Source organism: Rhinolophus ferrumequinum, chromosome 10 (assembly GCF_004115265.2).
Source record: "Rhinolophus ferrumequinum isolate MPI-CBG mRhiFer1 chromosome 10, mRhiFer1_v1.p, whole genome shotgun sequence".
Classification (NCBI taxonomy): Eukaryota; Metazoa; Chordata; class Mammalia; order Chiroptera; family Rhinolophidae; genus Rhinolophus; species Rhinolophus ferrumequinum.
Genome location: NC_046293.1, coordinates 13,620,808 through 14,197,523, shown reverse-complemented (window position 1 = coordinate 14,197,523; position 576,716 = coordinate 13,620,808). Strand labels below are relative to the sequence as shown.

The window sequence follows — 576,716 nt, the reverse complement described above, 5'->3', positions numbered from 1 at the left end:
TGGGATATACCCAGTTTTTTGGTGTGTTTTTTTTTTCTTTTCTCTGAGCACTAGACAAAATTGCTTTGCATGTGGGGAGAGATAAAAGGAAACAGTAGGCTCGTAATCTGTGTGATGAGATCAGGACCAGCTACATAATTTGTGAAATCCGGTGCAAATTCTTAAAAAATGATTGAGAATTTCAAAGTGGCAGCAGCCGAGCATTCAACCAAGTGTGGGGCTCTTCTAAGTATATGGTTTTGTGCAACTGCACAGGTCGTGGGTCCATGAAGCCAGTCCTGGGTAAGAAGCTTGGAACATGATGAGAAGCTTGGACACTTAGATCAACTTAAAAAGAGAAGCCTCACAACTGTCATAGAGAGAATAGGGGACAAAATCACTGCCAATGTTTAAATTATTCTCTTTGCTCCCCGCACCCTGTCCCATCGGAGTAGTATAGTTGAATCTCCATCATGCTAGGTCAGCATAAGATACTACTCCACTATACCAGATTAATGGTTGAGGAGTTGCAAATCCATATTAAAATCACAGTTTGGGATTTTCTGGTTTTTTTCAAAGATTCATTATAATTTAAAACTCAGATGTGTAAAAAGAAGGTTTGTATTTATAGTTCTCTACTGAGCAAAATTTTTTATCTGCCTTTAGTTATTTGCCATAAGCAATAGATCAAAATTCGCTATTGTGTAAATTTATAAGGGCAAAACAAACTGCATTACCTTGAGTTCTTTAAGTGGTTCAATAAAAAAAAAGTTAGGAAAATTAGGTGTGATGATATGTTTTCTTCAAATAAAAAGCTAATTATTTTACTTACTGAAGAGGTTGCCGTTGCAGACATTTTTTCCCAGAAGGTCATGAACATAATCTGAGCAAGGAGGATTATATTCTATGACTGCCTGGGCTCTGTGAGCAAGAATGTGATACAAGGCTCATTTTTTAATGGAACTGCCTAATATTTTACGGCACTATATTTTTTCAAAGTGCTTTTATATCCAAGCCAGGCTGAGGGCAGTTGGTCAGGTAATTGATCAAAAGGTTTCCAGATAGCGAGTTATTTAATGTCTAAGTAACAGAAGATTGTGTTTCCAGGATATTTTCTCTCCCTGGCTTGGGTCTCTGATATTACCCCACTTCTTTCACCTCAAGGTTCTCAACCCAGCCCATGTTGAAACTTGATTCACCTGCTTTGACAAAAATTGCTTCCTTGTGGCTTTGAGGGTTACATATTTGAGCTTTAAAATAAATGCCATACTTGGGGTTAAGCGGTTGGTCACCCAGGTAGACTCGACAATTCCCTTGCATGTCCCTTGACTCATGCTCGCCTGCTCCAAGTTATGTAATAGAGCAAAACAATACTTAATAAGTGCCTACAAAGCTCACAATGGACGCAAAGCTGCAATGTGTCACTGTCACAGTGTCCAGAAGCCCAAGGGATATTTTTGGTTAATCTTTCTATTGTGGAGATTTTAGGGTGTTCACAGCAGTTTTTGTGTGGTGGTTGTTAATAGGCAAGAATTGAAATTGGAGGCATCTGTCATGTCACTGCTGATTCCAACAAACTGCATAAACAAGAGCATGAAAACACCTGGGTGGCAACAGCATTTTTTCTTTAATCTCTTGACTTCTATCGAGTTGTATATTTTTGGAGAAGGGAGGAGAGAGTGGCATAAGGAGACACAAATACAAATTTATACAGACCACCAGCTAAGTTTGTTCAGAGTGGTTTGCCAAATAGTTTCCATGGCTAACACTAATTGAGTGCTTACTGTGTACAGCTCTAAGCATTTCACGTGTTTTATTCCATTAAAGATAATTGGCTTTCTACCTTCCTTTAAAATGTTGCCTGTCTAGAACCAATTCTGCCTCCACAATCCAGACATGATTTCAGCACTAAATAGAAATACTTCAGTCTATACAAAATTCATTTACATTACTGCATGAAACTATCTCCGAAATACCAATTTACACCTGGCAGAAGATAGAGTCTTTCATGTGTGAGGTCGGGGTAGGGGTGTCTCGGTAGACCCTGCAGCATGCACAGAACAAGAGCGGAGCAGTAGGGCTGACCGCACAGAGCCCATCCTGGCACTGCTTATTTACATTAACCAATGTCGAAACTTCTCCCGGACACAGTTAGGTGCAGCCAAGAACCCTGGAGGAAGTAAGACGCTTTATCTTTTGCATGCACACATAGTTGACGTGTTCAGAGAGCCTGGGTGGGTGTGACTCCGAGGAGTTAATCGTCTGGTTCAGCCATATGCAAATCTGGACCGGTGTTTATGTGGAGGTGCCGACACAAACGTCGGTGACACTGTTGGTTGCCGAGGTGCGGGGAACGCAGTTGTCAAGTAGTCGGTTGGTTTGTCTGTGTGTGTGTGTGTGTGGACGGTGTGATGGTGAGCACCCAATTTGGATCTCCCCGTCTAGATGAGAGGTGTCAGGTAGTAAAAGCCCCACCCGCGCCGCGGCCGGGGAGCTGGCAGCGGTGCCTAGGCCTGGTCTGTCTAGGGCTTCAAGAGCGGTTCCACGGGCGGCTTCGCCCCGCCCCCGCGCCCCCCCCCCGCTCCGCCCCGCCCCCAGTCCCCTACAGGCCCCGCCTCCAACGCCAGGGCTCCGGGCGGCACGGATGCCCCAGTTCCGTAAACACTTCTCTCCCCGCCCCTAGCAGTCCCAGGACCGCACCACTCCCAGCCTGAGGGGGGGCCCTTTCCCTCTCTTATCCCAAACCTCTTCAATCCAAGCTCTCCTCGGCCTTTTTCATCGGCCCATGAGGAGACGTATTCTGTCACAGGTCAAATCTGTCATAGCTCTGCTAGCGGAGCCTGCAGTGCCGTGGATTCCTCTCTCCCCGTGCTGTCTTCCCCCCACTCGCCAGTTCTGTGATGATCACGCCGTGGCTGCCTCCTTAGAGTCCCTCCCGGCCCTTTAAATACCGCGTGGGGTTACGGGGAAGCTGGGGGTGGTTGGACTGGTGAGTTGTGGAGGTCCTAGTGCCGCGCTGGGTGAGGGGACACCCAGAGACCCCTGACCTGGGCTCACTCAGTCGCCGTTCTCCTCCGCTTGTCTCCGCGCCGGGCCCGGTGCGTATCCATCCCGCGGGAGGGGGTCGCTGGCTGAGGTGATGGGCCCGGGTCGGCTGACGGGGCCACGTCGCCTCCTGGCAGCCGGAGGGCTTCCCCCGCCTCACCTCGGGACTCCTCCTGGGACGCCGGGGCCAGGGGCGATAAAGCTCTGTTTGGCTCCCCTAACCCCCTGGTTTGACCTCGAACTGCCGTCATGCGTGGGAGCAGGGCGCGGGCGCCGAGTAGCCACGGTGGGTGTCGGGGTGGCCGCGGGCTTCGGGCCCCGGAGGCGGCGGGGTCGCGGCCGCTGGGCCGCTGTTTACATCCCGCTGGGCCTGTGCCAGCGACCGCTTTGCTAGCGGCTTCCCATCCTCCGGGCTCCGGGAGGGGGCACCCGCTCGCCTGCGACCCCCGGCCCGACTGGGGTGGGCGACCCCAGCTGCGGTGAGTGCCGGGCAGGGCCCGAAGCGTGTGTTTGGCGTTTGTTGCCGGGGTTTCCCTGGCACTCGGCTCGACCTCCGCCGTCCCCTCCCCCAAGGGTTTGTTTTGACAGGAAACGTGCTGCTGGAGGGGGAGAGGCTGCGGGAGGACGTGGGCCGGGGGGTGGGGAGGTGGAGTGGCCGGTGCCAACTCCGTCAGTGCGAGTAAAGGGGCGGGAAGTGCCAGTCAGGCCCCGGGTCCCACCCCTGGCCTCGCAGGGATGGCGGGCGCTTCCCAAAGCTGCTCCTTTGGGTGGCACCACGGGTTTACAGCGGTGATTTGAGGTGGCACGTGGACGAACGTGGTTCTGTGTTTTCGTTTGTATGAGGGGAACCTGTTCCATGAAACGAGCGATTTCACGATGATGCAAAGTTTCCTTTCAAAGTAAATGTACTTGGATGCAAGGACCTGGTGAAGATAAAGAGACCAGCAGATGGGCGGGGATGGCAATATGGAAACAGGCGTGAAGAGTGGTACTCAAATGACTGACGTGTGGGACCTACGGGCTTAGATGGTTGTCCCGTTACTTTAACCTTGAAGAAATTAGACAAATTGTCCTTTTCCCTAGTGGGCCCATCAGTCCCCAAGATCCCCGTGGTCTCGTGATCTCCAGCCCAGTCAGAGACCTTGCTCTTTGCTACCTGCCAACCCGTGGTTCCCACTTTAGGAAGCTCCCTGCCTCCCTTTTCCTCTTGCCTCCAGGGATTTCGTACATCACCTGGCAACCCAGGGAGGTGGCCTGTTTTGAAGGCCCCCCCCCACCCCCCCGCGCTGAAGAGGTCTAGTCCTGCGTGGAAGCAGCTCCTATGCCATTTTGCGAGGGGCTGAGCCCTCCAGAGGGGAAAGCATAGGTACTAAAATAGACCAGCCAGGGGTGGGAGGAGAAGTGTTTTCAAGTGTGAAAAGTGCCTAGAAATCCTTCTCCCTGATGTTGTCAGGTTACGTGTAGTGTGCACATCTGCTTTTTTAGACAATGACGGGCTTGTTGGCTTTCATTTAGCTCTTTGTTGGCTCTCGTTGGATGAAGACCAGTATCCTCTAACGGAATGGATCAGGCACCCATCTCTCTGCTCTGCGGTGTTTGCTTCGCTGCAGATAAATAACTTTTTTAGTGCTGCTGTTTGGAACTGGTTCCGAAGCAGCATTTCGCAGAAGATGTAGGTTTTCCACACCACCTGCGATTTTCCTGCAGAGTCCAGTCTCACTCTGACTCCTTGCCCTTGACTACACCTCTGTGACTGCTGTCCTGGCACCTGACCTTAATCGGGTCTTCAAAGAGGGTACCCACGAGATGTTTTTTAGAAATTTCTTTTTTCTGTGATGTAACCTTAACTGGATGGGTTCCATTCCTCAAGGCACTGCTGGATAATCGGAACAATTTACCCCAAAATCGATTTGACTTACACTAATTGTACACGGTTAACCCTTTTGATATTTGGGTTTTAACTGGGGATTTTGCGGTGCTTAAAGAATGGCTCCCTGAGAGGGTATTTTCAGGCACGCTAGTGGGGTGGTTGAGCGTTATGTTGGACAATAGAGTCTTTCAATGACGCCCTTCACAGTATGGCACTTGAGCAGCCCCCGGGGGCCAGGTCAGCTTGCTACCACGTGTGCAGATGTTCACATGCTGATGGGTAGGTCAGTTTGTCAGAGTGGGTGTGGAAAGAATGAGCAGCACACCAAATACTCTCCAGCCATGTTAGAGTTGTCGAAAGCATGGGCTTGAGGGAGCCACTACTTGGCTTTTGAGTTGTGCCTCTGCTGCTGCTGGGAATCCTTGGGCAAGTAATTAACTTCTCTGTAAAATGGAGATGATAATGATTCCTTAGCCAGCAAAGTTATAATGAAGATTCAAAGAGATAAAACACTTCAAGCACTTATCGTGGTGGCTCTAATTGTTATTATTTGCTGTCAGTGGGCATTGAGTGGGTGGAAAGACCCATGTAAAGGTTTCTTTAAGCTCTGGAACTGTGAGTCTTTGCTAGTTTGAATTATTGGTGCCTTAGAAATGTGTTGAGGTAGGCACTGGGGATTAGTGGAGACAGGGCTCCTTCCTGCAAGCAGCTTAAAATTTAGAGGGGAGACAAGTATGCAGAAACAACTGCATTGCTGCAAACGACTGCATAATGAGAGTATGAGTAATGTGAGTGGGGCAGAAGAGAAGGACATCCCAAGTTGTCTTATGAATAGGAGTGTGGCTTAATTTGTTCATCAGTGATACTCCCTGAGCTCTGTCCCAAGGAAGCGTTCTGAGCTCTCGATGGCTGATTTAGGTGGTGTGAGGAGGGATTTCATGTCAGCTGACTTTGAAGTTGCAACGTTTAATTTCCAATCTGAATGGCAAGAAGGAGCCAATCATGTGATCATGGAGAAGAACATTCCAGGAGGAGAGAATAACAGGTACAAGTGCTCCCAAGTAGGAAGTTAGACATGTCTGAGAAACCCAAAGAGACCATTGTGTCTGGAGCAGGAAGGGTTTTGGGGGAGAGAGGTACAGGATGAGGTGGGCAGAGGCCAGACGCAGAGGGACTATAAACCGCCCCTGGGAGACTTCTGAAGGAAAGGGCAACCACCTGGAGAAGAACTCTTAAAAGGGATGATTTCTTTTTCCTTTTCAGAAGGACTCTGGTCTATTTCCTGTTTTATTCTCTAGGCATTGTTCAAGAAGGACATTGGGACAAGTCTGACTGTCTAGAAGAACATTTGTAATGGAGTGGTGTCTGAGCTGTCAGAGTGGTGGGAACAATCGAAATCTAAACACTGCAGACTGGACTGTGCTGAATTGGACTTGAAGTTTTAGTTCCGTGCTTCTTTTCTTCTCTTTTAACCTTTTGCTCAGAAATAATTTCAAACTTACAGAACAGGTTGCAAGAACAGTACAAAGAAGCCCCTGTTGTCTGCCTTTTACTCATATTCACCTGTTAACATTTTGTTCCACATGCTTTCTTGTTTTCTTTCTCTCTTATATAAATCATTTGAGAGAAAGTTGCCATATATGATGACCGTTTATTCCTACATGCATACTCATAGTCCATGTATCAATTTCAGTACATTTAATACTGTAATGCAGACGTAGGTTTCCAGTATTGTAATATTGTTCTCAATTGACCTAATAATGTCTGTTAGAGCATTTTTCCCCCCTCCAGTACAGGACTCAGTCTAGTATCATCTATTGCACTCAGTTGTCAAGTCTCACTTCATCTGGAACATATCCTCCCTAGCCTCTCTTTGTTTTTATGACATTGACATTTTTGGAGTTCCTAACTTCTTTCAGTAAGACTAAAACAATAGTTGACAGTCTGTCAAGCACTTACGAGGCGTTTAAGTGCTTGACATAGACTGTTTCAGTTAATCTTCGCAACAGTTCAATAAGGTAGATGCTATTATTATCTCCATTTTAAAATGGTAAGTGCCCTGTCTCCAGTCAGTAAATATCAAAAATCAGGATCAAGAACCCAGTCTCCCTGGTTCCAGAGCTAGTGTTCTTACTGCTTCAGTGACATGTGCATTGTCACGGGTGGATCTTTGCAATCCTGAACCAGCGCAGGACCATTTGCAGAGAAGAGTTTGCTGTAAAAAGGAAGTGGAGTCAGTAGTCTTGACACACACTGAGGAATCAACTAGCAAATTAAAAACCTATCTCCCCTCGATCTGTGGTGGGATACAGGATTAGCCCCTTACACTGCCATTCATTCATCCATGTATTTATTCGATAATAAATATTTAAGTGTCTGCTGTATCGTAGTCATGGCCTTTGGAAGTAACAATATAATATTGCATTTATTATTATTACATATGGAACACTGCAATGAAACATGTGATTATTCTCTTAGAATAGTGACCCACGGTGGTGTTGGAGGCTTTGTTTGGTGTTATCTTCTGTCTTCACCTTTGACTGTTCCTTTGGCCAGTGAGTAAATCCTCCAGGTAGGATGAGATGTGATGTTCCTAAAAAGTTGTGTGGTTTGCTTGTGAATTGCAGTGGTGAAGGTTAAGTGGATCTAAGTCTGTCGGTATGAGAAGCATTATCGTTCATAAAGAATCAGCCTGGTTTCATTATCACTGTTCTAAAAGAGAATCCAAAATAGTTTTAAAAGCAATCTAATTATTCTCATTGTCTTTTGAGTCAAGTAGCTATGTCCCCAGATGACTTACATGGAAACCCGAGACCAACAAAAGTAAGAACAGATGTGAAGGAACTTGCAGAAGACCATTTACACCAAGATGGGCCATTTGTTTTTGGCTTTTGTATTTCAAACAAGTGCAAGAGTTCTGTCTTAGGTTAACTCCCAGCCTTGTTTATCTGTAGGCAAATATGTTTTTATCATCACGGGATAAAACTATTCTTCCCTTTAGAGTTTTTAATGCCTGAAATGATGATAATAACAACAAAAGCAAATAATACTAATTATAGCAAACATCTGTATCCTGTTTACTCTGTGTCAGACACTGTTCCAAGTACTGTACATACATTGAGTAAATGAAATCTCACACCAACCCTCCAAGTTAGGTATTATTGGTATGCCTATATGAGGAAATAGGCGATTTCCTAATAAAGCAATAATGGGCATTTTGGCTTCAAAGAAAATTTTCTGCGTGGATGCACTAAAGCCCAGTGTGCTGTGAGGCTTCTGCCAACTAAACAAGAGTTTCTAAACATTTTGAAGCTTTTAGATTTTCTAGTGTAGCCCCTGGGCCAGAAACTCTACCTTCAGTGAACTGTTGGAAGAAAGTAGAGTTGCATGTTATTAACCACGTCTGCCATGAGCACAGGTAATTTCTCAGAACTTCCAGTGATGCCTCATGGAACTCTGGGTTTATAGCATTTTAGCAATTCCTAGCCGAAAGGGACCTTATAACTGGCCCAACTCGCTCAGAAAAATGGGGTGAAGAGAGCAGATGTGATGAATACAAAGTCACACAGCAAATTTAATGACTGACCTTATTAAACAATTTAAAAACCTATAAAGTGTGCTGTTCAGCAGTAGAAGAATAATGAAATGGACAGTTCATAAGTTCTAATGGATGAATTTATGGTGAAATAAATCCAATGGATTCACGTATGAATTAACCTAGTTCATAAATTCCAATGGATGAAAGCTTTTACTCACCTTTACTTGGAAAAACAGCCAGAGTGAAGAGGGATTAAGAGCATACATAGCACAGTCGTTAAAATGGAATGACTGAAAAAGATAATGGAGTGGAAACAAAGTTTAAGATATTCAAATACAAGTGTGATAAGGAGCAGGGGCTATTGAGTCCTAAACCTGGTAAGGGAGGTTTAAGGGGTAGGTTTCTCTGCTCCGCGTGACCTTTGGAAGTACCAGGCCTGTAAGTGTGTAGTGATATCAGTTTGCAAATGTTCTGGTTGAAGCTCTACCAAGTGGGATTCAATGATTCCAATTCAGCTGACAGAGAATGAATACTTGTTACAAACTTGATACTGGCAGTAGACGAGACACAGTCCCTGCCTTATTAAGGAGAGTTGGAAGTAGCCACGGGAGGAAAATCACTGTACAAGGGACTAAGCACAGGAAATGTGCTGCAGATGGACAAAGAAGAGTGCCCTTAGCTTTGGCCAGAGGGTAGAGGGAAGGCTTCCTGGAGAAGGTGGCATTTTCACGAAGTGCCATCAGTAAGAAGTAAAATGTTGACAAAGAGAAAGCTAGAGGGAAGGGCAAGCATTCTATTTAGGAGCTGGGGTTTGGTGGAAGTGAAAGGATTAGAGCAGCCCTTTTCCTTTAGTTCTCTAACCCCCACCTCTCACCCCCTCCCCAGCAGATGGGAGTTAAAGCTCAAGTGGAATCTAGTTTGCTTGGAGTAAAGGAGGTTATTTCACCACTGAGGAGGCAAGAGTTCAGGGGCTTATTTTATAGTGTTCGGGGTGGTTGGCCCTGGAACTCTAGGAGAAGGTGAATATCTCTACCTGGTCGCTTCCTGACAGCTACACCCAACTCCTTGCCCTTCAGTCTGCAGAGGCAGCCTCCAAGTTTGTGGTTTTCTGTTTGCAAAAGTGGTGGGCCAGGCAAGGGTACATTTCTATGAGTGGCAGGACTGAAGAAGGTTGTTTAGGTGAGGCCAGGTGCAAATACCCTTGGGCTTTATAAGTCTCTTTAATAAGTCCCTTTGAGGCCCATCCTTGTCTCTACCACCCAAGGGATAAAAATTTTCACTCTTTCTCTCAACAAAGGCTGGATTTACCCCTTAGTCGCAATCGTGCCTGCCTCTCCTTTCTCATGCTTTCTTGGCAATGCCTTGTTTTCCCTTTTCTTGTCTTCTAGCATCTGGCAAACACAGTTTTATGTACTGAGATTGAGAGGCATGGGGGTCAGGCCCTGCCTGTTTTGTTCACTGTTCTCCCAGTTCTTGGTACACAGTAGGCACTCAATGAATGTGAAAGGAATCATGGAAGAAACTGCAGGTATTTTCCAGCATACTATGCATAGTTGTGGTTTCACATTCTGGCAACGTTAAACGCTCTGTGTACCTCATTGCATGGGCTGGTTCAGGTTTAAAGAGACTCAGTGAACCCTTACTATCGTCACTGTTCATTCAGGATTTGAGATGCCTTTTCTCCTCATGCCCAGGTTTCCCCTCAGTGTCAGCTAACACCACACTCATATCAAGGCCAGCTTTCTCACGGGCCTGGCTGCGGCTCCTGAGCTTGGGCCTGGGCATCTCGTGTCCACAGGATTTCCTTTCTATTGGGTGGTGGGGCCCAATGGCCCTGACCTGGGAGGCAATCTGAGGTCCCGGAGACGACAGTGAGTGTCAAGTCCAGGGACTCGTTTTATGGAGTACTAAATCCCCTCCTCTCTCGGAGTCTGTCTCCCCACCCACAACCTGTGAATCAGGATCTTTTGTGTCTGTTTGTTCATTGGGTGGTAGTGGGTACTTTGTAAATTGTCCAATACAAACCAAAGATCAGGCCTTACTCTTCATGTCATGGCAGCTTACGGGAAAATGGAGGAGAAGAACCTACAGACTTGGCAGCCAGCGATTTTTATTAGCTTTCTCCTTTCCCCAAGAGGCTCTCAGACAACTAACGAGGCTGATTTCAAAAATATTTTCATTAAAACAAAGACGGAGGAACAATAGTAATGGCTAACATTTGAGTGCTGTGCTAAGCACTTGCATAAGATTAATCCTGTTTCATCTTCAAGCAACCCTATGAGATGATAGTCTTTCAGTCCAGTTTTACTTGTGAGGTAGGTAGTTCAGTGACTTCCTCAAGGTCACAAGACAAAAGGCTGAATGAGTTCCTAATCTAGGTAGTCTGACCACAGAGCCCCACACTCTTCCTCTTACCTTCCCGTGTTTTAGCAGCCCAGGAGGACGAGCGTGTGTTCTGCACATTGTGTGTTTTTAGGATCCGTTCATTATTGCTGAGAGTCTATATTCTCCCTGAGTATGTCCTGAGTAAGCTCAGACCTACGGCTGTGGACTCCCTCTTTTGGAAGGCAGTCTTAGCGGTAGCCTGCCTGGCCAGGGTGTTGTGGGAAGTACGAGGTAACCTGGGAGCCTTTCCAGTGCTGTGATACGTGCAGCGCGGCTGTCCACGCTGGAAGAAGGATCGGCACCACGGCTGGAAGTACCACAGAATGTTGACACAGGGTCTGTTTGTCTGTGCAGGTGCTATCTCTTTACCCACACTCAAGGGACACAAGATGCCCTTCCATGGCGAGAAGCAGTATGTGGGCGAGGACCAGCCAAGCGATTCAGACTCCTCCAGGTTCTCCGAAAGCATGGCTTCATTCAGTGACTATGAGTGCTCCAGGCAGAGTTTTACAAGTGACTCCTCCAGCAAATCCAGCTCTCCTGCTTGTAAGCTAACAGGGGAGCAGAGGCTGGGGACAGTGGGGATGGTGCTAGACATGGGTTTTGGATTTTAAAACTCAGACATGACTGAGATCAGAGTACAGAGTTCCTCTCCTTTCTAGATGGACCGGAATAGCACTGCAGCTATCTTGTACATGCTCTCAGGAATACATAGCCACCAAAGTTTACATCCTGTTCGTTTTCATTTTCATCACTGCATCTGAACTGCTTTGGTTTGACTGTCAACTCCACCTGAACTCTCTCCCTAGTAGTGGAAAGCCAGTCTTCTTGAGAACACTTCTTGTGCCACATAAATTCAGTTGGTCTTTTCTGATCATTTCTGATGTACACAAAAGGAAACTTGCCCCAGTTCAAGGGTCAGGCAGGAAGTGAAATAAACTAAAAGGTTTCCTGCCAATTTCAAGAAATGTTGTGCAAATCACCCCAGAAAAGTGCCCATAAGGGGAATTACAACACTAGGGTCATGAGAAAGAGTTAAGAGTGGCCCCAGTGAAGGAAGACCATCTTTTCTTCCTTCTTTTTGGGTGTGGAAGCTAGAGATGGGTAAAGCAATTGTTTCTCTCTCTTTTTTTTTATGCTTTTAATTGGCATTTTGTATGGAAACTATAACAAACTGACAAAGCAAATGCAGAAAAAAGCAACTACTGTTTAATGTGATCCGATGCTCACTTCAGAAGTTTGTTCATTTGTATTTATGTTAAATTTTTAAAACTTGGACAGTTGATATAGAGAAAATATTGCCTATAACATCACCCAAAGATGACAGATGGCGGCACTTTGTCATCTCTTCATTCTTCACATAGACATATGTGTGTATATGTGGACTCTTTTCACTTAGTTTTATAACTAAAACATTTACTCATGATAATGTAGTTTTAAAACATTGTTTTTATGACTGCTTACTACTTCATCAAGTGAATACGCCATACATTTTTGTAACCACTGATTTATCATTGCACTTTCAGTTTGTTTCCATTTTTCGCTGTTACAAATAGAGCTTTATGAACATCTTAGCACACAAAGCCTTTGCAGGGCTTCTTTAGATATAATTTGATTCTTGGACCAAAGGTACAGACATTTTTAAGGAGATTCTTAATGGGACAGAGAATGGGCAAAAGAATTTACTAGCAGCCTCCCAGCTTTCTGTTGCTTTTTCTTACTCTTTATGCTGTATATGGGGTTGATGCCTCTAAAAGCGTACCTAGGAACCTGAAGAAGGGTTTTACTAATTCTGTGTATTCCCGTTTCCACTGCCTCCTCTTCCTCTTCCTCCTTTTCTTTCTTTTTAAAATTATTTTAGGTAGCAAAGAATTACTAGGCAGTACTGTTGTCTGAGGAATGATTTTTAATTAAGCTAAGAGTTCCAACAGTGAATTCAAAAGGACATGACTTATTAGAATACTTTTTTAGAATAAGCTTTAGAAAAAATTAGAATAATTTTTTATTTACTACTTCCCACTGAAAAGTAGATTATGCCACTGATTTTATTTTAGTTACCCATATTTATTGAGTTCTTACTATGTTCTTCTTTACCTAAATTACCTTATTTAATCACCTCAGGACAGCCCTACGTGAAGGTCAGTGATGCCTCAGTTAAGTTAAATGATAAGTAGCAAACTTGGAACCAAACCTAAGCATTATGCTATAGTGCCTACACCTTTAGAAATCATGGTTTTAAAAGGTTAGTTATTTCATAGTCTGCTTAAATAAATGAGAGTTATGAATTGCAGAATAAAAAGTCTTATCAATTTCCTGTATATGACATGTTAATAAATGCAAATGTAATAGGCACTAAAAAATTGAGGTGATTTACCGTATTTTGCCGTGTATAATGTGCACTTTTTTGGCCTAAGTTTGTGAGGGAAAAATAAGGAAGCGTATTATACATGGGTGATATTAATTCCGTGTCTATATAAATGTTTTTAATTCTTTTATTTATGATTATAAGTTAGAAGTGTAACTCTAAAAATCGATAATGATATCCGTATGCAAAATAATACCCTGGAATACAATAATCAGTTTTGTTGAACTTACGACGAACTTGGCCTCCTATGATATGTAAATATCACAAATTTGTTATCGGTTCATAAAACTTCTTGTACTTTGTACCTGTTCTTATGTTTTATAATTATTTGTTACATAAAATTTCATATACCATAATATGCTAAAAAATAAATGCTAAAATTCCTTTATAATACAAAAACAAGATGTAAACAAATAAAAATTTGAATTAAAAAATTAAAACGAAAGATCTTTTTTCCCCTGAAAGTTTGGGCCAAAAACCTGGGTGTGCATTATACATGGGGGCGCATTATACACAGCAAAATATGGTAATTAAAAAATTATAGCCTATATTACTAAGATTATCTCAAAAACATTTGAAAATTTATTATCAATACAGTAACTGACGTCATCAAAGGAGTTCTTAAGTGTTTGAAGTCTTCATTATTAAGCGGGGAATCTACCTATTTTAGAATATAGTCTTTTTATTTGTAAAACCCTGAAAATAAATATTGGAATAACTTACACTCTTTCTGCATGAGGAAGCTTCATTGGATGACAGCTTCTCTTCCACATTAACGGGTTTTTGTTTTTCTTTCAGCAACAAGCCCTCCCAGGGTTGTATCATTTGATGAAGTGATGGCTGCAGCAAGGAACTTTGCAGACATGACTCTTGCTCATGAAATTGCTATAAATGAGAACTTTATATTGAAACAAGATGCCCTCCCTGAGAACAGGTAACCTAGAAGTGTTTGTGGTGCATAAACTATGCTGCAGATTTTGTGTGTGTGTGTGTGTGTGCGTGTGTACATGTGTGTACACACGCACATATTCACACTGATTCCTGGAAGTTCTCCTATAATAGCCACTGGGAGTAAACATGATTTGATTCTCTAACAAGGTCTTATACATGTTTTTAAAACCATTCCTCTAGGGTACACATTACCTATAGTCTTTAGAACTCAGCTTATATGCCATGTCCTGAGGGAAGCTTTTCCTGACATGTCTCAGCCTGCTAGACTACATTGCATCTTGCTAAAGACTCCCGTAGCCCCCTCTGCCTCCCTTTTGTTAAGATGTCTTATAAATTTATGTTCAATGTTTGTCTTTCCCACTTGACCAAAAGCACCATTAATGGAGGAACTACGACTATATCGTTTGCTCTTGCTGCCTAGTAGAGTAGCTGACATAATACATGCTCAAGAAATAGTTGCAGATTGACTTACTAAAAACTGATATTATTCAGATTGTGAAAGATAAACAAATGCAGCTGAGTTGCCAAAGTGCTAAGAATAGATGATCCAGAAGCCTCTGGAAGGAGGAATCACAGCTGCATCGGCAGCCCTGATTAACCTCGGGGTGCCGAGCGACCTCTGGTTATAGCCCCACTCTTAGATCCTACCTCACTCTCTCTGGCTTCAGTGGCTGCGACAAAGAGGGGAAAGGCTTGTGGCCATTGTTCCAGATAAGTCATCTTTAGAGGCAAAGTTGGCTCCTGGCAGATGGCACTGACTCTTCAACCTCACAGTGCCGTTTACAAATCCGGAAGCATTCTCTCTGTCAGTTAAGATAACACGTACTATTTGATTCCATCAGAATCTTTGCATTTGTTTTAAAGCAGGAAAATAGTAGAAAATAGTAAACATCAAAAACTTTTTACATTTAAATGTGGATCATAGTCCTTCTGCTCCTGGGAAGATTGTTCATAATAATCCTTAATATTTTCTGAGATTACTGGCCAAAGTCGGCATATCCGGTGGGTTGTCTCTGATGACTGCACTTCACCATGGTCCTTTATACCAGCTCTGCTGCGAGTCCAGGCCCTAGTCCAGGCCGCCATCCCCTCTGACCTGGAGTCTTTCGGTCCTCATGCGTTGCTCCCTCTCCATTCTTAGTTCTTCCACAGTCACACGGTTGCCATAGAGATCTTTCTAAAGGGTAAATCAGATTAGATCATTTCTTTACTTAAAACCCTTCCGTGGTTTTCTAGTGCATTTAGAATAAAAATATAAGCTCTCTAGTGTGGCCTGCGAGGCCCTTCTTCCCCAGCCTGTCTCTTACTCCTTTCCTTCCTGCTTGTTCTACTTCAGCCACACTGGTTTCCTTGCTCGTCTCGGGGGACATCAGCTTGATCCTGTCCCAGGGACATGTCCCTTCTTTCGTCGTCTTCTACGTCTTTTCCCCCTAGATTTTCACTGGCTGCTTTCTTCTCCCCATTCAAGTATCAGTTCCAAGGTCACTAGCTTAGAGAAGCTTTCTTCAGCCATTCAGCAAAATTGTCACCCTCTCCATCACTATCTACTACGTTGTCTGACTGTCTTCCTCGTAGCTCTGAAATTGTCTTATTCATTTTTAATATGATAATTTTTGTCTTTCTGTCCCTGCTAATATATAAGCTTTCTGAGAGCAGAGACTTTCTTTTCACTATAATATCCCCAGTGCCTAAGACAGTGTCTTCCACATATTGCATATTGAATAAACATTTATTGACTAAGAAAAATGGCTGTTTGAAGTTAAAATTAGAGTGTTTTATGAAGCACGGCGAAAGATAATTGGGGGGTATTTGTACTTGAAATTCAAAAGTTGCAAATATAGGCCGTGGTGAAGGTACTTTAGAATCAGACAGACCCTGGGGTTTGAATCCTGATTCTGCTGAGGCCGTATCTGAGCCTCACGTTCCCCAAGGATGGGATGGGGACTACAATACTCACTACAAATGCGTGCACGTGGCGTGCAAGTGCCTTGCACGGAAGTACTTTGATTTAGGTTCGTGCAAAAGTAATTACAGTTTAAAAGGTTAAAATAATTGCAAAAACCACAATTACTTTTGCACCAACCTAATACTATGGAAAATAGGAGTCTTCTTCCCTTCATTTTTTAAAAACATTACCTTTGTTTAAAATGAAACGAGCTGTTGATTTTTCAGCTGACTCTCCACAGTGGCCAAGTTGTTATGTTTCAAAATATGGATGATTCATATTTTACCAAATATTTTCTGTGGGGAAAAAAACTTGGTGAATTAAGTCTGATTTCTGATAGGAATGCTTATAAGTGATTTAATTGATCTCATCCCCTACCCCATCCCCAGAAAAAGACCTAAAAAGTATCTTTCAGCCTTTAGGAAAACTTAAATGTAAACTCAGGTGTCCCAAGGGAGCTATAAAGTTGTTTTAGCTCATTGCTGGTGGGTCCATTTAAGCCAAGTACGTGAGGCTTGTAAAGTCAAGACCGAAAGTCATCCCAGCAGTGTTGGCCTTTGTAATTTAATTGTTCTGTAGTTCAAGAGAGTCTCAAACATTGGAAATGGCATTTATGTTGCATAAGTTTTAACATTTAGAGTTACTGAGTACAATATAGTATTTGCATTTACAGAAACAATGTTAACATGCTCTGCAGAAAGCTAATTTTCATTTCTCATAGCATTATTGTATATTTAGCTATTTGTACTTTAAAAAGAAAAATTAGGAAATATGCCTGACTATCAAATTATTCACTCACTCACTGTGCATTTATTGAACACGTAGCATGTACCAGGTGCTGTGCTAAGTACAATGGCAGGGACATAGTAGAAGTTGTGGCCTCTACCTGGGAAAGGTATAGCCTTGTGGGGGATAGAGACTGATAAGTAATTCTGGTGCAGGGAAGTATGTGCTTTTCTCAAAGCTGTTGCAAAGTGGCATCTGAGTTCCGTAGGGATGTGTGTTTTAGTGTGTACCTATTTTAGGGTGTTGACATAAGGGGTGAAGCAAGGTGGCCACCTATTCTATTGTCAGCTCTTCCTAGGAAGGCTCTTATTTCAGCAGTTTGGTCTGGCTAACTTTAAATGGGACATCTAAGCTGAAGTTGGCAGGTTTTCAAATACATGTCTCCTTGGAGCCAATGTGTACTGTTCTGTACCACAAAATTTCAGCTGTTGAGGAAAGAGCAATTTTGCCTTCTCATCCCCAAAATCTAGAACAAGTCTAAAAATCTGTATAGAAGTGCAGCTGGGTAAATTATGGTATCTCCTGAGACAAAATTTTATGAATTTAATGAAAGCTATAGGGAGGAAACATTTTAAAAGTCTAGGGGAAATACTTAGGACAGAATATTAAATAAAACAAGTATATAGTATTGTACATGCTGGGTACTCTGTGTTAAGACAGTACATTAAATGAGAAATAATGGGATTATGGGCAATTTTTAGTCTCTGTTTTTCTGCATTTTCTAAGGTTTCTACCATGAACGTATTTGTTTTATAAAACAATGCTTTTTTTTTTTTTTTTTTTTTTAAATCCATTTCATTCCGATAGCTTGGCCAGCCAAGTGAAGCATATTGTCCACCAGGCTTTCTGGGATGTCTTGGAATCAGAATTGAATGCTGAGCCTCCAGAGTATGAACACGCAATCAAACTGTTTGAAGAAATCAGAGAGGCGAGTTGACATTGTCTGTATTAATCAGCGAATATTTCCCCCCAAAGTCTGCTTTCATGTCCTCCAAAGAGTATTAGAGATGCTTTTTGAAAAACTGAGCAAGTTCAGTTACTGGGAGGGGATTTCTCTGCATCTCCTGGAGGAGGGTGGGGGCTGGGAAATCGGGCTGTGGAGGGAACGAGGGAGACATTGAGCCCACAGAGTGGTGCTTGTAATCAAGAGCACAGCCTCTGGAGTCAGAGAGACCTGTTTTGGTGATGGCCTCTCCCTCTGTAAGTGTCATTTTTCCTGAGTGCTTACAGGATACTTGTAAGAATTAAATGAGATGACAGTTATAGTTTTAGCTAACATTTATAAGACACTTGCTCCATGCCAAGCGTTGGAGTATTCATTTATCCTCACCATAACGCTGGGAGGTAGTTACGCCTGTTATTTTATATAAAGAAACCACGTTCCCTGACTCACCCAGGGTCACACAGCTTTGAGGGGTGCAGAGGGGTTTGAACTGAGGCCCCTGGCTCAGAGCCTGTGGTCCTGACCACATGCTATGTGTATAAGTACAGTGTCTGCTATGTATTGATACTCAATATAGATTGCTTAGGTAATAACATATCATAAATATTTTCTATCTAAAATATACTAATGGAGCTCATGGGGTGATTCCGTTTGCTCTTCTTTCAAGGGTTCTTTTGGATCCATGATCTGAAACTTGTTCTGTCTTTGCACAGTTTATCTGTAAACTTTTTGAAGTTCTTTCAGTAATATTGCTTCCCTGCCAGTTGCTTTCATTCTGACTTTATCAGTAATTTCCCATGAAGTGTGTGTGTGAGTTGGGGGGGGGGGACTTTAATTCAGAAGACAGGTCTTTCCTTTTAGGGTTGAGACATTAGAGTGCTCTCGCTGTAAACTTTTGTGGCATCCAGGGTATTAAAATTTGAACAGGGAGCTTGGTCATCTAGATATTGAAATAAAAAACGACACCCTTCATTCAGGTAATGATGCTGGTAATTGTTCTTTCCCTTCCCTGTGTAGATTCTTCTCTCTTTTCTGACTCCTGGTGGCAACCGGCTTCGCAACCAGATCTGCGAAGTTCTGGACACAGAGCTCATTAGGCAGCAGGCCGAGCACAGTGCTGTGGACATTCAGGGCTTGGCCAGCTACGTCATCAGCACAATGGGAAAGCTGTGTGCGCCCGTGAGAGATGACGACATCCGAGAATTAAAGGCCACTGGCAACATCGTGGAGGTGCTGAGGTTAGCACTTTGGCTGCTTCCATTTTCTTAGAGTACCTTTGAGTTCACTCAGAAGGGAAGTGTGGAGACCAAGGAACACAACATATAACAGTCTCTCAAAGGAATCCTTGGCCCTAGAAGAAAACCAAATAAGCAGGGATAAGTCAGTCACGTACTGTGTACGTCGAGGTTTCAGGTAGCCTGATATAACTGGGTTGTTTAGCTGGCATGTGCTGGGCACTGGGGATGCAGTGGTGAAAACGACAGAGACAGTTCCTGACCTCAGGGAGTTTACAGTCTAATGGGGAGACAGACCCTGAACAAGGAATTAGAATTGTGATAAGTGCTATGGAAGGGGAAGTAGAAGGGATAAGTAGAGCCTCCAACAAAGGGACCTAGTCAGGGATCTAGAAAGGTTTCTTTATTAGGGGAATGCTAGCTGCTATAACACATAGCCCAGAATTCTCAGTGATTTAAGAGTGTGTTTCTCATTGATGTCTCAGTCCACAGGGGTTCTTGGTCAGGCAGCTTTCCACATGTCATTCAGCGACTCGGGCCCCTTCTCTCCTCGGCTCCACCCTTGCCCAGGTCCTCAGGGTCCTTTAAATTCAGCTGGTGAATGGGAAGGAGATCACGGGGAAGGCACACCGAGTGTTTAACCACTTTGGCCCAGACACATTCCCCTGACTATGGCTCGCTACTTCCATGGTCCCACCTAGATTGAAGGGGGCCTAGGAAATGTGGTTCCTGTGGGGAAATGCATTTCCCAGCCACAGATATGCACTGTGGAAGGGAGCCGGGACCTTTGGTGGTCAGCTAGCCATCTCTGCCATAGCCTCTGTGAGGAAACAAAGTGTACATTAATATCATGAGACTCTAATCTGGCTGTGCAGACAATAACGTCTTTGTGATCCCACAGGAAAGAGGAGTCTGCAATGCTTTCTGCCATTGAGGGGAACTTTTCTTCTTTCTGTGTGTCAATACGGCCACATTGAGAATTAAGTTTTATGAAATAGTATTGGAAAGGTGGGGAAGGAAACTGCCTATAGTAGGTGACTTTATGACCTTGGGCACACTGATAACCTCTCTAAGTCACATTTTTCCCCATCTGTAAAATGGGCCTCATGTGTCCTTAGAGTGCTCACCTCTGGCAGATTGCAATTCTTCAGTTGCAGAATCCTTGCTTCTAGTTGTCTTATTACCTGTTTGTGATGCCAATTTCTATGGTGTTCATCTTGGTCATTTATTGAGCACCTACTGGGTGCCACTGTCCCCTACATTTTATATTCATTATCTCATTGACTCTTCACAACATCCCTCCAAGGTTTATCATGTCCTCTCCTTTCACAGGAGAGGGAATTGAGGTTCAGCAAGATTGGTAACTCGAGCTTGGCCACCGAGCTGGTCAGGTGCAAAGCTGCATTTGAGCACAGGGCTGCCCAACCCTAAAAGGAAGTGCTTTCCCCGGTGCCTCATTACCCCATCCTTTCTTTCCTTTTTTCTTATTCCATTTAGGAATAGAAACCATATACACTATGTTCAGACTCCTTAAAGTTTTAGGGGCATTCAAATAAGAATTCCTTGTTGAATCTTTTTTGTTAAGAATCCTCGCTTATACTTCTCCGTGTCTTTCTGTCAGTCCCTGACTGGATGTAATAGCTCAGCTGGAGGTGCTGTATTTGCTAAGGCAAATACTCTTGAGATTGTAGAAGAATACATTTGGAAAGCATGGGTGATGCCCTCTGTGAAAAGTTTCCTTGCCAAATGGCAATTGGAATGTAAAAGCATTTTGGGGGTGTTTTTTTCCAGCCTAGAACATAGGTACAATTTAATGAATTTCGGCTTAATTTCTTAATCACCTCTTTATTTTAACTCTGAAATTTTTAGACAAATATTTCATGTCCTGGACCTCATGAAAATGGACATGGTCAATTTTACAATTAAGAGTCTTAGACCACATCTTCAACGCCAGTTGGTGGATTATGAGAGAACCAAGTTCCAGGAAATTTTAGAAGAAACTCCAAGTAAGTATAATATATTGTATATTTATATTGAAATCAGGTGAAAATACGATAATTTTGTTTTTGACATCTTTAGTGTCACTAAAGAATTTTCGCCTTTCTGTTAAACATTTTTTAGCTTCTAAAATTGATATCACAAACTGACAGCTATTTATAAACAGCTATTTATAAACTGACTCTGCCCCAGGAACTGTGCTAAGCATTATTCATGTCTTCATGCATTAAAAACAATATTTATTGAGCACCTGCTGTGTCCCAGACACTGCTTACGTGCTGCGTGCTGTGGATACTGCAGTCAGTGAACAAAACAGAATGAAGCTGTGACCCGCAAGGAGCTGACATTCTAGTAGACAAACCAACAAATCAACATATATAGTCAGTGGTGTTAAGTGCTATGAAGAAAAATAGGATAAAGGGACAGACAGCAATGGGCAGGAGTGAGCGTGGGGAGTGTTTTTTAGATGAGGTGGACCGGGAAGTCCTCTCCAAGAAGTGACATTCGAGCAGAGTTTGCAAAGGACTGAGGAAGGGGCATGTGAAGGTGTGAGAGAAGAACATTCCAGCCGGAATTAGCTGCACATACAAAGACCCTGAAGCAGAAATGTGTTTGTGAAGTTGGGGAAACACAAGGCAGACAGTGTGGCTGGAGTGGAGAGGGCAGGGAGAGAGCGGTTGGAGACGAGAGGTAGACGGCGGATACGGTACAGGCCTTGTTAGGAAAGGGGAGGAATTCAGATTTCATTCCAAGTGTGATGGAAAGTTATTGGAGAGTTTTGAGCAGGGGAGCAACATCTGATGCTCAGTTTTAAAGAATACTCTGGCTCTTGGGTAGAGAATAGAGTGTCCGGAGCAAAGAGGGAAGTAGGGGTACCAGGGAGGTAGTACTGCAGTTGCTCAGGCAAGAACTGATGGTGGCTTGGTCAGGTGGTAGTGGTGGACATAGTAAGAAGGGGTCACGTTCTGGGTGTGTCTTGAAAGTAGAGTAACGAGATTTTCTGAGAGTTGGTTGAGGGGAAATAGAGAGGAGGTGAGAATGACTCTAAGAGTTTTGCCTGAGCAACTGAGTGAATAGTGATGCCTGTTAGTGAGATGGGGGAGACGAGAGGAAGGAAGGGTGGGAGACGGTATGGAGTCAAGTTCAGTCTTAGATGTATGAACCCTGAGATCTTGTTTGACATCAACATGGAAGTGTCGGGTAGGCATTTAAATATAAGAGACTAGAGTAGTGGACAAGGGGATACACATTTGGGAACCATCAGTCTCTTTATGGTAGATAAAGCCGCAGAAGTGGATAGTAGCTAACATGCAGAAAATGCGTATAAGACTGTAAGTGCTTTACCCTTATAACAACTTTAGAAGATTACTCCCCATTTTACAGATAAGGAAACTGAGGCATAGAAAGGTTAAATCATTTGCCTCCATAATACAACTTGTAAGTTATAGAGCTGGGACTCACCAACGCAGTCTGGCTCCGTGGCCCATGCTCTTATCCACAGTGTTGCACTGGCTGAGATTCCCCAGGCAGTGAATATAGACACTAAAGGGGCCGGACCTGGGACTCCAGAGCATCTGGAGCTTGAGAAGAGGAGAAGGATCCAGCAATGGAGTATCCAGAGAGGTAAAGAAAGCCAAGAGAGAGCAGTGTCCTGTAAGACATGTGAAGGAGGTGTTCGGAAGAGGAGGACATTATCAGCTGTGACAAGTGCTGTTAAGTGGTCAAGAAAGATGAAGGCCATGGCTGGATCCTGGGATATGACGGCGTGAGGATCCTCAGTAACCTTGATGGGCATGTTAAAGCCGCCTGGGTGGGCGTCACGACAGAGGGGGAGTGGAGGAAGTACTGCCTCATTGCATTACTCAGTGTGGTGTTTTAACGTTGGAAAGGGCTTCTGTTTTATAATAGTCATCACTGCTAGCTACATTTTATTTAAGCACTTATTAAGTGCCAAGTTCTTCCTACGTGCCAAACATTAAATTTATTAGCCCATTCAAGCGTCACAGTAGCCCTGTGAGGCTGGTCCTGTTATCATCCTCTGTTTACAGATGAAGAAATTGAGGTTAAGGTGCTTTCCCTAGGTGACTGCTAGTGAGTGGTAAAGCCTGGATGACCCAGCTGTGTCTCTGCCCCCAAAGCATGTGTATTCAACCGCTGTGCTACACTGCCTCTCTTCTAACAAGATATTGACTGTCTTTGGGGGATTGGCAGCGGGAGCCCTGGCATCGGGTGGCATGTGAGACTAGATGACTTCTCAGGATCCTTCTACAACAAAAAGCCTATGATTTCAGGGCTATATTGTTTTAGTTCCAAAGGGAGGGAGGCATTAAGAGGAATAGAACCTGAATAGAACTTGAATCTGGACTTTGTTCGTAGCATTTTCCTGAGACTTAGTGGTTGGTTTCATTTGTGTGCCTGTATATGTGTGTATGTACATACATGTACAAATGTCTCCATGTTTTGAATCAAGACAGCTTGGAATCTTGAGCAAATTCCTTACTACACGGTTGAATTACAGTTTTATTTATCTTGAATGATCTGTTTCTTTCCTTAAAACCCAGGCTTGGTGGCATGTAATTCATTTACACCTTTCACATTGACTTGGATATTTCCAGAGATTTAAGAATAGAATAAATCCAGCTGTTATATAGAGGTCATTACTGCCCAGCTCTAAATATGTTCCCAGAGAAATCAAGAAAGCAGAGTGTATGTCAGTTGTTAATTATATCCTAAGTCACTTTGCCACAAGTCGGCCACTGTGTCCTACTATCAAAATAAGAGCCTCACGGCATTGCACAGAAAGACAAAACTGTTGGAGTTCTGTGTGTACATGAGTTTTATGAAATAATTTTTGGAAAATTAATACAGAGAAGTACTCTGGATTTCTGAATTGACTCCAAAAAATATTTTACTTTGCTGACAGAGATTTTATATACACAGTTGCCTATTTAAAATATACCCAAGAAAGCCTTAGGCAATGATTGGGTGTATGTACTAAACATCAAAAAGGTAACCACATTAGATCCAACAACTAAATTACTTGTGGAAAGAGACAGAGTACCCCTGGGAGGTCATACCACAAGTAATTTTTAAGATACTCAGAAAGAAAAAGGTTTTATTTATTTAAATATCTTACAGCTGATAAAATGTTCTCATGAACTTCATTTCATGTGATTCTTTCAAAAATCTCACGGGACATACACATGTTTCAGAAATACATCACATGGCCTTATGATTGTCTTTGCTTGGCCTATAAGGCATTCAGGATGTATTTACAGAACATTTTAAAGATGAGCAAACATACTCAGCCGTGACCCACCCAAGGACAGTGTCACACAGCGAATAATAAGTAGTGGAGCTCGGACTAGAAGCCAGGCCTTCCACAGCTGAGCCAAGATGAAACCAAGCTGCTGCTTTGGTGACTTTCTTTGGATTTTTCAGTTTTGTGTTATATCAGCTGGGTTATATTGCAATCAACAGAAACCAACTCTGGCCAATTTAGCAAAAAGGAAGTGAATGGAAGGATAAGGCAATTCACAGTAAAGCTAAAATACCTACCCCAAGCAAGGCCAGAAACCAGGAGAATGTCAGGATTCTAGGTAGGAAGAACCGAGGGAAAGCTCCTGGGTTCCATAGTCAGGATGGTGTATGTATACTTCAAAACGGGCCATCCAGAGATGGTGAATTAAATTGGAAACCTACCAGGTCTTTCCTGCCACATATAGAGAACAGAGGCTTTTTGAGCACCTACTATGTGACAAATAGCACCGGAGAAATATCTGATTAGTTTCCAAAGCAAATGGGTCGAAGCCAAGACGAAGCCAGACAGTTCACACACCTATCAAGTTGTGCTATGAGCTAAGTCAAAGGAAAGAGAAATTAAAAATCAAAGGCATAGATTAGGCGCACAGTGATCTTTCTAGTGAGATGAAAATGAAACGAAGGTACATGAAACGTTGAATGATAATTTTTAAAAAATGGAGAAGTGGGGTCATTTCCAGCGGCACGGAACAGAGTGGCCAACGGCCTGCACAGCAACATACCCAGGTTTTATTGCTCAGACCTGCCATACATACCTCACCATGACTCTCCATCTGTGAGAAAGACACACTGCAGTGGTAGGAAACCCAAAGAGAATGTGAAAGACTACGATCAGAAATGGATGGAAGGACAGGCTCAGAGCCTGACTGACAAAACCACCACAGCATTTCAACAAGGAAAGACCTCCTACTCCATCCTCTGCTCCTCCTCCTGCAGGGGCAGGGATCCCACCTCCCCCCAGTCTCCCAGGTCCTCCTGGCCCTGGTCAGATGCCAGCATCCCTTATGGGGGGCTGTCTCATCATGCTAATGACGGGCCCTCTCTTCCTGGGGGACCTGCTCCTGGAACGAGGCTGCCTGTGGGAGGCCACATGCCAATGATGCTGGGGCCACCATTGATGAGACCGCCTGCCTTCCCATGATGGTACCCACTCAGCCAGGAGTGACTCGACAGACAGATGAGGAAAGAGGGGAGCCTCTGTCTGTCAGTTTTATGTAACTTGTTCCATTTCACCAGGAGATCGTGGTGCTGGGACTCGATGTTTTCTAACAGCATGACACGGAAGACTCGCCCCCGCCCCTTCCTATCAAAGAGAGTAGTTTTGGGAGGGAGTCATGGGATAAAATAAAGCAATTTTCATTTGTATTGTGAGCTGTGAAAATAAAATTGTCAATTCTTTTAGTTAAAAAAAAAAGAGAGAGAGAAGCTGTTTTTCAGCTCCGCTGTTTAAGAGAAATGATAGCCAGATCAAAAATTCAAAGGTGGGTGCTCTAAGAAGGGAGAGTTACGGATAGATCCATACAATGAAGAAAAGCTTCCCACAGGAAGGGGGATTTGGGCTGGGTCACTAACAGCTGGCAGGATTTGGATTTAGAGAACCAGAGATAATTTCAGAGGGGTCAGCTAGCCCTCCTTGGCAGGAACTCAGGGGCATGTATTTATTGGTGGGGAGTAAAGTCTGGTGCAGCGCTCATGGGCCCTCCCCTGCTCGGGGAAATTCTTAGGTGAACCCACCTATAAAGCCATTGCCTCTTCTTGTGTTTCTTTCCTGGTTGACTAGGAGCTCCCTGAGTGCAGGGACTGTATTGACTCATCTGTGATTCCCCAGCATTTGGTGCAGTGCCTGGTATACAGTAGGTACTCAGTTACTGCTGAATAAATGAGGGAATAGAAAGGCTCTTCTTACTGTCCACGGGAAGAACTGAGGGTACAAGTGCCTCGTGGGCTTGACCTTGCTTTTGGAGTCATACAGAACAGTTAATTACTAGCTTGTGGAAATGAAGTCAGCAGATCCATTAGAGAAAACGATGTTTCACTCTAAACTCGTGCTCATTCTGCTTTACCAGTCGTACTCAATCCTGGTGACATACTAGGATCACCTGGGGTGTTTGAACACAGATGTCTGAGCCCTGTCCCAGACTGATTAAATCAGAAACTCCAGGAGCTGTGCCCAAGATCGTTTTTTTCTTTTTAAAGCTCCCCAGGTGATTCTAAAATCAGCCAGGATTGAGAACCACTATGCTACACTGTCGCTTTTGTTTGAGATAACTAAATGGGCTTTTAAATGTGTCAGCTGTAAATGATTAAGCTTGCAGTATAAATGCTTATTACTGCCACATTATAATTATATCCATGGTGATTTCCACTCTCTCCCTCTCTGTTGGATATCTTTCAAATAAAAGACTGCAAGTCTTTTACATCTTTAGAAACAGAACTAGAAAAACCAAGAACAACAGTTGCCAACTGAGGAGAAACAAAATTGTGAAATTCTGGGGGTTGGTGTTGCTTTAGTGTGGCAAACAGAGCTGCTTATAAATTACCACTGTTGAAGTGCTGGATACCAGGAAGAATTTCAGGGTGACTGTTCTTTATTTCGTCATCTGGCTCTTTTTTAAAAGTCTGCACCTGTGTTCAGTGTGTTTTTTTTTTTTTTAGCAATTGCCACCTTATAAATTCTACCAAATAATAATTTTATAGGAAATGTGGTATAAAAAGCAATTTGTTTCTAATGGGAAACCTTAGTACTAGGTCTAAAGTAAAGTGTGCACACCAGCCTGCCCGTGCATTTTGGGAAAGGCATAGCTTTAATCAACACTCTAAGGGGACCAGGACCCAAAATGTCTAATAATCAATGCCTTTATTCTAAATACCTTCTCGGCACAAAACTCAAGGTCGTGTGTGAGCTGGCCTGTCTACCATTCAGTGCCATCTGCTACCATTTTCTCCCTGCTGGTGTTTATGAACCAGCAATACAGATTTGATTGTAGCATCCAGAATGTGCCATATTCTCTTATTTTTGCTGGTCTTTGCGTGGGCTATTTTCCTGGCCTGGGGCATCAGCCCTTTCTTCCGTTTCCCTTGTATCTTCAAGTGTCACTTATGGAGCTCTTCCTGTCACACTATGCCCTGGACAACCTCTGCTCTCTCCATTCCCAACTGTGCCTTCTGGTATGCATTGTATTCTGCTGTAACTGTTAGTTTATAGATCTGTCTCCCCGTCTCGATGAGGGGTATGGCTGTCTTTTCATTCACGCCCAGCTCCTAATATAGTATCTGTCATGTAGAATGCACAAGTGAAAGGATCCGTCAGTTGTAGGAAAAATGTGTGGCCTTCTCACTTATAGGTGCTCTTGACCAAACTACGGAATGGATAAAAGAATCTGTAAATGAAGAATTACTTTCCCTTTCTGAGACTGCTTCAACTCCTGGGGCGGAACACAGCTCCAAGCCAAGCCTGAGGCCTACACTGGTGCTAAATAACAGTTATTTGAAACTGTTGCAGTGGGATTATCAGAAAAAAGAATTACCAGAGGTAAGTGATTTTTTTTTTCTTCTCTGAAGTTTACCAATATTTTAATTCTTAAGTTTCAACTGTGAGTCAGCTGGTCTGTGTTGCATGTGGTTTAATGACTTTCCTGAAATCAGATAAAAATGGGAGTTTGGATTATTTGCTTATTTTACATTTTTCATGGTATTAAGTTTCCCTTTCTATTTTTCCACTTCAAATAAATATGCTAGACCCTGATGACAGATGGAGCGCGTCTTCAAGAACTGACAGAAAAGCTGAATCAATTGAAAGTCATTGCCTGCCTGTCCGTAATTACCAATAGCATCGTGGGTTCTGTCATAGAAGGCCTACCTGAGTTTGCAAGCAGGTTAAAAAGGATTTCAGCTGTTCTACTTGAAGGCATGAACAAAGAGTAAGTTCCAAGTGTTGTCACCTGTTCCCCCTTCTATTAAGGCCTGTATGCATCTCCGAGCACGAGAATAACCTCGGACATCTGGACGTGATATTCAGGACTGTGCTTTAGAGAAGCTTATCTTACACCTTCTTTTCTAGAATTTCTTTTAATATCTTTGAGGGCTGAGATGTCCTTTCATGGGAAGGGAGAGGTCTTTTCCATGACAGGTGCCAAGGTGAGTGTAGGATTTCCACTGAGGATGGTTATATGCAAAAGCTCTTCTTGGACAGCGCTGTGGAAAAAAACAATCAAAACCCAGAAATCCACCAAGCTCGGTGATTAGAATGCCCTATCAAAGAGGCTTTCCACATTAAGTTGTTCCGACACCATCGTTTTTGTGTAATGAGGTGTGTACCAGCTTCACTGATCCAGCCTGCTTTCAAGTCTTTAGAAGTGGTGGCCTCTCTGTCCTTTAAGGATGTTACGTACACAAGGCCGGTGAAGGTGTTGGTTTTGTAAAATTCACCTCCCAGGATCATATCTTCGTTATGTATTAGAATCCCATTGAGATTTTGCATTCCCATCATCTTGTTGGGAATCCTGTCCAAGTCAGATCCTAATCCTAATCAGTGACCAGGTGTCCATGGGTCTCAAACGGCCAGCGCCTCCTGCTGGTCGCCCTTTCAGGTGTTTGCAGGGACTTGCACTCTTTCCTCTCACTGAGGACATGCGCCTGTTCTCCCATGTTCCCGCCCAGTACTCAGGGAGCACGTAAATTATCTGATGAAACCCTAGAATATTAAGAGCCAAAAGGAGCCCGAGCAGTTACAGAATCCAAAGTTCTCATTTGGAGCTGAAGCTCAGAGAGAGAATAAGATTTACCTTGGGCTGCACAGCAAGAAAAGGGCAAACCAAGGCATGAGCCCTGGTCTGACTGTCTCAAGGCCCTGCCCTTTCTACTGATTCTGGTTCTAACCTGCCAGGCTCATTTCTTTCACGCTTGGGACCCGAGACCTGTAATGAAAAGAAATCTCTGGTTTTGTAATTGGTCTCACCTTAGTGTTTCCCCACACTGGGTAACCATTCGTTTCCAGAAACTTTTTAAGCCTTTAGTGAGCCCCCAGTGCTGCTTTAGTATTAATATAAAGCATACAGCAGTGTGGTTACTAAGAGCACAGGCTTTGGGGTCTAAATCCAGGTTCTAAATCCCAGCTGTGCTATTGACTTCTCATGTACGTACCCTCGAACAAGTTCCTGAATCACCCTGGGTCTCACTTCCTCACTTGCAAAAAGGGAATAATATTTATGCTTACCTTGGAGTTATAAGAACTCAAAGTGATTCACGTGAAACACTTTGTGTGGCGTACAGATGTGTGGCACATAGTAAGTGCTCAATACATGCTGCTTTTAATAACTATTTAGTTGCTGAATCGTCCTCTTTATAGTTGTTCTGCCTATCCGGTTGTTTCATTGTTTTGTTTAATCCGCTGTCCGCCCCCCCCCCCCCACCACCAGTCTGTGTTCAGAAATGATTATAATCAGTTCTCAATTATCCTCATTATGGATGGGGTAATAACATTGATAATAAAGAAAAGCAGATGATTCCAAATAGTCAGTAGACCCAGATGTCATTTATATTGGGCTTGATGATGCATTTTGAAAACTAGCAAGAATTTTGCCTTCTTATGAATAGCAAGTCATAGTTTATGCTGAAATTAATTTTTCCTTTAGCCTAAGAGCTCACTGATTAAAAGCAGGTGGAAGCTAGGAGGAAGTTGGGTCAAAGTTAGGAGGTAAAAGTTTTGCCATAAAGAATGTAACTTTGGGTTGTAGAACCCCAAAGGCAGGTCCAGTGTGGATTTATAACAAATTCCAGTGAAGGCAGAATACCAAGGACTTATTTCTTATTGTTGTTAATGATGATAATGATAAACAGGTTTTTTTTCTTTTTCTTCTCATTGAGCGTTTACTGTGTGCCTGACAATCTGCCAAGAGCTAATCTAATCACATAGCAAGTTCACTGGTAGAGTCGGGATTTGAACTCAGGTCTGTGTGACACTACAGCTTATGCTGTAACCACTACTTTATACTGCCGCCACTCATTGGGCCTTTAATTCCCATTTTGAACAGAGTTATCTTAAAGACCCTTTCCGGATAGTGAGATGCAATTTTCAGTCTTTATTCCCCAGTAGTGTGGACTCAACAAATATGTTTTCTAATTACTTCTTTTTCCTTACCCATTAATAACCCACTGCTAATTACCTTTCATAATTTTTCTGTGCTCTATATATTTGCGCTATTGATCAGTCACTTGAAAGGAGCAATGAGAAGGAGTTTATCTTTGGTTATGATAAATCAAGAGTTTTAGATAATTTACCTTTATGGTATTGAACTCTGGATATCTTCATTTCTTGTTTTTGATTGGTGTTACAGATTTACTGCTCAGGCATAAATAAAGGAATTGATGCTACCTCATTTTCAAAGCTAAAAAAAAAATTCTATTAATAAATCCACTCAGGCCAAAGGGTTTATTTTAAGAAATAGGTCTTTCTTTTCTGATAGTCCTACATGAAAATGGGATTGCAGACTTATTTTCAGGGACCACGTTTTTCTATCTCTGCTTTCCTGTATAAACACTACATACAGATTAGTGGTTTTAAGCGTGTAAAAATATGCTACAAATAAGGGTTAGTGGTTGGGAGGAGTTACTGTTTTCTAAGTTCATCCTAATAAGGGTAATTGTTGTCTGTATAAACAAAAAATGGTAGATATTTAAAACAAGTTGATATTAAACAACAGCAACAAAACTGAGTAAGAAAAACTTTCCCTGATCAGATTTTGTTTTGTGTTTTGTAGGACCTTTAACTTGAAGGAAGTCCTGAATTCTATTGGTGTTCAGACTTGTGCTGAGGTTAACAAGTCCCTGCTGGAGAGAGGCTTCCCCACTTTAAATGCTGACGTTCAAGCTAATCTCATAGGTCAATTTTCAAGCATCGAAGAAAAGGACAATCCTATCCGGTCTTTGATTGGTGGGTCCTCATGTTTTTATGGGTCTCTGCTTCAAATCCAATTTGCTTTCACTTGCTGGTTATGACTAATGTTAAGTGTTAATCAAAATTTAGTCTTAAACAGGTTACCTGCTTCTTTTGGAGAATAAATGTTGAAAATATGAAGGAAGTATTAATATTTTTAAAGGTTTGGGACTCAACTACTTCTGTGTGTATATACATAGTGGAGTGGGGGGATATTTCAGGGTCTTCTATCTTTCTATCCCGCCAATACATTTTTATGGAGAAAATAAAATGCTGCCAGTAATGTTAAAATCCTAGTAAATAAATACAACAGTCCAAACCAGCCGGCCGTATGTTCACAGAAAGCAGATATTGGTCCTGCCGTGAGCTAGCCTAAGCCAGCTGAGGACCCGTTCTTACTCAGGCTTAAAGAGACAGCGTGAAAAGGCTGTGGAATTGGGAAGCATAACGGGTGGGCTTTTTTTGGTACTTGCTGTTAAAAAGTGAATATCTGGGCATCAAATTGTGTTGGTGAATGGGGAAAATGAACAATGTATCCTTTAGGACTTTTTCTGTTTCCTGTGCCAGAGAACCTAGACTTCTACACTAGCTTAAGCAGAAGGGGAATGTATTTTCTCATATAACTGAAAGGGCTGGCTGCAGCTACTGTTTCCTATGAGCTCAGACTGTGTCCCTGGTCCTAGTTCCTCCACCGCCAGCCCTCAGCACTGCCTTCCTTGGGACTGTCTGTCTCCTACGTAGTCTCTGCCTATCCTAGGAAGACAGCTTCAGCTGAAAAGACGTTAAGTCAAGCTAGAAACAAGGAGTCGGCTTCCCTCTTAGCTCCAGTAATGATGCCAGAATTGAGTCTCATTGGCTCCAGTTGGCCTGATCGTTGGTCATGTCCCGTTCTCGAATCAGTCTTGGTGGCCAGAGGAGAAGGAACTTAGGCTCGAGACATGTGTTCAGTTCCTGCTTTACTGTGAAACCTGGTCTGAGTGTAGGGGACAGATGGTTCCCCCCAGACAAGATCTGGGGCTATGGCCAGAAGAAGGGGGAGAGGGCACAAAGCAGGAGTCTACTACAGAGGGTGAGGGATAAAGACGAAGAAGGAAATGGCTGTCAAATTAGAACTTAAGTGCTAACATTCTAGGACTAGTCTGCAAGGTTTTGAAGTACAACATTGACTTCCCTGAGAATACAAACACTTGGTATTTATTTGAGGCTCTCAAATAGTTTCTCTCATCCTTATCCCTGGGATACAGAATGCTGGAGATCTAGGTCACACAGGCCCCTTAAGAGCTCAAGGCGTCACCCTTCCCAAGAAAAGAGCAGTCTGGTGTGCAGTGCTGCAGGCTGCTGAGGTGACAGGTGATAACACAGCCTAACCACGGCCGCCTGTGGCTGAACGCTTTCCTGCCTAACTTTCATTGCTGACATACACCTGTCCTCAGCCCGTCGTCTCCAGCTGATCAGCTAATGTCTGGAAGATGGAATTCTCAGAGGAAGAGGGGCAGACTATCTGCAGCCTCTGCCACGTACCGCCAGCCACCCACTAGTGTGCAGGCCTCATGAGAACGGGGTGCATGATTGTTCACTGCTGTGTCCTTATATTACGCTGGGCCAGTTGACATTGAATAAATGTTTGTGCAAGGGGCGAACACCGTGGAGACTTACAGTGATTAAGTGACTCTCCCCTGAGGTCACGTAACTAGCCGGTTGCAGAGCAGGGATTCTTACTGAGCCTGTCTGACTCTGGAGCTCAGATTCTTAACTGCTCTGGTGGGCACTGCTGGAGCCCTGCTGCTTGGGCAGGGTGGCCAGGGCACCCAGGTGTCCTCCGTGCCCTTGCTTTGGATAAGGGAAGTACTTGCAAAGTCAGAGGAGAGAGGGAGGCTGGGGGCCAGCGGATGCCCCACCCCAAGGTGGCCGCCTACAATCCAGTAAAGCAACTTTTTTCGACCCCACTCTCCCCAGTCCAACTTTCCTGTTCTTTTACAAATTGAAAGCATTTTTTAACCTCAAAGTATTGTTGCTTAGCAACTTGAATGACTCACTTGAGCAGCTCTCCTTGGACTCTGGAAGCCAAGGACACGCCTTTGGCAGCGACTCAGTTTTGGCTGCTCCTAATTGGACAAATGCTTCTGTCATTTTAGTCTTGGCCTAAAAACTGACTCGTCCACAGAGGAGACAGAACGTCAGCATAATAACAGTTTTAAAAGACTTTTATTCTCTAAACAATCTTGCGGGCAAGTGTTTGGACCATATTTGTGATGAAAATAGACCTGGGCTCTGGAGAGTCAGGCAACCAGTCTCACAGGAAATTTAGTACACAATTGATTCTTAATTTTTTGCCCATAAGAGAGTTAGAATAAATTAAGTGCTTAGAGGACATAAAAAGGACTTGACCATCGTTAGCCATGGTTTTCCTCCCTGTTCACTGTCTCCATGGTCTGCCTTCTTTTGTGTTTAGTTGATGTACTATTTATTTACCGTGCAATTACGACTCCTGCTGTGGCTCTTAGCCTTTTAAGAAGATAATCAGAAAAGTTTCCTTCAAACCAATTTATGTTTTCAAATGCGTATTAAAGCCAGGTAAAAATTATTTGTAGACTACCAACTGTGTAGATTTGCATGCTTATTGCCGTCTGTTTTTAAACAGTAATTTTCAGTTGTACAGGTGATGCATACATGAATCATTTCTTCTTGCTGGCAAATTTACGGATCAGGCATACATTAAAACCTCTGACTGCCTTCTCCAGCACCCATTCCTCCCTGACTCCCATTGCTTTCAGTTTGACTGATCTTTACAGACCTTTTCCATTCCATTCTCACTTTAATTCAGCCAGCATTTGTGACGGGCCTGCCCCATGCCAGACCAGGGCTATAAGGACAAAAAGGACACAGCCCCCACGCTCAGAGAGCTCACTGTCTAAGCGAGAGGCACAGTCTCCACTTAACAATAATCCGATGTGATAGTGTAACAGAGGTGAGGGAGAGCCACAGCAGGAGGCCACGTTAGCCTTGGCATTGAAGGCTGCTTCTGACTTGGGGCAGATAATGAGGTGAGATGGAAGAGAATTCTAGTAAGAGGAAACAATTCCAGCTAAGACGTGGACACGGGATATTGGGAAATGGAGTTCTATGCCAGATCTGGCTGGAACATGTGACTTGTGGGAGAAGTGTTTCATTAATGTCATAGTTGTCTGTATTTGATGGAGTTTGTTCTCCTTAGTAAACTTATTTGTGAGATTTGTGTTTCCAAGGCCAAAGAAGTTCCTTGGAACAGCATGGGCTGTAGCAAGTCTGGTTTGTCGGGTCCTATGTGCCCAGTACTTCTGCAGCCTCCTTCAGTCGTGCATTTGCATGCTTCTGTGAAGTACTCTCCAACGCAGATACACTGAAGCAGAAAGGGTAAAGCTGGCAAGCGGGAGTGCCAGTGGGGGTGGCCTTTCCTTGGTGCCTCCAGATGGTTGGCCGTGTGTGGGGTGAATGTATCATGTATTGTCCAAACCAGGACATTTTTGACAGTGCTCTTTTTACTTATGCCAAGACCACAGGCATAAAGTTCAACTGTCCTTGGAAAACCTGGATGTGTGGTCACCCTTGCCATGTGGTAACTGGGCCCCTCAAGTTTGCCAGCTCTCTAGATTTTAAGAGGAACCAGAAATTCGGATTTCTCTGTGAAATCCTCTAATTTTAAATGGTTTAAAAACAAAACAGTGTGAGGGCCAAACTGGCAGTGCCAGTTTATAAACTCAGCTTTAGTGTACATAACTAAAATTACCGTTATTAAGTATTGAAGTTTTGTAAAAGATTCCCTGCCTTACCCCCAAAGTATTCTACATTTTTTATCAGTTAGCTGTAACTGCAAAATAAGTCACCCTCAAACTCCATAGCTTAAAAAAAACCCAACATTTAGTATTGCTCAGAAGTCTGTGGAGGCACCCGGTAATTCTTTTGGTCTTGCCGGCCTTACGCATGCCTGTGTGGTCATCTGTGGCAGGTAGCCCTGCTGATCTTGCTGGGTTCTCTCAAGGGTTTGGGAGTTGATTGGCTACAGGTTGATCTCGAATGGCCTCAGAAGAGCAGGGCTTTCCTCGAGGTGGGCTTTCATCAAGCCCACATTGTTCACATAGTAGGTAGAGAGGGCAGATGTGAACCATGCCTCGCAAGGCCTTGGCGTGGAACTACAGACCGTCATTTGTGCGGCATTGTGTATTGGCCAAAGCAAGTCATAAGGCCAGCCCCAATTCAAGACCTGGGGAAACAGACTCCAGCCTTTGATGGGAAGAGCTGCAAAGCTACCTTATAAAGGGCATGGATATAGGGAGGGTAAAGAATTGGGAGTATTATTGCAATCCACCTATTCTCATTTTTTTTAATTATATGCTTTAATAATGGGACAGATAAAGATATTTTCCTTTTCCCCAGATAAACGAATCCAGCTATACTTGAAGAGCCTCCTTTGTCTTCCAAGCCCTCAAAAATGCATGCCTCCTGTACCTGGAGGCCTTGCTGTCATTCAGCAGGAGCTGGAAGTGCTAGGCTGTCAATACGCAAACATTGTGAATTTCAACAAACAAGTGTATGGACCATTTTATGCAAATATACTTCGAAAGCTGCTCTTCGGTGAGGAAGGGCTGGGGAAGGCGGATGCCTCATCTCCTGCTAACTAAAGAGGAACTAAGAGGAACTGACTGACATTGGACGAGAGATTGGAAATCCAGCCCTTCGGTACCCAGTCTGTTTCCATCGATGGCATTACAGATGTGACACATTCTCAGTCCCATCCGTGGTGCAGTGTTAGCCCGCGTCTGTGTAACCCAGTAATGGTAGCATTGCAGAAGACACGCTCATCACCTAGTCCCATTCATGCATCATTTTCAAGTTCAGAAGAGATGTTTTTCATGAACAGAAAGCAATTTGTAATCAATTATATTACCTATATACTACTTGTAAATGTTTTCTTAAAAGCATTTATATCTGGCTTATTCATTCAACCCTTAAGGAGTTGTAGCTCCTCACTTGTCACTATCAAATCGAATGGTTTTTAACTTTGGTACAACTTAAAAGGGTTGAAAGTTGTGAGAATAACGAAGGGGATTGGTATTCTGAATATATGATGTGAAGGAAGCATAATTGTATTTGAAATGTACAATGAAATTTTATTAATGTGTAACAAAAACTTACATAGTAAGTCCTAAAATTCCACAGATGTAGCTATTCACATTTTATAATACCAATTGTCAGTATTTGTGTAGAGTTTAAATTTATTACATCTTTTAAAGCTATATGCAAATTTTAGATAAAACCTCCCTTGTTCATTTAGTGAAAATAGAAACAAATGCCTTCTAAAATTTTATTCTGGAGGTTGATTTATTCTTGCAATCCTGCTCTCTGAGAGAAATAATTTTTGCACAAATCTCTTAGTGAATGTCTTTGCATTTCTCAGGCCATTGGTAAGGATTATATAAGATTTTAATATTTTTACACAAGGCAGATGGTTTGAATTAGTTTACTTGTAAGAAGGGAAGTTAACAAAACAAGATGCCCAGGAGATCCCCATTCTCAGTGACGTTCACAAAAAAAGGAATAAACTTTGGATTTTTTAACCATATAAATTGCAACAAATGCCTGCTGCGCTGATTAAATTGTGTAACCCTGCTGTGACCAAGATGCTCTTCTAAGTAGCATTACCATTTGACATTTGTGAGCATTAAATCAAACCTTGCCAAGCGGGCACTGCTTGTCATTGGATATTAGAAAATTCTGCCTGTCCTGGAATTACATGCTTCATTTGAAGTGTTAAGGGGAAGCACTACAGTTTGGGTGGACTCAGTCCAGAAAGTGCTTTATTTACATAAAACACATTTTTGATTGTTTCGTTTAATAAGGACTCATTGAACCTTACTAGGATGGTGGGGAAGAGTGGTAAGAGGTCAAAAGAAGTTCTCGCCTCTCTTCCTCGCCCCCTTTTCCTCCCCACCACCTCCACCATTATGGTGCTACTCCTTTATTTGACAAAGTTCTAGGAAAGGAGTATGTGAATAGATTATCTCCAATCTTCACATTTTGGAGGGATCTGCCAAAATTTGAGGAAATTTTGAAAGTCAATTTTTTTTCTCACAATGACCAATACATATAAATCAGCCATTCTGTCCATTTAAGCAGCTGTACATAAGTTGAAATTTACTGAAGAGCACGTTATTAGCCTTACCCATTTCTTCCCTCTTTCTGTTTGCACGCTGCCCATGCTTAGAAACCATAAGGTGCTGAAGATTTGTTTTCATTTTCTCTTGAAGTAGTTTTCAACTTTGGGGCATGGGTGGCAGGGAGGGTCTGACATAGAAAAGTAGTGTGATTTTTTTTTTTTTTTTTTTTTTTGTCGCTTTCTGGGGTGAACTGTATACTGAACAGGAAGACCAGGTGCGTTTTTCAATTATCAGATTGGAATCCAGCTGGTATTCTTATATACTTGATTATACTGCAGTTGCCAGCAGGAAAACAATGTACAAACTTTTTTTTTAATGCATTTAAAATGAAGGGCATTCTGCTTTTTTTCTTTTTCTAAGTGGCAAAATAAATCTCAGTGTCTCAAGTCTGGATTTAGGCAACTGCATTTATTAGGATTTTTAAATCATATCCCTTAGCATGTTATTTGGTTTTTATCTAAATGTTTACTTCTACTTTTAGGGTTTTCTTAACATGGTCTTGTTTTGTAATGTCAGTTTTATTAAACACCATACACACCTTTTCATTCATCTACCGCTAAAACATGTATTGTGTGCACTGTTTAATTTTAAACATTAAACATTGTTTCAACACAGCGAGTGTCTGTCTTCTAAACCACTTTTGGGTGGCTCAGGGCTGGAATATAGCAGTCTTTGTTGTGGTTGTTCTAGAATGATTCAATGCTGATCGTCAGAGTCTTACAGACATGGGGTCATGTTTATTCATTCAGTCAGTCAGCAAACACCTATTGACCATCTATTATGTGCCAAGAAGTATCTTAGGTGTTTTGATAGATAACTAGACAGACACTGCCCCCAAGAAGTTTATTACCTAGTAAGAAGAACAAACTTGTGAACAATTACAGTCAAGTGTAGTAAGGGCTGTAAAACATAGTGCTAGAGGAAAAATCATCACTCTATTTCGTGGGCATCCTTCTTGAGCTAGAACTTGAGGACAGGCAGGAACTTGCCAAGACGCCAGGAAAGGGAAAGGCACGACAGGCCAAGTGCCCGGTGAACACAATTGTGTAGAGAAACGGTGAGCCCAGGGACCAGCATATGGTAGAAGAGTAAAAGTGATGAGAGGAGAAACAAATGTAAAAAGGTTCTGGGGTGTCATGCGGAAATGTATGGTTTCTGTCCTGAAAGATAAAAAAAATCATTGAATCTTTTGAAAGAAAAAAGTTATGAACAAATTTTTGTCTTGGAAAGACTGCCCTGGCAAAAAACACGTGCTGTTGGTGCTGGAATATGCCTGTGTTGTGTGCATATATGCACTTACATACGCACACACGGTAGAAGCAGTAGAAACAGACTCTGGCTAACTGAAGCAGGAAGAGAGTTTACTGGATAGGTATTAAGTCCCTCACAGAATCTATTTAATCTGGGGAATCAGGCTGGAAAAGTGGGTAGGAACCAAGGCAATGCCACACTGCAGGACTCCAGCCAAGGTGGATTCAGTGTGTGGCTGCAGAGATTGATTTCTCAACTGTCCTTGCTTCTTTGCCTCATTTGCTCAAGACTCAGTCCCGGATATCAACATTCAGTTGGAAAAATCTAGGTCAAGTGCCCAGGCTCTAACTTGCAAGGGATGGGATGAGGGAGTAGCTGACCCTTGGGACTCCTGTGGTCCCGCCAAATGTCACCCAACTAAGGCTTTCTCCCAAATGGGACGGCAATGCTGAGGAGCAGAAAGAGAAAAACAAGTCCACATTCATGAGGTCTTTACATTTTGATTGTAGGAAATGTATGAGGAGACCACCCGCTGCAATCACCGAGAGATGATTCAAGGAAGGGCAGAGTCACATGAAGTCACCTTTACTAGTGGGTGTAGATGAACTGCTGACCGTATAACTCCCAAGTCACGGTGGCCTCAGTAGAGCCTTATTTCTCAAATTATCGTTCAAAGCAGGGGGTAGGGGGGTAGGTTAGTATGGTGGGGGCAGGGTGGCTACTCCATTCAGCCATTCAGGGACCCAACTTCTGTCCATTTTGTCACTCAGCTGTCCCCTACATCTTCAGAGTCTTCTCCATTCCCTCAGTAGAAAGGGAAAGAAAAGGACTGCCCACGTCCATCCATGGTCTGTTCTAGAACCTAATCCTGTGGCCTCATGTAACTGCAAGGAAGGCAGGAAAATGTGCCCAGGAGAAAGGCTGACATGAATATTGGGAAGCATTCAGCTTCCTTGAACACAAAACCTTCTTTTCATAAAAATTAGTTTAAAATCATGTGTCTACTCTTTTTAGTAGTATCTCCCCAGAACACTGTGTTCAGAGGATTTTGAAGCTAGATCCAAGATAAGCAGCAGAGAATTCTGTGTCTGACTGGCAAAGTATGCCATGGGCCTGGGGAATGAAGTGGCACCTTTTGTGCCACATATTTTTACTTCTGACTAGACCCCCTTCTTGAAAATAAAGTCCAGCCTGTGCTCCCTCTGATAGTAAGTTGCAAAATTTTCCATTCCTTTGGTAAAAGGACCAGACTGAGAGTCACAAGACTTGAGTTGGAATTCACTTCTACTACTTAATAGCTATATAAACTCAAGCCAGTATTTTAATCTCCCTGAACCCTCTAAATGGAGGTTTCCTACCCTACCTGCCTATTCTATTCCCTGCTTACCTGGCAGATACAGTGAGAATCAAACGAGATAATGTACTTGAAATTGCAAATTCTAAAGCATAGTGTAGCCAGAACACATGATAATAACTGTTAATTTATTAGTTCTAAATCTCTTTCAAGCTTCAAGGGTTTTAGTATTGTGAGACGTGATGATTAAGACTTAAGTGCAAAAGAACAAAAACTGTCGTATCTCATCAGAAGCATGGTCCATTAAGCCCAATATTGTCACTGACAGAGACACTCAAGGGTGTGTGGAAAGCTGCATCCAGAGGACAGCCACCTGGATGTCATCTTCAAAGGACAGTGACAAAACCAACAGGTTCTGATTTCCTTTAGTAATCCATTGTGACTTTATTCTCCATGATTTAACCTGATCTTTTAGAGACTATGTTTGTATAATCAACTTGTGTCCTCTTGTTCTCTATTTTTGCAGTGAAGTATTATCTTTTCATTTCTAAGCTTACTACTACGTTAGCCTCTTTCAGGTTTCAGAGAAAAGGGACCTCGGGGTTTAGTATAAGGCTTTATGGGGGGGGGGGGGGAAGGAAACCCAGGAATGTATCCCAGCAGCTGCACTTAGACTTGGTCAAGAATTTGAATGTAATTTTTTTTTCCAGAATAGAATCATAATAGCCACCAAGCACTTACCACATGGCAAGCACTACCGTTAAGCATCTAATATATATGATCTCACATAACTGCGAGATATGCTGTGAGGAAGGCTCTATCTTTTTTCCCACATGTGCAAAATGAGACCCAGAGAGGCTAAGGAAGTCATCCAAGGTCACAGAGCTGGTCAATGTACTTGAACCCAAGGAGTCAAACCCTGAAATGTGTGCCCTTAACCACTTGCTACATTGGTTCCTTAGGTCACCCAATGAAAAGTATTTCTCACGGTCGTGTTGCTACCGAATGCTGACTTGGTGTTTACTTGTCTGCTTCTGCTTCCTGCTGCTGCCCTCCCTTTTGGTTCATCTTAATTAAAAACGTCGCAGGAGAGAGAATACAATTGGGTTATTTGCCCCTGCTTGGTATGCATTCCTCCTCTCCCACTGTCCCTCCTTGGGTAGGGGTCTCATGACAAGCCACCTTGGCTTCCTTATATGGCTGTCTTTGGCCGATTCCTAGCCCTATGGCTTTTGGCAGGATGGTGATGTCACATGACACAAAGTAAGGCTTTCAGGGAAAAGCCTGTGGGCACGGCAGCTGCTAGAGGTTTTTGGACCACCCAGTCTTACTCAAAATGCAGAATGTTCTCTGACTACAGTGGAGACTTTTGTTTATGTTCCTCCTCACCTTCCTCTCTGTGAAATAACAGACTTCAAGGATTCCCTCTCTGCCCTTGCCTCGTCAGACTGAAGAGCCCTTATTCTTTCTCCAACATTGTTCTGGTCTTCTCTAGTTCTATTATCAATGGATTCAGGTATAGAAATCAGGACCGTACATATTTTTTCCCAGCCTGAATGCATGAAGGTTTTGAAGAGAGGATGATCTTTTTCTTTTGTTCCTAGTATCTTCGTGTTGAGCCTCTCATAATAAGGTGTAACTGTAACATGGCATAAAGGTCAATGATCAGCCCCAGTGGATTTTTATAGTGTCATCTACAGACACTTCCCTTGATAGCCCGACTGAAGCCCCACACTCAATTGCCAGAATGTGGGATTGTGTTATCTACAACCTTCATGCCATTGCTCAGGCATTTTTCTCTGCTTGAAATGCCTTCCACCACTTTTCTTTCAGTGTGGTATAATAATAGAGTGGGTAAAAGCATGGGCTCTGGCATCAGATAATTACGAATTTAAATTCCAACTCTGCTTGGCAAATTTCTTAACTCCTACTATGAGCCTTAGTCTCCTCATCTGTCAAGTGGGGATAATCATAGTTATCCATCATACTTATCCCCCTGGGGTTCATTATTAAACCAGAGAATACACATAAAGTATGATTCTAATGTCTGGCAAAGAGTACACTCAAGAAACTGACATTCTAATGTTTCAGGGCCCAGCTTGGACACCTCTGCTTTTTCTTGCCCTTTATACTCCTTTAACCATTGCTCCCTGTTCTCCTCTCCAACCCCAGTGGCATTGATCACTTTCTCATCTGGCTACCAAAACATTTTATACGTAAGTGATGGGATAGTAGTCCAAGATATCAATCATTTTTCCCTCTGCAATTTCCTTTCCCTATTCAAACCATCAGTCTCTTTGCACCCATAGCTCTGGAAAAAGATGTGACAGCAGAAGACAGAGAAATCAAGAGACTGTTCCTGGCTTTTTGGTTTTAAAAATCTAGCCCCTAAGGAGATCAGAAAGAATTCACTGATTTGACTTGGGGTTGCCAATGCCGTACCTCGGGGGCCAGGCAGGTGTAAGGAAGGTAGGATGGTGGCAGCTGCGATCTCAGCCACCACCACTCAGCATCAGCCAACCATTGATCGCCATGCAGGAACCTGGGACCACGGCTACCAACGTCCTCCTCTTTCCGAGAGAAACTAAAACAAAATTTAAAAATTAGGATTAAAACTGAAAGATAATACTGAGTTTGGTATCACTCATTGTATGCTTTTCTTTCAAATTATTTTTTCAACATGTTTATTCAATGGGTTAGGAGCTAGGACTACGAAGACAGACAAAACAGTCCCTGTTCCAGAAGCTCCCAGAAGCCAACCTTGAGATGTCTCCTATCAAAAAACTACGTCATGGCTCCTTTCAGGCTAGATTCTGAATAGGTTGCTCTCTGGTAATTCAGAAGGGTGATACAAAAGTGTACCTGTCTCTTTAAGTAAACTGTAAGATCTTAAAGAGCAGGAGTTGATTCTTCTCATTTCTCTTTCCTTTCTCCTCCTACTTTCAGACATCAGCACAACAGTGCAATATTTAGAAGATACAGGCAACTGAAGTTTACTTGCAGCAGCTAATTCAGAAATTAGACTAACCTGGTGCAAGGCCTATACATTCATGAGAAAATGACAAATGTGTATTTAACAAATTCCCATAATTTATTGCAGTAAAATATACCTAAGATTTACCATATTAACTATTTTTAAGTGTACCATTCAGTGGCCTTAAGTACATTCACACTGTTGTGTTATCATCACCACCATCCACCTCCAGAACTTTCGTATAGACCCAAACTGAAGCTCGTACCCATTAAACAACTGTTGGTATCTTTGGCCTTGTTTTTCCCAAAGGGATTTTCCGATTGATTTGTTTGAGTTCATTTTAAATTAGGGATACCAAGCTTTCGTCTTTTGCAACCTGTGTTTTTAAACAACTCTCTTCACGGTGATTAAAAAAAAAAAGTAATTTTCATGGAATCAAAGTACAGTGAGAATTGTATTATGAAATCTATGAATGCTTTACAATGTTGGTGTTGCCATCCTTGAAAGCCGTCATCTCCACAATGTTATGAATTGTTATGAATTCACTTACATTTTCTTCTCAAATTTTGTTAACATTTAAGTATATCATCCATACAGGATTCATTTAGATGTATTTTTTCTAAATGGCTAATCAGCTGTTCCAACATCATTTATTGGATAATTCATTTTTCTTCTACTGATTTAAAATGTCACCTTTTCATACTAAACTTCTCCACGTGCTGATATTTATTCCTGGATCTTACCTCTACTCCTTTTAGAATATAACACTGTCTTAATTATTGTCCTGTTATGCTCTACTCTCTAGTGAGTGAGTACCCCCTCACTTTATGGTTATTTTAATCTTTGAATAATGCAGGCACCATAATTTTTCAATATCACATGCAGGCACCATCATTTTTTTTACCCAAATCCCCTACTACTGGACATTTGGTAAGTTTCCTATTTTTCCATACTACACAACATGTAGTTTTGGACTGAATTACACGAATTCTCTGCCTCAGTGGCTCAAGTTGCGCAAGTCATCCGTTTACTCTTTTTTCTTAGATTTATTTTAAAAATTATAACCAATATGGTCTATTGGTCTCAATTACCGGATAATTGGAAATAAACCTGTCGGCTGGGGTTTAGGATTACCTGCGCGAGACCTCCGTGCGACACCAGGGGGCGCAATGTCCCAGTTTCGCCTCAGCTACATCCGGGTTCCACCGCAGGTTCGGGTCGGAAGCAGGCGGAACCTTTCTGTCGCGTGTTCAATTAACCTGCGCGGCGGGGACCACTTAGGCCTCCGCGCACCGCTCTCCTGGAGAGCTGCATTTCGCTTGAGGCAGCGAAGGCGGGCGTGGGGGTTTGGTTTGCTTCTTCCTTCTTCGTGAGCAGCATGGACATGCTTGCGGAGGAGTTTGGGAACTTGACCCCGGAGCATTTGGCTGCGCCGATCCCGACCGTAGAGGTGAGGGCCGGGTACGCGGGGAGCGGAAGGGGCCGGGATGCGTACCCTGGAGGCGGTGCCGCGAGAGCGTTCGCCCAGGAGCGGGGCGGGCCGCGGCTTCTGCGCATGCTCAGGCCCCCGCCACGCAGCTCCTTGCTCTCGCCGCCGCGTGCACGTGAAAGGCCGGATCTTTAACGATCTGTCAGCTGCCATGCGGGCCGAGCAGCCCCGCGGACGGCTCTCGGGTTGGACCCTTTCCAGTGTTCATGTTTGTCAGGGGAGAATTGGTCCTCACTTCCACCTTGGGGGACATATTGCATCTTCGCGGGCCCATAGAGGGCACTGAGGCTGGAGTTTAAGCCACTTTCATGAGATCCCACAGCTGGCTGTAGTGGTAAAACCAAATCGTCTCAATCCCAGGCTAGTCGTCCTTCCTTGTAACCTGGGATTCAAGTTTGGACTGCATGAGTATTTTAAACGTCCTGAATATTTACTCAACATCTTCCCTACGTGTTTTCCGGGACCTCGCTCCATAGCTTTCAACAGATTATCAGAAGTCAAGGTTAACTGCCCTACAGTGAGCTGCCTGAGGAAGTCCAGCGATTGATATAATTTTATTTTCTAGAAAGGCACATATTATAACCTCTCTGGGCCTCAGAATCTTCATCGGCATGGAAAGGGGGAACAAGAAATGAGGCTTGGAAAGAGCCAGGGGAGAGATTTCGGGTAGAGGGAACAGGGCGCTTGAAACCCGCTGGGCAAGACCATCTGATGTTTTTGAGGAAGTAAAATTAGGTAGTACTAGAGTGAAGAAGAGAGTGAAAGCAGAAGGATAGGTAAGGGTCCTGATTATGAAAGGTTTTGTTAGGCAATACTGGATTTTAACTCTGGAAGAGTTAAAAGCCAGCATTTACTGAGCACCTATTATGTGCCAGGCTCTGTGTCAGCCTGACATGCATTGCATTATTTAATTCTCTGAAATAAATACTATTTTCTCCACATTTTACCCATGAAAATTTTTGAGGCCCAGAGAGGTTAAGTAACCCAGTGTCAGAACGCAGGTAAGTGGCTGACTCCAGAGTTTTCATCCTTAACTGCTGACTGGACCGCTTCTCCAGCGCTGAAGGAAGAAGCCTAAAGGATTTCTGTTTCTTGCTTGAATTCGCACAGCTGTGAAGGGACTAAAACCACATTTCCGGCCTTCTGATTCAGGAATGACAGTTCGTCTTCCTGGCCCTCTGTACACCATCCACCATCCCATCTTAAGGGTCCTGCCTACTAACTGCACTCAAATCTGAAACTTCATTCCCCCTGTTCTTCAAGTCTGCATCACTGTCGTCTCTTACTTCCTAGGCTCCTAACCTGTCTCATTCTAATCTGTGCTCTGTGGCCAGAGCCATCAGTTTAAACACACACATCGGACCATGTTACTCCCTTGGTTAAACTTCTTCAAACTGCCCATTGCTCTTGGGGCAAAATCTAAAGTGTTTACTGTGTGTATAAGGCTTTCCTCAGTCTGGCCACTAATAACTTGTCCAGCTTCTCCCCCTCCCCTCCATCTGCCTCCCCCCAGATATTTCTATTCCTTTTGATCTTTTTTTCATTCCTCTTTGTAGATTTACATGCATTAAAATGCAGGAGTACTAAGTGGTCCGTTCCATCAATGTTGACAGTTACGTATTTCAAATCACCACCACCCAATACAAGATAATAGAACTTTTCCATCACCCCACAAAGTTCCCTTTTCTTCCATCCTCACCCCCCCCTTTTGATTTCTATCATCATAGATTAGTTTTGCCGGACTCCTTCCTTTTTTAATTAAGACTTAATTTTTTTTAGAGCTTTTTAGGTTCCCAGCAAAATTGAGAGGAAATTACAGAGATTTCCCACATGCTCCCTGCCTTCCACCTCCATTGTTTCTTGAAAAATGTTTTTACCTTTTGTAGGTTGTCTGCCTCCTTCCCTGGCCATTCCTTCCTAGTCTCCTTGGCTAGATCTGCCTTCTGCTCCTCACCTCTAAATGTGGGAGAGCTTTTGATCTCCCTTCATGGAACTCTTCTCCATCTGTACTCATAAAGTGGTCTTATTCATTACTTGGCTATAATTACCATCCATTTGCTGACTTCTCCCGAGTTTATATCTCCAAGCTACTCTCTTCACAAATTCAAGACTCATACTTGTTGTCTATTTGACATCCCCACCTGAATGTCGAATGGATATCTCAAACTTAGCATGCCCCCAGCCAAACTCCTGGTAGCCCCTCACACCTAAACCTGCTGGTCTGACAGCACCCCGCTTTCTCATATTTATAAATGGTATCTCTAACGTGTCGATCTTGACTCCGCTTTCTCTCAGAGTCTCTATCTAATCTATTATCAAGTCCTGTTGGCTTGAACTTCACATTGTGTCTCCTAGTTAACAATTTCTCACTACCTGTACTGTTACCAGCCTGGAGTATTGCAATAAGCTCCTAAGTGATCTCTCTGCTTCTAACCTTGTCTATTCTCAACGCAGTAGCTCAACCTTAAAATTTAAACTCAATTTTAAATCATCATGTCACTCTTTCACTCAGAACCTTCCAACGCTACTCAAGTCAGTCTAGTAAAAGTCAAAAATTTTATAGTTGCTGCACAGTCTTATGTGATTCTTAAGCTGTTATTCAGACACTGTGTATTCTTACTTTAGACTCAGCTCTACTCATTTGTCAGATTTCCCATTAGCAGATTAGATGCCATTCATTAAAAGAGTCTTATTATGGTAGGCTACTTAAAACCTCAGGAAAGTGTAAATAGCAGTCCTAAGAACACAAGCAGTGTGGCAGTTTGCACCTGTCTAGTGTGGGCGTAAACACCATGTTTGCCATCCTTCTGCTGCCCTGACGTGAGCTCTCACCGTGCACTAGAGAGACCAGACTCTCTAAAAATTACTTTCCTTTTCTCAAACTGACAAACCCACTTACTCAGGAAGGGTCATGAGAATAAAATAAAGATGAAAAGTGCTTGGAATCTTGAGTCATCACGAGGAGATGAAAGGGTATCCCATTTAAGAAATCTGTGGTCTATGTAGAGGGGGGTGCCAAAAAATGTATACACATTTTAAGAAAGGAAAAAACTATTCAAATTGTAATACTCAGTGCTTGCTTCGGCAGCACATGTACTGAAGTTGGAACGATGCAGAGAGGATTGGCATGGCCCCATACAAGGATGACGTGCAAATTCGTGAAACGTTCCATTAAAAATAATTGTAATACTCAATATATACCGATAACAAAAGATGAATACAACTCATGTGTATACATGTTTTTGACACCCCCCGTGTGTGTGTGTGTGTGTGTGTATACATATATCTGTATGCATGTACGCATGTACACAACTCATCTATATGATTTCCATAAAAGTGGTTACCAGGTAGAAATTGTTTTAGTTTTATTTAGTTTCTTTTGCTTACTGTGATAAAGTGAGTAATTTTTGGCACATTAAAATAACATAAAAATACTGTGGTTGGTAGCCGAATTCTGACACTGCTTGTTTTGATTCACAGGAAAAATGGAGGCTGCTTCCAGCATTTTTAAAGGTAATGAACATTTAACAATAATTAGTTATTTTTCCAATGAAAAGTCAAGAAATAAGCCTTTTTTCAAAAAGATTGTATTTTTATCACCAACACTGTTTGACTATGTACAACTGTGTATTTTGTTAGGTTTTGGAAATACAAGAAATCATAAGGCGTATCCCTGCCTATAAGGTGCTAGTGGGGGGAGTGGTCGTCTAATTTTAGAGATAGAAAGTAGTATACATAGTATACAAAGTGCTGTTGGCAAAAGAGTGGTGCCATAGGTGGTCAGAGAGGGCCTCCCAAGTGAGGTGAGACATAAACTGCATCTTAAGAGGCAAGGATTTAACTCAGCTGAAAGGTAGGATGCAGAGAGCATCCATGGCTTGATAACGCTGCCCAAAGGGGCAGAGGCATCTTCACGGGATCTGTAGGAAACAGTGGCCTGTTTGGCTGGAACGGATGAGTGGAGACAGTCAGAGGAACTGCTGAATACAAGGTTGGTATAGGGCTTCAATTCAGTTTTAAAAAGCTTATGCAAAGAAGCAGGGGTAACACAGTGAGACACAGCTTGGCACCCACTAGGATGCTATAGTCAAGAAAAAAGACAACAGGTATTGATAAGGTAGAGAAATTGGAACCCTCATGCTATACTGGTGGGAATATAAGATGTTGCAGCTGCTTTGGAAACAGCCTGGCAGTTCCTCAAATGGATAAACATAGAGTTACCATATGACCCAGCAATTCTACTCGTAGGTATTTACTCAAGAGAAATGAAAATATATGTCCACGTAAAAACTTGTACACAAATGTTCATAGTAGCATTATTTATAATAGCCCCAAAGTGGAAACAACCCAAATGAACATTAACTGATGGATGGATAAATAAAATGTGGTATATCCATACCATGGAATACTATTTGGCAATAAAAATAATCAAGTGCTGGTACATACTACAACATGGATAAATCCTGAAAGCATTATGCTAAGTGAAGGAATGGAGACTTGAAAAGGGAGTAGAGTTTTGTCTGACTTAGAGTTTTGTCTGCATTGTAGGCAGAGGGCTGGGTACTGGGAGATGACCCTGGGGACGCTGGCAGGGCCAGATTTCTGACCAGATTTGAAAGCCATTTTAAAAATGTTGGGGTTTTTTCCTAACAGCAATAGGAAGCTATTGAAGAATTTTTAACTAGAGGAGTGACCAAGAATGAAATAAAATGGTACGAAAGTCAAGGAAAGTCTTTTTTTTTATTATAAAAATTTTAAAGGAACTATACGTATGCAGAAGAGAAGGGGTGGTATTTATGATTCAAAAAAGATCAGACAGTTGAGGGTACACAGTACAAAAAGAGATTGAGAACTCAATAGAGGCAGAAGACTGTGGCGATTTCATTCGTTCATTTAAAGTTGGGATTCTCCTTTACTCAGACCACCTTGAAATATATTTGTCTAAGAACAAAAGTTAAAGATTTTAATGCGTAACCAAAGACAGGAACACAAAGCTCGTGAGGCTGCCCAGGCTGTTGACCGACAGAATCCAGACTCAGAATGTGAGTTTGGGGAAAGAACAATGATAAAGAACAAATGTAAACCCTTGTACTGAGTTTTGCACAAGGACCAAATGGGCTGTGCTGGACTCAGCAGCATTTTTGGGTGAAGATGCAAATTACCTTTGGAGTTTTAGTTGATGAGCCTGTAATGTGGCCTTGTTTCTTTAATAGAAGTGGTGTAAAATCTGGAATGAGGGCAGTAGTAGCCCTCTGTGCACTGGCTGGGCTGTCAGTGAGTTTAGGGTGCCCTTGTTAAGGGGGAACATGGACAAACTGGAGCATGTCCAGGGGCAGGCCATCGGCTGCTGGGGGGTCTGGAAGGCATGCCTGTGAGATCAAGTCGAAGGGCCTGTTCAGCCTGAAAGTGAGGACGTGAAGGAGAGATGTGTAACTCAGTGGACTGTCCTGGAACAGGCATTTTTCTCCAGAAGAGACCGTTAAGTCCAAGGGTGGAAACTGGATGAAGGCAGACCTCAGATCATTTTAAGGTTTTTTACCCCCGACAACCAGGACTGCTTCAAAATGGGATGGTTGCTGTGTAAGCCAGGGAGATCCCCAACAAGGAAGCAGAAGTAGAGCAAAGGTTCTGTGATTATCCATCTGTTAGGAAGGTTCTTAAGAAGCATTGGACTGTGTTTGAAAATTAATGTAAAGAAAATGAACACGTACAGTCCTTTTAAATCTTACGATTTTGGAGTCTCTGTGTTTATTATTTCACTGTTTTCCGTAGCAGCACACAGCATTGTCTATTCTCATTACTGACTTTTGAGATGAAAAGGAAGTCACTGCTAGCTGGTATCTGATCTTAGGTTCTCCGAGTGTCAACCTGCTTTCAATTTCAAATGGAATTATTTTCTTAATAGAGATCCTTATTTTTCCCCCTCATTCTTCTATAAGTGACACAAAAGAACAGAGATTGGATATGTGAAAATCATAAAACTGCTCAGATAAGAGGAAGACAAAAAAGAAAATCGGCATTGTTTGAGGGTTGAAGAGATGATGCTCCATTGCTGGATTTTTAAAAAAATTCAAAGTATGCAGAGAAAATCCTGCCTTATTCATTAGCTTATGGGAAGTCATTCGGTATATTCAAATACTCATATCTTACATTCCAAAAGTCAGGTTGCTTCTCAAGGAGTAAAATGTGACGGTGTTCTAATAAGATGGAGAAGTGTAATGAGGACACATCGATATAAAGTTTTACTACACAAAATTCGTGGATTTTTTTTTCTCACTTCGGTTCTGAGAAAAATTTGATGACCACCTATGATTAATGTCTGCTATGTAATCTGCTATTTTGTTGGTGACTTACTGTTTTGCTTTTTCTGTTTAGGTGAAAGGCCTTGTGAAACAGCACATAGATTCATTTAACTATTTCATTAATGTAGAGGTAAGCATCAAAACTTAGAAATAGACATAGCTAAGAGTTAACTGGAGTCTTTCCTAATTAGCTAGAGTCTTTCCTAATGTTGCTCTTTCCACTGCAGATAAAGAAGATCATGAAAGCCAATGAAAAAGTTACAAGTGATGCTGACCCCATGTGGTACTTAAAGTAAGGAATCAGCTACTCTTAATTTGCTCTTTTGATTATGTCTAACATTTTTTAAAGTGAATGTAGTTGTAGAACTCTTTTAAATGTAGAACTCTTTTAAAAATAATTCTTTTTATCTGTTTAATAAGTTAATTATCATGTGCTCAATTTTTCATTGGTAAACTAATTATAACAAGTAGAGTTATCATTGAGATGGTACTGAAACTATTAGGGGCTTACATTTTTAAAAACAATTTTAGACTTAGCAAAACAATTACAAAAGTAGTACAAAGAGTGCCCATATCATCCTTCAACAACGTCTCTAATATTAACATCTCACATAACCATAGCACAGTTAGCAACACCAGGAAATTCACATTGATACAATATTATCCACAGGTCTTATTCCAAGCTTTCCCACCGATGTCCTTTTTCTGGTCCAGGATTCAATTCAGGACCCCACAGTGTGTTTATCATGTCTCCCCAGTATGCTCCAGTCGGTGACAGTTCTCAAGCTTTCTTGGTCTTTCATGACCTTGACACCTTTGACGGTTTCTCTGGTCAGTTGTTTTGTAGAAGGTACTTCGATCTGTGTTTGTGTGATGTTTATTCATGATTAGATTGAGTTATGCATTTTGGCAAGAATACCACAGAAGTGGTATTTTGTGCCATTCTCACTGCATCACATCAGGATACAGATATTGATATGTTTTATTATTAGTGATTTTAACTTTGTTACTTGATTAAGATGGTATGTCCAGATTTCTCCACTGTGAAGTTATTATTTTTCCTTTTGTAATTAGTAAGTATCTAATGGGGAGATCTTTGAGGCTATGTAAATATCTTTGCTTTCTCATCATATCTTAGCCACTAATTTTAGCATACATGGGTGGGTGGTTCTTACCTATAACAACTAATGCTGTGGTATTCCCTAAAGGTCTCTATTTCCATCATCCCTCCTACATTAATACTGGAATTTACTGTAGGGAAGAGCTTTCTCCTCCCCTTATTTATTTATCTATAATTTTAGATGTTTATTCTATGGATAATAATCCAGTACTATCATTTATTGCTCAAATTGTCTCAGCTTTGGCTGCGGGGAGATTCTTCAGGTTGATTGCTGTGTCCTTTCAACATGACCGTGTTAATTTCCGAGAACGATGAGACGTTCATCTACAGTTTTCCCTGTCCCAGCCTGGGATCAGCCATTTCTCCAAGGAGCCCTAGTCCCTTTTAGTGGAGGATAGTATTTAGAAACCAAGATATGGATACTAAAGCCTCAGTAGACAGAGCTAAGAAACATATGGATGTATAGTAACGCATGCACACACACACACATCTGTGTTGCTGTATCCTATCCATTTTTATATATATTAAAAACCATGGGTACTGATACTTGCAATTCTCATCCAACTCTATAGGACACATTCTAACCTCTCTTTTCTTATAACTTCTATGCCAGACAGTGAGAAATCCGGCTCTCATTATTCACTCTATATTTACTTATTTTTTTCAATTCTGGGGTATATATATAAAATAGATTCAGAATTGTTAACTCATACTCCTTTGAGAATAAAATTTACTAATTGGAGTATAATATTTGTATACTACTTTTTTGTCTTTATCTTTACAGTCAAAATAACTGTTTTCCAAAGTTATTTAGATTAGTTTTCTTCCCACCTTTCAAAAGTGCAGTTATGTTATTCATTTGTAATGCAGGAAGGTTTGAATTCCGTTTTCGATCCTTCCCCCCAGCTCCTACTTCTGGGTGATTTTAATTATGCTATTTTTGGGGTATGTGAAACATTTTTATGGTGTAAGAGTTAGACCTGTAGAAAAAAGTATATTCAGGAAATTATCACTCCCCACCCAATTCTTTCCACCCTCTCCCAGGCACTCCCTGGAGGTAACCAATTTTATTCATTTCTGCTTTCTTCTTCCTATGCTTCTTTTGCACAAATGAGCATATGTATTTTTTCCCCTCATATCCTTTTCTTTCTTACATGAATAATAGCATACTATAGATACTCTTTTGCATTTTACTTTTTTCATTAAGTATCGTTTTTAGGGAACTATGTTTCCAATATTTTTGTAAAGAGATTTCTACTGTTTTTAAAAAGCTCCTCTGACAGTATTTTCCCTCCTTTGTAAAGCTACATCTATTATCACTTCAAGAAGATCTCCAATTATAATTTCATATTTGTTTGTCATTCTGAGCAAGATAAACGTCTGTCAAAGAATAATCCTTGTATTTGGGAGGAAGATGTCATTTGTTTATATGTACTTTGAAGAAGTATAATTGGTAATGAAACAATTTGCTTTTCAGATATCTTAATATCTATGTTGGGCTTCCTGATGTTGAAGAAAGCTTCAATGTAACTAGACCAGTGTCCCCTCATGAGGTAATTTTCAACCTTACTTTAATTGGGTTTGTTTTTCTTTCACTCAAAGACTCTGTGCCCTTAATATATACTCTTTAAAAGATGATTTCAAAACAGGGGAAAAAAATGTCTTATGAGACAGACAACCAAATAAACAAGCATTTAAATAATACTATACTATATTAGGGAACAGTTCTGTGCTATTTAGTTTGTCATTTAATCCTAATTAACTTGCACTGATTTACATAACTGTGCCCTGTTTATGTTCTGTTTCTGAGCATTTTAGTGGTCTCCCCCTATCCCCTCGCTGGCCACTTGTGCCTAGCATGGTGCTGTTTATTGCAGTGGTTACTTGCTTAGCACATTTTTTGAGGTTTAGCAGGCATTGTGTTAGGCCGAGGAGACCGAGGACTAGGGGCTCACAGTCTAATAGAAGAGATCAATGAAATGTAAATTCCAGGCTTTTAACGGAAATGCAGACAGAGGGTTATAGAATAGGCCTGTTTATTGGCTTTTAACAGATTCTAGATTTCTCTTCACATTCTTCCTCTTAGTGTCCATAATTGGGATTTGATCAGGAAATAAAATGATTTTTGTACATTTATTGGGTTTATTAATGTAAAGCTAAAATAGCAATTAGGGAACATAGCATAGGAATCTTTAACAAACAAGTAAGGTGTTAGAGTGTGTTTGTTGCCTAAGTAAGGTTAAATAGGAAGTATGATCAAGTAACCAGACTTTTTATAGAGGTCAATTTTGATATTACTTAATCACCAAGTATGGATTGAACATTTATTGTGTGCTTCGACATTGTGAGTTACAAAAGAAATGAGACCCATAGCCTTTCTCAAGGAGTTCATACTCTTGTGGAGAGATTAAAATAACAAAACAGATGAAACAGACACCAGGGGTTGCACACTTTGCATGGCTGGAAGGATCAGCTAGGCAAAGTAAATATGCAAAATTGTACTGAGCAGGAAGTGGCAAGGACTGTGGATATTGGAAGGTGTGTGCCTCAACTTGGCTTTCTTCACCCCCACTCTCCCCATTCCCTTTTGCTAGAACTTGACAGTTTTCTGAGAACTAGGCAGCCAATTAGGAATTTCCGAGTCATCTTCTAAACTATACCACTGAGTTCAGAGAAAGGAGCAAAGTAGTTTGAAGTAGTTCAAGAAGCCTGATGCTACAGTTGTCACAATTAGTCTTTCTGATGTTGAAGAAAGCGTATAGGTATTATTGTGATTAGAGAGAGGGGAGCGGGAAGATTTCTTGGAGAGATGTTGATTCAAAAATCAAAGAGCTATGGGGATCCAAAGATCCAAAGAGCTATGGGGAGAGTGGGAGAGCAGGTGGGTGGGCAGGCCTGAGCCCCACAGCAGGACATGCCGGGAGCAGGTACTGCACACTCCACCCGCACAGTTCTACTCCTGTGAAAAGAGAGGCCGAGGGGGACAAAAGGGGCCCACGGAGGTAGTTTGGGGCCTATGCAGTGGATCCCAATTTTCACCACATCTGTCAAATTTCGTTTCCATTTGAAGGGATGAGTTTGTTAAAAACTCATGAATGCTTGCCTATCATGGGCTCACCTTAGTTTTATTAATATAAATGAGATAATATTTATGTAATGCTCTGTACCAGGCATCATTCTTAAAAATGTATATTTATACTCTTAGGAGTTAAAATTAATCTTATCCCATTTTACGTGGGAGAAGATTGAGATGAAGAAAGATGATATAAAACTTAAGTGGTAGAGCTGGTATTTGAAAGCAGGCAGTAGACCAACCTTACTCTGAACCACCATGCCTTACTGCCTTTGGTCTGGCCCAAAGGAGGAGACTTGATCTAGTTAAATATAAGATAAACAATGTGTATTGGTCAAGCATAGGAATATTGAATATTTTTAAATCCCAAGCACTTATGAAGGCAAGAAAAAGTTTAACTCTGTCTTTGGTTCAGTAGAAGCCAGAGAGAGGATTCAGCACCATGAATTATATGGTTGGTTTTCTGAGAAATTCTCTTTTTGAGACTACACGCCACCTGATGACCGTCAGTATAACTGGGAGGTCATAGGAAGATTCTGATGGGCTTTCCTGTGTCTTATCATGGCTCAGGCAAGGGCATCATTTTGTGAGTCCCTGTCATGTAAAACTAAAGCACATACCAACAATTTCTGAAGTTCCTCAGATGATTCAGAAATTGGTAGGATGATGTGATGAACGAGTTGTGCTATAACATACCACTTAGCAAGAAACTTTGTGATACAGTTTTGTTTATTTGGAGAATAAAAGAAAGTAGTTTAAATTTTTTAGTGTCTGTGTGTGTGTACTTTGTTAACTGTTTCAAATAAGCCAGCCTCATTGGTTGCCTTCCATGGACCCAGTTTGCAAGAAATAATCTAATTGCTTCAAAGATGTGGGAGCAGACGGGTGATAGCATCAGATCAGTGAGAAGAAAATCAGTACCAGATTTCTCGTTCCCTTTCTTGGCTGGCAGAGGCAGGGGTGCTGTGGCGATGTCTAGACCAGTAGCTGGCATCATTCCCTTCCAGAGGAAGGTGGGCTCCTAACTCCCGGTGTCCTAAGGCAGCACGTGGAACAGCTAGCGGAGTGTTCCATAGACAGATCAAGTTCATCGTGGGCCTTACTTCTACTGGAGAAGCAGCTCTCTGAGGCTGTCGGGACCGCTGCTTCTCCAGAGCGGAGGTGCAGTGACTGTCTGATTCTATTCCAGTGCCGCTTGCGGGACATGACGTACTCTGCCCCCATTACAGTGGACATCGAATATACCCGAGGCAGCCAGAGGATCATCCGCAATGCTTTACCCATTGGCAGGTGAGAAATGACTTCGATAGGGGAGCCACACTGCCCGCATTCCAGCCCGTGAGGCGACCTGGAGCAACTGAAGTTCTCTTTGCTCCATTTCCTCATCTGAAAACTGGGGGAAGTAGTACCTAGTTCATGGGCTTATTTTCTGGATCCGGGGAGGCAGCACATGGAAAGCACTTAGGTGGTGTCTGGCGCACAGTTGTGGTTATTATTTTTTAATTGTGAAATATTTTCTATAAAGTTAAGGAAAATGCTTCCATTCCCTCCTGTAACTCCAGGCTGTTAGGGAAACATTAGGTAAGATAGCATTTCAGTGGACTCTCCTAGGCTGGAGAGTCCTTGGTGGATCCATGCATATTTTAAGTTTAGGTTTCCGGGCAGTGTAACTGTTTCCCATAGAGCAGTATTTAAGGGAGAAGTTACTTTCTTACCCAGAACAAGTTTGGAAGTGATAGCTAGCATTAGCTAGCATTTTTGCAGTCTCCTTTTCCTAATTTGGGAAATATATTGACTCCTGTAAAAATGGACAAAACTCACATTAATAATAATAGTAATAATGATGGTTATTAATGATGTTGGACTTTAAACTTACTCCAGATAATTCCCTTTCAAGTGTTTTTCCTCCTTCAAAAGTGGTAAGAACTTAATAAACAATCCATTCGTGCGCACCGACTTCCCATCCTTTGTCATGCCCTATGCTGGTTGCCCGGGTAAATAGAATATATTTATGATACAGCTGCTGTCAGCTACATTTATTCCCAGGTGCCAGGGAAGGCAGGCTACATAGTAAACTAGGGCACCATTTGATAAGTACTGTGATGGAGAAGGCCAAATACTGTGGGAACAAATCCTTCCCCTATGTTCCTGAAGGAAGGGGCTATTTGTATTGTTCTCTCCTTATTCTTCAGTAAGGAAAATAAGTAGGGATATTAAAATATTAATCTTTGTTTTAGCAAAACTTTTTATCCGTGTTAAGAGCTTCTCTCTTTCTTATATAAGGCACAATTGTGTCCAATTAAGACTTGGACCACTGCGAAATTATTACCCGTACCGAACATTGTAAAGGAAAGATAAGAGAAATAGGAGCAAAATACAAAATTTGGGTTTGGGTGCTGTTTAAAGAGGAGGCAGCAAAGGGTGTGCATGTAACTAGTTTTTGTTGAATACCTAGTATGTGTCAGCTACTGTGATAGGTGATTGCATTAGTTAGTCCGGAATTCATGACACTACATACATTATCTCATTTAATTGTTTTTTGAGCTGGAAAGATTTTAGTTTAACCCAAATAAATAGTACATAAGAGCATTAGATACAAAGCAATAGCCTTCTTCCCTCTCCTTCCTCACCCATAGTGCCAACCTTGTAACCATTTTTGCTGTTTTTCTGGTGGTTTTATATCTATAACTAAATGCTATGTTTATACCTTTATATCTTGGTACCTCAACTTTAGATACTATTTATTGACTCCTAATGTAGAAGATGTGGATTAGTTTACCTATATCACCCACTTTCCTTCTCTCTTCTTCCTCCAAATTTGCTTCTTATTTTTAATCCTTCTTTTGGTTACTGTGGTCTTTTTAATACTTTTGTATCTTAGTGTTTCAATCATCTTTTATGTAAAATGAGAATACTTCTATCCCTATCTTCCTATTATGGTTTCTTTTTTAACCTATGAGTTGCTTAGAAGACTATTTTAAAATTTCCAGATTTGTGCTTTACGTCAATTTTTGGGACTTTGTGGAGACCTATTTATTTTCATATAGGTTTCGTATATTTGTTTGGAAGCAAAGAGTATTTTCCAGTTCTTTTGTGTCATAATCTCTGTTTTCCTTTATATCAAGCTGGTTAATGTGTTGTTTAGATGTCACGTTTCTTCACAGAGTTTTGATTTCTTTTTTCTCAATTACTAGGAGAGAAGTGTTAAAATCTTCCACTACGATGGTGGATTTATCCATTTCTCCTTGTGTTTTTGTATTTTTGGTTTTTGAAGTTACGATAGTAGGTGCATAAAAGTTTAGAATTTTAGGTCTTTCTGGTGAATTGAAACTTTTATTATGATGCATTTATCTTCATCTTTTGTGATATTTTTTGCCTTAAAATTTTACCTGCTCTTATTATAGCCACATCTGCTTTCTTTTGGTTATTTTTCTGGCATATTATTTTTTAAATCTTTTTCTTTTTAATCTTTCTATGTCCTTATGTTTTAGGTGTATTTAAAGTAAACTGCATATGGCTAGATGTTTTAAAAATGTACCTGAGAACTAGTTCATTTACATATATTATTTTACTAATGTATTTGGATATTGATATATATTCCTGTCAGCTTATTTTGTACTTTTAATCTGTCCAACTTTTCAGATGTTTCAGTTTTTTCTCCTTTTGCCTTTTGGATTAATGGAAGTTTTTTTCCCCTTACTCTCCTCAGCTGACTGAAAGTCAAGTACAGTATTTCCGATTGTTTATGTTTACTTCAGAAATTTTTAAATGCATATTTAACGAAGTTTGAAAATAATATCTTTATTCTCCTCCTGGAAAGACAAGGACCTTAGAATGCTTTAAGTTGGATCAAGTCAACCTCCCTGACGTAGTGCTTTTATTGTGCCAAATTTTAATTCTATCTTGTTTTCTTTTTTAACCTATAAATCAGAAATAATTATTGTCGTATAGTTAATATTTGTTTATACTTACTCACTTTATTTACCATTTTCTTTGCTCACCATACACTTTTGCATGTCGAGTTTCATTCTACATTTATTTTTCATCATCCTGACATATTATCTTTTAGAAATTCTTTTGGTGGGGAGGATCTATTACTAGTAACTTCTCTCAGTTTTTGTTGGAAAATATCCTTATATTGACCTTCTTCTGAATGATGACTTAACAGGATACACAAATCTAGCTGACAGTTGTTTTCTCTCAGAACTTTGAGCATACCACACCATTGTCATCTGTCACTTGTAGGTCTGAAGTTACCTGTCTGTCCAATCATCCTTCCCTTTTTGGTAACTTGCTTTTTTTCCTGGCTGTGTTTTCAATCTTCTCTTTCTCTTTGGTATTTCGTATCTAAACTGTGTTTAGATGGGGCTTTCTTTTTATTCATCCTGCGCAGGTATCATTGTGAGGATTATGACTTTCATGCATTTCTCAGCTATTATCTCTGAACAGGACTTCTCACCCATTCTGTGTATTCTCTCCAACTACAAGTCTGATTAGACATATATGAGACCCTCTCACTCTATTCCTCCATGACTCTTAAACTCTTTCATATTTTCCATCTCATTTTCTTTCTGAAATACGTTTTCAATAATTTTGTCAGCTCTCTTGTCCAGTTCAGTAATTCTGACTGTGGCACTATTATTCAGCCTGTTCATAGATTTTTAAAGTATTGCTTACATTTTTCATTTGTAGAAGTTTTGCTCAGTTCTTTTTTAGAACTTTCTAGTTAGTTTTGATAATCTCTTAATCTGTACACTTTAATTCCTTTCCCTATTTCTACGCAACTAATGAGAGTCACTTTTTTTTTTTTTTACCATAAATGAAGAGTTGCTGCCATTTCTGTCACTAAAGTCTGTCTGCAAAGTTTAAAGAAGCAGACATTGAGTTTTTGTTATGTGTAGTGGAACAGTGTGCCTGAGGAAATAATTCCTTTCACCTGGCTCTTCATGTAACTCCCAGTGTGTTCTGCCTTTTCTGATGTGTGGAAGAGGAATCCAGACCCCTTAGTGATGTGTACAGTGCACAGTTTGTATTCTTTTCACCTTTTTTGCCAGGGATAAGCTTTATGTGATATTTTCTTTTGTTCTATTTTAAACAGAATGCCCATAATGCTACGTAGTTCAAACTGTGTTCTCACAGGGAAAACACCAGCAGAATTTGCCAAACTGAATGAATGTCCTTTAGATCCAGGTATGTGTGATTTCTTGGATTTGCCCCCTCTTCCTTTGTTTCTGTTTTGTTTCGTTTATAACTTTTTTCCTTAAAACAATACCAGCCTTTCTGCTTTATAGTGAACTTTGATAGAACTTTGTTTGCAAAATGTCCAGAAATTTGGCTCCAACTTCATTCTATTAGTCTATATTTTTAAAAGATAAACTGTTTCCTCTTTTATTTCAGGTTTAAACTTTAATACCCCAAGTTCTTATTTATTGCTGTGATTTGTCAGTCTTTTCTCTGTTTCTTTGCTCAATGGTAATGCTCTTTTGTTGTACTTAAAAATTCAGTATAATCACACAGTTACTTGACCAGCAGGTCTGAAAAGATTGAATCATCTAATTTCAGGCAGTTTTAAATGCAGTAAAGAGGCAAAAAACGAAACTTGTTAAATTTTTAAAAATTATGTTTTTGTACCTAGTTTGAGGCCGATTCTTTTATAAAATCTCAAGTTTATCACTTAACAAAGTTTCTTTTAATTCCTTAACTCATATTTCACTTTGATTTAATTTATAGTTGCTTTTATCTGATTCTTTTAAAGTTGTATTGATGTAGAAGTGCAAAATGTTTTGGAAAAAGATTAACAAAGAACATGACTTTTAGATTGTAACAAAATGTTGCATAAGTCAAATATATTGCCCTATTTTTGCTTATATAAATGAAGTCTCACTTTGTTCTGTTCTGAATTGTGTGCAAAAATATATATGATAATTCTTGATGAGATTTATTAAGTATGGAATGTTATGGACACCTAGTCTTAGTCTATCATTATCACTGATTTGTTAGAAAAACTTAGAGCAAATTTCAGTTTATATTGAAGATTGTCAGTTATTTTTCTGCTTAAGAGATCTGAAGACTAATTTATTTAACATTATTTTCATTCATCTCTTATATATGTCAGGTGCTTGCATAGACCAATAAGATACATTTCCTGTCCTAGGAAGTTTATTATCTTGTGCCTCACTTGTATAAAATCATGTGCTGATACTGTTATCGATTCATAAAACAACATCAGCTGTCCTCTTTGATGGCCAGTGCCATGAAATAATGAAAGAGTGATCTCTAATTCAGGAGATTACTAAAACACACTGTTTGAAGAATAGGGGGTAAAACTTTTTTTGTTTCTTTTGGGCAGGTGGTTACTTCATCGTCAAAGGAGTAGAAAAAGTTATTCTTATCCAAGAGCAGCTGTCTAAGAACAGGATCATTGTGGAGGCTGACAGAAAAGGGGCAGTTGGGGCTTCAGTTACCAGGTATGGAAGGAAAGCAGAGGTGGTGCTCTTAAGAAATATTGACAATTCAATTCAATTAATATCAGATGGCTGTCTTTTGATATGGAGGCACCCAGTTATTTCCCTCTATAACAGACAGTGAACTATTTAAAGTATCTGTATTCAATTTATTGTGTAAGACTGTCAGCACAGTGTATTGATTTCAAATTTTCTGTGAAAGTGTGAGACATTGTTCGAAAGGCCACTAGGTATTTTATTGATGCTGAATTTTATGTTAATTTGTAGTATTAAAGGAACTTTTACAAAAGAAAAACTATTCAATTTTTCATGTTCCTTTTCAGTCTTTGACCATTTTACATATGTATTCCTAATTGTTATTAGGAATTAGTATTTTTATTACTGATTATCCTATTGATATAATCAGAGACTACACTTAATATTTAACGAATTACTTACGGAATTAACATCTTATTGTTAGTTTTTTTGATCAGGCTCTCTAATAGTATATTCATTTTTTTACAACAGCATCCCTTATATTACTCTTGTAACTTCTTTTCTCTGGTTTATTATCATATATAATTTGAAATTGGAGGTTAATGAGTTTGGGGAATAAAAAAATTTGTCACATTGTTAAGATGTCAGTATATAATAGAGTTTTTCTTCTGACAACGTGTATGAGCTGCTTTAATTCAGAGTTTCTGCGTTTTTCCTTCTGATGGAGGAGAGGCAGCTGACAATAATGGCTATTTATTGAGCAGTTACGAAGAGCCGGCAGTGTATTAAGTGCTTCACATACATTAGTTGTCAGCTCAGTCCTCCAAGATAAGTGGTGGTAGCTCCACTTTGCAGCAGATTCACAGGCCTTGAGTGCAGGGTCACATCGATCATCAGAAGTAGCCAGCATTTGAACCCAGATCTAACAATTCTACAACCCATGTCTTCCCACTGTATGCAGCTCTTGGAGCCAGGTCGATCAGGATTTGAATCCCAAGTTTTGTTTAGTAGCTATGAGAGTGTTGGGTGAGCAGTTACTTAGCTTCTCTAAGCCTTGGTTTCCTCGTATGTAATTTGGAGACAATGCTTCAAAGTAAGTGTTAGTGTATAGGAGATTAGAGCTAATATAAGTAGATTGGGTAACTGTGCGTAGTATGTAGCAGGTGGTCAGTATGTGTTACTATTATGGTTGATTAAAGTTTTGAAATCCATTAGGAATTTTATAGCTAATAGAGATTTCAGTAGAAGGAGATTGCCTTTGACATCACCGTATATCAAGACTGTAGGTATGTTTTACTGCATTATTAGTACAAATTCATTTCTTCATAGTTTTCTCCTGGTGTAGGCTCATTTGGAGGGTTTTGTCTTCAAATGTATAAAACTGATCATGAGTATATACCCGACACTGGATCCAGGCAGTTCAGGTGAAATCAAAGTAGGTCAGAATGAATTGGTGATTGTCCCTGATTCACTCACAAAACTTCCACCATAATCGCAAAGCTAGAGAAACATTTAGAGTGTCTTAAAATGTTCATGGAAGTGGCAGGGTCAGGAGAAGCGCTGTGCATCTTTCAAAAGCACCTATTAGGAAGGACCTTAGTGATCATTATTGATCAGTTCAACCTTATTGATAGATGAACATTGCTATTGCAGGTTACTAGCCTGAAACTAAGTGGGGATGCAGTTTAACCAACTTGTGTTTCCTCGTAGCTCTACCCATGAGAAGAAAAGCAGAACCAATATGGCTGTGAAACAAGGACGATTTTATTTGAGGCATAATACTTTGTCAGAAGATATACCCATTGTAATTATATTTAAGGTAAGGCTGCAGGTATCTTCTGGAAATAATAAAGAATTCTTCCTGTGATTTATTTTCATACGTAATTAGAAATTTGAAGGGTAAGAAGTTCTAAAATTAAAAAGGTTTATGGCATAGATAAGTTGTCAGTCATGTAATGTATTTTAAATTGAAAGCTAATAAGACCAGGGTTCAGATATTTTTAAAAGTAGTAATCTATTTTTTGGTAGATACATTATAAAAAATTCCAAAGGTGCACAAGAGTATATAGTGATTAGTAAGCCTCCCACCCACCTACCTGTACCTGACCACATAGTTCTCCTATCCAGAGACATCACTCCTGTTAGTTTATTGTGTGTTTTTTCCAGTGATAGTCTGTGCGTATACAAGCACAGGAATATATAGTAGGTTTTTGTTGTTTTGTTTTTTATTTACATGCATTGCACATCTTTTTGCACTTAGCTTTTTTTCCTTTTTGTAACTTACATCTTGGAGATCATGTCATATTAGTTCATACAGAGCTACTGCATTCTTTTTGATGAACTGTTCCACTTATAGGTGTACTATTTTTTAACCATTCCTCCATCAGTGGAATTACATCTCTCTTACTATTACAAAAGTGCTATAATATCATGTTACACATGACAAGGATATCTATAGGCTAAATTGCTAGTAGTGGAATTTTCTAGGTCAAAGTATGGCCTTGTTCATTATTCTTTTTTATGGACACCTGGATTCTGGTGAGTTTCTACATAAACACGAATCTTCAATCTACAACTGATTTTTTTTTTTCCCCCAGCCTGTTTGTAAATTGTTGGCTTGGAACCCAAAAGACATTTTCCCAAAGAAACAATGTTAAATGGTATCATCTTCTCAGATAATTGTATATTGGTCCATTGAACCTGCTCTGTGACTTACATATGATACCCATTCTATGAACAATTAAATTACAGTAGTATTAGTCATGAAACCAAACAGAAAACTAGGTGACAATATATCATACAGTTGATCCTCAGTATTTACGGATTCTGTATTTGCCAGTTCTCCTACTTGCTAAAATTTATTGGTAACCTCAAATCAGTATTTGTGGTGCTTTTACAATTGTTCATGGACATGCATGTGCTTGCACAGAGCAGTGAAAAATTTGAGACACCAAACAGGCACATTGTCAGCTGATGTCAAACAAGGCAACACTCTTCCTTCTCATTTCAGCTCTCACACTAAACAAGTGCGCTTTCTGCGGTCTATCTAGTGCCTTGTTTTTCACATTTTTGTGTCTTTTGTTCGTGATTTTGCTGTTTAAAATGACCCCAAGCATAGTGCTGAAGTGTTAGCTAGTGTTCCTAAGTGCAAGAAGACTGTGACGTGCTTTCTGAGAAAATAGGTGTGTTAGATAAGCTTTGTTCAGGCACGAGTTACGGTGTTGTTGGCTCTGACTTCAGTGTAAATGAATCAAATATATATAATATATATGTGATAAGCTATCTTAAAAATAGAAATATACATAAAACAAGGTTCTGTATTAATCAGTTGAAGAAATTGTAAGCAGAGGTTTACAAGAACCTGACTGTATTTCTCCTGGGAGCAGTGCTTCAATATTCATGAATTCAGTGTTTTCAGCAACTTTGTAGAATGTAGATATGCTAATCAACTATATATGGGTATTAAATGAGTCATGATGACTAGGTTGATTGAAATAAAGAACTCAGATTATCTAAAGAAATACTGAAGAGATACTGAGTACTTCAGATTATTTTAGAGGTTGATAAAACTCATTATTAGTTTCATTTCAGAGTTAAATATATTTCTGTTCAACAGTTGTTTTGATGATGGAAATATTTGGGCGGGTCGCAGTGAGAGAAAACAGGAAGAGATCCTCTGAGGTGGAATTAACTTATGTTGGTTGAAAAGGAAAAACATTTGGATATAAGCCTCAGAGGAGTAAGAAAGAAGGATCTGAACTTTGCCATTAAAGTTGTAACCAGGTGACAGAGCGTAGGAATCTGGGAGGAAGGCGGACCTCTGTATGTGAGGGTGGTGTTGGGGGTGAGGAAGAGTGCCCCTTGTTCATAGGTATTGAATGGATGTTGACAAGTCAGGTTTCTTTAACTCAGGAAATAGCCAGATTCTAAACAATGTGCAATTACGTGAACGAGGTTGTAGGATTCTTTTTCTTTTCTTTTTTTTTTTTTTAATGTTTGGTGTAGCTTAATGTGCTTTGAGTTCTTTAAATGAGATGGTGCCATTTATTTTCTTTTTAAGATGATGATGGTGATCCGTAGTATATCGGGGGGCCAGGGAGAACTCTTAAATATACGTTTTATTACCTTTCTTCAGGTTTATATTTTTTAAGCACAGAAGTAATTTTGGCTTTTCTTGTAGGGATCCCACAGTACCCAATGCGGTGTCTTGTGTACCTACACAGTGGTGTTTAGTAAAGAAAATTTTACCTATGTAAAATTACATCTCCAGCAGAGGGCAGTATGCTCCCATGCATCAAAAGGTCTTTTCTGAAGGATTTTGATGATTGAAGATGGACGGGACTGCGTTCCTTACTCCAGAAATTATAAATTAGTTATAATGCATATAATCTTATCTCACTCCCATGAAAATGCATCACTAGACACATGCGTTAAAATCAGAAAACCTTTATTAACTTTTTTTTTGGCTAGGTGACAAAAGTTTGATAGGACAGTTTCTTCTGTCAAATTTGTTTAATATTTATGTTATAAATGTATACATCTATAGCTGACATAGATCCTTTTTATAATGTGCTGTTAATTCACAATGTGCATTTTTTTATGTAACCAGTAGTTGAGATTTCAAGCTTCTCCCTTTCTGATTATAAAAACATTCCTTGCATTATAAAAATTTAGAAAGCCACTGAAAAGTAAAACCTCATTTTCGGATATATTTTTCCAGATCTTTTGTTTCCTTTGCTTTTGTGATATACACATCAAATTTTTTTTCACTTGACAGTGAATTATGACATGAGTGAATTATGAAATTAGTTTTCCATGTCAGTAAATATGAATCTGCATTACTTATAATAATTATATAGAAATTGCATATGTTTGATACGGTCGGTTTAACCAGTTCTCTGGAGTGGGACATTTAGGTGTCATTTTTTCCCCCCAAGGTTTCACTCTTACACACAAACCAGGGTGTCCTTAGACATCATGTTTGTGTATGTTGCTGATAATTTTGTGAGAATTCCTGGGAGTAGAATTACATCTCTTAAAAATTTGGTACATGTTGCCACATTTTCCTCCTGAAATGTATCCATTACATTCTAGGGAGCAGTGTATCAGAATTAAAATAATTATTTTTAAATTTTCAGTTTAAATATTCAGTTCAAATTTCAGTCACTTTTCTGGGTCTTCCTCTATAGGGATGTTTTAATAACCTGATGGAAACTTGTTTGATAACCATTATTTAGGCTTTCCATCTGGGAGGTGGCATAGTCTATTAGATAGCTAAGAATCAGACAGATTCTAGATTGAATTCCAGCTTTTCTACTAGCTCTTGACCTTGGGCACATTTCCCAATCTCTCTTTGGGTCTTGGGTAATTCACTTAAAAGTGAGAATTTCCCCTAAGAGGGTAGTTGTGAAGAGCAAATGAGATCATGTATGTTTTGAAAACTAAGATGGCCTTGGAAAGAGGATGTTCTTTCCCTTTTCTAGTTCTCTTTACATATTTAGTGTCAGAAGCCCAGGAAAATAAACTGGTATACCAGAAAAGTCGTATCATTTCTCTTTTTGTATTGTGTGGCCTTAACACAGACCTGGACAGCCATTACGACTTGATGGTTGTTGATTGTACCAACAATTGGCTAAAAGTGACAGAAACAGCAGGGTTTCCAGAGTCCACGCTGAGTCTGAATATGATGGATAAAGCTTTTAAGACCTAGATCAGCCTTATTTATGGACTTGAATCACTACAAAGGTTCTCCTGCCCATGAATCTCCCCCACTTTACATTTTGTATTCCCAAGTATTCAGCAGTTGTGCTATGATGGCATCTGCAGTCTGAAAGTTTTTGCGGTCTGAAAATTTCAAGGGTGCTGGGCATTGTTTCTTGGAATACATCTTATATTGAAATTTTCGATCTTTAAAGAAAATAAAATTACAAAGTTAAAGGGGCTATCACAGTTCTTGTATTATCTGCTAGGACTGCTTTTGATAATAATAAGTTGACTTCTGTCTACTTTAGAGAAAAATTAGAAATTTCCAAATATTAGATGTTTTAAGAAGTTACCTCTTTTGCCTCCTTCACATAATATATTTCAGGATATCACCATTTTCCTGCATGTCATTCTCTTCTGCTCATTAGTATTCTTCTTCCTGTCTTTAAAAGTCACACTTTTAGTCACACTTAGTAGATATCCAAGAAGACTTCATGCCACTTTTTAAAGAACACAGTCCCTGATTTTTATTCATATTGCTGATTGCTAGACTGGCGACCTTCTGCTGCAATGTATTGTCTCTGCTATTTTTTCATAAGGTTATTATATGGCATTCATTTTTTACTTAAATTAGGTGAAATGACTGCAGATATCTAGAGTACAAAGAGCTCCATGTAAAGCTCGTTTTCAGATGTCTAAATTATGTCTGTAAAGCAAAATGGTTGGGCATTTTGCTGTCGTTTCCATAGCAATATGTCATTTATTTGTAGCTGTGACTTCTGAAGGCTAAATAGTCATAAAGTCAGTTCAGTCTTTGGCGCTTGAGCGCTTTTGAGGATAACCTGAGTTGTCACCCTGTATGTCAGTGTATTTCAGATGTAGGAAGAGGAGTTCTTTTAGAGGAAAGCTTTGCCACTGATCATTCTTTCTGCACATACAGTGTCATTTACCATGTTCTTGGCATATCTTTGCTTCGTGGTTGAGAAATATTTGGAAGGCCTGAGCAGTCTACTTAGATCCATGTTATGCCACTCGAGAGTTTTATTCAATTACAAAATTACTGCTTAGATTCAGCATCAGGCCAACTTTAAGGGGGCAATCCATGTGTTAAATGAGGATGGACTTACTATCAAGCACCAAAATAGACAATCAAGTATATAGTTTGTTTTCACTTGGAGATTACTGAACTAAAAACTAATTATTAAAATAATAACTGTCCTTTAGTTCAGATGATTTAGATGTTAACGTGCCTAAAGAAAGGGGGCTGATCCCAGAAAGCTACTGCCATTTTGGCTCTTGGATTCTATTTCTGTCTTGGTGAGACCGTGTTCTCTTCCTTCGTTTTGCATGTTTTGTTTGGTATCTGTCCCACGTAAATCTCTTTTAGTGTTTGGGCTTTCCTCTGAGAAGTGAAGTGCATTGGTCACAAAGTTTTGTCAGAGATATTAGAGACAGGTGCTTAGATCCCACTGCAAACTAGTTGCCTTAGTATTGTATTGTTTCTCTTATATTTTGATTCCATTGAAAACCACATAACATTATTTTGAGACATTGACAGGTAAAAGTTAACTTACATTCTAATTAGCTTTTCACAGAGAAATACCATTTTCTGATAATTGTGACTGGCTACTTACAGATCAAGGAGAAAGTGTAGACAGTTCTACATATATGCCATTACCATCAAAGTAGATGCAACTCAGTGTGCTTGATCGAAGAATAGTCTAGTTTTCTTTCATTCGTTTCAAAATTTGGACTGATAATTTTTTAGGATTGTTCTCCTTTAATCCATGAAAGGCTAAGTGTTCTAATGAATGTATGTAATTTTTAACATAATGTCAGCAACAGACCTTATAACCACTACTATCATGTCACCTCTTCCACCTCAGTTTTTTCATTTCTCTAACAAGAGGGCACAACCAGGTCCCTTCCAGTTCAAAATTCTACAATGCTACCTTTGAATTTTAGTCTGCATCTGTAAATTTGACTTGGCTACTTTAGGATCGGACATAAACTTGAAATGTACGCTATGCCCCTTTTAGGCCAACGGTGGTGGTTTAAAAAATGTTCACCAATTCTTTGACACTCCTTGTGTCCTCAGGATACTGTTCTTGAAGATCTGCTTTGGAATTGGGGATTTTGTGTAACCTTTCTCTCTCGCGTGTGTGCAGAGGAGAACTGAGAATCAGAGCATCAAAGCCTAACAAGACAGCTAGCCCTGGTTCTGTTTTCTCTGCATGGCTAAAGGAGGAATTTTAATGCAAACATAACTTTTCCCCTAACTTCTAAGAAGCAGATTATTTCTCTGCCAAATAGAGCGATTATGCTCTATTTCTTGATATGGCAGAATTCCAGGCAAATGTGTGAAGGAGTGAGCCTTCTCACCATATGGAATCTACAAAGACCTGCGTTGCCTGCTAGCACCTTGAAACACTTAAGATAAGTAGGTTTCTCAAACCTGTTAAGTGTGTTCTTAGTTTTTAAGAGCTCTCTTTTAAAACCTGCATAAAGTATAGCTTGAGATCTCTAGAACAGTGAAGTAAAACTTCCTTTAGGAAAAATTCTTTTAGCCTGAATGTGAAGAATTTGACAAGTCTCAGAAAAATTAGTCTTTTGACAGAATTAATTGGGTTTCTGTTTATTGTCAGCAATGCACGTTTTCTGATTTACTGCTCTTTGGCTGTTGGTTTCTTTTTCTTTTTCAGTTTGTAATTGTGACCAGGGTCCACTATGCCTCCCTGCCTCTTTGTTTCATGATGAAACTCATAGGCGATATATACATTTTAGAAGATAGTACCCGTTGCAAAAAGTGCTTGAGAATGTTTGTTTTCCTCTTCCTAATGAAAATTTCTGTTTCAGGTTCTTCTGCAGCCTGGGCCATGGCTGCCAATGCCAGATGGCACCATTTCTGAGAAAAGAGCTTTTGCTTAGAAGTAATGCCCACAAACAATGCCGAATTAGCATAAGCAAATGTCAGTGAGTTCACACAAAGCCAACACTCTGTCTATCTTTTCTTTCCTTCCTAGGCCATGGGTGTTGAGAGTGACCAGGAAATTGTGCAGATGATTGGAACAGAGGAGCACGTGATGGCTGCATTTGGGCCTAGTTTGGAAGAGTGCCAGAAAGCTCAGATTTTCACACAGATGCAGGTGTGTCTTTTCATGTTGTCCTTTGCTATGAAAGGGAATTGGGGATTTAGTGCCGTTCATTGATTAAGCATCGGGTGTAATGACTTTTTGGGATATAGGTTTGGGAGGAGTGTTAGGGTGATGGGAGGAGTGGTAGAGAAGCTTCTCTGACTCATTGTGGTGGCGATTGGAGGAAGGAATGAGTCTAGACAAATCGTCACCTTATGGTGTCTAACTTAGAAGGGGGATATGTGGCCACGAGGCTTTTGTTCTGATATGACAGCAAGTACTCTCTTTTTCCTTATTTGTCTGAGTGATACATATTTTTTAAAACTACAAGAACTCTAGTGTACAAGGGTTTGTTTGTGTGTGTGTGTGTCATGCATGTCTCTCTAATACTGCTTTTTACTCCCTGGTTCCAGTTGCTTTCGGCATCCAGTTGCATGTGGTCTCCATCCCTTTTCCTGAATTCCCAGTGTTACCAGCAGGAGAACCACTGCAGAGCCTTCACTGGCCTGCTGAGGCAGTCCCAGTCGGAACCTGGGGATGTTAGGGCAAGACTCGAAGATGAAAATAGGGAGCTATACATGCTTATGATAAATAACAGCCATACTTAGGACTTTTAGTCCCACATCTGTAGAGGGCTTTGCTGAGTGGACATCAGTGGTGACATTTCCTTAGAGCCATCTTGGGAGGAGGTGGGAACTCCCTACTATAGAGGCACAATAGAGCTCTTATTTATCCATATGTGCATTAGGCAATGCTGTGGGTTACGGACAACAAGTATAAATTCCAGGCTGCTTTTTTCTTGTCACCTAGGAGGCTTGAAAAGATAACATTTTCCCACCCATATCTGCTAGTGTGTGTTCTGAAAAATCAAACCTGCCGTGATATTGTCATAGACTAAGCTGAACATTTAGGAAGGTTATTGTCCTATGTATGCATACATAATGCCAAAGCACAAATCAATAGGGGTTATTTTCATCACTGCCTTCCTCCTTTTCTGCACTTAATTAATAGTCGGCTCTAGTTATTGGGCAGGCAGCATCAGGAAAAGTTGTGTGGATTTACGAGGTTCTATTTTTGGTCTTTATTGAAAGTGAACTATTTAGTGAGCATGAATCTTTGTTACAACTGAAATTATGTTATCCAAGGGTTCCGAGAAGATGAAAAGTGTTAAGAAATACCCAGGAACTGGCTCAATTTTGGGAAGCACAGTCTATCCTTTAGAGCTGTATAATGCCTTGGAAGTTCACCTTAAAGGATTCAATGAGATCCTTTATTCATTTCATTGTAAGCATCATCGTTGGTCAGATAAAGCTCTTTGAGCAGGGGCTAATCATACGTTTGTTTCTCTTACATACGTACTGACAAAATTTTAGCTGACTGAATTAGAGTTCATTTAAAAGATGAGGGGAATATACAGTTAGTTAACTAACGGAAGAAAGGCAAATGTTCTGAATATGAGGAAAACCAATAGGAAGTTTGAAATGGCTTGTACTCTATATGCTGGATGAAAGCCTGGATTCATTATTTGCAACAATAAAAGGTTGCAGAGGCCGACCTAATCCAAAATGGTTGATAAATTGAACATATATTATGAATTAGGGCAACATGAATATATTTTCTTATTCTAAATAAAAATGTAGCAAGTATACTGTATCTTATGTAATAGAAGTTTTGATGACATGGCATTTTAGTGGATTGCCTAAAACCAGTCTTTTGTTTTTAATGCCTGCCTTTTTAGTCTCTCCCAGTTCTTCGGCTTACAAGCCTTTTGCTGTATATTGGTCATGTACCTTTTACATCATCGTTGCCAAGGGCTCTGGTATATAGAGAAGAAATTATTGCTTACCATTTTGGGAGGGTAGGATGTACTAGGGCTGTCATCTTGGCCCAGCATGAACAGACTGGGCTCTTATCTCAGCCCTCACACTATGAACGCCTGACATTATTAGGTATTTTAATGTTACATCAGAAGGGATACCAGGCTCCCGTGTTCCTCTGCTTCTTCCTCAAAGAAGTGAAGAATCCTTAGCCTCATTCCTAGGGGAATTAGAAGACCAAAATTCAGTGAAAACAGTTCAGTGTAGAAAAAACCGAACCGCCTATCCATTCATGGTTTCCCCCAATTTCTGAGTTGCTTTAATCAGTTCCTTAGTTACTACTTACTGCTAGGGAACTGCAGCATGTGTTTTCAGGATCTGAGTTTATCTTGTGCTCTAATGGCCTTTTCATAGGGAAGATCCTAGTTTTCACGTCTGAGTCTTATCACAGAGGATTCCATTCATTTCCAGGCATTATATTTAGTCATTAGGAATCAAAGAAAATGATGACAGCGTTTGGGAGGAGAGACAACATGTAAATAGACAGTGAAAACAGTGTGATCTGAGTACTAATGAAAGTATTCGTTCATTATATACAAGGAATTAAAATAGCAGAGAACAAGGAGTGGCGTTAGGAAAGGCTTCAAAGAGGAAGTGATACCTAGGTTTTGAAGCTTGGAAAATAAATATCCTAGGCTTGTAATTGGGGACAGGAATTTTAGGAGATAGAATCAGGGATCACAGCCTTTTCTTCTGACTAACTGAAAGCTAGTAAAAAAAAAAAAAAAGCATTCATTGCTGTTACAAGTAGTAAGAACCACATGATTCTCTTCTTCAAAAACTTTATTATGGAAAAATTTTAACATATACAAAGTATACAGAATAGTATTATGAACCCTCAGGTACTGTCACCCAGCTTCAACTTTATGAACACTTTGCCATTCTTGTTTCATCTAAATCTCTAACTTACACTGCTCACTTATTACTTGATTAGTTTTAGTTCTTCATTTTTTTAGGTAAAATTTATATACAGTGGAATGTACAAATCCTATTTATATAATTTTTGTAGAAGATAAATTATTTCCATTATCCCAGAAAATTCCGCATGCTCCGTCCTAGTCAGTTTTCACCTACATCCTCTGATTTTTTTTTTTCCTCCACTGTTTTGATTTTTTCACCGTAGGTTAGTTTTGCCTGTTCTAGTACTTTATACCGTGTTTCCCCGAAAATAAGACCTAACCAGACCATCAGCTCGAACGCGTCTTTTGGAGCAAAAATTAATATAAGACTAGGTCTTATTTTAATATAAGACCGGATCTTATATAAGACTGGGTCTAATGTAATATAATATAAGACCTGGTCTAATGTAATATAATGTAAGACCCGGTCTTACATAATATAAGACCGGGTCTTACATAATATAATACAGGACTGGGTCTTATATTAATTTTTGCTGCAAAAGACACATTAGAGCTGATGGTCTGGCTAGGTCTTATTTTCGGGGAAACACGGTTATATATGAAATTATGCAGAATATACTTTTTTGTGTCTTTTTATACTTTTATGCAGAATATACTTCTTTTGGCTGATCATACTGTCTGAGATTCATCCAAGTTGTTCCTTTTTATGTCTTTTATCCATATAGTTTGTTTTCTTTTTATTGCTGAGTAGTATTCCATTGTATGAATATACCAATTTATCTTTTCCTGTTGATGGACATTTGTTGTGTTTCACTCTTTGGCTGTTATGAACAATGCTGTTATAAGCATTCGTGTATAAGTCTTTGTCTGGACAGGTTAGTATTTCTCTTGGATAAATACCTAGGAATAGAATTGTTGGATCAAAGAGCAGTTGTGTGTATAACTTCTATGAAGTTGGAACTGCCAAACCTTTTTCCAAAATGATTATACCATTTTGCAGTCCTACCAGCAGTGTATGGGAGTTCTGATTGCTTCACATCCTCACCAACATTTGGTGTTTCCGTGTTTTTTATTTCAGCCATTTTTGTGAGTGTTTGGTGGTATCTCATTGTGGTTTTATTAGGTTGGTGCAAAAGTAATTGCGGTTTTTGCAATTTTTAACCTTTTAAACTGCAATTACTTTTGCACCAACCTAATTTCCCAGATGACTACTGATGTTGATTGAACACTTTTTCATGCGCTTATTTACTTATTTTGTGAAGTGTCTGTCCAAATCTTTTGCTCATTTTCCTTATTGAGTTGTCCTTTTATTATTGAATTTGAGTCCTTTAAAAAAATATTCTGGATATAAATCCCTTGTCAGATTTATGTATTGCATGTATTTTCTCCCAGTCCACTGCTTCTCTATTCATTATCTTAACTGTCTTTTGATGAGCAGTCTTTAATTTTCATAAAATCTAATTATCAAGAGGTTTTTTTTGTCTGTCTTTTATGGTTATTGATTTCTGTGCCCTGTTTAAAGAAATCTTTGCCTACCCCAAGGGCAGGAACAGATTCTCCTATGCTTTTTTTCTAGAACCTTTATAGTTTTAGTTTTTATGTTTAAGTCTAAAATCCATCTTAAACTAATTTTTCTACTTGGTGTGAGGTAAGGGTCAGCTTAATTTTTTGCTTTAGGGATATTTAGTTGTTTCAACACTGTTGAAAAGACTTTCCCTTACCCATTGAATTGCTTTGGCACTTTTATCAAATGTAAATTGACCATAAAAGTGTGCATTTATTTCTGGACTTGTTATTCTCCTCCAATGATCTATTTGTCTATCCTTATCGGAGTATCACACTTTTACTGTAGCTTTATAGGAGAAATCAAGTAGTGTAAATCCTCCTGCTTTTCCTTTTCAGGATCATTTCAGCTATTCCAGGCCTTCTGCATTTCCATGTAAATTTTAGAATCAATTTTTGTTGTTGTTGTTGTTGTTTTTAAAGCCTGCGAGAAGTATAATTAGCAATTATGATACATCGCTTGGTCAATTTGGAGAGAATTTTAACAGTAAGCCATCTTAACACTATTAAATGTTCCAGTGTACAAAAATGGCATAACCATCAGTTTATTTAGGTTTTGTTTTCTCTCAGCAATGTTTCGTAGCTTTCAGGATAGAGGTCTTACATGCTGTGTTTCCCTTTTGAGGGGACAAATTTGGTGCCCCAAAATATTAACTGTAGACTGTGGTCCTCTCTGGGAAGAAGATTGATGGCTGCTTTCTATATTTTTTATATTTATTTTCTAATTTTCCTACAATGATCATGTGTCAATTTTATAGTAGGAACACAAAGTATTAAATAAAAAGGGAATAGTGTATAATTAGATAGTGTATACTACTAGTTTGTCGTTGATTCGTGACAAGTGTTGATTTTTGACAAGGCCCAGTGCAGCTTTCTCTATAACCAGGGTCCTTGTCTTTTTTGCTTATAGTGTTATGTATGGGTAGGTGCTTAATAAATTCTCTTCGATGATGCCATTAAACATTACTGTAATATGTTCTGTCTTTTATAGGCATTAAAGTACATAGGGAACAAAGTAAGAAGGCAAAGGATGTGGGGAGGTGGACCAAAGAAAACCAAAATAGAAGAAGCAAGAGAGCTCCTGGCTTCTACTATTCTGACCCATGTACCGGTGAGTAATACCTTTGCAACTGTGAGTAATGAAGATTGTGGGGTCGGTGCATTTCTGGTAAAAATTTTTGAATACCAGTTTACGTTATTTAAAGTCTAGTTCCTTAAGAAAAGAGAGAATCCTAAAGAGGACTAGACTGCCCCACTGGAAATAATCTTCCATTGTCAACAGTTTATTTGTACTCGGAGAATAATATTATGTTGGTGCAAAATTCATTGTGGTTTAAAAGGTTAAAAATAATTGCAAAAACTGCAGTTACTTTTACATCAACCTCATAGCTGCATTTGGATCATCATCGTCATGTTTATTCTTTTGTGGTTCTTCTTTCGATCTAAAATTACAGTTTTTTTATATTCATACATATATTAATGCTGCTACTAGATTTCATGGTTTCAAAGGACAGAGATGGTGTCTTAGATTTTTTTTTATTGAAGTATAATTGAAATGCGGAATTGTATTAGTTTCAGGTGTACAACATAATGATTCTATATTTGCATATATTGCAAAATGATAATCACCCACAGTAAGTCAGGTTAACATCCATCACCATACATAGTTGCAGATTTTTTTTTCTTGTAATGAGAAATTTTAAGATCTGCTTTCAACAACTTTCAAATATGTAATATAATGTTATTTACGATAATTGCCATGCTGTACATTACATCGTGGTGGCGTTTATTTTATAATTGGAAGTTTGTACCTTTTGACTTCCTTGCCTTAGATTTTTTTAAATAATTTAAAACAAGTTTACAGTGCCTTGCCCATATGGACATTTTTTTTAAATTGTGATAAAATATACATAACAGAAAATTTGCCATTTTTAAGTGTATAGTTGTGTGGCATTAAGTACATCTCTCTGTTGTGTTACTACGATACTTTTTAATGTATTGGATGAGTTCATGTCCTAGAATTTTAGAGTTAACATCATCGAGTCTCCTTCAGTTACAGTGAAGATGCTCAGGTCCAGACAAGCTAGATGATTTGCCTTGTCACCCGGCTGGTTAGTGGTCAGAAAGAGAGCTAAAACCCACCTTCTGACCCTTGAACTAGTGCTTAATATTTATTTTTTATTAACTTATCATTAAAGAGTGATTGACCATGTTGGCACGTTGGCAAGAATCATCCTTCCCCGCTCCCATTTAATATGCCTGTTATGCTTTCAAAGTGAGCTACCATGTGTACTCTTCATGAATGATCTAATTCAGGGGTTGCACACTCTCCCTTCAGGGAGATTATAAATAATGGGAATTCGAGTGATCTGTGGAAGTGGATGGTGACCACCTAAAAGCGTTCAGATTCGATTTTTTTATTTTGAAGCACCTTGTTAGTCAGATAATGCAGGGCTCTGATCTGCCTTTTGGCCGCCATTTTGTTGTGTGTGTCCTTGATATAATTCAAAGAATTAGAGAAGTCTTAATACTAAAGCTGGGTCTGAACTGAATTTTAAACTTGGATGATTGGAACAACAAAACTCAAAGTGCAAAATTGAGGAATGGAAACAACAAGGGCTTTGGAGCCAGAGATGCTGGGGTTCACGTCCTGGTTTCCTACTCCCTGGCTGATTTACTTTGGGCAAATGTTAAGTTTGGTAAGCTCCAGTTTTCCCATCTGCACAATGAAAATAATACCGCTTCCTCACAGGGTCATTGTAATGATACGGGGATAGGATAAAGGTAAGCTCCATGGTTTCCCAGCTCTCTGGCACAGTTGTAGAGTTTCTGTCAGGGGCCTCACTTATCTTGCTGTGGTAACTGAAGAGAACTTTTGGTCAACTAAAGAGCCTTAGCTCTTAGAATGCTGGCTATACTGACATTTATTTATTTAAATTGATACAGCTAAACATTGGCACTGTAACATGATTGCTGTGGGCCTAAACTACCATTTTTAAAGTTTTGTTATATAAATCCAGTGAGGTGTAAAATCAGAATAGATAAACCAGAAAAAGACCTTCATTTTCCAAAATGGTTTAGGACAATTTTTACCTAAGTGTGATGTTAGAGATGATTTTAGGTGATACAGGGACATTTTTATTTAAATAATTATGCATTTTTTAGAAGAAATACAACTAGCATACCAAATCCATTTTTGTAATATTTGGGATTTTATGGTATTGTATAGAATAAAACTTGCTTAAAAATGAGTTTAAAAGTCGAATGAAAATATTAAGTAACTAATTTAAGTGTTAAGATATGACAGTAATCGTGACTGTGGAACTTGAATGACTTAGATTTGGAGAGCAGAGGTTGGGATGTGTGCGTAGAGGGAGAAAGGTGAGCAGGTACTCAGTATTCCCCGGGGGACCTCCAAGGGCTTTGGCTTGGAGCCCTGTCCTAGCCTTTCAGTTCCTCAGAGGCACTGGGTCTTCAGGTGCATTTTTCAGACTAGTACTTTCAGCACCACCTGGGAACTTGTGAGAAATTCTTGAACTCTGTCAGACCTACTGAATCAGACACTCTAGGAGTGGGACCTCGCAATCTGTTCTAACAAGTCCTCCAGGGATTTGGAGCCTCACTAACGTTTGGAAACCACTGCTCTCAGGGTCTCCCCAAGATGCCTAAGACCTCTCTTTTCTCCAAGGTAATAGTAAAAGGACTCCAGAGTTTTGGTGACAGCAATTCTGTTTCAGTGTACCAAACTCATTTGGTAGGTCTTCTTTCCCTCTTCCAGATAATTCATGGTTAACATCCCACAAAGGGATATCTGAACTATTGGCCTTGTACCAAAAAGTGGTGTCAGCCACTAGATTAGAGGGTTCCTATTCCATATCAGTAGGAAAACGAGCTAAGTATTAACTCATTTTTTTTATTAAAGTTTATTGGGGTGACAATTGTTAGTCAAGTTACATAGATTTCAGGTGTACAATTCTGTAATGCATCATCTATATATCACATTGTGTGTTTACCACCTAGAGTCAGTTCTCTTTCCATTACCATACATTTGATCCCAATTACCCTCATCTCCCACCCCCACCCCCCCTTACCCTCTGGTAACCACTAAACTATTGTTTGTGTCAATGAGGTTTTAGTTCTTCAGTTGTTTGTCTTGTTCTTTTGTTGTTTTCAGTTTCATATACCCACATATCAGTGAAATCATATGGTCTTGACTTTTTAAACCTAGGGTTTTCTTTTCGGAATCTAATAGTTAAAAGGGAGGGGGGCTGGTGAAATGAGTTAGGGTTCAAGTGCCTTATAAAGTGCAGTAGGCATCTGCTATAAATACCTGTATTTACTTATAAATGTTTTGGGTGAATCTGCCAGTATTTATGCAAAATGAAAATATGGAATGGAATTTGTTAAAAGTTGAAAATTTTGTTAATGAAAATTTACTTCATTTTTTTCATTAACAGGGAAGGTAAATACAACTAGAAGAGTTGTGTTTTAGATGTAACTTCCCACATTAAGATCAGGGAAAAAAGCAAATTAGATGGATCTAAATGGAGAGCCATACACCTTTGTAACTATTAATATCAGTTGAGAATGTGAATTACTTATAGCTGCCCAGACACTGGGTTTTTGTAGAGTTTTTTGTTTGTTTGTTTGTTTGTCTAAGGATAGACAAGAGACTTTTCTTTTTAAAGAACTAGATTTATTCCAGCCTTACTTATTGATGTGATTGTTTTGTGAGTACAAGATTACAAAATAGCTGTTAGGGCTACTTTTTTTTTTTTTAACCACATTCCTAGTTAACACATTTCTTTTGAGGCATTCCATAGTTCTCAGTAATAGGAAGAGAATAAATTGACCTAGAAAAGAAATGAAACTTTCTTTGAAGGAGAATGAAGTTTTTGAGATACATACAGAATTTCTAAGATCTATATTATTTAGTGTAATTCTTTAACAGCAACAACAAAATATATGAAGGAGAATAGTTGCTGATGTTTTTTTTTAAATCAAGATCCCCTGAATTAATTTGTCATAATGATAAACTCAGTGGGTTCTCAATGAGATCTTACTCAATAATTAAAGAAAGTAAAACAAATTTTATAATATAAATCTTCTACAGAAAAAAACTATAAAATATTCCTTAGAATTGGCAGAAGCTTAGCCCATACTCTCAGAACTCATTTGCAGTGGGTTCATTCATCAATCCATTCATCCAGTAGATAGTTGAGTGCCAGACAGTGTTCTAGTACTAGTCATGTTACCTTTTTCTGTATACCACACATTTCCAAAAGTAAATGGCTTAAGATACTGTTCATTGCTATCTCATGATTCTGTGGTTTGACTGAGCTCAACAGTGAGAGATGGGGTTTCTTACCTTGGGTCTCATGAAGTCGCAGACAGACAGCAGAGGAGGCTGGAGTCATTCGAAAGCTTGACTGGGCTGGACATCCGAAATGGCTTCCTCAGACATATCTCTGGCTCCTCAGTGCTTTTCCCAGTAGGCCCTCCAGCCCCAGCAGTGTCCTGGACTTCTCACATGGTACTTCAGGACTAAGAGAGAAAAGTGGAAACTGCTAATTTACAGGCCAACACAAAGCAGGTGATGGATTCTTAAGAAAGCAGTGACGTGAAACATAGGGAGGGAAGGAGTTGATGGTAGTCATCTTTGAAGAAAAGCTACCACAGGTAATGTACAAAGTTGAAAACTCATCATCTTACCTCAGGAAAGTTTATAGACTAGTTGAATTTCTTTGACTAGAGAGAATCACAACATTTCGTTATCTTTTTATTTAAATATTGTAACAGTGGTTCTTTTCTTGAGGCACCTTAAATTTTAATGTGCGTTGTCTCAGAAATGTTCTCTGATTTCTAAATTACAGGTTAAAGAATTCAATTTCCGAGCCAAATGTATCTACACTGCAGTGATGGTGCGAAGAGTAATTCTGGCCCAAGGAGATAATAAAGTTGATGACAGAGACTATTATGGTAACAAGCGATTGGAGTTGGCAGGACAGGTGATTTAATTATTTTATGTGTGAAGTCTTATTTTCTTTAATACGGATTATTTTGGTATTAATTTTAGATGGGGAAGAGACAGTTGAATGGAATATAGTTTGCATACATTTGAAGTACCGTATTTTGCTGTGTGTAATGTGCAATTTTTTTTGCCCAAATTTGTGAGGGAAAAATAAGGATATGCATTATACATGGGTAGTACTAATTCCATATCTCTATAAATGTTTTTAATTCTGTTATTTGTGCTTCTGAGTTAAAAGTGTAACTCTAGAAATCAATAATGATATCCATATGCAAAATAATGCCCTGGAATATGATAATCGGTTTTTTTGAAATTTTGACGAACTTGCAATGACGAAGATTTCTTGGCCTTCTATCATGGGTAAATATCATAAATTTGTTACTGGTACATAAAATTTCTTGTACCTTGTATCTGTTCTTGTGTTTTATAATTTGTTACATAAAATTTCTTGTACCATAATGTTAAAAATTAAATGCTAAAATTCCTTTATAATACAAAAAACAAGTACCTAGATGTAAACAAATAAAAATTTGAATTAAAAAATTAAAAGGAAAAATTTTTCTCCCTGAAACTTTGGGCCAAAAACATGGGAGTGCATTATACACAGCAAAATATGGTATAAACATTTCATACGTGACCTACTATTTCTTAAGAATTTCTTTAACTATGAAAACTCTTATTTTAATTTTTTTAATATGTTACTAATATGTTACCTGTATTATATCTTTTGTTGAGATGTTTACCCTCATTTTATGTAATGTAAAAAATGAAATAATGACTTTCAATAATATCATTTACTCAGTTAACAAATATTAAACTCCTGTCATATGGCAGGCACAGTTCTAGGAAGTGGAGATGCAAGGGGAATAAGACATAGAAAGATCCCTTTTCTCTTAGTTCTAATAGTCTAGTGAGAGAAAGAGAGACAGTAAACAATGTCCTAACTTTTTTGATACTATAGTGGAAGTGAGTTAGTGAAGACGTCTCTGATCTCATTTTAAGTCTAACTGATAAATTATATCTTATTTTGAGACTGTGTACCCCTTTTAACTGGGTAGCAAGCATCTAAAAGTCTTCAAAACTTCATGTTTCAGCATTTAAATCAGAAATTGCCTTTAAATCAAAGCGCTAGAATATAGACCTAGCTGCTGTTGATATTTTCTCTTTATCTTTGGTTTTAAAGAAGTGCCTTGGTGTGGTGGTCTCTGTTGCTGTCCTGCTTAGGGTTCACTAAGTTCTTAATCTGTAAATTTATGTCTTTCACCAAATTTGAGAAATTTTCAGGCTTTAATTCTTCAACTGTCTTTTTTATACTATTTTCTATTCTCCTTTGGACTCCAATTATACTGTTAGGCCCATTGATATTGAGGCTCTGTTAATTTTCTTTTCAATTTTATTCTGTTCTTCAGATTGGCTAATTCGATTGATCTACTTTCAGGTTTACTTATTTATGTCATCTTTCATATGCTGTGACAGTCATCCAATTAATTTTTTAGTTTTGATATTGTATTTTCAGTTCTAGAAATTTCATTTGGGTTTTTTTTTTTTTAAGATTTTTATTGGGGAAGGGGAACAGGACTTTATTGGGGAACAGTGAGTAGTACTTCCAGGACTCTTTTCCAAGTCAAGTTGTTGTCCTTTCAGTCTTAGTTGTGGAGGGCGTAGCTCAGCTCCCGGTCCAGTTGCCATTGCTAGTTGCAGGGGGCGCAGCCCACCATCCCTTGCGGGAGTCGAACTGGCAACCTTGTGGTTGAGAGGACGCGCTCCAACCAACTGAGCCATCCGGGAGGCAGCTCAGCTCAAGGTGCCGTGTTCAATCTTAGTTGCAGGGGGTGGAGCCCACCATCCCTTGTGGGAGTCGAACTGGCAACCTAACTGGCAACCTTGTGGTTGAGAGGACGTGCTCCAACCAACTGAGCCATCCGGGAGCTCAGCGGCAGCTCAGCTCAAGGTGCTGTGCTCAGTCTTAGTTGCAGGGGGCGCTGCCCACCATCCTTTGCAGGACTCGAGGAGTTGAACCGGCAACCTTGTAGTTGAGAGCCCACTGGCCCATGTGGGAATCCAACCGGCAGCCTTCGGAGTTAGGAGCTCGGAGCTCCAACCGCCTAAGCCACTGGGCCGGCCCTCATTTGGGTATTTTTACATCTCTGTTTTTCTACTGAGACATCACAATAATATTTTCATCAAAATTCTTGAATTTTAATAGCTACTTTAGAATCTTGATCTGCTAATTTTTACATCTCCATCATTTTAGGATCAGTCTCTTCATTTTCTCTTGTGTATGGATCATGTTTTCCTGTTACTTCATGTGTCTAATATCTTGGGTTGTATCCTAATGGACATTGTGTATGATGAGTTGTAGAGACTCTAGATTCTGTTTTATTCCTCTGAAGAGTGTCCTGGTTTTTGTTTTAAGGTTATGCTTGACTGTAAACCTCTGAATCCTATTTCCTTGCAGCAAACAGCTGAACTATTCTTTTTAGTTGTTTCCATCATGGCTGGGCTGTAAGATGCTCCATTTCCATTCTCTTGGTTATTTGTCTTACCAATTGAAACAAGCATTTTTAGTTTTTACAAAAACTGTTACGATTTTTTAATAAGTAATGTAAAAGTAAATAAAGCATTATAAAATAGCAGATATTCAAACACAAATCATAATACACAGCAAAAATACTTTTCAAAAATGACATATTAACATAGTAAAAAGAATTTCAAACAATTACAAGAAATTTGACAATGAAACTGAGTCTTTCTCCCACTTCTGACCTCTCTTCCCATCTTACCCAGTTCCCTAGTTCCCCTCCCCAGTAACAGATACTTTTTCCTTCCTGTCCTCTATCCTTCCAGAGACCTTTATGTGTGTACGAGTATCTTTATTAACTGGCATTTTAAACTTGTACTATTGGAAACTCTTGGCTTGCAGACATTGAGGCCTATGTGTGAATTTATGCTAAGTTTTGTGGGCCTTCTTTGTCAGGGGCAAGTTTGGAGTCAGGCTTTGCAATTTTAGAAGAAATCATATAAAGGAACAATTTGTCTTCATTAGTATGAAAGAGATATTCAAAGCAGTATGTCTGTGAATGTTGCATGGCCATTACTGCCAAGTCCTCTTACTTAAGGAGGGATTTAATCAGTTAAATGTGTAGTGTTGCTACAGAAATTGACGTATGCCTGCTTTTGTGCTGTGCTTTTTAGTTATGAAAAACTTCATGCATATAAGACTACATATAATGTATATGTGTGTTTGTGTATTTAAGACTCATAAAACAAACATTCACATGGCCCAACACAAGAGTGAACACAGCACTAGTATGTTTGAGTCCATGTGCCTTCTCTGATTCTTAGCTGCCACTCCCATCTGTCCGTTCTGGAAGCTCTGGCCGGGTGCCGGCCTGTTCACTTAGTGGAAAGCCATCCCAGCAGATTTCTGAGCATTTGCTGGGAAATTAGATAAAATACGGTCCACGTGCCAGGAGCATTCCTCAGCAGACCTGAGCTTCAGATACGGGTTTCGAGGTTCTGGAAGCATGAACTCTTACTCAAATCCCAGTATTAAAACGGATAAAAGTTGAGCCTCTCTGGTCGAGGTAGGGTATAAGGGCTTGTTGCTCTGCCTATTTGCCCTTCCCCCAAACCCCTCCGTGGAATTCATAAACACAGTTGACTGTTCTATAGAACGATGTGTAAACTCCAGCAGGGCTCCTGGGGTGGGGTCCCTGATGATCTGGCCCCTGTGCACCTTTTTACCCTGATCTCACACCAGGGCGAGCCACTTACATCTTCCCCAATCCCCCACGGTGCTCCTTCATCCTGCCATGCCTTTGGGTTGTGTCGCTTGCCAAAGTCTCCATTCCCTCATCTCCCCTCACCCTCTCCTTAGTGAGGAGCTCATGCCCATTCATTCTTTGAGACTCCCTCTCTGAAGCCGTCTGTGAACCTCAGGAGTAGGTAGTTGTTCTGTCTTCCAAATGCCAATAGCACTTTGTTCAGGGTTTTATTTATATGCTGAATTACTGCATAAGTTTTATTTATATGCTGAATTACTGCATAAGTAAAGGGGGAAAGAACCTGCATGCTTCTTTCCCCCTTTAGACTGTAAGCACATTGAGGGAAGGGACCACTTACACTCATCTCTCCATCCCGGGATAAAGTACCCTGCACCCCGGATACAATAGTAACAGAGGCTTTATGAGGCACCTGTTCTCAAGAGTGTGCGTTTAGTAGGGGAGACAGACAACGAACAAGTAAACTAAATAAATATGATATTGTTAGATAGTCATAGTGTTTCCACTATGGAAAACCAAAGACAGACTAATATTAGAGAGAGAGTTGCGGTGTTTGTGGGGGAAAGGGTATTAGGATGGTCAGGAAAGATCTCTTTGAAAGTGATATATTTTAAGCTGAGCCTTCACACATTCCAGCTAAGTCTTGAATGAGGAGAAGCCAGTCTCATGCCACCTTGGGAAGTGCATTCCAGCAAGAGCCCCGAGCAAGGGCATACACCCCAGGCAGTTCTGGTGTTGGGGGAACTGGAAGAGGATCAGTGTGGCTGGCACGCATGGTGTGTGGGGTGGTGAGAGGTGGCATTGGGGAACTCGTGTGTAGGCCATGGAAGGGGTTCGGATTTAGTTTTACATGCAGTGGAAAACCATTGGAGAGCTTTAATCAGAGAAGTGACACAACCTGATTTTCAGTTTAGAAAGCTCTGATTCGGAGATAAACAGGCCAGGAATGGACCAATTAGGAGGCCATGGCAGTATTTCAGGTGACAGATATGATGGTAATTGGGATGATAACAGTAGATATTACCACAACTAAAATTTTAAAAACTGGAATTTAAAAATTATAGCAATTTTAGGTTTGAGGAAAAAAATTAATGTCTGCATACTTGGGAAGTTCTGCTTGGTTAATGGCTGATGCTAGCAGGTGGGTTTTTGGCCACCTTCATAATGACTACTGTTCAGGGGATTATGAGTATCCCTACCACCATCAAGCCCAATGTTTACAGTTTTCTAATTGGAAAAAATCATGCTGTTGAATGAGTCCATTAAAAAAAGAAGTTGGTTGTTTAGACTAATGATTTCAGGAGACGGGAGAGGAGAAACTATCCTGTTGCTTAAAAAGTTAAAATTAAAAAGAGAGTTCCCATGTGCAAGAAAACATCGCTTTATAAACAATGTAAAGACATAAAAGGCATTGTGTTTGCAAAATCATGTAAAAACAATAGCTGCTAATTTCACACCCCAAGGGATGAGGGAGCACAAATGTGCTTCAGCTTCAGATAACAGAGCTGTATCCACGGGCCAAGTGGGTCCACAGAGCTTTCCCTCAGTCTTTCTGCCACCTGAGGTCTGGCCAACCAGCCGCCAGTAGAGGTGTTAGTAAAACCTACCGATTTCAGGCTTAATCTTTTCACCTACCTTTTCTTTTTCGGTAATGTGTTCATTATTTGCTGAGCATTACTCTATTCTTTGTCTGCAAATTTTTTGTTTCTAATGCAGCTTGCTTTGAATGGGTGAGATATGGAACGGCACCAAAATCCGGCACCCTGGAAAGCCAGGGATTTCCACCCTGTGACAAAAGAATGCCGTCTTGACTTCAGAGATTGCCTAATCCCAGCTGTTCTGATAATGTAATTAAGGCTGCCTAATGTCTTTAATTTTGCAACCAGTTTGTGTGAAAAGGAGAATTTGGCACTCGGAAGGCTTAAACACTAAATAGCAATCTCAAGACGCCTAATTAGAATTCTCTGACATTAAGCTAATTGGTGAAACTGTATTTCAGCAGCTTAACTTCTTTATTAATTTTTTTAGCATTTTCATTGAAAATCAATTGATGAGCTGTCAGCATTTTTTCCGCACATGTAATGTGCTCTTTCGTGCTCCTGTCTTAAGAAGGCTGCTAGGCCTCATACTAGCAATGAAAGGTATTGAATATTATCACCAGCATTCCATCCTTTCTAACCGCTTCACTCTTGACCTAAATAATGTGTCTTGTTGTGTGACTTGGCCTTGTAGCGTCTCACTGCACTGTGAACTGGAGAACATGATTTCTCTTAAATTGAAAATTTCGGGGTGGAGAAATTTATTAACGAGGCAGTTGTTCTGTTGAGTTTGCTCTTTTTACTTGTTTAGTACCAGGGGCATTTCCTTGTGTTTGAATCAGGGGGCTACAACAAATTCAGCTGGGATTCAAAAACACTTTGTCATAATTTGAGACACAAAAAGTCTAATAAAAGTGTAAGGGACTAATTAAAATAGAGCTGAGCTTTTGTGGTTTAAGTTAAGGGCATTTGCTTCTGTTCAGGATGCTTATTCAAGTTCCTTTTGCCAGTTTCCACAGGAAGTTGCTGAAATGGACTGCATCCTTCTCACCCCTCTGCACCTGCTTCCATTCCCATAGTCTTTCTTTCCTTGAGTGAAACTGCTGGGTCTGAGTGGAAGAAAGGATTAAGCTCTCAGAGGAGGAAGTTTTCTTTTTAGAACACTTCTGACATGGTAAATTCAAGTTCAGGATCCTGGCTTTCCTGGCTGCAAAGTTGATTTTATATAGTAGAAAAGTGGAAGGACGTGTCTAACTTAGCATATTCCACTTAGGAAAGTCTTTCTTCAGTAGCAGCTAGAAGAGAAGGCTCATTTGCTTTGAATATACTCGTATCTTCCTTATGAGTCAAAAAACCTACCCGTGGGTAATAAACATTCAAGAAGATAGTCAGTGTGGAATTGGGAAAATCTTTAGCTTATAAGATTACACTGAATTTCAGAATTCCTCTGTAAGTAGATAAAGTAGTGTATATATAATACCTCCCCCCAATATTACTTTATTGTTTTGTTAGTTTACTTAGATTACAAATATATTGAGCTTTTTCCTTTTTCTTTAAAGGAAATAAAATGCTTACAAAGGGGAAAAAACTAACAGTTTTGCGGGGGAATTTAAGTATTTATAATATTATATTTGATCATTGAAGAAGTATGCCTGCTGTTTACTTGGAATAACCCACCTATTCAGTTTTGCAAGCTTTATATAAATGGTGTTCTGGTTATCTACTGCTGCTTTGCAAGCTATCCCAAAACAGTGGCTTAAAGCGACAAGCATTTCGTTATATCTCACAATTTAGTGGGTCAGGAATCAAGCAGGACTCGGCGGTTTGATTCTTCTGTTTCGCGTGGTGTGTTGATGGAGGTCCGTTGGTGGTGGTCTGCTGGAGCCGAGTGGGGAGGGCTGGAAGGCTGGGCTCAGCAAGGACCCGGCCCTTCCAGGGTTGTGGCATCAGAAGGACCAGGACGCCGTGTGAGTGTTTCCCATGAGCAAGACAGAACCTGCATGGCCTTAATGGCCTTGTCTTAAAAGTCACAGCTGCACTTTCCGTATTGGACCAAGCAGGCAGAACCTTTGCCCCGATTTGGAACAGTGGGGGGACATGAGCCACATGTCTCAATGTGCAGTGCAAGGAGTCAGCCAGAGATTTGGGCAAAGTTTATCTACATAATTGGGGGGTATTCTTCTGTGGTTCTCTCCTTTTTGTGAATTCCCCTCTCTTTCCAGCTACTGTAGTGGCTCAGATCTTTCTCGTCTAGTTCTTCAGTCCAGTAAAACTCTCCGAGTTTTCGCTTCTCAATGCAGTTTGAACCCTTCTTGACAATGTATCCTGCCCTTAATTGAAAAGCCTTAAAAACAGGAAATGCATTCAGTGCCACTCACTTTTGATAAGTGTCAGCTTTCCTCCTGTTTCTGCCTGCTTTTGGACATTCTCCAGTACCTTCAAATAGTTTTAATATTTGTCCAGAGTTTATCATTATTATCCGCAGGCAAGTCCATCTGATAGGAGCTATTCCACCAATTCTGGAAGCAACCATTCTAGTCTGTTTTTATTATTCCAGCCCATTGATTTGTTTTTCATGGTTACACTGTTTTAGATGTCACTATGGTAAAGTATTTAATTTTTATTACATAATTTTTAACTTTAAAAATAAAAATCTTGGGGGCTGTCCCGGTGGCTAAGGCGGCTAGAGCTCCATGCTCCTAACTCCAAAGGCTGCCGGTTCGATTCCCACATGGAACAGTGAGCTCTCAACCACAAGGTTGCCAGTTCACTCCCTCGCGTCCCGCAAGGGATGGTAGGCAGTGCCCCCAGCAACTAAGATTGAACATGGCACCTTGAGCTGAACTGCCTCCCGGATGGCTCAGTTGGTTGGAGCACGTCCTCTCAACCATAAGGTTGCCAGTTTTGACTCCCGCAAGGGATGGTAGGCTGTGCCCCCTGTAACTGGCAACGGTAACTGGACATGGAGCTGAGCTGCGCCCTCCACAACTAAGACTGAAAGGACAACAACTTGAAGCTGAACGGCACCCTCCGCAACTAAGACTGAAAGGACAACAACTTGACTTGGAAAAAAGTCCTGAAAGTACACACTGTTCCCCAATAAAGTCCTGTTCCCCTTAAAAAATAAATAAGTAAATAAAAATAAATTAAAAAATAAAAAATAAAAATCTTACAAAATATGTAAGTTATGAAGGATACAACTAAACCCTCAAATCCACTACCCAGCTTATGTAATTCTTAACAATTGACCATTATTAATAACATTTCATTAACTTACATACTTTTTCCTTACTCTATTCTTCCTTTCCCCACTATCTTGAATTTGTGCACTTATTTTTTATTACATCATTTAATTTTAAAATGTTTTATTACAATGTAAGTTTTGCTTGTTTTTGAGTTTTATAAAAATAGATTCATACTGTACACCTTTTTCTGCAGCTATTTTATTCACTCAACATTGTTTTTAAGATTCATCTGTATTGCATGTCATTGTAGTTCACTTTCATTTTTGTATTATATTCCATTGTGTAAAGATATGATACATATATGATAAATACCACTTTATCCATTCTACTAATCAAGGCCTTTGTATGATTTCCTTTTTTAAAAAAATATTAACATTCTTACATCTTCTGGTGCCCAATTCAAGAGTTTCTACAAATAGGATTGCCTCGTCATGGAGTCAAGTTAAATCTTCAGTTGGACTAGAGAATGTTAAACTAGTTTCCCTAGTATTTGTACATTGCATTGTATGTGAGTTGCTGATGATCTCCATTCTGTGATTTAGTATCAGACTTTTAAATTTTTGTCTACTAGTGGATGTAAAGTGGCATCTCTTTGTGGTCTTAATTTGCATTTTCTTTGTTACTAATGAGGTTCAACCTCTTTTTCATATGCTTATTGACCATTTCTGTTTTTCCTTCTTTGAAATGACATTTGGGTTGTTGCCTTTTCCTTATTGGTTTCAAGATTTTTTGTATATTTTGGATCCTAATTTTTTGTCAGTTATGCGTTTATTTCTTTTTTGTGTGATAAATTTTTTGTGATAAAAATATCACACAATTTTCACATCTAAAATTTTTAAAGGATAATTGCTTAATATCAAGGATCCATTATTTATTCAAATTTCCCTGATTTCCTTGTGAATATTGTTGTTTACAATATGATTGTTCAAGTAGGATTCAAACATGTCTCTCATGTTGCATTCAGTTGATATGTCTCTTAAATGCCTTTTGAACTGCAGGTTGTGTGTGTGTGTGTGTGTGTGTGTGTGTGTGTGTGTGAAGAAAATGGGAGGTTTTATCCTAAAGAATTTTCTATATTATGGATTCCCACATGATGATATCCCGATGGTATCTTAACATGTATATTCCTCTGTCCTCTAAATTACTTGTAAACCAGTAGTTAAATTCAGAGGCTAGATCTTATTCAAGGCATTTTTTTTTTTAATGAGGAATATTTTGGTTATATCTACTTTTTGTGCCATTGGAATTCATCCCTGGGTTTAGGTGTTTGGGGCCCTGATTCATCCATTTTTAAGTTCCCCTTCAACTTTTTTCCTAGTGGTTTTATTTAGCTGTTCCTGCTGATCATTCCTTTATCCATTATTTAATTAGGGTATGCAAAATAGTGATATTCTAATAGTTTAATTCTTTCTACATTTTTTAGCTGGAGTCTTTCAATAAAAAAATATTTTCATTAGCATCTCCTTGATTGACCTGAGACATAATAGGTCTTGCCTGACCTATACGGAAAAAGCAGTATAAATACTTGCTAGATTTTTTTTTTAACTAATTTGTAGAATATTGTGTTAGCTCTCTAGTTTCCTCCAGAGGTGAGTAGTGAAGGTTTATTTCCCCTATCATTATAAACTTAGGAGTTTTAACAATCTTACTAAAATTTCAGAATTCCTATCTCCATTTTTTAAAAAGCCTGATAGTTTTTTGTTGAGAGTGTACTTGAATGTTTGGATCAATTTAGGGAGAATTGATATCTAATTACACTGAGTCTTATCCACGAACATAGTATATCTCTCCTATTGAGATTCTCTTCAGTTTCTCTCATGTTTTAGATACTGTTGCTTTTTGTGTATTGGCCTTGTATCTTGCCAAGCTTGCTAACTCACTTATTGATTTCTAGTAGGGATTTTCTTTAAGATTCTTTGGGATTTTCTATATGGATAAACATGTTATCTGCAAGTAATGACACATTTATTTCTTTTTTTCCCAATATCTATTTATTATATTTATTTTTCCTCCCATATTGCACTGAATGAAACCCGCAATACAATGTTGAATAGGAGTGATGACAATGGGCATTCTTTCCTTTTCCCCAATTTTATAAAGGAAAACTTTCAGTTTTCTGCCCTTCCCTGTGGTATCTGGCCCTTGCTTTCTATCAGTGCAGGATCATTGGCCCAAGCAGCTTTCCTGCTTCTGCCCCAGGGAAAGATGGTTTTGGCTTCTCCTCACTGTATCTGGCCTTGTACCTTTTCCTGGAATTAGTGGCCAGAATATTTGCTGGCCTTCCTCCAGCAGCAGACTGCTGTTGCTTTTTACCAGGTGCAGGGCCTATGGTGGGTGCAAGGAAAGTGCCTCTTCTACCCTCAGGGACAGACAGTTTTGCTTCTACTCCTCTCTCAGTGCAGGTTACCTGGTTACCTTTGCCTGGGACCATCGGCTGAGGGGTTTCCTGACCCTTCTTCAACAACTTAATGGTTTTGCTTCACATGAGAGAAAGTCCGGGGAAGTGCATAGGGTTTTGTTGCTTGTTCCAACAAAGGGGTCCTTCTCTGGTCTTACTTTCTAAGGCTTTACTCCAGTCTTTCATGAGCACTCATGGGGAAAAACTTATGAGTGAGTGTGGATCCTCTTGTGTCTGGGGCTCTGAAGGATTCTAAGCTTTCATGGTAGCCCATATTTGGCATTTAAGAAGTTCTTACAATTTTAGCGGATTTTTTCTTTTATGGCAGACATCTGCTTTGTGATGTGTGCCATCTCCCCTTGGAGAGGCTCATCACTATTTGCAGTGCAGTTCACTTGCAACCTTACCTCTCTGTAAGAGTCAAGAAAGTTATGATTTTGTAGATGATTCATCTCTTTTTTTTTTAATTATGAGCGTGGGGGGTGGGTGTTGTCTTGTGGCTTTATACATCCTAAGTGGAAGTGGGACTTACAAATCTTTCTTAAGCTTGCCATTCTCTTTCCAGATCTTGGCCTTCCTTCTGTTATTCATCTGTTATTCATCTATTCATGATCTAATCCTGTTTCCCAGTAATCTTGGTGGAGGGGCTTTGACTGTTGTTGTTGTTGTATCTAGCATAGGCTGAATGATCTTGTTTCACACTGCATTTTGGCCTGTATTGCATTTACATCATTCTCTGCTTATTTAGGCTTGTTGCACCCAGGCACTATTCTGAGGCGTGGTCTGAGTCTGTGGTCCAGTTTTCACTAGTCTGAGAGTAACAAGTAAGGATGAAGGGTGTGCGTTTCAGCAAGCAAATTGTATTTAGTGTTTGGTTTTTCTTTTGAGATTATTTGCTTTGCCATTGTTTGATGTTAAATGTCCTTTTAAAACTAAGATCATGTCAGGGTAATTCGTAGGTATTATTTTATAACCTTTTTATGGAGAAATATTGCAGGTAGGAAAGTGCATAAAATATACATTTCAGCTTAACAAATGGTTGTAGAATAAATGCCTTCGTAAATAACACTCAGGTCAAAAAATAAATATTGCAGGTAGGAAAGTGCATAAAACATACATTTCAGCTTAATAAATGGTTGTGGAATAAACCTGCAATCATTTCAATACTCTAAAAGTCACCCACCTCCAACATGCCCCTACCTTATCGTAATTCTTTCCCTCCAAGGTGAAATCACTAGCTGATTTTTGTGGTATGTACTCGAGGAACTGTTAGGGCATGGGGATGGGTAGATAATGGGAAACTGTTTTGTTAGTGTTTGTACCAATTTACATTTTTACCGGTGATATAAGAAGGCCCAAATGGCATGCACCCTTGGTGGTGTCAGACTTTTTAATGATACTACTTCCCTCCCCCACCCTTTTTGGGATTTTAATAATATTTATTTGTAAAATTAAAAGTTAGATCACTTGTCAGTGAAATCTCAGGTCTGAGAGTGACTCATCTAAATTAAATAATTTTGAATGCAGAGATTATGTCATTATCTTTGCTCTTATTCTCCATACTTGGCTTAGTGGTAAGCACATAGAAAAGTACATATTTACCAAAGTAAATTAAAATTTTTTTTCATTTTTAAGCAGTTTCTCCATTTTTTTTTTTGCAAAGTTTAATAAAGACTTAAAATGTATTAAATAAGCTGGTAATGCATTTTGAAAGTTTTCCATATACTTTTCTTTCTCTAGCTTTTATCTCTTCTTTTTGAAGATTTGTTCAAAAAATTTAATTCTGAAATGAAGAAGATTGCAGATCAGGTGATTCCTAAGCAAAGAGCAGCCCAGTTTGATGTTGTGAAACACATGCGTCAAGATCAGATTACCAACGGCATGGTGAACGCCATTTCTACCGTGAGTCTTCAGTCAGGTGTTTAGTTTTGTAACTTATTTGTAGATCTGTTCAGTAAAATGGAAATTTAAAGTACTTTGAAAATTTAGGTAAAATATAGAGAGAGAGGGTGCCAAAAAAATGTATACACATTTTAAGACAGGGAAAAAACTATTAAAATTTAATACTTAATATATACCGATAACAAAAAATGAATATAAGTCATGTGTATACATTTTTTTGGCACTCTTGGTGTGTGTGTGTGTGTGTGTGTGTGTGTGTGTGTGATTTTTATTTTTTCCTTTAAAGGATACTTACACAGATTTTTCACTTTGAAAGATGGTCTACAATTTAAATGCTGTCAGTAGGAATTTTGTCACTATATGACTTTATTGCCAAATTATAACTCCTGTTATACGAGGCAATAAGGAAATAGATATACTCTTACCTAAAGGAAAAATCTTTTCGTTTCACCGTTAATAGCCATTCTTTTCATGGATATTTTCCCTCATTTTTTTTCTGTAATAAAACGGGCATATTACAGGTAGGTTTATTAATGACAACTTTTGTCCAACACAATGCAAAATGTTTCATTTCATTGTAGGCTTCGGTTCCCCAAAGGGCTGTCAGCTGTTCTTCACAGAGATAAATTCAGGCCTCGGCAGCTGCTGTGTATTCAGGGCCTCTGGCTGCTCATAAAGGGTTATCAGAGAGGTGTTTGCTCCCTTTCTTAAAGTATAACAACAGTAGGTCTATCTGATAAAGTGTGGTTCACGTGTTGTATGTATGCCAGACATAAAATTAGTTTTATGGATGGGATTTTATTCCAACAAAAGAATAGTATAGTGTAACACGTTGATTGCCTTAACAATGACAGAATGAGCGGCCGACTTGCTGCAAGTCGGCCTTGACTTTATAAATGTGCAGCGAGTCTGTGTAAGCAGCCCGTGCAGTGACAGCTACACATAAACCTGTGGGGAATCAGGGCTTTGTGCCTGTTTAGGCGCATTAAACTTCTGTGGCCCAAACTTGTCTGAAAGCAGATCCCTGGATATTTGAAGAGAAGCTTTTGGAGAGCACTTGAACACACTTCTATTAGAATTACTTTTCCTTGCTTTCTGACCCATGATTTTCAGGTCATGATAGCTGTTTAGAGGAATTCTTTTGCCCCTAAGTGATAGCGCTTTACCTCCCAGAGAAGACTGCTTATTAGAAAAATCAGTAGTACGCCTGTTGCAGATGTACCCCAATCTGTAGGCAATCAGAAAAAGATTGGCCTCTGAAATCTGTGAGTGTTGCCATTAGTAGAATATTTTCAACAAATAAATGTTCTCAGAGGAGCAGTTTTAGATCCCTTGTCTGTTCCTTTTCTCTCCCTCTTGTAATACTCCTACAGAATTCTAGAATAAATTCTCTTGCTGAACATGTTGGCTTCACTCCCCATCTACTTCCTGTTTGCCAGCAGCAGCTACCTCATTTTAGTTCTGTGCCGAATACTTATTTACCTGTTACTCTCTGGGCTTAAGTCAGTCTACAGGGTTCATTCCTACTCAGAGTATAAAAGGAGTTAATGGAAAAAGCAGTATAAGAAGTTAACTTGTGTGAAAAATGGGTTTGCTGTATTTCATTGCTTTGTCATGGATAGAGTTTCTTCCTAGAATTTAGCTCTTTTCCACGTTATCAAAAACTCAGATCTCTGAAGTGATATACCTTTACTGTAATAATGATTAAACTTTACTTTGATGGAGCACCCCCAAAGTCATATATTTTAATTTAAACAGATCATCTTGTCTGCTTCTGAAACCCTAGCAATTTCTTCACTATACAGGTTTTAAACTGGGGATCCATAAGTCCGCCCCTGAAATTGAATGTGAAATTTTGTGTTCATGGTCCTACGGGCATTTTTCTCAAGACAACAGTCATAGCTTTCATCAGAGTCTCAAAAGCAAAATGAAGGACCATTGCTTAGCAGATGTAAATTTTTCACTTTGTTTTCAAGCATTTAATTTTTATTCATTTTCATCTATTTTTAAAGTTTTGAAGGTCACTTATGAAAAGTTACAAAAAGCATTTTAAAAATTTTTAAATAGGATTTTATATTCCTTCTACTGTGAAGTGAAGATAGCGTACCCATTTTTCTTTTTTTTTTTCTCCAGCCATGGCCTTATTAAACACGATTTAGCAATAATGTGAGTTACATCTCAGGAAGTCAGATTTGCTCCATTAACTCCAATATTTATAGCCACTCTTACACATATTGATGGTTGTTAAAAGGGAGAGTCCAGGATAGGTCAATCCCTAAACCAAGTGAAGTCCTCAGGGATCTGTTTTCTCTTCATCTTTTCGCCCTAGCATTCTCAGCATTTTTTCAATTTCGTTCATGGTCAATTTATAGAGGCTGGGAAGTCCATCATCAAAGTGCCAGCAGATTCAATGTCTGGTGATAGCTGCTTCTTCGTTCATAGATGGCCATCTTTTCTCTGTGTCCTCACTGGCAAAGGGGGCAAGGAAACTCTTGGGATCTAACTTTTTCACTTTTAAATTAGAAAGATCATATCATTTTTTTGACATTTTCTATTTTGCTTTTCTATGTGTACTGTTTTATACTGTTAATTCATATTACAATTCCTAACCTTAATCTTTAAGTTATCCTTGAGTATATTTAATGTGTGCAATGAATACAACTATACAATAATACAGTTAATATAATACAGTATATTTAATGCATAGGAGATGAAGTAAATTTAATGTTCAAGATTTATTTTATATGAATATTTTAAGATTGACATGAGGATATATAATATTTCTTAATATGAATATATATGCAGTCTTTAGCCTTGATTAAGAAGCCTGCAGTTTATTTGTTATCCCTGATAACTGCTATTAGTCATTTTTCTGTTGCTGTATTTTCCTCTAATTAAGACTAACTTCGGAAGATATTCAAACAATAGCACATTCCAACATGAAATTATATCTTTGTGTTTCAAGTTGATTTTACCTTAAATGTGTGTAGATATCGCTAATGCTCTCTTAGCTTACTGCTCCAATGGAAGTCTCTAGTTGAACTGGCTTGTTTGGGATGTGATTAGTTCTTCAGAAAATAACTGCTTTGATGTGATAAGGTTGATAAGCAAAGCATTCTGAGATAATTGCTAGATGTAGGTAATAGTCATTAAATTCCTAGAAAGCCCCAGCGAGGGACCTAGCTAAATTTTCATTTTAATTGTGACATTTTGATTTCTGAATATACCTCATGGCTCTAATTTCATAAACATGCAGTTCCTAGGATGAACTTCTCAAGAGTAACTGCAAAGCGTCAGGCACTATATGAATGACCAGGGGTAGCATATGTCTTTCCTCTCTCTGTAGGGAAATTGGTCTCTAAAGAGATTTAAAATGGACCGCCAAGGTGTGACTCAAGTGCTGTCTCGCTTGTCATACATATCTGCACTGGGCATGATGACAAGAATCTCTTCCCAGTTTGAAAAAACAAGAAAAGTGAGTGGTCCTCGCTCCCTCCAGCCATCTCAGTGGGGAATGCTCTGTCCTTCGGACACTCCTGAAGGAGAGGTAAGGTTCTCGAGGAGTCTGCTATGTCAGAGGTAATACCTGTTGATGGTGTTCTGCTTCCGCTCCTGTGCCCCCAGGCCGTATCGGTTTTGGGTCAGCCACTTCACCTGGCAGACAAATATTAATGCTGCTTGTTAGGCCGACATCATTCCAGAATCAGTACCTGCAGAAGCATTTGATTTAGTCTCTCACCTAAGTAGAAATAGGGTCCAAATTTCTGGCTCTTTTTCGTTAACCCCAGAATCAAACCATACAATGGAGAGGGGATAAGAATGTGAAAGAAAACTGAGAGCTGCCTCACCTTTGCTTACAAGGAACTCTTTTTAAGCAATTCCTTATTTTCTGTAGGTGTCCTTAGAGGAGATCATAGTCACACTTGCAGCCAACGAGGAGCAGATAGGCCAAGACCTAAAATGGATTCTGACTCACTTATATAGCAAATACCAGCAATTATCTACATACTAAACCAAGGATTCTAAATAGGTTTACGTCCATAGCACCCAGTACTTCCTGTGTCATGGCCCTTTCTCCGTGTTTACCATTGATGGTTTCACTTGATTTTATTCATTCTAAATTGTAAACTTCCAGAGGAAGGAAGTTTGTTGGGTTCACCATTGTACCCCAAGCTCCTAGCACAGAGCCTTGTTCAGAACAGAGGCCCCATAAATATATGCTGAATGAATAAATAAGTTAATTATGACAAGTAAAAGATGTAAGTTCTAAAGTGTAGGAATTTATGACTCAGGAGAGGGGAAAAATAGAAGTTCATGCAGTTACGATTTTTAGAAATCATCATTCCTCTCCTAATTTATCTTAAACCATGTGGAAATTCACACTAAAATTATGCAGCTTGTCAGATTTACATAATTGTATATCTTGCGCTTTGAAACACTAAATTTCCCAGAGACTACTTCAGCTGACCTCGCTAAAGTACCTATTTTGTGCATCACTACAGCAGATGGTTCTTAAGAATTGAGGGCATAATATTTACGTGTCACGTGTCTCAGTGTTTTTCTCTGTTTGCTGTATTACATGCTTGTTTATTTTTTTTTGACTTTTTTGGTTGTATAGAAGTTTAAATTTTTTTAATTTCCTTTTCATTTTGTAATTTTAGACGCACAAAGGAGTTACAAGAATAGTACAAAGAATTTCCATAATCTTCCACCTAGATTCCCCAAATGTGAACATGTTTCATAACCATAGCAGTTACCAACCTCATGAAGTAATTCTGATAACAGTACTGTAACCTATAAACGATTCAGATTTTGTCAGTTGTCCCACTGCTGTCGTTTTTCTGATCCAGGATTACACATGGCTCTCAGATGTTAAGTCTTCCTTAGTGTCTTAATCTAGAGCAGTTCTTCAGTCTTTCTTTGCCTTTTATGACCAGGAAGCTTTATAGAGCACTGGCCAGTGATTTCATAGACTGTTTCATTTCAGGCCAGAAGTTTTCTATTTTTACGAGTTCACATTTATCAGTGTTTTCCTTTACTGTTTTTATACAATGTCATCTTCATGACCATGAGTCCTGTAGTCTGGGAATAACAATTTACACAATCATTTTCTTTTTGGGGATGGCGTTTATGATGCCACCATTGTTGGCCATTTCATATAGTACTGTGCTAAGCATTTCTGTGGCTAAATCTACATTTCTCTTTGCTTTTTATTGGAGGATAAATTCCGCCGTGTTAAAGGGTCTGTCTGTACATTTTTGTACGGAATCGCCAAATTTTGTATGAATCGCCGAAGTGTTCCGCGCAAGGTTATACTGCTTTACATTGCCATCAGCAAAGTGGGAACTATTTTGAGACACAAACTGTACTTTGTATTACCAGTGTTCATTCTTACAAATGACTGTCTTTTATTTTCTAGGCATGTGGTTTGGTTAAAAACTTGGCCCTTATGACACATATCACGACTGACATGGAAGATGGACCCATTGTTAAATTAGCCTGTAACCTGGGAGTAGAAGATGTGAATTTATTGTGTGGGGAGGAGCTCTCTTACCCAAATGTGTTTCTCGTCTTCCTCAATGGTGAGTGTATTATGGAGACATGTTGATCCTAAGTAGGCTGTGGGGTGGGGGGGTGGAATCCATTATTACTCACGTATTTGAAGGACACATACACTTAATTCTGGGCCCAGGTTGCCTTAATTTAAAAGTAGAAAAATGGTAAGAGAAACAGTTATTCCATTGGCTGGGTCATCCAGGTTCTGAGACGATGTAGCTATCAGCTGAAGGTGAACATTGCAGAGACTGGTTGCTTTCTGCTCTTTTGTAGCTGCCAGCATATGCACAGTGAAATAAGGGCTCAACACGGTGTCTTTAGGTTCAAGTTAAATAGGTGATGCATTCTGCACAAGTAATCAGATCAGCCCTGACAGTGAGCTGGCTTGTATTCAGTCACTTGATAATTGATTGTCAACAGCCTGTGGCAAGAGGGTCCCTTTCCTTTCACTCATGGTCCAGTCTCTTCTTTCATCCCCTTCAAAGTCCTCCAGAGACCCATTAGCAAGTGTGCTGTGTTCCTTCTGCTTGAGATTTGCTGGTCTGGGTGCCTGTCCCCTCACCAGGGTACTGCATGTGCTCGTCCTGACCACTGAGCTCCTGTGCTCTTCTCCTCCTTCCTCCTGCTCTGGGAGGCACTAATCCTTTACTGCATGGGTTGGTGAGCAGGAAGCCAGGGCTGTTAACTGCCCCGTTCCGTGTGCCCCAGCTGCTAACACCGAGTGAGCTCTTACTTTGCACTTTCACCCAGTACCTCTCTGAGTCCTCCTACTAACCCTGGGAGGCAAAGTTCACTGTCCTCATTTTACAGACGACGATGCCAACAAGAGCAGTTTAATAGCACCAGTTCCTAGGTGCGAGGCAGAGTTCAAGTGCTTTACATAAGACCAGCTCATTTAACCCTCACATCAGCCCTTTGGGAAATGATGGAGCCCAGTGTTCAAACCCAGGGGGTCTGGACTCCGAGATTATGCCCCAAGCATGGTGCTGACAGATGAGGAAAATGAGACTAACTTTTTCAGGGTTCCACAACTAGCGTGTGGTAGGGCTGGCGCTAGACTCAGGGTGCTCAGACTACCCTTCACCGCTCCACTGTGTTGCTTCCCTTGTAGCCTGGCTACAGGCATTAAAGACAGTATTTCCAGATGGCTACTCAGAGCTCCTTATTATTTTTATTGGGTGGGTATTTTAAATCCTGTTAGATTAGTTTTTTTATTCCTGTTTAAAATATTCTTCTTTCTTTTTAGGTAACATCCTGGGTGTCATTCGAGACCATAAGAAGTTAGTGAATACATTTCGACTGATGCGAAGAGCAGGATATATCAATGAATTTGTTTCCATCTCAACAAACCGTACAGATCGATGTGTCTATATTTCCTCTGATGGAGGAAGGCTGTGCAGGTATAACTCCCTAAAACGAGTTTTTAAGACTCTCTTTATGTTTACTTTTGAAAGAAATCAACTTTTTTATTTTTGAATCTACTTTAACCTCGTTCATTGTTAAGACTAATTTAATTCAGTTAGCAAACGCCTTATGAATGTGCATGATGAGTACCGAGGGTTCAGAGATTAATGAGTATTTCTGTCCTAATAACAGCCAACTGTGCTAGTAGTAAATGTTAGCCATTATTTATTATTCTAACAGATGTATAGTATGTAAGGCTTTCACTACATTCAACCCTACTAGGTTCGATTATTATTTTCATTTAACAAATGAGGAGCTGGGGTTTGGTGAAACTAAGTACTTTACTCAAAGCTACATCGTGATGGAGTCCGCTTTTCACTCGTGATGGAGTCCGCTTTTTACTCGTGATGGAGTCCGCTTTTTACTCCGAAGTCCTTTGAATTCATTTGACTCCAACAATCCTGATTTTACCCACTACATTCCGTTGCTGTGCACTGAGTTTTGAAGGATGAGTAGGATTGTGTTACTTGGATGAAGGAGGAAAGGAGAAAGGCTAAAGAATGGCAACAATAAAAAACATGGAGGCATGAAGAAATAAAATAACATTAGTCCCAGCAGAAAAGTAGGTGCGTTTTATTCATTCAGCAAATATTAAGGGCTTATAAAAATACTCTCTAGGAGGTAGTGATACAAAGAGGAATATGGCATGGTATCTGGTCCTTTGGGAATATACAGAGACATCAGCCGAGGGCATTACTTTGTTTCGTGAGCCTTCACTTATTTTACTGTAGTCATTCTTTGTAGACCTCAGGCAGTGTTAGGGTACAAGTAGTAGAGTTAGAGTAGTGGAAAGAGCTTGGGCTTGGAAGGCTGTCAGAGCTTAGAGAGTGGACTGCTATTGTTTGTGTCTGTCCAGCAGCCATTTCTCCTTCCAGTTACCCTCCTTGTTTTCCTTTGGGGACTCCCTCACCCCGGACTGGCAGTCTTGGGACAGTCAGTCAGGTGCTTTCTCCTGCTCAGCCAAGGATCAGGCATATGACCCAAGCTAGGCCAGTCAGACTTTCTCCTCAGGGAACCTGAATCCCAAGTAGAATAAACTCAAGGGAAGACGTGGTTGGAACTGATTGGTCCTGACACTGATGCATGCGAGAGACGGCCTGCTACTCCTCCCTTTCTGGATCCTTGGGGCTCTTCTAGCTCCTTTTCTTTCTGAGGCTGAACATTTCACCTTTTTCTTTGATTATCATTCTTCTAGTAAATTTCTGTTTTTCAGTAAATTCCTTTTTTTTAGTTATTTAATTACTTTTTTAGTAAATTCCATTTTTTGCTTACATTCTCTGGAATTACTTTCTCTTCTTTGCAACCAGAACTCCAACTGCTGATATACCTGTGTGTGAATCCTCACTTTGCACTTACTGACTTGTGTGACTCTGAGTTTGCTACTTAAGTCTCTGAGCCTTGGTTTCCTTGGCTATAAAAGTGTGAATAATACTAATACCTCCCTAGGACTGGCCTGAGAACTAATTGATATAGGATGTGGTAAATGCCTTACAGGGTTCCTGGCACACATTAGGTGCTTAGTTATGGCTATCTTGGTCCATTTAGGGATGGGAAAACTGACATTTTCTAGGTTACTCTTTTGTTAGGATTTTTCTCTTTCCTTACATCCAACATAACATGGTATAATCTAAAAGAAAACGAATTCTTTTTTAGAAGTAATTTCACAATGGCATAGCATAGACCAGGCAGGAAGAATTAGTAGAACTTACTGAATACAAGTAAAAGGTAACTGAGGTAGTTAACTGTGATCCCTCCCCACTCCACTCCTGCTTCTGTCTTCACTTCGGGGTCTCTTAACCTGAACTAAACCGCAGCCCTTGAAGGAGGCAGCCATGTTGCTCTACTTCCCTACCAAGAGCCAGGATTTCGAGGTAATGGTGATTGCCACAAAAAGTTCACCCAGTTCACTTTTCAGCAACTAGTGTTTCCCTTTTGTCATTGTGTAGCTCCTCTTCTTAACTGTTTAAAAGTACTCATTAGTCCTCAAATAGTTATGTGGACCTTAGGGTGGGGCGCACAAGTGTCTGGTGGTTACTTGCTGCTCTCTGTGAGAGCTGCTTATCCAAATAGCAACAGCCCTTGACGTTTCGGTGCCGCATGCCATCCTTTGTGTTGGTGTTTCCTTGTGGTGGCGAAGCCCTCAGAGGCAAATCGCCACTGACAGTTACAGGTTAATCTACCAGAATGTGTAGAGCAAAAGCGCTCCACCTTACACCCATTACGTCACTAAACATCACCAAGTAAAAAAGCTTTATTCTCTGCAAACTTACTGCCACTCTTTTTGGTCACATGTACCTTTAGGGAATCGGCTAGTATAGCCCAGAGATGTTTATCCTAAATCAAACCACTCCAAACAGCTGATGTTCGTCAGAACCTCCTACAAAATGCCATTGTTATCCTCCGTGAAAGTTCTTCTCTGCCTGCTGACCTCACGGGTAGTAGATCACATATTCCCAGGATGAAATGAGGAAATGCTTTTGGTATGATGCATTACATAGTTATTTAAGATATGACACTAAAGCGTTGTTTCCTTTTTAGATTTTATTGAGTATCATTTTTATGTTGTCTTTTCAGTCAAAACCAAATATTTCCTAAAATACTTGCACGAAGTACTAGTTGTGTATACATGTGCGTGTGCACACATACAGATATGGGCTGGTGTATATGTCTGTGTATGTACATGTGAGAGAGAAAAGTAGGCCTCTGTGCACTCAACACATTCAGAAAATACTGGTGTCCTCAAGCAACTCAGAAATAAGTTTGATTATATTTACAGCTTCCCTTATTTCATATAGTAAACTTTCTCGCTGACTTAATTTTTCTGTTGAACTGTGAATTTATTTTCTTTTCCTTTCCAGACCCTACATAATTGTTAAGAAACAGAAGCCTGCAGTCACGAATAAGCATATGGAAGAGCTGGCTCAGGGGTACAGGTAAGTGGCCAAAAGCAAAACTCCTCAGCCTCCTTAGTACCCATTTACATGACATAATCAGCAGTAACATTATTTGCTCGGAGCTTTCAAGAATAGTATATTTTCATTGTTAGTCTTTTATTTCCTCCCTACCAAATACATCAGCCTGTTAAAAACCTATATTTCTCTATGTGAACTTGCTTGGATATTGTAAAATATTTATCAACTTAGATCACAAGGACTACAGAGTCTGGTGTCTGTGAGTGTGTTACTAAGTATTTCTAGTAAGAGAAGGACTTTCAGCAGTATGCTGACACAGACGTTGTGGGTTTCTCATCACATGGAGCTTCTAAAGAAACAGAAGAGATTTTTAGAAGTGGAGACCAGATTGACAGGAATCACAGATGTTTTACTGTTTTTGTTTCAGTGATGTGTGATCACTGTATGATCTAAGAGTGACAGTTTCAAGTATCCCAATGTACTGATACTCTCTGGGAGAGAAAGGTGCTTTGGACCTCGCAGAAAGCCAGTAACTTCCATTATTGCATATAAAACACTGCAGTAAAATGCTTTTTGATAATGTATGTTTCACCAACATTTTCCCAGGAATTTTGAAGATTTCTTACATGAGAGTCTGGTTGAATATTTAGATGTGAATGAAGAAAATGATTGTAACATCGCACTCTATGAGCATACAATTAATAAGTAAGTGGGATCCTTAACAACAATAATTAAAATCTGTTCTGATTATAGAAACTACCTTCTCTTTTCATTTCGTCTTCAATTCTTCTGGGTACTCTCTTAGTAGTTGCTATTAGAAGTATACTGTTTTATAATAAAGCATAACCCATCATTTATCCCAATGTAAGAGTATCCCCAAACTGCTAACAAGTCATTGTTAGACTTAATTTTTCTTCCTATTCATTTTCTACTTCGTGTATATTTTTTAAAAGGGCTTGCTGCTATGATTTTAATATTTAACTACTGCCAAACTTGAACTAATGAATCACGATATGTAAAAGATGTATTTCTCTCTTCTAGAGAAGATTTTATCAGTGGACATCTGACTTCTTAGTGTCAGTGCAGGAATTCCCTACATATTACAGTACTCTAAATTTATGTGCAATATAAACATGAAATGATAATATACTTACAATGTTTCTTCTAGAATACCGATATTTTTCAAAGCATGTGTGTTCCATTTGGAATAGTTAGAGGAAAGTTATACTATGTTACATTATGTCTGATGCCATGTGACTGATGTATGGTTTCCCTGACCTTGAAATGTTTGCAGTTATATTGTTAGTTAGAGAGTTTAATATTGCTACCTGATAACTATGCCTTCAATCTAGAAAGTACTTTTCTGTTTTCTGCTACCAGATGAAATATACCACTTTATTTTTGTCTTATTATAAGTTAATAAATAATGCTTTCAGTCAGAATTTTAATTCCTTAAAGGTATGAATCTCTCAAAATACTATTTTTATACACTTCAAGACTGAATGAGAATGAAGGAGAACTATTACATATAACCCTCCATTAATGAGTAACCATCCTTGTTATTCAAGCCAAAAACTTCAGCTTCAGCCTTGATTCCTTCCATCCTCTATACCCACATCTAATCCCTTAGCATGTCACATGGTACTTCACAATGTATGTGGAACCTGAGCTCTTTTCACCACCTCCACCTGTCATCCTAGTCCCATCTACCACCATTGCTTGCCTGGATTCTTACAAAAGTTGTGTGATTATTTTTGCACTTGTCCTCATACAGTCTATTCTTATAGATCAGAGTGGTCTTGTAATTTCTCTTCTCAACTTCCTCCATGCCCTCCTTCCCCACTTCACTGGCTTTCCATCTCTTGCTGAAGTCCTTACAGAGGCCTTCAGGTTCTTACACGATCTGCCCACCCTGCCTTATGCCTGCAACATCGTCTCCTCCCTCCCCGCCCTCCCCGTTTTAACCTTTTTGCCTCAGCACCTTTGCACTGGCTGTTCCCTCTGCCTGGAACACTCCCACATACCTGCATGGCTCACTCCTTTACCTCCTCCAGGTCTTCACTCAGGTTTCACCCTCTCATTGAATGTTCCTGACCACCCTCTTTAAAATCAAAACCCCTCCTCTGTCCATCCCGCTTCACTGCTTTATTTTTCTAGTACCTTACAATAAAATCTATAAAATGTATATTTTATTGATTTCTCTATCATTTGTCTCCCTCCACTAGAAGCTTCATAAAGGCAGGGATTTTTCTCTGTTTTGTGCACTGCTATGAATGACTATAACTATCAGTAGTATTACCAAATCACTAAGTTGTCCCATATATCACATTCATTTTATTTTAAAAATAGAAACATTTTATATTATTTGATTCATATGTATGACATTTTTTAAAATGTAGTTATGGATATAAATATATCATTTCAATTGCTTTTTATTATGTTGTCTGACTACATAGAAGTAGTTTATTTAACTTTTTCCCCATTGATGAATATTTAGGTTGTTTCTGATTTTTACACTATTACAAGGTACAGGTTTCTTAGTCCTAATTTGAACTAAATTTGAGGCCCTTATACTTGGTGAATAAAAAGTCTCCTAATTCTTGTTCAGGATATAAACTTACAGTGGTTATAATTTTGAATAATCATACTCCTTGCTTAATTATGAGATAGTATAAGTTGTTGTCATGAAAAAAGAAGAACCTTAGATGTTTACCTTCTTCATTTTCAGCATATCCCAATCTTTACATACACAAAAGTAGGTTTTATTTACATGAAGAATGTCAATTTAGCCAATATTTAAACAAAACAGTGCATTTAAAACAAACTCTTTTATTCTAGGCTATAAAGAGTCACTATAAGCTGTTTCTCTTAAAAAGAAACAAAGAAAAAAACCCAGAGTCCTTTTCCTCTCTCTTGACAAAGGCCTCAAGCATCTGAGAGAATTGGGATCCTGCTAGGTCATGAGGTCAAAACTGTATTCTTCAAACCATGAGCTACATGGAAAGCGTCCTCCGTAACTGAATTAGAGACATAATTCAGTACATGTGTATTTTAAAAAAATGGGTGGATAACTGTACATTGCAACTAATTTTCCATGATGGGTTGGGTTATCTTGGAAATCAGTTCTCTTCACAGGTACTGTAAACCATTGAAGTTATTGAAGTTGTGCTTCAGAAACACCTAAGGAAAGAACAAAAGGTCAACAGAGACCATAGTTCCTAGATGTGATATCTGTTACTTTCAGCTAAGACCTGAAAACAATCTGGCTGTTCTTTCTCATTAAAATATCCAAGTTGCTTTATCTATCATGTAGCCAAAACTGAGTTTTCTGCAAAAATATATTATGAAAATAACCAAGATTCTGAACCTAGTAGGTGAAGTCTTACTTTGTGTTCAGTATCCATAGCCGAGCTGTCCAATAAAAATATAATGCAAGCTACCTATATAACTTTAAATTTTCTAGTAACCACATTAACAAAGTAAAAGGAAATAGATGAAATTAATTTTAATAATTTTATTTAACCTAGTATATCTAAAATATTATCATGTCAACATGTAATCAATATAAAAATATTAAGATGTTTTACATTTTCTTCCTACTAAGTCTTCCAAATGTAGTGTGCACTTACAGCACATCTCAGTATGGATGCTAAATTTTCATCGGAAATACTTGATCTGATTTCATAACATTTACAGTTGAAAAAGTCAAGTTGTTACAACCATAACTAAGGTTTAAAATGAACTGAGTTGTTTAAATTTAAATTTGAGTTTTAAAATATAATGTAATTAAAATTAAGTGAAATAAAAATTCAGTTTCTCAGTCATACTAGTCTACCTTTTCAAGTGCTCAATAGCTACATCTAGCTGGTGGTTTCGATGTTGGTCCCCAGAGGTATATAATAACTATTCTTAAAGGGGATATATTCCTCTCTTTAAAATGGTGATACCACTGTCTCATTGATATAAGTTGGAAAAGTAAGAAAAAGATTACTCATCCATGTGGATGCTTTTGATACTGCATTTCTGTATGCTCAATGTAGTAACTTCTTTATAAGTGTTAGTTATTGTTATTATTAGTTAGTATACAATAACGCTTTATTTTTCATTTAGGAATTCCACACAGCCTTGCTTCTCTTGTAGTTCCACAAATAATAGAAGTTTCTATCACTGAAAAAAGTAATTCATGTTTTATTATATTTTATTAGTTTTGCTAACATCAAATTTTATTGTTATTGAGGTTTTGTTATAAACTTATATATGGATGTATATTTATATAAACTTACATGAATTCGAATATCTAGGTCCCCTGGGATATCCCCTGGGACCTTGATAGTATTTTTATATATACTCTTTAAGAATATTTATTTTAGTACGTGGTACCTGAACGCCTAATTCTTAATTAACTTGATAGAGATACCACCCACCTGGAGATTGAACCCTTCACTCTTCTTGGCGTTTGTGCTGGCCTGATCCCATACCCGCATCATAACCAGTCCCCAAGAAACACGTATCAGTGTGCCATGGGAAAACAAGCCATGGGTAAGATTTCCTTCTTGAACTTGGTTCTACATACTTGGATAAGAGATTTATACGTATCTTTATTCTTACTTCGTTAGTATTACATGTTTGGCCAAGGCAGGTGCTGCTAACACCCGAGTGTTACCAAACTCTGAGGGTTACCTGTAGGATGCAGCAATGCCTGCAGGTGCCCCTGTCACATCTAAAGGTTAAACAAAAATGGAGAAAACCTCTCCGAACTTGTTTCCTTGACCAGAGTTATGAAGGGGTAAACACAAAAAGAAAAGCGCTATAAAATATAAATTGTTAATCTAGAAAGATGGAAGAAACAGCAGAAAAGCTCAAGGTTAAGGGAGGAGAGGGAAAGGAAATAGAGAAAAAGATGCAAAGTGTGTATTGGAATGGATGACAATCATTGAACCATTATATCCTTGCAATTGCTCCTATAGTTTCTGAAATATCCAATTCGTGTCACAAATCTGAAAATATAGAGATGAGGAGAGAGCCCTGTTCTCAAGGAGTTCACAGTCTAGTAGGAGAGACCAACAAATAAAATGGTAGTTCAGTGTAGTATGATAAATGCCGTAATAGACTGACAGCCAGAAGCCAGGGCAATGAGAGCAGAGAGGTCACTTAAGGCTAGAGAACAGGTTGTTAATGAAGACTAGAACTGAACTGACTCTTGGAAAACACTAATATTTCTCACAAGTGTGGAAATACAAGCCAGCATTGCATGGGGAAGTCTCCATGCTGTGGAATGGCTGTTTAGTACAGTATGGGTCGGAGAGGCACCATATATTAAGGAGTTTGGGTTTTATTTTGAAGGTGATACAGAGAGAATACCGGGCAAAAAAAGTTTTGCTTATAAACTTTTTAAAAAATGTTTTTAAAAATAATTTAAATCCTAATAAGTTGTATAAATTTTATTTTCATATATGTCTATGACATCAATATAACTTATCGTTCTCTGATTTAAATTATGATACAAGGAACTTCATAAGAAAACTGTAAAAGGTTTTTGCATTGCCTTTGGGTAACAACCAGCATGCAGTTAGCTGTTCAGTTGCCAAAAATCAGCTACAACTGACCACAGCTGGGCAATTAAGGAATTCTATTTCTCATTGCAGATAAAGTGCATTTATTTCTTTTTTGAGTTTTTATATTGCCCTTTGGTTGGCCATGAAGAAATAAGAAGCTTGTTGTCCTGCTACCATTTACCTGAATGATGTAATGCCTGGACAGTTCAGAATAATTCCCAGTGGGAAAATCTAAACAGCGGCTCATCAATTTAGCCTTTCCCATTCATCTTCAGCGGCAGTGTAGGCTGATTTCCCGCTTGTGCTTCTGACTTGCTAACAAGTTGAAATATACAGTACTGAACCCTGTGTGTCATGAAAGGGCTATCACTTCTATTGGGTTTACCAAACCATTTTGTTTCATGATGTGAATCCTGGCTGAAACAATACACCTTTTGTGTAGAACCTTCAGCAGAATTAACGGAAGACTAATCACTTCATCGCTAATGCCACTCTTTAGTGTGTTTGTTTGAAAATTGAAATAGAAAGAAAGGGCTGCATCTATCTTCACTTAGCAAATCTTTTCTTTTTTTTTAATAAAGAGACCTGAAGGAAATAAATAATATTTTCATTTCAGTAACTCTCCTCCCTACCCCCCAAAAAAGCTTTTATTTTGTGGCCGTCAGTATCTGAAACGTTCAGTTAGTTGCCACACACAGTTAAGCAGGATCAGTGTGTACAGAAAGCCAATTCAGTGTCTGTAGAGTTCTTTTGTAGTTTTCTATGTGAAGGTTTTTTTTCTTGTTTTGTTTTGAGTGTCATTTGCAATTCATTGTCTGTGTTTTCTGAGGTTGGTGTATTCAGCTGCTCTGACCCTGGGTCCTGCACATTTAGCTCCTGGGATACAATCCTCTGACGTTACTGCTGACGCTAGGAAGACAAAAGCCACTGAATATCTTAAGTAATAAAAAAAAAGCCTTTGTTACTGTTTGTTATTATAAAACACCTGACTAAAAGAAAAGCAGGGAGATAAAAGCACATTTAAAGTTGTCACATAACATGGGCACATTTCTCTTTGGACACTGAAATAGCTGCAGAAGTCTTGAGCGAGGTCTGTGTGAAAAAAAATCACAAAAGGAAAAAGGCCAGCAGAGGGAGAAAAACCCACAGCGGAGACCCAGGTCTGTAAAGCAGATCTAGCAGCACTTTGAGTTGGACTTCTCTGAGTCATTTTTATTCCATGCAGTCTTGACAGCTGATAACTCAAAGTCACACTATTCCATTTTAAATGTGAGCTGAAGACTGTATGCTGTTCATCCATTTGTCCATGTGGCAAGTGGAAGACAGTAGCCCAGAATTAATTCACTGAACATTCTAGCCCACGTGGAAAATTTGCTGTCTACCTTTCACTACCAACTCCTCCCATTCTACAGAGTAAAGAAATGAGTAAAAGTCATTTTATGTCACTACGAAGAGACCAAGACTAGCACAAACCACAGAGACTGAAAGCCTTACCTCATACATGAGAGAGCTGACTTTAATCCAACATGAAACACCAGTGGTGGGTGTCTCTTAAATCTTAGGCTCTTTAAGTTATTAATAAAATTCAAGTTTCCACACAGTATCTTACTATGCTACTCAGCAACACTTCCCTCCTGTGGATATGGCTCTGTTTGTTGTGACATGGTTCGGAGCAAGAAGTCAGGTAGACGTGTGTGGAAAGGGCGAGGTCTCCGGGTCACTCAGTGCTACAAGCAGAGGCTGTGTGTTGGAGCCGCTTTTACATACTCCCCCTGGCACCAGACGCTGGGTTCACATGAGTCACGCTTTCATATCCTGCCCATTTTATTAGTTGGCAATCCTCTAGTGGAGCACTTTCTCCTGGTTAAAAGGATCTTTCAGTCACTATCAGCTCAGTTAATGAATATGCATCACATACCTCCTCTAGCGCTGGCTTCTGCTCACCACCCCTTCCCGCTTCAACTCCAAATTGCTGGGACTTTTCTTTTTTTAAACTCAGGAGCAAATGCAGCTTCTGTTTTTGTTTTTGTTTTCAATAGACTCCATTCCTAAGCAGATAGTTCCTTTTCCTGTATGTCGCACTTTATAGTAGGACGGGATGTACTAGAAATTAGGCTGGAGAATTTTGAGATACTAAAACACATACAAAGATCCTCATAAAATCTTGTTTTATTCTATATCTCCTCCCCCTCTTTCTGTTTGAATTTTTTAAAAAAGAATATTTATTCTTTATGCGTTTGTGGGTACAAAATGAAAAGATGTCTTGGCCAAATTATGCCCTGCAATTTTCTTTTTAGAATTATGCTGTTGATTCCAAAAAAAAAGAAAATCGTTGTAAATATTTTAGACGTAAACTTATGTGATATTTCATGTGACCTAGCATGTTAATAATGAATATTTACGGAGGTTAAATTAAACTAAAAGTTCAGTATATAGGTTAGAGTTGGAGGTAGAATGGGTGATACTGCAGGGTGATGGAGTGTGTATTTTTATTACTAATATTGTTAATAGTAGTCATAATGAATATTGCCACTTACTGAATACCCAGATGATTTACATATGTTTCTTTTAATCATAATAATAATGTTGTCAGATACAATACATAAACCATTTTTGTTTCAGACAAGGAAACTGAATCCCAGTTTGGTTGAGTAACTTATAAAAGGTTATGTTTTCTCTGCAGTGCTGTCTTTAAAACTTACTAAAATTCTTCTCAACTGAAACTTCTTTCCTCACTTTTTCCTATGCACTGTGGATCATGATCAAGGTGCCATCCTGCTAGATTGTAGATTATAAGCTCTTTGAGGACAGGAACTATGTTATTTATTACTACATCCCTTAGACCTAGCATAGTGCCAGCTTAATGGGTAAACTACAGCAAGTACTTAATAAATGCTTCAACAACAAATGAATGACTCTGTGAGCACATTAAAATTGTTAAGAAATCAGGTGTAGATCTTTAAAAAGAATCTGTGAAACAGAAAATTAAGGTGGGAGGCTTACAAAACGTGATTTTAAAACTTACTATAAAACCACAGTAATAAAGATAGTGTGACATTGACATAATAAGGGTAGACATATAGATCAATGGAACAGAATCAAGAATCCAAATATAGACCCACACATTTATGGGCAATTGATTTTTTTTTTTTAGTATGTTTTTCCAGGGCCCATCAGCTCCAAGTCAAGTAGTTGTTTCAATCTAGTTGTGGAGGGCGCAGCTCACAGTGACCCATGTGGGGATTGAACCGGCAATCTTGTTGTTAAGAGCACCGCGCTCCAACGGCAATTGATTTCTGATTAATGTGTCAGGGCAATTCAGGAGAAAGGAAAACCTTCAACAAAATAAAATGTCTCTCCGTATATCTATATAGAAAAAATGAACATCATCTTCTACCTTATGCCATACAAAAAATTAACACAAAATGGATCCTAGCCCTAAAGTAAGAGCAAAGACCATAAAACTTATAGAAGGAAACAGGCGAAAGTCTGCATGACCTTGAGTGACCTAAAATCTGTTAGAACACAAAAAGCACAAACTACAAAAAAGAAATAATTGGACTGTCTCAAAATTAAACTTTTGCTCTTTGAAAGACACTGGTAAAGAATATGAGAGGCCATTAAGCCACATAATGGGGGGAAAATGTATTTGCAATACGTATAGCTGATAAAGGATTTGTATCCAACATATAGAAAGAACTCTTTAATAATAAGACAACTGAGTTAGAAGATGGGAAAAACAAAAGCAAAAACCAGATACTTCACAAGGAGTGACCAATAAGCTCATGAACATATGTTCAACATTATTAGTCGTCAGGTAAATGTAAATTAAAACTGAGACACTAGTATACACTCAACAGAATGATGAAAGTGAAAAAGACCGGCATACTAAGTGTTGGTGAGGATGTGGAACAGCGAAAATGCTCATACACTGTTGGTGAGTGTAAAATTGTGTAATCAGTTTGGAAAATTCTTAAGCAGTTTCTTAAAGTTAACCGTACCCTTACCAAACCACTCAGAAATTCCACTCCTGTGTATTTACTCAACAGAAATGAGCACACAGATGTGTGTGCACAAATGTTCATTTCAGCTTTATTCACAGTAGCCCCAAACTGGAAGCACCACAAACCCATCAGTACGAATGGATAAACAAAACATATGTTCATACATTGGAGTCTACTCAACAATAAAAAGGAATGGACTGTGATACATGCAACCGCAGGGAGGAATCTCGAAATCATTATGCTAAGTGAGAGAAGCAGCACATGAGTGTACTTACTGTGTGATTTCACTTGTATAAAATTCTAGAAACTGCAAATTAATCCATAATGATAAAAACCAGATCATTAAAACCCTAGAGGTTGCCTAGGGCCAGGGACAGAGGGACATCTCTTTTGGGGGTGTTGGAAATATTCTGAATTGTGAGTGTGATGGTGGTTTCACAGATGGACAGCATTTTGAAGTCTTATAATGTAGAAGTTGTAGTTTATAAATCATGTTTTAACCTACATTCCCATCCTCAGTGCTGCTAAAAAGGTTATACATGTTTACTCCTTCAAGTTCTCTCAGAAGTCTTTAAAGAAAATTTTCTGGTGAGATTACAAGCACCAAACATTTGCTAACCCACTTTGCTGTTTATCCATTCAGTGCTCAGTTGTAATGTCCGAGAATTATGTCCGGGGCCGGGTAGCACAATTTACAGCAGGATCCAATCTCTTTCACCATTGTTTAGAGGTGCAGCCATTTATGCTCCCCCGCTGCATAATAATGCTTGTCTCAGGTTTCAGAAGACATGTTTGGCAGCCTGGTGGGACATTGCCTGAATCCTTGTCTCAAGCTGGGTAAAGTATACAATTGGAGCTGAAATCTCAACATAAATTTTAAATGATTTCATGTGAAAAGACAAACTTATTGTCAGTGAACTTGACCATGATCCGAGCAGCAGTGATTTTACTTATAAAACAGTAAGTGATCTATTACCAGGTGTCGTACCCAGTTTATTAGTTGGCAGAAAAATAACATAAATTAAGTTGCAATTTATAGTGTAAAGTCGACAAAAACTTTATGAGGTTCAGTTTAGCTATTGTTTTTCAGCTGAATCTAGATAAATTTTCTGGAGATTTAAGCACAAATATATACTATCATAAAGGGTATAATATTATTCTTCAATTTCATTTACCTGACGTTTATTGAGCCTAGTACTGTACTAAACACTCATTTCTTTAAAATCCTTCAGATTTAAGTATTTCTTTCAATAGTAATTGTCAAGGAATACCGTATCATTTTTGCTGCCTGAATCAGTTATTTTCATCCCTGAATTAAAATTACCATTGATTTAATGACATGTTGAGAAAAAAGTAAAGGAAATAAATACTGAGTTTTGGTGTCTGCTCACTTTAGAGCTTAACTCCCTTAAATAGCACATAGGCATTTTGGGGTACGTGGGTGTTGTGCGTGTATCACTCTGGAAGTGTGAGAGACAGAGACTGACTTAAAGCTACCTTGTTAACCACTCGGGGAAAGAAGAGATACCTGGGAGAAGTTAAAGAGTCCCAGTAGCCCACACTCAAGCTCAGCAGTAGGGCAAATGTGAGTTTCCCAGTTTTAAGGTCTTTGAGTAGGACCGAGACCAGTAGAATGAAAGCCTCTTTTTTTAGGCAGGTCCATGAACCCTGATGAACCCCTACGGGGAAAAGGGAGAAGGGGGTAACATTCTGATGTCATTTCCAGTTAAAAGCAACATCCTTTCAAGGTCCAATCAGGTGGGAAGGCTGATTGCTAAGGAAGGAAGAGCTCATCCCTGATTGGACAGGGCCTTGGATTCCTTCAAGGAAAGGATCATGCCTTTCCCCATTTTATGTCCACTATTGGACACAGAGTAGGTGCTTATTAACTGCTTAATAAGTGAATAAATCCACTCTTCTCTGCTCTCACTTTCCTCTTCATTCTGTTCTCTCCCTTTTCTCTTGCTTTTTCATTTAGAATTTTTAGATTGTTTCCTTTTTATGAAATGTATCTGTTTCTTCCACTGTATAAGCTCCTTACCTGTCAGCACTGGGGCTGTTCTCCATACCTCCCCCCAGCAACTGGAAATGTGCCTGGAACATAGTACAATCAAATACAGAATTATTGCCTTACTTAGGAAATTAACCAGTAGAGACTAAAATTCCTCAAATGGGATCAATCGTGTAAATGCAATAATTTGAAATTATTTAGATTATTATACCTTGAGTGTGATTTTTCTTCTTTGTAGGATTTTTAATATTACTGAGAAAAAATGCTTTTAAAAGTTGTTAGCCATCACAAGGGTATTGCGTTTGAAATGTTTGACCTGAAGATTTTCTTCATTTTAACTCGTAAAATTAATGTGCTTATCACTGTATTCATTGCTACCTAATTATTTGACATAATGATAGAATGTCACATTTTTGTTTTCTCCAATATCAATGAAGGTACCATTGGATACAACCAGCGGAACAGAATTGACACTCTCATGTATCTACTAGCATACCCGCAAAAGCCCATGGTTAAAACAAAGACCATTGAGTTGATAGACTTTGAGAAACTGCCAGCTGGACAGAATGCAACAGTTGCTGTGATGAGTTACAGTGGCTATGATATTGAAGATGCTCTTGTTTTAAACAAGGCCTCCTTGGACAGAGGTCAGTGAATTTTTAAAACTCTAACACCAGACGTTCTTGGTGCAGAATTAGAAATAGGGACGATCAGCGTAAAAGTCACTTGGTGTCAAAATGTTAATGTCAGTTTCGAGTGATTTGAATTTTATAATATACAAACAGGAGGCACTTATGTTTTGGTGTTGACTTTTTAAAAAATGAATATTATGTAGAGTTAATTTGTTAAATGTGTTATTAAGGAATCTTCTTTTTCTTTGTTATTTTGCTGTATTGGTGACTTCATACAATTCCTCAACAGAAAACATGTAATAATTTATTTTCCAGAAGGAATTACAATAAATGAAATGTGTTTTTTGAATATATATAGTTATATATTCCACAACAAACCTGTAAGAGAGGGCAGTAGCAACATTTGTATGTAAAAGGCTATTCTTTTAACTGTATTTCTCAACGCCATAATGTTAACACATTTTTGTTAGCAAAATGATAAAAATTAAAAATGCACATACATGAACACTGGCTTATAGTTTTCACTTTATTTTTTTATTTATTTGACAGTTGCCTTTGGCAAGTCACCACTTCATGGTTTGTTAGCCATCACCTGATCTGAAGTCTGACTTCTCTCTTCATAATCTCTTTTTCTTTTCCCTGTCTGGCATTACCCACTCTGCCTTCCCCTTCGCTCTTCGTAGTTGCTAGGCAGCCATAACAGTGCTCCTAGACATGTGTCTTTGGCATTAATGTTGGCTGCACTTAATTTATGCCTCTTTTTTTCCTCCAAATGACAACAGCCATGCTTTAAAACTAGATGTTTTCTTTTCTGATTAACTGGTAACGTTTATGTGGAAACCTGAAGACTTTGTGATATCTGTCAGAAACTCCGCAACACAATTTAATGATCTGAGTTTACTGTCCACTAGCTTTTAAGCTACCACCTGTAAATAAAATGTCCATTTACACTTAGAAGAAAACACTTCTTGATTTCATGCAGTTCAGAATCACACTGCACTCTAGCACGTTGCAGTTAACGGCCATTGTACGAAATTTGAAGATCATGTAACGTTCCCAAGGCAGCTGTCTCTTGGAGCCGAGTTTATTACGGCCATGCACAGTTTACCAGGAGCTGTAATGACTAAGACCGTTCTCAGAGACCCACAGACGTCTTCATCTGTTGTCCAATTGTAGAAACGTGTTGTTTCATCATACAGTCACCTTCATACGTAAGAAATTACATTAGAGCACTGAGATTTTATTTAGAAATACACTTTTCCCTGACTGATTTTCTAAATTCACATTCTGAGATTTCTTGAAAGTGTTTTGCTTTTTGCTGGAGCATCTAAGTGAAGGATTTTATAGCCATGCATTTATTTCATCAGTAATAGCTAGAATTTAATCCTGAGACATTTTCCTATTTAAGTGAACTCTTGACATGGCTCAGTATATCCTGGGGAGATTAGAGAGAGAAGCTAGTTTAAAATAATTGCTTGGCCAAAGGGGGAAGTGCAGGGGTTGGGGTGGGGGAAATGTAGGCACAGAATCTTGGGAAATAATATTTAGTATTGAAGAGCGACAGCTCTTTTGGGCAACTGTACACTGATGAATCTTTTTGTGGGATTCAGTGATTGAGTTTTTTGTTCCATCTGAATATTTTCTGTTAATTTTGCTTATTTGTTTAAATATTTAAGTTGTAGTTGCTCTCAGGCCTTTTCCTTCATCCACTAGATAAATGTGATCTAAAAAGGATTTGATTACAAAGTAAACTCTAATCTTCAGGGCAGAGGCAAACACTCTCTCCCATTAAAACCGTTTGACTGCTTCTTATCATTTTCTCTCCTCTCTGGAGAAAACTGAATTTTGTGTGTGTGCTTGTTCGGGACTTCCTCTGAATGCCACAATTTCCAGAGAAGGTTAGCAGAAGTTATGCACCGAGACGATGTGTAGGAGAAATCCTGGCCCATCAGTGGGCGTGGTCTGTTTCAGCTCCGCCACCAACTTGCTGGGTGTCCTTGGCCACTGAACTTCTCTGGACCTCGCTTCTAGCGCCTGTCAGACAGAGGGGCTAAGCCAGGTGATCTCTGAGGCGCTTTCCATTCTCACATTGTGTGGCTCTGGGCTCTAAAAGACCCACAATGACACGTAGGTTTCTCTCACTTTCCTCCAACCTGATAAAATACGTATATTCCACGCTGAAAATGGTCGTAGAGATTCCAGTGTTTACGGACAGTAGGTGGGGAGCAATCCTGAGCCAGTTCTTCAGATTAGCAGGTGGTTATTTGGTTTGGCCAGTTCCAGGTTATCCACATAAAGAGCAGTATTTTTGGAAGGGCGGTAGAGTAGGGTGGGTTATTGAATAACACAAATCCGTGTTTTCTCACTGTTGTGTATTACTCGTGATTCTGATACCCATTTTGGTTTCATTTTAGGTTTTGGGCGTTGCCTTGTATATAAAAATGCTAAATGTACATTGAAACGATATACCAATCAGACTTTTGATAAAGTGATGGGGCCGATGTTGGATGCTGCCACGAGGAAACCCATCTGGCGCCATGAAATTTTAGATGCAGATGGTATTTGTTCTCCAGGTAAAAGCCTTAAAGAAATCTAATGTATGTTTTTTGAAATTATAAAAGTTATTCAATAATATATCTGAATATTTGGTAAACAATGCAGAAAAAGATAGCAACCTACAAAACTACTACTCTCACTCAACCAGTATGGTTATTTTTGGTGAATTTCATTCCAGTCTTTTTATACATATGTTTTTATATAGCAATAATCTATTCTGGTTAGACTTTTCTAGTTATAATTTTGATTCATAGAAAAGCCACTTTAGAATAAGGTCATGTCCCTGCTACCTCCCATGTCCCTGGTCTGTCGTCAGTTGTGGACTTAGCTTACAGAGCAACCTTAAACTCCTCTTCCCCTAAAAAGTGTGACTCCATTGTAATTATACACTTGTAATGAATTTTTTTGATGCAACCCACAACTCCTGCCCATGTGAGTCTTTTGGGTTCATGTGGGAGACACATTGATCAAAGGAGCGCACACAAACATATGTCAAGTTACAACCAGGTTGAGGAATCATATAAGGAGCTATGAGGCCATTTTACAGCAGGAGGATTTGACCTAGTCAGGAGGATCGGGATAGCCCCAGAAGGGAGCTGAAATCTAAAGGATAAATGGAGTCAACTGATGAAGGGAGGAGAGGAGTGTGTTCTAAGCAGTAGAAAACGCTTGTGCAAGTGTCCTGCAGCTTGATAGTTAAAGGATCAGAAAGAAGGTCAGTATGGCTACAACAAAGAGAGTACAGGGGTGTGTGGTGATCATGAATCTAGCAACAGAGAGAGGGAAGGAAGGAGAGAGAGAGGAAGAAGAAGTGGGACGAAGGGAGGGTGAAGGAGGGAGGGGCCGGATGCTGGGCCTTGTTGCCGTGTTACTGTTTTCATTATGATCCTAAAAGCCAGGATAGAATCAGATACGGGTTTTGAAATGATCATTCTGAGTACAGTATGGAGAAAAGAGTAGAAAGAGAGTCAAAATGGAGGGAGACCAGCGGAGAGCTCTCGCAGCAGACCAGGTGACAGGAGCTGTGGTGAGGTGGAGAGAAGGGTTGGGCTGGGGAGATTCTTCGGAGGGGAAATGAGCTTGACGTTGTCACAGATGGTGCATGATGGTAAGTACCGCACCCTCTGTGGGGCCCGAGCCACGGCTTACTCTCCTTCTTGCTGCCTTTGTTTCTTGGAGAATTTCTTTCACGCTTAACCCAGGTCATGTGGCTGGGAAATCAGTGCTGTGACAGTACTGTAGTCATTGCTCTTTGAGCTTACCATGAAGAGACGCAAAGTAAAGATGAGAACAGCAGGAAGAATCAAAGAAATCTGTTGGCTTCCTCACTGCCCAAGTTAAGCTGGCAGTGACTTGTTGAAATAACTATTAATAAAAATAAGTGATCCAAATCTGTTCTAACACCCTAAGAGATCTGTAAAATTGCTACCCAATGACATGACATTTCTCTTGTTAATGTGGTTCCCTAAATCACTTTCTTAATTGAATACATACTGTCATCTGAATCTATGATTTTTTTTCAAAAGGGCTTACAAAATTACAAACGAGCCCTGCTAAACTCTAGTTCCCACTATACAGACTCCTTTTTTTTCCTTCCATGTCTAGACTTCATGCACATAGTTTTATGCCCCAATAATCTTCACATCCCACACAGATGATAACGATTTGTCTAACACCCTTCTCTCTGTCTTAGGTGAGAAAGTAGAAAACAAACAAGTGCTTGTGAATAAATCCATGCCCACAGTAACTCAGATTCCTTTGGAAGGAAGTAACGTACCACAGCAGCCACAGTACAAAGATGTGCCCATCACGTATGTATTAGTGATTGTGCTTTGGAAATGCATAGAAAGATTTAAACAAACAGAAGAAGAGGGAACAGGAGACATTAGAAGCTGGCTCTTGGAGGGTTGGAGAACTTAGAAATCGCAATTTTGGGTACCATAGTTGTCATGAAGACAGCATGGCATGGAAGATAAAACCGGGCTCTGGAATCATATAGACCTTCTAACTGTGTTTGAGTTTTGGGCAAATAGTCAGGGTTTCCAGGGAGAGGAAACAGTGAGATGAAGGACATGGGCATAAAAACATTCCACAGGGGAAGGGCTCAGGACCCTTCACTGAGTCCTACAAAATGAAAAGCTATTTTTGAATTACAATCGTGGTTATGCTAGTTGGTTTTCTTCCTGTCCTCAAGGAAGATATCTTTTTCCTATTCAAAGGTGGGCCCTCCTTCTCCTGGGTTTCATTTCATCCATTCTTTTAGGGACCTTCCTCTGTCATTTTCTCTTCTGTCCTCCCATATGTTCAACCTGTTTTCTGTTGATTCCTTCCTCACAGCCTAGAAAATGTGCACAAATATTTATCTTTAAAAAACAATAAACCCTTTTTCTGGACCTGGAGTTCTTTTCTAGCTACCACTCTCCTCTTCCTTTCACCACGAAGCTTCTCAGAAGAGTGGACTGTAATCTCTGCTTCTGCTTCTTACCTTCTGTGTGCTCCCTAAGCCCTCTGAACCTCCTCAGCCTCCTGCCTCTTCATCCCATTGAAAAGGCGCTGGAAGAGGTCACCAGAGACAGCCTAATCATTCATTTCACTCAAGAAATATTTCTGGGGGGAAAACAAGAAAGATTTCACTTACTCTGCCAGAAACTGTTCTAGGTGCATGGGCTAACACAGTGAACAAAGCAGGCAGAAATCCCTGCCCTCATGGAGCTCATACCCCTGTGAGGAAAGAGATTGTAAACAATAGCAGAACTCACAGGTGGTCAGATTGGTCAAATTCAGTGGGCTCTTCCGTCCTAACCTTCTTGCAAGCTGAGACTGTGTCTCCTTTGTTTGCTGTATATTCCCTGTACCTGGCACAGTCCTTCACACATTATAGGTAATAAGTAAATAGTTGTCAAATCGGTGGATGACTTTCATACAACCTTTCTAGAACATTTGACACCACTGACATCCCCCTTCCCTTGATTTTGCGATACTGCTCTCACCTGGCCCTCCCACCAGTCTAATTACTCCTTCTCAGCCTCCCTGCCTGCCTCGCTGTGGTGGCCTTACCGTGGCTGGTGTCTCTTTGCACTTGTCTGGATGAGCTCACCCGCTCCCAGTGCTCCAGTCGCTCTCCTTTTGCTAATGACTTCCAGATAGACATCTGCCCAGTTCTAGCCCCATACCAGCTCTTGGACAGCTTTACAGAGGCCCCAGAGCCAGACCAAAACCATCTTCCTCCCCACCCTAAACAGGCTTCTCCTGGATCCCTCTCTTGGTGAGTGGCAGCACCATCCAGCCAGTCACCTGTAACGCAGACCTGTTTGCCTTTACCTGCTACGTACACCAAAGCCCAAAGCCTGTAGGTTCCGCCAAACCTATAGGTTCTCTCTCCTTAGCTATTCTCTTACCCTCTCAGTGACAGCTGTTGCTGTGTGAGTTCTGGCCCTCTTTTCCTACTGGACTCTTATTAATCTGTAACTACACATCTGTCTCCAGTCTTGCCTCTCTTGGGCGCTCTGTATGTTACTGCCAGACTGATTTTTACTAAGTTACTCATCTGGTCATGTGACTCTCTCGAGAGAGTAAATAGAGTAAAACTTGAGTAGATGGAGTAAAACTCTCAGTGACAATGTTAACTGCTGGATAAAGGCCGAACAAAATAGTAATTCTACAGGACTGCCCACGACCTTCGGCGTACCTCTGTAGCCTTCCCCCTTTGCACACTGGGCTTCATATTTCTAGTAAATTGTCTCTCGCTCTCCAAATATCCCATCCATTTCAGGCTTCCGGCATTCGTTCCTGCTGCTCCCTCTGCCCTTCCACTGGTCAGGTCTCAGCTCCAGGGTCACCTCCTCTGTGAAGCCGTCCTTCATGGCACACCCCTCCCCGCCACCACTCTCCTCCCCAGCCGCTAACAGGATTGACCATTCTCTCCCTGGGGTCTGTCCTGTTCTCTGTAGTACTGACATCTTCACTACACTTCCCTTTCTCTCTACCTTTATAGCATTGTGAGTTCCTCGGGGCAGGAGCCATGTCTACCTAATCTTTGTATGTCCAGCCTACAAGGACCTGACACAGAGAAGACATAATAAATGTTTGTTGTATGAAAAACAGATAAGAGGCAAAGTGTGTGAAAAAAAATTAACAGGGAAGCTCGATAGATAATAGTAATACTTAAAAATGTGGTTAAGAACTTGGAGTCAAGTTCAGACCTCAGCTCAAATCCCAGGGCCACGTCGTATGAGTTGTGTGTCCTGGGCAAGTTTTTACTCTCTATGAGCATCAGTTTTCCTTGTCTGTAATAAAGGAATAACGATATGTGAATAATATATGCACTGAAGATGAAATTGCATCATGTCTGCCTCATAAGTGCTCAGTAAATGTTAGCTGTTTTAAACGAGGACTATAAAAGGGAAATTGTAACATTTGAATTTAATGTGTTGAAAAGGAAAGTCCTTTTTTTAGAGCCCCAAATGGGAATGTCAACATATTCTGTGGTAAATATTCAATAAGATATGACCAAGCGTGTTAGGTTCACAAAGGGCAGTTTGAACACTCTGTTTCAGTGACTTCCTTTTAACATTAGCTACAAAGGGGCAACGGATTCATATATTGAAAAGGTGATGATATCTTCAAATGCCGAAGATGCTTTTCTGATCAAAATGCTGCTGAGACAGACAAGGCGTCCGGAGATTGGGGACAAATTCAGCAGTCGTCATGGGCAAAAAGGTAAATTGTTTCAGTTCTCAACTTGTTTATGAAACTGAATGTACTAAAGTATTTATTAATCATAGATGTAAGAAATGTTTTATAACTTTTCCCTATTAAAAATTTGACTGTGTTTGAAGTATTATGACATTATCAGAATTATTCTTGTCATGTTTCTTAGATTAACCTATTTATATTTTAATGGCATTTAAAAATATACTGTAGAATGGCTCCTCTCTGCTACTTATTTCATCCTCCTGCAACTGCTCATCCAAAACTATAAATACATTCCAGATGACGTTCCTGCTGAAGTACAGGTAGTTGTTCAAAAACACAAATAGTAATACCTCTTTTTATGGGAGGTACATATTTAAACTACTATATGTTCTCAGTACCCTAGGATGTCAGCACTAAAAGATACCTCAGAATTATCTGCCCCTTTGTTTAACCGATGAGGAAGTTGAGACCCTGCGAGTTAAGCAGCCAGTCAGGGTACTCAGCTAGTTGGTATTGAACCCAGGTCTCCAACTCCAGTACAACGTTTTGTCCACTGCACAGCGATCCCTCTCCTGGATGGAATCTCCATCTGATCCCATTGGAAAGCCTCGCTCTTTTCGCTCAGGGCTACTGCTGGGCTATCATCCATTTGTGGTTTTGATTTGTTTTGTTTTATCTTCAAAAAACATAGCACTATATCACTAGTATTGATTAACTTATTATCAGTAAGGTTTCTTTTAATCAATATACATATTGTTTAAAAGTGGAGAGGTAGTCCTGGAATTTGAATTGTGGCTCTGTCTGCCACGTGCTACTTTTAATAGCAACAGCAGCAGCTGACACTTTTGTACCACTAACTGTGCACCTGGGAATGTGCTCAGGACGTCACATATTCTGACTCATTTACTTCTCGTACCATCCTGGAAGGCAGGTGCTATCATTATCCGCATTTTACAGCAGAGGAAACAGAGGCACAGAATGGTTAGTAGCTTGCCCCAGGTCTCCCCAGTTGGTGAGAACTGGTTTTTGAACCTGGCAGCCTGGCTCCGGAGTCCATGCTCTTCACCTGCTACTAGGCTGTCCTGACTGTTAGGCAGTTAGCATCGTGCTCGGCACATAGTATGTGCTGAAGAAAGGATGGCAAGGATTGTTTTAACCGTGGCTGTTACTCATTCTACTCTTCAACCTTGAATCTCACCTTTGCTCATAAACTACTAGTGTGACATTTTCTTGTTTTTAATTGATTGGTTTGAAGATAACTACACCTTATATTCTTGTGATGTTAGCTGTTATTTGCTAAGCAAGTATATCAAATATTACAATTTTTTTGGTCACATCAATCCATCCTAGTCATTATTCCATCAATGAAAGTTTTTCTGACTAAGATACTATTTCATCAAAAGCATTTTTAGTTCAGTTGACAGATGCAAGATTATTTTAGCCTGTCAATACTTTATGAGAAAGAATTGGTTCCATCTATAAATATGAATTTGACTTCATACAGTTTTCTAAGATGTTCTTTTTTCTTTTTTCACTGCCTAAGAATTGGATTTATTTTAGCTTCTGGTATACCAAAAAAAAAAAAAAAAATCTCAGAAAGAATTCTGATTGGCACAGTCATGTCCTCTTCCCACAGTGGACCAACCAGCTGTGGTCAGGAGACAATGATACTGTCAGCCCCTTTGGAACCTCATTTGTTTATTCAATTTTTCAAACCTAGTTTTACTGAGTATTTATTATGTGTCAGTCATTATTTTAGGTTCACCCACCTTAGAATAAAGACGATCCGGGGTATGGAGAGGACAGGTTGTCATATTAAAAATGGTGGTCTTAATAAAACTCATTGAGAAAGTTACATTTGTGAAGATGGTGAGTGACTTAGGTGAGTGCATATCTGAGGAAAGAGTGCCCCAGACAGAGGGTAAGGGTAATACAAAGACCCTGACGTGGGAGGTTGCTGAGGGCAATGTGGCTGGAACAGAGTGAATGAGGGAGTGGGAAGCACAGCAGGAGAGCAGGACAGGGGTGATGGGGGTGATCATAATCCCTGCCACCAAAGGGCTTCCGCTTTCTTTACTCTCAGTGTTTGGGGAGTCATTGCAGGTTTTTCAGCAGACACATGACATGATCTGACTTAGAATTTTAAAAGATCATTCTGGCTGATGCTACCTTTTAATACCTTTTGAGTGTTTTTAAACATCTTTAGGTTCTAGTGTTTTCTGCTGCTTACCAGTGACAATCGAATTCTCTATATTGAAACCATTTCTCTTTCTCTCTTGGTCTTGACAACTTCTGAGATGCACTCCTAAGTCATTCTGGGGTAACCATAACCTTGTTTACCACCTCTGTTCTATTTGACCTATTACCAAGACAAGAGCAAAGCTGGATTCTCTTCTTACAAAATGTTGGCACTGGAAGCTTTGCAAGAATGCACACCATAAGAGAACATCTCCATTCTGAATCACTTTACAAACTTCAGATATCCTGAATCCTTGTGCTTTATTCCGTGAGAGTATTATGTGAAGACTTGAAGGCTGGGATCTATTTCAGCAATTATCCACCGTGTTCTAACTCCACTAAACTTTCTGAAGGCAGGGACCATGTCCTCATATTTTCATAAAGTCTGATAGAGCCTTTCTCATCGTTGATATGTGATAGTTTATAATGGTTGAATACATGAATGAGTTGAAGGTAGGGGAAATGGAAATGGACAGATTCTTTTCTCTTAATGGATTGATTTTGCACAGGTTTTAATCTATACATTGTATGTGAGTGTGTGTATGTATAGTATAGACAAAGCAGTACTTTTGAAAATGAAAAACATAACTTGATCAGTAAGTTCTTATAAATATAGACCTCTAAGTAAAATGTCAGTAAGCCTTTGTGCTGTTGCGTTTTTCAAACTATTCATATGCTAGAGATAATGTTCATTGACAGAAGTGGTTTCCAACTTGCAATGACTTGAAACAGCAGATTTTAGAGAGCTGTTCAACCTTCGAGGAGCTTTGACTTGCGCATGTCTACACAAAACCGAAAGAAGCCCTCCTGGGTTTAGATGACCTTTCACTTGTAGTGAGGACTTTATCTTGCTAGTTTTCCTTTTCCAGATGGCCTAATCCAAGGGTAAAAACCTTCTGATTAGCCTGGATTCCCTTGATGGTTCCTTCTTTCACAGCTTCATCAGATTTATTGAAAAGGTGGGGGGAAACAAGCAAACAAACAAAAAAAGTAGGTAGTGTAAGCTTTTAACAGAGTAATGGAAGGAATGACATAGAACCCCCTTAATGGAACATAATTTTTATTTTTTTAGGTATAATTTTTTATCAAATAATAAGTGCATATGGTTTTAAAATGTCAAATAGTACAGAAAAGGAGGTTTTTGTACTGATAAACATCAGTCTCTGCCTTCTCATTTTGCTTCCCAGAAGCAATTTCTTCTCATTTTTACCTTCATATTTCTAAATAATATTCTTAAACAGCTATATATTCATTAACCATTTTAGATAGTGATTTCCTATTATATGATAGATATATGTTACCTCTGTTCCCTACTCTCCACCTCCACCCCCTGCGTAGATTTATCATAATTTGGGGTTACTTAATTATTTAGATTGTGTTATTATGACTACATAAATGTGTTCACTTGTAAACCAAGCAGTTGTTGAGTGCATTTCCTTTGTCGTATAACTTAATTTTCTTCTGAATTTAATCTTATTTTTTAAATTTTCCTTATTCTTACTACCATTCTTCTACACCGTCAACAGCCTCTCGATACAGTTGTCCATATGATCAGTAGTCTGTCGGGACCATATTTTTCCCAGAGGATCTCCTTTATAATGACCCCCAGTCTTCCTGCTCCAAACTGTGGTGGTGGTTCTGTGAACCAAAGCTTCCCAGTGTTAAGAATTGGTAATAAATAGATGAGCTGAGACATCGATGCCTCAGGAGTGCTGGGCAGAGCCTGAGGCGGCCAAGGCCATGAGCAACCTCATATTGTGTGCCCTAGGAATGTATTCCAAAAAGGTTGTAAAGCACTCTGTTAGTTTGCTATGACTGCTGTAACAAAATACCATAGACTGGGTGGTTTAAACAACAGAAATTTATTTTCTCACAGTTCTGAGGCTGGAAGTCCGAGGTCAGGTGTTGGCAGGTGTGGTTTCTCCTGAGGCTTCTCTCCTTGACTTGCAGGTGGCAGCTTCTCCTTGTGTCCTCACGTGGTCTTTTCTCTGTGCAGGAGTGCATCTTGCTATCTCTCCCTCTTCTTATAAGGACACCAATCATAAGATTGGGGCCCACCCCAATGACCGCATTTAACCTTAATTACCTCTTCAAAGGCCCTATCTCCAAATACAGGCACATTCTAAGATGTCCAGAGGGTTAGGTTTTCAACGTATAAATTTTGGAAGGACACAGTCCGTAAGACATTCTAAGTCTGCTGAATGTTAATCATTTATGAAATTCCCACTTGAGCCCCTGTTTCTTGGCTCTTCCCATGACACATTTTCTCCCCTCCCCCCCGTAGTGGAATACTCCATTCATTAAGTCACGTATGTTTGAACATGTTCTGTCTTCATACTTGACTTATACTTTGGTTGGATATAGAATTCTAGGTTGAAACATTCTTTTCTCTAAGGATTTTGACAGCACTGCTACATTATCATCTAGATTCCACATTACTTACACGAGTGAATTGTAACATCATTCTTCCTGATCTTTTTGCGTGTGACCTGTTTTTGTCTCTCCTTCCCTTCTTCCTGCTCTCCCTCTTTCTCCTTCCCCACTGCACCCCAAATCCCCACTCAGAAGCTTTTACTATCTTCTATTGGAATTCTGACATTTTATAGACCTGTTTTTCATTCCTTATGCTAGGAAATAGTTCTGAATCCTTGGAAGTTCAAGTTCTTTTAATTCTTGGACATTTTCTAATATTGTTTTGTTGATAATTTCCTCTTCATCATTTTCCTTGTACCCTTTCTGGTTTTCTTATCAGATGTTAGATCTTCCAGATTGATGCTCCAGTTTTCTCATTATTTTCCCCATTGCCCATTTCTTTATTTTCTTATTTTTCTTTCTAGGAGATTTGATGACTTTAATTTCCAAATTTGTTTTCTTTAACCTTTATTTTTAATTTCTAATTAAGTTTTAAAATTTAATTTATTCTCTTCCTTTTTATAGTAACATATATATTTTTAGTTTTCTTTTTGTTTTTAGCTTTAGCGTTTTGGGGTTTTATTTTTTCTTTGTGTTTTTCTTTTGTTCTTAATTTTGTCTATTTCTTGAGATGTTTCTTTCCCTCCTGTGTGTTTTAGGGTCTGATTTTTTGTTTTTGTCGGAAGCTTTCCTCTAATGCCTGGTACCTCCTTGAACAATAAAAAGAGATTGGAAGCTCTATGTCCCAGGTAGAGAGCTGCTTAACTGGTGGAAGTCGTTGTCGGGTGATCGGGCATTGAACCATTCTTACTGCTGGTGCCATTCAGTTTCTACCTAGGATCTGTGTAACTGCTGCCTGCAGGTTAGAGTTGGGAGTGAAGGCAGAGGTAGTGTTTAAAGCTACCGCGGACCTAAGAGCCAGATAGAGACAGGGGGCTGCAGCCCACACAGTGCACAGACTTCCATTTAATTCCTCTTTATCAGGCCAGTACCTCACCCCACCCTCTGCTGTGCTTGCTACCCTTGGATCTCGGTTCATTGTCATTCAGTTTCTCAAGTAAGGATGGGGAAGAAGGGTAATTTCCTCGCTGTATGGGGTGGGGAATAGAAACTTAGGATCTGGTGATTTCTTATACAGACATTTATTTCTACAAGTATTTATTAAGTATCTTCTAAGTGTCTGATTGTCTTCTAGGCCCTGGTGATAAGCAGTCATCAAAACAGACAAAATTCCATCCTTTTGGGGCTTACCTTGTCGTGTGAAAGAGAGAAAATGAATGAATGAGAAGCGTTGAGATGAAAACAGTAAGATGGAGAGGTGACTAGGAAGCATGTTGTAGGGGAGGAGTGTGGTTACTGGGTGAGATTTTAGGTGAAGTGGTTGAGGAACACCACCTCACTGAAAAGATGACATTTGGGTAAAGACCTGAGAGAAGTATGGGTGCAGACCAAACTCCCTCTGGCTGAAGAGCATTGGAAGTAAAGGAAGGCCTGAGGCTGGAGCTAGCCTGGTGTGCTGGCGGCCCGGTCAGAAGGCCACTGTGGCCAGAGCAGAGCCAGTGAGCGGTGACTAGTCAGATAGAGAACCTGTTTGAGTGAGAGGGCCAGCCGCTGGAGGAGCCGGAGCAGATGAGACCTGGTTTGTTCTGGCTACTGTGGGGCACAAGGGACAGAGCAGCTAAAATGCTAGTACAGTGACTTGGGTGAGAGTTGGTGGAGAGTGGGGAAAGCATGATAATAGGGAAATGGTGAGAAGGGAGCAGTCTAGACACAGTTTAAACGTAGAGCGCACTGGAGTTGTTGATGGATGGGGTGACTTTGAGTCAGTCTTCCTGTTTTCAGCCCCACACTTCATCCCGCTTTTATCAGTACTGTGTCTTCGTTTTCTGAGTCTTCCCAGCAACGGGGTAGAGGCTGAATCAGCTCGCTTCTTCATACGTCCTCTGCAGGTACTTAAGTTTACCGTGCTCCTTCTGCTAAGCCACTTATTGTTCTTTCCTATATTCGTGAGTTTTCAAATTTGTGTGATTATCTCTTGCCCAGTCTTTTTTTCCTTACAGGTTTATACCTTAATATTTTTCGACTTATGTTAGTGAGTTGTGGAGAATAAGTGGAGATGAACGCGTTTCATCTGCCATGTTTACTGGAAATCCATATGTCTACGAGTATTCGAGAATGTTCAACACAAGAATGCTAAGTGTGCTCAGTTTTTTTCACTATAATTTATAGAACTGAAATTAAAATTATTTTAGTAAAAGGTGAGAAGGATTTTTGGAGCACCAGCCTTTTGTCTACTAACCAGAGCCTTGTCTCTAGGCCTCTTATTTTTATTGATTATTTTAATCATTTCTAAAATTGAAAGCTAACTTAAAAATGTTTAAAGCTCACATACTCAGAATTAAGAAGTGCTAACAGTGGACAAAAGGGTGTAATCACATTGTCAGTATTTAATTATCTGCGAGTTGCTTATGTGTTTTCTGGATTGTTATTGTAGCTAGGTGTACGGTTTTGATCCTTTCCTTGAATGTTACTCATCTGAAGCCAGGGACCTGACAGTGGCGGAGCCTATTTTTTTAAGTCCTTTTCATTGATAAATAAAATTGTAGAGATTCAAAAGTAGCAGTAGTTTTTCTAAAATACCGTGTATATATTGTTGTTAAATATGCAGAATACTTTGTTGGCTGACTTCAGTATGTTGTAGGGTCATCGAGGATAGGAAACAGGCCCTCCTAATTTATTTAACCCCCCAAACACAGCACGTCGCATGTAATATGATATCTGCTGAGTATGTTCGTGGAATAATTTATTCAATAAAATATCTTAAACACACAGATACAACAAACCAAAAATCAACCCTCCCCAAATTAGTGTAATTTATTCTTCCTAGTACATATCAGAAATAGGCTGTCTCATCTTTATCCAGATGGTACTAGGAGTTTCATCACCCAAGACTCACAGCTCCCCAATCCTAACTTGAGTAAAGACCTGAGAAAAGTAAGGGAGCAGACCACACAAGCCCACTGAAGCTTTTGCAACCACAATAACTAAATACACATGCCCGCCCATATGCGTCCGTGGGCACCAATGAGAATCTGCCTCGACAGCCCTAGAGCAATCTATTTGGTCGAATTAAATCACTAGTGTGGGTTCGATAATGTGTTGGGCTCTCTGGGAGGTAGAAAGGAAACTCAACGCTTGGCTAATGCCCATGAGGAGCTGGCTGCATACCTGAAGCAAAAACATGAAAGAAAGGATTACATCAAGTTCAGTGATAAATTATATGGTAAAGACCATTCATGAGAAGTTGAGAGTTTATTGTGGACAGGAGTAAAACCTTAGAGTTTGAAGAGACCTTATAGAAGTCTAGTCTAAATCCGTCTTCCCAGTATAAGAACGCCTTTTGGATGACCTTTGGCAGATGGTTTTCCACTTTGCATGTGGCGTGTGAAGGGAGGCCCTCTCTGCTTTCTGAGGCAGTCTGTGCTGTAGTGGCACCGTCCCAATGGTCGTATTGAGCTGAGTGCACTTTTCTGTAATGGACATCCATCAGTCCAGCCCTGTCCTGTAGGGGACTGACTGGGCACATTCCCCCTTTCTTCATGGCACCCCTGTGTTCAGCATTTAAAGAAAGTCTCAGGTTGAGAAAGAGTATAGCAGAGAAGTTACAGGTCATGAGCGCTAAATGAGCTATTTTATCCCTTTATGCCATGGCCTCCTCCTCTTTGCAATGGAGTTTCCTAGGAGTTGTTGCGGAGATTAAACAAAATGATGTACAGTGAACACAGTGCCTGGTGCACAGCCAGCAGTTAGTCAAGGTGAGTTGCTTCCCTCAGGTCTGCCCTGTGTCTTCTGCTGCAGCTGGCCAGGGAGCGAATGCTTCTGAGACTGAGTGGGAGGGGGACTTGGAGGGCTGTGGTGAAGGTGGGTCTCGTGGAAAAAATGGTGGACAACAGAGAGGAGCGAATCCAAGGGCCCTGCTGACTGGGAGGGATAGAGGGGAAAGGGGCCACGGTGACTGTGGTTGTAAGCCTGGTAAGTGAGGGCACCGACCACAAAGCAACTTGGTACCTCATGTGTACCAGGCTCTGTTCTAGATCCTGGAAATACAATGGCAAACAAGACGGACAGGGCCTCACTCTCCTGGAGTGGATGTTCTCTCGGGGAAAGAAGCAGACGAAAAGAAGTAAACAAACATACAAACACGGTAATTTAAGGTAGTGGTTAGTGCTGTACGTGAGAATGATGTGAAAGAGTGACTAGTTTGGGGGTGAGGGGCGGGGTACTTTCGATTAATGATCAGGAACAGCCTCTTGGAAAAAGTGACGTTTGAGCTGAGACCTGAAGGATGAGAAGGAGCCAGCCCTGAGGCATGAACGAGCTTGGCGTAAAGGAACAGAAAAAGTCCAGTCATATGCTGGAGGAGGAGCATGGTATGAAATAGGGTGAGAAAAACAGAGTAGGAGCACGTTCTACAGGGCCTTGTAGCCAAGAAAAGAGTTTGGACTTTATTCTTAATATGCTGGGAACCAGTAGGCCTGCTGGATGGTGACTGTAAGCAAAGGAGTGACAAGATCTAAGCTACCAATTTAAGAGATCACCCTGGGTTCTATATGGAGGACAGATTGGAGGGGCCACCAGTGAGGGAAGCAGGGAGACTAATGCAGAGTTTCAGGCAAGAGAGGCCAGTGGCTTGGACCAGGGTACTAGTGGGAAAAACGGAGAGAAGTTTCGCATTCTGGATGTACTCTGGAGATAGAGCCAACAGGACTTGCCGATAGCTGAGATGTTGCAGGGGAAAAAGACAGGAACTGAGGATGAGGTTTGTGGCCTGGGCAGCTGGTGATGCTGTTTCCAAGAAGGGGAGGACTGGGGAGGGATCGTGTTCTGCAGTCAGGCAGGGGCGGGGGCTGAGAGTTTGGGCCTCGGGTTGGAGATGCCCACTAGACTCCAGGTAAAGGTGGTGAGTACACAGCTGGGTATAGAGTCCGGCGCTGTAACGCGAGGTTAGGGCTAGAGGTAAAATTTGGGGGTCATCTGCATATACATTTATACCGTGTTTCCCCGAAAATAAGACCTGGCCGGACCATCAGCTCTAATGCGTCTTTTGGAGCAAAAATTAATATAAGACCCGGTCTTATTTATAAGACCGGGTATAATATTATATTATATTATGATATAATATAATATAATAAAATAAATATAATATAAAATATATAATATAATATAATAATATAATACCGGGTCTTATATTAATTTTTGCTCCAAAAGATGCATTAGAGCTGATTGTCTGGCTAGGTCTTATTTTCAGGGAAACAGGGTAGTATTTTACCTTTTGTGTACTAATAATTTACAGGCATTTTCATCTATCTCCCTTCCTTTAACCTTTACAGTTCTAGTTGGTATTATTATTCCTACTATATAGAAACAAACTGAAGCCCAGAGAGGTGAGTATCTTGCCTACCATGGCTGAATTCTGGCAGAGTCTGGATTTGAATCCAGGTTTTTGATTCTTGGTGCATTGCCTGTTGAATCCGGTTCAGGTGGCTTTCTCTTCTGATATCCCATTACTACTCTGCCCCCAGGATTACCAGAGTTCCTGAGATTCGCCTTGGATGGGACATTGCCTTTTCCTGAGACTGAATGCTAATATTTCTTACATCTTTTTTGTGTCTCTTCCTTAAGGTGGTCATCTTTTTAAAATTCCCAGTCTTCCTGGATAAACAGCTTTACACAGCACTTGTCGGCCACCAATCCACAGTAAATAAATACTATTCCCCCCAGACCTTATTCTAGAAATGCCTGCGAAACCCTCGTATTAAGACGTACTCCTCACATAGAAGCCTGTTTTCAGGTATCCCTTTCCTTCTATAATCAACTCACTGTAAAACACTATCCCCACTCCCTTCTTTAATTGGTCCTCTCTGTCAGGTTTTAGCAGTCGTAGTTAAAATTCAAAATCTATCAAGCGTGTGAGCAGGTGTAAAAGATGTAAAAGCCCTCAAGTTTGACCATTCTCGTGATTCAGCTGGCTAGCTGTCACAGTTAGGCCCAGAAAAGGAGCGATGACACTGAGCTGATGTGGAACATTCATGTGCAGCAGGCACAGCTGGCAGCGTCTCTAAGGAGCCACGCAATAACCTAGCCCTTCGTGTGAGGCCCAAAGATGAACTGGATCAGACCAAAAGTTGGATGTTGGCAAGTAAAATATGAATGAAATGGAGAAAATAGTCCGTAACATCAGTTTTGCTATTTGTGCTTGATATGAGTTGATAAAAATTTCATAGTGTTGTGAATTTTCAGGGCATGTGTGTCACACACAGCATGATTCCTGAAGTGATTTGTTTCTGTTTTGGTCTAGATACGCACCAGAGTAAGACCAGTGGTTAGCTGAACCTAGTTTCACTCTTGACATGTAGAGTTGTTTGGAAATAGTTTTTTGGCTTGTTTTTCTTTGTAGCATCACCTGCAAGCTGACACGTGTGTTCTCTATGAGAAAACGTAAAGATTATTTTGACGTACTGTATCTTTATGCCCACCTCTTTCCCCTCCGTTTAGAGCGTTGTTATTGGTGTTCAGAAAGCACGTTGCCTGATTTTTGTCTTTCCTTAAACGTAGACTTTGACGGAACTGTTGTTAGAGGTTCTGTTTGTACACCCATAGTGTGTAGATTGAATTTCTGCACCTGATGCCTCTGAAAATATCTTCTCTGACAATCAGAGGAGACTTGAAACTTGTTTCATTTCATAGAACATGAGTGTGTATCCTGCGAGAGCCTGAACATTTCAAAGGTGGTAGGATAACGATAGCTAAATGAAACAAATGTGAGGCAGAAACGAAAGAGCAATCGTTTATGTAAGGAGAGAGCTCAGGAAGGAGACGGAAGGAGGAGTGAGTGGGTGACCTGGAGCAGGAAAATCAGTACTGAGTGGTTGGGGACCAGTATCAGTGCTGTTTGATGAGCCAAGATTGAACGTAACTGATCAGAGGAGGCCCACGGAACAAAAAGTGTTTGATCAGTGGCTGTGAAAAATGTGACAGACCCAGTAAGCAGCATTGCCTTCTGTGACCTCCAGAATGGAGATGACTTAAGCAGAGAGAGTCAAGGATGCAGGAAGGAGAAAGTATTTCATAAAGAAGAGGCTGTCCCAATTAGCATACAGACTACTCCAGCTTGAGAAGCAGGCAGGATTCATTCACAGCACACTTTTTAGATAAGGGAGTTAAATGCTGTCTTCTAATGAGAAATTCAAAGACGTTAATAAAGCACAGTCCTCCTTTGGGCCTTTGTGAGGTCCATTCTCTACCTTATCAGTAAATGTGCAGTGAACCGGCTCCCCATCAAAGAGTTGGGCCTTTGATCAAGAATCTCTAGAATAGTCCATCCTTTAGTAGAACGCAAAATACTGGAACAGGTGAGATGATTTAGTAACAACCTTCAATGCACCAAAGTTCTCAATTTGTTGTGTGTTTGTTTACAAAGAAGATTTTTTAGTTTTGCTTTAATTTCAGCTTGGGAGAAGTATTAAAACCCTGGTCTTGACCTCCTTTCCGAGTGTTCTAGACTTCTAGGCACCTGAATGAAGCCATGACTTACATGATAGATGCATAATGATGCTCCATGGAGGAAAATAGAGCAGAACATGGGTCTGGGATGTTCTCCATGTCTTAGCTTCATATTCTGTCTTGATCAGTTTATAGACAGAGTTAAAGATAGGAAGAGACATCCACATATAATGCTGATTGGAGTCAAGTTTGCAACTAGACTATTTATTAAAGTCAAAATAACTTATGTAAGCCTCTAACTTTGGTATAAGTTCTGTATAAAGGTAACTCATCAAAGGCAAACATCTTTATCTTGAACCTTGCTTTTTCTGATGGTTAGTGTATTTATTAGAAGGTGAACAAAGGTCCTGTTTTGTTTTGTTTTTTAATTCTTTAACAGAAAATATGTCGGCCTAAGGAATTCCCAAGTCTCATTTCAGTGTTCAGACAAACCAAATTATTATATTTCCAGATTTCCTCTTACTTTTGCTGCGGTTCACAACGAGGGAGGAAAAAGTGGACTCCTTTGATGTGGGGAGGGGGAAAGGCAATATATCACTTCCCTGAAAGAACGTTTCTCAGTCTCTCATGTGAAAAAGGATTAGCACCTCCAACAAAGGTCTTGTAGATCACAGAATCAGGCACTAATGCCAACCAGTATTCCTAAGGAGAGGAAGAACTCTATTTGAGCAAGAGTGTTTGTCCTGGCAAACAGAAGCTTTTTAATAACTGCAAATCTGAGATAATGGCATACTCTCCTTGGTATCTTCCCCTAAATCCTCAGGCAGCTAGTTTAAATAGAGTGAAGTCAACCTTTGTTTTAAAATAGAAGCATAGTCTTATCAAAACGCAGGTTTTTCACGGAGTGGTTCAGTGTATCTTTGGTTCATGAGGATTATGCATTTATGGATAAAATTGTTTGGAAGATTCATCTTTGACCCTCTCTTGTTCAACAAAACTTCCATTATAAGGTCACTTGCTTCCACTTTGCATTAATCAAAGTTATTCAACAACCTACTGAATTAATTTATTAAGATTTTGATTGAATGTTTATTAAATGAAAAGAAAACCTACTCTGACTTTCCAACACATTAAAAAGTCCTTGTACAGTAGGTATAGATAAAGAGGCTGTGTGGGAAGTAAGAAAGTGTTAATTCGTGTGTGGCAAAAAGCCGAGAGGAAAGTTTGTTCATTAAACAAGGTTGGGGTAAAAATTTTGCTTGTTCTCGACCTTTATCTCTTTTTTCTAGGTTATGTTTTCTAACATTGAGAGAATGAAAAGACTCTGATTGAAAGTAATAATAATAACACCTTGTACTCATGTAGCACTTGAGACCATCTAAAATCCTCTCTGCAAGACTGAAGCTTCAAAGTCAGGAAGTCTTTGGCTCCCTCCTTTGCTTGATCCTACTTGAATGAAAGATTCTAAGTGGGAGGGGAGAAGGGCAGGGGCCGCGGGAGCAAACAGTGTGAGCCCCAGATAAGGTGTATGATGCCACACGACTCTTCGGAGTTTCGATCCAGAAAGAAATTCTGGCAGCTGTTACTTTCATGTTAGAAACCAAGATTATTTTGTCTACAGAGACACCTTTACTGTAAGGAGACTTTATGTAATTTACTATTTTAAGAACAAATTTTGGTCTTCGGAAGCTAGCCCATAACCCTCTGACCTTTCAGTAAATACCCAACTAAAGCTTTGAAATTAGAGTGTTTAGTGTTTTATGGCCCAGAATAAAAATCTCCAATTCTGTTTCCAAATAGTGTAGCCTCAACACATTTTATTAAGCTCTTGACACATTCAGCCGTGTGTATTTTGCAAAGTTCCTATGGTTATTGTTTTACAATAGCTGCTTCCAGAACCATTGTAAGGGTTTCAATTAATCAGCCCTTTGTGTGCTTCAGACTATGCAAATTTATCACATCAAACCATTCAACTGCTCATGGGAAAGCCGTGTAAAAACTGTATTGTCTTCTAGCGCCTCCTCTCATTTAGAGTGATGTTTTAATAAGAAAGCTAATCAAGTTTTCTTATGCATTATTTATCTGTTAACATGTAAGGAAGAGCCGAATTAAAATTATGTCAACCGGGATATGGCAAATGATGTGATAGATCTGGAAGTGATTCAACAACAGAACAAAGCTAATATGATTCAACAGTTTTTGTCGCCTCCCCTCCCCCTTGGGATTATTTAAGGTGGTGGTGAGAAAAATAAAAGGGAGGTTAATTCAATCACTGGAAAGGCGGAAAGGAAGAAAGGAGTAACCACCTGTGCTAGCCTTCAAGTTTTGATTTAGAGATTTACATTTCTGAATATAGAAAGGCTTATGGAGATGAGTTTATTCAAAGCAAAAACTTTCTTACTTAATTCGAACGGGTCGAACTTGAAAGCATTCCTGCTGCTTCTTTGGCCCCATTTACCACCATATTCATCAGCAGTAAACTATTCCACGCTAGAAATCCGAAGCCTAAGTCCTGTGAACTTCGAAAGTTATTAGGAACACTGTCCTGATAATGGGAAATGATCTGCCCAGCGCAGCCGGAGGGAGCTTCTTTTCAGCTTCTCCAGCCGAAGTTAGTGCAACTGCACTTGCTTCTTCCATTCATTAAGTTGGTCTCCTTTGCTTTGCTTGTTTGCTTCCTGCTGAGAATAATTAGGTTTGTTATGTAATAATAATTCCTTGTATTTAGACGCTGCCTTTCTCTGAGGACCTTAAAGTGCCTCTCAGACATTAGTACCTCTCATCTGTTCTTCTAGCACAATTGCCTCATGAGATATGTGCTAATTATTCCCATTACAAAGACCAAACAACTAAGGCTCACCAGAAAGTGGTGCTTACCACCTCCCCCCCGCTCAAGCCCCAGTTGAACAGCATAGAGTCCAATTAAGGTTACCCAATTCCTTGATTTCCAGCCCTACCTAGGTCTGAGAGTCCAAGAGGTGATGAGCCCTTTACAGATGACGTTCCCCCCCCCCAAATTACAACCCTCATTAGACCAGACACTGGCGAGCGATCGCTCTTTTACTAAACACCAACCCTCTTCTTGCACTAATAGAGAAAAATCACAGCATCATTTCACCCTTCTTTTAGTGCAGAATATTAAACTGTGCAGAATAAATGACTTTGGCTAACAGTTAGGTACCTGCGTTTATACAGTAGAGCATTAGATGGTGGCTGAATTGAATAAATGCTGTCGTTTTCCATACTCAGTCAGATTACTGTGGAGGACTCCTCTCAAGTGGAACTGAGTCCTGAACCTCTTACTATTTCCCCACCTCCATCACAGCACTTGTCACACAGCATATGCTTGGGGTAATTGAGGGAAATGATTCTCTCTTTCCTCATTCAGAAAAGGAAGAGTAAGAATATGTATCTACCTCAGTGGTACATTGAATCCCAAAGTGGTTATACATGGAAGGTAGACTTGCTAAGTAAAAATTTTTTTAAAGTTAAAAAGTGAAGCAGAGTATGATATTAAAATGAAACCTGGCTGTTAACAAAATAGAAAGCCATTTGCTAGTCAGTTCTCAGCACACTGAAGTCACACCAAAAACAGCTTTTAAGTGCAAAAATGTTACAATTCCTTCTGCAGTTGCTACTTGCTTTCCTGTCTAGATATGGTATTAGAATACTTTAGTTTTTCCTTACCTTTATTCTTATGTTCTTACCTTCGATTTTCTTTTCTGTTTAAATTGAGATAGGACCATTACTCTAAAACTAATTTTTTAAAAAAAGCCAAAACTGACTTTTGAACAAGTTGGTTGCTGTTTATAATTAGAAATACTCTCTAAGAATGATTCATCAGATTAACTGGACATTTGCTGGGTAAAACCATTCTTAAGATGATTTATATGTTGTTCTGCTAGGCTATGGAAATAGAAATAACAAATTGGTGTAAGAGCCTCCAGTGTCACAGAGGGCATGACACAGAGGAAACTGTGACAGTGAGTATCCAGATTTGCCTTCTTGAGTGGCTTGGCGGTCAGACTTGTGGTTTCTGGAGACTCCCTAAATTCTTGCCTTTACAACTTGAAATTATGATTGATGGTGATGGAATAATATTTTACTGACTGGGTATCTTTCTGCTCTAACTTTCTGTGTTCCAGTTTTTCCTTGTTAACCTATTTTCATTTGTTAAAAGTCCTGTAGTGTGTAGTCTGTGGTCTAATTCCCAGTGGCCCCTATACGTGCATTAAATGTTGCTGGTTCTGTTAAAGCGGTGTATTTGCATTTCACTGCCAGGAGGTTGTGCTGTATACAATGGGGTTGAGACATCAGCGTGAGCCAGGGGATTAAATTTTATTTTAAAATTTGAAATGCTGTGTAAGCATTTAAGGTATGAATCGGTAATTGTTTCGCAACAGCTTCCATTAGATATGGTTTATTTGTAGTCCATCCTCTTTTCAAGGATCCACGGGAGTGTTAACACACAGAAGCGTACTGCATATCATTTCCATTTTTAAACCAGCATTCAAGGAAAGTGACTGTAACTTTTAGGAGTTCTAAATCTAGAAAGAGATTTTATGCTTCTGTCCCTGGAGAAAACAAGTTACAATTTTTTCATTTGAAAATAAGAAAAGAAACCTTCCTGCTTTGATGAAGGATTTGAATAATTCTCAAACAGAGAAATACCTTTTTCAAAAAAAAGAAAAGTCTGTTCTGAGATTGAGAATTCTCTTCTTCCCTTCATGAATTCAGTGAAACACAAACTTTTAAAAATCATCTGTCTAATTTGAGATTCGAGATCATCAAATTCTGTCTAAATATTGTGTTTTAACTTCTAAGCTCATTATGGTGTCTTTGTGTTAACTTGTATTAAAATCTGTCAGCTATGACTGGTCTCATAAGCACAGTCAGCGGACCAGAATAAGTTAATTATTTACTTGTGTCACTAGTGCTCTTCATCTAATGAAATGCACAGCTGTGTTAGATCTGCAGTTGGATGTGTAGCTTCCATTGTTGTACAAGTCAGCAGAGGGTAGGAGCCGCAGTGATGGAGAGCCCTCAGTTCTTTCTGCTGTTCTGGCTTTCTGTGTCGATTTCATGGATCTTTTATCATTCACTTTCACACAAAACAAACAACACAGGGCTGTCTGCTATGGGAACCATCTTGGCACATAAAAGGGTTTTCAGAGCCTAAAGTAATTTTAAGTTAGCGAAGATTTAATTTTTGGCTTACAGGTGCCCTTGATTCAAACGCAGCCAGATCAGTTCCTATAATGGAATGGAAAAACCCGCAAGTTACTTACATGTATTTTTTTACTGCAATGTCAGAAAAGGGCTGATAAGAAAATAACTTCCGAAAAAGGAAGCTTGCTACTAAATATTAATCAGATTTCCAGCAGAGTTATTTGAGATTCAGATTTCAGGGGAAGGAGCATTGCTTTCATTTTAGTAACAAGTTAAAGTTACATTTGCTTGATTAAACGTGGGGACTAAAACTGAAAATGCAAAGTGCAAATCATCTCTCCTTACCTTCCCCCGGTGTGAGTAGGCCGTGCTTCCTCGTGGGTTTCTGTTCCTCCTGCCCCTCTCTCCCACCTTCTCTCCTTGGAGGTGATCAGGCGGCTCCCTCCTGAGCAGACGCGCCAGCATCTCCCAGTGCTCTGCTGCTGAAGGGATGCCAAGGCTTTGCTTTGGTTCTGTTTTTAAGGGATGTAGCTGAACCCTGCATCTCCTCACCAACCAAAATGACATTCTCCCCCAGGACCGGCCCCTTTAGGAATTGCAGGTTTTAACATTTGGCTCACTACTAAACAATGTTGTTGTCGGTGCACCTAGATTTACAATTTCATCTCTTTCAGAGTAGATTTCCCAGTAGCCCTAGTGTTTTGTCAGATAATTTCAGTGTGGACAAGATGGATTTTTGGAGGGAAGAAAGAAGGGTCACATTCTCTGCTTGATTTAAATTCTGACACATTGTAGCTGAATTTAAAATGAAGTGAACTGAATTTTTCTTCTCTTGGTGTAGGAAAGCATACTTTACAAGAAACAGTGCGATTTCAACCAAAAAGCCAGTTAAAGTTACCGACATGCGCCAGAATTCCACTTCACAAACCTAATTACCATGTTGTTGGCAGGCACTAGAAATCAGAGTATTAATAACCAATGTTAAATAGGCAGATGACGTTCTTTTTCTTTAGACTTTAGATCTTGGTGATTATAGTACCTCCCCCAATTTTTATTTTAAAGATACTTTGAGTAATTATGTAGAAATCAAACTGAGAAATGAAGTTTCTTGGAGAGCAGTTTCTTTTCAAAACAAGTATATTGTTGATAACTTTACAAGGGAAAAGGAATTTTTTTACTAAATATAAAAGCATTTTTTTCCTTAATCCATTGCCATTGTGCACTAGTCTTCCAATTCTAAATTATATAGATTGTGGTTAACATTCTAAATTATACCCCTGTTCCTCCTACAAAGAAAAAGAAATCAGAGGAATTACGAACTATTTAAGCAACAAAATCCCCAAAGGTTAGAATACTGTTAAGGGAGTTAAAAAGTACAGTTAATGTAAGAGACGACCAGTAGTGTGCATCGAGTTGGTAGGTTTTTGTTTTGTTCTGTTTTTATTCTTAGAATCCCATTTATAATTCTAGTCTTTTCTTCCCAGAATAATTTGGCATTTAATTTTCTTACTCAACTTTACAACTTCAGTCAAAGATCACTTTCTAATGTGTTGTAAGCTATAGGAATTAAAGTTCCTTGGGGCAGTTTGGGCTCCGCCTGGGAAGCCGTGGCAAAACTCGGCCAACCAGCCAGCACTCTGCAGCCAGTAGGCAGACCCATTAGCATGTCAGCCACACACGGGTACTGCTTGTCAGGTTTTTAAAACCACAGGTTAAACACACCCCTCATTTGATCTGTGTTTGATGATCAGAGAACTTGGATTCCTGAGATTTGGGTACAGTATGGAGCAGATCACTGACTAGCTGACACGGAGTGAAATTGCTGCTGACTTGGAGTTTCAGGAACGTTGACATGCCAGGGCCCAGTGAAGCCGCTGCTTTTCCATCTCGGTGGCACAAGAGGTTGGGCAGGCAGCATGACGGCACCACTGGGTGTCATGCGAGCAGGCCAGGCCACAGGCTGCCGTGCCTTTCTGCAAGGACAGCCATTTTGAACTGTTTGTCTGGCAAGATTGTTGGAAATTGCTGTTGTTACTGTTCATAGAGACCATGGGGAAGGTTTGAGAACAGTGGAAATAGAGATAGCAGCAGGGAGATCCCAATTAAGCACTGTATTCTTCCTTTCTGCCAATCTGCTTCACGTGGTATGAAATCTTCTCTCCCCCAGGTGTTTGTGGCCTGATTGTCCCTCAGGAAGACATGCCATTTTGTGATTCTGGCATCTGTCCGGACATCATAATGAACCCACATGGCTTCCCATCGCGAATGACGGTCAGTGCATTTTTCCGAGGCGCTGCTCTTAAGGAAGAAAAAAGCAGGCAGTTGGTTTGTAGTTAGTGTAGGTGATGGGAACCTGAAACTGATATGATTTTTAGCAAGGGCCTTTTGACCCCTAGCCAAATAAATAGGATCCTAGCCCCTGAGAATGCTGGGCTACTCTACTCTACAGAGGGAGTGTGGAGCAGGTCTGCCCTTTCTTTCCAGAGCATTCTTTTGAGTGATAAACTTACACCTCAGCAAAAAGAACCCCTAGAGTTAAACCTAATGCATTTCCCTTTCTGTGGTTATTTTTTGTAATCCTGGCTCTACCACTTACCGGCTGTATGACTTAGAGAGTTACTTACCCTCTGTGTACTTCGGATTCCCCGTATTAAAGTCAGGGAAATAGTAATACCTATCTCATAGCAGTTTAGGGAGACATAAACTTACATCACACATGTCGCGATTTTCCATAGTCCATCACACAGTAAGAGAGCGATAAATATTTGCTGCTGTTAATTTATCACTGTTGTTAATAGCAGTACTCTCGTAATCTTTTGGGGAAATAGGCCAGAGCTAAATAAACAAACAGGATTCTTATAGCACAGGAAGGAACTCACATCACTATTCACGTCCCACAGGTGGGAAAGTTAATTGAGCTGTTGGCCGGCAAAGCAGGTGTGTTGGACGGCAGATTCCACTATGGCACTGCATTTGGAGGCAGTAAAGTGAAGGACGTGTGTGAAGACCTTGTCCGCCATGGTTACAACTACTTGGGGAAAGACTATGTTACATCTGGCATCACTGGGTAAGGAAGCATTTGGTATTTGGACATTTTAAAGAAAAAGTATGATTTTATCAAGATAAGTGGGAAGGGCCCTTACAATGTACAGCTTTACTCCTTTAAGAAATCTGATACAAGAAAATCCAGACTTATGATGGAAGTGTTAGCTAATGCTATGGTGCCAATCATTTTGCAGTATAGGAGTATAAGTGTATCAAATGAATATGCTGTATACCTTAAACTTCCATAATGTCGTATATCATTTATATCTCAGTAAAACCAGGGGAGGGAAGAAAATCCAAATTCAGAAAACTGACAAGTTAAGGAGTGCTATTTTACTGGTGAGGCTATCATTTAAAAAGTAGAAAAGAGTCAATTTACCAAAATAGGATTTCTACACATCTTTTAAGGAACACATCACAATTGTATATAATGCAAAATCCCTTAACTGTTGAACTTTCTCTGCATTGGTATGATGAATATCAGGGAATTGGTGCTCTGACAAAAGACAGGAGGCGTATAACATTTGACTGTTGATATTTGTAACAAGACATTAAAAAACCAAAGTTAACTTCTCAGCAGGGCCTACCCTGACTACTTAATTTAAAACTACAATCCAATATTGCCTAGTTGCTGCTTTATTTTTCTCTGTAGCATTCATCATTATCAAATATATTATATAGTAATACTGTATACTGTTCTCGTCTGTCTCCCAACTAGAATGTAATCTCCATGAGAGTAGGGCTTGTCTTGTTTTGTTTACTGTTTTATTTCCAGTGTCTGGCACAGGGCCTGACACCCAGCAGGTGCTCCATAAATATCTGTTGAATAAGGAATCAAAACAAATAATACAAGTACAAATAGTCTCACCAAAATGAAGACAAAGAGTAGATTAGAGGACCCCTGTGAGGAGGTGTGAAGGACAAGAAGAAGACCGAGCATTTGAAGAGTGTTTCGTGCAGAGGAAAAGCATACAAGGGCTGGAGCTTGGGATGTTCAGGGACCTGAAAGAGGCCAGACTGGCTGCAGTGCAGGGAGGAGGCGGTGGGTGCAGCTGGAAGTGAGGCTGGGGAAGGAAAGAGCAGGTCACCCAGGCAGAGCGCTGGGTCTTCCCTTTAGTGTGGGAGAAACACATATCCCTGAAATTATCCCAGACAGCGTTTTGAAACTTGACATACCCATGATTTAAAGGATCAAGTCAGTTGTTAAAATTAAGACACATGTATATATTTCATGCCAGAAAAAACTCTGGGACATAGTGTTTGTACGTACTTCTGAGGTTTTTAACCTCCTAGAACTCACAAGTGAAACTCAGTGTGCAAGCATGAGTGAGAACACACAGCCTGACTTCAGGGCTGCAAATAGACTATCCACATGTAATTAATATGGTCCAAATCTGTACTGTTAAAAATATTGAGTGCTTTCTAAAATGATTTATCCAGACTGTGATAATATGGATTTCTTTCAGTGTCGATCGTACTTGAGATGTTATAGAAAATCACATTACAGTAAAAGAGTAATGGGTCTGATTCAAAAATGATTCAGTAAAATAGCCAAGGTCCATTTTTTAAAAACCAGTTGTCATTGCTAAACTGATATCTTAGTCTTTGTTTCTCGTCCAGAAATAATGCAGAAGTTGACCAGAAAGTGCAACACCAATGAATCAGTTTGGTGGACCTTCTGAACATAATTTCACTGAAAGATTTGAATGGATTATGCTCTGCTTCCTGTAGACAGCGGTGGGCCATGTCTACATCACTGCCCCCTGCGCCTCCAGCCCGTGTTTTCATTTATTTCCCATTTAGCTTGGCGACAAAGTTTGAGAAACAGTAGTTTAGCTTATTAGTTGAAAGTTGTACAAAGGCTTGCAAACATATTCAGCCACCAGCTTTCATCCCTTGTCACATTCTTGATCATAGATAGCTATGAGGAAAAATTGATAAAGCTCTATTCAGGTGATGGTGGAATGGTGACAGTTCCATAAATTCTACCATGAGCAACCATACTGGGGAGGAGTAGACTCATTCATTATCAGAGCTGGAAAGAACCTTAGTCTGACCACCATGTACAACTAAGAAAACTGAGATAAGGAGGTCACGTGATTACTATGTCACAGAGCTGGGACAGGAAGAGGGCCTTCTGACACCCTATTCGTTGTGCCTTTCACTCCACTCTGTGTCTTCCAAGAATCTGGTCGTGCTTAAGCTAGCGAGATGTCTGATCGCTTCAAATGATGCTAGAAGCATTACAAGGTATATCATGCAAGCAGGGGCAGATGCTTTTGTGTACCTCTCTGTCATGTCGCTTCCCTTGCTCTTTCTACTCTTACATCATGGCCCAAACTTACGTGGTTGCAGACTGGCCTGCGTGGCAGGGAGAGCACTGGATTTGGATCCTGCTGTATCACTCACCAGCTCTTATTTAACCTCTTGGACCCTCTGTGCCTATGTCTTCATCATAAAAATAGAGATAACAATATCTCCCTCCCTAGATTGTTGTATGAATTAAGTCATGGAGTAAATGCACATGGGTAAATGTTTCCTTTCGTTTTTGGAAGGAAGTTCTGGGACAGTTAAAAAAAAGTTTTTTTTTTTTTTAAAGATTTTTGTTGTTGTTGTTGAGGAAGGGGTACAGGACTTTATTGGGGAACAGCGTGTACTCCCAGGACTTTTTTCCAAGTCAAGTTGTCCTTTCAGTCTTAGTTATGGAGGGCGCGGCTCAGCTCCAGGTCCAGTTGCCCGTTGCTAATTGCAGGGGGCGCAGCCCACCATCCCTTGTGGGAGTCGAACCGGCAACCTTGTGGTTGAGAGGATGTGCTCCAACCAACTGAGCCATTCGGGAGCTCAGCGGCAGCTCAGCTCAAGGTGCCGTGTTCAATCTTAGTTGCAAGGGGCGCAGCCCACCATCCCTTGTGGGACTCGAGGAGTTGAACCGGCAACCTTGTGGTTGAGAGCCCACTGGCCCATGTGGGAATCAAACCGGCAGCCCTCGGAATTAGGATCATGGAGCTCTAACCGCCTGAGCCACGGGGCCGGCCCCTAAAAAAATTTGTAAAGGCATCAAATGCCTGGCTAGTGTTGCTCCAGATTAAGAAAAAACGTTTCTTCTGTCAAAGCACTGAAATAATCACTTAGTTTTTAAACTCTTACTACAGTTTTTCTTAAGATTCATTTCGTCAGCTATAACAGACATTTAGTGAGCACTTATGTACCAGGCCGCGTCATTAGTGCTGGAGCCACAGTGACAAAGGAGACAAAGTGCTTATTTTTCAGAGTTTGCTTCTTGTGGGGAAGACAGGCAATAATCAGAGAAATAATAAATGTATACTATAATACCAAGCGGTGATAAGTGCTCTGAAGAAAATAAAACCAAAGTAAGACTTGAGCTGGTGCATGGGCATGGCAGTGCTGGGCTGGGAGGAGGGCTCCTTTAGATAAGGTGATCAGGGAAAGTTTCTCTGAGGAGGTGACATGTTTGCCAGAGCCATGTGAATACCTGCTGGAAGAATGTTGAGGCAGAGGCAACGGTGAGTGCTAAGGCCCTGAGGCAAGCTTGCTAACATTTGAGAAACAATGAAGAGGCTGATGTTACTGGAGTAGAAAGAGCGATGGGGAATGGGGAACGGGAATAGGAAATGAGTCAGGTGGGCAGGAAACCAAATTGTGGGAGAAAATACGGCTGTGATGCAAATACGCGTGATACAGGTTCTGGTAACGGGAAACCATTGGGGATTTAGAGCAGAAGAACGACCTGCTATGATTTACATTTTAGAAGGACTTGCTCTGACTTATTAGAAGAACAGATAGTGAGGGATAAGAGTGGAAGCAGGGAGACCAACTAGATTATCTTTGGTAGTCCAGGCGAGAAAGGATGCTGGCCTGACGAGGGTGGTAGCCCTGAAGAAGGGGCCGTCCTGGATACACTGTTTCACAACCTGTTGAAAATTTTATTTCTTAATTAAACAATGTATCTTTTAATGTATCCATGGTACTTTTATATTTCCAGGCGTAGCCTTTTCATTCACTGCGGGCTGAAAAATCATTCCCTCCCATTCAGTCAGAGAAACCTGCTCATAAAGAAATGAGGACCTGCCAGTGATGAGTCCTAGAAAAGGCCCAAACTTAGTTTCTTAACCCAAAACTCTGACCTTTTTTTCAGTGAGCCCTTGGAAGCTTACATCTATTTTGGCCCGGTGTACTATCAGAAGCTGAAACACATGGTGCTAGATAAGATGCATGCCCGGGCCCGGGGACCACGAGCTGTCCTGACCAGGTAAGAGAGAAGCATTTACAGAAAGAATTTATAATGCAGTCAAATCTACCTTGCATTTCCCGCATATAGGAAAAAGCAGACTCGACAAAGTTTCTGTTTCCCTGAGATGTCAAACGTGGGGTGTTGAGCATCCACAAAAATCCTACGTCTGATTAACACAAAAAAATAGCAGCCAATTAAAAAGCACTTCAGAGGCACAAGAGCAGACCTACCGTAGGTCCTGACAGTAGTCTCCTAACAGAATCATTTACTGGGTACATTTCCTGGGGGCAAACATGGTACCTGTTCTAAACAGCTCTTATGTGAGAAGGTAGGTACACATACATACCTACACACATACCAATATGCAGAACACAGCCGTACATTATTTGGTAGCCTGAGCCACACGGTCATTTTTCAAACTTCTGTGGTTGGAACATAAGATTCCTGTACTTGCGTGCTTCCTTGCATAAGCCCCAGGACACGTGCGTAAGCCCCTTCACAGTTCCCAGCCCAGTGTCTGCTGATGAATGGGGGTAGTGGCTGGGGAAGGGAATTACAAAGACTAAGTTTCACATGTTCTTCGTACTATATTTTCCAGTTGCAGAAGCATAGTCTAGGGCAGTGGTTCTCCGCCAGGGGCAAGTTTTGCCTCCCAGGGGACATTTGACAATGTCTGAAAACATTTTGGGATGTCATAACTGGAGAGGAGGGAGGGAGCTACTGGCATCTAGTGGGTCGAGGCTCTGGATGCTGCTAAACATCCTGCAGTGAGCAGGAGAGCCCCACCTCAAAGAATTACCCAGCTCACTATGGCACTGTTGCCAAGGTTGAGGAAGCCTGGGCCGGGGTCGGGGGGTTACACAGGCCTGGGAGTCAGATAGACATGGATGTGAACTCGTCCCCACCTTGTAGCACTACCCTGAGCCTTGGACAGATCACTTAGTTCTCACCTTCAGTTCTTCTCAAGTGTGAAGTGGAGACGACAATACCCCACTTGACAGCAGACTGGCGAATGTCAGATGTTTGAATAATAGACTGTGTACTGCACCGATCCATAGGACACGCTCAATAAGTATCCAGTTCCCTGCCCAGTTTCACTGAGCACTGCATAGATGTTACAGGACGAGGCAGGAGCAGAGCACGAAGCAGCTAGTGTTTGGGTGTTTTTTGTTTTTTGTTTCCAAACCAAAGGAGAGGTGTAGATGACTCAATCCCTTCACCATGTAAAACTGAGCAAATGCACATGCCTGCTGAAATGATAGACATATGTGTGCGTAAACTGCAGAAGACGGAAGAGAAGTTGAGATTCTCAAGACAGTAATTGATTCAGCAATGAGACCCTACTTGGGTTAGCTTTTTGTCTCCCCAAATGCTGTCCCCTCCGGAACAGCTTACAACATCCAAAAACTATTTCAGAGTCATATAAATGTCAAAGCAGTTACTTCCTATTTTTTGCTTTGTTGTATAAAAAAAGTTATTACTTTAGTATTACTTTTGTGTATTCCATATGAAGACTGCCTGGAGTGCATTTGTCTGTAGTCAGTTATCTCAGTTGGTTAAAATCCAAGTGTGGGGTTCTGCCCACATGTGATCCGACCACCTTCGCTTTCCAGGGACCACAGGTGGACGGATCCTTCCCCTCCCCCTGCGTGGTTCTACCAGCAGATAAATGCATATACATGTTGTGCTCAGCTATGAAGTTTCCACTACAGTGTGTTCATTTAGACACACTTCTGAGGTTTTCATATGTTGATTTTCTTTCAATAAATACTCTACAACTTCAGTGGATTTCCCATTGTAACTATCTACAATAACCAGTGAAATTGCAGCAGGTGCTGGCATACATGTTTACCTTCTTACCTCTTTGGGAAACTGGCAGCAACAACAAGGATTGAAAGATGCAATGGGATACAGCAAACAAGAGCTTTGTACCCGCCGCAGCCTCCCGGCTCCAAGGAGTGTCACCGCACCATCAGCCGGCCGGGGAGCTCGTGCTCGCGCGCTCTCTCACGCTCGCTCACGCTCTCTCTCAATAATAGGTGTCACCAGTACCTGGGGGGGGTTGCCTAAGTTATTTCAGAATTCCCTAATTTTACCTGTCTCTCTGGGTCCTGGATTCTGGACCTTTTAAAGTATTTTCAAGCCCAGCAGATACGAAAGCCACAAGGAGACCATTCAGGGGGCCAGTAGCTTCCTGGTTCAAGTGCCCCCTCAGGGAGGAGTGAGGCATTTTCATACATGAAGGAAAGACCTGAGTGGGGGACACAGAACTTTCCCAGTCTCTGGGGAACCTCTTCCCATCGGATTCAGGCACTCTGTCTTTCTAGACGATTCTTGATCTATTCCGAATTTTGTAAAAATCCATTTGCTTCTTTTCACGATTAACTTATTTAATAGTAAACTCTTCCATCAAGTCCTGGCAATACTACTAAAGGACCTGGGTTTCTTCCACGGTCTGTTCTGCTTAGTTTTTCTGCTTTTAAATAACACAACTGAGACATCTCTGAAAACACTGAAAAGACATTCTTCTCTGACTTGAGAACTATGCTATCCTAATAATAATGACAGAGATAGTAATAACAGTAATGCTAGCGCGGGCATTTTATATGCTTATATATTAACTTATTATATCATAATGTTACATAATTCTTGATTATTTCTATTTAATAAAAATAGCAGCCAACCACTAGTATTACATCGCTTCTCATTTAAGACTCTTTGGGCTAGATATCCTTATGTATGTTTTACAAGTGAGGCCGAGAGGCTGAGCAACACGTTCAAGGTCACTGTCTGACAAGTATTGGAATCCAAGTGAGCTGTGCTCCGGAGCTTTGTGCTCTTCGCCAGTCTGTAATGGCACCCTTTGTGTAATGTAACAACACATTTGTCTAACTTGTCTCAAAGGCAACCCACTGAAGGTCGGTCTCGTGATGGTGGTTTGCGTCTTGGAGAAATGGAACGGGACTGTTTAATTGGTTACGGAGCCAGTATGCTTTTACTGGAGCGACTGATGATTTCCAGTGACGCCTTTGAGGTGGATGTCTGCGGGCAGTGCGGACTTCTGGGGTATTCCGGCTGGTAAGTGGGCACCGTATGTCACTCGTACCTCAGCCCTGGCCTCTTAAATCACAGCTCCTGAATTGACCCTGGGGCACACCCACTTATTCTCCACCCTTTCCTGTCCGTGCCTTCCTAGAATTGGGGATTCTGTATGTACGTGGTACTCTGTCTAACTAATGTTCTGCTTTCTGTGCTGCTGGAGTTTAAACTCCCAAGGAGTAAGGACTTGAAACTCTTTTTAATATTATCTCGAGTATCTTTTATAACACTATTCACCTTTAAAAATCCTAGCTAAGTCGTTGTTAAATGTCAAAATGACAGCATATTTTAACTAGAAATATTTTAGAGAAGATTGTGTGAAATGCCGTCGTTTTACCTCACACCCATAGAGCCACTTATGTTGCCCAGGTCTCAAAGCAAATTGGTGACTGAGCCAGGAACAGCACCTGTGTCCTGACCCCTCGTCTGTGCTCTCTGCGTCCAAGCTGCTTTCCCCTGGGACTGTGAATTCCGTGGCTGCAGAGATGGTGTCTGTCTCTGTCATTCCCTCAAGAAACATTTAGTGCAAACACTGTACCAGGCCCCAGAAATACAGTGGTAGATGGCTGCTCAGAGGGAGCTTGTCTTCTAGTTCATTCTAACTGCATTCTACCTTGTTAACCTCCTGGTTGTCCAGCCTGGGATCTGGTAGATGCATAGGAAAAAATAATTGCACGGTGATACTAACCCTGTATATGGAAGATTGCCAGTAGGTCAATGATGTAATTCATAAAGTTTGCAATTTCTGTGTAGAGTTCAGGACAGAGTGCAATTTCTGTGTAAAGTCCAGCTTAAAAGATAATGCTACATATGTTTTGTTTGTGTAGTTAGAGCACCTTTCCACCTTGCAAAATGGTTCCACTCTACCACAGAAGAACTGCTCTGCCTAGGGCTGGTCTTGAGCCAGAGCCCTGAGGTACCTGTCGGCAGGAGGGTCTGTAGTTGCCCTGTCTCTCCTCACGTTCCTGTCAGAGACCAGGCCTCACAAGATCTAAGGTGGATGCTGAGGGAGGGAAACACTGCGGCTCCCTCGTCACCCCTCACCTGCCCTCCCAGAGCCCTTTCCCTAGGAAGGAGGGTTAGGCCCACATGGGCATTCACTGCTGGAGTTTGAGGGATACGTGGGCCTCCTTTTCCCCACTGAGATCCCCCCCACACACAGACAAAGCCTCCTTCCAGAAACAGTCCTGACTTCTTGTTTCTTAATCTGCCAGCTTCTTGGTTGAATAAAGCAATTCTAGAGTCAGAGTGAGTGGGCTTAGAACACAAGTGTGTACCTTGCTAGTTAAATGTCAAAACCTTTTAGCCAATTATTTTTTGAAGGTGTAATAGGAAGGTGCCTGGAACCTAGTTCTACTATACTTAAATCTTCAAATTTGGCACAAGGGTTTTGAAGTAATTTACTTTGAAAAGATGGTGCAGAAGACTCATTTTATTAACAACAGGGATCATGAAACTTCAAAAAGAGTTTCCTTTTCTTCTCCATCCTCTCTACATTCCCTCCTGTGCCACCTCCCCCAAGGTGCAGGAGGCGGGTGATGAGAGAAAGAGGAAGAAGTAGACCATATTCACTCTTGCGCTTTGAAAACCTTCCCTTCTCTTCTGCTGAATACTCAGGGAAACTAACGTAAGCAGTAATTGATGTCAGCGTTATTCTGTTAAATTCTCTTCTTTCCTGCTTCGTTTCTGTCCCATTTAGAGACCATCTGACGGCAGTGCCTGATTTTTGATGTTCATATGTTCACTGTATATTGTATTTGAGATCCTTTGGAAGAGGACGACATCAGGTTACTCGGTTTAAGGGTCTTGACTGTAATTAAACAGACCCGGGTATACCATAGGTCTGGTTTTGAGTGGCCTCCTTATACCCTTGTTGCCAACAGAAAAAAATCCTCCTCCAGCCCTGTAGTCTGGCAGCCTCCATGTGCTGCTTTCAGGCAGAGGACCTTAATGATGCTGTCGTTTTCCCGTGTTACCTGATGTGTGTGCTGGGTGGAGTGGGAGGGAGCACAGGCGTTCGTTGGAGGAAGTCGCCCTTTAATGAACAGCACAATGGAGACCGAGTAATTAGAGCAGTTCGGAATCTTGAAACTGGCCTTTTGTCACTGATTTGCACATTCGTAAGGCATTGCTATGGGGATGTTTACAGCAAGACTGTTCTGCGGAAGACACCAAGGGCATAAGTCACAAAAGAGAGGGCCAGCAGGAAAACTGCTGAGAAGAGAAAAGCCTTATTAAGATAATTAGCTCATAGATGCTATTTTACTGGACAGTCATTTCTCATGTGAAGCCACAGCCTCTTTCTTTTGCTGGCTTTGCCCTGAAAAATCCATTTACTTTATTGTTGTTTGGTTAAGTTTCTTCCTTTGGAAATTGTTCAGATACAGAGTAAGGTAATTTATAGATTTTTATTTATATAGGTATATATATTCATATACATGCATGGATGTACATATATGCCTTGAAACATTTTAAATGATGGAGAAATATTTAATAATAGAGAGGATTAGTGGGCCTTCTGGATTATGTATCAGCACACATGGAAATTTTAGATAGATGAGGCTGGATTGAAGTCACAGGGTAAAGTACTAGACAGAAGAAGCAGCAAGAAGCTGTTTCAGTGAAACCCGTTCATCAATTTAATTAAGGCATGAACACGATTCCTGAATAAATTAGATCAACCCAGGCACACTAAAAGTATAATTCCTAAAGTATCATGCATGAAAGATCGTGAGTCATCTTTTAGGAAAAAGCCATTTGTCGTGTTTATACTGGTGACATCCTCAGATGCCCCCCAGTGTTTAAGGCCCCTGCAGTCCCCTGGGAGGAACCCAAGCAGGGGTCCTCGGTGGCTCGTCCGTTTCCCATTCCCTTCTCCTCAAGAACTTGGATCTACACACTCACCACCACGTTCACATTCTCAGCCTTAATTAGCGCTTTTCTAAAATAATAAAAGTTCTATTTTGCTGATTGCAAAAACAATCCTTGCTCTTTATAAAATACTCAATGTTACAAAAAGTGTAAAGAAAAAATATAAACCATTAATTCCCACCCCCCAAAGATGACCACTATTAACATTTTAGTGACTTTTTTCGGACAGTTCTGTTTGCCACTAGTTCTGTATGCTTTTTTTTTTTCTTTTTCTTACATCATGAACCCTGTTGGGACTCTGCTAATAGAAGACAAATAGATACAAGAAAATCATGTTACATACGAGTTTGGGGGGTTCCTACATTTACTGAAACCCATTTGAGGACCCGTTGGGACCATTCTGTTTAGCAGACTGCTTTTTCACCTCACAGTGTGTTCTGGATGCCTGTACATTTCAATAAATGTGGGTCTCCATCGTCGCATTTAATGGCTGCACAGCATTCTTCCGTGCAAATGCTCTGTAATCACAGAACTGATTGCCTGTTGGACATGAGATCAGTCTCCTGCTTTGTGCTGTTATAAACAGTGTGACCATGAACATCTTGTGCACGTATCTTTGCCACTTTTGTGATTACTTAACTAATATGTGCGTTTACATTGTTCACACATACTGCCTTACCACCCTCCAGAATGACCTTTGTTGTTCACTAAGGAATCTCTGTCCACTTCCCGGTCAGCACTGAATCTTTGAAGCCTCAGTTGCTCTTCTTCTTGCACCCACTTTTCTCCCTGTTAACTGGGAAGACCTAGTTTTCTACCTGTTAAATGTCAGGATTTGTACTGGGTACCTCTTGTCCCAGCTGCCCCGGACCCTTGAGGTGTAGGATGAGATCCTATTTTGGTCTGAAACCTGAGAGACTAGTTCCCTTCCCTGAGACCCTTCTTCATTTGTAGCAATTAAGATCTAGGTTCAGTTCACTGGCTCTTCCTGCAGGAAGAGGAAAGAAAATTCTCATTGGGGTAGCGGGTGTATTAGTTAGGGACGTGGGCTGTGGAAGGATTAGATGGGAGTGCATGCACGTGCGCAGGCTCCTTAGTTCTGCACAGGGGCCAGAACATTGCACATACACTAGCAGGAATGACCAGCCTTGGAGAGGCCTGGGAAACTACATAGCATTTGATTGGACACCACGTTTCTGTGTGAAAGAAACTCACACTTCAAGTGTCTCAGTGACAGAGGTCACCTGGTGGTTGTGGAGCACCTTGCCTAGAAGGTGCAGTGTAGCAGGTGCTTGTCAAACACACGGAGACCGAATCTACTTCAAATGCTTTCAACAATGAAAAAGTCTAACTCTCAGTAACTTGCAGGGGCTTCAGATTTCTGGGGCTTATTCAAAACAAGTCTATAAGCAGATGTTTTGTGTTTTAAGAAGAGAGGTCTAGAAGTGTGGTAGTAACTGATTAAAATTGCTTGCTTTTAAAACCGGGAGAGTGATACTTGTTTTATTTTGTTTTGTTTTGTCTTGCTGTTTTTGGATGCTTCTTTTTACTTTGGAGTCACGTGTGTATGGAGTCACATGTATACATGTTTGAAAATGTGACTGAACACTGAGGGATAGAAAACCAAGTTGATAGAATGATAATAGAATTTTGTAGCGAATGCTCACTTCCACGTGTAGGCCTTCACTTCTGAGCTGCTGTCCCTCTAACACATGCTGACTTGGGTTTCAGGTGCCATTACTGCAAGTCGTCCTGTCAGGTGTCTTCCCTCCGCATCCCGTACGCCTGCAAGCTGCTCTTCCAGGAACTGCAGTCTATGAACATTATCCCGAGGTTAAAACTCTCCAAGTACAATGAGTAAGGACGGAAAGGTGATTATTTAAAGAGAACAATCGATACATCGATGGAGTGGAAAACAGGAGGGATCGAGGACCACTTCTGCTCTTGTGAATAATTCCTTTGAATGTTCTCTCAGGGAAATGAAAAATGATAGAGAGGCTTTTTATACACTACAAGACTGACTAAACAACAGTGATCAGTGAGCCTCGGGCCTTGGGGGAGATGCCAGCCATATGGGCTGTCATGCAGCGCCTCGTTCTTTTCCTGCATGTGATTCACCAATGGACGTGACCTAAAAAATAAAGAAACTTATGTTCTGGTATTTTGAAATTTACTCATTGGAAAAACCTTCCTCCTTAAAAAGAGTGTTTGGGATTAAATAAAACTCAAGAGTCTTATGAAAGTTAAAGGATACGAAGAATCTGACTGAGTTGGTTGACTCGGCCCTTTGTCAGGGGGGTCATCTGAGCAGCGTGTGAGGCCAAGTGCGTGGCTGATAAAAGGGGGTCGTGAGGGGGTAAGTTTTCTCAACAACGGAATCTTGCCTGGTATAAAGGCAAACTTCTTCATTTTAAGCTTGGTGAAATATAATAAACATAGTCCTACCATCTTAAGCAAGTTTGCCAAGGACCTCACCTTATCTTATGGACGTAACTGCTCCTGTTCTGAACGTCATGATCGTGCTGTGCCGTAATATTGGTTGACTATCTGAAAATAATTCCATGGATGCTTTGTAATTTTTCTGTCCCTTCCCTTCCTGCCAGGATGTTAGCTGTTCATTTTCTTTTAGTCCGACAGCCTTCTTCACCCATTTCTTCTAACTTGTTCTTATTTGCCTTGCCCTGAAGCCAGATAAAGACTTGTGCTAAGGATTGTTTATAAAATAAGAAAAGCCTTGAATAAACGGTCTAATGTTGCCTTCCTAGCTTGTCTGTCACATTGAACATGTTTCACAGAATATTAATAATTATGCACAAACAAGTATCAAATTCCAGTGTCAAATAAGGTTGAGAAACTGGGTGTAACCACGTTAAACATAGCAGGGACTTTTGCAAAGCCTTGAGCAAGCTGCCCTGTGCCAGAACGCTCCAGAAGAGGGATGTCCCACGAAACAGGCTAATCATTGATTTGTGACCCAACGTTGACATCAGTTGGTTTTCTTCATGTAAAAGCAGAATGACAGGGACACTGCAGTTGAGCAGGCTGCCCTCAGCCATCACCGTGGGTCTCGTCATCTCAGGAACTCGAGAGGCATTACACAGGCAGAGAGGTTTGAAAGCCCAGATCTTCAGTTATGCCTGTTGTTCCTTTCATCTGGCTCCATAGTTCTCTAAATCGAGGGTGCCTAAAGATTACTGTACTTGATTGAATTTACAAAACATGTACTGTACTCTGTGGGCCATTTAAGAAGTGTCCTAGGGAGATTTTGACTGTTTATGTGACAACTCCACGTATCACCTCCATCAAAGGTAATTGCCCTGCAACGTGTGACATGCCATTTCAATGACACCCGGAGAGTCAGCTTGGGAAGAGCTACCAGTGTGCTGGGTACCCGAGGATGGCGCGTCTTTGATCATTCGGTACTTGCCATGTGTGAGGCTCTATACTAACGACAAAAAGAGAGCAGGACATGGCTTGTGCCTGAAGGAGCTCAGAACCCAGCAGGGGAGGCTGAGACATCAGCTGGCCACAGACCATTGTCCTGCAATCAACGCTAAGGATCAACCTCAGCTGTGCTGAGGGAGCTCCCACGTCAAAGGATAAACTCTGCAGATTTGGAAACACTTCACAAGTGTGATTATTCCCTTTATGCAGCTGAAGAAACTGAGATGCAGAGTGGCTAAGTGACTCCCCCAGCACCACACCACTGACCGGGGAATAGCGTGGGCTTTGACACCAGGCTTTCTGACTCTGAGAGCTTTGTTTGGGTTTCATCCACAATTCTTTTTTTCAGTTACCAAATGTGACAGTTTTTTTTATTCACCTGCCACTGATCATTTGAAGGGGAGTTGCCTTTCTAGCCTTCTGGAAAATTCTCAGTTCTCTAAGTTAAAGATTTAAGAAAGTCTGGGTTCTGAATTGAGACATCCTGAGAGGAAAAAATTGTGTCAGGTTTGTATTTCAAAGACTAGCAGATACTACATTTGAATAGCATTTGACTCTGAGAAATATTGTAATAAAAAGAGGCCAGAATTGGTAAGTTAGCCCTACTAGCTATAGTTTTATTTTTTTTAAGTTATTTGTAAATTCCTTGTTTTAAAAACTACCAATTAGATTTCCATTTCCCGTAATGGTAGCGTAAACTTTTACAGACCACCCCTGAAGCACTTTTTTCCTAAAGGCTTTGCCAGGTCAGAAGTGGCACAGGAATGAGAGGCTACAAAGGCACGAAGAGGCCGCATCCCTGACCTGAGCTTCGGCAGAGTCAGCGAGCTGGGGGGTCAGAACTGGGGGCTCGGAGTTGCCAAGACCCCAAACAGAAAGGAAGCTCATTGAGGGGAGCCCGACTTCTCCAGCACTTTGCCCCTCGTCTTAGTCTGTTCTCGCTGCCATCACAGAATACCACAGACTGGGGGGCTTACACAACAGAAATTTATTTTACCACAGTTCTGGAGATTCGAAGTCCAAGATCAAGGTGCTGACAGGTTTGGTTTCTGGTGACGATTCTTTTCCTTCCTGGCTCTGAATGAACATCTCACTGACCTCACATGGCCTTTCCACGGTGTATGCTGCGAGAGCGAGCTCTGGTGTCTCATTGAACACCAGTCCTGTCAGATTAGGACCTTGTCATCTCATTTAACAGGAATTACCTCCTTAAAGGCCCTATCTCCAAATAGAATCACATTGGGAGTTGGGGCTTCAACGTATGAATTTCAGAGGGACCCAATGCAGTCCACAATACCCCTCAAGGCATTTGCTAATTCCTAACGGCACAAGCTGAACTCCTGGCAGTGTCTATTAAAGCTGCACGTGTCCAGCAATTCCCTTCTTAGGTGTATGTATGCCCAGCAGAAATGTGTATGTATATGTTATCAGTAGGCCTGTGCAAAAAGTGTTTTTAATAGTATTATTTGTAAAAGCCCCAAAGTATAAATAACCCTTGTATACATTAACAGTAGACTAGATAAAGTGTGATACGTTCACACAGTGGAATACTAGACAGCAATGAAAAAACTGCAACATACACTGTGAGATAATCTCACAACTATAATAATTGAATTAAATAAAAGTCAGACACAAGAAAACAGACAGTATTGGCCCCATTTAAGTTCTCAGAGAGGCATGATGTAAGAAGTTAGGGTCCTAGTTCCCTGTGCAGAGTGGGTGGCTAGTGGCAGTGTGGTACAGGAAGGGGGCTTCTAAGGTGTGGCTAATATTTTTCTGACCTGAGTGCTGGTTACGTGCGTGTGTTTAAGAAAATTCATCAAGCTGGGTACACAGGATTTTTCACTTTTCTGAATGTGTGTTATACTTAGTAAGGTTTTAAAAAAGAACACATGTTCTAAACCTGTGTTGCAGTCTCTAAATAGCTTTGTCACCCCAAATATATTGTCTTTGTTCTCTTAGTTTTCCCATCTTGAAAATGAGAATTATAGCAGTACTGACACCTCGGGCCATTTTAAGATTAAAGGAGATAATACATCTGAAGGGCTCAGCACAGTGCCTGGCACAGAGCAGGCGTTCACAGACGTTTGTTACTGTTTTCACTGAGAATACCACGCTCCTTACTGGCCTCCTCAATAGCTTCATCAGGAAAGGGTTAGGAAAGGCAACCCCGAGTTTCCTTGAGAAGAGGGAGTTTGGAAACCGGGCCCAAGTGCAGAGACTCTGGGCTTCTGCCAGAGCTCTCTGTGAAAGCCGCCCCGTGAACAGTGATAGGGAGGGTGGGAGGTGTTTGGACCCTAGAACACTTCCGCGGAGCATCTACGGACCCGACATCAGAGTGGGGCCTGTTGTCGGCACCGGAGTTTCCTGAAGCCCCCAGAACCAGGTCGCAAAGCACTTCCATGTGCTGGAAGCAAGGTAAAGGAGTGAAAGGAAAGACAGAAAAGGGCCTTGATTGGGTGCTACGTAATGGGATAGTTTTCAGCTGCTTTAGAGCATTTGGGGCCAACACCTTTCTTTGCAGTAATGAGCCACATGAGAAGGAGCACATTAGGGCTGGTGGCTGGCCCCGTCCACGTCACGGCCGGCTGAGTAATAGAGAAGCCAGTTTCTGTAACGAATTCCTTTGCGAAACGGATGGTCAGAAAAGTGACTGTAAAAGTAGCACCTCTTTACCATCCACATTTACTCCATATGTGTCTTGAAAACAGTTTATTTCATTTGCTGACCAAAAGTTGGGTTTTGACTACATCGGCCCCACAGGGTCAAGGTTGTGAGAAATTGAAGTCAAGCTTTAAAGAGGCATTTTTAAGGCGGGGGAAACGAGTGGTGGCAATCCAGAAGTACATACCGTTTGTTACTGAAGCCAAGCTGCCCGTTTGGGTTTCAGACACAGGCTCCGGAAGCAATTAAGAGATTTGCTTCAGCAAATCAAATTTATTGTGATCAGGATGTCATGGCAGAAAATTTCAGAATGGCCTGAAACGCACATTTTCACTCACAATTCTGAAACCTCAGACTGTGGACGAAGGAGTTAAAAGTAGTTTTCAAGTCCAGGTAATAGCTCTCCTTTTATGCATAATAAATTTTAGGTCTGGTTAACTCCCAATCATCCACGTTAGTGGAGGCAAGGAGCGGTGTGAATAAATTAAAACACGGTGGAAAACCAATGCAAAATATTGAGTGTCGACTGTAACTAGAGGGGGAAAAAAGCACAGATGACAGATCCAAACCTTTTGTACTGGATGCTGGGGTGAAGTTGTCATTCACGTTTTTAATATAAGTTGAGTGGAGGTTTGGTAAATTTGCTTTAGTTTAAATAGTGACTCCTGTGAGCAGTGTATTTGAAGAAACTGGAATAATGTGCCTTTTATGGTTACGTAATGATGACAGACCTTGGGAGGGAGGAGGGCAGCCTGACAAGTAGGTGCTTCTAGGCCAGTGGCTCAAACGGTGCTCCCTGGACCAGCAGGATCAGCATCACCAGGGAGCTTGTTACCAATTTGGGTGGAACCCAGCAGTCTGTTTTAACAAGCCTTCCAGGTGGTTCCAACGCAACTAAAAGGTGAGATCCACCGTTTCAGCCACATGAAGAGTTCTGGATCCCATCCTCGCTTAGAGCTAGCCTTTGGATTTTCAGGGGTGCCAAAGGAGCCACCCTTTGGAAACTAGCTCCCTACTTTTTCTTGACGGCTTCCCCTTAAGGAGCAGACTGCATTGGACTGTTACTCCCACTGAGCTCTGGCCCCACTTTCCCAGCCTCCCCCACCTCCACCCCTGCCGGTGGAGGGCCTGAGCAGAGGAAACGGGCAGGAAAGGCCAGGTTTATACAGGAATCAAGAATGTGTCCAGACATTGCCACATGTGCCCTGCAGGGCAAAATAGGCCCCACTGGAGAATCACTGAACCAGACAATGCACATGAAGGTGGTTTTATTACAGATTTCAAATTGTAGGTATATGGACTTGTTCTCAATAAAAAGCCGATGTGCTTCTGGATAATTGAGTGATTATCCTGAATTATCAAATATAATTGTAGTGCAGGGGATCCTGCTGACTTCGCCAAGTGTCGTGCGGGGCGTCAGGCGGGGACTGTGGGGTCTCTGCTCCTGCTCCCCACACAAGAACGCAGGACATGGTGAGGCCAAAAAGGAACACCCACGGAGCCATAGGTAGGGGAGTCACACCACTATACTCTCACTGGCGGCTGGGTTGGAGACACAGGAACCAGGAGCAACACAATTCTCAACCCTCACTGTGCCGCTTGCAGACTCAGCCACCATCTTCTTGCTAGCTCCCCCTTTCTCCTTTTTCTTCTCTGCTAGCCTCTTCCCCTAGCCTAGCCACGGCAGTTATATTAGTGGCTAATGGCTCACTGGTTACAGCTGACGGCCAACTAGCCACAGCTGCTGGCCATTTGATCGCAGTCGATGGCCATTTACTACCTGAGCCAGCACCTTTCTATGTGAGGCCGAGAGCCTGGAAACTGCTTTTTGGGGCTCTGTCCCCACACTCCACCCCTACAGGCTCTCGCCTCACAATCTACGCGACAAGCGTCTTCCGCGAGGGGCCCTGTGCGAGGAACCTGGAGGTGAATGCTATTTCCTGGACACAGCCAAGCTCTCTGGTCACAGTCAGGGTTTCTCAGGGCACCACCAGTACTCCTGGGCACAGCCAGACTTCCTGGACTTCTTAGGGTACCACTAGTCTCCCCGGGCACAGCCAGGGTTTCTCAGGGCACCACCAGTACTCCTGGGCACAGCCAGACTTCCTGGACTTCTTAGGGTACCACTAGTCTCCCCGGGCACAGCCAGGGTTTCTCAGGGCACCACCAGTACTCCTGGGCACAGCCAGACTTCCTGGACTTCTTAGGGTACCACTAGTCTACCCGGGCACACGAGGGCCTCTCAGGGCACCGCCACTCTCTCTCTCGGCACAGCCCGGCTTCCTGGACACAGCCAGGGCCTCTCAGGGCACCGCCACTCTCTCTCTGGGCACAGCCCGGCTTCCTGGACACAGCCAGGGCCTCTCAGGGCACCGCCACTCTCTCTGGGCACAGCCCGGCTTCCTGGACACAGCCAGGGCCTCTCAGGGCACCGCCACTCTCTCTGGGCACAGCCCGGCTTCCTGGACACAGCCAGGGCCTCTCAGGGCACCGCCACTCTCTCTGGGCACAGCCCGGCTTCCTGGACACAGCCAGGGCCTCTCAGGGCACCGCCACTCTCTCTGGCCACTCTCTCTGGGCACAGCCCGGCTTCCTGGACACAGCCAGAGCCTCTCAGGGCACCGCCACTCTCTCTGGGCACAGCCCGGCTTCCTGGACACAGCCAGGGCCTCTCAGGGCACTGCCACTCTCTCTGGGCCTCTCAGGGCACCGTGCTGGAACAATAGCCACTCACAGTCAAGGTGCTTACATATTCTCGATGGTGGCCGGTCAAGACACAATAGCAAACATCCGCCAGTTCCACTACATGGTGGTATGTTCCCAAACAGTCAAGCTGTCCATTAAATTAGGGATGGAAGGCAATTCCCCATAGTCCATAGTCATTCGCCAGGGCTGTCCTGGGGGTGAGGGATGACCTTGACCTCACCCTCAGCTCCCACGGAGGACTCAGCAAGCGTTTCCTCCTGGGACTACAAGTCCTGCATCCAGGCTGCCTCAGCAAGCACTTCCCAGCTCACAGGGCCGCAAGGACCTTCGCTTTCTCCGGCCTCTGCTGGTTGGGGAATCGTCCACGTCTTCCCACCCCTCCACAGGGCTCCAGCTCTCCGGCAGCTGCTCCTCCTAGTCTTCCTGCAACTGAGTGTTCATAGGCACAAACTGCTCCACTGCCCTTCGGAGAGCTTTGGCCAGCACCATACCCTGCTCGCTGCGCCATGTGTCGTGCAGGGGATCCTGCTGACTTCGCCAAGTGTCGTGCGGGGCGTCAGGCGGGGACTGTGGGGTCTCTGCTCCTGCTCCCCACACAAGAACGCAGGACATGGTGAGGCCAAAAAGGAACACCCACGGAGCCATAGGTAGGGGAGTCACACCACTATACTCTCACTGGCGGCTGGGTTGGAGACACAGGAACCAGGAGCAACACAATTCTCAACCCTCACTGTGCCGCTTGCAGACTCAGCCACCATCTTCTTGCTAGCTCCCCCTTTCTCCTTTTTCTTCTCTGCTAGCCTCTTCCCCTAGCCTAGCCACGGCAGTTATATTAGTGGCTAATGGCTCACTGGTTACAGCTGACGGCCAACTAGCCACAGCTGCTGGCCATTTGATCGCAGTCGATGGCCATTTACTACCTGAGCCAGCACCTTTCTATGTGAGGCCGAGAGCCTGGAAACTGCTTTTTGGGGCTCTGTCCCCACAATAATCATCATACAAACGTTAACATGCGTCACAAAGCCCTTATTTTTTGTTCAATGCACCATTCGTAAATGGCATCAGATAAAACTGATGTCAGTCATGTTGATCGTTAAATAAGTTTCGTTCCTATTGTAAATGTGCTTTTATATATCTGGTGATAATGTTGTAGATATCAAAAAGTAAGGTTAGTTGGAATCTCCATTCTTATTCACGTTTGCCCACAGCCTGAGTTGTTTTAGATCTAGCCAATTTTTGGTTTTTGTCAAAGACACATGCTGATTTTCACCGTTTCCCCAATAATCCCTCAGCTTTGCCTGCCTGCCTGCCACACGGCAGGGACTGTGCCGCTCCCAGTCTACCCCAACGCCAAAACCTGTGTGTTCCCTTTGAATGGTCCTGTGCAGGTAAATGGGGTCAGAGTCCTCAGGCGAGTCCTTTCCTAACAGCCTCAGGTATTGCCTGCACTTCAAGATGACAGCAACAGGGCTGGGTCCCCAGAGCAGAAATCTCAGCAGCTGCAACTGCCTTTCTAAGTTAGTAGGAAATTTCCTTCATTGTTACTCTGGGTCTTGCATGTCCCAAATAGGTCTACAGTCTGTCAGGACCCAAAATTATAAACCTTGGTCCAGAAACGAAAACAGGAAGGTGTTAGTGATTCGTTACCTGCTCTGCCCGCAGGGAGAGTTATTTTAATTACCTTACTCAGTGTCACATGCTACAAAAATCTCAGAGTAAATATTTGTAGAGATTGAGACAGGCACATTTCTGCTAGCACAGATGTTGTAAGGACCTTTTCTTCTAAGACAAGTCAGGGATGCAAACACACATGCATGTGCTTTCATTCTGTGCTGGATCCCCTGGGCAGCTCCCCAGTCCGTCATAGCAGTCCACCTGCCAAACCTGACTTCGGCCTCAGACCCTTGAACATCAAGCTCAGAAGCCATAACCCGTGAGCTGGGAGGCAGGAGCGTGCTATGGTTGAGAGCAAGAACTCTGCAGTCAGACCGCCTGCCTTCAAATACGAGCTCCACCGCCAACTAGCTGGGTGATCTTGGGCCAATTATTTTGCCTCAGTTTCCTCGTCTGTAAAAGTGAAGTAATCATAGTACCTACGCATAGGGCTAGTGAATCACTTCACCATTTAAGTGCTCGATAAGTATCAGCTATCCTTATTAGTTAGAGGCGGCTTCGATACGGAATTCTTTGCAGTCCCTGCCTACTAGCAGTCGCTGCCTTTCTTCTCTTTCTTAAGTCCATTTCACTGTGTGACTTGTTACATGTGTGAGGCAGCCTATCGTGCTGATAAAGCAAGGCTTCGATCCTTGTTGGAGTAGTAGTTTAAATGTGCCCCTCACTTTTCTTCCACCAAATGCATGCCTTTGGTTGCAGGAGACTGGGTCAGAGGGTGCGGTTGACTCAAAGTGAAGCCACTTGTACTCTTAGAAAACAAACAGCTTAAAGTATTTACCTAATATTAGGTTAGGAGTGCCGTCTTCGTGTGGGAAAGAAATTCAAGACGTGCATATGGCGTTATCGGCCTTCCCACCCAGGATCCCCACTCCAAGAACTTACCAGATTTTATATATATATTTATATTCAGCTGTGTGCATTGAACTCAGCGTTAATGTCCCCCACATAAGAATCTGATGACCTGCATAAGAAAGAATTTGTGTATGAAGGAATCTTTGGCTTATGTGCAAAGGAAAAAGTCTCCCCTGGAAAAATGCAGGCCTTACACATTTCGCAGACCCTTGTGTCCACAGAAACAGTCATTGGCAATTAGGCAACTGCCAAAAGATCAGAGGCAGGAGCCCGCACATGAAACAGAGGCGGCACATGAAGATCACCGCCTTCTATCTCTGAGTTATGGGCGGCCGAGGCTGCCTCCCCCTGGGCCCAATCTGCTCTGAGCTTTTCCTGCTGTGGACGGACGCCCCCGAGACTTTTACGCACCCCAGTTTTCATGCAGCTTACTGATCCCTTTTTCACATGAATGAAAAACGCCTTTGATTTTGAATTCGCACGTCTGTTTTGTGTAACACTTAACTGATGTGCCAGAATCATTCTGTACCTTAAAGGGGGTCTCTCGCCCTGGGTTATTAAAATCAGTCCTTATGGGAAGAGTCACTTTGCTCACTTAAAGGGTAACCGCCCTGCCTTTCTTAATGATGCTCACCTCGTTAAACCTGGATTAGGGAAAAGAGGGGCAAGCAGACCAGCAGTTGGAACCTGGCCAGAGCCTGTTGATGAATTGGTCCAGCCACACGAGCGGCTTCAAAGAAATATTATCTGCTGGTCAGCTGAGCTGAAGCCTCCGAGGCTTTCCGCCCTGCTATTCTTTGGGGACCCTGCTTCAGAGCATTCATTCTAGTTAGAATCGTGATAGAGACCTTGAACCCTTGGGTCCACTTCATTTAGCCAGATGACAGAATGGGTTGTTTCATTATCTGCGGAACTCCCCATCTCTGGAGAAGTCCAAGCCATGAATCCAATCACCCAGCATTCTCCGTTTCTTCTAGATGGAGGGCATTCTACCGAGTCCTGGCAATGCAGTCATGAGGTAGATGCTCAGAAATGGGAGGGAAGACAGAGGAGCTACAACATGAGGGGAGAGCTGCCCTTCACGTATATAACTTTGGCCAATTCAACTACCCACTCAGAATGGAAAAGAAGGAAGGGGGCACTATTTAAACAACTCTGCTCTCGGGTCCCCCTGGCAAGTCTAGCATAAGTGGAAGGTAATCTGCTGTCTCCTCATGCCTCTCCCAGTGCAAGGATCTGCTCTAGCGTGTCTCTAGAATTAAAGAGATGGTGGCTGGGTTTTGTTTTTTGTCCATGATGGACCCTAAGCGTAAGGCACAGGCCCACTAGGGGACCAACCAAAGAAGTAGCCAGCTGTTCCGATGCAGGGCGGTTTCAGTTGTCTTCAAGGGTGATTCTGACTTTATGGGGTTCTCCCTTTAAATGCTGACTGTAGAAGCTAATGCCCCAATGAGAGTAGGTTTCTCTGTCGTACAGCAGAAGGGGAAGCCAGGCGGTGACATCGCAGAGTAGGTGCTCCTGAGCAGTCGGGGCAAGTTTCCCAGAGGAGGGGACTGCCAGGGCTGACCTGAAGAGGGAATGGGCATTGACCAGTGGAAGGATAGAGTGGGCTGGCATTGGAGGAGAGAAGGACGAGGAGGAGGAGGACGATGATGATGGTGACAACGGGCGGAGAGAGTAAAGAAGTGGAATTGACAGGATTTTGTAGGAGGTAAAAGAGAAAGGAATCACAAGGAAGTAATGACTTGCACCGTCAAGTGGGTAACGAACCCCCAGGATAATGAGTGACTGGCAGAAAGCCAGTGGTGTGGGAGTGGGGGAGGGTGATACGTTCCATCTGGAACGTTCTGAGCTGGGTGCCTACAGGATACCTGAGTCAGCAGCGCATCTGGAGATAAGAGGCAGGGCTGCCAGAGCGGATTTGGAAGTCACTGGTGACAGTAGCCTGGGACTGAGTGTGACCTCCTCCCCAGAGAAGTGCGCCGAGGGCAGAGGGCCAGAGAAAACTGGCCAGAGACACCGACACGCAGGCCATCAAAAGAGTCCAAGTAGGAGCAGCACAAGCACGTCAGGAAATAGCAGTGCAGGGGGAGGAGGGAGGATGGAGAGATGCCATGGGGAAGACCAGAAAGAGGAGTTCTGAAAGGCAATGGTTCTCTAAGCTGTGAGAGCAGATTCAAGGGCGTGAGGGGCTTGGGGGCCACAGGGGCGTGAGTGGAAGCGGGCTGTTTCCATAGAACATATGGCGGGTGCCATAGAACGCCTAGTCTCCCTCCTCCTCTTTGATTCATAGGGGCAAACAAGCCAAGGGAACGCCACTGGCCTCCGGATAGCCTCTGTGGGATAGCTTCAGCACCCTTCCCAGAATCCTCTCCCCGTCAGTCTAGCAGAAATACCCACCGTTAGAATCCCTGCAGGCAGGTCTCCTGGGAGAACACGTTAACTAATTAACTAATGAATGCTGATTAGGATCACGATTGCTAAGATTAGTGAACCCGTCTTCTCAGGCTCCTCAGGAGATTCCTAAGGACCAGGAGGAAGGAGTGAAGGCAGGAAGAGAGGAGCAAAGTGAGCAGACTCAGCTAGGGGTCTCCTTGATTCTATTCCTTTACTTACCAGTTTTCAAAATTACGAGTTAGTTCCTGAGAATCCTTCAGGGGGGACCAATGAGCTTTTGGGGGGTGTCATTATGAATTCCTGGATTAAATATATTTGATGTGTCCCAATCCATTGCACTTGCTTTCATTCTGACGCTCAAACTATCCCATGTTTGGCCAGGAGATGCTATTCAGGTTTGCCCTGAGCCCTTTTAATGCAAACCCATGAAAACTTCCTTGCTTTCATGCCTGTCATGATGTTTCAGTCTCCTATTGTACATTTGCTCATTTGCTGTTCCAGGACCGGACTAAACCATTTCTCCCAGGAGCCCAGTGACCTTTTGGTGAGAAATGGGATTTCAAGAGCACAATCCAGGTATTAGGAATGCCCCTGTCTACTGAGTGAGTAGTTGTGTCTGGGCCTTTTTGATGGTTAAAGCTAAGATAGAAGATGGATGGGATGGGATGAGGAGGAAGGAAAGAAGCGAGGGAGGGAAGGAGGAATCACAAATTCATACAAAAACGTCCAATTTCAATTCAGGGCTACAAGGTTTTCTTAATGGCGTTGCTCGTACATCCATCTCCACACCAACACTCCCACTTCCCAGCAACACCGACATAATTACTGTCCCGAAATACCGCGTTTCCCCGAAAATAAGACCTAACCGGACAATCGGCTCTAATGCATCTTTTGGAGCAAAAATTAATATAAGACCTGGTCTTATTTTACTGTAAGACCCGGTATATAACATAACACAACATCACAACACAACACAACATAACACAACATAACATAACAATACCCGGTCTCATATTAATTTTTGCTCCAAAAGACGCAGTAGAGCTGATGGTCTGCCTAGGTCTTAGTTTCGGGCAAACGCGGTAGAAGCACAACCGCCCCAGAAAAGCAGTCGCAGCGTTACCACCACCACCATGATCACTGAAGAGACTTGTGGCTGGCGTTAGGGCTCTGTCTGTTCAGTATAGACCACCAGAGATACACAGTCAGATTACTGGTTGTGCGGTAATTTAGGATTGTTCTCGGGGAGGTTTCCACTGACAGCATACAAAGTTAGGTTCATTTGTTTAATTTGATTTTGGGTTTTAGGAATGTGTTTTGTATTTAATTTTGTTTTATATTAAGTCAGCTTCTAATCCCTGTCTTTTCCACCCCAGCTTCTCCTCCAGCTTCCTTCCATAGGTAACCATTTACATTATTTATGTTTATATTTTGTTGTTTTTTTAAATATATCCTCTCTTCGAGAAGCAGAAGCATCTACCTATACTCCTGCACCTTGATATTCTCACCCAACATTACATTCAGGAGACCCCGGCACAGTAGTGTAAGGAGTAAATGGGATCAGATAATATATACTACTTTGTAGCCTGTCTGTTGTCATTTAATACTTCCCCTCTTTCCGCTAATGCTTGGAAAACACAGTCCAAAGCAACCAGCTTTGTGGGAGGGTCCCCATGACAATATTGCTGAGGCTTTTGGTTTCATCCATCAGTTAAAGATTACACATACGTACTCCACCAATTTTAGGTCAAATAATACGTAGTTTCAGCACATTTTCTAAACAATAAAAGCAATATTTTAAATTATTTCCACTTGTTTAAACATGTGAAAGGAATAATATTTGCCATATTTTACCCAGGATTTCTATGCCGCTGGATGATGAATGACTAGAGAACCCTAGGTGAGGGTTCCCATCTTTTCTTGTTTTGTCTCAGTTATTAATCCTTACTCAATTAACTAGAAAATCCTAACTCAGGAGTATTTGGTGGTTCTAAGCAATAGTTCTGAATGTTCATTGTGGAAAGTGTTTCTGTTACTGCATCACATCACCTCAGAACTTAGCAGCAGAAAACAGTGGCTTACTTCTTGTGATTCTGAGGGTCAGGAAGATGCACAGGGCTTAACTGGGCAGCTCTTCAGCTCCATGCCCTGTCAGCAGGGGTGTCTCAGCTGCATTCAGCTGGTGGCTGGTCTGGGCAGGAAGACCTCACTCACATGTCTGGCGCCTCCATTGGAGTGTCTGCAATGACTGATGGCCTCCCTCACTCCCTCTTCCTGTGGCTCCCCAGCAGGGTTCCAGATGGTTTACAAAGGCAGCTCTGCTCCAAGGGTGAGTGTTTCAAAAGGACCAGCCCTAGTACTTATTAAAGGACAACCTTATCATTTGCTGATGTCTCAATGGTCAAAAGAAGTCACAGAACCAAGTCCAGAGTCAACGAGGGAGGGGACCACACAGGTGTGTAAACACCAGGGGGCATGATTGGGAGCCACCAATGTAAGTCTACACAGGAGACTTTCTTGTTGCGTCAGGACTCCTTTCAACTCTGTATTAGACTCTAGTCTTACAAATATGTCCAGCTCGACAGCCAGAAGAATAAATGTTTCAATTTGGGACGCAATGGTAAATGCACCCCTTGGTGCAGGCTTAGGATTTCATCGTGGAAAATATTTCCTCGTTTCAATTGCAGCATTTGGATGTCACTTTTTAAAGGTGCCCTGATCACTGATTTATTCTGACAAGGAAGGAAAATAAAGGATTGGGGAAGACTTGAATTTAGCATTTAAGTCATCTCACCAGTTTGTCCTTCTTAAGAAGTCTTGATACCTCCTCTTGCCAGGAGTAATCATGGCATATTGGCCCTGAAGTGATAGCTTTTGACTACACGAAATACTTGCTCTTTCACTGAGTTGCTTCCCTTGAGCAAGACTCTTGAAATAAATCATTGAAATGGTCCTAATTGATAGCCTCAGCACCCTGACAAATGTTTAATCTCACCACTCATTTTAACAATTCATAATAATGGTTACCTCCAGGCGGGAAGGCGGATCAGGAATGGTGGGTCAGGGCCCTTTAGCTTGATCTGTTATGTTTGCTTTTCTTTTTTATCATCAGAGTACTCTCGTGCACTATTTGTATAATTAAAGATCAAATTAACAGAGAAGAGACAACTTGCATGCACTTTCACCTCCACAACAAGCATCCTTTCGGGTGGAAAACCCAGTCTTATGCTTGCTTATACTTCACAGGGGTGTCTGAGATTGGGTCCTAGTCAGCTTTCACTCTTTCCATCAATGCTGAGTCCAGCTTTCACGTGCTGATTATTGCCACTGTCCTCTGATTCCAAGTCTGTGCGTGTTGACCTTTAGGAGCGACTCCGCGTTAGAGGATATTTTTCTTGCGTTTTTGTCACTACTGGTCCCAACACACCTTGTCCTGTCCAAATCATCTCAAGTAAGAACTAACCATTCATCAAGTAGGAAAAAATCTTGTTTCCTGTGTCAGGTTTTCACTAATAAACCCGATTTCAATACGCTTTTGCCTCACGTGTGGACTGCAACACACCATGAGAAGAACCATGGTAGAGGTTTTGTCCAACTGAGCAGGGACAAATCTTCAAGCCATGGCTGATCCATATCGTGCACCATTGATAATATGCACCATCCAACACGTCATTTGAAAAAGGAAAGCTGCCACATGCTCACTGCACTGTTTTTTTAGAGAATAACCTTAACAGTGTGGTTGGTTTCAGAAGCTTTTCCTCAGCTAGTGTGACTCATACACTGAGGGCAGCTGTAAGGGAAGTTAGGAGTGAAACTTTGGGAGACAGAAATTCAAAACCCAGCTCTGCCACGTACGAGTATTAGCTACCCCATGGACCATTGGATAGGTGACAAGGGTCAACCAGTCAGTGGACCACATTTTGAGAACTGCCCCCAGCATGACTTGATGTAAGCGTTCTTGGAATCGCTTGTGGTGGTACTGGGGAGTGAGGGTGAGTCCCAATTTTCATTGGCTTCTCAAAGATGTTTGTGACCGTACAAATTTTCAACTACTAATGTACAGAAGGCATGCCTTCTTTTAATCATTCTGACTTGGCTGCCAGGTAGGGAGACCCTCAGGGAGAAGACACTAGAAATTATGATTTTGTGTGTAAATAGAAGTTAAAATTAGATATTTTTGGCCCCAAAGGCTGCAAACAATAGAGTGTCCCTGTTTCCTAAGTCAAGGAGCTAGGCCCCCTATGCAGGGCATACTGAACCAGTTCTGTCAGCATCAGGAATCGTCCACCTCTAGCCTACAAAAGGAAGGAGGTAGGAGAGGCCGGAGGGAGAGGATTTCTTTGGAGGGAGGCATTGGATTGTTGTGGCATTTTCTTTTCCCCTCACCTATGCAGGATAGTGGGGTAAGGGGATTCTTCTCTCAACCCAAAAGAGAGGGACTTCAGGTGTGGTTGGGCTCTGGTGTGAGCCTTCCTCCGGGGTTAGTTCTTGTGTCTTCACGTGGTAAAAGGGGGTGAGTGAGGGAGCTCTATGGGCCCCCTTCTGTAAGGGCACTCATCCCAATCATGAGGGCCCCACCCTCATGACCTAATCATCTCACAAAGGCCCCACCTCTTAATACCATCATATTGGGGATTGAAATTTCAACATACAATTTTTGGGGGGACACAAACATTCAGTCTATAACAGTAGAGCAGACTCCCACCCTGAAATCTGAAGAGACAGGCAAATCCAGAGACACATCTGAGATCTGCTTACCTGGAGCAAAAGCTGCTGGAGCCATAAACTAATAGGAAATTTTAAATGGTAATTTTTATGAATTTCTGGAGGGTGAGCATGGACTATCCTGAGAATGAGAAACTTACGGAGCCTTCAGTTTTATGAGGGTGGGGGCTTCACATTTTTGTGGGCTTCACCTCCAGTAACCCTATCAGTTTATCATGGTGAAGGTGCCAGAAAAACCCCCTCATGGCTGTGTCAGGGGCAGGGGAAGAGTAACCATTATGAAATATGGCCAGAGTGTTCTCCCTAACAAAGACCTAGTCTTCAGGGAAAAATATTATACCAGAGCCTTATCTCACCTGGAGGAAAGGCATATCAACCATCCCCCTCTAACCTCCTGTCTTGTGGGGTGGTGGGGGATCGTTGCCAACAGAGAATCGTTTGTGAAGGTCACAGGACAGAGATACAGCTCACTAGAACACGAGGATTTAATCATAAGTTATAGAATACTCCCTCCCCATGCTTTACCACCACTCCAACAGGGCTCCAGTACAATAACAGTGGAATATAGCTGAAAAAGCTGTAAGACTCAGACCTTCATCTCAGAAGAGGAGTACATAGGAAAGCCCAAAGTCAAGACAGTGGACAAAAATAAGAACACTAGGGTGGCCGGTTAGCTCAGGTGATTAGAGCGCAGTGCTCTTAACAACAAGGTTGCCAATTCAATCCCTGCTGTGAGCCTCTGTGAGCCACTGTGAGCTGTGCCCTCCACAACTGGATTGAAACAACTACTTGACTTGGAGCTGATGGGTCCTGGAAAAACACACTTAAAATTAAAAATTCAAAAAAAAAATAACACTAGAGGAATTTCAGTTCTCTGACACCTGTATGCAAACATTAAACACAGCCCAACTTCTAGCCAGATTATCATAATCCTCATACTAAAGGTTCAGTTCCTATTACTCCATACATGTCTGGCATTCAACAAAAAATTACAAGGCATTCCAAAGGCAATTAAAAAAAACAGAGTCTGAAGAGATCAAGCATCTGGACCAAATTCAGATATGACACAGATGTTGCAATTATCACACAGGAAATTTAAAATAACTATGATTCATGTGTTAAGAGCTCTAACGGGAAAAGTAACAACATGCAAGAAGAGATGGGAAATGTAGTAAGAAGAGAGATGGAAATTCTAAGAAAGAATCAAGAGGAAATGCTAAAGATAAAAAACACCCTAACTTAAATGAAGAATTCCTTTGATGGACTTATAAGTAGATTCATCAAGGCCAAGGAAAGAATCAGTGAGCTTGAAGATATGTCAGTAGAAACTTCCCAGATGGAAATGCAAATGCAAACACAAAGCAAATAAACAGAATCCAGAACAGAACATCAAGAACTGTGGAACATTCTCACAATTTCAAAATATGTAACATAGATGTAGTTGCAATATCAGAAGGAAAAAAATAGAGAACAGGGCAAAAGAAATATTTGAAGTGATAATGGCCAAGCACTTTCCAAAATTAATGACAGACACCAAACCACAGAAACTTGGAGAATACCAAGCATAATAAATACCAAAATCTACACGTAGGCATATCATACTCAGATTGTAGAAAATTGAAGACAAGGAGAGAATCTTGAAAGAATTCAGAGGGGGAAAAGGGATCTTACCTATAGAGGATAAGAATTACAATGGACTTCTCATCAGAAAGCAAGCAAGCAAGCAAGAAGGTAGAATGAAATATTTAAGATGTTGAAAGAAAAAAGCCACCAACCTAGAATTCTACATCCAGCAAAATTATCTTTCAATAGTGAAGAAGAAATAAAGACTTGCTCAGACAAATAAAAACTGAGGGAATTTATTGCTGGCAGACCTACCGCACATGAAATGTTAAAAGATTTTCTTCCAGTATAAAGAAAATATGGGATACAAGCTTGCATTTCCGTGAAGAAAGGAAGAACATGAGAGAGGAATAAATGAAGGTAAAATAAAATATTTTGTTTTTATTTTTCATAATCTAAAAAATAACTGTTTAGAGTACTAATAATAATGACTTATTGGGTGATAATAGCATATAGATAAGTGAAATAAATGACAGCAATGTCATAAGGGGATGAGGGAGAGGAATTGGAAATACTCAGTTATAATGCACCACACATGAAATGATACAGTGTGATTTGAAAGTAGACGTAGTTAAAAATGTATTTTGGAAACTCCAAGTCAACCAGTAAAAAAAGTTTAAAAGTAAGTATAATTGATATCCTAAAAGAGGAAATAAAATGGAACCATATAAAATACTCAATTAAAACCAGAGAAGGCAGAAGAAAAAGAGAGAAAAAGAAACACAAAATAAGTTCAAGAATCAGAACACAGTTACAAACATGGTAGATATTAATCCAATTACACCAACAATCAATTTTAATGTGAATTGTCTAAATATGTGAATTAAAAGACAAATTGTCAGAGAAATGCTACAACTAACAAAAATCATAATATAATTAACTAAAATTATATATTTTATAATATATTTATATATAAATATATATATTTATTTGAAAGTTTGGTAATAATTGGGAGGAACTGACGGGAGTTGGGAGGGGGTGGAAGCATACTAATGTTTTTATTGCACGTAATCAAGAGTCAGTAATTGCTATTTGAAGAAAAAGAGGATTAATTACATAAAATTAAACCACTAAAATAACTTTAAAAACACAAGCCATTAAAATAACTATAAACAAACTAAAAACCTTCCAAATTATCAGGAAATGCAAGCACAGAATGAAATACAGAAAACACAAATCACATAAAAAGATTTTTTTAAAGGAATAAAAAGTACATGTTGTAACATAAGAGACTTAGAAGCATCAAATCTTTATGTTGCTTTGGATAAAGTCTAATGGATCAGCTAAATTATTTAAAGGAGAATACTCACGCTGGATCATAGTGCAAAGCTCAGCTATTTGCAGTAATGAGCAGAACAAAACATAATAACCAATAAAGTTTAAAATAGATATATGGGGCAGATATTCTGGTCTATATTTAAAAAAGCAAAAAGTATCACTTAATAAAATTGAGGCCAAAAAACATTAAATGGGGGTAAGAAAAAGGCAATTTATTATAAGGGGCAAACTGTGCAATGAAGACCTTACTTACATTTATATTTATTTATACACCACTTACAATACCATACAAATTCATAAAGTAAAAAGATAAGGAAATAAAAGAAGAGGTAGACACAGAAGTAGGAAAATTCACCTCTCTTTGCCTATGACAGAGAAAGTTCACAAAATAATAAATAAGCTGAGAGAAGACCTACATAAAGTACTAAGACAAATTTAATGCATTGAACTCCACGTAATCAAAGCAGATAGTATCTTCTCAAGAATCATACAATACATAACTTTCTCCAATCGCAATGCAATAAAACTAAACCTCAATGACAAAACTTGAAAACAAAAACAAAAACCATCACAACTGTTAAAGACAAACTCAAATAAAAATCACCTCAGTGTGATGCTTTGTGTCAGTGGAAATCAGACATTATCAGAGCCAAAAAGTAGTAAATAATGTTATGGTTAAAGCTAATAAATAAGCAAAATGTACTAGATCCATAAAAAAAAAAATTATAGAATATTTTAAAAATAGTGAAAACTTCATATTCAAACTTATGAGATATGACTAAAATAGTGTAGAGAGAAAAATTCAAAGACATTAATATTTTAAAATAAAATGAAAATTAACCATCTAACTCAAAAAATTAGAAAAAGAATAAAAGAATAAACATAAGGAGAGCAAAACAAAAACTAATATAAACATAGAATTTAATATATAGAAAGTAGAAAAGGTATAACTAAGTAAAAGGGATAGTTTTAGAATAAAAACAAGAACCTAATCAAGAAAAAGGGAGAAAGCACAAATAACACAAAATACTAAATAATTATAAGAATAACCTCAGATTTAAAAACTAAAATAATTGTTTTATTTGTTCAGTTTTAACATGAAATAAGATGATTTTCCAGAAAAATATGAATGTCTAATATTAACCTTACAAAAGAGAGAAAAAATGTAAACAAACGATTATATAGAAAAAACAAAGTGTTTTTTTATTTTAATTTTAATTTTTTTAAATTAAAGTTTATTGGGGTGACAATTGTTAGTAAAGTTACATAGATTTCAGGTGTACAGTTCTGTATCACATCATCTATATCACATTGTGTGTGCACCACCTAGAGTCAGTTCTCTTTCCACCACCATATATTGAATCACCTTTACCCTCATCTACCACCCCCTCCCCCCTTACCCTTTGGTAACCACTAAACTATTATCTGTATCCGTGAGTTTTTGTTTCTTCATTTGTTTGTCTTATTCTTTTGTTATTTTCTGTTTTATATACCACATATCAGTGAAATCTATGGTTCTCGACTTTTTCTGTCTGACGTATTTTGCTTAGCATTATAATGTCAAGATCCATCCATGTTGTCACAAATGGTACTGTTTCATCTTTTCTTATGGCCAAATAGTATTCCATTGTGTATATATACCACTACTTCTTTATCCATTCATCTATCAAAGGACACTTTGGTTGTTTCCATGTCTTGGCCACTGTAAATAAAGCTGCAATGAACATTGGAGCACACATGTCTTTATGGATAAATGTTTTCAGATTTTTTGAGTAGATACCCAGGAGAGGGATTGCTGGGTCATATGGTAATTTTATTCTTAATTTTTTGAGGAACCTCAGCACCGCCTTCCGTAGCAGCTGCACCAGTCTGCATTCCCACCAACAGTGTGTGAGGGTTTCTTTTTCTCCACAGCCTCTCCAACACTTGTTACTATTTGACTTGTTGATGATAGCCATTCTAAGTGGTGTGAGGTGATATCTCATTGTGGTTTTTATTTGCATTTCTCTGATGATTAGTGATGCTGAGCATTTTTTTCATATGTCTGGTGTCCATCTGTACGTCCTCTTTGGAGAAATGTCTCTTCAGGTCCTCTACCCATTTCTTAATTGGATTGTTTGTTTTTGTTGTTGTTGAGTGGTATGAGTTCCTTTGCAAAAAAATCTTCTCCCATTTGGTTGGTTGCCTCTTTATTTTTTCAATGGTTTCTTTTGTTGTGCAGAAGCTTTTTAGTTTGATATAGTCCCATTCGTTCCCTTGCCTTTGGAGTCAAATTCATAAAATGCTCTTTGAACCCAAGGTCGATAAGTTTAGTACCTATGTTTTCTTCTAAGCAGTTTATTGTTTCAGGTCTTATGTTTAGGTCTTTGATCCATTTTGAATTAATATTTTGGTACATGGAGACAGATAGCAGTCTAGTTTCATTCTTTTGCACGTGGCTTTCCAATTCTCCCAGCACCATTTATTGAAGAGCCTGTCTTTTCTCCATTGTATGTTTTTGGCTTCTTTGTCAAAAATTATCTGTTTTTAAAGATTTAGTCAACTGTTAGCTTTAGTTAGCTTCTACCTAAAATGTCACATATGGTTTCCCAGGGAGGATTGAGCCAAAATGTTAAGGAATTCTAATGCTTTAAAAATATTTTCTGGAAAATTAAAGAATATAATTCTATAAGTTCATACATTGAGGTATACCCTTTTCCCCCAAATAGATAGCAATCATGGATAAAAAACACAAACAAAATTAAACAAACATTGCAAGGTTTAAAAACAAATTATCTCCATGCACTAGGAAAGAGGACAGTAACAAAAAGTGAGGCCCTCAGCTAAAGAAACTGGCCAACTGAGCGTAGAACCTGCCATGGCAGCTGGGCGTTTATCTTTTGCAGGGTTAACTGGATCTAAACTTGTTTATATACAGCCAGGGTCATCACCTGAAACCAGAGGCTGCACCAGAGCTCCTACTTCTGTAAGAGGGGGATGTAAAATCATTGCCAACTGCTGCCTAGTGCAAGGCGTGCATGGAGCTGTGGTCCTAGGGAGGCAAAGAACACAGCTCAGTTTATGCCCAGGAATTAAATCAAGCTGTCCACTGACAGGTTGGCAGCACGTTTACCATTGCTTCAATGTCACCATGGGGCAGACATCCTATGTGGCCAAGGAAGACCTGGTTCAGGACTGAGAGAACTGGGTGGAACCACTAGGATGGCTGTTAGGAGAGTGAAGAAAGTGGGGGAGTCGGTGGGGAGTGATGATAAAATAGGCATTTTCCAACATACAAAGACTAAAAGAGTTTATTATCCATTAAATGTGTTCTTTAGTAAGGAGGAAAAAGGGAAAGCTGTGGGATTCAGGACACAATGGTGAACTCAGAAATTAATAAATGTGTGGATAAATTTAATTAACTGTAGACTATAAAAACCATTAACTTTTTGTGTATAGAAAAGTAAATTATAGGAATCAATATTAGGTGGGGGTTATGCTCAATGGGCACTTAAAGCATGTTAAGATTCTTGTTTTATTTGTGACTTTAGGCTTTTTATAAGATTAATTAAGTATACATGCTAAAACTTCAAGGGCAACCATCAGAACAAATACAGTCTGCACAGAGGAAGGTGAATGAATATAGAAAGACTTATCCATCCAACAGAAATCAGGAAAGAAAATAAGGCAGGAAAAAAATGTTTAAAAAAATACAAAAATAGATAATTAAAAATAATTCCAAATGTGCTATTTATCAGAACAAAGGTAAATAGGTTGTATTAGTTTTCTAGGGCTGCCATAACAAATTACCACAAACTTGGTAGCTTAAAACAACTGAAATTTATTCTCTCAGTGTTCTGGAGTCCAGAAGTCCAAAATCAAAGTGTCACCAGAGCCGTGCTCCCTTTGGAGAGTCTAGAGAGAATCCTTCCTTGCATCTTCTAGCTTCTGGTGGCTTCAGGCCTTCCTTTGGCTTGTGGATACATAACTTCCATCTCTGCCTCCTTCACGTGGCCTTCTCTTCTCTGTGTGTCTCTCCCTGTGTGTCTCTGATAAGGATGCTTGTCATTGGGTTTAGGGCCCATCTGGATAATCCAGGATGATCGCATCTCAAGATCCTTACCTTATTTACATCTGCAAAGACGCTTTGTCCGAATGAGGCCACATTCACAGACTCTGAGCGTAAAGAACTGGACATGTCTTTTTAGGGGTCACCATTCAACCCACTAAACAGGTTAACTTACCTATTATAACCAAAAAAGAGACTATCAAATTGGATTTTTAAAATCCAGCTATACACCTATTTCAAATAGTATACCTAAAGGTAAATCACATATAATGATTGAAAAGCAAGGGGAATAAAAACATATGCCAAGGAAATGCTAAAAAAAAAAAGTTGATATAGCAAGATTAAAGTAGACAGTTTATAACTTGCCTTTCACATTATTTTTAGTGTCTTTTGATGAACAGTTTTTAATTTTATGGAGGCACGTTTATCAGGATTTTCTTTCAGAGTTAACATTTTTGTATCTTGTTTAAGATATCTACCCTCAAATCAGAATAATATTCACCTGGTTTTTTTTAAAATCTAAATTTGTAAAGTTTTGCTTTTGGCATGTAAGTTTGTGATCCAAGTCAGTTATTTGTATGGTGTGAGGTAGGGATCAATTCCATTTTTTCAATATGAACAATTTTTTTTTCAGATCCATTTATAGAATAGTACCTCTTTCACCACTGATCTGCCATGACAGATAAGTGAGTCTGTTTCTGATATCTCTATTCAATGCTCAAATTGTTTATCCCTGCTCCTATATCATGATACCTTGAATGACGTAGCTTCATAATAAGTTTGAATAGCTGATAGGTCTAGTCTCTCCTCCTTACTTTTTTTCCCTAGAAGGTATTGACTTCTTTGGGCCTTTCATTCTTCTATATCAATTAAGAGACAATAAAGATCTAAATAAAGAAATCTATTATATTATTAAATAGGAAAATAATAACGTAAAGATGCCAGTTCTTCCCAAAATGATCTATAGATTTAATGAAATTCCAATCACAATTCCAACAGGATGTTCATGGAACTTGATAAGCTGATTTTAAAATGCATGTTCTCTTTGATCCAGCAATTCTATTTCTGGTAATATATCCTACATATACTCGCACATGTAGGCAAAGTGAATGTACAAAGAAATTCACTGCAGCATTGTTTATACTAGGAAAAAAAGATTAGAAACAATCTAATATCAACAAAGATGGAACTGATTAAATAAACTATGGAACATCCATATGAAGAAATACCGTAAAGACCAAGGGAGCTCCATATACATATAATATGTCATGAGCTCCAACATACATTATTAAGCAGGAAAAAAAGGAGCAGAATAACAATTTAAATTATACTTTTACATTATTAATTTTGTCATTCACGTCACTAATATTTATTGGAGATGTATTATAAGACAGACACTTTTCCAAGTGACAGAGCAAGGCTGAGGTGCTTTTACCCTGATGGAGCATTGAGAGGAGGCATTACCAGTCATCTCCCATTGCCAGAGAGAAGAGCAGTGCAGCGGAGGCAGCACACACTTATATTTGGAGAATGCAGCTCTGTGTTCAAGAAGACGGAGGCAAGCAGGAAGGCACCATGTAAATCGTGGGGCATTCCTAGTCACCATTCCTCTCAATGAGCACATGGTCGTGAGAGAGGGAACCACGAGGGAGATCAACATTGAAATAGTATGGGTTGGTGCAAAAGTAATCGCAGTTTAAAAGGTTAAAGATAATTGCAAAAGCCGCGATTACTTTTGCACCAACCTAATCACTAAAAAACATCAACCACGTGTCCCAAAAGAGAAGAAGAAGATATGATGAAAGTCGATGACATACGAAATTATTTATTTGGAGCCTTTTGGTTGCGAGTACCAGAAACCAAACTCAAACTGCCTTAAGCAAAAAGATGAATTTATTGCTCCCATATCTGAAAAGTTCAAGAGAGGACTGAACTTCAGACAAGGCTGGATACACTCAAAAGGCATCACTGGGACAGTCTCCCTTCATTTCTTGGCTCTGCTTCCATCCAGGCAGGGCTCAGTCTAAGGCAGGCTCTCTTCGTAGGTGGCCTTCACAGATCCAGCCTTTCACCCTTCCAGTTTAAGCTCTCATTTGCAAGACTTCTAACAAAAGCCCAGGCTATGTTTGGGCTGCATGCCCCCCCTCACCCCAAAGAGAATGGGATCGATTCCATAAAGTTCAACCACATACACTGAAGTCGATGGTAGCAAAGAAAAAATGGCACCGTTGTTAATAGAATGAGTGTGACTAGATAGAAGCCGCGCAGGCAAACCCACACACGTCTACAGTTGGGGCTTAACTTAGTTTAAAAACCCAGGAAGGGCTATTTTTAGAATGTGAAATTTAAGATAAGGATTTAGAAAACTCTACCAAATATGAAATATTTACCACTCTTCTGAATAAAGGTTCTTGGAGCTAGTGCAGTTAAGCTGCTTTTTATTGCTTCTACCCTATGTGACAGTAGGGAAGTGTCCCCTAAATTGGAAGGTGGTAGAGGAAGAAGCATGATAGCCTTGTCTTTTCTTTTTGCCTTTACCTTACATCTATCCCTGAGGATACGAACAATGTCTCATTATATTCCTAGCACTTAGTCCAGTGCCTGGTTTATAGTGAGGAATAGATAAGTATCTGACAATCAATGGATAAACTGATGCATAAAATATAATTTCTAAGAGCATCTTTGTCACCAGATCTGCTAAACTCTGTTCTTGCAATGGTCTGTTTTGTCATCCCACTCTACTTACTATCCTTTTCTCTGGTCTCCCTGCCTCTGCTGCCTCTTGATTTTGTGTCCTGGTTCCTGATAACCACTTCAGGCCATTCGTGTTCTGATGACTCATTTCAGCTCTGCGTTAGAGATTCCTCATTCTTCCATAGAGGCTGAACCCTCAGTTTTTATTCAGGTACATGGATGCTCAGTTTAGAAACTTTATTTCCCACCCTCCCTTGCAGCTAAGTATGATCATCTGATTTAGTTTGGGATGACAGGAAATACACAGAGGTAGCCTATGACAACTTCCAGAAAGTTTCTGTGGTTGCTAGCCCCCAAAGATGGCGCCCAACAAGTCCGCCCCTCCTAGATGTGCACGCCATTCTTCATGTCAAGAGGTGGAGCGTGTCCGCCGTCACTAGGCCTGTGACTGCTTTGACCAATACAGTGCAGTAAGAGGGACATTCAGGGACTTCCAAGCTCAGGCCTTAAGAGGATCGGAGCTTTTATTTCCTTCCTCTTGGGGCACTCGTGTTTGGAATAGGCCTTTTTGAACACAGCTTCCATGCTCTGAGGGAGCCCAAGCAGCTGTGGAGAGAAAGCCTCAGAAGGGGAACTGAGGCTTCAGGCAGTGACCCCTGCTGAGCTAGCTAACAGCCAGTGCCAGCCTGCCAGCCCTGTGGTTGAGGTCATTTTGGACCTATCAGCTGTCGCGAATGCTGGCCAATACCGTGTAAAGCAGAAGGACTGTGCAGTCTACTCACAGAATCATGATACACAATACATTGTTCTGTGACACCACTAAGTTTTAGGGTGGTTTATTACGCTACAGTAGGAAAGAAACACCTTTAAAATACAGCTATCATGTATGCTCTTTGTCTCTTCTTTCCCCCTTTCTCCTGCCCGTTAGCTGGAATATATACATGGTAAATAGAGCTGAAACAACCATCTCAGACTATCAGGTAATCTTAGGAACGTAGGTCATGCAAGAGAGAATTATTTGAAGTAATATCTTTACTTCAAATATCTTTGAAGTAATATCTTTACTTCGTGTGTGTACTCACATACAAGAAAGAAACTTCTAGCTTGAATAAGCCACTGTTATTTTGGGTCATTTGTTCAAGTTGAACCTAATTCTAACTTTACTAACTCGTTCTCAGGCACCACTCAAAGGTAACTTTTGCACATCCCCTCAGTTTCTTCGGTTTGCTTGTTCTTCTATTTATTTTTAAATTAACTTTGTTTTATCGAAAAAGCATGTATATACAGTTTTAAAATCCAAATAATTTGGGAGTTCCAGTTTCTGACAAGGTGAAGAATCAGCGTAGCCTCGCTAATTCCTTGCTCCAAATCCCACCTCATAAAACCAGAAGGAAGTTGTGTGAAATTAACATAAACTCTTGAAAACTCTCTGGTGCAACAGGAGTTTAGGTCCTGGTGTAAGGGAGAAAAGCGGAAGCCCAGAGCTGAACGTGGCTGAGCCCCATAGATGGAGAAAGGGGCATTGGGTTGCAGAGACTTTGAGATATGCCTTTTGTTCTTTAACATTGTTCTGGGTGGACTTTGTCCATCGCAGTATTACAGTGAAGCAAAAGAAACAAAACCCAGCAGCCAGCCCTGTACTGTCAGGACTGCCAACATAACATCAGAGTGGACATCCTAGCCAAGCCGGGTGCTTCAGAACCAGTTAACAATGGGTGCCAGCTGACAGCCAGCCCCCTGGCATTCCTCACTTGCCCAGTCTGCTCTGTGGTGATTCCTGCTTTGCAGACAACTTGCAAAAGAGCGGATCCAGGATAGACGTCTAAACCATAACGTCCTGAGGTGTGTTCTCTCTCTCTCTGCAACCACCATGTCAAACTTTTCTGGCAAGACAGAAGCAGGGCTTATGCTTTGGGCCTTTTCACCAGCTCAGGCATCTAGTACTTCTTGGGTAGGTTTTCTCAACCTTGTCTCTATGGACATTTTGGGCAGATAAATTATTGTTGTGAAAGGGTGTCCTGTCCATTATAGAGTTTTATAGGAGCCTCTACCCATTAGAAGCCAGTGGCAACATTCTAATACTGCTACACCGCTCCGCCCCCGCCCAGAGTGTGACAACCCAAAATGTCTCCTGAAATTCTGTGTCCTGTTGGTGCAAAATCACCCCTGGTTGAGAACCTCTGTTCTAGGAGAATAGGGACAGGGCCCCTTGCATTGTAGTGTGATAGCCCTCAATAGAAACTCGTAGGAAAAAATAATTAGACTTATTGGGAGGGTCACCAGTATAAGAGAAAAACAACAAATGGAAAAATCCAAGCCAGATGAAGCAAATTTTGCAGACCAAACAGAAAGAGAAAGAAAAGTAACTATATTTAAGAGATTTAAAAAAAAAAAAAAAGATACTATAAAGCCAAAGGCATAAAGCCTAAGAGGAATTTCTAAATATGAAAAAAATTGAAACAAAAAACTTAATAGAAATAAATATAGAAGAAATCAAAGAAGTAGTTCAGTTCCAAAAAGCACCAGGATGGACAATACAGTTGAAATTTAAAAAAAAAAAAAAAGCTTGAGACATGAAAAATGGAAGTAGAAACATCAACATTCAAATAATTGAAGTCACAGAAGACGAGGAAAAATACAGAGAATGGAATATTTAAAGAAATAATAGCGGATTAGAGAAGGTTGCAAAACCTCAAAGTATAAATACATCTACTTAAAGAAATAAGATAGATGAGGGAAAACCATACCTTAGATACATTCTTGTGTTATTTAAGTGCATCAAAGATAAAGAGAAAAGTATAAACACTTCTAGATACAAAGCAAATTGCCTACAAAGAAGCAAAACTCAGACCATCGTCATATTTCTCAGCAGCAACATCTGCAAAATCATAAAGCCATATTTTCAGTATTGAAGTAAAAGAAGTTGGGACCTAAAATTCCAAGTCCAGCTAAACTAGCATTTAAATATGATGTCAAAATAATTAGTTTACCATACAAAAGCCCTCTTTGAAAACCTTTGGAGAAGTGCTCCAACAAGAAGAAAAAAACATCGGGGGAATGCGAACAGAAATGGACGGATAAATAAATAACTTGGTAAATTTCACTGTTGTAAAACTCAGCAACCATGAAAATAAAATAAGCAAACGAAACTTTCCATTGTATGGCGATCAGTAACTAAAGTTGATCAGATAGATTGAAATTTATTTTGCTTGAAATGGTACATTCAATTTTAGTGTCATGGTTACTCATAACTTATTAACACAAAAACTTGGTTTAATTTTACCCTTTAATAGCAAGTAGCAAGAAAGAATGAAAAGAAAGTGTGATGAATAGAATACATTAAATGAAGACTAACATGATTTTTAAGAATTTAAATAGAAGAGTAATTACAATAAGTAGAAATAGATAAAACTCAGTATAAAACTATAAAGACTCAGAGAGGATTAATGTGTAATAATATCTACAAGAGAAACACTAAAGCAAAAGGATACAAAAATATTTTTAAAATACAGGGATGAAGACTAACCCGAAGAATATGAATTTTTTGAATGTAGCAATTTTATTATCAAAACAAATAGATACATGAAAAAGAAGGATGGTATATATTGCTAAAATGTGTTTCAATAGATACACTGATCATACCCAAATATTCACCTAAGAATTCTCTGAAATACGTGTATTTTCAGATGATCATTGAAGGAAACAACTGAGGCAGCAAGAATGGTTGGTAGTATGAGAGGCACAGGTGTACGCATTTGTTATCCTTATGGAACAGTAAACTGAATAAGACCTGTGCATTTTACTGTATGTAAATTATTCCTTATCTCAGTTAAGATCCTCCCAGAAGCAGGGGCAAAAACAAGATAACTCATGCAAGAGATTTACTGGGGAGAAATGCCCATAAAGAAGCAGTTAAGGGAATAGAACACACAAAGATTGGGAGACTCTTCACGGCCGTGCATGTGTGATAACTGTGAAAGGACAGGGGGAAGGCAGGTTGGCTGGGAAGACTCTCCGATTTCAACAAGGTTCTAAGACTATTTCAGTTAAGCGAAGAGGGAGCCTTCAAGCCACAGTCTGCCTCCTGCAAGAGCGAACCAGCCCCATTACCCTGCTGTGCCCAGTCATTGAAGTGTGGCTTCAGCAGGCAAGAAGGCAGCGGTGGCAGCAGCAAGGACTGTCCGCCAGCCACGCTCCCTGCAGTGGGTTCTCTTGAAGGAAATCTAAGCAGTGCATCTCCAAGATTGCCACATGCCTACATAAAGTTATAAAACAATCCAACAGTGTTCCTCTATACCAGCAGTATCCCATGTAAAATAGAACAAATAAGATATCGTGTCCAATAGGAACCCAACCATAGAGTCTCCTGGAATAAATCAAACCAAGGCAAAGACTTTTACCAAGAAACTCCATTAAAGGGCACACAATTCTTTGAATAAATGGAGAGATTATACTGCTTATATACGGAATGACTACCATGTAACCATGCTGTTTCATCTCGATAATTTTAATTTTCATTCAGGTCCAGTTAAAATTCCTCAAGGATTTTTAATCTGACAAATTTATTTAAAAATATATATATGAAAAAATTAGTTCCTTGAGTAGCTAATTCTGAAAAAGAAAAGAAGGGAGAACTTGTCTATGTTAGATATAAGGCAATGTTACAAAGCCATAGTCATAAAAATTTTCTCAACTAAGACCCACCAATTTAATGCTTCCAGATAAACTAAAATCACATTGAAAATTCTCTTGGAATTGTAGTAAGTGTGTAAATTATTTTCTGCCCGTCATGTGTGCATGTTAAGAGCAGACATTCATTCATTCAGTGCACAGTTCCCGAGTATATGCACGAGCGCTGGCGACCAAGAGTGAAGCATTTCACTCTGGCAAATCAGTTCTTCTCATGAATAGGAAGGGGGAGAGAGATTTTTGCAGGACTGGAGACATGGGTCTTTGTACCTTCAAACCAAACCAAGGAACTAAGTTCTGAAGATTCCATCTTGAGAAATAGGTGGAGCGCAAAGTTTTGTGCCATCCTTGGTGAATAGTATTTCTCACAAGTGAACTGTTGACGGGAATCAAACAGGAGAGTGTTGGAGGTCATGTGCTCTGGAAAGGCAAGGGTCTCAAGTGAAAGTGTTGGTTTACAAAATGCATGTTTTTCAGTTGAGCGTAAGGGTCCTTCCCACTACACAGCATGAAGTTATGCAAGACTGATTGTATATTAAATGGTATGGTAGACACTACTGGCTGCCTACCCATACCTCCCCTACTTCCTTGGTAACTGAACACAGATTTGGTTGATGTACCTGATGTCTGTGTGTTTTAAAGGAAGATGGACCCCTCTGCAGCCCCAGGGAAGAATTTTGGTTCATCTTGGCCTACCATGGCTATTTATTTGCCCTTTTCTGTTAGTGGTTTACAAATGGACAGGCAAATCAATTGTCCAGTGGGACAGGAGGAAAAATCTTCCAAGAGGCTTTTGAGAAAGTTTTCCTACTCTTAAGAAAGGACACAGGAAGGGACATATTCTCTTTTCTTCTTCCAGTCTTTGGGAAGTAGGTAAGGGATGCTATGACACTTTGGTAACTATAGCCATCTTGTGATCATAAAGAATAAATAACCTGAGATCGTGTCCTAATAGCAGAAGACAAGAGCACGCAGAAAGCAGAGCACGCAGAAAACAGAGCACAAGTGTGGAAGGAACCTGGGGCCTGGTAACACCTGACTCCATCAGTCTTTCTAACAACCCAGAGAGATAGTATATGAATCCTGGTGCGATACAATAGGAAGTACAGAAACCACCTATGTGCTCTTCTAGCCAAAAACTGGAATCCGCATCTGATCAAGTCTCGAGACCCATCTAACAATTTCCAGGAACCACAGGGGACATGCTAAATGAGAGCAGGGATGCAGTCAGCCTGTTGCAGAATGCTGGGCACGCAGCAGGACAGACAACCTGGTTTTGGCAACAAATACATGCGAAGGAATAAAATGAGGGGAAGTCTCCAGATTTAAAGAGACTTAAGAGAAACAGCAATCAAATGCATGCATCGTGTGGGTCTGGTTTGGATCTTGATTCAAACAGACCAACTTTTAACAAATGATCAGACAATTAGGCAAAAATGAACAGTAAAATTTTGATGGTTATGGAATTATTGTTGATGTTTTAGGTGTGATAGAGGTAATATGGTGGTAATTTTTTTTTAATCTTTCATTTTAGAGATATATACTAAGAGTGTTTATGGATGAAAGTATATGTTGTCTGGAATTTGCACTGAAATTAACCTGTACATGTGGAGAGGTGGGGTGATAGAGTGGGATTACAGATGGAACAACTTAGCGATACATTGATAATAATTGAAGCTACTTTCTGGTTACATGGAGGTTCATTGTACCTATTCTTTTAGGTACATTATTCCCTCTTCTTTTACATTTATTTGAACTTTTTTAATAAAACTTTTATAAAGTACATGTTCCTGGGCCCACTGCAGACCTTCTGACTGAGAATCCCTGAGGTTGGGACTCACCAGTGTGTTGTGGACAAGTTCTCAGCTGATTCTGCAGTACACCAACACGTAAGAAACAGTGTTCTATGAGTTAGAAGGCGAGAAGCCATACTGCTACCCTTTTAAAATCGCTGCATATGTCTTTTTGCATTTTCTGACTATAAGTGACAGTTGTGGGCAGAAATCAAGAAAGTTCTCAGGTATTTCCAGAGTGAGCTGGGGATCCCTTCCTCCACTGGCAGCTCCAGTCACCCCTTGTAGAATACTCACCCAGCTGTTGGCTAGTTCGTCTTGACTCTCCCTCACTAAACCAAGACAACTTAAGGTAAACAGAGCCTTATGGGACTATGTATCCCCACACCTCACAGAGGTAGGTAGAAGATGCTCAGGCAATGTTTGGTGAAGTAATTAACTAATTAGCAAATGAATCAATAACAAACACAGGGTTGGGGTTCATGTCTTTACTAAGATCCATGAATGCAGGAATATTGTTTATCGTTTGTTTCTTTGTTTATTGTTAGTCTTCCCAAAAGAATGTAAACTCCAGGAGGTGGAGGGGACAGGGGGATGCTTGTCTATGCTGTTCACCTCTGAACCTCTGCCGAGAGCAGAGCCTGGCACATGACCAGTTGTTCACGTATTGGCTGAATGAATGAATGAATGAACAGAAATCTTACTCAGCAGAGGCTTCTCTACCATGGCTCTCCAGAGGCTCTCCCTGGTCCCGAGGGAGGCTCTCCCGGTCCCTGGTCCCAGGCTTAGACCCACACATATTGCAACTCTAAAATATAAATGTGCACGTTTTGGAAATTTTTAAAGAGGAGATATTGTCCTTTCAATTTTTGTTTTTAGAATCAGTTGAACAGAGCTATCTGATTTTCACTTAGAATAACTCAGAACCTTTCAGTGCCATGCAAAGTGTAGAACTCAGGTCCAGTGACTTCGCTGCACAAGGAAATCCATCATTCTGTGCTCTTGTGGGGCTGTGTCACCCTGCTACCAGTCAGGCCAGGGGCTGGGCCATTCATAGTGGTCAGTAAATGCTGTCCCAAGACAGAAGTGACAGCAGTGAGCAAGGACCAGGAGGTCTCAGGAGGTCCAGTCCTCCTGAGGCTTGCGTCCTGGTGTGGAGAGGCATAGAGTGAACGAGGAAACAAATAATTTTATATGGTGGTAAGTTCCATAAAGAAAAGAAAACATCAGACAAGTAAATAATCGCAATGAAGTGAGTGTTAGGATTGGGAAGGACAGGGCAGAACACGGCAGTGGAGGCAGTTCTGTCGGCTGATCTGCGAGGGACCCATCCTGCAGCTAGCTGCCCCTTCTGTGCTGTTCATTCATCCATGCCAAGGGCTTCAGCAGCAGTCTCCACAGCAGTGCCTCCTGCACGCTTTTGCGGGCCTACCTGCCTGTTGTTGCTACTGGACTACTGGGAGGTTGTATGAGCACTTCATGTCACCTTTCCTTGGCTGCTAAACCTTCCCTCCTCCTACCACTCCCCTCCCCCGCATTGGACCATCTGTGTGAGTGGTATCAATAGCCCAAGTCAGAAAATGGACATCACCCCTCCTTGCCCCTCACTGGCCACGTCCAGTCAACACCAAGGCTGGTGGGTACGGCTGCCTCAGTTTCTCGACCTCAGTCATGGCTGCCTGCCCCCACTGCCATGTCTCTATTTCAAGCCATCAAGATCTCTCTTTCTCCCAATGACCTCCACCGCTCCTGCGATCACACCATGACCACTGGTATCTCCATAACACAAGCCTAGCCCTATATGCTCAAAACCCTTCCAGGATAAAGTTCTTAGCCTGACGCTCCTGATCTGATCCCTGCCTACTTCCCAAAGAAATCACCTATTCCTCTTTCTTCCCCTTTCATGTGCAGCCCCCTCAGGGTCCAACCCCCAAACATACCACACATGCTCTCCTCTTTGCCCTGGCCTGTCTGGGACACCCTCTACCCCCTTGCCTGGCTTAGTCATCCTGGAGGATGCCTGCCTTGACACCAGCCACCTGGGCTCAGTTTCATGTCCCTCATGTTGGTTCCCAGAGCACAAACACTTTCCCCACCACAGACCTGTGCTGTATTTGTTTTAGATTTCGAGCTCCTGGAAGATAAGAACTGGATGGTTCATCATTTTGTCCAAGGGCAGGAGAGCCACTCTGAACGCCAGTTGTCCTCTCTCAGGGGACAGCAATAATAGTTATGTTAGTTGTATTATGTGAATTAAATGAGAATGCGGGAAAACATCTGTCACAGTGAAGCAGTTAAAATCAATACACAAAGGGTAAATGGTAGCTGTTACTATTATAACCACTATTAGCATTAAATCTAAACAAGCATTTTATGGAAGTTTGAAATAGTGAGAAAATTGCATAAAATCATAGTGGACACAACTCAATGAATTTTCACAAGTGAACACACCCTTGTCACCAGCCCCTAGATAGCACTATTTTAAAGCTCAAATGGTACCTTTTCAGAGAGGCTCTCCCTGGTCCCACCCCTTACATAGCACTCATCACCGGACAGCGTATATAATCCAGTTGTACATTTTGTATATTATCTACCTCCCCTCACTCCAGTGTAAGCTCCAGGAAGGCAGAAAAAGGTTTTCAGTCTATTTTGTCTACTGCCCTATCCTCCGCTCCTAGAATAGTGCTGGGCATATAGTAGATGCGCAATAAAAATTTGCTAAGGAATGAATGAATAAGTGCTTGTTTTTCACTTCTTTAAGCTCCAGGGTGCTGAGGCTTAAACTGAGAGCACGTGGCTGAGAACTGCTGCCCTCCCAGATTAACTAATGCAGTGCAGGGACCCGCTGCACCCCACCTAGTCTGCGTCCTGAGCTGCGCAGGGCATGCACCCCACCCTGCGTGGCCCACTTTCTCCTCACGTCTCCCCCGCGAGCCAGGCCCACCCCATCTCCATTTCGCGTGTATAATAATGAAAATCAGAGGAATAGTAACAGCCATAATAATAGTCCCTTCGGCCCTCTGGAGACCCCCCGGGTCCCCAGCACCCCTGAAGGATTCTTCCAGGGAACCAACGCACTCAGGTTGGAGGCAGCTCTCCAGAGTCTGAGGACCATCTCCCTGCATCTGGTCAAGCTCCGGGGCGGTCTTCTACCTTGGGATAGGCCTCTGCTGCCGGCAAAGGAGACTCATCATTCGCCCCATTTCGCCTAAGGAGAAATTGAGGCTGCAAGCGGTGGACTTAGCCGCTCAGCTCTTCTGACTCCAAAGCCCCACGGTCTTTGCCGCCACACACATCACGACAAGCAGTGACTGCCACCGTCGCCTTCGATCGCCAAAGGTTTTCATCGACCCCTTTCCGTTCAGCAACCATCGCAGCCGGAAAGAAGGTGCCTGGCTCTAAGCATACAGCTGCGAACAAAGTTTCTGCCGAAACAAACGAATAATGAGCCAGGCAGCGGCCAAAATAAGAGAGGACCTCACAGAATGGTCAGGCGCAGCCACTCCGAGGAGTGGACACTTAGGTGAGACCAGCGTGGTGGGAAGGAGCCAGCCACGCGGGGACATGTTGGGAGGGGCAGATGGTAAAGAGAGTTGCAAGTAGAGGAAACAGCAAATGCTCAGCTCCTTTTACATCCACGGCCTCGTTTAATCTTCCCCCAAACTTTGTGTCTTTGCCCCATTTCACAGACAAGGAAGCCGAGGCCAGGCAGATTAAGGAATTTACGGAGTGGGGATTCGAACCCAGTGCTCTGAAACAGGCCAAGCCTGGGCTCTGTCCAGCCCTCATTCCGTGCCGCCGCCTTCCTCCCGCACCGTGACCTTAACTCGACACGTGCTGGCCCCTCGTCCCCCCACACACATTGTCACACTTAGCCCCGCTTCAGGAGGTCGACGGGGTGTGGCTTTCCGAGGGACTGCGGGAAACCGCGCCCAGCGTGGGGTCCGGGGTAGAGTCCCCCCTCGCCCGGCGTTCGGGACCCCGCCGCCCGGCCCGCCCCTTCCGCGGCCCGGCCGGCGCTGCCTCTGTCCATGGTCAAAGCACCCGGGGTAATCCGCCTTTCTCTTCCGCCCGCCGAGCCCCATTCATATTCTAATCACAGCGCGGCCGGCCCGCGAACGGCCACTTTATCGGGGCCCTCAGAGACGCAGTCTGCCCCCACCCCCGACACTTCCACTTCCAGCCCCCCAGCTCCTCGCCCCCCTCTTTCTGTACTTTAAACTCAGCTGAGGAGGGGGACCCTGGGAAAAGCGCGTCCCCACTTGGACGCCGGGGCTTCTCACAAACTTGGAGGCTGGCGGGGGCGGGCGGGCGGGGGGCGAGGGGGGTGAGAGCGGGAGGACGGAGGGAGGGACTGAGACACAGACAGACTGACAGACAGAGTTACGGGAAGAGGCGGGGAGGGGGGTGTCAGAGTGACCAAGGGGGATAGAGACAGAGAGGGGCCGAGTCCTGGGGAGAGACAAAGAGACGTGGGGGCAGGGGCTGGACAGAAAGACAGGCAGCCAAAACCGGAGAAAGAGAGAGACACAGAGGACGAGAGAAGGACAGTTGAGAGACAGAGACAGGGAGACAAGCAGAGAGAAAGAGAGAGAGAGGGAGACAGGGAAAGGAGAGAGACACGGTGAAGAAGGCAGATCCAGGGGAAGACAAAGTTCTGGAGGAGAACTCACACCCTCCTTGCCAAGCAGCCTTCTCACCGCCCAGGTTGGGGGTGAGGTTTTAGGGCTGCAGTTCCCCTTCCCCTGTGCCCTCCTCAGCGGTCGCCTCCACGCGTGTCCGCGGATCCGCGTGGAAGGGATCAAGGCATACCTCCTCCCGCATTCCCAGGGCCCCCACTCAAAATTCAGCCCGGGACCCAACGGGGGTGGGCACAAGAAGAGAGGCAAAGGAGTGGGGCCCACTCGTGGTCGCGTAGGCGACGCCCCAGGCTCCCCGGAGTCCCCTGTCGCCCCCCACTCACCCCGCCTGCGCCTCGCCTGGCCGGGTCCAGGGAGGGGTGGGGAGGAGAGAGGGGGCCGCATCTAAGCCAATTTTGATTCCGCCTATAATGAGTGCCGGGCGAAGGCTGGAGAAGGCCTCTGGAACTTTAAATAAGAAAAACGTTGCTATAATAGAAGGGGGAAGTCGGAGGGCTGGGATTGCGTCGCTCTGAGCCCCCCTTTTCGGAGGCGGCTTTTCTTATTCAAAACAGGCCCACAATGGGCTTCACAGTGCGCCTCGCCACGGCCCCATCTGACGAGCGGCCATTCATCAGGCCGGCTGGCCTATCAATGACATTGCTCCCATCGGGGCTCCTATAAAATGATGCTTTTTCCCATGAAACATCCGCAAACATTTTGACGGGTTTGGCTTTGCCCGGCTGGATTACTGAGTGTCCCCTCGCTCGCTCGCTCGCTCGCTCTTTCTCTCTCCCCCTTCTCCGCGCTCTCTCCCTTCTCTTCCTCTTTCCTCTTTCTCTTTTCTTTCTTCTTTCTCTCTCTTTTCCTTTCCTCTTTCATCCTTTTGCCCTTGCACTCTCTGCGTCTCTCCTTCTCCTCTCCTCACTCCCTTCCTCCCTGGGCGTCTCTAGCACAGGGGACCCCCAAACATCAGGACTTTTGGGGAGCGCCTGTGCTGTCCATGGGAAGAGCATGCATTGTGGGTTACTGGAGGAACCCGACATGGATTCCACAGGTTAGTCCTACTGGCTGGGGTTGGGGAAGACATGGGGAGGGAAAGAAAAGGGAGAAGGGGAACTTCAGAAACAGTTGCAAAAAGTTCAAAAGGGTCAACTTGACAGTGGAACCCCAGGAAATAACGGAGACTGTGCAGAAGTTTTCAGTCCCGTGCGATGTGTATAAGTGGATGCGTGGAAGTGTGTGTGTGTGTGTGTGTGTGTGTGTAAGCGTGTGTGTAAATGTGTGTGTGTGTGTGCGCGCGCGCGCGCGCCGAGGAGCGCGCTTTCGCTTGTCCTGGACACAAAGTTACGTAAAGATTCGCTGGCTCGCGGCGAGCTCGAGATGCCACTTACAGAAACTTTGCGAGCCGACTGGCCCTCCCGGGCACGGCTCCTCCCCCAGCTTTGGAGGCCCCGGAATAGCGGTGCGCTCTAGGGCTGGTAGCGAAGGCCGGGAAACCCAGCGGAACTCCCCAGAGACGAGGGAGGGCGAAGACTTCGCACAGTTCCTAGGAGGTGGGGACCGCGGCTCAGGATGGTGGAGATGGAGACGCGCAGCTAGAGGGAGTGGCGGCGGCGAACCCGGTGGTCCTAGGAAATCCACGCCCCATCGGGTGGTGGGAGCCCCAGGCTGTCCGAGGCCGGGTGTAGCCTCCCTGCCGGGAAGGGGCACCCAACGAGGCTCTCCGCTCCGGGCTGTAATTCTGTTGGAGGGAAGGCGGGACGCAGTGCGGCCGGCGAGGCCTGGCGGTGGGGTCTGCAAACTGCTCGGCACTTTGGGGCTGTTGGCTGTGGTCGTCGAGTTTTGGGGTCTCTGAGATCCGTGAAAACGGAGGAAGGACGCCAAGGAATCTCTTACAACGAAAAAGGACGGCGTCTCGGTTCTTTCTCCTATAGAGCCTTCGCTACCTCCCACTTCTAGCACCTTTGAAGAACCGCTAAACTTCTAGATCTCAGTTATGCTTCCTCTGTCCCTTCAAGGTAGAAGTTCTTTGGAAGTTCTCCTCCTCTCCCGGCCGTAGTCTCCCAACCAGTTCACTCCTGTCCGGGCTCGGCTGCAGCTTCGGGGTTTCTTGGGGAGATGAGGTTGGGGAGAGACAGAAACAGGGCGATGAGCGCAGCCTGGGCCGAGGCGGCAGCTTGACTCCAGGCTTGGGAGGGTGCCTAGGAGCATCCGCTTCTGGGCTTTGAAGCGCGAAGCAACAAGTGCCTTCCAGCCTCTGCCATCCCTCCACACATGCACGACCCTGCCCTGAGCAAATAAACACCACACGGTTTCCCCACCTCCACCCCAAAGCAGGCTGAAAATGGATGTGGGGAGGTGGTAGAGGTCATCCGGGCATCGCCCCAGATAGTCTTTCTTCTGTCCCTGTAGACAGATTTCCAGCCCCTCCAGGCTTCTGACGATGCCCTGGTGCCCGAAACACCCACCGGCTTTGGCCAGGGGGATCTTCGGTTTTCCAGGATTGTTGTCTATCTCTGATTCCAAGAACCAAGTCCCTCTTCCATTGCGCTCCCCCGAGTGTGTGTGAACCCCCTGATATTGGGGATAAGCTGAGCTCCAAAGTCCTTCTTACTACTTGCAATGACAAACGAAGGCAAGAAGAGGCGTCTCCTGCGGCGGGTACGAGGCAGGCACCCAGAAAGGGAAAGAGCCCCTCCCAACATATTTTTATGTCAAGTGTTTGCGCCACTGCACACCAGCTGTGCACCCCAACTATAGAGGCTAAGATCTTTGAACAAAATTAACCCCATATATGAATTGTTTGCAGCCAAGTACTGGCAAAGGGCCCACGCAGGGACTTGGGGTCTCTCTGCACCCCACAGCCGCCATGGCCCAGCTAGGGGGTTTAGCCTCCCCTTCCACACGACTGGGGCGTTTCCGCGCGCTCTTGGGGCTGTGAAACGTTCTTTTTCTGTCCTCCACGCAGGTCGTGGTGGTGGGAGCACCTGGTCCTTTTACCTCAACTGCAGACGCCCCAAATAGGTTCTGAAACCGAAGTCTTTTCCCCATCCACTCTCCTTCTCCTTTCGAGAATCTGAGACATCCCTAGATAGCCATCCTAAACTCAAAACCAAAAGTTTTGGGAAATAGTAGTGAGAAGAAATGACATGAGGCGCACCAGGTGACCCCACTCGGGCCTGCAAAACCGACGACTAGGAAGAGAGGCTTGGCGCGGTCCGGTCCGGGAGCCTTCCCTCACCTCCCTTCCAGAGCTTAATCCAATTAGCTTTTCTTGTGAGTTTCCCTTGTTATGTAAAGGTCCTTACTCCCCGGCTTGCGGAGATTGGCGCTCCATAGAGCAGTTCGATTCTGCTCCTTTTACAACATATCGCGCGCGACCCGAACCACGAATATCATTATTATTGTTTCATTTCGAAAGGGCTCGAACAACCGATTCGCAGCAAGTGCTGGGCGAACTCGGGAGCGTCCAGGATCAGAGAGGCTGGCGAGCCGGGCCTCCGTCCCCTACTCTTAAAAGGAAAATCCCCGCAAAGTGCCTCGGCCCGAGAGACCAGTTTTGCAGGGGCCGGGGCTCTAGTGGTCTGCCTTGGGGCCACTTCAGCGTGACCTGCGGAAACGCGCCCCTTTGTTCCGCGTACGGAGCCGGTAATATATTCCTAGAGTTTTCCCCAAATACTCAACAAGTGTGGGGCCAAGACAATAGCCCCGTCGGGGGAGGCCCTGGAGCCGGCGCGCGCCTCCTGGGTCTTCAGCTCGCTCTCGGCAGAGCGTGACAAAGCAGAGCCCCTCTCCGGGGAGACTGGCCGCACCGCCGAGCTCGGGCAGGCAGCGCAGGCCGCAGACGCTCGCGTGGGGCCTTCGATTCCGCGTCCGGCCGTGCACCCTTTGCAGGTGGGAGGCGGGCGCAAATCCCACCCGGCCCGCGCCGCAGCCCCACGCCGCGTAAACGCGAGCACACAGTCCCGTTTGGCCCACCCTACCCACGCAGGCCGCCGGCGTCGCCTACGTGTTTCTGGCGTGTGGGTGCAATCGGGGTTACGCTACCCACGCGAGCGTTGCTCAGTTACTGAAGGTAACGGAAAATTCGAGAACGAGAGGGAAAAGTAGATAGAATTTTAGGCCACCGAGAACTTCTGCAGAGTGGGCGGGGGCCAGGTGGGTCGCCTACGCAACAGAAGGGTTGTTTCTCGTTAAACGGGATGGCGCTTTAGAGAGTGGCACTGCTGAGCCCGAACTGGAAACTTCTGCCTCTAATTACTGCCCCCATCTTCAGAATACAGAGCTGGGACGGCTCAAGTACCCCTGGAGCCGGATTTGAGCCCCTCGGGCCGCAGCGGCGGGAAGGCACGCTGGTTCACAGGTGCGGGCTCAGGCCCGACCTGGTTCCGTGGGCCCCCAGGTGAGGACATTCAGTGGCCTAGGCTCGGGCCCCACGGGGCAGAGAACACCCGGGTGGGAACGGAGCCCGGGCCTCCTGCACCCTCTCCTAGGCGCGGCCCTAGTCGAGGAGCCGCCTTCTGCGGCCCCGGGACCGGGTCTGCGGGCTCGGGAGAGCAAGGGGCCAGGGGTCTGAGCTTTGCCCCCCGCGTTCAAATCAGACTGTCTCTCACTCCAAGTGTGTGTGTGTGTGTGTGTGTGTGTGTGTGTGTGTGGCCAGCGAGAGAGGCTTGCGCGCCCCTACCCTCGCCACCTGCCAAGCGCCGGCGTCTGGGTTTGGTAGCAGGTCAAGCGAGAGCCTCGTGGTCCCGGGGTCCCCAGGCCCGGGGATTCCAGCCTTTGTCAGCGCGGTACACGGGTGTGGTGACCCGGTCCGGGGAGCCCCGCACCCGACTCCGTGCGGAGGCCCAGGACCGTGCGCTTTCCCACCCTGCCTGAAGGACCTGGAGACCCGGAAAAGTTTGCAGGGGCCGCCTGCGGGGTAGGCCCTGGGATTTCCATAGCCGCGCCTGCCCCCTCCCCAGCGCGTCACCATGGAGACTGTTGGAAGTTGGTGGCGGAAAACAGACCCCGCGCAAAAGCAAAATATTATGAGTGCAGTTGGGGTGACTTCTGGGGGGCGGGGGACCGGAGGGCATGAGCAGGAGCCAGAGGCAGAGGCCGACAACAAAGGGCCCAATGCGAGTTGGAGAGAGGAGTTTGCACAGGGCCTCCCCGCCGCTCAGTGAGAGCTGGACCGTCCTGCTTCCCAGGGGCTCCGTGGTCTCTAATTTCTCTCCAGCAGCTACACCTTTTCTCAAGCCCCTGCGCATCCTCCCTCCCACCCCTCCTCTCCGGGTTCTCTTGCAGCCTCTCTCACCATCTTGCGGTTAGGCGCCAGCTGGGCAGTGCGCCCACCTGCCCCAGCGTCACAGGCTCACCAACGTGAAAGGTTCTGGCTTTTCTTCCCCACGACCCGTAGGTCGCCCAGGATAAATTCTCACCCCCCCTCCCTTCTCCAACCAGATCTGAAAGGGTGAGGAGACTGGATAAGGCGGGAAAGAGAAGAGAAGGAGGGCCTGTTCAGAAATCTTGGATGGGGGCTGGTGGAAAGGAGATCTTGTCTGACTTTTTTTCTCTGTGCAGTGGGAAAAACTGAGTTATAATTCCGACTCAGCCACTTGTAATGTTACTTCAGGCAAATCTAGCCTTTCCAAGGTTAATTTTCATTGCCTGTAAAATGAAGGATGAAGACAGCTCACAGTCTGGGATTCTCTGACAAGTTAGACGTATCCCTCTCTACTCTAGAATCCAAGAAGCATCTTTTGAGTTTCCTGGAACTACGAACTATGATCCCCTGCACAATTAGTGAATCTCTCCCCAAACTAATAATAGACTAAAATATTTTAAGAAAAGTCACTTAGGATGTTAAGATTCAAGAACCTTGGATAACCATTTTGAAAGGCCTATTATTTACTTTCTCAAGGACACCTGAGGGTGCATTCCTTAAGTCTTTGGCCAATTCTTTGCATCCCAGAAGGATTTACTAAAAGACACTAGCTATTATGGGGCGGTACCCAATGTTAGTTTAGGAAATACTGAAATGCCTGGAGATGAGGAAGCCAGCATCCCAGACTGGCACATAAATAATGGTCAGTGTGGTGAAATGTTTGTTGCCAGCAAAGGAAAACCAGACTGTCTGTCCCCTTTGCTCAAGCTTTCAGAAAGAGGTGAGGCTATTATCACACTTAGCCATTTCTCCAGGCAAAAATTTTAGCAGAGGAGCCCTTCCCTTCTCCCAGAAACTGTTGCCTTGTCTGCAGATGAATGGATTGGATGTAATGATCACTATGGTCTGTCTAAACTTCTACCACTCAATTCCATGCCTGTGTTCGGATATGTCTTCTGGCCTATATGTGACATCTGCCTGGTACTTTGTTTATAAAGTCATTTTATGGTCATTGATCTTCACAGGTGCTTCACGAGAGAGGCATTATTGTGACCTGCATCAAGCACAGGGTGTCTCTTCCATTTCCGAAAGTGTAAGACTGTGATTCTAAATCTAATTGGTGTGTTTGTTTGCCTTAAAGGCTGAGAAGGTGTGAAATGGTGACATCAAAAGCTGGGACACTGGATGGCAGGTCTCCACGTGTGTAGGCAGCTGAGAGCCCCCCCCCACACACACACAGGTCACTGGGGACACTCGTTTGTGCCTCAGGGTTCTAAGGCTCTGTGGGATGTTGTTCTTACCCCTTCCACTCTATATGTCTTTGCAATTTTATTAAGGTTTATGGGAGAGAGAATGAACTCAAAGACAGATTATTTGGAAGTGTCAGATAAAAGTTAAAAAACGGCTTTGGGACTCGTGCTCTATTGTGTTATGCCATTATAGCACCCTGAGCCTTCCACCAGTAATTTATGGGGACAGCTGGCTTCTCCTCCTGTCTTTGTTCAATTGAGGAGCATCCTGAGATTGCAAGGTGAGCTGTTAAAAACCGTTTCTTATCCCAACTACTTATGTGTGCTTATCAGGATTTTAAAATACTCTGCTACTAAAACAATACGCAGAAATTAATTTGGTACTGAACTAAGACAATTCCTGTCTTCCCTTACCCCTGAGTTTGAATGCTTGAGTTCATAATCCTATTATCCCTCTTGTTCTTATTGATTAGGTTTTTAAAATAATTTTACATATTTGACCATATAAATTCGATTTAAAGCAACAAGTTACAAATTTGACCTATTTTATACATTGGAGATGGTTTGTAAGACATCTTTTGAAAAGAAGGTTCCACTTCTAGAAAAAAAAAATAACACTGATTTGAAATATATGGTAGTAGAGTAAACTTCTTCCTTCCTCCAAAATTGATGTACCTAAAACCCAAGCTTCTTTCTCCCCTTGCCCTTCCCCCCAACTCCCAGCTATTATCACCAATGAAAGCATGGTACTTACTTTCCACCCATTTCTCACCCCCATGGCTTTATCAGTGCTTCTGGCCCACTTGAGCACAAGAGAACATCTTTTAGGCCCTGTGTACTATTTACTTTTGCTGCTTAACAGATCACTTCAAAACTTAATGACTTAAAACAAGAACCATTTACTTAGCTCACGATTCTGTCGGTGAGCAACTTGGGCTGGGCTCAGCTGAGTGGTTCTTCTGGTCTCTGCTGGGCTCCTTCCGGCATTTGTGGTCAGCTACTGCATGAACTCTGCTGATCTGGGATGTGCTCCCTCCCATGGGATCCCCTGTCTAGGACCTTGGTTGAGATGAGCTCTGCTCCACATGGCCCCTCACTGCCCGACAGACTGATTGGTTGGCTAATCAGTCTTGTTCCCATGGTGGCAGCATGTTACCGAGAGAGTGAAGTGTGTAAAGCCCCTTGAGTTCCTAGCCAGAACCTGCTAAATATTGCTCCTGCCACATTATTGGACGAAATAGATCAAAGGCCATCTGGGGAGATTCAGATATCCTGGCCATTGGAGAAAAAAATACTTCGGGTGAATTTATCAGAGGTTCTATTTGGTCTCATTCACTGAGCACTTACAGGTGGCAGACCCTGGGAATGAACAAAGCCAAAGTCCCTGCTGTCAAGGACTTTAGAATGTATTTGATGAGAGAAGATGTGGACATACTGAGAATGATGAACACTCCAAGGGACATAAAAATAGTCCGCTTGAAGCTTGGAAGGAAGGATGCTGTATTTTGTTGAGTACCTACCATGTGTCAACCCAAAACAGGCCCTGTGTCACACCTTCGCCATTTAAGTCTTACCACGGTTCTGCATTGTCCATTTTTTGGATGAAAGAGAGTCTGGACCTTGCCTGGGGTCACAGCTTGTACGTGGCAGAACTAGATTGGAGACCAGACTGGGGAAGCCCGTTCCCTTGCCTCACCCAGCCCACTGCATCTGGGCACTGCTGGAGTGCCAGCCTGGCAGGGGTTGGGCATGGCTCTGGCCTTGAGGTGGAAGGGAAACATATAGATGAGAGTGGAGATTCATAGAATGTTGTCTTTGGGCTGCAGAGAAAACCTCTTCGAAGGCATTGTGTGATTCCGCATTTGAAGAGGATCTTAAATGATGGCAGTTATGGGAAGCAGTGCAACCTAGTGGTTAAGTATAGATTTTGGACAAATTTTAGCTTGCTTCATTCATTTATTCATTCATTCATTCAGGGAAACTGTGTGTCTCCTCTGTGCTGGATGCTGGGCTTGACAAAAATGCCATCTCTACTTCTCTGGAGCATAAATTCTAGACAGACAAACAAGTAAATACAAAAAAAAACCAGATAGTTTCACCGAGTGCTGAGCACGGGGAAGAAAATGACCGCTACCTGGAGTAATGAAGATAGGAAGGTTGCTGTCTCTCCTGGGATGTCTTTCTGCCACATAAAACTGTGTACCTTTGGAGTGGAAGCTTAATATTGCTGAGCCTCACTTTTCTTACGGAACTGATACAACCATCTAATACGGCTGTTGAGTATGAAATGTGAAAGTGGTAACAGATACTGGCTATTCAGTACTTACTATATGCCTTCACTTTGCTTGTAAGCATTTTTTATTTAAATGTATTATCTATGTAATGCGCACCTCGACCCTATAAAGAAGGAACTGTTATTATTCACAGTTCAAATGGGCTAAAAACTGAAATGAAAGCTAGAGGCTGAAGTGTTCAGTGAGTTTCTGGGCTCTAGCAGTTGGGCTGCTAAAGACACCCCTTGATTGCACGGGAAGTCAGATCAGTCTTAATTGAGAGTGCAGAATGCAGGTGATAAATCTCGCCTTTTATTTGTATTTTAAAAGTTAATGTTCATTAAATGCCTTTTATGTACCAGGCATGGACTCAGTGCTTTAAATGCTTTATTAATTATGTTTTAAAATACATGTTGTGGGTACTATTATTATCTACTCCATGGTATGCAGTGAGAAACTGAGGCAGATAAAGGATATCCATGAAAGTGGCCTAACCTACGAGTGATCTATACTCTTAGTCACAAGGCCATACTGACTTTCTGTTCTTTTCTGTTTTAAGTGAGGGAGAAGGTGGTGGAAGGCATAGCCAATAAAGCATATGTCATTTTAGCAAAAGCAAAGGACTCGCTCTTTTCTCCCTATATGAAAGTGTCAGGGTAGTCCTTTAAACTGCAAAGACAACATTTTAAATTATTCTTGACAAAGACAGGGACGTAAAGCATTCGTATCTTTACTACAGATGTGACGTGTACTGTAGTCTTCTTTGGGAGTCAGTGGAAGTTTAGTTAACATTTGCTTTGTCTCTGAGGATGTCAAGGCTTCATTCATGCTCACATACAGACTCCTCAGTAAGAATAAACTTAGGAGGCAAAAACCATTAAGTAATGGGATAACGTATGTAGCCTTTAGGCCATTTAGCAATCAATGTATTGCAGCTAGAAGTCATTCAGAGGGTGTTACATGACTTCAGGTGAATATGATACGGCTTAATGAGAAGAACGTGTGCCTTACCATCAACCAGACCAAGGTTTAAATCCCAGCTCAGTCACTTTCTCGCTGTGTGACCCAGGACAAATGACCTAACTTCTTTAAGTCTCCTTCTTTGTGAAAACTACTCCTTATCTTCTTAGGGTTGTTAAGAAATTATGATGAGACTGTGCGCAGTAAGCTAAGCCTGGCTCCTAGAAACTGCTCAGTAAATAGCAGATCTTATTATTACTGATAACGATTATCTGGTCTTCCTATGCCAATCCTAGGTGTCTAGCGGGACAAACATCCTGAAAAAAACAACAACATAGTTTTTTGTGCTATGCAGACACAGCCCCAGGTCTAAGGTGAAGAGAAAGCATTCTTTGCTAAAGGCTTTAGACTGAGGGATTAATTTCATTTTCATTTCTCTACCTTTCCCACGATGGAGGCATTTTATGTGCTCCTGTTGGCCATGATTTCATCCTTGTGTTTTCCAGTGTGTTAAAGGAAGTGGAAAAATGTGTCTTTGTGGAGGCAACACCTGTTGACTGGCACTTGAATCCTGGGAGAGAGTTGCGTAGATCACCCAGAGAAAGCATCTGTTGCACACCTCTGGTGGGGTGGGGGGCCTGCACAGCTCCTGATGCTTCTCCAGTTCCGGAATGTGATGGCCCACATTCTCCCCCCACCCCCACCCCGACACTTGTGGGCATCACTGTTGAAGACAACCATTTTACACTTGATTTTCAGGAAGTGGAAAACTCAGTTTCAAAGGAACTATTCTCTGAAACTCACTTTAGCAGGATGCAGAGAAAGTGTTTAGGTCTTTTGTATTTCTTCAGTATTTTTTTAATGTGAGGAGACAATGTCCATTTGTTCTGTATTTGTCTTTATAATTACATTTCTTACCTTCGTGTGGTTTCTGAGTTTTCAAAATATTAACAGCTTTCTTAGAGAGAGAAGAGAGAATGGGGAGAGAGGAGAGGTCATAAAAAAGCAGAAAAGAATTCAATTCAGTCCTTATGTTTGCTATTGAATATAGTCAAAATTTAGGCAACTAGGGCTGGATTGACTTGTGCCAGTAGATTTTGTGGTTTCTGTGTGTCAGATCTGATCCTTCGAGCAGAATTGCTTTAAAATATGTATATAGTTTCTTATTTTTTTTTTTTGTGGTTGGTTAATCCGCAGTAAAACTTAAAAGCATATAATCTGCCCCTGAGCAATCAATAATTATTAGCACAGGTGAACCTGAACATGTTGCGTTTATATTGTTGTGGCTGTTTTGTTTGAATTTAAAGGGATAATAAGAAAGCCCTTGAAAAGGCTGCAACCCAGTGAAGGTTTGTTAGCGTTTTGTGTCCTGAGTGTTTTCTGACTACCCAATTGTGCTGAAGATCGGCGTTATTTAGACACAGCCTAAGTGAGATTGCTAAATTCAGCAGGTTTTTATTAATCGGAATGGAGAATTAGCACTTCATAAGCACTGACCCCCTGAATCCATCATGTTGGAGGGAATGCACTATCAGTCAGCACAAGTGAACTGCTCTAGAACGAGACTTTGAACTGTCATTTGAATAATCTATACAGTGATTAGTGATTGTAAATTACACTGCCAGCATCTAATTTTTGAGACGTAAATGCATTTTGTGAAGAAAGTGATGTCAGCATGTTTGTTTTGATGTTTTGTGAGTGCCATGAAACCATTTCAAGTTGATATTAGACTTCTGAAGAAGGAAATATTTCTTTGAATGTTGCCATTGTAGAATTTGTAATTTTAAAAAATGAGTATGAGTGATTTTGTTTTGAGTTCCACATCATCTTTTTCTGAATGATGAGTCTAAATTTGGGCTATTCATGCATGTGACATATTTATAATGTGTGTACTGAGTCTAAATACTCATGGGTAGGTCAAGTTCCTCTTGAAATTATTAGGATTTTATAAAGTTCCAGAATTGAGCCCATGACACAAACTCAAATCTATTTACGATGGAACTGATTAATTACTTTAAACATTTTGCCATGTTTTCTTTGTGGTGTCAGTTCTGATAATAAATCTTGAGTGTGGGAAGGCTTAGAGGACCTCTATAAATTCTTTGCTCCACCAAAAAGAAAATCTACTAACTTTGTATCAGACCTATATGACTCCTAAAAAGGCTAAAAGTTCTGTTTCTAGGAGTTCTCTTTCTTTTCTTTGATGACTCCTTTTTCAAAAGCAAACCAGTTTCTCCATAAAGCATTATTTGACGTCATAGAAAATAAATAACATTGGCTGTGGAAGCTCTGCGAGTTTACAAGGAAGGAAGATCCCAGAGGGCTTGAGGCCCTCAGTTAAAACATTACAACCTTTAAACACTGGAGAGAAGATTTCTAAAGCGTTGAGCAGCTGTTGTGAGAGGGCTTTGGCCTCCACGAACTTTTATTTTCAATTCAGTGGGCAGAGTTTTGGAGGTTGCTGTGGTTTGCGTAGGGGACCTTTTCAGAAATGCCAGGCTTGTAGGAAAAAAAAAACAACACAGCTTTTCTTCTAATCAAGGCTCCGTGTTAAAGTTTGAAAACTTTGCTGTGATTAGAAGAATGAGTGATTTCTCTGCTTCACTGGGGTTTCCTCTGGGTGCCCAGGCTGCAGGGCATTCTCTGTCGGCCACCTCTCAGGGCATAACAGAGGGGACGGCAGGAAGCGGGAGAGCTGCCCGCCCAGGGCTGGTCCTGCAGGCACCCAGCATGGGCCCGGCATAGAGGTTGGAGGGGCCCAGAGCACAGCCGGGAAAGCATGCCTGGCAAGGGGTCCAGATGGATCCAAGAGACGAGGAACCCACAAAAAGGATCCCCTGTGGATCCTGTGTTTTGTTCAGAGTTTGTCTTGGCATTGAGAGACATTTTAAAAAAAGAAAAAGAAATGAAAATACCAAATCTGTATGATTATAGCTACTACCTGGAGACTATCTAGTGATACATAGGTCATTTTGGGGAAGGAAAGAAAGAAGGAAAAAATGGGAGGGAGGATGGGATGGAAGGAGGAAACATTGAAATCATTTTGGTCGTTGATGGCAGGCTGACTTAATGAATGCTTTTCAAAATTACGGTTACTTTTTAAAAAAATTTTAAATGACTCCCATTTAACATTGGGTAGCAGATTAATACAATTTATAATCTTTTCTACGCGTTATACTAAATGCTAATGCATGTTTTGCCTCATTTAATTCTCATGCCAAACCTGTGGTGCTATTATCCCCATTTTACAGATGACGAAACAGATTCAGAGAGCCGATTAACATGTCCAGGCCAAACAGCTAGTGTCAAATCAGGATTTTAACACATATTATTTTGATTTCGAAGCCAGGCTGCCTCCTTACCTCCTAAAACCTGGACCTGGAAGGAACACCTTAGAGATGTCCATTCTAGCTCATATCCTGGTGAGAGATGGCAGCTCACGGTGCAGTTCTTTGAAGCACATTGTCATGGGTGTCAGTGGGTGCCTGGCTGCCACGGGCACCCCGATTTGGCAGCAGTCAGCTGAATGAGGACACCCACGGGTGCTCCTTCCTGCGGGGACACCATCGTGCAACGTGTGCCTTTCATCTCAGATCATTGTCAGAGCTTCCGAGTTCACCCTGGCTCCACCGCTGGGTAGCTGTTCCCTGCCTACCAGTGACTTGGGCAAATTTGACATCTTACACACATCATCAAGGGCTTTGTATCTATTTACTTACAGATGTGATTCTCCTTTTGATAGGTTCAACATAAGCCTTGGAGTTAAAATAACAGCACCTTCCATTTGCATAACATGTTGCGGTTTGCAATCACTGATACAATCATTAATAGCAGGGAGTGTGCAATCATCGGTACAGCCGTTCACATCTCTGGCTGTGGCATCCCATAGGCTGGGTGAGAATTAGCTTTGCCACGGGCTAGATGTATGAACTCAGCAACTTATGTAACCTCTCTGAGCCTACGTTTGCTTGTCAGTCAAGTAGGGCCATGCACAATACCCACCTTACAGGGTATTGTGAGGATTAAATGAAGTAACGCATATAAAGGGGCCAGCACGGGGCCTGGGCATGTTGTAAAAGCTCAGTGAACAGAAGGTGCTTTGAGTGTCACTTGCTTCTAACACCCGCTTTCTCCCCATCACCACCCCTCCCCCACGCACCCTTCACCAAGACTGCATAGAAGACAGGAACAAAATGTTATACAACACTTCTGTCAGGCTCAGTCTTTTCAGTACACGACCTCATAAACCTGTCTCTGCTCAGAGAGATCATTCCCACTTTATGCTATAGTGAAACTGCTGCTCAGTGGGGTTGAGTCACGTACATTAGTTCGTATAGCGAGTGAGTACCTACCCAGGTTATGGCGCCAACGCTGATCCTGCTTTCTTTCAACCAGGCGGTCTCCAAGCCAACTGAAAACACAGTCGTAAGGAAGAGGCTGGTGGTTTCTCTTCCACACGGAGTTCTGACTGTCCTAACTCTGCCTGTCAGTGCCCTCGCCCACACGGACCCAAAGGGCCCATACTTTCCATCCTCATTCTACGTGTTTACTTGACGCTTCTCCCTTGGCTTCTCCAGATTTCCACCTGTGTCCTTACTATTTGTGCACAGTGCAAAGCATTCTATTTGAGTGTCGTGCACGAGTCAGTGCTCCATAAATTTTGACTTCACATATAAATCATTCCCTCCTTCATATTATGAAGGATGCTACATCTCTTTGTTTGCTTTCTAGGAAGCCTGGCTCAAGTCTCCAAGTAAAAAAGTACTTGATAAATTAACCGCAGATGAACTGACACTATTTTGTGCCCCTACTAGGTGCCAGGCATGCTTTTGGTGCTTCATTCATTCATTTCTTTCCCTCCATTTTTTCTGTCCTTCTCCTCTCCTCATTGATCTGCTCTGCTGTGCCAGGCACCATCTAGGTGCAAGGAATCATGGGTGAATAGGATACAGTCAACTCTTAAGGAGTTTATGGTGTTTGTCCTAACCCTCATAATGACCCATGGGGTGGAATTTTTAAGTACTGTGTAGGAAGGACATTGAGGACCATAAGGTTCAGGAATTTGTCAAGGTTGCAGAGCTGACTTAGTCACTGGTAAAGAGAAGATTAAAATTAGTGTCCTCCTGGCTTCCGGGACCATGTTGTTCTCATTGTACCAAGAGATCCAAGAACCAAACAGAAGAGTGATGACAGGAAGGGACTACAGTGGGATGCCGTGGGGGTGGGCGTGATATGAAACTTCTAATAGCTAAGAATATAGTGCTTATCATGTAAGCACTCTGTGTCTTCCTTAGTCACTTAATTCTCATAAAACTCCATGAGGAGCTGTTATTACTATCCCCATTTTGTTGATGAACATAATTGAGGCTCAAGGAAGTTGTCACTTGCCCAAGGTCATACAGTGAGGAAGTCAGACTTGAACCTGGCTCCACAGACCATGTTCTTTAATGCTGCCCTGTCATTGGGGGGAAAAACAAAAGGGCCTCTGTCATAAATAGGTACCTGGGAACCACAGGGGTTCCATGTATCTAGAAATTGCTCTGTGCCAGGCACTATGCTAAGTGCTTTCCATGCATCCTTCCCTGGAATCTCACACCACTAAGATGAGGCGGGCAGATTATTCATGAGGGGACACTGAGGTTTAGAGAATTGCCCTGAAGTCAAGCAACTAGTAAGTCCTAAGGCTGGAATTCAGACCGTTCACGTGTAACTAGTTACTAGGCCCCCATGCTTTTCTTTCTGGATATTCTCAAGCAATGGTTCAAAAGAGAAAAAATGATGTGCACCAACTTGTTCATTATAAAGTTATAAAAAATAGGAACATTGGCTCAATGGCACACTGAGCATGTATTAAACATTATAAAGATGAAGACTAGCGATACAGAAAAAAATCTGCATGATAGAATGAAGAGGAAAAGGAATACAAATCGTGTGTTCACTGGGGTTTCAGTTCACATATGTGCACATATGGACACGAGGCAGGGAAGCAACACAGAAACATGACAAATCATTCACATGTTAGCGGGGTGGGATTGTGGGTGAACATGTTTCTCTTTTTAACGTTTTAAAATAGAATTCCCTTGATGGATTCACATAGGAAAGAAAAGGATGTTTTGGTGATTTATCTCAAAAGTTCAGGCTAGATTGAAGTCTGGGAAAGAGGTTAAAAAAACGACCACCTAGTTAAGACATGATGTCAAAAGTCAGTGTCGGACGCTATGCATGATGGGTAGCCTCGGCTCCAGTAACCGCGTTCAGAGTTTTAATGTGTTTTAATAATATTGTAGTAATAGAAAGAGAAACAAAGAAAAAGTCACTATTTCTCCTATTACCAAAGTTAGGAGGTAATAGGTGTGCTCCCCGCAGAAGTCGAGGGAAATGACATTTATGCAACCTAGTTATGGAATGATGTACAGTAATCTGGTGTTCGCAGGGATGTTTTCAGAGCAGAGATCTGCGTTTACATTGCATTTATCTCCAACAGGAGATGGCACCGAATACCTTAGCTTTCATCTTTTCTGGTCTCTAGGGACTGTTGGGGAGCTCATGATCTGTGAACTAAAGGCGTCACGTACCCCCGGGGTTGCCTCACCGATTCTTGTATATTTCACATAATGAGGCCTCAGTTCGTCTCTTTGCCCACTTTAGAGTCTTACATATTGAGTTTTCCTAAAGTGAGGAAGAGCAGTGACGTTACTGAGCACCTGTTGTGTTTGGTATTATGTCAGACCCAGCTGAGGACTCACAGTGAGACCTTAAGGCATATATAATTATGGATATTATAGTGTAAGTTAGCGGTTAGGTTAGAGCCGGATTCAAATCCTGTCTCAGCTGCTGACCAGCTGTGTGGTCTTGGCGAAGTTACTGCTGTGACGATGCTGTTGATGAAGATGATGGTGCTTGCATTGGGAGGCTGCATTCTTGGAGATGTCATTAATATCACCTTGGACTCACCTGCATCATGCAGAGACTGAGATGTCAGCTCATGAAGAGGAGACATGGGGACACTGGCCACATGGATTGGCTAGGGAAACGAATCCAGGTAGCCAAAAAGAGAGCAAAGTTCTTGTCTTTTCTCCTCCAGGACTTTCTGCCTGGGCCTTGCTTTCCCCATCTATAAGATGGGATAATAATACCTACATATGATGTAATTCTAAAACGAGGCATGAAAACAGTTTAGCACAGTGTTTGGTACAAAATGGGGGCTCAGGAAATGGTAGTTAATGTAGCTATAACAGACAGGGAAACGGAGGCTCAGTAAGGTTAAAATACTTGGTCAAGTTCACAGAACTAGTGAGACAGCGAGGCTTAGAAGTTAGGTCTTCTCTTTCTTTATTCTGTATTGGACTCCCCCTAACTGTTGGGAGGGACTTCCTCCCTGTGGTGAACAGTTAGGTTGGTTCAGGCACCAACACTTGCTAGTTTCTGGAGCTGTGGGAAAGATTTCCCAGGATACAGATGGAGAGCCAAGACAGCCAGCAGGAACACTTTAGGTGTCTAGAGAGGCAACTGGAAATAAAAGGAGTGAGTGGTTTGGGCAGATCAGAAAACACTGAGGCTGCAGGGGTGTTTCACGAAGGTGAACAGTAATAGAAATAATATCGGCTTTGTGTTTAGTTAGCACACTAGCCTTTATCAGCAACCTTTTCCTACATCATCGTCATCTGAGTCTCGCCATAGCCTTATGAAGCAAATATTCTTATTGGACTGATGTGGAAACTGAGGCATAAAATGGGAGTTTGGGGAGGGTTATTTTTGTAAGGAATATATTAGAATTGGGAAAGAGATGAAAACACTGCTCAGATTTTTAAGAAAAAATAAGTAAAAGGAGTCAAATGATGAGGGTGCTTTTTGGAAAGTACTGAAAGGAGGACGAGTGGACTATAGTCTGGGAATTTGTCACTGAGGGTCAATTGATAAGTTGAAAGAGGAAGCAAATCCTTGTGCTGATCTTTGCAGAGGGGAGGTCCAGGCCATCAGGTTTGAAGTGGATAAAAAATAAGCTAATGTTTCAGCGCAGGTGGTAAGAGTTAAGCATCCTGGTGCCTCTGTGACATGAGTGTCAATCAGTTACAGGGACAAAGAAGTCATGTCCCGAGGCCCTGAGTGTGGGATAACTGCACCAAGCCATCCACACTCCTCTATGTCCCGGCCACACAGCTGTGTGAATGGGATAATGATGTTACCCGCTCCGACACTGCTGTGATTAAGTGAGATAACCCACGTCAATACCTGTCATCGGAGCACAAAGCTGGTGCTCAAGAAATGAGCTCTGATGATGCTGTTGATGAAGATGATGGTGATGGCCTTGGGAGGCCACCTTCTGGGAGATGTCGTTAGTCTCCTCTCGGACTCAACTGCATCATTCTGTGATTGAGATGCCAGTAGATGAGGAAGAGACACGGGGACATGGGGTCACTAGTCCCATGGATTAGCTGGAGGAGTGATTACAGTTAGCTAGAGACAGGGCAGAGTTCTTACCAAGGGGGCCCATGATGTCCCTGTTTGCCTGGGACAGTCCTGGTTGATGCATGTGGTCCTGGAAAAAGGATTAAAAATAGTGCCAATTTCCAATCTCAAAAGTGTCCAGTTTTAGATGATAAGGGATACGGTTTCCTGCTTCCTCTTCTCTCCCTTTTAAGGCTGTTTGGCAGCTCCCGGTGGAGCCGCCCACAGAACTGTGTTGCTGGTGTTGCCCTCTACTCAAAAACTTGCAGAGGTTCCCAACCACCTAGTGCGTAAAGTCCAAGCTCCTTAACCCAGTCCTGAGAACAGAGGCGGGGCTGGGATGTGTGCATGCCCCATGGCCTCCGACAGAGCGCGAGGCAAACAGCAACGTCTCAGGAAACACATGGTAAATTAATACTCGAATGAAGGAGTACATTCGCACTCAGGATGCTTGTCAGTTTCTTGAATGCCTCATCCTCCTGCCAGCTTCAGGGCTGCTGACATGCTGTTTCTTCTGCCAGAACCGCTCCTCCCTCCCTCTTACCCTGGGTTAGTAACGTGCCTTCCCGTTCTCAGTGTAATGCACTTCCTCTCAGAAGCGTCCCTGACTCTCTCGGGTTAGGTCTCTTGGAAATTACATCTCTTTTTGTGTGATTATGTCATAGCTGACTCCTGCACTCACCTCGAACCTTCCACGAAGACAGAAACGGTGTCTGTCTCGTTCACTGCTGTCTCCCCGCTGTGTAGCCCAGTGCCTGGCACATGGTACTCCATAAATAGTGGGTAAACAAATAGTGGGGTGAATGAATGTAGAGCCCCTCGAAGGCTACCCTTTTCTGAGCTAGTGGCGTTCATATCACCCGTGTAAAGTCCTCCAGTAGTTCCTTAACACACGTGGAGTGAATGAGGTTCTTGCTATGGCCAGGACATCCCTACAAACTTGGGGCCCTTCCTAACTTCCTGCCATCATTTCCTACTGCTCTCCCCCTTCCTCCCTCTCCTCCACCACCTGGTTCCTGGCTCTTTCTCCCACCCTCCAAGCCCTCTCCCACCTCAGGTCGTCTTTGTCCTTGTTCTAAGATGCCTCCTCCAAGAGGCCTTCAGGGCCCCATTTCTTTCTACCCCATTCCATGGCTTTGTTCTCTTCATAACACTCTTTGTTTGCTGCAGTCGTCTTGCTTCCTTGTTTTTGTCTGTCTCTCCACACAGAACATACCCATAAGCTCCCTGGAGCATGGACCTAGCCTGCCATGCTCATCACTAGATCCTCAGAGCCTGGCAAACAGTTGGTGCTTAATATTTGGTGGGCCAGGGATGAAATAAAAGCAGGGGCAGGGTGGGGCTGCCCCTGGGGCAGGGCCTGTGGTGTCACCATGGCAACGCACTGACCTGCATTCTCCCCTGGAGAGGCCACAGCTGTGTGCTTTCTGGGGCCCAGACTTTCCACAAGATCCTGTGTGTCACCGCCGCGGGGAGTCCAGGGGAGAGAGAAAAAGGGGCTGAGAGAGAATGACCAAGAGGAAAGCATATCCTGGTGCCATGGGAGACAGAAGCAGGCCACATTAGCATGAATCCACTGGTAATGAGCAGAGCCCGGGGGAGGGGAGATTGGGGTACGCTCTGGCACCCCCAGAGGAACCGGGGGTCTGGTCCTCCCTTGGTGGCTGTGAGGGTTGCATGTCAACTCTTTTATGTAGCATTTCTAAAGCTGTGAGTTCCTAAAATAGGCTCCAGCACACTGCCCTGAAAGGCTGTTGATAGAATGAGTATGAATAACGCCTTCTATTAAAACCCGGTGACACGTTACAAGTCAGGCGGCGTTTTCTTCAGGTATTGCATAAGTCAAGAACTCCCTGTTCTCACCCAGTTCCTCAGAAACAAAGCTCTTTGGTTACTCCCCCACTGCTTAAAAATCACGGCTAGTTCCTAGCTGCCTGCAGGCTTTGGCCTGGTGTGCAAGGCGTTTGCAGACTGCTCCCAGGGGGCTCTCCCACCTGTCTTCCACCAATCCTTGGGTCACGGGCCCGTGAACTCGTCACCTTTCCCAGAACCCCCTTTTTGCCTTTGTCCATGATAGTGATCCCCTTCCCCACAATGCCCTTCTTTCCTCCTAGGTCTGGCAGAGGCCGCATCTTTTAAGGATGAGCTAAAATGCCACCTCCTGTGTGAAACACCTCGGCCAAGCTGGAAGCTCTCTTCTCTGTGTCCCTACAGACCTTATTATAATAACGCATGTACCCTGGCTACCTGCTGGCTTCTTGAGGCAGTGTGCCACAGTGAGTGCAAACCGGCTTTGGAGGCAGGCAGACCTGACCCAGCTCGGTGACCAGCTAGCGGGGCGACGTTACCTAACTTCTCGGGCGTTTCCGTTTCCTCCTCACAAATCAGAGTTGTTAAAGTCTGTTACTGGGAGGATGCGGCATGTGAAGCAAGCGGGGTGACTGGGGGGATGCTCAGTTAATGCCAGACGTCACCACTGCTGGCTGTTCCTGTCCCTCGGCTGTGAGCTCCTGGTGGCTAGACACCACGCTTTCCTTACCTTTCCATGGTCCACAAAGCCCGGCATTTGAAGCGCTTCACCTGTATCATTTCAGTTCATCTTTGGAGGACCTGGGAGGTAGGGTTTTAGGAGGGTTCAGGAACCATCCCAGCTAGTAAGTGGCAGAGCTTGGATTTGAAACCTAGTTGTTCTCACTGCAAAGCCCACATTCGTCCTGGCCCGCCTCTGTCTTCTCTTTCATCTTGTCCTGTCTCCCTCTTGGTCACTCCACACCAGGCCTTCAACAGGTCACGCAGGATCCCTGCTCAGCGCCTTTGTGGTCCCTACTCTGAACCTTTGGGGGCATCGCTCCCTCAGTGCACTCAGCCTCTGCTCCAATGCTCTTTCTCCTCAGAGGCCTCCCTGGGGGAGGATCCCGTCCACCATTCTCTGTTCCTTCACTTTACTTCATCACCACCATCACCACCAGCTCTGTGCCTGACACCGTTCCCAGCTCTTGGGGACTAAGCATTGAACAAGATAGATGAGGTGGTTAGAACTTACATTTTTATGAAATAATGCAAATAATACATAAACAAGCAAGGTATTTTCAGGTCCTGAGACCCTGACCCACCAGGGAGAACATTGCCTTCCTGTTAAAGAATATTTGTCCATCTCTTCTGTTGGAACCTGACGTTGCAGGCACTTGATAATTATTCGGAAAAGGAATGAATGGATGGATGGGGCGGGGAGGGAGGTAATCTAAGGGAGAACCGCTGGTCTGTGCCCGATATGGGGCAGCAAGAAGAAGCAAAGGCTTTGCAGACTGGAGATTTGGGTTCACATTCAGACTTTAATCCTTCTAACTATACGACCTTACCCAAGCCACTGCCATGTTCTAAACCCCGGTTTCCTAATCTGTAAAGTGGGGTGAATTTCAGTGTCGGGAGGTGAACTGTAAAGCTCAGATCAGCTTCTCCATGTCATGCGCTCTGTAAACTTCAAGGATTACATGACTTTGGATAATCATCTTAGTCGGCTCCTCCTGTCGGACCAACACGTGTTCGTGAAGAACTTCTCTGAGGCCTGGACCGCCTTGGACATGCCATGTCCCTGATACAGCGACTTCCTGGTGGTTCTCTGCTGCTGCAAAGGGAACCAAGCCTCCTAGAAAACCCGGTAACCATTTATGGCTCTACCTAACCTCACTGGAGATAGTCACTTCAGATTGGGGGGCTGTAAATCTCCAATCCAAAGTGGGGAGACATGAAGACCTGCGTCTAAGGAGCGTGGGTGAAACCCTTCATAAAATGAATGGACCCACAGGCATTATCCTGCTGACTGTCCTTGATCCCAGAGGAGTCAGGTGAAGGGATGCTTTGTGGCCCAGGAACCTACACTCACAACTGTCGGTAAATCCTTTCGGGCACTTAGCGTAAGCTCACTCCTTACCAAAAGGTCAGGTGATTTTTATGTTGGGAGCCGGTCGTTATCCAGCTGTGACCTGAGCTGTCCTCCTGTGTCTCAGAAGTGCCGAGGTTACAGCCTTCATCAGTCTGCCTTGTGTTAGAACTGGTGCTTCAAGCCTTAGTTTTCGTCTCTATAAATATTTTAAAACATACCACATAATACTGTTCTGAGGTTTCACTTAAACCACATATGTGAAAATACCTTGTGCAGTACCTGGCACACAGCAGGAACTTAATGTGGTTTTTTGGAAAAAAGTAATCTATTCGACATCACCTGTTTATTCTGTGACATCTCTGGGGCCAGGCGTAGTGCCAGCCACTGGGTACGAGGTGGTGAACAAACACAACAGGTCCTTGCACTCATGAGCTCAGGGAGTAGCACCTGCCTCGTTTTCTGTCCGGCAGTGAAAGGGTATAAGCCCATCTCATTCGTGGCTATATCACAGCTTCTCTTCCCCACAGCTTCTTGTATCTGGAAGGCACAAAATACATGTTGAATTTTGCTTTCTTTATTTAGAAAATAGCCTTTGATGTGTTGTACTTTTTCGTGCCTATGTGGTAAGAAAGAAAATGATTAGGAAATCCTACAGATGTGTAGACGTATCTATCTATAGGCTGTGCTTCTTTGATGTCACAGGTGTCAATACTGTAACATTTATTGAGACCAGACTATAGGAGAAGCTTTATACCAGGCACTAGTGGAGCGTCAAGAGAAATAGAACAAAATGGACTCCATTCTTAATATGTTTAAGTTCTAAACTGAAGAGCCGGTTGTGTATCACAAAGGATGGCAGAGAAACATGTAAATGAATTTAACAAAACTTGTAATACGTAAGGAGAGTTTTAGCAAAAGTTCTAATGCCGGGCAGACGTCAGTGTTGTAAGAGTGCCACCGTGTTCTGCAGACTGTGTGGGACAGGAGAGCTCAGTTCACACTTGGGGACTGACCGGTGGTTATGACCTGGGTTTGAACGCTGCCCCTGCCTCTTACTATTCCGGTGACTGTGAACAGGTCACGTCATCTTTCTGAGCCTTGGTTCTGTCATCGCTAAAGAGTATATGTTAATAGCACCTACGTCATAGGGTGGTTATGAGGATTAAGTATGATGGTGTATAGAATGCATTTACATAATGCCTGGTCCGTTCTGGCTCAATATATGGTGGCCTTTGTTATTAAATCAGATAATCTACAACTAAATAAGATAGATGAGCACCGTGTGTTATTAAAACTTCAGTATACATGTCGTTCTGGTTGAGTAATTCTTGATCTTTGCAAGACCAAAATCCGTTGTTCATAGTTTTGCAGTGTATAAATTTACTTCAGGTGACCTCAACAGGGGACTTCCAATCATGTGGAGCAACCTGAGTGATGGGACACATATTGCAGATGCCACGGTTGAGGGTTGTGCTAGGGAAGAAGACACGGGTCAAAGAGTATCTGTGGGTCCAACGCCATGGCCTGTTTGGATATTTAAGAGCACCCCATCCATGCGCGCTGGAATGCAAAGCCTTTGAACACTCTGAGAACTCTAAGGGTCCAGAACAATAGAGGTCATGGTTCTGCCATTCTTAGCACTGCTCAGACCACCGTCTGGACCCTCTGAGAGTCCATCCTGGGTGCCACATGTTCAACTAGACATTGATTAACTAGAAGATAGCCAGAAGCAGGTGAATTGGATGGCAAAGAAGGGGGAACAATTTCTTCCAAGACAGAACTGAAACAAAGTAGGGTACTTTGACCAGAAAAATGGAGGCATGATGGCTGTATTCCTATATCTGTCATGTGCAAGAGAAATCAGACTTATTCTCTGTTGCCCTAGAGAGCAGAGCTGGGTAGCAGAGTGGCTACAGGCATAGATCATGGGATCAGAGAGACCTGAGTGGGTGCAGTGGGAGGGGGGAAAGGTCCCTTGGTGAGATTTCTTCTCTCTTTTTCTAATGGCACTTCAGCCCTCTCCCTCTTCTTGTAACTTTGCTTTCATCTCTCTATAGTGTTGGGCAGTATGGAGGAGAGGCACAGCCATGAAACTTACTTGACTTGAACTCTTGTGAGTAGGTGTTGCCCTGTCTCGATGTTTAGACCAGCTCCTCTCCAGGATATTGCCACAAGTCCTTCATAGGGTGCCCTACCAATCACTGGGGCTTCTCACTTTTAAGAATAGGACGTTTTAAGGACTCCAGTTTTAACACTGACACAGGCAGATAGGTGAGAGAGTGTTTCTCTTAGTTTCCCTGTTTCTGCTGAAGGGGCTGGGGGTGGAAAGTGTGTGGTTGTGTGTGCCCACATACATGTGGAGTAAGGAGGTGTGAATGCCTAGCTCAGAAGACCAGGAGCTGTCCCAGAACAGTAGAAGTTGCTTTGGGTGGTATGGTTGGCAGAAGAAGAGGCTGCAAATTTCAGTAGATGCCATCCAAAATCAGCCATGACTATTGCCAGGGAAGGCATGCCAGGATCGAAGGGATTAGAAGATCTGAGTGGAGACATTCTGGAGAGTCCTGCAAAGAATTCTGGAGATTTGTATTCACATGTGCTTGGGGATATGATGTGATGACAAACACCCACCATGTGCCATCACAGCTCTGAAAACATTACAAGCCATTTGTTTCTAGAGTGTGCATTCGATATCTGGAAAGGGTAGTAGCATTTCAATGTTTTGAATTTCTCTGCTGTTCAATGTTTCCTCAAATACCAGATTTTCATATTCTCTTAAAAAGCTGGCTCCTGTTCCTCCCCTTGGATATTTCCCCCCCAACACACACTGCTTATTTACGATTTTAGAAGCAGCTTTTCTAAGAGCAGTTGGTTGGAACATAAGATACAAAACAAATCCCAACATTTCTCCCTTCTGTCTGAGTTTGCTCTCCCTGCTCTCCACTTAGCTTACTTTTTACAATATATTAGTAAAGTGTTAACTAACGACCTTGTCCTTGGCTCTTTGAATTACAAAGGGTCACATTACTTAATCTCTCTAAGCTTCAGTTGCTTTCTAGGAAAAATGGAGATTAAAATCTTCACCTCCGAGAATCGTCAGAATTCAATGAGGTAACATATGTAAAGGGCTTGGCAGGTTAAAATAGGTGTCCAGTAAATGCCAGTTGCCATATTATACAGACGGTAACAGGAGACTGTACCATGCAAAAGCACATAGCCATTGCGATAGACAGTTCTACTATAACTCCCCCGGGGCATTCCTAAAAATCATGACCCTTCTGCAACATTGCACAGTAAAAACTACAGAGTTTACTGGAAAAATAAGCTAGGGGCACAACAGTCAAAAACTTTCTCAGTGACACATTAAAAAAAAAAAGTAAGAATGATAGCCCAGTTTTGCACATGTTCAATGTCTCAGAGATACACAAATAGGATAAATATGACACTTCATGTTGGAAAACACCTGACGTTTGCTTTTGGAAATGGACGTCGGAAGGGCTGCAACTCAAGAGTTATTGTGAAGTGGTAGAGCACGGGTTATTTGGGCAGGTGTGGCTTGTAACACATGGTGAACGGAAGTAGCTGGTAGACGTTTGAGGTGTGAGCATGTGTAAATTTTGCATGTTGCTATGGGGCTTAGTTCAGCTACATGCAGTTTTCTGCATTCACCTCATACTTCTTACAGATTCTTCAAGCATAAGCAAACACAAAGTTTGTGCTCACATCGTTCCCTGTCATTTTACTTGCATTGGGACATACTCTTATTTTCAAAACAAGCATTGTAGCAAAATGGGCTGTACCTAACTGATGATGAATGAATCAATGAATGAATGAACAAACGAACGAACAAACGAACGAATAGCAGATGGTCTAGGGGATGGAATGAACATTATTCTGCTTCATGGAATGTAAATTTGTAGCCTTCGGAAGTGGATTTTCAAAACCATAGTCTTTTGGATTTTAAAAGTACTGCATAGCTGTTGTAGAGTTTTTGCTATCTCCTGCGCGGCATTTGGTCCATGCTTGGAAGAGCCCCTTAACGGGTCAGTGGGCAGAGAGCGGTGAGCTGCAAGGTTCCCTGCCCTCCTTCCCGTCAGCCAGAGACCACTGGGTTTTATCTGCTGTTCTTTTAGGTTTTGTTTGAAGGGAGGGTCCTGCTGCTAATTTACAAGTCTGCAAACCGCCACCAGTGATTCAGCTGATCAAATTATGTTTTCCAGACTATTTCTCAGGACCATTATCTTCCTTTTGAAGAAAGGTAATCCTCAGTTTGGACTATTGGGCAATGACTACTCCAGAATTAGTAGAATTTGACTAAGAAATACTCAAGGGGGCTTCAAATTACCATTTTGCCTCCAAACTACTCAGCAAATGGTTCACGTGGACCTTCTTGTAACTGTTTCCAGTCAGGGCAGATCGTAGATGAAAGCTGACGGGCACTTAAATCTAATGTGTTTATAGTGTTCTTGTCTCTTTACAAATACCAACAGCGATTCTGCAATTTTGTGATTTTCTTTCTTTTTTTTTCAGAGAGCTGGATTGAAAGATGTCTCAACGAAAGTGAAAACAAACGTTATTCCAGCCACACATCTCTGGGGAATGTTTCTAATGATGAAAGTAAGTGCTTGAAACTCCTTCTTCCACGACATGCTAAACATGGCCAGGTTCCCGATGGAGGACTAGTGCATTTAGAGTGCTAGGCGGGGGCAAGTCACCTGGAACCAGAGACTCCGGAGGCATTTCCGAAATACCTACCTTAGGCCCTCCCTGTAATATTCTGCAATAGGGAGTCCAACACAGTCAGGTGGACATGGAAACTGAGGCCACTGCAAAAACTTGCTGTGTACACATTCATATTGTCTGACTCCCCAAAGAACCTGTTACAGTGATGCTTCCGTTGAGGGGGAAACGTGGACCCCGAGTGCAAAAGGCCATTCTCTCTGTCACTGTAGATATGGCTTCAAAGTAGTGTGTCATGGATGGTGGTTTTAAAATCACAGAGGTCCTTGCTTTTGGAAGGCAAAAATTTCTCATGGATCTTGGACTAGAGATTTGGAGTTAATGGAAGGCTATAAACTGCTGTGTTCACACCCTCCCCTGGGTTGTGTCAGACGGGGGCTCCTGGGCGCCTGGTATTAAGAGCAGAGGACTACTTGGGACTCTTATCTGCCTCTTAGGAACTACAAATCGGGGGCAGCTTATTATAAGTGTCATTTCCAGCAGGGACAGAAGTGTCTTTCTCCCTTGCTTGGTAAAGTGCATCTTAGTTCGATTTTCTCAAAGCACGGGCTTGGGACACCTGCACCATCATTCCCAAGGCTGTTTGACATGCTGAACAGTTTCCTTCTGGCTTCCCTTCATCTCTTCCTGTCATAGTTGTCCTATCATCACTATTTTGCTTTTTTTAATAAAATTTGTATAAACTGAACATAAAGTACATAAAACCTCATGTGAGTGGTTTGATGATTTTTTTTTTTTTTTTTTACATTTTGTATCCACCTGGGTAACCACCACCCAGAAACATGGCTAGCACCCCAGGAGGCTCCCTCCTGCCTCATTCCCGTCAGTAACTACTGTCCCGATTTTAACACTGTAGTTTCTTTTGCTTGTTCCTGAAACCTATAAATGGACTCATAGACTCTATATTCTTCTGTAGGTAGCTTTTTTCACTCAACACGATGCATGTGAGATTTATCCATGCTGTGTATGGTAGCAGTAGTTCTCTCTTTTTCATTGATGTATATACAGTATTCCATTGTATGCATATACCACAGTTTACATATCCATTTAAATGTTGATAGATTTTTAAATTGTTTCAAATTTTTTACTATTTCTCAAGCATCTCTGAGCATTTTTTCAGTTTTAACGTAGTAAAATATACATAGCCTAAAATTGATACTATTTTAACCATTTTAAGTATAGAGTTCAATAGCATTAAAGACATTCACTGGTTGTGCAACCATCGTCACCATCCGTCTACAGAACTTTTTTCATCTTCCCAAACTGAAACTCTGTACCTACTGAACAATAACTCCCCACTCCCGTTCCTGGCAACTACTATTAGGAACTGACTACTCTGAGTAGCTCATATAATTGGAATCACACAGTTTTTTCCCTGTGTGACTGGCTTATTTCACTGATAATATCTTCAAGGCTCGTCTATGTTGTAGCATCAGTCAGAATGTCCTTCCTCTTTAAACCTGAATGAATAAACCTAAATGTGCATGTATATACCACATTTTGTTTATCCATTCCTCCATTTATAGACATTTGGGTTGTTTTCACCTTTTGGTTATTGAGAATAATGTTGCTGTGAGCAAAGGTGTACAAATACCTGTTCAAGTTCCTGCTTTGGATTATTTTGAATATATACCCAGAGAAAGAATTGCTGGATCATATGGTAATTCTGTGTTTAATATTTTGAAGGATTGCCATACTGTTTTGTGTAACAGCTGCACCATTTTACATTTCTACCAGAAGTGCACAAGAATTCCAATTTCTCCACATTTTTGCCAATGCTAATCTTTTGTTTCATTGATAACAGCCATCCTGACGGGTATAAAGTGATATCTCATGGTTTTGATTTATATTTCCCTAATGATCTGTGATGTTGAGCATCTTTCCATGTTCTTATTGATCATTTGTATATCTTCTTGGGAGAAATACCTGTTCAGGTTTTTGCCCATTTTTTAACCAAATTGTTTATTTTTTGTTGTTTAATTGTAGGAGTTCTTTGTATATTCTGCATATTAACCCATTATCAGATATATGACTTGCAATTATTTTCTTCCATTCCATTGGTTGCCTTTTAGTTTGTTATTGTGCCTTTGATGCACAGGAGTTTTTAATTTTGATGGAGTTCAGTTTATCTATAGTTCTTTTGTTACCTATGCTTTTGGTGTCACATCCAAGAAATCATTGCCAAATCCAATATCATGCAGCTTGTTCTCTGTTTTATTCCAAGAGTTTTATAGTTTTGTCTCTTATATTTAAGTCTTTATCTATTTTGAGTTAATTTCTGTATATGGTATAAAGTAAGGGTCCAAATTCATTCTTTTGGATGTGGATATTCAATTTTCCCAACATCGTTTGTTGAAAAGACTGTCCTTTCCCTATTGAATGGTTTTGACACCCTTGTCAAAAATCATTTAACCATGTAAGCAAGGGTTTATTTCTGGTCTCTCTGTTCTGTTCTATTGGTCTATATATCTGTTTATGCCAGTACCAAACTATTTTGATTACTGTCGCTTTGTATTAAGTTTTGAAATCAGGAAATATGAAACCTCCAACTTTGTTCTTCTTTTTCAAGATTGTTTTGGCCATTCAGAGTCCCATGAAATTCCATACGAATTTTAGGATAGATTTTTCTATTTCTGCAAAAAAAAAAAATGGTATTGGGATTTTGATAGGGATTGCATTGAATATGGAGATCACTTTGGGTAGTATCAACATTTTAAAAATGTTAAGTTTTGCAATCCATGAACATAGGATGTCTTTCCATTTATCAGTGTCTTCTTTAATTTCTTACAGCAACATTTTGTAGTTTTCACTGAACAAGTCTTTTGCTTCCTTGGTTATTCCTAAGTATTTTATTCTTTTAGATGCTATTGTAAATAGAATTGTTTTATTTCCTTTTTGGATTATTCATTGTTAGTGTAGAGAAATACAGCTAATTTTCGTGTGTTGAGTTGTATCCTGCAACTTTGCTGAATGTGTTTCTTAGTTCCAACAGGTATTTTTTGTGTGGGTAATCTTCTTGTCTAATTGCTCTGACTAGGCCTCTCGGTACTATGTTGAATAGAAGTGGTAAAAGTGAGCATTCTTGTCTTGTTCCTGATCTTAGAGAAAAAGCTTTCAGTCCTTCACCATTGAGTATGGCATTTGCTGTGGATTATTCATAAAGACTTTTGTTATGTTAACCTTTTCTTCTTTTCCTGTTTTGTTGAATGTTTTTATCATGAAACAGTGTTGAATTTTGTCAAATGCTTTATCTCCATCAGTTGAGATGATCGTGTGGATATTCTGTTAATATGGTGTATTACATCAGTTGATCTTTATATGTAGAACCATCCTTTCTTTCAGGGAATAAAAAAATCCCTTCTGGTCATGGTGTATAATCCTTTTATCACACTGTTGAATTTCATTTGCTAGTATTTTGTTGAGGTTTTTTGTACCGACATTCATAAGGGGTATTGATCTATAGTTTTCTTTTCTTGTACTGTCATTGTCTGGCTTTGGCATCAGGGTAGTGCTGGCCTCGTAGCTTAAGTTTGGAAGTGTTCCCTCCTCTTCCATTTTTTGGATGAGTTTGAGAAGGATTGGTGCTCTGAATGTTCTTATGGATATCCTCTTTTGTGAACAACCTGTTCAGGTCTTTTGCCTGTCAGATTTTTTTTGTTTTTTTTTTTTGTAATTTATTAAGTTTATTGGTTAATAACATTATATAGGATTCAAGTGTACAATTCTATAATGCATCATCTGTATATTGTATGGTGGGTTCACCACGCAAAGTCTAGTCTCCCTAGTCTGTGCTGATTGTCTTTTCCTTAATGATCTGTAAGAGTTGTTTTTATATTCTGAATAGGCGATATTTGCCAGATGAAAGTATTGCAAGCATCTTCTCTCAGTTTGTGGTCTACCTTTACGTCTTGTCAGTGGTATCTTTTGACAAACAGTTCTTAATTCTAATAAAGTCCACTTTATCAATGTTTTTCTTTTATAGTTAGTGCTTTTTGTGTCCTATTAAGAAATCTTTACCTGCCTCCAGGTCATAAAGATATTTTTCATGTTATTATGTAGAAGTTTTATTATTTTACTCTTTACTTTTATATCATCAGTCCATCTGGAATTTTTGTATATGGTATAAAGGAGGAGTCATTGTTCTGTTTTCATTTTTAATTTTTGACTGATAGAACACCTTTTGTTGAAAAGAATATTTTTCACCCACTGGTCATAAATCAGAAGATAATATACATGTGGACCTATATATTGACCTTTATTCTGAACCACTTGTCTGTTTTTGGGTCAATACCACAGTCTTTATTACTTCACTTTTATAGTAAGTTGAGATATCTGGTGGCATAAAACCTCTTCTTCTTCAAGATTGTTTCAGTTAATTTAAGTTCTTAACATTTCCATACAGATTTCAGAGTCAGCTTGTCAATTTTCACATGCACACTAAACCTGCTAGGATTTTGATTGGGATTATATTGACTGTACAATAAATCTGGGAAGAATTGACATCTTACCAACATCCAATTTCCAATCTATGTGTGTGACATTAGACCTCCATGTTAAATGGCCTTTAATTTCTCTCAGCAATGTTTGTAGGTTTCAGTGTAGAGGTTTTATTAGATTTATTTTCATTAGCGTTATTCCTAGGTAATTGATATTTTTCAGTGCTATTGCAAGTAGTTTTATTTTAACATTTTTTCCTAATGGTTAGTGACTAGCATGCAAAATGCAACTGATTCTTTAGATAATGATTTTGTGTCCAGTCACTTTGCTAAATTTACTTATTATGAGTTTGCTTTTTAAAAATTTTTCTATGAATATAGTCATGTCACCTGAGAATAATGCTAGTTTTCCATCTTCTTTCATAGTCTTTATATTTTTTTTCTTTTCTGTGCTTTAGTACACTGGCTGGGACCTCTAGTGCAATATTGAGTTGAAGTGGTGATATAGACGTCTTTGTCCTGTTCCCTTCCTAAGGGTAAAATGTGTTTAATGTTTCACCACTGAGTATGTATGTATGTAGATACTCATGATCAAATCCCTGGTTTGCTGAGAGATTTTTTCTTGAATGGGTATTGAACTTTATCTGATGATTTTTCGTCATCTATTGAGACGGTCATGTTTTTCTCTTTTATTCTGTTAATGTTGTACATTATATTTATTTAACTTTGAATGTTAAACCAATCTTTCTGGAATAAACTGAGCTTGGTGAGAAGTATAATCTTTTTTAAAAACATCTATTTCTTTAGTAGGTTAGGTTGACTAGTATTTTGCCAAGAATTTTGATATCTATGTTCATGAGACTTTATTAGCTTATGATTTTCCTTTCTTACAACGTCCTTGTCACAATTATACAGGCCTTATAAAAAAGAGGTGGGAAGTTTCTTCTTTTTAATTTCTTCTGAAGAGTTTGTGTAAGATTGGCATTATTTACTTCTCAATTATTGGGAAGAATTCAGCACTGAAGTCCTCTGGGTTTGTATTTTTCTTTGAGAAAAAGTTTTTAATAATGGATTCAATTTTTAAAATAGCAATAGGATTATTCATTTTTTTATATTTCTTGTGTTATACTTTTAGCACGTTGTTATTTTTAAGGAATTGATTTCATCTAAATTTTCAAATTTATTTACATGACATTGTTTAAATTTTCCTTTTATTATTTTTTGTCATGTTTTTAGCATCTGTAGTGATGTTCTCCTTTCATTTCTGATATTGGCAATTTATGTTTTCTCTGTTTTTCTTAATCAGTCTTGCCAGAATTTGTCAATTCTGTTAGTCTTTTCATAGGTCCAAGTTTTGTCTTTGTTGTTTTTCTCAATTTATATCTTTTTTCTATTTCATTTATTTTCACTGTTATCTATATTGTTGTCCCCTTCCTTCTTCTTTCTTTGAGTTTAGTTGTCTTTTTCCAGCTTTTGAGTTATAATAACACCTAGTTCACAGATTTCCAACCTTTTCTAAGATAAGCATTTAAAGTTACAAATTTTCCTCTAAGCACTGCTTAACTATCCCATGATTTTTCTGATGTCGTACTTTCATTATCATTCCGTTAAACTTATTTTCCAATTTCTATTGTGATGTCTTATTTTACCTCTGGTTTATTTAGAAATCTATTGCTTAATTTCCAAACCTTTTGTTATTTCTCAGTTATCTTCCTGTTATTGTTTTCTATTGTAATTCCACTGTGGTCAGAGAACATATTCTGTATGATGTCAGTATTTGGCATTGCTGAGACTTGCCAAGCAGGTAAAAATGCCTTCCCAGGGTGATTCGAGAGAGATCAAAGTTCCACCTGCTGAAAAAGACTTTTTCTACTGGCCTGAGTGAGAGATGGACATTAGTATCAGGGGTCTTGGTTAAAATGAATGGCATGAGAGAATAATCAGTTTGTTAGCCTGGTATCAAAGACTATGAGATTTTTTTATAGATCATCATGACCCACTCTCCTATTTTACAGATGAGGAAACTGAGGCTCAGAGAAGGGAAGTTATTTCTTCAAAGTCACATTCTTAGGTCGTGCTAGAATCGGAACTGCTACCCAGGTCTTCTGATTTCTGTCTAGTGCTCTTCCTGTTACATCCCTTTTAGCAGCCTGGAAGAGTGATTTAATTGGTTAACTAGGGCTTCAGTGAGCATGAGGAAATGGGGCATGGGACATTCTGATGGAATGCAGATCAGGAGAAAACCCTGGACCAGCGAGATCAAACTCTAAATGCCTGATGAGTGGAGGGGTTATTTACGTCAGTTGTGTCTCATCAGTTCTCATGTGCAACCTGAACAAACTGCATTTTCTCCCTGGCAGATGTCAGTAGGTTTTTATGTTTCTGCTGGCATACTCACCAACAAAGAGGACGGCTGTGGCTGTAAACCACTATCAGATCCATGACTGATCCGAGCATCATATCCAGAAAGGAAAGCTCAGAACAGAATTGTACAGATAGAACAGAAGTTCCTGCTGGCATTGGGCTCACAAGTTTCCCTGAGCACTTACTACATACAAGACTCTGGGGAAAGCCCAAAGTTACACAAGGAAAGAAAGAGCAGGGAGCCAAAATTAAAATATATTCAGCATCAGGCAGTATGCTAGGCATAATTATAGCCACTGTTTCCTTTAATCCTCCGAAGGGAGATATTTTGTACCCCCATTTACAAATGAGGAAATTGAGATTCAGAGGTTCTGGGACTTACTCAGTGTCATAGCAATAAGTGATAGAGTTAAGACCCAAGCTTAGAGCTGTTTGATTTTTACAGCTGGCTCTATTCCCAGTCCATAGTCTCCTCTGTGAGCCCCTGCTCTCCAGGAATTTTCAGTCTAGAAGAGAAGCTGAGGCCCATGCTTGAATGTTAACGATACACGGCCATATGTGATCAATTCCATGTGAATGAGGTAAGCTGTTCCACCTTGCCACACCAAGTGTGGTCCTGGCCTCCAGCACGATCTCACTGGAAGCTTGTTAGAAATGCGGAATCTCGGGCCCACTCCAGACCCACTGAAACATGCTCTGCATTGTAACAAGACCCCTACGTGCTTAGAACGCATGCTGAAGTTTGGGAGAGGTCGCAGGGTTGGGTGTTGACTGGGGAATGCATCTTGGAGGAGGTGGCATTTGCGTTGGGCCTCAAAGGATCCTTGTGGTTCCTTTAAGTGGTGATGGTAAAGGGCTGAGAGGCAGAAAGCCACCAGGCAGGTTTTGAGCTTGGAGAGTTTTCCAGATTGGCTTGAGCAGAGAGAGGTTGAAGAATCATGGGAAACAGCTGGGAAGGGAAGTTTGGGCTAGCTTGTTGAGGGACTTAAATTACAAACAAGGGGTTTAGAATTTCATAGCCAAAGGGTCACTGAAGGAGCTGGCTAGAGGAGTGACAAATCTGAGTGGCGTTTTCAGAAAGGTGATGTGCAGGTTCTCTGCAAGTGGATACAAGCCAGGAGGACACTTTGGGGGCTTCCAGCTGGTCCAGGTGAGGTGATGAGGCTATAAGCCAGGGCGGTGTTAGCCAGGGTGGGATATAGAGCATTGGAGAGACTGGGGTGATAGGTTGGGTCCAAAGAGCAGGACCCCAGTGCGGTTCCTTGGGATTCCTCTTGTCCTCCTGGGGAAACAGAGCAAGTTAGAGGTAACCCTGATGTTCCCAAGTCCTCTAGCCTTCAGGTCACTGTTTCTTTAATAGATAAATCAAACGACGCCAGCCTCTATCCTCTACCCAAGGCGGGAGTCCAGAGTCTTCTTTTTATCTCCAACAGTTCCTAGACTGTGTGTGTGTGTGTGTGTGTGTGTGTGTGTGTGTGTGTGTGTGTGTGTTTCTCCCATGACAGTCCATGCTGTGTCCTGTTCCCCCCACTCTCTGACGCTTCTAACAGCTGCCACTCTCCTCCTGTCCTGCCTGCCTCGCTCACAATGGCGCCTTCTTCCTTTCCCTTCACCTTTACCTAACTCATCATGGCTGTCCCTGTCTATTGGTGACGGAGGCTGCTTATAGCACAGGGAAGGGAAAAGTTGGAATTCAGTGGCATGAGGACATAGAGGTGGGGTCACTGTGGGTCACAAGTTAATGTGACTCATCATTGTCATATTAAAATCTTATTGCATTTCAGGGCTATATATGTGGAAGTTCCATATTTCTGTTAATCCACTCAGTTCACCCAGCATGTCCGTTTATTGCCAATTTGGAGTCTTATAACTTCATAAGAATGGCTTCCAGAGAAGAGGAAGTACAGTTAAACTGTTTCATATTCCCATCACACTGTGACCTTAAGCCCCCCACCAGCAGCAGAAAGGGGTGCAGAGGGCTCCTAGAGCAAGGACAGTGCCTTAGAGTGGGAATTCCGGGGGGAGTGCCACAGAGCCTCCCATGATGCCTTTAAACACTGGATTGTCCTCGTGGGGTGTGTGCTGCAGTTTCAGTCCCTCCTGGGAACCGAGGGGCAAGACTGCTGGCTGGCTGATGAGGCCCAGTGCTTAGTTCTGATTTAAGACGACCCCCCCAGACTCCTCTGCCATCACAGCTGCCCTTCCCGCCCTGAGTGTCTACGTCCTCTCCTTTAGTGGAGCACATTGCCAGGCCCCTCTGCACCTCCACTCAGCCCCTCCACGGGCCATAACTTCCCGAGGGAAAGGGAGCATGTCAGTTGTGTCTCACTAGCACTTAGCATGGCAGGGCCTGGTACATAGTAGGTGCTCAGCGTTTATTAGGTAAATGGATATTAGGGAAGCAAAATACTGTAAAGCCATGCCAGATTATGAGCATTTGTATTTGGCTTTTGGTTTTTGGCACTCCAGGACCACTTACCCATTTGAATAGATTCTTCCTTCAGATGCTCCCTCTCCAATCAAGTCTTTAAAATCAATTAGAGTATTTTTGAGTAGATGATACATTCATAGGTTCAAAAATCAAAATGCTTTAAGGTACTCATTGAGAAGTCTTGGTCCCATCTCAGCCTCCCTAGTGGTAAGCACTTTTATTCATTTATTGCGTTTTCTTCCAGTATGTCCAGTATTCGTTATATATCCTTCCAGTATTTTCTTTCTTTATGCAAATTAAAAACTCAAATATATGATTTTTTTACACACAAAAAGTATATGCATTGGGCTGTGACTTGTTTTTTTTCACTTAATGACAAGCCCTGGATGCTCCATATCCGGAAGAACATAGAAGAGAGCCTCTTCATTCTTTTCTTGGTTTTGATCCTTTTTCACAGCTGTGTAGTATTCCATTGTGAGCATGTATCATCATTTAGTGAACCAGGGGAACGCTGGGCTGTCTCTAAATCTTTGCTGTTACAGACAAGTTGTAATGAATAACTTGTGTATGGTCCTTTCCTATGTGTCCAGGTGTAGCTGTAGGACGTGGGATTGCTGGATAAAGGACGTGTGGGATTTCAGTAGATTCTACCAGACGACTTTCCATGTGGGGAGGCACCATCTCACACTCCTCCTGCAAGATATGAGGGCACCTGTTTTCCACAACTTCACAGCAAAGCTGTGTGGTCGTGGTTTAGATTTTTGCCTATCTGATATGTGAGAAATGGTATTTTAGTGTTTTCCACCCTCACTGATTGAGATTCATCATCTTTTCACATTTCAGGAACATTTGTGTTTTTTCCATCAACTGTGTGTCATGCGCTTTGCGTATTGTTTCTCTTGGTCCTTGGTCTTTTTTCCTCCTGGGTTTAGTGGAGCTCTTTCTGTGGTGGGGAGATGAGGTGACTCTCTGGGCTATGATTGCAATTTTCCCCAGTGGGTCATTATTTTTATACTTATGGCATGTTTTTCTCCCGCATAGAAGCTTTGAGGTTTTTAGGTAGTAAAATTTATCAATATTTTCTTTTATGGCTTTGGGTTTCATATCAAAGTTAGAAAGGCCCTTTCCTTCTCCAAGGCTATGCAGGAATTCACCCAGAAGAGGTAGAAGGACGCAGGTGTGGGACCGCCTCAGGGCAAAGCTGCTGACATTGTAGTTTTGTTTGGGACGTAGCCCTGTTCCCACGGGGAGAAGGGTTTGCTGCCAGGGGCTGATGCCCACTGCCAAAGGCCTGGGTCCAGGCACCCTGATCATTGGCTGGTGCCCTTTGCAGAGGCTGGGAAGGAGGTAGATAAGGGGAAATGAAATGTTTGGCAGTCCCGTGTTCCCAACAGGTGAGGTCTGTCCAGGTGCAGCCAGGACAGTATAATGAAAGGAAATAGAATTAAAACTTTAAAGTGAAACTCAAGACTTGAATGAACTTGAACCTTTTCTGGGATTTGAAAAGAAGTAATTAATTTAGAAACTTTCTCCCTCAATATTAAACTCTGCCACACTGGCTGCAGGCAGGAAGTATTTTAGGAGAGGATCCCAAATATTGTGAATCCAGTCAGCATAGAGGCAGAAAAGAAATGATTAGGCAGATACTATGTTCCCTAAAATCTCCAGTCCAGTGCTCCAGGTTTGAAGAGAGAGTGAGGCTTATACATGGTTGGGGTCTGGGAGGTTTGAATGTCAACTAGCTTGGGTCCCTCCCCTAATGCCACCACTGACTGTGTGACCGCAAACAAATCGTTTCCCTTCTCTGAGCCTCAGTTTCTTCCTCTGTAAAAGAGAATAATACTAATACTTACGACTAACATTGATTAAGCACTAAGTATACCTCACGCACCGTATTCGATGTTTCATATGGATTTGATCATTCACTGTCTCGGGCAACTGTGAAAATTAAATGCAATAACGTAAAGAGCTTTGCACAGCACCAAGCCTTCAATAAACGTTCCTGGCAGTATTGTTCTTTTCTATGCTTACTGAAATCAGATGCGTAGTCTCAGCATGTAATTGTGGTGCTGTCTTAGCCATTCATTCATTCTACCAATACTTCATGAGCCCCTACTATGTGTGTGGACGCTGGAGACGAAATGAGGAGCGTGGTCTGTGCCCTACAGAGCTTACAAAAAAGCAAGGCAAATGCACTGGTCAGTGAGCAGAGCCCACCCCCCACGATAAGGACTTTGTTAGGAATCAGCCAGGATGCTGTGGGAGCACAGGGGAGGAGCCAGTAACCCGGCCCCAGAAACTGGGCTTGCCAAACGCAGCCCCGTGGGTAGGACAGGGATCCAGCCACACCGTCTCTCCAGAGTGAGAACTATTATAGTTATAGAGAGCACTTAGTAGGTATCTTGTGCGCCAGGAGGGGTTCAGTGCCAGTGCCAGGCACTGTTATTACCCCCAGTTTACAGATAAGGTAACTAAGACACTGGAAGGTCATTCAAGGTCACACGGTGAGCAAGTAGTAGAGCCAGGATTCAAGCCTGGAAATTTGGCCCCAGAGTTTATATGGGGAGATGGATCCAGAGCCGTGAGCAGAGTCGCTCACCACTGGGAATTGGACTGAGATTCCCTGAGGTGTGTTGGGAGCCATCACTGCAACATGGGAGCAGAGCAGAGTGGCACAGAGAAGACCAGGCACCGGGCAGTGTCTTGGCTGGAGGTTTCGCAGCAGACCACTTCTCTCTGGCTTTGGTAGGACCAGCAGGCTGGGTACTGAGGGTAGACGGCCCAGCGTGCCCTGTGAATGGCTGCAGGAATCTTGCTGGCCTGAAATTCTGCCTTAGGGATGAATCTGATTTGCATTGAGGCCTTTCTGGTTGTTAAAATGAAAAGGCATTGGCAGGACCAATTCCTAACGTCTCTATCGACTGTGGCTATTGCCATCCACCTGTACGGTGTTCTGTCCTCATTGCCTCAGTGGTTCCTGCTCTTCCGTCAGATCCCAAGGCTGGGCTCGCATCTCATACGGGTGCTGCGATAGCACCGTGAACTCGCCATTCACAGCTCTAGCCCAGAACCTATATTTTATTTGCTGATAATTTGAGCTCAAGAGAGCAGAGACCATGTCTGGTTTGTTTTTTCCACCCTTAAGCCCCTGGCATAGGGCTGGAACATAGTGGACAATAAATATTTGATGAATGAGTAACCAGCATTTCAGGTGGATTAGGATTGAGCTATCAGATATGAAGGTCAGGCCTGAGTGTGATACACACACCCTTCGGGGGGAAAGTCACCAGGCATTCAGATCCTGGGCACGGCGTCACTAGTGGTGGAAGGCACCGGTTTGATGACGAGCTGGAGGGTCCGTATTGGCACTGAGGTTCTTATCTAAATACTGGCAATAGCCACCGTGTGTCAAGTGCCGAGGGAGCCCCAGTCTCCACTCACTGGCTACATGGCCTCGTGCAAGTTATTCAGACTTGCCCAACCTCTGTTTCTTTATTTATCAAGTAGGGATAGAAAATGTCTTCAGAGCACTATTGGGAGGAATAAAGTGAGATACCATATGGAAAGTGACCCCCAGGGCCTGGCATAAGTACCTGGTCCATCAACGCTCTAGTTCTTGTTATGGTATTCTTTTAAAACTGCTTCTAGTTTTAACATGTATTTGTATATTTAATCCTCAAACCACCTTTGTGATATAAGTTATGTTTCTTTGAGATAAGGATCCTCAGGCTTGGGTAGGTCAAGTGACTGCTCAGGCTCCCTCACAGAGTTAGGGGCTAAGCTGGGATTCAAACCCACGTCTTCCTACCCTCACAGCCAGGCCTCTCTCCATTTACTGGTATCAGAAATGAGCCACAACAAAGTTCAGTTGGGAAAAACAATCTGACACCTAGAGACAGGTATCACCTGAGTGGAGACACTGTGCTGGAATCCCAGAACGAGAAACTTTTCTGGCTTCAGCCAAGTGGACCACTTGCGTTGTTCCCGGGGCCCCAGGTTCCCTCCATCATGAGTTTCCTCATGCTGCTTCCTCCCTTGGAGCCCCCTCTCCCTCAGTGTCTTCCTCTCAAAGTCTGATCTGTCCTTGTAAAGGGGAAGGAGACAGGTTGCCAGCCAGGATGTGCTGTGTGGCCCTCACTTGTTTTAAGCTAGGGGTCTGTGTGTGTGCTCGGGTGTGAAAGAGGACACTGAACAAAGATGAGGTAAGTAGGATAAAACAACAATCGTTCTCTCTGTTGAAAGGGGCTTGGATTTTCAGAGATTTCTATTTTCTCTATATTTTCCAACTCAAAAAAATGGACATGTATTACTTTTGTATAAACAAATAATAAAAATAAAAATAAGTTATTTTCAAAACACTGACCATCTCTTCAGGATCAGCTCAAGTGCCTCCTCCTATCTGGAGCTGTGTTGTCCCCTGGCGTGTGCTTTGTAGGATCCCAGTGATGCAGTTGTCTTTGCTCTGACACATCTTCCAAGCAGAGGGGGCCTCCTTGCCTGCTTCCCGCAGCACAGCCCTGGGGAACAGAATCGCCCCAGGCCTCCCCACCTGCCCGCCTGCCACCAGCCCGCCCTTCTGAGCAGCCCAGGGCAGCCTTTGCGGTGAGGCTCCTGCAGCTGTGTTTTCTGAGCTCTTAGCCTCTGTCGCGTTCCTTTCGTGTAATCCCCCAACCGCTTTTCAAGGTAGAACTGTTATTACCCTCCGTTTAAAGACTGTCTTGAAGCTTAAACAGGACGACTGGGTTGTCAAACAGCATCTTGGCTCCACTCACCACACCCAACAAGGACCCGTGTGGCAGCCACCTTGCCCCTACCTTCACCATCCTGTCCCCTACCTTCTCCATCCTGTCCCCCTACCTTCTCCATCCTATCCCCTGAATTCATCCCACCTTCCCTGCCGTCTGGTTCCCCTCTCAGGTCAGCTCACTTACTGCTTCTTCCAGAAGGCTTCCCTGACCAGCCCTGCTTTTTCATGCCGCTTGGCTGGGCAGGCTACTCTCTGCCCATCCGTATCTCTGCATTTTTCTTTTCTTTTTGAACTTGGCCTCTCTGTTTGTTTTTCTCTTCACCCAGACTCACAGACAAGAGTTTAATTTTTCTATCCTCAGTGTCTAGCTAGCACAAATTAGGTATTCAGTGAATATTTGTTGAATTAATTAATATGATCATTGCAATAGCCCTATAAAATGACCATTTTACAAACGAAGAAAAATGAATCCAAGAGTTGAGTGGTTTGCTCAGTCATAGCCAGTAAGTTTTTGAGTTGATTTTGGAACATAGGTCTTTGACATCTAGTCTAGGTTGGCTGAAACGCTGAAATTTAAAGAAGCAGGAAAGAAAAAAATTAAACACAATGCAGCCAGTTCTAGGGGGAACAGAAATGTTCATCATGTTCCAGCCTAAGCTAGGTAAAGGTGTATTTTAGGTTATTTATGTATTTTTGCTTGGTTTTTTTAAAAAATTGATCATGCTTTTTAATGTAGACTTTTTTGTCTTTTTGACTATTTGCTTAGTATAATTTCTAGGAATTGGCTTCTGTGGCCAAGTGACTGGACGTTTTAGATGGCTCTCAATATTGTTGCCAAATTGCTTACCAAAAACGTTGTACCAGTTAACATTAACATCAGAGAAGTATGAGACTGTCAAGTTTACCATTTACATACCAACATTGGAGATTATCATTATTTAAAATTTTTGATACTTTCAAAGATGTGCCTCATTATTTTCTTTTTATTTCTTTGTGAACAACTCAGGTTGAGTATTGTTCTTTATGCCTGTTTACCTACGCTCTTGTGAGACTCGTGTGTTCATGCTCCCTATTATGCTATTTATTTTTTTCAGTATCTGCCACAGGGTTTTAAGAGCAGACATTTTCATCTGAATTATACTGAGATTGATAAATTTTCATCAAGAAAATATTTTCTGAGCTCAACTTTATTAAGCTAATTTATTATAAATGATTTTTTCAATACTGTAGATTTCATTTTCTTCCATTTTCATGTTTATTTTACTGAAATTATTTTCATGGGTACAAATTCTTTTCATATAAATTTTACACAACAGATTTATTTCATTGATTGTTTTACGTTATTAAATTTAGTGATTATGTTTGTAGGTTTTGACATTAGTAATTTTCTTTTGAGGCTGTTATGTGTGCCAGTCTTCTTGGATCAAATTTTGTGGATCAAGAAATGTTATTTATATTGACTATTTTTATCAATAATCCTCATTTGGAATTGGATGAGACTAATTATATGTATTTCTCAGTTAATCCATGATAAAATTGTGAGCAATTCTTCTTAGGAATGCAAGGATTGATCTGTTGTTCAGATTGCTATATTGCAGAGGGCGACAAACTAGAACCCCGCAGATAAACCTGGCCTGGTGCCTGTTTTCATAGGCTATAGGCAAAAAACGGTTTTAACAGATATAATCATATTATGTTATATTATATTATATTATGTTATATTATATTATATTATATCAATATCTATTTCATGATAGGGAATGTAAACTATGAACCCCAATTAAGAAAATGTTGCCTTCTACCCCAAAATAATTTAATTTTCATTAATAGATCTGTATTACAAAAATTATTCTCAGTTGCTGTTATTATATTTTGAATTTTGCCAATAAGAATTTGTGGAATTTTGTTGTTGTTGTTAAATAAATAATACATAATATTCTGGATTTTGCCTCTTGGCCCCCAAACCCTAAAATATTTTACTGTCTGGCCCTTTACAGAAAGTGTTTGCCAACCCCTGCTCTATTGTATTGCTACTCTGATTCTTCTGAACTCTTAAACTCTCCCTACCCCACACTGTCTGTCCCATTGGAGTTACAAGGAGTAAATGGGTCCATTTGCTTTGTAAGGTCCATTGTCACATCAAGTGTCTAGCTTCAGTTGGGAAAATAGAAAGTTGGATGAGTCCAGTCATATTGTTCAGTGAAGAGAGATAGCTCTTCAAACTGGAATGTATTGTCAAATAAAAATACAAATTGATGTGCTTTCTGTAAAAGTCCATTTCCCTTTTTTTCTTATTAAAGTATGAGTCTAACATGTTGGAAAAGCCAAAATATCATTGCTTTCAAAGCATCAACATTTGAGGGATATATAGTGTTTTGAAACTTGGGAGAGCCGAAAGGCCTTTTCCTTTTTCCTACTGAAGTTAGCTCCCTTTTCTTTCCTTTAACAGATGAGGAAAAAGAAAATAATAGAGCATCCAAGCCCCACTCCACTCCTGCTACTCTGCAATGGTAAGTTCCATTTTTAGCAAGTTCTCTCTTGATAGGATGCTCATATGACATCTTTGTGCTGATAGGATAGCATGTCACTTAGCTATTTTGACATTGTCATGATAACTTGACACCCAATAGCCCACCTGCAATCTATTTAATTTGCAGGTATGTGTAAAATACTCAACTTGGATCTACCTTGGAGATTTGAATTTTCATATTTATTTTATTTTGGGGTAGATTTTTCCCCATCATCAGAACACCGGCAAGGACTAGATCCCACATGGATGCCATTAATTGATGTTAATGGAATCCATTACTTTAGTTAATAATGTTGCAGCAAATTATAGAGAAACATAGATCTGTTCACCCCAAACAGGAGTCCTTAATGAATTAACAATTACATGCAACTGTACTACAATTATTTTAACATTAATAACATTAATAAGAATTATCTATTAGAGTGGCTTTCTCGTTACTATTTGGAATTCCTGGACTTGATGTAGTATTTGATGATGTTGTTTAAGTGGTTACACGCACGTTTGGTATTTACAGGTAAATTCTCCCCTAAGAGCTTTACATGGAAATTATGTTGTAGCTGTAAACACCACAGCTGTCAATGCCAGTGATTCACCCCTCAGAGGATCTTGTCAATTAAGGGCTCTTATTCCCCTCGCACTGCAGCCCAGCAAATCTGAAGGAATTAAGGAACGAAGGAGAGGGAAAGAGAAGTGGGGAGGGGAAAGAAACTAAAATCTATTTGGTGCCAGCCTCCGTGCTGGGCATTTGGTACACGTGCCTCATTTGATTCTCACCATTCTATGAAGGTGGTATTGGTTTGCCCATTTTACAGATAAGGAAAATAAAGCTTAGTTAAATCATTTGCCTGAATATAAACATAGCCACGAAGTGGCAGAGGCAGGAACCTGGCTGGATACCTTTAATTGCAAAGCCCATACTTTGGAAGAAAGGAAGAGAACAAATCAGGAAGGGTGGAGGAAAGAGAACAAATCAGAAAAGGAAGCAGATGGGCTTTAATGAGCAAATCATATTAGATTCTTTAGTCTAATCCAGCCACAGGTGAGAGGAAAATAGCACTGGGAGAAAGCATTCAGGAATGTAACTCAATCTTGTCGACTTATTTTGCTACAAGCATAGCAAAGGTTGCTTTCAAGAGCTCCATTTCCAGTGCTTTGGCTTGTTTCCATCTATTTGTCCCTGTATTCTTTTTCTCATTGCATTTGCTGTTTTTTGCTTTGTTTAAAATTTTACTATACTTCCCTGGTCAAATCTCCTCCTTCACCCTTCCCTCCAAACTCAAGGTGCACAAGTTTGCATAATGCCAGGACATCAAATGAGGAAGGCATTAATGTAAAGGAGTTTGGGAGTGGGAGTTTCTAGAAATGCAAGGAATCAACAGACACTCTTGCTTTAATAACCTGAACATGTTGCCCATTTCAGAATAAAAAGTTTGAAAGGGACTAGAAAAAAATCACCTTGTTCATGTCCTGTTTTTCTGTGATTCTCTGACATTTGCCTGGCAACAGTGAGGCTGTAGACAGTGTAGTCTCTTCAGTCAGACTGCCAGGAATTAACTCCCAGCTCTGCTACTTTCCAGCGGTGTAACCTTGGTCAAGGTCCTTAACCTTCTTGTGCCTCACTTGACTCACCTGTAAAATGGGGGTAGCAGTAGTATCTACCTCATCGGGGGGTCATGAAGAGGAAATGAGTTAAAGTGTATAAAGTGCTTGAACAATGTGTGGTGTAGAGCGGTGCTGGGTGAATCTTAACAGCCGACGATCTCTCCGCATACCCCTTCCTTTGGAGTCCCACAAGGTTATCTGGAGTAGAGCTTCTCTCCTTCCTGCCACGTGCACATTTAGTTCTCCTCCTACTGTACCTGATTCTATACAAAATACCTGTTTTTCTAAATAAAGGGTCACATAGATCATTCCACAAGAAATTTCGTCCTACAATTCACACAGTTAGGCAGTGGATTCTTTTTTTATGACATATTGGCCTTCAAGGCCAAATCAGATTTGAAAATATGTAAATATTAGTCTTATTATTATTCGAAGTTGTTGTTCAAACATCAAATTGTCCTTCAGTTCTGTGCACATTATATTTTTAAGATAGAATTTCAGTCACTGACTCACTCAAAAAATGTTTACTGAGCACCTACTATTTACTAGGCCTATTCTAGGCTCTGAGAATGCAGTGGTGGGTAAGATAGATCAAGAACAGGTGCTGATGAGGCTTCAGCAATCATGCTGGGAGTTCTGAAGTGCTGGCCCTTCAGAGATGACCAGAAATAAGGCAATGGCGGCCTTTATTCCCTTGCCTTGCCCAATCACTGGATGTAGGCTGTCCACAGAGAGGGCATGTTCCGCTGAGGGCAACTCCCCAGAAGGACGCAGCCTCGGGAGCCAACCTCCCAGCAGAGGGGAAGGATACCCCAGTCTTGAAGGATAACCTAGGCACACACTACAGCATCTGCAACTCTCCAGGATGGGAGCAGGCAGAGCTTGTTCAAGGAACCACAGAAGGCCTGAATGGCCAGAGCATAGGCGCAAGGAGGAGAGCAATACGTGAGGTGGGGGAGGGTTGAGTGGGAGAGGGTCTTTAAGCAGCAGGGAAAACAAGTAGGATGTTTCTCTAAACTTAAATAGGAGCAGAGTCATGCTTAAAACCGTGGTGGAGGACATGTGACCTCCTATGTAAAGTTCCACATGAGTAAGTTTTTTTAGGATACAGTTTCAGTAAAAAAAAAAAAAAAAGAACTCTCTCAAAAGGGGCTGGATGCAACCTCCATTTTATAAGGGAAAGTGACGTAATTTATACTATGTCCCTTTTTTGCTCTGGCCACCAAGCAGTTCAGAGCTAAATCTGACATGTACTTTTCAGTCTCTTTCCTTTGTCTAATTTTCTTTTCCTTCTCCTTTTCCTCCTCCTCGTTCTCCTTCTTTTGTTAGCTTTTTAGAAAAAGGCAAGGTACAAATAATTGAATGATTACACATTTTTATTTTTTTATTTACACAAGTAATACATTTCCTTATTAAAACACAAAAACTTTACAGATAAGGCTAACTCTTTTCTTCATGTAATTCCTTGCCTCCCCATCCATAGCAACCCTATTACCAGAGAGAAACATCATGTGTGCATACATACATGTGTGTGGTCACGTGTGTACATGTGTGTACAGTTATATGTGTGTACAGTCACGTGTGTACATACATGTGTACAGCCGTATGTGTTGTATATACATGTGTGTACAGTTCATTTGAGTGCATATGTATGTGTGTGTGCAGTTGTATGTGTGTACAGTCGTGTGTATAGTCGTATGTATGTGTACAGATGTATGTGTGTGCAGTCATCTCTGTGTACATAGGTATGTATGTGTACATATATGTATATGTGCTATTCCTTCCCTGTGAATTTACATGCATACAGTATATGCTGATAGAAGTTTCTGAACTATGATTTTTTTTTATTTAGTATCTCTCCTTTTTAAAAAGAATGCAGATATCTGACACTAAAAGTATTGTTATACAACCTGGCACACTATATTGATTCACAACTTGCTTTCCTCCTCGGTAAGATGTCCTGAAGCTATACCCACATTCGTCTATAAAGCACAACCTCACTTTAACTGCTACACAGTGTTCCACATAAGACAGCTGCGGAATTTATTTCGCCGTTTCTCTCATGTCCAAATCTCATCTTCGCCATTACAAATAGGGCCCCAAAGAACATCTTGATGTGTCCCCCTTGCGTGCCTGTGCAGTGTTTCCCCTGTGTGGGTTTCAAGAAGTGAAGTGCTGGCTCTGGGTGGTGAGTACACACCGCGTGATGTATTATAGAATCGTACACTGAGATATAATTTGATTAACCAATGTCTCCCCAATAAATTTAATAAAGATTAAAAAAAGAAGTGGAAGTGCTGGGTGCACAGAAAAATGTTTATGGGATTGCAAACTTACCCACTCCGATGGCTTTACAACTTTATATTTTCCCCGGCAGCATAAAGTGCTTTTTTAAAAGGAATAGGAAGCTGGCTCCACAACGTGGCTTCTCATTCTCGGAGGCATTTACATCCTTCGTGTTGTCCCCTCACTCCAGTGGCCATGTGCAGCCCCTCAGGATGTGGAGGAAAGGACCTTGGCCTCACCCAGTAGGGCAGAGCTCTCCTGGGACGTTTGGCTTGTTTTGGGAATTGGGTTGGGAGCTATTTGCCTCCCCACCTTCCCCTCACCTTGCCACGAGCCTCTTCCCACTGCCCTACAGACCATCCCGGCTCTAAGAACAAATAACACAGCAGCCAAGCCTAAAATAATCGAGGCCACAGGATCTGCAGGCAGCCCCCAGCAGCAAACAGGCAAATATTGTCCAATGCCTCCTGCCAAACACTTTCCAGCATCCTCAGTCACGAGGGTTAGTAAAGCCCAACCCTCTGGGGATGGCGAGCGCGGCTGGAATCCTGGCCGCACAATAACCTCTATTCACGCAGAGGATTTCGGAATGGAAAGCAGCCTGTTCCACCATCCTGGCCTGCTTGCTGCCAGCACATGTCCCCCGCCCGGCCCCGCCCTCTCACACACCTCCCTTGTGGCCTGTGTCACTCCCAGCTCCTTGTGCGCTGACAGAGTGGACCCACTTTTCCTTCCAGCAATGTAGAGAGGAAGTGAGGCCCTTCCCCTAAGGAAGAAGACCAGATCATCACTTTCTTGGGGGGCATTTCTCTTTCTTTTAAAAAAGGAAAACTGAGGCCTTGGGTGGTTGACGGGCTTCCAATCTTTCAAATTAATAACGTTTCTCTTTAAAATATTCTTAGAGGCCAGAGGTAGAGGTACCATGTGCCAGGCTGTATAACAATATTTTTAGTGTTGTATGTCTGCATTCTTATTGGTACTTTTCCAAAAAAGTAGGGTGAAGTGTTAGACCAGGTAACACAGCTCCTGGACCAGACGCATTGGCTATAACCAATGCCTGATGTTTTGCATCCATTTCTGACTTGAGTCTTTACTCAGTGGTGACATGACATTATTTACTTTCATCGTTCAAGTTCCAGAAAGGGAGGTTGAACATTTTTAGCTCTGAAAGCAACCAGAGGTGCTAAATAATGTCAAAGTGTGACCGTGTCCTGCCAGAAGCCGCAGCTACAGATGGAGAAAGGATCATTAAGCAGAACACCACGAAGGGTATAAACGTCTCAGAGAATGAGATGCCATGTTGTGGAGCTAGGGTCCTGTTTGAAAAAAAGAAAAGGATGTTGTGCTGTGGTGAAGGTGCCAAATGGTAAAGCTATTTGACTGGGTAATTTTGCAATCCCTCTAACATTTTAATATGTGCCTCCAGCAATTCTACTTCTTGATACTGACCAGCATGGAGGAATACTCCCACAGGTGTGTGAGGGGGCACAGCTGAAGATGTCCTGTGTGTCCCTATCTGTAGTGTAGACCCAGGAGATAGATGGAAAGGTTGGAGGGGACGGCTTGTGGTAGCAAATGGTGCCTCTGCAGCCTCAGTAATAAGTTACTACGTTCAGCAAAGTTGTTTTTTTTTTTAAATCCTGTTGTCTTTTCTTTGGTAAAATAGAAGGAAAATTCTCTTTTAGACACGTGTGCCAGGACTCGAGAAGTGGAGACTTTGAATGGCAAGCCCACGTGTACCTATAAGAAAACATAGGTTTAAGATGAGAACGGGGAGTAATGATGCTAGCTAGGTGCTGAGACATTTGCTCTCGGTTGTAAAGTGCTAACACAAAGCTTCCTCCCTGTGTCCTAGGATGGCACATGCCGAAACCTTGTGCAGAGGGCTTTTAAAAAGGGGCGCTGCAGATAACAACTCATGTTGGCTAGTCGACTGAGTTCATTATCTGTCCGTAATAGGATAGGCTCAATTCAAATATGATCAAATTGTTGAATAGAAGATCAGGAAATGGAAGAAGTGGGGAATTCCTTTGTGATCATTAAAAATATCCAGGTATAATGGAGTATTGTTCACCATGCCAGACTAATGATGTCCTCTAAAAGTGAGGAAGAAAAGGGAAATTTCATCAGATATGAAATCATTAACTGCCTTCCGTTCTGGGTCACAGGAGTGGACATTCCAATTAACTTCAGCGCACCCACGGACCCTCTGGATTTTGTGAGGAGGTTTGGAGAAAGGTGTCACGATGCTATTCCTGTAGAAACTTATCAAAAGCATCAGAGTTGCCCTTAATGCCAATTACATCTGTTCGTTCATGAAACTTATTAAAATGCTTCATAGTCATAAGCCACCGAGATGCCTTGGGACGAAGAAGCTCTGGTAGGAGGAACAAAACATGGGTAGAAATGGAGTTATTTAGAAGGCTCTGGCCGGTAGCCGCTTAATTAGCTCAGCTGGGTGATCTGTGCTTTGCACGGGTCTGACTCAAATAGTTTGTTGCTGCTGTGGGTTCAGTTAATGAGATGAATTTTAACCTTGACCTTGTATTGTAACCCTGACCTCTTGGCCAGATGTAATGAGCAAATAAGCCATGGGTACAACAAATAGAAACTGAGGCACAGGGAGCTTCAGTAAACTAATGAGTGGGTGGGGAGATCAGGAATTTACCTGGGAGACTGCTCTTTTAACACCACATTTGGAAGCATCATTTCCCCCCCCATAACTTGCTTCTCCTGTGTTTTTAAGTCTTGGGGGATGGAGCCCCCATTCATCCATTCAGCCCAGTTAGCAACCTGACAACTTGCCCTGGTTGCTCCGACCCTTCTCGCATCCAGAGACATGGGACCCACACCCAGCAGTTATTGTCTCTGCCCCCACGGCCAGTCCTTCAATTCATGCTCCATCACTTCTTGCCTGGACTATTGTAATAGCTCCTGATCGGTCTCATTTGTTCTTTCATTCATTCAACAAACGCTAATTATTCAGCCTCTGTGTGCCAGGCCTCACCACTCCACCTTCTCCTCCCACCGTGCCAGAGGGACCTTTCCAAAGAGAGAATTTGATCGTGCCACTCCCGTGAACTTCACTGGCCCACCTAGCATTTGAAAGGATCACATGCCTTTTATAAGATGAATTCTGAATGGTTTGAAACGCACGTTTTTGGATGTGCCCCTGGATTTTTCTGGCCAAACTTAATTTTAGGAACTCATTAGCAAAGATTAGCAGTAGGAGATACTTTCCCCCTTCCCACAGCTTGACATGCACAGAGTTCCAGCTGCCCAGATGGGTCACGTGTACGCCTTACACCGGGAGATGTTGCGTAATAGTCTTGTGGAGAGTTGAAGGCAACGCTTGTTAAGGAAATTCCTTACTGGAACTCTCAGTAGTCTAAGATGAAACCTATAAAACTTGGATTTCTTATTTTACATTCTTTTATACTCAACCCATTGCTGGCAAACAGAACATATCAAGCTTTAAGTTAATGTTAGTTGCTGTTGTTATTGATGACCTCATTAGGATTCCTACAGCATCCCAGAAACACGCGGGTCTTCCTGCCTCTGAGTCTTTCTTTTTTCAATTCTCTGAGTACCACTCCACTGCCTTCTGAAAAGAACACTTTCATGGTAGTTCTTCAATTCCAGGGGTTGCTAAACTCTTATGCCAGGCTGTGTTCTTTTGTGAGCATTTCAGATTCTCCATACCCCACCCCCATGGTTCTTTCCTTCGAGAGACTCCTTTACAAGCCTCCTTCTCCACTCACACCAGTGTCTCCATCCTCTAAAGCACATGCCACATTTGTCTCTCATCCTTGCCCGTCCTCTTACCTGGGCTTCCCTCTGCCGTGGAGAACGCCACAGTGGTATAGCGTGAAGCAGACTCCCCTTCACTAGCTAGCTGCATGGCCATGGGCACATGAGTTCCACCCGGAGCCACAGTTTCCTCCTCTAAAACATGGGTCTAATACCTTTTCTTCTAGGGTTATTGTGAGGATGGAATGAGAGCATGGATACCCAGTACCTGGCACCCAGTAAGAGCTCAACAGATGCTAGCTGCTGTTGTTATTACGAAGCTGCAATCCCAATTCACCCATGAAACCTTTATTATCTGCTCTCGTAACACTAATCTCTGTATTTCCACCTTCGATGGCACCTATGGCCAGCAGTTTGCAGTACTTAAATATTCTTCTTTCTGTGCGTTACTCTCCCCAGTTAGGCTGCCGAGTGAACTAGGGCATAGACCGTGTCTTATGTCAACACAAGAGCCTACAGGAGCCAGGCAAGGAACAGAAAGTAGATTGGTTTTAAGAAAAATAGGGAGGACTGAGGACTCTGGCCAATTTGAGGGCACACGTAACTCTGGCCAATTGTTGTCATACGGGAATATGGGCCCAGTGTTGCCAGATCTCAGCCTTTTCAAATGAAGCCAGAAATCCAGATTCTAATGTGAAATGTCCTGAATTCTAAAAGTTGGGCCAACACTGTTCAGGCCAAACAAAGCACGTCTGTGAGACCCCAGTTTGTGAAAGCTGTCTTATTCAGATGGCCCCCACAAGACTGTGCGTTCGCTGGTTATTTAGACCTCTGAACTCACTTGTATAGAGAAACAATACTGTGAGTGGCATTTCGGGGTCCAGGCTAAGCTAGCAAGCTGCTTCCCGTACATACCAGACCTGAAGTTGAGGACAGTCCAGTGAAACCTAATCTCTATGTGAAACCAGTTTCCCACCAGGAAACACAGTTAGAGCTCCGAGGTTTGATGCTGGGGACACATGTCCTAGGATGTGAGCCCTTTTAGGACAGGGCTTTTGTTTTATTCACTGCCATTTCTTGATTGTTTAGAATGCTGCCAGCACTCAGTAAATATGTGTGAAAGATTACTCATGTCTTTACCTGTCTGTCTACCATTACTCTGTTCTCTGTATGCCAGTAAGGACCATCTTGTTCACGATGGTATCCCCAGCACCTGGCAAGTGGGAAGAGATCAATAAACACTTGTGAGTGAATGTCTGACCGAAACAATGTATTCATCGCACACTTCCTGAGCATCTGCTGTGTGCCAAGGAATATGCTGGATTTAAGGGTGCAGAAGTGACTCAGACACCACCCCAGCTTCAAGGAATTCGGTTGCTAGAAAAGATTGCATAAAGTACTTCCTGAATCACTGCTGAAAATTGTCAAGAGTTACTCAATGCTCCCCTTCCCAGAAGAGGGGGGTGGGTGCTGGGTGACCTGAGACCATTCAGCCCCAGGCTTTTTCATTTATCTGAGCATATCTAGGGTTGTAGCCATCCATTGCGGTTTGAGTATGAAAGATTGAACTGATTTTCTTTCATCCACATGGTGGAATGAGCCAAACGAGTGCTACCCTTTCAAGTGGGCACCTCAGGAGGCCGTGTCCTCATTCTACTTCAGTTACGACAGCGCTGGACCACTTCTTTGGCAAGTGTCCTCACAGAAAGTTAGAAGCCACTCGAGGACATTTATTTCATTGCTTTAGAATCATGCCTTATTTTCAACTATCAAAAAAAAAAAAAAGTTTGGGAGAAAAGGGTTATTCCAGTTACAATCCCTCAAGCTTGGTTCCAAATGACTTTGGGTTGTTTCCTAAAATCCAATTCATGGTCAAAGGAGAAATATTTTCTGTTGGTGAGTTTATTTTAACAGTGTGTGCCCCAGGCTCTGAAGGCCTAAGTGCCCAAAGAGAATCTCCAAATTGTGACGTGCCCCAGCAGTTCTGTTGGAAGAAGTGTTTAACCTGTATGTGTGTCTGTGACAAAGGAGGCAGGATTCCTTGGGATGCCTACATTCTGGTGTTTGGGCTAAAGAGGAAAAAACGAGATAAACTGTGTCTCGTTCACTTTTATAGACCCACTACCTAGCACAGATTCTGTACATTATAGGAGTCCAGAAATGTTTTATGGAGAAGAAAAATGGACGTTGATGAGGTCCCACATCTACTGAGTACCCACCATGTGCCAAGCACCATGCTGACACGTGTCACACGTTCTATCTGATCGTCACAGCAACCACGTGGCAGTTGTTGTGATGTGCTTACAATAATCACCTCCAAAAGGAAACTGAGGCCCGAGTTTAAGGAACTTGCCCGAGGTCTCCAAGCCAACATATGAGAAGGCTGGGATTCACACCCCGCTGGGAAGTTCCTACCCTGAACCCCTAACCTGTCCTCATTTAGAAGGTAATAGGTATGGAGTCCTATAGTGCTAGTACAGCAGAGGAGGCAATCCTAAAGACACCAAGAGAGTCAGCTCCCTGCCGTGGGGAGGAAAACCTCCCTTCAATCAGCAGGTTCGAGACCGTCCCGCTGGCAGCCTCTACTGAGGCATTTGCTTTGCAGGCCGTCCCCATCCACTGCTGTTGTTAGCCAAGAAGCAATCTAAGTTGTTGACATCTCTTCGAAATGGTTATGCAAGTGAGTGTGTAGTTCGAAGCTTGGCTCAGTAGAGCACCTGCAAGACCCTGTATCATTTTTGGAGTTTTGGGGGAACTTGATCCACCCAAAATATAGCCAGGCCAATGACACCACAGAGGAGAAGGTTTGGGAATTTGGGCTGAACAAGCGACCCAAGGTCATACCCACAGGGGCCAGGAGTCTGACCCTGCTAACATACTAACTCTGTCAGGACCTTGGGCATGTGGCTTTCTCCTCCTGGGCCTCGCTTTCCGCATCTGTAGGAAGAGTTATTTCCAAGGTCCTCCCAGCTCTGCAGGAGGACTAGAAAGAACATACCCTTCTTGCTTGGGGTTTGCTCACTGGACATTTATTCCCGCAGGCTGGAGGAGAACTATGAGATCGCAGAAGGGGTTTGCATTCCTCGCAGCGCGCTCTACATGCATTACCTGGATTTCTGCGAGAAGAATGACACTCAACCTGTCAATGCTGCCAGCTTTGGAAAGGTGAGTCCGCCTAACCAGGCTTATTCCGTTTCTTCCCCCTTTTAAGTAATTTGTGCCCAATTCTTAACCATGTCACCTGGTTAGTTTGTTTGTTTTTTTAAGTTACCAAAGTACATACTTTCGTAACTTTAACTTTGCTGTGACACTTTGCTATTATCAAGTTCAAACACTTGTTAACAAAGGGACACCAGACCAAATACCAAAACAAAATAATAGCCAAGTATTAAAATCGTCGAACAATTCAGACAGGGTATAAAGGAAAAAGTGAACGTCTAACTTGAATTTCCTCAGTACTTAATTTGCAGCTAGTAACTTCTTTCCTCTGAGAGGCAAATGTTGAACTCACAAGTGTGTTATATGTATGTCAGTGAGCCTGGGACAGGCAAACTCCTTGGCCTTATAATGTGAAAGCCTTGAAGAAACTAGGAAATGGTCTTGTGTTATTAGGGAGTCAGGCGCTAGGAACGGTGCTGTTTGTATTGTCACTGCAGGCCTGACTGTCCTCTTATGATAAAAATATATTCCGCGCTTAGGGCTGTGTCTACAAAAAATCGTTATCCCTGATCATTTATACTTCACAGGGCGAGGAAAGCTGCTGGAGCATTCTTTAAAACTGATCATTTGTTTATATGATACATAAAAAAAATCTAGATTTTTACACTTCCAAAATACCCAACTTAATTTGAGTCAATGCACCTAAATTCTTTCTCCTTTTATTAGCTTCTTTTTTCTTTGTATAATTTTTGTTGCATCTGAAAACAAAAAATTAGGTACGCTTGTCCTGTAATCACTCTCCTGAGTGGTACAGTTTTCTGAGTGCAGGCATAGCAAGGAGTGAAATGGCAGAAAGAGGTCAGGGTAAAAATTTCAAGTATTCCCTTTTCAGATCCCCAACAGATAAATCATCTTCAGGGGGAAAAAAAAGTGGTGTCAGGCCGGAGCCAACGCCTCTGGAAAGTCTAAAACTGAGTGGCCGACAATTGGCTCCACTTAACAGATGGGAAGCTGCTTTGTGGCGACTTGGAGGGGCGGGGAGACATGTTTTTGTGATGCATTAACACTTTTTCTCCAAAGTGGAAAGAAATTTTTTTAAAGTCAGTGGAGAAACCACCTTTGCCATTTCATTCATTCATTTCTTCAGCGTTGGTGTTAGCGGGGCTGAACTGAGTGGCAGAGGAGACCCAGAGGGAACCGAGCTTGGGTCCTGCTGTGTTAGGGGCTCCCAGTCCAGGGAGGGAGACTGTGAGCCTCTCACCTGGTGAGAGAAGGAAAAGCACAGCAGGAGTGCGTGGGACCCTGGAGCTTTGTCATGTCTCCATGGTCCTGGAGCTTTGTGCCATGTCTGTCGTCCTGGAGCATTCACTTGCGTCTACACACTCTCACAGCAGCTGCGATGAAAAGCCCAGATAAGGCTTCTTAAGATGAAGGGGCAGGTGGGGTGAACCAAAAGACCAAGAATCCTGACTGTCCTGGACTCACCATTTAACCTCTTTGAGCCTCAGCCCTCTCAGCTGTGAAGTGGGAATTAACCCCTACCTTCTTCAGGAGAAAAGGTCAGATTCCGTGGGTGATGCCGGTGCGTGACGTAAGCTTTGTTCACTCAGTCACCCAATAGCTCGGATATTGAGTAACACCTACCATGTACCATTATAGCCGCTGTTGTAGATTCTCCATGAGATGTTTGTGCGCAGATACAAATCCCTTACTATTTCTAGAAACTCCCAGTTTGCCTGTCTAAGGACCGTCTGTTCCCTTTTGCACAAATACATTTATAACCCTGTTGCCAGCTGAGGGTTTCTTTGACCTCATGCTCTAGGTAAAATTTATAGAACTCAGCCCCTCCTCCTGGCAGCCCAGCTCTGTTCCTGCTTTAAGTGTCAACCTGCCACCAAGATTTCAGCAAATCCCAAGGCATTCTCAGGGCCACCCTGACTTGGGACTCATCCTTCTGCATGTACCTCCTCTCTCTACACCTGTGCTGGTTAGTACGGTAGCCACTCACCACGTAAGGTTGTTTAAGTTAAAAGTTAAGCAACATTAAAAATTTCAGTTCTTTAGTCACACTAGCCATATATCAAATGCTCAGTGGGCACATGCGACCAGAGGCTACCATATTGCACGTGCAATCATCACAGAAAGTTCTACTGGACAGCCCTGTTCTGAGCCAGAGAGGAAACTCAGGGGTCTCTTTGCTTTGCACAAGACAGCCCACCGAAAGCATTCATGATCCTGGTAGACTGAAGTTTGTCGGAGGGGTTTACATCCCAAACAGTGTCCTGTAGAACAGACATCTCCATCTCAAGGCACTCTCCCACCTCCCCATCACTCGGAAGGCTCATTGGTCCTCCCCCTGCCCGTTCCCCACAGCTAGTCCCAGCCCTCCCTGCTCTGCTGCTTCCTCTTTCCTCCTCTCCCACCTCCCTCTGTTCCCCCCATGCCTCTCCCCCCCTTCTTGGGACCACCTCTACCAAATTTCCTCTGTTCCCCGATCCTAGGTTTCTGCTGCCATCTATGCCCCACATGGCTATTCACAAAATGTTCCCAAATAAGTTTTCTCTATAAGAAGAATTACAGTGCCAGCTGCTTCCAAAATAATCATTAAACCAAGCCTTTAAACTTCATCTGATCTTCAGTCCGAAAGCAAGGAAATACTCAAGTGGTATTAAAAGCACAAATGCAAAAGCTGTGCAACTGTCTTGCCAGGGATTTCAAAAGCACGAGGAGTTGCAGCTGTGCTTGTGGGTGTAGGACAGGAGGTGCCTGCTGAGGGCAAGCTACACACCGAGTGTGTTGAGTTGAAATCCCAGACACAGTTGCCCTTCCCGAGGGCTCCCCGCATGCTGCAGCTGCCATCTTCTTGAGACCTTGGGGTGTAATTGTAGACAGTCTTCCTTTGAGCAAATCTGTCCAGACTTAACAATTTATCTATGAACTTTGAACTCAGAGCAGGCAAGCTTTTCTGTATTGTGACTTAGTTTTTAGAGAACAGTTAGATTGGTGGGAGTCTCCCCACCCAGCTTGCAGATGAGCTGAGATGAAACAACCATCAGCACTGAAGCTCTCCCCGCAAATTGGCATTGTACCATTTCCCATTCTCCTGGCTGGGATACTGGTCTTGATAAAGTGGATGACAGCAATTGCTTTGCTGCAAGTAAGATCTGAAATCGAGATTCTCTTTCCAACACTGTGGCCAAGCTCTGTAAGCCTTGGTTCCCGTAATGTTGTGCTGACTTCAGGTCCCGGAATTAATTTAGGATTTGCAGAGAATGCTGAGGCTTCTGGATGAACTGGCCTTTCCCTGCTGTTAATGTTGTTTTGGGCAATGAAAGGCCACCGAACTTGGAGTCACTTAACTTTTCTGAGCTTCTGTTTCCTTATCTTTAGACAGGAATAACCCCTCACCAAATTACTTTAGGGATAAAATGGGACAGAGCTTATGTATGAGAGCATTTTTTAAGCCTGTAAAGAGCTCTACCAATAGCAGAAATTGTCTAAAATTGGCCCCACTTCACCCTATCTCCTCTCTTTTCTCACCACACTTTATTTTTCTTTATCGCACTTACCACTGTCTGAAGTACCATATACAGAGGGTGCCAAAAAAATATGTACACATTTTAAGAAAGGAAAACTGTATTAAAATTGTAATACTCAATGTATGCTGATAACAAAAGAAGAATACAAGTTATGTTTGACTTCTGCAGTTACGAGAGGTGCTCAAAGTGGTGGCCATCAGCGTCCAGACACTTCTGGTTACAGTGAACTACGGCTTGAGCAACGTTGACCAAAGTGTCCACTTCTATGCCTTTTTTTGGCACCCTGTATATATATGATACTACTCTGTATATTATATATAATTATGTATATTATATGTAGTATATTATATATTATTATAGTATATAGTATATATAATTATATATTTTATAGAATATAATAATATATAATTGTATATATTATAAAGTATATAATTATATCCCCATATATTATATATAACTATCATATATAACTATATTACTTGCTTGTGTTTTATCTACCTCCTTCTCTAGAATGGAAGCTCCATGAGGACTTTTTTTATTCACTGTGAATCCCTCGCTCCCAGAATACTTCCTGGCACATAATAGACCCTCAGATATTTGCTAAAGGTTGAATGAATTGTATTTATAGTATTTGCTAGGGGATGGTATGACTCATTTGACATGTATGAATTTGTTTAACCCGTATGATAACCATATGAAATTGGCATTGTACCCATTTTCCATCAGCCCATTTGCTGCGTAGGGGTGGACCTGTTAATGTACCAATGGAAACGGGTTGTGTTTCTACTCACTCTGAGGAGCCCACCTTCAAAGTGCTCTGTCCAACCGTCCTGCTCTGTCCTCCGATGACATCGTAGGGACATCGCACAGCATCTGACTGTGCTCAGCCATCACGTCAGTGTTGGTTAGATAATTAACACAGCTGCAAAAACATCTAGTTTGGTCCAATTTAAAACTGCACACATCAAAGTCAGAGCCTCTCTTCCCCGTGGCTCAGAATTTGCTCTGTGAAAGAGGGGTGGTGCCAGCTGTCTCTCTCTGCTCTTCTGGCACGTCCAGGGTCAAGGGAGGAGGGTGGTTAAAGGAAAGACATCAAGAGTCGTTTTGACCAGCTGGTGCCCTTTGAGGCTTCCTGCCAGCTTTTGGTGCCCTCTGCTGTCATCATCACCCCTGTGCTGGGGGAAGGGGTCCAGTCGTGGGTTTGGGGGAGCCCCTGTGGATCTCTGTCCACACTGGTTGAAGGAGCAAGCTAACCTCCTACCACCCACCCACACGCTGCTCTTACACCCCCCCCCCCCACTGAAGAATCCCCCTGTGACTCTGTTCTTGTGTTGGGTGACTTTGACCAGCACATCTAATGTTATACCTTGATTTTTGGAGATGCCCACACAAGCCCGCACAAGTGTAATTGGTGAAGGAATAGGCTGAACTTGGTAGCGTGCAAACAGAAAATGGCTTGGTTTTGTTCTAGTCACTACTTCAACCTTATGATGGCCAAACTCCCTTCCTTTACCCCTGATGGTTTCATGGCAGATTTAAGAGCTCTTGGGTTATTGATATTAAGAACAGGCCTCTTCTCAATAAGTGAGACTCTCTTTTAGACATTAGAAGTCCAGCCCAGGGCTCCTGCAGTCTCACATCCGTGGGAGACTCCGCCCTTTCCCCAGCTCTGGTCTGCCCACATGTGGCCTGGCAACCTGCAGTGGGGAAAGGGCGAGTGTGGTCTGCCTTCTGCCCTTCCCCAACCTTTCCTTCATGCTGCTGATTCCTCGGGGCTTGTCACGTTGAGCAAAAACACTTCTAAAGTGATAACTCTAGTTCTCCAGCAAAAGCAGTAAAATTAATTTTTTAAGGAACAACAGAACTGTAAATTGAAACAAATGCAAGGCAATAGGGATCAGAATTGACCTACATATGACATCATACCCAGCTAAATTGCCCAAGCTCATTACAGGCAATTCTCTTTAACAGAAGATAGAAATGTCTCGCTACGTCTAATTATGAGTGCCGTATTCCCAGCTTTCTCATAAAACTAATAAAAGCAGCAACAATTTACGTAGGGCTTTCTGCGTACCTGGCACTGTTCTAAGCACTTTACACAAAAGCCACCTTGTCTAATCCTCTACACAGCTCTTTGAGGTAGGAACTATTATTATCCCCATTTCATAAACTGAGTCCCAAAGAAGTTAGCTAAGTCGCTCACATAGGCAGGAAGCAGTGGATTCAGGAAGAGAACTTGGGAAGTCTGGCTTCGAGTCCATGCATGTAACCATCTCATTTACATAGAGCAAGTTATTTCAGGGGTGGGATGGGTGTGTGTGGAGGCAGGTTTTGTGTAAAAAGTTGTGCTTTTGACTTTGGTGTGGTCATGGCAGACACCCAGCCACCTCCTAGATGGTGGAATTTGGGAGTGACTTCTTAGACTCTCTGTTTCTCAGGGGTCATTTGTAGTGGTCATTGCAGTTGAGAAATGCACCCTCAAATCTTCTCCCCGGATGTTCCAGGCACTGTGAAGCCCCCTCCCAGTATTTCTCATGCTACTTTCCTCCCTCAGCATTTGGGTTCACTCATTTATTTGATACCCATTTGTTGTGTTCCGTTGTAGACCTGGCCATGTGCCAGGAGACAGGATACAGATGGAAGAAGATAGTACCCTCGAGGGGAGGGGGCTGCAGAAGGGACATCCTTGAAACTGCAAAACAAGACAACAGATATGCCTCCTGAGCAGTGAACACCCAGGATTTCGGGGGGCGCAGAGGAGGAAACTGCAGCCTCCTTAGGGGTGGGGGATAAGGGGCAGCCTGAGAACCAGGTCAGGCCTGGAAAACTCCCAAGAACCAGTATTGTCCTCTGCCAACCTGCAGCCTTGTGAGACCCATGGAAGCTGAAGTGGGTGTTTTAATTTTACCAAATCCTCCTTTCTCCTGCTTTCCCACTGGTTTTTTCAAAACTCTAAAACAAAAACGCTACCTGCACAAAGGTAGGGCATTATGTGCTTACTAGCAACAAGCTAAATCTTTTTAGAAAGAAAAACCCGGCCTCAGGTTTCTGAGCAAAGAGAACATCTCTGACCTACAAAGGGATTTCTTTCCAAGCATGTGTAGTAACATGCATGCCAGTGGAGGTTTAAAGGTGAAAGGATGTTTTCTTCAAAAACTTTTATTGAGGGTCCACCATGCGCGGTAGGCCAGGAGTTGCCAAGAATGCTTAGTTTGGGGTCCTGAATGTGAGGATCTGTTGGTGCCTTTCCCTCTCTGAACCTCAGTTCCTCCGTGTATTAAATGGAAAAGTTAGTCTACAAACATATGAGGATCTGTACCATATTAGCCAGAAATGCTTTTCAAGTAGAAATCCCGGTGATAGTAACGCAGACCCTGTGCCGGGCACTGGGCCAAGCCCTCCACACACATTATCTCATTTAATCCTCACTCAGCCCTGTGAACTCTATGAAGTTTTTATTCCCATTGACAGATGACATAGCTGACTCCAGGGCGACCGGAACCTTCTCTATGAAATAACTCCTGCGTGGAAATCAGCAGGTGTATCAGTCAGGAATTGTGTTGGGCTGTGGGTGACAGACGCCCCTCCCCACCCCCAAAAAAAGCGGCTTCAGTCAATTAGTGGTGTTCCTTTTTATCATATTAAATAGTCTAGAACGAGATAACCCAGTGCTGGTACGACAGTTCTATAAGAGCATGAGGGACCCGGGCTCCTTTTCTCTCTGCCATCCCTAACAGACGGCTTCTAATTTCTAGGTCCCCTCATGGTCCAAAGTGGCTGCTGGACAGCAAAGGATATATTCCAGGCAAGAAATGGAAAAAGGGGTGTTTGGAGAGAAAGGTCAAAACTGCAGCTGAGTCAGCCCTTGTTCGGAGTTTTCCCCAGAGCGCTACCCAGCGATTCCTTCTCCATCTCATTGGCTACCCTTGGCTGTCAGGAAAACGTAGTCCATTACCTCTTGGAATATAAAATTAGAGTTTAGTTAGAAAGGGAAGGAGGTAGGCAAGTAGGTATTTTATTCACACTAGAGCATTTCAGACGTTCATGTATTTTTATTGAGATATAATTGACATATAACACTGTATTGGTTTTAGGTGTATGATACAATGATTTGATATATGTACATACCGCAAAATGCTCACCACAATAAGATTGGTTAACATCCATCACCACACATACTTATGAGAACTTTTAAGTATCTCATAAGTATTCTGCTTGTGATGAGAACTTTTAAGATCTATTCTCTCAACAACTTTCCAATATACAGTATGAACTATAGTCACGTGCTGTACATTCCATCCCCACGACTTATTTGTCCTGTAACTGGGAGTTTGTACCTTTCGAACACCTTCGCCCGTTTTGCCCCCAAAAGGATATCCAGAAGGATCCTTTTGGGGGTTACAACTATGAAATGGAACCCAGGATCCTGACAGTGCTGGGTGTACTGTCCAGTGAGGAGCCCATGGCAAGCGACACAAGGGTCACAGTGTGATCACTTAAGACGGTGTGAGGGTAACGTGGTTTATGGTCAGCCATTGGTTGAACTTGTCAGGAAGAGGCAGATTCATGGGGAGGCTCGAGATGGCTGTGACACAGTGGAATTTGAGTATGTGGAGTGGCCTTTTAGCCTCACAGATGTACCTCCCCTGAAGGCTTGCTGATGTCCGCCATTCCTCGGTTCCTTTAAGTCAGTAAAAATGCAACTAGAACAGGACAGGATAATTCATTCATACTCATCAGTTACTAACACCTCAGTATAAATAAGTTTATCCTGTTAAGGGGATTTAGAGATCTGTTGGTGAAACCCTCTCATTTTCCAGGTGAGGAAATTGTCAGAGGGATTGAGTGGTTTTCCCAAGGTCATATGTGTACGTTTAGTGGCAGGGCTGGTTCTGAAGGTGGTGTGGGGAGAGCACTGGGTGCCTTCTGCGAGGCAGGGACACCAGTAAGAGGTAGGAAGTTTGGAGAAAAGGAAGCTGGGGCGACAGATGTACTTGTATAAATTGAATTTATTTATATCCTGCCTTTTTCCCATGAGGACTTGAGGTAATTGGCAGTTTGGGCTGTGGGTGGCTCTTCCTTGAATATTTGGCTCCTTCCTCCCTGCCAGTCATCTTGAGCAATGCAAAAAAAAAAAAAAAAGAAAAGAAAAAGAAAAAGCGCTAATTGTGTTTTGAGGATCTGTGCCTCCATCAGCTGCATGTACCTGGAACGGCGATGAGGCTAAAGACTCCTCTCATTTTACATGATTGTCCTTTTCCTCAAGAGTCCTTATAATCTGCCCACCCACGCCTCCCACCCAGACTCACTTGCAAACCCATGGAAGGGCAGAGCAGAGGATACAAGTATGTATCCTTAAGATCCTTCAGAGATGTTTTTTTCCAGTTTTCAAAGGAAAAAATTAAGTATGTGGATTGGATAGAGTTTACTTCTACTTTCAATTCTTGCCTACATTATTCTTAACCTTTAGTATCTGCTATGGAGGGTTCATGTCAGAATGTCTGATTTCACACTAGAATTCCATATTTTGTAATTTCAAGTGTCTTTAGTGTCATGCAGTGTAAAAACTCGGAAATCAAATTGTTTGGATTTGAATCCTGTTGCCACTACTTACCAGCTGTGTGAGCTTGGGTGATTTCTAAACAGCTCTGAGCCTCAGTTTCCTCATCTGTAAAATGAGAAAGTGATAGCAACCACCTGGAGAATTATTGATATAATGACTGTTAAAAGGGCTTCCTTAGCACAGGGCCTGGTCATTATAAACATTCAATGCATGTTAGCTATAATTACAATTTCAGTTTACCATAGTCATATTTCATGACTTTAGTACACCATGTTTTTAGTATATCATCACTAACGTATTGATGTTTCAACCTGTCTAGCTGCTCTTCCTTCTGAACAGTTTTGAGAGGAGTTGTTCTAAAAATTTCCTACATCGCACACACGCTGCCCTCACCACTCTCACCCTCTCTAATTACCGTCTTCAGAATTATTCCATTTTTTATTTAACCTGTATCTTATTTAATTCACCTCATTCTAGCTAAATTGGTGTGTAATGGCTGTCCTTTTTCATACTCACACATGACACATCATCCAATCAGCCTAAGGACAATCCTGGGCTCACAAACGGATTTTTGGATTTCTTGGAACCCCCTCATCCATGGTACCCCTCAAGGGACAACAGGTTAACTGTTACCTTCCTAGCCTAGGGTGTTTCCACAGACTCCTTCATCAACTCAGCCCCATGATTTGAAATTCCATTTCTGTCTTCATTGCACTAAATATGAATTTCTTGTAAAATTTTGAAATTTCTCTTGGGGAGTTTCCTGCGGAACCTGCAGCATTTTACCCCTCGACCACCAGTGCCTGGCACCCAGTAGGTGCCTACAAAAAAAATATCGAACGGATAGTGTTCCATCAGCATAATAAGATTATTTTGGCAAATACCCATTTCAAGACGGCAGCACTGAGGTAGGGTGTTTAAAAATCCTTATTCATACCACCAGCTTAATTATTTTTCATCTCTGTTAAAGGGGCTAGGTCTGTTGTCAACAAAGAAAGCAAGTACCCCTCTCTCAGGCTTAGAGTTGTGACAATCGGAGTCCCTTTTACCAACTACTTTGCCTAATCTTTTCTCTCTGTTGTTCAGCAAATTACGCTGCTTTTTTAAGAGGAGAAGGCAGAAGACTTCCACAATCCGTGGTTAAAAAAGAACAACTTCTGATTATGGTGAACGTCTCATTTCTTGCTATCTGAAAAGCCCATCTTCTCTCCCCACACCCAAATGCCCTCTGTGAAATAAGACCCACAGTTCTTATGTTTGAACTGTTTTAAGCATACTTGACTCTTTATGTACATGTGGGTTTGTCTCCTTCAAAGTGTGGGAGGATCTGCACTTATTCCATTACTTTGGAAGTTTTTTTTGGATCAGTTCTTATTGGTGGCAAATTTTGCCTATTGAAGATGGATTGAATTTTTGGAAACAACCAAAAGCTTTTTTTTCAGAGCTATTCTGATGACTAAGTTGGATCAAGGTCATACGATTTGGGGTCAAAATAAAGCCTGTCTGTAATGAGACTGAGTGGCTTTCCTGTGTGGCTCTGAAGGTGACACTGAGAGAGGACATCAGGGGTTTCATGTACAGTTAGTGGACACATTGCGGGCTGCCATGGGTGTCGGCCAAAGTAAAGAACAGGAGAGACAGTGAAATAACACTCCTGCTGCTTCCACTGGCCAGTCTGTGAGTCCGAGCAGCCTGGAATCGCCTTGGATCCCAGTTTCTCATCAGTGAAATGGGGATCATCATACTCTCTCCTAGTGTTGTTTTTAGGATAAGATTTCATACCAAGTGTAAAACACCTGGTTAGTACATGGTGCCCTGGGATGCCCAGTGGTTGTCAGTTCCTCTCCTCACTCTTTCCCTTCCTTAAAAGAGGGCAGTGATTTGAATGTGACATTTCAGGAATGTTTGCCTAAAACTCACTCATGTTTCTTAAAAGACTGGCACCCACAAAATGATGTCAGAATAACTCACATGCTGGGGAGAAGAATGGACTGGAGAGATGAATAACCACCACCTAAAAAAACAATCCCAACAGCTCCAGAGAGGGTAGATCTCCTGAGCTTCCCCACTTCCCACCCCCATCCCCATGGAGCCCCCAGCCCTGTCTGCCAGGCTGAAAGAGAGAAGGGTGGGATTCTGGAGTAATTAAAGGGAATTTGGAAGGCTGGATGTAGCGGAATGTTAGATCACTAGCTAGAACAGCATGTGGCGTTCTTTAGGCAGGCTTCATTGAACCCATACAAAAAAAAGAAAGAGGGGCTGCCTGCCGTCTGCTCATTTATCAAACAGCGAAGCTCAACTCTCACAGCTCCACAAAAGTGTTGGACTGTTTGCTGAGTCTTGCTCCAGAAATTAAAAGCTGAACAGCCTTAGCGGGTCTGAACCGACCCTGCATTTTGAGACGCAGACTAAATTGTGCTGGGCTTTCAGATTCTGGGACCAGTTGATTATTTGGTGAAAGGAGAGGAGAATAATTTGTAACGTGCAGCCTATAAGAAAGTTTTTAAAAAAAAAAAAGGCATACCCCCTTCCCTTCCCACAGGTTTTTGTTGCAGCTAGAAGGAGGAGGCGCTATCTGCAGTGGCCCTTTCTTTGCTCAGAGTGGGAAAAGTCTTGACCTCCATTTGGACAGAATGTGATTTGGCTCAGCAGTGCTCCGACCCATCCCCCATCCCAACTCTTAACAAAATTCCTTTCCTCTTAGTTCTTTATGTGAAATTACCTTTCTCTCTTTTGAAGGGGAGGAGGAGAGGATTTAACCATCAACTATGTTCAGATAAAAAGTATTTTTACAAACAGAGCCAAATATTCTAACCTCACAAATATATCGCTTGGGAGACCATAATATACCACAAAAGACTGAAAACTGGTTGGAATGAAGATCCTCTGAAAATCCATCGAAGGACTGAAGTATAGAGTGCTAACTCCATCAATGAAGAGAATGGGCTAGAAAAGGATGATGACCATCATAACTGAGGCAGAGAGAGGTGTGAACAGGTGTGAACCCTCTTGCTCCAGCTCCTCCCTGGCAGCTGGTCGTTCTCCCCGCTCCATCCCCTCCAGCCAATGAAAGCCCGTTGAGGTGGAGCTCCGCCCCTCCACCCTTCTACTTCCGGCTAATAAAGCCCAGGAGACAAGCCTGGGCGTGCACTCCCTCGCTAACTCCTTTGACCCTGCTACAAGCCTGTAAGCTGAGCAAGTGGTATCATCCCCATTTTATAGATGAAGAAACCTCACGCTCAGATAGAAGGCAGAGAAAAAGTCTTCATTTTTTTTTTTTTTTTTTTGCTCTTCAATTTAGCACAATTTTAAAAAGAGATAATATCTTTCTACATTTCATGGAAAGCAATTTGACAGTATGTTTTAGAAACCTTGAAATGTTTCTCCCCTTTCATCAGGCAGCTCCACACTCGAAATTATTATGAGGGGAAAAACCCCAAGCAAAATAGCAACAATAAAAATGAAAATCATGATGCAAATGGCATTGCCTATAGCATTATTTATATTAGTGCAACATTGGAAACCACTTCAATGGCCAACAAAAGAGGAACGAATTCCACCTGAAATCTATGTAATTTTACTAACAATTGTCACCCCAATAAATTAAAAAAAAAAAGAGGAACGAATTCATTTGTTCTTTCTCTCGTTTGTTGAACCAATGAATCAATGTACTGAGCCATAATGTATCCTGCCTGGACTACTGCAGTGGCCGCTGACTGGTCTCCCTGCTTCCACCCTTACCCCCTACAGTCAATTTACACAGCAGCCAGAGCGATCCTTTGAAAGGTAAGTGGGATCTCGTTCCCCACTTCCCTGCTCAAAGCCCTCTAAGTCTCCCTATCTCATTCAGAGTAAAAGTGGAAGTGCTTACTAGGACCAGCAAGGATCTCCATGAGCTGTGCTCATCAACCCCTCCCAGCCTTCGCCCTCATCTTCTACCACTGTCCTGAGCACTTGCTCTGCTCCAGCCACATTGGGCTCCTTGCTCTTCCTGAAACATGTCAAAAAGCTCCCACCCCAGGCCCTTTGCACTGGCTATTCCCTCTGCTTGCAACTTTCTTCTTCCAGATATCCACAGGTTTTGTTCCCTCGTTTCCTTTAGGTCACTTAAATGCCACATTTGATCACTGAGTCCTAAATAAAATCACACCACCCCCACCTCCATATTTTCTATTCCCCTCACCCTGCCTTTTTTTGTTGTTCCTCTCTGTAGCACTTATTTGATATAAGATGCATTGACTTTTTTACTTGTTTATTTTTGGTCTTCTCCCACTAGAATGTAAGTTTCCTAAACAAAGGCTATTTCTGTTTAGCTCGGTGCCTGGCAAAATGTCTGCCCTATAATAGAGCTCAAAAAATACTTGTTGTTGAATGAATCTAAGCTGTGTACCATTAGGCAACCAATCGTCGTTACTGAGGCTGCAGCTTGTCAAACATGGGGAAGAGGAGTAGAAGACGAGGCTGGAGATTCAGCTCGTATAGTCTCATAGGCCTAGGCAAAGGGTTGTAGAGCTGATAAGACCGTTGACTAGATATGAAGAGCAGATTACTATAACTATAGTCACTTAAACCAAACAAGTGGCCCAGGAAAGATTTCTGGGAGGAAATAAGGTACAGCTAAGATTTGAAGTATGAGTCGACATAAGGCAGATAAAGGACATGGGGAGAGGGTTCCAGAAAATGAGAACAGCCTGTGGGAAAGGCCAGGGTAGGAGAGAACACAGTGTTCATGCAACTTGAAAGAAGGTCCATATGGGAGCACAGAGATGGGCAGAGGAGGAGGGGGAGAGGTGAGCTGGAAGGAAGGCAGGACGGATCCAGCAGGACCTGGTGGGTTTGGACTTTGTCTAGAGGCTTCATGGGGAAGTGGTTGTGGTGAGGCATGGCTGGATGCAGGGGCAACAAGGAGACCATTGTAGCAATCCAGGCACAAGTTCATGGCCCTGGCAGTGGTGGAGATGGGAAGATGTGGCAGAATCAGGATACATTCAAAAGCGAGGGAGGATGGAATTTGGTCACCGACTGGCAGGAGCCAGTGCCATCATGGTTTGGAGAAGGAAGAGCTCTTACCTTGTCAGAGAATCAGGAAGGCTGTTCATGGAGGGGTGGTGCATGCCGGGAGGTGCATGCCGGGTAGAAGGCACAAGGGCTGAGGAGGCAGAGAGAGTGGCAGGTAGAAGGTGCACAGACATGGAGCCCGGAAGCTGGGAATCATTCAGAGAATTGATCAACACCAAGTAGTCTGATTTGGATAGAGCTTGGGGCTCATGTAAGGAAAACTTGAGAGAAAAGGTCGAAGCAAAAAGTAGAGTTGCACAGTGATATTTGAGCTCCAGGTGAAGGAGACTGAGCTGAGTCAGCTGGCTGTGGAGAATTGTCAGAGGCCTCTGAGTAGACAGGTAAGGATCTGGATTATTCCCTCAGTAAGTCCACTTGGGGACTTCAGTTATCCAGACAGAATGACTTTTATTTAGTTAATATTTTTATTAAGTAGAAGAAGTGTTTCCACTTTCCTGGATGGGGGTAGATTTGACCTAAGAGGAGACACCAGGCTGCCTGCTGATGTGACAGTCCTCTCTGCTGTTTCCGTCTTTCCCTCCGAGCATTAGCATATCTGGGGACAGGGCTCTCAGATCCTGTTCCTAGCAGAAGCCACCAGAACATTTCCAAGAATGTCAAAGTTAGGAGAATTGAAGAGAAATCTTCATTGAAGAATAGATGGGATCAAGAAAGTATTTCAATCGTCAAACACACCTAACATGTAAATACAGGAATATGACATAAAAGAAAAAAAGGCTGCTGTTAAAAGAAGGAGTGAGAGGCTTCTGGGTACTTTCATTCCTCCAGAGGCAATAACATTGTGGTAGAGAGTTGAGTCAGACCGGGTACATTCAAATCCTAGGACTGCATGTTGGCAGCTGTGTGGCTTTATGCGGGTTACTTAGCCTCTCCAGGTTTACTGTACAGAGGAAGCTGGCTTGTTGTAATGATTAACTGAGATGATACGTGTAAAGTGGTAGACACAGTACCTGAGCCAGGACTTGACCCCGAAGTGTGTGTGCTTAACCGCTGTATACCACGGCTTCCCAAATTACTAGGAAAACACAGGGGGCATGTAAGGCTTCGTAGGAAGGCTCACGGCCTAGTGGGAGAGGCTCAGAGGAAGAGAAGAGAAGGTGCTGTGCTCGGGTGAGGGAGGGCAGTGTCGGTTTGGCATTCCAGGGGCAGGGAAGGGAACAGCTTGTGCAGTGGTGGGGCCAGCAGGCGCCTGGAGCTCAGGGAGCACATGGGGGAGTGGCAGGATTTGAGGCTGGGGAATTGGGCTGGGGTGGGTCACAGAGGGTGTCGTGGACCAGCCTTAGGAGGCTGGATTTTTATCCAGTTTATCCAGCAAGAAGGCATCTACTGTTCTCAACAGGAAATGAAATAATCATATTTGGATTTCAGCAAGACTGGAAGCAGGGCAGCCAGTTAGGAGTATGTATCTGTTGTGTAGGTAAGAGATCACGGTGGGGCTGGGGCAGGGGCAGGGGCAGGGGAGAGAGAGAGAGAAGTGGCTGGGCTCAGGGGACGTCTTGGGCAGAACCAACAGGGCATGGGTTGTGCAGCATCAGAGAGTGGAGTCCCCCCTGTGTCTGCCTTGGGTGACTCAGTACAGGCCGATGCTATCGCAAAGATGGGAAAACTGTCTGTATCGATCTAGACACTATTCAGAAGGGATAAGTAAAAACCATCAGCTATGGAGGGAGTCATAAATTAAATTGATCGACGAATTCACAGGCCCCATTTTCTAATTTGTTAACTCAAGATCATAGTGCAAAGAAATACAAACACACCGATGGTACGTTTTATTGCCTCATAGAGGTGGAACAGACAGCTCCAGAAGGCCTGTCCTCATGTCCCAGTGGCTCTCTGGTGCGTCTCTAGACCAGGGTTTGTGGCCCCTGGTACCTTAGCCACGGGCCAGACAGTGCTGTTTGCTTTGTGGACATTATGTGAGACACCATTTGGATAAACACTTAGAAAGATTTCAGAACTTTGCCCATTCTCTTCAATCAAGTAATAATAAAGCTGAGCAGCCAAAAACATAAAAGTGAAAATGAAATGCAGCTTTTAAAAATTATCTAGATATTTTTTGCAGGGACTAGGGGATGATTTATTTTTTAAAAAGAAAAAGAACCATTGTAATATTCTGGTATGTTTTTGGTGCTTGTTTCAAAATTAGCTTCAACTTCCTTTGTCAATGAGGAATATTTCTCATAAGAAAATCCTTTTCTGTTTGCAGAAAAAAGTTGATTTCTTACACAAATGTTATACAAAAACCTTTGGTTCTACCCACAGTTCCACTACCCTAACAAACATCCGTTTTTTTCCCCATACTCTCTTTCCGTTCCTATAGTTGTACAAACATAAATTATAATCGTAGCATAAGGGTAGTTTGAGATCTGCTGTTTCATTTAACATTATGTCACAAGCATTTTCCGGGTTGTGACATAGCTTTCATTACCATCATTTTAAATGCCTCCATAATATTTTATTGAGTGTGTATGTGTGTGTGTGTGTGTGTGTGTGTGTGTGTGTATAAAATCATTTATTTAGCTAGTTTCCTATCATTGGACATTTATTTTGTTTTCAATTTTTCACTCTCACTAGTAGCCCTCTGCATAGCTTTTTCTTATTTTAGATTATTTCCTTGGAATTAATAGATCAAAAAGTATGAATATTTTTGTTGTAAAAATATTGGGAAAAAGCTTTTGGGGAAGGGCTGTACTAATAAACGATGTTCTCAGCAATGTATGAGTATTTCAGTTTTTCCACACCCTTAATAGCGTTCAATACTGTCATTTTCAAACTGTCTGCTAATATCGGAGCATTAAACATGGTACCTTACTGTTTGTCCATTTGCATAGCAGAAATTTCCCAGACTGAAACACAGGAAAATCTCTGCTCTTCCTCAGAAACGAGTATATATTTATCTTATGGATACTGGGACTCTTGTAACTTTATTGTATGATCGTCTTTGCTTGGGTAGGTACGAAACTCAGAACCCAAATTATAACCCACTTCTAACCAAGGTGAAGAATCTACTAGCCCCATCTTTGTGCTTCCAGTATTTTCCCTCGGTCTCTATTGGCATATTGATATCTGCTCATTATTGTACGTTGGTGAACAGCTGCTTCTAATCTTGGCTCTGAAACCAGTCACGTGATTAAGGTCTGGAGGCCCTACTTGGCCAGGGGTTAGTATTAGTGGCCCAGAGTGATGAAGCCACTCAACCCTGTTGTGCTCTTAGGCTGCATGACAGGATGGAGTGCCTAGAGAGCCCTGTCACTGACCCCCGGGTCAGACCCCTTTCTGAATAGATTGCGTTTTCTTCGGGTCACAACAATTTGAGAGAAACATAGACAAAGTGAGAAACCCATGTGCTTAGCTTCCAGGAGTTACGGTTAAAGAAACTAGGGATATTTGCCTACAAAAGTGACACCATTAAATAATTCACAGACACTTGAAGCTAATAATTTTTAAAAAGACCAAAAAGAAAAATCACAGAATTATCGCGTCATTTTGTTCCGTATCATCACTATGCAATTAACATTTTAAAGCCCATTTACTTCCAAAGGTGGTATCGTGATGTTATTTCATTAGAAGCTCTAGCCATTCTTGTGAGGAATGCAGCCTTTTCCATCCATTTTCAGATGAGGAAACCCTGCCCATTCTTCACTAGGTGGCTTTCTAACACACAGACGTGGTCAGGCTTCATGCTACTCATTCTGGATTCTCAGTTCCTCTCTAATTTGTCTGCTTCTTTCCATCCCACCGACGCCACTTTAGTTGAGGCCACCGTCATCCATCCCTCTGATTAGGAGAGGATTCCATAAACCCCTGAGTCCCTGGATATCAGAGGAGGAATCTTAGGCACACAGAGAGAGGTTAAAGAGTATGTCCAAGTTCACACACCTAGCAGGGTCACAGTAAATGTCGAATGAATGAGCAAATCAGTCAGTGAGAGTATCATTGTGGATGCAAGACGGTGTGACTAGATCAACGGATTCATCCCCACCTCTGAGAAAGTGCTCGGTGTTCACGCCCCACCAGTGGGACGTCAGCACCAACATGTTGTCTCATGAAGGACACATGTAGGCTCCCTCTCTCACTCTGACCACGCGTGCCTGATCGGTGCTGTACTAGAAGGGAAGGGAGTCTAGAAGAATTTGGTTCAACTTCAGAGAAGAGTCCCTGGAAGTAAAAGGAAATGAGTTATCAGGACAATCAGTGGTAATAACGGGTAACGTTTATTGAGCCCTTACTAAATACCAGGCACTGTTGCAAATTATTTACATATGTTTACTTTTTAGATTTTCACAAAAATTCTGGAACAGGGACTATTATCACTCCCATTTTATTGATGAGGAAACTGAGTCATTTGAATGTTAAATAACTTACCCGGGGGCCCTCCAGCTAACAAAAGGCTGAGCTTGGATCTAGTGCAGCTAGTCTAGCTCTACAGCCTCTCATAGGACTGCACTGTCCTGCCTCTCCACAAACATCAGCGCTGAAAACACCAGGGATGAGGCCCTTTGGTTGTGTTTTCACTTGGGCAGATGGTCCCTCCTCCCAAGTTTCTGGCAAATCGATGTGGTTATCCTGGGCAACAGCACTTAGCATCCTCCATCGCACCTGAGTAAAGGATCCCCTCAAGGGCAGGGGGCAGGCTCCCTTGCTTCATTCAGTAAGTGAGAGTGGAGCTCTTCGTATGTGCCAAGTCTTGTGCCAGGTCCCTGTTTTCATGGAGCTTTCATTCTAATGGGGGTGAGGTGGTTGGAGAGGTGGTTGGAGAAACGACAAAAACTAAGCACTCAGGGTAAGGGAACAAGATCCCTTCAGAGAGTGCTAAGTGAGAAGACATAAAGTGGGGCCACCTGATGGTGAGTGACTGCTATGCGACTCCGTCATCAGAGAAGCCCAGTGGGCATAGGGACCTCCTCCCAGAAATCCCTCATGTTGTAAGGGGAGCCAGTCTTGTGACGATCTGATCTGGGGGGGAAATTGCATTCTAGGAAGAGGGAATTGCAATACAAAGGTCCCCAGTGGGGAGCAAGCCTGGTTGCGTTTTGGAAATAGGAAAAAAAGAAAAAGCCAGTGTGGCTGGGAGCTGGTGAGCAAGGGTGAGAATGGGAGGAGATGAAGTCCAGGAGGTAAGCAGGGACCCGGTCCCAGAGGCTGGGGGTGGGTTTTAGTTCCAGGTGTGATGGAAGCCATCGGAGGACTTTAAGCAGGGGAGTGACAGGTTCTGGATCAACCGGTCTCTGCCTACATGGTGAGTAGGAGGGGTGAAGCCCGGAGCCATCATTGAGACCCTCAGCATCCAGAGCCCCACAATCACTCAGATGCTCCCCTCCCACCTCCCTGACGCCAGCTGTCTTCTCGGGGTCCCGATGGACTCCTAGTAAGTCATTGCAACCAAGGATGTATTGTTTCCTCCCTTCTTTAGATTGCTGTTTGTGAAACTCAGTCCCTGTGCTCCCAACTTTTCCCAACAAGTAACCAATTTCTTCTGTTGACTTCCAGATCATAAGACAGCAGTTTCCTCAGTTAACCACCAGAAGACTCGGGACCCGAGGACAGTCCAAGTAAGCACCGAAGCCCTTCCACCCGCAGAGGCTTGGACCCCAGGCCTTCCATCCTGAGCTCTGTCCACAGGCCTGGCAGGAAATCTGTGCCTGGCCAGAGCGTGAAGGAGCTTTACACAGGTCCTGGAGACCTGTGAAAAAGGTCTCCAGGACCCGGAGAGAGAGGCCGTCTAAAAAGCCCAAGGCCACCTGGCCCAGCTGCTTTAAGGAATCCGACTTTGTGCCACCCTGCCTTTGAGTGTTTTTGTAAAATTGTCTTGAGCATCATTTAAAGGAGCACCTTGTAGCTCCTTGGACAATCTCCAGGTGACTTGGATCATTTCACTGAGCAAACTCGCTGTTTTCATAGTTTCTAGCCGGCAAAGGAGCAACCTGTACTAAACCCTGAGAGGGAGATGGGGCGGGAAGGGCCAGCCATACCGTGGTGCATGGGGCATACTGCTTCTCTTTCATCACTTCTGTCAACCAGCCAAACAATAGGTGCCTCACACTTTCTATGTGTCAGGTATATGGTGCTAAGTGCTGGGAACATAGGAGCAAACACGTCACCACCTTCAGGGAGCATATGTTCTGGTGGGGAAGACAGAGAAAAGACAGACTGTGGCAAAGAAGTTTGTCATGGAGAATAACAGAAGGGGAGTGGCCTCGTTTAGAAAGGATAGTCCTGGAAGGCCTTTCTGAGGAGTGAGAAGGATGTATGGACACCTGTCTCCTAGTGAGTCAATGGGAGGGGAATTTCTGCCTTTCCTGTTCCGGCTGCACTAATATCTGGGTTTATAAGACTTGCCTTGACGGGTGTTTCAGAAATTGTTGGACGTTAGTTAATAGGTTCTGTGAAAAAGGTCCGGTGGCCATGTAAGTTTGGTGAGCCCTGAGTTAAACAGGTTCCTTGATGCAGGACTTCTTAGAACCTTTATTATGCTAATGTACACAGTGACTCCACTAGAGGGTGCCTTATTATGCAGCATTTCTAATCATGTTGCCTATGTGGAGTAGCAGGTCAGCACTTACTGACTTAGACAATACTGAAACTTTAAAAAAAAAACACAAAAAACCCACTACATAAGACTTGTTAGACTTGTCACTAAGAGTGATTCAAAAGAAGCATGTCCAATACTGCTCCCTCACTCCTACCCTTCCTGGGCAGTGCATTCCCTCCTCCAACGGTGGGTTTAGCTGTGGGACCGAGGTAGGTAAAGGACGTGGATGATCAAACTGGGAAAAACCCTTTCGGGTCAAGTTCTGAAAAGACCGAGACGCATTTTTGTGTGTGGCTGAGAAGCTCTGGGGGTGATTTCCAAAGAGACTTAACAGAACATTTTTGAACGAGGGACATTTGGAATAAATTTCTCGTAATCTTCCAAAGTGACTACACTGAAGATCCAATCTTCTTTCTTCTGAGAAATTCCAGTCTCTGTTTTAAAATGAGGTTTCAGCTTTGGTAAGAGTGTGAACACAAAAGCCCGACTCGTCCTTCCTTGTTTGACGGTAGCACAGTGGTTGGCACCCAATGGGCGATTCACAGTGTTGGCTGAACAGATAAGTGGATGGATGGAAGAATGCTGAATGCATGGAAATGAATTATTCCCACCCCACCCCCCCTGCCCACCCTCCACCCCCGCTTACGGTCTCTGGAGAATCACTGGCTCCAATACACTGAGGCCCATTTCTGAGAGTAGAAATAGTAAATATAGTATAGAAAGCTTTCCCATCCTACATAAACATCCGTCTCCATGTGAGAGCCCCCTTTGGTTTTTGTTTTTTCTTTAGCCTAGAGGTTGGCAAATTGGGCAACACTTCTTTAGAAACACCATGTAATCAATTTCATTGTTCCCTGTCCATAAGAATCCTCCAGGGTTGGACACATCTCCAAGCAGTCGAAAGGTAATAAGAAGCTCTAGTCTCCAGCCTGCCCCTGGGCCTTCTAGAAACAATTTCTCAGCAAATTTCCCTGGACCGAATACACTGGGGGTGTGGGGTGACTAGTGGAAAGTGTGTTGATGTGCCCTGCACAGCCAAAACAGAAAAATTAACAAGTGATCAGGGCAGTAGCTTCCTGTAGCTGTGGATTATAGCAACATACACCTGAAACATCAAGAAATGGTCTGGTCTGACTTGTTATTACTATCTTGCTCTTAAGAAATTATAAAGGAGAACTTCATGAAGTTAGGGAGACGTGTCATAACTGCCTTCCCACCTGAAGGGCACTTCTCGAGCAAACGGAACCATCCCCACCCTCCCCCCACAGGACTGGCTTTGAGTTGGAAAGGCAGTTATGACAGTTGGGAAGTAGAAGGTACAGAAGACAGAGATCAGCTCAACACACAGAGAACTTTCTGATAACTATACCGACCTAAAATGAACTGGACTGCCTTCGGAGAGTCTGAGTTCTTCATCCCAGGATGTATTCAGATAGAGGAGAGATGCCCACTAAGTAGAAATATCACAGAATGGTACCGGGAGGAAAAGGGGGCGGGAGAGGGAAGGTTATGCGTGCTTGTCTCTCCCCTCCCTGTGAAGCCTCTCCCACAACTCAAAATGCGTTCTTATTTGCATTGTGTTGTAATGATCACCAACCATATCTCCATGAGCAGAAAAGAATAGTTAATATGTTATACAGCATTTCTGAAAGCGAGGTCCATGAATTATTTATATATTAGTATTGCTGTGTGATTGTAAAAATCTACTTTAGACCTACTAAATCAGAATCTTTGCGGGTGGAGCCCAGGAGTCTCTATTTTAATATGTTCTGTATGTGATTCTTACTATTAGTAAAGTTTGAGGGTCGCTGGCTTAGTGGTTAAAAAAAAGCACTTTCTTTGGAGGTTCAAATCCTGCCTCTACTTCTTACTCACTAGGTGATCTTGGGAATGTTACTTAAATTATCTGGGCCTTAGTTCCCTAGTCTGTAAAATGGGGATAAGAATTAGCTCCAGCCTCACAGGGGCTTTGTAAGATTAAATAAGTTAATGTGTGTAAAGCACTTAGCACCTTGTGAGCTGCTGTGATGGGCACCCCATTTTTCAGCCGTGGATAATGACAGGCCCTCCAACAACTGGGCATCAGAATTGCCTGGGGTGCTTGCTTCAATGCTGATTCTTGGGCCCCATTCCCATGTTCGGAATCAGTAGGTCTGGGGCCTAGGAATCTGCCTTTTTATTGGCCTGCACCGATGACGCTGACAAAGTCAAAGTTTATAACCTTACCGTGCAGTGTTTGCTCTTAGTGTAGCTTGGTGGCTTTGTAGTTAAACAGACCTGTGTTCAAGAACCTGTTCTTCCCCTAAACAGCTCTATAAATGTGAGCAAATTAAGCTTTCTTGCCTCCATGTTCTCATGTATAAAAAGACTGCAATAACCACCATTTCATAGTGTTATTTTACAAATTAGTGTACATGAATACTTTGCAAAGTGCCTAGCACATAGCAGGTGTTCAGTAGAGTGTAGCTAAAATCCAAACAAAATGCAGCCTCCATCCCTCATTAGTCTGAATTGAAAATATTGCTATTATTAAGCCCAATTTGAGTTAATAAAGCTTCTGGTCTTTGAAACCCTGAATTTATCTTTTTTAAGGTACAGTTCTTTAAGACTACTTTTTACTGCTTGAGAAAAACAGTCCAACTGAATTTATGTTGGTGGTAAAGTTTGCAGTGATAAACACACCTTTCTTCTTAGGTCCCCACAGAAGGGGAAAGATGCTGTACCCCTGGGATCATATTTAGCTAGATATAAGAGATTAAGTACAAATGGAAAATTTTTCATTCCCCTTTCTGCTTTGTAAAGTATTTGACTTAACATTTTCTGTAGGAGGCAATTTTGGTTATTTTTACCTGCTTGATTGATGGCTGGCAGCATGGAACTTGGGTTTAATTCTAGATTTCCGAGATTTCGAGCCTTACAGGAGCGTTAACTCTTGTAGCCCAGGGAGGATGGGCCCAGTCATCCTTGGCCTTGGGAACCCCCTGGCTCAGGGACCCCCACCTAATAATGATGCCTGCGGGTCTCTCTCTCTCTGTCTGTGGCCCAGGTACCATTACTACGGCATTGCGGTGAAGGAAAACTCCCAATATTATGATGTGATGTATTCCAAGAAAGGAGCCGCCTGGGTGAGCGAGACGGGCAAGAAAGAAGTGAGCAAACAGACAGTGGCATATTCACCCCGGTCCAAACTTGGAACGCTGCTGCCGGAGTTTCCAAATGTTAAAGAGCTGAATCTGCCAGCCAGTCTGCCCGAGGAGAAGGTGACCGCATCTGAAGGGAGTGGGCGATTTCTCTCTTTCTTTTTCACACAACACACACACACACACACACACACACACACACACACACACACACGTACACTTTAATTGCAAAATGGTGAGTTTGAAAACATAAAGCTAGAAATCTGAATGAAGTATGGACTTTAGTTGATAATGTATAATATCAATATTAGTTCATTAGTCATGACAACTGTGCCATCCTAACATAAGGTGTTAACAGTAGAGGTAAATGGGTGCGAGGTATATGCGAAGTCCCTGTACTGCCTTCAAAACTTGGCTACAAACCTAATACTGCTCTAAAATAAAAAAAGTTTATCTACCTATCTACCTGCTTACCCACCGACGTACCACGCTTCTTACCCTTCTATGATGTCATACTTTCTCATTTCACAAAGGAAGGACCCCTCTCCTCTAGGTTGCTTTTTTTATAGGATAAAGTTTATTTTCCCAGGTGCCGCAGAGGATATGGTGAAATTATAGTCCCTCAGACAAAGAAGATTTTATAGGTATAGTGACCCAGATAATTTGGGTCATAGGATGTTGGGAGGAAGTTACTGGAAACACAAATTTGGGGACTTGCCCCTGGCGATCACATCTCTCACACACCTCTTTTGCTGCAACCCAGGCCTAGTAGGAGCTGAGCTTCTGTCCACAGATGGTGCTGGGAGCTGGGATGCAGCAGTGAATGAGACCTGAGTCCGGCTCTCAGGAAGTTCAGTCAAGCGGGCTGGCTGCTTGTATAAGCAAACTAAGTGTATGTTGGATACACACGTCTGTGTTCTGAAACAAAAAGAATATCTGTAAAGAATGCTTTTTAAATCTAAGAACCAGATAACCCTTTATTTTATCACTCAAAAAAATTTTTTTTCTCAACAGACTTCCTGTAGCATAGCTTTAAAATTCTTGGATAAAGGGAGCTGGAGTTAAAATTCTTTTGCGAAGTCAATTCTAGAGAATTTCCAAATGTCTTTTTGTGATTTGGGCAAAAACACCTCTTCTTTTTTTTTTTTTTTTTATTTATTTTTAATTTATTGGGGTGACAATTGTTAGTAGAATTACATAGATTTCAGGTGTGCAATTCTGTATCACATCATCCATAAGTCACACTGTGTGTTCACCACCCAGAGTCAGCTCCCCTTCCATCACCATACATTTGATCCCCCTCACCCTCATCCCCCACCCCCCAACCCCCTTACGCTCTGGTAACCACCAAATTACGTTCCCCAGATTAATTTTCAAACCCCGTGGCCATCCTGTGGTCACCGACTGCCCTCCAATCCCCTCACCCTCCCCCCTACCCCCCACCCCTCCCGCCCATCTAGCAACCCTCAGTTTTTCCTCATTGTCTCCCAAACTGTTTCTGATTAGTTCATTCACTTATTCTTTTCTTTAGAATCCGCAAATAAGTGAGATCATATGGTACTTATCTTTCTCTGTCTGACTTATTTCACTTAACATAATGTTCTCTAGATCCATCCATGTTGTTGCAAATGGTAAGATTTCTTTCTTCTTTATGGCTGCATAATACTCCATTGTATAAATGTACCACAGTTTCTTAATCCAGTCGTCTACCGATGGGCATTTCGGTTGTTTCCATGTCTTAGCTATTGAAAAACACCTCTTCTTATAAATACACACTGTGTCTTAACTTTCCAGTATCTCAGCTGATGAGGAGAATTTAACTCAGTAAGCCCTACTGAACGCGACTGTGTGCCAGGCACCCAGTGCTAAATGCTGGATGCACAAGCATGAATAATGCGCCATTTTATTTTCCTAGAGCTCACAGTTTCAGGGGGTGGAGAATGGGGCAGAGGCAGAAACCTGTGTGTTCCATGCCGAGGGTGAGTGAGTGCTCTGATGGAGAAACACACCCAGGTACCCTGAGAGCCCAGAGGAGGGAGCTGAGGGTCAGAGAGTGTCACCCAATGACAGTGAGTGTCGCAGAGGTCCTTGCAGGATGGGTACGTGTTAGGAGAACTTCGTCCCCTCAACCGGGAATAAATGACTTGAAAATTGAAATTCCAAGGGCAGTGGTAACGTGTATTAATGTGCCTTTATTGTTGATCCTTCCCCACCCCCCACAGGTTTCTACCTTTATTATGATGTACAGAACACACTGTCAGAGAATACTGGACACTGTGATAAGAGCCAACTTTGATGAGGTAGGTCAACAAGTGAGCTGTGAATACTCTGAATTAAAATATCGTGATAACACTGGCCCCTATTTCACGCACTCCTACTAGGTGCCAGATCCGCACAGTGGTTCTAAGAACTGGCACCATTATCCCCATTTTACAGCTCTCCTGCGTGATCAGCGGTCGGCATGGCCTTTTCCTTGATCCAACTAAGTGAGCCACATCCTGCCCGATTGGCTTACTAGGGAGACAGTGTTGCCAGGGTATCATTATACCCAGAATTATAGATTAAGGAAAACTTTCCTATACTTTGGATTTCATCTTTCCCCGAAGCTCATCCGCTTTGGTGCATTTGGACCTGGTTACCCTCCATTCTCAAGGTCTGGTCTACATGTCCATCGAATCCCGCCAGTAGAGGACTGAAATAGATAATCCAGTAGACTTACTTTAAATAATCATTTTCAACCATTTGCCTCTGCTTATTTTACCACTCATGCTTGCAAAGATTAAGAACTTCTTCCTTCTGTCTAATAATAAGTTTCCATTTGTTAAATGCCTCACATTGTTATGTAAGTAATCTGATTTCATCCGAACAATAGGAAGACATCTCTATCTCCACTGTACGAAAGCTGATAACTCTCATATGTTTAGTCCTGAGCTCCAGATTCAATTGACTTGACATCTAATTTAACACGAGCAAATCAGAGCGCTCACTTTCTGCCCCAGATCTGTTTTCCAAGTCTTACATTACCACCACCATCCACCCAATTGCTCAAGCCATAAATCTTGATTCTTCTCTTTCTGTCCCCCTTCATGTCAGTTTGTCGGGAGGTCCTGTCGGCTCTACCTCCTGACATAAACACTGTCTGTCCATTTCACATCTAACTCCCAAGTATCAGCTTTCGAGCTTTACACTCTTCTCCCTCCGTCCTTTTTCTTCTCACTCCGAGGAGCCAGGATCACAGGACATTAAGTGATCTAAGATGCCAGAGGAGGAAGGGAGCTCCAAACTGAACAGTACACCCTCTACAAAGGGTCCTCCCGAGTCTGAGGACTGATCGGGGCTCCCTGTGCTTCTTGAACAGGCTTGAAACAGACAGATGCCTGCGAAAGACACTGATTTTCCACAGATTTATTTTAACATACACAGCCGCTGATCTTTTCCAGAATTTCTGCTAGAAATTGCTCATCAAAAAAAAAAAAAAAAGAGTAGGGCTTCATGCAACGAAAGCTTAGAAAGGCAAATGAATTCAGAATCTAAGAAATCTTAGAAATCATCTAGGCAGATCTTCTTACCCTGAGTTGGAAGGGCAGGGAGGGGGTCTAGGACCCAGCCTGAGGCCAATGCCCAGGGACAAGCTGGGAGCAGGGGACAGTGGAAGGTCCGCTGGAAGGCAAGTACCTCGTCCAAGAAATGTGGCCATCTCCAGGCCTAGCCAGCCCAACCGTTAGCCACCAGGTGTCCCTTGACAAGTGAGCAGAGCCAGAATGGGGAGATCCTGGCTGGGTGACACTCAGAAACTCAGGCCAGGGTGCCTCAGATGCTTAAGACACTACAGTGATTTCTTGGGCCTTGTAGTGGTCGTGCCTCCATGATATAATATAGTGACAGTTAGCCGTTAGTAAGCATCTGCTGGGTGCTAAGTACTATATATAATAAGTACTTTTTTAGGACTCTTTACCAAAACCTATGCGGGAAATACTACTTGTATTCCCATTTCACACATAAGGAAACTGAGGTGTAGAGATATCACACCCCTAGTTGGTAGTGGGGCCAGGATTGGAACCCTGAAGGGCAATCTTCACTCATCTGGATTTTCTTTGTTTTAGTTTTCAACCTGGAGGGAAACTGCAGTATTTTCACTGTCATGGAATTAACAGAACTGTGACTTGAGTTTCCCAATTTACAAACTTGACTTTATTCACCACTTTGATCATGTTTTTGGCGATTACCAGTTTCCCCATAGGAAATCGGGCGGGGGGGAGCATGCTTTTTTCCCCATTCTTAATACCCCAGGCTTCCCATCCAGTGCGTATACTGGGAAGTCCAGGAAGGCTTTGGACGTCCGAGAAGTCTTCACCGAGGCTGAGCTCAGGCCACCAGGCTGGGGTCAGAGGAAAGCAAGACCTTGCCCCTCAGAGGGGCCTGAAGGACGCCGCAGGCCACCAGGGAGGGACGGAAAGCTGGACAACGGGCAGCAGTTCTAGGAGAAACATGGGTCTCAGGAATGGGGTAGAAGCCTGGTTACCATGTGAAGAACAAACCAGCCACGGGAGTGACTGGTGGAAAGACAGGCAAACACGGGCTGGTGTCACCCATTCCCTGACTTGCTGTCTGGCTTTGGACAAATGTCTCTGCGACGTGGGAGTAATAATTCTCAGCTGTCGTAGTAGTAGGAGGAGCAATAAGTGAGAGAACCTATGCAAACTTCCTGGCATATACTAGACACTCAATAAATAAAGCTAATGCCAGTAATAGTACCACCTCCAAAGTGTGAGACTGGGGCGCTAAATTATCTCCTGCATTGGATCAGGATGAATGTGGGGACACGGACGTGGATGACGCTGTAGGTGGGGGTTCAAGAGTGCCCATCTGAGGGAGAAAAAGGGAGACAGTCCAAGAACCAAGTAGAACCCATGAGAATTCACAAAAATTCAGTTATTCCCAAACTTCAAGATGAGCCACTCAGTTTTGGCTGAGGTCTAGATAGTTTAAAGTCTAGATGTTTTGAAGTCTAGATATTAGTATATATACCGGGTACCCACCTTCCTTTTCCCTTCATGTCCCTTATCTCCCCTCTGCTCCCTACCCTCCTCTCTCCTGACCTCCAGCTCACACACTGAAAGACACAGGTGTAGGGGGGCCATCAGTGGGTCCTCTGCCTTGGACAGTCACTCCACCATTCCTTCATCAACAACACAGCTTGAGTTCCTGCCATCATCACATTGGTAATAATAACTCCATGTGTGAGAGCCTACTGTATTTCTGCTCTGTGCTAGTGGTTGGGGTGGCAGTGCCCACATAGCTACTGCCTAGACATCAACATCTAGCGTCCCATAATGGCACCAACCGGCCGGGTCTCTTTGGGAAAACGGAGGAATTTGGATATCACGAGGCCCTTGCACTTTATCTAGTTTTCAGCGCACAAGTTTGACTCAGGAGACATTTGTTTGTGGCACCTATTCTCCTCCCTTTCCAGACGCATTCGCCTTACCAGCAACTCACACGCCACCGTTCCCTTCCTTTCCAAAGCACCCAGGGCCCCCGGCGCACCCAGCAAGCCCAAAGAGTAGTGAGTTCTAATGCTCTGAGCTTTCAAAAAGCAATAGCCTACCTTCCCTGCCTGACACTTCTCCCAGACCACAATAAGCACGAAGAGCACAGTCGAGCCCAGGCTACCAGGCCAAGTGGTTGTCCGGCAGTGGGCATGCCACACTGTGGGCACGCGGAAGACGTGGGACAGGAGGACCTCCCAGGGCCGCCTAAGCCACGCCCGGCTGGGGTGGCCTCTGCCGTGGCAGGGCAAGTAGATCCCAGTGTGGCAGACTGGGTGGGCCCTGGCCGAGTCCCACGGCTCGGTTGCCGGGACTCTGTGGAAACTCACGGCCCCTCTCCTCTCTGTGGGTCGACACAGGTTCAAAGTTTCCTTCTGCACTTTTGGCAAGGAATGCCACCCCACATGCTGCCTGTGCTGGGCTCCTCCACGGTGGTGAACATCGTCGGCGTCTGTGACTCCATCCTCTACAAAGCTATCTCCGGGGTGCTGATGCCCACCGTGCTGCAGGCGTTACCTGACAGGTGGGTGCGCTGCTCCCCCCGCCTCCCCTCACGGCGGGTCCCCAGCATGTACTGCTGCTGCTTCTCTCGTATTGAGTATAATCCTGCACTGTGTGGGGGCTTCCCTCATCAAGACCATGACTATTGGACTTCTAAAACTAAGATTTCATATTCTTGACTATAAATCACACTGTTGACATTTTGAACCACTTATAGGGTTCAAAATGCAAAAGGTCTAATATGGTGCAGACTGAAAAGTACCCCCACGTTTGTTCCCCAGGCACCCCGGTCTCCTCCCCCGAGCATCAGATATAACCATTTTCTTGGGGGTCTGTCCAAATCTGCTAGGCACGTGTAACCAATGCACATGCGTGTTATGCCCTTTTTCTCTTTCCTACTGAAATAGCGACACACTATATATTGTCCTTTGCTTAGAAAACAATCTTGGAGACGATGCCCCTCTAGGTGCACTCCCCACTGGGCTCTATGCTGCCCTCTGGACCACCTGGACCACCTCACAGGGTGCCCTTCCCACCCACACCCCTTCAACCTGGGACCAGCCAGTGGGGGTGAGGTGGGGACCAGAGTAAAGCCGGGACATTAACTGTCTGCCTCGCTCCCTGTGAGGTCACCTCAGGCTGGCCATGTCCCTCCACAGGCCGTGTCCCTGCTGCCTTCCGGGTGGTCCTTTGGACACAGAGGTAGAGGAGAGCCCGCTGCCCCTGATCCCAGGTTGAAGCAATCTCCCGATGGGTTCCTCTAGGCCTGTCTTCACCTTTCTGATGTGTCCCTTGTCAAAAAACTCTCCTTTCTAGTGGCATCTGTTTGCTGTTGAAACTGTTACACAGAGTATTACACATCAGTCTATAAAGAAATTTTTTTTCTTGTTTTACACCTGCATACTGTTCCACTGTATTGAATTTAATCAGTTGTCTGGACGTTTTAGTCTTGTCCCACTACAAACCATGCTGTCACGAATGATGCGTTACGTACATGCTTTTACCTGGTGGAGTGCATTAGTTTCTTAGGACGATACTAACAAAATGGCACAAACTGGGTGGCTTAAAACAACAGAAATGTGTTCCCTGACAGTTCCCAAGGCCAGGAGTCTGAAATCCAGGTGTTGGCAGGTTTGGTTCCTTCCAGAGACTTTGAGGGAGGATTTGTTCCAGGCCTCTCTCCCAGCTCCTGGTGGTTGCTGCCAACGCTTGGGGTTCCTCCGCTGGTCGCTGCCTCCCTCTGGTCTCTGCCTCCATCTTCACACTGACTCCCACTCTGTGTCCCACTGTCTCTTACGAGGACACTTATCATCGAGTGTAAGGCCCACCCAGTTAATCCAAGCTCTCATCCCAAGACCCTTAATTTAATCACACCTAACAAAGCCCTCTTACCAAATAAGTTTACCTTCACTGGTTCTAGGTGGACATATTTGGGGGGGTGGGGATGGGTGGGGAACCACCTTTCATCCTATTATTTGGAATGTATGTGAAAGATAAATTCCTAGAAGGCCGACTTCCTAGTTCACAGGATGTGTGACTCAAACTTTTCTCAGTAAACTTTTAATTTGCATTTCTCTTATTATGGATGGAATTGAATATCTCTTCACATCTTTCAGAGTGATTTCTATTTTCTTTCCCGTGAACTCTCTGTTCTTAGCCTTTGACTGTCTTTCTATCTGGTGGTTGATATTTATCTCATTGATTTTTTTAGGAGCTCATTATTTATTAGGGATAGTAATCATTTGTCTGTAATAAGAGTTACAAATAGTGTTTTCTTGTTCTTTTGTCTTTGCCATACAGAAAATATATTTGTGTAGTTGAATTTATCCTTGTTTTCATGGCTTCTGGGTTTTTGTATCAGAGTTTTAAAAGTCTTTCCTCCTCTACCGTAATTATCCCATGGTTTTTGTTTGGGGTTTTGTTTTTTGTTTGTTTGTTTGTTTGTTTCATAAAAGGAATCTGGAAGCTTCCCATCCCTTTTTCCCTAAGGTCTAAAATCATTTAAATAGCATTGAAATTATTTGCTCTTGAAGGTGACATACACTTAATTCCTCTTTGAAGGCGTCTGGGCCTGGTGTTTTGTGGGGGTAAATTTTTGAAATTTTTCTTCTTTTTTTCCTATAGTAATTGGTCAATTTAGATTTTCTGTCTTCTCTGCAGTAACTTTTGGTAAATTATATTTTCCTATAAATTATCCTTTTCTTCCAGATCTTTAAATGTATGTGCTTAGGGTGGAGCAAAGTGGGTGTGGGTTTGTAGACTCACTGAACTTCTTGTGTCTGTGATTATTTCTGCTTTCCTACATTTCAGTTTGTGTAGTTGTGTTTTCTGACATTTCTTTGTAATTAGGTTACCTAATTTTATTTTTTCAAGGAACCAGTTCTTGGATATACTTATTGGTGCTATTATTATTTCTTTTTTCTAGTATATTAATATCTGCTTTTATTTGATTAACTCGTTCCTTTACCTTTCTTAAGTTGCCTCTGTTATTCATTTCCTGAACACATATTTATTGAGTGCCTCCTATGTGTCTGGTCCAGTTCTAGGAGCTTGAGTTACATAAGTGACTCCCCCACCAAAAAAAGAATTAACTAAAAAAATAGATGCTTGATTTATTTGCTTTTTTTAACTTTCTTATTATTTTTTTCACTTCTCAATTATAGTTGACATTCAGTATTATATTAGTTTCAGGTATACAGTGTAGTGATTAGGCATTTTTATAATTTATGAAGTGATCCCCCGATGCCAAGTGACCCACCTGGCACCGTACATACTTATTACCCTATTATTGACTATATTCCCTATGCTCTACTTTGCAACCCCATGCTTATTTGGTAACTACCAATTTGCACTTCTTTATCCCTTCACCTCTTTCACCCAACTCTCCAATCCCCATCCCATCTGGTAAGCACCAGTTTGTTCTCTGTATCTATGAGTCTGTTCCTGTTTTGTTTTTGTTTGTTTTGTTCTTTAGATTCCACATATAAGTGAGATAATATGGTATTTGTCTCTCTCCATCTGACTTATTTCACTTAGCTTGACACCCTCTAGGTCCATTCATGTTGTCGCAAATAGTAAGATTTCATTCTTTTTTATGGCCGAGTAATATTCCATTGTATAAATGTACCACATCTTCTTTATCCAGTCATCTATTGATGGGCACTTAGGTTGCTTCCATATCTTGACTATTGTAAATAATGCTGCAGTGAACGTAGGGGTGCATCTATCTTTTCAAATTAGTGTTTTGGATTTCTTCAGATAAATACCCAAAAGTAGAATTGCTGGATCAGAAGGTAGTTGTGTAGTTGAATTTATCCTTGTTTTTATGGCTTCCTTCTGGGTTTTGTATTATAGTGTTTGTTTTGTTTTGTTTTGTTTTTAAGATTTTTATTGGGGAAGAGGAACAGAACTTTATTGTGGAACAGTGTGTACTTCCAGGACTTTTTCCAAGTCAAGTTGTTGTCCTTTCAATCTTAGTTGTGGAGGGTGCCGTTCAGCTTCAAGTTGTTGTCCTTTCAGTCTTAGTTGTGGAGGGCGCAGCTCAGCTGCAGGTCCAGTTGCCGTTGCTAGTTGCAGGGGGCGCAGCCCACCATCCCTTGCGGGAGTCGAACCGGCAACCTTGTGGTTGAGAGGACGCACTCCAACCAACAACTGAGCCATCCAGGAGGCAGCTCAGCTCAAGGTGCTGTGTTCAAGCTTAGTTGCAGGGGGCGGAGCCCACCATCCCTTGTGGGACTCAAGGAGTTGAACTGGCAACCTTGTGGTTGAGAGCCCACTGGCCCATGTGGGAATCGAACCGGCAGCCTTCGGACTTAGGAGCACGGAGCTCTAACCGCCTGAGCCACCGGGCCGGCCCCTGTATTGTAGTTTTAAACATCTTCCCCCCTCTAATTATAAAGTAATTTTCCCAATGGGTTTTTTTTTTTTCCTTCATAAAAGGAAATTTGGCCTTTAGCAATTTGTTAAAATTTGAGCTGACTTCTTTTTACCTAGTTGTGGGGATGGATGTGCCTCCTTTCCTCCCTCTGGCACAGATGAGTCAGTTCTCAAGTCCTTATCTCTTTGAAGACACCTGTCTTTTCATGAATTCCAGGCTAGGTGGTGTGACCTCAGCTCCCTGATGGGTTAAAGAAAAGTTTTAATTTTGTAGATTATCTGGCTTTTTGTTGCGATAGTGGGAGTGATGCTCTTTCCAATTTTCCACATCTAGGTAGAACAAAAACTCACCTTAATGGGCTAACAAAGGTTACCTCTAGGTGGAATTATGGTCAAATTTTAGTCTCAGGCTTTTCTGCATTTTTCAAGTGTTCTACATTAAGAGTGAATTTTTTGTAATCATATGTATATGCAAAATTATATATATATGTAATATAGGTATATGTATACACAATATATGTATGCGTGTGTGTGTGTGTGTGTATATATATTCCTTTAAGCTTTGTGTTATTAAATTCTTTCTTGTGCATTGATCACGTGAGCTAAATAATGGCTAAATCACTACCTTCATTTTACTAAGATGGTACCTCACGAGGGATCAGTAAAATTGTACACACCTTTATAAGAGAGCTTCACATACTTCTAATACTGCTTAATAGGTGTTACACACACAAGGCATTTACAGTTTATTATAAAGCCGTTTGTGGGGTGAAATGCGAACCCCTGTCTTTCTTCTCTCTAATTGCCTTGTGTTTTATAGATGTGAAAGTTAAAGCTTAACAGCGGAAATAACTTATCCATCTTCATCTGCAAATAAATGAAACACCCAGGAGTCAAAGATTCATTCATTCATTAAACAAATGTTTATTGATTATCTCACCGTGCTAGGTCCTAGAATATATCATTAAAGAAGATAAACATGCTCCCTGCCCTCATTGAGCTTATGTTCTGCCAAAGGAGACAATTGTTTAAAATTACATAGTTAATTAATTACCAGAGTGATCTTTGGCTTGTAAACCCAGTGCCTTTTCCATTAACTCAGGAAGACAAAGTTATTTAAAAGAGCAACTATCATTGGACAGTTGACTTTCAGTGTTATACATTCATTCGTCCTAAAACTTGTTTGAGTGCCTTGTGCCAGAGGTGGAAATGAGAATCAGCTCTAGAGGTTCTCACAACCCAAGCAGGCCCAGGCCAGGGCACAGCTCCCAGCTCACCAGCTCAGAGCCACACACCCCTTCCTTTCCAATTCTGCAAAGCATATTGAAATAGGCTTTCTGGTGAATATGTGACAATATGATAGAGATAACCATGAATCACACACTGTTATTTATAAGAAAGATAGATCATTCTCAAACTTGGGCTTTTTACCTCTTGTGACTCCCCAAGAGATCTTTGCACCGTGGTTATTTTGACGATTGGTGGAGTAGAAGAAAACACGTTGGGGGAGGGAGGTGGAAGGGCTGGGCAAGGAGGATAAGATATGGACAAAGCAAAGACTGAGGTACTAAAGCAATAGCAATGCCCCTGGCGCAAACGCAGCGGAAGGCCCTGGTCTGGAGACAGGAGTCACAAGGCATCTAAGGTGCATGCGCGGTGGGCGTGGGTATATTCATTATCTGCGGCTGCTGTAAAATAACAGTGGTGAGCCCAGGCTTTGCAGCCGGCCAGATCTGGGCTTGAATCTTGGCTCTTCCACTTACTTGCTGCATCTCCTTGGGCAAATAAAATAATTTCTCTGAGCCTTGATTTCTCACCTCTCTGCGGGGACTAGCAATAGTACCTACTTGCTAGTGACGATTAAGTAAGAAAATACTCGTATGTGTGAAGTGGTTAGTGCTTGTCACCTTGCCGTCATTAAAAGGTAGCTGCTATTCTCGCAGCTGTTGCTGTTGTACCAGCATCACTGTTGGAGGCCATTCAGGGAGTCACAAGTGAGAACTGGAGATGCAGGAGGAGGACTGAAGCTGGACCCACAAATGTGGGAGCCAGCTGCACAAAAGGGAGGAGAAGGCGTGTCCACAGAAGTACAGGGCAGACCCTGGGAGTGCCAGCCTGGGGCGTGAGATGGAGGAGGGAGAGTTGAGGATGGAGATGAGGATAAGTCAGCAGAGCAAAACGTCCAGCTGCAGGGTGGTCACCATCAAGGGAAAGTAGCTCAAGAAGCGGGGTGATGGTCAGTATCATCTGATGATGCAAGGAGGAGGAGCGGGCTGGAGGCAGCTCGAAGACCAGGTGACCGGGAGGCCAGCTCCTCACCTGCTCGTTCGACACTGAGCAGAACAGCCTGAATGTCCTATACGCAGCTGGTCTGGAGTTCCGAAGACCTCTGCTCCAGAAATGTAAAAGTGAGTGTAGGTGGTGACTGAAGTTGTGGGCATGGAGAAGCTATCCCGGGAAGGAAGGAAGAGCAATAAGAGAGGGCCCAGGACTGGAAGACATAATGGCTAGATAGAAGGGGCTGAGCTTTGTGACTGAGGTGGAGCAGCCAGAAGACGGAGGGGTCACAAATACCAAGGGAAACAAATGTTTCCAAGAGGAGGAAGGGCTAGCAAAGCCAAATGCTTCCAAGATGTCAGGCGAGATGAGAACTGAAATGAGTCCATGGGGTTTGTGTCATGGATGGAGGTTACTGCCCGGGTGACAGCTGTTCAGATTGGAAAACAGGAACGAGGTCAGGAGTGAATGGGAGGTGAAGAAAAGGAGATGGAGAGATTAGACAACTCTTTGAAGAAGAATGTGAAGTGGAAGAAAGAGGGTGGTTGCTTGAGGAGTGAGGAAATAACAGAGTGTTGGTGTTTAAGGTGAGCCATTCTTGAAGGCATTTAAATGATGAGAGGAATGGTCCAGGAGAGAGAGAGAGGTGGAATCTGCGGGAGAAGGGTCATGGAAGGTTCCTGAGAAGGAAGGAGCGGATGAGACAAGGGATTGGCTCCTTGATTCTATCCAGGAAGCGGGGGTGGGGGGAGATGAGCGACGGGCGTAGCAGAATGCGGATGAAGCTCTTCCTTTGCAGTTGTTTGCCCTGAGAAGGAGGAGGTGATGCCACCTGCTTGCTGGTGGAGAAGGGGGAGCTGGGGAATTGGAGGTGTGAGGATCATGGAGAGGGACGGTCATGGAAAAGGGAAGAATGTGTGAGCAGAGGAACATGGTAGGGTTGCCCAGCAAGGTAGGAGTTGGCAATCATGGTCTGACAGGAGAGTCAGTGGGAGATGGAGCCGGGGCTGGGTCGGCAGTGTTGGTGGCAGGCCAGGATGGTGTGGTGTCAGCATGGGGAGAGGTCCCTGTGGCTGGCACGATGGAGGAGAACTTCGTGGAGGACACTGGCCCTAGGGCTATGAGCTGATGGTTCTGATGGTGACACCCTGAAAATGGCTCAATATCTTATCAGCTCCAAATTCCCATCTCGTGTTATAACTTATTGCCCGCCTCAACCTTGCACTCCTCTAACCCCCTCCCACCTGCTGCCCCCAAACAGTCCTTGACTCTCCAATCTGATATGGTTTCAAGGTCCGGGTCAGGGTTGTTTGCCTGACAGTTTAAAAATACACTGTTGCTTTCCAGTTCGTGGCAAGCAGGAGGCAGTTTGGTAAGCCTGGGCCCAGGCTGGCGGGCAGGGGGGGTGGTATGTTGTCAGGGTTCCTGTCCAACCAGGGGGCTCGGACAAGACTGGACAGCATGAGGGGAAGAGCGCTGAAGTACAAATCAGCGCGCTCAGGCCCACTGCCACCTCTTCACCCCTCACCAAGGCTCTTCAAAAACCATGAAGGATGGTGCTTTGCTCACAGACAGTGTTCTGGATGCCGCCAAGCCTTTCAGTGGGTTTTGCCCACACTGGTGCATGCCGTGTCTTCCTGTTGACTGGTGCTGGCACCAGAGTACGTTCTATTGGTGCCCTTCTCAGACCCACCAGCACTCCGCAGGGCTCAGGCTGCCAGCCCTGTCTCTGAAGTTGCTGCTACGAGTGGCATCTATTGGTTATAGCCAAAACATGATTAGGGGAAATAAGACCCTGCAGGGCCTATTGGAAGGACCAGGTAGCACACGAGGCGCTGAAATGTGGCATTTCTCTTTCTAGCTTAACTCAGGTGATCCGGAAGTTTGCCAAGCAGCTGGATGAGTGGCTAAAAGTGGCTCTCCATGACCTCCCAGAAAATTTGCGAAACATCAAGTTTGAACGTGAGTACTGAGTCTGAGAGCAGAGGGAAAAGGAGAACAACATTTTAGTGCCAAACATCTTACATGGGTTGTTAATAAAATAATAACAATAGCTACCATTTACTGTTTGTTACTGTAAAGCACCAAGTATTATGCCGAGTGCTTTTCCGTACATTAACTTATGTAATCCTCACAAAATGTTCACTACAGGTGGCACACCTCTTTTTATAGGAAAGGAAACAGGCTTAGAGAGGTAGTAAGTGGCAGAGGCAGGTCATGTGCTCCCAGGTCTGTCTGTCGACCCCAAAGTTTCTGCTCATCACTGCCATACTCTTTGTCTCATTTAATCCTCATGTCACCTCGATTATGTAGGAAACAGTATCCCTGTTCTACAGATGAGGCTCCGAGAGGCAAAGAAATTTCCCCAAAGACACACAGCTGGTAATTAAGGACCAGTAGTCAAACTCCAGTCTGTCTGAGCCCCAAACTCAGATTTCCCCAAAGCTCCTGCCACAAAATGGTGGTAGCAGGAGACAGAAAACAGCTTTGGGGCTTCCCTATTTAATTCCCTGTCTAATAAGAAAGCCAAATTAATATTTCCCATACAGGGATTGGGACTGTGACTCTTTTCTCCACTAAGCATCACCATTCATTCCTCAGCATTAGTGTTGAGTGAGAAAACTGGTCCTCTTTCTGTCTCCATGTGTCTGTACTTGTGGGAAGACTCGCGTGCTATTAAACAAAGATGAAATGATTTTTAAGCAAAACAAAGTTGTGAGATATATGTCTCTTAAAGCCCCATTTGAATACAGCTTGCCATTCTTGCCCGAAATCGTGCCCGCGAGGAAAATGAAGGAGATCAAATTACCCTCTCTCCACAGGCGAAGGGAACCCTTTCAGCAGCTCTGAGGCCGCCTGCGGCGCCCATCACCTATTGATAAAGCCCGCTTTATTTCACGGCTCTCAGTTCTTTTCTTTTCACGAGCACTAAATTCCACATCACAAAGTTAAAGAAAAAGTAATTAAGGAGACGGATTAACGATTGATCGGCCTGGAAAATTAGAAGTTCATCTGTCCCCTCCACCCCCCTTTCCTCCACCCCACGCCCTGTTTTTCAAACCAAGCTGGCTCGGAGTACAAATTACAATAATCCCAGGGACGTTTCTGACTGTTTCTTGACCAGTTCAGAAATTAATGAGAAGGATGCCCGCACCCGTTTTAATTCTGCTGGCAAAACAAACCTGTTGAAAGTTGGCAGAGAGGAGATTTCCTGGACTTTCGACCTGTGGGTACCTGGGGACATCTGCTCTTCCCAGGGAGCCTGGGGCGCACCTCAAGAACGTGCAAGGAGTGGAAACACACGCCACTCCGAACGACTCTGTGAAAATGAAGACCTTGGGCAGGCATGTGGCAGGTCTGCTTCGAAATCCACTTCACATCATCAGCCAATCTGTCCGCGCAGGAAACAGGATCGATCACCAAAACATGCAAATAGGTCATGGAGCTCATTTGATGAAACTGACAGATTATGAACGCAGAGCCACGTTCAAGGTGCAGCCCAGGGCTCTCTTTTCCGAGCTACCCCGAGCACCACACACCACTGCGGCTGGATGAGGTCTTCTCTTAGCTAGACTACTTTGTAAAGGGCCTTCTTCAAAGCTTCCACTTGATTCCTGCAGTCATTTGTGGGGAGAAGTGATTGAGCTTGCAATGAGCGAAATGAAAGACAAGTAAATAATTGCTTTTACTCACGGTTGATTGACACCACAGTTTCTCACATCTGCCCAGGGTGGCATATGACAGACTTTGAAATATGTAACCCAAATATCGCCATTTTAGGAAATAGTTGTCTGAATGGGAGACCAGAGACTCAAATGCAGGGTTTTGCCAGTGGGCGCCTAAAATGGGGTAGAACATTAAGATGAATTTAGGCAAATAAAAAAGCTACTTTTTGAAATCTGCCCGTGGAAAATCCAAAGAAGGACCAGAAAGCCTGCAAATATTTCACACTAACTCTTTTCTTCTTGCAGTGTCCAGAAGGTTTTCCCAAATTCTGAGACGGCAAACATCACTAAATCATCTTTGCCAGGTATGTGTCCTGTGTTACATGTTCTACTAACTACTGCTAAGTCCTTGCAAATGAGGGCAAATCCACAAAACGACCCCCTGGAGGTAGGGGGTGGCTGTGTAACAGTACACTCTCACTATTATGTTTAATGTCTACAAATAAGGAATAAAAACATTAGCCAATCACTAAGTAATTTCAAGTAGCATGCAACATAACTGCTGATATCACTTGCCCCTTAACCTTTCAGATATGGTCGAGGTCTACAAGCGTGTGTTTCCCTTAAATAAATCGGGATTTCTCAGCCACATTTTGGGCTGGATAATTCTTTGTTGTGGCGAGTTGTTCTGTGCATTGTAGGTGTTTAGTAGCATCCTGGGCCTCTACCCACTAGATGCCAGGACTACCCCCATCCCCCAAGTACCACCTGAATTGTGACAGTCTGGAATGTCTAGACACTGCCAAATGTAGCCTGGGGACACAATATCGCCCACCCCCACCGCTGTGAACACCGAGATCAGTGATTCAAACAGATAAAGGGGATGAGTTGTTGGTGTCAGCCAAAAGAGTTCAAAGCCACAAAGTATATTAAATATTTACCCAATTTTGTTTTTCCAGATTTCTGGTCTATTTAACACAAAAATGACATATCCTTAATATACAAAAGCAAAAATAGCAAAAGTATATCCAGTAAAAAGTAGAAGATCCCCCTATAACTCCTGAGTTATCACTTGATAGCATAAAGCTTGGCATTTTAAAGTTTGCACCTTAAGGAAGGGACTCTAAGTCTGCCCGTTAGCATTCATTAAAATATCAGTGATCCTAAAATAGAAGGGCAAACCAGTAGCCACAGGTCAAATCTGGCCCTCCGATGTGTGGGCTTATTTTTGTTTGATTTGCATATGTTCAATTTTTTTTAATTTTTTAATTTTTATTTTTTTTTTACTTACTAACAACTGAATCTGGTAGAGGACAGTTAAACACCCACATTTTCTAATGAGAAAAAATGTGAAGAGCTGGCAGCCCAGAGCTACTTTTTTTCCCCAGGGCGGTAATGACCTGGATGGACCGAGCGTCTCTCCATCAGGCACGGTCCTCATCACCCACACTTTTCTTACGCCTGGCCCACCTCACTCGTGTGTCCCAGCTTGAAGAGCCGGTCTTGGGTCGTATCAGGAACTAGAAATGGTTTTGATGCCTCGCTCTGGGGCTCTAGACAGTTTAGAAAGGCCTTGGACCCTGTAATGCAGGTAAAAGCACCCACACCCATGCCTACAAAGCACCTGCTTACATGTTCGCTCTCTCTCTCAGACACACACACACAATCCACTTCCCACACACACAATATGTAATTTAATCAGCAAATGCTACCTTTCCATCTTCACTAGGCAGCTATCAGACACGTTCCTGGATCAGCCAAGGAACTGAGATTAGTGCTGGAATGAAACACCATGGAATGTCTTAGTATCCCAGCGAGCTTTCCTAAACACACACAAGGCAACTCAGACTACACAGCCCCCAGCCAAAATCTCACCCCTAAACACTTAAACCCAAGATCTAAATGTCCAGTCCCTTCCAGGAACACTAAGCAAGCAACTTGGCACTCACATCTCAGCCGCTCATTCCACAAAATGTTTTGAGTGCCTACTGTGTGCCAGACACTAGGCGTGCTTAGTGGTATTTGCCCTCAGCAGAAAAAAAAAAGGTAAACCAAAAAATAATTAAATGTGATATATGTTATGAAGGAAACAGAATGGAAATAGAGAATAATGGGGCATTTAAGTCCTCTTTAGATAACGTGGTTAGAGAATGTCTCTCCGTGGGAGTGACATGTAAGTTGGAGCATACCTGATGGAAAGGTTGCCGGGGCAGGGGCAGGGCGAGAGAAGAATGTTCTAGCCAGCGGGGACACCACGTGCAAAGGTCCTGAGGTGTCAGTGCAGTCACTGCAAAGAGAACAACCCGAGTAACAGTAGCCTCCTTTATGGAGCTCTTACTCCCTGAACTATGCACTTTTCCAACAATTTCTCAAGAAATCCTCAGCAGCACCCCTCCGGAAGAGATAGAAGGTACTGCGACAGCTGCATTTTATAGCACAGGAAACTGAGGGTAATCTACTGGCTGCCCCACTTCAATCAGCTGATTAGCAGCAAGGCCAGGATTTGAACTAGGTACATGTGAATCCAGAATCCCAGACCTTTACATTCCGTTGTTTTCATTCTCATTAGCGACGGACCCAACTCACATGTTCAGATATCCTAGGCCTCTGACCTTCAAAGAATTCTAACAATGATTTAAGTAAGGTTTTACTTGTGCCGAGATAGTGTGGGTGTAAAAGGCACTGTCAGTATTTACCTTTGCCTGGAAATTCACAAGCATTAGGAGACACATAATGTCCATGTGCATGTGAGATCTTTTTTCTTTTTCTTTTTTTTTTTCATTTTACTAAAGACTTTTTTGAAAATATGTAAGTAAAGGAAATAATTCTGGAAATGTTTTTCTTTGCTTTTATCAGTATTGTTTCAGCTTGGTGGTTCCAAGTATTTTTGTTCCAAGTGTTGTTCCACCTTGCAAATTTAAGTTCTACTAATGAGGGTTTGCTGAGGAAACCACAGCTTAAGTACACACACACACACACACACGCACACACGCACACACGCACACACACGCACATACACACCCGTAAACTACCAAGTTGTCAGGTATGGTTTCCCTTTTCCTCCATCTCAATTATTTATATTTGTTTTAACCATTATAGTTCTATAAAAAGCAAAAACAGAAAGCTAGACTGTGAACTGCTTCAGAATGCATTTAAAGGAAAATATACACTGTAAACCGCTGAGGTGAAAGCTCTCATAGGCCCAGGGGCTGCAGGACCATCCCTAGATCTGGGCGTGTCGCTTCTCTGGCACTAGAGACACACAGGTTATAAAGCGCAGAGAAGGCTGACAGATCTCTGGGCCGCATCCCATTGATCCACGGGGTCAAGGCCAAAGGGGCCGAGGACAGCAGGGCTTGGTGTGGCCCGGCCACCTCGAGGTAGTTTTGCATAGAGAAGGGAGATAGATGTGAGAGAGCTGCAGGAGAAAACAGTGCACAGATCTAGTGAGTTGTGGACTCACCTCCTCATTTCCTGAAACTGAGTTTCCCTGAATTTCAAAGTACTTTGCAAAATACCGTTGGCAGATTCATTGAAAAGGCTTAAAAGAAGTGAAGGGTTTGAACCTAACAACCCATGAGCTAATGAGTTGATTGGACTGGATTCCAGGCATCGCGAACAGTGATCCACAGTGCAGACATCACCTTCCAGATGCTGGAAGACTGGAGGAACGTGGACCTCAACAGCATCACCAAGCAAACCCTTTACACCATGGAGGACTCTCGCGATGAGCACCGGAAACTCATCATCCAGTGTAAGATGTCCCACCAGGGCTTGTTGTCTTTTCGACTTGTTGAAAAAAGAAGGGAAGAAAAAGTATCTTGGGAAATATTTAAGTGGCATCCCCACCCTGGGCTTCCCCATAGGATCCTCTCCCTTTTGTTGTTCCTGTTTAATGGGTCAGCCCAGATGGGTTCACTAATTGATTTAAGAGGACATGTGTCAAGATTTGGGGGGGAAATGGTTCCTGGTGCCACTGGGCAGCACAGAGCCATGCAGAAAGCCCCACAGGTGACCCTTGATGCCACACACAGTTCCATAGGTGGCATGAAAAAAGAGAGAATAAAAGCCTGTCACCTCTCTGTGTATGTCAGCCTGGAGTCAGCTGGAGAAGCTGCCGGTTTTTCAGTGAGGGTCACATGAGTCAACCCACCTATTGGCAGGGGAACCTTAGGATCACATTAAATGTTTGAGAAGGGGCTGGATAGTGATTTACTTCTGTGAACATATCTTCATGTCTCTGTGCTCAAAGACTGTGGGAATACTCCTCCAAATATGGTCCCGATGCAGTCGGCTTATTCTGGCAGCAGAGGACATGAGCGGGCCAGACAGCATCGTTAGCACATCTATGCTGTTTCCCAAAGGCCTGGCACAGCCTACTACCCAGGGTCCTCAGCCCGGGGACGCTGGACCGGGGTCCTTGGCGTCTTCCTTACTTTGCTCAGCCTTCCTTTCTCATGCCTCTGGGGAAAAGGAGCAGGAGCGGGGGAAGGATGTCAGCTCTCCTTCCATCAGCTCTCCTTCCATCAGCTCTCTGCAAGGCTGGTGCTGAGAGAATCTGGAGGTGGGAGGATATGGCAGCTGCCACACGCTCACCTTCTGAATGGGGTGAGGCCAAGACCCTAATAGTGACATTGTTCCGGAAGCTGCAGAGTGGCTGTCCCCCCGAGAAGAGGGGCCTTTTCTTCTGCGAGCCTCCGGCCCCTCTGATTTCCAATATATGCCTTCTACACTGTTGTCTTGAGGGAAAGCTGTCTCTCCAGCCTGTCTAAGCGTGTGGTGGTTATAAACAATGTTCCCTAAGGTGTTCCTATTAGAGACTTCTTTCCCATTTCAAAACCCTTTTCAAAAGTAAGTGGAGCGGCTGAAACATTGCACCACGTGGACCTTCCATGGAGCTTCTGTTCTCATCCACCCCAGAGCTCCTGTCAGGAACTTATTTCTTCCTCCGTGCAGCCCCCAACCTGCTTTCCCCTGTTAAGAATTTTGGAGATCGTCGCTAAAATAATGTTTCAGCATATAGACTGCTTAGTTAGTCTGTGCCAGGTCCCCTGTCAAACCCACCGCATGCAGGATCTCATTTAATCTCCACATCGACGGCATGAGAAAGAATCTTTACAGATGAGAAAACTCGGCCTCAGAGTCGGTGAACCTCCCCCCAAGTCTGGTCTCAGCTTTACCACCCTGCTCTAGTGTTGTCACTTTGCACAGGAGCAGAGGAGACAACGTTAACAAGATGTGGGCACACTTCAGAGGTTCCGGGATCTTCCCAAGTTCTTGCGGTCATGCTTCCTGTTCTGTTTGTCCCTGCTCCTTGCCAGCAGGCCAATGAAAAGCATGGCTGCTGAGCACTAACAGCACGAGCTGTACTGGGATGGCTGGGTCCCCAGGGCCTCATACCAGCCAGGCGTGGAGGAGGGGCCTGTAATGTCTGTGCAGGACCAATTAGATGAGTGGAAACCGAGAACATCTGACTTCCTGGTTCTGCTAACCATTCCAGCAGCATTAGCTCAGCTCTCTTCTTCCCTCAGCATCTTTCGTGGGGGAGGAAAAGGTGACCGTGACTCATAGGGTAAAATACAATTACCATCACTTGCTTTAGGGACCAGGCTCGGAGCCTTTGCTCAAACACCATGAAGGTCACAGCTACCTCTCAACGAAAACCTTTTGGGGCTTTCCGTTCAAGCATCTGAGGGCAGAATGGTGCCCTTTCAGGCTGTGATTGTATCTTTCTTCTAGACATTCTGAGTCTCCTTCCCCTGATTCAGCCAGGTCACCATCTCTTTCATCTGTGCTTCAGTTCAGCCCAGCTGGTGCCTGTCCTGGATCAGGCACTATGTTAGATGCCAGGCAGAAAGCCGGGAATAAGATAGACACTGCCCTTCCCATATGGAACTCAAAGCTAATGGCTAATTGGAAGGTGACCAACTCATTTACACATGTGTTGCATCTTACCAAAGAGGACCCGCTATGTGAGGCAGTGCCAGGAAGAAGGGGATGGAGGAAGGGTGCCAAGCCTGAACGCAGATGGCCTGGCACACGGATGTCATCCCTGCACTTCCCGGACACCTGGGAAGTGAGTCCCTGCACACAGTGAGCAGGACCAGAGGTCAGTTTGAGCAGGATCAGGGTCAGCTGTGTGCTGCACTCTCCTTTCATTACAACCAGCTGCTCAGTCGGCAGGTTCTTGCTTTAGGGGGTCGCCGTCACATCTGTGCTGTAGATCCTGGCTGGGAACGTTCTGCTCACCTTAAACGAAAAAGTGCAGTTGGGCCTCAAGCATGCTGATTAGAATGAGTCGGTGGTCCTGTGGTAAGAACATGGGGCTGGGGTGCCCAGCAGACCTTGATTCAAACCCTGGCCCTCGTGCATGGTGACTTGGCTTCCAAATCTGTCAAGTGGGAGTAATGCGAAGGGATTCAAGGGGGCCGTGTGTGCCACGTGCCTGGTACACAGTGTGGTGCTGACGCAGTGAAGCGGTTAGGAGGCCAGCACTCGGGTCAGGCTGGGTTTCAAAGTTGCCTCTGCCATTCACTAGCTGTGAAACCTTTGGAAAGTTGCTCCGTTCTTAGTGCCTCCGTTTCCTCATTTGTAAAATAGGGGTAATAATAGTACCTAGCTCCTTGGGTTGTTCATGGATTCATTCAACTTCAACAAACACTTGAGCAACTCCTGTATATCCAGCACTGGTCTAGATGCCGGCCTCATGACATTCACATTCTAGAGGTGGTCAAAGGTCAAACGAGTGTGTCTATGTGACGTCTTTAGAAGAGTGTCTGGCACGTGGCAAGCACTGGGTAACTGTTAGCAGTCGGCGCTTTCATTGCCACCACCGTCGTCATTGTCATCGATTGACCCACAATAGCTCAGATACACAGACAGTGTTATGAAGAGTAAACGAGCACCAACAAGAAATTCAGAGACCAGGGTTCCAGGCCCTGTTCTGTCACTAACTCACCCTCTGACTTTGAGTAGGCCGCTGAATCTCTTTAAGACAGAACTTCCTCACCTGTAAAATGAGGCAGATTAACTAAATGGACTTTTAAAGCCCCTTGTCATTCTAAAGTGTCATGACCTTCTGGTCCTGGAAGCTGACCTCTGGTAGCCGTTATCAACTGAGTATAAAATAGGGCCAATTGGCTGGTCCAGTGAAATGGGAGAAAAAAACTGCTCAAATGAAAACTACATTGAAATGTATGGATCTTGAGTTGTGACTTGATTTATTGATCTCCACATACAAAAACACAAAAACATGTAATGAAAAGAGATGTTTCAAATTGGAGGTCACCACAGCAATGTTTGTTTCCCATCGTGCTTCACTAGTTAGGAAGTACTTCCCGATTCAGTTACACGACTTGCAAGTGAAGACAGGTTGTAAAGTGGTATGATTTATCCGCCTTTTACTAATGTGGAAACTGAGGGCACAGAGACCGTTTCTTTTATTCCACAAATATCTATTAAGCATCTACTACTTAAGTAGTACCCAGTGCTACTTAAGCTGCGCACTGAGAGGCTGCTAAGGCAGCTTGCCCAATGTAGTTGTGGTTCAGAAACATTTGAATTATCAAAGGTGCCCATGCACGTGGCACAGAGCGACAGTGCCTCTGTCTGTTCACACGAGCCTGCACGCACTGAGTGACTGCTGCATCACAGGTAATGCACCAGCTAATAAAGATTATCAGGCAGAGAACCGGTGGGGACACACACACACACACACACACACATACACCCCTATCTATAACAGTGTCACGAGTGATATAATGAAGGCAGAATACGGAAAATAAAGTGCTATGAACGTATAGAGAAGTGATCGGTTTGCTGGCAAGAGGACTGGGGAGGGTAGGAAAGATTTCACGGAAGGGTCATTTAAACTGGGCCACGAAGAACCAAACAGTCCAAGCAGAGGGAACTGCCTGAGAAAATAGGACTTGGGGGAACGGCACGTAATATTGGGGACCAGGGTTTAAAGTCCTCACAAGCATGAAGATGAACTGGGAAAAGTAATGTGGGGCATAGTTTCGAAACTCTTAAATTTTCTGAAGTCTTAAATGCCCTGCTCATACTATGGAGTTTTGTTTATTCAGTTGTATTCCTTTGTTCCTTTAAGATGCATCCCTGTTTAAACCCCAGTGCAGTGACGTGTGGGGTTCCCTTTGTTTGACAGTGTATCAGGAGTTTGACCACCTCCTGGAAGAGCAGTCGCCCATCGAGTCGTACGTCGAGTGGCTAGACGCCATGGTGGACCGATGTGTTGTGAAGGTTGGTGAGCTCAGTGGGAGGCACAGCCCTGGTACTGCAGCCCGTCGCTGGCCTTCGTGACACTTAGTGGTACAGGGCCCGCAGTGAGCTGCCTGAATATTCCTGAGCAGCCAGCCACGGAGCCCTAGGGTTCTGAAGACAGGCCTGGGTGCCCCTGGAGTTGGAGGTGGGGGCGTGTTGCAGGAGGCAGCGCTCTGAGTCTCCCTGCCCTGGTCCAGCCAGGTCAGCATCTCTTTTATCTGTTATGCATATAAGGGCCTTGACAAGAGATTTCATTTTTTTTTAAATGTATTTTTGCTGCTAAAAAACAAGAAATTGAAAACCGTTGCTCCATGCTTTGAACTTGGAGACCTTACATAAGCCTTGCTGTCATTTTTCAAAGACAGAAATAACTGGAAAGGTCAAGTCCTAACCGTTGGTAAAGCTGTTCATTTGTTGCAGGTGGCTGCCAAGAGACAAGGGTCCCTGAAGAAAGTGGCCCAGCAGTTCCTCTTGATGTGGTCCTGTTTCGGCACGCGGGTGATCCGGGACATGACTCTGCACAGTGCCCCCAGCTTTGGTAAGGCCACCCCAAGCCCTCCCACATACAAACACTGGTTCTCTGACAGTCTGTACCGGGTCACCTCTCGGAGTCAGCCACGGTCTTACTTGCTATCTTTGAGGCCACAAGGATATCACCCTGAAATGTGTCTGTTCTCGGGAGACACAGTAGTGTTAGAAATTTAAGGGAGAAAGATGACACTGCCTGCTACAAGTGAGGTATACAAATCTGAAAATGCAAAGTTAGCACACCGATAGTATTTAAGTTCAGACAGGAGTACATATCAGTGGCGGTACTCCCTTTTTGCCTGCCAGATGTCCCCAGAAATTGTTGCTTCCAACAGACTATTTTACAGAATTTCATAGCATACACTTCCCCAGACAGGGCTCGTGAAGGAGCTTCTGAGTTTGACCATTAGCAAATGGCTTGATTGGCATTCCAGCGATGGGTAGACTGTCACGTTTTCTTTCAAAGTGTGCCCCAGTCTGATCCCTAGAAAAGGACCTTTGCATTTATTTTCCTTTCGTCTTACTGACCCTTTGGGTTTTCCTCACTTCCTACCCCAAGTCCGCACCTACTGTTTTCCAGGGTCCTGGGACTTGAAATCTCTGCCCAGAGGTGCTTCTAACAGTCTCCGCGGGCAGGAACCTAATCACCCACAGGGCGGGTAGGCTGTGCTACACTGTAGGACACCGTTTTCTGTTTTCCGTCGGAAAAAGTGGAGCATGCATCGGGCCCAGGTCATCATTAGCAAAGTGAGGTGGTACTTTCAGGCCTTTGACGTTTGAAATCTCAAAACACTTTGGCCTCGATTTTCTAGGCATTTCGGCAAAGGGCTGTCGGTAAATTTTCTGGGTAATTGCTTCAGTTCTCTATTTTACTTTGCAAGTAGAGATGTGGTTTCGTTTCTCATTATCACCAATTAAGCCAATCAGCTCTGGGTTTTGCTCTGGGTTTAATTTGACACTTTTCCATGTAGCTTTTTATGGTCTTGTCACCATTTTCCAGTTGTGCTATACAACCAAGTGATTATGTGGTGAAACAAAGAAGGCACTATTTTTTCTAAACAACTCTGTCCATGAAAGACTGTGTTTACCCAATTGGAGAAGCGTTTTGTGGTGGATTTCTTTAACCTCAGCATTGGGAAGTTCTCTGAACCTGCCTGCGCCGTGGCTACAGATGGAAATTCTCTTTGAGCTGCCTGTGGAAATGCTCTGGTGACGGCTACCTGGGCAGTGCCATCAGGCATGGCATTTTGATGACTTCCAGTTCAGCATACTTAGTGTTAGCATGTGTTACCTCTGGCTCTGGGAAAATCATCCGTGCATAACTGCTTTCAGTTAAGCGGATGGTTGAAACATGTTTGAGATTTTTTTTCATTGTTTCCAAATCAAAGAATCAACAATATCACACACATATATACACATCCACAAAGCAAACGTTTTTTTTCCTTGCTTTATCCTTGATTCTTCAGTTGGCTGATTCTTAAACTGACTAGGTATTTTATTAAGAACCTCTTAGGCAGGGAAAGGAATTCACTTTACAATATTCTTTGAAATTCATTTGTTTTTACTAAGTTAACAGTCAATGTGATGAAGGCAGTTTCGACAGAACACTTGGGGTCTGAGAATGGGTTGAATTTATTCCTAAGAGATATTGTTCCTTAAAGTGTGTCTGTTTCTGTTTGAGCTACGTACGGTTTTAGGATACACTGGAAACTCCAGCAAATGGTAAAAGTGGTCAAAAATCTTTTAGAAAAGGCAAGAAAGAGCTACTAACCCAATTTCCCTTTCACAGTATTTTTTGACCCTAAATGGGTTGAAATAATACCTGTTTCCAAGTCCAGCCAGCAAACTAGATGAAATGGTCTTGCTCATCTGACTCATTGCTGAGTTTTGTGGCTTGGGGAGACAGGCAAGTTGAAAGAATTTGCGGCGGACAAAAGCCCAGCTCCCCCTTTCTGCCTGTATGTGTCAAAGACGCAGTTGGTGGTTGTGTTTGGGTCATGTGTTCCCTGCACAAAAACAGCTAATTAGGAAAAAGCCCTCTGTTCGCTGGTCCCCTCCCCCATCGGTAGGGGCCAGCTCTATGTATCTCATAAGTCCCACGCGATCCTGCTCGCTGTGAATGGTGTGGGGTTTGTGTGTCGGCGTAGCAGGCTGACCAGCAAATGATCGTGTGGGACGCCAGTGATCCCGTGGGGCACTCGATCACCTCCTCCCAGAACAACCTCTTTCAAAGGTAGTTGACTCTTTTCTTCTCCTTAATTCCTTTGCCCTCTTCTCTCCCTAATTCCTTTTCACCGAAAGAGCCTGTGCTGTGAACTAACATAGCCAGACTTTCTTTCTTTGCTGCAGGCAGCGGTTTCTAGCAAAATTAAGTCAGCAAAGGTAGGCTAGCGGGCAACGAACTTTTAGTCCTAGGAGAGCGGAGGAAATTGGAGTTTTTATTTAAGAAAGGAAACTTATGTTCAGTTGACTGCCCTGATTTCAATTCACAGGGTCTCTGGATCCCAAGTCAGCGCAGGTGCCATTGCCGGTTCACTCTGGGTTTTCACCAGTCGCCCCTTATTACACTATAAGGACATCTGCAAGGCAGCACTAGTTCCCAGAAATACTTTGGCAGCCCTGGGTTTGACAGCTAATGGGACAGGATTGTATATCATTCCCCAAGTTTTCACTTCGTTACGCACTTGTTTTCTGGCCTATCATCCAAGTTCACTCGGGCAGGGCCACAGAGGCCACATGGGAATGGTTCTGTCAGGGAGCGGCTGCCAGACCAAGTGGCCATGACCGAGCCGTCCAGACTGCTTCTCTGTGCTTCGTTCTCCGGGCCTGGCTCTCATACCGAGACCTTGCAAATTGCGGGATCTTGACGTTAGAAGTGTCACTCAGGACCCCACCAAGCACGAGGAGGCAGGAATTGCTTTCCCTGGGGCAGGAGAGGAAGCAGAGACCCCGAGAGGAGAGGAGACTTGCCCAAGCGCACACAGTAAACTGAGCCGAGCTCCTCCTGGAATCTTTCCCATGCTACAGCTCGTGCTCTGCCACACTGTCACCTCCTCTTCTTTCTCCAGTTGGATGCTAATAATAAAAACAAAGCGACATCTATTGAGGGCGTAGCATACACTAGACATAATAGTAGGCACTTTCTGATTTAATTCTCACAACCACCTGCAAGGTCCCTTTTACTGCTCTCAACAGATGAGGAAGCTGAAGTAGAATGTGAAGCAAAGGCAAGATAATCATCATTATAACATATTTAGGAAGCACATACTACCATTTAATTCTCACATTCACTCTGCAAGGCAGATACTAATAGGTACCTTTTTACAGAGGTGGAAAGGGAGCGTGGAGCATTTTCTTGCCCAAGATTAATATGGCAAGTGGTGGAGCTCTTTTCAAAATCAAATTGACCTGACCACAAAACCCATGCTTTCTCAGTAATCACAATTAAGACAAATACCCTGGGCTCAGATGCATGGCACAGAAAGGCGAGACAAACTTGTTTAATCCTCGGTGATGTTTTTTTTTTTTTTTAAATCCATATTGATGGATTTAAAAAAATGTAAAGCTGTGAGACAAAAGAACAATAATTAGGCTATCATGAGTAATAAGAGATGGCAGAAGACAATGGAACAATATCTTTTAAGTGTTGAGAACAAAGAACTGTTAACTATTAATCAAGAGTGAGGGCAAAGTAAAGACATTCAGTTATACAAAGACTAAGAGAATTTGCCACCCATAAAACTTAACTTAAAAAAAAAACTGTTAAAGAATGCATTTCAGCAAGAAGAAAAATAAAGCCACAGCTAAAGTCAAGAATAGAAGAAACAACAATGTTCTAGTTAGTTTTTGTCTAACAAATTACCCCAAACCTTAGTGGCTTAAAATAATCGTTTTCTTATGCTTATGGGTTCTGGGGTCAAGAATTTGGACAGGGCACAGCAGGGATGGCTGGTCTCTGCTCTATGATGTCTGGGACCTCGGATGGGAAGACTCAAAGGCTGGTCGTGAATCGACAGCTGGAGGCTGGAATCATCTGGAGGCTTCTTCACTCACATGTCTGGTGCCTTGATAACTAGGACTGTAGAGCAAGGTGCCTTCAAGTGGCCCTTCCCTGGAGCTTAGTTTGCTCACAGTTTGGTGGCCTCTGAACAGTTAAACTTCTCACATGGTGAGTTCAGGGCTCCACATGTGAGCGTTCTAAGGGGGAAGCCACAGTGCCTTTTATGACCCAATCTCAGAAGTTAAACAATATGACTTCCTCCATACTTTATTGGCCAAAGCACTCACAAGTCTACCAAGATTGAAGGGGTGTGTAGATCCCCAGTGCTCCAGGGAAGGAATGTCAAAGAATTTGAGGGCCCTGTTTTAAGAAAAGAGAAAATTTTAAACATTTAAATAAATTCAATTAACTGTTGATTCTGATTTAAAAACTAATTTTTGTGTGTTTAAGAAAGGTAAAACCAAATTGTAGGAAACAATACAAGTTGAGGTGGTGGGAAGAGAATCTTCCAGGAATTGTTAAAATATGCTAAGTTCTTGGAATACTAAATAATTTTAGACTGTTGAAAAATTTATAGTTTGGACTTAATAAACATGTAGATAAGATATTAATAAATGAAGGGATCATCACTAAAAGAATAGAATCATAATTTACTGAGAAAAAATGGAAAAATATGAAAAGTTAAGATATGGCAAGAATTGAAAGATAAAAGAAGCATAGAAAAAGGATAGTAAACTAAAAATACAAACTAGGATACTAGTAAAAAGATCAAATAATAATTAAAGTAAATGAGAAAGTCTCTTTCCTCAGAAAACATCAGTCATAAATATTTTTCAGGCAACTTTCACTAAACTTTTAAGAAACAAAATCTTTAGTTTATGAAAATGAGCATGAAAACCGATGCTGCAGAGAATAAAAACAAAAGAAGGAAAGTTACATTTTTTGAAGGTAATATAATCCCAAATTCAAAATATTTGAAGAATAATAGAGGAAAAGAAAACTATGATATGACTCAACTACACATAACGATACGTGAAAATATTCTAAATGAAATACTAGTGATCAAATCCAGTGACAAGTTTTTAAAAATCAAGAATTCAAGTATGATTCAAATCAGAAAAATTACTCTTTAGCATACTGTCTCAACAAATAAGAGAAAAATCATATGATCATCTCTCTTTGATACAATTCAGTTTCCAAGTGTGATTTTTAAGACTCCTAGCAAAGTAGGAATAGAAGGGAATTATTTACTATGTTAAAGGATATCCAAAAATCTGCAGAAAACATCATACTATATGGTGAAACTTGAGTTTTCCCATTCAAGTCATGAATAAGAATGCCTTCTAACACTATTTCTAATATTAACTAGAGATACTAGCCAATGCAATAAGAAAAGGAAATGAAACTAAGAATTAGAAAGGAAAATGCAAAATTCTCTTTCCCTATTGATGTTATGATGACAAAGAAAAGAGAATCTACAAACTATACAACAAATAAAGATTTAGCCACCTCGGCCTGCACCTGAATCTTGGCCTCTTGCCTTCCTCCCCAAACAACATGAGCTTCACCACCTGCTCCAGCTTCTCAACCAACTACCAGGGCTCCATGCAGTTGCCCAGCCACTGGGACCGGCCGGCCAGCAGCGCAGCCAGCACATATGCAGGCACAGGGGGCTCGGGCTCCCGGGTTTCCATGTCACGCTCCATCAGTGTCTGTGGCGGCTGAGGGTGTCTGGCCATGGGGATGGCCAGGAGTTTGGGGGTGTAGGGGCTATCTAGACTGAGAAGGAGACTATGCAATGTCTGAATCACCAGCTGACCTCCTACCTGGAGAGAATGAGGAGCCTGGAGGCTGATAATCAGAGACTGGAGAGCAAAACCTGGGAACACCTGGAGAAGAAGGGACCCCAGGTCAGAGACTAGGGGCATTACTTCAAGACCATCAAGGACTTGAGGGCTCAGGTCTTTCCAAGTTCTGTGGACAGTGCCCACATTGTTCTGCAGATTGACAGTGCCCATTTTGCTGCTGATGACGTCAGAGTCAGGTAGTCAATGGAGCTGGCCATGAACCAGCCTGTGGAGAGTAACATCAGGGGTCTCCAAAAGGTCACTGATGACACCAGTAACTTGACTGCAGCTGGTGATGGAGATTGAGGCTTTCAAGGAGGAGCTGCTCTTCATGAAGAAGAACCATGAGAAGGATATAAATGGTTTACAAAACCAGATTGCCAATGCTGGATTGACCGTGGAGTTGGACACCCCCAGCAAGATCATGGTGGACCTCCGGGCCCAGTATGATGAGCTGGCTCAGAAGATCCTAGAGGAGCTAGACATGCCCAGCAGATTGAGGAGACCATTGAGATAGGACCTGCTGAGAAGATACTCACAGCCTGAGACATACAGTCCTGTCCTTGGAGATCGACCTGGACTCTATGAGAAATCTGAAGGCCAGCTTGGAGAAGAGCTTGAGGGAGGTGGAGGCATGCTATGCCATGCAGATGGAACAGCTCAATGGGATCCCGCTGCACCTGGAGTCAGAGCTGGCCCAGACCTGGGCAGAGGGGTAGCACCAGACCCAGGAGTATGAGGCCCTGCTGAGCATCGTCGAGCTGGAGGCTGAGATCACCACTTACCGCCAACTGCTGGAAAAAGAGCAGGACTTCGATTTTGGTGACGCTCTCGCCAGCAACTTGACACGATCCATCCACAGACCACCACCTGTAGGAGTGTGGATGGCAAAGTAGTGTCTGAGGTCAATGACACCAAAGTTCCAAGGCGTTAAGGCAGCAGAAGTGGAGCAGCCCTTGTGAGGACAGGAGGCCGATAAAATGTTCAGAGATCACTGAAGGGAGGAAAAAAAGATTCAGCCAGGTTACTGAACTCGGTTTTTTAAAAGTCATTGATGTCCTTAACACTAACTGGACACTAACTAGAATATATACGTATATGTATATATCCCTTTCGTAATGTAACAGAAACTAAAAGTTACCTACGTGATAATTCTAACAAAAATGGTGTGAAGACCTTCAAGGAAAAAATTTTAAATATCATTGAAATATAGCCTATTCATATTTGGAAAGACTAAACATCAATAGATGTTCTCTTCTAATTAAAACATAAATTCAATGGAATCCCAATCTAATTCTTAACTTTTTTTTTCCTTTGATTTTGACAACCTGATGTTAAAATTCATTGTGGAAAAGCAAAAGACCAAGATAGTACAGCCATTTTGAAGGTAAAGAAGAGCACGGTTTAGGCGTTGCTTCCTTGATATACAGGTTTATTCTGGAATAAGACAGTGTGGTGTGGAGAGTGATGGATAGAACAGAGATGCTCAGGACAGTGACACAAAACTTGCCTTCACCTCGTCAGATTCTGTTCCCTTGTCTATAAAACAAGAAGATTGTATGGATGATTTATGTGACAGAGATGGCGTTAAAAATCAGTGGACAAAGGTTCTGGGACAAGCATTTTAGAGTAAGTAAAATAAAATTAGACCCCTTCCCTACAACTTCTGAACAGAAACATCTAAATAAAAGAAAAAAAAAACCTAAACCTTTGGGGAGAAAATACAGAATGATATCATTATGATTTAGGAATAGGAAATTATGTCTTTAAAAAGGCACAAAGTATTTCTGTAAAAAGGCATAAAGAAAATATTGCCAAATTGACTATACTTGGATTTTAATTATTGTTTAATAAGCATACCATAAACAAAGTTAAAAGGTAAAAGCCAGAGAAAAGGGGAAGATAGTTTGCAACTCATATAAGTAACAAAGGATTAATCTCTAGAATGTATAATAAATCCCTCTAAATAACTTTTTAAGACAAACCCCAATGGAAAAATGGGCGAAGATGGAAGAGGAAATTAAAATGGACTATAAGATGAAAAGATGTGCACTTTTCTAGTAATCAGGGTAATGCAAATTATACAAATAATATGATAACATTTCACATTCTGCAGACTGGCAAATCTGTTTCATCCACTACCAGTAGGAATGGAAAAAATTTTGGTGAGCAATTTGGCTTTATCTCGTAAGAATGAAGGCGCAGGTGCTCTTGGACCTTCCACTTCCGGCACAAAATATGTTCATTAGAGCCCATTTCCAATAGTAAAGAATTGTAAACAAATTCTATCAACAGGAGAATACATTATGGTGTATTCAAACAATGAGCATTAAACTAGAGCTGTGTGTGTCAATGGGGTAGGTTGTCAAAAGTAAGTTCTGGAATGCTCTGCAAAGTATGATACCATGTATATCAAGTTTGAAAACAGAAAACAATAATACGTTATTTATGGGTAATAAATATATGCAGTGAGAGTATAAAAATGCATGTGAACAACAAATACCAAATTCAAGATAGTGATTACCATAGGGAATGAACACGGAAGCAGAGAAATGAGATTAAGGAAAGGAACATGGCGGCTTCATCTGTCTCTTCAAGCAAACAAGAAAACAACTGATTCAGATACAGTAAAATATTAAGATAATATAAAGCAGGGTGGTGATTACACTGGTGTTCATTCTTAAATTCTCTCTGCTTTTCTGTGTGTTTGAAATTTTTCACATGAAAAAAAGAAATGTTTTGAATCTATAACATGCAATTAATTATGTTACTATATAACAACAGAAATCTCCTTTTGTCTCTATCCTAATACCTTTTGGTATGACAGGTTCTGATGCTCACTAGCTCTGTGACTTTAGGCAGTGATTTTAACCCCGTGAGCCTTCATTCCCCCATGTATTAATTGGACATAATAATAATAATCCTTTTCATAGTATTGTTGGAAAATTAAAAGAGCTTTATTTAGCACAGTGCGTGTGGTAGTTGGTTGGTGTTGGCTCATTTGACTCATACGAGTACACTGAGCCTCTACTGTGTGCCTGGCACTATCCTAGATATTGGGGGTGGGGGGTGGGGTAGAGCAGTGAGAAAAGAATGGATAAAAACCGCTGCATTTATGGAGCATACAGTGTAGTGGAAGGAGGCATCGGATAAAGATCAATACATTCAATATATAATACAAGTATTTAGTACAAATGGTGATAGTTGCTCAGGAGAGAAATAAGGCAGGAGGTATTAGCTATAGTTGTCTTTTTCCAGTCTGGCTCCATCTTTGATGTTTTTCTCTTCCTTTCCCTGGGAAGGGGTTCCCCCTTCCCCCCAGCCTTCCATGTCTTTCTCTCTCTACCCCTCCCCCACCCTCCTCCTCCCCCTCTTTCTCCCCTCCCCCTCCTGATTGCCCTGCTCCCAGAGCCTTGACACCCTGGCACTGAATTGTTTGTTGCTCAGTAATCTTAATGACTGGTTTCTGCTTACTGAAGACGCTATAGCTTTTGTGGAGTCAGGGACTGAGCTTTAAGTTTCCTTTCTACTTAGAGCACTTAGCACAACTGTAGGCAGGTAGCAGTAGCTCTACAAAACTCTGTCGTTGGAAAGATGATTGAAAATGGTCAGACCAATTGGATAATCGATCAGAGCCATTAAGGAATGGAGCTTGAAGCGCCAAACAATCACTTCCCCTGGAATGGGGGTCTCCGAGTCCAGCTCTGATGTTTTCTAACAATGTGGTCTTAGGCAAATGTCTTCACCTCATCAGTTCTTTGTTGCCTTGTCTATAAAACAGGAGGGTTGTATAGGTGATTTCTAAGGTGCCTGCCTGTGCTAAAACCACTAGTCTAAACCCATTTTTCCACGTAGGGATTTCCATTCTAATTCATTGTTTCGTAGTATGTTTCTTTCTATCCTTGCTGACTTAGAGCAACATCTCCGCAAATATTTCTTCATTTTGGAGACTTTCCTTTTAAGCATTTGATGCTGTCTTTTGACTCCTTTGACTCTATGAACAAGAGTCAGATCACAGGATCTTAGAACATGAGTTGCACAAGGGACCTTAGAGATAATGACAATAGTTACCACTTACTAAGCGCCTAATGTGTACTTTTCCTCATTATGGTATTTCTGTGACATAGGTTTCACTGTCCTCCTTTCAGAGAACCATGTTGCCGAACGATTGAAGAGCAAAGTATGGGTTCAAGTCCCAGTTCTGCCACTAAATAACTGTGTGACATTGGACAGTTACTTTACTACACCAAGCATCAATTTCCTCCTTTGCAAAAGGGGAGTATGACTCATCTCATACAATTGTGATGATGATTAAATGCAACAACAAATCCACAGTGGTTAAACATAGTGGCTGCCACAGAGCAAGGGCTCAATAAACAGCTTACTTTGTTTTTAACATTTACAAAGAGTAACTCATCTGACGTCCCAGGTACTAAGTGGCAGAGCTGGCTCTCAACTTGGACAGTTTGATGCAGCGCCCATGCAGGTACCCACAGTGCTGTACCTCCTCAGTGGTTCACAGGACCTATTTTGGGGAAGTGGATGGAAAGTTTAGTTTTAGAGACTGCATCTCACAGTGACTCAGCAAAAACTGAACCTTGCTGAAATCCAAACGGGGTTGAAAAACAGACATCACCCTAGGGATGGAGGAAGAATGTGGAGAAAGTGCAGAACAGGGGACTTTGGCCTTGAGCCCTGTGGGCATGAGGATGGGAGGCTGTAGCATGCTCTGTAGAGAGGGGGTGTGGTAGTAGATGTGCATGACCTGCTGGGCATCCAATGGCCTCCGAGTTACGCCAAAGATTTTCCTAGGCCAAAAGAATTCATCTAAGATGAAGGGTGTGTGTGTGTGTGTGTGTGTGTGCAGAAGCCAGGTGCAATGAAGGAGAAAATTGATAAATCCCACCAAGGAGGAGTCACCCAAAAACCTCCAACTGGACCCTGTCACCTATTTCTGAGACTTGAAAGGGCATAGCTCACAACTCAAGTGGCCTGTCTAGGGACCAAGTCCTTTATGCCATCTGGTCTTATTTTCCCATCTGTGCTACGAGGCAATTGGACTAGGTAATCTATAGGGAAATGGGAACAGATTTTGAAGCCAGACCCAACTGAGGCAAATCCCTACTCAATTACTGATGGAGAGACTCATATTACTCCTCTGTAAGAGACGATAACACCATCTGACTCACAGTTGGTTGTAAGGATGAGATCTGTGTATAGTATTTAGCAGAGTTGTTGGCACATAGTAAGCACTCAATAAATGGTGTGGTGGTAATAATGGTGGTGGTGGTGGTAATGACAGAATCACAAGGAAAATAAGCAAACTGGAGGGTGTGGGGGAGGGGGAGATTTCCCCTCTTTTCCCTCTTTTCTTCTGGCTGATCTAATAATCACATTGACATGAGACAGATTAACAGGAGAAAATAACCGAATTTAATTATGCACGTACATACGGGGTTCCGTAAGAATTTGGGGCCCAAGGACACATCAGTGAGTTGAGGCTCATATGCCATCTAAGTTGAGGAGAAGGGAGTGTGGTGTGGGACTTCAGAGAGCAGTAAGGCAATTCCCATGGAGACGGAAAAGCAAATGTTTGGTACACAAATGTTGCTGGGCCGTCTTTAACAATGGGACACCAAGAGGACTTTGATCAAACTGGGCCTTGCTAGGTTCCTCCCTGTCTATCACACACTAGTTCCTATTAAACTGTAATTATCTATGATGATATTGCCCCTCCAGGAGCAGGTCCCCCATCTAAATTCTTTTAGGCAGTGTGGGAAGGCCAAAGGTTCTTCCTGAGTCTTTGGTTTCTTAAAAATACCCAGCTTAAAATAATCCATATCCCCCCAAAAAACATATTTGGGGGTGGTATATTCTACTTCCCCTCAAGGGAAGTAAGAAGAGGAAGTCAGCTTGTAGGGATATTTTGGACATTTCATGGGAGCAGGATATCTACATAGAGATGTCCCCTGGGGAGTTGGAAACATGGGGCTGGAGATGAAGGCTTGGTCCCTCTGACTCTGGCATTGACGAAGCCTTGATTACAGCAGACATTGAGCTCCTACCACACATGGATCATTCCACTGTCCACGGTGGCAGCAGGACATGTAAAAATAGATGGTTTTGAAATAATGTATTATCTATTAATTTTGTCGTCTTGCACAAGCACTTGACTTACAAAATAGGAATAAAAGTACCTACTTTACAGAGTAGTTGTAAAGATTAAATTAAATAATATACAACTTTGAGCAGAGAAACTCGCATATTGGAAAATCTTTTTAAATGATAGTTCACATCTTTTTTTTATGAAATAACCTACTCTAAATTGAAAATGAAGAGTAGTATTTGAAACCACCAAATCTTTTCAATTGAATATCTTTTCTAAGAATCATGTGCTAAATGGAGGTCTCAGAACCTGTGAGGAAATAATTCAGGTGTTGCAAATTCAAAACTTGTGTTCTGCTCCTAGAATTATGGCAGGTCACTGGTAGATCCCACTGAACTAAAAGGCAGTGTCTCTGCCGTGGATATCCTTCAAGTCTAACCAGGGAACTAAGAGATGCTTGTGGAAGAAATAGAACCGAAAGACACTCTCGTATGTCAGTAAGTGCTGAACCAAGTGGGAGGTGCTCGGACGAGGATGAGCCCAGTGCAGGTGGGGGAGCTCAGAAGCATTTGGACACATGGCTCAATAGGTGCCATTTTTGATGGTGTCATATTGGTAGTCTGAGCAAGGAAAAGATTCACTGTCACCAAGCGATAACTACACTTACCTTATGCTAAGCAGTAGGTTAGGCTGAGGATACAGCAAAGAAGAGCAACCTCTGACCATGAGGAGATCATAACTGATGGGGAATGAGAGTCTTGAACAGTCACTGGAGCACAGTGTACTATGTGGTGTTGACCAGGGGGACATAAGTTGACATGACTTACCCTTCCGTTTGGTTCTTCTCTCACCAGGGTCTTTTCACCTAATTCACTTGATGTTTGATGACTACGTTCTCTACTTGTTAGAATCCCTGCACTGTCAGGAGCGGGCCAATGAGCTCATGAGAGCCATGAAGGGAGAAGGAAGCACTGGTAAGCCAGCAGGTCACTGGGAATCATCCTACTTGGCAACTGGATTTGTATCTTTACGTCTGTGCTCTGTGTTTCTTTAGCTCTATATCCTAAAGAATTGAGTTGTGGTAAGCAGGTTAAGTGGTGTGAGACCAGTAATGTCCTTTTCTTCTTTAGAGTGGGCACATGTGTGTACGGGAATTGCCTTGCAGGCCATCATGGTGATGCAAAACCATTGAAGGGTTTTAAGCAGAGGAGTGACGTGACACAGATTAGAAAGACTATTTTATTTTTTATTTTTTATAAATTTTATTGGGGAATATTGGGGAACAGTGTGTTTCTCCAGGGCCCATCAGCTCTAAGTCGTTGTCCTTCAATCTAGTTGCGGAGGGTGCAGCTTACTGGCCCATGTGGGAATCGAACCGTCAACCCTGTCGTTCAGAGCTCGCACTCTAACCAACTGAGCCACCTGGCTACCCCAGAATATTTCATTTTTTAAAAGTCCCTTAAAAATAAGTTGACTTGACCTTTGTCTCTACCACCCTTTTGGCTCTAACCACCCTTTCTCTACTCACAGCAGAAGTCCGAGAAGAGATTATCTTGACGGATGCTGCCCCGCCAACCCCTTCACCAGTGCCATCGTTTTCTCCAGCAAAATCTGCCACGTCCGTGGAAGTGCCACCTCCGTCCTCCCCTGTCAGCAACCCATCCCCTGAGTACACTGGACTCAGCACAACAGGTAACAAAAAGTCCCTCATAGGCTTTGAGTGGGGAGTTGATGTTTAAATAGGAGCATTCTGGAAAAACATTCTTCCCTCCAACCCCACCCCTGCAAAACAACTCCAAACCTGAGTATCTTCCTTGATTTATGGATGACTTGCAATTACTCATTTATTAGCTTGTATACTATATATTCCTTATGCTTCTGTTCTTAAGTTGGCAGGTGAAGTATATAATAAAATGCACACCCCCCAAAAAAAGCTAAGCCACTGAAATGATTAAAATGATATGAAACATAAAGTAATACACAGCCATTCTTGAAAACGAGAAAGGGAGCTCTCTATGACCCAGAAACTGAGAGGCATCCCTGGGAAGTGGAGCCGACAGGAAGCCACATGCTAAGTCATGACAGCTCCGATCAAGACAGAAGCAATAGGCGAGGTATAAACTAACGCTGTAGAGTCCCCAAAGAAGGAGGGATTCCATCTGGCCGGAGGTATCAAGGAAGACCTCACAAAGGAAGGGGTATGAGCTGGAACTTGATTTTAACTAACAGAGATATAGCGGAAGGGCCTTCTGGACAGAGGACATGTAAGCACACACACACAGGTGGGCAAGGGTAGGGCCTTTTCAGCAGCGAATGGTAACCTTCAGCTGAAATGGAGGAGGTCCATGAAGGAGTCGTGTAAGGCTGGAAAGGTAAGTTGGAGTCACATCCTAGAGGAGCTTGAATGCCAAGACAAGGTTTGGAAATGGAAAAGTGATGTTACAAGGAGGAGAATAGCTACTTGCTAATGTCTAGATGTTACTTTTATGATATACAAAGGATCTTCGCATAATTGTCTCGCTTGATATTCACAATAACCCTGCAAGGTAGATATTGTTCCATTTTATGGAGGAAAACTAAAGGGAGAGAAAGGTTATATTCCTTGTCCTGGGTACCGTGGTCAGTAGAAGATATAAATGGATCCATTCACTCAATTCAACAAATGTCCTTGCTCACAAGACTGGTAGAAATGTTATATCACATGTGGAATGTTCAATAAGTGTTAGCTCATGTATAATAATAAATAGAGAATGTATGTACCTCCAGGTTATCTCACATGGTTGCTGGGGGATGAGATGAGGTAAGAAAGGCCAAAGTGCTTGGTTAGCAGTGAAGTGCTCTCCAGATAGAAAGGGTGCCTGTTATTAACACCACTAACCTGAGAGCCACAGTCCAGAGGGTTACAGGAGTTCAGAGGGAGAAGCCGTTACTTTCCGTCCCATCTGAACTCTGGCAGGCAAAAGCGAAGCCTTCAGGAGAGAGGTGAGAAGGAACCAAAGGCAATCTTAAAAGACATGAAGGACTCAGCAAACAGGAGAGGAGCAGACACGGGAACCACAGGCAGAGACAACCTTCTGCTGGGGGGGCCCTGGGTGGGGGCAGGGGAACCGAGCAGTCTTTGGGGCGTGGAGGGCTCCACTTGGGATGACTGATCATTAATTCATTATCTTTTCCATCCAAACCTGCTCTACTATGCTGTCATTTACCCAAGCACCAAATCCGGGAGTCAGCTTCAAATCTTTCCCTCAATCCCTATATTATTAGTTAGGAGAGACTAAGCTACTGCAACAAATAGATCCAAACAGGGATGGAGTTAACACAATAGAAATCGATTTCATGCTTGCAAACAGTCCTGGCAGGGTGTTTAGGTCAGAGAGGAGGCTCTTTTTAATGCAACCATTTTCAATATTAGGCTCCACCATACCCCGGGGCAGTGGTTCTCAAAGTGTGGTCCCTGCACCAGCAATATCAACATCTCCTGGGAACTTGTTAGAAATGCTCATTACCGGGTCCCATTGCAGACCTACTGAATCAGAACCTCTGGGGGTGGGGGTGGGGCCCAGCTATTTGCTCAACAAACCTCCAGGTAATGCTCACGGTGACTAGTCTGAAGACCACTGCCTTAGGGCCTTGTCAAGTCTGCAACCAGGTGACAGAAATGGAAAGTGGGTTCGGAGGAGGAAAACCCACTCTCTTAAAAGCCCTGGCCTGGAGGTGGCACATGTCACTTCCACTTCTATTCCACCATCCAGGACTTGGTCACATGGCCTCATGTAAGGCTGGAAAATGTAGCATAGTGTGTCCCCAGGTAGGGAAGGGAGAATAGATTTGGGGGAGATAGCTGGCATTCCCACCCATGCCCCCCAAGTCCGGGTGTTCTAATACCCATCTCGACTGGCCCATTCCTCCCACCCCTCTACTGCCGTCTGGTCAAGGCCTTCCCATCTGTCAGGGAGCCCTGCAGTGACTCAGGCTGGCTACCTGCCTCCAGGGTCTCGTCTCCCCACTTGCACACTGCCCGCTGGGCTCATTTTCCAGAAGCTTGTGCCTCCTCAAGGTGCTGCAGCAAACAGCCCACTGCCTCACACTAAAGCCTTCAAGAACTCGCATTTGCCAAAGCACTTTAACACTGTTCCACCCCAGGACTATCTGTCCTCCTTCCAGCTTCTGGTAAAGTCCCACTCATCTTTTTTGGCGTTTCCCTCACCCTCCACGTTAGTATCTTCCTCCAGACCCTCAGAGCACCGGCTTAGTTATATCCTAGTTTTCAGAATAGACTGGGAACTAAATTATGTTTTTTCGAAGACCAAATAAATAGGCTGAGACTGCCCTAATTAGGATGTTGTCTTTTATCCATTCATTCACTCAAACATCCATCCATCCATTTATCCAATCAGTACTTCTCACGTGGCTTCTGTGTGCTAAATACTGTAGTAGCTGGTGATAGAAACAAGAGAATTGTGATCCCTGCCCCCTGGGAGTTTAGTGTTTAGAGGTTAGGGTTCTAATGAGTTTCGATGTAATGTGATGAGTGCTAAGTTGCAAGAAGGGTCAGGGTGTTCGGGAAGGACAAAGGGGGGCTTGAACCTGTATTTGGAGGGTCTGGGAAGGCTGGATAGGCAGAGAGAAGGTATTCCAGGCAGAGGAAGCAAATAGTACAGAGGCTTGGAGGCAAGAGAACATACCATTTTCAGGGAACTTGACGTGTATATCCTAGCAGTCTTTTGATTAATTCCTTTCCGAAAGATTCCCCTCTCTCCCGAACTGGAGCTACTCAGAGAGGAAATGAGCAGATGACGAAGAGCCTGTAAAGTGCCTCTAATGTACTTTGCCAGGGCGGAAACTTGCCAACAAACCCAGTGGCCCTTTGTCAGGTGCTTCGAAGGAGACTGGGTTGTTCAGGATATTGAAAAGTAGGGTTGTCAGTAACTGGCATTCGATTGAGCTTGGATTTCACCTCGGCTACACAGCTAGACAGAGTCCTTCTCTTCTGTGGAAATTTAGATTTGAGCATCATCTAATTTTTTACATAGATGCACCTCAAATCGTGTTTCGTTTTCTACTTTGAGGAGGAAGAACATGACTCCCTCCTACCTCCCTCCGTAGTGGGTGGTTGTAGTTCCTGCTTGGAAGGCTCAGGAAGGGGAGTTGTAAAGAACAATGTTAGTCACTGGAAATGAAAAAGGAAAGGGAGCTTCAGCACTGTTCACAGCTCTTCAGCTGCTCAGGGGGGTCTTCTAAGACCTGAGTTATGGGGCAGCCATCCCGAGTCTCCTGCCTCCCTCAGGAAGGACTGAGGGCAGTAAGAGCATCTAGGAGCCACTTACCCAAATAATCCTGCCTGCATACCCCACGGCCCCCCACCCCCCGAGAGACACACACCCCTAAGTCAGTCAGTAATAACATCCTTGCTTCTGAAACAAACAGGGAAAATATGCAAATAAAACAGTTCTGCGTTACGACGCAAAAACAATTTGAGTGGAACCTTCCTTGCAGTGTAGCAACCTAACAAACAAGGAGATGCTGAGGAAATAAGGGACCTAGAGGCGTGTGAAAGATTTCTAGCATCTCTTCATAATTCTCACCCAGCTACTAGTGAGTGGGCCTGGCTTTCTTCGTAGCAATTTGGAGGCCCCAAGGTATGGCAGGTGTGACAGTCAGACCACAGGAATATCATAAACGTGCTCAGAGATTTCTGCGCAATGTGTTCAAGAGTCATAAAAGTAGCTTCTTAGAAATACAAATGTGAACCAGGTTCTCTTCAGATGACTGTAACCTTTGAAGATTTTGGCACATTCCAGCTTTGTTCTCAGATATCTCCAGGGGGCATTAAAAATGTCATCCTATGTAAAAATATATGTAATATTTTTCTCAAGTACCACTTCTGAAATACTCCAATGCTTGAATGAGACTGGATCTTGGCATGTATTATGCGTCATGGTCTTGGAGGAAACATAACTATAATTGCCTAACAACATGTATGGTTTTATAGATATTCCATTATAAAGCGCAAATTATTTATCCGTGATATACACCCAGATAGAAGGAAATCTATTGTGGCAGGCTTCTTAAATTGGGGGATTGGTTTAATTTTTCACCGGACAATATTGTAAATTGGAAAGCAATTATTGTAAATCATATACAATGAATTTGCCATGTTTCTTTTTTTAAAAAAGTTAGCATATGGTTTTCATGCCCTGTTAATTTTTATTTCCATCTTAAAATTATTACTTGTTTATATACCATTACTTTCCAAAAGAGGATCTGAAATGTTTAACCAAAAAAAAAAAAAAAAAGCAAAACCAATTTTTTTAAAAGGCCCCAAACCAGGAAGCAAGAAATGAAGGAGTGGGTAAACTAAAACAAGACAACTCTTGGCTAAAACAGTTTATTAACACCTTCACTGAAATTGTATGGGATCTAGTTATTTTGTTGGGTTCCTAGCATCCTCTGAATGTCACTGAATGCTCAGATGATGTACTTATTATCACGTTCGACTTACTGAGAGTCAACGCCAATCAGGCATCCACGACTCTCCCACAAATCAGTATCTCACTTTTCATAGACAACATTCCTGTTTTTCAGCTTTGAAAAAGAGAACTGTATTATGTCTGCTTGGTGAGCACAAAGAGAAAATTAATTCATTGCACAAAACCCTTTCGCATCCCTTTGATGTGAGCGTAGCTAATGAGTTATGATTCACTAGGAGTGCAGCCATTCTACTTATCTCTACATCTAGTTCTGTGTCCACACCTATATGGACGTGTATTTCTAAATGTCTCCTTAAGACTATTAACTAATTGTTTTTTAAAGGAGGGTGGGGGAAGAAAGTGAAAGGAGAGGAATATCAGGCACCTAAAATTGAACCCGATGCGTGGCCAGTTTTGACTGGGTGTGTTCAAGTCTGTGACAACACTATGGTAAGAGACTGGTTAAAGGGTTCCATTTTAACAGATTTCCACAAGGAAAAATCTAGCCCATTTATCCATTTTCTTTTTCTCACTTTGTGAGCTTGCCACCTCCTTCATTGCCCAGCAAAGTTCAGAAACCTTAACTTTCTTTAAGGAAAACTGGCTCTTTTCCTCCTCGGGAGCATGGCAGGTGGTACCAAACTGACCTGCCCACTTAACATGACATTGGGCTGCAATTCTTTAATGTCATTTTAAGCAAAATGTTAAGCTCCCACTCTGTCCGGGTCAGGCCACCAAAGGGTTCCAAGACCTTGTTTATGATGTCATTTTAAGTATCCCCTCCTTCAGCAATGACAATAAAAGTTAACTATTAAACTCACGTTTTCACCTTCCCACCATGAGTTCCCGACAACACAAAACCAGCAAATTAAATCATTGAGATGCTAGGATGCCTAAAGAAATAAAGCAAATTCCTCATAAATGGCCCTAACTGTAGAACATCTGGCCTGCCCAGCTGCGTTTTCTCTACATCAGTGGAGGATGCAACAAAGATAACTGGCCCCTAGTCTTTCCAGATAACAAAAGCTCAGTTATCCGAGGGCAGCTAAACTGAGTGGGGTATGGTGGCCACTGCCGCCCTGGCTGAGCCCGCAGTGACTCATTTACAAAACTTCCAAGTTGCCCCTGCCCGTGAATTGCCCCCTCCTCCATCCCTGCTGCTTCCTTTTCTTTGAAGAGTGGAATCAGGAAATAGAAGCTGGGATTGAAAAAAGATGGTTTAATCTTCTCTTGACTTGACACCATCAAGGTCTTGGATTGGTGTTGGACCTTTGGATTTGCTCATTCATTTGTCCATTCCGTGTTCTCCCTGTGTAATCTGTGCCATGTCTCGGGGTACAGAGGTGAGAAGCACAGACACAGCCACTGCCCTCATGAGATTTACGTTCCAGTGGGTAAGAGAGTCAATACAGAAGCAAACCACCAAAACGTACACACATTTTGAGAAAGGAAAAAACTTTTAAAATTGTAATACAATGAATGACGCTAACATTCATTTGATTAACACCACTTTTTGAGCAAACGTCATACCACACATTGCTACCATAATTCAACTTTGAAAAGTAATACATAGATAACGTCTCTTAAAATGTGTGTACATTGTTTTGGCACCCCAGTATATCATTTCAAAGGGTCATAATGAAAATAATAGTATGCTATGAAATAGTATAAAATGGGGGCCCACTTTAGATGGTGGTAGTCAGAGAAGACCTCTTTGAGGAGGTAACATTCTTCCGAGACCTGAAGTATTACAAGAAGTCAGGCACGTGAAAGTTGGGGAGCGGCAAAGAACATGTTAGGTAGTGGGGAGCAGTGTGTGCCCAGGCCTGAGGGAGAAAGGCACCTGGCATAGTGTGGACTGATGAGCATATACAAGTAAGGGAGAGAATGGCAGGAGAGGAAGTTGCAGAGGTAGGCGGGAGCCAGAGCAGGAATCAACAGGTCTCTCTGGCAGGTGATTGATTCGCCAGCCCTGGTCAGTTCTGTCAGATTTTGGCTATGGAACTATTGATAAAGTTTAACTCAAACAGATGAGGTTTTCAATTTTCAGCAGGTATTTTCCTTCAGCACGACTACTTTGAGGATAGAATAGATGACAGCCAGTGAGGCTGGAGATGCGTGTGTGTGTGTGTGTGTGTGTGTATGTGTGTGTGTGTGAAATCTTTCCCTGTCTCAATCTTGAAGGTTACATGAAATGTTTGTGTAGTATCGAATATTGTCATGCAACATTGTTCAAAAAGAACTTTCTGTGATGATGGAAACTTTGTTCTGAATCTGAGGTGTCTAAAATAGTAGACACTCACCACATGTGGCTGCTGAACTCTTGAAATGTGGTTAGTGCATCTAAGAAACTGAATTGTTCATGGTAGTTCACTTTAAATTTAAATGGCCACCTGTGGCTAATGGCTACTCTATAGGGCAGAGCAGCGCTAGAAGCTGGACATACTTAAAAGGAGCTTATTTCTCAGGAAGGTACTAACAAAAGGCTGAGGTTAGCTCAGAACCTGAGCAACATCTGTGATGGCTCACAGAATCTGAAGGGGAAACTGTTCAAGCAGGTCAGCCCAGATCTGAAGGACAGGCATGGCCAGGGCGCCTGAGAAGTAGTCTAAATGTTCACAAGTCTGTACCAGGATCTCACAACTTCGGATTTTTTTGATGGCCCTAACCACGCAGGATGCACGGCAGGAGACAGCGTGTTGTAGAGCCTTGCTACTCAAAGTGTGGTCCGTGGACAAACAGCATTGTCATCCTTTACCAGCTGGTTATAAATGCACAATCACTGGCTGGACTCCCAACTTATTAAATCAGAATCGGCATTTTAACAAGAGCTCCAGTGATTCCAACGTACATTCAAGTGTGAGAAGCAATTGTTAGGAAAAGGCTGGGAGTTGGGCAGGTCTGCGTTCACATCCCAACTCTGCCACTTACCTGAGCAAGTCTTGGGCCTTGATTGTCTCACCTGGAAAGGGAGGTAATACTACTTACCTCAAAAAGTGATTGTGAAGATTCAGTGAGTCAATGTATAAAGAGAAACTAGCATGAGGCCTGGTTTATGTTGGATGATCAATCAATCTGTCATTCATGTATTCAACAGATCATTAGTGACTGCCTATTATATTCCAAGCACCCAGGAAACAGAATGCTTTGTTGGGGATGGAAAGGAAAGAAAATGTTCCTCTCCCGCAGTTTCAATGCTATAACATGGACAACTTATCTTCATAGGATTCCCGAATCCTATAGGATCTCTAGGAGTCTCAAAGATCAGGGGCTTCCAACGCTGTCGTCAGACTTTCAAACAGAGGCAGAGGAATGAGGAGGGGAGAATAAGAGAAAGATATGAGAATTAGACAAATAGAGAGGGTTCGTTAATTGTTTTACCAACAAAAAGCACTAGAGCTGTCTTAAAAATTTAGCACAAACTGTTAACTGCACAGATTTTCTTTTATTAGTTTCCTTCAAAAAGAAGAACCAGCAATTCTCACTGGAGGTCCCACTGGGTAGGAAGGGGAATGCAAGGGGTGTTATTTTCTGCTACCCAGGCAAAAAGGGTTTCTCACCCAAGCCAGTAGGTGTTAATCTGCTTAAGCCTGCCTGAGTGGCTCTGTTAGATTGCTGGCACATGGCCATTTAGGGGTTTTGTTTCCCAGACCACAGGAGCCCATTTTTCCAAGACTTCCACTAGCTTTTTGTTTGATAACGTCTGTTTCTAGCAGCATTTACTCCTTCAACAACAAATTCAATGGAACAAAAATTTACTGAACACCTACTATTTGGCAGACCCTCTGTTGGGGATACAGAGATGAATAAGGAACAGTTGCTGTCTCCAGGAGCTCACGCGAAAGTAACTTCTTCTGCCGCGTTCTCTCAGGTGCTGGCTATTATCACAGCGTCTTCCTACTGCTTGGGGGGAAAAGAGAAAATCCTTTGGCTTCCTTAGCTGCCCCCTTTCAATCCCCACTGACCTCGCTGTGCTCTCCTGAGGTCCCAGGGGCTTCAAGGGTTAATTACTTGCTTGCTGTGGCTGGTTCATTGTTCTCTCAAACTTCCCACCCCCCTCCAATTCCACTTCCAATTGTAAAATTCGTCTAATATAGTTTAATAATGTTTTTCTTTTCACAGAGGCGGTACACATTCATTATAGAAAAATACATATAAGCAAAATGAAGAATAATTTTAAAACCATCCTCAATCCTACCACCTAGAGATAACCTGTTTTAATTAAAAGGATACTTTTAAAAATTGTAACAGTAATTGTACATGCAGTTCAAAATACAGAGGAGGGCAATCAGGTAAAATCCAGTCTCCTGGAACCTGGTCAAAGGGGGTCGTGAGGGAGGGTTCCTTCCAGTCTTCTTGTAGTTATTGTAAATGGTGTCTGACACAGTGTGCTAAAGTTATTACCGTTTGGTTGTGTGTTTTGTTTTTTTTGTTGTTTTTTTGGATGGATATGATGTAGATGTGCGAACGAGGAGGGCGTACTTTTAGCCATACTGGTGGATAAGGACACCAGTATGGTGGTTTTACAAAAAAACATATTTGGAAGTTTGCTGTAATCAGATTCATTACTGTTGCTATTCAAACATTTCATCCCTGATGACAGAATCTGACCCAAGAAATTTGTCTTTCTTCCTTAGAATCTGAAATGAGATATATATAAATTTCTACATTAAGCAAGTCTGATATAAAAATACCTGAATTCATAAGGAAGAGTGCTTGAATATCACTGAAAGCCTGCTCCGTGCCAGACTCTGATATGTATTATCTCAGGACTTTTCCTCACAATTGTCCTTGAATTAGATATTATTATCCCTGTTTTACAGATGATGGAAGAAAGGCTTATTAATTTTAAGAGGCTTGTCCAAAATCTCACAGCCAGAACTAGGACTCAGAGCAAAGAAACATGACGGTAGAGTAAGTGGAAAGCATGTGGCCTTGCAGGGTGCAGAGCCCGACTCAGCTCCCCACTCACTGTGAGATCTTGGGGCAGGTACTTAACATCCTACATTTTCCTGAATTGGACTTTTGTGTCACACCAGTAGCCTGCAATCAGTGTTGGCATGAGGAACAGTCCTGAAAATCAAGACGTGGAGCCTCTTTATGAGGCGTCTGGAAGAAATTCCTGTCTGTTCTTACCTCCAAGGACAGTACGACTCCTAACTTGTCAGGTTTCCCTTTTAGCATTGGCTCCTGGAAAACTGGGTGCCAAGTTCAAGGCCCACCTGTAGGAAGAATTTGTACCTTTAGGGGATGCATGTTTCACCTCATTCCTGATGGCACTTTTGGCTCCAATTTTGTTTTGCTTTCTTCTTTCACTCCCACTTTCATTTTATCTTCTCGAATCGTCTGTATTCCTGTACACTCCCTTACATTCCTTTAGATTTAACTCTCAGTTTCCTCATCTGTGAACTGGGGATAATATTTTTTTAAGGGTGTCTGTAACTCACTTAGCACAGTGCCTGGCCTATTTTAGATGTTCAATAAACGGTGTCTCCTTTCGTGCTCTTGGAATGGATCTTTGTCACTTCACTTAGAAAAAAAAAAGAAAGACATTATTTGCATTCCAAAAGATTCTCCAATTCACACAGGGGTTCAATACAGAGTTCTTTTAGTACTAAACAAATGTATTTAAAATAGGATTCCATTTTCACGTGCGGTGCCGTTCAGAGTATTCCTTCCTGGGAGTAAGGATTCCTCTGCCACATCTGTCCTAGCACGGTGCTGATCCAGCCACCTGTCCTTCCTCCTGCTCCGTCAACGCAGCTGCTCTCAGGTGCTATTTGCAAAGTCCTGGGGATGGAATGGACTGGATTTTTTTTTTTTACAGAAACCTTTATCTTTCCAGAAGAATTTTAAGATAGAAATGGTCTGCTGCAAAAGATACAGAATTGGTGGACCAAGATTTCTCTTTTACTTCTTAAAAATGGTCTCCCTCCACCAATTCTTCAGTTTTCCATGTGACTGCGAGGGGTTGTTGAATCCTAGTCCCTCTAACTTCTAAAATAGGTTTCATCTCCACTATGTCAATGTTCTAGAATTTATCAGAAATTAAGTTGATGAGCTTATTATCAAGTTATGAGTTTATTAAATAAAATGAGTTTATGATTATTATTAGTGATTTCTTAAGTTACCGTTTTTTACATTTTAACCACCTCATAACATTCTTAAGCATCTTCATGGGTTTTGTCAGGTTTTTTTTTTCCTCAGTGCCTAGGACTTTCAAGGTATCCAATTAAAAAGTAAATTAGTGGAGTTAAGAATATGTATGGAATAGGTCACCGTTAAGGTCACTGTCTAATAATCTTCAAAAAGACCTGGACAAGCAGAGCCCAGTAATCTACTTACGTTTGCTTAAAGCAATTTGCTGGATCCTTAACACCTGTTGAGTATTGAGACGTTATTTTGCTGTGCCTGTCTGAGCTACGTTGCCTCAAGCTTTCTTTTGTCTTCTTCTTTCCCTTCCTCTTTCTTGCTGTCTCTCCTTTCCCTTTTCTTCCTTTGAAATTTTTTATGGAAAGTCCTTTGGCCTCTAGGCTCTGTGCTACACACTAGTGGGGGGGCATCCAATGGTGGGCAAAATAGACAAGGCCCTACCCTCATGGAGTTTACAGTCTGGTGGGGCGGGAGGTGAGGGATAGGCATTAATCAAATCGCATTTATGAATTAATGTGCGATTACAAAGTGTGGAAGGCGCCGTGAAGGACTGTAGTACAGTGTGAGAGCTGATCCAGTCTGGGATTAGGAGACAGCTTCTCGGTACTGAGATATGAAAAATGCATGGGTACTAAGGGAAGAGTGAGGGTTCCAGACAGCAGAGAGAGCATGTGCCAAGGCCCTGTGGTGCTGGGCGTCATGAGAAAACAAAAGCTATTACAGCTGGATCAGATAGAACACAGGCAGGGGGTAGGGGATGCTTCTGGTAGGGTCAGCAGAACCAGAGACACATACTTTGTAAAGGTTTTGCCTTTCAGCTTAAGAGCCATGGGAAGCTGCTGAAGTGTTCTAAGGAAGAACCAGGGGTACGAGAGCTGTATTAGTGACCGATGCATCTTAACTTGTCTCTGCAGGAGCGATGCAGTCATACACGTGGTCTCTCACGTACACAGTGACGACGGCGGCGGGGTCCCCAGCAGAAAACCCCCAGCAACTCCCCTGTATGAGGAGTACTCACGTGCCTTCTTCCTCGGTCACACACAGGATACCGGTTTATCCCCACAGAGAGGAGCACGGGTAGGTGACTTTCCTGCCATGTTGCCTTACTTTTTTCAATGTGATTTTAAAGAGCAGGATTTCCTTAGCAGTTGTTTTCTCAAAGGACAGGAAGAGTGCCTGCCACCTTTGGTGAGTTCTCACAGTGCCACACCGTTTGTAACTATCTCACGCAGACCCCACCACGACCAGGTGAGGTGGGCGTGAGTGACCCCATTTTACAGATGAGGAAATCGAGACTTGGTTGATGAAGTTCTGTGACACACTGATAAACGTGGGGTGTAGACAGAGCATCTGTCTGCCTCCAAAGGCTGTGTTCTTCTTTTTGTTCCTTTCAAGTCTCAGATGAAAACTCCCTTTCAGCAGTTTCCCTCGGTGGCTCTTTGTGCACTTCGTAGCCTTATAAAGCCTCATGGTAGGTCCGAGGCTTTTATGATAATTTAGAGGAGCGCTTCCCGACCTGAGAGCTGGAGGTCCGTGGAAGGTGGTAATTTATTAATAGTGTTCACGGAATCCCTGTTGGTTCCAGTAGTGCTTTGGACCCTGAATAAACAAATCATTCATTTTGCCCATATTATGTAGCGATGTTGCTGTGATAAATAAACTACAAATCCATTTTTAAAGTGTTACCTGAATCATAGTAGCTTTTGCCTTTATGCATTGTCTTTATCAGAAGGCACTAATCTTAGAATGTCTAATGTGCAGTGGTCTAAAAAACACTTATGGTGTTTTGTGTTTTTCTGTTTAAAAAAAAGGGGAGGCCCTTATTCTCTGCTGTGTGGGTGCAGTGAGTCTCACAAGCCAGTCTCCAACAGGCCAGCTATAGAGGACACCAGAGGAGAAGGAGAGGGAGGAGAAGAGGGAGGGGGGAGGGGAAGGAGGACAAAGGGAGGGGGGTTCTCAGGTCTTTTCCTCCCAGTGACCCGGCATAATGCAGCAAGATGGCCACCCTGAGGATCGGTGCAGACCTGCCTGTTGCCATACTTTGAGTTATTTCCATAGGTTCAGGTGTCCACGATTAGTCAGTAGGTCAGCCATTATTTTCTCTTAGGGGGTCCTCTTAGAGTGTTTTCCCACACATTTAGAATAGACTTTGAAAATTATTTCGGAGAGCTTTTTGATCCTGCAGGAATGGCAGAACAGACACCCATGTGGTCATACGTCAGCACCTTTGATGTAAAGTTGTTATTAAGAAGAGCACTGATGATAATATCCCATGTGTCCATAGGATTTTCCGTTTTATAGAGTGTCTTCCATATGTGTACCTCAGAATAAACACGTGCAGCATTTTTATAGATGGGAGAAACAAGTTTGCAAGTAGCCCAAGATTCCACAGCTAGAAAGTGGTGGAGCTATGCTTAGAACTGGGGTCTCTGATGCCCGGATGGCCATGCCATGGTGTTTTCTCCCAAGAGAGAGCTCACAGAAGGTACTGCATCCTCCCCCATCCTGGGGAAACAGAGGCCTAAACGAAACAAAACATAAATCCCAAAGTAATCCCTATTTAACTTCAGGCTATAATGTGGGCCTCTTAAAGACAACAGGAGTAGAGGTTTCCATCACTAATTATGTTTTGCTCAGGGCTGTTGTTCCCTGAGCTCGCTGTGTGGTAAGGGAGGTGTGCTGAGGGGAGAAGGAAGATCAACCTGGGAGTTTAAACTTACGAAAACAAAGCCACAAAGTGGAGATGGTAAGAATCAGGCGGAAAAAAGGAAAAAAGGAAAGAACAGGAGAACAAAAAGGAGAAAAATAGATGAGGCTGATTTTTAAAGATGTCAAACTGATTTGTTCTCCCTGCTATTACTCACAATATTCAATGTGCTTAATGTGGTTTAGATTCACGGGAAGCTATAACTACGGGAGCTATGGCAACCAGCATCCTCCGCCAATGCAGAGCCAGTACCCGGCCCTCCCACACGAGGCAGCCATCTCAGGACCACTCCACTACTCCCCTTACCACAGGAGCTCTGCACAGGTGAGTTGGTGGTCCTGCTTGCTTGCCCAGGTACTGGCATGCTTGGTGCCAGGTCTAGTCAATGTAACACAATAAGCACCTTCTGTATACTGTGTGTGCATCCCCTGTGTTACCAAGGAAAGGATGGTTTTTAACTCAGTGTCACTTCTGCCTTCCAGTGGCTGCCCACAGTCGGTGCCCAACCAGTGTCCATGCTGCACTTTCTCTCACGCACATGGGTGTGAAACCGTTGTCGTTAGTTCCGGCCTTTCCTCAACCTCTCTAATCCCAGGATCCAATCCGCTGTGATGTCCGTTGCCCTTTTTCTGGCAGCCCCCCTCAGATTGGACCTTCCGTCTCCTTTCCTATCTGTATCCTAATCCTGGTGCAGACCAGCTATGACCAGGACCCTCAACAAGTCTTGTCAGGACAATTATCTTCGGCATCTCTCTGTCTCTTCGTCTCCCATGTGTGTTCCTTTTCAGTCTAGCCCACACACAATCTTACCAGAAGAATCCTCCTGACATGGGCCTTTTATCAGATCGTTCTCAGGCCATTCATTTCCTTTGCCTCCTCACTGTCTAACAGACCAAATCGACCCTCTGTGGCCTGTGGCGAAAGGAGATTGTGGTGGCACCTGTAATACCGGTGTTAGACACTCTACTTGTCTTAGACACTTTCCTGTTAACTGGCCCCAAATACAGCTGGTCACCAGTTCCATTCAAGTCTGCGTCCTCGGTGTCTTCTGCACCCCCACCGTCTTTGCCTCAGCTCAGGTCTTCATCCAACCTATATGATGACAGAAGCCTTCCCACTGGTCTCTGTGTCGCTAAACGTGCTCCATCGCTGGTCCATCCTCTACACGGCAGCTGAGGGAATCTTTTGGAAAAAACCCAGCTGACCATAACACTCTCTTCTCTCTCACATGTCATCACTTTGAGAGTCAAGTTCAGTTCCTTAGCATGTCTCTCACGACGCATGACCTCCTGGACTCTGCCTGCCTCTCTGGCCTACCAGCGACATCCCCCCAATCTTTGCTCCAGCCATGCCAACCCATGTGCAGCTCCCCCATGTCTTCGCCGATATTATTTCCTCCGGTTCGGATTTTCTTCCCCAACCTCTCCTGCCTGTTGTACAGAACCGGCGTCTCACTGTCTCTGTGGCACTTCCTGACACTACCCCTTTCCTTCATCTAGGACTTTATTAGGTGCCACTTCTCTGTACTCGCACAGCACTCTGGGCTTTCCTCTGTTGGTAACACTTCTCGCACTGACTCCACAGGAGACCCCCAAAGCTCCTTGAAGGCAAACATTAAGTCTAGCATCCCCGTGTCACCGGACATGTCACGTATCAGAAAGAACAGGTAACTTTTACTGAACTTGTGTCGTGTGCCAGGCACTTTACACAGCCTCATGGTTACCCTTGCAGAAGAGAAAGTGAGAGGAACTTGCTTGAGGATTGAACCAGGCAGTGTGACCCCGGCCGTCCCAGTTGTTCAGCACCACCCACTGTCACCTCTCACATGTTGGCGTTCTCTGAGTGTTTCTTGAACACATGAGTAAACAGGAAGTGGGGTTGGCATGAACAACAGCGTGGCCTGCCGTGGACGTTTACTGGGTTCTGCAGGCGAGGGAGCCACAGGAGGCTCGTGAGCCAGGGAGTGGCGAGATGAGAGCTATGTTTAAGGAAGAACGCTCTCACAGCACTTACAGAATGGACCAGCAAGTGGGCTGGTAGAGGCCTGGAGCTCTGCTCCGAAGCGCTTGCCAGAGTCTAGAAGAGAGTTGGCAGGACGTGAGCGAGGGTGGAGGCCGCAATTACATCAGCTGTCAGCACACAGAGTTGTCTCCGAGGGAGGGCAGCGAGGAGAATGTATTCACAATACAGCACTGGGGGCAAACAGGCGTCTGTTGTGGTTTCCATCTTCAGTCCCAAAGGGAGCCCTGGTCTAATCCCCAGACAAGGCAAGAAGTTGATTCCACTAAGTCATCACCTGGGGCATTCATTATAGGTCTCCAGTTGCACCACACAGCGATGCCAGCCCCTCAGGTACTGCTGCTCTTGGGAGCAGAGTCCCTGCTCCTCTCTAGGATCCGGTCAATGGCTTAGAGCTGCTGCCATGGACAGGGTCACAGTCTAAGCAGCTCACTCATTCATTCATTCATTCCTCAAATGATTGTTGAGTGCCTACTATGTGGCAAGCATTGCTATAGCCTCTGGGAATACAGTGGAGAATGAGACAGAAACGTGCCTGCTTTGGGGGAGCTCACACTCCAATAGGAGACCCTAGTCTAAGCAACAGCATCTCCTAAAGGCCCATGCAGTCCCTGGCGTTCAAAGATAGTCTGTACCTTCTGCTCTAGAAGCCACAACAGTCCCCGACTGGAGCCCTCTCATTTAGAGCTGGGCTTAGTCGAAGGGCGGAGGACTAAATGAAACCCCAGAGAAGAGCACTTTGAATCCAGACTAGGTGTGGGCAGTGCCAGGGTCCTTGGCTGGCCTCTGCACGGCCAGGCCCCATGGCCCCTAGACAAGGTCTTTGACAACCTCTGACCCCACCATGCACTTGAACTTTGCGCTTCCTGGTTTCTGCCTCAGTCTCTATTTAGAAAGTCGGGGGAGGAGAAGTTAATTCTATCACATCTCTACCACATTGTTGAGTGAGGTCAGTGCTTCTCCTGGGGAAGGTACTGTCTACAGACAGACGCCTTTGTTTTTTCGTGTTTTTTTTTTCATTAACATTTATGCATCTAGCACTGTTTTAGGCACTTCCAGACACACAGGCTCACTTAATTCTCATAGCAACCCCGGGAAGAAGGCATTTTTCTTGTTTTTTTAACGATGAGGAAACAGCCTCAGAAGGTAATTTGCCCCAGGTCAGGCATCCAGTAAATGACAAAGCAGACTCAAATGCAAATTCTCCAACTCTCAACCCCAAGCCCCCAGCACTGAACACTTGTGGTGTTTTGGAGGGTGGGAGGTAAAATTCAAGAGGTTCCTGTAACTGCTCTCAGTAAGTTTCAAGTTTCCAAAGAGAAGAATCACACACCAAGGTACCTTATTTCTTTCCTTTCCTGGTTATTTGGTTTAAGATTGAGCACATAGGGGAAAATCCACTGCAGGGCTAATTAGTTTTAGCTTTCCATAGCAGACGTCAAACTGTTCCAATCCTGAGTCTGAATATCACACTTCATTACATCAGACTCCCTGGGGAAAAGATCAATGTGAATTGAAGAAAAATTGCAATTATGGAATACGGTTAAAAAATGCCATTGGTCATCAGCAGAAGAGTAACTGAACCTAACAGCTGCAAATAAATGCCCGCCAGCTTTGCCCTACAGAACTGATACAACACACCTGTGAAGGGCTATAGTTGTATGCAATCAGCATTTACATGCTCAAAATAATTTGAAGTCATTTGTTTTTTGGAATAGAGTATGGGTGCGCCCTTGTTTATACTGCTTATTTGTACGACACATGCTTTATTCGTCGGTAATAGAGAGGTAAACCTCCAGCCCTACTTGAATTCTCATAATTTCTGAGTTACAGAGTCCAGATGAATGAGGTTTCACAGTGTAAGGTTTAGTTATTTCAGAAAAACACCCTTCTTGCAATAATGCTGCACTCGTCCTCATCAGAGTAAGTGACCAAGGAAGGGGTCATGTCCGCTGCACCTTCCCAGGACACCCCTTCTCCTGCCCGACCCAAAAGAGAACACACGCCAGTCCCAGTACACGGCTACAAAATATTTCTGAACTTCACTCAACACATGTTGGTGGAACCTCTACTCTGTCAGCAGCTGTGAATTAAACTGGGCCCTCGAACTCAAAAGCCATTTGATCAACCAGAAGCTGTGTGACTAGAAGTACACTCAGCGTGGACTAGACAGCTGTTCCGATTTCTCATCTGTGTGGCCAAGGCCCAGCCTTGCCCACCAATCACACAGATCTCACAGAATCTCCATCTCAACCCAGATCGGGCCCGAAGGCCAGTCGGTCCTCGATCTCAGAGGCCCAGTGACTGCTACCGAGTTTGCTTAGAGTGCGGCACTTTGGGACGGCATCCCGGGCCAAAGGCAGTGAACGTCAATCAATCTTAGTGATGTAAGATCTCTGACTGTAGAGCCAGACTTCCTGGGTTCAAATCCCAGCTCTGCCTCCGATTAGCTCTGTGCCTCAGTTTCCTCATGTGAAAACTGGGGATAACCACGGTACCTATTTCATAGGGTTGTAAGGATTAAGTGAGTTAATAAAAGTTAGAATAGGACCTGGCTCACAGTGAGCACTATTTATGTACATTATTATCCTTTGGTAACAGCCCCACAGTTATATTTTGTGTAATGACAGAATGAATATCTGTCTCCCTCACTATACTAGCTCTGTGAAGGCAAGGGCCACGTCCTTTTTTTCTGACCGTTCTATTCCCAGGCCCAAGCAGAGGCTTGGGCCTTAGTGGGTACTCAGTAAATACTTGTCAATGAAATGAATGAAGGAATGAATGGATGGAGCCTTACTCGGGTACTAAGTTGACCTCGAGCAGGTCATTTCCACTCTCTTGACCTCAATTCTCTCATCTGTAAAATGAGAGCTAAGACCGGATGGTCAGTCACTAAGGCTCTCCCTATCATTAATGGACCACAATCTTATGATTCGAGGAAGAATATTAATAACAGCTAACACATTCTGAAAACTTACTACATGGGAGTTGTAAGTGTATGAACTCAGTTAACCCTGACCCTAAAAGCTCAGCAGATAGGGATTGTCTGGCAAAGATATGAGGGCAGCTACATCCTCGTCCAGAAGAGGCTAAGAGGAAGCCGGTGTGGGGGCGGGCCCACCGGCAGAACTTCGGTGCGGTGAGAGCCGCCTTTCATAGGAAAACAGTTTGTGCTCCTGACCCAGCCACCTTTCACCCCTTGCTCAAGTAGCAGCCCACTTGGTAAGGGTCAGGGATAAAGGGCTCATTCTTCCCTCCCCATGTGCAGGAAAGTCAGCCCGTGGTGTGGGGAGTCATTTCTCAAAATAGAACTTCCTAATATGGTTCCAAGGGGGCCTGGAGTCAGTCACAGCGGAGACGGACTTAGGCCTCAGCAACTGGACAGAACCTTTGACTGCTTACGTCCACACACGCACAAACACAAACGCATGCCCACAAGTACACCTCACACACCTCTCTCAGAGGGGAGGAACTGGTGACTTATCTCCACTTTAACACTGGTAGCGATAGTGTGTGATTTGACCCAGAAAAGAGTGACTTCCTGTTATGGGCCCTCAACAAAAAGCGCCTTTATTCTGGGCAGAGCAATCTGGACCCCAGGGTTTGTGCCCAGCATGCTTATGGACCCTGCACGAAACCGGATGTAAAGTGTGAAAGGTGAGAAGAGTGCCAAGGGCCAGTCTCAGCAGCTCCCACAAGACTAAATAGAAGCCTCATTGGTGGCTTTAATTGCTGGGCTGGGGCAGTGGACACTTCAGCCTCTCATCTTTCAATGGTCTCTTCACTGTGGGGAAAACGAGTCACTGACTTCTTTGCAATTAGCTGACCTAACGGGACAGAATTTTCCATGCCAGAGTCTGTGGTAACAGAATTTTATTGTCACTTTGGAGATATTTTGAGCCAGTTTCATTTCCAGGCAATTACTCTTGGAGTCTGTGACACAACCCCTGGACACAGCTGCATCTAGGGTCCTTGATTAGGCACAAAAGCCACACTCTCTTGGGTTCTGTGGGAAGGAGGCTCCAAGTCCGTCCTGTGACATTTTAGCTTTACAAGCCAAGGCAAGTGAAGAGTCTGTCAGAACCAGCAAGTCGAGGCCTGGTTGTTAAGATCTGGTCTGGAGGGGAGGAGGGAGCTTAAAGGAAGAGCGACAGAGAGATTGAAGTGTCATGGGTGGCCTTTGCCATAAGGAGTGCTCTTCCTCTCCCGTGTAATTCAGTTGTGGGCCAGTCAGATGGACGTGGGGAAAAGCACTACCCCGGGGCTGGGATTTTACGCCAGCGCTCCCTCTAGCTTACGCTAAGCCTTTGGGCAGGACGCTGCACCTCATGGGTACTAGTTTTCTCATCTGGACAACGGGAGGGGGTGGCATTGGGGGGAGTATATCATCCTAAGGTTCTTTCTAGTGGTGACATCCCATCAAATAATAAAGTATTCACCAAATAATTCTTTAACACAGGCTAGAGGCCAGGCATGCCTCTAGATGTTGGGAATATGGTGGTGAACTTGAGAAAGCCCTACCAGGAGCTTATGACTATAAGCCCGTAGGAGACAGCTGCCAGGAAGGGCGGTAGGATTCTGACCTAAGCGGCAGAGGGTGGAACATTTAGCTTCTTGAAATAGGATGTCCAGAAAAGTTTCCTTGAGGAGGTGACATTTGAGCTGGGATCTGAAGAATGATAAAAAAAAGACAGGCATACCGGGAGCTTGGGGGTACGGGTATTAAAGAAGTGTTTTAGGCAGAGGGAACAGGTAGGGCAAAATTCCCTGCGATGGGAACCAGCCTGACATGCCACAGGACCAGAGAGGAGGCCCTTCCGCCAGGGAGAGCCCCATAAGGTCAGGTGACGTGTGTCCAGGGAGCTTACTTGAGAATATCAGGAGGAGGAAGCAAACTTTCGGAAAGAATTAAAGACTGGTTTGTAATATTTCTTAATTTTAACTGTTTGATACCTGGATCTTGTTTTCCTGAGCAGGGCCCAATCTTACTATGGTCTCTTTGGGATTCAGAGTGGGTCCTGGCTTGAATGCCACCAGCAAGCCTGGGGAGGAGACAGCATGGCCGCCACACAGCCCCATAGCGGGTACATGAGTGTCCTTAGGTGCGTCTGTTCTGATTGGGGAATTATGCAAGTGTTGGAGTGCGGTCCATAGTCTCCTTGGCAACAGCCCTTGGTGCCTTCTCCCTTGAGTTCCCGGACACCACCTATGCCCTTCTCCCTCTTTCCTGCCGGTGCTTTTGACTGTGAAGTGGCTGCACTTTGCTCAGTAAGGCATGCTGTCCTATGTCGGACAAACCCTCTCTCCTGGAAGTTGGATCCCTGTATCCTAACTGATGAATAGCTGGTCCTCTTCGCATGCTTCGGGCCCAACAGCCTTCCCCTGCTGCCCTCAGACTCCCCCTCAAAGAGGCAGAACGGTTCTCTTTGGCCTCATCAACTGCAAGGAGCAGCCATTGTTGTCATAACCCCTTCTCCCGGCTGTCTAGGCTTCAGCCTGTCTGTCTCCCTCACAGGAGGCAGCCTCCCACCTAATCCCTCCGGGCTCCACTCTCCAACTGTCAGGGAAGACAGATGGGGAGCAGAAGAATTCACACATTCACACACACACACTGTCGCTCTCCGCTACTCGCTGTCCTTGCCATCCTGGTTGACTGGCTCCTGTCCTTGTTGGGGTGGTCCTTAGCACAGCAAGGAAATCTTGGTGTTGACTGGCCTGCAAACTGGGAGCTCTCCAAGGAAGCCCAGAGCTCCTCCCCTTTCTCTTCTCCCATTGGGCTAAAAGAGGCTTATTTGCATAGCTGTCTTGGAAACTGAAAAAAAAAAAAAAACAACAATGAAGGAGCACTTCAGAGGCACGTCTCTTATTCCTAATTCTTTCTAGAACAGTTTCCCTTTTCTCATAGCTACAACATCTGTTTTTCTGACCTGCACAAAAGCACCCCTCCCATCCCCTCTGGGTTGGCTTATCTTGACTCCTTCCACATTCACACATACCAAGCCCAGTAATTTGCCATTTCCTGCTTGTGTATCTTCCAGGGCTTCAGTGAATGTGAACCAAAAAGATAGATGTTCTTCAAATGATAGGCACTAATAATAACCTTTGAAGCTGTTGACTTGCTTCCTCTTCAAAAGCCTGCTTTTAGGCTGCAGTTCATGATTGAATTCAACTGTAAAATGCTATTTTTAATAATGTCATTGTGTTTTACTTGGCAGTATTGTTCTCTTGAGTTGCTGGAGTGGGACCTATCGCATCTCCATAAGTAATGATAAAACTCACAACCATCCGTCCATGCATCCATATCTGTTTGGACATGCTGTTACTCCTGTTCTCTCTTCCCAGCCCCTCCAATATTCCCAGTAGGGCCATTCCTTCTTTTTGGTTTGACTTCCCATGATATTCCAGATGAAGAGCACAAAGTCAGTATTGCTGGTAAAGTGGACACCAGTCCAGTGCTGGCAAAGAAATTCTTTGCATTTCTTCTGTTGGGTACTTCCTAGACTAAGGTTCAGTCTTTCAGCGGTTCACTGATTCTGTCCCATAGACTTTCATTAATAGCATCCTAAGAAATGTAATGTAAAACAAACTGTGAACATGACTGATATTGTGCATATGCAACTTCAAGCTAATTTTAACTTTGTGGAATTTCTTTCCCCTTAACAAGTACCCTTTTAATAGCCCCACTTCCCGGATGGAACCTTGTTTGATGAGCAGTACTCCTAGACTGCATCCTACCCCAGTCACCCCCCGATGGCCAGAGGTGCCCACAGCCAACACGTGCTACACAAGCCCGTCTGTGCATTCCACGAGGTATGGAAACTCTAGTGACATGTACACACCCCTGACCACGCGCAGGAATTCTGAGTATGAGCACATGCAACACTTTCCTGGCTTTGCTTACATCAATGGAGAGGCCTCCACAGGATGGGCTAAATGACTGCTATCCTAGGAATCCTTATTTAATATTAATAAGTATTAATAATAATAATAAACCCATCCACCCCTCCCCAGAAGACTTGATCCATCATAACTCTTGGACTCTTCCTAGGCGTCCATTTTCCCAATGAACGTGAGGCTGGGATTCAGTGTGGGATGAATAAATTTTAGTTCGGAAAAACAAGACTCACTAAAAGTCAGTGAGACTGGGTTCCTGTAGCCAAGCCAGACCTGACGGTTTCTCTAGAACGCTCTCTCGGGCAGGCCAATCTGTGCCTTTTCCCTCTGTCCCACGACTTTGCGTTGTATTGGTAAGTACTCCCTGTAAGTTACTTACTTTCCTGCTGACAGAAGCTCTTTAGTCTTGAAGGGTGGATACTGGAGACAGAATCTGTGTTGTGTTCTTGGAGGGGCACATAATTTACCAAGAGCATTCACCTTGCCATCCGTCTGTCACCTCACTGTACAATGAACAGCCCTCAGATATGTTCTACGCATCCCTTCTTCCTGGTGGTGTCGTTGCTGCTTCCTGGAGCACCAGGTCTACATGGAGGTGTCTAGAAACTCTATAGATTCCCCGTTACGCTCATGTCTGTCACAGTACCCGCATTGTCTTGGAACGTGAGTGCTGTCTAGAGGGAAGGAAAAGACCTGTTCTGTACACCTTAAGTTGGTTGAGGTTTGTAGGGGACTCGTTCTTCTACATACAGATATTTGTCCTAAGTTTGCACAATGGCTGGTGTCAGCAAAAGGCAGGGGGAGGGGCTTTCTAAGTTCTGTGAGAATGTGGATTTATAGCATTGAGTATCACACTCTGCTGTATTAACTCTGTGAAACTGGATGGAGCAAACATTAACTTACCAGGCACCAAGTGTGAAAATGACTTTCGGGTTCCTTCTTAAGACTATAATAATTTCCGACACTTTGAGAGAAAAAAAAAAGTCAAAGCTGTGCCTTTGAACCTACACTATACTGTGTATGTGTGGAAATAAAAATGTGTTGTACTTTTGGAAAATTTTTTTCGTAGGCATTTTCTGTCAGATTTGTAGCAATTTGTGAGGTTTTTGTTAGAGATTAACATAGTTTTTCTTTCTGTATTATAAAAAGCACCAAGCAATTATGGTGGACCTATTACCCTATGGGTAAGAAATAAATGGAAATATGACATCGGATGTTTTAGCAATTGTTCTGTAAATAAAATCTTTGCTCACACCCACTCAGTGTGATAATCATGTCTACAGCTCAAATGCAAATAGTTTTATCTGTACAGTTGTGGAAGATATGAATGGTTTCACACTCAAATAAAAAGTATTGAAATGACCTGTTTTCTTCATTTTGCATTTGATACGACGTGTGTGTGTTTGTCTGTGTCTGTATGTGTGTAACATAAATACCATTCTGAATGCTTAGGGTGTAAGTAGGCAAAACAAACTAAGTGGTCCTGCCTGGTTGTGCTCATCCTGATATTGTGCATATGCAACTTCAAGCTAATTTTAACTTTGTGGAATTTCTTTCCCCTTAACAAGTACCCTTTTAATAGCCCCACTTCCCGGATGGAACCTTGTTTGATGAGCAGTACTCCTAGATTGCATCCTACCCCAGTCACCCCCATCATCTTGTCATAAAACAATCATTAAAATTTGGATAGGCCCCAGGTACAGTGCTTAAACAATTTCCTACCTACAACCTGATTGAGGTTTGTAGGGGACCAGTTCTCCCTACAAGGGCTTGTCTCAAGTTTGCGTGATGGCTAAGTCAGCACAGGGCAGGGCCCTTTCAGCTCTTGAAGGGACTGTTGTTCTTCAATACGAGCATCATTGAGAGGTCCCCTGGTACTCAGTTCACTATGCTTTAATGACCACTGGGTGTAAAGATATTTCAAGTGCAGTGCTTTAAATGCTAATAAACTTCTGCAACAGAACAGTGACATTACTGAACACTCAATAAGCATCAACAGATCCTTCTCCAGCACTGCATTTTGATTCTAGGGCTGAGGAGTGAGGATATAAAGGCAAAATGATTAAATGGGTTGCCCAAACTTGAAGAGTCTGGGATCTATGAGAGACTCAGAACCCAAGATTTCCAGAAATGGCAGTAGTGATACATTAACTAAAAGGCATGAGAATCTGACAACTCAATTTGCATTTTGAAAGATTTATTTTTAAAGCCAAGCTCTTATTTGCTATTACATACTTATACCGGAAAATGGTTTTAAGATTAAAATTACATATTTTGCATAGCACCCCCTTAGAAAATTTAGCTATGTTGATTCTGCCAAAAGAATGTAGATGCTGGATTTCACCCTGAAGGTAAATTAATTTGATCTTTGGCCCACGATCCATTAGTTGGCTTTTTAGGAGGGAAGTAAGGGAGAGGAAGAATGAAATTTCAGATTTAGTCACTGTATAGAACAAACCTGAGGATAAGCAGCTCTTGCTCTCTTACGATCCAAAGTTAGTGCTCCATGAATGAAAGGGTGTAATAAGTCTGACTTTTGACTTACTAATCACACACACACAAAACGCAATTGCCAAACTCTCTAGCCAGCTAGCAGCAGCACATAATAAACAACACCCATGTACAAGTAACAGCTACAAGCTCATTAAATGCACGGATCTTTAGGCAAAACAAGTCACAACAAGGGCCTGAATCCCAGAGAATAAAGTGGTCACTCCAAGAACTTTGCAAGGGAGAATGAACCAGGCCTCCTCTTCACAGCACAGCCAAGAACTGGCAGTCGCCAGTGCCGGAGGAAGAAGGCGGCTTTAGCTGAGGGCAAGTGGTCCAGAGCACAAGGTACCATCTCTTGGGGGGCAAGCGTGCTGCCTACGTTCCCAATTGCTCTCAACCTTCAACTTCACAACTGAGAAGGATCCCATTAGGAAAAGAAAACAGCTGCTGTGAGCTCATGACTCCAATGCACCTTGTCTCCTTCTGATGGTCCCTACCCAGTCACCAGAATGGGAACGGGCAAGGTTGGCAGCTGGGAGTGGGGCCAGTCCTTGTCAGAGGAAGAACAGAGGAGTCTTGGCAATAAAGGGACACTCCCCTTTTTAGGACTCTTTCTGAAAAGGACTCTGCCAGCTTGAAACTGGCTAAAGTCATGAACAGCAGCCAGAATGGCTCACCCACGTCGCAGGCCTGTGGCGTCCGGGACATCCATCCTGCTGTGCTCTTTGTCAGGCCTCTAATATATCCCCAGGTCTGGAAAGAAAGGGAACCTGTGGCCCCTCAGAGACGGCAACCGAGTCAGAGACCAGTAAAAAATATCCCATTGAATAAGCCCAACCTAAATGGGGAGAGGGACTGAAATCATGTAAAGAAAACTAAAAGGAAGCCTTGGCTTCACTACCATGTGACCTTGGAGGGGTCACCTCCCCACTCTGGACTTCAAGCGGACATGTGATATGACTGTGACATCCCAATTATCGTCTGTGTGCTGATGTACCAGGGCGGGCAGATCTGGGTGAGGAGGGTGGACAGCTTAAGGAAAACAAAGAACAGACTGGCAGCTGGGCCATGATTCAGGAAGGCAGCCATGAGAGAGAAGGCGACGGCTCCACCAGCTGGTGCTTACAAACAGCCTGAGGTCTGTGCCCACGAGCTCAGCCCAATGTACCTGCACCATGACCGAGCAACGTCCCCCCCTTCCTCATGTCCAACCCCACCCTCTCTTACACAAGTCTGCGTAGTGTCTTCTGCCATTTCCCCCTCCTTCTAGATTGATCCTTAATGTTTGCTTTAAAGTGGCATCACTCCAAATGTCTGTCTCAAGTGAATCTGGAGAAGGAAAGAGCAGAAATGAACAGGTTTATCTGTTCCAACTCTTTGCAGGGTTTGTCTCTTGAAGGCAGAATCACAAACATTTTTTTTTTAATCTTACTATTTCTAAAACTTTTATTTATTTTAAATGTGTTTTTTCCAGGACCCATCAGCTCCAAGTCAGGTAATTGTTTCAATCTAGTTGTGGAGGGCGCAGCTCACAGTGGCCCATGTGGGGATCGAACCGGCAACTTTGCTAAGAACACTGCGCCCTAACCAACTGAGCTAACCGGCCACCCAATGACAAACTTGTAAAAAAATTAAATCCTGAAGGGGATAGTCTAAATGCTCCCTTTATTACAGGGAAAAGCGTGTGGGGAGAGGTCGCTGTATGTCTCCGGAGGCATAGAATTCAGACTTATTCAAGAGCCTGGAGTATATAAATCATCATCATTGAAAGCTTAAAAGAAAAGCAAAAAATGGATCCACTTATTGGCTTTAAAGTGAAATAGAACTGACAGTAATTCCTGGTTCCATCAGAGGTATTGAAGGGGCACTCCTGTTCCAAGTAGGGTTGGACTTCCGTCATTCTCAACCCTGGCTGCCCCTTAGGGTTACCTCCACTCTTTTAAAACACTGATGTATAGGACCCACCCACAGTAAATAATTGACCTGGAATGTGACGTGGGTATCAGTTTCTTCAAGCTCCCTGGGTGATTCTAATATGCAGCCAAGGTTGAGAAACACGACCCCTTCTACCTTCAAGTACTAAGATCCAGGGACTGCTATTCCCGAAGCATGTACCCCAAGTTTCTTTTTACAGGCTTCCAGTCCGTCCAGAGTGGAGAAGAGGGCACTCCCCAAAAACCTACTGTTTACAGTTTCACTGCAGCTGACAAACCTTTCCCTGACAGCCCTGTTTTGCTGGCGCTTCAGCCCAGCCCACCTCCCTACCACTTTGCCGCCTGCCCTTCTAACCTGGCCCCTCTCTGCTTGAGTGCCTTGGCAGCCTCCCAAGCTAAGCCAGCTCGGACACGGCCCTTGTGGTTTCCTCTTCTTCCAAGGAGGTCAGAACCTTTTGTGCTTCATCAGCCTCCTCCCTTCATCAGCTCTTCCCCCATTCCTCCTCCTGTACCTTAGTCCCCTCCAGCCTTCTCACCCCCATAGTTTGCTGCTGCCGGTGTAGGTGGGACGGAAGACGTGGGCCCCAAGAGTTGAGAAGAGAGCTGTTGCTAGGAAAGGAGTGTGGGTGAAGAGAGATGGTGGGTGGTTGAAATAGGGCTCCCCAGTTTTATCCCTCCTTTTGTCTCATGAATGCCTCAAGAGCTAATACCAGTTCTTCAAGAACTGTTATGAAAAAGAATGAGGTCTGACCGTGACAGCAGGAGTGAGAGCAGCGGCCTCAGAAACAGCTGCAGTGCTGATACTTGTTAATTTATAAGTCTCCTGATAGAAGGGGAAAGCCGCTGAGAGAAGTTTAGAAGAGAGAATTCTCAAGGAGCCGCCAACCTGGGCCTCCACCAGGGATGGTATCCAGAAGGTCCTGGCCTGTGCTACGTCTCAGAAACCGGAAACTGCAAAGGGTCTTCTTAACAACAGAAATGGAGTCAAGGCTGAAAGGGCAACGTTTTACATGAAGAGCCTGCGACACACTTTCCCCACCTCACACTGACATTTCTGAGGTAGCTCTGTGTGAATCTACAGAGGTTCCCATTCCTGGGGGTCTGTTATGTGCCAGGAACGTCAGAGACATCATCTTCACTTCTCACACCCTTCTTGCCATCAGTGTCAATGGTATAATCATTTCTGTTTACAGGCGAAGAAACGCCGGCTCCGAGCAGTTGAGCGCCTTGCCCAAAGTTACATAGTAAGTGGGAGACCTGGGCTTTGAAAACAAAACTGCCCCACTCCAGAGTCTGTGCTCTTTCTACTACAGCACACCTTCCTCCTTCCTACTTTTGTTTCCACCCCACCCCACCCCCATTCTTCTCTCCTAAGTGGCTTTGCAGTTTTTAAATCAACCTTGACCACAGTAATAGAACCTACTGGGTTTGAAGAAAGTTTCACAAGTTCTGGGAAATGTTCGTGTGCGCTAAATGAAGGCAGCTCCTGAGCCAGGCACCAGCCCCCCCCACCCCCCCTCGCACCCTAGGCTCCATTCATTCCATTCACTGTAAGTTAACAGCAGACTAGGTTCCCTCTATTGTTTCCCAGGGTACATACAAACCAATACATTATCAAGGATCAAGATTTGGTCATCTTATAGAGAAACAGGAACAAAAGAAAATCAATAATAATGTAAAAAAAAAATACCAGGTCACAGGAAGATTTTTATTACCAGGTCGGGGGGAAAAAAAAGCTCTGCAGGGGAGGTGCAGTGAGCCAAGTATTCACTAGAATGAAGTCATTTGAGGGGGTGGGGGTGGGGGACTGGCTACCTCTTGCTGTTCAGGTCACTACCCTTTGACAGCAGTGGCCTCTGACCCAACAGCCCTACAATTCTGTTTTGACTGACCCTGAAACCCATGAAATTCAGATGTGGGCACTGACCAAAAGTTGAGATAAAGCTGACTAATATGGGAAAAGCTCCCGGTATGTGCCCCCAGCTGAAAGGAGCTGGCAGTTCTTTGGCCGCAGATGCAATTTATTCTGTCCTCCTCCTTTCAGGGAAATGCTAATCCCTCATAGGCAACTCAAGGGGAAGACTGAAATGTGTTGATGATGAATGGCAATAATCCTTTGTCCACTGCCACCTCCTCCTAGCGTTGAACCTTCAGAGTTTAATCAAATGCTGGTAAGTAAATTAATGCTTTACTGCATAAGGACTTAAAAAGGAAGTGGTGGGAAGGAGGGTTGTGAGAATATGTCCCTTCTGACATGGGCATCTGAAAAGCTTAATTGCAAAGACATTGATATGGTGGGTGGGTGTTTAGACTCCTTATTTACACATACGTATATGACAGTCACATTCCCAAAACTGACATGTCAAAGCATGTCAGGGTTAAAGACATGAACAAGGTTTAAAGACCAAAGCGGTGTGTTGGAATTACTTTTCTGTTAAAAATGACACCAGCAACAACAAAACCGAAGCATTTGTACATCAATAGGAATAACATGACCTTTATCCCCAAATTGTCACATCACTGTAAGGGACGTTGCATTTTTCATTCCAGTTCAGCTAACATTTGAGTGGCCACTCCATGCCAGGTCTGCTGTCCTGGCCACTTTGATGGCCGTCTCTTTTACCCCTTACAACATCCTGCAAAGGAGGTATCACTATGCTCATTCCAGTTGAAAAAAAAAAATGCTCAAAGAGAGCTAGTGACTTATCCCCGAACACCCAGAGACAGAGTTAAAATTTAAACTAGAGTCTTGGGCTTTCAAGTATTCCTGTTAGATACAAAAAAAATTAGTTGCCAGAAGGGTTTGAAGGAATTTGACAAATGATCAGCTTCCGAGACTCAAACAGTGAGTCACAACTAAAAACCAGGTTTTCCAATTCCCAGTCCAGGTTCTTTCGCCACATTACAGCGTTGCCACCCAAAGCGCTGGGTTTTCCCAAGAGGTGTTTGGATGGGATTCCAAGCCAGAGAGATGCAAATAGGTCTGACCCACATTCCAGCTCTTGGATAAATAAAAACTCCTAAAGGGCACTCCATCTTGTGCGCTTGGTTTGAGAGTGCTGCTGTGGATTGTCAATCAATACTGAACAACAATAGGTACACATTTGCCAAGGACTAACAGCACGGGCTCAATGTTAGCAATTAGAATACTGGAAACATTACTGAGGAACCTCAAAAAGGTGCTGAAAGCCTGGGTGGAGTAGTCATAAATTGTTTAGAAAACTTTGAAGTCATTTACTCCGACTCTTAATTTTATAAATGAGATCCTGAGAAATTAAAATTATACACAAGGATCTGACACCCTTTGGCAACAGACCCTCACCTGTTTTCCAGTTGTATTTAACTTTATGTCATATGGCCTTGTGAAATAGTGTTTTCAGGAATGTAACATGTAGAAGTTAGATTGGCTGGTCATAGAGTCATCACTGATTATGAAATGTCTCTCAGTTTTAACTTTTCCTTATCCACTGACCAACTGACCTCTGAGAAATCTCCATTGCTGGCTTTCAAGTTCAACCAAGTTGGTATCATTTCTCAATAAGCATCTTGTTAATTTTGGCCTCCTGAACTTTTCTCATGGCCTTTTCCCCTATCTGCTGGCCCTCAAAGTTCACTCCACTACTCCACAGTTCATCTCCAAGAAGCCTTCTCTGCTTACTCTTCTTCCCATCAATGTGTACCTTGCTTTGATTTGCATAACACTTATGTTCAATTGGTTTCTTCCTATCAGTAGAAAAGATTTGCTTATTGCCTGGATGTTTTTTATATCACCAAAGGACAGGATCGGTTGTTTCTACTTTTTTTTTTTTTTTTATGGTGCCTAAGATAATGCTGTGTTCCAATGATCACCAAATATTTGTTAAAGTAACAAATCATGATAATTAACTTTGTTACAAAACGGAGACTTCATTCTTGGTAGAAAATGAAATTAAAATAACTTTCGTCTTGCTAGGTCATTCTGATTTCTCAAAGACTAATTAATGAATCACATGCACATGACTTTGGTAGTCTAACAAAAAAACTAGTTCAGTAGTTGATATACTATCAAAATATTGGGCCTGTGGTTCTCAACCCTGCTGTTCACTCAAACCAACTGAGAAGTTTTGAAAACCTATACCCAGGCTTCACCACAGAGGAACTGAATCAGAATCTTTGCAGGTATGCCCAAGAAATGATTTGAATATATCATATTGATATTTGATTTATACATACTGATTTGTACAACCTCATTCTTAATGGATTTTTCTAAAGAATGAGCATATTCAAATTTGGTTTTGTTGTTGTTCTCAGAATCACCAAATTTTACAACTGAGAGAGAGCTAAGATAGTATCTGGCTCAATCCCTTTATTTTATAGCTGAGGACTCCATGGCTTAAGAGAGATTCAGAGAGTAGCCTCACACGGTGGCATGGTGGTTGTTGAGTGACAGGTCGTATCTTGAATTAGTGGAATTTTCAGCACTTCCATTCTGGAGCTGTAGAAACTAAACCAAGCTGTTTAGTTTTTAAATTTCCGCTTTCTTCTAAAGAAAATGTGTAAAAAATATTGCATGTGGAAGCTTTGGATTTTAAAAGCTCTTAGCACCTGGTACTTCTTAAAGACCTTCAATTTGGCACATTCCAAATAATCCATTGTCATGGCAGAGGAAATGCCACAGCAGGATATATCAAAGTTCAGAAAGAAAAAAAAAATGATTAGTATCTATTGGCAGGCCTTTTCATTGACCCTGACCTATAAATCCATCACATTTTATGCTATCAGGCCCAGGGTACTTCTAGCCCTTAACTATACCACTTATTAGCTGACTTATTGCTTATGAGCAAGCTAATCAACACACTGAACTTCCCTTTTGTCTATAAAAAGGAAGATAGTGCCTGTCCTATTGCCCTTGCGTTTTTTTAGCTATTATAAATCAGATTAAATTAGATGATCTATGTGGAGATAATTTGAGACTAGTAGAGCACTATCCATATATATATGTACAGAATTATTATATTATTATTTTTCAGAGCAATGACTTGTGAATATGTATTTGTCACTTTGATTACCCAGTCTCTAAATCCTCATTCCTTAGTACCATGCCACCCAAGAATCAACAGGAACTGGAGTTAGTACTGGACTAGAGACTCTAGTCACTGAAAGTATCACAGAACTAAATATTCAGGGAGGTAAAGCAATGCAGTGACCCAGGATTTAGCTAGTCTAGGCTCTAGTCCCAGAATCTGCTTTTAACTATTGACTTTGGACAAGTCACTTAATTTTTCTAGGACCAGAGTCTCGTCAGTGGTCAAAGGATGACTTGAATTAGAGTCAAAGATCCTTTTGATTTATAAAATCAGAATATTAGTGCTTAATTAAAATTACTAAAGTGCAATTTCCCAAGCCATTAATTAATGTGGTTTCACATTTTTAAAATCTCTTTTTAGAAGTACAGGGCTGGAGCCTAAAAACATAAGCTTATTTCTGTTAAACAGACATTTCGAACACATGTATGAGACCCTTTTTGAAAGAAGCATCTCTACTCAGATACTTTTGGAGCCCTTGCTCCAAAAATAAGTGTAGGGTTACTCAACAAGCATATAATATAGTTCTGGACACAGAATAGACACCCAAATACCGTTATGTTACAGCTCTTAGTCTGAGTCCCAGCTTGTTACTTAACCCATCTGAGTCTGTTTTCCTTCTACATGTGGGACAATGCCTTCCTCAAGGATTCATTGAGAGTGTATATTAAAATGTTTTGTAAACTGTTTTAAAAAACAATTGTAAGATACTACTATTACCTAAGGAATGTAGCTTACTATACCATGACCTTCCTAAAAAGTGTACTTTTTCATGAGATAGATTAAAATCTTTCTTAGTTTAATTATGGACATAGCACCTATCCCAACACCTGGCTCAACAAATATGCTCAATAAATGTTTGCTGCATGAAAAGTATAATACACAGAAAGACCAAAAGCTCTGTGAGCTCAAATTGCATATTTGCTTTTATCTCCAAATTCCCAGAGCCTAGCACAAGAGCCTTTCACAAATCTGACACAGAAGAAACTCAATAATTCTTTTTTTTTTTTAAGATTTTATTGGGGAAGGGGAACAGGACTTTATTGGGGAACAGTATGTACTTCCAGGACTTTTCCAAGTCAAGTTGTCCTTTCAATCTTAGTTGTGGAGGGCACAGCCCACCACCCGGGAGTCGAGGGGGGATGCAGCCCACAATCCCTTGTGGGAGTCGAACTGGCAACCTTGTGGTTGAGAGCCCCTTCTCCAACAAACTGAGCCATTCGGGAGCTGAGCGGCAGCTCATTGACTTCATTGAGTTCACGCTCTAACTAAGCCACCCGTCTACCCGAAACTCAATGATTCTTAGATGAATAAAATGTCCCCTCTAGTTCCTCTTCAGCACAGTTCAACAGGCAGAGGCAGGCAAGGGAGGCAGCAAAGATGATTTCTGGTAAAGGTTCTTGGAATGGAAAACTGGAAATTACTTAAGAGAATTCATCCACTCTCTAACAAATAGCTTGGGAGAGCAAAAAGAACATGGGCTCTGAGTTCAAGTTCAGTTCCCAAATTCTGCAATCTTGGCAAAAAAAAAAAAATGCTCTCTAAGACTCCTCAGTTTTTAAGTTTCCTCATCTTAAAATGAGAATATGTACCTCCCTCATAGGGTTAAGCACGAGAATGAAAACTCCATTAGGGCAGGGACTTCATTTTGGGCCAATTGTCTCTACACTAAACAGCATTAAACTCTATTAAACAGTGCCTAGTACAGCATAGGTTCTCAATGTTTATTGGCTGAATTTGTGAGAAATTGACTGAGGTAATACAGAATGCCTGCACGTGAACACTTAACTCTATCATCACCACCATCATCACTACTATTACCAGTATATCACTATTATTGCATTACTGGTGGTTGTAGAGCGGTCGCCTTAAGGGAAAGACCCAGATTCAAATCTCAAATTCTCCATTTACTGGCTATGTGACTTGGAACAAATTGCTTAACCCATTAGGGCTCCTTTGGTTCTACAAACATCTATATGGAAACCACCTACGCAACACTGAGTCTGGAGCCCAGGCGGCATGCGATACATGACAGAGATTCTTATTTAGACAAAAAATCGCCGAGTCCCCTTTTATCTAGATAACATTCCTACAATTTCCCACATTAATGTAGCTGAATAGATAACATAACCGCAAACGGGAGGAAGGAAAGAATTTCAGAGAGACCAAAACCGCTAAACGAGAAAAGAGGGAATTAAACCGGTGCTTGACAGTTCCCACCAAAGGATGCTAGTTTCCGCGACTGTCAACCAGTCCGACCAGCCAAGGCTCCAGCAGGACAGTCAGCTCCGTAAGGAACAAAAAGGAGGCAGAACCGTCGCTTAGACCCTCCCCCTAACGGTCTCTCGGCCGCTGGCCTCAGGGGCCGCCGGACTCCCGTTTCCGGCCCTCGCAGGACCACAGTTCCCAGCATGCCTTTGAAGGGAAGTCTTTCCCTCTGGATGACTACTAATCCCGGCATGCCATTCGACACTCCAGTAAATTGGATGGAATAGTGGAATGACCCCATTGCACGCAGGGAATTGTAGTCCATTTAGCTGCTGTCTCTTAGCGGGGCGGGGAAGAGCCGGGTCGTTCTCGTCAGCTGAGAAGAATGATTCATCGAGGAGAGTCAGGAGAGAACAGTTGTGTCTGTGAAAGCCCACTTAAAAGCCTGGACTCTTCTCCAAGGGAGGGAGAGGCTGGAGAGCAAGCAGGTCCTTGGGCCTGACCCCGCCTCAAGCTGCTCCGCAGGCCTCTATCGAGTCCTGGGCCTTGTCGAGGGCGGCCGCGAGGCGCCGGTTGCTGGGGGACCGGTGACGTCGCGGGGTGAAAGTTGAGGGGCGGTGACGTCGGGCCTGCCCGGGCGGAGGCTGGCGGGTTGGAGGCAGAAGGGAGGGAGGGAAGGAGGGAAGGAAGGAAGCTGGGAAGGAGCGAGCGAGCGAGCGGGGGCGCGAGGCGTTTACCTGGAGGCAGCGGCTTGGGCGCGCAGAGCGGCCGCGGCTCCCCCGCACCTGCGGCCATGGATGAGGAGCGCGCCCTCTACATCGTCCGGGCCGGCGAGGCGGGGGCTATCGAACGGGTCCTGAGGGATTACAGCGATAAGGTAAAGAGCCCTGGCCCCGGGCTTGCGGTATAGCACCCCCGGGCCGCCCTCGGGGCTTGCACGGCGCATCCCTCCCCACCCCCCTCATTCCCGGGATGCGCTTTGCTCTCCCCCCGAAAACGTTTCCGGCTTGGGCATACATGTTTGTGCCCCCAGCCTTTGCTATCCGTGCATCCTGCATCCCCCTGCCCCCACCCTGGCGCCCACTCCTCTGATTCCGGCCCAGCAGCCTGTCCTACGGTCCTCCTCCCAAGCGCGCAAGTCACACCCCCGGAATCCGTAGGTGTGCGTCTGTGCCCTGTGCCCCACTCTTGGATGCATAAATGCACGCCAGGCTTCCTCACCTGTATATCATAAAAATACTTGCTTCTGTGCATAAACACGGCCCATGACATCCATAAAGCGTACCAGCCACGATGGCAGTTCTTTATATACCTATAGCACTGTACAGTTTGCAAGGCGTGATGTCACATACATGGTCTAACTTGATTTTCAGAGTGTTTATAGGGTAGATGGTAGTAACCTCCCCATTTTATAGATGAAAAAACCGAGGCGTAAAGAACTGAAATCATGCCAAGGTCATGGACATACTATGTTGTAAGTGGGAGAATCTTAACTCCTAATAATACCTATTATTTGTTTCGCATTAACAGCTTTCCCATCCGTTATCTCATTTAATCTTGACAGCAGTCCTATGAGGTTTTATTTGCGTTTTGCAATTGAGATTCTTGATTGGTTAAGTAACTTGCCCAAGGTCATACTTGTGAGCTGGAAATCCAGCCTAGGTCTTCAAACCATTCATTGTTCTTTCCACTGTACAACTCTGCAGTAAAAAGGTAATCTTGTTATAAATCCCAGCCACCTCTCTGAATCTCTCCTAGAACCGTTAGCTCTCCATTACTTTTTCTTCAAGGAATTTTACACGCTCACTTCAAAAGGTAGCATAGCCCACCTTTATTCTTCCATTTAGAAAACTACTTTATAGAAATGACTGACTACTCCTGTGAAAACACACCCGACACCAAGTCTCACCCTGGCTATAGCCTCTTTCTTTCCTCTATTTGCTTCCATTCATAATTTCCCCTTTTGTGTTTGCTGTGTGCCCACCATTGCACTTCCATGCACTTTGTATTAGTGAGCTGCCAGTATGCCATTTCTTCCCTGGGTGGAGAAGATCCCAAAATAAGACACCTTCATTCCCTTTTAATCTTCCCAGCAACCCTGTGAGGAAAGTGATGGTATTCCCTGTTTCACAAATGGTAAAATTTAGGGTAATGTTTTCCCAAGTCCACGCAGCCATTGAGAGATGGAGCTGAGATCTGAATCTGGCTGTCTCATTGCTCTTTCTACAGGACTATGCTGCTTTCTTTGGGAGGATGCATACATTCAGTTCTTTTCATATTTTAACTTCTTTACTTTCTGATACACTTTACTGTTACCAATCTGCCTAATTTAGGAGACGTTTAATGCCTAAGTGTACATATTGCGGAGATTACATTCATTTTACTTGATTTATAGCTTTCCAAAAAAAGATTTGAGGCAGCTACGAACTGATTTCAAAAGAAAGAAATACCACAGAAACCTAGCCATTGTGTTGAATCAACTAGTGTTTATTTAGCACTTAGTATATGCCAGATATCCAACAATAAAGAGGAACTTTCTTCCATAGGGAAGGGAGGGAGAAAAACCTCCAACTGGATCCTATCACCTCCTACAATATTTCTCCTTCCCTTTATCGCTAAACTAGTTAGAACTCCAGATTTGCTTCCTCCAATTTATGTCTCCCTCTCCCTGATCTCTCTTAGGCTGCTTTCCACTTACCACTCCTGACCAAGTGCTGTCAGTTTCAGTTCAAGACATATCACATGGGGAATATTTTTAAATTTGCGATGCCCAATGTGTATTGTTTATACTTCAGGGGGTATTCCTAAAGTATTTGGGAATCCAGGCCTCCCAAACACTAGAACTTTTTGGGCCAAGCCCGAGAATGCTCTGACTTGATCAGAACCAAGTCAGTCACCTCCTTCAGAAAAGAGCTCTCATGTTTAATGCTGATTATGACAGGGCCAGAGGACGGAGAAAATAGCTGAGTTTCGTGTTGGCCATGGGGTTTTTCCCCTCAAGGTGAGAGACATTGGATGAACACAAAATAGGAAGAGAAAGTATGATTGCAGTGGTACAGTCATAAGAAAGGGAAGATGGAATTAAATTGTCCTGCGCTGTAGGATAGGAGTCTGAAACCCTGAAAAGGTAGCTGGATAGCGGGTGCTTCATTTTTCTTATCTGGAAAAATTGATTTCAGAAATGTTTAGAATAAGAGGTGATTATGGGGCATTGAGGAGTGTCACCAAGAAGAGAAGTGAATGATGTAGAGAGAGAATGATTGGTTCATTGTTTGGGGGAGGATCCTCTTTATGCCACCTTATTTCTCTGATAAAGCCGGTCCTCGAAAGGAAGCAGTCAAGTATCGTGGAAAGAAGGTGTACGCGTAATTTGGAGTCAGAAAAACCTTGGTTCAGAGCTGTTATTTATTATTAGTTTCCTGACTATGGTAAGTTATTTTAAGCCTGAGTCTCAGTTTCCTTATCTGTAAAATAGGAATAATACCACCTAAGTAATTCTGAGGCGTAATTCTGAGTTTCGTGTTGGCCATGGGGTTTTTCCCCTCAAGGTGAGAGACATTGGATGAACACAAAATAGGAAGGGAAAGTATAATTGCAGTGGTACGGTCATAAGAAAGGGAAGATGGAATTAAATTGTCCTGCGCTGTAGGATAGGAGTATGAAACCCTGAAAAGGTAGCTGGATAGTGGGTTAACTGCCATTAACTGAAGCATAATGCCAAACACTGAGCACATTGCACCTTGAGGCACTCACTCAGTCACAGTTCTAATGATGAAGGTGCTCAGGAGGTGCTGTGGCCAGAGCGCAGGCTCTGGAGCCAGACTGTCGGACTCTGATCCTCAGTTTACCATTTGCGTGGCCTCGGGCAAGTTACTTAACTTTGTTGTGCCTCGGTTTCTTCACCTACCAAACAGGGATAATGATAGGACCTATCATCATAGGTTTATTGTCTTGATTAGATGAGTTATATGTGTAAAGCCTGGCACTGAGGAAGAACCCGTAACTGTTAGTTTTGAACAAAAAAGCAGGAATTAAACTTGTGCCACTGAGTTGACATGGCCCTCCCAAAACAGTGGGGGAATATACTCCATTCTTTCTCGTTTCCTTTGACCCTCGCACTTTCTGATGGGTAGCAAAATACCTTGTACGTATGTTTAGAGCAAGTTACCTGTCTGGCCCCAGGTAACAACATCTAATTTCTACTGTGTTGCACAGACTCTAATTTCCAAGCCTTCTTGCTTCACTCACTGACCCTTACTTATTATGATGGAGAGAGGGAAGATCTATTTATCCCAGAAAAAAATCAAACTTGTCTGTCTCTCAGGTTGACTCAGCATGGGGAAGTATTAAAAAATAGGAAGAGTGGTTGTTCTATTTCACACTTCTCAGTTCACCCTTTACTGAGTGCCTGCTATGTACTGTGTGTTATCCTAAGCGCTTTCACACGTCATCACGTATAATTCTCTTATATTAAAACTTATGAAGAAGATGGAAGTATTCTCTTTTGGGGGGAACAGGAAATTAAGGTTCAGAAAGGCAAAGTGACTGTTACGGGCTCAAAGGCACATAGCTAGAAGTGGCAGACTTGTCTTCAGATTCCATATCCAGGGCTCTGTTTGCAAGGCCATGTTGTGTGTTCGAGTACAGAAGAGAAAGGTTCTTCACGGCCAGTACCCTACTTCTTTGGCTACTGTTAGACCCTAATCACTTCCACATCAGTTATAGAATGAGCTATTAATTATGGGAAGTGTGTATTGTTCTCGTCTAGGCTATCCAAGCTCTTTCTCCTCCTTTAGGGCCTGTTCTGATAACAGATTTAGTAGCGAGATTGGTTGCCATCATTGTGATTATCAACAACAAACAGTGATCAAGTCCTCTGAGGTGCACAGTAGTATCTTAGTTCCTGAATCACAGGACATGTAGACGAGATGGAACCACAAAGATAATTGAGTCCAATCCCCTCAGTTACTAGGTGAAGAAACTGAGGCCTAGAGTCATCAGCTACGATGATACCCAGAGAGATGGCCGGGTGGCCACAGACACCACCTGAACACGCGTTACCCCCTAGCGAGCTCCGACAGGATTCTGTGTTGGAAGGGTGGCAAGTTTACGGCCAAATGAAAGGTAAAAGTTATTTAAGATACAAGCAGGTAGGTCTCCAAGAGTCGTCCCCGTAAGAGAGGAAAACCATACTCATAGATGTGAGGTCTTCATTTATGTGCTAGAATAACCTGATTGATAGGGACCTAATATTGGGACAGTTCTGGAAAGACAGCCTCCACATTTGCGTAGGGTGTATAAATATCCTGAACCAAGTAAGAGGAGTTTTTGCTTTCCACGTTGAGGTTGAGTTCGGAACTCTGAGTTCATTCCACAGATTTTTGCAGAGGAGCATGTTTAGCGGGCTGTTCCTTTGTCATATACTTTGTTCTTATTTCCAGATTGGGTTATATAGTCTTCCGTTACTGTCATTTAGTTCTAGAAGTAATCTCTATTCATGAACCATCGCCACACACACACACACACCCAGTTAGGTAATTCCTTTGTATGGTACCATTTGAGTGTATCTTTGGAAATCTATGCGATAACTCATAGTTCTCTAATAGTTCAGTATTTGGCCCCATCATAGGCCATGCAATAATAACAGTAGTGGCCACTTATTGAACACCTGCTGTGTGCAAGGCGCTATACATAAAGGTAAGGAAACTGACAGGTAGTAAAGTTGAGTAACTTGACCACGGTCACACTTTTAGTAAGCAGCGGGACTGGACTCAAACCCAGTGCTGACTCCTGAGCCTGTGCATTTTAGAGCCTTCATAAGATATAAAACCTATAGTGGGGAGTCCTCATAATGAGTCTGGTGTGTCACTGAGCTGTTCCTACCTTACTTAACCTCTAAATTGAACAGTGGTTTAAGTTTATATTTGACTTGTTGCTCTTGTTCATCCGGCAATTAAACTTATGAAGAAAGTGAGGTGGGTGACTCTTGGCTAGCAGTTCTAGAAAGGCATTTACAGCCAGAAATGCTAGTTCCCTTCCCCTTTCTTTCAGTCACAGAAAGTACTGAGTAGGTTAGGGGTGCTCTAAGTTAGATAAAAGAAGCCAGCCTCGGAGAAGTCAGTGTCTTTGGAGCCAAACAATCTTAGAGGGTTGAGCTTTTGAATAGATTGGCACATTCAAAAATCAATTTGTGTTGCCTCAATACTAGTATATTTTCTAATTAAATTAAGCCCTCATGCTCTTTAGACAGGGCTTTTGAAAGCTTTTCTTTCCTTTTTTTTAATGCGGTTTTTTGACAGGCTCAGCCTTGCATTTAAAAAGCAACAGAAATATTAGTCACTGGTACTATTCTGAATTATCACCTTAAAAGATTAATTCTATGTAGAAACTATTTAAAAGATATTTTTATAACTTAATGAGGGTCTTCCAAAAGGTTTCTTTTTCTGTTCCCTTACCATAAATGCCAAAACAAAGTTTAGGAGAACGATTATATTGGCAACTACGGTACATTTATTCCAGATAATTTATGGAATTCACATATAATGGCAAAAAATAAGCTTTCTTGGTTCCTAAGTGCAATTATTTATTCTCATTTGGTTTTTTTCCTAAACCTTGGGTCTATAAATTCCTAAGTTATAGCCTTCAGATTTACAACTTGTTCTTCAGTACTTCTTTCTTTCCTTGTTCATTCATTCATTCATTTATCTTTTATTTTAAAATTTTCCTTTCTAATTACAAAAATAATATACCAACAATGAGTTTTGTCAAAGAAATTATCAGAAATTCCACCACCCCTGTACACTTGGCTTTCTATTGGCATTTAACACTCACACCTTTGTTTGAATGCAGCCATGTATTTATGGAGGTACTGTCATCAGAGACATAGACATATAATTTGATGTTTTACTGTTTTTCCACTTGATGCTATCTAAATAATTTTCCATGTTGTTACAGAGCTTTTTAGCCATCTTTTCTTTTAATTGCAATATGTATTCTATCAGGTGGATGCACAGCAGTGTATTTCATCAGTCTCCTGTTGTTAGATGTTCAGGGTGTCTCTTATAATAGTAGATAACAGTGCAGTGAATATGCTTACATATATAAATTTTCTCTCCTCTGATGATTTCATGAGGAAAAATTCCTAGGAGTAGAAGTTCTGGGTCAAAGGGTATGAATATTTTGATGGTTTCAAATTTGTGTTGCCAAATCATTTTCCCTTTTAAAGTTTGTGTCAGTTTGTGCTGCTGCCAGCGAGATCGTGCTTGGGGTATTGATACCCATTTCTCAGAGCTTCTGGTCTTTAGTCTTGCTCTCCTTTGAAACAGCCTCTACTCTCCTGCCCAAAATATTCTTCCAGAGTGCTCTCCTATTCACACCTGTCACCTGTCTGCCAGTTCAGGTGTAAATTTTAAAATCCAAGCCCTTACCACCTGACAACATCCATTCTAATTGTTTTACAAGCCGTAGGTTTCCTCAAATGGCCCTTGTCTCTTACCTCTAAGTCCATTTTTTACATTCAGAACCGCTTGTCTGTCAACATTTCTCCATCTCATTTGACTTCAAAACTTGCGTCTTAAACAAAGCTGTCAGTGCAGAAACACCAGTAGTAGTGATATATTTAGTACTTAGTGTACTGAACTCTTGGTGGGTTTCCAATAAATGTTTGTTAGTGTGGCCAATGAGAGAGAAAGAAAAGGAAAGGCAGAGAGGTGTTCAGTGGAGATTTTCTTAAAGGAAAGCTTAGGATTCATAAGAGCACTTGGTTCTGAATAAAACTGGAGAGGCGAATGAGGAATTTTTTGCTCTGTGTTTTGGGTACCATCACTCCTTGTGGACAAGTCAACTTACTCCATCATCTATTTCAGCTACAGAGTGGAAAATACAGTGTTGCCAATCATTTCAGGAGAGTCACCACACTCTCCTCTCTTCCAGTTACTTTTTCTTCAACATCATTGGCATCACCATCATCATAAGCCTAATATTTACGGAGGGTTTACTGTGTGCCAGGCCCTCAGATGATGTGGATATGCCTGAGCTGTTTTAACCCTCACAGCAGCTCTGTGAGCTAGGCACCCCCTCTTTTTACATGAGAAATCCAGTTATGGAGCGTTTACTTGCTCCAACTAACTAGTAAGTGATGGAGCCATGATTTAAACCATCATTTTTACAGAATATTTTCCCAAAATACCAATCTATTGACTTGCTTCCCTAGCTACAATTCTCTGATGATTTCTTACGGCACATGAAAAGGAAAGTACAAACTCCCAACGGCGTTGAAAGGCCCTTCCAAATCTCTGTCCAATCTACTTTTCCATTCTCATCTTCCTTTAATTTCCCCCTCCCCAGTGTGTGGCCTATGTTTCTCTCTGACAGAGCTGCTTATTTCGCAGATAGATCATACCATTTCACACATTGGAGTTTCTGTCCCTACAATGCTTTCCATTTGCTTCCTGGCAAACTTCTAGTCATCCCTCAAGGTCCCCCTCAAAGTCTCTATACTGCATGCAAAACATCCCCGATTTCCCTGGGCAGTTAGGGGCTTGGTACTCTTTACTCCTTGGTATATATTTCTGTTGTAGTCTTTTCATACTGCTTAAAATTATTTGCTTACATGCCTGTCTCTCTTACTTTCATACGAATAGTATGACATGATACTGTGGGAAGACAACATTTTTACAGAGACATGTATTTTTAAACATAGCCAAAATTAAAAATTGATGTATTTAAAATGACATTGTTTCCTTTTTTCCCCCCCTCAGCATAGGGCTACTTTCAAATTTGAACCAACAGATGAAGATAAAAGAAAGGTAAGCCTTGGTATTTGTGTGTGTGTGTGTGTGTGTGTGTTTATTTCATTCATGGACTTTCTAAAAAGTGGACTTCTTTTCATCTGATGGTTAGTTAGTTTTCGGTTTCCCTTCAGTTAGTTTTTTAGGAACTCTGAGAGGAAAGCCAAGTGCCAGGTTTCGTATGGATTACACACAACTCCCTCCTGCTCCCTCCCCACAGAACCATTACACTTGGATAAATCAGGGCGATAGGGAAAGCCTGAGCCTTCTCGTCTCCAGAAATGGAGTTCGTTTGGTGGCAGGACTGCAGGCTGCCCAAAATGCTTTGTTACTATTGTAAAGCTTGGCGCTGGGTGAAGTGTTGGAACAGCAGCTGTGAATCTTGCTGCCCCTTAGCCACGTGCTGTTCTCTGCGCTGAGTGGTTTATGTTGTCAGCAATTGTCTGGGTCACTGCTTCATGGACTTAGAGGAAAACGGAGGTAAGAGGTTCCCCAATAGAGGAGTTTTAAGAGAGTGCGTCAGACATATGACCATGGAATGTTGTGTTTGCCTGCTGGGTTACCTATGGTTGCTTTACTTAGTTGATTAGAGCATGATGCTAAAGGAGAAGCTCACCCGTTTTACCTGTGTGTTTTCCTGGGCCCCGTATAACCCTCCCTGGCCTCATGAATGTCAAGACCAGGTACGAGAGCACGGCGAAATTAGTATAAACCTATCACTGCTGCTGGGAAAATAACTTCAGTCTAGTGCCTTCCTGGTCGTGGTTTGATAATACCTTGAAATCAGCCTTCTAGTCACCTCCACTCCCAAAATCTAATGTCTGTGTCTTGCTCATTTTACCTCTTATGATCTCTTCAGTCCATTCTTTCCTTCACCTCTGCCCCAATTCAAGCCTTCATCTGGCTTACTGCACCGGTTTCCTAACTGTTCTTTCTTTTTCCAGTGATTGCCCTTCCAGTCCATTGTCCGTCAGTCTAGAACAACAATCTGATTGTGTCGCTGCTCCCAGACTTTAAAACCCTTGAGTGACTTTTTTTGCCTATAAAATAAAATTCAAGCTTCTTAACATGATGCTTAGTGACCTGATCTCTTCCTACTCCTGCAGCTTACTTCTCTCCCTTGTATTTTATGCTCTAGCAATAGGAACTATTTCCAGTTATATACACATCCCTTCTGTTCCTTATTTTCTGCCTTTGCACATGTTTTCTACCCAGAATGCCCTTTCTTTCTTACATACCTCTTCTCCTTTTCACCTGGTTAATCCTATTCGGCTCCAGGAGCACCTCCTTCAGGAAGCCTCCTCTGGCATTCCTGTTAGGGTGAAGGAGCCCTTTTCAGCATTCCCATATAATTCTGTGTTAGTCTCTAAACCTTTGTGATAACTTAGATATAAATGTAAGGGAACAGAGCCTTTCAATATATATTTACGTTGTCTCTTAAGTATATATCTATTGCTCTCATTGTTAGACCCCGAGAACTCCCTGAAGATAGACACTGTTATTTATCTTTGTATCCTCGACATCTAGAGTGCCTAGCACATAGTAGGCACTCAAAAAGTATTTATTGAATGAGTGACATGGAGTGTAAACTTTGGAGGTTAAATATTTGAATCTGATTTTCTTTTGCATTTGAACAGTTAAACAAGACTAGAATACCTTTTAGAACATGGGTTCTCAACCAGGGATGTTCTGTTTGGGGAGCTTTTTAAAGATAGGCCTGCTCAGGCCTATCCCCTTATCTACTGAGTCAGAATTTGGGGGGGTGGGATTCAGGCATGTGTATTTTTATAAATGGTCTTCAGGAAACAAGGAATCACACATTTGTTCGGGGTGCAAAATAACACAATTCCTGTGGAACAGAAACTGGCAGTATCTACCAAGATTACAGATGCATTTTGCCTTTTGACCAAGCAATGTCACTTTTAGAAATCTGTCTTGTGGATAGACAGAACCCAAGTAAACAAAGTTATTCATTGAAGCATTGTACATTATAGCACAAAATTAGAAACAACTAACTGTCCCGCAACTAGGGAGTAGTTGAAGAAACTAGGGTATATCTACATAATGGAACACTATGGCGTGGGAGAGGGAGACGGAGACGGAGACATACAGACCATTATGTGCTATTGGGGAGAGCGTTAGGTGAAACCGAAAGAAACATGGCATTAACAAGAACAGGTTTTTTGAAATACCTATGATAGGTATTCTGGCTAGGTAGGCAGCTGCTATTCACTTCATTTAGTTGGGAGAATCCATACTCATCTGTACCTTCATGGTGCCTTGGGAATCTGACACTAGAATCTTTGGTACTGCTTTTACTGGTCAAATTAAGTACATTAAGACAGAGATTCCCCCACTCCATATTAGTTTCAGTTGAGGGAGAAAAAATTCCCACACAGTCATTAATAAAGCATGTTTATTTTCTGTAGGATAGTAGTAAAACCTAACATTTTCAAAGTATTGTCCTTACTGCCTTTTAGTTCTTCAGAGACAGTAGCTACTGTACTGGTATTATTTTCAGCTACAATGGGCAGCAGATTTCTGCTTCCCAAGAGTTCTGATGTAAACAAATGTCATTAGGGACCCAGCTAGGTAATCTTCATTAATGGAAAAACATTGACAAAACCATTTCAGTCTCCAAGGGTTAAACCCACTAGTGACTTTTATTCCTAAGGCCCTAAAAAGTTCTCGATGTAGAAAGACAGGATAGTAGGCACGTCTCCACATTAAACCCAGTCTGAAAATAAGAGGAACTCAGATTACTATCCAATTTGTTTTGCTACCATAGTTCTCTTTTTTATCTTTCCTAACCGTGTCCCTGGAGCCTTCCAGTAGATCCTTGGTAACCGCAGCACCCCTTTCTATAAACTAAGGGTGCTGCCTCTGAACACAATACCTTTCTTATGTAAAACCTTTGTGATAACTTAGAAATAAATGTAAGGGAACAGAGCCTTTCAAAAAATTAAACCTAATTATACTGAGCTTTTTAGGAAATGGTCATAAATTGATGGTCTGTGGACCTGATTCCTAACACTTACGTAGTGCTTTGCATTTTTACAAAGATTTGCTTTGCAACGGTAACGCACTAATGCTGTGAGTATGGCGACATTGTCGCCATGCCTATTGTATTGCTAGGAAAACTGAGGCTCATAGTAATGACGAGTTGCTAACAGTCACGTGACCAGTAAGCAGTGGAGCCTCAGACAGAGAACAGACTTTTCTGACTGTTATGTGCAGTTCCGCTCCTTCTCAGTGCTCTCACTCGTGGCCACTTGAGGTATATGTCAGAAGGTTTGAAGTTATGACTCAGTACCTTGTTTTATCTCTTATTTCATATCTCAAACACCATTTAGGCAACCAGACTTAAATTGGAAGATAGCAAAGGAAATTACCAACTAGGAGTGCTTAAATTTTTCCAGATAAAGTCAAGTCAGAAACAACTGCAAATGTTTGTGCATATATGCAAATGGTTCCAGGTGTATGTGGATCATTGTAGATGTAAGCACCTGTGCTATTGAAGCATTTGCTTTACATCCTCTCCCTAAATTGGTAGGCTGTGATTATCTACCAGCACATAAATACGTCATGCAAATATGTCGGGTGGGAGGAGATATGATGAATAATCTTAACATTTACATCTTGAAGAAATGAAAGCTCTTCTATTGGTTTCTAAAACACAACTGATCTGAAGACCAATAAAGAGGACCACATAGTTGCAATGAATGTTGAAAAATACACGTCATAAAATGAGCAAAAGAATTACCGCTCTTTGACCTATGAGATAAGAATACAACTGTATCAAATGTGGAAAACTTCAGTTGTTATCTGAGACAAATCTCTGTGTATAGTAATTTTCCTCAAAAGAATGAAGTTAACAATAGCCAAATTTCAAGCATTTATTTTATTACCTTCAAACTCACATCGGTCAGCCTATATTTCCTTGAAGGCAGAGGGTACTAGGAGCTGAGCTGAGAGGACACGAACTCTGCTTTCTTCTCTGTATTTCCATCCCCCAGCACTGCATGTGGCACAAAATGGGCACCTACAATAAACACCTGTTAAATGAATTAAGGGAACTTAAAGATTGAGTGGAGGCCAGAATTCCTGTGATTTGTACATGTTGTTTGGTGTTGAGTTTAATACTCTCTTAACTATACAACAGAACCTCAAGCACATCTCATAATGTTGTTTACTGAAAAAATCGAATACAAAAGTATTCATACAGTATGATCACAACCATGTAAAACTAATAACTATACAAAGAAAAATGACTACAAGGAAATTTGCTAAATGGTGACTATCTGAATATTATTACTGTGGATGATATTTTTCTTCCCCTTTTCTATATTTTAAACTTTTATATTATAGTAGATTAAAGTGATATAAGCTTATGATAATTATATAACATATATGTTATATATTTCTTTATAATAGTGTGATTGGGGGCATAAGCCAAAGACCAATACTTTTTTTTAAAAAAGTCATTTTCTCTAAAATTGAGCCTTTTTGATTATCTTACATATTCCCTTTAGAGGAGTATAAAAATGTTATTAAGTCTAGAGACAGTATTAACTGTGGAGCCAGTTTATGGAGTGAAATAAATTTATATGAAAAAATTCCATTCTACCATTTGAAATACATATACATATATATGTACACGTGAAATATAAAAATGTAAGGAAAAAATATGTATTTTTTTCCTTACGTTTTCCCCCCAGACTTGGCGTATTAGTGGAGATCGCTATAGTCCACAAATATTTTTTCAGTAATTCCTGCGTGCCAGGTCCTAAGTTGGCTATTTGCCTATAGTGTTTGGTTTGGCACTTGCTCAGCTACAGGTGCATACTGAATTGACCATTGTGGACTATAGAAAATGCATGAGGAAATTTTCATTTTAGTTTCCCCCAGGGAAAATGTGATAACATAGAAACATCAATCCTATACTGCGGATCCATGCTTAGGAATAACTTAAGGCATGGATGTTTGTTCTGAAAGCCCTTTACACTTTTTTTAGTCATTTAATATTGTTAAACCCAATTTTCACTAAAACAAATGAGCTTTGTATGCCTTGCAAATGTGACTCAAATTTTATTTCATGTCTCTACCTTAGGGAATACTTTGATACATGATGCAACTACAGAGCTATAATTCTCATTTAGAAACCAGTAACTTTAAAGATAATGATTTTTAATATCTTGATCTCTTTAATACACACACGCGCGTGCACACACACACACAAACACTACCAAAAGCCTCCCATATCTTTACTTTTTAAAGTGCACATCTAGCTTGGATCTGGCATAAAATCTGACTAGAGGGGCTGAATTATATCGTAGGCCAGGATGAATGCCTCACAATAGTTCAAAATAAAACAATTTAAACTTCATTTCAGACTCCATTTTTTGTTTTAGATGTTTTGCCAAGGTATCAAGGACTAAAAATAGTGAGGAAGAACAGAATCGCTCTTCTGACTTAGTAAGCTGTATATGTGGCAGCCCATTCATGATCTTTGGATCACTTTTTCAGATTTCTGCCCAGGAATGATAAGAATACTTTCTCTGATTTGTACTTTAGAGTTTCAGATCCAATTTCTCATACAAAAAAAACTCATCAAGAACTTCCACTACCAGCCATGATAGTTTGAGGAGCTCTATGGATCTGCTTTCTAATGAAACTGGTGAAACTCATTTTTAAAAACAACCCTTTAAAGTCTCTGGAAATAGTGCTAAGAGCATACAGTCAATGAAGAAACACTTTTTCAAGAAAATCTACTAAAATTCAGTATGAAAAGTGAAAGTGTGTTATTGAACTGAGACTTGCTTCCTCCCTTCCTCACTCTCAGTTGAGCAAGATGGAAAGTTTCCTCCAAACCCATGCAGCCAAGAACACAGAGCTCCCTCCTTCCATCAGCTCACAGTTGGAGGGCTTTCTTCCCAGTAGGGACAGAGGGTAAACTCACATTTTTTTTATTCTGTCTCAGTTGCTGAGACTAAATTCTGAGTGAGTGCAGCTAATAGATGGGGTCTTCTTCGTGTCACCCAGTGCACTCCCCCACTCATGGGACAGAGGCTCTACCTGGGTGTGGTACCTTTGGGTGTGGTACCACTGAGAATAGTGGGACCCCAGTTGCCCTTGCCCCTGCTTCTGAGACACAGATTGCACCCTGGGAGAGGCAAGCTGAGGAGATATGGGGCTGTTCTTTCCTTACCTCCTCTAACTGCTTTCTCAAGGGGGTGTTATGCCATTGTCTCTGCCCCCAGCATCAGAACCAGGGCTCAGAAATTTTGCCCAGAGGAGCAAGCAGACCTTATAACAGAGCTTTCTATCTCTCCCCAAAGGACCAACTTCATTAGCAACAGATTGTGATGTTCATCACTGTGGGTGCAGGTTGTGGTGAAAGGCAGTTGGGAAGAGACTGACATATTCACTGGAGATACAGGTAACCAGAAGGCTGGCTAGTTTGCTAGAGAGACAGGATGAAAGAGATAGCTGGGAACAGCCCTCCTGTGGTCAGAACAAATCTTAAATATTGACCTCAGGAACCATCCCCTCAAAGGAGCCCTGATAGAATGTTTCAGTTTATGGAGCTATTTATGGCCCAGGATATTTTTGAAGACAATAGATCAATCAGTGGCCAGTTAGTGGAGCTTAACAGCAGGGTATGGTCAGAGAAAGAGAAAGTCGAAGAGGAGGAGCCTGCCAAAGCCACTGTCATCCCAAGGGCAAGCCCCCTTGCAGACAGGGTCGGGGAGAATTTGCTTCACTAAAATAATTCAGCCAGTCACTAGCAAATAAACTAGCAAATAACAATAGCAAGTCTTGGAGGTTAGGAGCATTACCCAGTGTTATGACAATATATTACCTAAAATGCCCAATTTCAAAGAGAGAGAGAGAGAGAGAGAGAGAGAGAGAGAGAGAGAGAGAGAGAGACATACAAAGAAACAGGAAAGAATGACTCTATACACTAGGGGGAAAAGCAGGCAACGGAAACTGCCTGTGAGAATGACCAGATGTTGGATTTAACAAAGACTTCAAAGTAGCCATTATAAATATATTCAGAGAACTAAAGGAAACAATGATTAAAGAAGTAATGCAAGCTTTGATGAAATGTCACATCAAATGGAGAATATCAATACAAAGAAATTATTAAACAGAAAAGAACCAAATGAAAATTTTGGTGTTAAAAAATACAGTGAAGTACAATAACTGGATAGAAATTGACTAAAGGGGCTCAACACTAAGTTTGAACTGGCAGAAGAAAGAATAGGCAAACTTAAAGATTGATCAATAGATAGTATATAAGATGAACAGAGAAAAAAGAATGAAGAAAATAATGAAGAAAGCCTCAGAAAATTATGGGATAATATAAGTGTACCAACATATGCATAATGGGAGTACTGGAAGAGAGGAGAGAGAAAAAGGAGAATAAAAAAATATTTGAAGAAATATGGCTGAAAACTTGCCACATTTATTGGAAAACAACCTACACATCCAGGAAGCTCAATATATCTGAGCTCAGTATATCTGAGTAGGATATACTCAAGGGTATCCAAAAACAGATACATCAGTAAAAATGCCGAAAGCCAAAGATGAGAAAGCCTTGAAAGAAGAGAAAAATGACTCACCACTTACAAGGGAACCTCAATAAGATCACAGCTGACTTCTCATCAGAAACGTAGGCCAGAGGGCAGCCGAGTGGCTCAGTTGGTTAGAATGCAGTGCTCATAACACCGACGTCACCAGTTCGATTCCCACATGGGCCAGTGAGCTGCGTGCTCCACAACTAGAGTGAAAACAACAGCTTGACTTGGAGCTGAGCTGTGCCCTCCACAACTAGATTGAAAACTACAACTTGACTTGGAGTTAATGGGTCCTGGAAAAACACAGTTCCCCAATATTCCCTGATTAAAAAAAAAAAAAAAATGTAGGCCAGAGGCAGAATAACCTATTCAAGGAACTCAAAGAAAAAAACCTCAACCAAGAATCCTATATCTAGCAGAGCTGTCTTTTAACAAAGCAAGAGAAATAGAGACATTACCAGATAAACGAAAAACTGAATTTCTTTCAGACCCACCATATAAGAAATACTAAAAGTTTTTCAGACTGAAAGCAAATGACTTCAAACAGCAATTTGAATCCACACAAAGAGCACTGGTAGAGGTAATTAGGTAATTGTAAAAGATAATATAAATGCACATTTCTTCTTCTTTTAACTGATTTTAAAAGTATTTCTATAAAACTATGTATAATTTATTGTTCAGCCAGTAACACATAGAAATGTAGTGTATTTGCCAAGAACAGCACAAAGGTAGATGAGACCAAACTTGTATTGGATTGAGGAAGTGACTCCAGATAGTAACTCAGATCCTCAAGAACAAATCAAGAGAACCAGAAATGATCAATATGAAGGCTAATATAACAAAACTGTAAGTATATACTTGCTCTCCTTTTTCCTTCAGCATCTTTAAAAGACAAATTACATAAAGTAATATTTATATTATTGGGTTTTCAACATTTATAGATATGTTTAACAATAATGCCACAAAAAGAAGGGAAAGGAATAACATCATATAGAAGTAATACTTAAATATCTCACTGGAATTAAGGTAATATAATCTGGAGCTGATTGTGATAAAGTGTATATGCTAAGTAAGCCCTAGAGCAACAACTAAGGAAATGATTCAGTTTTGTAGGAAACTACAAAACGTTGAAAGAAATTAAAGAAGAGCTAAATAAATGGAAAAATATCCCATGTTCATGGATTGGAAGACTTACTATTGCTAAGATGGCTGTACTTAACACATTAATCTACAGATTCAATGCAATACCTTTTAGAATCCTTCTTTGTAGAAATTGACAAGCCAATTCTGAGATTCATATGGAATTTCAAGGCATGAAGAATAGCCAACACAGTGTTGAAAAGAACAAACTTGGAGAACTCAATTCCCAATTTCACAACTTACTACGGAGCAACAATAATCAAAACAGTGTGGTACTGTCATGAGGATAGATAAATATAAATATAATTAACATACATATATATTCAATGGAATGGTATTGAGACTCCAGAAATAAACTCATATGGTCTATGGTCTGTGCTCAACTAATTTTTGACAAGGGTGACAAGACTATTCTATGGGGAAAGAATAATCTTTTAACAAATGGTATTGTGACAGACAGCCACATATAAAAGAATGCAATTGAACTTTACCTCGCATCACATATAAAAATTAACTCAAAATGGATCAAACGCAAATGTAAAGGTAAAACGTTAAAACCATTAGAAGAAAAGATAAGGGATGCGTCTTCATGGTTTGAGATTCGGCATTGGATTCTTAAATATGAAAGTTGACTTTTGTGCTTCAAAGGCTCTATCAAGAAAGTGAAAAAACAACTCACAGAATGAGAGACAGTATTTACAAATCACACTCTATGTCTTATGAAGACTTGTGTCTATAATATATAAAGAACTCAATAATAAAAAGACAACCCATTTTTAAAATGGATAAAGGATCCGAATAGACATTTTTCTGAAGAAGATATACAAATGGCCAATAAACATATGAAAAGATACTCCACATCATTTGTCATCAGGGAAATACAAATTAAAACCACAATGAAATACCAGTTCACACTCACTGGTATGGCTAGAATCAAATAGTCAGAAATTAAGTGTTGGCATGGATTTTGAAAAATTAGAATCTTCATACATTATTGGTGGGAATGTAAAATGGTGCAGCCTCTTTAAAAAACAGTCTGCCAGTTCTTGGAAGTTAAATAGAGTTACCATATGACCTAGCAATTGCACTCCTATGTATGTACCTCAAAGAAATGAAGATATATGTCCACACAAAAACATGTATTCGCAAAAACGTGCCTTTATACAGCATTATTTATAATAGCTAAAAACCGTCAACTAGTAAATGGATAGACAAAATGTGTTATATCCATACAATGGAATATTATTCAGCCATAAAAAGAATAGCTGACAAGTGCTATAGCGTGAATGAACCTTGAAAACATGCTAAGTAAAAGAAACCAGACACAAAGGCCACATAATGTATGATTCTATTCATACAAAATGTCTAAAATAGGCTGATCTGCAGTGACAGTAGATTAATGGTTGCCTGGGGGCTATGGGGGAGGGGACTGGGGAATTACTGCTAATGGGTATTGGGCTTCTTTTTGGGGTGATGAGAATGTTCTAAAATTAGATAATGGTAATCATTGCACAAGTGTGAATATACTGTATGTTTCTCCAAAAATAAGACCGGGACTTATATTAATTTTTGCTCCAAAAGATGCATTAGGGCTTACGTTCAGGGGATGTCATCCTGAAAAATCATGCTAGGGCTTATTTTCCAGTTAGGTCTTACTTTCGGGGAAACACGGTAAAAACCAATGAATTTTACACTTCAACAGTGAACTTTATGATATGTGAATTATATGTCAATAAATAACCTACATGCCCAGCGTCATTCCAAGCATTGAATGAATATTAACACTTTCATCCTCACAACAAGGCTATAAAGTGGGGGGGTACTGTTATTTTACTTATTTTACAGGTGAGAAAACTAAGGCACACTGAGAAATGACAGTAAGTCCTGCTTAATGTCACCTATAATATATGTTCTGTGACTTTAACTGAAACGACATATAACAAAACCAATTTTATCATAGGCCATTTGATATAAACAAGACTTAAGTTTCGCTGGCATCTCAGCATCTCCTCAACATTATACTAAAATGGTGTTATTCAAGGAGGTGCTGTACTCGCCTAACCTAGTGTAGAGGAACAGGCCCTGAGTCAAGCCTCGGCAGTCTGGCTCCACATCCGATGTGCTGCCCCATACTGCCATTCATTAATGATGGAATTGACCTGTTGTATAGCATATGAATCGATTCTATTCATTTTCTTATTTTAGGCATCCAAAATTTGAGACTTGATGTGGAACATAAACAGAGTTTTGACATTGAACTAATTACCAGCATTGACAGGAAACAGAAGAGCACGCTTTGCAGTGTAAGTGACTGGCTAGGATGACTAGTGAGGCTATCTAGTGACAGCTCTCCCTATAAGCAGTATAGGATTTGACCTATAGGAGTTAGACGTGCTGAAGATTTTTTTTCTTTTTTAGTTTCCTGAGATTATTTTTTGGCCAAAAATGTAAGGTTTCTCTTTCTCAGCAGTCAGCTCTTTTCTTTCTTACAAAGTTAGATCATGTGCTAAGGAAAGTGGAGAACTTGTACATCTTTGACTAATTAACAACTCTTAGGGCCCTGAAAAGAGTTCTTGGCTGACCAGCCATTCCTAGTGTTTCCAGTTTCCCCATTTATAGATGAAAAATGGAGGTTGACTTGCCCAAGGTCACAATTAATGAGTGGAATTATTGGGATTCAAACCAGGTCCTCTGTCTTCTTTTCTTCCTTCAGTGATTGTCTTTGCAGGGCTCCTCCTCGGGAAACTCACAGTGTAGTAAGGGACCCAGAATGTCTTCCAGCACAGTGGTTCTTTCTCAGGGATCTCGCACCGAGGGTCATCACACCTGGCTGAATACCTCTGGTAGTGGGAAGCTCACGGCAGCCACTGCGCTGTTGGATAGCTTTAATTGTTAGAAAGCTTTTACTTCATATGAACTCTAAATCTGATCCTCCCACTTCGCCCACATCCTTCTCTGCCTCTGTCCACCATTTGGCTTGTCTTCCTACTTCCTTTCTGCCATTTCATCTCTATCATTTTTCCCTGACTTATTGCCCAACACTCACATTTATCAAGAAGCTTTCACTGGCTAAATTCCCTATAATCCTCCAGTTTTTTAATACACACTTTAAATTGCTACACATTTACATTCCTTATTCATTTAACATATGTTTAATCTCCCTAATATTATAAATAACTTGAGTCATGTGCTTTTATAGCTCCTCAATCCAAAATAGACTTCTTGTCACTTGTTTAGAATTTATTTCTCTTGAATAATGTGCATGTACTTGAATTTGAAATTGGGAGCATTTTGAATTGTGTGCCCGTATCAGGGCTCTGTACACAAGTGCTCTGTAATGGGCACTACAAACTCTAAAGGGACATTATAGAACCTGTAAAATTAATATAAAATTGCAATGTTATATTTATAACATCAGCAGTTTGCTTTCTCCAGTGCCTTTGCCATTAAAAGACAAATGCGGGTGAAAACTTCCTACCCGTGCTGGGTTTGTGTAGAGTGTGCCTGTTAATGTCTCCTGATCTGTTTGTCCATCAGGCCATCTTTATGATGTTATGTACATTAATTAGCCTCTATTCTATGCCAAGCACTATCCTAGATATTTTTTTAAATATGTCATTTAATATTTATAAGCCCTAGATGTTATCCCTATTTTTAGAGTTGAGGAAATGACTCACTGTTTTCAATAAATTGCCCAGGCTCATATAGTCACAAGGAGCAAAGCTAGTGTTTGAACCCAGGTGCTTTCTTTCCTTCAGTTGTAAGATGCCTTACACCTTACAGTATCTATATTAATTACAGTAACCTGTGAAATAGGGATATTTCTTATGCACGAGAAAATTTAGTTTCAGATAGATTAAATGAATCAGTCCAGATTCAAGTGGAGAAAATAGTAGAACTAGGGACTAGAAAAAACCCAAGTAATCTGTTTCTGTGCTTTTTTTGCTGTACTACTAGTGTGTCACTGTGCCTTTGAAGACCTCTAATGTCTTACAACTGTCTCATTGATACAGTTTAACTTCCTTTTTGTCCCTGTTCCTGGTTGTCTTAGTCCACTCAGGCTGCCATAACAAAATACCATAGACTGGGTGGCTTAAACAACAAAAATTTATTTTTCACAGTTTTGGAGGCTGGGAAATCCAAAATCAAGGTGTTGGCAAGGTCCATTCTGTGGTGTCTTCTCTTGGTTTGCACATGGCTGCCATCTCGCTGTGTGCTGACATGACCTCTTCTTTGTGCGGAGGGACTGGGGGAGAGCGTGAGTAAGCTAGCTCTTGGGTATCTCTTCTTATAAAGGCACTAATCCCACTGGACCAAGGCCCCACTCTCATGATCGCAGCTAATCGTAGTTACCTCCCCAAAGCCCCATCTTCAAATTCCATCCCATTGGCCCTCCGCAAATGAATTTAGGGGGCATACCCACATTCCGCCCATAATACCAGCTTACAGTCAGAGCCCCAAACTGTCTCTTATACATGCCTGGGCTTCTAGAGCTGAGAACAGAGGATTCAGAGATAGAATAAGTAGTTCAGAGTGAATAGTTACATGTTGGAGGGTAGAAGGTAGATGACATTGGAGACAAAGTAAGAAAATTCCAAAAAGATTGTTTATAGAAAAGACTTTGATACACGGAAAAAGGCAAAGGGGCTGTAGAAGGCAATGGGCCCAGGATCTGTATCAATCAGCCACCAAGATAGGAGGGATACCTTGTGACAAAGTGTCCGTCTTCCAGCCTTGTTAATATACTATAGCTTGTGCTAAGAATTCACTAAAGATTAAATGAGATAATGTTTCCTTATTTAGTAAATTCTAATATGAAACAAATGATACTTCTGTATTTGCAGTGTATTAAAATACTAAAATACGTCTTGCATAGGTAATGGAGAAAAGGGCTTTCTGAAAAATAAAGACTCCTACTTAAGTAGTAAGAGAAGCAGAGTTGTCTGGTACTATATTTGAAGAGAAATAAATTTTTGACATGCTCATTTCTGCCCTCAGTCAAGAAAGGAAGGGCAAATGATTGGTTTTGTAAGCTTTCATTTACACCTAAACTGTCTTTCCAACCTGTTAATGAACTCTTGATGATGCAACAAATCTTTCTCAGTATTGCTAATTAGCAAAGAAACTTGAGTGAAACTTACATAATTGTTATTATTTTGAACTCGCTTTTCAGTATTTTTGGCGAGATCACCATGATACAGAACATAGCCAGAAGGACTGTATTACCGAAAGATGTGCATGTACAAGAAGGGAAACCAGAGGTGAAATTTAGGAAGTGAGATCAAACCTCTTTGATAAAGACAGTATCCATTCAATAAAAAGTGAGAATTACTGTTGCCTCCCATCCAAGTAGGAAAAACGCCGAAGTGTAAGATATGATATTAAGCTAAATATAGCTGGACCCAGCTGCATGAGTATTCATTTAGAAAATCTCATCTTTAGCTTTTTATAAAGAAATTCCAAATTTGACCTCCAGAATCCTCATTCTCTAACTTTTATTAAAAGCACATTTTAGAATTCTGGCAGTAAGTCAGTCACTGTTTAATGTTTTTGTAAAAATACAATTTTTAATAGGTCTGTCTTGTGTGACTGACAACATTGTTCCAACTGTTAATTATAGTAAGCTTATTTTAGAATTTAATACCTGTGTGTCTTTGTCTTGTGCATGCGTGCGCGCGCGCGCACACACACACACACACACATACATGTGCTGTACACAGAGGGCAAAAGTTTGGAACTATCAGATTTAGGTGGCTGACCTTCAGCTTCAGTTAAGAACTAAAATTAGATCCCCGTGGAATATATATCCAGTGACGTCCATCAGAGGACAGTGTAGGCATAACCTTGAGAGGCCATGGAGGCATCATCCAAGGGATCTTGCCTTAACTACAAAATTCCTTTGAGATCTGATTTTTTTTATATACATATTAAAATTGTATGTGACTTTCTGTATTGTGATTTGCAATGCCTTTGTTTATTTTCATGTAGAAATTTTTTCCCACCCCAATCTTTTAGTAAAACAGTGGTTAAAAGGATGCACCAGGATCGTCCTGTGACTTTAAGTATCCCTGGCACTGTGCCACAGCTCCCAGTTGAGTGTACGTAGTCTATTTTAAGATCAGGGCTCTATCCCATCACTATAGGAGTCCTGGCTGATGGAGTGAGAGCGTAAGTCAAGCGTGTGGCTAACAGTGTAGACAGAATGGACGAAAAGGGGAGGAGTCCATTCTTACTCTAAAGGGGGAGAATGTAAGGGTAGGTATTCTACTACTACAATAAAAGAACATAAACATTAAAGCATAAGGAATAATAAGTAGAACCATGTTTAATTAGTCTGTTTATTTAAGGAGAAAAAAATCAGCCAGTAATTCCTTTCACAGGTGTAGCATAACAAAAAATTGCTTTTAACATTGAAATACCCATCTTTGCTGTATTTCTTATATATCGCCAGATACCAATAGAATGAAAAGAGAATAAGTCTGAGTCAGATAAGAATCTGAGTCCCCTTTCCCACTGTGGCTTTCTGTGCTACCTCAAGCAAATCATTTAGCCTCTCTGGGAGTCAGTTTTTGTATCTGTAAAATAAAAAATATCCCTTAGTCCTGAGTGTATTAGGTATTATTATTTTTTAATGGATTCTGTGGTCAAATAAAGGAAATAGCAGTTTTAAAAAATTAAACAAGTTTTTTTTTTCCATAGTACATCTGAGAATCTTTACTATTTTAATAACTTTACAAGTTTCCCAGACTTATCCTCCCACAAAACCTTTTTTTTTCAATAGAACCTTTCACACTGCTGGTGCTTGTTCATATTAATAGTCACTATTGCCCCTTCTAACTCTTAACAGTCTGATTCTGGAAATTACACTCATTTTGTTTGGCTCTTAAGCTCTTTTTTGGCCTGCAGTTGTCGTAGGGTTACTGCCAAATTGAATTCAGTGCCTGTGCTGTGTGTATAACCTGCGCCCCTTTCCAGCTTGAACTGGAAAGTTATTACGTTTTCCTGTTTCTTATAAATAAAACAGACATTAGTCCTTGTCTTTTGCAGTGTTCACTTTCTCTGTTCACTGTTTCATTTTGATTTGGTTATTTAGTCAGTCATTGGCCCATTTTTATTCCAAATTAATCTGTGAGTCTTTACCTGAATTTCACCAACCAATAGTAAAGACTTTTGAGAACCTCAGCACATTAAATTGTTTTGATAAGCACTGATGTTGAGGAGAAAAGTAGATGTCGTATCTACATGTAGGCTTATTGTTTCAATCACAAAAAAACAAGCTTCCTTTAAGATACTGCCGTTGGCTGAGACCTTTAATTATAGGTCTTGCTCTTGGAATTTATGATTTTAGCTCTTACTGTGTACCATCATCTCATTTAATAAAACAACACTAACACAGAGTGTATTGTCCCCATTTTACACATAATGAATCTAAAACTCAGAAAAACCAAATAACTTGCCCAGATCTCACAGGTAGTAAATAAATAACAAAGTGAAGTCTCACTTGCAACTCATATATTCCATTATACCATGTAGCCTCTTACTAAAATGTATGGTAATACTATATGTGTCACATGCATTGTAGTTATAATGTTAAATAACAGTTATTAATTACTTTATTCTAGGGCAGCACATACACACTTATCTCATTTAACTCCCTATCAACAACCTTTTGAAGTAGGTACTGTCATACCCCGATTTATAGATACGGAAATTATAGAAGTTGACCAATTTGTTCAAAGTCATACAACTAAATGAGTAGTAACTGGGAATTAAACCCAGAGCTTTAATGACCAATTGAATGTCTGGACATAATACTCTGTAGCACACAGTGCTTTCAGGATTCACACTTAGTATTTATTCATGTAAGTACTTATTCATCATATTTGACAACATCTTTTTACCTGTGGAAGAACAACAAATATATCAGACAAATCTTGCCCCCCACCTAAAGCTGATGAGAGAGAGAGAAGTCTCCATAAATGCAATTCAAGGTCAGAGGTATTAAGTGCTATACAAATGGTAGAGATTAAGTACTCTGGATTTAGAGGTGGAAGAGGTTACTTCCTGCTGGGAGATGGCATTTGCTTTGAAGATAGAAATGATTTGGGAAGGTTAGGGTTTGAGAAACATTGTAAGTACAGGAAATACATGAGAAAAGGTGCATAGGTAGTAGACAGAAAGTTTTTCAGCCTGGATCAAGGATGATGTGACAATATGTAATTCTGTATGAGTTTTGGAAAGGTGAGTTACAGGGGCTCTGATCCCTTCCTAGTTAATGAGTTTGGATGCATTTGATTTGAGGTGTCCACTCGGGAGCAGTTAAAGAGAAATGTCTACCAGGCAGTAACATTTTTCTTTTGCTGCCAAGTTTAGGAACTGAGTCCCTTCTCATAAATGAATGATAATACTGTCAATCAACCAAGTTGTCTGAGTTAGAAACTTGAGGGGCTCCTTGCCTCCCCTTTCTTCTCTACCCTAGAGAGCCAGCCAGCCAGTCATTCCACCAATCATTCATTCAGTCAGTTCCACTTCCTTAAAATCTCTTAGCTTTCTACTTCTCTGCCTTATTCAGACCTGAATCATTTCTTACCTTCTTAACTGGTTCTGTTCTGTCCCCTTTCTTATCCATTCGCCATATTACCATCAGTACTATTTCCAAAGCACCGCCAATCTAATGTCATTCCCATGCTTAATACCTTGCAATAAATTTCCCATTTCCCTCTGGATTAATTCCAGAGTCTTCATTCCCCTCATACAGATGTGGAGTAGTATATCCTCTCTTTAAAAACAAAAGGAAAACAACCTCTGTTGACCTTATTCTCTCTAGTTATTATCCCATTTCTCTGCTTCCCTTATAGCCACATGTCTTGAAACGTATGTACGTCTTTCCACTTTGTCGCTCTCCAAATACTCTGAGGAAACGGCTTTTATCGAGGACACTGGTAATCTAACATTGCCAAATCCTAATACCGCACTACTTCATATTTCTTCAGCATTTGAAACAATTGACTAGTCCTTCTATAAAACGCATTTTTGTCTTGTCTTCCAAACGTCACACTCCTAGATTTCCTCTTGCCTCTCCAGCTGCTACCTCCTAATCTCCTTCCTCCAGTCCCTCAGTGTTGGCATTTTTCAGGGCTCTATCTTAGTCTTCCTTTTATCTACATGTTTCTCTAGGTTACCTTACCTATTCTTGTAGCTCGAAATGCCTTTACTCAATATACATCATCAGGCATAACGCTGATGGCTGCTTAGGGCTCCAGCCACATCCATTCCGCTTCCTACTTGACATCTCTGTAGGCATCGCAAACTTAATGTGTCCATACAGAATTTTCCTCAAACCTGTTCTTCCTCTAATCACCCCTTCTCAATAAAAGGCACTACACTGCTTAAGCCAGGGACCTCCCTCTCCCCAACAAATAGCAAGTACTGTCAGTTTTTCCTCAGAAATACGTACCCAATCAGTCCACCTCTCTCCCTCTCCACTGCGGCCACTCTAGTTGAAGCTGCATTTGTTCCTCTCCAATCGATTTCCACACAACAGCCAGTGTGATTTTTCAAAATTTTAAATGTAATTCCTCCTTTGCTTAAACTCCTTTAGTGACTTTTCGTAGCGTTTAAAGTCTAATCTCCTTATAAAACTTCACCTGCTCTGGTCCCAGCTTCTGTCTCACAGAACTCTGCCATTAGCATCACCCCCACTGGCGTTCAGGACCTCACACACCCCAGGCTCTGCCTGCAACGCTCTTTCTTCTACTCTCTACACATTTAGCAGCCTCGCACCATCAGAACGTGGCTTCATTCTATCTAAAGTTGATCCTTTCTGCAGTTATTTTCTATCATAGCATCCTGTTCATTTCCCTTGTAACATTTTAATTGCATATTTTTCATTTATTGTCTGTCTTCCCCATTAGACTGTGACCCCCATAACACATGACAGAATCATGTCTGTTTTGTTCACTACTCTGCACCTATCACGTAGCACAATGTCTTTAATATAGTAGACACTCACAAATTTGTTAAATGACTGAATAGAAAAATATGTACGTTTCTGGTGTCATCTTAGATGCCACTTTCTTAGGAAGTGTTTCCCTGAATTGGTCCATTTCCCTCCCATGAGATTGGATTAGGTGTCTTAGATTTGTATTGTCATAGTTTTTTACACTTAAATCAGTGCTTCTAGTGGGGGCCAGTTTTGCTCCCCAGGAGGCATTTGGCAATTTCTGGAGATATTTTTGATTTCCATGACTGGGTGGTAGTGGTAGTGAGAGGGTGTTACTGGCATCTAGTGGGCGGGGGCCAGGGATGCTATTAAATATTCTAGAATACACAGAACAGCCGCTTACAACAAAGAATTATCTAATCCAAAATATCAATAGTACCGAGGCTGAGAAACTGGTTTGGATCTATCAGAGCACTTACCACATTAATCCACAGCTTGCGTTTCTTTGTAATTCTCCCTCACTCAGTTCTGAGTTCCTCAGAAGTTCACCATTGCCTTCCCCAGTACCAAGGACATTGCTTTGGATTTATTAAACAGACACTTGGTGAATTCTTGATGAACAGATGACTAGATGAACAAATAAATATGCTACCCAGCCATGGCACAACCAGGCCCAGTTGGCCTAACTCTTAGTATTAGATGTAGAGAGTAGTTGCCTAGTCACTCAGGTGAAGTATAACTTCTGGTACTTACGGAATGATGATACAAGAGGTTTTGTAGAGGGCATTGATGGAACACCGTATCTCGAAGATACATTCCATTTAAATGTAAAGCTAAGCTCTTGCAACAAAGGGACCCCAAGACAGAAATGACTTAAGGAATATAGGTGTTTAGTACCTTTTCAAGTAGCGATTCTAAGGTGAGCGTCCAGGCAGGTGGTGGCTCGACTCCATAAGTGTGCTCAGCGGCCCAGGGTCTTTCCAAGTGTGAAGCCCCACCTGAGCATTTTCCCTGCCTGTACTGGGCTCCATTTTCAAGTTCTGGGCTGCAGAAGGGGACGAGAAAGTAGAGAAGGCATGCCCACTGTCTTAAAGGCCCAAAACAGTGGCATACAGTGTGTGCGCACATGTGTCATTGGCAAGAGCTCAGTCATGTGACCACAGGGAACAGCTGAGGAATGTGCTGTAGCTGGCTGCCCTGGGCTTTGCCACAATTGTCACTGGACCAGAGGAGGAGAACGGGTTTGGTGGACAGCTGTCAGTTTTCACCACAATGCCTAACAATTAAACTAAGTCTTAGATAAGCATATGTATGAGCCTTTATATTATTTCCCAGTCACTCTTGAGATCTGAGTTAGTTTTACTACCTTGGTCATATAATTGAAGAAAACTTACACAGGATAAAATGCATTCTCTAGAATAGTACTTCTCAAACTATTTGTGATGAAGGACCAAGTTTTTTGTTGTTTGTTTATTTTTTTCCTAATTTGTACGGTACTTTTGTAAAATACAATTTAAATGAATCATTAAAAAAATAATAATCACATCCTTGGGTATCACAGCAAAGTCAAATATTATAAAGTTTTCTAAATGCATACTTTCAATTTTTCATACCTGTCTCAACTCACGTACCTATCTCAGTATAGTCTAGTAACGGTTTGTACACTGACACCAATCTGCTGACATTTTTGAGTAACACTTGTCTCAAAAGTGTTTTCTGACCTCTTCTGGGTTGCCAGACTGGTAGACTATGATGTGTGTCTTTTAAGCAAACACATTTTCTTTATGTATAAAACTTGACTTTTAATATTTTTAGAAATCACTTTCTAAGACATGATAAGTCATTTGAATGCCCACATATACTGCACAGCACGTTTTGCTCGTTTCGTACCTAAAACCTAAGTTGATCGTAGTTTTACAGATTCACGTGAATAGCCTACCATTCTGGAAGTGGAAGAAGGTTGCCCTAGGAAGTCCTAATGCATGGTATCAATGAAGAAAGGGGCCTGACTAAGGGACATGCTCAAGAGTACAGTGAATAAATGAGAGATAGCTATGGTACAGTCATTAATTTACAGGGGAAATCACATTGGGGTCACGTGATCAGGATTGAGTCCTGGCCTTCTACTTCTTAGCTAAGTGTCCTTAGGCAATCATTTAAAGAATCATATATCAAGTGTTCAATAAGCATTTCTTAGGTTGAGGGACGTATGTAAGTTTTTTGTAAACTGTAAAGCACATAAGCAAACAATATGATAATTACTGAAATTGTGAAGCCATCCCTTCTGAAGCTAAGTTCACTGCTGTTTCTGAACTCTGCTGTGTTTCATGCTGGAGACTTATTGAGAGCAGCAGGCATATTTAACACTGCATTCACTTAAAGTTATGTTTATAAGGACTAGCAATGTGGGAAAATGCTTATAATTAAATTAAAAGTTAAATTTAAAAGTCAGAACAAAACTATGTACACATGATGATTGTAACTATGTCAGAGTATACCTGTTACTGATTGACTAAAGATTAGAAACCCATCTGTCCACTGCATATAAAATATACTAGGTAGTATAATCATAAATGTTTTTCTATTTGCTTTAGTAGTTTGATTCATTCTACATTTTAAAGAACACATATATGTAAGTAATTTAAACTCTTCAGAAAAAAGAACGTGACGCGAAGATGCATAATTTCTGCTACTTGTGTGAAAAGACTATTTTATCCAATGGGACAAACCATCCAACAAGTACAATCACAAAAATAGCCTTTACTACATGTCTTTCCTTCTTAGAAAGAAGTGTCAAGACAACATTAATAGACCTCTACTAATGCTTTAGATTTGGGGAACTTCTTAATGCTAGTTGCTCTGCTAAGGGCTACGAGGATTATGAAGAAATAGTTATATTCAAAGAATGTTTATTATGTCCCAGGGTCTATTTCACAACAGCCCTGTGAGATACAGGTGATGTTATTGCCATTTTACAAATAGGAAAGTGAGTGTCAAAGAAGTTAAATAACACGTCTGAATTGCACAGTCGCAGAACCGGGTATTAAACCCAGGTCTTTCTAATTCAAAAGCCACTGCAGTACATTTTCTTCGCTCATTTAAAAAAAAAAAAAAAAAAAAAAGACGTCCTTCCCGCCTTCAGAGAGCTTTTTGTAGTTGAGGCAAACTCAAGAAGAAAACTTAACAGGAAGAATGTGCTGAGCACCAAATGATTGCTACAAATTGTGGTTTGGGTTTTCTTTGGAAAGAAAGAATGTTGTGGGGTGAAATGGTTAGGGAAAACTTTATATCAAATGTGAATTTTAAGCTTAGCTTTAGAGAATGGTTAAAAAATAGTCAAAGAGGGAAAAAGACGGATGAGGTAGAGGGGAGGCGATTAGAAAGCAAAAGAACTCAAAGGGAAGTAATTTGGAAAGGAATATAGCTAAAGAGAAGGGTTTGATAGGGGAACACTATGAAAGAGAAGACTCAAAAGCAGGTTAGAGGATTCTAAATGCTAAGCTGAGGACTTTGAAATTTTATCTTACAATAATGTATAACAGATAACCTGCAGTATACACTGGCCACATGCCAGCCACTGTTCTAAGTGCTGTTCGTGTGTGCTGTCATTTCATTCCTACAGTGAGTGAGGCTCAGAGAGGCTAAGTAACTGGCCAGGGTCACACCATTAGAAGACAGTAGAAGAACCAAGGTTTGAACACAAGCAATTTAAATCCAGAAACCCTGCTCTTAATCACAACACTGTTCTGATTCTAGAGTCCGTGGTAAATTGAATAAATTTCAAGCCCAGGACCCCCTGACCTTAAACAATAATATGCTTGATACCTCTAGGAGTTCTTAACATTTAAGAAAAGTAATGTGACCAGACAAGGACATCTCATTCCTCTCCCTGCCCCCCATGTACAACTTCAGCACAGGACAGTCAAGAAGAAGTGGAGGTATTTGTGCTAATTGCTGTCCCGTCCGCCTACTTTTCTGGCCTTACCCAGTCAGTTAGTCTCAGTTTACCGGTACCCGCTAACATCCAAGATACATCAGGCCGTTGTTAACTATAGTCAGTGGTTCTCAGAGTGTGGCTCGTGAACCAGCAGCAGCAGCAGCAGCTGGGAACTTGTTAAAAGTTCCTGTTTTGGAGCCTCACCCCAGACCTGTTGAATCGGAAACTCGGGGTGAGGTGCAACAGTCTGGGTTTTAACAGTCCCTTTAGGTGAGTATGATGCATGCTGAAGTTTGAGAATCACTGCTATAGTATACGCTAGGGTTTCAGTTCAGAAACAAGCTACTAAAATTTGGAGGGCAATACTGGTATTAGCATTGGGGAACCATTTGGGATCTTACTCTTGAGTCTCTGCTGCTGGGTCTTGCACACTATAGAAATAACCATGACTTACAAAGCTAATGAGCATTTTAAAAGGACCGTTTCTCAGACTCTTTGATTTTTAGTAATTATACTTTGTCAGCATATCGAACCTTTGCTTTATGACGTTAGTTCATTCCTGAAAACCTGGCCTCAAAGTAAAAAGTTATTAAATCAGAAAATATTTCCGTTAATTTTAATGGAAAAAAGTATGTTCTTTGGTTATCTAAGATAGCAAAATAAGTTTTAGATTAAAACTATATCAGTTAAACAATAAAAGCAAGTTTGAAGAAATGAATACTTTGAAAGTAAATACAAATAGTTTGTACCTAAAATGTAATGTAATGATGGTTTGTTTTACTTGCAAATGGGAGAAGACTTGATAGCTGGGGGGGCTGGTGGAGGAGGAATACAAAGCAGTCAGTCTGTGGAAAGTGCTGGAGAGTCACGTGATAGACTTTAAGGCAGGTAATCTTCGGGAGTTTGTGGTTATGTTGCACTTAAACATAGTTATAGCACACCTGGACCAGCCCCTGGGTCACAGGTGAAACATAGGCTCTGTTCTCAAGGAGGCTGGAGAAGGAACGAGATGCCCGAACAGCTCCTTGTATAAAAAGATGAAAACTGAGTGCTGTTGGAGGCACAGACTGAAAGAAAGCAAAGTAGGGAGTGGTGGGAAAGGCTTGTGGACCCCTCAGTTCTCAAACTAAGTCTTAGAAAAAGAGTGGGGTCCTGCGTGGTGGACACAGTGGCAGGGCATGCCATGCTGAAGGAACAGTGGGCGAAATGGCTCCGGACGTCTGGTTAAGGGACTGAGAGTCAGTTTGGAGCCCTTGGAAGGGGATTCTGCCCGAGGCGTCCGTAGGGACACTGGGCTCATTTCAGCAGCACCTATGGGCAGCAAGGTGCTATGGAAAGATAGCAGGGCATGTTTTGGGGGAAAGGAAAATCAATGAAAAAATAGCCAAAGCACAGAAAAACACCGTTAGGGCAAAATAAAGGCGAAATACAAGAGCAGCGTTGAAACACAGAAGCAGTATGCACACAACAGGTGGGGGAATGGTAAAGAATACTGTATCTTCAGTCCTCTTGCTTGGTGTACACGTGCAAAGCAAAACTTTTCTGATTCATCCAAATGTGGTACACGATTCCTTAATTTTTCTTTATAATATTCTCTGGATAGAAATGATTATATTGAGTAAAGCAATGAGTGTGTCTATTAAATATCACTTCTTTTGTTATATTTTGAGTGTCTGATTTTTGTTTAAGTTGTAATACCAAAAATGGGGGGGGGTCATTGTCCAAGAAGTGATATTACTTTTCAAGAGACATAGCAGAAAGCTACCTCACAGTCATTATGGGAGGCAAGTGTGTAATGAGAAGTGACATGTTTAAGAAAACTGTGCTTTAAAACTGGATTGATTGAAAACTGCTTTAAAACGAGTTCTTCTCTTTGGTTGCTAGTTGATCTCCTGCAAGCCGTTAGATGAGGCAGTTTTTAACTATAAATTTTGTAGGCACCTCTAATATCTTCCATGTAGCTGTCTTATGTCCCAGAGTTTCACAGTCCTTTTGTTTTATAGCCTTGCCTATTCCAATTGCTATTCATGCTTTGCTTTTTTTTTTCCTTGAGTCTGAAGGGAGAACAAGAAAAGAGCCATGTTGCTCATAGATTTGTTTTGTTTTGTTTTGTTTTGGGTTTTGGTTTAGAAAGGAAGGGGGTAAAAATGTCTGTGTTTTATAAGATATGTAGAACTCCAAATTCACATATATAATGTTTTATAATTATTTGTTACATCTTAAATATGAATGTAGATGATTTCCCTTTTTAATAAAATTACGTGGGAGCAAAGGTTGTTAGAATCCACCCTCGGGAATGTGACAGGTAAGAAGTAATATGTAGAATTTGTTTTTTTTGGTCTTGGATGTGAAAGATCTGAAACTGGAGAAAATTTTTCTGTTTTATATATTTCCAGTAATGGGCACGTTATACTTACCCCTACTCCAAAACTGTATTGTTTTTAAAAATGATTTAACAATGGTATTAAAACATTAAACGAAAAACCCTTCTTATCAGATATGGCAGGGATAGAGTTGACATTGTTAACAAAAATTTGTTAGCTTGTCAGGTGATTTCCTTCCCACCTCCATCTAGAAAGCATAGTACACGTAATTTTGGCTTCATTTCCATGGCTGTATGATTAGGATGTATCAGAAGGTGCACGTAGCCTGGGATTCCTGCCTAGATCATGATGCTTGACCTGCACAGATGGCCTCTTTTTAAAGAGTTAAAGTCTGAGAATAGGTCGATAGAGACTTTGTAACATTTTGTATTGGTCATAATTGTTGCTGTTTTTATAAAATGTATACAGAAATGGTTAGCAGTGAATGGTTATAAACCTGCTTGCTTCATGTATAAGGCGTGACCTGCAGTTTATGGAAAAGAAAGCTGGATATTGACTTTTGAGAGAATGCTCAGTAGTTCTTAAATTTGACAATCATAAGAAAAAACTAGTTTTCAAAAAATTCAAGATAGAGTACTTTGGGACCATCCTAAAAGAATTGTTCTGATATAGTGGTAGCAAGATTTGGAACCAGGACTACTACATATATTTGTGGAATCTGTGCTCTACACCAAGAGAACAAAGGGGCAACTAAGACCTTGCCCACACTCCGAACCCAAGCCATGTGTTTGGGTTCAGAGGAAGAGGGTTTTTTGGTAATCTGTCCACCTAGGAGGAATAGTTTTGCAGTTAGTCAGCCTAGAGAGGGGCATCTTTTCGAGATTGGCTCAAAGGCATCGTATATGCTAGCTAAGCCCTCTTTGGAATCCAACTTAGAATCATTTTTGGCAGTTTTGTGACCCCTAAGATCTTCTTTGGGGTCACGTGATGTTTAAATGTTATTACATTAGTTAGCTAAAGAGAGCTAAAACAAGAGACTACTGCCATAGAACGATAAATTCAGAAGAAAAGCACAGCTAAAATTGGGCAGAAACGCATCCTTCTCTAAGTCTTTTTACAAGAGCCTGTACTTGTGAGCAATTGTGAACCCAATCTCGAAACATTGATCAACACTTCTGGGAAGGGAACAGCTATGATTCAGACTGATTGTCTTCCATCCTGATATTTTGTGTAGTCCGATATTAAAAATCCATTGAGAATAAAGCTGTTTGAAAATTCGAAATTAGTCAATTTAAAAGAGAATAAGTGATTTTATGGCAAGAATATTGTCTGGCCCACTAATTCACCCTGGCCCAGCACAAGTGACTTAACCTCTCTAGCCCTCAATTTGTATATCTGTCAAGTGAAAGAAGTAAACCAAATATATTCCAGTTCTAACATTTTATGATTTGAAAATAATAACAATCTTTTCTGGCCAGATCTTGAACTGCTATTAAATACATTGGTAGAGAAACATTCTATTTTAAATCATTTAAACCACATAGTGATTTTAACGTACTTGTTCTTGTTTCTCAGAAACTCTGTGAAGGCATATTTAAAGTCCTCGTAAGGGACATCCCAACAACATGTCAAGTGTCCTGCCTGGAAGTTCTCCGCATTCTCTCCAGAGACAAAAAGATTTTAGTTCCTGTAACAACCAAGGAAAATATGCAGATACTGCTGCGACTAGCCAAGCTAAATGAGTCGGATGATTCTTTGGAGAAGGTGTCCGAGTTCCCAGTTATTGTGGAGTCATTAAAATGTCTGTGTAACATAGTGTTCAACAGTCAGATGGCACAGCAGCTCAGCCTGGAACTTAACCTTGCTGCGAAGCTCTGTAACCTCCTAAGAAAGTGCAAGGACCGAAAGTTTATCAATGACATTAAGTGCTTTGACTTGCGCTTGCTCTTCCTCCTGTCACTTTTGCACACCGACATCAGGTCACAATTGCGCTACGAGCTCCAGGGCCTACCGCTGCTAACCCAGATCTTGGAAAGTGCCTTTAGCATCAAGTGGACCGATGAGTATGAATCGGCCGTAGACCATAATGGACCTCCTCTCTCACCTCAGGAGACGGACTGTGCCATCGAGGCCCTCAAAGCTCTCTTCAATGTGACAGTAGACAGTTGGAAGGTGCATAAAGAGGTAAGGTTAAGAAGGGGGTTGTTATCTACCGTGGAATTTAATTGGTCTGGGGCACCCCTATGGCTGCCTGCAAGGGAAGAATGCTAAATTGGGAAATGGAAAAAATTTCCAGTTCCCCCATTAATCAGTTGTGTGACTCAGGCTTAATTTCTTAACCATTCTAAGTCTTATTCTTTCCATTTGTGTAACACTTATTAGAAGAATAGGGTGAAGATGGACTACTGTTTTCTAAGATGCCAAATACGGTTTCTTTTCCAAGTTGTACTATCATGTGTCTTTTTTTTTTTTGAGTGCCTCTTTCAGGAACAAGGTTTAAATTACAAGATTTGAATGGAAACAAAACAACATGGTTCATAAAAAGGTATAGGCATTTTCAGTGGCTGCCATCTTAAAAGTTAAATCAGGCCAGTTGAAATTGGTCAATCAGAACTGATGTCTGTTCAGAAGAGTGAAAGATGCTCTGTGTTATCACCTATCATCCCCGTCTCCTAGAGTGTTACTTTATAGTGTTAGATAACTATCAGAAGTGTAGGGCTACAACTAGATAGCCATGCTTGTACACAGTCCTAGAAAACAAGTATAATTACACGAGAGTATGGGAAAGGTTATTTTAAACCACTTGACTTATTTCTAGACTAAGATCCTTTTCTGTGGCTTGGACCGTCCAGCAACCCAAAGTGAGGCAGATTTGATAGTTTATATTGGAGTACCCAGAAGAACAATATGCTCGGCAAGAAACTTAGCTCAACAATTTTAAGAAAAGCTCACATAATAAACTTTTTTCCTTGCTTCTAGAATCTTAACATCTCACATTCAGCCTCTCTCCTTAACTTAAATAACTGGTGAAATTCAGCCTCTGCCTTCCCCCACCCCCCCAAGCGTTTTGATGCCAGAGCAATTATCTTTTCTGACAATTGACTTTAGGACTTAGGTTAACATTTTGCTGTGTACATTTGAAGCGGTTCTCACCAAGAATAAAGATCTGTTTTTGCCAGCAGCCTACTTTGAAAGGATTATCCCACTGCAGTACTATAGTGGGAGTACGCAGGCATCCGAGTTTTAAAGTGCAAATAGGTCTATATTTTGAAACCAAATATTTGAAGATCAGTCCTAACAGCTGTGTTAGATGACTAAGGTATGGTCAGTTTTTCCTGGGACTTGGCAGAAGATGTGGAAAGCCCACATGCTCCCTTTATGCTTTGAAACCAAATATTTGGAAGTATTTTAAATGTTATGTCTCTATGCTTATTTGGTACCTTCTATGGTTATTTTTCTTACACTGTTTGTTTTGGTGTTTTTAAGTTTTCCATTTAGTTGCAAGAGCTCTTCTGAGACTGTTGGTTTGCCATTGTTGGAGCCCCTGTTATTTGAATTGTGCTCAAAATAGTAGCTCACACTGTTCAGATTCCTGAACAAAGAGAGTTTATAATTCAGTGGCTGCACATCAGTATGTGTATGGAATGACATGTAATAAATATCAGTAAATTGAAATTAGCCTTCATTAGTATGTTTCAGTTTTAAGTAATAGTGGGGCTGGGGAAAGCTGTAGAAAATATTGATGTGTCAAATATCATTCACTGTTATAGAATGTTTATTCTCCAAATGATACATGAGAAAGGATCAGTAGTCCAGATGCAGGCATCTCAGCAGACCTAGTGCCTCTTACGAGTTGTGGAGCAGATGTTACAGCCATTATACAACGTGCCCCATTTACGTGACTCTGGGCTATTATTGAAGTTATCAGAAATTTAAACAGTATTGAAAACAGCATCTTGCCAACTCATTTAGGCAAGAGTGTGGCAAAGGTTATTTTAAGCCACTTGAGTCTCTATGAGTCTCCAAATTCAAATTGTAGCAAACATTTAGTTAGTCAGTCAGTCAACAAGTATTTATGGACAATTGCTAGGTGTTATGCTGGGTGTTGTGTAATATATTGGCAAATAATAGGCATAGTCTCTGCTTGCACGAAACTTCAGTTTTATTGGTGAGACAGGTGACAAATAAGTAAACAGATACATAATTCAAATTGCTTTAAGTGCTAGGCAAAGAAACAGTGCAATGATTGAGAATACTTACTTAACGTAGTCCCAGAAGACCTCTGAAGGTCTCTCCTAAAACCTGAAACCTGAGAATGATTTAGCCGTTTGAAGAATGGGGAATGAACATTTCCCAGAAATTGAACAGCATTTTAAGAGACACAGAAATCAGCATAGTGTACTTTTGAGTGGGGTACCCACAACTTAGCATTAAAAAAATCTATAATAAGGGTGGAGAGAAACTTGCCAGTAAGAGTCCATTTACCCAGATTTTAATACCTCCTCGATTGTTAGATAAAAGACATCTTTCTCCAATTGAGCAAGCACCTAAAGAATTGTCAATACGTAAAATACCAACTGAAATAAAGGGATATGGAAAACTTATTGTACAGAAAGATCCAACTTTAAAAATAACTAATATTATTTTCCTTATCATGAAAATAGTACATGCTAATTGTAGACAGTCTATGGTGAAGAAAGCATACAAGCACTAAAAAAATACAAATTGCCTGTAAACCCACCACTCAAAGATAAGCGCTATTTGCATTTTATGTGTATCTAACCATTCTTCATTGTATGATATATAAATATGTATGATTTTTACATATGTATAATTTTCTTTACAAAACCTATGTATAATTTTCTTTACAAAAATGCAGTCATTTTATAATCTTGATCTTTTTTTCACAACAAATGTTCTTGAAGAGTAGTGGTTTTCAAAACATGTTCCTTGAAGCCCTGAAGTTCCTAGGAGTAGCTCCTGGGATGAGTGGGCAGTATTCCAGTTTCCCCACCCTCACTTTAAAAAGAGCACCTTTGATTATTGTTATTGTTTCTTTTTAATTTAAGCTTGTAACCTAGATTTAATTTGGTGGATAAAAAGAGTTATGCAACCAAAAAAACATTTTTTTGACAACTGCTTTCTTCTCCTGTTTGTTAAAGGTGATAATCCCTATGAAGGAATACTCGTAAGTGTATTTGTATTGTGTAAATATTCCTTCATAGGGATTTATCAAACTTTAATAGATCCCCTACGTGTAGGCATTTAGATTGTTTGCTATTTCAAATAATAATACAGTGAATTTTCTTGTAAAAACCTTTGTAGATAAATTCCTGGAATTGTTGGGTCAAAGGGTTTTTCAAAACTTGAAGGTTTTTTGGTATGCATTGCCAAATTTACCTTAAGAAGAATAGTGCTAGTTTATACCTTTTCAAACCCTGGGAATTTCACTTTTTAAAATCTTTACCTATTTCACAGCTCAACTGTTATACAGAAAATACAGATCCATTACAGAAAATACAGATGTTTGGTTTTGGTTTTAACTATTTTAGTAGGTATTTTTATGACTGTTCATTTATAATTCACCATAAACAGAAAATTAATGACTAGGTTTTTCTTGAGGTTTAGCAAATTAGTACCATTTGTTCATTTTTAGGTTCATGCCTCAGTGTTACATTCCTGTCTGTCTGCTGATGCCATCAGCAGATTAACTTGGAGAGTTCTTTCCATTCAGTAGGAAATGTAGCTGGCCTTCTTTCCACATGTTGTGTCAGTCTTGCCTTCCTCTCTCCCTCCTCCCCTTTTCTCTCCCTTCCCTAAAGGGAGTGTGTTTAAGAAGGTCAAATGATTCCTTTAACAGGACTTGAAGTCAGTTCCAGAAAAGGGAATTGAAAAGGTCTTGTCTTCCTCCTGCTTTAACACGTTGCTAAATCTCTCTGTTGATGGAGGACAGCATGTTATTCTAGGGATCCCTTAGCATACATTCCCAGTGCTTCCCAGGTATCGATGCCATGTAGGGAGAAAATACAAGTACCGACAGACGTGGTAGAGCCAAACAAACGTGCAAACAGAAAAGTCATACAAGTATTGAGCAGTCAAAGGATGCTACTTGAGGGAAATAAAGCAGTGAGTGTCCTTAGAAGGTGATTGGGGATGTCACGCTGTAACAGAAGAGGTTAGTTCCATGGTTATTTTAGAGGCTTTAAAGGAAATGTGAGAAAAGGACATGATCTCAATTAAGTAAAAATAAAGCTTCAAGCTGTGCCATGTTGTTTTTTTTTCCCTTGAATCATTTTATTGAGTGCCTACTTGTGCCCAGTTCTGTGTTAGGTACACAACCTGCAAGATAAAGCATCACTGCCCTCAAAGAACTAATGGTCTAATAGGGAAATCAGACATATAAATACAAGTGGATATACGACTGTTCGTTACATTATTTACTATTCTCTATATTTTCTGTATGCTTGCCTGAATATAAAAAAGAATCACCTCAGCAATGCACAATTACTTCTCATACCACATATTCTAGATCTTTGTGGGTATATCTGACCTCAGTGGCATAGTCTTTCCACTAAGCAGCATACCTAGAACAAGTAGGTGTTCAAGAAATTTTTGCTTAAATGAAAAATAGAATGTGATATAATTTGATATCTGTATAGCAGCATACATAGGAGAAATAGCCCGAAGTTGACAGGAAGGAAGGAAAGTTTGATACTTTTTGAATTTTTCAAAGCATAAGAAATTCTCTAGAAGCCTAAAAAATTTAATAACATTGTTTATAGGAGCAGATTTCTAGCCTTTTTGGAGTTATTGCACTCTATTTTATAACATTTATATTTCCTTTTGTAAGTTAATTTAAGAAAGCATTACTTTATGCCCACGGTAAATGCAAAAGATGTAAAGAGGTAAAGTACATAATTTTTGCCTGTAAGGAGACAGAGATTTTTGAACATATGCAATTTAGTAGGACAAATAATTATGGTAGAGGTAAGCAAAAAGGCTAGGATAAAACGGTGAAATGCTACCTGAGGTATAGCTATATTCCCAGGTAAGAGTGTTTACCTGCATGTGCGTACATCTATGTCTGTGTGTGCTTTTCACTTTTTATAGAAATGAAATTGAATTTCCATAGGACAAGTTTCCTAAACCTGTTAATTAGAACTACCCTGAGATAACAAAACCAGATTAGGATTCATTGGTGTGAAGTATTCTCCCTTCAGATTTTCTCCCAGACATTGATAAGATTGATTGAAGCTTTGAATGAAAAGGTGTGAGGAAATTGATAACTTTACCAAACAAAAGTGAAATCTCCTACAGTTCGCACAGGAGAAATGAAAGCAACAGTACAGCAGTAGAATCTGTAATTAAGAAGTAAAAGCTGTATAATGAGATCCCAAAGAATTTCCTGTGTTTTTCTCTCTCTTTTAGTGTCATCTCATTTCAATTTCCACTATCGCCACAAGTGTGCTGGCTTTCTCTGTCTCCCTCCTGCTTTGTCCGTAGGGACTTCTTTCCCTTCTCAACCTGTGGAGATAGTATGATTTCAGAAGAGAGAATATTGATGCCCTAAAGATATCCAACCTACGATCATGAAGCAAGTAAATGACAGTTGTATAAACTGTGCTTGTGTAAAATATTTTCTAAAGAGCAATTATAGTCCATTCTTCCAGCATCCTTGTGAGACAGGAGCAGGAACCCTATTTGACAAATGAGGATACTAACTATAAGAGAGTTTAAATTTATGGAAAGTCACACAGCAGAATAACCGTGGAGATAGTGTCCTGTCTAACCTTTGTTAAGTAACACTTCTTAAATAATAATCCTCAATTCAACAAATATTTGTTGAAACATAGACTAATGGAATAGAATAAATCGTCTAGAAGTAAACCTACACATATACAGTCAACTGATTTGTGATACAGGTAATATTGAAATACAGTGACCAAAAGGAGGGCTATTTAATAAATTGCATTGGGTCAATTGTATGGTTGTATGGAAAAAAATGAATTGGAGTCACTACCTTATACCTTACACAAAAAATTAATTTGAGATGGATAAGAGACCTAAAGGTAAAAGGCAAAACAATAAAGTTTTTAGAAGAAAACAGAAGATTACCTTCACGACTTTATCTTAAACAAGTCAAACATTTCTTAAATGGCAAAGATTTCTAAAACAGGACAAATTAAAGATCAAACCATAAAGGAAAAATTTACAAATTGGTCTTCATGAAAATGAGTTTATCCAGAGTAGAAAGTATAAAGGCAGGCCACCAAATGAGAGAAGATATTTACAACACATATATGCAATAAAGAACTCTATCCAGAATACATTTAAAATCCTACAAATCCGTACAAAAAAGTCAATCAACGCAATAGAAAAATAGACAAAAGGCTTGAACAGGCACTTTACAAAAGAGCTGTCTGAATGACCCATAGACATGCAGAATTGTTCAACTTTACTAGTCATCAGGAAAATGCATAATAAAACCATGAGACCACAGTACACCCACAAGAATGACTAAAATTTAAAAGGCTGACAATACCAAGTGTTGACGCAGATGTAGAGCAACTGGTGGAAGTATAAACACTTTGAAATAGTGGCAGTCAGCTACCTTCTGAAGCTTGCATATGTGTGTGCCCTATGGCCCAGAATACCAAATGGTATGTAAAAGAGTACGTTCACAGAAGTACGTTCACTGAAGTACAGCCCCCAACTGGAAACAGTCCAAGTGTCCATCAAGAGTAAGATGGATAAGTCAATTGTAATGTATTCATTGTATTCAGCGGTGTTTTCTTAACCTAACTGTGGTGAAGGAGCAGATGTTTCCGAGCTGTCAGAATGAAACTCTTGTATAACACAATACTACACACAATGTCAAACTGCTTGAAAATTTCTAAATGCTCTCGTGCCCCTTCTGTAATATGAGGTGGTGCAAAAGTAATTGTGGTTTTTGCAATTAACTTTTTAAACTGCAATTACTTTTGCACCAACCTTAATAGCATTGCAGATCCGTGGCAAACGGTGTGGACCAGCATGGTCACAGACCACCTCGAATAGCACTGCTTTCACGCAATGAAAGTGAACAAACTGCAACTAACTACACACAATAATGGATGAATTTCACAATGGAAACAAAGGGGTCTATGTTTTATGATTCCGTTCATATAAAGTTCAGTGACAACAAAAATCACCCGTGATGTTAGAGGTTAGGATGACCCTTGAGGAGCGGGAGATTACCATTTGAAGGGATCAAGAGTGGAATTCTGGAGTTCTTAATCCTGGCACTGCATCATTTTTGTGCTGAGTATGTAGATGTGCTCATTTTGTGGAATTTTATCTAGCTGTACACTTATGATTTGGGCACTTTTTGTTTACTTACCATTTACATTAAAAATTATTAAGCATCTACTATACACATATCCTCTAAACATGTGAAGGTATTAGATTAGTGGAGAAAACAATGTATATGCAAGTGTATAAACAAATGTGGAATTACAAATTATATTTCCTTGAAACAGCGCTTTTGTATGTATCATCTTCTTTAACTGAATCCTTTTATAACCCTAACAACCTCATGTTTGTGGAGATGCATATGAGAAAACTCTGGCCCAGAAAAGCTATATGATTTGTCTAAGGTCATAATCTACACTCCTGACTCCAAGTGCACTGCTGTTTCTCTTCTGCCACCAAGGCCTTTATCTCTTCCCAATCTACACATGATGGTGTTATGTTTAAAATATTGTCAACCACATTGTGAGTACTGAAAGCGTGCCCTGTTGTTTGTTAGATTTTGTAAGAGACATTTTCTTCCTAGAAGGGCTGAGTTATATATATGAATATAGGATGTATATGTATGTGTTATATGTGAATATATTTCACTTTGTACGAGGTCTGACAATTAAATTTGTGAACTTGTTCCAATGACGTTGCTAACCTTTTTTGATATCAGAGGGGTTATTCATTATGAATTCATACCAACTGGACAAACAGTTAACCAAGTTTACTATTTAGAAGTGCTGAAAAGGCTGCGTGAAAAAGTTAGACAAAAATGACCTGAACTTTTTGCCAACAATTCATGGCTCTTGCATCACGACAATGCACCAGCTCACACGGCACTGTCTGTAAGGGAGTTTTTAATCAGTAAACAAAGAACTGTATTGGAACACCCTCCCTACTCACCTGATCTGGCCCCCAATGACTTCTTTCTTTACTCAAAGATAAAGGAAATATTGAAAGGAAGACATTTTGATGACATTCAGGACATCAAGGGTAATGTGATGACAGCTCTGATGGCCATTCCAGAAAGAGTTCCAAAATTTCTTTGAATGGTGGACTAGGCACTGGCATCAGTGCATAGCTTCCCAAGGGGAGTACTTCAAATGTGACCGTAGTGATTGATATTCAGCAATGATGTATGTAGCACTTTTTCTAGATGAGTTCACGGACTTAATTGTCAGACCTTGTATACACTTGAAGTCAATTATATTTACATACTGAAGTTTTTAAAAAAAAAATCTTAATAGCTTTTGAAGTAATTAGAGCCTTCCTGAAGTATAGCATATCTAGGATCTCTATCATAATTATCACTAATTTTATGTCTTGTTAGTGACTAAAAATCTGGAATAAGAGAGATATGACCTTGATGTAGATGATTAAGGACATTATAGTGCCCCAACATCTCACTAAAAATAAGGAGGTAAAGTAAGTGATTATTTAGAACAGAGCTTTGCATATTTCCTACAGTTTCCCTTTTCCCCTCTGACTCTCTGTGCCTTTAATACCCCTACCAATGAGTGAACATTGGAAAAATAGATTAAACTCAGATCATTTGTTTTTCATCACTTGCTGGTAGCTCTGGGGAAACTAGGAGCAAGATTTGAGGGAACTAGGAGATTAAGAAGATTCATGAAAATGAAGTCAATAGATTATAGATTTTAATCATTGCTTTTGAAAGTTAAAACGATGAGCCATTTTTGTTAAGGATGTCCCACCCGCTCCTCGGTACCTGATAGCATTCCATCTGTATGAACTTTGATAATGACTAGTCAACTGGAACGGTAGGCTATGGAACAGAAGAATCTAGACTTTCTGGAAATAGCAAAGATCCCCAGTTGAACTGAATCTGAAGATAAAGTAAAAGTGGGAAATGCGTGGGGACTGATCATTTCGCTCTTTGCCTGATGTGCCCTAAGGGAGCGGTTAGATCAACACCTTCTGGTTTCAGCCATTTCTGGAGGTGGCTGTGGCCATTCATATGAGACAGTGACCGTGCACGTAGCATTGCCTTGGGAATTCTTCCTAGAATATCCGGACCTCTACCATATACAGTATAAGACTTACTGTTTGGGAGCGCAGATGAGCCATGAGATGACTCCCAGGGACGCAGTAAGTCACCACACTCCTTCCTTCAGGCATTCAATCCCCAATTGTCCTCTCCTCTTTCTTGTTTGCCACAGAGTGATTCTCATCAGTTCCGCGTCATGGCAGCTGTGCTTCGCCATTGTTTACTAATCGTAGGTCCAACTGAAGACAAAACGGAAGAGCTGCACAGGTAGGTAACTTCTGTGTTGACGGCTCAGTGAAGGACGTCATCAGTTCTTGTTGTTTTTATGCATCTGACTTTAATTGTTACAAGTACAAGAAAGTGAACATGTTACAGTAAATCGGGTAACTGGTAGATCAGAAATCATTTCTGTGCCCTGATGAGAAATTTTCATTCTGTCCCCTTTGACTTCGTTATATTGAGTCCCATAAGAGAAAAGAATTTGGCGTTTGTTGCATTCAACAAGAAAATCCAGAACAACTATACTAATAGCACACAGTTTCTGAATACTGCATGTGACATTATGTTAAGTTCTTTATAAAGATTAATTTCTTTATAAAGAAATTATGAGGTAGAAATTATATGGTATCTGCCTTATGAGGTAGATGCTACTATTTTCCCCTTTCAATAGATGATGAAACTGTGACTTAGAAAGATCAAGCAATTTCTCTGAGATCACATAGTCCCAATAGTCAAGAGTGTGGATTTGAACCCTGCTTTTAATTACTACATTTAAAATAGTACTCTCGCTAATTTCATTGTAAGACTATTTACCAAAAAATATATCCTAAACGATATTAAATTTTAGGATAAAAAATATATAAGAATCGGGTCACAGTCTCAAGTATTAATGCATAAAAAATAGTAAATATAAAAAAAGTTTTATGACGTCCCTGTTAGAGCTATTAATGGGCTGCTGTTAAAATTTATTCTCTGAGAACAACTGAATAAGTATTAATGCAGTTTTTTAGTTCTCTTACTTTGTATTCTAGATCACATTTGTAGTAATAAGACTTCTGACTTTAAGATAAAACTGCTCATCATGCTTTACAAGAGCACAAATAGCATTTTAAACCATTCAAATAAATTCAAATCTGCAAAAAAGTAATTGGCATTAATTCTGCTTTACAAACAAATTTAAAATTCGATTCTTCTTAATAGTAAAAATGGCCTTTTGAGCATTTACAGTACATAGTCTCTTTTCCAAAATATGGCTTAAATAAAACTATAGAAACACAGCCAGAGTATAAAATGAAATATACCCTTAATTGTTATTTTTCCAGCAGATCCATATTATTTTTGTTATGATCGGCAGTTTGTTATTTGATGTAGTGATGAGTTTGTTGATAGGTTATCTTTTTTTTTTAAGTCATTTTATTGATAGCTTGATGTTTATTTTTATTATTTTTTCCCCTTCTTCCGCCTCTTCCTTCCCCCCCCAATCCTGTTCAAGCCGTTGTTTCTCAGTCTAATTGTGTAGGACACAGCTCCCTGGCCCATGCTGGTGTTATGAGCCTTGCACTTCCCCCGCCACCCCACTCCCAGTCAGTCGTTGGTAGGTCAGCCGCTCACAGCAGATCTCGCCGGCCACTCACCCTGGCCACCGGCCGCTAATGGCCGCACACAGCAGCCCACAGCAGCTCATGCTGGCTGCCAGCCACCCACGCTGGCCACCAGCCGCTTATGGCAGCTCTCTAGCCCGCGACAGCTCACACCAACCTCTAGCTACTCATGGCAGCCGAGCTGTTGTTCACAATCTTAGCTGTAGAGGGCGCAGCTCACTGGCCCATGTGGGAATCAAACTGGCAACCTCGGCGTTAGGAGCACCACGCTCCAACCACCTGAACCACCGGGCCGGCCCAATAGGTTATCTTTATGTACTCTGCCTTGCAAGCCTTCAAAAGATTGTTTTTTTTTTTCACAATTAAAAAGTTTAATTTTTTTTATGCAGCTACAGGTCAAAAATTTCTTTTATTTTCTTGAGTCTGTGCCTTTAAAAAATAATCAGATTAACTGCAATAACTCATATCCTCTATAAAGATTTTATTGCATATTTTGTCTTACTGTAATTTTTTTTGTAATCCAGAGATACTAGATCTCTAGATACTAGAACTAAAAGAAAACAGGTTTACAAACCCAGGATAAAATTGATTTTTTTAAAAATCAGATGTCACGAGTTAATGAACATTCATACAAAAATGTGAGGAGAAAGTGTATTGACAGTAATTGTTCCACTAATCACAAAAACACTGCTAAGGATTTCTCTGAAGAATGCATTTAGAATTTTAACGTAGCACCTGGTATATGTCAAAATAGAGCAAAGCTGGATAGGGGTTTTAAAAATCAGATTTTTAAAAATGTAATCAGATTTCTTCATTTTCCTTTCTGATACTTGCTTTAAATATTTATTCTTAAATAACTTTTAAAGATATTTTTCTTCAAATTTGCTTTTATCTTAAAAGCTGCTCTGATAAAATATCTGTTAGTTACACTGTAAGTAAGAAGGGCTATCCTGGGAGATTGAGGCTGCTGCTGACAGTTTATCCGGAATAGCCTGCAAGTCCCTTTAGTCAGAATTAAAGTGATTAGTATCCTTTGGGCAATAATGACTCTAGGCTAATCCATTTAAACACAGAGAAAGCTGCACCACCCTCAGAGGGCTTTTTAGGAACCTTACTAGAATTGTAACATCTATTAAATTCTGCCCAATCGTAGTGATCCTGAAAACAGTTCGTGTGTGACATAAGTTTAAGGAAAAAATCAGAATGTTTCCAAGTAACATCTCATTCCATGTTTTTAAAGTTATTTTCTAAGGTTTTGTGGGGTTTTTTTGGTGGTGGTTTTTTTTTGACACTGATTTGTTTTAAGGGAAAATGTAATGAAATAGGTAAACCTGGACAGTATAATGTATGGTTATGCACTATTATCAAACTCAGAAGGTTACACTGATGAATAAATGGCCAATTAATAAAGCACTTCGTCCCTGTCAGCAAATGGGGAAGCTGCTGCCGCCCCCACAACACTGCTCCTCCTGTCACTGTTATCGTAGTAGGAATGTTGGCCTTCAGATCCAATGTTTAGTTCCAAATCTCTTTTTAAAAATTGTTCTGGATTTTGATATTTTGTGTAGGAACTTATTTTTATGTGTATCCTGTGATTGTGTAGAGAAACCTGTTTTTCTGTTCATTTAGTTTTTCTCAAGCCAGATATGTTCTTTGATACGTGCATGTCAGGAGCCTGTTAAGGTTCTCTAGGAAACGAATGCGTAAAACACGGGCTTCGCAGCAGCTTTTTCTAATATGTTGTCTCTGTAAGGCAATGCTTTTCTTTTCCTCCAAGAGAAATCAAGAGGACGTGGACATAGAGATAACATGAGTTAGCTCACAATGACAGCTGACTTAACCTTTTAGCACCGATCATCATCTTAGTTTTAAAAATCTGTTCGTTACATTTCATTTCTTTTTGTCTAGACTTATGGTAACAAGTAAATCGTTGCTGTGATCCACTTTTTTTGCTCCATTAAAGGACATCCTTATTCTGTTCATCTCTGCTATCTGCCTGAAAGTATCTTCAGTCCTCTTGTCCATAATCAATCAGCTTATGCAGGAGCACTTAAGCCAAAAACAGCTGCACGTGGTTGTGGTTGTGGTTTTGTTTTATTTGGAGAGAAAGGGGAAGGTGGATGGCCTGTACACTGGAGAGGAGAGGAAGAAAGAGGAGAAGGGAGGGCCAGACCTGACTTCATTTCTTTTAGTCTCTCAGTCTAATTTCTTTCACTCAGCACATTGGCATCTACAAAGCTTTTTTCCTTTTTCACCCAAAAGAGCCAGTATGTCTAAAAAGTACTTACCTCCCGGCTTTTTTGTTGTTGTTTCTTTGTTTAGACCAGCTCGTTTTATCTCATATCGAAGGGGACAATTTAGTACCTGGTGACACCTCATTACAGTGCTAAGCATAAAGTATGTTTTTTTCCAGCTTTATTGAGGTATAATTGACACGTGACATTGTGTAAGTTTGAGGTGCATGTTGTGTTGATTTGATATCCTCACATATTGCAAAATAATTAGCACCCTAGCATTAGCTAAGCATAATGATTTATACATGACAGACTTAATAACTGTTTGAAAATGGGATGATTTCATTTTGGCTCATATTAACTGAACACTTGCTATGTATTAGGCACTATGTTGAGCTCTGCGACAACAAAGATAAATGTAGTCCATTCTCTGTTCTCCAGGGCTCCCCTCCTCGGGGGTAAAACAGACTTCTAAGTAAATGTAGTTGTTGGGATGAGTCTTGTGTCAGACCTGAACAAGCTAATGTAGACACACAGAAAAAGGAGAGCTTACCTGTCTGGAGAGATTAGGGAGTGAGGGTTTTATTTCTGTTTTGTTTGTTTGTTTGTTTTGTTAGCAGTAAAGTTCTCAGGTGTTTAACCTGATTTTCACGGGGAGTAACAGTTACCTAGGCGGACAGATATTTTCTGAACTATACTGAGCACCGTGCAGGGTGTTTGAAGGACTCCACAGTGCATACCCTAGAGGAACATAGAGTCTAAATGGGGAGACAAGACATAAATATTATGAAAAGTTAAATAACAATTCAAGACAAGAATAGAAGAGATATCACAAGATCATTTTTGAGTAGTGTCCCAGTGCATTCATTATCCAAATAGTAATTGCTAATAGAATTCAAAGGACAAACTCACTGTGGTCTGGCGTGAGGGGACGCGTCCTCTTCCCTACTGTACCTATTCTCCATCCTCATCCAGACCTCTGGTTCCCTGGTGATCCCTTTTTCTCCTATTGATAAGCCCCCCCTTATAGGTTTACTTTCTTCACTCTCTTTGTGAAAGCGTTGTTCATCATTTCGGCCTCTTTCTACTGCCCTATTGCCATGTCCTGCCAGCCTTCAAGCACCCAACCCCAGGTCGGTCAGACCACCTTCCTTCTTCACTTCTAAGTTCAGGCTGCTCGGTCCTGTGAGAAAAGTTTACCTAACCTGACAGATAGCGTGCTTCGTCCTCTTCACTGCACGCAGAGTTCTTTTTCAAAAGGCAAATCTCTGCTTAGAATCCTCTCATGGCTCCCCTCTGTCGTTCCAATTAAAAGCAAATTTCTTTTGACACTGTGCATTTATTAATGATCTGCAGTTTCATCTGGGAAATCTGTTTCCCTGGCTTTTGCACCTACTCCTTTGTGCAAAGGCCAGCACAACTCTGGTTTCAGGTCATCGGCAACCCATCTGGCTGTGACATATGCATCATTGCTGTTCTCTTTAGAATCTCCCCCGTCCACTCCACACACACACGTTCTGGTCGTGCTGCCTCCTGAGGCCCCTCCTTTAGGGCCTTGTCCTTTGCTTAGACGTAGGGACCAGTTTTCAGTTCCCCATAGATGCCATATTCTCTTCTCCTTCCAGATTTGGCTCTTCCTTCCTGCAATGCAATATGTCTACTGTTCAAAAGCTCCTTAATAGGTGCCATTTACTCTGCCAAGCAGAGTGCTTTTCATGCCTTTTTTCATTCAGTCTTCACATCAAGCTGGTAGGAGCCATGTATTTCCCTTTACTTCAGAGATAAGGACACCGAGGCCCAGAGGTCATGTAAGTTGCCCAAGGCATGCTTTTGCTAAGAGGCTACCTAGAATCAGGCCCTAGCTCCACAAAGTACTTATGCTGCCTTCTCTTAGGAAGAGGAACACTTTTTATTTATGTTTGTATGCTGAGCACCAAGCACAGAGCACAGTAAATCTCTATGGAGGATGAAGTGGGGTTTGAGCTAGTCTTAATGAGAATGTTCTAGGCAGGAGAAAACATGGACAGATACAGAAATAGCGAACAGTGACCAGTTCGCTGTAGGTTAAAAAGGTACGCTTTGCTGAGAGCAGCATTCAGGGGTCTTTCCACCCATAAATGTCGCCAGTTTTCCTGACCCTTCCCTATCTGCTGCTGCTCCCGTCTTCTCTTGCCCTTTGCACAAAAGTCCCCTAAGTGTCAACTATCTGATTCTTCTATTATTCTCTCTGGAATCCAATCTACTCAGACTTTAGTGCCACAACTCCACCAGAATGGCTATTATTAACGTCGGTAGTGATTTCCGTGTTGCTAAATCCAGTGGACATTTCTCAGTTGTCATCTTACTTGATCTGTCCACATCATGTGTCACAGATGACTCCAGTCTTACTTACCTCCTTTTTTCCAGGATACCATACTATCTTCTTTTCCCTCTTCCCTCTCGAGCTGTAATTGCTTCCTCTACTCCCTAGCCTCTGGATGACAGAGTGCCCCAGGCTCAGCCCTCAGAGTTTTTCCATCCACACTCATTCTCTTAAGATCTAATCCAATTTTCTCTCTTTAAATACCATCTACATGCTAATGACTCCGTTTATATCTCTAATGCAGATCTCTCTTCCTGAACTCCGACTCTCACAGCTAACTTCCTACTAACATCTCCACTTGGAAGTCTAATAGACATCCTAAATTGAACATATCCAAAATTAAACTCTTACTCTTCCCCTAAAAAGCTCCTTTTCCTGTGGCGTTTCCCATTTCAGTTTATGGCAACTCCAGCTTTCCACTTGCTAAATCTAGAACTTTGGATTCTTAGCGTGTCAGGAAATCCTTCAAAATGAGTCCATATCTAACCACTTCACTGTTATCCCTTCTCTCACCTGAATTATTACAATAACACCCTAACTGGCCCTCCTCACCTTTGATGTCCTACCAGCTGTTCTCAACATTAGCCAGAGTGACCCTTGTACCCTAAGTTAAGTGTACCCTATATCACTGTGCAAAATCCTGCAGCGGCTTCCCATTTCACAGAATAAAATCTAGTTACCAACGCCGGCAAGACCAGTCTGACCCCCTCTTACCTATCTGACCTCGATCCTACCCTTCTGTGTATGGTGATTCAACCACACCACTTCTTTGCATTCAAACATACTTCGCTCCTGTCCTGGGGCTTTGTTCTTGCTCTTCTTCCTGGAAAGCTCTTTGCCCAGACAGCGCACTACTCACTCCCTACTTCCTTTAAGTCTTTGCTTAAATAATACCATCTCTGGAAGTCAGCCCTAACCACCGTGTTCGTGTTCAAAATTACAACCCGTATGACCTATCTTACTTTCCTGAGTTTTATCCCCAGACCACTTATCACCTTCTAGTCTATTAACTCACCATATTTTGCGGTGTATAATGCGTTCCTGTGTATAATGTGCACCCATGTTTTTGTGGGGTTTTTTTGGTTTATTTATTTATTTTTATTTATTTATTTTTTAAGGAGGAGGGCACAGATCACAGTGGTCCATGTGGGTATAGAACCGGCAACCTTGGTGTTATTAGCACCATGCTCTAACCAACTGAGCTAACCGGCCACCCCTGCACCCATGTTTTTGGCCCAAACTTTCAGGGGGAAAAAAATCTTTCATTTTAATTTTTTAATTCAAATTTTTATTTGTTTATGTTTAGGTACTTGTTTTTGTATTATAAAGGAATTTTAGCATTTATTTTTTAACGTATTATGGTACATACAAGAAATTTTATGTAACAATTACAAAACACAAGAACAAATACAAGGTACAAGAAATTTTATGTACTGGTAACAAATTGACAATATTTACGCACATAGAAGGCCAAGAACTCTTCATCCTTACGAGTTTGTCATAAATTCAACAAAACCGATTATTGTATTTGGTATTATTTTGCATACGGAAATTGTTATTGATTTCTAGAGTTACACTTTTAACTCATAAGCATAAATAAAAGAATTAAAAATTTATATGGATACAGAATTAGTATTACCCATGTATAATGCGCATTCTTATTTTTCCCTCACAAATTTGGGCAAAAAAGTGCACATTATACACATTATACATTATTATACATTATACACATTATACATTAAACAAATATAGTATTTGTTTTGTTTACTTTTCATTGACTGTTCTCTGTATGCTGGAAAATAGGCTCCATATGGGCAGGGATTTGTCTCTACTTTCTTCATAATACCTGCGTAAAGCAATGCCTAGCACAAGTAATTAATAAATAATTACTGAATTGATTTAGATTAAAGTAAACTTAGGTATTTACATCTGAAAATCTTTGGGAGGTCTTAAGGTTCATTTAAGTAGATTTTCCAGCCATGAAAAAGGAGCCTGGAATATAAAGAAGATACATTGGACCAGGAAGATTTGCTAACAGCTGTAGGGCTACATGTACAGGCATCATTCTTCTCCGTGTCATTTAGTATTAAATTTTGTTTAGTCCAGTGATTGATACAGGACTGGATTTTAGATAGCCTTCCTTCTTCCACAACTAACAAGGCTTTAATCAGGGCTTTAAGGAGCTCTAAGTAGGCCTTGCTTTTAAATCTGCATATCAGGAGGGGGCTGGGAGCATGAGTGGGAGGATGTCATGTCCCAGTGATTAATGATCTCTAGGAAGCTGAAAAGGGGAGAGTAATATACACAGTATTTCTACCCCCTGGAGCAGGAATGCAAACACCATTGTGTGGATCTGTGCACAGTCGCTGACTTCCTGGTAGCTGGAGAATTTCATACACTCTTCTACCACAAATAAAACTGTCAGAGAAGTGACAGAGCTCAAAAAGCTGGCCTTCCTTACTTAAAAAGAATAGCTCAAACACAGTGAGCCAGAAAATTAATTTTGTAGTTGTTTGGGAACTCAGTTGTTTAATAAGAAATGAGAAAATGGGAACTTTTCTTGAAAAGCCTGAAACATCCAAATATTTGTTGACTCACACTCTACATTTGGTTTCTTAAATTTACCAAATTCCTGGAAACTGCTTATTTTAAAGGAATTTAAAAGGAAACATTCCTTTGTAATGAAATGCATCGTCTTAAACTTTTCAGTGTGGGTCTCTATGGTAGAGTCAGAGAATAATTATGTTATCGATGGACTTCAGAGTCTATTGCCCTATGTGTTTATAAAGAAAAAAATCCTGATGTTTATGCAGTTTTAGAAAGTAATGCTAAGGTAGCGTTCTTTTGTTTTTTAACCCCAGTGAATCTGTGGTGTTTAATAACAGTTTCCAAACGTGTAAGTCAGAAGCAAAACATTTTTAACTATAGACAAAGAACTGTAGATGTTTGCAAAATGTTTTAAAGGAAAGTTTGTGGGAAAAGTATTTTATTTCAACCAGTTGTGATTATTTACAAATAACCAAAATTAGGGACTTCAACAGTAGTCGTAATAGTAATAGCAGCAGCTGTAGATTTTTACTCGGGACAACCAGATACCTTGTATTTTACCAGGACTCATTCATAGGATTTGTTAAATTATTTTTGTTCTTGGTTCAGATATTTTTTTTGGTACCCGTGAAGTTACCACTCATTGTTCTGGATCGTCTAGTTTTTAAACTTTGATTTCTTAGACGAAATTTTTTCCATAATATAAAAAGAAAAGAAATAATTCATTTTTGGGTAAGTGGAGCCACACTTCAGGGTAAAGGAGAGAAAAAAATTTGTATTTTATTTCTGTTTTGTTTATTTTGTTTTATTTTTGAGGGTGTCACTCTAATCTGAAGTAAAAGGAACTACTGTGGTCTAAATTAGGACAGCATCAGATAGATTAAGCCCTGAATTTGGTTTCCAAGTGGTTAGACTTTCAAATTGCATTTGCAAGAGTTTATTTTTAGTCAGGATGTGGTTATTTTTAGATCTGCTTCTCTGTCACTAGGAAATGTAATGCCTGTCTTTCCATTGTTGTTTATCAGGAAGTTCTGAGGCAGAGGTTTATAAGATCCAGTTAACAGAACACAACCTCTCTTCCTAGATGAAAGAATATGAAATAATGCAGAAAGGGAGATATGTTAATTAAGAACTTGTCTAATTTTTAAATTGTTAGTGTCATTTTAATCTCTTACACACTGAGCAACAGTGTACGATTTTTAGAGAATACCAAAAACACAAGGTTTGGGTTCCCCCTACTGGTGTGTATCCTAGCCTGGTGTATTCATTAATACATAGCAGAAAGGCCTGGGGGATTGAGAGTCAAAAGAGCTCTGTTGACCTCTTTTAAAGAAACCTGGTGATGAGAGAGCAAGAAAAACACCATTACCGATTTTCTGCAAATTGCGTACAAAAAAATGGGATGATCTCAAAAGTTGTGTTTTCTATATAAATCTAAAAAGAACAAAATTTAATTCTACGATATTGGGTGTTTACTGTTGTTGCCTCTGTGATAAGCTGCTTAGATACAGTGCATCTCGGATGCTTTATGTTGTAATCTAGAGAATAATAAAACACCAGTGGATCCACAAAAGGATTTAAAACCCCAAGGAGAAAATGTAAAGCTAGCATTGTGTTGTAATAAAATTAAAGAGCCGCTGTTAAAGCTCACTAATTCCTATTTTAGCATTTCAGAAATGACATGTGATTGTGTGTGTCCATTTAACATCTGTTCTTTCTAATTTGTCATGTGTGTATTTGAAATAGTCCTCTTTATTTTCTGTCTCTTAGTCAGTAAGTGCCAAGTAATATTAAAGGCTCATTCTGAAAAAGAAAAATTTTAATTGACTCCTAAAAGTCACTTCTGAACTTATTATTATGTTTGCGTTTTAAAGGACTATTCAATCAAATTAAATATCGTATTTTTAAATTGCTTTTCAGTAATGCAGTCAACCTTTTAAGCAATGTTCCGGTCTCTTGTTTGGATGTTCTCATTTGTCCATTAACCCATGAAGAAACAGCCCAAGAGGCAACGACTCTAGATGAACTACCCAGTGATAAAACAGCTGAGAAAGAAACAGTTTTGAAAAACAATACCATGGTATACAATGGTATGAATATGGAAGCCATTCATGTTTTACTCAGTTTTATGGAGAAGAGAATAGACAAGGTAAGGCTGATAAAATGGAGGCCTTGGGAAGATGCTTCTAAAGAATATAGGTGTGCCACATACAGATATCACAGGACATGATCTTTAAATCTAAAATTTTTTTTATAGTTGATATCTTGTCTAATTATTTGAACTCTGAAAAGCACTTTACTATATGATAGATGATAAATTGCTAAAACCAAGTGAATTTATTTGCTTAAAGCAGAAAATTGTGTTGATGCAACACCAAAATTGTGACTAATGCCTGAAAACAAAGGACAAAAATGAATGACTTTCCATGTAGGTATTTTGTAAGTCCTGGAAGTAAAACTTACTACCCCTCTCCCCCCAAAAGACTGGATGACAAATACTTTCCATAATTCCTAAAAGACACCTTCCAAAAAAAAATCAATTTTCCATTTGTTGTGAGCTGCTTATTTTCTCTCATCTGTCACTTGCTTTGTCAGGTAACTATATTAAAAGGCAGCAAGGTGGTATGGGTGGGTCATCATTTAAGCCCATTGGTTAAGTCAGTGAGGACCCTACAAAATGTAGAACAATCCAGGAAGGATAAAAATGAGCGTCAGTAAACATGAAGATAACTGATGAAAAGGAAATATTATTAGGAAAATAATTTTTTAAATAGTTTATAAAGCTTTGGTAACATAAAATGTTTCCCCCTCAAAAAAGAATATTAGTATTCTCAGTTATATGGAGAAAAGTAGTACTGTTAGAAACTAAACTAATGTAGCATGTATGGTTTTCTTTATAGGGAAGCAGCTATAGAGAGGGTCTAACTCCAGTTCTCAGCTTATTAACAGAATGTTCCCGAGCCCATCGAAACATCAGAAAATTTCTCAAAGATCAGGTAACTACTTAATGCATATTACATCTTAAAAGTAATCTTCTATGTGTTTTTTTTTCTTTTTTTTAACATAGAATTACTGAGTTGAATTCTTTCATAACGGTTTTCTTTCAGAAAGTCAGAAACTCAGAAAATTTAGTTTTAATATTTGACATCTTTCTGATCTGGAAATAAGTGGTCCTTTTATTTTTTGAGTCATTCATTCGTTTAGTCAACAAATATTTATTGAAATCTGTATGCTGTGTTCAAAGCATTGTTTTAAGCATTGAAATACAAATGAAGTCTTTGCCTTGTGGAGTTTACCTTCAAGTGGGGGGACAAAAAGTAAACATAAATATATGATATAATGGTAAGTAGTCATAAGTGTTCTGAAGATAGATACAGCAGGGGAAGGGGAGACTTAGGGGAATAAGGGAGGGCCTTTCTGAAGAAAGAACATTTGAGCACAAACTTGGACAAGTAAGCAAAGATCCCTGAGAATATTCTGGAAGAAGAATGTACCAGAGACAACAAGTTCCAAGTCCCTGAGATGAGAGGATGCTTTGGAATGCTTAAGGAAAAACAAGTTTAGGTAATGAAATACCAAGGGGGAGAGTGGTACATGAGGTAAAAGTGGTAGGCAAGAACTAAATGACTTAAGATTGTATAGGACTTTTGATTCTCTTTTAAGTGAAATGGGAAAGCATTGGACCATTTTGAGTAAGGGAGCGATGTGACCTCATTTATATTTAAAGATGCTCTAGCTACTATCTGTAGGATAGACTAGAGTGTGAGGAGATGTGAAGAGAGCAGCCCAAAGAGAGCTGATGATGGAGGTTTGGAGTAGGATGGTAGAGGTCATGGGAAGAAATCATCTCCCGCCATATCTGCATCTGTACCAGTGTATCTTTTGTCTCGCCCTCTATCACAGTGGATGAATTGCCTCTGTTTCCTTCTGTGGCCAGCCTCTCCAGGGGTATCCTGGATCCCTTTCCCTCTCACCTTCTCAAGAACTTTGCTCCTACATTTATTCCCTCCCTTTCTTCTTAAATTAGTCATTTTTAAATGTATTGGATCATTTCTGTCCACACCCAAACACATCTTCCATTATTAAAGCAAAAAAACCTTCCCCTTAACCGCAGTTCTCAAGCTGCCTCCCCATTTCTCGGCTTTTGTTTATGCAGTGTTCCTCAGAAGAGTTTTCTGTACTCACCCGTCTTTTCCTTTTACTCATCTTTGATCTCATTCAGCAGTCATGGTTTTGCCAATCATCCATATACTGATGACTCCCAAATTTCTATCTCTAGCCCTGACCTGTTCCCTAAGCTCCAGACTTACAAAACAAACTGCCTACTCATCTCCTCCCCTTGGATGTATAGTAAGTATCTTAAGTTTAACATATTCCAAGCAAATCTCTTGGTTTCCCATCCCCCTCACCCTGTTTCTTCCCCCTTTCTTTTCACATTTCAGTACATGGTCCCACCATTTGCCCCATTGTTCATTTATTGCCATATAGAAGTTCCCCTAATAAACAAACCAGGTTAATTTTTCCCCTCTATGGTCAAGATTTTGTAAGCACTTTACTATGTGTAGAGCTCATTTATAGATATTGCAGGTAAGGAGAGATTAGAAAGAAGGGCCTGACTCTATTGTTGAGGAATTTACAGCCTGTGGGAGGAAGAGAGAGGTATCATGAATACATGCATAATCATTTAAGCAAAATAAACTAGTTAATGAATTAAAGTCATTTCCAAGTTTGACTATTTTAAGACATTCTGCCATGATTTGGTGAAGAATAATAAATGAAAATACTTTAAGTTTTATACAAATTAGCTTTTTCAAATAGGAGATCCAGGTTCAACTACACTGTTTAGATCTTGCTATCTCTAAGCAAGACATCCAAAAAGAAAACACCTCTTTGTTGAATAGCTTTGTATGAAGGCCTTGGGTCACACATTATATAAATACGAAACATGATGAGACCCACTCCTTGCCCTCAGAGAAGCACTTCAGTATAGGTAAGGAGACGAGACGCGGCACTACGGGACACAATACAGAAATCAGCCTTCTTTCTGAGGAGGATGTACGTAGACTGTGGTGGTTGAGAAAGGCAGAACTTCAAGTCGCAGATGATTCCCTTTGGTAATAGTATAAATGAAACCATGGCTAGTTCATTGTTATGCTTTATAGGTAATACCTGATGAAATCCTACATGTGCATACCCAAAGGCAGTTTGTCTTGAGTAGTCTGTATTTGGGCAGGTAGAAAGAGAACAGATGGTAGAAATTACTGATCCCGGTTGGGTTAGTCTGGAGAGGCTTATAGAAGAGAGGAGGATGTTGTGGTTTAAAAGAGGCACTGGTCAAAGAAAAGATGTTTGTTGGAGCGCAGTATTTGGGGGGTAATAGAAAGGGTCCATACCTGTGCAGTTTATCTGGGAGTGATACATAACAATAAAAACAACAACATTTCATTGTAAAGAGACTTGTTTTAAGGAACCCAAAACATAGCTAACAAATTTTTAGGTGATAACCTTTGTTAATGGATTCTGTACCCTGGAACTGTAGGTACATACTACATAAAATCACGTGATATATGTCTCATTCTTCTAGAAATAGAAGGTAAACTCAATATGGTTGACTGAATCAAATAACAAGAATTTATTGTGCAGTTACTTTCTACCCTACCAGAGATATTAAGATATGGATTGTGTGAACACTTTGGGTAAGATTACTTAATTTTCTGAGATTTAGTTTTCATTTTTATTCATTTATATCTCCATTGTCTCTGGTACCTCCTGATACATGGTAGGCACTCAATATAGAGAGTTAGGGAAGGAAGAAAGTAACTTGAACGGATTAAATAAAATAATGCACACATAAAGGGTCTAGCACAGTAAGTTATTATTCGACTTTGTGTCTCGTCATTTGCTAGCATAATGCCGAGCTTATACAGGCACTTTTTAAAAATTACTTGAATTAATTCATTCTTCCTTCAATCAGGAAATATTGAATACCAGTAACATGCCAGGCACTGAGAACAGTACACAAAATAGAACTCTCTGCTCCCACGCCCCGCTGACTCTTGTAGAAGAAGGGAGACAATTAAAAAATAATACATACTGTGTCAGGTGGTGATAAACGCTATGAGGAAGATTAAAGGGCTGGGGTGGTAAAAAAGAGAATGCTAAGAGTTAGTTATACGGAGTGGTCAGGAAATGTCTTCCTATAAGTGACATTTGAACAGACCTGAAGGAAGTAAGGCACTAAGCCATGCAAGTTGCTAAAGAAAGAGTTTCTGGGCAAAGGGAGCAGCAACTGTGAAGACCTTGAAGCAGGAACCTGCTTCGTGTATTTAAGGAGTTCCTTGGAGGTCTGTGTGGCTGTAGCAGCGCAAGGAAAGCGTATAGTCGAATTGAAGTCAGAAAAGGAGCAGGAAGCTGGATTATGTGAAACCTAAGGGAGTTGTAAGAACCTCATCTTTTACTATGAGTGAGACGAGGAGCCATGGGAACTGGGAGACTTGGAGAAGAGGAATGACATGATCGGACTTTCTACATGGCATGCTGGAATGAATGAATCCTATTCAGACCAGGATGGAAGCAGGGACCACTGAGGCGGCTGTGACAGTAGTCCCGGCGAGAAATACTGGTAGCTTGGTTTTGGTAGTACTAGAGAAGGTAGTAAGAAGTGGTTGGGTTCTGGATGTAGTTTAAAGGTAGGACCAAGCTAATTTGCTGATGGAACGGATAATGGGGTATGAAAGAGAGGAGTCAAGGGTATTTCCAAGGTTTTTGTACCAAACAGTTGGAGGAATGGACTTGCCATTTAATGAGATGGAAAACTATATAAGGAACAGCTTGCTGAGAGCACCAAGAGTTCTGTTTAGGACATGCTAAAGGTGAGAGGCCTATAAAAGTCTAAAGGTCAGAGAAGAAATCAAGATGGAGGTATAATTTAGGTTGCTACCAGCAAATAGAGACCGTATAAGGCCATAACACTGCATGAGATGACCAATAGAGTGAATGAAAATAGGAGGAAGTGCTGTCCAAGACTCAACTCAAGAGGAGAGAAGAGACCTGGCAGAAGTGACTGAGATAAAGCAACCAGGAAGATAAGAGGCAAATCAGAAGAAAAGGGGAGGGAGGGGCGGGCGGGTGGATGGGTGGATGGGTGGATGGGTGGGTGGGTGGGCGGGCGGGTGGATGGGTGGATGGGTGGGTGGGTGGGTGGGTGGGTGGGCGGGCGGGCGGGTGGGTGGATGGATGGGTGGGTGGATGGATGGGTGGGTGGATGGCTGGGTGGATGGATGGATGGATGGGTGGGTGGGTGGGCGGGCGGGCAAACAGACAAACCACGTGTGTTGTGTAATAAGCCTTGTGAGGCTCAGTCCGTAAAGTAGGGATGAGGGATGTTACTGCATCCTTTGCATGGTTACTGGGAGGACTGATTCTAGAGAATATGTGTATATCATCTGTTCCAGCAACTAGCACACAGGAAGTACTCAATAATTAATAGCCATTCTCTGTTATAAAATAAAACAATTAGAAAACGTAAGTACAGATTTTTTTAGTAAATAGAAAATGCTGCAGGGATTAAAAGAACGGAAAAATCAGTATGAGTCAGGATATTAAGGAAGTCTCCGTGGAAGAAAGAGAAACACCCAGACTTTAAAATCAATTTTGTTAGAGGAAAGCAGAGGCATTCTAGGTACTGAGTGAGATGAGTAAAAGCTCTGAAATGGATTTGAGTATATCGTGGTGGTACAGTGAAGAGATGGTTTTCTTCAAATAAAATTTCATTACAGGCGTGAAATTATTTGAGGTTTGTTTTTTGTTGCTGTTGTTGAGTTTTATTTTAATTGGAAGCAAACCTATTTATATTGTAAGTGTTTTTTCCACTCTTACAAAACTGAGCTCAGTAGACTAACCAGTTTCATGGTGTCATCCTCGCTTGCTCTAGTACTCATAACTGATGACAGTTTTTGCGTTTGTACCATTAGGTTTTACCACCTTTGAGGGATGTGACAAATCGACCTGAAGTTGGCTCAACTGTGAGAAATAAGCTGGTGCGCCTCATGACACATGTTGACCTTGGAGTCAAGCAAATTGCTGCTGAATTCCTTTTTGTCCTTTGCAAAGAGAGAGGTAGGCTAAACTCTCTTTGCCCTCTACATCTTTATTTTTCTGAGAGAGTTTGAGAAATCTTTTTAATAGGAGTAGCCATCTCATTCCACTCTTTTCAGAGCTTATTATTCTCTGTTGGTTCTATTGGAGGCCTGAGGAGATATTAAAATTAATAACTTAAAAACATTTCCTATATGCTTCTAAAGTCATTGAGACATGCACACAGATACACTACAAAACACTCAATTTAAACTCTGCCTTCTGTATCCTTAACCCAGACTTTTTAATTTCAATGAGTCAGGACCTGGGGCCATGATGAAAAATCCGCTTAAGTCATTCAGGTCCTGCAATTTTGATACCCAAACAAAGGCCTAGGTTAGTTCCCCTTTTTAATACCTCTTGGAATTAAATCTATAGGAGCTTTGGTTTCTTCACTAAGTTCTTTAGTCAGTAAATTGTTACTGAATGTGAACTGTGGAATGTACTAGATAGAAGTACAAAAATGCTTAAGATACACCCCTTGCCCTTGAGATAGAGTAAGATAGTAAAAGAAATTAAAGAATAAAAAGAAATTAAAGAGTAAAAAGAAATTAAAAAATAACTATACTACAATGTAATGAATACTATTTTATAAGTATATATAAAGTGATTGTCTTCTGAGATACGTCTAACAATTTAAAATGTTTCCTAAAATTGTATGTGTTACTTGCACTGCAAAAGGCGAGTTCTTCGAACAATGCACTTTGACGAATGTATTCGGCTATTCTTACCTATTTCTTTCTTCGTCTCCTAGTTTATAAATGTACCGTGTAAGCATATAAAAGTCCCATCTAAGCAGATTTTGTAGTCCACTGTTTTCTAGTACCCCGGTTTTGTGAGATAGATAATTTGGAGGTGAAAAACTTCATTCCTCTCAAAATCTTAAGTCAGTTAAATTATTGGGGTTTTTTTAATCCCAGATTTATTGAGGTATAATTGACAAAGAAAATTGTATATATTTAAAATGTACAACATTATTTGATATATATGTGCACTCTGAAATGATCACCACAGTCAAGTTAGTACATCCCCTACCTCACATAGTTACGTGTGTGTGTAGATAATGCTTGTGATTTACTCTTCATACATTTCAAGTTTATAATACAGTATTATTAACATTTTCGCTGCCACATTCATCTACAGTCAAATGATATTTCCATGCCGCTGACTGCGGCATTCGATTTTATCCCACGAGCTCAGTGTCCCAGAAAGGAAGTTTAGGAAAGCAGACGTGCATTTTTCTATATTTTTGTGTTTTTCAAGGATGAATAGCAATAGGAAGTTTTTATACTTTAAAGTAATCATTTATTTTAATAAAATGTAGCACCTTAACTGTATTTACTTAAAATATCAATACTATAATTATTTTCTGTGGAGTTTTTTGACACATTTTGGAGAACAAACTTGAAATCAATTAATGCAGTGAAAAGGTTAACTATCGTCACCATGCTGTACATTAGATCCCCAGAACGTACTCATCTTGTAACTGAAGGCTGGTACTCTTTGACCAGCATCTCCCCATTTCGCCTACCCATGACCCCCTGGTAACCACCATTTCCTTCTACTCCCAGTTTCTATGAGTTTTTGTTTTTGTTTTAAGATTCCACATGTAAGTGAGACCATACCATATTTATCTTTCTCTGTCTGGCTTTTTACTTAGCGTAATGTTCTCTAGCTTTAGCCATGTTGTTGCAAATATCAGGATTTCCTTCTTTGTCGTGGTGAAATACTACTACATTTCATATATATATATGTATGTATGTATATATGTATGTATATATACCACATCTTCTTTATCCACTCATCCATCAATGGACACTTAATTGTTTCCATATCTTGGCTACTGTAAATACTGGAATGAACGTGGAAATGCAAATATCTCTTGGGCATCCTGATATCATTTCCTTTGGATATATACCTAGAAAGGAGGATCCTATAGTAGTTCTATTTTTAATTTTTTTAATAGCCTCCATACTGTCTTTCATGGTGGCTGCACCAATTTACCTTCCCACCCATGGTGTACAGGGATTCCCTTTTCACAGCAGCCTTGTCAACACTTATTATGTCTTGTCTTTATGATAAAAGCCATCCTAACAGGTGTGAGATGATCTCTTACTGTGGTTTTGATTTGCATTTGCCTGATGATTAGTGATGTTGAGTACCTTTCCATAGACTGTTGGCCATTTCTATGTCTTCTTTGGAAAAATGCCAATTCAGGTCCTTTGCCCACTTATAATCGAATTATAGTTAACCCTTGAACAATTTGGGGGTTAGGGGTGCCGACCCCCTGCACAGCTGAAAATCCGAGTATAACTTTTGATTCCCCAAAAACTTAACTAGTAACCTGCTGTTGACCCAGAAGCCTTACCAATAACACAGTCGATTAACACATATTTTCTGTGTTTATATATGTATTACATTCTGTATTATTACAATAAAGAAGCTAGAGAAAAAATGTTAAGAAAATCACAAGAGAAAATGTATTTATAGTACTATACATACTTATTGGAAAAAAATCTACGTATAAGTGGATCCTCGCAGTTCAAACTCATTCTGTTCAAGGGTCAACTATATTCGATTTTTTGCTATTGAGTTGTATCCATTGAATTCTTAAACTTCATTTCTGACTTTAGTTCCTGTATATTAGCAATATAATTTGATCAATATCATAACAATGATAATAAACACAGCTATCATGTGTTCGGGTGTCATGTGCCAAACATCCTATGCTGTGATCCCGTTTGATTCTCATAAGGACCCTCTAAGGTAAATATTTGTATTATTTCAGTGTCATAAAGGAGGCAGCCTGGCATTTGAGAGCCTTTTAGTAACTTACCCAAGATCAAGTGGTCGCCTAGGGCTGGAGCCCAAATTTGAGTCTTACCATTCCATTCTTTCATATTTCCTCTCATAGTAATTATCTTCAACTATTAGACTAGTTATTTAACATCTCTTTTAAACAACTCTTCCATGACTTTGAAAAAAGATTGATATAACATCTTGGAATTAAGTGATGGTATAGTGCCTTGTTGTAGTAATCTACCAATATTGGCTGTATTGAATCGATCAGAAATGAGCTGTTTTTTTAAAGTGTATGTACATCTAAACCACACGTACATGTGTCTATTCATTAAAAACGGTTTATCAAAATATTATCTATTGTTACCTCCAAGTAGTAGGATGACTGTTAACTTTTCTTAGTTCTCTGTATTGTGTAATTTTTCTACAGGGAGTATGCATTTCTTATGTACTTCTAAAAAAGTTATTAAAAGGGGGAAATAAAATTTATTTCCTCTACGATTATATATCTAAATACATAACTTACATATCTAAAAATAATCACCTCATTAATGACTTAATGAGTATCATAGCAAATATAGTATATGCATTTATAAATGGTTGTTCATTATTTTTCATTTGAGCTTTGTTCCCCCGAGGATCCCATATTTGAGGTTTCATAGTCCTAACTTTGAGCCCAAAGCCAACCGATATTAGCAAAATTTTATCTTTTTCATTTGACCTCTAACAATTTATATATTTTCCTTCCAATTTGCTTTATATGCTTTTCCTTTCAATTTGATTTTAAGTTTAGTAAATGTATTCTTCTGGCATAAGAATTTAACCAATACTTTTTGAGCTAGATCCTGGGAATTCAGAGGTATAAATGATGAACAAGTTCTCTGCCTTCATATTTACTTCCTTATCAAGGGTTACAAACTCAAATGCCTGCAAGTACCAGGCTGGTAGTAAAAGTAAGTCAAATGGACTGGACATAAGATGATAAATGAAAACTGACACTGAGTTCATTGTTGGAGACACCGTGCATTTAGACTGGGGAGCGAGCACACTGGGGGAACCAGAAGAGTACATTGCTGCGCTTGAGCTCCCCCTGATTGTTACCAGGAAGGAACATGCAGCCAGTGTGACCAGATCTTCCAGATTTTTCAAGAGAAGCCAGGACTCTGGATTTTTGCATAAAACCTCCCAGTTTTTTAAGTGCTGTCAAACAAATCTACTTTTAAATCTTCTGGCAAAAATAAATAAATAAATAAAAGTTCGTAGTCCACATTCAACTAACTTATAAGTCACCAGATTTTGGAGTTTGGGTTTAGTTTGGAGGCAGACTATCAAAATGAAATAAATTTCCAGTAATTTATCAGAGTGGCTGAACTTTCCCCTTCAGGATGTTCAAAGCTGTTTGAAAGTGAAGGTACCATGATCAAGGCTCAGAAGTCAGACCACTGAACAGACACAGCAAGCAGCAGTCAGATTGGGTTAGGAACAGAGACAGATTAGGGAGGAAAATGGAAATGGGGTGAGATGCAAAGGGCAAAATTTTATGGACGACTTGGCACAGAGAACCATCCAAGTGCCTTAAAAACCCGCCTGTGCCAGGCTGAACTGTATCTCCAGCAATGGTGGCCCACCGTTAACTTGGGCTCATGCTACTAGCTCATTTTGTTGAGCCCTGAAAAACTAAATTGTTATTACCTGCTCTGCCAATTGTGTACTTTCTAAAGGGGACCTAATGATAGGCCTTACATAGTTTAATAAAAGAAAATAATTTGTAAACCCCCCGTGCCTTTGTAGGGTTGTCCCCCCTTTTAACAGTTATTACTTCCCAGTATGTGCTCGGTATTGTGGGAGGGGCTGAATTGCAGAGATAAATAAATCCCTCAGCCCGTAGCCCCACACCTTTATAAACCTGCTGTTGTCTCCTTTCTCTCTCAGGGGTAGGTGTCTCTTTAGCTTCAAGCCAGACAGTCTCCCCCATTCCTGTTGATCTTTTCGTGTCCTCTCAGAAGCCTTGTTCCATCAGTTGTTACTCTATGTTCTTTTGTCTTTTAATTCTCCCTCTGTTTTCCTCAACCTATATTCATCTTCATGTCACTGTTCTTCATACCTCAGCATCTTGAAAGATTAATCTGTTTTTCTTTTCAGTATCTTTACTACCCACTCAGGCTTCAATTGATGACAGTCAGGCTTTCCACTACCCTTCCCTACCCCCAGATGCCACTGAAAATGCTTCTAGTCAGGTCACAAATAAACAAATTACGCAATGAATATGATTTCGTCTTTATCTTACTACGTCTCTCATCACACTGTTGACACTATATGACATGGCACTATTGACCACTCGCTTTCTTTCTGGGCCACTACACTCCTACATTTCCTTTGATCTACTGCTGTCTTTTTTGTTGTTGTTGTCAGTGTCATTTGCTAACTCCTGTCTTTGTCCACATTGCATTGCAACAGTTCCCTAGAGTACTTTTCTGCCCCCCCCGCCCCCATTCTTACTTTACATCGCTCCCTGAGTAATCTTAACCTCTCCCTTGGCTTGTGCTTCAGCCTCTTTGCTGGAAAGTCCCAAACCTCTGTATCTTTTTTTTTTTTAATTAAAGTTTATTGGGGTGACAATGTATCTCAATGAACTATTAAAAGTCATCATTTTCCTCTTTGCTGATCAGGTTTTCTTCAGTCTGTTTTCCACATGGCTAACAGAGGGATTGTTCTAACATACAAATATAATCTTGTCGTTTCCCCTTATATAAATTTCAGTGGCTCCTTGTCACCTATACAGTAAAATCGAAATTTTACCTCCACACCTATCTGTGTTGTGTATTCTGAATCCACTTCCACCTTACACTTTCTGCTTAATCATTCTAAAGTTGTTATTCTTGCCCGATTATATCGCACCATTCCTTCGCATATCCTCATGACTTAGCAGATGCTGTTCCTTTTGCATGGTATGCCTTTCCCCATCTGTGTTAGCCTGGTGAGCTTTACTGATCCTTGAAGATCAGGTTAAGCGTTATCTCTGAAGACATCTCTCCTCATCCGAGGCAGAGTTAATCATCCTCTTCCTTGTACCGTTTTTTTACTTATCTCTAATGATTTTCACAATTTGTGTTGTGACTCTTTTATTCATCGAACTTTCATTCTAGACATTGAATTTCTTTAAGTCAGAGATCATGTCTTCTTCATCTTTGGATCCCCAGTGTTTAACAAAGTACCATACAGACAGTAGGGGCCCCATAAGTGTTTAATGAAAGAGCAAACATTTGTGCTGTGAACTCAGCGTGGTAAATACATTTCTCCATATGAAGGAAGCATTTCAGTACACTCTGGTAAGCACCACAGGGAGGAGTGTGCCAGGTACCGTGGCGTCCTGGAAGAGGGAATGATTGGGTAGGCAGTGTGGAGAAGGTCAGTGACAGTCCACAGAAGACGACGGAGGTGGGAGGCAGGCTTGGTATGTATAGAGAAGAAACTGGTTCAACTTGGGAGGGAACCACAGTGTGCAGGAGTGATTGGGAGATGAGTGTGGAAAAGAAGGCAGAGGCCAGAAAATGAAAAACCCTTTACGCCCTGCTTTAGAACTTTTGCTTCAGCCTTTAGGAGAGATGTTAGAAGTGTTATCCAGGAAGGCGGTAACACCGTATTTTTACTTTACAAAGATGCATCAGGCAACTAGTTGTGCAGAGGGATGTGAGACTGGAAATAGGGAGACTAGTTAGAGAAAGCTACTAGTGTGGGATTTCTGAAAGTTGCAGGATTTGACTCGAAAGAAAAGGATTATAAATTCTTTTCTGTGTAACAGAAGGGGGAATGGTCTCTGAGCAGAATATGGCTCTGCTGGTAAAAAGCAAAACCTCTTTTGTTTTCATGGTTAGAGAACGTAAAACCCGTGCTTGTGTAAGCAGTAATACCATTACTGGCAGTGCAGTTCTGACTTTGCAGTGTGCTGCTGTGCTTGCATTGCTCGTTCATAGTGCTCTCTAGCATTTTCATAAAATAAAGGTGAAACGTTTCTTAACAACTTTTTGACTGAATGCTGATTTGTTTCATTTCTGCAGCAGTTTCACCTAGCTGCATGAATACTTACTATGACAAAGAACACATATATGGGTGTGTTTCTTTTTCTTTTGAGGACCACCGAGAATATCTGTTCTTTGCCTTAGCAGTTCACCTTAACATCCAATTTTCCTTTTACTGCTTTCTCAATATCAAATAGGATGTTATGGTGTATTGGAAATAGACTAAGAAGTAGCTAGAAACAGTCCACCAAATGTCGTTGATCCTTGAACAACGTGGGGCGGGGGGCGGTTTAAGAGTGCCGCCTACCAGTGTAGTTGAAAATCTGTATATAACTTAAGTCGGCCCTTCTCGCATATGTAGATTCCCAACCAAGGATGGAAAATACGGAATGTCAATCAGAACTTTACAAAGAAAATGCTTCCCACTGTGAGGATTTTGTAGTTCATTTCTCTCCTCTCCCCAATCTCCATTTTTAAGTGTTTTATCCTATTAACAAAAGTTCATTTGATTTTAAAACTATTGGCTACATCCTTATCTACTTTGAAGGCAAGGTGTGTCTTAAATCGTCTTTGTAACCTGTCAGAGTTGGCACATGTTTTTATTCCAGTGAATGAGCACTAACCGTTTTTTTCATAGAAGTGCTAGAGATTTTTACTGTTAGCTAGCTTCCAGGAGGATATTCTGCATAAGAAAGCAGGTTATTTCGTGTTCTGTTTACTACTTTTTAAACAATTTTGGACTCCTATAAACTGCATTCTTAAACTATTTTAATCTTTAATCATTGTAGGTGGCTAATTACATTTTGTGTCTTTTTTTATTGTTGTTATTTTGCCTTTAAGTATTTTTATTTAAGCCATTTATTCATATCATCTCAATTTCGATTTTCACAATTTCGGTGACTATTTCTATTCTGAACCACTACACATCCTTATTTCTTAAAAACAAGCCTTATCAAAAACACTTAAAATGAGAGCATCCATGTGGGTTCAGGTCTGTGATCTCTCGGCCTCAGTGACTCTGTGTCTGACAGTGTCATTACCTCCGTGAGGATTAAGAACACCTGGATACACTGGATATTCACCTTCCCTAATAATCCATCAAGAATTCATTAGGTTATCTATACCACTCCATCTTGCAGAGCTACTGAAGGCAAGAGGGAGCATATCAGATTTATTCAGAGGGCTTTCAAATGTTACCACCGTGATCCCTCATTAAATTTTAATGATTCTACTGAGTACCCACTGAGAATTATTACCAAAGAAACCACAGTTACCAATAGGTTTTAAAGTAGACAGTGGTTGAAAGTGTAAACTTTATTTAATCTACTTGCATTGTGAATCCATGTTTCCTTTGGCACAGATTTTACCAGATTGTTATGTTATATTCTTTGAAAGTAGGACTTTCCTATATTTTCAGTGTCAAGGGAGGTACCCTGTAGTTCAAGTATTTGAAAAAATTTAATGGACAACTCTATCCTGGACTATTCATCCTACCCACGCGCTTCATGTTTTCATCCTCTTATCACATATATCCCCTTCCGTACCCATCTATTGCCCTGTCCACTGCCTCTTGCATGTCCCCAAAGTCATTTTAATTGCCCTCCTCTGAATCTTATCCAGCTTTAGTTTGTCTTTTTTGAGGTAAGTGATCTGAATTACCTCAGTGGTATTGATCTGAATAGTATTTCAGATGTAGATTTTAACTAAGCCTTTTCACATGGATAAGATAGTGTTGTTTTCTCTCTTACAGTTGTCTTCAGGGTGACATTTTATTAAAAGCCTTAAGAAAATTTTGCCAATTTTTATCTTTTGATTGACTGTTCTAGTGTTCACTTTGAAATTGTACCTAAAGAAAAGAAAGTGCTCCTAGATAAAGCTGCTAATGACTGTTATTTTCCTTAAAGGTACTTATAAATCACACACACACAAAACATTCGTACAGTTCAGGGTTTCCCTGCAAAAGTTTTATGTGTCTGCTTCTCTTAGAGATAGCACCTTACACTGACAGACGAGCAGAGGACCTACACCAAATATTTCACTCTTGGGGTGCGACTTGACTAAGATAAGTCTAAAATGATCAATAATCATTTTACCTAATATTACCAGAGAAAAACAATGAGTGTTTACTTTGTGCCACTTTTTTAAGCACTTTGCATGTATTAACCTGTAAGGTAGATACTATTATTCCAGTTCTCCAGATTAGAAAACGGGGGTACAGAGCTGCAAAATAGTGTACCTAAGGCAGCCAGCTAGTAGTAAGTGGTTCATTATTGAAATTCAGCGAGTAACTCCTGGGCCCACCTTCTCAGTGGATTCCATGTGCTTACATATTGTTGCTGACTTTTTTTTTTAAAGGCAGTAACTTAGCCTATCCGATTTGCTAATATCTTTCTTAAGTTTTCTTATTTCTTATAATCCTCCACTCCAATTCCTATAAAGGGTATAAGAAAGATTTTACATAATGTGCTTGCTATATTGGTAAAATCTCAATCTGGTTTTCATTAACTCCAGTTTCTAATCATCATTTCTCTAAAACTGGAAAAAGAACTAAGATTTGCAAACAGAAGCTTATAACACCCTTACCAATGGCCCAGTGGTCCCACAAAGTATTTTCAAAACAGCTCCATTTGAATTTCTGCTGCCTGAGAAAAGGCTTTTGGTCCTCAGAGTTCATAAGAGAATTTGTAGGTAGCTCAGTAGAACCACTACCACACTTTGGAAACCTCTCAGTTTTAAGAGTTCCTGCCGTGACCTAGATCTCAGCCTGCTGTGTTGGGAATGGTCAGTGGTGACAGTGCACTCAGGACTCCTGTCTAAAAACCTCTTCTGTGTTTGCAGTGGACAGCCTGCTGAAATACACTGGCTATGGGAACGCTGCAGGACTCTTGGCGGCCAGGGGCCTCTTGGCTGGAGGAAGAGGAGATAATTGGTACTCAGAGGACGAGGACACAGACACTGAAGAATACAAAAATGCAAAACCAAAGTATAGTATCCAGTTTCTTCTCACCTAACACTGTCTCTGCCTTGGAATTGGTTATTTGCCTTTCACTTCCTTTGTCTCTCATTTTCCAAATGTTTCTTTTCTTTTGTGGATTTGGAAGCTTTCCATTGAATACTGTTTTTAGAGGCAATTTCATAGCTCATGCCTTAAAGGGTGACTTCAAGTGATTGAGGAAAGATAATAATGGCAAGTAATGTTCTGCTGCAAGATGATTGCCCATATGCTCATTATCCTCTCCCAAGTATTAAGAGAGATGGTGCTTTTAGATACCTGCCGTCATGTACTTTAAAAGCATTGTTGCATCCTTTCCATAGGTTGAGATTTTATAAAGTATAACCAAGACCAAGTATTTACATTGGTTATTTGATACTTCAGTCTTTCTCAGAGATCTAAATGTAGGTGCCATACATTCTTATTGTCCCTCTTGCATAAAAGCCCTTACGAGTCAGTAAAGCAACAAGGCACATTACTAGCAAAAGGAAAGAAGTCTGGCTCCACGGTAAATTTTACTCAAACACTGAGGGAATCACCTTTGAACAGATGCATTTAGTGCACTGAATAGGCAAACCAGAGGCTCTGTCAAGTCTGCCCTGAGTTAGTGCTTACAAGTCAAAGACACCAATTCTCTTCTTATCCCCAAACCAACCACTCTGCTTCTTTCTGTTCCCTCCTGTTCTTTTCACCTCCCCCTCAACCCCCACCTCCAACCCCCAAGATAAATTTCTTAGTTTCCACTGAATAGGCGTTATTTGAGCTCAGTTTTATGGTTTCCATTACTGAATGTTAAAAGGGTAAATGCCTTTCGGCATTATCAGTGATGCTGACATGCTGTGTTTTCTATTGACAGCCTTCTAGAGTGTGACGTGGACTATTGTAATAGTTGATCTAGGATAAAAAATCATTATCTGCCAAATTGGTCCCCCTTTTTTTAGTAGAGATTGTTCCCTATTGACATGAAAGTAATGGGTTCTCAGAAGGTAAAAGAAAAGAGCATTTCCTAATCAGACAGGACTTGTATTGCCTGTATTCTTGGCAAATCAGGTCTGAGTAGGTAGTGTTACTTTTGCCATCCCCACTGCTATCAGCCTCAGCAGGATCTTACGGCTTGTGTCCTAAGGAAAAAAGGCTTTTGGGGGAAGAAAGCTAGCAGTGACTCCCAAGTAGTAAGCTCTTAAGACTGCCACCATCTAGATGCTATTATTATATATTGGGCATCTCTATCAAGTATTTGAAGCTAAGATAGAGTCATCATACGTTAATCTTCCCCTAATTATAGAATTCATCAGTATAAATTAGTCCTGCTCACTCTTTTTTTTTTTTTTTTTTTTTTTAAGATTTTATTGGGGTAGGGGAACAGGACTTTATTGGGGAACAGTGTGTACTTCCAGGCCTGTTTTCCAAGTCAAGTTGTTGTCCTTTCAATCTTAGTTATGGAGGGTGCCGTTCAGCTTCAAGTTGTTGTCCTTTCAGTCTTAGTTGTGGAGGGCGCAGCTCAGCTCCAGGTCCAGTTGCTGTTGCTAGTTGCAGGGGGCGCAGCCCACCATCCCTTGCGGGAGTTGAACCGGCAACGTTGTGGTTGAGAGGACGCGCTCCAACCAACTGAGCCATCTGGGAGCTCAGCAGCAGCTCAGCTCAAGGTGCCGTGTTCAATCTTAGTTGCAGGGGCGGAGCCCACCATCCCTTGAGGGAGTCGAGGAATTGAACTGGCAACCTTGTGGTTGAGAGCCCACTGTCCCATGTGGGAATCGAACCGGCAGCCTTCGGAGTTAGGAGCATGGAGCTCTAACCGCCTGAGCCACCGGGCCGGCCCAGTCCTGCTCACTCTTGATTTTTCCATTCCATAAACTATTTCCATAACCGTTTAATATTTTATGTCTCTCCATTTGAGACATTAAAATATACCACTTAAGAAGTCACATGTTTTTAAATGAAGGTAGAAATTACATTAGACCTCCGTTGTGTCCCGGGATATGTGGACACAGTCAGCTAAGGTAAGGTAGACAACTCAGAGTTCCCATGGATGGCTGATAGCTTTGCAACTCAGTGTGAATTGTTGATTTGTTTGGTAGATGACTTCTGTAATGGTAATGGCCATATGTCAAGCAAGCACCACAATGCTACTATGGCAAGAAAGAGCTCAGAGAAAATACAGGAAAACTGGTATGGGAAATAGAAAGGTGCGATATCAGGAGGGCACTGTTTGTAAGTCAAGGGCCATGATGTTTGATTATTACTGCCTTGGCTTTCTGTCATAGTATGATTCTATACTTAGGCCTTACATCCTTCGGCATCTTCTTTAGCCTTTGGCCCTGGACTACACTTTAGGAATGGTGTATTATATGGTCAGAATAGTCACCACAGTGAAATCTTGTGTTTCTTAACCGTTGGCTCATTACAAGTATAAATACGTTTCTCACATAGTGTCACATCCTCCCCCTTCAGATAGATTTGCATTTGCATCTGTTTTTTTCTTAATATCTTCCCTTTATTTCAGGTGAAACAATCTAGTGGGATGTTTAATTTGTTAATTTAAAATACTCATGCAAGTGGTCCTTGTGGAAATAGTGGTGAATAAAGTACTTTGCAAGCAAGACAGTCTTTTGTGCTCTGGGGAGTGAGTCACAGAGCTGGAAGAACTTTTCCCCTAAAAATTGTTATGAAAACTTTTTACCTATCTAGTCAAGCTTATAAAATCAGTATCTGAAAGGATTGCTTGCTCCCCTACCCCCAGATTCTATCACCAGTCAGTGTTCCCAAAATCACAGTCTGCCTTTCTTAGGATGCATTTATTCACAAGAGTTGCTAGTATTGGCAGAAGTAGAGAAATTACCCTTCATCCAGTTGGCCCGAGTCCTGTTGTAAAAAATGTAAGTGGATTCTGATTAATGCACCAAGGTAACCTGTAATCCTTTAGTGGAATCTGAAACCAAGTATTGTATGGAGCTTACGTTCAGGCTATGGGAGACAGTTAATATCACAACAATCCTTTTTGTGTCAAAATAAATGTATTTAATGGGCTGGAAATGGCTTCCTGTAATTAGCACATTTAGACAAAATATACTTATAGAATCGAGTTACAAGCCACACAGGTTTTTTGGTGTATGTCTAGCCATGTTTGTTAAAAGTTTTCAGATAAACTTTGGTCTTGTATCAAAGAGTAACCAAATTTGTAAATTCTCATTTTTATACTTTTCTTTTATGCCTCTGAGCATGGAGGCCCCTGAACTGTATATGTGGTAAAACTGACTGATATGGTTTTGTACATTATTCCAAACATCACTAGAAAGATGTGTATCTAATGACATTTGGCTCACTTTAGACCAGTGGCTTTCAGGCTTGGTATAGGGGTGTAGGAATCTCGGGGTCCACTGCTATGAGGAGGGGCAGGAGGAGGGGATGGCCAAAGGGAGTGGGACTCAAGGTGCGTCCTTACACCCTCAGCACCCCACACTAGTCATGGTCACATTCAGGATAGTATCATTGCGCTAAGCAACTCGGGGACATTTCCTCCTTGACTCTACTTCTCTCAGCATTAGCTGGGGCAGCAGGTGGATTGATAGTTTTCTTCAGCACAGTACAAAAACTGTTTTTTCTTTAATTTGTCAAGATTTTGTTAACAGCTTTAAGTCAAGTCCCATTATAACTGTTTCCATATAGTGGGGCTATACAAATGAAAAGATCTTTGTTTTTTAACATTTCTTGAAGTAAACGTGCCAGAAACCAGGACTTGAAGATTTTTTTTCTTTGCCCAGTTTGAGTTGTGGTGGTATATTTCTATATAATAGGATTTAACTAGCATTTCTAGGAACTGTAATTTATTTACTGTAAGCAGTGATGAAATACAATCTAAATTCAGATCCCTAAAAGATCAGAATTGAAAACAAAATCATTGCCTCTTCTGCCATGTATACTGGTTCCGGAAGTTTACCAGCCTCTGTGATATCTGCAACCACGCCAGTTTTGCACTTTCAAAATTGAGTTCTCTAGTTTTTTTCTATTATAATTTGGGTAAGTGGCCGGCAAGAGGCCAGGTGTGTTAAATTAACTGCGGTGTTGAGCTTTGCTATAGGTTTCATTTCCTAGAGATTTACAACTATAGTTTCTATATCCTTATATCAAGGATATTAGTCTTAATCCAACAGCCCAACATAGGAAACACTTACACAGCACTATAATTTAAAAAGACATTTTGGAGCTCTAATTGCCTAAACGCAATTCGGTATTCATGTATATATGTATTCAGCATATATATTTGTGTGGCTGATCCGTGATAGACACTTAATAAATATTTGATAAACAAATGACAGAATGACAGATAGCACATTGCCCTAGTTCTTTGCACTGTTGATAGAATGCAAAAACTTGGATTGAGATGTTTCATAATTTACCCTATTTCTTTAATGTGGAGTCAGTGTTACATTTATATGGTAATTCTCGACTTGAGACATTTTCAGCCTCAGTCACCAGTAACCGCTGCCTCTTTAGAATATCTTCTACCTGAATTTATCTCCAGGAAACTGCACAAAATACCTAGTTTGTTGCTTGACTCCTTTAGTCACTGAAAATTGCACATGCAGCTCCTTTGTGACAATTAAACTGAACAGAGTAAACTCACTGCACCATCCAAGGCCTTTTGGCTTGCTTATTCTTAGCAAATCACTCACTATGCTAATAATAATAGCTGGTATTATTGAGTATCTAATATGTGCCAGGTACTGTTCTAAGAACTTTCCTGATATTACCATTTTAATCTTCATAACAACCCTTTGGGATAGGGTTATCCCCATTTTACAGGTGAAGAAATTAAAGCTCAGTGGTGTCAAGTCACTTGTCCAGGGCACACAGTTCATAAGCAGTCAGATGGCCCGACTCCAGAGCTTATGTATTTTGTTGGATTTTTTTTGAGAAAGGCAAAGCAAGTTTTATTGTGCTCTTTACGTTGCCTTCTTATTTTGGGGGGTAAAATATACATTACATAAAACTTACCATTTAAGAATCACATATAGGTGAAATCATATACAGTATTTATCCTTTTGTGACTGGGTAATTTCACTTAGAATAATGTCTTTAAGATTCATCCATATTGTATCATGTGTCCAAATTTCCTTCCTGTTCAAGGCTGAGTAGTATTCCGTTGTGTGCATATACCACGTTGTGTTTTTCCATCCTTCTGTCAGTGGACACTTGGGTTGCTTCCACCTTTGGCTGTCGGGAATCACACTGCTGTGAACGTGGGTGTGCACGTACCTTTTCCAGTCCCTGCCTTCACTTCTTTTGCTTCTATTCCCAGGAGTGGCATTGCTGGATCATATGGTAGTTCTGTTAAATGTTTTGAGGACTCGCCATACCATTTTACAATCCTGCCAGCAGTGCACAAGGATTCCAGTTTCCCCACATCCTCACCAATACTTATTTTCCGTGGTTTTTAAAAACATACTCGCCATCCTAACAGGTGTGAAGTCAGAGCTTGTGTTTTAACTCGTACAACACTCTTCCCTAAAGCTAAAGGGAGAGATGAGTTTGCCCTTCAGAATAGTTTCCCTGTTGTTCTTAGAGTACCTGTTACCTTTCTTTGATATAACCGAAAGAGAAAATAAGAGAAAGAAAACACATTTGTTTAAAGGATAGCAATCCTATAAACCATACAAGTTCTATTCAGTTCATTCTAATTCACATAAATCTGCCAGGTAGTTCTGGCTCTCCCCTCATCATACATGCAGAAACCAGTCAGCACTGCTACCACTCCCGGCCAAGCTAACATATTTCCTCCCTCTCCAGTATTTTAATAGCCTCCTAACTAGTCTTGTCGCTTCTGCCTTTGTCCCTTTCCACTCTGTTCTCATAATAGCAGCAAGCTTGACCCTTATAAAATGTCAGCTAGATACCAACCCTCAAAATTCTACAGTGCACTGGCCTCTTCACTGTCCATCATACTCCAGACACACTCCTGTCTGAGGCCTTGGCATTCCCTCCACCTCAGCTGCCCGTTCTCTGGAGAGCTCTGTCTTCCTCCTTCGTCTTCACTCAGACGTCCTCTTCTCAGTGAAGCCCGTTCTGTCCCCTTATGAAGAGCTGCAGCCCTCCTGCCTTCACCCCTCCACCTCGCACTTGCCAATGTTGCCCTTTTTTATTCATAGCACTTCTAACATACCACACATTTACTCACGAAGTCTGTTTTGTCCCCTATAAGGTAAGCTCCATGAGGGAAGAGGTTTCTTCTTTTTTTTTGGTCTATTTTTGTTCATTGAGACGTCCCCAGAATAGAGTCTGGCGCACAGTAAGACTCGGTCAAGGTTTGTTGAATAAATTCCTTGAGTCAGGCAGCCCCCTCGCATCATTGGGATGCCGGTGATCGAGGTTCCTGCCCTCCTCACGCTCCACTTCTCGTTGTGGAGGGAATATAATTCAAGAAAATCCGGATGTGGTAAATTTCCACTCTGGTCTTTTTAGTATTGGAGGGTGGGGGGCAAATTATTCTGAAGAGTTTTTCCTAGAAAGGTATTTCCAGCTTCACGTGCATAGGTCTCCTTTCCCGCTCCACCTGCCCCCATGCCTTTTCCTAAAAGCCCTGATCCCTTTCCTAGAGGTTGCACAGTGCCAGCCTGTTGGTTAGATTTAGCCCACAGGAGGTTCTGCTTGACTTGTCCCGTGTTGCATTGGTTATTTGAGGTTTTTGTTTTTGTTTCACATAGTACTTCTTACAATACTTGCCAACATTTAGAATTCCGATATTTCAGGTGAAATTTTGGGTTATTAGCTCCTTTGGAAAAGTGGAAGTTCTGATAACTTTCTCATATGGCAACCGAATGGTGGAATTGAGTGGCTGTGGTGATTTTCACACCAGGCATGCGCGCCTTTGGTTTACCTGTGTATCCCTTTTGTTCATCTTGCCTGCCTAGCCCTGCAGGGACTGGAGTTTATAGCCCCCTCTTTAACCAATGCTTTGAGTAAAATGTAATCCACACTTTCTAGAGATTGAAGGTAACTGTCATTTAACTCAGGGAAGTTTTTTTGTTTTTGGCACATTTATTGTTGTGCAATTTATAAATTGAACAGTTAATAATCTTTGTTTGCCTACACAGCATTTCTTTTTATAATTTTTTTTAAATTTATCGGGGTGACAATGGTTAGTAAAATTACATAGGTTTGAAGTGTACAATTCTATAATACATAATCTATATATCACATCAGGGAACTTTTTATGGCTCTTTTTTGTTAAGTGACCTAGTGCTGTCAATGTTGGCCAAATGTAACAACAATTTGAAGAAAGCGCAAAAGTTTTAAAATATATTTCATCTTTTATTCATAAGTTCATTTGTTCATACCTTTTCAGAATGTCTTAATCATTTCATCTCCAGGTCCGTAGCTGCTGTCAGTTCATATAATGGCCTCATATAATACACGATTCACATTGAGACACCACAGATGATAGTTTAGATACTTCATATCACCTAAGAAGTCATACATAGCCCTGGAAGACATACATGATCACAGGAGTACAGTGCTGGGGAGAGGAGAGAGGGGCAGAAACAAGGTGGGAAAATCATGATAAATATAAAATTACCCGATTAGTGTACTTAAAGCATCTTAAGACTCAGTGTTTGGAACAAAATAAAACTAACCCCAGAATTTCATAGTGTTAAGATCCTGAAACCTGGAAAGTTAAGTCTCAGTCTATACTATTTGAGTTTATAAAGGTGGCAAGTATTTGTTCAACTGAAAATGACCTATTTTATGAAAAGTCACATCGTTGTGGTGGTGACCATTATTTGTTTTCTCTTCTTCTCCGGGTAGGGAAAGTACATGCGACTGTTTGGAAGTGGGAGCAAGATAGGAGACAGAGCCCAAGCTGCCTCCTGCCCCCAGCACACTGGCATTTTCCCATAAGAGACTGGCATAGTTCAGTGCCCCAACTTGGGTTTCCTGTGGTATTGTTTACATTCTCCTGAGTAATGGGGGGAGAAAGGTCTTTTTAAAGGAAAAAATGAAACCTGAATCCCTGGAGTGACTTTGGGGGGTTGGAATGTTTTACTCCATGGGGAAAGCATGGTGAGTTCTTACTCTGTAAGAATGAACTTCTGGCCACTGCTTGAGCAAAGGATTTTGTGACTTGAGTGGCTAACTTCACAGCAAGCCGTTAAATCATTTTAGCAGCAAAGGACTTGAGGTCAGCTTATGGAAAACGGACATCCCTTCCACTAGACCCTTGAAAGAACCAAGAAGAGAATCAAAGGTGCCCTGATCAGGACTTCATGTCCTGACCTTTGTACGCTGTGGTATCCACAGTGACACAGTTTCCCGGGCGTCCTCCTAACATTTTCCCCGAGGCACCTGGTGGCTTGTGCTCATGTCATCATGTTACAAAACAGTCTGTGGATCTGATTGTTTAAATCACCCGCCATAGAACTTGAGAGAAGCCATCACTCGAGACAAAATGAGCATGAGCCACATAATTAATACATCTACCTTCCCTTATACTTCCTTCCAAGACCTGATTTCCCTTGTCAGCTTGGGACGTGCTATGTGCCTGCAATAAGAACCTTTACTTATTTATTTATAAAACAGTTGTTTTTCTAATTTAGCAGGCGACAGAAGAGACACCAGTGAAAACATGTCCCGTTGTTACGTGCCTAAGCAAGTAATCGGTGGGTGGTGGAAGTATATTTTCAGTGTGGCATCCGGGTACCTCTTAAAAACTGTAGTTCTCGGAAGCCTTGTCTGGGTCCTCTTTGTTCTTGATTTTTGGGAAATCACTGTGATGACCCCATTCAGCATTTTTGTTAATGGCCACTAATGAGGGGGCGGGGGCCTTTTTCTCTGTTTTTATAAGCACCTGAAAAAAAAAGGAGAGAAAATAGTAGTACACAATGAGTGTCTGAATTAGGCACTCTAGCCCAGTGGTTCTTAACTCATCGTGTATGAGAATCACCTGGAAAACTTAAAAAAAAAAAAAACCGATGTAGTTGGTCTCAGGTGAGGCCCACACCTTTTCTTTAAAAGTCTCTGTAGTGAGTCTAATGCACAGCCAAGGCTAAGAATCACTGGGTTTCAGATGGTTTCCCCTGAGCGCCAGAGTTCCAGCAAGTACCTTCGAGGCTGCCTTACAAGGAAGCAAGTGAGTACAGACAAGCAGAAGGGGCTCTGGCTGTCCCTGTGCCCTCCTCTGCCTGAGAAGCTCCCCTGTTGTCTGTTGTACATATCGACTTGCTGTGTAGATTTCATCTGTTAAATAAGAAGGGATGGAAGGATGGTTACCACTGCTTTGGAAGAAAAACTGTGTAACTATGGCTCTAGACATAAGCCTATGCAAGAATGGCAATACAGATGTTTTAGATACGGTTTCTGAGGATGGTGAGCAGAGTCCTTTCACAAGAATCTGTGTGTCATGTAGCCTCTCTCAGGAATGTAGCCAAAGAAAAGGAAATCTTTTAGTAATAGATAATAGTATCTAGTGGCCTCGCCCTTACTCCAAATGAGAAAAGCCCTGGTCAGTAAAGAAAGTTAACTTGCCCAAGTAAAAATCTAAAGCAGATTTGCGAGCGAGCCTCCAGAAGACCTAATTGATCACAATGAGCGCAGAATGTTTTACCCCCATTTAGACAAGCACTGTTCTCTAGTTTACTGCAGTCCTAACACTCCACATTGTTTATACTTGACCAATTCAAGGCCTGGCCCCGGAAGCGTCTCTGTTTGTAGACCTTAGAAAGCAGTTTATTAGCAATTTGCTGTTTGCAGGGATATTTCACTTCACATCATCAAAAACAAACCATCTGTACTTGGCTGGTACAAAAATGCTATAATTGCTTGTCTGCTTCTCCAGAAACGTGTTTAACTTATATTTAGCAGCCATTGAAAGAATTATTACCTTTAATTTCACTTGCTAAAAAAAAAAAAATAGTGTGGCTTTTATCTAAGAGGATATACCTTGTTTGGTATTATAACTTTGTACAAAGTTTATGGAACGTATTCGTTTTAAGTATTTTATTAAATCTATTTCCAGAAAGCCAGATGGTATACCTGTCTCTTGGTAGGCAAGATTTCATTCCTTTTTTATCTAGGTCAGATCAACTCTAATTAAAATTGTTCTTCTGCTTTACCTTTTATTATTTAAACACTCATTGCCTTCTGTGGTCTCACTAATGGACTAATTTCCTGAGATTATGAATTGGCATGCTTTCATTTTCAGATTCCAGCCTCTCTGTCATCATTTTTCCAATTTTTTTTGACATATTTGTTTTATGCTGTATCACAAAATGGGTTTCTCCCTCTCTGAAATTATTTGTCCCCTTATAATTAATGAATAAGCTGTGCATCCAAGGATATTTATCCTAACGGCACTAATCAAATTTCATATTTTTGAAAAGCAGCCATGCCTTATTTTTTTTTAAGTTGGCAAGTTAGTTTTACTTTTTAAAAAATAATAGTTAATACCCATTTCCCAAAGCAAATTAGTAGAGAAGTAAATTTAAAAATAAAAAATTCCTATAGCAGTTCTATTCCATAAAATTGCTATTATTGCCAGTTTTTTTGGCTATTATACTCTTTCTTATTTATAACTTACAACTTGGACCAGAAAAGTATAGAAAGAGCATAATTTAAAAACATACAGCATAACTTTTTTTTCTTTTTGTAGCATTAATCTTATCACTGGTCATTTAGAGGAACCAATGCCAAACCCTATAGATGAAATGACAGAAGAACAAAAAGAATATGAAGCCATGAAACTTGTCAACATGCTTGATAAACTTTCCAGGTATTGTATTCCCATCCATTTTTTGCTTGGTTTCTAAAAATGTTCTATTTCTTTGTCTCTCTCACTGAGAGTTACCATAGAACAGCAACTCTGGAAATCCATGTTGATTGGAACAGGGTGGCCCAGGCAGCAGTAGTTCAGACCTCTTGGCTACCATGGTTTTTCTACATGTGCCGCTTCTGGATGTGCATCCTTAAACATTTACATTCTAAGAGTTAGAATTGTAACTACTAGATCACTGTGATATTTAACCAACTAACCTCCCTGTCTTCAAAAAGATGCTATAAGTTAGGTTCAGTGATTTTGCTGCTGCTTGTATTTTTTGTTTTAGTCTGTTTTGGTTTTTGTTCTCCAAATCATGATGCTTTTTTTTTTTCTCTTGATGTGCAAGTTTGCAATTCTATCTTTTTGGGTTGCTGCTGAAACCAAGAATTCTAAAATGTCATGCACCCAACAAGAATAAGTGAAAAAGAATAGCTCAAATGAAGGCTTTTCTGAAAGCAGACACTTGTATTAATTAGGGGTTCTAAAAACAATCTCCCCTTACCTTTTTGCCTCACACCTCCTTCCTCTCCAAAAATAGCCAGTTTTAAAAATAATTAAATCAAGTATATACTAATCAGCAACTAGTCATTTTGGAGGAGTTATTAGAAAATATTAATTCCTTTCACACTTGCCTGATTTACTCTATTTTCCAGTCATACATTGAGTCACTGTCTCCTTTGAGCCATCTTGAGTGAGTGCTTCTGTGTGTTGGTGGCAGCTGCCACTTAAAGGTGAATTTCTTCTGTTCATCTCCTTTTTCACAACTATGTAAAGGCTGGTATCCCTCAGTCAAGAGAAGTAGCAACTGGAATGGGAAAGCCAACCATTTAAGGGAAAAGTGTAACAAAGAAACGAGCAAAGGCTAAGAGTACAGCAGGAGGCTCAGAGTAGAAATGTTTAAAAAGAAGAGGCTGACATGGGGAGTGTGACAAGTATGGGTGGGTATTTTAGACACTCTGCAGAGTCTGAGCTTCTTTCAGATGATGCTGCTAACATGGTAGAAGTTACTTAGAAGTGAGCAGCTTCACGTCTACAAAGCTAGGAGGCTAGAACTTTGGGATTTCCAGCTACCGTGTTTCCCCCAAAATAAGGCCTAACTGGAAAATAAGCCCTAGCATGATTTTTCAGGATGACATCCCGTGAACATAGCCCTAACGCATCTCTTGGAGCAAACCTTAATATAAGACCTGGTCTTGTTTTCGGGGAAACATGGTAGTCTTTTTAAATGTTCATCCTTTCCCAAGAAGGTTAGCATATACAGCTCACTATTGACTATGCTCACAATCTTCCAAAGACATTATCTGTTTGCGTAGGACATCTCCATACTTCTGCACAAAACAGGTAGGTTCCTTCCCTGAAGGAATTGACAAAGTGAAGATACTGATATGGCAAACCTATAGGAGGCAGAATAACAAATTTGGAATGAATACATAAAAATAGGATTTGTGCTTGGCTGTTTTCAAAAGGACCTGATACAGCTAATCAGACACAGTGTAGAGATACAACAGTTAGGATGTGAACCCACAGAGGCCCTCTGGTTGGAGGAACAAGTGTTTCCAGGTACCCAAGTGGAGCATATTAGTGTGTTAGGACAGCAAACCAGTTAATTGCATAAATTTCATTTTCATAAATTATCAATAACAAGAGTTCTTAAAAGATAACACAGATGCTAGTCAGCTGGCCTCTATACTCTGGATGTGTCAGCTCCAAGCTAGAAAAGTGGGAGGTGAGGGACAGGACTGCCTAAGACCATGCGCCACAGTCCAAGTACTTGATTTACTGAGAGACAAGCCCATTTCATAAGGCGTCCCTGTAACGGGCAGGGAACCGTGCTCGGTCATTCTGCTTGTCAGGTCAGGGAAATCCACATATTCTGCAAGCTGCCAACAAACAAATACACAAACATCAAGTCTGAAATACCCAAGCTTCCACTTGATTTAAATTGTGCCTCAAAGAAGATATGTACTTGCCTAGAAACACCCAGCAGATAACGTGCCCAACTCAATCTGAAGGTGATGCTGGTTTTTGTAATTACAAAACAGAGCAAATACGTCTTTGTGTTGGCTTTGATGGTTTCTGATTTTGCCATTAAAATTGAAGCTAAAGGCAACTTTGAGAACAGTCCAGAATCACAGACTTTTTGCATGACGTGTGGTGGGTTTTTTACATTGTTTGCCTGTATGTGCTTTCTAACATTTACTCTCACTAATAACAGTCAGAGACAAAACTGTATGTTCCAAAGCAGGAATGCAAAGAATGAAGCCATTCTTTATGCACCTTACATGTTTGTCTTAAGTTTCTTCTCTTTTCACTGTTGTTGGTTTTTGGGTTCTGTTTTGTTTCTGTTTCTGAGGTAAACAAGATGCCGTAAAGCCAAAGTAGACTCAATGCAGCCAAAGTAGTCTTAATTCAGAGAACATTTATTAAGCAGCTACTCTATGTAAGGTACTGTGCTAGGAGGATGAGGGAGAGCCAGAGGTGAACGGGACTTTCTCTACCTTCAGAAAACTCACATTCTCGTGGAGGGAATGGCTGTAATCTATTCTAGAATACAAGGTAGAAGAAAATAATGACAAGATATAAGGTCTGTGTTGAACTGTAAGCACCCAGGAAAAGGAGCAGTTCATTCTGTGTGGATGAATCGGGGGCTGTGTCACAGGGAAGGTAGCATTTGTATTGACCCTTGAAGTATAAGGTATTTAATAGACAAACGGAGAAATGACCATTCCAGGTGGAGAGAGATTTACTCTTATTAATAAGGTAAATTTTTGGTATTCACATACTACATCTTTCTTCCAAAGAGCTCAAGTTGTTTTTTTATACTTTGATTAATATGATAAATCAGATTTATCACTGGGGGAAGCAAGGCCCACACTAATGTCTGGTGGTAATCCATTTCCTTTAACAGTTTACAAAACACTTCACATGCGTTCTCTCTCTAGCTTCATAATAAAACGAGACTAGGAACTTCACTTTCCAGAACTCAAGCCTTTCGCTCTGTCCACTGTGCTATGTCTGTCTGTTAGCATCAGTGTTTGCCACAATACTCCCCAGCCATCCTCTTCAGCTTTGTGCTGCTGGTTAGTCCCCTCGGCTGTGCCCCTAAGGATGTTCTGTACCCCACCAAGTCTTTATTGCGCTAAGAGTGTACTGTAGCTTTGTCTGGTTAGCTTCCCTTCTCAAAAGTGAAATCCTTTCCTCATGTTCCTCATGGGCCTGAAGTGAAAGGCATGTGAGTCAAAGACAGGGTTGGAGGTGACGTGGCCAATGAATGGACACTAGAGCCTTCCTCTTTTCCATCCGTAGGAGAGCAGATGTGAAGGACCTGCAGCAGGATGGTGGTTAGCAACAGTGGCCCGTGCCAAAGCACTTACCAAAGTGATGACTAAGGTTGGTCATGCCGAGGACTGTTCCTGAGCCTGGCGTAGGGTAGACATGATATTCACGACCAAAACTGGGAAACCACCAACGCAGAAATTAAAAGTACATTTCCATGTTTGCCTCCGTGCTGGACGTAGCCACTGCCTCGAGGAGCTCGCCAGGTTAGCAGCTCCTTCTCAGCTAGATTTCCGAGGACCCTGGAGAGATTAGTGCTTGGTGCTCAAACGTTTTCTTCCCATTGAATACCCCACCTGACTTAGTATTCCAAGTGGTTTGTTGATTTAGTTTTAAGTAGAAGGATTGTATATGTCACAGATGTCGATAAGGGGATTGGCAGTGGCCCTGGAGGACTTCAGAGTCTGAGAGTAATCTGAGCCCCTAAATCCCATCATGTCAGCCAGCACAGTGCCCTGTGCCCTGTGGTTTCCCTGCTGTGTGATGACACCATGAGCACAGCTGATCCCCAAATCTGATGGTCAGTTTTCTGCTCTATAAAATAGCCTATATGGTTTAAGACTGTAAAGTATACTTTTGGCAGTTCCATTTCTTGGCCAGATGTCATAAAAGTCAGGGCTGGAAAGGAATTTTAGAAAGGTACTTTGGTCCATGACTGGCTAATTTAAATATCAGGGTACAGAATCCCTTTAATATGGGAAGATGACTATAATAGTTATCAAATATAAGCATTAAGGCCTGGGGGATGAGATTATAGAAAGGGGGGGTGAAATGTGCCTGCCTCTCCACCTCCTCTGTCCTTCTCGGAATTGGAAAAACATAAGCCCCTGCAATTGACGCGGAGATTAGAATGGGATTGTGTGTGGTTCAGCAAGTCCAGGGCAGCTAATACAACTGCATTCACCTCAGCCACAGCACACAACTGTATGTAACGCTACCGCCCCCTCCAGAAAAGGGGAGAGAAGATTGATTGGCCTAAGTTTAAACTCACCAAGGGATATAATATTGCACGTTTGTTTTGACTTTTCTAATCCCCTTTATTTCCTTAATTGGAACCAGGACTGGATTCATCTTAGACCCCACCATTACCCCATAACTATTTAGGCACGTTGCCTTTTTGCTTTTATATTTTACTATCAGAATCCTCTAAAATTTACATTTATGTAAATAATAATTGTTTTCCCATTTCTTCCTTTTCTTACCTACTCTTTAACCAGTAATTTTATTTATTTATCGTCAGCCATTGTGCAGTGTTTGGGATATGGCTTTCTTAGTAAATGCAGGGACCAAATCTAGGAATAGTTCCTTTTAATCCAAAGATTCTTTTTAAACTTAACGAAAGGTGGGACAGGTGATTTGTGGCTGAAAAGTAATAAAAACGTAATTGTTTCCTTACAAATAAGTTACTTTACTCTGCTTACAAAAATAACTGATTACACCCACCTTTCAGATGAGTTAGTCAAGGAAATGCTTCTCAGGTACATTTCAGAAATGGGTCCGATTTTTTTAAAGCACTGTGAGAGCTATTGTAGGTACAAAAGTGTAAGACCTGAATTATTTACATCAGAAAGTCCTTTAGATCTCCACTGCCCAACACGGTAACCACCAGCCATGTATGACTGTTGAGCACTTGAAATGTAGTTAGTCTGAATCCAGATGTCCTGCAAGTGGCAAGTACTCGGACTTTAATCAAAGACTCTGTACTTAAAAAGAATGTAAAATATCTCGATTGCTTACTATGGATTTTAGATTGAAATATTTTTTATATATTGGGTCAAACAAGACATACAAAAAGTAATTTACTTATCTGTTCTTACTTTTTCAATGTGGCTACTATAACATTTAAGATTACATACATGGCTTATATTTGTAGCTTACAATTACATTTCTATTAGCGCTGTTCGCATCATTAAATTGATATTATACCTTTAAAGTGGCAGGGAAGGATGAATTTGAGAAACTTCCTATTGTATGATGTCTTTGGTTATAGAGCGCCCTTCCTCTGGCTAGCTAACTCTTCCGTAGGATGTCATGCTACCTTGGTAGTGCCTATGGTAGTCATGGTCCTTGAACTCTGTAGGAATGACTACTCCGAGCTCTTGGTGTAAGCACTAGCTGAAAGGGCTTCTATTAGTCCGACATCAGATAAGAATAAGCTCCACTGGCCATTTGCTCTTAGCTGCCCTGCTCCTTTAACTTTTAAGTCTTTCTACTTGGGAAAAGCATGTAAGAACTTCTATTTCTACCGCTTAGCTTAGTAACAGTGCCAGTTGGCATGCTTTTATTAATATTTGTTTTGCTAATTTGAACAATAGGATAGAAAAGTTCTATAGAGAAATTACCAAGAAATAATAAAGAACACCCTCACTTCAGTATAAAACTGAATTTTATGCTTCTAGCACTGTCCCTAAGCACTTTCTCTAAATTTTAACCATGCTGTTTAATGTGAGGTAGGTAGCACATTTTTAGAAGCTTTGCATGTGATCTTCTAACAGAAGTGAGAACAATAATAAAAGACTAATATTTATATGGTGCTTTAAAGTTTAAAAAGTGCTCCCCTATGTATTATCTCCATTGACTATTAAAACAGCCCTGTGAATTAAATAGGACAAGAGGTATTTTACTGAGGAGTAAATGGGACCAATGATTAAGTGATCTGAGATGAGGCATCTGACTAACGACACAGCCAGGAAGTTAGTTCTCAATCTTCAGACTCCAGATCATATATTATTTTGAAAATTACCGACAGCTCACGAAAACTTGTCAGTTTGATTATTTTTAATAAGACATTCTATATTTTAAACAAAGGCATAGCACAAAGACAGATAGTGAGCATATTTACCTGAGAAGAGAATTAAGATTTGGGGGACATGTATTCCTGCTCTTTCATTCCTTAGTTGAGCTCTTCTCAAACATCAAGTCAGGTGCTAAAATGCTGATACCAAAAAAAAAAGAAAGAAAAGAAAAAGCTTTATATAAAGGAAGCCAGTAAAAATTGCTATGATTTTATGTTAATATAAGGTATTTTAACTGTTTTGAAAAGAAAATGATTATAGGTATTCCAACAAATTCTTATATTTAGTGGATCACATCAAGAAACCAACTTTCAACTGTTTCTTGAGACTGTTTAAGCAACTCCCAATTGCCTTTACAAAATGAAAGGACATGGTGTGGACAGTAGGTCATATGCACTTGTCTTGGGAATATTTTTATGATTTTTTTTTTTTATGCTACATGTTTTACCTTCCCATTTGTACCCAATCCCAAAGCACAATGGTGAGGGCTGAGGGAAGGACCTCAGAATCATTTTTGAAAGATGCAGCCTGAGGACCTAGAATTTGCTATAGAAAAGCCACCAGGTACTTCCTCCCTCCTGGGTTAGTGGCATAGTGAAAAAGTAGTATAACCAGTCAGTACTAGGAAGCCATTAGATGAAAGATATAATGAAAGATGAAGAATCAAGGTCCAAAGGACACTTTCACAGTATATAACTGAACATGTTAACAAGGGCCAAAGATTAAAATATTATTTATGTGAGAAAAAACAGTTAAAAAGACTTATAAGAATATCACAAATTACTGGGAAATCTGTTGTACTTCAGTGGACTATCGACTATTCCAGGGATGCTGAAATCCTGAAGTGAGATGCACTCTCAGACTTGGAATTAGAGCAAAGATGACAGAGCTTCTTTCTCGGGCCATCCCAGCCTCCATTCTAGTAGGCATTTTTGGAAAAGCTCTGTGTTAATTAAAAGGCTTTATTTATATACCAGGTTTTCATCCTATCTTTCAAATGTGAAAATAAATTAAATATGAAATGGCTAATTTAAAATGTCAGGGTTCTTTTGCCAAGCCAACCTTACATTAAGAGCAGGAATCCTGTGCCAAAGAAACGGTTCCCAATTATCCCATCCTGGGTTTTGTTATACATTGTGCAGAAGTCAACAAAACAAGTATGTCACAGAACCTGCCTAAATAACAGCCACCCTCATTAAACACAGAGAATTAATCAGGAGTGACTAAAGGAAGCAATGCCTCATAGGTTCCCCCCTTTCTTCCTTTCTAATCATAGAACAAAATATGTTACATAAAAGGATCGGAACTATTATGCAGTACTCAATTAGAGGGAGGTGAATAGGTCTCTAACATGCTGTTTTATCAAAAGAGCAGACCGGTGTTTGCATGACTGTTGTTTCATTACAGACCCTGTCATTAATTCCATGTGTCAATACTGCCCTGTAGTACACAGAGCAGACAAGAAAGAAGAGCCCTTGAAAACAAGGGAATGATTTTTGAGTCGTTATCAAGCTAAGTGGCAAGCGAGAAGCTGAAACTCGTATAGGTAAATTCGAAGGGACTCTTGGGAGATCTGCAAGTGGGAAACAAGAATGCGTTTTACCAACTGCTTAATTATGTCCTGGTTTGCAACAAGTACACTTGAATTGAATGCTTTGTTTGTATTGCACAAAAACATGTGCTGTGGGCAAGAGTATTCTCTTGCTTCCAGGTCAAGTAAGGTGTTTTATACACATACACATCTGACCTATTCTGGAATGTGCGATTGGGTATGTTAGTATCTGAGCCCCAATATTGCACTGTCATTTTGGGGGGAAAGAGCTACATAGGAACCAGAAGCCCTAAAAAGTGGAACCTTCTTTAAGGTTCTGAGAAGTTCTATAAGCCCAGGGATCCCAGAGGACCATACTTACAGGGAAATGGTGGCTCAGGAAAATGTTAAAATATACCTGGGGAAAAAAAACCAGACCAGAAAATTTTAAATACGGTATAAATCCCATAATCTCCCACCCCTAAATCTTTAAGAAAGTATTTTTTCGTTTCCATTAGCAGTCCTAAGGGTTAGGCTGGGGCAAAATAGGGTTTCCTTTCTTGGACGTGCTTTATCTGTGTCCTCATGCCTGGCCAAGCCCTTATAGATTATGGTTCCTTATCGTTTAGTAAGATCAAATTTCTAAATGATGTTTCGTTCCAGTTGAACATTCTTGGAGGCTTATCTCTTCCCTGGCCAGATGCCTGATCAGATGAGAAGCCCGCCATGATACTGTCAGAGTGCCTAGAATGGGCTCTTTATCCAGTAGACATCACTGTACTTTTTGATGATAACGAGGGCAGTCTTAACTTGTGTTAAGGCCTGTGTGTAGCATTGAAGGTAAGTATGAAGGAGTTGTTGCTATATGAATATCTTAATCCTGATGCACATTTCAATATACAATATCGTTGTTTAACCATGATGTATATGTATCTGACACCTAGCCATCCTTTTTAGAGAGGACCTTCATAATGTAGGACCAGTAACTTCATGACATTGCCTGTTTGTTGATGGCCGTGATTGAATTTAGATCCTTCCTTGTAACCCTTGCCATTGCTTTGAATTACTCTTGTTATCATTCTAATCATCTGCTGATAGTTTTGGAGAAAGGGTTTCTGATCTTGGTGGATGTCAGTGATAATTAGGTAGAATGCTGTGCTTCACTCTTAGGCTTAGCTATTAAAAACCAAAGTTTAACCGTATTGACTTTTAGTGTCTTAAAACCTAGAAGCTTTAAAAATAGATCAAAATTACATAGTAGCCTAATATTTAGACTCTTAGGACAGAGTCTTGGGGATCATCTTGTCCAACCCCTTCATTTTATAGATGGGGAGACTGAAGCCCCGAGAAGGAAATGACTTGCCCAAGGACACTCAGCAGGTTAGTGGAAGATGTGAGACTAGAGTCTAGACCTGCCAATACCCCATATATGAGAAGCTGAACCTACGCCAATTAGTGGTTGGGAAGGGGCCTGGCTGTGTGGTACGAGGGGGCCTGACTTCTGCTGGACTGTCGGGATGTCTGATGACATTGACTCATCAGGGAAATAATTACAATTGAAGTAACACAAGAATGATTCCTGACAAATGGTTCTCTACCATTCTCCATTTATGCCACGATCCATGTATCATAGTCTTTCAATAAACATTTATTGAGCACCTACTGTGTGCCACATCCTATACTACACACACAATTCACAGCCAGATAAGCCATGGACTCTGCCCTCAGGTTGCTTACAGTCTAGCAGAGAACGAGAAATCCCTGGAAAGCATTATGCGGAATTTCCTGTAAAATGCCAGGACCTTCCCTAACTCTGGATCTTGATGATGAAATTGAATCTTCTACCCAAAAGTCTAGCTTTTCTCTTGGTCGTGGTTTACTTATTAGGAGTCCCATAAAACGCCATGCCTTTCCTTTCTGTGAAGGTGCAAGATAGTATCAACTGCAACTAAACTTAGCTCATACACATTTATGGAGGATCTGCCACCTGCAAGGCACTGTGCTAAACACGTACGGGTATGAAAATTGCATAATTAAAGCATGGAACATTTTTAATATGTCAGAGCAATATTGTAATGAGATTCTTAATTAAAAAATATTCTTAAATGTAGGGCCCCTGCAATGGAAGACAAAAATACCTCTGTACTATAATCCAGACTTGTCAGCCTAGGATTTCAAAGTCTCCATTCAAATTCTCTTCTGTACCCTGTATTTGTTTTGAGCTTTCTTTTGCCTTTACCTCAGCCCAGCCAGCCTGCTTGCCAATCCCTGCACACACTGAACTCTTGCTTCTGTGCCTTTGCTTGACTAATTCTTCTGCTGAGACGCCTTTCTGCCCATGAAGCCATGTCCATCACTGCCATTTCAGTCTGGCCCCGAGTCCATCTCTTGCAAGGAGCCTGTGATCAGCGTCCCCATCTCCCCGCGTCCCTGCCACATGTGCATAGCCCATACGACTGGTGGCATAACGCTTCTGTGGTCTTCATTAAAGCTCCCATTCTCTGTCCACAGCTTGCTGATCTAGATACAACAGCACTTAACGAATGACACAGTCTGTATGACCAGGTCATTTATCAGACCTTTTAGGAATGAGTCTCTAGAGCAGAGATTTCATTTTGCTACTTGTGGGCTGTTCATTGTGTGATAAGAAAGGAAGGTCAGAAATGTTAGGATAGGGGTTTGAAAAGTAACCCTTGGGTCTTTAAGAAAAAACAGTCACACGTCTGTAAGTGAACCTCTCTCCCTCTGCTCCCAAACAGGCAAGATACCTCCTTCGAACAAAGCCCAGTTATGTTAAGGATATATGGGTGACCTGTCAAGCTAGGGAAAGCAGGGCTCTGCCTGTTAATCACTTCAAGCTTGTTGATCTGCTGTTCTGTAATTCTTTTACTATTGTTAAATGTGTGTGTGTTTTACCTTCTGAACTGACTAAAAGCTTCTTGAGGACAGGGACCATGTCTTTTATTTCCTTCTGCTTATTCTTCCCCCACGTAATTCCCAAAGAGTGCCCTGATAGCCTTGGGGAAAACTTTCTGTAAGCACATAAAGGAGAGGAAATGCAACTTGTGGGTTCCACCTGCATTCCAGCCATTGCACTTTCTATGCATAACGACCTTTTGCTCTCATGACAACTCAGTGAGCTGGGTATTCCTATCCCAATTCTACAGATAAGGGAGAAGTTCAGAATTCAAGGTCTTACTGCTAGTGAGTGGTAGATCCAGGATTAGGACCGAGGGCTGTCTGAGTCTAAAACCTATGTGTATGTGCCTTTCGTTATACCCCGATAATAACTAATATTTACAGACCACAGAACTCTTCCATCTACATTATTATTACTATTACTACTACCACTACTAGTACTATTACTGCTACTGCTTACATCATCAGTGGGAAGTAGGGAGAGCTAGTATTATCCTTATCCCCATTTCACAGATGGGGAAACTGAGACTCAGAGACTTGCCCAAGATCACACAGCTGGTAAGTAGAAGAGTCAGGACTTCAGACAGACTTCCTGGCTCCAGATCTTTTTTGTCCCACTACATCACATTTGCACGAATGCATGTGTATGTGGCCAGTTATCACTGACACCTCTCCTCCAGAAATATCAGCAAGTCCTGGCGTCACGTGGAGCCAAGTGGAAAAGAAAAGAATTCATGCCCTCAGAGGCGCTTCCATGCTAGTGGAGGAGTGCTACAAAGAACCCAAAATATAAATGGGAAGACTTCTTCATAGGTGGGAATTAAAATTTGGGGTCCTTTAATGTTCTTCATTATTTTCATTGTAAAATGGGATTAGGGAGTAGGAATGAAACCGATGAACTTGATTTGAACATAAAGCGCCTGGGTTTGAATGGGAAAGCTGGCTGCTTTGTGCAGTTGCTCACTGGCCCCGCACCATCCAGTTATCAGACATGCAGTGCGTTAGTGATGTCAGGGCGATGGTTTACCTACCCAGCAATTCGTCATTGTCTTGGAAGAATTTCTCTAGTCCCATCTGCTAACCCCGCTCCTACCTGCCCCAACCCTTTTCCCACCCTACCTTACGGACCCTCACGTCCACCAGCCTCTTCAGACCTTTGAACTTGCTTATCCCTTTATGTTTCATTGCCAGCAGATTGGCCCCTTTTCCTCTTGCATCAGTTATTAGTACATTAGTATCCACTGTCACAGAGTCCGTCGGCACCATCAGTTAGAACGAGAAACTTATAAGAGTACAGATACCTGTAGGGAATATCCGTGCTAGAAAGGAGTTTTAATGGAAACAGATAATTTCTAGTGCCCCACTGAACATTTCTACCTGGTCGTCATGCGAGGACCTCAGGCTCTTCACTTCCTTGGGGTGTCAGCATTTCCCCCCCCAAGTCTGCTCCGTCCACTGTGTTCTTGCTCCAGTGAATGGTCACCAGCCACAGGGACACTCTTACTCCCCTTCACCCGCCAGCCCCCTGTCCTTCCACCAGACCGCAGATTGTCATCCAGCTCTGCCTCCTCTCGCGTGCTGTCACAGTGACATCCTAACGACTCGTCTCTGCCACCTGCGTCCCCCATTCCCATGCGCCTGCCACACTGCCGCCAGATACTGTTCTCTATAAAACAAGCCTGAATGGGCATTTTGACGGGCAAAGCCCAAGCTCTGTACTTTGGCGTTTAGGCCCTTGCAACCTTATCCCCTGTCCCTGCTTCACGGACCTTGCCCACTCCCCACACGTTGGGCCTCTCCCAGCTTTATGAGAACGCGGAGACAGAGAAAAACTGACACAGTCCACAGAGGTCTGCAGTCACACGAGGAGATGAGCCAGACAGGGCCCTTTGTCAGGTCTCCTTTGCCTGCTTTGCCTGGCGTAGGACGCCTCATTGGAGGTGCGTCCCCACCCGCCCAGGCAGTTTGGCGCGTGCTTCTATCAGGACTGACCAGTTCTGCATGATTCTCTTACAGCATTGTACCCCATTCTGTTCTAAGGTACTTCTCATACATGCATTTCACCCGCTCAAGGGCAGAAGCTGTGCCCAGTTTCCTTTTCTCCCCAGTTTATGACAGTTCCAGGCACGTAGTTATTGAACAGACACTGCACAGCTCAATTCAGGGTGTGCTCCTCCAGTGCTGTTAGAGCAGTGAATTCAGACGCTGCAGAGCACTGCACTGGGATTCAGGAGTGGTTCTATGTCCCACGTCCAACTTTGCCACTAAATCTGTGACCTTGGGTAAGTCACTCAGTCTCCTTTATTAAAGGAGGGGGTTGGACTAAATGATCTCTAAGGCCCCTTCACCTTTAAACTCTATGATTCTGACCCCGTTTCTTGGATCAGGAAACATGTTTCCTACTTTCTAACACTCGGGAGCCTCAACTTAGCCAATCAGCCACCCACATTACTCAGACTTTTCACACTTTCAGAAATTGTCTTCTGGTGCTAACCAGAGCTGCTTAATCAGGCTCCTGTTGGCTTATCCTTGACCACCGCTGTTCTGACACCGCCCCGGGATGTTCCATTGCGCCCGTAACACCCTCACACTGCTCTGCGGCTGGTCCTTCCCAGGAGGGAGCCCTGCTTTGTGCCGGCCTAAGGGGACAAGAGCAAGGAGGCAGAAGGAGAGCAGGGTTTCTTATTTCCCTTCACTCCAAATCCCACCAACTGCTGCCATATGGGTTCTCGGTTTTAGACATGTTTTCAGGGGTGATGCCTGTTTCCATGAGAAATAAGTTTTTGGCAGCACATCTGCCAACTCAACGCTGCTCTAAAAGTAACGCTGCAGACCTTTTGGGGCTAGGAGGACTAGAGTTAGTAACTCAACAGGTACATTTGCCATAATCTCCATGTAATAAATGAGAGCCCGTGAAAAGAATAAATAAATCTTTCCTAATGCTTTTTGATTGGCTTAATCAATAATTAATCATCTTTAGATGAGGCCGTAACTCGTGGAGTAGATATAATTGGATTAGCTGAAAAGAGGCAGTTGGGGAGCTTTGAAGAGATTAAAATGGCCGTCAATGCTATAATTAAACTGCCACAAACAAAAGCAACTGGGTGTTAAAAAAAGAAGAACAAAGGAAAGGAGAGAAAGAGAGAGAGAGAAAAAGAGAACGAAAGAAAAGGGAGGGAGATAGTTGGGGAAGGCCAACTGATTTAAAATGAATCAATAAGTACTTATGTATCGCTAGAGATTGGAGAGGCAAATCAAATAAATCTGACAGATTTATTCCATTGAATGAAATCCACACATATCAAATCAGCCATTTAACTGTGCCTGGCCCACTGGGACAGATGAATTTTGGTAGCTTCCACTTAAAACAAAACGAATCCACAAAAGGAAAAAAAAAAGTTAATTATTAAAAACAGAAGAGACCTGCTCCTGGTCCTGAGCCCATTTAGACCTTGACTTTTCATACTTTTAATTGGCTTAGTAGGTTTGGCCTGTGTGAATGAAGTCTTTTATCTCCCTCTTTTTCTTTCCATGCCCCTTTCATCTTTCCTGTTACAAACACACAGAGAGAGCTTGAGGAAAATACTTTGGTTTTTAAAGACTTTTCTTTTTAAAAGGATGTGGATTGGGGTTGGGGGGAGGGGTGTCTGTGTAATGCTGGTGAATACTTTTTTTTTCTTTCTTTTATCTCTTTTTCCAGAGAGGAGTTGCTTAAACCAATGGGACTAAAACCTGATGGGACAATAACGCCTTTGGAGGAAGCACTCAACCAGTATTCTGTCATCGAAGAGACCAGCTCCGACACAGACTGAAAGCGTCACCTGCTCAACTCTCAGTATTGCTTTTATCAGCATCTTTTCTCTGTAGCTCCAGGGGAATCTTTTCTCTAAAACATTTATGCCCTTGCTTTGGCTAGAAACACATTAACTGGTTTACTCATTGAGAAATCCAGCGTATTTAAGAGGTGATCCTGTGTTTTTGCGATATTGAGGCATTCATACAGAGCTGCAGTTAGACGGAGTTGCAGGGGCTAGAAGCAGAAAACAGATAATTCCGTGTCATCAGGCTGCAACTGAAGGACTCCATTCTATAAAGCAGCCTCGGTTGAACCTGGCAGATCTGTTTGCCAAGATTCTTAGCAGAAGATTTAGCCGTGTCCTTCTTCTCACTTGTGTGAGCTGCCCCTTCTGGATCTCTCCAGCGGACGGAGGCACGTGATCAGCAGAATGAGCTGCTAACTAAGGGCTGAGACAAGTGACTTGTTAGATGAGGACTGACTAAGTGGACGCCAAGCAGCTGCTCCATAAACCTAGCCCCCCTCTTCACTTCATTTCAATTTTGTATAAATACATGGAAATGCACACACGAACCCACACACACAGCCCCAGACTTGCAAACTGATTACACTCTAAAAGTTTGTATGTCACTTCTCTAGAACTTCAGAATACATTTCTCCCTATAGAGAGTTACAAACGATGGTTTAGTTCCGAGGCAGCTACAAATGCCTATTTATTCTCCCACGTACCTGAACACTAGTACCATGGAACTGAACCCCCAGCTGTGTCATTGCATGGGGAGCATGCATTCTGAGGTCTCAGGGGGCCAGGAACACGTCCCCCAACCCAGCAGAGGGGACGGGGACTCCTGAGTACTGGGAGTTCTGTGGGCTCTGCTGGGGTGGGAGGTCAGCAGCACCCTTTTGTACATATAGGTCATTCATACGTCACACGTTTTAAATTGGGGACTGTGTGTGCTGGTGTGTGTGCATTCTACCTTTCTACCAGGTGATCAGTTTAATGGTAACCTTATTTATTTAAAAAAAAAAAAGAAACACAAACAGTTACTGTTAAACTGATTAAGGCTGTTTATTTTTACTTTTAAAATTGGTCATATGAAGAAGTAGAAAATGAATCATGCAATAGACAGTGGGCCTAGTTAAATCAGTGGCTAAAGTTGAAAAGGGGTTGGTTTCCTTTTATGTATGTATGTATGTACGTATGTATACATACATATATACACATAGATAATGTGCTTAACCACTGCCTTTTAAAACTTTAAATTAAATAAAATATTGGGGTTGATTCAATTTAGCCATCTGTGTGTGTTTCTTTATAGATACATGGGATAAACAATACTATTTCACAGTTCATGCTTTCTTAAAGTGCTTTTACATCCATATCTCACTTATAATAGTCTTTATAAGGTAGGTAAAGTACATGGAGTGTTAGTAAAATGTCATTTATCCAGAAGTCACTTCTCTGGCAAAACAACAAATCAGGAATTGAGTTTTAAAAGGCCTTTGAGCCCCAAAATGTCACAAAGTTTCTGGCAGTTTACTTATAGGAGAGAGCCTCAAGAATCTCACTTTTTGCCTCTTTACTAAAATTTGCATACATTTCTAATATGTTTAGTTATCTGGCTTTCCAGCCCACAGAAAAATAACAAAGGCGGAATCGGCTAGATGGAAGGCAGGCCTACTGAAAGCAGCAAAAAAGGCCAACTGAAAACTGGATAGGAAGGCAGGGACAGTAAAAAACTGGACGCATCACAAATCTGGGACAGTGTTTCCCGAAGGACATGCTAGTTGACCCACAAAGTATCTGTCCAACAGTATGGCCCATGGACTAATTCTTCTAAGAATGACCCTGAGTTGGTTTTTAAACAAAATAATAAATCCCGGCTACTCTGTAAAGCTCGGAAGAATACATTTTTGGGTTGTCATCTGAAATACTTGGGAATCGAAGTTCTGAAGGACTCATGTTTTAACAACAGTAAACAAAAAGAAACTTGGCGATTCATAATTTTAGATTGAGAAAAGCTTAGGAAAAAAAATTAAATATTTTTGTTACGTCATTCTACAAATGCATTTTTAAAGTATTTTTATAATTTCTATAATCAAATAGCTTTGGCATGAGAGTCAGCTTCCCTAAATGAAGACATATTTAATGAAATAACCGTCTTATCAGCTTTATGCAGTCGGTGTTTGAACAGTCCTGTTTACATAGCTGTGATCTGCTTTCATTGAGTTCTGTTTCATTTTCAGTTTCCCTGCCCTGGGCACTAAGCTTTGTTTTTGAAGAAAGAATTTGCAGGGGGACACGTTGAGAGTGACCTCATCTTGCACATGGAAAGAGAACTATGGCATGCTTGCTGCGTGCTGGGCTTTTCATCCATGTTATCTCCTGTCACCTCATCGCATCTCATGTTAGAGAGCACCCCTAGAAAGCCTAAGTAAGTTACCCGATGTCACAGCAAGTAAGAGCCACCTCCAGCCAGCCTGACTCCAAGCCCCTCTCCCTCCCCTTGACCACCCTGCCCACCTGGGCCCACACTGTGCCTCCTCACGATTCTGGAATTCTGGGAGAGTGGTAATTCTCAGGCCACTTTAAGCAATAACTGTGTCAGCAGAACCCAGAACTTTGTAAGTTGGGAGGTGACCTAGGGTTGAAGTGTGAGCCAGGAAATTCGCTTGGTTAGTACTGCATTTCAAACAAGGAAGGACCCGGAGTCTGAGTCAGACCAGGCTCCCCAGACATCTGCCTGGCATGGGGAGGGGCGGTGATGAGAATATACTGGCCAACCTCCCACCTGACCTTTGACACGGTGCAGAGGGGCGTGTCCTAGAAATAAGGCACTTAAGCCGCTGCTCTACAGTAACAATCAACAGACACTTGGGGCCCGCTTATAAACCCAGTGGCCCTGGGAGGCTGGGGACATCAGATGCTCTTATCCGTCCTTTATAAATGAGGACACGGGCCATCAAGGCACAAGCACTAAACATCCCCCAACCACCGCATCAGTCTTCCCACCTCCCAGGACTAGGTGTCACCTGTATTGACTTCCTCCCTCCACCCCAGATTGTAAAAGTAATATATGTGCATTGTGGAAAATTTGGAAAACGCAGAAAATAAAAATAATTCACCCCAAATCCCAATGTTCTGAGATAATCACTGTTAATGTCTTAGTGTATTTCTGTCCTGTTTTTTCTATGCATATATAATTTATTTTACTACAAGATCAGGATCATGCTGTATTTATAGATTGTATCCTGCTTTCTTCTCTAACATAATTGTGAGCATTTTCCCATGTCAATAAATATTCTTCAAAAACGAATGGCTGTATGATATTCCATTATATGAATTGTGGCAAACGCTGCTAATTGTTTGCCCGTGTTCTTCGTTACTAACAGAAGACATTCTCACCTCCAGCTACTCCCCCTAAAAAGGTGCCTGCTGTCTCTGGGCGGCAGCACGAGCCTTGTCAGCACCACAGAGAACCAGGAACGAGGACGGGACCAGGAAGAGCACACTCGCTCTGCCATCCAGCACCCATCTCTGCCATGCAAACACCTCGGTAGCACAACTCATGACACAGATTAAGTGCCGCGGTGATTCTATAGTTTTTGTCAGGGAGAGGTACTGAAAAACATCAAGGGATCCAGGTGACTGAAAAAAGTCATACATGTGAAAAAAAAATAACACCACGTCAATCATGTTTGCTGCTATGTAGTCCCGTTATTGGCAATAAGTTTCTTGGAGACAGTCTTCACTGCAATCGCAGAGGTGGAGGAAGGTACACAAGGATGGGAGACAGTGACGCTTTCAGGCAAGGTGACACCTGGCAGAGCTACCGGGTATGTGGCGAGCACCACATGGGGAAGGAACAAACAAATGGTGTTCTAGGAACCAATCGTGTGTGCGGGACGGAGACTGAACTGCCAGAAGTAAGAAGATTCAAGGAAGGAGAGAGGCTTGTCAGGAGGACTTACGGAGGTGACATGGCTGCTGAGCCCCTGTGCCCAGGCCTCAAGAAGCATCAGAGCAGCCTTTCCTGGGTGGCGGGGAGACGAAGCCTAAATCATGCACTGTCTATAATGAATCAGCTTCCCTGTGCTTCTGGAATGGTGTTCATTCTGTAGCATCCTCGGGGAGGGGGGCGGGGGGAGCGGAAATAGTCACGCCAGTCACTTTCTGCGTTCTGTGTTCCAGTTGAACCCTGGCTGAGACAGGCTGTCCTAAAGAGAAGGTCACCTTTATTCTCCAAGGCTCTGCAGTCAGATTCATGTTTTCTTTTCATTACACCACAGAAGATGCCGGGCCGTAGGCTCCAGCTCTGTCCAGGTATCTGAGACCTTTCCTTTTGCTGCACTGAACATAATTACAGCTGTGTATTTATTGAACAAACAGCTACTGTGCCAGACTGCTAAGCACTTCACAGGCATTTCCTAATTTCATCTTCATAACAATCTTATGAAGTAGTTATAATAACACCCACTTTCCAGATGAGAAAACTAAGGCGTAAAGATGTAAGTACTATGTACAAGGCACACAGTCAGGAAGTAGCACAATTTGAACGCAAACCTGTCTGATGTCCATGGAAGTAAATACCATGCTTTGTGTTGCTTTTGCAGTCAGAGAATAATACAATAAAGTGCATTTGGGAGAAAAAAATTTCAGACGAGATTAAAATGGGAAAAACTGAATCGGGAAAATAAGGTTAACACGTTTTTCCTTCATTTCCGTCTCTCTACAATACAGAGAATCCCATTCAGGAGCTAGTCTCAAAGAGAGGCTCCTACAAGCAATCCAATCCACGTTAATTTGGTCAGGAAACGTTTCATTAGTCATCTATGTACTAGGCACTGTGCACGCTGTGTGGGGGTACAGACACAATTAAAAGTCCCTGTCCCCCCAAGGTGCCCTGTGTGAGAAGTCCATATCCAAAACCTGTTAGTTACAAAGCGCGACCGGGTGCCAGGAGGACTGAGGGAGCCGAATACCCAAGTTTCCTAAGTGACGTCTGAGCTGAGCCTGAGCTTGCCACGTGTAGAAGAAAGATCGTCCCCACCAGAAGAACTGGCTCCAACCAAAGCTCACAGGCAAAAAGCTCTGGGAGTGTTTACAGAACACAAGCAGTGGAGAAGGACAGAAACAAAGGCGTCCCGTGTCTCATAACGGGACACACGATGCGGTGGTACCTGCAAGGGGTAGGCAGGCCAGATGGGGACAGTGGTGGTGGGTGTGGAAAAGGGAATGGATTCAAGAAACACTTAAACACTAGAATGAACACGGGTGCTGGAGAAAGGAAAGAAAGAGCTCATTTAAACCCAGATGAGAAGGCTCATCTAAAACACTGACTTCCCAACCTGTGAACTAAGCAACTTCGGGTTTGGGAACAGGAGGGTGGAGCTAAGAGTTATTTCAAGGAGTCTGCAAACTTGTACGGTCACCAAGCATGATTTACACAGTGAAGAAACGATGTCTTGATCCCCAAGTACTCCTACTTTACAAATATTATATATATGTATGTGTATATATATGATGAATAAAAGTTGATTCATAAGCATTACTCAAGTCATAGTATCCTCTTACTCATCCGTATTGACTGCATTTTCTCAGGAGCACTATGCTAATGATAAGCAGCTATCGTGTGGAAAGGACACCCACAAGGTTCAGGCTTAAGAAAACAAAATCTCGTAATTGAAAAGACTTAGAACTCTTGATAACAAGTGTCAGAGACTCAAGATGAACTAGCATAGTAGAGAAAGGACACGGGGGTAGTTTTTGTGAAGGAAGAAGGGATGAATAACCAAGCTGTGGAAAGAAGGGAGATACAGTGGGGTCTCAGTTACAACCCAAAACTAGGTCTCGGTATATTACGCAGGGAGATCAAGAAATTTATAAAATCCATTATTCATAATAAATTACAACTTTCAAAACTATTATTTTGTCTTCAAAGTTAAGAAAAAACTAAACAATTTTTCTTTGCTTTTGTAACATTTCTAATTCCCTCCTCCTTCACCCCACCCCCCTACCTCAAGATAGAGAAGCTCACGAGTAGTCAGGAACTCCGAAAAGAAAAATACATACTGATAGATTTAAAACACTACGACTTCATTTTACCCAAAACAAACACTCTTGAAAGTAAAAATTTTACTATGGTTTAATGTCTGTGATTTCTGTGTGGTTAAAAAAGAGAGTTACTATCATGGTATTAAATGCACCAATTTTCATACCAAAAGTATGAAGCATACCAAAGTATAGAGGGCTATCAGGGACGGCCTCTGGTTAAGTGCTATCTGAGCAGAGACCTGAAAGCAGGGAAGAAATAAGCCAAGACACTCTCTAGGGGTCTGTCCAGGTCAGGGAACAGCAAGTGCAAAGGTGCTGAAGGAATAAGGGACCTGATACGACGGTGGCACTGCGAGGCGCCCCCTATGCCTGGAGGAGGAACCGGGGAGAGCAGATGAGGTCAGAGAGCTGTAAGGGCCGGATCACTAGGCCGTGGGCTGCACGGCGAGCCCACACAGACTTTGCAAATAGGTGTTCGGTGTCTCACTCGTACATATAAAGGAACATCAAGGGTCAATGGCTATTTAAGAAAACACTCAAACATGAGAAATAGTCCAAACCAAACAGAAGCAGGAAGCCAAAGAAAATGTCTACGAAACTATGATTAATTAACATAGACTTCAACTCAATTATCAGAATAGAGCCAATTAAGTAATCGATAACCAAACATAAGTAAATTTAGAGCTGAACAATACAATTAAAGTAGAATTAACTCATAAGCAGTAAGCTCGGTAGTGGGACAGTTTATTTTAAAGCATTCTTGGGTTACTCAGAAAAATACATGACATACTGGTAGGTGCCCAGAGTATAAATATTACAACTATTTCGTGAAATATAGCTGGGAGCAAGGCAGTTCTGGGAGGGTCAGAAAACTGAGGCCATTGAGTTTCAGGCTTCTTACAATTCCTGTGCTTGTTTCCACTTGGTTCTCCCGTATTTTTTTGATTAAGTTTAAAAAAAAAAAAATTCTCACCAATCTCAGCTGTATTTCGGGCGACCAAGGGAAGTGGGTTTTTTTCTAAGCTTGCACAAAAATGCTCATGAGCAGGAAACACCCAGTCCTCTTGTGTGTCCTTTATTCTCACAGCAGCACCACAACACTTCTGACACCCGATTTGGGGGGTGCAGGGGGGACAGAAAGCAATTCTCTGAGACCAGCTGGGTGTCCTACACTTTAGCTCAATCCTGACACCATCTATCTAGAGAGAGCCTCAGATCCCACAGGTAAAGGGCTCAGCCCTACAAGACTGTCCTCCCCCCCCCCGATTTCAGGCGCCAGTCCTAAATCCAGGTGGTCCTTTATGCTTCTGACCAACCAGCTATAGGTGGGAGGTTCCAATGACCCCCCTCTCCTTGGTTTAGATTAATTTGCTAGAGCTGCTCACAGAACTGAGAGAAACGTTTCACTTACCAGATCACCCATTGTTATGAAAGGACAGGATTCAGGAGCAGCCAGATAGAAGAGATGCACTGGGCCAGGTGTGGGGAGGAAGTGCGGGGCTTCCACGCCCTTCCAGGGGCGCCACTCTCCCAGCACCTCCATGTGTTCACCAACCTGGAAGCCCTCCGAACCCCACCCTTTTGGGATACTTATAGAGACATTACGGCACAGGCATGATTGATTAAATCATTGGCCATTGGTGATTGATTCAACCTGACCCTCCCTCCCTGGAAGTCAAGGGGTGGGACTGAATGTTCCAACCCTTTAATCACCTGGTTGGTTCTCCTGGCAACCAGCCCCCATCCTTAGGGGCTTTCCAAAAGTCACCGCAGCAACATAACAAAATACACCTTTATCACTTTCATCAAACCCTCAGGAAATTCCAAGGGTTTTAGGAGCTCTGTGCCAGAAATGGGGACAAAGACCAAATATTTATTATAAATAGCAATATCACAGCTTGCTATCATCATCGTCATCATCAAGCAAAGGATAATAGTAGGAACCAAATTGTGAGAACCACAGTGAAGGTAAAACTCAGGACAGCATTGTAAGTACTTCAGCTATAACTCTCTCCCCTGGAAAATCTTCCAGAGTTAAATTCTAGAGACCTTCATCTATATTTTATTAAAGAAGCCTGGCCTTCCTTTCCAGGACCCTCCCCATATCAGTATTGTACAGTGTTGTTTTCTCCGGTGCCAACACAAGACAGGTAGACTCTTGGAAAAGAAGACAGATGCAAATATTACATTATCTCCCTGCGTACTTACAGGAAAAGGTAACGATTCTTATACCGTTTAACTGATGCAAAAATTGAGGTTCAGAAAGATAAAGTCACTTGCCCAAAGTCACAACGCTGGAATTGGCAGAACGGGAATTTTATGCTCATCTGTGTGACCCCAAAATTATGTTTTACCTTCTCCACACTGATTTGCAGCTGATTCTTAAATCTGTGCAAAACCATGAATCTGGCAAGTAAGCAAGAAGGAAGGAAGGAAGACGGGAGGGAAGGGAAGCCATCATCAACCAGTCGCCATTTCTCACCCCTGTGTTCTCAGGAATAATAAGAATAACTAAAGGTAAGACGTCCTTACCGGTGACACTAAGAGCTTTGTATGACTCGTCTCATTTCAGCCTCACAACAACCACAAGGCACCGCCACTGTGACTCTTCCTCATTTGCAGATGGGAACTGGAGGCCTCAACGGTAAGTCACTTAGCAGTGGAGCTGGGCTCCCGCACAGACGGGCAGATCCTGAGCGACGCCCTCTGCCCATGGAACGGAGCCTTTGCAGCTCAGCGGCCTGATCCAACATGCCTCTTCTTTATGCATGTCATCTAGGGAGCTTTTCTGAGCAGCCCTTGATACCGTTTGATTTCATTTCTAGTTTCAAGTCTGAATGTCTTGGAAAACTGTCCAGCCAGCCACAGAGCCCAGATATCCTATCCTGGGCCCCACTTCCTGATTCAGAACCAGTTTCATCGAACGTTTCCATGGACCATCCCGTGCCTGCAACAGTCACATCCTACACATGCACTCATTTGTAGATCCCAGCAACACTGTGTGGGAGCTGTTTTTCTACTTCCACCTTCAGCTCCCAGACAGGGGCACTGAGGCACACAGAGGTGCGTTAACAGAGCTAGTAAACTTCAAAGCCTGGACGTGGGATCCACCCCCACCCAGTCCTTTGCCCAGAGGCAGAGCCAAGTTCTGATCACAAGAGCAGACTGCCCAGCGGTGGGTATAGGGGACACCTCTGGCCATCTTCCCTGAACGTGGTGGTATATTTCATCTCTACTCTCTCATCATAACCCAAGCAATCATCACATCAATATCCCATCTTAAGATTGCTGAGCGGGTCCCAGCTCTCCCCTCGCCTACCCCCCACCTTCCACACACCCCTCCTACCCTCTGCCCTCTCCCCCTGCCCCTGGTCAGGCCCAGCCATCCAGGGACACACAGGTAGCCTGCAGGCAGCCCTATCCACCTCTGGCAGTCCTCAGCAAGCATGGTAAGAGTTTCCTGTTCCACCAGGGTTGAGAAAATCACCCATCCTGAAAGACCAGACCACAAGCCTCCTAGTCTTAAAACTTCTGAAACAGAAGCAAAAGGAAAAAGACTCCACTGACTCGCAGCCAGGGTTCCTGGGCCACTTATTTTACACACTGTTCCCTGTAAGGAATTGAACATGGAGTGTGTGTCCTTGTTTTTCTTGGTGTCAATTAGCATAATTTAAAAGGCAAAGGGGGAAAAAACTGCGTATCTGTGTGACTGCTTTCACACTTTGAACTTTTCGTCCTTTGGGGCTGATTATGGCCGAGTGACCCATATTTAAAAAGCATTTACAATAAAATGATGCACTTTCTTTTGTGCCATTGGCTTCCCCGATGAAAAGCAAAAATGTTTTAAAATTGTCCCTTGTTTGTCAGCGGTAATGGCTGTGCTACATTTCAGCTCGTCCTCCTTGTGGGCACAGAAAGGGAAGGGTTTTAAAGGGCACAGCTGTAGACACTTTATGGCCTGCTTGGGGGGTGAGCAGGGGGAAGGGGAGTGGAGGCAAGAAACAGATTGACTGTGTGTCAACAAATGCAGCTGGGAAAAGAGAAAGCTCTTCAAGACCTCTGCGACTCAAAGTCCAAGATAAACGATGTTCCTATTTGGAAAGGGAAAAAAATGGAGGTGAAATTCAATAAAGGCTGGCTGAAAAGAGAGGGTTCCAAAGGCTTTTCTCTGCAGCTAGGCAGCTCCCAAGAGAAATGAGCAAAAGTGGCTCTAGGAGAGGGGGGTGTGCAGCCCAGAGACACAACAAAGCCACATCCTGGCCAACGCGTTACACACCAGGCCTGGCAAAGCTGGGCTCCAGGGAGCCCCGCCAGGTTGGGGGTGGGGACTGTCTGGTTGAGAGAAATGCCCCAGGAAACTCTGACACAGCTCTACCTCGGGGCCCATTTAGGCATTTGGGCAAAAGACAGAAAAACATAAGATGACCCATCGGGGGAGAGGCTGAGTCATATTATGATAGAGAAAACACTGCACTGGGGGGCAAGCCCCAGGTCTGGCACTGACCAGCTTTGAGAGGGGGCACGTCTGTAGCATCTACGGGGCCCTTTTTTGCTTATGACAACTTTCCCTCCCATCATCTCATTTGAATCTCGCAAACACCCTGTGAGGCAAGCTGGGATCCTTGGCCCCCAATTTACAGAGAAGGAACCTGAGGTTCAAGGAGGAGAAGCATTTGCCGGAAGTCGCGTCCCAACAGTGGAAGAGGCAGGATTCACCTCAGGAGCATCCGCCTCTGGAGCTCTTCCTTGTGTGTCCTCTCAGCCCGCAGGGGACAGTCTGCCTCAGAGAGTGGAGAGAGAAGCTCTGCTTCACAGGAAGCCTGTGGAGAAGACCTCCAGGAAGGAGTAGCTGAGTTTTCTGGGCACAAACCCTCCCTCACATGTGATAGGCAAGCTGTATCCATGAGGATGCAGGGAGCAGAAACCTCCACTCAATCTGGCTTAAATAGAAGGGAACAAATGACCCTCGGGAGGTTAGTGACTGGAAAGGAGCATGAAGAGGGCTCGAGGGGCATCTTACATTGATGAGATGTGCACATGCCTGGATGTATGTCATATCTCGATGTTTTAAAAATACAGATTCTGGAGTCTGCACACAAACACAGGCTTGGATCTGAATCCTTGAATCCTTGATGTATCAGTTACTTGCACTGTGACTTTGGGCAAGTGATTTCTCCTCCTTGAACCTCAGTTTTTCATCTATTATATGGGGATAATTATAATACTCAGGCAATAGAGGCTTGTGAGCATGAAATGAGACAATACATATAAAGAGCTTAGCACAATACCAGACACATAGTAAGTGAGCAATAAATAGTATCTATTATTGTTGTTATTATTAACAACGATGAGAGTGTCTTCTCAGGCACTGAGAGTATTGCCTCTGAAGGGCCTCAGGGGTAAAGCGAGCCGTTTTAGGGTCGATGGTGACAGGAAGTCACCTTGCAATGAGCTGGTGTAGGCCAGGAGGAAAATGGCAGACTCCACAGGATAACTCAGACCAGTGCTTCTCAAACTTCAACGGACATGCAAATGCCCTGGGAACCTGGCTAAAATGCAGATTCTGATTCAGTGGGGCTGGGTGGGCCAAAATTTTGCATTTCTAACAAAGTACCAGGTGAAGCCAATGAGGCAGACCATACTTGGAGGAACAAGGCTGTAGGTCTTGGAGAATGCATGAGTCAGAGGAATCGAGAGAAACTTGGGGGGAGGGGGTTAGTTTTCCCACACGTGGCTGGAGACAGATCTAGACACATACAGTAGTACCACCTCAGTCTTCGAATGTCTCCATTGATGAATATTTTGGTTTACAAATGCCATAAACCTGGAAGTAAATGCTTCGGTTTCCGAACATACCTCGGAAGTCGAACATGTCACGTGGCTTCTGCTGAGTGCAAGATCCTGAGGCCTACCTGTCGGCTGTTTTTGAACGTTTCAGAACTTGAATGGTCTTCCGGAACAGATTACGTTCGAAAACCGAAGTACCACTGTAATGTGATGTAGCTCCTATAATAAATGCCGTCTCCCATAACGCACACAATGGTTCTCCCGGATTCAACCCTGACTGCCACACCTGCCTGAGGGAGAGTTTTCTTTTTAAACTGAAAATATGAGACAGGCGAATCATATAAGGAAAGAAAAAGAAGATGAAAGGCAATTTGAAACTTCAGAAAGTAAAAAGCTATGCACACACACGCAAATGTAATCAAAGACAATAACTTGACGCGGTGATGAAGAATAGCTATTGAGTTAAAATTGTCAGAATCAATGAATAGACAAAGTACAGAAGGCTTAAGTATCATTACTGAACAAAATTTAAATGTATCGATCGTAATGCAAAAATAAAAGTTTGAAAAGTGCTAGTGCAGAGAAAAAAGCTGACGGGAAGGCAGGGGCACTTAAAAAGTCATTTTAGGAAGTGATGAGTCAAAAAATACAGCTAAAACTCTATTATAGTTTACAGAAGTGGTTGACTCGGCGGGACCCATGGCACTAACTGCTTAGAGAGTCCTTAAGGCCCTTTAGCAATCCCTGTCCCCACCTCCCAAAATCTGTTTAGCTCGATCTCTCATTATTCCCAGTGTGAGCCCCATTCTCCACACCCCCAACCATTTATTGAGCAAATACATTTCGAGCACTTATTATGTGCCAGGCTTTGGCAAACAGTAGTAAACAAAAAGATGTGGCCCTGTCTCCAGGGACCTTATAGTCTAGTTGTTGGTAGGAGACAGACAATAAACAAGTAAATGAACAATTATGTCATCACAAATTGGAGACGTGTTAGAGAGAAAATAATTGGGGGAGTGGCTAGAAGGTGGACATAGAAAGGCTGGCGTGGCACAGCTTACTTTCCTCAAGAAAACCAAGGACCTATAAGATCCCTTCCAATCTTGAATTTTTTTTTTAAATTCTAAGATGTCTCTGACCAATCCCCCAGGGTAACCCCAAATCTGCAATTTTCAATACTTTTGTTCCAGCTCTGTACTTTAATTTTGGTCTCTGGACCAGGGTCTGCAAACATTTTTGATTGCATATGTCATCAGTAACAACCTGAGCGGCACATACATGCTTTTTTTATGTATGTGTTAATTTATATACATAAACTACAGTATAAATGGACAGTCTAAACCTGTGCTAGCCAATACAGTAGTCTCTAGCCACATGTAGCTATTTAAATTTAATTTAAATTTTAAAAATTTAAAAATTCAGTCTCTCAGCTATACTGGCTACATTTCGAGTGCTGATATAAAGAATTTTCACAAAAAATTCTACTGGGCAGTAGTGTCCTAAAGGTTATACCAAAATAGAACATTTAAAGGGTACGATAAAAATTAAAATAGAAATTCCCACACCTCCTGAAGATAATTTCGCACATTCCTGGAAGACAATGCAACTCACCCCCTTCTTTCAAGATGACTGCTTTAGACATCTGATGCATATAGTGGATTCAAAAACAAAACCAAAACTCTTCCTTCCTAACAAGTATGTCTGACGTTGTTTATCCAAGTAAGTATTACTCCGGTCCTAATATTTCTCTTCCCCCGTCCTCACCCCCTACATTCAATATCCAGTGACACTTACCTAATCACCATTCCCTGACGTGCCCTTCATACCTGCCCAGACTACTCCCGAACGACGAATCCCCACTTCTCTGTTTGGTGATCTCAGCTTTCTAAATCCACTCCAGGTCACCTCCTCTGTGAAGTTTTCCAAGAGCTCCTAGGAAAAAAAATGTGATTTTTCTCCTTCCATCATGCCAGAGTGTGGAGATTGACACAAAGGTATGTAAAGAGGTTAGAACAGTGCAGGGCATGCTGAAAGCTCTGCCCAAGTGTTAGCTGTGGTGACGATGGTGCCAGTGATGATAAAGCTGCTGCTGCTGGATGTCAGAAAGAGAGAGGTGACTAAAACACAAGCCATGATTCAAGAAGCCTAGAGCTGCTGAGAATGCCACAAGGGAATTACAAGACGGTGCAACCTGTGCTTTGTAATGAAGCACAGTGCTTTGTGGGATCACCTAGCCAGTATTCTAATTACCTAGACAGTTTACGTTCCGGACAAGGTCAGAAAAGTTCCTCCAAGGAGGGAGTCTTAAGTCCATTCAGCTGCTGTAACAAAACGCGCCACAGACTGGGTGACTTAGAAACAACAGAAATGTATTTCTCACAGTTCTGGAGGCTGGAGGTCTGAGATCCAGGCCAGCATGGGTGGGATGCTGACTTCTCATTGCAGCCTCACATGGTGGAAGGGCAAAGGAGCTCTCCCGGGCCTCTTGTATGAAGGGGCTAATAATCTCCTTCATGAGAATGCCATCCTCTTGACCTAATCACCTCCCAAAGGCTCCACCTCTAAATCCATCACATCGGGATCTTTTTCGTGGCACCCCGGAGGCCATCGGCTGCTTCAGGATGAAGGTGAACATCTCTTTCCCAGCCACTGGCCGCCAGAAACTCATTGAAGTGTACAATGAATGCAAACTTCGTACAATGTATGAGAAGCATGTGGCCACAGAAGTTGCTGCTGACGCTCTGGGTGAAGAATGGAAGGGTTGTGTGGTTCGAATCAGCGGTGGGAACGACAAACAAGGTTTCTCCATGAAGCAGGGTGTCTTGACCCATGGCTGTGTCCGCCTGCTCCTGCGTAAGGGGCATTCCTGTTACAAACCAAGGAGGACTGGAGAAAGAAAGTGTAAATCTGTTGGGGGTTGCATTGTGGATGCCAATCTGAGTGTTCTCAATGTGGTCATTGTTAAAAAAGGGGTAAAAGATATTCCTGGTCTCACTGATACTAGTGTGCCTCATCATCTGGGGCCTAAAAGAGCTAGCAGAGTCCGCAAACTTTTCAATCTCTCTAAAGAAGATGATGTGCACCGGTATGTTGCGAGAAAGCCCTAAACAAAGAAGGTGAGAAACCTAGGACCAAAGCACCCAAGATTCAGCATCTTGTTACTCCATGTGTCCTGCAACACAAACATCGGTGTATTGCTCTGAAGAAACCGTGAACTAAGAAAAATACGAAGAGGCTGCAGAATATGCTCAACTTTTGGCCAAGAGAATGAAGGAGACTAAAGAAAAATGCCAAGAACAGATGGCCAAGAGACATAGGCTGTCCTCTCTGAGAGCTTCTACCTCTAAGTCTGAGTACAGTCGAAAATGAGATTTTCTAAGAGTAACAAATAAATAAAATCAGACATCACATCTCAAAAAATAAAAAGATAAATCGAATCACATCAGGCACTAGGATTTCAGGTATGAATCTGGGGGCAACCACAAGCATTCAGACCACACAGCCAAAAGAGCACAGAATGGAGTTGTATAAATACAAATACATATTCCAAGAAGCCACCAAGGTTCCCACTTTTCTGCACTATCCTTTGGAAGTCCCAAAGAGTCAGTTTACACAAGGCTTGGGTCAAGCCTCGTTTCTGACCCAAGAGTTCATGACCCAGCTTGACCACCCATCTTGTTCAGGACACCCTACTGGTAAATGCCAGGATTCAGGTCTATATCTGACTAGGAAGCTTCCGGAGGGAATTGTACCCTGGCCCCCAGAAGACTTACATAGTCCCCTGTATTTTCCTTTCACAACACTTCTCACAATTTGTAATTATATGATTATATATTTGTGAGGATGGTTTACTGTCTGTCTCCCCCACTGAGCTGTCAGCATTTTGCCCATCACTGAATTCTCAGGGCCCGGCGCTCAGGAAAGATTCAGCAAGTTTGCCCGACAGTTTCATGGGGCCAACGCTGCCGGTATCCAGATCCCGCCCACTTCCCGCGAGCCCCACCTACCCACCACAAGGCCCCGCCCCATTCACGCAGGCCCCGCCCCTCCCCAGTTTGCCAAGGGTGAAAGTGCGGGTGTCGGCCGCCCCAGCACACAGCGATGCCAGGGCCCTGGGCAGGTTCTCCCGCCGTCCCTGCCCCGGGCCGGGCCCCTCTGCCACGCTCTGCGGACCCCGGAAGGCCCAGGTTCAGCGCCCGTAGTCTGGGAAGACCTGGAGGTCCTGTACATCCTGGAATTTCAGTCACCCCTCGAAACCCAATCCCGGCCAGTGAAAGGCGACAGTCCGCAGTTCCCTCGCAAAAAGGCCCATCAGAAAGCAGGGGCCCGAGGGCAGCCGCCTTCCCGTTGACCGCCATCGGGAGTTGAGAAGCCTGGGAAGGGAAGCGCCAACGACGGCGCTTATGAGGTTTCTTAACTACTCAGGTCTCTGCTTTCCACAGATCCGCCAAATTTGGTGGGCCCGGGCCTAGAGAGGAGCTCAAGGCCAGGCAGAGGAGTGGGTGGTGCTGTGGGCGGGGCCTGAGCAAAGGGGCGGAGCCCTCGGCGAGAGAACGCGATCCTGACGAAGAGGGGGCGGGGTCTGATGGTAGGTGGGCGGGGCCTAGTGAGATGCTGGCCTGGGTAGGCATCTCTTCCCTGTGCTCAGCCCGGAGATTCATGGGGGTCTAAGACAGGGTGAACAGTCTCGGTCTGACAGGTGTCCCTCTACGACCAGTGCATCCTTCCACCCTATGGACACTGAGCTTTCAAAAATGTACATTCTAACCATTGTAGTGGTTTTTTCCCCCTCCTTCAGAGTAAAATCCGAATCTTAAATGCAAGATTATAAGCGCCTTTATTCAGTACTATTTTAAGTCAACTTATTATTACCTTGTAGCATTTTCTAAAAATACATAAGCATTAAGATACTTTTAAAAACAACTCCTAAAATGTGATGAAGTTGCATAGAACTAAATAAACACACAAGTGTATCTAAAACTGGTGAAGTCTATGCAAATTCAGTGGATTGTATCAATGTCATTTCCTGTGATATTGTACTGTAGTTATGCAAGATGTTTTATTTCTTACAACTACATGTGAATATATAATTGTCTCAAAATGAAGTTTTTTATTTTTTATCAGCAACGGGGTTTGGATATATAACAGAAAATAAGTTCTAATAAGCTATTTTTTAAAGGGTATTTTTATAGATAACTTGTGTCCCCTTGAAAGGTGTTTCAGGGCACAAGTCAGATCTGATTAATTTCTGTAATAGTCACAATAAGCTAGACATTAGGCTAGGGCATTGTACATAATACAAACTGATTTCAATGAATTCCCAAGCCACAGTGTAGCACCTAACTTAATAAATACACTCGCCAGTGTTAGGGTCTGGAAGACAAGGGCCCTTGCCTCCAGGGAGCTGGCAAGAGGAAACAGGAGTAAACCCACAAATACAATACCATATGATCAGTGCAGTGAGGAAGGGAAAAATGGGTTCACCAAGAGCATTCAGAGAGGGCTTCCTGAAGGAGATGGGCTTACCTAGAACTCAATGAAGATTAAGCTTCTGGGACCCTTTAAGGCCCTGGGAGAGACCCAAGCAAAGGGTCACATGATAATATGTCTTTGTAAAATTTCAAAAACTAAGATGTTTTAATGGCCATCTACTATAATCACTGTTTTTCACTCTGTCTTTCCTTATCACACTTCCCTTCCATCAGGTGACATTTTCCTGGCTGAGGGTATTTGGGGATCTTGCTAAGAGGAGGCTGAGTTGGGAAAATTCTGTCTTAACCATAATTTGGAAAGACGCTTTGAGAACTTTTAAATAAAACAAGTGAGAAATGTCCAGACTCCTGATGTGGGTAGAGTACCTTCTTTTGCATCTTTACATATAATTATGAAATCCTCTAGAGAAAATTCATATAATAAAAATATAGCTTGTGAAAAAAAGAAATAAAGATGAGCAATGAAATTGAAGTAAATTATTCTGACACTAAGAATAACAAAATAAATTTCAGATAATGCCCCACACAGTAATTCATTGAGAAGAGACATATTTCAAATAAAAATAGTAATTGGGCTTTTGGATTAACAATGTAATGAAGAAGAGTGAATCACAGGAACATATTTGTTGTGGGGTTGGAATAAATAGTTCCAAACTATCCATATCAAAAACAAATTTTGATCAACCGCACTAGAAGAGAGGCTGAATTATCTTTCTATTTTCTCTATAGAAATATAACAAAATCATTGTTAATATGAAGAAGGGATTAAAGAGTATGCAGCCAAACAATATAGGAAAATAATTATAATAAAGGATGTCAAGTAACTAATACAAAAATATTGTGTATTTTTCTGAATTTCATGATGTTTGCAGGACAGGACAACTTTTAACATTTTGTATTTGTTGTGATTCCTTTTATCCTTCTGACCAAACATTCATGTTCATGCTTAACTTTGTATTCATAATTTTGCATTCTATTCTTAGAGCAACGGGAACTGTCTAAGCATCAGGCCTCGTAAACTTGGATCGGTCTCTATCTCTGGAACTAAAGGGCATGCCTTGGCCCCTGCCGCCCTGTTTCACCCATCACCCACCTACCCGCAAGCACACAGACACACCAGAATGTTCCAAGTACCAACACTACACCCGTGTTACCTTGCGCAATCTTTACAAAAACCCGTTAATCTAGGTATGTGTTTATTCCTACACAGAGGGCTTAATGGCAGAGCAGGGATTTGTACCCAGATAACCAGGTTCTAGCATCCATAATACTTGCTTGCCCCTCAATGCCGGTCACATCTAGAGCATTTATCAAGAGCTTTTGATTAAAAGTGCTAGTGATATATAGGCATTATCATTGAATCCTCATAACGACCCGGGGAGACAGGAACTATTACTGTCCTTAATTTACAGAAGAGGAAACTGAGGCTTGTCCGAGGTCACTCGTCTCCCCAGCAGAGGGCCTTGGAAAGCCTCAGTGAATTGTTTCTGCTCCCTTGGATGTTCCCTGTCTGTCTTATGTCTTACGTGCAAACCTTTCCAGGCACCTTTTCCTTTACCTGACCCAGAACCCTCCCTCTCCACCTCCATCTTGTTCATTTATACTGTATTTTAAAGCATCTGCTCTTCTAAGGAAGCATCCTTGTCACTTTCTTCTCACTCTCCAGGGCTAAGATAGCTGCTGTTTTGCCCTCATAGCACCTTGTTCTCATCTCTGCCTGAGCAGCCCCAGTCAGGCTGCGCTGAGAGAGCAGGCTCATTGCTCCATCTCCGCCACTGGACCATGAAAAACATGGAACAGTTGTTGAGAAACACACCTCTTGTTTTAAGGCACTGAAAGTGTAGAGTGTGCTTGTTTCTGCAGCATATCCTGACTGATACACCTCTAAAATTATGAGACACATGGACAGCTAGCAGCCATGTTTCCAGCCCAGTGGAGAAAGCTGATCTAAGAAAATGAGACCAACAGAGAGGCAGGAATGGAGAGTGTCTAGTGATCAGCAGAGATCCCTGGTTCTAGGTATCTCTGAGGCCCAACTGAACCCCTGTATCCCACAGTTATGTGCATTTATATAAATCTGGGCTGCCTCTCAGAGAATACCCCAAAACATATTCAAATCACCATATGACTGAGTTCCAGAAATGTCCTAAATGCAAGAGAACCCTAACTGGAATAAACCTCAAAAACCCAGTCCTCTGAGAGAAGAGTGATCTGCCCAGAGTTGCTTCAGAAAATTACTTAAAGAACCCATGTGAGAGGTACCCAGATGTCCTGACTTCCAGGGGTGCACACCATGACACTGGCTCTGCTGGAGAAGCTCACATTGAGAAATCAGCCAGTAAACATTCCATTTCTTAAATCCTAGTTCAGGGTCTCCTATTATGAGGGTCTCAGGAGAGTGAGTTCCACAAACCAGAAAGCCATTTTTGAAAAGACAAGTGGGGGAAAAGCGGTGGAAATGTGGGCTCTGTGTGTTGAGAAAGCAGCCCTCCAGCCCTTGCTGAGGTGGAAGGAAGGGGGAAAAGAGCTTCGGAAAGCCATATGCAAATGAACAGTGCAGGGGGTAGGAGGAGGCTGAGCTCGTGGGACCTGGCCTGAGATTTCTTGGGTGTGAGCCCTGGAACAGTCACCTAGGCTTCTGGACCCTCATTTGAATTTTTACAAAACTGGAGTGAGCTGAGAAAGAGGCCTCGGAGTGGATTAGGAAACCCCAGCTCAGAGGTTTCTGGATTGAGTGTTCCTTCTACTCGCAGCTGTAGCAGACACTTTGCGGGGTGCCTGCCCAACCTGCCTGCTTCCCTGTGAGCTGCAGCTACGCCACCCACACACAGAGCCTTCTTGGTGACAGCTCTGGTGCCAGCCGAGGTGGCACAGACAGAGATGAAGAGCAGACATGTGATGGGAACAAAGACCATGTGACTCTGGAGTGTCGCAGGCAGTCCCCTGGACTTTCCAGGACCTTGTCTCTCCATTTGTTTGTTTAAGCCAGTAGAGTGGGTTCAGCAATGGTTCTTAACATTTTCTAAGCCACAGACCACTCTGCAAATCCAAAGAGGACATGGACACCATTCCCCAGAAAAAAGGCACATGAGCATATGATGTAACAGACAAACAGCATCAGGGGCATTGCAGACCCCTGAAGTGGATCCGTGGACCCCAGGTTAAAAACGCCTAGCCTAGAGGCTGAGGAAATGTAGATAAAGAAGGCTGAATGGAGAGTCCCAAGACCATGGCTGAGGGCCAGCATGGTGTAGGGCTCAGGGAGACCCAGATTCAAATTCTAGTCTCGGGCACAGTTGTATATGGGAATCTGTATATGGGAGAGGGAGGTAACACACGTGCAGAAAGTCATAAAACACAGAGGTACAGCTTAATGAATCATCGTCAAGGGCATGTCTGTGGAACTCCAAGTCAAAAGACGAGAACATTGCCAGCTCTCAAGAAACCTCCCTCATACTTCTTTCCAGTTGTAAGCTGTCCACTTTCCTCCCACCTACCCAAGGACAATCATTGTCATTTGCCACAATCATTTCCATGCTTTTCTTACAATGTTACCATCCCACGGTGCATCCCTAAACAGAGTGATTTCCTTTTGCTTATTTTTGAACTTGATATAAACGAAAGCCTACCATTTGGAGTTCTTTGGGGTCTGGCTTCTTTCCTTGCACATTGTTTGTGAGATTTGTTTCCATGTAGTTGAATATATCCATGATGTGTTAACTTCCATTCCTGTGTGGTGGTCCATTCCATGACTACCACAATTTATTTCTTCCCTCCACCGTTGGTGGACACTTGGGTTATTTCCAGATTGGGGCAATTACAAATCATGTTCCTATGAACATTCTGGTTTGTGTGTCCTGATGGCTTGGGCTCACTTTTGTAGGCCCCACACCCATGAGTGGAAATGCTGAACTACAGGCTATGGATGTTTCCAACAGGGCAGATAATGGCACATGGTTTTCCAAAGTGGAGGTATCGATTTACACCCTCCACAGTGTGTACAAATGTTTGTTGTTCCCATCCTCTCTCCCTCCCTCATCTGTTTTCCAGACGCTTCCAGCTTGGGTCATTGAGGTACTTGGACCATCTCAGGTGAAGCAGGATGCAGAGTCCTGGGTGGTAGGACCAAACCTTTACACTCCTGACGGCCCCTGTAGTGCCCACAGGGCAGCGAGCTCTGTAACTCAGCTTCCTGCCCAGCACCAGGCTCTTCCTGGGGCTGACAGTGACAGGGAGCCGTCTGGAGAGCCCAGGCTGACCCACTCATGGAGGGAGGGAGGGCGGGGAAGGCAGACTTAGACTCAGGAAACTGGGCCCATATTTAGGACATCTGTGAGCTCTCTCCACGTGGCCATTAATGGGTTCTGTTTGGGGCACACCTGTTAACTCTCGGTGCCCCCATTTCTTCCTCAGAGGGGTCAAAAACACCACCACCAGCCTACCTGTTAGGCGGGGGCACTCCTGGGCATCACAAAATGCGAGGTGAGAAAGCCATCAGAAAAGACTTTTAACATACAGGTCCCATGTGGTTTGTATTACTTCCTGATTTGACTCATAAGAGTAATACACAAAACCACCCCTTCCCTTTTTTTCCTTCTATCTATAAAAATTGTATGATGGACTTTTTTACTTCTTACTTCTACCGAAAGCCTAGCCGGAGCCTGTGGGTTCGAAGCAGGGGAAGAAAGCCATTCTGGTGTAGATTTCTACCCCAGGGAAGTAGTCAGTCACCACTCTCAAGGGACAGTTGGAATCCCCCAGTTACAGCCTGTGGGGCACCCCTGCAGCGTCACACATTGAAAATTCCTGGGTGATGATAACCGTGCGAGGGCTCTCTAGCAGATGTCACTTCCATCTCAGGAAGAGAAGGGGAGGGCAGCGAAGGACATTTGACACTGAGTGCCAGGCACTGCGCTTCTTGGACATATTTCAAACAGGCTTCATTATCCTTATTTTCCAGTGGGGAAAACTGTCTCAGAGCAGCAAAGCTTTCCCAAGATAACTTAGGTCGTGAGCAGGCTCAGACTGTTCTGCTCCGAAAGCGCGGGCTTTCCCCACCAGCTGTTTTAGCACTACACTTTCTCATCGATCCTGCCAGACCAGGAGACGCTATACACGGGAAATGTCACACAGTCCAGTCAACAGAGAACTGGAGAATCACCCCACAAAACTCTGAGCATCTAGCAAATGTGGGGTGGGAGAAGGGCTAACGCAGTTTCTAGTTCCGGTCCTTTCTGAAGCTTAGCTGCATGTCCTGCCCTTGGAGGCCGTGATGTGTCCCCATACCCTTCCCAGGCATGGACTTTTTTTTTTTTTTTTTGGATTAAGCAGAGAGAATAGGTTTTTGTTTCTGGTAATCACATGAACCCTGATTAAGATAGAAACAAATTGATCTCTCGCTTTGTTGTTGTTTTTTCTCTCTCACTTTTCTAAACCCTTCCCAGAAGCCCCAGCGATATTTATGAAGTCTCAGACACCAAAAATGTCTCCATGTCTGGTCAAGTTGAGGAGCACGGACAAGTTTGTCCGCCTTTGTCTTCCTTTAGTAACAAGTTCTGTAGTGTACACACTACTCTTTCTCCCAGGTGCTTCCTGGGTTGACAGGAAGCAGAGCCTAGTGGGAGAAGCTGGGGTTTGGGTATTAGAGCAGAGTTTGAATCTACCCTAACACCAAACAGACTTGAGCAAGCAGCTTCACCTTCCTGAACCTCAGTGTTTCCTTAGCTGTAAAATGGGAATAATAATATCTCCATCTGTATTAGTTTCCTAGGACTGCCATGACAAACACCACACACAGGGTGACTTCAGCCACAGAAATGTATTTTCTCATTCTTCTGAAGCTGGAAGATCAAGGTGTCAGCAGAGTTGATTTATTCTGAGGTCTTTCTCCTTGGTTTGGAGATTGTAGTCTTCTCCTTGTGTCGTCACATGGTTGTCCCTGCGACTGTGTCATCTACGCCCATCTTCTTCTAAAGACACCAGTCATACTGGATTAGGACCCACTCCTGATGACTCCGTTTTAACTTACTTACCTCTTGAAAGTTCCTATCTCCAAATACAGTCACATCCTGAGGTACCGGGGGTTAGTACTTGAACATAAAAATTGGGGGAGAAGGAGAATTAGCCCATAACACCATCACAGGTGGTTTTTTAAGGATCTTAGAAAACAAACCAACATATGGAAGGTATAAATAAGGGGTGAAGGCCTCAGGCTCAGCCCAACCCTATTCACCCACCATGGGAGCCAGGCACCCCCTTGGTGGAGCAGCTCAACCTGGTGTGGAGAAGGTCAAGGTCTCGGGCAGCTGCAATGCTGCAGAGTACTGCGTGCAGAACCCCTGCAAGGGTGCCCTCTGGTCCGAGTTGCAGGTTTGCTAAGGAATACTTTCAAGCACAGTGATGAATGAGTGCCTCCACGACTCCAGAAAACACTTTTTCTAGCCCAGTGACTTTTACATGTTTCAGATCTTTCCTGTGGCCTGGTACTATAGCCAAAATGCTACAGAAATTGACAAGTCAATTCCAATAAGGAAACTGGGTGAAGGAGTAAACTTTTTAAAATAATAATGACCTGGTTCTTTTGGTGAAATGCTTTAAGATAAACAAAAACCTTATCACCAAATATATTAAAATACATCTCTTTCATAAGTGAAGTGCTAGTGTTTCTATACCTGGAATATCGTGTAGGTATTTTATTTACTGGATGTTTACATTTTAGGAAGAAAATATTGATTTTTTTCCGATAAATTGAATATTGATAATTTGTTGTTAAGACTTTTATGCTATAACAAAATTTGTTCTTTTCTCATGAATTGACACTATTCAAATAAAGACAAATAAAGACAATTGGGGGAAGAATAGGCTTCACTAATCAAATATCTTGGCTTTTCTAAATGACAAGATTATTTTCTCTTTAACACTACATGGGAGTTGTTTCTTAAGAAACTTGTTTGGAAGGATTCATGTTGTGTTAACTTGCCCCATCTGATATATGAAGGAGATTTGATCTTTATCTTCTTAAGTTCCTCTACTTTATACTTGTGGTTGTAGTTTTAAAAAATACCACATTATTTCATGCCTTTAAACAATGTTTAACATGTGACCTACAGACACATTGCAAATGGTTAAAAACAAAATAAGGTGAAAATATTACAGCCTAAAAGAATTCTTACTGTCACAAATGTTTTACTTGGATGATAAGCCTTTGATTTAATTTGGGACACTTTTCAAAGGCTACTTTTTGTTTGTATTATCCATCTTTGAAGAGCTTGGAAATAAATTTTCTGCTTCATTCATCAAAAAAAGTTGTGAGTATTACTTTCATTGGAACCTCAGATTTTCAAGGACAACTTCATTTCAGTATTCTCTCCTGTTGTTCACATAAACTTGGGACCATCCCGGGCCTTCCGATATTTTGGTAACCAATCTCCAGAACCGAGACCTCGTGTCCCAGAGTCTTGTGGGAAATCTGTGGTGCTTGCACTTGAGACTTGCGCTCCAGGAGGGGGTGGAAGGTGGCAGAGGCAGCTCACTCGTCCCTAACAGAAGATCTTCACGTCATCCTTTCCATGCTGGAGAATCCTGCTCTACAGTGACAACTTCTCAGGGCAGGCAGCATTGTCCTTGCTGCTCCCACTGAGCCGCCATTCAGGGCCCATGCTTGGCCCTGCCAAGCTCCTGGAGAGCTCTGGATCCTACCCGAGTGGTCATCAGCCACCAGTGCCAGCCATGTGAAAAGAGGCCACTTTACATTTGATACAAAGCGTCAGCTGGGCTCATTCACAGTGCCCGGAACATGCTAAGCTCCGGACGTAGGGCTGCAAAGTGGCACTTGAACACAAACTCCCTTTCCTGCCTCCCACCACCAGGCTTTCACAGGCCAAGGGGAACACGCAGCGGCTTGTCTTTTCCACCCCTTGTCTCCCCAGATGTCAAGAGATGTTGTTCTGGGGAACAGCTCGAGAAAAGCCCTATTCTCCTCACTCCTCCTCACCTGCCAAGGAGCCCAGGCCCGCAGGTGCCTGGCAGGGCTGAGGAGATGCCAGGAAATGTCAGAACATTCACTCTGGTTGAGAAGTGGCCTCCTCCGTGCCAAGTCCCAACCTTGTCCGCTCCATCTGGGGGCCTGGTTCTCATGAGCAGCGTCTGCCTGCCCAGGCCTCAAACCTCAGCTCCTGGCTGCACTTCACACAAACGCAGGTGACCCCGTGACCAGGGCCTTCCTCGGGGCCTGGTTCCTCCTCTTACAAAGGCCTGCTCATTTGAATCACTGAGTCTGGAGTCCCAGAAATAAGAGGAGCCGGAAGACTGATGACATTGCACAAAGTGCTCTTTTTACAGATGGAAAGATTCACGTGGAAGTGGGAGAGGGACCGTGGAGAGTATCATCAGATCCAGGGCTTCTCAAACCTGGCTGCAGTTCGAATCACCTGGAGGAATTTGACAAAACGAGGTCCTGATTTAGATGGTCTGAGGTGGGCGGGTGCAGGGGGGTGGCAGGCAAGACCCTTCAGTGGAATCCATGTTGAGAATCCCTAATCTGGTTCAACCCACTTATTCCATAGACAAGAAAAATTGATGTCCTGACACAAGGGGCTCTTGAGATAGTTAATCTTGTCCAATCGATCTGTTTTACAGATGGGGAAACTGAGGCCCAGAGAGGTTAAGTAGAATCACCCACACTGTTACATAGCTAGAAAGCGATATTTTTTTACTATTTTGAGCAGTTGGACTTTTGTCTCAAAATGGTTCTACTACCATCATGTGTAGTTTTATTATCATAAAGCTCTGCTTGGAACCCATCGTGCTTCCCTACTGCGCAAGAAGTCAAGTCTACATTCCATAATGCGGTATCCTAGGCCCCGTCCCAACCCGGCCTCACTAACCTTTCTAAAAGACTCACCTCATACCCAGGCAGGAGGGGTCTCTGCCCTGGACCCCTCACCTTACAGGACTCCACCGTGACCTTTTCCTTTCCGGCTATGTCACACCTCATGGGACAAAGAGTCCACAAGGTCAAGGAGACATGCTCATCTGAGCACTCTGCACCTCAGAATATCCCAAGTTCCACCTGTAGGGCCTGCACAGGCCTCTAACACACATGTTTCTAAAAACAAATAGTGCTGCTAGGCCTGCGGGAAGGCCTTACAGCAGCTGCTGATTGGGTGGTGGGAGTATGGCTGGAGCGGGGACATGCAGGTTGCGGGTCCACACGCTGACTGGAGTCCAGAGTGGGAAGAATAGAGGAACAGGCTTTAGGCTGGGAGCTGGCTCCTCTATGTTCTGGGGAATCCAAAAATTCTAAGTTCAAATGAGGCCTTCTAAGTTGTGAAGGTATGTATTTGTCAAATGGAACATAGTTAACTGATTGATACATTTTAAATATTTAGACATGGTATGTAGGCCTCCATTTGTATCCTTGCTTTGGTCCTCCCTGCACAGGATGGGGAGGAGGGTGACCCCTGAGGGCCTCAGGAGGGACGGGTGGTAGTCAGACTGGCTGTTGGCAGGTAAGGGGCTCAGCCCTCCAGTACGTGGGACCTCTGCACTGGCAATTCCTGGAGGGACTGCAGGTCGTACTTACGGCATCAAGAACATATACGAGTATAGTGTAGATGTGAAATGCAACCAGGATGTGGTGTCCGCTAGGCCCTGGTTGGTGAGTACTTCCTTTCTTCCTGAGAAGCGGTTCTTAGAAAATCCTGCTTTTAAATTCCTAGATTGTGGTCTTCTTTTCCACAACACAATCTCCATGGATTATAGGAAGCCTAGGATTAGGACAGCTAGGTCACGGGATAGCTCACATATTTAATTTGCCTGAGTAATTCCAGATGGTTTTTTAGAAGGGCTGCAGCTGTCTGCCATCACACCAGCTGTTCGTGAGGGTTCCAGGGTCCCTGTGTCTCTGCCGACACTTGACATTACTCAGCTTTCTAATTTTTGCCAGATCACTGGAAGAAAATTTATATCTCATTGTGGCTCTAATTTGCAAATTTTAAACATTACTGTCTTAGTCTGTCCAGGTTGCTATAACAGGAAACCATAGACTGGGTGGCTTAGAAGTGGCAGAAATTTCTCACAGTTCTGGAGGCGGGGAGTGCGAGATCAGGGTGCCACAATGGCGGGGTTCTAGTGAGGGCTCTTTTCTGGGTTGTAGATGGCTGTTTTCTCATTGTGTCCTCACGTGATGGAGACAGCAAGAAAGAAGCTTGGGGTCCCTTTTCGTATGGGCACTTATATCCATTCAAGAGAGCTCTACCTGCATGACCTAATTACCTCCCAAAGCCACCACCTCCTGATGTCACCATTGGGGTTAGGATTTCAACACATGAATGCTGGGGGACATGTTCAGTCTGTAACAATTGCTAATGATTTTGAGCAGCTGATCACGTGCCAAATCCTCCCACTGACCTATCAGCCAGCCCATTGTTCTCTAGGGTTCTCTGCAAGGATAGCTTGAGAGATGGGGAACCAGTCGGCTGATCTGTAGATGTGCTGTGACACTGAATAGTTCAGATACCCATGACAATACAGCATTTGCCATTCCTGTTTATTCTCTCATCTCTCGGGGACTTCCTCTCCTATCTTCTTGTCACCCTCCACACACACACACACACACACACACACACACACACACACACACACAAATCCAGATCCCTGTTCTCTAGCTGCATTAGCCCTGAACATGCAAAGCCATTGCTACCTCAGAAACTTTGGTTCTCCCTGTTCCCTCTGCCTGGACCACTGACGTTCTCAAAGCTAGTTCCCTACCTCCACTGAGTTTCTGTTCAAATGTCATCTCCTTGGTGACATCTTCTCCTTTCTCGGTATCTAAAGTAGCTCTCTGACTACTTTCTCCCCTTATTTTTTCTTCTGAGCACCTCCCACCACCTGGCATTCCCATTTCCGGTTATTGTATGTATTTGCTGGTCTGTGATTTGGTGTCTGTTTTTAGGTGCTTCAACAGTAAGGACTGTGTTACTGCTGTGTCCTGAGTACCTGGAAGGGTGCCTGACACACAGTAGGCCCTCAGTAATCACTTGTTGAATAAATCCTTATTAGGTTCTTCTACCTCGACATAGTGACACAATACTTAATTGCAAACATTTGGACATTTATCAGCTTTCTTCGGGTAGCTTTTAGATCATTAATGGGTTAATGTGGGGAGCATTACAGAATGGCAAAACCTACAAACAGGTGAATAAATCATGGACTGAGTGGATTTCCTGGAGAGATTCAATTAGCTCTCCCGAGGGTCTCTGGTGCATTCTCAAAACTGATCGAATCAATATATTTCCAGATGTGGCTTTGAAGAAACTGGAAGTTTCTTCTAAACGTGAGATTATTTCGTGCAGTTCGTATAGCACAGATTACTTTGGTTGTCTTGTATTGCTTCTACTGTTTTTAGTCCTAAATGTTATTTTCTAATTTACCAAAAATATCTTTCCATAGAAATTGATCAGTTTTTAGGCTTAACATTTGAGTCCAACACAATGACAGATAAGCAGAAAAAGCACCTGGTCACAGTTGCACAAACTCTTTCTTAAAAAATTTAATGCCACTTTCTTTCTCTGAAGCTTGCAAAAAAAAAAAAAAAAAAAAAAAAAAGGTGGTTAGGAAACACTGGGGCTAGAATTCAGCCGCAGCCATGTCTTTCTTTAAAAAAAAAAAAAAAGTCAGTTGGAGTGCCAGTTGTATAGGGCTGTTCATTGTTTAAAAAAAAAAAAAGTTTTAACCCCAGGGTGGAAAAACTAACATTGTCACTAGGATATGAAGAAACCATGGTGAAGAACTAGCGACAGCGAGGCCCCGCAGAATGGCTGGCGGCATCTGCTCCGAGGGCCTTTATCAGCAGCCTTGTATGTTCTATTCAAGACTCTCAGAACGATTGTTGGCATGATGTAGACAAATTGACGCAAATTAGTTTAGCACGGGCTATGCAAAGTTTAAGCTTGTTGAGCAACACACGTGGACCACATAGCAACAGCTCCCGACACTATGCAAAAGGTGTTGGATGCAAAGTACTAACTACCCAGACTCTCCTCCCGATGCGAAGCAGAATTCACACATCACTAATGGAGGCTGGGGCTGGGGGAGGGGGCAGAATGCCGGCAACAGAGGCTGGAGCCCCCGCACGGACCCTGAAAGCCAGCGATAGTTGAGGAAAATATCTCCCGATACTTTCCTGAAAGGGCCGCTTGCGCTAAAACCGACTGCCTGTTATTTCATGGCCACAAATCCTCAAAGGATTGGCCCCCAAAGATTAAGGGGATTCCGCCACTTTGCTCTTTACTTTTGGTTCAGATATCTTAAGACAATTCCTTGGGGGCTGGTGACACACAGACCACCTAGAGGGGCCTTCTAATTGTATTTACAGTAATTTAATTACAGCAGGGAGAGCTTCAGAAGGCAGGATTTACCAAGATTGACACTATAGGGGCCGCTGGCAGAGTTTTAATCTGTTAAATCAACAGAGAAGTGGTAAAAATAAAGCCACTCCAGAGTTTGGAAACCACTTCATGGACTTTTTTTTCCCCCCAGGGGAGGTTGGGAGGGTGAAGGAGACATTTCCCTGAGGTCCACAGTTTTCCCACTTCTGTTCATGTTACTTTATACACCATGCGCACATCACACGCATCTGATCACACACACACTCACACGCAGATGAGTCTGGGTATTATAAATGCACCACAGCTGTGTGTGTGTGTTTCATTAAATATATCTCTGGATAGTTATTGAAGAACTTGGTAGTCCTGGAGCTTCTGGGGAGGACACCAGTTATGAGGGTGAATAAGGGGCCAGCGTAGGAGGCAGATTTACTCTTACCATCATTCCCATTCTTTTGTTCTGCTGCTTTAAAAAAAAACAAAACAAAACAAAACACACTTTTACACCCAACATTTAAAATAGTTTTCCAGTGAATCCATAAGGAAAATGTCATGCAAATATTGAATCACAAAAGTCAGCAACCTGTATCCAATTCAGTCCATTGGAATTGTTTCACTAACTAAGCTACCTAGCCTTGGCCAAAGTCTACCCCTCTGGGGGCCTCAGCTTTCCTATCTGTAAAATGGGAAGGAGTGGACCAGCTATTTCTGAAGGCCCCTTTCCCTCTAAATGTGAGCTTGACCAAGCCTAAAAGCAGCGTGTGCTGCTACTGCCATCTAGCAGTCCAGCTGGGGCTGTGTGGATCCAGCTTTTCCTAGACATTCAGAATAGAAAGTGTTCTGCGGGCTATTGTTCAAAACACAAAGACTTCATTGGACGTGAGTACATCCTGCAGCCCCTAAACGCTTTCTGGAGCAGGAGAGAGTATAAATATATACACAAGTCTGTAGATACTTATAAAATAATTCTGGGACTGTGATATTTGTCTAATTGTAAAAATCCTCATTGCAATTCAGGGGCCACAGGGCCTTTGGGGATATGCTCAGGCTACTCAGTGTAATAGATGTTTGTCGGGTACCTAAGATGTGTGCAGGGCACTGTACACATGAGTGTGGGGTGGAAAGAGGCAGGAATTTGGTGTCGTGCATTTCAGACCCTGTAGCCCTATAAGAACAGACACCAAGACTTTTGAGGGTGTATTCTCCATTATCCTATGCGTCTCCAGCAGCTGGTATAGTATCGACCGGCACATCCGGGATACTTAATAAATGCTTGTTAATAAATGCTGGGAACTTAATAAATGCTTGTTTTCAATGAATGAACTGAGCCATGAACAAATGACCTGGATTTAAATTCACGTTCCCTGCCTATGAGTGCATTTTCTTCTCGGAGCCTCCGTTTCCTAGTCTGTGAAATAAAAATGATAGCACTGCCCCTGACTGTGGCCCCAGTGATAAAACAACGGGCAATACCTCTGTCAACTGGAAAAGACTGAGAAAGGAGATGAAGTAGAGAAATCTCCATATTTTGAGGTCCATCTACCATTTACTTTGCACGACTAAGAAATACATTCTTTACTCCCCAGATTGATATTTCCATTTGAGAACTAGAAAATGTTTTCTGCCACGTATTCTAAGTTTACTTGACTAGCTGAAGTGATATTGTGGAAATAACCCCAATTCAGTGTGAAGCACCCACACAGATTGTTCTCTTCACCTCTTACCCAGCCCCACCCTTTAGGCAAATAGGTTGAGCTCTTTGTTTTTACTTCATCTCCAGGTTTCATATATGTAAACTGAAGGAGACGAATTAGATAAACTCTGAAGTCTCTTCCTTCAAAAACAGCTTCAGGTTGTCGAGCAAAGCCACCATGGCCGGCCCAGTGTTGTGAAGAAACCATGATATGCTGCCACCTATTGGTGATTCATTATATTATTTTAAATTTTAAGCAAAGCTGAAGTTGAGCATTTAAATATTAACTGCAACCTAATGAATTTACACACATGTTTACAGTAGAAACTCATTACAGTGTCAAGGGAAAGAGGTGTTTTCCTCCCCTCCCCGAAGTAATAATAATAGTCTACGCAGTGATTCAGTCCTGGGTGCTACGTATTCTCCCTCTTAAATCCTCACAAATCCCCTTATGCCGTGCTTCTTGGATTATCCCGCTTTACACGTGAGGAAACATAGTTAATGAGGTGATAGCTTCCCTGGGTCACACAGGTGGTACGCAGCGGAGGCAAAGCTCAAGCCCAGTCCTTTCTGAGCCCAGGGCCGAAACATTAATATTAACATATGCCCCCGGCAGGTGTAGTCTCTCTACATGGTTGATTTCCTTGCTTCTGATTAGAAAAATACTTAACATCTGTAGAAATTTTATAAATTACAAATAGCTTGAAAGCCTATGACTAAAATGAAATCAATGTTAACATTTTGAGCATATCTCCAGATTTTAAATGCTTATACTGTTCATGTACTTTTATATATAATTTTTTTTGTCAGAACAAAAGATTTTGTTTTCTTTTCCAATTCATTCATTCATCCAATTAAATTTAGCAAATGCTTATTTGGCGCCTGGTAAAAACACAGCGGATGAGATTAAAAACCAAACACAAAAAACCGCCATGATCACCCACCCTTGCGATGCTAACAGTCTAGACGAAGAAACGGACAATCACAATGAGATAAAGACTCCAAAAGAAAACAGTTCTGGGAGAACAGGTAACAGGGGGCCAGTCCACCCTGGGGGACAGCAGGAGGCTTCTTGAGGAGGTGATGCTTAGAAAGATATGGTCAATTCATGAGTCGCTTCTCCCCGCCCCTTATAACCAACTTTCCAAGCAATTCTTGGCTTCACAGAGGGAAAGCCTGCCCTCTCCATTCTCTTCCCACTGCTCAGGTGGGCGCAGCGACTAGTTGGTAAGCCCTTCCCTAAGCAGATGAAGCAGTGGGAATAAGATGATATGCTTCTCTTATTGCAGGCACCCCAATATTTATTCTTTTGGGACCTCCTCCCTTCACCACCCTCCACCTTGGCTTCAGGTAGAGAAAAGCTTCTCCCCACAAACACTGCGTTTCCACTTCCACCAATGGGTGGGTATCTGGCCCCAATCGTTGGCGCCTCCCCTGGGGGAAAGCCAGACTCTACAGTTTTCAGCTGAGGTCCTAGTGTCAGTTTCTGGGTGGCAGGAAAAGGCCCACTCACCATTTGCACCACCACGTCTCAATCCTAACTGCACGTTAAAATCATCTGAGCTTTGGTCCTCAGCCTCAGAGATTCTGCTTTAAGTGGTCTGGGGGTAGTGCCTGGGTCTGGGGGGTGGGGTGGTTTACAAGCTACCAATGTGCAAAACAAGCTGACAACTGTGTCATTTTTTGGTATTTCTGTTGCATTTAAAACTGTTACCTGCTTCCTTCTTTCACAATCTTAAAACTCTTTCCTTTGGTTGTGATGTGGTGTGGTTCTGATTACTGACGATCTCTACCAGTCCATCTCTTCGTATGTTCATGGATCTCCTTTCTCCTCTTGGCGCCCCCCAAATGTAGGTGTACCCTGTGGTTCTTTCTTCACCTTATCGGTTTTTATACTTGTTTCTTTGGCTGCCAGAGCTTCAGCTAGCTCTTCCTAGTTCCAGACTCTTTCCTCAAACCCAGACTCATATTGTATTTTCCTCCTAGATATATACCTGGACATCCAATAAGACCTTTCGACTCATTACTTCTGACTATAAAATGCCTTTGTCATGTATTAGTTTCCCAACACTGACATAACAAATTATTACGCCACAAACTTAGTTGCCTAAAACAGCAGAAATTTATTATCTTACCACTCTGGAGGTCAGAAGTATAAAACGGGTCTCAGTGAGTTAAAATCAAGGTGTCAGCTGGGCTGCATTCCTTGTGCAGGCTCTAGGGCAGAATTTTTCTTACCTTTTCCAGCTCCGCCAGGTGACTGTATTCCTTGGCTCTTGGCTCCCTGGCATCTAAAAGCCAGCGATGGTCTGTGGAGTCTCTTCTGCCTCCCTCTTCCCCATTCAAGGGTCTTCGTGATTACATTGGGCCCCCCCACTGATTTTAAGATCAGCTGACTGGCATCTTAATTCCATCTACAGACAAGTCCCCCTTGTCATGTAATGGGACATATTCCGTTTCTGGGGATTAGGATGTGGACTTCTATGGAAGCCGTAATTATGCCTACTAGTTATTCCTTCTCTCCTTGCCAACTTCATTGCTTTCATTCTAGTGTAGTCCTTCATTATTTCTCATCTATTATTGATATTAGCCTCCTAACTGGGCTCTCTTCTTTCAGTTTCTCCTCACTTAATCTATCCTATAGTGGGCTGTAAAATCAGTCTTCCCAAAGACAGTTCAAATAATGCTATAATCCTGCTCGAAATCTTTCAGCATATCCCTAGATAATTGCTTCAGTAACATTTTGTAAAATAATTAATATTTAGTGATACTTTCCCTTTGTTTTCTTCCCCAATTCCAACTTCTTCCCTTCCTTCCCAGGGATAGCCACACCCAGAATTTTGTGTGACCTTTTGAGTGCATGAATTTATCTATTTACTACATATAAATGCTTCTGTAGAAATATAGAGAACGTTTGGATATGTTTAAATTTTTTTCAATAAATCATATCCCACTGTTTGTATCTTTCTGCAAGTTGCTTTTTTCAGTCCACGTTGCTTTTGAGATCTCCAGTTGTTCATATATATAAATCTAGTTTATTCTTTTAAGTACTATATAGATTCAATATGATGAACATGTTTCATTTTAATTTTCAATTTTTTAAAGTGGATCATTCATGTACATGGTTCAGAAGTGAAGTTATAGAAAATGAAACACACTGAGATCCTGCTCCACCTTTGCTCCTGTTGATCCCGTTTCCACCCCATCACTTATAAATGACTGTCTTGTGTATCATTCCAGCATTTCATTATGCAAACACAAGTGTATATTCTTGTTTCTCCTTTATTTTGCAAAAGCTAGCACGTCATATTCACCCTTCTGAATTTTGCTTTTCACTTACCAGTACGATGAAGCTGTGAGTTTTCAGTTCTGTGGGAGGTGCAAGGTACTGGAACCCAAACCCTTTCAATAAAGGAGACTCAGGGGCAGCAAGACCTCAACTGGGAATGGTAGTGTACATACCGTGGGAGCCTTGGCAGTGGTCCATATGGCCAATCTTGCCCTGGTGAGGGATGAGCTGCCTGTTTTTTTTTTTTTTTGTTTGTTTGTTTGTTCTAAGGATGGTGCAGCTCACAGGGGCCCATGAGGGGGTCGAACTGGCAACCTTGGTCCTAGCAGCACCACGCTCTAACCAATGAGCTAACCGGCCATCCCTATGAGCTGCCTGCTTTTAAATGGAGCAATGGCAATGGTGGCCCCTATGGGCCAGGCACCTGCCACATTTCCCTACACTGTTGAGTTTGAGAAACATTATCCAAGAGCAAGGAAAAGGACATGGAACAACAGCAAGCAACGGTCACATGTAGAAATCAATAATGAGTACACTTACTAATAAATGGAAGCAGTTCTGACTTGAAGTTGACCTTCAAAGCTGAACTCATGAAACAAAAATAACATCCAGAAGATTGTCTCATGGCAAAGACAAAAACCCCCACAAGAAAGATGTTTACATGAATCAACCAATTAGCTAGTAAAAAAAGAATCTGAATCATGTGTGAGAACTTGAAAAGAATCTCTATGAACTTATATATTCTTTTTTTTTAAAAAAAAAAAAAGATTTTATTGGGGAAGGGGAACAGGACTTTATTGGGGAACAGTATGTACTTCTAGGCCTTTTTTCCAAGTCAAGTTGTTGTCCTTTCAATCTTAGTTGTGGAGGGTGCCATTCAGCTTCAAGTTGTTGTCCTTTCAGTCTTAGTTGTGGAGGGCGCAGCTCAGCTCCAGGTCCAGTTGCCGTTGCTAGTTGCAGGGGGCACTGCCCACCATCCCTTGCAGGAGTCGAAGAATTGAACTGACAACCTAGTGGTTGAGAGCCCACTGCCCCATGTGGGGATCGAACCGACAGCCTTCGGAGTTAGGAGCATGGAGCTCTAACCGCCTTGAGCCACCGGGCCAGCCCTGAACTTAGATATTCTTGCTCACTCTTGAATGAGCAAGAAAGATTTAATTCTGAGTCAATGACTGGTGACATCCAGTTTTGCCTAGAAAAAAAAAAATGCAGAAAATCTTACTAAGTTTATGCTTCTGTGAATATCATCTAGCAGTACATGCTGTTAACAACAAGACAAAAAGAAACCCAACTATATGGATGATATAAAAACTCCAGTGAGCAAATGGTGCTATCACCTCACATCAGCTTGTTAGAGCTTTATGATTTCTGTCTCGTTGCTTTTCTTGTTTTTTGCCTTAACTGTAATTCAGTGATTTTCTAATTTTTTTCCTTTCCTTATGCAATTCACCTAACAGCAGCAAATTTGATGTACTGTGCTAGAATAGTCAAGAACTCTAAAGAAAGCTAAATGCTATATAACTAACTCTGTGTGAGTCTAAAGTCAACATTATATCTAATAAAACAATAATAAAAAGAAAACCCAACAATATATCTCGGAGATCTTTCCAAATGAATTCATGGTGTTTGCTCATTTTTTGTTTGTTTGTCTAAGTAAGGGCAGAGTATTCCATTGTGTGGATGTACCATAGTTTATTAAATCATTTCCCTATTGAAATACGCTGTAATGAATAATATACATTCATCATTTCTCATTTCATCCATTTGCAAGTGGATGTTTAGGATAAATTCCCAAAAGTGGGATTGCTGAGTCAAAGGGTAAATGTGTATAATTATATCAATATTGCCAAAGGGTCCCCTGGAAGAGTTTATCATTTGGCATCCCATCAAGGCAAAACAGTATATATTTCCACGAACTTCTCCAAGAGGTGTTACTGAACAACTGGATCTTTGCCAATCTGATAGAGGAGAAAGTATCTCAGTATAGTTTACATTTGCATTTCTCTCAGTATGAATGAGGAGTGAAAGTCAACATCTTTTCAAATGCCTGAAGAAGCATTTATCTTCCTCTCTTTCCCTGTCTCTCTTTCTTTTGGAGCTCTGTTCTTATACTTTGCCCATGTTTCTTTTATGTTGTTGTTTCATTTCATCTTAATTTCTAGCAGCTTCTTACCATAGTAAGTTGGTTAGGAAAGTGTTTAACCCTTTCTATCTGTAATATGGGCTGCAAATATTTTTCCCCATTTACAGTTTGTCCTTGATTATGTATGGTTTCTTTTACTTGAAGAGGTTTTAGATTTTTTCTTTTTAAGATTTTATTGGGGAAGGGGAACAGGACTTTATTGAGGAACAGTGTGTACTTCCAGGACTTTTTCCAAGTCAAGTTGTTGTCCTTTCAATCTTAGTTGTGGAGGGCGCAGCTCAGCTCCAGGTCCAGTTGCCGGGGACACAGCCCACCACCCCTTGCGGGACTCGAGGAGTTGAACTGGCAACCTTGTAGTTGAGAGCCCATTGGCCCATGTGGGAATCGAACCCGCAGCCTTCGGAGTTAGGAGCTCCAACTGCCTGAGCCACTGGGCCAGCCCTAGATTTTTATATAGCCAAGTTTATCAATCTTTTTAATTTTGAGTCATAACCCAAGGCTATGAAAAAATATACCCATGTTTTCCTTTAGTACCTTTGTGAAGAAAGAATCCTTTTCCCCCCAAAATGAACACTAATTTTAAAAAGTTGTCACAACACTATTTATTTAAAAAAGCATTTTTACTCCACCAAATGAGGATGCCCCCTTTATCAATACAGAAAATTCCCATACATATTTGGATCTTCTGGATTTTCCATTTTATTCCATTGGCCTGTTGTCTATTAGTGCCCACTGTTTCAATTATTGATACTTCATAGTATGTTTCCTATTTGATAGGACTAGTTTCCTTTCACTGTTTTCTTTTTCAGGGTTTTCTTGGCAACTTTTGCTTGTTTATTTTTTTATATTAGCTTCAGATTCAATTTGCCAATATTTTACAAAAAGGTTGATATTTTTATTGGAATTAGGTTATATATAAGAACATATATATGAGATTATGAACATAATCTTTTTGATGTTCTGTCTTTGCCAGTGAGAATCACTTCAAGTTGGCTTCAAGTTCTTAAATTTAAAAAATTGGTTATAAAAAATTTCAAACATGCACAAAAGTGGAGAGGATAGAAAAACCAATCCCCCCATGTACACATCACTCAGCTTTAACCATTGTCAACCATGGCAAGTCTTGCATCACCTACAGACACATCCACACACCCCCGCCCCCACCCACAGATTACTTTTAGGCTAATCCCAGATATGATATATATTATTGAATTCCTGAATATTACACAAGGTATTAAATAATAAGGACTCTTTTACAGCTTTATTGAGATAAAATTATATAACACTGTGTGAATTTAAGGTGTACGATGTGACGATTTGATACATGTCCATGTTATGCAAAGATTAAAGACTCTTTTTTAAAACATAGCCACAATATCACTATCACAATGAAAAATTAATACCAATTCCTTAGTACTATTAAATATCCAGTCAGTGTTCAAATTTCCCTTAGTGTTTTATAATTTTTTTAACAGTGGTTTGTTTAGAATGGGACCCAAACAAGGTCCTTAACTTCATTTGATTGATATGTCTCTTAAGTCTCTTTTAATCAATAGGCTCTGCCCTCAGTTTCTTTTTTCCCTTGCAATTTATTTGTTGATGGAATGGGTCATTTTTTCCTACAGAACTTCTCACGGTCTGGATTTGTTGATTTCATCCATGTGCTATTGTTTAACACGTTTCTCTGTCCTCGTTCTTAGAAATCTCTGGTAAGACCTGGAGGTTTGATCAGATTCCAGTTTATGTGGCAAAAACCCTCCTTCCTTGTTGGAGGTGTATACTTCCACCAGGACGCATTTACTGCTTACTTGTCTTTTTTTGCAATTTTAGTAACAATTGATAATCATTGTTGGTAGATCCATTATTTTATTAATGGCTTACAGAGTAGTGATATTCTAATTTTATCAAACCTTCTTTTATTAGTCAGGCTACATCTGTAAGGAAAAGCTTTCTTTCATCAACTATTTGGTTGTCCTGAGCTACAGTTTATATAACAAAGGTGGGTCAAAAACTTGATTCTTTCCCTTTATTTACTAATTTTCAGAAAGATTAGTTGGCTCTCTAGCCACCTCCAAAAATGACCATGAGTTTTTTGATTTGGATAACATCATAAACTCATGGATTTAATGATATTTGATGTGTTTCACTCCACTGCAGTTTTCATCTTTATTGACACTCAAATTGTCCCATCTTTGGTCAGTGGAAGCCTCTTCAATCTGGCTCCTGAGTCCTTTTCACAGGACTCTAGCAGTCTTTGGTAAATGTTTAATCTTATTCTTCTCTTAATAGTCACATATTAAAGTGAACACTTTTTCTACCTTGCTTTTACTTAATGGTATATTCTAGAAATTTCTCCATGGTAGTATGCAGAAATCCTTATTCCTTTGCACAGGTGCCTGTGATTCTATTGTGTGCATGTACTAACATTTACTCAACCAGTCTCATATTGGTGAATGTTTGGATTGTTTCCGGTCTTTTTCTACTACAAATATGCTACAATGTACAATCTTGTGCATACATCTTTTCATATTTTTGCCAGTGAATCCTGGGATAAATTCCTAGAAGTTGGATGTCTGGGTCAAAGAGCATTTCCATATGTAATTTTGCTAGATATTGCTAAATTCCTCACCATGAGGCTTGTGCCATTTTTACATTGCTATCAGCAAGGTATGGATATGCCAGTGAAACAGAACTTAGTAACATAGTCTATTTGTCAAACTCTTGGGTTTTTGCCAATCCGATAGGTGAAAACCAAGGTTTGATTATGAGCCAGGGTCAGATATTTTCCAATGCCTTTCGTATTTTTTCTGTGAACTACCTACTCAATATCTTTTGTTCATTTTTCTATGATTCTTGGTTTTTATATTTTCTATTTTTAGAAATTCTTTGTATATTATGGATATTAACCCTTGTGATATAAGTTGTAAAAATTTTTCAGTTTGTCATTCGTATTTTCAATTATGTTTTTTTGCCATACAAGTTATTATGGGCTGAGTCATTACCAACCCCACCCAGTTCCTATGTCGAAGTCCTAACCTCCAGGACCTCAGAATGTGACTGTGTTTGGAGATAAGGCCCTTAAAGAGGTAATTAAGGTAAAATGAGGTCAGATGGATGGGCCCTGATTCAGTATGATTGATGTCCTTATAACAAGAGGAAATTAGAACAGATGCAAGGGAAGACCACGTGAAGACCAAGAGAAGAAGGCCATTTACAAACCAGGAGAGAGGCCTCAGGAGAAACCAACCCTGCTGACATCCTGATCTCAGACTGTTAGCCTGCAGAATTGTGAGAAAGGAGGTTTCTGTTGTTTAAGCCACCAAGTAGAATTTGGTAGTCCTAGCAAACGAATACACCAGTTTTAAAAAATCGTGCAAGATTTATCAATCTCTTCCCTATTGCTTCTAGGTTTTGAGGCCTAGTTAGGAAATATCTCCCACTCCCAACAGAGAAACTCACCCGTGGTTTTTTTTTTCTAGTATTTGTATCATTTCACCCCCGCCCCATAAACATTTAATTTTAGAACCGTTTTAGATTTACAGAAAAGTCGCAAAGATAGCAAAGAATGTTCTCGTATACCTCACCCAGTTCACCATATTGTTAACATCTTATCCTTAGGTGCTTCCAGGTTCTGACAGTTTCTCGGACTTTCCTTGTTTTTGATGACCTTGACAATTTACAGGAGTACTGGTATTGTGTAGACTATGCCTCCACTGGGGTTTGTCTGGTGTTTTCCTCATGTACAGATTGAGATTATGGGATATTAGAAGACCACCGAAGTAGTGTCATTTTCATCACATCATATCAAGGGCAAATGATACCAACATAACTTATCATTGATTATACCATGTTTGTCCACCATAAAATAACATTTTGCCTCTCCATTTCATGTCCTACTCTTTGGAAGCCCAGCACACACTCAAGTGTGAGAGGAGTTAAGCTCTTGCTAGGAAAATGTCTGATGAATTTTTGATGGCAAATGCTCCATCTGAACATCCTGCTGCCCAAGCCTCTGCTGTGAGCAGTGAAAACCTGGCCAACCTCCTCCAGGCTGGTCAGATTCCAAAAACGTAAATGTAAACCATTGAAATGTGATACTTACTTGGTTTTCATGGAAACATAAAGCAATTCTTTTAATTAGTTATATTGAATTGCTCTTTGATAGAATTTGTTTATGAAACCACATGCTTAAAATCTAAGATGATATGAATTACTGTTAGAATCTGCAATTTCATTGGCAAAGTATTTCAAGTTATTTTTCTGTAACTACTATTTCCCTAAATAAACACACTTTTGAAAAAATCACATTGCCATAATTTCAACAAATTATTGTTCTTTATGTGGGAAAATAAATGTGGTCCTCTTGAGGTTATATATTGGAGTATACATTTAAAAGTTGTCAGTAACTGCTAGGTATTGAGTTCATCAGCCAGTGTTAATATTTATTTTTCAGCTTTAATAAACTTTTTCTTTTGAGTAAGTAAACTCTTTGAGCTCTACCGGATTTGTTTTGTTTTTAGCCAAACAGGTCACATAGCTCTAAAAGTTACTATTTATGGAAACTACTTTAAAAACAAAAATCCAGGCCAATACATATATATTATTGGGATAAGTTGCCAACTCTGCCTTTAGATGCAATATGTAATGTTGACACATCAAGTTTACTCACTGTCAACAAATCAGTATCTACTCTTAGGTAACAGACAGTGCCAGTTCTTTCATCCAGAAAAAAAAGAGGAAAATATCTCATTACTTTGTACATTTAAATAGTTTCAGTGATAATACACTTTTGAAAAAAAATCCATTTCTTACACCTGAACTTGACTTCTAATGTGTCTGTAAAGTTTTTTGTATTTTTCTTGAAATTGTGATTTTAAATAAGTTTTTAAAAACAAATTTATTGCATGTGTTTGTCTATGCATTTTAAGTTAAACTGCCTAAAATGTGATTTGAGACATATTCATTTGTTAGTATTATGAACAGTAAGCAAACTGAGATGCTAGGTTTTGTCACCTGCTGCTAGATTTGTAAACAAAGATAAATGTTGCTTTAAGACATAATTGTAACGGAGCTAGACTATGGATGTGATACTTGATATTTTAAAGATAAACTTGTTTGCTTTTGTGTATTATACTTTAAAACTTTTTTTTTTAATGCATTTTCATGGCTTAAAAAAAAATGTTAGGTAAGTTCCCGCTTCTTCTTTCTCTTCCTCTTCTCCACGTTCTTTCCCCTTTCCTTCCCTCCGTGACAATTATGTCTAAGGCCATTAAGAGGAACGGGCAAGGTGGGCTTGCCCATAGGGTGGGGAGACAGGGCTGGGGGAGGGTGTCCACATGGTGTAGGAGTGGCATGGGATCTCACAGCCCAAGTGGAGGGGAGAGGATGTCTGTGTAGGAGGCTGGCCGCTCCTGTGGTGCTGAACCCCAAGTGGCTCTCCCATGGAGGGCATCAACATGAAAAATGGGGCCATGCTGGTGACGAGCGATTGATTATATAGAATGGGATTAATCAAATAAGTAAATACCTTACAGATAATGGGAAGCAGGTGTCTCACTGTCAGAAAAAGGACAAATAAATATAGAAAGGGAGAAAGCAAAAATGAACCCTGGGACGTTAGTTCTGAAATTAGAGGTATCGGTGGAACTTCATGGTTGTCAATATATAGACGTACAGAAATAAATATAGAGGGAAATGTGCGTTTGTACAACTGACTAGCAGTGAGCCTTCCCAGAGACAGATCTTGATTTCTAGATACCGTTTTCCACTAAAAGGTACCAGGACTCTCCTGGATGAAATTCAAGGCTGGGGCAGGGAAAATGCAAGATAAAGTTGGAACAATTGTGCCAGAAAGTTAAAAACTGCTCAAGAGATATGGGGAGATGTCAAAAGGGCAGGGAAGCCAACTTAAAGGGGGCTCCCACCAGCCAAATCTAGGCCAGTTTGGGCCTCAAGATAAATAATGGTAATAAGGGAGTATAACCTATTAAATAAAATAGAAATCCAAGAGTGTGTATTGATTTAAGTAAACAAGTTAATTGAATGTCTGATGAGGAATGGGAAGGGAACATTCACAAAGTCTCATTTACAAATACTTACAAATACCTCTACACAAAATACTTACTAATTGCAAAGGGAAAGAGTAACATAGAGTAGATACTACCTTAAACAAGTGACCAAAATGAACATCATGAGTAATGAAATAGATTGAATCATGCACCAAATAACTGAAATGAGAAGAACAGTATCACTTCTGTCATGCCCCTGCTGTCCCAAGCTTAGTGGTGGGAAGCAAAACTATCTCACATGCTCACAGATTCTGTATGTTAGGATTTGCAGGAGGTGCAGACAACTCACCTCTGAGTTGTCTGTGATGTTTAGGGCCTCATCTGGGAAAAAGTCTATAACTTTTTGAGTGACTCAAACAGTTGGGTGCTGGGATTGCCTGGAGTTTTATTCAGTTTGGCATCTGGGCTTGGATGACTCGAAAGCTGGGCTCAGGTGGGGCTGTCAAGCAGAGCATCTCCATGTGGTTGGCTTCTCACAGCCTGGTATCTGTGTTCTCAGAGGGAGTGTCCTGAGAGAGAGTCAGGGAGTGAGTGTTTCAAGAGACCTACAGAGAAGCTGCAAGATTTCTTTTAACCTAGCCTTGGAAGTCACCAAGCATCGCTTCCGTTTCATTCTATCAGTTACAAGAAAGTCCCTAAAGCCCACCCAGATTCAAAGGGAGGGAAACTAGACTTCACTTCTTGATGGGAGTGATTACTATCTTCTGCAAGATCCACTGCAGAAGACCATAAGAAATGGGAGAAAGACTGGTTCAATATGAAAATTGTGAATAGCCAAAGCAATCTCAAGAAAAAAACAAGAAAGCATCACATTTCTTTACTACAAAGCTATATTAATCAACACATCATGGTACTGGCATAAAAGCAGATACATAAATCGATAGAACAGAACAGAGACCCCAGAAATAAACCCATGCATATATGGTCAAGAATATACAATGGGGAAAGGACAGTTTCTTCCATACATGGTGTTGGAAAAACTGGACAGCCACATGCAAAAGAATGAAACTGGACCACTATCTTACACCACACACAAAAATTAACTCAAAATGGATTAAAGAATTTAATCCATTGGATTAAAGAACTTGAATGAAAGACTTGAATCCATAAAACTGCCAGACAAAAACACAGTCGATAAGCTCCTAGACATTGGTCTTGGCAATGATTTTTTTTGGATTTGACACCAAAAATAAAGACAACGAAAACAAAAATAAAGAAGTGAGACTACATCAAACTAAAAAGCTTCTGTACAGCAAAGATAACCATCAACAAAATGAAAAGGCAGCCTACAAAATGGGAGTAAATATTTGCACATCACATATATGATGAGGGTTAATATCCAACATATACAAAGAACACATACAACTAACAGAAAACAAACAATCCAATAAAAAAATGGGCAGAGAATCTGAATAGAGATTTTTCCAAAGATACAAATGTCCAATAGGTATACGAAAGGTGCTCAACATCATGAATCGTCAGGGAAATGTAGATCAAAACCACGGTGAGATGTCACCTCACACCTGTTAGAATGGCTGTCATCAAAAAGACAAAAGATAACAAGTGTAGGTGACGATGGGGAGAAAAGGGAATCCTTGTGTACTGTTGGTGGGAAGGTAAATTGGTGCAGCCACTATGAAAAACAGTATGGAGGCTCCTGAAAAAATTTCAAATAGACCACCACGTGATCCAGCCATTCCACTATGGATATTTATATGAAGAAAATGAAATCACTATCTTGAAAAGATATCTGCACCCCCATGTTCACCGCAGAATTATTTACAATAGCAAAGACATGGAAACACCCTAAGTGTTCATCAACAGATGAATGAATAAATGTATACATTTATACAAAGGATATGGTAACATACACACACACACACACACACACACACACACACACACACACAATGGAATATTAGTTAGCCATAAAAAAGGAAATTCTGCCATTTGCAACAACACGGATAGACCTTGAAGGCATTATGCTAAGTGGAATAAGTCAGATAGGAAAAGACAAATACTCTATGAGCTCACTTATAAGTGGAATCTAAAACAAACAAACAAATAACCCAAAACCAAAAACTCTGAGCTCATAGAGAACAGATTGGTGATTTCCAGAGGCAGGGGCGGTGGGAGGGCAGAAGAAGTTGGTCAAAGGTTCAGACTTCCAGTTATAAGATAAATAAGTTCTGGGGATGGAATGTACACCCTGGTGACTATAGTTAACAACACTGTTTTGTATATTAGAAAGTTGCTGAGAGAGTGAATCTTAAAAGTTCTCATCATAAGAAAAAAATGTAACTGTGTGGTGAGATGTTAAATAAATTTATTGTGGTTATCATTTCACAATATATACATATATTGAATCATTCGGTTTGTACACCTAAAACTAATACAATTTTATGTTCATCTCAATTTGAAAGATTTGCCTTTTCTGGAAATTTCAGATAAATGAAATTGTACAGTATGTAGTCTTTTGTATCTGGCTTCTTTCACAGTTATGAGACATTACTGAGGAATGATAAAACTATCTAATGATAAAGCATGTGACTAATATGTGTACTTAGATGCACTGACAGAGGCAATAGGAGGTATTGATAAAGAATTACAAAGAAGAGCATATCAGTCAGAGTAAGCCTGATAAATTCTAAAAATTAGGACATTGGAGTAAGCCGGAGAAAGAATTATGAAAAAGACTATGTCAGAGTAAGCTCAATGTAACTAACACAAATTGAAAAACTGCTTCTGTTTATTAAAAGCAGGATGAGGTGTAACAACTGTAGCTTTAATTCCAGATAGAATTAAAATTCCACTAGTTTTGCAGCCACTTGTAATTTGTGTGTATGTTCGTATTTTTTTGCTCAATAATAAAACTATCTAATTCTATATTTATGAATTGGCATGTTCCTTTGAGTCTCAATTTTTCATTTCTCTTACATACATAGTATACTGTTTTTGAGGTTAACATATGTTGTAGCAAGTATCAGTAGTTTGTTCCTTTTTACCACTGAACAGCACTCCACTGAATGGATATACAGTCTATTCCTGTTATTCCAGGTAGTTATGTTCTATAAAGTCACTTCAAGCACTGAAGTAGTAAATACTGAATTATGGCCCCTAGGGGAAATACAGAGTCAGGTTCCTGAAAAATACCATTTTCATCAACTAATCAATACATAACCTTATTTTGTGTGTGTTTCCGTTTAAAGACACCTTACTTAATAGATATTGTTGATTCATTAACATTGAATTCATGACAAACAGTGTGATAAATCGGACCTGAATGAAGCTCATGTAACACAGGTTATTTTCTCCATGAGCCTCCTCGCAACCTTCTCATGCTTAGTAAGAAGCACTGGACAGCATTTCAGCCCTAGGTTTGGATGCTATTTTGAACAAAATCACAAAGAAAAAGCACAAAATGTGAAAAACAAGACACTAAGTAGACTGAAAACAGATACTTGTGTACAGTAAGGGAGCTGAAACAAGAAGGCAGTGTTGCCTTGTTTGACCTCAGCTGGGAACATGTGCGTTGGGTGACTCAAATTTTCTGCTTTTCAGCACACGCACATGTCGGAGAATGACCAGGAAATCAGCTTGATTTTGGGGTTACAAATAAGTTTTAGCACGTAGACAAATCTGCAAATGTGGAATCTATGAATAATGAGAAATAAATGTGCTATATTTTCTCTCTTAACCAGTTGACAGACATTTTGGTTGTTTCTTCATTTAGGCTATTATGAATAATACTATTATGAACATTTGCGTACAAGTCTTTGTGTAGATATGTACTTTTAGTTCTCTTGGGCACATACCTAAGAGTAGGGTTTCCAGGCGGGAATGCCCGCCCGTCTTCGTGAATTTTTTTCACTTTCCCGTTCCCAAATCCCAAGAAAAGTTGGTCGGGAAATTGGGAAAATCGGCTCCTTGAACCCAGGTGGTTGGTAGTATTGGCAGTCACTTTGTAGAAACGATTCATCTTGGAGAACAGAAAAGTTTATATCTCGGGATTCGGGAATGGGAAAGCGAAAAAAATTCCTGAGAACAGGTGGGAATTCCCGCCCGGAAACCCTACCTAAGAGTGGAATTTCTAGGTTCATCTGGTAAGTTTACGTTTACCTTTTTAAGAAACTGCCAAATTGTTTTTCCAAAGTGGCTGTACCGCTTTACACTCCCAACAGCAATGTCTGAGGATTCCAGTTGCTCCACATCCTCGCCAGTACTTGTGATAGCCTGTCTTTTCATTATAGTCATTTCAGTGGATGCGAAATGGTTTCTCATCTGGTTTTGATTTACATTTCCCTAATGGCTAAAGATTGTGAGCATCTTTTCAGGTGTTTATTAGTCATTCATACATCTTTTATGGTGCACGGTTCACTAAAATAATTTGTTCACTTTTAAACTGGGTTGTCTTCTTAGGTCCTTTCTATATACTGAAACAAATCTTTTTCAGCTATATGATTTGCAAATATTTTGTCTGTGGTTTGTCTTTCCATTTTCTTAGTGGTGTTTTATGAAATATAAAAGTTTTCAATTTTAATTAAGTTTAGTTTACCAATTTTATCTTTTCTGGAATGTGATTTTGGTGTTGTATCTAAGAATACTTTGTCTAACCCAAGGTCATGAGGATTTTCTCCTACGATTTCTTCTAGAAGTTATATTCTTTATCTTTTAAAGTCCAATGATTTTAGTAGGATATTGTGTTGGCCATTATTGAGCAAATTTCCCCCTAGATTATCATGTACCAGTCAAATGTAGACTTTTGTTTTTTCAGGAAAAATATGCTTAAAATTTCTGCTTATAAATATTTGTATGTTCCATTGTTTTGCTTTTCTTCTTAGGGAACTTCAAATAAGTATTTTGCTTACCTTCCATTATCTGTCATTTCATCTATAATCCTTTTTATATATTTTTTGTTTCATCTTTGCTTTTCTCATTTCTAATCTCTATGCCCCTAACTGTGCTTTCAGTCATGTTTGATTTTCTTTGTGCTTCTCATAATTTAGTCTTTATTTTTTGAAATTGTTTTGTTTTCTCCCCCGTTTTTTCTTTGATACCTATCACTGAATGCTTTACCCACTTCTATCATCTAGCGATCACCTCCTATTATCTGGCTATTTCTTTCCTGAGCTCTTTTATATCTGCTTTGTGTTTTTCCTAGATTGAATTGAAGCATTGGGTTTCTGAAAGTTCATGTTGGGATGTTGGGTAATCATTTTCTTCTGTTTTGGGTCAACGTTTTGCTGTTGAGTTTCTTTGTCCGCAGGGGAATTTTATTGTCCTTTTTCATCAGTTTCTTACAGTATCACTGTAAGGATGTTTTTAAAAAATTGTATTTTATTTAAAAAATCTATTCGCTATATATTCTTAAAGAGGGTAAAGGAGAGCAACTTCTATGTTTTGCAGTACCAAATAGATTTGTCAAAAAAGACCTCCTAATAAAGTGACATTTGAGCAGACATAAAGGAAGTGAGCTGGCAAGCCAGAAATCCCAAGTATTCTAGGAGAGGGAATACAAGTATGAAGGCCCTGCAGGAGAATACTTGGCATGTTTGAAGAATAGCAGTGGGCCAGAACAAAAAATGAAGTCAAGGTACAGGAAGGGGGAAGGAGTACAGTTCCCACAGGCTCTTGTGTGAAGTGACAATATTTTGGCTTTTACTCTAAGTAAGATGGGAACACTTTATGCAGAGGAGTAACATTTTACACAGAGGAGTTGACTGATTCAAGTTTTAAAAGGATCACTCAGAATACTTTGTTGAGAACTGACTATAAGGGTGAGAGTGAGGAGACAGGTTAAGTGGCTATTGCAATAATTCAGGTGAGAAGTGATGGAGGCCTGGACCACATTGATAGCAGTGCAAGTGATGAGAAATGATTGGATTCAGAACATATTTTGAAGTAGAAGTAACTGTATTTCCCCAGAGATTGGATGTGGCATATGAGCAAAAGTACAAGCTCATGATAAGTCCAAGTTTTCGAACTGAGCAACAAGAAGGATGCAGTTGTCATCAACTAACTTGGAAAAGACTTCTTGAGGATGAGGTTTGAGGGGCAAGATCAGGACTTAGATTTTAGACAACAAGTTTGAAATGCCTGTTATACATTTTAGTGGAAACTTCCAGTAGACAACTGCTTATACATACAAGTCTGGAATTCAAGGAAGAGGTCTGGACTAAAGATATAAATTTAGGAGTAATCAGCACATACATTATATTTAAATCCATGAGTAACTGAAGTTACTCAATCCAGGGAGTCACTTTCAATTAAGATTTCTAAAGCCTGAGCCTGTTTAGAAGTCAGGATGAGAAGGCACTAGAAAATGAGATTCAGATAGAACCTGAAACACCAGTGATGGTCTAATGGACCTGGAGAAGCCACCTCTTCTACGTTGCCATGAGGTCATGTATAACAACAACCGCTAGGGAAAGGACAATGTGGGAAAGACCATCCTGAAAGACTAAGCGTTTATCCCCGAAGAGAAGAGGCTAAGCTGACTCTAAAAAAACTTTGTAATGGAAAGAGACTGAGTTACCCTTAGTAACTGGCAAATTCATGATTCTTCCCCGTCCATCAAAGGGAATGGAAGCATCAAGGCAAGGTACAGGAAATAGAGTGCTATATGTTTTACATTTTTGGGTATAGTGTACAAAATTTAGATTCTGTTACACTGATCAACAATTTGATGAAAGATGTCCATGTTCTTCAGCCCCTGTGAAGCTGACAGCCCCAGCAGGTCCAGTTTACTCCCAGGCCTCAAGGGCTTAAAGGGAGATGTTGTGCCTTTAACTGTTGATCACAATGCAAACAGCTACCATGTACCGAGAACTTACTCTGTGAGTGAGCAGTTCAGTACATTATGTTACTTGATCATCACCACGGTCGTAGGAGATGAGGACTATTAGTAGTCCACATTTTAGAGAGCAGGGAAAAGAAGCCCAGACAAGCAATCTGACCAAAGTAGTAGAATCATGATTAAAACTCAAGTCTGGTGACAGCATCTGGACTTTGACTCACCGTATCATATTGCCTGGTCACACCACCTTGAAACTCAGGCCTAATCTATTCAAGGCTCCAGGAAGCTTGCAGGAAGGGGGAGGGGCCTAGTTAAGGCAACCTGCCAGAGACTGAGTCAAGGGGGTCGTAGGTCACAGCTTTGACAAGCATAAAGGCACTCATAAATAGATCTTGCTCAAATTTTGTCACTCCTCTAATCTGTCCTCCTAAGAAGCAATGGGCAGTGGGACTAGTAGCCTATTTTGGGACTATTAACTAGCACAGAGGCTCTGAAAAGCTAATTAATCTCTTGACAAATAAATTAGACCCCATGTAAAAATGTGCCCTAAAAGCAAGGAAGGAAAGTAGGTCAAGCAGTCACTGATAAATTTTAGTGCAGCAATTTTACATCTAGGAAAAGATTGGTATTAGTTCCTCCACACTTTGGTGAAGGATTTGTGGCTATATCCCTCACATTCAATGTGAGTACAAAGGGCAGATTTCAAAAGGTGCCCTAAAGCAGGTTTTCCCCCTCCTAGAATATTTCCCTCTGCATACTGTTTGATAGCAGTGTTTCACTTAGGAGAAATCCATGCACCCTGGTTACAGAGGCCTTAGATGTTAGTCTCATGCGTTTTCTTCACCTGTAATAGAGAAACTACACCCCTCAGAAGGCATACAGCAGTCAAAACCACAGCTGCGAGGCTCTCTCTGTAGTTCACACAAATCCCAGACCAACTATGCTGTGATTTGGGCTCATGTGGAAAACGTTAACTCAGTAAGTCTCTCATCTCATGGTAAACATACTTGCCTACTGTAGGTTACAATAAAGACCCTATAGTTCAATTTCGGGCTGCTCTACTTTATTTTTGTAAAGCTCCACCTTGCCCATCTTCACCAATCCCCATGTAACTCTTTACCGTTGAAAACGCTTATGCTTGCTGAGCTCTGCTACTATTTTGGGTGCTCTGCCCCAAGGCGAAGTAGTTTAGGTTTATTACTAGTCCCCTTCATGGATCTCACATCAATACTGGATGTGGGTGGAAAATAATCATCATTCCACTCTGCTTACTTATAAGTATTCAGCTCAAGTCCTTATAAAAGCAGGCACTTAATACTTATTAAATAAAGATCACTTCTTCCCTGCTCTGTCCCAGAAGTTCTCTACAGCTCACATCCATACCTATCTTTCCTGCATTCATTCAGTCCTCTTTTACTGACCACTCATTGGGGCATTTTTTGCATTATCACTTACTGATTTATAAATGCTTAATGTGCATATGTCTTGCCTTTATCAAAAGTGTAAACTCCTTAAGGATAAGATTTATGTTATCCATCTTCTAGTGCTATACATATGGCTGTGCATAACAAATGCCCAGTATTTCCGTTAGACTCTCCTGACTATAAGAAACAAAGGTTACAGTTCCCTCACGCAATGAGGGAGATGACTGAGAGAAACCAGGCAAAGCCAAACAGTCCATAGGAAGAGCAGGGCATGTAGCAGAATCAGGCTATAGGATATTTAGTGTTCTACTACTCTAGAGGGTAGAAACCAGATTCAAACTGGGGTACATAGGTTATTTCCCCTAGGCATATAGACTTGGGTATCAATGATTCTAGTAGAAAAGCTTGTTTGAAGCTGATCTGGTAAGGAATAAGGAAAGATAAAGAAAGTAGGAATGAGAGAATTCTCAAGAGAAGCTAGGGGTGAGAGTGAGAAAAGCAGAGGGTAGCTTCTATCATCAGTGTCTACCACTTCATGGTTACAGCAACTCAAGAGGTCTGGCTGCATTAGTGTCCTTGCCTTCCACTGGATATCTACACAATCATCTTGTCAATTCCACCCCCTTTTTGACTAGCTCAAGTGGGTTTCTCTTTCTTACAAAATGATCCCTTTCAATAAGCCAATTTACTACCGTAAAATAGTCCTAAGATTGCAACATGGCAGTATTCTAGTAAAGCACCCACATTATTTTAACTCAATCACAAATTTTATTAAAATTGATTAATTGTCTACCTTTTATCATTGAACTATTGGGACGAGAGAATATCACCTTCATTGTACACACTGTAGCCTGCACTGTCTCTTCTAACCAGGGAGGGGTCAGGGACAGGAATGCAAAAATGCAGGCTACACTGGGCTTGAGAAAATTCTAAGTCATCGGGAGAGAGAAGTCAGACAAACCTTCAATGGCTGAAAGAAGAAAAGAAGAGCAAATTTAGCAATTCACAGAAGGAATAGGAAAGAATCTTCAATTACAGACTCTCCGTCCAAGGTCCAGGTCCAGGAGACTTGGAGAGAATTTGGCAACTGAAGAATGCCAAACATGAACTTGAACTCAGGGCTGAACAATAGGGGTAAGTCAGATGGAGTTTCTTCTTTCCAACTCACTGTGCTTGACCAGGAGGAGGAAGATAGGAAGAGAGGAAGAGATACTAGGGAAGTCTGATGATACAGAGCTCCTGACTAGGAATATACAAATTAAAGACGACTTTGTGAAAGATCCAAAAGTGCAACTGGTTAGGCCCCAAAAACATACATGAAACACCTGACCCGAAAGTTTTATTCCTTTATGAAAAAGTTACCTTGGCAGAGTACCAAAGTCAAGAAACTCCAGGAGAATAAAGACAACAGTAGCTACCGATACTGGAAGAGTTGGTAGGTAAACCAAGCTGACTCATTGAGACCCTTTCAGCAGAGAACAGCTCTATGGCAGTCTGATGAAGTTTTATACTCACCCAGGAAACTGTGAGACTGAATTCTGTAAGTGAAAATGGAAGGTTTCCAGGTACTATGCAGTCTTCTCTAAGGGTCTCTTAGAGGGAGCCTGGAGCACTTCAGCAGAACGAAGACTCTGGCCAATATGGCTATCGGAGAAATGGGAAATTAGGAAGTCCATCAGAAGCAGGCCTTCTGACGGCTGAGGCCCAGGTTGAATGTTTGTTTCCAATAGCCAGAGAGAATTTTGTCCACTGTAGCAGAGATTATTGATGACTTCTAATAGCTGAACTTCTAATAGCATGAACTGTGAAATTAATCTCAAATTAATCCATCTGTATCTCTGCTAGATTTCTAAATCATAAAGTAGAGGTTACAAAATGTTTTTGCACATTTTAAATCATTCTAGTTTATTCGCTCACATCTTCATTCCCTTCTCTTAGTTTAAAGGAGAGCAGCCACTTATGCTCCTACAGGTCAGCACTTCATGGTAATTTCAGTAATACAACTTGAGTTTGAAGATGCTCAATTTGATTTTATGTTTTTGCCAAACTGCTCACCACACTTGACCACTGTTGGCTACTTTCTGCTTTCAAATGCTCCTTACCTCTACAGTACAGCATCAGGAACCACATTTGTACAATAAACAAGTTCCTGAAAAACTGTAATTCAGTTCTTGAAATCCAATTGTATTCTCCCATAGTTGACAGTTTCAGAGATGCTTTATCTTCATCTGTGATTGATCATCAATTGGCAGTGACTTTCAACTTCAGTTTTGTTACTCCACTATAAACCAAGTGGCACCTCTTTGTAAATAAAAATTTCAGTGTACTATGAACTCTGTTACTCTACAAGGACAAGTTCTTTCATAATATGAATTATCCACTAATAATTTATCTTTTTTTATATTTAGAATTTACTATCAGGTGAGCTACTTCATATTGTTTTCATGTTGGCCCTATTTCATCCCAACATTTTTTGCATTTCAACATCTTTTTTGTTTAGACTTGATATAATTTACATACAGTAAAATTGCTTTCTAGTGTATAGTTCTGAATTTTGGAAGATGCATACATTGTGTAACACACATCACACTTAAAATATAAAACACACCCATCAAACCCCCCGCCCCAAATTCCCTCAAGCCCCTTTGTAGTTAATCCCTCCCAACACCCAGGCAGCACTGATTTGTTTCCTTTCTCTATAATTTTGGCTTTTCCAGAATGTCACATAAATGAAAGCATCAGTACATAGATTTCTGAGTTTGCATCTTACAATAATCTACTTACAATAATACATTTGAGATTCATTCATGTTGTTGTATCACTAGTTCATTCTTTTTATTTGTGATTTGATTCCATTGTATATGTGTACCACCATTTGCTTATCCATTTACCAATTGAAGGGCATTTAGACTGTCTCCAGTTTTTGGCTATTATAAAATTTGTGTCCAGGTTTTTGTGTGAAAAATGTTTTCATTTCTCTTGGCTAAATATCTAGAGGCTGGATTGCTGGGTCATATGGTTAGTATATGTTTAATTTTGTAAGAAACTGCCAAATTGTTTTCCCAAGTGTTTCTGCCATTCCATATTTGCATCAAGGTCTGGGAGTTCTAGTTGCTCCACATCCTCAACTGCATTTGGAATTATTTTTATTTTAACCAAGTAGTGATATTTTCTTGTGGTTTTGATTTGCATTTCCCTAATGAATAGTGATGTCAAGCATCATTTCTTGTGCCATCCAAATATCTTCTATGGTGATCATTCAATTATGCTGTCTTAAAAAATTGGTTTATTTGTCTTCTTATTGAGTTGTAGTTCTTCATATATTCTGGAGTCACATATCAGATACATGTTTTACAAATATTTTCTCCTAGTGTGTTGCTTATCCTTTCATTTATTTTTTAACAGTGTCATCCAAAGAGCAGAAGTTTTTATAGATTAAAACATTTTTTTCTTTAATGGATTGTGCTTTAGGTATTGTATCTAAGAAATTTTTTGCTTCACCCAAGATCACAAAGATATTTCTCCTATGTTTTCTTCTAAACGCTTTATAATTTTACATTTAGATTTATGATCCATTTTGAGTTAGTTTGCATGTGGTACAAGGTATGAGTTAACAGGCTGAAGTTCTTTTTTTTCCTTGCAAAATTATGTCAAATTTATTCCAGCATCATTTGTTTCTTTTCACTATCTTTTGATAAGGTTGCATTTAGCAGACATTCAATACAGAATCTACAAAAAGGAAGGAAACCCGCTAGCTTCAGTGTGACAGTCCTAAGGTTGGAGATGGGTGGGTAGTTCCGTTTCTTTACCGGGCAAGAAATGCCATAGTAGTATGCTTTTCATTTCACAGACATGCATAGTACAGGACAGTCCAAAGTGACCATGCTCTCTAGCCAGGAACACACCTGTGGTTGCACAAAGTGAGCTTATTACATGTTGCAGCAAGGGGGAACACACACTATGGGGAACCGTGAGGGATCACAGTAAGAGGGTGTTAGAGAAGATTTATATTAAGATTTGGGTTTGTCTTAGGGGACTTTGCTCTAAATTAGACGCTGTCAGGAAGCAGGGGTGACTATAGGACTGGGTAGCTCAATGAATCTTATGTAGAAAAATGGAAGCCTAGAATGAGGCTAAAGCTGTAATTGGTAAAGAAATAACAGCCACTCATATTCGTTTGATTATTTTCAGTTTGTGTATCCCATTTGGAGGCTTGGATAAGGTTTATGTTTTTGCCTGTGTTTGGACATAATTATGGAGTACTCTTATGTTTGTCCTGATCAATCATGGTTATGGAGTGACCTTTTCTGATGCTGATGTTCTCTGAAACTGTTTTTATTCAAGGGGAGACAACAAGGCCTAGCTGTGCCACGCCCACTCCTAGCAACACCAAGACCTAGCTGACCAGTAGCAGCACCAGGCCAGCTACTTGGTATCAGGGACATCTGTTCTCTTTCTCAGAATATAGTGGTTAAGAACTTAGGCCCCAGAGTTAGAAAAAAAATGGTTTAATTCCTGGCTCTGCTCTTCACTGTGGGCCCTTGGGTAAATTATCTAACTTCTCCATGAGTCAGTTTCCTCATATGAATATGGAGATAACAGTACTTGCCTCATTGGATTGTTGAGAGAAATTAGATGATACATACTAAAAACTTGTATCAAATAAATCTTAGTTATTATTATTATTACGTCACATAAAAGATTAAGAAGGATATTAGGGCAGAGAAAGGAAAACCAAGAATACTCCGGGTAATTGTGCAAGGAAAGTCAAAGAGTAGTAAGAAAGGAGAATAGAAAGGCAAAACAATTGACATTGGGTGGTAATCTATAGAAAGCTGTTAACTGTCCAGCTCATTTAAAAATGCCAGCACAGTTCACAAAAACATGGTGAAATAGGAAAATGTGTGGACACTACACCAAATGATTTGTCATTTAAATGAGTTCACGTAGAAACACGGAGAAGAGTGGCTGACAACTCAACAATGAAAACTGTTACTGCGCATATGCTAAGAAGTAGATTCATGTGATGGACAAAGGTTGGATTGGCTTCCCTTTCGATTTCAATGTACACTATAAATAATGTATTTCTTGTTTTCACGTTTCTGGTTTCCAGCTTGCTTCTTTCTGGTCCTTACTTTTTTGAACTACCCCACCTCGTTAAGTATGCAACGTCACATCTAATTGCTCCAGTTTTTCAATAATGCAAAAGGCTCTGTGTAATCAACTAGAGGAAAACTCAGCCATTTAAGAGACTGGATAATTGATATAGGCTGCATTAAGAATTTGTTCCATTAAAAGAAAGTTATTGTGTGCAGGACTATTGGGACTATCACTATTCTAAGATATTGTACAATCTTTCAAAAATAACGTCCAGAAATAAAAAGTTTCATTTTAATAATCTAAGAATGGGATTTCAGACCAGGAATCAAGAGCGGAGTGGATTTAATCCATAAAATGAATAGGCCCTCATTTCCTTCAAGCTCCTTCTGCTGCACCCAGGTACCCCAAATACAGCATCCCTCTGTAGAAGCCATCTAATTTCTCTCATCAAGATTATAGCATTTATTTTCATTTTAGGTCTAAGAGTGGATGGGCTGAGTGGTGCTATTCATTTTTATAGGTAAGAAAACTGAGGCAATATGAAATGACTAGTGTCAGACTTACAAGAAATACATGACTACCTATACTTGCAGTTTCAGAAGGTTCTGGTGAACTCACAACCTCCACCCCAAAGCTCCCCTATATCTCAGTTGGTTTATGAGATGGTTTCAACCACTGCTGTGGATTATGGCTTTAATAACCGTAAAAATGCAAAATCTCCCAGGAGTGGCTACAGTTTTATCAGCCATTCATACTTTAATAGTGTTTAATTCTTTTGCAGAGAGAACGAAGTGCAAGGGAAAGAAGAAACAATGAGACTGTGCGCTTCATAATTTTTGCCTAGTGTTCACCCTGGAAAGATCACATATTAAGGACAGAGGTTTAGGTGATAACAAGAAAATAGAGTAGGTATCCACCTCTTCACATGCTGGGTAAAAAGAATTCATAGACCCTCCTCCTCATCCAAATCAGATTGTAAAGCGACATTATTATTTAATGTCCTCTTTAGTTCTGGAAAACTAAAATATCTTGATAGTCTCTGCACAATGATCTAAGCAGATTTGATTTGCTGCTTTGATAAATCAATGATTAGACTGAAACCACAAACTATATTTAGCCCACTCCATTTAAGCATAAAAGTCAGCGTCCTCCAGAATGCTTTCCTTGGTGAGCTTGTACTTTTCTGAGCCTTGTCAATATTTATTCAGTTGCACGACCTGATTATTTTGCACTTGAGAAAACATTTTGTTAGGTTATTTACTGGTTGCTTCAAGTGGTTTGTCTTGCTAACTAGATTGTGAAGGAAGACCTCCCGCTTGTGCAGAAGTTTATAAAGCCTCACCGTTTATGAAGCTCTTTCACATCCAGGATCTCTTGATTCTCTCAATAAAGCCATGATTTATTGTCATCTTCATTTTACAGGTGTGGAGAGGCAAACACGTTAATAGACACCATTTATCTGGTTCAGCAGCCTTTGCGCAACCTATCTCGTTTAGTCTTCGCAACAACCTGTGAAGTGGGTTATTATAACACAACCCCTACTTAGACGCGCAGAGAGATGCTTCACATCACACGGAGCTTAGGTCCAGACAGTATCTTCTTACCTACCACTACACCCTTCTCAACACCTTGTCGAACGGTAAGCAGGGCCTCTGCCAAGAGGAGACCTGAGGCACCCAGCGAGTCAGTAGTAGTTGGCAGGGGCGGAGCGGCCTAAAGCCAGGTTTTGCTAATTTCCAATTCACTTCTCTTTTCACTGCTAAATACCCATTCTCTAGAGCACATTTCGAGAGCCTGGCGAGCCCTCGGCATTGCAGTAAGCGCCGGGTGACAAAGACGAATCAGAGGGAGGTACTTACTCTCAAAAAGCTCAATTCAAGGGCAGGGAAGCTTTTACAACAAACATAATCATAAATGAGCAATCTCTCTCTCTCGTCATCCCCGTCAACTGCCCAGGAAAAGCGTGCAGAGTCCCAAAGTGAAGGGCTGAGTGAAGGCCCAGCTCGTCACTCCCCCGGAGAGGAAGCAGGTAAGGAAAGAAGGTAGAGACCCCAGGAAGAAGAAAGAGCAGGGGAAATTGGCGACCGACACACCTTCCCTAGGGCGAAGGTTCTGCATTCCGAGCGACCGTTAGGGTAGCGGAACGACGGCTTCAGGTGGCTGCCGGGGTTTGTGCTACGGCCGCAGCCGCCGTGTTCCCGGGGCTCGGTGCCCCTCGCCGGACCTGATTGGACGGCGGAGAAAAGGAGGCGGGGAGACCCCTGGAGAAGGCGCGCGCGCAGAGCGGCGAGGGGTTCCCGCGGAGGCGCCCAGGGGGCGAAGGGGCGGGAGCAGGCCTCGGGGGCGTCGCGCGTGCGCACGTCGGCGGGCGGCAGGCGGGGGGCTCCTGGGAGAGCGGGGCAGTTCGAGAAACGGGTGGGCGCGGGAGAGGCGCAGGGTGCGCGTGCGCGTCTGAGCCTGAGCAGCGGGAGGAGGCGGGAGCTGAGGAGGCGACAGAGGGGGCGGGTCGCGTCCGGCGCCACGTCCGCAGCCAGAGGCCGCCGCCTCCGTCAACGGAGTCTCCTGGCTCCACAGCTTGAGGAGGCGCCTCCGGAGTCCGCAACCGCCCGGGGCTGTGCCAGCCACTCAGGCTGCCTCAGCCCTTCTCGGTGCTACCCGCTCCCTCCGCCCGGCGTCGGCCCCAGGCGGCGGCCCCCGACCCCGGCGGTAAGTGGGACTGCGAGGGTGGGGGATGCCGTCCTGGCTTCCTGCCGTCTTCTCTGTCGCCTTCTTCCGTTAGCTGTCGTGCATCTCACCGCCTCGGTCTCCGGGGCCTGGAAACCCGAGTGGGGCCTATTGGGGGCGCTGAGCGGGAAAGGGGGAGGGGCTGGACGATGCTGGGGGTGGATGGAGGTTCGCTGGCGGGGTGATTTCTCTTTACCTGTCCCTGACTCCTCCACGGTGATTTGAAATTGGGACTCCCCTTGGAAGCCTCCGCCTGACTTCTTAGCTCCTTGGGTGTCAAGCTGGGGAAATGAGGGAGTCGGCAGCCTGGGAGAGGAGAGGGATGCAGCAGAGCGGCTGTGTGCTGGGCTCCCAGCCCCACTAACTCCTGACCTGTTGATAAACCACTCTCGTCGGTTCAGGCACACAAGCCTTGGTCCCCAGTGGACATTCCCAGTGCTCCCCCCAGGTAGGAAAGCTCTACCCCCACGCCTAACCTAAACCTGAAAGTGTGGGGATGGAGAGAGGCGTTGGCGGCGCCAGAGGGTAACTGGGGACCGCTGGAGCACCCATTGGTGCCATCACGGACTCCCTAGTCTAAATTAAAACCGCGCCTGCCAAGCACACGCAGCTTCAAGACTGGACTTCAAGTTCACACTTGCAATCAATCCCCTCTTCTAAATAAATCGCCTCTTCTGTGTAAAAAGACAGAGATTTTGGAACCCTACAGGATTGGGGGTGTGCTGGGTGTATAACGTGGAGCGGAGGGAGGAGGTGCTGAGCTCAGCCCTAGCCACGGCTCCTCCGGGGTCATTTTCTGCCTCTCCTGCCACGTCACTCCCTCTGCTCAAGGAAAAAAAAAAAAAAAGACTGGCTAGTGCCTAAAGGGATCAGCGGGGGGAGAAGGGCCTCGGGAAAGGTTTACAAACACCTAGAGAGACAGGAAGACTCTTCTTATACCCTGTGAACACGGCGCTAATTCCAAGTGAAATATTTACTGTGATTATTTGTTGTATGCTATTGTTTAACCTTTAAAACTTCCACGGGTGTGGATGCTCTACAGGCTCCCCAGGAGTATGGTAGTATACACGTCAACAGGTATATGCGTGTGTGTCCATACCTATTTTTTAAAGAGGGAAATAATCTTTAATAAACCCATATGCATCCTGTTTTGATTTTTTTCCACTTTCATTTCTTTAGTCTGTTATAACAGATGCACCAGAAACCATGTTCAGTAAAAATTTGTCCACATGTAGGAAACATGGTTAGAAAAGTTTAAAGTAGTTCTTGTATATTTTTTTTCCCAAGTCCAGGAAAATCTTTACCTTTCTTTGTTTCAGTCATTGAGTATTTGTGGTCTTGTGACTTCCTGAAGATATCTCACTGGATTATATATATAAACACCTTCAGAGTAGGGCCTTTACATGCTTGTTCAGGCTGAAACCTTGGTGCGTAATACAGTGTCCGACACATAGTAGGGACACAAATGTCTGTTGAGCTAATGTAATAATTTAGTGAAGATGACTGGTGTACTGGTTATCCGGTTTGATAGTATACCGTAATTCTGCTTAATGTTTCATTTAAGGGCAACACTTAAAAATTGCCATTTTGATATTGTCAGTTGTTACTTGTCACTATGTGGTCACTTACAAGTTTTACTGCAGATTTTTTTTTTCTTTCCTGTCAGATTCAGTGCATTTCTTGTAGTCTGTTTGCTGTTGGTTTAATGGGCAAGGGCCATTTTTAAAAGCAGCCTGTTCAGGATAGTTGGTTAACTAGAGAAGCCTAAAAACAGTAAGCTCGTGTGTATGTGCGTGTGTGTGTGTGTGTGTGTGTGTGTGTACTGTGTTTCCTCGAAAATAAGACCTAGCTGGACAATCAGCTTTAATGCGTCTTTTGGAGCAAAAATTAATCTTATAGTAAAATAAGACCTGGTCTTATATAATAAGATCGGGTATAACAACATAACAAGATCCGGTATTATATTAATTTTTGCTCCAAAAGACGCATTAGAGCTGATAGTCTGGCTAGGTCTTATTTTCAGGGAAACACTGTGTGTGTGTGTGTGTGTGTGTGTGTGTGTGTGTGTGTGTAGCTTGTTGGTATATGTGTGTTAAAGCTTTGTATAAATATATTTTTGAAATTCCTTGTAGTTATTTGGCAAAGAACTCACCCTCATGTGGGAACAAGGATGTGACAAAGTTCCTATATATAGAATATGTAGAAGAATTTAGCTAATTCATTTAGTCTTTTTCTTATATGGAAATTAGCACTTACTGGTTAATAACAGGTTTTTGAAGCAGCTTTGAATGTAAAATGTTGTGCACTGTATTTTATACAACTTGTTAGTGCTGTTTAACTTCCTTTGGTACACAGAAGGGTGTTCAGCCATAGGCAAATTTACATACCATTTTCAGACTTTGTTTTCATTATTAATGAAAACTTTATATATATGTAAAGTGATACCAGATATCCACAAACAACATTGATTCATCTGTTTTCCTTTAAAAAAAAAAAAGCTTCCTAAGAAGCATTTGTTTACTTTTCTGTTATCAGAAGAAATTACTTTCTAGGGAGTAGTGTTATTAGTGATCCTTGCTCACTGTATTTGCCAGCTACTGTATCTGATACTATGGTGCTGGACGAGAATTCTTTCTCCCCGGCCTAACATGCTTACAGCTACTGCTGGTGAACTGCAGTCTGCAGCCAAGTCGTCTTTTACATTTCACAGTTTCTTTTAAAAAGCACACACTTACAGTCAGTTTTAGTTGGTATAGTTTGTTCATGTCAGGACCAAATGGTAACACTGCTTATGTCCATAGAATAAGTTAAATTATTTGTTCTGATTTAAAGGCTGTCTCCTGTCTTTACCATCCTTAGGAAAGGACGCTTTTTAATATAAACTTGTCCATTCTGAGTTCCTAGAGAGCACACGTTTCTTTGGTGTTTCAATGAGATGAAGTTGGTAAGTGCAGGGAAAGTGTCTGCACACTGGACGCTGCACTCTGGTGTACAGCAGTCCTTGTCTAACCACACTGCAGTCTCCGTGCCTGCCAGGATGCCTGCACAGAGTAGCGACCCAAGTGGATGGTGGCGTAATGACTCAGTTTAAGGCAGATAGTTTGCATAGAATTTAGTAGTTTTGTTTAAGGAGAATACATTTAAAAAGTCGTTTTTGACACTTTTACTGTCAGTTAGTTGTCTCCACGTGTATACTTGTAAATTTTACTAGCAGATTATCTTAGTGACACAGTGATAATGCCCATAAAGAGGTAATATCACTAAAAGTTTGACACATATACATGTGGAGAGGTTGGGAATGGTTTATGTGAAGAAAAAGTACAGATGGCATTACAGATAACTAAGGATTTTAGCAAAAATACCTTTATAAGGTAACTTATCAAATTGGGAGTTCAGAAAAACATACATATATATTTCAGATACCATAGCTTTTACATAATTTTTATTACCTAAGAGTTCTAGAGGAATTTTATTACTGCATACTTGCTGTTAATACCAGTGATGTACAAGAAACTCAAACATAAAAAAATATCCAAGTCTTACATACCAAATAATGTCTGTGGCCCCTTAGGACTTGCAGAGCCCTGTAATAGCAAGTTCCTCTGTCTAGGTAGCCAGGCTTCTGGCCTGCAGAGCTCCAGATTTTGTTTTATTGTTTATTGATAATCCTGTTGGTAACTGTTGCTAACGATACTAAATTTAACTATTAATGTTTCTGTATAATAGTGCATTTCAAACTCTTCTACCACAAGTACTCCTAACTTAAGAGCACAGTAGACTCACGGGGGAGGCGGGAATGTGGCTGGGCTGGGAAGAGGGCTGGTGAATTTGGGAGTGTACACTGAAGCAGCTCCAGGCAAGAAGGAAATTTCTTGCATGTCTAGTAATCTTAAACAATTCTCAAGCCCTTTAAACTTTTTAATTAGTGTATATTTAAAAACTAAATAGTATTTTAAATTACTGTGTAGTAAAATACATGCATCATGTATCTCCTGTGTCCTTGAAGCCCCTGACATAGCAGTGCCTGTTCTTAAAGAAGTACATTTGAAAGGCACAATTCCAGCTTAAAGAATTTTTATAACCAAAAATCTGGACCACATACCCGTATTGGTATGCATCTTTTCTTGTGATGCTTCAAGTTAATGTGTACACAAGCGATATTTTTATCCCACTTACTCCACAAATGTTGTATCCCACAAATATGTGTCAGTTTACAGCAAAAACATGTACAAACAAAAAAGTAAGAATGTAAGTAAGATATTCCAATTGCAGACGAGGGAAAATTGCAGTACGAATGGAGGTCTTGAGAAGGTGTGGAGTTTGGGGGTGATGGGGACTAGGACACAACTATGCAGGCACAGGAATGTACCTAGTGGAGAAGTAGTCACTTTAGCTGTAAGCTTCCTAGAAGCCAAAGGGGAAAGGGAGTCATCACATCTTTGTAGCTTTTAAACAGGAAAGCACATAGATCTCAAAGAGAAGGGAACATGCTAAATATTTGGGGGGAAACAAAAGGTTTTCTGAATACCTCTAAAGAAATTTCTTCTGTAGACCTCCATGTCAAAGCTGTCAAGTGATGCAGTGGGTAATTCCTTACCATGTAGGAATAGCCGGCATAAGGCTGTCCGTGTGGGTTTCCTTCCCAGGGACCTAACCGGGAATAAAACTCAATGATGTCATTTTCCTCAAGTCAGCATTTTGTGATTCAGGTACATTGTTCTTTGGATGTTTTGAGGATGAAAACCTAGAATAACTAGGTAGATGAACTGTATAATCTTTAAAAATATCCTTTATGTATATCACTGATTCCCAAGAATTAAAAATACGTAGTTTTCTTTAATTACAAAAGCAATACCTGTTTATCATAGAAAATTAAACTATAGATGTTAAATATGTATTTCTATGTATAGAAATTATATACTTGCATATGTACCGGTTAATGTAATTTTTCCCTACCCCCTAGTGGCAATCTTTATCATTACTTGGGTATACTTCCTTATAGTATTTTTGTGTGCATTTTTTAAAAAGTTTGATATGCCTTTTATATTCTCTAACATTAGCATTTCCCCATAGTATTTGATCTTTATAAATTATTTTAATGTCTGCATTGTGTGTATCTTTCGGAAACTTAAAATTCATCTCTTGACTTCCATGAGGCTGTACTCATTTGACTCTTCATTTTCAGGTATATTGTGTGTTTTTGTTGGCTTCTCTTTCACACACCTCTTAAATATGAGCAGTCCAGTTATCAGTCTACTTCTCTCTCATCACTCTTTTCCTTGATCACATCACATCCCCCCCATATCTTCAGCTACCACTTCAAACTACTCTCAGGACCTCAACTCTATCTCAGACTTCATGCTGAGTTTCGGGCCCCTTAAGTCCAGTTGCCTGCTAAACATCTCCTGTGGGTGCCCGAAAGGCATCTCCAGTACAGCTCTTCAAAAACAAGTCGGCCCATTGTACCTGTTGTCAACAATAATGTGTTGTACACTTGGTTGGGTAGTTAAGTGTTCTTACCACAATAAAAGGCCTTCATCTTCTTTCAGAAGTAAATGGTTTCTCCTCTCCTATCACGTGTTCATCGTCTCTGTCTACTAAGTTGCTCATACCAGAAATTTTACATCCTATATTCTCCTTTTATCTCACATTAATACCGAAGTTACGTCCTACTTCATACAAAAACAAACAAAAAAACATCAAGTATTTGAGCATCCGTCATACATCAGTCATTGATTATGGCTCTGGGACTGAGCAGTGAACAAAACCAAACCTTGTTCTCATGGAGCTTACATTCTAATTGAGTGAGACATAAACAGATACATATATCAAGTGACAGAACGAAGAAAAGAGAGCAGGGTTAGGTGAAAACGATAGAGGAGTAAGAGGGTGCTTATCTATTCTAAGGTGATCAGGGAAGACCTCTGATAAGGGGACTTTTGCACAAGGCCCTGAAGGAAGTAAGGAAGCAAAGCCATGTACATATTTTGGGTACGAGCCTTTTAGGAGAAGGTGAGCAAGGAAGCTCCCGTGTTGCTAGGCTGGAATGAACAAGAAGCAAGTGGTAGGAAATGATATCAGAGTGTTAGATGTCAGGCCTCAAAGGCGAAGGGATGGATTCTGAAATTTATTCTGAGAAAAACAGGAAGCACTGGGAGGGTTGTAAGCAAAGTATGACATGGTTAAACGGTCGAGCCTTCCAACGGTGGAAGCTCAGAGGCCAGTTAAGGGATTCTGTAGTCCAAGTAAGAGATTATTATGTAGGTCTGGTGGATAGTGCTAGCAGTAGAGGTGATGAGTAGTCATATTCTGGATTCATTTAGGCAACAATAACCGATGATTAGATGGGAATGTAAAAAAGGAGAAAATAGGGTGACTCCCAGGATTTTGGCCCAAACATTTATTTAAACAGGAAAAACTGGCAAGAGTTCAGACTTATTCCATCTCACTGGACTACTGAAGTAGACACTTACTGTATTTAATCTCTGTCCTTCCATCTGTCCTTGTTTCAGTTACCTCCTTAAAGCACAGGTCTGACAGTGTTACTGCTCATGGCTTCTCACCGCCTGCTCACAGAAGGATAATGTCAGCTCATTTTAGATTAATCTGAATGTCTTTTATGCTATTGTAGTATAAAGCAGCTCTAATTTTTTACATGGAAGTCTTTTTCTTTTTTAAATTATAACATGTGGAAAAAATATTACTTTTTAAGGAATTCTGTATTAGGAGGAAAAGACTCTTGGTGGGGATTTGTGGGATACATACAGAAAGGCAGTTTTGAAATATATACAATTGCTACCACATCTGTTTTTCAAACTCCAGCTAAAATATGTAAGGTGTATATGTGTATATAATTTCCCCATATTTCTTACAGGGCATGGTCACATCTGTCGGTGAGTGATCAGCCCGGCGCTCCCCTGGACTTGTATGTGGATGGCATACAGACGGTGGGACTACAGTGATGAGCAGACCACACAGTGTCTCTCTCCTAGGGATTAAGAGTCTAGTGGAGAAGAAAGTAGCTCCAGAATAGTTAGTTATTCCTTAGGAAGTGAGACACATATTCTGCCAGGAATTTCGGCATGTTTTGTTTTGAATCTGTTAAGTAGTATTCTCATCTTAGAATTAGGGCTAGAATATCTTTAATTTCTATTTTATATTTCCTAAACAGCAAGGATCTGATGAAGTTATTTGTCCTCAACCACACAGCTTATGGTGAAGTTGGGATTCAAACTTAAGACTGTCTGATCCCAGAACCTTAAACACTATGCTGTGTAATTCTTCATGATCTTACCATGATGATAAAGAAATATAAATATGAATGGAAATAAATTTAACATTCTGGTTTAAGGGAGCTTTAAAATTAAGGCAAGTCAGTCAAGAACTCCTCCCAGTAATGCAGCAGCTGATTTTTTTTTTTTTGGTCAGAGATTACATATCATTACTTACTTTTTAAATCTTAAGTGTGTATGGGATGACGTGCTAAATTCACAAGCCAGACCAGCATAAGATGAGGTGCTCTTGATAAGTGGCCTGAGTCAGGGCACTTGACATGTGCTCCTGGAATCTGTGGGGTGCAGTGAATTCCCATCTTACACAGGATTTAGGTTTCAAAGGCATTGCAGGTTGAATTGCATGCAGGTAAAATTACCTTTGAAAAATCCCACTTCTCACAACCACTACCTGTACCACCCTCATTCACGACCAATGTTTTCTGCCTCAATTCCTGAAATATATTAGGAAGTATGGATGAATTTTTATCTGATCATCTGGTGACCTGATCATCTGGTGCTTTAAAAGCAGTAGGAAAGGGAAACTGCCCTTGACCTTCCTTTGATCACTTAAAATTAACCACTTTGTTCTAAAACATGCTGCAATATGTATGAACATTGAAAACATGCTAAGTCTCTGGACGTAATTACTTTTTTGTTGTTATGGTGAGAACATTTTATCTTTTAGCACTGAATTCCAAGTATATAATACATTATTGTTAGCTATAGTCACCATGCTGTACATGCTGTACATTAGATCCCCAGAACTTACTCATCACTGGAAGTTTGCACCCTTTGACCAACATCTCCCCATTTACCCCACCCCCCACCCCTCAGCTCCTGGCATCCACCGATCTACTGGGTTTCAGCCTTTTTAGATCCCACATGTAAGTGAAGACGTACAGTATTTGCCTTTCTTTGACTTATTTCATTTAGCACAATGCCCTTAAGGTTCATCCATGCTGTCATAAATGGCAGGATTTCACAATATCCTTTTAATCTTTGTTGTATATGCACAGATACAATCATTTAGGCTCCATGGTTTTATGACTAGGAAATAGTTCACTGCTAGGACCACATCCCGCGTTTTCTGGCCAAGCAAGAAAACTTTTAGACCAGTCTTGACTTGGTTTAATTTTTACTTAGTCAAGTGAATATACAAGCAAATATTTTAAAATAGTAAAGGAAATTGTGAAAAGAAAGTTTAACTACATTTTCTTCATCCCAACATAGTTTTTATTTCTTAGGTTCCCTTACTAGTACTTAGAGGTAATCATAGTCTATAAATATTTTTTCATAGATTTTGAATTCTTTTGCTGCCTATTTATAAGAGCTCTAAAAACACCTGTAAAATGTAATCAAAATCCATCTCTTAGTGATTTGGATTGGTGTCATCTTTATAGGAGAAGGATGTCATATTTTTTAGAAATTTTTCACATAGAACACATTTTTTAGTCATACCTAGCATAGGTTTTCTTTAAGTCTGTTGTGAAATAAATTATAGTTAAGTTATTCAGTATTCTATAGGAGGAAGCACTTAAAATTTGTCTCCTAACCCCTACCTTCCAACTTTCTTTCAATTAGTCATCTTCAGTTTACATTGAAACAGCAGTAACAACGTAGGAAAGCTTGTATTATGCCTGTAATTCTTTGATTGGTATTTGAGATAAGATTTATAATCCACTAGTGTAATTAAAAGTACTCCTTAAGCACCATGAAGAAAGAAAGAAACAAGATGAAGTAGTCTTGTGAAGGGTATCTTAAAATGTTGTTTATCTGAATAAAGTCTTAATTGAGCATGTGGTAAGAGGTAGTCTCACATTTTGAGATTAAAATGAAATGTGTGTGTGTGTTTTTTAGGAGATCATGAATCAGGCAGATAAAAATCAAGAAATCCCATCTTACCTTAGTGATGAACCACCAGAAGGTAAGTGTACATCTGTAACACTAAGAATGGAAAAAATGTCCTAGTGAATTAAAGTTATGATTGTTTTTATTAAATTTAACATACCTGTTGACCTCGTCAGTAAATATGTTCCAAAAATAACTGAAGATAAATCTTTTTAGCCTTTAAAAAGAAAACACAGATATTGGTGAATGGGAATATAATGTAACTGTTTTATTACATATGATCTATTTTTCTGTTACTTATTATTTTACAACCATTTCACACACGAAAGAATGTCCTTTCATTTATAGAGTGGAGGTGGTGTGCAGAGGAAGGATGTTTAGTTTTGATGTTGTGCATACAAAAACTCAGGAGGCACTTGAGATTTGTTAACTCCTGTTATTTCATTACATTATAATCGGTAGCTCTCTCTTATATTATACATGCTATTAGGGTTAGCTTAATTCAAATTCTCTTTGTTTGAAAACTGTGATATTATGAATCATTTCATTCTTACCTTTACTTCAGAAATCTTGGAAACACTAACCACAGCCAAATGTTCTGACTATATACAGAAAATGCCTATAAGCATTTTTTTGTTTACGGTTTTGGTATAGATTATTGTAACAATTCAAGTAGTGATCTCCTTGGACAACAGCATGTTTGCACAGGACAATCATTAGGTAAGAAAGAATCAAATTGAAGAATAAGGGATGAAGTGGCCGACAAACCAGAATGGAGTAGCAGAGACTAGGACGTCTCTGGGAAGAGGCCAGGGCTGAACTTCTAAGCCTGGGTATTGTATTTTCTTCCCAGTTCTATTACCACTGGCCAGGAGTTCCTTTCTACGTTTCTTATGTTGGTAGGCAAAAACAAAATTGCTAGGAAAATAAACAGAATGAAAAGTTCATACTTAAGCCTAAAAAAGGATGGAGGTAACTAAGCTGATTAGTTTTAGTTTAGTTTGGTGGAGAAATAGCCTAGAAAATTATTAGCTCATCTGTTTTCCTTTATTTTTTAGGACTAGAATCCTAGAGTTTTGAAAAGTTAGGGTTCAGTGAGAAAATTAATAAGGTCTTTGTGAAAAAGTCATCAGGAACGGGATAGATAAAGGCTGGCCAGGAGCATGATTGTCAAGGAAGAGAATGAGCCTCAGGAATGGCTGTGTGGCAACCTGCTAAACAGTAGTAGTCTGCAGAGTAGATAGTTTATATGGTGGTAATTAAGAACACACTGTAATTGAAGACTAGCAGCATTAAGATTTATCTGATTTGACTAAGAAAATTGTCTTCATTAAATGCAGATGCACCAAATTTGGCATAGCATGGCATAATCCTACATGAGGTATTCAGCATGAAGCAGTTACATGTTCTATCCTCAAATCAGGATTTTCCACCTTAGTGTTAGTGACCTTGATTACAAAAGAATTACCAATTATGGAATCCTTTCCATCATAATATGATTAATGCAGAGCCCCTCCCCCCTTATCTGCAAGGAATACATTCAAAGACCCCCAGTGGATGCCTGAAACCTTGGCTAGTACTGCACCCTCTATATACTGTGTTTTTTCCTATACATGTATACCTATGACAAAGTTTAATTTATCAGTTAGGCACAGTAAGAGATTAACAAGAATAACTGCTAATTAAATAGAATTATAACAATATACTGTAATAGAAATTATGTGACTGTGGTCTCAAAATATCTTCCTGTCTTGTACGTGCAGTGTGGGAACGCTGGCCATTGGATGATTCACCTCTGAGGTGGGAGGGAGGGCGACGCCACAAGATTTCATTGTGCTACTCAGAATGGCATGCAATTTAAAACTAATGAATTGTTTATTTCTGGAATTTTCCATATAGTATTTTCAGACCATAGTTGACTGTGGGTAACTGAAACTGCTTAAATGAAACTGCAGATAAGGGGGACTACCCTACCATCAGATGCTTATTATGTCTTGTCTTTTATTTCAGCTATTTAATAATATATATTAACTGTGCTTATATTACTCAAATAATTTCAATAAAAAATTGTTTTTTATAAATTTAGCCATTGCCAAATATGGAAATTTGTATTTATGTGGTTAACCTTATCTGAACTACCTCCTGATGGTTAGGAAGTCTTAGGTTATTTAATGATTTGTACTGTTCTTATAAAGACATATATTTAACAGTCTCATGGTATTTTCTCATTAGGTTCAGTAAAAGATCACCCACAGCAGCAACCAGGCATGTTGTCCCGTGTGACGGGGGGTATCTTCAGTGTTACAAAGGGAGCTGTCGGTGCCACCATTGGTGGTGTGGCTTGGATTGGTGGAAAGAGTCTGGAGGTGACCAAAACAGCTGTTACAACTGTGCCTTCCATGGGAATCGGGCTGGTGAAAGGAGGCGTGTCTGCTGTGGCTGGAGGTGTTACAGCTGTTGGGTCTGCTGTTGTAAACAAAGTGCCCTTGACAGGAAAGAAGAAAGACAAATCTGACTAAAACATGGAGATACACTTGCTCTCCACAGCATTATGATGCCAGTGGCATTGATTGCTAAATTATGGACTACAACGAAGTCAACTGTTTTGGACGTTTATCTTCTAAACTGCTGTGTTGAAAGTATTGATGACTGGCTTTCGTCTAAAAAGAAGAAGAGACCAATACTAGCACAGTGTATGAAGGTTTCTCATACTTAAATTCCAGCTTTTATCTGGTGAAATGTTACACTTATTCAGTTGTAACTGAAGATATGATGTATCTGAATATGTACTATAAGTCTTTTAGTTTAACTAAAAATGTGAACATTGAATTTAGTGATGATCTTTATAGTTCCATATGTATGTGCCAGGTGACTCATCTGCCCCTTAAGAAGGGAACCTTGAACTACATAAACTAACTTTGATGTGCCTAATAGTTTCAGATGTCTTAGTTTTTTTTTTTAATAACCATAGTTTATTAGGCCAGAGGCATTCTTTTCTTCTTTAAGCTGGTAAAAGTAGCAGGACTTAGAGAAGTTTAAGAGAAAAGATAAGTGGTTTTATGATACTGAGTGTTAACCATCTTGTGTTAGATATACATTATATTTAATCATCGATGCCTTACAAAAGAAAACATTTAATACCCTAAATATGTGCAGTTCTTAGAATTATACATGGATTGTCGTAAAAGTTGTTTGTGAAATTAGTTTTCCCTCTTAAGAATCTCAGGAGTTACGGGGTAAAGGCATTTCTTGCTCTCAGCAGATAAGAGTGTTTGTTAGCTGTCAGTAGTTGTAACCAAATTGTCCGCTTCAACCTGGGCTCACGCTCCCTTCACCAGTACACTTCACACTGCCCAAGGAATGTTTCTTTGCTGGTCAGAAGCTATGTTGGAAGAGTTTCAGATTAAGGCAGAACAAATAAAGTTCTTAAGAATAACCTAGAACATCCAAGATACAAAAAGAATTCTTCACAACTGCTTTATCTCTAGGATGGTTAAATTATTAAATTAAATTATTAGTACCCCCTTTTAAAAACATAGGAAAAGCAACCACAAATATGTGGGAGCTGACTTTTAAATTGAATACAATGGACTCCATTAGTTAGTTTCGAATGTAAAACATACATGTAAGTGCTTTTAATGGTTTACAGGCTTTTAAAATATGTTATCTTACCATTCTTTAAAGCAGCTGTAGACTTTGTACCATCTTCCAAGTCAACTTTAGGCAGGGAATTGAAGTGTTTGATTACGGATGATAAGTGTGTCATGTCTTAACGTATCTCATTATGTCTCATTCATTCTCAAAGAATATGACTTAGCTGGAATTCATCTTTTTGGATTTTGTTTCATGTTCAGTTTCATAAAAAATTTTAAAAGTGGCATATATATATATTTGGCATTCCTCTTAACTAAAGGTTATTATCCAAACCTGAAAAAAATCTTAGTTTTCTTTATAGTTAAGTCTGGAAATCTGCCTCCATTCTGCAGTTTTTTTGTTTTGTTTTATTTTCCTTACAAGGTGAGGGAGGAAAGGTGTGAAGCTTTGGAGAAAATAAGTCAAATAGCATCACTGAGAACTTAAAACCGATCACTCTGGCACTCAAGGCTTACATGTTTGTAAACGACTGAGTTTTTCATTAATGTGGATTAACCAATGGATAAGAACATAACTTTTAAAAGCTTTCATAAATACCAAATCAACAGAGGTTCTTGAACCTTTCTACAGTATACAAAACTGAAGTCGTTGAGTTCAAATCATCAGAAATTATGTGGCCATTTATTTCATGCTGTCTGATTTAAGGTATACTTGTTGGTATATCTGGTCAAATGTCATAATCAGCAAAGGGTTTTTTTAAAAACTCCAAAATTAATAGATAAACACAAGTAATGATCTAAATAATGGTATTAGATTAAATGGAACTCATTTCCTGCTATTTGAAAGAAATTGCTTCATTGTTAGTTTATATTTCTAATTTATCTTCTATAGTCATAGGCTCAGCTGTGCTTTGTACCTGGATTTCTAAATATAGTTTAGTTTACTGTATGCTTGCATATTTATTTTCAACTTTGTTGTCTTTAATGTTGCTTGAAGAAAATGGTTGTAATTAATTTCTGCTACAGAACAGCCTACTGGTAACTGGTATATTTTATCTTACCAAGTTTGTTTTAAATTATAAAGTACACTTTGTTCAGGAGAGGCTTTTGCAGTGATAGCAGAGAACTATACAAATGAACAGTTACAGAGGTTCTTGAACTAAACTTGCCATGTGATGTGTATAGCAGTACACTTGAGTCTTTTCCAGTTTATTTTTGTAGATTAGCAATTTGACCTGTTAAACAGTACTAGTTCACTTCAAGAAACTAAGGCTGTTGTATCCTCCTGGAGGCATCTGTTATTAAGCTTATCTTTTGAGTGGGTATTGGCACATTTTATGTGACCCACCTGAATGACTGATACAATAATGTTGACATTATGAATCCTGCACTTAGTGAAATATCAGATGAAATAACTAATGACTGAATTTTTTTTGTATTAAAATGGGAAAATAATACATGAATCTGTTAATGAAAGCACTACAATCTGCAAAGATGAAATGTTTCATAAAGATCTATGGAAATAAAGGAAATTTTAAAACAGGGTAGTCTTAAAATTTTTAGTTACACAGCAGTTCAGAAAGTACTGTAGCCAGTTTTTAAATTTTTTGATGTTAATGCACAAACAGAACATTTCTGAATATGTATTTTAATGCCAACACAATAATGAAATACAAATACACTTTAAACAGCTCTAGTAAAGGTTAGAAATGTAGATTTCTAGGTTTTACCCAACATTGCTGAATCTCTGCAGTGTGGGGCCCAAGACTAAAGGTAGAAAACGTCTGCAGGTGAATTCTATGCACTCCACAATTGGGGTGACGTTATAAAAGTATGGAGACTGATGGAGAAGTTATGAAGTAGGGAGCACTTCCATCGGTCCTAAGCAGCTGTGAAAACAATGTGCACCCTCTTAGTGGGCAGAAATGACTCAGGGATGGGAGCCAGTTGGAGGAAGGCAGAAAATTGGTATTTACTGGGCATCTACTTACCCACCATGTGCTGTTTATACATTATCTGATGTAATCAGTATGAGGAAAGTTATCTCTTTACAAATACGGAACAGGTTAACTTTCAATGTTAGTTGGGTTTCCCATATATCTTCTGAATTAGTGTTAAGTCACAACTTCTCCAGCTATGTCCAGAAACAGAAGTGGGGCTACCCAGTAACTAGTCCTTCATTCTGCTGTTGACATTCAGTGCTGCCTAATGCTTGACTTACCAGGCTGTCTAATTTGAGCTCACTGGAGTCTTCGGGTGAAACTTGGGCAGCTAGTTACATTTTGCCACAGTAATGAATTTGGTGTAATTATACACAAATTATTTAAAGGAAATAATTGTTATTAGAGCTTTATTCCCACAGGAAATAAAATCTGAGTTGTATTTTATGTAAGAATATCTCTCCCCCGCTATGTTGATTTTGAATATTTTAAATTTTATTCATAGAAAAATGTGAATAAGAATGCAAAAATAGAAAAGGGCAGACAGGAGATACCAAGATGGCGCAGTAGGTAAATGCTGGGCTTACCTTCTCTCACAACCACATCAAAATTAACAACTAATCTACAAAACAACCATTAGTAAGAATCACCTGAAATCTTGCTGAACTGAAGCCCTTCAACTAAGGACGTGCAGAAGAAGCCATCTCCACGCTGGTAGGAAGGGCAGAGACACAGAACAGAACAGGCTGGTCCCGCACTGCATGTGACCATCAAAGATCGGGAGGGATATTTCGACGGGGGGGGGGGGGTCTCCCCCATCCCCCAGAGGAGCGAGAGGTCCCAGCCCCACCCTAGCCCAGGGTTCCAGTGCCCGGAGAGAAGTCCCCATAATTTCTGGGTGTGAAAAGCAGCGGAGATTGTGACTGAGTGAGACTGAGTGTGGCTGCACGCCCAGGCACTGCTCTTAAAGGGATCACATGTGGACTTAACCCACCAACAGACTCACTCGCTCTCAGCTCCAGCGCTGGGGCAGCAGCTGGAGAGGCGGCAGGGATATATGGTGGGGAACTGAATTGTCCGGTTTGGGACGGGGACTGGAGAGGCGGCTTCCTCCTGGATGGAGGAGCAGGCAGAGACCATTGTTTCTTTGCTGAGTCCTCCCCCTTCCCTGCGTGTGGACTCAGGCGGCCGTGGGTCTCCACCAATCTCATCCCCAAGCCCTGGTGATCTGAGACCCCATCCCACCCAACTTACAGACACACCCAAACCGCTTCCAGTGGCTGCTTTGTACAAACCGCCTGCCTTAGCTCATGCTGCAGACTCTCCTAGGGTCTCTCAAAGGTTTGCGGAACCTTTGACAGACAAGCAGCATCTGGCTTGAGTGTGTCCTGTACCTCTGGATGAACAGCCCTAAGCCCGGCACTAGCAGCAGCCAGCCTTGGTTCGTGGCTTGGCCTCTCAAGGCGCTCCCAAGCACAGCATGGCACAGACTGTGGCTGAACAGGACCTACAGTGGATCCCCTCCAAGGTGATCCTGGGGCTGGCACCCCCAGTGGCTAGCTTTGAAACGAGCTGGAGCATCACCCAGCTACCTCCAAGTACAACACACCCAAGGGGTAGATTGGGCAGGCACCAGAGTTCTCCTGAGGCAGAGCCTGCTCCATAGGGTCAGCCTCTGCATAGTAACTTTTCCACTGCAGTCAAGGCCAGTCCTCACAACCAGTGAGCCCAAGGGTCAGTCCCTCCCATTGATGTGCAATTCTCAACCAAGGCTCAACTACAACAGGAGGGCACACACAACCCACACAAGGGACACACCTGGAGTGCGTGGCTCAGTTGACCAGAAAAACTACACCACTGAATCCCATAGCACACCTACTACATAAACCCACTCTACTAAGACTGGAAGACATAGCACATCTACCTAATGCACAGAAACAAACAGGGAGACAGCCAAAATGGGGAGACACATGTCCCAAATAAAAGAACAGAACAAAGCACCAGAAAAAGAACTAAATGAAATAGAGATAAGCAATCTATCAGATGCAGAGTCCCAAACACTGGTTATAAGGATGCTCAATGATCTCAGGGAGAACTTCAACAGAGAGATAGGAAGCATAAAAATGGAGATGGAAAACATGAAAAAGAACCTGTCAGAAATAAAGGATACAATAACATATACGAAGAACGTATTACAGGGAATCAACAGATTACATGAAGCAGAGGATCTAACCAGTGATGTAGAAGGTAGCAGAAAACACCCAACCAGAACAGCAAAAAGAAAAAAGAATCCAAAAAATTGAGGAGAGTTTAAGGGGCTTCAGGGACAACATCAAGCATACTGACATTCGCATTATAGAGGCACCAGAAGGAGAAGAGAGAGAGCAAGGAATTGAAAACCTACTTGAAGAAATAATGACAGAAAACTTCCCTAACCTGGTGAAGGAAATAGACATACAAGCCCAGGGTGCAGAGAGAGTCCCAAACAAGATGAACCCAAAGAAGCCCACACCAAGACACATCATAATTAAAAAGCCAAAGGTTAAAGACAGAGAATCTTAAAAGCAGCAAGAGAAAAGCAGTTAGTAATAACTACAAGGGAGTTAGCATAAGACTGTCAGCTGATTTTGCAACAGAAACTTTGCAAGCAAGAAGGGATTGGCAGGAAATACTCAAAGTGATGAAAAGCAACAACCTACAACCAAGATTACTCAGCAAAGCTATCACTTAGAATTGAAGGACAGATAAAGAGCTTCCCAGACAAGAAAAAGCTGAAGGAGTTCATCAACACCAAACCAGTATTACAAGGAATCTTAGAGGAACTTCTTTAAGATGGGAAGGGGGTTAAGGATGGGTGAAAGGGGAAGGGGTTAAGAAGTACAAATTGGTTGTTATACCAATTTGTAGTCATGGGGTTATAGAGTATAGCATAAGGAATATAGTCAGTAATACTGTAATAACTAGGTATGGTGCCAGGTAGGTACTAGATCTATCAGGGTGATAGATGGAAATGGGGTTGGGGGCAGGGTGAAAAAGGTGAAGGTATTAAAAAATTGGTAGTTAATACAGTATGGGGAATAGAATCAGCAATGTTGTAAAGATCATGGTGCCAGATGGGCACTGGACTTATCAGGGGGATCACTTCATAGACTGTGTAGATGCCTGACCAATGCACTGTACAACTGAAGAGCTGAAGTAGAACAACACTGAATGTCAACTATAACTAAATATATAGATGTATATAGTCATGGTACATGGAGTACAACATAGGGAATATAGTCAATGGTATTGTAACTGCTATATAATATGTCAGGGGTAGTAGCCTGGGGGGGTGGGTTTACTTTATGAGGGGTTTAAATATCTAACGATTATGTTGCTTTGTACACCTGAAACTAATAAAAAATAAATTAAATTAAAAAAAAACAAGAAGAAAAAGGCAGAGGTTCAAAGGCTTACAAAAGAAAATATGGAATAGGATTTGATCTAAGGGAAAATAAAGTCAGTATACTGCATGTTTTACCATGAATGTGGATTTGTTTTTTAACTTAATCTTTTCAAGTTAGAGTAAGCTACAAATGTATTTCTAAAACCTTAACTGCCTCTGCTGCTCTGTGTCTGGGCCTGCACACCTAAATTTTGCTGCTGTACTGACTAGGCTCTTTAAACTAATGGCCACAAAGCACATATGGCCTATTCAACTCTGCCGAACTTTCTTATATGTTTACTTTCCTACTACTCGCAACAATTATTTCATACCTCCTCTTTCTAGCCCTCCTGCTATACTCTCCTTCCATTCTCCTGTCCTCTGTAAAGAGGCAACCAGACAGCAACTCTCCTGCCTCTCACACCACTCACTCCATCAACCTACCTACATCTGTGCCCGTGAACGAGGACTACCGTGTTTCCCCAAAAGTAAGACCTAGCCGGACCATCAGCTCTAATGCGTCTTTTGGAGCAAAAATTAATATGAGGTCGGACCATCAGCTCTAATGCGTCTTTTGGAGCAAAAATTAATATGAGGGTCTCATATTAATTTTTGCTCCAAAAGACGCATTAGAGCTGATGGTCCGGCTAGGTCTTATTTTCGGGGAAACAGGGTAGTATCTCTGCTCTTATCCAAAGTCAGCCCACCTTCATTTTATTAATCCTGTTGTTTTCCATCTCTCGTCGTCTCTCTCCTGGGTCATACCCATCAGCATATAAACATGTTCTAGTATTTGCTTTCTTTAAGGAAAAATTAATCTTACAACCTGTTTTTCTGCTTCGCTTCGCAGCAAAATTTCTTGAAAAACTTTATAGCTTCTGCCTCTTCTTCATCTCCTATTCTCTCAACCCATTCTGGTTGCCTTCTTACCTTTCTCATTCCACCAGGATCACTCTTGATAAGGCCAACTAATGATTTCCTTTTTGCTATACTCATTGGTCACTCGTATCTTAGTCGACCTTTCCCTGGCATTCAATATTATTGACCATGCCCTCTTTTCTTGGCGACCTATTCCTTTGCTTAACCCTTTCCACGTTTGGCTAGCCACTGCTACAAATCTATACTTTGTTTCTGCACACGCTCATCTAGAGGCATAGTTTTAAATACCACAGATATGCAGATGGCCCTTGGATATCTATCTCTAGTCTCGACTTCTCACAACTCTGCCATTTGCCTGTCTGACATCTCTGCTCAGATACCCAGTAGGTATCTCAAAATCGACATCTAAAAGGTGACCATACAATGTATAATGTATTCCACACTGAGACACTTGCGAGTGAGAGAGCACCACTGGTTATTTCAGAACAAGCATAAACTAAAATTTATTCAAGGGATTCCCATCACACTTAGAATGAGATTCTGCTCTTAGATGGACCTGTACAGCTCATCTTTTATCTTGCACCACTCTCCCTGACACTCAGCCCTGCCCCAACCATACTCACTGCCATTCTTTTTTCTTGAACCAACAACCTTGTGTGAAAGTAATTTACCCTCTCTGTGCCTGAGTCTCATCATCATATGTAGAATAGTAAGGAAACAATGGTGCTGAACTCTTAGGGTTGCAAAACACAATGTGCCTGGCCTTAGGAGGTGCTGCAGAGATTTCCTTCACTGTCCTAAGAAACTGAACAGATGTGCACAGTGAGAGTTACCTGCCTTTGCTGAATGAAGACATGGCCTGCATTTTTCATAATTTTTTTCTTACTCAAGAAAAAGCCGTATGCACATAGCACACAGATTTTGGAATATCAGAGTCAATTGTTTGGCTGTGTATTTGTTACAAAGTTCAAACTCTACAGCTAAGAGAGAGCCACTCATTATTTGGGTAAGGTTTATCTTGGAAAAAGATTCAGAAATATAAATCTGAAATGCTACTAAAATAAAGACCAACCACCACAGTCACTTTTATAGGTAGACCTGGATTTTCAGAAAGTTTTTTTAAAAAGCTCCATTTACTTCAAATGTATATAAATTAAATTATATCAAATTTAAGGAATTTTACAGAGAAGTTTGCATGAAAATCCCTAAATTTGTTGGTACTCACTCTTTTAGCAGGTAAGGTAGGGGTGACTTTTCTTGTGCCGACTCATAAGCAATCATTTTTCTAGTCACAAGGTTTGAAAAGAATTCAGATCATAGTATATCTGGGCTGTCACCTGGCAGCTGAGTGGCCTCTCTACGTTTGTTTCCTCATCTGTAAAATGGGGAAAGTAATGAATGCACATAAAAGCGTCTCATGAGAGAGAAAATGGTCAATTTTAAACAAACTGACCACACAAGTAAGCTCTAGTTATTCTTTTTGGATGAGTAATACTTGGTTCTCAAAGATATTCATTTATTCCAACCAGGAGATAAAAACAGCTTTCTCTAAAAAATGTATTAGAAGTTTGCGGCTGTTTCACTTAACACTAAGCTACAGAATTTAGACCACAGTAGAGTGGTGCTTCAGAGCTGGTGGTGAGTAAGAAGGCTGGGTCTGCATCCCAGATGAACTGTACTGTATGAATAAAAACGTATCCTTACTTTGAATTACGGGAATACACTTGTCAGTTTCTTAGATGATTCACTTATAAAATATCACACCAACGTGCATTTAATAGTATAAGAGTTTAAAAAAATAGCCGAAGGTCAAAATTACCAACTTTATTTAAAATAAATGCAATTTACACCTTAAAATATAGCCAATAAGTTGGGAGATTTTTTACTTAGAGTCAATTTACACATAACTCAGAAGCTAAGTAGGTTCCTAAAATTCCAAGTGCCTACAAACTGCCGGAATCATTTAAGTCTCTGCTACTCAGTTTCTCTCTTACCACCAGGAGCATTGGTCAGCAACTTACTCTTCAACATTTAATGGTGCCACAGGGTTAAATAATGGCCTTCCTTTTTTGGCCTGAATTTTACCAAAGTTAGCCTCAAACTCTTTTTTTGTTCCACTTAGATTTGCTAGATGTCCATCCTTTATTCTGTAGCCTAAGGAACTCAGCTTCCTTACTCTGTACTGTACTATCTGTGGTGTTAATTCAAGAACCATTGGTGTCTCTCTTATCTGAGTTATAGAGATTCCTTCTTTTAATAATCCCTGAATTCTCTCTTCCAAAACGGGACCAGAATAATACAAAAGGGCAGGACATTTCAAAATTAATTGTTTCAGGTCATGATCTGTACATTTAAAAGCCTTTTTGGAGAAGGAAATACTGTTCTGTATACTTCTTGGGCAAAGCTGAAAAAGAAACCCTTTGAGTTTGGATAGAAGTTGGAGAATTTCAAAATTTGTGAAACCTTGCTCCTGAAGAAATTCTAGTGTCTCCTTTATAGCTGTAGGAGAATTTAACAAAATAAATGGGTTTTGGCTTAATAATTTTAGCAGCCAAACTTTCATGTTGGCCTCGGAGCCACCTAAATTTAGATAACTCTCTTGGAGAATCCTTATCATTTCCTTATTCTTCTCAGTAGGATTACGAAAAATACTAGAAGCAGTTGTCAAAAATCTGCTAATGACCACATTTTTGAGTCCCAATTCTTGAAAGAACTGAATGTTCAGCTTCTGGTTTTCCTGGTGTTTAACAGTAAAGAAAGATTCGGGAAACTGTTCTATTAACTTGACTAACTCTTCCTTGCTTTTACAGACCGATTGCCAGAGTTCCCTCTGGGTGTCAACAGCGGCTGGACTGCAGACAATTGCTTCTGGGCAGCGTTCCAAAATATTGGCTACAGCAGTCTCATCGGCACCTACTTGTCGTAAAATATCTGCAATTTCTTCAACATAGGTTTCGTCCTCCAAAAGTACCCAACCTTTTAATCTGCGAATTTTCCTGATGTCAACTGAAAATTTATAGAGCTTTTCCACCGTTCTTTGGTTTTCTTTGTTTGACTGATTATCAGTTGTATAAGGGAAGCGTGATAAAAAAGGCTTATATCTGGGAGCTGAGAGCATCTCCCTGAAAGAACACAGCTTGCAAGGCTGGGATCTCATCAGCAACTTCCACAACATGCCTGCAATCCACTGGCTAATTCCCACCGTCCTGGGGCTCAGAATGCACTCATGGTGCCTGTAAGAAAGAAGATACAGGTTTAAACATAGGGCTGCTCACTTTTAGAACACAAACGCAAATCTGGGATGTAAGCAGTAAGCATGGAAATAACATGGATTTAAATTCAACGGGAAAGTTATTCGTAGAATAGTAAAGATATCCTCTTAAATAATCTATAAAGTAATTCTACCTCTTCCCAACTTAGAAAACATGGTCTATTTGAGCTTTGCAACAACTTTGTGAAGCAGTTATTTCTATTTTTCATTTCTGCAAGACCACAAAATATTCAAAGATTCACATCCTCAGATGTTATTTTGACACCAATTCCTCCTCCTACAACTCTCGATATGTTTCTCTTTAGGAGACATATATTACTTACATACACACACAGTTGTTTTTTCAACGTGTATTTTCAAAGTGATGTTTAGCTGAAGCAAATACTTAAGAAACGGGGGTCATCTCTAGTTCTATAAACATTTTTGCTGAATAACTATTACCCAAAATAAGTCAGTTAATTTATTTAAAATGAATTAATAAATGTATGCTTGTTTTATGAGCATTACACGAAAACCCTTTTTATAAATCCAGAATTAAATCTTAGCCAGGTAAAATGAGAAATGCCATGTGACTGCCCCAGTGGAGCCCTGGGAAATCATGTTAGCTGTGGAATGGGGACCACACTTTTAGAACAGTCTAACCAGCTGTCCCCACTGGACAACTTCACTTCAGGTACCTAGAGACGGCTACACTGTGCTTGATGCATTGTAACCTTTCGCATCATGGTAACGAAAACATGCCTAATTTGTTGTTTTCACTTTTCGAGAATTAAGTGTCTCAGCCCTGCCACAAAAGCGTGTAGTACTGAGCTAATTCTATGTAGCTAACATTTTAGCAGCCTTCCCTTAGTATTTGTAGGTCTGAAGGAAAGCCGAAAAAAGCCGTTTCCCATCCCAGCCCTAATAATGCCCTTGCCATACATGCCAAGGACTCTTCACTCTCAAGCTTGTCCTAACTAATCCAGAGGAATGATTATTCTCTAAGGAAAAATAACAAGTAGCAATGTTCTCATTTTGGTTTGCTAGTTGTAATAACAGCTCACTGTGAGTGCCTATGATGTCCAAAATAATTATAGGCATAGCCTTTACTTCTAGGGGTTCAACCAGAGCTTTCTTCAGATAATTTCTAACACCAGTTTCCTCAATTCCCTAATAGCCAAGATGTAAATATCAAAGTATTTTTTAAAATTTCTGAGACCACCATGGATTTTAACTGGAAGAAAGAGGTACAAGAGGAAGGGCAGATCTAGGCTGGAGCTCCACACCCCACTGTTCAAGGGACCCCACAAGCTCAGGCCTCACATCTGTACCACAGGCTGGAAGGAGTGTGGGCTCTGCAGCCAAACTGCCCACGCCCAGTCCTGGCTCTAATTTATGGGGTCACCTTGGGAAAGTGACTTAGCCTCAGATGAAACAAGTAAAAAAGTGGTGATTAAAACAGGGCATCACAGTAACTGTTAATAAGTATTACTTCCATTACTAGGAAACATCTGGAGCTAAAATTCTTGTAGTAATATGACTTTAAATTATATTTTAGACAGAAGTACATTATTTACAAAGAGTAACTGAAAATTGTACTTTAAATGCTTTGGCTGTCCAAAATAACTACTTATAAAAGCAATACATTCTCCAGTTTTTCTCTCATCCTCTTTATTATAATTTTTGAATACATAAAACTGCCTTACACATGAGAGTTAGATTCTAAACTCAGCCTATGAAGTGAAAATTGCAAAAACTCAGAACTTTCCTTGAACATCTCTTACGCAGGCACCACACTGGATACCAATGTACCATCTTCCAGTAAGTACAGTGTAGCCAGGGCTTCCTCCAGGGCTGGAACGAATTCCAGTGTCTGGTGAAGCATCAGATGAAGTAGCTGCCTTACTGTGAGGGTTACGTTATAAAAAATGACAGGTCATTAAATATTAGAACCACACTGACCACGGCATGACGCTCCTGCACAGTGAGATGAAGGGAAAAGCAGGCTGTCTCCTATTTCCTGCTTACTCCAGGTGAACGAACTAGCATGTGGGCAGGTGAGTGGTCTGAACAGTTAGAGCTGTCTTACTCTTTCTGATAATAACTGACTGCAAAGGTGAAAAGTACAAATGTTGTGACTCCTCTGTAATCAACACCCATTGTATACGAGGTGTGATCAAAAAATACGGTGAATGTTTAAAAAAACATATTACAGCAAAAAACACATTGCCATTAACCCCCCTTAAATACTCCTCCTTGCTTCGAACACACCTATCCCATTGTTCTTGCCACTTTCTGAAGCAGTTCTGGAAGTCCTCTGTCATGAATGTCTTTAGTTGTGCTGTTGTGGCTGCCTCAGTGTCCTGAATCACTTCAAAACGTTTACTTTCCTGATCATTTTGACTTTGCGGAAGAGCCAGGAGTCACACGGAGCCAGATTCAGTGAATACGGTGGATAAGGACACACCATAATGTTATTTGACAGAAATTGCCGTACCAGAAGTGACGTGTGACACAAAGCGTTGTCATGATGGAGGATGAAATCCTTTGTCCACTTCATGTTAATGTGTTGTTCATGATCCATGATTTACGGCACACTTTAAAACACACCTTCGCAAACGTAGCTCACACCCGGACTGACTACAGGGAACAAGCTGAAACTTGTCACACATTGTTACTAAGGTTTGACGCACCGCCTCCAGTATTGAAGATTCTGCCTTTCTGTTGGATGGCACTCAGCAGCAGCATTCACCGTATGTTTTTATCACATCTCGCATACAATTTATTCCTTTATTTTATCCGCTGTATCTAACCTTGGTATCAAAAACACTCTAAATATTTACAATGAGTGCATGATATAAAGGATGGATGGGTTATAATTTTGTAATTCATTCCCTAGTATCGAGCATTTAGGCTATTTGGAATTTTTTGCTATATGCTGAATATCTGTCCACATTTTGTATTTTTTTTCCTTTAGAATGAATTCCTAGGAGAACTACTGAAGAAGAGATGTGTGAACATTTGAAAATTTAAGTTAACTTACTATCCGGAAAAACTATTTCAACTGACATTCTCACAAACAATGAGTTTGTGAGATTCTCTCATTAGTTTTAATTTTGTGAAAAACGAATACAACAGTAATTTAATTTCATTGTCTTTTATTATTCGTGAGGCTGAGCTTTTCTTAATTATTTTGACCATCCTTATTTCCTTTAGTGAATTAACTATTCCTGCCTTTTGCCTTTTTTCCCCTTCTCCCTGCCCCCTCTCCCAAAATCTGGTTTCCCAACTCCGGTTCAAGCCGTTTTCTCAGTCTAGTTGTGTAGGACACAGCTCCCTGGCCCATGTTATTATTATGAGCCTTATGCTCCACCCCACTCGCCATCCATTGGTCAGCTGCACAGCCGTCGGCAGCCGCGGGCCACTCACAGCAGCCCAGCTCCAGGTCAAGCCGTTGTTCACAATCTTAGCTGTAGAGGGTATAGCTCACTGGCCCATGTGGGAATCGAACCTGCGACCTTGGCATTAGGAGCACAGGGCTCCAACCACCTTAGCTACCGGGCCACCGGATGCCCGCCACCCCTGCCTTTTGCCTTTTTAAACAGCAATCTTTCTGCTTTTTAGAAATTGACTTGTATATAAACTCTTTTTATGTTAAATAACCATCTTCTTGTTTTTGTAACTATTTTCTCCAGTTTTAGCATACGAAAGTGGTTTGTTTTTTGTTTTTTTAGTAGTTTAAGATATGCGTAACATAAAATTTATCACTTCAAGCATTTTTAAGTGAACAATTCAATGGCATCAAGTAAATTCACAATGTTGTACAACCATTACCACTATTTCCAGACTTTTTCATCATCCCAAACACAAACTTTGTATCCATTAAGTAATTACCCACTCTTTTTCTCCTCTCAGCTCAGCCCCAGTAACTACTGTTGTACTTTCTGCCTCTATGAATTTGTTTGCTCTTGATACTTCATGTAAGCGGAATCATACAACACTTGTCCTGTTATGTCTGGCTTATTTAACTTAGCATAATGTCTTCAAGGTTCATACATAGTATTGCCATGTGTCAGAACAAAGTAGTTAATTTTTTTTTTTAAGATTTTATTGGGGAAGGGGAACAGGACTTTATTGGGGAGCAGTGTGTACTTCCAGGACTTTTTCAAATCAAGTTCTTGCCCTTTTTGAATCTTAGTTGTGGAGGGCGCAGCTCAGCTCCAAGTTCAGTTGCCGTTGCTAGTTGCAGGGGGCACAGCCCACCATCCCTTGCGGGAGTCGAACCGGCAACCTTGCGGTTGAGAGGACGCACTCCAACCAACTGAGCCATCCGGGAGCTCAGCGGCAGCTCAGCTCAAGGTACCATGTTCAATCTTAGTTGCAGGGGGCACAGCCCACCATCCCTGGTGGGATTCAAACTGGCAACCTTGTGGTTGAGAGCCCGCACTCCAACCAACTGAGCCATCTGGCCACCTGGGAGCTGAGTGGCAGCTCACTGACTTCATTCTAGTTGAGGAAGGAACAGCTTGCTGGCCCATGTGGGAATCGAACCAGCAACCCCGTTGCCCAGAGCTCGCGCTCTAACCAACTGAGCCGCCCATCCACCCCCAAAGTGGTTAATTTTAAGCAGTCAAAGAGTGAGGGAAGTTTCCCTTTCCTTTGTGATTCCTACTGCTTTTAAAGCACCAAATGATTAGATACAAATTCATCCATATTTCCTTCTATATTTTTGTTTGAATTTTAATTCATTTCCAACTTCTGATTGTGAACTGAGAATCTAAATAGAATTTATCAAGTTTAGCTGTCTCCAAGCACCATTTTTGAACAACCCTTTCCCCATCATTTGTGATGCCTCCTTTATTATACCTTAAATGTAGCTTCTGTTTCTAATTTGCTTCCACCCTTATTCCTCTATTGTTCTGCGATTCCCTGAATGAGCCAGGAGGCTATTTTCTAGCCTTGCTGCATGCTGGCCTTGGCTGCCTCTGCCAGACTATCCTGAAACAATCTCTGGTCAACTCACTCTTGCATAACCCCCACCAACTATGTCAAATCTTCTCAACTCAGACCTCCAGCTTCCCCGCAACCCCATTCCCAACTTCACTCCTAACCCATACCTTTACCTCTCACCTGTACATAAAAAGGAGAGCAACTCATCACACCAAACAGAAGCCTTCTGCTATCTCCCCTGCCCTGCACTTGCAACTTTCATTATCCAGGGTAATCCCCGCTCCGCTGCTGATCCTGACACCTCTGGCCTGAGGTCTATAGAGCCCTTCTTTCTCACGTATTCACTACGTCAGCTGTATCCTCCTCTCTGAGCCCACTCTCACCTCAATGGCTCTTCCTCCCACTGTTGTTCCAGCTAAAACCCCATTTTCTCTGCCCCTCAGTTAATTCTTGTGGATCCTTCTTTCTCTCCATTTCCTCTCCTCCTACTGATATAGCTTCTAATAAAGACAACTTCCACGTGATGAGAGCCAGTGAGTAGCTTTAGTTCCTCTCTCTTGACCTCTGAGCTTTCAGTATATTTGATCTCCGCGCTGTGTCCGTGAACTCTCTCTCATTTGACTTACGTGACTTCCCATTCTCCCAGTGCTCCTCCTTCCTTCCCACATCTCTGACCTCCCTTTATCTGTCTCCTTTGCAAGCTCATCTTCAAGGCTTGGTTCTGGACTTTCTCCTTCCCTCACTGTTTCTCCCCAGAAATCCAGTCCTCATCCAGGGCTTCACTTAAGCCACTTGGGCATCTCTCCAGCTTGTTCTCAAAATGTGATCTTATCACCTCCCTGCAATAAGCTTTTCAATGGCACTTTAAGAAAAGATGTAAAACAAAATAAAAATGCTTCACCATGCAAGGCCTCTCTGTCTGGGCTCTGTCACCACCCAAATCCCCCGGTCCTCCTCTCCCTACACCAGCCACACCTGCTTCCTTTCAGTCCCGGGTGCTCTACCTGTCCCCACCACAGGGTCTTTGAAGACTGAGGGCTGTTCCCTATGCCCAAAATGCACCTAACTCCTAGGTTAAGTGTCATTTTCCCAGGGACACTTCCCTTCTCTTCATGAATGAATGAAGCCCCTCGTGGAACCATGGACCGCTCCTGTGTACCACTTGTCACTGATGTAGCTATTCATGTGTTCTTTCTGTCTCATCCTCCATGAGGGCAGAGCTGGGTCACCACTGTGTTCCAATGAACTGCTTCCCTATCCTTCACCTGGCTGACATCGGTGACCGTAGGAGGCATTCCTAGGCAGGTGACCTCTGTGTGTGCTCCTCCATAGCACCCTGCTCTTGACCCTATAGTAGCACTATATTCCTATACATTTGTCAGTTATTCAACTAGTATTTTTTTGCCTTTTATTTTCTTTTTAAGCTCACACAATGTGTCCGGCATTATGCTAACACTAGCTTTTCTGCTAAATGTTTCTTCATATCTTTGGACCGCAGACCCATCAGAGGACCTGATGAGAGCCACATATTCTCTTTCAAAACAAAATCAATAACCACATTTTGCAGATTTTAGCAGGATTCATGGACACCTTGCAGCCCAACTCTGAACAAACAACCTGCACTATATAGGAAGCACTAGGAGGGCAGGGTCTGGGTGCTCTTCTGCTTTATCCCCTGGATCCAGTAAAGAACTTGGTCCACAGAAGAACAAAATCAGTGTCTGTCAACTGAAACTGAATGAACCAAGTTCATGAGGCAACTTAATGTACTGGCTAAAACTGTGGGCTGCCTGGGCTTAATTCCTGGTCATTACCTGTACTGTGACTTGAGGAAGTCATTTCACCTCTCTCTGCCTCAGTTTGAGCATCAGAAAAAGGGGACAGGCCGGCCCAGTGGCTCAGGTGGTTGGAGCTCCATGCTCCTAACTCCGAAGGCTGCGGGTTCGATTCCCACATGGGCCAGTGGGCTGTCAACCACAAGGTTGCCCTTCCGATTCATGGACTCCCGCAAGAGATGGTGGGCTCTGCCCCCTGCAACTAAGATTGAACACGGCACCTTGAGCCGAGCTGCCGCTGAGCTCCCGGATGGCTCAGTTGGTTGGAGCGCATCCTCTCAACCACAAGGTTGCTGGTTCGACTCCCCCAAGGGATGGAGGACTGCGTCCCCTGCAACTGGCAACTGGCAACTGGACCTGGAGCCGGAGCTGCACCCTCCACAACTAAGACTAAAAGGACAACAAGTTGACTTAGAAAAAAGTTCTGGAAGTACACACTGTTCCCCAATAAAGTCCTGTTCTCCTTCCCTAATAAAATCTTTAAAAATAAAAATGGGGACAATATATCCTGAATGACTAAAGATTAAACAAGTTAATACCATAAATCAGAGTATTCAGAAAACTCAGTAAATCATCACAGCAACGCATTTTCCAGATGAGAACACAGATGCAGGCAAAGTAACCCGCCCAAGGTTGCTCAGCTAATAATGAGCAGACCTTATTTTCAAACCCGACCGCTTGGCTCCAGAGACAAGCTCTTAGCCCTGTGTCCTACAGACAGTAATACTCTCGGTAAATGTTGGTTAAATCACAGTGTGGGCTATTCTCTGACACTTCATGTTTCTTAGGTATTTTTGAGGAGTGAAATCCACTTCTGTAATACGCATAACATTAACACCAGTAGTTTCAGTTAAGTTCTACTTTTATACCCTGCACGACCTACTGACAGTTTCAAATTAACCCCAATGTGTATAAGCAAGGAAAAACGGAGGCCCAAGGAAAAGGATCTCGGGGAGTCATCGAAATCCATCCATCCTTCCTGTGGGGCCTGGGCTTTTCCAGAGAAATTTCCAACCCCTGGTGCCCTGGCGTCCGCCCAGGCCAGGCAGGCGGAGCTGAACGGTGGGCTGCGAGTGTGGTTTCGCCCTAGACCCCCGCCTCTTGGCTGCCGCCGAGTCGGTGACACCATCCCCAGGGGCGGAGAAAGGGCGCGACTCACCTGTTGGCGTCCGCTCCTTGCAAAGTGGAGTGAGTCCCGGGTCCCTGGCTCCGTCCTTCCTCCCCCACCCGGCCGACGACTCCGTGGCCAGTCGTCTTCCGAGGGCAGGGAACCAGGCCCAGGGTCCCGAGCGGCTCGCGAATTTCCCTCAGCAGGGCCAACCAGCTCACCTGCTCCTTTGCCCGCAGCCAATCAAAGCACGTAGACCCGTGAGCACGCAGACGCACGCCCTCGCAACCCCAACGCAGCCAATCAGGGCGTAGGACACAGGCTGCAGGCCCCGCCCGACGCCTGAGGCCGCCGGCAGGCGGGGAGGGGCGGCAGAGGCGGGCCCGTGTGGGATTCCGCTTTCCGTGGAACGTCGGCAGGTGCCGGGGCGATTGTTGCCTCTGGCACTTTCACACCCTTTCTTTCCCAGCATTTTGGAAAAGGTGGCGTTTCAGTCCCTTGGGGAATGTCACTAGCCCGTAAGAAGAAAACGTAGAAATACCGGTAACTCGGAAACCGCTATGTCTAATCTAGAGCCATTCAGAATTCCCCCAATAATTCGAAGGTAAAAAACTTATTTACGAAGGAGATGTAATTTTTAAAAGCCCCAGGCCTCTTTGGAGCATACCTAGCCTTCTTGCTACTCTACTCACCCAGCAGTCAGAGAATGTCTGATTCCCTCCTGCCACCTTGCCTAAATACTTGTCTTTTTTGATAACGGCTAAGTGGTTTACATTCCAATTATTGTGGTGCCAACTTCATAAATTAATTTCTCCTTCAAGCCAGGCTTAATGTCTGTCCCATTTATTCTCACATCCATCCAATCAACAAATATTTGTGGCATGCCTATTAAGTGTCATGCATGTGAAACAGCAATGAGAAGACAGCGCTGGACAAGACAATGGGGAATAAAGTACATTTCCTCTTCTGGTGGAGTTTACATTCTAGTGGAGGACGAAGTGATGAACAACCAATAACATGATTAATCGCAACTCGAGTTAAATGTTTCTAAGGACAGACTGCCCTGACCCTGCCTACTTGTCCTATGCTGGTGTATGGAGTTGGAGTCGGGAAAGCAGTGATTTTTCCTAGGCTGGAAGTCCCTCCGTTAGTATTTCCGTAGCACACTGTGCAGTTCTAACACAGCCTTCACACACACACTACTGTGATTCCTCTCACCTTGAAAATTCCCTGTGGATGCTGATGAATTTATTTTCCAATAAACAATGCTTGCTTAGCACAGAGTAGGGACTCAGGAAATGCTAATTACAACTTGACTTGAGCCTTAGTACCCAATTTGTGCTCAAGTAGGCTTTGTTGAGAGGGACTGACACTTGCACTTTTATTCCAGAGAGTAGCAGCAAGGATCCTGGCCCCTTGTCTCAAGATCAACTTTTATCTCCAGGATATTCTAGAACTGAGTAATAAAGGTATGAGTAGGAGAGTGCCTGTTCAGTAACCTTTTTCTTTCTAGTTATCCTTACACGAAAACCTAATTATTCATGGTTTTATCGAAAGCTTTTTTCTGAACTACAAGGACTCAGGGTCCAGACTAACCAAAATGTTTCACGTGCATTTAGGAAGGATACAGAGCGGAGAAGTTAAGGAATGTAAACTAGGGCCTTAGAACTGCATGCTGCAACCACTGGTCAGGCGGGAGGGAGCAGAGACATGCACCAGGGTGCTGGCAGCCTCTACAAGGGCTCCAGATAACTGTGTGAGGAATGATAATACATATAACTCTTTGAATTGTAATCAAAACTTGAAACTGACCAACTCAGCTCTGCCAACTGTATTATATGTGACCCAAAGCCTTTTTCATCCTACATATTTAAATAGTGCATTTCTAGGATCATAAAATCAGAAAAGAAACAAAAACACTTGAAGATATGGGGGTAAGAACATAGTATCATGCATATTATCTATAAGAAAATGACAAAATGTTTGACATTGTGGGAAGATCCTGAAGTTTATAGTATGTAAAAGATTCATTAAAAATAATACTGTCATCAGTCTTTTATGTCCCAAAGTTACTAATTTAAATGAATGTGAAAAACATAAGGGCTTTGCATAGGTTCATTCAAAAGCTTGGTTCCCTCAATGCAATTTTTCCAAATAGTAGGAGTTCAGTAAGTATTTGCTGAATGAATAAAAGGTCTTGAATCCCTCCCAGCAGGGTTTTTAGAATACTAACCCAGCTAGTTAGAGGAAGAACACTGTATTCAAACATAGTTCATTTGCTCTGTTGGAGCACATTGATTGATACCTCTCTTTTCCTTTCAGTGATTATTGTCACAATTTAGGAAAAAGCTTTCCCCAAAAAAACCCCTAAAAAATAAAACAAAATCCCCTTACACATCAGTGTAAAATAGCAGTGCCTATGCTGAAATAGTGTTCTTTTACTAAAATATTTATGTATTCTCATTAAAACTGAAATTTTTATTCCCTTGAATGGCGATGGTAAATACCAGGTCTAGGAATTTATCAATTCTGTACAGTGCAATCAGGTCCAACCAGTAAGATGTGACATATAGATGCCATGAAGAACTGAAATATTATTCCTTAGTAACAGTGGTGAAAGAAGATAAGGCACATCTTTTGTTTTCTTTTCTCAGTAATGGAACTTATTGATCAGTATTAATTCATTATCCAGGATACTTTAAAAAATGCATATCATCTAAAAATATGTTGTAGCTTCTGGATTTTTTACTCAAATTTATCTTGAGTTACCTTTAAATATGATGATCACACTGAAGATGATCACTACTAAAGATGGGAAAACAAAAAGCTACTTGTTATCATTCTAAATGGCAAGAATTAGCCTACTAGAGACAGGAAAAGGATAATAATAGTAATAACAAAAATGGCAGCTAACCAAAGCTGCAGCATAATTATACAGACTATGCACTGCACAATCCAGTGAGCTACACGCATGGCAGCCCTGAAACGAACATCTACCTAGTATATCCTACCACATGCCAGCATTGTCATGAGCATTTCGTATCAGCACTAAGCAGGTACTACTCTCATCCCCATTTTATAGACGAGAAAAAAGAAGGCACAGAAGGTTAATAACTTGGCCAAGATCTCAAAGCTAATGAGTGGCAGAGCCAGGCATTTGACTCCAAAGCCCACATTCCTAACCTGTTACTCTGTGCTGACTAACTCACAATCCCCATTACTTGAAAAAAATCTCTTTGGTTTTACATCTTTCTTGCAGATAACCTTATTTTTAAAAGTATAAAGTATTTGGAAGACAGTATTTTTATTTGGAATAATCTTGAAAAATACTATTTTACTAAATGGATGGTAGCTGTTCCTTTATTCAGAATGGTGACATGTGGTTTACAGACTCTAATTTGTAATCACATCTCACAAACCAATGTTCTTCTCCTTATCTAAAACAAACAAAAAATTAAAAGAGAAGAAAAGAAAAACCACCACAAAGTACACAAGATTCCACATATGCATATACTTTAATAACAAAGTCACTTTAGCTGTAAATGAACAAAGAAAGGGAGACAAAGAGAGCTTAACACATGACACTCCCACAAGTTTGGTCAAAACGGGCATACATGAAGCTTTAAAACATATTGTCTGTGTTAACAGAGGCTATAACTACTAATTTTGATTATGCACATTTTCTAAAACATTATTATCAAAGAGTGAAGTTAGACCAAACAATGATGTCAAGATTATTTTAACAAAGTCTTTTAAGAAAGTCTAAAAACCTCCTATTTTCCCACATTGAGTCTCAAAACTTTGATTTTTATATCAGAATATCAGTTTGCCACTTGAACTTTTACCATACATGAAAAATTATCAAAAATATATTGATGGGTCTATACTAATTGTGACCATATTTACATTAAGCAAATTCTTTTACCAAGTTCTTTATATACAAATTACAATGTGTCCTATGTGAAATTCATTAAAAAGTTAAAAACCACAGAAATGTTATTAGAAGCAACTGCTTTCCATCAATGAAGAACATTTAAAATAATTTAACTGAAAAGAGTAATGAACTCCCCACCATTTCAGCTGCAACAGTATTCCTCCTGAATGTTTTCTGTGATTTAAGGAAGAAAACAAAATGAGTAAAACTTGATTGCAAGGAATTATATGATAAAAATTTGATGAGTATTTACTGATCTTTAAGAAATTTAGTCTAATTGGGTTGGCAATAAAACAACAGCGATAATTTAAAAAATATAAATAGTTTAAGATAACTGAAGAAACGAAAGTCTTTAAAAATGGCAAACGTACTCTATAAATACTTTTCATATAAATTTAACTCACAAAATCGTATCCCATAGTCAACTGAACTGAATACAGGCATGGTTTTTTGATACTTCCAAAAAGGGCCAACATTTTTTAAAAATTAAACTCTTTCTAAACTGGAAAGAATTTAGATTTTAGAATTATCACAGTAGATAAAAGAAACGTATAAAGATTTAAGAGGCAAAGATTTGGGGAAAAGTTCCTGAAGGGATTATATTAATATCACTAAATTTAAAAAGTCACTTTGTTTTAGACTCATGGTAACATAGGAAGGAAATGAAAAGGATGTCTTTTCCTGAGCACAAATTCATAAGCTTCTCAAATGTAAAGATCATTAAGATGACCATGAAACTGAGGGCAGCACTTTGTCCAGTACAGATGTGTTTCTCTTTTCTAAGAACTAACGATCAGTGGAAAATGTATGCTTCTCTGGTTTGAAAATAGAGATCAACTCCATTTTGGAAATTATCTTAATTTGCGTTGATTACACACTCCACTAAAACAAAAAATAAAGCTCTAAAATATTTACCTAATTAGTGCTCTGTCGCTGGACTTTAGGACCGATACTCTGCGTGTCCTCTTCCTGACTAGGACGTTTCCCACTGTTGAGACCAGTGCCCATGGAGCTTCTTCCTACACATTTAAAAAATGTACGTTTAAGATAGGAAAGGTGAAAAGGACAGTATGCTCAAATGCTTTATTCTTACCTTGCTTTAATAGGTGAGTTTGCTGACTGTCTCCATGAGCATAATGTAAAATACCACTCCCTTGAGAGCAACCTGTTAGTATTTAAAGCACAGTAAAATGACTTAAAATAAATTCCAAGATGTATGTATTAAGACTACAAATCCAATTCTTAGCATTTGTATTTAAGGTCATGTATGCTTTTTAGGACTAAACCTCAATCCTTCAGATGATCCAAAAATCAAATGCCCAAATCCGGAAAATTAAAATTAGGGTCATAGAAATATTCACTGTTCAAAGGCAAAATCACTGGTAATCATTTTCTAAAAAAAACATTTATTGACACCTGACCGTGAAGGCAAAACATAGGGCAACAGTGAGATATACATCCTTCCTTCACCTCTTGTCACTCTATTCCACACACCTCCCTCAGTACCTGTCCCAAAACATGTCCTTGGAGACAAGGGATTAAGGGCCTGCCAGATTTGAGTTAAACAATTCAAATCACACAAGAAGGAGCCACCAAGTGGCAGTTACCTAATCTGAGCAATTATATTAACCCTTCTAAAAAGAATATTATAGGAGAATGGGTTGGTTCAGAAAAGTAGGTTCTAGAGAAACATTTTTGTCAGTATGTCCAGATTATGGAAAAATATGAGCACTTTAGTCCCTAGAGAAGTCACCTCATGGCCTTACCAAGACAATTTACTTAATTTTATTGTAATTTCATGCTCATTAAGTTTTTCTGAAAACAATTCAGCTTTTCAGGTATTCAAAATTTAAAAAGTAGATGTCCTGATCAGGGCTGAGGCCTTCTACCACTGGAAAGGGATAGCTCCACCATAAATTAATAATCTAGTGTTCCCTGTCAATATTTTAATTCACATGATTTTAAAATTTCTAGTTCTGTCATTCATAGAATGGTGACCCCTATATTGAAACATTCAATTTTGAACTTGTAAGGCTGAAGGTCAGACTCTGGACTCTGGCAAATTCACCACTGAATGGTGCTACTCCTGGTCTTATCATCAGCAGGGCTTCCCCTAATAGTAATACTTGTTGCCATGCATTATTGTACAACACTATTTAAAACTTCACACAACAGTATGAAAGTACTTAATTCCACTGAATTGTACATTTAAAGTGGTTAAATTGCTTAGTTTTATGTTATGTGTATTTTACAATTTATTCATACCTCACACATTTGTTGAGGGCCCATTTATGCTAGAAACTATACCAGGTACTATGGATACAAATATCACTAAGACGTAATGTCTGTGTTCAAGGGACTCCTAGTCAAGTAGGAAGAGACAGATACACAAAATCACTAAGTACAAAGTGTTTTAGGTGTTAGGATGGAAGTTGGTACAGGATACCGTGGGGACACTGAGGAAGGAAAGGTCAGTTTCACTGGAAGATTCACAGAGGTGGCCCTTATTTAGGCCAAGTCATAAATCAGTCACCTTAGTTTCATTTTCTCAACTTCATCAATTTTATTCCTTTTACAGTTCTAAGATAAATGAGAATAATCTCATAAACAAAATATTGAGCAAAAGCAGCCAGACACAAAAAAGAAGACAAACTATATGATTCTAAAAATGGGCAAAACTAGTATTAAAAACCAGGAGAGTGATCACCTTTCAGGAGGAAAGGGTAAATTAGTATGTTCAATAAATATATTAGGAATTTCCTTAAGATGAGAGTTTATTTCCTTATAGAGCTAAATGATAAACAGGCACTTAGTATCTTCCTGAGTCTCTAAATTCATGAATACCTCTATCACTTATAACTTCCCATAAAAAATGTAATAAATTATATTTTCATGAGGATAACAGTACAAGAAACAATGAGAACACAGCTTTGCTGATCAACTGGCTATGACTAGCTTAGTCACTTACAAATATAACAAATCCCCATATTCACATGCCTTCAGTGATATTACAGCAGTTCAATTTCAAAGGCCAAAATTATACATGATGGGGATCTTAGAGTGAAAACTTTATAAAAAAAAAAAAAAAGAAATATTTCCTGTTTTAAAAAAAGTTTTCTAAGGCCAAAAGTTTATATGATCACTTTCTCTTTATGTTACACTATAAATAACACCTAAAGGATCTTCCACTTATAAAATTCAAAGTTAAAGATACAATAGGGGAAAATTGCACAGAAAAGATATGCAAAGGAAATACACCAAAATTTTAATAGTAACTGTCTCTATCAGATGGAATTATAGATTTTTGTTTTCTATGTCTGAATTTTCTAAGTTCTCTACAGTAAATTGGGGGGAATCAGGGTGTTAGCACTTTTGAAGTATAATTGATATACCATAAAATCCACTTAAGTGTACAATTCAATGAGTTTTAGTAAATTTACAAAGCCGTGTAACCATCACCACAATCCAGATTTAGAATATTTTCATCCCCCGCAAAAGATCCCTCATGCCCATTTGCATTTGCATTCCTACCACTGAGCCTAAAGTAACCACTAGTCTACTTGGTCTCTTTTAAAGACATGCCTTTTCTGGATAGTTCATATAAATGGAATCATGAAGTATGTGGTCTTTTGTGTCTGGCTCCTTAAAATTAATGTAATACTTTTGAGGTTTATCCATGTTGTAACATGTATCAGCATTTTGTTCCTGTGTATGAATTAATATTCCATTGCATTGATAGACCACATTTTGACTATTATGAAGAAGGCTATCATAAACCTTCACATATAAGTGTTTGTGTAGACATATATTTTCATTTCTTTTGGATAGATACTTAAGGAATGGAATTTCTGGATTGTATGTCAAATTTATATTTAGCTTTTAAGAAACTGCCAAAACTGTTTCTCAAAGTGGCTGTACCATTTTACACCACACCTGTCAGCAGTGCATGAGAGTTCCAGTCTCTGCACATCCTCCACAACACTTGTTATTGTCTTTTTTATTCTAACCACTTGAGTGGGCCCAGAGTGACCAACTCACCCCAGCTTGCCCAGGATTCTTCAAGTGTTAGCACTGAAAGTCCTGTGTCCCAGACACCCCTCAATCCTAGGCAATCAGTAATAACTGGTCACCCTAAGTACGTGTGAGGTACTAGCTCTTAGTAGTTTTAATTTGAACTTCCCTAATGACTAATAATGCCAAACAGGTATTTTATAATAGAAAAAATTGAACTAAAAATTAAATAAAAACTAAAATACATTACTACAGTAAACAGATTATGGTCTGTTTTATTATAAAAACAAAAATACTTCAAGAAATTTATGTATAGCTTATTTCTTTCATGAGCACAAAAAATTCTATAAGGAGAGGGAGAAAATGCAATTTGTGTTCCAGACATTAAGAATATTCCACAGTCATTTGACAACCTAAGAAAAGTCATGAAGAATCTTGCCCTTTGATACGCTTTCTGAGACACTGTGAAATAAGATCCTACAAACAGGATAAATATGGGGCATAAAGGGAGATGCTTCAGAAGTATGTAAGTCCTTTCCAATGGAGTAGAAATTTGACAGGAGAAATGCTTAACAGCATGGTCCAAATCCTAAGGATCTTTCCATAGTCATTCCCATTTCCAGGTCTATAATGCTCTCTCCTTCATCTTCCAAGAAAACTTCCTTAGTTCCTTCATCTCTCATGATCTCTCCCTTTTTTCCTACTATATGTGGAGACAGCATCTTATAATTTACCACTTTTTTCATTTGTTTTTGTTTCCTCTCCACACTCCCATTTAGACTGTAAGCTCACTGTAGCTTTTATGTCGTCTATGCCTTTTGAAAGCCTCACTGCACCTAGCTACAAAGTGTGTTACAAGCAAATATCTACATGAGTACTTTTAAGATTTATTAATCCTATTATATCATAAAATATCATATGTTGTTTATAGATTTCTGAAGCAAAATTATTCCAATTTAACTTGCTCCCATGATTAGTTTTTGCAGATAACTCCAAATAATGAATACAGATTTGAGTGGCCTAAGAAGCAATATGTACCATCATTACCCATTAGCCAGGCTCCTGGAGCCTATTGCTGCTCACCCCTCTGCTACCTGCCTGTTATCTTAGTGCTTCACAGAACTTCTGTCCCTCAAACTCATGTGTGGGCAGAAAAGGTAGGTTATGAACTGAACAAGAGATCTGACAGAACTTTTGAAATGATACCTTGTTGAAGTTTATTTCAAATTGTTAGGAGACTCTGGGAAAGAACATTTCTGAAGTATACTACCATCACTGGCAATTATTTGACTGCCAAGTGAAACTCATTCCAATAATAAATTATTTTATCTTATAAACATAACATATGGCATTGCATTTGCAAGGGAGGCCCAGTGATACAGGAAGAGTAAGAACTTTAGGACTAATCAGACTTGGATCTGAATCTTACCTCAACTACTTACTAACTGTGGATGGGATCTTGGTTCAATCACCAAACCTTTCTAGGCTTATTTCCCCAGTCATAAAATGAGAATCCCACCATCACCTCCCCAGGTTAGTGTGAGAATGTGGCAAAAATTCCTTTGTACCAGAAACAAAGTAGGTAGTCAAAATGTAAGTGCCTTTGTTCCTTTCTCCCTAATTACTAGAGGATAATTTACATGTTCTCTCTCAAAAGGATGCAGGATATTTCTGAATTCAGAAAGATTTAATTTTTAAGAGGTTTTACTTTTAATAACAATTTTGAACACCTGACGTTAAAAAAAAAATAAGCATTCCTCAAATGCTGCCTTATTTTTAATCAAATTAATTAGCTTCCTGTTATTTTTGGTTAGAAACTTTGAAAACTGATATAATGATTCAAATTTCCAATGCATACTGACTTCTTGATATTATTAATATCACCCATATTAAAAATAATAGGTGGCAACTAAATATGTATCATACAGAAAACCATTACAGACCAGACTGGGTAAGGAAAAACTCATGTGCAAAGGACTAGAGGTCCTATGCGTGTGCATGATAAATATTCTGGCCATTTTCACAGGGCCACTGACCTTCTCTAGTTACCTTATAGCTGATATATACCTTAAGAGAGTAAAAAATAACGAGCATTCTGAAAACATGATATTTCAGTTTCATTTTACCATTAAAATTGCTCTCCTCATTCAGTTTGCAAGAAGATCTTTACCTTGACCCAAATTCTACATGTAATGATGCTTTGTATCTCTAAAATGTCATGAATGGAGTGAGGGTGTGTGTGTATGTATGTGCATGTATGTGTGTATGTGTGTACACATGGATGCATGTGTACAAAGAACCTATTACATAACTTTTAAAGATAGATTTTTAAAATCATTATAGTGAAGTCCAATAAAAATATATTTGATTATTAATCTCTTTATGTTACTAAGTACAGAAATTTCCTTTTCACTTACTTCCACTGCTGCTACAACCTGGAGTATTTTCTCCAGGAGAATATCCCAGGAGGCCTCCATTCCCATTAGGATTAGAAGGCACTGATGCAAGAAGACCTAAAGGGAAAACATTTCCTATTAAATTATGATCAGATCAAATCCAGGATAGGTACCTAAACAACTGCCAAAGAAACAAATCAAAGGCAGTTACTGACATACCTAGTCCTCTATACCGTGAAAGCTGCTGGTAGATCTGTTTCATCCTCTCAATATTCAGACGGCTTGCCTCAGCATGGTTCACCATTGGTTTAGGATAATTAACTCCTATTAAACATTTGGCTACCTTTTGGATACCTTCTGGTGCATTCCAGGGATCATAAATATATTTTGCAGGGAAGCCTCTTAGGACAGGCAAATAACGCCTTTTGGAAGAAGGAAGAAAAATTATTAATAAAATGAACTATAAGCAAATTATAACAAACTACTTATTAGCTATGTATGACCAAAATCAAATCAATACCATTTAAATGATTGTTTACCTTTCTCCTCATCTCTGCTGCCCATCAGGTGTGGGGAATACTTTAAGCGTTGCTTAAACATGAAAAGCTCTTCCTGGATTAGTTATTCCAAACTGAATAATAATCACCCTTGATTTACCTGATATAGTCTCCATTGGGATCTGTTCTCCTACCAAAGCCAACAGGGCAATAGCAGTGAAAAAACTGTTGGAAAAAGGAACTACAAGACAGCCACATCCAACTTCCAGCATTTATGCTCCAATCTGCATCAAGCAATAATTCTTCAAATACCTTCAGAAGTAACAGTAATCAATTAGTTTGCACACACATAATTCTCAAAGCAAGCATTTTCCAGGTCTCTGTAGTTCAAAAGTCAAGGCAAAGAAAATCTAGCATAGAACTGTAAAATTAAACTAAAAAAACAATTCCAAAGTTAGCTTCCTTGTCTATGCTCTGTTCCATAATGAGTTATTTCAGGAAAAGAAACATATCAGTAATATAAGTGGATTTCTGGATAGAATTTACCTTTCTAATCTTTGCACTGCTATGTGAGAGGAGGATAAAAAAAATTACTCAAGTCACCAATTTAAAAGAGACATGAGGAGATTTAAAAAAATGGAAGAAGTAAATACTTTCAGGAACACAAAATGCTACCAAATAAATCAACAGAAACTCAGAAGCTTGGTACACTAGCCTACATAAAGGGAGCATCTAAATATAAATGACGTTTTGAAATGCACTTGAAATTCAGATAGGAGAAGTGTTGAAGGGCTGGGTGGAAAAGGTGAAAGGATTAAGAAGTACAACCTGGCAGTTACAAAACAGTCCTGGCGATGTAAAGTACAGCTTTGGCTATACGGAATACAGCCAATAATACTGTAATAACTATGTATGGTGCCAGGTGGATACTATACTTATTGGGGGGGAGTTACTTCATAAAATATGTGTCTAATCACTATGCTGTACACATGAAACTAATATAATATTGAATGTCAACCATAATTGAAAAAAGAAAACACCAAACTAGGTCCAAACAAAAAAAGAACTGGAAAATCCTCAGGTGTCTGGATATTAACCAATAAACTTTTAAATGCACTGGTATTGTAGAGTTTAAATTTGAAAATTCTTGATCCAAAAGGGAAACTGAATCAAAATAAATTATTTTTTATAAATTCATTAAGTGTGTGCTATACATCTACCTCATGTACAACTTTGTACTAGGAAATATAAAGGATGCAAAAAAAACCATAGGATCAGAAATGGTCCTTGGATAGGATAAATTTATGATACAGGTGGGAATGTAAAACATGTATGTAAATCCTGTTACGTATAACCATAAGATGATGTCACAAATGTAGCATGCTTCACTTTACATATCACAAGTATTACTACAAAGCTGTGATGTTGAAATGAGGTGAAATAATATATATTTTAAAATTTATACTACGAATTCACTATTTCTAAGAATTCTTGGGTGAGTCCTTTTTGGGACAGAAATGATCACCTATAAATATATTAATACAGTAAGTACAAAATGTTAAATCTTACAGTTCCTTGATGCCGAGGCTGGTTTAGCCATAGAAATGACTTTAGGTTAATTGAACCAGTTTTCACCATTTCTCCTGTCTGATTACACCATTTTGCTCTCCAAATGTGACTGTATTGTGGGAATTAAATGCTTTCCCCATTGAAAAATTAGACTATAAATGAATCTACATAGTAGATAACTTGTAGGAATTACTTTAATAAGGTATAAAGTCCTTTATAATAAGACCATGCTACATAAGGTAAAAGAACACGTACCTTCATTCCTTCTTCCCAACTAATCCACAAGTCACCTCGTGTCAGGAAGCAAGCAACTGCATGTCTGGCCAAATGGTGAATCCAACCCTCCTGACGAAGCTGTGTCATGATGGCATCAATCCACGGAAAACCTGTCCGGCCTTCTGCCCATTTTGCTAAAGCTTCAGGATTCTTATCCCAAGGAATTTGAACACAGATGGGATTTCCTTCCATTTTATCAAAGCGTGGATTATTTGTTGCTGCCGTATAGAAAAATTCACGCCATAGTAGTTGCCCATAAAGGGAAAGGGGAGGGGAACTGTTCTTTTTCACCTAAGATTAAAAAGCAAAGATGTATTATAAGCATTTTTTTAAAAAGTACTTTGAAAAATAACATCCGGTTTTAGTTAATACCTTTTTGTAGAGATCTGTTAGTTTGAAGTAAAACAGTCGACATGACAAGCAACCAAATCGGAGGTAAGGACTGAGTCCAGTAGGGCTAGCAAGCAGGGAATTCGCATTCATTCGAGGTCTTTCAAAGTTTGCCACCCAAGCCTGAAAACACAGAGAGAATTACACCTGTTGTCTTTTCCATTTTAAAAGAGTATTTAAAATTTAGATTCAAAATAAAAGCTACATAGATCTTGCATAATAAAATCTTATTATTCAGCCACAAATGACATGTTTTAATAAAAAAGAAAGGATACAAGTGAGCTTTTTATTTTTTCAGCGATCCTCATATAGCACATACTCCCGTGAAATAAATTAACTTCAAATTCCTAACAAAAGGCTGAGAGCACCTTCAACTGTCTCTGACACCGAAGTAAAGGTAAAAAAGAAGAACTCTATCCTAGCTTTAAAGTTATGGTCATCAGATACCAGTTTACACAGAAGCAAAAGAAGTAGTATTGGCAGTAGCTAAAGAGGAAATAATCAGAAGAGGAGGGAAAAGGTATTTAAATGAAGAGAGAGTTGTTATAATAATTTTCAAACAATTAGGTTTATGCCATTTTAAGTATTTCTCTCAACCCTTTTTCAACAGTCTATTTTTTGTTCTTTTAAAAAGAGTAAATTATTTTTAAAATGCTAGTTTGGAAATATGAGCATGATCTATATTATCATACTTTTCTTTCCAGATGCCTTTCCAAACGTGTAAGTGCTTCAGTTTCTCCACCTGGCCATACTGCAGAGGGTAAGCCATCTGTATCAAAACCTAAAAAAAATTTATGAAATTGTCATTCTTCTGGAACAAAAATAATTTTTATTTAACCACAATAATTGTGAGAAAATATTACTTTGCACAAAAGTTATGACAGTCGCATAAAAATAAATTGAGCGCCCGGGAAAGATCCTCACACATAGAAGATATAACATGTTCTCTATTATGTAGAATGCACATCTTAAGGTGACAGCAAATAGATCACATATTTTAGAAAACATAAATATACAGATCTATCACTTAGTTTGAGTTTTTCTTTTTTCTCCTTTCTTCTTTCCCTCTTAATGCAAAATATGTTACATGTTAAATTAGAAGTGGGTTTTCTAAGTGATTTATTAATTCTTAAGCTTCACAATTATTATCATTTATACCCACCTAGTTCTTCCAGTGAAGGGACTCCATATTTCTCATCATGGTCATCAGACAGAGGAGTTATACACTTTTCTATCACTTCTGAAGTAATTGTCTCTACTGGTATCTCCAGTGGTTCCATTTTGCTGATGAGAGTCTGGAATCTTTTATAAGTAAGAGGGGGCTGTCCACCATTGAGTTCTATGATCCTATTACAAAAGTTAATAAAATGCAGTTAGTATAAGAAAATGATAATATATTTTGATTGATAAGCTCTGAAAAGGCTTAAAATCAGAAAATAAAATTAATTACTTAGGACTTCTAGGAGAATGACCAGGGAACTTGTTAAAAATGGTTAATGAATCTAAAAATCATTTCTTTCATATTCTAGACATCTGCTAGGTGTCAAAAATATACAGTATGCAAACACTAAAACCTTTAAGACAAAGGGCATCTATGAGTGAAAAAAACAAGTGGCTAACTTAGCCTGAAGACAGTAACAAAAAAATGAAAATGTAAAAATTTATTACTCAGCTCAAAGAATCCCTTAATCATCAATAAAAACTTAACCAGGCCAATATTATATCAAGGAGCAAACAAGTCTCATTAATTAGAATTCTGTATTACTGTAATGATAATCACTTGCTATTTTCTATTGTGTTCATGATTTTGTTAAAAATGGCAGCATATAAATATCGTATATACTAGGTTGGTGCAAAACGAATTGCGGTTTAAAAGGTTAAAAATAATTGCAAAGACTGCAATTACTTTTGCACCAACCTAATGTATTTTATGTATCTTATATACATATTTGATCACTGATTGCTTCAATCAAGCCATACTAAAAGGAAAGATTAGCCTTTGCCAATGATAGTTTAGATTAGTTGCTATTTGGGAATAACTATTCTTTTTTACTAAGGCCATTTGCTTAGCATTTAGGCCTTCATAAAGAATTACTGATAAAATCCAACTCCATCATTTTATGGTAGTAAACTGAAGCCTACCAAGATAGTTAATACATTAGTCAAGGTCACATAGCTAATAAATAGCAAATCAAGGTTTTCTTAATCCAAATACAGTACATTTTTCATTATGCCACATATAACTGTATGTACAGAAAGTAATCATCATAAAACCATCCTCTCTGCTTTTAGTAATTTTGCCTTGGTGTAATACTTTAAGTTTATACATAGGGTCATCATGAAATTTGTCAATTGCAACAATATTGCAATGACACTATGGAAGACACTGCTAATTACTTAACAGAAGCAAAATAAAAACCTTAGAAAAAATGTTTTCTGTATGTCACATGATTTTATGATGGATTATATATGGTAAATATACACATTCAATCCAATACACAATCCAATTTTATGTGTAACACTGAATCTTCCACTTAGAAGGAACTGCTCTTATCCTGTTATACCTCCTTGCTATCAGCTCCCTAAAGTTAATAGAAAATTGGTAAACTAGAAGACAAGTTTATTATCAAAGGATGTATGACTTCTGGCTTAATATCAAGTAAGACACTTGCCTGAATCAAAACAAAATTTTTTGATACACTTGGAAAAGTGGAATAAAATTTAAACTAGTTTTTCGTGTTACTTAGAATTCACTTTATTAACTTGATAAAATGTGTAAATAACTAAAAAAGGAAAATAATTTAAAAGGTACATAACTTATGAGAATTAAGCACTTGTGAGGACAACAATATGTCAAAGATTCATAAGTTAATAAATCTTAATGAACCCTCAAAACTCATAGCATATGAGCTCGTATAATATTTCCTAAATTTAAACTTGACCACAGACTCTGTTGGACAAAACATCACTAAGGACTGGAATTTCAAGAAATACACTTTGAAAAATATAGTATTATACCATTGTTCAGAGGACTACAGCTATGCAAAAAATAATATTTCATACAAATTGCATCTGGACTTAAAATCTAGATATACAAGATATATACACACAAAGTAAAATAACTTAAGGCAATCATACAAAATATATCAAGGCAGTTTATACCTATGTAGCATATAAACTATGAAATTAATATTACTAAGAGCCCAGAAAGGCAAGATCACAGTAGGCTGAATTAGAACAGTCAAGGAGCATTTGGACACCCTTAATAGCTTAAAAACTAAAATTCTGAGTATTTTTATCTTACGCACTATGTCTGTAATTTTTTTATCTGTTGCTAGGTAAGCAAAAATTATAGCAGTTAAAATGCTAAGGGTTTGATATATATTTACTTAAGTCTCCCACAACTCTATTATGCATATGTTATTTCCATTTTACAAACCTAAGTCCCACAGATTAAAACTTGTTTGTCTATGTACTTACTACTACTGACCTATACACTTAAAAATGGTTAAGATAACAAACATTGTATGTGTATTTTACTATAATTAAAAAAACAAAAAAATACTTACTTGTCTAGGTCATATAATGTATGTGAAATTCGTACAATTACTTCTACTCCAGCTTCAGTAGCCAGTTTCTTAATAGCTGCATCTCGTTCCTTTCCAAAGGGCTCAGAATCATACTCAATTGAAAGTTTAGTAATGTTCCATTCCTAAAATAAGATAAAGGGGCAAAAATGTACACAAATTTTAAGAATAATTTTTCCATTATAACCATATAGGCTGGAAAAAAGTGAAAAGCTCAATCTCTATATATCAAATAATTATTCATAAATCAAACATTGAATATGCAGGAAGAAAATGTACAATTTATAAATTCAATTTATAAATAAGAAATGTGTGCTTACTAGATATCAAGCATTATGCTAGGCAAGACACAATCTAGCAATATGCTTAAAACCAGCTTCCTACACTAAGTGTGTTTGTAGAGCACTTTACTTTTTCAAATAATTTACACTTACGTTACCTCATTTGCTCCTCAAAATACCTCTCCGAGTTTGGCACTTGGTATCTCCATTTTGCAGATATGGTTATTTTTAAAATCTAAGGACTTGTTCAAGTTCACAGAGAGCCAGAATACCTGAATTTATGCCTGCTGATTCTCAGAATTGGTCTTTAATAAATCTTTGAAGATATTATGGTATAACCTGCTTTGCTGAGGTACTGTTTTATTTCTGAGTACCAAAAATTGTTAACTGTGGAAAAGATGGAGATAGTAATAATAATAACAGCTATTTGAATGTCAGGTGCTATATTAATAAGTTCTGCACATCTCCTTACAGTGATTTTTGATGAGGAGACTGTGACTTCAGGGAATTAAGTGGTTTCCCAGGGAAGTAATAAAGTTTTTTTAAATTCTAAAATCTGCTCTGATATATCGTTCAAAGAAAAAAACATCACCTGTAATTCCACCACTATTTAACTGACTATATGATAAAATACTGTAATTCTCCAAACCTGTACAGATTAGACAAGGGGTGTCCCCAACAATGCTTTGTTTTTCGTGTTTTTTTTTTTAATTGCTATTATAAACCTTGCAGTGCACATCTTTATCTTTATGCATACATCTTAAACATTTTGGGGCATTTGTCCTACTGTTTCTAGAAATAATTTCTAGAAAAACAACTAATGAATAAGATATGCACATATCCCAAATGAAAGAACAGAACACAGCTCTCGAAAAACAACTGAAAATGGAGACAGGTAATTTATCAGATGCATAGTTCAAAACACTGGTTATGAGGATGTTCAGTGATCTCTGGGAGAACTTCAACAAAGAGATAGAAAACATAAAAATGGAGATCAAAAACATGAAAAAGAACCAGTCAGAAATAAAGAATACAATAACGAAAATGAAGAATATATTACAGGGAATCAATAGTAGGTTAGATAAAGCAGAGGATCGAATCAGCGATTTAGGAAATAAGGTAGCAAAAAATACCCAATCAGAACAGCAAAAAGTAAAAAGAATCCACAAAAAAAAAATGAGGATACTTTAAGGGACCTCTGGGACAACATTAAGTGTGACAACATTCACACCATCAGGGTACCAGAAGGAGAAGAGAGAAAGCTAGGAATTGAAAATCTTTTTGAAGAAATAATGATGGAAAACTTCCCTAACCTGATGAAGGAAATAGAAATACAAGCCCAGGAAGCACCGAGTCTCAAACAAGATGAACCCAAAAAGGCCAACACCAAGATACATCATAATTAAAATGCCAAAGGTTAAAGACAAACAGAGAATCCTAAAAGTAGCATGAGAAAAGCAGTTAGTTATTAGGTTGGTGCAAAAGTAATTGTGGTTTTTGCAATTATTTTTAATCTTTTAAAGAGCAATTATTTTTGCACCAACCTAATACCTACAAGGGGGCTTCCATAGATTGTCAGCTGATTTCTCAACAGGAACTTTGCAGGCCAGAAAGGACTGGCACAAAATATTCAAAGTGATGAAAAATAAGGACCTACAACCAAGATTACTCTACCCAGCAAAGCTATCATTTAAAATTGAAGGACAGATAAAGAGCTTCCAGACAACAAAAAGTTAAAGGAATTCATCAACACCAAACCAATATTATAAGGAAATGTTAGAGGGACTTCTTTAAGATGAAAGAAAAAAGATAAAAAGTATGAATAATATAATGGCAATAACTACACACCTATCAACAATTACTTTAAATGTAAATGAACTAAATGCTCCAATCAAAAGATAGGGAGGCTGAACGAATAAGGAAACCAGGCCCTTACATACGCTGCCTACAAGAGACTCACTTCAGATTGAAAGATACACACAGGCTGAAAGTAACGGGATGGAAAAAGATATTTCATGAAAATGGAAACGAAAAAAAAGCTGGGGTAGCAATACTTATACAAGACATAAGAGACTTTACAGCAAAGGCTATACGAGGTCTGACAATTTAAGTTCACGAACTTGTTGCAATGATGTTGCTAACCTTTTTTGACATCAGAGGGATTATTCATTATGAATTCCTACCAACTGGACAGTTAACCAAGTTTACTATTTGGAAACGCTGGAAAGGCTGCATGAAAAAGTTAGATGAAAACGACCTGAACTTTTCGCCAACAGTTCATGGCTCTTGCATCAGGACACTGCACCAGCTCACACGGCTCTATCAGGGAGTTTTCAGCCAGTAAATAAATAACTGTATTGGAACACCCTCCCTACACACCTGATCTGGCCTCCAATGACTTCTTTCTTTACCCGAAGACAAAGGAAATGTTGAAAAGACAACATTTTGATGACATTCAGGACATCAAGGGTAGTATGACGACAGCTCTGATGGCCATTTCAGAACAAGAGTTCCAAAATTGCTTCGAAGGGTAAACTAGGCACGGGAGTCAGTGCATAATTTCCCAAGGGGAGTACTTTGAAGGTGACCGGAGTGATATTCAGCAATGAGGTATGTAGCACTTTTTCTAGGATGAGTTCATGAACTTAACTCTCAGACCTCGTATACCACATACATTTAAAAAGTATATCTAAAATCCTACTACTTCTCAGCACCTCAACTACTCCTCTAGTCCTAGCCACCATCATCTTGTTTCTGAATAACTGCCATGGCCTCCTAACTGATCTGTTTCTGCCTTTACAACACCTTCCACTCTCCCAAGTCTATTCTCTACAAACAGTGAGTCTTTTAAACCTTAAGTGAGATCATGTCACTCCTCTACTGAAAAATCGCCCGTGGTATCCCATTTCACTCAGAGTAATAGCCAAAGTCCTTTTCATGGTCTACACACGCCTCTGATGTGGCTTCCTGCAACCTTTCTGACCCCATCTCTTCTTTCACTCACTGTGTCCTAGCTATGCGGGTCCTTCCTGCTGTTCCTAAACAAGTCATGACACACTTCCACATCATGGCCTTTGTAACTGCTGTTTCTTCCACCTTCAATCCTCTTTCCCTATGTTCTGTTATCTTAGCAGCTTCAAAGAAATTATTAATTCTCACAAGTCTGTCAGTTAACTTGATAGTTCTTCTGTCGGTCTCATCTGGGGTCACTCACCAGCCTGCAGTCAGCTGGTAGCTTGGCTGGGGCTGGAGGACCTAAGATGATCTCTCTTACACATCTCAGACCTGGGAGCTGGCTGTTGGTTGTACCTCCCTCTCTACTTGTGGTCTCCTATAATTTGGTATTTTAACCCAAGTTTCTTTGCATGGTACAAGGAGCATTCCAAGAGGACAAAAGTAGAAGTTGCAAGGTCATTTAAGGCCTAAGATTTGGAACTCAAGGTTTCCTTTGGCACTTAGTCAAAATAAGTTATAAGGCCAACCATGATTTAAGAGCACAGGAAAATAAACTCCACCTTTTGATGGAATAAGCTACAAAATACTGTGGATTCCATGTATCACAACTCACATATCTGCATGGCTCAGTCCCTTCAAGTGTGTTCAGATATCACGTTATCAGTGAGGCCTGCCATGAGGACATGTAAAGTAACTAGCCTACCCTCATCTTGGCACTTACTATCCCACGCTTTATTTTAGCACATATCACACTACCTGACACAGCATATTTATACTTATTTATTATCTGTTTCCTCCCACTATAGTATAAGCTCTATGAAGGTAGAAACATTTTCTGTTTCGTTCACTACTATACCCCTGGCACCTTGAACACTGCTTTGTATACAGTAGGCACTCAATCAATATCTGTTGAATAAATTAGCTTATTAAAATGAGCGTGTACCATAAAATAATAAAGAACCCAAAATAACTAAAAAAGGATAATATAAATTTTATGCATTGAAATGTTAGTGGCTTTATATGTTCTTCTTTGATTTATTCTGCGATTTTGAACTAAACATCTTATGTTTCAGTGTGTCCATCAATAAAGATTTTATCCACATGTCTGTTTTTTGGATACAATGAAAATATTTTAAACCAATACTTTATACTCTTCATAAAAAGTTTCTGGGGGTGGGGGGTGGGAGATGAGGGTAAGGGGTATCAAATATATGGTGATGGAAGGAGAACTGACTTGGGTGGTGAACACACAATGGGATTTATAGATGATGTAACACAGAATTGTACACCTAAAATCTATGTAATTTTACTAACAATTGTCACCCCAATAAACTTAAAAAAAAAAAAAAAAGTTTCTGCAGAGCCTAGAATGTGCATGGTCTAGGTAGCTTACCAGCCTGGTACCAAATGTGGAAATGCAAGATTTAACTGCATGATAATAATTTATATGATTTACCTATGATTAATAGTGTCATCCAAGTTTTGCCTAGGCTAGTGTCTGCTAAGTTTATCATTTCTTCAGTAGAACATGAAAAAAGGAAATTTTTTTTAAAAGCCATCTTGTCAGCCTATATTGTCAGAAATTTACCTAAGAAAAATTCTAAGTTCAAAACATATCAAAAAAACAACAGTTTATCAAACATATATGTGTGTAAATATGTGTGTACAGAAATGCTCTGACACCATGTCTCAGTCTACTCAATATAAATGGAATAAAGTGAATGAATGCTATAGAGAGGAGAAGACGCATACTAGAGGGGACATCAATACTGGAACCACTGTCACCATCCCAATAAACTAAAGGCACTGTTAGCAGGTCTAAGCTAGTAGCTTTACCTCCAAGGTGGGAAGCAGGATACTTATCTATTAAGAATTCTCACTATTTTCTGCACGACAATAATAGAACCGGAGACAATCATGTAAATGAGTCAGCTAGGTCCAGACAAAAGAATCTTTTCCCTCAGAGAAACTGGGGCTGTAAAGGTTAGGGTGGAAAGGAGACCTTCTTTTATTGTATATTCTTTTAGGCTCTTCTTTTTTTAAACACATGCATGTAGTACCTCTAAACAAAATTTTTTAAAAATCAATGCAATAAAAAAGAAATTAACTCCTCCTATGGCTCGAAACCCAGTAAATAAATATGAAAGGAAATTTTCATAAATGGCATTTTATATAGACTTCTGTATGTAGCCCAACGAAAAATCAGAATAAAATAATAAACACTCTATGTGTATGTGCTTGTGTTTATGTATCTGTATTTTATGGCCCATGTAGAAACCACTGCCTCTATGCCAAAATGACAAGACAGGACATCATCTAATCGCAGAAGACAGTTTGATCTAATAATATGCTATTTGAGGCAGAAGAAAGCACAAAACAAAGAACACAAAAGACTTGTGGACTTAAAACAAGTTTTTAAAAAACAAGTAAATAAAAGGGTTTTTCTTTTAATTTTAAGGCAACTAAAATCCTCTTATGATTCATTTTACTTATACTGCATGAATTTAGAGGGTTGAAGCAATTATCCTCACATACATTTTTACTCATGAGTTGCAAATAAACTATTAATATTACCATTGTCTCTGATATGCTTTCTACTCAGAACTCTTCCATGTTCCTCAGTTAAATTCTGACTCTAAGCAGCTACAATAGTGAACAAACTTTAATGTAATAAATTTTCACTAGCCCAAACTGTTGCATTAGCCAACCTCTACACATCGAAGGTTTCTTTCATACCAATGGAAAAAGGCTAGGCAGTGTTGATTTGATTCCCAGCATGGGGGAACATTCTCATTCAGGGAAAGGAATTGTTCTCTTCTGCATTAGAAATAGAAACATTACTATTATAAAAATTTGATGAATCAAACAGCTGCAAGAAAAGAAAACTGATACACATTAAGAATTCTAATGATAGTAAATAGGAAAGGATGAATTAAAAAAAGACAGCCAGGAAATTCAGATTCTGGTCTGAGCACTTCCATGAGCTAGTTGTATGATCTTAGTAACTCAATGAATCTCTCTAGGACTAATTTTTTCATTTGGAAAAAAAAGGGGGAAATAAGACTAGGAGATTTTTAAGATTTTACAGAGTTTAAAAAACAAACAAACACCGGGGTGGACAGGTGGCTCAGTTGGTTAGAGCGCGAGCTCTGGGCAATGGGGCTGCCAGTTCGATTCCCACATGGGCCAGCAAACAACTAGAATGAAGTCAATGAGCTGCTGCTGAGCTCCCCGATGGCTCAGCTGGTTGGAACGCGGGCTCTCAACCACAAGGTTGCCGGTTCAACTCCCGCAAGGGATGGTGGGCTGTGCCCCCTGCAACTAACAACGGTGAATGGACCTGGAGCTGAGTTGCGCCCTCCACAACTAAGATTGAAAGGACAAAAAGTTAACTTGGATGGAGCTAATGAGTCCTGGGAAAAACACACTACTGTTCCCCAATAAAAAGTCCTGGAAATACACACTGTTCTCCAATAAAGTCCTATTCCCCTTACTCAATAAAATATTGAAAGCAAAACAAAACAAAACAAAAAAAACCCACAAAACTTTGTCTTATTGGTAGCATGTCAATTGTTCCAGTCCTTTGACCCGAAACTCCTAAGAATTATTTCACTAATGTAATGGCACATGTGAGCAAAGATATGTATATTAGGACAAGGGTGTTCACTGAAAGCATTATTTGTATTAGCAAAAGGCCTGTGGAAAAAAATTAAATGTTCAGTAGAAACCAAGTTAAAGAAATTGTAGCATATCTACACAATGGAATACTATAAAGCCATTTAGAAATATGGAACAATTTACAAAATACATGGCTATGTAAATAAAGCATGGCACAGAATGGTGTAATGTAGTGTCTTTTCATCTTGGCTTTTAAAATGGGGATGGTAACATACACACACACACACACACACTCACTCACTCACTCATTCATTCACTCACTCACTCACTCACTTACTTATGCAAAGAGTATTTCTAATGAGGGGAGGCCGGATGGCTCAGTTGGTTAGAGCACAACCTCTTAACAACAGGGTTGCCGGTTCAATTCCCGCAAGGGATGGTGGGCTGCGCCCCTTGCAACTAGATTGAAAACAGTGACTGGACTTGGAGCTGAGCTGCGCCCTCCACAACTGGATTGAAGGACAATGACTTGGAGCTGATGGGCCCTGGAAAAACACTCTGTTCCCCAACATTCCCCAATAAAAAATTTAAAAACAAAAACAGAATTACAGAGCTACTGATTTAAAGGATTTAAAAAAAAAAGTATTTCTAATGAATACACAAGAAAGTAGGAGTTGTTGTTACTTCTGGGAAGGGAACTAGTAATTTAAGGTACAAGAAAGAGTGTGTAGATGCCTGACCACTGCGCTGTACACCTGAAGCTAAAGCTGAATAATATTGAATGTCAACTACAATCGAATATACATACATATATACATGTATATATGTATATGTGTGTTTATATATATATGTATGTATATATAAATGGTCACAACGTGGAGTACAACTTGGGAATAGAGTCAATGGAATTGTAACAGCTTTATATGATGTTAGAGGGATAGTAAAATTGGGGGAGGGGGCTTATTGCTTTCTGAGGGGTATAGATGTCTAACTATTACATTGTTTTGTACAATTAATAATAAAAAAAGATTTAATTTTTCATTATAAACCACTTCTTTTAATGTCTGATTTTAATGTGTAACTTTTTTTCATTAAAGAAAACCCACATTTTTATTTAAAAATACTTATATTTTCCACACTTTAAATTATCCAAAAACACCTTATTTACCAAATCTGTGTCTTTGACAAAAGATTGTTATTTTATGCATAATTACCTTGAAAAGCCTGGGAAACACATCTGCTGGTTGTCCACGAATCACAAACAGCCGAGAGTTTAATTTCCGCAAATTAGCATCAAGGTCTTCAAGACATTGCAGCAAAAATCTAGAGAGAAAATAATAATTATTAAAATTCTTAAAATATATACTTAGAAGATATAAAATATTACAAAATTATGTTATTCTAAAAGTTAAAATGCCAACCCCAACATCTTATTGCCTCTTATCATCTTATTACTGTTAATTGATATATAAATTACTGCTTCCAAAAATGATACTTATAATTTTTTTACATTACAAAAGTTTCTTAGTAAATAAATGAAGCTCCTAAATTAAATCGCTTTCATTAAATAATAGTGACTGTTAGAAAAAGTTTAATTTGCAAACATAAAAATTATATAAAGAAATAAAGTAATTAAATGAATTGATCTCATTGTTTAAACTTGATGAAATGAATTCAAGTTCATAAAGAAAAGCCAACATGAAAAATCTAGAATATTTTCAGGGCGGACGGTTAGCTCAGTCGGTTAGAGCGCGGTGCTCTTAACAACAAGGTTGCCGGTTCAGTCCCTACATGGGCCACTGTGAGCTGTGCCCTCCACAACTAGATTGAAACAACTACTTGACTTGGAGCTGATGGGTCCTGCAAAAACACACTTATAATAAATAAAAGTTTAAAAAAGAAAAGAAAAATCTAGAACATTTTCTACTGGGAAAAAAATGGAAACATCCTATTTAATCATTTTAAGAAAGTGAATAATTTAAGAATTTGAGCACAAGGGCGGCTGGATGGCTCAGCTGGTTAGAGCACAAGCTCTCAACAACTAGGTTGCTGGTTCAATTCCTGCGTGGGATGGTGGGCTGCACCCTCTGCGACTGAAAACGGTGACTGGACTTGGAGCTGAGCTGCGCCCTCCACAACTAGATTGAAAAAATCTCGTGACATCAGCATGGGCCAGGGAGCTGTGTCCTACACAACTAGACTGAGAAACAACGGCTTGAACCGGAGGGGCCTGGGGAAGAGGAAGAAAGGGGGAAAAGAAAGAAAAAGCTGGATGGAGAACACACAGCGATGCTCTCCTTTGTTACAAGACATTTTGCACAATGACTTTTAAAACTATATAGATATATCATTTTGATAAAATTTACATTGACTGTACAGTTATATGTGCATAAAAAAATAATTAGAAGGATGCTTACACCAAGCTATTAACAATAGCTACCCTTGGAGAGTGAGAGTTTGGGGTGGAGGTGAAGAGAAAAACATACTTTTTTATTTTACTTCATAAAAGGGTTTAAAATTGATAATCAGCATACACTCCTTCAAAATGGAACAAAACTGAGAAATATTGTATCTACTGTAAACCTGGTTTAATACATAGTGAACATGTTTTGAAAGCAATAGAAATATTTCTATGGCATAATTTATCATTTCTTCGTATTCCATTGCACAGATATCCCATAATTTAATAGGTCTAGCAACAAGTTACTAACCTTTAATCAATCCTGAAAAGTTCTAATTTCTTTATTTGTAAAATTGGGATAGTAACAGGACTCATATCACACATAGTACTGTTTTGAGAGTTAAGTAACTTAATATATGTGAAGTTCTTAAAACAGTGTGCCATCCATAGTAACCATGATTATATTGTTATCTATTATTTTTTTGTCCCCTCCTTCCTACCACTTCTATTCTTGCTACAATAATTCTAGTGTTTATTATCTTTTGCTGGCATTATTTATTACAATGCCTTAAAACAGATCCGCCTACCAACAATCTCTCTCCACTCTAATCCATTTTATATGTACACAGCACCAAATCTTCCTGAGGCACACTTTCCTGTACAAAGGTCTTAAAAGACGCACTCCCTATTGAATAAAGAACAAATTCTTTTCCTTGGCCACTAACTTAGAGTTCCTGGCTCATTTCCTACCACTCCCCTTTCTTTCCTACTACTTCTCTTTTCCCCAGAACATTCAATCTCCTGGAATTTACTCCATGTTCTTTCCTCAGCCTGGAATACCTTTTCCCCAATTTCCTATCTCCTCAAGTTCATACCCTAGTAATCTTCAGTCTTCCAGCTGAAAGTAACTTCTCCATTCTCTAAATTGTCAAAGAATATATGTACCTCATCCTACAGAAACTTTCAGACTGTATCTTATAGCCATCATAACCTTCTCCTGATGGATTTCAAATAAAGTATCTGGATCTCATTCCTAACTACACACTTTCTTAACTTAGATTTTGGTTTCTACATTTGACAAACAAATATGTGCCTGATACAATTTGTTGAAAAGATTAGAAATAGGATAAAATGACCTATAGAGTTGTCTTGTGCAACTGTTGAAAGGATTATAAACAGCATAAATCACCTAGAAGAATCACTAGTACTCGATAGTCATTAAGCAGAAGTTGTAATGATTCTCCCTTGGCAATAATTTATATATTTTTAAAAAGTAACGTGTATTTCTACATGCAAATATCTGGGCATGACAACAGAAGACTATGAATTAGTTGGATGTCTACACCTATGTACAGAATCATTTTGAACTCCTAACCCCCTGAACGTGACTTCCCCTGAAGGTTCTATGAAAATTTTTCCCGGTGACAAGGCATGAACATGAATATATATGGCAAGATACAGTGAAATTAAGACTCTGAATCAACTTATCTCTAAGCATATAATTCTTCCTTGTTAATACCATAAAATAAAACCTCCAATATCCCAGGTTCAAAGTATGAACTTATTGACAGGTCAGATTTCTTTTTAGTGCTGAACAAATAATGCTACTTGAAAGGGTGCTATATAAAGTCTAACCTTTCATCCTTACCCTCAGCTGGGAAGTGAGTGAGTTCTGTCTGCGTGCAGATTCAGTTGAGTTCCAGAGAACACACCAGTTTCAATCTCTATACATTACAAGTGCAGGTCCTCAGAATAGGCATCCAATACTGAATGAAGAGATTTACTGTAATACTGTACATTTAAAGTACATAGAGTACACTTTTAACAGGAATTTATTTTCAGACCTCCAATTTGGCATATTTACTGTTCTCTTGAAACTATAATCATTTGAAGACTCAGTTAATAATGCATGAACTACGTGCAACAGATTGGTTTTTAAACAGGCCTAAGGGTAGTAAAACCCAGTACATCATCCCTTTGCATAACTGTATTGCCTACATAGAAGCACAGTTCTCATGTTATTTAATTACAATACTAATTGTACTACTCATAATCAATTACAGAGGTGTTAGGTGAGAAAATATATTGCTTCATTTTAAACCTTTTATGGTTTTTTTAACCTCTAGAGATCACTACCTATTGCTATTAGAAAAAAATACAGTCAGTGAGTTAAACTTCCTTATACCATTTCCAAAGGATGATTTCAACATGAATCAGCAGCAATTGTTTCTCAAAGTAGGTCACTGCTATAGCAACCAGTGGGCGGTTTGGTACACTCCCAGTCACAATGACCTACTTTCCAGCCTGTGCTAGAACAGCTTTATATAACTAGCATTTCTAGTTCTGTCTATAAAATAGTCTAAAAAAGGCAATGGTAGGATACAACATAATCCCACTGCGGCTGAAAACAAGGCATTATGAACTAATATGTATCATACCAGAATAAAGCCATCTGGTTCTGCACTTCAGTTTATAAAATATATCATATCATATGCTCAACAATGAAAACTACACTTAGAATATCTAAACCAAAACAATTCATTGCTGACTCTAGAGAACTGATTTAAAGAATATAAATGAAGATCATTAAAACCACATGCAAAATATCCTCCCCTATACTCTTCATGAAACAACAAGAGAGTAAAATTTTTAAAAATTAAAGTTCTGGATATATTAACTACAATAAAACAAAATGGAGAGTCTCAGTCATTAACTAAAGTCTATGGTGTTTATTAGAAATTTAAAATTATAAATAGCAGTTTGTCTCTATAAATTGCATAAAAGTTACATATGCTTTTTTCTGGTTTGTAACAAAATTTTAGTGCTTTTATCTAAATTAATTATTATTCAAATTGTCAGAATATTTATGATACACATTTTCCCTAAAGAGAATAGTTTAATGTTCAGTAAAGATTAAATATATATTTTAAAAGCAAATTTTGTATTTTGCCAGGCTCTAATGGTAATATATCAGTGGACCTATATATATATACCATGACACAATGTCCCTTTTTACAACAAATATTTTGCAATGTCCTCTTTTAAATTCTGAAATGCAATTCATAGATAACATAGCATATCTATATACAGAACTTTAAAGCACTATATAATACTCTAATATAATATATAGGAGAAACTAAAGGAAGTCATTTATTTTTAAAAAGTAACATTTATTTCTATATGTAAATATCTGGGCATGTCACAAGAGGACAATAAATACAGGGTGATTTTTAAATTCAATAGCTACAAAAACAGACCGAGAGAGTTGTATTATTGGTGACTCAAACATTCTGAGTGGTATTGACTTTGGTGACATTATTTTCTGTAATGTAGAGCAAGATTTAGTAAAGTTCTGGACAAAACAAAGTACAATGTTTTCTTGATTTACATAGGTGATAAATATATTTCAGGAAAACTCAGTATTATATTAAAATTGTGTAAGTAAAGTCCCAGTGTTTCCATATAAAAATGGATTTAAGCTCTAGAGTAGAAAAATATGAGTAAGTTTTTCACTTACATGAAATATCTGGTAGAATATTTGAAAGATATGTAGGACTCAGGACAACTATTTATTTTGAGAAACTGTACTAAGCATTGCAAGAAGTCTTCCATCCTTGGCCATCACTAATACCACGAGCACCCTCCAATCACTGTGGTGGACAAAAATGTCCCCACAAATTCCTAAAACATCTTTTAAGGATGCTGTTCATTATTGTTCATTAATCACATAATTTTACTTATTTGAGGAATACAAGATAAATGAGATTCTAATACTCAAGAAGCTTGAAATCTAGAAAAAAACTTGAAATGTACATGATGTACATGAATATACCTATTATAGCAAAATGTTACATATATTATCAGAAATACATATGGGTACCATGAATGTGCTTTGAAAAATCAGGAGGGAGAAATCACTTCTGGATTTTTTTCTTTTTTGAGATGGGGAGAAATTTAGGCAACAATTTCAAGGATGTGGTGATAGCAGAGAGAGGCCTTTGCAGTATTAACATGATTTCAATAGAGGGCCATAGAGATGGAGAATTATTGGCCACTTGGCTGTAACTCCCTTGAAGACTGGAACTAGCCCTTGTCTACCACTCACCAGTGCCTAGACAATGCCTGACATACGGGAGAAGTTCAAAAAATATTTACCTAACAACAAATCAAATACAAAATTAATGAAGGCAGATTAACAGGATTTTAAAGACTTGATTCAATAGTCAATGGAGTGTAAGCAAAAGAACATCTTCTGAATGTCTACTGTACTAGGTATTTTACATATATTATATTCTCAACAACTTTACAAGGTTATCTCACTTTAAAAATGATGAATCTGAAATTCATCAAGGACATTTTCTAAAGTAACTCAACTAAGCAATGAAGTGAAAATTTTAATTTGGATATGTCTGACTCCAAACCCATGTTCTTTGCACTATACAATGCTACTTTCCTACAAGAGATACAATAATCTAAAATGTTTTAAAAATTATTCTGACAGCTTTAAGGACATAAAGATGTCTAGAATACAGTTTTTGCCTTCCAGATGGAGGACAAGCATGTGTGTCAATTAAGACAGAATATATTAGGTTACACTGAGGTAACAAACAACCCCCAACCTCAGCATCTTAAAATAATTAAAGTTTATTTCTCACTCATGTTATTTATCTATTACAGATCAGTCAAGGCATTTCTGGTCACATTTAATTGGTTAAAGCAGGTCACATGGCCAAATCAGACTTGAAGAATCAAAAGGCATACACTTCCTGCAGGAAGTAACACTGAATAAAAGTGAACAGTAGTAACACCTACTATAATATTTCAACCAACACTGACATATACATACCATGTGGTGAATTTCTTTTTTTTTAAAGATTTTTATTAAAATATAGCTAATATACAGTAGTATATTAGTTTCAGGTGTACATCATAATTATCACAATATGATTGATCTTTCCCTCCTTTTAAAATTTTACAATTAGAGTTGACATTCAGTATTATTTTATATTAGTTTCAAGTATACAAGATAGTATTTAGACATTTACATAATTTAGAAAGTGATCCCTTGACTTGTACCATCTGGCAATATACATAGTTATTACCATATTATTGATTATATTCCCTATACTTTACATCCCCATGATTATTTTGTAACTACCAATTTGTATTTCTTAATCCCTTCACCTTTTTCACTCTGCCTCCAACTTCCCTCCCATCTATCCCCCAATAGATCTAGTACCCATCTGACACTATACCTAGTTATTACAATATTATTGGCTATATTCCTTATACTATACACTACATCCCCATGGCTACTCTGTAACCAATTTGTACTTTTTAATCCCTTCCCCTTTTCATCCACCCCCAAACCCTCTCCCATCTGGCAACCATCAAAATGTTCTCTGTATCTATGAGTCTGTTTCTGTTTTGTTTGTTTATTTTGTTCTTTAGAGTCCACTTATAAATGAAATCATATGACACTTCACTGTCTGACTACACTCAGCACAACACCCTCTAGGTCCATCCATGTTGTCGCAGATGGCAACATTTCCTTCTTTTTTATGGTGCAGTAATATTCCATTTTATATATTTCTGTGCTTGTTGCAATGTACTAGGTAGGGCTGGTATGTTTTCTGGTCTTAGTACAGTGGCCTTATGTGGTAGATGTGCTGTAGGTATCAGAGGCCCAGTCATTCTGGTCACTTGAGCCATACACTCCAGGTGTGTCCCTTGTGTGTGTTGTGTGTGTTCTCCTCTTGTATTTGAGCCTTGGTTGCTAACTGCACATCAATGGGAGGGATTGACCCTCAGGTTCACTCATTGTGAGGACTGGCCATGACTACAGTGGAAGAGTTGTGGTGCAGGGGCTGACCCTACAGAGCAGAATCTGCCTCAGCAGGACTCCAGTGCCTGCCTAATCCACCCCTTGGGTGTGTCGTTCTTGGAGGTGGCTGGGTGATACTCCAGCTCATTTCAAAGCTGGCCACTGGGGGTGCCAGCCCCAGGACCACCTTGGAGGGGACCCTCTGCAAGTCAAGTTCAACTGCAGCCCATGCCCCATCTGGGGCCACCCAGAAGGAGCCACGAAGAAATCCGCAGATGGCTGCTGCCCGTGCAGTGCTTGGTAGTGCCTCGAAGGGCCAAACTGTGAACCAAAGCCAGTTGCTGCTTAGTGCTGCACTTAGGGCTGTTCAGCCAGAGGTACAGGACACGCTCAAGCCAGATGCTGCCTGTCTGGGTTCTGCGAACTTTTGAGAGACCCTAGGAAAGTCTGCAGCATGAGCTAAGGCAGGCGGTTTATACGAAGCAGCCACTGGAAGCAGCTCGGATGTGCCCAAAAGTTGGGCAGGGCGTGGTCTCAGCTCACCGGTGTGGTGAAGGAACAGTGTTAGCCAGCTTGATGGAGACTCAGGTATGGCAGCCACCTGAGCCCGCATGCAGGGAAGGGAGAGGGATAAAACAAAACAAAAAAAACCAATGGGTCCGCCAGCTCCTCCCTCCAGGAGAAAGCTGCCTCTCCAGCCCCCATCCCAAGCCAGACAACTCAGTTCCCCACGATATATCCCTGCCACCTTTCCAGCTGCTGTCCCAGCACTGGAGCTCAGAGCCAGTGATTCCATCGGTAAGTCCTTGCATGATCCCTTTAAGAGGAAGGGCTGGGACATGATCCCTTTAAGAGGAAGGGCTGGGACTCTAGCCACCTTCCAACTCACTCAGTCACAATCTGCTGGTTTTCACAACCAGAAATTATGGGGGCTTCTCTCCTGGCACCGGATCCCTGGGCTGTGGTGGGGCTGGGACTATGAAGTTAGGCACAAAGATGGCAAGAAGAGATGGCAAGAAGAGGTTGGGAAGAAGGAAGTAGGAAAGTACATGGCACAATAAAGAAAGAGAGAGACAAAGTCAGGAAGACAGGTTGGCACAAAGGATAGACCTTTATAAGACAGACTTTTGGAAGGAAGGCATGTATGAAACATCCAGTCTTTGGAAGGACTAACTAACCAATCTTAGAAAGGACAGAGAGGTGTCTGGGTGTCAATAAGGAATGAAGAATGGAGAAAGAATGAAAGAAAGGAAGGGTGGAATGGTAAGGAAAGAAAGGGGAAGACAGACACTTGGATAAGGACGGCCAACAAGAGGTTGACGTGAGGGCTCTAAAGAAAAAGAGCCAAATGGAAAATTGAAAGAAATCTAATTAAGATGGCCACCAATATCATGTAGTGTCCAATGACTGAGAGAGAGAAACAGTTCTTAAATTCCAAATAAGAGGGTCTGGACCTGTCATGCACTGCAAACAAATTCCAATTGCACGTGTCTGCACATCTGAAAATAAGAAATGTTCCTCGACCATATAGATGTATGGAAAAAAACAACAGAAGTGTGCTTAATGAACTAATTATGAGAACTACATCATCTTATTTAGGTAAAAAGTCACATTTAGGCTTACATTGACTTCTACTACCTTTATGGTCCACTGGTGGTATGGTCCATACTACTTTTATGATTTTTTTTATAGTAAATAACTAGTGACTAATAAAATGTAGAAAAACATATCTGAAGCATTTTCATTCATTCTTTAAAACAGCATTTGGGTATTTCCTTGAGATACAAAAATAAATACAGAATTCTCATCCTTAAGGCCTCTCAAATTTAATAAAAATAAGGTATAAAAACTATTATATTACTTTTTAAACTATATTATTGAAGTTCATGGCACTAAGGAAACAGATGAATCAAATCTGTCAGAGAGGGCCATAAGATTTCACAAAGATGAAGGTTCATATGGGTCTTTTCCTATCATAGCATTTCACTTTGATAGCAATGAAAGATGATATTTAACAGAAATATCAGATAATCTTCTGGAACTGAATTACACTAATACAAGTATATGGAACTTATGCCACCCTCATTTCAAAAATCACAGAGAAGTATTTTTAATCTAGATCTCTTACTAATCTTGGTCTATTTTTAGACAGCACTGCATTGTGACCTCAAAAGGGCAGACAAAATCAGATAAGACATCTATTTGGGGGCTTTAGTAGGCTTACATGGAATTAAATAAAATCTGTTAAACATTTATTAATGGCAAATGTCTTAGAGAGGTATATATAATGGTTTTCTGTAGTCAGATAGTCTAAAAGATATTTCTTTTCTAAAAAATATTTATTAAAAATGCCAAAAATTATACTGATTTTTTCTGATCTATGACCTAAATTACACACAATTATCTCAAGTTTGCCAGTTTTTTCTAATAGTCACCAAATAAGAACGCCAGAGAGAGAGAGAAAAGAAATCAAGGTCATAGAGGGTGAACTACGGTATTATAATGTAATTAGATTATTCATGAAATCATGTTTTGTTTCTGATTCATTACACATATTTGTGAGTTGTGTCCATGTCATTGTGGATAGCTGAAGTTAGTTCCTTTTTTATGGTATTCTGCAATTTATTTATCCATTTTACTGTTAATGGACATTTGAGTTGTTTCTCATTTGGGGCTACTACAAATAATGTTGCTATGAATATAATGTGCACTCGTCTACGCATGTTCACGAATTTCTGTTGAGTACGTATATATTGATGAAGAAAAGGCTGGGTTTTGGTAATGTAAACACTCAACACAGTTTCCCTAAGTGCTAACTGTTCATACTCCTAATAGCAGTACATGAAAGTTCCAGCTGTTCCACATCTTCATCAGTACTTTGTACTGCCAGATCTTTTCATTTTAGTCAATTAATCCAGCAAGTATGTAGTAGTGTTTCACTGTGATTTTAACTTATATTTTCTAAATGTTTAAGGTGGCTGGGAAACTTTTAATGTGTGTTTAAGCTATTTGGATATCCTCTTTTGAAATAGTCATTTTACATGACTATTCAAATTCTTGCCCGTTTTTCTATTGAGTTATCTATATTTTTCTTACTTTTAGTTCTTCAGACATTTTTGATACAACTCCTTGTCAGTTAGATGTGCTTCAAATATCTCCTCCCACTGGCTTCTCATTGGCTTGCCTTTTTACTATCTTACTGCCATTTTTGATAAACAGAAATTCTTAATTTTAATAAAATTAATCAATTTTTTCTTCATAGTTGATGCCTGTGTGTGTGTGTGTGTGTGCACGCGCACAGGCACACATGTGCAATAGCACACATCCTGTTTAAAAAATCTTTGCCTCCTCTAAACTTATAGAGATTCTTTCCTAGATTTTATTCTTTAAAAGCATTATTGATTTACTTTTCACATTTGGATCTACAATTGATTTTTGTGTTATTGTGCAAGGTAGTATCCAGATTTGTTTTCCTTCCACATGGATACCAAGTTACTCCTATTTTATGGGGAAGAATTTTTGATAATCAGAGGATCTGGGTTAGAGTTCCAACTCTTTAAAATAATATGCAAACCATTGATCTTTCTGAGTTTCCTGATCCAACTCAAATACATACTTAGAATCACTGGATTAGGTGCCCTCCAAGTGTTCACAATATAGCAGGAGAAATAGTTATATAAGCACCATAATATGTTTTAAAAAGTATTGTACAATACTTAGTGAAGCTTTCGTAGGGAAGACTGAAAAATCTGAACTTACTTGACAAGACTGAAAATCGTAGAAAGACCAAAACTTGCAAAGTAGAATTACAAAATACCTGTCACACAGTAAATATAAATGATAATTGGTAAATGCTAAGTAAAAAGATTTACAAAGTACCTCTTATTACATTGTAGGCATAAATAATAATTGGTACATAATGTGTTGGCAAAAAAGCAATATAGTACAGGATTTGAAAAAGATAAAGTCCTTCCTACCCTATTATGAATGAATCCAGTGAGAAATAAAACAAAGATAGGGGTTGGGGGATAAAAGAATGTTTTTCTCTCTCTCTCTCTCTAAGGGGGTTTTTCAGAAGTCCAAATTTCAAAAGTGAAAAGAATGGCACACAATCTTAAGTAAAATTGCAAAAACAAAAACCTTTAAGAAAAGTGTCTGGAATATTCCAGTTGAAATTTCTCTTTTTTAAACGCTAAAGATGACAACATTACCCTTTAAAAAAATCATGCTCATGGCCAAAAAATGAACAGAATTCAACTCTATCCTCAGGATAATAATATTGATATACGACAGAAAAAAATGTATAATGTCTTATTCCATTAGCCCCTGGTAAACTCATACACACAATACACCCCAACAACAAACTTTAAATAGGAGTATTAAAACTAACGCAAGAATAGAAGTCCGAGAGATAAATCTTGGCAAGAATAACGGAACACCAAAGACATGATGCATGAGTTCAGACTGAGAAGAGTCTGAGGACTGGAGATGAGAAAATAAGTCTGATTTTTTTAAAGGTATATTTGTGTAGAGGACATTCCAAAAGTATAAGCTAGTAGGTTTGATTATTCACCCCTGAAAAATAATAGAAAGGGTTACTAAACAAAGTTTAGAAATGCTTAGAAAACACAGCTTGTTCTAAAAACAAAAACAGAATCACTGACAAATTCATGTCAAGATAATCATTTTGTGACAGGATGATTAGAATGACAGATATATGACAAAGTTAATGATGCTTTTGTGGAATACAAAATGTATTCAAAAATACGTTAGAAGAAAATGTCCCTAGACTAGGGAACTGTCAAATGTGAATGAACCATATCTCGCTACTGAAGATTAAAACTTCCAATCAGGTTAAAAATATTCAGCTACATACTGTTTATAAGAAACATACAAAAAATAAAAGCAAAGATACAGCAGACAAATCAAAACAAAGAGAAAGTAGGAATAGCAACATTAACATCATTCAAAGGAAAAATGTTCAATAAAAGAAAGAAGGAATAGTCTACAACAGGGGTCTGCAAACTATGGCCCATGGGACAAATCTGACACATGGCCTGTTTTTGTATAGCCCACAAGCTAAGAATGGCTTTTAAATTTTAAAAGGGTTGTTTAAAAGAAGAAGAACATAACAGATTTAAAGTGTGGCTCACAAAGCCTAAAACATTTAGTATCTAGTGCTTTAAATTGCTAACCCCAGGTAGCATAATTCACTTATATATAGGCAGACTTCATATATTTAAAAAAAAACGTATTTTTATCACATATACTGATTTGTTTTCCCGTAGCAGGCTGTCTTCAGCCTTTACGCTGATATCAGCATGTACAACTTTTGTGATTATCTAATTGAATTTACCATTCTTTATATTTTGGTTCCTGGATTGTATGTTAGAAACACATACCTTACATTTCAATGGTATTTTAAAAAATTCCTCCCAAGTTTTCTTTTATAATTTTTATAGTTTTGTTTATTACATTTTAAATTATTGAGATACCTCAAATTTGCTGTAGTGTTCCTGAGGCCTTTTAGGAGAAAAGGAGAATTTATACAGCAGGACACTAGACGGCCGACTAATGGGGGAAGAGAGGCGTTAAAAAAATTTATGGAAAAGAAGCAGGAAGATGAGCAGAAGTCTGTAACTAGGCTGAAACCTTGAAACTGACCGAATGATAATTAGTATCATAGGTTTGCTGCCTTTTCTCACTTGGAAAGCTTTGTTGAGTCTTGAAAGAATGTTCTCAACTGAGGAAGTCTCATGAGTCATGAAGCAGTAACTTCTAAACTATTCCACATCTCCCTTATCTATTATTTGAGAACAAGAGTTTAGGCGGAGAATAAGATCCAAACATCAATCTCTGTATCTGAATTTAAGTTATCACTGAGTGCTATCGCTGTGTTGCTATTATAAATAGGATTTTTCTTATTATGGTACTTTCTGATTTTTTATATATTAATATATAGCAGGGGGTCAGCAAACGATGGACCATGGGCAAATCCAGCCTACTGTCTCCTTTGTAAGTAAAGTTTTATTGGAACACAGACATGTTCATTTGTTTACATATTGTCCGTGGCTGATTTCATGCTACAAGAGGTGAACTGGGTAGCTGTGACCAAGATTGTATGGCCCATAAAATCTAAAATATTTATCATCTGGCCCTTTATATGAAAAGTTTGCCAATCTCTGATATACAGGAAAGCTATTTGCAATGTTGTGGAGTAACATAATTACAGAATATTAACCATTTTAAAGTGCACAGTTCAGTGGCATTTACTACACAATTCATAATGTTGCGTAATCATTACCTCTCTCTAGTTCCAAAACATTTCATCACCCCAATTGGAAACCCTCTACCCATTAAGCAATCACTCTCCATTTCTCCATCCCTCTACCCCTAGCTACCACTAATTTGCTTTCTGTCTCTATGGATTTACCTATTCTGGATATTGCATATAAATAGAATCATGTAATATGTGATCTTTTGCGCCTGACTCTTTCACTTAGGATAAAGTTTGGGACACTCATCCATGTTGTAGTATCTCATTCCTTTTTATGGCTGAGTAATATTTCATTATATGGCTATATTATATTTTGTTACCATTCATCAGTTGATAAACATTTGAATTGTTACCACCTTCTAGTAACTGTGAATAGAGAGCTGCTATGGACATTCACGCACAAATTTTTATTTCAATGCCTGTGCTCAATCTTTTTGGAATTCTTAAAGTAGAATTGCTGGGTTATATGGTAATTGTTTAACTTTTTATGGAACTACCAAACTGTTTTCCACAGTGGCTGCACCATTTTCCACTCCTATCAGCAATGTGTGAGGGTTCAGATTTCTCCACAGCCTCACCAACACTTATTTTCCTTTAAAAAAATTTTTATTATAGCCATCCTAGTGGGTGTGAAGTGGCATTACACTGTGGGTTTGCTTTGCATTTCCCTAATGACTAATGATTTTGAGTGTCTTTTTATGTGCTTGTTGGTCATTGCATGTATCTTTAATATATATTTATTTTAAAACTCATGTACTGCTAATGGGAATATAGGCTGGATCCACTCCTGTATGGACAGAAATCTGGCATTTCTTTGTCAAATGGAATAGGGCTATTTTATGACCCAGCAATTCTAGTCATTTGTTTTTTATGTTCCAAAGAAATCATTACATAGAATTATGTACAAGGATATCACTACAACTAATTTGCATGTCAGGAAACAGCCAGTATCTCACTCCCTCATTCCTCCCTCTCCAGTCTACCCCTTCCACACATCCACCACCTGTTTTTGTTTTACAACCATGTAAAAAGGAATAAAAGTTAAGTTGTAGAAAACTGATAACAGAACAAATATTTCCTGCTTATACCAGTGCAAATTATTCCTGCTCATGGCATGCAAGTGAATGTTTAGAGTGGGCAACTCACTATAAATATTTGTAAGTCACCCTTTCTTCTCCCCCAGGGTTGTCTCTTCTCGGAGTTCCCATGATTATCTTTGCATATTCACATTCTACATTCTAATTTTTAGTTCTTTAGTGGTGTGAAAGTTTCCTTATCGGAAGGAACCACGACCTTCACCTTTGTATTCCCAAAGTCTTGCAAAGTGCCTGGCAGGTAACTGACTCTTAATATTTCCTGAATGAATAAAATGATGGAGGAGTGACTTATCCAAGGTCAGTCTTACTTAGTAGGAAAGGGATTCGAATCTAGGTTTTAGGACAGCCAAATGTTCTCAACTTCAGTCTATCATTCAGAGAACTCCACATTCGGACCTCACCTTATCTATATACTTGTATTTTATTTTCTATCTGTCATCCTATCTTGACTGTAAGTCTGGTGATTTTATTGTCCTGACTGTAAGTCTGGTGATCTGCCCCAAATTAACTTTTCCTCAGCTTGTCCAGAACCTGTGCATCCCAGCTTATATCCTACCTCTTTCACAAAAACCCCCTTCATCAATCCCTCAATCACTGCTCTTCTCCCCACAACACACACACACTTTCAGTAACACCCATACAATCTGATTTCTGTCCTTCCAACTACATTAAAGCTGCTCTCTCGAAGTTTACCACAGGCTTTTGTAACAGTTAAAGTATAATTTTCAAAATGATAAAATCATGACTCATACAAATATGAAATGAATATATGGCAAAGATTTTATTTAACTCATTAATGAATGAAGAAACCAGTAAGATGTTAAAACTGGTTCAAATGAGAATCTGACTTACAGATATTTATAGTGCCCACTCTAAAAATTCACTTGCAGGACATGAACAAGAATAATTTGCACTGGTATGGGCAGGAAACATCTGTTCTGTTATCAGTTTTCTACAACTTAACTTTTACTCCTTTTTACATAGTTGTAAAACAAAAACAGTAGATGAGGGTAAAAAGGATCAAATATATGGTAACAGAAGGAGAACTGACTCTGGGTGGTGAACACACAATGTGATGTCAGATGATTTATTACAAAACTGTACACCTGAAACCTATGTAACTTCACTAACAATTGTCACCCCAATAAACTTTAATTAAAAAAAAAACACAAAAAACAAAGGTGCATAACCCTAAATCAGAATAATATAATTCCTGGAGAGCCCTCTAGGTCCTGGAGGGTCCAACACCCAGCATTCAAGATACACAGTAATTTCTTGTGCCCGTTTCCAAGTCTCTTGACAGTTTTTTCTCAAAACTCATCCTAACCTGCCTTCTTTAGCACAATTGAGAATTCTTGCCACCATTGGTTTCCATGATACAGCATTCTCCTGGCTCTTCTTCCTCTCTGACTGATTCAAATGGGCAGGGAATCTATATATAGTGGATATGTAAATGGGATCAGGAGAGAGACAGGGAATGAAGATACTGATTTGTGAATTCTGGGCATATAGATGGTAACTGACTTTACAAAGACAGATGAGATTGCCTAGGAATGATGTAAAATGAGCGTGGGGACTGGTACCTCAAAAAATTAAATAAAAAAACCACCTTATGACCCAGCAATTCCACTCCTGGATATTTATTCGAAGAAATCCAAAACACTAATTCGAAAAGATACATACACCTCTATGTTCATTGCAGCATTATTTACAATGGTCAAGACATAGAAGCAACTTAAGTGTCCATCAATAAACGACTGGATAAAGAAGATGTAGTACATCTGTACAATGGAATACTACGCAGCCATAAAAAAACAACTACATCTTACCATTTGCAACATGGATGGACCTAGAGGGTAGTATGCTAAATGAAAAAGTCAGACAGAGAAAGACAAATACCATAGGATTTCACTTACATGTGGAATCTAAAGAACAAAATAAACGAACAAACAAATCAGAAATAGACTCACTGAAACAAAGAAATGAGGATTGTGAGATAGGAGAGAGCCTGGGGGGCTGAATGTAAAAGGTAAAGGGATTAAGAAGTACAAATTAGTTACAAAACAGTCATGAGGATGTGAAGTACAGCATAGGGAATATAGTTAATAATATTGTAAAAACTGTGTATGATGCCAGGTGGGTACTAAATTGGGGATCACTCATTAATTACATCAATGTCCAACCACTATGCTGTACACCTGAAACTAACATAAAATAATATTGAATGTCAACTATAATTGAAAAAAAAATTTTTTAAAGAAAGAAAAGGAAGGTATGGTCAAATGTGTCAAACATAATAAAAAGTCAAGGAATGAAAAGTTTTAAAGTATCCTTTGGATGAAAACAGTTTTTGGTGGGGGGTGGAATCAATACTAGTTTGAAGTGAGTTCAAGGCTGAATAGAAGATAATGAAATGAAGTTAGCCAGTATTAGACACTTTGTTCATGAAGTTTTAGAGGAACTAAGAAACAGTTGCAAGAGAGGAACATAGTCAAAGGTAGGTTTTCTCCCTCTGTTGTTTTCGTTTGTTTGTTTTTATAGAGCTTGGACTTACATAGGTTTAAATGTTGATTGGAGGAACCTAAAAAGAGGTTAAAGAAAACGTGAAAGAAAATAATCAAAATCAGTTTTGGGCAGCCAGTTGGCTCACTTGGTTAGTGTGTAGTGCTCAGAACACCAAGGTCACTGGTTCAATTCCCACATGGGCCAGTGAGCTGCACCCTGCACAACAAGATTGAAAACAACGACTTGTCCTGGAACTGAGCTGCACCCTCCACAACTAGATTGAAAATGACTTGACTTGGAGCTGATGGGCCCTGGAAAAACACACTGTTCCCCAATATTCCCCAATAAAAAAATTGTTTAAAAAAATCAGCTTCACAATATATACATATCATCATATCAAAACATCATGTTGTACACTTTGAATACTGTATATACAATTTTTATTTGTCAATTACACCTCAACAAAGGAACAAATATAAGCAAAGTTTTAAAAATGGGGTATAAAGAGTTTGGTTTTGAAAAGAGGAAGCAGTATCTCTTCCTCAGAAATCATGCAGTAGAAGAAAAGAATGGGGTAAGTATGTAGGTACAATTATAGACTTGGTTACTGAAAATCAAGAGACTCTACATGTGATAGTATCAAATGTGTAATAAATATGTAGAACTTAAATATTAAAAATAATCTGTCCATTGAAAATTATTTTTCAGAATTATAAGTTTAAGATATACGTTAATATCTAAGTTAAATGAAGAAACTACCCCTTTCCTAAACCCTAGACTTACAAAAAAAATTTGAAAGATATTTATCAAATGCCTTCTTTGTACAAGACAGGGTGCCAGACACCGAGGATACAAAGAGGGCTCTTCGCCCAGATATCTACATAGCTTGTTTCCTCCCTTCCTTTAGGTCTCTGTTCTCACATTCTGCTTTATTTCTCTCCATCACACTTACCACCAGCTGACGTTACCATATTTGTTTTACTGTCTATTTCTCCTCCTAGACTAGAAGCTCTCAAGGGCAGGAACTTTTTCTATTGTATTCATTGTTGTATCCCCAGTACCAAAAATAGTGCCTGCCATGAACAGGAACACAAAATAAGTTTTTGATTTACTGAAATGGTTGGTACCTTTTCTTCAGGAAGAAGAGGTATAATCTGTTAAATGAGGAGAAAGGAATATATGAGGACTATATCAATATTTACAAATGAAAGAATACTAAGGGCAATGTGAGAAGCAGTATCAAAAATGATGATGTAAGTGTTCACAACACAAGATTTAATCATCCCAGACAAGGTGATAAAGAAAGGCATTATGGACAAGGTGGCATTTGGACTGGACCAAGGGGTGAGTAGATTTTTTTTTTTTATAATAGTTCTCAGTATATTCACAGAGTTGTGCAACCATCCCCTGCTAGAACATTTTTATCACCTCAAATAGAAACCACTTAGCTACCACCTTCCAACTCCCCCAACCTCTCCAACTCTAAACCATTAATTTCCTTTCTGTCTCTACATATTTGCCCATTTTAGACATTTCATATAAATAGAATCAAATAATATGTGGGGTTTATTACTACTGGCTTCTTCACTTAGCATAATGTTTTCAAGGTTCATCCATGTTGTAGCCTGTATCAGTGCTTCATTCCTTTTTATAATTGAATAATAATCCATTGCATGGATAAACCACATTTTGTTTAGCCATTCATCAGTTGATGGGCATTTGGGTTGTTTCCACCTTTTGGCTATTAAGACTAATAATAAATATGAACATTTGTACATGTTTTGTGTGGAATAATTTTAATAAAAGTGAAGAAAGGAATTGAAATATTTTAAATCATTCAATCCCAAAGATGACAAATTCAAGATAAAATTTTCACTGGCCTGAGCTCAAACTCTATCCCTGCCTTTTTATCTAGTTTTCAGTAGAGGAAAACAGTCTGTCTCTATTCATTATTTACATCTTTTTCCCATCTTTTAGAAAGGGCAATATTTAGTAGTTAAAAAAATCTTTTTAAAAGGGAAAACATAGAACTATTCTTATTGTGCATACCAGTTTTATTTCGCTCATTATTTGACAATGTAAGTTGCTGGGTGTACAAAGTTAAATAATATATAACCCCTATCCGACAGAAGCTTACAGTCTAGACTGTATAAACTTACAAACTGCTCTAGAAGAAACTTACTGCAGACATTTAATTAGATAATCTTTACCTTCAGCTCCCAATTTAATAACAAATGAAAAAGAAGCACTTACTGCTACCACTCACATTTTAGGAATTTTATAGTTGTTGATTAATTTAATCCTCTTAACAACTTATGAAAAGGGGATTTACTATACTACTATAAGATATTATTAATACATTAAAATATATATTACATTTACCATCTTTTTCCAGAATCAATGTTAATGACACTAATTCTGCTAATGAAAGAGTGTTACAGACAGTTGCTGTATCATTCCCATCAACATATAAACATATTGCAATTTCTCCAATCTTAAAAATTCCTCTCTTGACTTCACATCCCACTCCAGGAACCACACCATTTCTCTGATCCACTTACAGCAAAACCCCTAAAAGAACTTTTTATCAGTAGTCTCCCAACCTTTCTCCTGTCAGCTTCTCTTGAGCTATCCAAAAAGGCTTTTGCCTCTGACACTACTGAAACCACTCTATCAAGATTATGAATAACCTCAAAGTGCTAAATACAATTTTTAACTTTTAGTCTTCATCTCACTTGACCTATCAGCAGCACCTGATGTCCGTAAAACATTTTTGAAATACTTTCCTTACTTGGTCTATAAGACACTACACTCTTCTGGGTTTTCTTCTTACCTTACTAGATGTTCTTTTCAATCTCCTATGCTGGTTCTTCCATAGCTCCACAATTTCTACACACTAGAGCACCCAAGGCTCAGTCCTTGCACCTCCTCTCTTTTCTATCTACACAAACTTTCTTAATGTTCTCATATAGTTTCATGACTCCTCTAGAATGTAGCTTCAACAGGTAGGGGTTTTTGTTTTGTTTTGTTTTTTAGCTATTTTGTTTATGCTGAATCCCCTGCACCTAAAACAGTGCCTGCCATGCATTGGGTGTATGACAAATATATGGATGAATAGCTTTAAATATTATCTACAAATTGATGACTCACCGATTTATACCTCCTGCCTGGATCTCTGCCCTGAACTCCAACAACCGATTTGCTATCTCCACTAGGATGTGTAATAAACATCTCAAACTTAACCAAGTTCAAAAGAGAACTCCACTACCCTCCCCCAATGATTTCTCTGACTGACGTCACGTTCTTAGCAAAGTGCAGCTCCATCCTTCTAGTTCCTTAAGCCAAAAATTCTGAAATCATTCCTAATTCCTCTCTTTCTCTCACACCACATGTCCAATCTGCCAACAAATACTGTGGATTCTGTCTTCAAAATATATTCAGCACTTTTTGGCTACTTCTCACTAAGTCCACCACCAACCATCACTATGTCCAAGCCATTACTACTTCCCACCTGGGTGAATGCCACAGCCTCCTAACTGGTCTTCCTGCCTCTTATCCTCCTGCACCCCTCCAATTCAGTCTGTTCTCACAGCCAGAGAAATTTTTTTCAAACTTAAGTCAGAGCATGTCACATCTCTGCTCATAATCCTGCAATTATTCCCACTTTGCTCTGAGTACAAGCCCAAATCTTAATAATTGCCTAGAATGCTCTACTCAATCTAGCCCTATTTCATCTCTGACCTCATCTACTTCTTTTCCTCCACTTCTGCTCCTCATATTCGTTTCTCCTGCTGTTTCTTCCAAAGGTGAAGCACATTTCCACCTCAGGGCCCTTTCTCTTATGCTCCTGCTGCCTGGAATGCTTTTCCCCTAGACATCCACAATCCGTATTTGCTTCATCACCTTGTTCAACTGCCACTTCTCTCTGAGTTTTTCCCAATCACCACACTTAAAATTACAACTCTAATCCCAACTCCTTGTATTCTTCCCCTTTCTGTTTCGTATTTCTTCATCCCCCTTCTGCTTCGTATTTCTCCATAGCATTTATCACCACCAAATACTGCATATCTTACTTTCTAGGACACCTGCTTACAAAGGACACGAATCGTAGTCGGTTTTATTCACTGCTAGTATATCCCCTGGAGTTTAAAGCAACGCCTGGTATGCAGTAGAATGCTATCATTTCCACCAGGGGGCCTAACAATCAACTAGCCTGGTATTTCAGGAAAAAAACATCAAGCTTCTCTACTATTTCTTCCACTACTCTGATCCCTAGAAGGATTATACTTTGCCTAGAAAGAAAAACGGTGCTTTGTCCAGTCAACCACAAGGAGGAGTTGAGAGGCAGAGCTGAGCAAAGAGAAACCAGATGTTTCCCTTGCTTTTCCTCCCGCAACCTCAAGGTGGAAGAAAACGGGATTGGGAGGCGACGGTACTGAATGAATGATGTTCTCCATACTACGATTTACCGAGACCCACACACACATACACATTAAAAAACACAATCCTTTCCGATGCCACAAGGAGGCCAAAGAAATCAACCCACGGGCCCCTGAAAAAGAGGAGGGTGTTTCTTTAACTCCACCGCGAAGAACTCCCCACAAATCCGGGAAGAGAGTTCCCATTAACGCAGACACGACATTCACGGCGGAGGCCAAGGCGTTCCCGGTGGCCAGCACTCCCTCGCCAGCGAACTATTAAACCCATTCTATTTCATACTTAAAGCGTCTACAACGTTGAAAACGGCACAAGCAAGGCGGTCCCAGGTTTAAGTTCTCCGACTGGGCCGATCGCGTGTCAAGTCCCGATTCCTGAAACACCGAAATCAATTTCCCCCGGGATTCTGACTCACCGCCACCTGTTGATGCCCACATTGGAGGAGCCGGCGAACCAGGGGTCGAGGATGTAGACGCAGCGGATGGTGTCGGCACCCTGAATGCACTCCTTCAGGGCGGGGTTGTCGTGAAGCCGGAGCCCCTTTCGGAACCAGTGCACGGCGTTCACCCCCATCCCGGCGGCGCGGCGGGCGGCGGGTCCCCGCCGAGTTCCTCCACGGAGAGAATCAAGGAACGAGGGTCCGGCTCATACCCGACACCTCGGCTTCCAGGAGAATCGCCGCACCCAAGGAGTAAGAACAGGGCGGCCGACGGGGGGAGAGGAAAAAAATGAGTCCGGGGAAGGGACCAGAGAGTGAGAGGGCGCTGGAGGCGCAGCTGGAAGATGAATGGAGGTTAGGTTGCCCAGTCAGCGGAGTCCGGGTGTGACGCCCTTTAGGAGCCGGCGCCCGTCGCAACGGCCTGGACGAGTCGCATAACTTCCAGGGCCTCGGACCCCCAGAGGGTGAGCAAGTTCCAAGGGCTCAAGCCTCCTCCACAACCCGAGCCGGCACCCGCAGCCCCGGGAGGTTCGTCACGGAAACCTCACCTCCCCGAGGCGGCTCCTGAGAAGAAAGCGGCCCGCCCGAGGCAAGCCACCGAGAGGGATGAGCGAAGACTCAGCCCCCGTGGGCCACGCTGCCTCTCCGCCCAGAGACGCGAGTGAGGACGGAGCGCGAAGCACGGAGGCGGTGGTCCAGGCCGCTGGACGGTTGCCCGCCGGTGACGGGTCCCGAGGCGGCCCGGGTGACTCCGCCGACACCACCGCGTCAGAGGCCCCGGCCCCGCCCCCGGCTCCTCATTGGAGGGCGCGCTGGCCACGTGACCACCGGCACATCACGTTTCTGAAATGTGTTTACTACAGCGGCTCTGACTAAGGAATGTGCTCGCGCTTCAGTTGCTTCTAGGGGCCGACAGCCTTTGGGTCTCAAAACCGTCGATCCTCGCCCAGCCACTGGGCTCTCGGTCTCTGCCCCTTTTCTCGGCGGACTGATCG

General features: G+C 41.3%; 7 protein-coding genes, 2 long non-coding RNA genes, 1 other non-coding gene and 2 pseudogenes across 24 annotated transcripts; 8 read left to right on the top strand and 4 right to left on the bottom strand.

Annotated features, from left to right (window-relative positions):
* Nucleotides 1-2,827: 2,827 nt before the first annotated feature.
* Nucleotides 2,828-38,103, top strand: TCP11L2 (t-complex 11 like 2). 2 transcript variants are annotated; one of them, XM_033118244.1, is made up of 10 exons: nucleotides 2,828-3,077; nucleotides 11,172-11,363; nucleotides 13,981-14,116; nucleotides 17,672-17,792; nucleotides 18,825-19,045; nucleotides 20,912-21,048; nucleotides 27,706-27,893; nucleotides 28,100-28,281; nucleotides 31,120-31,292; nucleotides 35,709-38,103. In XM_033118244.1, the coding sequence occupies exons 2-10, from the start codon at nucleotides 11,207-11,209 to the stop codon at nucleotides 35,951-35,953; spliced, it is 1,560 nt and encodes a 519-aa protein (XP_032974135.1). In that variant the 5' UTR covers nucleotides 2,828-3,077; nucleotides 11,172-11,206; the 3' UTR covers nucleotides 35,954-38,103. The 2 variants fall into 2 exon arrangements, with proteins under 2 accessions (XP_032974135.1, XP_032974136.1); XM_033118245.1 differs by having other exon boundaries at nucleotides 2,950-2,968.
* A 118-nt stretch (nucleotides 38,104-38,221) lies between these two features.
* On the bottom strand, nucleotides 38,222-44,278 carry LOC117029174 (uncharacterized). The gene is made up of 3 exons (XR_004424190.1): nucleotides 44,143-44,278; nucleotides 42,477-42,618; nucleotides 38,222-38,649 (listed from the first exon to the last, which is right to left on the bottom strand). It is a non-coding gene; the product is annotated as an uncharacterized LOC117029174 (long non-coding RNA).
* Nucleotides 44,206-155,662, top strand: POLR3B (RNA polymerase III subunit B). Its single transcript, XM_033118242.1, has 28 exons — nucleotides 44,206-44,458; nucleotides 47,978-48,010; nucleotides 50,873-50,929; nucleotides 51,027-51,091; nucleotides 53,397-53,472; nucleotides 56,182-56,282; nucleotides 60,091-60,182; nucleotides 61,342-61,459; nucleotides 63,143-63,251; nucleotides 70,159-70,281; nucleotides 75,561-75,680; nucleotides 80,443-80,577; nucleotides 93,307-93,468; nucleotides 96,815-97,015; nucleotides 98,888-99,050; nucleotides 100,271-100,424; nucleotides 103,347-103,421; nucleotides 104,007-104,105; nucleotides 107,812-107,939; nucleotides 115,408-115,617; nucleotides 118,017-118,175; nucleotides 119,852-119,969; nucleotides 122,735-122,877; nucleotides 142,343-142,446; nucleotides 143,076-143,242; nucleotides 147,377-147,490; nucleotides 150,377-150,550; nucleotides 155,174-155,662. Exons 1-28 carry the CDS (start codon nucleotides 44,387-44,389, stop codon nucleotides 155,301-155,303), a joined length of 3,402 nt encoding a protein of 1,133 aa, XP_032974133.1. The 5' UTR covers nucleotides 44,206-44,386; the 3' UTR covers nucleotides 155,304-155,662.
* Nucleotides 47,570-47,675, top strand: LOC117029551 (U6 spliceosomal RNA). The gene has a single exon (XR_004424285.1). It is a non-coding gene; the product is annotated as a U6 spliceosomal RNA (small nuclear RNA).
* A 37,600-nt stretch (nucleotides 155,663-193,262) lies between the features above and the next one.
* On the top strand, nucleotides 193,263-332,959 carry RFX4 (regulatory factor X4). 4 transcript variants are annotated; one of them, XM_033118695.1, is made up of 18 exons: nucleotides 193,263-193,705; nucleotides 219,361-219,447; nucleotides 235,998-236,058; nucleotides 246,758-246,881; nucleotides 266,547-266,608; nucleotides 270,635-270,848; nucleotides 272,951-273,028; nucleotides 276,637-276,800; nucleotides 284,793-284,893; nucleotides 286,903-286,961; nucleotides 290,206-290,350; nucleotides 294,761-294,855; nucleotides 295,297-295,414; nucleotides 308,212-308,331; nucleotides 308,888-309,049; nucleotides 320,895-321,057; nucleotides 322,873-323,011; nucleotides 331,371-332,959. In XM_033118695.1, the coding sequence occupies exons 1-18, from the start codon at nucleotides 193,663-193,665 to the stop codon at nucleotides 331,641-331,643; spliced, it is 2,208 nt and encodes a 735-aa protein (XP_032974586.1). In that variant the 5' UTR covers nucleotides 193,263-193,662; the 3' UTR covers nucleotides 331,644-332,959. The 4 variants fall into 4 exon arrangements, with proteins under 4 accessions (XP_032974586.1, XP_032974587.1, XP_032974588.1 ...); XM_033118696.1 differs by having other exon boundaries at nucleotides 193,285-193,705; nucleotides 308,891-309,049; nucleotides 331,371-332,884; XM_033118697.1 differs by having other exon boundaries at nucleotides 193,285-193,705; nucleotides 331,385-331,569.
* On the top strand, nucleotides 300,962-302,185 carry LOC117029425 (keratin, type I cytoskeletal 18-like; annotated as a pseudogene).
* Nucleotides 332,960-342,409: 9,450 nt separating the features above from the next.
* RIC8B (RIC8 guanine nucleotide exchange factor B) lies at nucleotides 342,410-443,482 on the top strand. Of its 6 annotated transcripts, XR_004424104.1 has the most exons (14): nucleotides 342,410-344,175; nucleotides 352,058-352,105; nucleotides 378,587-379,195; nucleotides 388,468-388,562; nucleotides 398,960-399,188; nucleotides 399,940-400,035; nucleotides 405,013-405,157; nucleotides 414,832-414,976; nucleotides 425,628-425,747; nucleotides 429,099-429,182; nucleotides 433,331-433,469; nucleotides 434,118-434,294; nucleotides 434,781-434,834; nucleotides 440,074-440,201. XR_004424104.1 is itself a non-coding variant. In XM_033116529.1 (11 exons), exons 1-10 carry the CDS (start codon nucleotides 344,092-344,094, stop codon nucleotides 429,136-429,138), a joined length of 1,611 nt encoding a protein of 536 aa, XP_032972420.1. In that variant the 5' UTR covers nucleotides 342,410-344,091; the 3' UTR covers nucleotides 429,139-429,182; nucleotides 440,074-443,482. The 6 variants fall into 6 exon arrangements, 3 of the variants coding, with proteins under 3 accessions (XP_032972420.1, XP_032972419.1, XP_032972421.1); XR_004424103.1 differs by lacking the exon at nucleotides 434,781-434,834 and having other exon boundaries at nucleotides 440,074-443,482; XR_004424105.1 differs by lacking the exons at nucleotides 429,099-429,182; nucleotides 434,781-434,834 and having other exon boundaries at nucleotides 440,074-443,482.
* Nucleotides 443,483-454,632: 11,150 nt separating this feature from the next.
* On the top strand, nucleotides 454,633-455,380 carry LOC117028999 (40S ribosomal protein S6-like; annotated as a pseudogene).
* A 20,520-nt stretch (nucleotides 455,381-475,900) lies between these two features.
* LOC117028637 (uncharacterized) lies at nucleotides 475,901-498,660 on the bottom strand. Its single transcript, XR_004424150.1, has 3 exons — nucleotides 498,496-498,660; nucleotides 483,372-483,591; nucleotides 475,901-476,063 (listed from the first exon to the last, which is right to left on the bottom strand). It is a non-coding gene; the product is annotated as an uncharacterized LOC117028637 (long non-coding RNA).
* On the top strand, nucleotides 498,208-514,307 carry TMEM263 (transmembrane protein 263). 5 transcript variants are annotated; one of them, XM_033117473.1, is made up of 4 exons: nucleotides 498,268-498,431; nucleotides 504,251-504,311; nucleotides 508,258-508,324; nucleotides 510,481-514,307. In XM_033117473.1, exons 3-4 carry the CDS (start codon nucleotides 508,264-508,266, stop codon nucleotides 510,765-510,767), a joined length of 348 nt encoding a protein of 115 aa, XP_032973364.1. In that variant the 5' UTR covers nucleotides 498,268-498,431; nucleotides 504,251-504,311; nucleotides 508,258-508,263; the 3' UTR covers nucleotides 510,768-514,307. The 5 variants fall into 5 exon arrangements, with proteins under 5 accessions (XP_032973365.1, XP_032973364.1, XP_032973368.1 ...); XM_033117472.1 differs by lacking the exon at nucleotides 498,268-498,431 and adding an exon at nucleotides 499,034-499,108; XM_033117474.1 differs by lacking the exon at nucleotides 504,251-504,311 and having other exon boundaries at nucleotides 498,208-498,431.
* Nucleotides 514,308-519,888: 5,581 nt separating this feature from the next.
* Nucleotides 519,889-529,458, bottom strand: MTERF2 (mitochondrial transcription termination factor 2). 2 transcript variants are annotated; one of them, XM_033118666.1, is made up of 3 exons: nucleotides 529,279-529,458; nucleotides 523,147-523,239; nucleotides 519,889-521,317 (listed from the first exon to the last, which is right to left on the bottom strand). In XM_033118666.1, the coding sequence occupies exon 3, from the start codon at nucleotides 521,257-521,259 to the stop codon at nucleotides 520,102-520,104; it is 1,158 nt and encodes a 385-aa protein (XP_032974557.1). In that variant the 5' UTR covers nucleotides 521,260-521,317; nucleotides 523,147-523,239; nucleotides 529,279-529,458; the 3' UTR covers nucleotides 519,889-520,101. The 2 variants fall into 2 exon arrangements, with proteins under 2 accessions (XP_032974557.1, XP_032974558.1); XM_033118667.1 differs by lacking the exon at nucleotides 523,147-523,239.
* A 3,265-nt stretch (nucleotides 529,459-532,723) lies between these two features.
* Nucleotides 532,724-576,473, bottom strand: CRY1 (cryptochrome circadian regulator 1). The gene is made up of 13 exons (XM_033118177.1): nucleotides 575,698-576,473; nucleotides 553,956-554,064; nucleotides 545,870-546,012; nucleotides 543,463-543,647; nucleotides 542,993-543,081; nucleotides 542,283-542,423; nucleotides 541,890-542,201; nucleotides 540,226-540,377; nucleotides 539,788-539,990; nucleotides 539,590-539,685; nucleotides 534,255-534,326; nucleotides 534,077-534,180; nucleotides 532,724-533,335 (listed from the first exon to the last, which is right to left on the bottom strand). Exons 1-12 carry the CDS (start codon nucleotides 575,853-575,855, stop codon nucleotides 534,077-534,079), a joined length of 1,764 nt encoding a protein of 587 aa, XP_032974068.1. The 5' UTR covers nucleotides 575,856-576,473; the 3' UTR covers nucleotides 532,724-533,335.
* Between the last annotated feature and the right edge of the window lie 243 nt (nucleotides 576,474-576,716).

Bases quoted from the DNA above. Each gene is read 5' to 3' on its own strand.
- TCP11L2 (XM_033118244.1), top strand. From the start codon at position 11,207: ATGCCCTTCCATGGCGAGAAGCAGTATGTGGGCGAGGACCAGCCAAGC. The intron at 27,894-28,099 runs GTAAGTGATTTT...TAAATATGCTAG, and splicing joins AGAAAAAAGAATTACCAGAG to ACCCTGATGACAGATGGAGC. The intron at 31,293-35,708 runs GTGGGTCCTCAT...CCTTTTCCCCAG, and splicing joins TCCTATCCGGTCTTTGATTG to ATAAACGAATCCAGCTATAC.
- POLR3B (XM_033118242.1), top strand. From the start codon at position 44,387: ATGGACATGCTTGCGGAGGAGTTTGGGAACTTGACCCCGGAGCATTTG. The intron at 50,930-51,026 runs GTAAGCATCAAA...TTTCCACTGCAG, and splicing joins ACTATTTCATTAATGTAGAG to ATAAAGAAGATCATGAAAGC. The intron at 104,106-107,811 runs GTAAGTGGGATC...TTAACTTGATAG, and splicing joins TATGAGCATACAATTAATAA to AGATACCACCCACCTGGAGA.
- RFX4 (XM_033118695.1), top strand. From the start codon at position 193,663: ATGCATTGTGGGTTACTGGAGGAACCCGACATGGATTCCACAG. The intron at 193,706-219,360 runs GTTAGTCCTACT...TTTTTTTTTCAG, and splicing joins ACCCGACATGGATTCCACAG to AGAGCTGGATTGAAAGATGT. The intron at 295,415-308,211 runs GTAAGGCCACCC...TTCTCTCACCAG, and splicing joins GCACAGTGCCCCCAGCTTTG to GGTCTTTTCACCTAATTCAC.
- RIC8B (XM_033116528.1), top strand. From the start codon at position 344,092: ATGGATGAGGAGCGCGCCCTCTACATCGTCCGGGCCGGCGAGGCGGGG. The intron at 344,176-352,057 runs GTAAAGAGCCCT...TCCCCCCCTCAG, and splicing joins TGAGGGATTACAGCGATAAG to CATAGGGCTACTTTCAAATT. The intron at 400,036-405,012 runs GTAACTACTTAA...TTGTACCATTAG, and splicing joins GAAAATTTCTCAAAGATCAG to GTTTTACCACCTTTGAGGGA.
- TMEM263 (XM_033117474.1), top strand. From the start codon at position 508,264: ATGAATCAGGCAGATAAAAATCAAGAAATCCCATCTTACCTTAGTGAT. The intron at 508,325-510,480 runs GTAAGTGTACAT...TTTTCTCATTAG, and splicing joins TAGTGATGAACCACCAGAAG to GTTCAGTAAAAGATCACCCA.
- MTERF2 (XM_033118666.1), bottom strand. From the start codon at position 521,259: ATGTTGTGGAAGTTGCTGATGAGATCCCAGCCTTGCAAGCTGTGTTCT.
- CRY1 (XM_033118177.1), bottom strand. From the start codon at position 575,855: ATGGGGGTGAACGCCGTGCACTGGTTCCGAAAGGGGCTCCGGCTTCAC. The intron at 540,378-541,889 runs GTACGTGTTCTT...TTACTTCTGAAG, and splicing joins GTTGGGAAGAAGGAATGAAG to GTATTTGAAGAATTATTGCT. The intron at 539,991-540,225 runs GTAAATCAAGGG...TTCTTCCAAAAG, and splicing joins CCCAATGGAGACTATATCAG to GCGTTATTTGCCTGTCCTAA.